Source organism: Saccopteryx bilineata, chromosome 4 (genome assembly GCF_036850765.1).
Source record: "Saccopteryx bilineata isolate mSacBil1 chromosome 4, mSacBil1_pri_phased_curated, whole genome shotgun sequence".
Lineage (NCBI taxonomy): Eukaryota > Metazoa > Chordata > Mammalia > Chiroptera > Emballonuridae > Saccopteryx > Saccopteryx bilineata.
In genome coordinates this window covers 205,773,945-206,350,660 of record NC_089493.1, presented here as the reverse complement: position 1 = coordinate 206,350,660, position 576,716 = coordinate 205,773,945, and the positions used below count along the sequence as shown (strand labels likewise).

At 40.0% G+C, this 576,716-nt stretch overlaps 6 protein-coding genes, 1 long non-coding RNA gene and 1 pseudogene across 27 annotated transcripts in view; 3 read left to right on the top strand and 5 right to left on the bottom strand.

The window, feature by feature from the left end:
• RASGRF2 (Ras protein specific guanine nucleotide releasing factor 2) overlaps positions 1 to 6,276 on the bottom strand; it is a 305,234-nt gene extending 298,958 nt beyond the window's left edge. For all 5 annotated transcript variants that reach the window (XM_066273686.1, XM_066273687.1, XM_066273688.1 and 2 more), the window contains exon 1: positions 5,518 to 6,276. In XM_066273686.1, coding sequence (XP_066129783.1) covers positions 5,518 to 5,805 — 288 coding nt within the window. In that variant the 5' untranslated portion in view covers positions 5,806 to 6,276. The remainder of the gene's footprint in view (positions 1 to 5,517) is intronic.
• An 87,553-nt stretch (positions 6,277 to 93,829) lies between these two features.
• On the bottom strand, positions 93,830 to 332,635 carry MSH3 (mutS homolog 3). Of its 3 annotated transcripts, XM_066273682.1 has the most exons (24): positions 332,326 to 332,635; positions 330,281 to 330,401; positions 323,971 to 324,191; positions 318,799 to 318,972; positions 316,174 to 316,290; positions 315,349 to 315,466; positions 313,392 to 313,537; positions 307,754 to 307,920; positions 256,235 to 256,347; positions 252,585 to 252,699; positions 236,688 to 236,772; positions 233,704 to 233,813; positions 213,670 to 213,802; positions 197,031 to 197,218; positions 196,147 to 196,315; positions 179,939 to 180,003; positions 177,308 to 177,424; positions 170,258 to 170,365; positions 162,902 to 163,013; positions 141,929 to 142,086; positions 119,862 to 120,048; positions 105,296 to 105,425; positions 97,669 to 97,834; positions 93,831 to 94,855 (listed from the first exon to the last, which is right to left on the bottom strand). In XM_066273682.1, the coding sequence occupies exons 1-24, from the start codon at positions 332,524 to 332,526 to the stop codon at positions 94,747 to 94,749; spliced, it is 3,330 nt and encodes a 1,109-aa protein (XP_066129779.1). In that variant the 5' UTR covers positions 332,527 to 332,635; the 3' UTR covers positions 93,831 to 94,746. The 3 variants fall into 3 exon arrangements, with proteins under 3 accessions (XP_066129780.1, XP_066129779.1, XP_066129781.1); XM_066273683.1 differs by lacking the exons at positions 252,585 to 252,699; positions 256,235 to 256,347 and having other exon boundaries at positions 93,830 to 94,855; XM_066273684.1 differs by lacking the exons at positions 93,831 to 94,855; positions 97,669 to 97,834; positions 119,862 to 120,048 and having other exon boundaries at positions 105,310 to 105,425.
• A 219-nt stretch (positions 332,636 to 332,854) lies between these two features.
• On the top strand, positions 332,855 to 353,548 carry DHFR (dihydrofolate reductase). Its single transcript, XM_066273681.1, has 6 exons — positions 332,855 to 333,034; positions 333,327 to 333,376; positions 335,617 to 335,722; positions 343,020 to 343,146; positions 345,636 to 345,751; positions 352,141 to 353,548. The coding sequence occupies exons 1-6, from the start codon at positions 332,949 to 332,951 to the stop codon at positions 352,217 to 352,219; spliced, it is 564 nt and encodes a 187-aa protein (XP_066129778.1). The 5' UTR covers positions 332,855 to 332,948; the 3' UTR covers positions 352,220 to 353,548.
• Positions 353,549 to 392,844: 39,296 nt separating this feature from the next.
• Positions 392,845 to 393,313, bottom strand: LOC136336229 (large ribosomal subunit protein uL23 pseudogene; annotated as a pseudogene).
• Positions 393,314 to 412,987: 19,674 nt separating this feature from the next.
• Positions 412,988 to 430,159, top strand: ANKRD34B (ankyrin repeat domain 34B). 7 transcript variants are annotated; one of them, XM_066273676.1, is made up of 6 exons: positions 412,988 to 413,312; positions 414,183 to 414,325; positions 415,846 to 416,056; positions 416,482 to 416,553; positions 420,815 to 420,905; positions 426,636 to 430,159. In XM_066273676.1, exon 6 carries the CDS (start codon positions 426,662 to 426,664, stop codon positions 428,195 to 428,197), a length of 1,536 nt encoding a protein of 511 aa, XP_066129773.1. In that variant the 5' UTR covers positions 412,988 to 413,312; positions 414,183 to 414,325; positions 415,846 to 416,056; positions 416,482 to 416,553; positions 420,815 to 420,905; positions 426,636 to 426,661; the 3' UTR covers positions 428,198 to 430,159. The 7 variants fall into 7 exon arrangements, with proteins under 7 accessions (XP_066129773.1, XP_066129774.1, XP_066129772.1 ...); XM_066273677.1 differs by lacking the exon at positions 415,846 to 416,056 and having other exon boundaries at positions 414,187 to 414,325; XM_066273675.1 differs by lacking the exon at positions 415,846 to 416,056 and having other exon boundaries at positions 420,825 to 420,905.
• Positions 430,160 to 436,636: 6,477 nt separating this feature from the next.
• FAM151B (family with sequence similarity 151 member B) lies at positions 436,637 to 495,791 on the bottom strand. Of its 4 annotated transcripts, none has more exons than XR_010731111.1 (7): positions 495,654 to 495,791; positions 488,727 to 488,852; positions 471,814 to 471,979; positions 455,899 to 456,116; positions 451,967 to 452,106; positions 439,427 to 439,572; positions 437,863 to 438,010 (listed from the first exon to the last, which is right to left on the bottom strand). XR_010731111.1 is itself a non-coding variant. In XM_066273669.1 (7 exons), the coding sequence occupies exons 1-7, from the start codon at positions 495,676 to 495,678 to the stop codon at positions 438,000 to 438,002; spliced, it is 849 nt and encodes a 282-aa protein (XP_066129766.1). In that variant the 5' UTR covers positions 495,679 to 495,791; the 3' UTR covers positions 437,863 to 437,999. The 4 variants fall into 4 exon arrangements, 3 of the variants coding, with proteins under 3 accessions (XP_066129768.1, XP_066129766.1, XP_066129769.1); XM_066273669.1 differs by lacking the exon at positions 439,427 to 439,572 and adding an exon at positions 446,486 to 446,652 and having other exon boundaries at positions 451,971 to 452,106; XM_066273671.1 differs by lacking the exon at positions 439,427 to 439,572 and having other exon boundaries at positions 436,637 to 438,010; positions 451,971 to 452,106.
• A 16-nt stretch (positions 495,792 to 495,807) lies between these two features.
• Positions 495,808 to 498,306, top strand: LOC136333958 (uncharacterized). Its single transcript, XR_010731112.1, has 3 exons — positions 495,808 to 495,928; positions 497,932 to 498,062; positions 498,258 to 498,306. It is a non-coding gene; the product is annotated as an uncharacterized lncRNA (long non-coding RNA).
• A 7,656-nt stretch (positions 498,307 to 505,962) lies between these two features.
• ZFYVE16 (zinc finger FYVE-type containing 16) lies at positions 505,963 to 564,741 on the bottom strand. 6 transcript variants are annotated; one of them, XM_066273665.1, is made up of 19 exons: positions 564,189 to 564,339; positions 546,596 to 546,742; positions 544,958 to 545,066; positions 542,110 to 544,370; positions 540,744 to 540,840; positions 535,928 to 536,089; positions 532,138 to 532,283; positions 530,236 to 530,614; positions 528,505 to 528,627; positions 527,623 to 527,778; positions 526,858 to 527,082; positions 519,002 to 519,084; positions 517,925 to 518,029; positions 517,063 to 517,210; positions 514,962 to 515,042; positions 513,593 to 513,755; positions 512,662 to 512,767; positions 511,633 to 511,800; positions 505,963 to 509,439 (listed from the first exon to the last, which is right to left on the bottom strand). In XM_066273665.1, exons 3-19 carry the CDS (start codon positions 545,025 to 545,027, stop codon positions 509,278 to 509,280), a joined length of 4,635 nt encoding a protein of 1,544 aa, XP_066129762.1. In that variant the 5' UTR covers positions 545,028 to 545,066; positions 546,596 to 546,742; positions 564,189 to 564,339; the 3' UTR covers positions 505,963 to 509,277. The 6 variants fall into 6 exon arrangements, with proteins under 6 accessions (XP_066129762.1, XP_066129764.1, XP_066129763.1 ...); XM_066273667.1 differs by lacking the exons at positions 546,596 to 546,742; positions 564,189 to 564,339 and adding an exon at positions 564,721 to 564,741; XM_066273666.1 differs by lacking the exons at positions 546,596 to 546,742; positions 564,189 to 564,339 and adding an exon at positions 564,451 to 564,712.
• Between the last annotated feature and the right edge of the window lie 11,975 nt (positions 564,742 to 576,716).

The following is a 576,716-nucleotide window of genomic DNA, read 5'->3' as shown; positions in this document are numbered from 1 at the left end:
TCTCTCTCTCACCTCTCAAAAATGAATAAATAAAATCTTTAAAATTTTTTTGAAAATTGAGATTTAAAACCTGAGTAAATCCATAATGTTTATCAATCTGGTTTATTTCATTACAAAATAGCCTTAAAGACTAAATATTTGTATTCCACAAAATTAAAATTATATTGATTATAGAAGGAAAATTTATTGTAAAATATGTCCAAAATCAAATTTAAAATATAATCTGCCTTAAACAAACTACAATATCAATAATTGTTTCAATAAACTATTAGCATTGGCTCACTAAAACCAGAAAAATTGGTTATCGCATTTGCTTTAGGACATACTATTACCCAATAAAAAGGAATATACCTCTGTTTTTTAATTCTTAAAAGAGGGGAAAATTATGTTCTCACACTACAAATTATTTCCATCATTTAAAAGTGCATTTAACTCTCACTTATTAGAATCCACGGAAAAATACTTGTCACAGTAAAAATGCATTTTTATTTATATCTATCACATCCAAGATGAACTTTTCTATGTTGAATTCTTAATGATAAGTACAATAATATAAATAGTAATGTTTACTGTAGCCAAAATTAAAATAATTAAATTTTGCTAATCCATAAAGTATTTTTCTTTATTTAAGTCTAAATGGAAGAATGATTACTGAGTTCCAGTAATCATTTTCTTCCCTAAATTATATTTTAAAACTTTCTTTAATATTTGGCAAATACTTTTATTCCATTTTTCTTTATGTTGAAAAGAAATTCAAAATTTTTAAAAAGAAAAGAAAATTTTGAGATCGTTATTACACATCAATTAAACAACATGAACTTGAATGAAAACCCACCATCCACACTACCAGCCCTCACAAATATTTTAGGGCTTGCATGAAGCTCTGCCTAATCCAAAAAAATGATTAAAATCTTCTGTTATGGTCAAGTTAGGAAGGCTTAAATGACTAGTAATGAGGGGGCAGGGGAAATCACATAACCTTTAATCCCTCTAAAATTAAATCAACATGTTTAATTCAACACAAATATGACCAGTATTACTATTTTAAACCTCCAGAACTAAAGAGATACATCCCCCTCAAAAAATCAACTGAAATCAGGCTGAACAGAACACTTAACATTACCCAAAAATCAAGAATAAAGATGGCTCTGTTTGCTATTTGTCTCCCCTGCTAGGAGGCAAGACACAAGCCACTTAAACAGGCTGAGATGTGCACTGTCACCCTAAAGGCAAATATCTGTAGAGATCCCTACTGAAGTAAATAAGTGCAGTGTAAACTTGTTTGTTTAAGCATAAGCCCCATTTTTCTTTGAAAATGTAATGGTCTGCAATTGTATTTCCCAAGAATCACAACTGCCCTTTTAATAGTTTTCAAAAGGAAAACACATTAAAAAAAAAAAAAAAAGTGATTCACCTACTTACAATTCCAACCCCCATCCCACCCAGATTTGAAATTTCTTGAAGCTCAGTGAATTGAAATTGTCCCTCAGTGAGACAATCTTCAAGATCATTCCGTCTTCATACCTGCAGTAGGATTTTGATTACCTCCCGAGAACTTTTTGATTATCAGTGTTAGCATAGGTAAAAATGAAGAAAATACTACCAATCTCTAGGATCTGAAGTGAGGTTCAAATTAGATGAGATTATGGAGGATAATACCAAGCCTGGCACAAGAAGGTAGTTTCTAAGAGCAAATTCCCTTCTTTCTTAAATACCTGTGCCTGAAATGAAAGGTAAGTTTTTCATTTTCTATAAATGGAGCTGTCTTAGAAAGAAGTACCAACAATACACATTTTCAAGGAAAAAAAAAATTACTTAAACATTTTTTTAACTAAACTCATTTTGATTATATTACCATGACTATCCCTAAGAAGTAGCCACTATGGAAAGTCAATAAGAATGCCTTGTGATTTCCCAGTGACCTACCAAAGTGAAATCTTGGGACACTAATGAAAAAATGGAGCAATGCAAATATTCCTTCAACCTAGGCACATGTGGAAAGTGAAAAATACTGTTCTTTTCTCCTCTTGACTAGAAACAGTTATTTAACACAAAATGGTTTTAAAAAACTTAATTTTTTTATTTTTGTCAGTTTACATTAAAATTATTTAGATGAATCAAATCAATGAGTATTTTCTCCTTATAACTTACTTAAAAACACATTAGAACTTTAAAAAATTATTTGAAGGAGTAGAATGTATACTGGCAAGAATGATAAGAGGCATTTTATAGCAAAAACTATATAGTACCTGTCAACATTCTTATATATAGTATAGTATATCAAGTATAGTACCTGTCAACAACATTACAATATGTTGCTTTCCAATGTGAATGATAAGAATGTCTCTGTCTCAGGCAATGGTGTTACTGTAGGTTTGCACATCTGTTAACCTAACTAATTTATCATATTGTCCACTTCAATCACCTGCTTCTCCTTAGCTTCTCAGATGCAGTATTTATTACAGAGAATGGTAATCTTTAAATCTTGTGAAATTATCTTACACATCCTTTATATAACAGAAAGCTCACCCTGTCTGTTATAACCTTAGAAACAGATGTCATTATTAGAAAGCAACTCAGAAATCATCTTAGCCAAACCCTTAATTTTTACATATTAAGAAACAGATTTGGCCTGACCTGTGGTGGCGCAGTGGATAAAGCGTCGACCTGGAAATGCTGAGGTCACCGGTTCAAAAAAAAAACAACCCTGGGCTTGCCTGGTCAAGGCACATATGGGAGTTGATGCTTCCAAGCTCCTCCCCCCCTTCTCTCTCTCTGTCTCTCTCTCTGTCTCTCTCTCTCTCTCTCTCTCTGTCTGTCTCTCCCTCTCCTCTCTAAAATGAATAAATAAAAATAAATAAATAAAAAATTTTTAAAAAAAGAAACAGATTTCAGCCCTGGTGAGGTAGCTCAGTTTGTTAGAGCATCAACCTGATACACCAAGCTTATAGGTTCAATTCCCCGTCAGAGCACATACATGAATCAACCAATGAATGCATAAATAAGTGGAACAACAAATCAATGTTTCTCTCTTTTTCTCCCATTCTGTGTGTGTGCGTTTTTTCCTTCCGAATCTCTCTCTCTCTCTAAAAGTAAGTAAAAGAAACATTTCATTAACAGAAGGAAGAAAAAAGAGAAAGCATTAAGAGATTTGCCTAAAGAAGTCACATAGAAACCTAGTGGAGGAAACCCACTCTGTCTCCTTAAGTCCGGTTTCAAACCCTAACCTTAGACTGTTTACAGGGTTGACGGAGTATTTACGTGGAAAGCCCCAGAAGCGCACTGGGGAAAGAGGACCTTTCATGGCCCCTGCTCAGTGCCTCATGTCCACCCTCCACCTGCCCAGTTTCACAAGGTTATCAGATGAGGTAAGCACATTAGCAACATAAATTAACTGAAAGGGGAACCAACTGCATGAACTGTAGATTTAAGGTAGAAAGTCTTTCTTATTTACTATCTTCACAGTTTCATCTTAATTCTTCAAGCACACCCAGACAGGCAGTGGTGGAGAAAGCGATCTGCTAAACTAATCCAAGTCACAGAAGCATGCCTAAAACAAGACATAATTTGACCAATTTCCCAATCCAACTCCTAATCCATTTGGAAGGGTTATTCTCTTTATCTCAGTTTTTCTACCAACACTGAAGGTTCTAATTTCTAATCTCTTAGAGATAGATGTATAAAATGATTGAGAAATACACATAACTTGTATGAGAAACAAGAAAAAAAATTTTAAGATGACCTGTTTAGGACTTCTATTAGGACGTGTCATAAAAGTCAAGCAATCAGGAGGTTACATTTCTTTATCCAAGTGTGGTGTAAAGAAAACCATCCTGTAGATGAGAGGTCAGATATTTCCCAAGTAGAACAGTTCTGATTTTCATATAATATTAACTAGCAAACAGACATGGAAGTTGCAACAGGTAGCAACTCCCATCCCCAGCTCAAAAAAATAAAAGTGGTTATCGCCTGATATTAGTATAAATACAAAGAGAAAATATAATTGGGAATTAAGTTAATGACATATTCAGTTTAATTTAAAGTACCTATTTTATTTTAGACATAATAACACTTAAATGCCTTTTAGTTCTGGCTTGTGGGGCCTTGGAACACATACCTTTTTAAAACATCTCACAACAGAAAAAAAATAATAGATCCTGAAAACAAACAAGCAAGAAAACCTGTTTCCTCAAAACCTTTGTCCTGCTCACAATTTAAATTTTAAAATTCATGACTTGAAATTTAAAGTTCTATTTCCAATATCCGTTTCTACAAAACTGGAAATTAACTTTTCAAATGACCCTCAAAATGCCCTTAAAACCAAAAGGCATACTTTAAATTTTTCAGATTTAAAAGTGTTATAACAAGTTTTATTACTCATGTCTGTTAATGACTTATTGTGAAACCAAAGTGGAAAAAATATCAAACTTCTGAGGGATCTAGTTTGAACTGCCCTTAATTTTACAAATTGTTTTATGAGCACCAAGGAGTCAGGTAGGCATCTTATTCGTCATCCCATCGCTAGCGCCCCCACAGTCACCCTCGGTCATTTGCAGCAGAAGCTGTTTAGTCTGACTTGCACGGAAAATTCAGCTGCAAAATATTTTTATGCAACAGCAAAGACAATCAGCCTCTTCTCCCACTCCCCCCCCCCACCCCCGCCCCACGGTGGAGATATAGAAGCGAAGTGAGAACATTGGGAGCATAAAATTAGTCTGCTTTAACTTTAACAAATGGTGATTGAAAAAAAATACAAATTTCACATTTGCAGAAATTGGGAGTTACTAAACCTAGAGGGTTTTTTTTCCTCCCTGAGTAGTACAGTGAAAAACTAATAAAATTATGACCCAGAATAAAAAGGTCACATTCGTTTTTCAAAGCACTCATTTAAAAGTACTGTGAAGCAATCTTTTTAAATATCCACATGTTTAAATATAGGAGGACTGTGGTACCAAATATTAATGTTGAGGGAATTAAGACACACATTTACCTTCGTAATTAGACCCAGTAGGTCAAATGTTAGCAAGGTAAACTGACATAAACCACAGAGACAGATTGAAAATGGACAACAGAAAGTGCCCGTCTGTCCTGGAAGCCCCACTGGTTCCCTACAGCCAGTGGTCAAACATCTGCAGGCAAAGAACCTCCTGCACCAGCCAGGTGAGGGAGAAGCCTAACTTTCCCAAATAAGTTCCGCCTTGCCGACCTAAATCCAACAGGTGTCAACACCCGTTCACCGCACTAAACCCTTCGGAAAGTCTCGAAAAGCAGTGGGTGGTTAGTTAGGAAACTAAAAAGCCCGGACAGCAGTCAGGGTCAAGCCGAGACCCTATTCCCACTAATTACTTGGAGGTGGGGAGAAGGAGGGATGGAGATGGGGAGACGCGTGGAGATATCCTGTCACTAACGCCGCAGGGGAACCTCGGATCTGGAGCACGGACCCCGTGTTCGGTCGAGCCCGAGTAGGGAGTGCCGGGGCCAGAGGCAGGAAAACGGGGGAAAGAGGGCGCGTGGTACCTGCTTGTCCAGGGCTTCCCGGGAGCCCCCCGGCCCGACGCCGGTCCTGGGCGGCGCGGGCGCGCGCTCGCAGCTGCAGCCCTCCAGGAGATACATGCCCGCCGGGCGGCCGCTCTGCTCACCCTCGAAGTAAAAGAGCACATTCTGGTAGAGGGCGAACCACTTCTCGTGCCAGCGGCTCGCTTCGGCTGCCTTCTTGCTCAGGAAGCCGCGCTTGGTGCCCTCCTTGCGGGCCAGAAAGGCCAGGTACAGGGCGTGCCCCTCGTTGTAGCGCACGCTCTTCTGCATGGTGAGGGCGCGAGGGGTTCACCTTTGCCTCACAGCCATCTCCCGACCGGCTCCCCAGGGCGCGTCCGTCGGTCGCGGCTGGCAAAGGGCGCCCCCTTCCCTGACGCGGAGCGCAGGGCACCCCCCCCCCCGGCCTCCGGGGCACGGCGCCGCGCGGGTCCGAGGGCGCCCGGCTGCGTCCAGGCGCCTTCTCCGCCGCGACTGCCGCCCTCCCGATCGAGCGAAGCCTGGGAAGCCCCCGACGCCCGGACGTCAAGTGGCCCCTTGAGGGCGCCGGCGCTGCTGGTTGCTTCGCCCAAAGTTGCGGGAGCCGGAGACTCCGCCACGGGTTGGGGTGGCGCGAAGCGCGGCGGGCAGAGAATGACTGTCCTCGGGCAACTCGCTCCGGGAGACAGAAGGTAAAATGTCACGTGGGAGATCAGCTGTAATCGGCTTGGAGACCGATTTAAAGGGCAGAGCCGGCGCGGCGGCGGTGACGGCGGTGGTACAGCCCGCTCACCCCGCCGCCTGTCCCTCCCTCGCGCGCCCAGCCCGCCGCTGCCTCTGCTCCTGCGCCTTTGGGGCGGATCAAGGGGAGATAGAGGCGCATGGCGAGAGCACACACGCACTCCCACGCGCGCTCGCACACACAGACAAATATGTATACTCACATAAACAAAAATGCACAGTCACAACGCAAATGCCCACATTTGCACAATCACACACACAATGCTCACAATACACGTACACAACTAGTCACAACACACTCATACACACAAATACATTCTTAGAAATACACACAATATTTCCACAGGAAATTATGCACTTACATATATCCAAATACATCCTCAATGTGCATTCCTACATACAAAAATACAGACCCATATACAAAAACACACACAGGCAAATACATACATGCATACACTGATATGCTCACCCAAATACACATCTACATACACAAACCATACTGTCATACACACACCCAAACTCACATATGCACATAACATAGACACATGCACACATTTACACTCACAATACTCATACAAAACTCATACAAACTACCCACAAATACACATCCATAAACAAAACACTTTGACTTGCACAGTCATATACACACAGGCAAATATACATTAACACAGGCAAATAATCATACACAAACACAGTTAACATGAACACATATACACACATCAACACAGACATACAAATACAGTTGCTCAAAAATACACACAAATACATACTCATACATAGGAACTCACAAACACAAATGCATATTCATGTGAATTCATACATTTTTCCAGGCCCACTCACACATACTACACACTCATCTGCTACATCCATGCACATCACACTCAGCCATGAATGTGTTTCCATGGCAGTGGGTGGAGTCACAAGGTGCCTTTACATAATGGCAACTTTGACTTTTCCCTGTGTACTTGCACTATGGTACTTACAGGAGGATGAGGATTATGGATGCAACCCCTCCATTCCCTAGCAGCTATCAGATGATGTTGGATCTGTAGGTGAAGAAAAATAGTTTTTCTTTTACTCTTCTCTGTTCTGGCTGGTCTAAAAATTGAATTGATATGAGTCAGATTAATAGGAGAAAGTAATCAAATTTACTACATATCTACATATGGGGGTTCGATAGGAATATAAGACCCAGGAAAATCTGGCAGTTAAGGCTTACATGTGATTTTGAGCTAAGGAGAAGTGGTGAGGGTTGTGGTTTGGGACTTCAAAGGGCAATAAAACAATTCACAAGAGATGAAAAGAGTTAATGTTTAGTAAACGAATGTTTGTCAGGCCATTTTGAAACAATGGGACATAAAGAAGACTTTGATCAAATGGGTCTTGCTAAGTTCTTCCCTCTCAAATACTAGTTTATATTAAATTATAGTTATCTGTGACAGTGATTTCTCAGGATTAAGGTAAAAGAAGCTAAAATTTTAGCATAGAGTTTTCAACCAGGAAAAAATATCCAAACAAAGGAGACTTGCAGGCCCTAGCAGAATCTATCCAGAGGCCATACGGTCCTAGGTTCACTCTATATCCTTGCTAGGACAGGAATTCATTTGATTAACAAATCTTGCAGGTACAGCCAGGAAACCAAGACTCCCCCCACACTATAAAATGTGAGCGGAAGAGAAATGATGTGCCCAGATGCTGTGGGAGAAAGCTAGTGAAAGTCCCAGGTAAAACCAGTAATTGATTCTGCTATATACATTTTTTTATTCGCCTCAGTCACTTATAAAAATGATTTGCAGGTCTGACCTGTGGTGGCGCAGTGGATGAAGTGTTGACCTGGAAATGCTGAGGTCACCGGTTCAAAACCCTGGGTTTGCCTGGTCAAGGTACATATGGGAGTTGATGCTTCCAGCTACTCCCCCCCTCTCTCTGTCTCTCCCCTCTCTCTGTCTCTCTCTCTCTCTCTCCTCTCTAAAATGAATTAAAAAAATAAAAATAAAACAAAATTAGAAAGCTACGTGCAAAAGAATAAAACTTGACTGCAGTTTGTCCCCCTACACAAAAATTAATTCAAAATGGATCAAAGACCCAAATATAAGATGTGAAACAATAAATTACATAGAAGAAAACACAGGTACTAAGCTCAGGGTCCTTGGCCATAGAGAACTATTTATGAATTTGTCCCCAAAGGCAAGGGAAGTAAAAGCAAAAATAAATGAAACTATAGCAAACTAAAAAAAAAAAAAAGCTTCTGCACAGCAAAAGAAACCAACAACAAAACAAATAGGCAGCCAACTAAATGGGAGATGATATTTGCAAACATAGCTCTGATAAGGGGTTAATAAACAAAATGAATAAAGAACTCACAAAGCTCAGCAACAAACAAGCAAACAATCCAATTTTAAAAATGGGGAGCCTGACCTGTGGTGGCGCAGTGGATAAAGCGTCGACCTGGAACACTGAGGTCGCCGGTTCGAAACCCTGGGCTTGCCTGGTCAAGGCACATATGGGAGTTGATGCTTCCTGCTCCTCCCCCCTTCTCTCTCTCTGTCTCTCTCTCTATCTCTCTCTCCTATCTAAAATTAAAAAAAACTGATTTGCCATAAAGTGTTTATAATTAAAAATAAAAAATAAAATAAAATCCTTTTCTGGGCCATGAATCTGTGACAATACACCTGTCTTTTTTTGTTGTTTGTTTTTACAGAGACAGAGAGAGAGTCAGAGAGAGGGATAGACAGACAGGAATGGAGAGAGATGAGAAGCATCAATCATTAGTTTTTCATTGTGACACCTTAGTTGTTCATTGATTGCTTTCTCATTTGTGCCTTGACCGTGGGGCTGCAGCAGACCAACTAACCCCTTGCTCAAGCCAGCGACCTTGGGTCCAAGCTGGTGAGCTTTGCTCAAACCAGATGAGCCCGAGCTCAAGCTGGCGACCTCGGGGTCTCGAACCTGGGTCCTCAGCATCCCAGTCCGACGCTCTATCCACTGCACCACCGCCTGGTCAAGCAATACACCTGTCTTATACCACTAGTTGTATGTTCATAAATTGGTGGTCCAGGGGTTCTGTTTGTTTTGTAAGTGCTGTTTTCACAGAATATTTTAACTCTGCCTCAGTGAGCAGCTCTTTTATCTATTTTACAAAAAAAAAAAAAAACTTTTACTATTAAAAACTATATAATAGGGAAATTGCCATTTTAAGTTAGCGTGAGAACAGTGATTATTTCTCTTTACATGTCTAAAACAGTGATGTGTTAATTTGAGTTTAACCCAGCTAATTTGGGTTGTTCTTTAGAGATACAAGTATAGAAACAACAAGTGAATGTGGACCAGACTTGAGCCTTGAGCCAGATTCTAGTGCAGAGGAGATGGCAAGTGCCTCAGGGGACCTTTTATTTCCTTCTCTGTGGTCCAGTCCCAGCTCTCAGGCCCATAAGGGAGTTGACACCTGCTTAGCTGATGACCTCCATTTTTGAGAGAAAACCATTAAGGGTGTGAACTCGTACAATTTTGCAATGAGTATTCAATCCTTCTAACCACTTGTTTTTTCAGATGTGAAACATTTTTTTAAGATTTTATTTATTGATTTTTAAGGGAGGAGGGACCAAGAAGTAGTTACTTCTTCAGTCTAGCTGTTCATCAGTTGCTTGTCATGTGTGCCTTCACTGAACAAGCCCAGGGTTGTGAACCGGCGACCTCAGAGCTCTAGGTCGGCGCTCTACTCACTGCACCACCATAGGTCAGACAGGTGAGAAACATTCTCTACCCCGACAAGCAGTACCTGTGGTGTTAAGACTAATTTTAGTGCTGATTCATCCTTTCTGTCCTTTTGATTTGAACCACAGGAATTTTTCTTCTCAACCTCTTATCTGTCATCACTTCCTGGCATATAAAGTATTGTGGCCATCATATGACCCCTAACAGTGACAGAAGGTAACTGGTTTCCTCTGAAATTTGACTGTTGATCATTGTGGGTTTTAATTATGGAAATTCACTATGAAGACTGTGTATTGGTCATCTGTTTATGTCCTCAACACAACACTTAGGTGATGTAGAAGATGTGGAGAAAAGGCTCTGCCTCTGCTCCTGGTGTGCTTAGTCTATAGGAATGGATTGGACATTTAGGCGCAGTTTCCCGCCAAACCGTCTGCTTCTCCCGGCAGTGCAGTCTCCCTTAGTCCCACAGCACCCAGTAGGGAAATATACATTGTGTGGGCACACAAAGGATGCATACCTAGTTCCTGAATTAATCTAATATTTTGTGATTGAATTGTTAAAGAGGGCATAGACATTTGCAAATATTTGGATTGTTTCACACAAGATTATAAAAGATGAAAACAATGAGAAATCCCTGGACAATCCCTGTCAAGAAGCTATGTCCAGTGAGTGTTTGATGGGCATTTGTGGGCCTCCACCTCCTTCCTTCACATTGAAACTGCATCCCTAGAAGGGCGCCACCTTGAAACACCAGGAGGTTACATAAATGAGGATACCTTTCCCAGCTGATCCAACAGGTGGGTAAAAAGGACTGTGTTTCCAGTGGGTGGGAACAAGCTCTTCTGTGAATTCATTGTTTTTACCTCTTGAATTTTATGGACTCTTTCCCAAGGATGTCAATTTAAGTTGATTCTCAAAGGTAACGAAGCATTTCTCACTGATAACCGTGAAAGTGTCCTCTTTGTCTTTTCTAGGCAAGGTAACAGAAAAATGTTAGCAATTAACTGCCATATCTGTGAACCCTAATTACTACTTGTAGAGGGAGACAGTATCCAGATAATCTGACAAAAAAAGGAAGGGAGGAAGGAAAGCAAGGAGGGGAGAGAGGTAGAGGAAACTTTATCTGAATTGTCCAAAGCTTTTAGGGTTGGGAGGAACTGATTCCACCGGCATAGAACCTAATCCATAGTTTTTCAAAATCCCTAACTCATACATGAGAAGCTGGACCAGGAGAGACCCTGACGCAGAACCCCACTGAGAGGTTAGGAAGAGGAGGAGGCGGGCAGGTGAGAAAAGGAAGAAGCAGCAAGGAGGCAGGGAGGACTTTCCTACTTTTGGAGAGTGTGGTGTCCAGATGCTTAGCAAAGAAAGTGTTCCAAAAAAGAGGAAGTGAACTTGTCAAGGTCACACAATTGGGTATATGCTTTTGAACCCACATCTTGTCACTGTCACCCCCTGTCCAAATTGTCAAACAATTAGGCTATCTAGCTGCATAGGCATGAAATCCTTTTATCCTGCTGTAGAGCACCAAAGACCCTGAACAAGTGACCTGGGGGCTCTGTGTCATGCTGGTCATGCTGCGTTCAGATTCTCCATGTGCTGTGTGTGCAGATGTGGATGCTGGGGGCACGGCTGCATGCCTTTGCTTAGACTGGACTTTAAAATTCTGAAGCTCTGGGGGTAGAAGTGGAAAAGGAATGGAGGAGGCTGTGGCAATGGTTTGAAAACTATGCCAATTATATTTCTTGTTGGAGTTGGGAGACGTGGATTCCCCTTTGGAGCAGAAACTGGACCTTCTGGAGAAGAACTCCTGGAACAGGCTCTTCAGTTCAGAAATATAAAGTAAATACCCTCATCATTTTCAAAGAACAATGTAGAGGGGTTTGAATGTGTTTGTCTCAGAAGCTACTGTGGGCACAGCTACTCTGGGATGCGATGTTTCTTTCCTTCTGGCAGAGACTGGCTAAATATGTAGATGAAGGCACTACTCTGCTTTCATGGCATAGAGAGGACTCTGTTTCCCAACCTCCCTGCTGTAGACTTGGGTTTTTGCCTAAGGATATGGACAGACATAATAGGGACCTCCTTGTCAGTCCAGTCATGATCATCTCTGCTCTTTCTTCTTATCTATGGTAAGAGTACAGACCACATGTTGAAGTCAATAGGGCCAACCAGATGGTAGGAACCAAGATCCCTGAATCACTGCCTGGCTGCAAGCTGCAAGGAGCTGCTCATCCCCACGACATTGCAATGTAAACAAAACATAAACTTCTGTGGTAATAAGCCACTGAGACACTAGGTTTCTTGTTACATCTAGTGTTGACTGCCTTAATTCTCTATGGATTTAAAGTGCACTACACTACAAAGTGTTTTTTATATTTTTTAAAACAGGCTTATTGTGATATAAGTGACTGCAAATATTTAAAGAATACTATTTGATATGTTTTGACATATTTTTATACTTGTGAAACCACAGCCACAATAAAAATAACAAACATTTCTATTACTCTCAAGAGTCTCCTCAGTCTTCTTTGAAATCCCTTCCTTTCCACCTCTCCTTCCCCTCCACCCCATCTAGCCCCTGGTTTCTTTGGCACTGTAAGTCAGTTTACATTTACATTTTCTAGTTTTTATAAATGGGCTGATACAGTATGTATCTGTCTGGCATCTTTTACTCAGCCTAATGATTTTTAGATTCATCCATTACAATGACTGTATCAATAGTTTGTTCCTTTTCACTGATGAATAGTATTCTATTGTATGAATACACCACATTTTTTTACCCATTTCTCAGTTGATGAACATTGGGTGTCTTTTGGATTGACCCAAGAATGCTTAAGATTTTCTCCTGTGTTTGCCTTTATATGCTTTCTGGTATTGGCTCCAACATTTAGCCTTATAATCTAATAGCCTCATAATCTGAGTCAAGGTTCATATTTTTTGTATATGGCTATCCAACTTTTCCAGCACCATTTGTTGAAAAGTTTATCCTTGGCCCTGGCTGGTTAGCTAAGTTGGTTAGAACATCATCTCAGTACACCAAGGTTGTGAGTTTGATCCCCAGTCAGAGCACATACAAGAACCAACCAATGAATGCATAAATAAGTGGAACAGCAAATCCATGTTTCTCTCTTTCTCTCTCTCTCCCCACCCTCCTTCTTTTCTCTCTAAAATCAATAAATTAAAAAAACTTTTTAAAGAAAATATTATTCTTTTCCTATGGAATTGCTTTAGCACCTTTGTCAATCATTGATTGTGAGTCTGTTTCTGGACTCTATTCTGTTTCTTTTATGTATATCTGTAGATATACAAATTTACATTAATATATACAAGGGTGGGGAAAAGTAGGTTTACAGAAAAAGACAAATAATATAATAATAAATAAACAATAACACAGAATAAATTCTGTTTTGTGTACATACAACTGTAAACCTACTTTTGCCAACCCCCTGTATCTTTCCACAAATATCACAATATCTTGTGTTTTAACTTTAAAAATGCTCTTAAAATCAAGTAAAGTATGTTTTTCAACTTGGTTCTTCTTTTGGAAATTGTTTTGGCTATTCTAAGTCTTGCAATTCTAAGTAAATTTTAGATTTAGCTTGTAAATTTCTTTTTTTTTTTTTTTTTTTGGTTTTCATTTTTTATTTTGTTATGTCATACTTTTATTTTATTTTATTTTATTTTTTTAATAAATTTTTATTAATGGTAATGGGATGACATTAATAAATCAGGGTACATATATTCAAAGAAAACATGTCTAGGTTATTTTGTCATCAAATTATGTTGCAAACCCCTCGCCCAAAGTCAGATTGTCCTCCGACACCCTCTATCTAGTTCTCTGTGCCCCTCCCCCTCCCCCTCACTCTCTCCCTCCCTCCCTCCCATGTTCTCCCTCCCCCCCCCACCCTTGGTAACCACCACACTCTTGTCCATGTCTCTTAGTCTCATTTTTATGTTCCACCAATGTATGGAATCATCTAGTTCTTGTTTTTTTCTGATTTGCTTATTTCACTCCTTATAATGTTATCAAGATCCCACCATTTTGCTGTAAATGATCTGATGTCATCATTTCTTATGGCTGAGTAGTATTCCATGGTGTATATGTGCCACATCTTCTTTATCCAGTCTTCTATTGAAGGGCTTTTTGGTTGTTTCCATGTCTTGGCCACTGTGAACAGTGCTGCAATGAACATGGGGCTACATGTGTCTTCACGTATCAATGTTTCTGAGGTTTTGGGGTATATACCCAGTAGAGGGATTGCTGGGTCATAAGGTAGTTCTATTTGCAGTTTTTTGAGGAACCACCATACTTTCCTCCATAATGGTTGTACTACTTTACAGTCCCACCAACAGTGAATGAGGGTTCCTTTTTCTCCACAGCCTCTCCAACATTTGCTATTACCCATCTTGTTGATAATAGCTAATCTAACAGGAGTGAGGTGGTATCTCATTGTAGTTTTGATTTGCATTTCTCTAATAACTAATGAAGCTGAGCATCTTTTCATATATCTGTTGGCCATTTGTATCTCTTCCTGGGAGAAGTGTCTGTTCATGTCCTCTTCCCATTTTTTTTATTGGATTGTTTGTTTGTTTGTTGTTGAGTTTTATGAGTTCTTTGTAAATTTTGGATATTAGGCCCTTATCTGAGCTGTCGTTTGAAAATATCAGTTCCCATAGACAGCCAACTATTTGGCTGTCTGTTTATTTTGATATCAGTTTCTCTTGCTGAGCAAAAACTTTTAATTCTGATGTAGTCCCATTCATTTATCTTTGCTTTCACTTCTCTTGCCATTGGAGTCAAGTTCATAAAATGTTCTTTAAAACCCAGGTCCATGATTTTAGTACCTATGTCTTCTTCTATGTACTTTATTGTTTCAGGTCTTATATTTAGGTCTTTGATCCATTTTGAATTAATTTTATTACACGGGGACAGGCTGTAGTCGAGTTTCATTCTTTTGCATGTGGCTTTCCAGTTTTCCCAACACCATTTGTTGAAGAGGCTTTCTTTTCTCCATTGTGTGTTGTTGGCCCCTTTATCAAAGATTATTTGACCATATATATGTGGTTTTATTTCTGGGCTTTCTATTCTGTTCCATTGGTCTGAGTGTCTATTTTTCTGCCAATACCATGCTGTTTTGATTATCGTGGCCCTATAATATAGTTTAAAGTCAGGTATTGTAATGCCCCCAGCTTCATTCTTTTTCCTTAGGATTGTTTTGGCTATTCGGGGTTTTTTATAGTTCCATATAAATCTGATGATTTTTTGTTCCATTTCTTTAAAAAATCTCATAGGGATTTTGATGGGAATTGCATTAAATTTGTACATTGCTTTGGGTAATATGGCCATTTTGATTATATTTATTCTTCCTATCCAAGAACAAGGAATATTTTTCCATCTCATTGTATCTTTTTCGATTTCCCTTAACAATGCTTTGTAATTTTCATTATATAGGTCCTTTACGTTCTTTGTTATGTTTATTCCTAGGTATTTTATTTTTTTTGTTGCAATCGTGAAGGGGATTATTTTTTTGAGTTCGTTTTCTAATATTTCATTGTTGGCATATAGAAAGGCTATGGACTTTTGTATGTTAATTTTGTATCCTGCGACCTTACTGTATTGGTTTATTGTTTCTAATAATCTTTTTGTGGAGTCCTTCGGGTTTTCGATGTATAGGATCATATCATCAGCAAAAAGTGATAGCTTTACTTCTTCCTTTCCGATATGGATGCCTTTATTTCTTTGTCTTGTCTAATTGCTCTGGCCAGAACTTCTAGCACCACGTTGAATAAGAGTGGAGAGAGTGGACAACCCTGTCTTGTTCCTGATTTAAGGTAGAAAGTCCTCAGTTTTATGCCGTTTAATAGGATGTTGGCTGATGGTTTATCATATATGGCCTTTATCATGTTGAGATATTTTCCTTCTATACCCATTTTGTTGAGAGTCTTAAACATAAAATTGTGTTGTATTTTATCAAAAGCCTTTTCTGCATCTATTGATAAGATCATGTGGTTTTTGTTCTTTGTTTTGTTGATATGGTGTATTACGTTAACCGTTTTGCGTATGTTGAACCATCCTTGAGATTCTGGGATGAATCCCACTTGATCATGATGTATTATTTTTTTAATATGTTGTTGTATTCGGTTTGCCAGTATTTTGTTTAGTATTTTAGCATCTGTATTCATTAGAGATATTGGTCTGTAGTTTTCTTTCTTTGTGCCATCCTTGCCAGGTTTTGGTATGAGGGTTATGTTGGCTTCATAAAATGTGTTTGGAAGTATTGCTTCTTCTTCAATTTTTTGGAAGACTTTGAGTAGAATAGGAACCAAGTCTTCTTTGAATGTTTGATAGAATTCACTAGTATAACCGTCTGGGCCTGGACTTTTATTTTTGGGGAGATTTTTAATAGTTTTTTCTATTTCCTCCCTGCTGATTGGTCTGTTTAGGCTTTCTGCTTCTTCATGACTCAGTCTAGGAAGGTTGTATTGTTCTAGGAATTTATCCATTTCTTCTAGATTGTTGTATTTGGTGGCATATAATTTTTCATAGTATTCTACAATAATTCTTTGTATTTCTATGATGTCTGTGGTGATCTCTCCTCTTTCATTTTGGATTTTATTTATTTGAGTCCTGTGTCTTTTTTCCTTGGTGAGTCTTGCCAAGGGTTTGTCAATTTTGTTGATCTTTTCAAAGAACCAGCTCCTTGTTTTATTGATTTTTTCTATAGTTTTTCTGTTCTCTATTTCATTTATTTCTGCTCTGATTTTTATTATCTCCTTTCTTCGGCTGGTTTTGGGTTGTCTTTGTTCTTCTTTTTCTAGTTCCTTAAGGTGTGAAGTTAAGTGGTTTGCTTGGGCTCTCTCTTGTTTGTTCATATAGGCCTGAAGTGATATGAACTTTCCTCTTATTACTGCTTTTGCTGCATCCCAGAGATTCTGATATGTCGTATTTTCATTTTCATTTGTCTGTATATATCTTTTGATCTCTGCGCTTATTTCTTCTTTGACCCATTCATTTTTTAGAAGTATGTTGTTTAGTTTCCACAATTTTGTGGGGTTTTCCCCCTCTTTTTTACAGTTGAATTCTTGTTTCAAGGCTTTATGATCAGAGAATATGCTTGGCACAATTTCAATTTTTCTAAATTTGCTGATATGTCTTTGTGGCCCAACATATGGTCAATTCTTGAGAATGTTCCATGTACACTAGAGAAAAAGGTATACTCTGTCGCTTTGGGATGAAGTGTCCTGTAGATGTCTATCATATCCAGGAGTTCTAGTATTTCGTTTAAGGCCAGTATATCTTTATTGATTCTCTGTTTGGATGACCGATCTAGAGCCGTCAGCGGTGTATTGAGGTCTCCAAGTATGATTATATTTTTATCAGTTTTTGTTTTAAGGTCAATAAGTAGCTGTCTTATATATGTTGGTGCTCCTTGGTTTGGTGCATATATATTAAGGATTGTTATGTCTTCTTGATTCAACTTCTCCTTAATCATTATGAAATGACCATTTTTGTCTCTGAGTACTTTTTCTGTCTTGTAGTCAGCATTATTAGATATGAGTATTGCTACACCTGCTTTTTTTTGGGTGTTGTTTGCTTGGAGTATTGTTTTCCAGCCTTTCACTTTGAATTTGTTTTTATCCTTGTTGCTTAGATGTGTTTCTTGTAGGCAGCATATAGTTGGATTTTCTTTTTTAATCCATTCTGCTACTCTGTGTCTTTTTATTGGTAAGTTTAATCCATTTACATTTAGTGTAATTATTGACACTTGTGGGTTCCCTACTGCCATTTTATAAATTGCTTTCTGTTAGTTTTGTATCTAGTTTGATTCTTCTCTTTTGTTTTTCTATCATTTGTTTTTGTTTGTTTGTGTTCCATACTTCTTTTCTCTGTTGCTACCTTTTTTAAGTCAAGTGTTTTTGTGGTGGTTTTTTTAAGGGTGGTTACCATTAAGTAATGAAAAGGGTACCTACCATATTCATTGTAGTACCCTATCTTATAAGTATTTCTGCACTTCATCATCCTTTGCTACTGTTAATCTCCATCCTCTCCCCCCTTTTTTTCCTTTGTTGTCACAGTTTAAGTTTGGTTTTATTGTGTTCTTGGTGGAGCTGTTACTTGTGGTGTTGTTTTCTTTTGTTCTTTGAATCTGGTTGGAAAACCCCCCTTAGTATTTCCTGGAGTGGGGGCTTTCTGCTGATAAATTCTCTCATCTTTTCTGTATTTGTGAATGTTTTTATATCTCCTTCATACTTGAAGGATAGCTTTGATGGGTATAGTATTCTTGGCTGAAAGTTCCTCTCTTTCAGGGCTTTAAATATTGGGGTCCACTCTCTTCTAGCTTGTAGAGTTTCTGCTGAGAAATCTGATGATAATCTAATAGGCCTTCCTTTATATGTTGTACTCTTCTTTTCCCTGGCTGCCTTGAGAATTTTTTCTTTGTCATTGGTTTGTGTCATCTTTATTATGATGTGCCTTGGAGTGGGTTTGTTGGGGTTAAGAAAACTCGGTGTTCTGTTTGCTTCTTGAATTTGAGGCTTTAGTTCCTTCCACAGGCTTGGGAAGTTCTCGTCTATTATTTGTTTGAGTATATTCTCCATTCCATTTTCTTTCTCTTCTCCCTCTGATATACCTATTATTCTTATGTTATTCTTTCTGATGGAGTCAGACAATTCCTGTAGGGCTTTCTCGTTTTTTATTATTTTTGAGTCTCTTTCTTCTTCTCTCTGTTGTGCCTCAAGTTGTTTGTCTTCTATTTCACTAATCCTATCTTCAATCTGGGCTGTTCTGTTAGCTAAGCTTGTTACCTCGTTTTTCAGCTCGTGAATTGAGTTTTTCATTTCTGTTTGATTTGTTTTTATAGTTTCAATTTCCTTGGTAATATATTCTTTGTGTTCATTGAGTTGTTTTCTGATCTCCCTATATTGCCTTTCTGTGTTTTCTTGTATATCTCTGAGTATTTTTAAGATTTCTATTTTAAATTCTCTGTCATTTAGCTCCAAGGCTTCCAATATGTTAAGTCTTTTCTCCATAGATTTTTCCACATCTATTTGTGTTACCTCTCTTTCTTTTGTATCCATAATATTCGATTTCCTCTTTCTTATCGGCATCTGAGGGTGGTCTTATTGATAGCACTAATTAGAATTAATAAAGAGTAAAAAGAAAAAAAAAAGGGTAAAACACCCCACAAAAAAAACAGTAATAATTTATTATTTCCCCCTTTTTTTCTCTCTTCTCTTTCCCTCCTCTCCCCTCCTCAGGGAAATATCGTGCCTATAATGGAGGGCCTGATTTGGGGTGAAGAGTTCAAGGGGCAAAAAAAGGGAGTAGGGACCTACTAAATGCAAAAAAAAAAAAAAAGGAAGAAAATCTTAGACAAGCATAAGATGATTTGCTTGTAAGTGATGGTCAACTAAGAGATATAATGAGAGGGATAAGAGGGAATCAGAAAAAAGGACCAAAAAAGAATAATAAAGAAGAAAAAATAAAAACAATAAGTAAAAATCTGTTGTATTAAGTGGAGCGAAGACTAAATACAATGGAGACCTTGGGTTGGGAGGACCCAAAATGCCACAAAAATAAACAAACAAGAGAAAAAAAAATAAAAACAAAAGTAAAAAAGAGAAATAAAGCCAAAAAAAAGCCTTGAGTCCCAAATTAACTAATTTGTTCATGATTGAGGATTATATGGGAGGAAAGTAAAATGAGAAAAGAAAAAACGAATAGAAAGGAAAAAATAAGAAAAAGAGAAAAACGAAGGAAGAAATAAAATAGGAGGAGAAAAAAACAAAATAAAGCAAGACAAAAAAAAAAAAACAAAAAAGGAGAGAGTGAGAGTTAAGTGTTTTGGAGTATAACCTTAAAGGAGGGTGAGGATGAAGAAGAAAAATAAAATGCAACACTCATGGGTAGTGTAGTTCAAGAAAGGGGAAGCATAAGATGGGCAGAGAATAGAAGGACCGAGGTGGAGGAAATAAAGGCAAAAAGATAGAAGAAACAAACAACAACAACAACAACAACAAAAAATTAGTGGATCAAGTTGTAAAGTCTGTGGGTTTTTCTTGATTTTGAGAGGTTAACTTCTTCCTTTTTCTTTTCTCTCCCTCTTCCTAGTCGGTGACTCTGTACCCCAGGCTCTGCCCCTGTGTCACTCTTAGGTAGGGATTTGCAGTTGGTGGGATTCTATGGCAATGTCATATAATTGGCTTTAGTCTTGCTGGAAGTAAAGGCTTGTTGGCGTTTGCAGGGTCCAACGATGAGAGAGTTTGCTTTCCTGGATTCTCTCTCCTAGTCCCCCCTTTCTGAATTAGCAGCCTGGTGATCCAGCTATAAGGCTGCAACTGCTTCTGCCTGGGGAGTAAGAGGCTCAAAGAGCTGGGAAATGCCCACTCTATCCCCACTCAGTGCAAGGCTTTGGGAAAGGCTCTGAGAGTCAGGGCCTCCAGTGTAATCAGGCGGGGGTGGGAGTCAATTGTTGTCAAGGTGACTGTTCAGCGCCTATCATTTAGTTGGACCTCTCAACCCAGGCTTTCCACACTTTGTAGCCTGTTTTTGCAGGGAAGAAGAGGCACTAGTCTCTGCTTACGACTAGTGTAGTATAGACCTTATTATCTGCCAAGTCCTTCTTGTTAGCGTTTATCCCTGAATATGGAGGCTCTATCAATCAGAAGTTGCCCCCGCCCCTTTAGCGAGAGGCACTAAAAAATATTATGCCTCTTGTCTTGGTTCACTGAACTGAGAGAGATCTTATCAATTAGAACCGAGGGTGCGCAGATTTTATGGGTTAAGCTAATTTCAGTGATTGGGTCGCAGCTGTGTTTCCGAAGGTATTTTAGGCTGCCTGCGCGCGCCCCTCCCCCAACGCTTTATTGTTAGCTTGAATGGCTGGGTGAGGTGCCCCGCCCACGGAGAGAATCTCCCAAGCCTCTCCCGCTCGCCCCGCCACTGACAGCTGGACCGCACCAGGCGCAGGATAATGGAGCCCCTGTGTGTGCGGGCCAGCAGGGCGCCCTGGGCGCGTGGAATGCCCAAGGCACGTGCGCAAATGGCGCGCTCCGGGCACCGGTGGCCGGCGACCCCCACTCGCAGTGTGCGGGCCGCTGGGAACGTCAGCGGTGCTCAACTGGACTGGGCGCGCGCGCAGCGGCTCGTGGCGGCCGCTCGCGGTGGCGGTTCGCGGGGGTTCGCAACAGCTCGCGGGGCCTCGCGGCGACTCGCGGTCGGCCGCTCGCAGCGGCCTGCGGTTCCCAAGTATATGGGCTGACTCACCGCAGGCGCACTCCCTGGCGGCTTGAATGAGCGTCGCTGCGGTAGCTTCCTCCACACCCTCGTCTCTCAGATTCAAGTGATAACAGTCCTTTTGCTTTCAGTTTGTGTGGAACTCCGGAATGCTCCGAGGATAAATTTTTCTGTTTCTAGTTGATAAATTTGTTGTGATTTAGGGGAGAGCTGTCGGACGCGCTTCTCACAGCGCCATTTCCGTGACGTCACTCCAAATTTCTTTTTAAAAGTCTTGCTGGGATTAGATTGGAACTGGGTTGAATCTATAGGTCAATGGGGTGGGGATGGAGAACTGCCATCTTATTAATATTGAGTCCTTCAATCCATGAACATGGTATGCCTGAAGTTGTCCAGAGGCTCCTTACACTATTTTCATTTTTTGGATTCTTTTTTCTTTTTCCTGTTCAGATTAGGTGTTCTCTGTTTCCTTATATTCCAAATCATTGATTTGATTCTCAGCTTGATGTACTTTACTGTTGATTCCCTGTAAAATATTCTTCTTTTCAGTTAGTGTAGCCTACATTTCTGAACAGTTCTTTTTTATGGTTTCTGTGTCCTTTTTATGCTTATTATTTCTTTATTTAAGTTCTCACTAAGTTCCCTGAGCATCCTTATGAACACTGTTTAAACTCTGTATCTAGTAGTTTCCTTGCCTCCATTTTGTTTAGTCCTTTTTCTGGGGATTTCTTCTATTCTCTCACTTGGGACATGTTTCTTTGTCTCTGCTTTTCAGCTGCTTCCCTTTTTGTTTCTATGTATTAGGTAGAGCTGCTACATATCCAAGTGGTAGATTGGCCTTGTGTAGTAGGTGTCCTGTGGGACCCAGTGGCAAAGTCTCCCCAATCACCCAACCTGGGCACTCCAGGTGTGCCCCTGTATGGGCTTTGTCCACTGTCTTGTCATAGTTGAGCTTTGTTTGCTGTTGGTATCACTGAGAGGGACTGACCCCCAGGCTGATCAGTTTTGAGGACTGGCTGCAACTACAGCAGAGGAACTGCTGTGTAGGAGTTGACCTTATGGAGCAGGACTTGCTTCAGTAGGGCTTTGGTGCTCACCAAGTCTGCCCTTGAGTGTGTCACTTGTGGAGGTAGTGAAGGTAGGTTCTGTGGGTTTGTTCTTAAGTTGAATTTGTATAAAGGTTGGAACAGGTACATTTACCTATTAAATGCAACCTAGACAGATGTTTGTCTTAACATAGTATTTATTTTGACCTTTCTGTGCATAAAAATACTGAAAATTTTCAAATACAACTTTAAACAACCTTGGACGATACAGAAGATGATGGACTTGTTGGAGAGGATCGGGCTGGTGTTAGAGAGTCAGGGTTTGATTCTGCTGCAGAGGTCAGTTTCTTGAAGTAGGTATCAAGAGAGTTTTGTACAGAGCCTCTCTTTTTCTCATCTTAAATAGCTCTGTAGCACGTCATACCTTCAGTAACTGTATGGTAAACCTCTCTGTATCAGGATCTTGCTCCTCTGACTTTACCATTCCTGCTTCAATGAGACAAAAAGCAACAGCTAACTCTTTTATAGAAAACATTTTTGGTTCTGGAGTTTCTAGGTCCCTGTTTTCTTCCCCAAATGCTGTCATCTTCTGCTTAGTTCCATAAGGTTTTCATTGGTTAGTTCTTTGCCATGGGAATCAAGTAACTCTATATCATTTTCACTGATGTCCATCTGCAGCTGTTTACCAATAGCCCTTATGACACTCCGTTTGTAACTACAAGTTGTACCTAAGTTGCATGTTTGTAATTTGGGATTTACTATATTGTTATTTGTGCAGGCTTTGGTGAAAACTGTAAAATATATATATACAAAATATAACAATATATGTATGTGTTAAATTTGAAAAGACATCAATTACTTCCCACTAGTAAACCATGTGCTCTGAGCTGATTTTCCAGGCTAGCGATGGACTTTGGTGCTCATCCACTCTCCTTCATCAAGCTCACTTGCAGCCAAGGATGGACATCTGGACCAGAGAATGCTGGGGGGGGGGGGGGGCAGAGAGATGCCATTGGTTTACACAAAATGCAGAAGTGGCAGTATGCACAAAAGAGGCAGGTATCTGAAGGACACTGAGAAAGAGAAATTGCACAATCTGTGCGTTTATCACTCTGACACCTTGTTACTGCATCCCTGTGCACTTAAGATGTGTATCCCAGTAAGGGTACACATCTTTGTGTGAATGGATTTATCCGCTTCTGTTCCTTTTTAACAAGAGAAATAGAGCAGCACAAAAGCCCTGGATTCAAAGGAGGAAATGTTGGAGGAACAGAGGAACGAGGAAGTGGAGTGTGATGCTAAATTCTGAGCAAAATATATATTTAAAAGAATTGGTGGAGGGGACATGGACAGCTCTTACATCATTCAGAATCCAGTAAGGACAATTTAAATATTTTAAATACAGAAAACTTAATTCAGGATGGAAGACCAAAAGAGCCATACTGGGTCAGGTTGGAAAGGAAGTCACTACAACTTACAGGCTGAACAGAGAAGGGGAGAAGGTGAACTCCTGGACACCTAGAGTCACCTAGAAGAAGCTGGAATCATGTGGGCTTGTCTGACAGGAGTGGAAGCCTTGGAGGTGACTTGGCTACTGCTGCAGACACCAGCCAAGGCAGAGATGGGGTTGGGAGGGAGAGGACTGGCTTCGCTCTCTCCTGCTTTTCACCAGACCCTCTTGTTGGCTGAACTCACCCTGATCATGGGAGGCAGATGCAGAGCTGAGAGAGGGCAAGAAATGGACCTAAGGGAAAGCAAGCCTGAGACTGCCAGCTAGAGACATACGTATTTTTCTCCTTCATGACTGAGGAGAGGAATGGCATGTTTGCAACGGTGTACCAGCCCTAGACTCCAAAACAAAGCCTGGCACCCATGCTTCAAAAACTCCCAGCCCTGTTTCCCAAACCAGACGTAAGTTTATTCCAGAACCAGCCTATGGCCTTTGCAACCCTGATTATTAAGTGGTAAATTAAACATTAATCAAATTTCAACTAGTTACAGTAGCGATGGTGGAAACAAGTGAGTAAGACTGACACCTCCACAAGCTCCCCACTTTGTACAAGACGCAGAGAGACACACAGACACTGATAATGAAGGGCAACACAACAGGCCAAAATGAGTTTCCCTGTGGCGACTGGCACAAGGAGACTGAGTCAACTGATTAACGAAAAGAAACTGATGCCAAATCATAGTTTATAATTTGTGAGTATTTCCCAAGCTGGTGAGATACGGGAAGACTGCCGAAAGGAGAAACTTGCTGAAACTGATTAGGGGAAATTCTTTAGACCCAGACCAGGTCAAATTCCTGAATCAAATTCCATCTCTCATCAAATAAAGCCCAATTTCTTCCTCTGGCATATCGGGCCTTCTGTGATCTATCCTGATTCCAGATTTATCTGATTTCCTACCACTAGAAATAGTCATTTCAAATATTAAGCTCTAGTTACTGCAAAATCCAAGTTTTAATCTCCAGACTTCTGGTAGATTTCAGCTTTTACTATGTTCAACAGTGCTTATTGAATAAGTATCAATAAATGTTTCATGCCTCTAGTTCTTTCTTTGCTTATTTCTGTAAAAGTGGCCTTCTGTCCTCATTTGGCAAGTGTACTCTTACCCTGCAAGGCCCACCTTGGTTATTATTCCTCCATGGAGGCTTCATTAAACTTCCAGCTAGATTTAGGAGACCTTTTCTTACTCATTTCTGAGCTTCAGCAGAGGTGCGAAGCCTGGGCATTGCAAGGCCTCCTTAAATTAAACCTAGTTATCACTAGCATTAGTGATTGCTACCCCAAACCCCTTTCCACTTCTGTTTTCCTAACAACACCCTAAAAGCAGGATTATTTCTAGGGGTGGGCTCTAATCTGCTCAGGCCACCCAACATTTCACCTCTCCCACTTAGAGTGATGGGTTCAGTCATGGGCGTGCGATCTAAGCCAGTTCCCTCAGAAAGGATCTCAGGACTCTTGCTCGAAATTCTAGGGCAAAGATGAAGGCATTCTCTTTACTTGGATGTGGATGAGAATCAAATGGCCTCTGGCAGCCAATCATCACCCTGTAACCACCAGGAGAGCCAGCTGCAAGGCGAGGTCAATGCTGTACAAACAAAAGGAAAGACTTGCTCAAAAAGGGTGGAGCATGGGAGTTGATAACATGCTGCACCTTGAAACGAAACCAGCGCTGAAGTCGGCACTCTCAGTTCGGTTTTCTGTCACATGCAGTATAACGAGGTTTGAGTGCTCCATGGGGGAAAGATTAGTACCACAGAGTTAACACAAAATCGGGCGACAGGGGAGGGCAGCCTCGGGGAAAACTGCAGGTGCTTACGCATAAACAAGAGATGCCCCTATCAGTAGCCTAGGACCCTTGCTCAGATTTGCCACGTGGTAGGTCTTGCCCTGACGGTCCCTGTCCCTGCAAGGCAGCTCCTTGGCTCTCAGGAAGGGGTCTCTGACATTTTCTCGGGTTTTTGATGCTATAAGCCCCACCTACCCTACACAATGTGAGGCATTCTGCCTCAGAGATGAAAATCTACTCTGCAAACCTCTGCCTCCTACAAAGGAGGTCTCCTCTCAATGTATTTAGAAATTACCAAAAAAGAATCAGGCTTCAATGGAAAAGTAGGCAGTCCAGATTGTAATATAAGACTCTGGGCCTGGAGGGACACAAACACTTGATTTACTGTAGAGAAAACAGATACTAGTGTTTGGGGAGAGCAGAAATAAAGAGAAGAAATAAAGAATAAAGCGCAGCTCGCAAGTCTGGGTCCAGGCCACCTCTGCTGGCCACCTTGACCACTCTAGTTTCCTTCCTCCATTCTCTTGAACTAAACACACTGGAGATTTTCACTGTGCAACTAACACTGCTCAAGTGAGTCATTCTTGCTGGTGTTTTCCTGCTCAGTTTTCATCTGAAATAGCCCAGGGACCTGTCATAGGTAATAACAGTGACAAATTTTACTGTGCGCCAGGTGTTGGACCATACTGTTTCGTAAATTAACCAATTTAACCCTTACAACACTTCCTGTGCTTTACTATCACTATCTTACAGTGCAGAAACTAGGCGCAGATGAATGAGTAGTTTGCTCAAGGTCACACCACTTGTTAGTTGTAGAAAAAGAATTTGAACCCAGGAAGACTGGCTCTAGAATCCATTATTTTAAGCATTTTATGGGATTTGTCCACATTTCTAAAAGGGACATGGCATCTCCTGTTCCTGTACTGGTCACATGAGGCTCATCTAGTCTTGTTCTAGCACTTCCTCTTTAGGAATAACAGGACCCGCCCTAGGTTTGTTAAGCAGAATAAGAATTTAATAAAGGGGTTCAAGGAATCTGGTGAGATAATCAGGCTTTGAAGTCTGGGGCACGGGAATAATAGCTGGGGACCTCCCAGGACTGCCTGGAGGCATGATGCCACATCTGGAGCTGCACCATGGGCGTCATCTACAGAGCTGCTCTGACCCTGGAGCTCAGAGTCTCTTGGCCACTCCTCCCTACTCTTACCAGCTGCTTCCTCTTGGTTTTCCCTTCAAATTGAAGTCCTGGGTTGCTACATGTAATTGATAGAGCCTCGGTTACATGCCAGAGCTGCAAGGGAAGTGGGCAATAGCACTCTAATTTCTACTTTGGGGAAGTAGAACTTATAACCTGGGACTCTTTTCCATGTGGATGAGGCTTGCAAAACATGCCGCACATTGAATGCTCACACTAGCAATGTCATGGTTGCCCCAAGCTGGGAACAACCCAATGCCCCTCAACATCAGAACAGCTATATCAGCTGATGTATATTCATACAATGGAATAATACTCAGCAATGAAATGAAACAGTCTGAATAAATCTCACAAACATTATATTGAAAAAAATAGCCCAACACTAGAGTCTGTGGTACATGGTTCCATTTATTCAAAATTAAAGTGCAGGCAAAACTAATGTATAGTGATAGAAATGAGAACAGTCTTGACCTCTAGAGATTACTAACTGGGAGGGTGCAGAGAGCTATCTAGGGTGCTGACAATGGGCTCATTGGCTTGAGCATAGGCTCACCAGCTTGAGCGTGGGGTTGCTGGCTTGAGCATGGGATCATAGACATGGCCCTGTTGTCGCTGGCTTGAGCTCAAGGTCACTGGCTTAAGGAATGGGTCACTCGTTCTGCTGTAGCCCCTCGGTCAGAGTACATATGAGAAAGTAATCAATGAACAACTAAGATGCCGCAGCAAAAAATTGATGCTTCTTATCTCTCCCTTGCTGTCTGTCTGTCCCTATCTGTCCCTCTCTCTGTCTCTCTCTCACTAAAAAAAAAAATATTGTAAGAGCTGTCTGCTTATGATGTGTCCACTTTTCTGTATGTGTGTTATATTTCAATTAAAATTTTATGTATAAATATATGCTGGGAAGCTACATAAATGATAAATACCATCAACTGTCTTGTTGCCATCTGAAGTGCTTGAGCCAGTGAATCATTTTGCTTGCATCCATCTCATGCTCAAAAACTTCAGAGCCTCCTCATGCTCCAGAGATAGCACAGCTGAGGCAGCACTGTTTTATATAAATGCTATGATAGCATTAGGTGTAATATCAAGACTCTTAGTCTGTCCTTCAAGAATCCTTCCAGTCCAGTGTCAACCCTTGTGTCCTGTCCTAACCCTGGCACTGGCCTTGCTTTTCACCTGGAATGCCCCTGCCAGGAACTGTGGGAAACCCAGTCTTTCTGAGGGCCCACTAAACCTCCACCCTGAGCCTCCTACCCCTAACCTGAGACCCCCTTCTCCCTCCTCTGTGCTCCTATTACAAGTAGGCTTAGAAAAACCTGCTTGACAACAAAGTTTGTATTCCAAGCAACCTCTCTTGAAATATGACAATTTTGTGTGTGTTAATAACTTTTATGTATTTATATTTTATCTTACTAATCAGATTGTGGACTTTTTGAACAGTGATTGTAGCATATTGATCTCTTTTGTCTACAAGGTGTTGCACAGGGCTTGGCCTGGGCAGGCAGTGTTTGCTAACTTTTAGAAACATGGATTCTGGCAAATAGTTCATGTTCAAGGTTCAAAGTTCAAAGTTCAAATACCAACTCTACCATTTACAGAGGCAACTGCTCAAGATCAGAGAACTTTCTTGAAAGTGTAGTTAATGATCACTATGCTTAGTCCAGAATACTAAGTGCACTATGTGTGCTATGTATAACTAATAATATCTCTTTGTTCTTGTTTTAAACTGTAGAGCACTTTTCAAAGCTCCCTAGGAATCACAGGCTCTCATAACAAAAAGATGAAGAGCCTGACTTTGGACATGGGAGAGAAGGAGCTATGCTGGGGAAAGGCTCAAGGAGAGGGCAGACGGCTCGCAGGAGCCTGACTTTGGACATGGGAGAGAAGGAGCTCTGCTGGGGAAGGCTCAAGGAGAGGGCAGACGGCTCGCAGGAGCCTGACTTTGGACATGGGAGAGAAGGAGCTCTGCTGGGGAAGGCTCAAGGAGAGGGCAGAAGGCTCGCAGGAGCCCGTTGACAGCTCTCCTGTGGGCTCCAGGCCCTGCACTGAGCAGTGTTATCAATCTGACCCTGCCTACCACCTTTCAGAATTTATATAGGAATTCCATTGGCCAAATAAAAGAATTTGTAGGGTTTGGCTCACATTGGGCTTTAATTTTCACCAGGCTTAGCTGTGATTCATCCACAGCAGCATGAAAATTAAAAGGCTCTTTCAGCAGAGATATGTCACCAATGAAGTCACTTTTTTAAATCACCGATAGAAATAATCGTGTTGTCAGCAGAGACCAGAACGCATGAACTAAAGAAGACAAGCCTAAGGGAGACTCCTCCGCGAGGATCGGGAGCGAGATGCAACATAGAGAAGAAGCTTCTCCATAAACGTCATCTGAGCAAGGCCAAGTGCAGTGGCGCCCCTCCCGCTCCAGAGAGCGCACCTGAGGCAGCTGTTCTACGGGAACGCTGGGGGCGGAACGACACCGCTAGGTATCAGATCAATCTCCAACTCTGAAGTCAAACACATCAGGATTCAAATCCTGGTTTTGCCATTTATAGAAGTGACACCTTGGGCAATTCTAGTACTGGCACCTCAGAATTCACCAGAAACGGGTCCATTGATTTCCTTGTCCATAAGTAAGGATGATGATGATAAAATGACACTGACATCATAGGTTTATAGCAAGGATTAATGTATAGAAATTTTGAGCCCAGTGCAGGGTACATATTATGCATTTGTTAGTTAGCTATTATTATTCTACCCACGTAATAATTCTACCCTATTATTCTAAGGCCACAATCCCTGGTCTTAGCCAAAATGCCAAGAAATCAGCAAAAATCTCAATTATTTAACAGCTTCCTTCCTTTAATCAATCTTTAGCCATTGCCACCCTCATCTTTTATTTCTTACAAAGTCTATGATAATGACCAATAAAGCATTTCCTGTTGAATAGAGTCATTGAGATTTACTATGCTGGGGACAAGCCTAAGTTCTTGGGAGAGTCATCAGGCATTGCGCCAGGCGGTACATTGGAGGCAGGAATATTGTTTGGCAGCTGACACTGGAGTATGTTTCATTTTGTCTTGTAGAATTCAATAGTCATATTTTATTCAAATTATAGTCCTGCTCTCTTTTAGTGCTGGAATCAAAGGTGAAAATTAGGACTTGAATGCACAGTCATTTTATAAAATTGTAGTCTCTGTGTAGCAGCAATCTCTAGGGCTTGATCCTGTCCATAGATCCAGTGACATTTCTACTAACAAGGCAATGTGAACTCGAGAGATTAAAAAGGAAGCCTCTGGCCCCTGGCTGGTAAGAGAAATAACTTCAGAAGACTCAAACCTGAGAGCTGTTACACTGTGTTGCATATGCATTTTCACTTGCTTTTGTTTGCATGAGATAGGTGAAGTTTTCTGTCAATGAATTTATTTCTATAGACCATTTGGTGTTGTAGTTGCTGATATCTACTGGTATGATCATTATTTATGACAAAATTAGCTCCCATTGGGGCCTCGGCCAGTGGCCAGCCCAGAGTTTGGATGTCCCATGTTCGATTTCAGTCAGGGCGCACAGGAGAAGTGACCATGTGCCTTTCTCCCCCTTCCTCTCCCCTTTCTTTCCTTCTTCCTCTCCTACAGGCAGTGGCTCCATTGGTTTGAGCATGGCCTCAGGCACTGAGAATAGCTTGGTTGGTCCCAGTGCATCAACCTCAAACACTAAAAATAGCTCAGTACTTGAGCATCGTCCCCAGACAGAGTTGCCAGGTGGACCGCAGTCAGGGCACATGTGGGAGTCTGCCTCACTATCTCCTCTCCTCTCACCTAAAAAAAAAAAAAAATAGTTCTTGTTGGTAAGTGTAGCAAGTTGTCACAGAGTACATGTATGTTTGCGCTGTTTTAATCTCAAATACTAATTGGTAAGCACTGTAATTGAGAAAGAGAACAAGGAAGCTTGATTATAGACTGTTTTTGTGGAAAACAAAATATTCTGCTGACACTTTAAACCTTATTTTTTAATAACATCTACGGAAAAATTGAGAAGTTGCCCCACTCCTGATTTTGATGATGCTGTTTTTGGAGTTCAAGAGCTGAATTTCAGCTCATGATCTCTTGGTTTTATTTCCTGTACTATTACAGTAGTTAGTCAGATTACTGTGAGAATAAACTTGAAAGATCACAGGAACATTTGACATATATTCCGTTGCTTTAATGATGAGAATATGATTTTAAAAATAAAAATTAACATTGAAATTGCTTTGAAACCAAGATGTGGAAGAAACTATACTTGTGCAGGGTTGTACAGGGTGAACTTTAGCGTGTTTGGGAAGGGAGTTTTGCTGATGAGAATTAGCACAGTTTAGCAGACGTAAAGATGTAGGGGAAGTCTGGATATCCAGTCATTGAGACCTCTTTGGAACTTGATTACTAATTTTACCATATAACAGAGTAACATTATCCCTTGAGCATTTTCTCCTAAATTGTTGCAATAGTCAAGAAAAAAAAATGTGCCCGTGTGTCATCTTGAAGGAGACATTTACGGAATCATTTAGATCATGATTCTCGAAGCATTGGATAATAAAAAGTGAAATGAGAAAAATAAGGGCAATATACGTTTCTAATATACTGCATTTATTAAAATCTAAAGGCCTCTCTTTTATTCTGAATGTTTTGCCCTTCTGATTTTAGGAACGGAAATAGCCATTCTTGTATCAAATAATAGTGATTGTAGATAGTAGGTTTTTCAAAAAAATGTCATTAGCAAAATAATTGACAACCTAAGTTGGCTTCTATTCTCCAACTTCCATTAGAAAAAAATCTTCGAGTTCACTGATCTGTCCTTGTCACAAGCTACAGTGCATCTAAGTCAGTCTGGAGGGCTGTATCTGAGAACTGGAATGTACAGGAGCCATGCTTCACTCGTCCCTGGCGATGCTTTGATTTCCTTTGGTACTCTGCATACAGAACACTATTTCATACCCAATTTAAACAGCATAGCAACCAAAGTATATCATCAACAGTATGTATATGTTTACTTCAATGTGCCTCTCTTGAACTTGTCTTAATGCAAGCCACAGCAAATAATTCTTCCATTGACATGTTTCAATTATTCTAAAATGGAAACGACTTAAGTTTTTTAATTATAAAAGTAGATGTTGAGCATATTTTTTCACAGTTTTTTAAAATTAGCAAAGCCTGACCAGGCGGTAACACAGTGGATAGAGCATCAGACTGGGATGCAGAGGACCCAGGTTCAAAACCCTGAGATCACTGGCTTGAGCACAAGTGCACCAGCTTGACCACACGGTTGCTGGCTTGCATGTGGAATCATAGGCAATGCCCCACTATGGTCGCTGGCTTGAGCCCAAGGTCGCTGGCTTAAGCAAGGGGTCACTCGCTCTGTTGTAGCCCCTGGTCAAGGCACATATGAGAAAGCAATCAATGAACAACTAAGGTGCCGCAGCAAAGAATTGATGCTTCTCAACTCTCTCCCTTCCTGCCTGTCTGTTCCTATCTGTCCCTCTCTCTGACTCTCTCTCTATCTCTGTCACACAGACAAAAAAAATCACCAAAAAAAGTAGATGTTCACTGTAAAAGCAAACATGTAGTACCACAAATATAACGAGCAGAATAAAAATCACTAGTAATCCTCTCCTAGATAGGAATAACAGATTAATGATAACTGGTTCTCTTTTTTTGCTTTAATTTATTTTCCAATTACAGCTTACTTTCATATTATTTTGTATTGTTTCAGGTGTACAGCGTAGTGGTTAGACAAGCATATACTTTACATGGTGTCCCCTTGATAGTTCCAGCGCCCACCTGGCACCACACATAGTTATTACAATATTACTGACTACATTCCCTATGCTGTACTTACAGTCCTATGACTATTCTGTAACTACCAATTGGTACTTCTTACTTCCTTCACTTTCTCACCTAGTTCCCCAACCTCCCCTCCCTCTGGCAACCACCAGTTCAGTCTCTGTGTCTATGTGTCTGTCTCAGTTTTGTTGGTTTGTTTATTTTGTTCTTTAGATTCCACATGTAATTGAAATCATATGGTATTTTCATTTCTCTGTCTGACTTATTTTACTAAGCATAATACCTTCTAGGTTCATCCATGCTGTTGCAAATGGTAAGATTTCATTTTTCTTTATAGCCTAGTAATATTCCATTGTATAAATGTACCACAGTCTTTTTATCCACTTATCTATTGATGGTCACTTTCATATCTTGGCTATTGTAAATCATGCTGCAATAAACATAATGGTGCATATATTCTTTCAAATTACGGTTTTGGGTTTCTTTGGCTATATACCCAGAAGTGGGATAGCTGGGTCATAAGGCAGTTCCATTTTAAATTTTTTGAGGAACCTTCATACTGTTTTCAATTGTGGCTGCACCAGTCTGCATTCCTAGCAGTGTGCAAGGTTCATAACAAGGTTTTGTTTTGTTTTGTTTTTAATGGGCAAATAATTTTATTTGGGGGAGTGGACAAATTCCAATTTCAGAACTTCTATAGTTGCTTCTTGGTGCCAGGCCTTGGGGACCAGAAAGTCTACTCTGGAACAGGCACTTTCGCACTGTGACAATGTAGCCAATCTGGACATCCTGAAAGCAAGGGACAGATGCATGGATATGTTCTTATGAAGCTTCTTGAAGCAGTTCTACATCTGGATGTAGTGGAAGCAGTCTCAGTGGATGACAAGAGTCCTCTACATCTTCCTCTTGGTCATCACGCCAGACCGGATCTGTCTTGAGATGGAGGCAGCACCACCAGTAAAGGGGCTTTTTTTGTGTGTCACTGTAAGAGCATTCAATGGCCACCTTGGGCATCTTGAAGCCCAGACCAGTGTCTTTGTCATATCATGGGAGTTTCTTCTTGCCAGTTTCTCCCAGCCCAGTCTTCTTGCTTTGAAAGATGGCTGGATGGCCTGACCTGTGGTGGTGCAGTGGGATAAAGCGTCGACCTGGAACACTGAGGTTGCCGGTTCGAAACCCTGGGCTTGCCTGGTCAAGGCACATATGGGAGTTGATGCTTCCTGCTCCTCCCCCTTCTCTCTCTCTCTCTCTAAAAATCAATTAAAAAATCAATCAATCAATAAATAAATAAATAAATAAATAAAAAGAAAGATGGCTGGCTGCTTTCAGAGGCACACAGCCCGCACTGAGAACAGGAAAGCCACAGCAGTGTCTGGTTCCATTCATGAAGGTTCTTTTAACAGATTTAAATTCCCCTGCATTGTTACAGACCTACAGTGAGCTCTCAGAAATTTAACTGTGAAGGCCATGCTCTTCTGTTGGCCAATTTGTTGCTATATTTTTATTTTAGTTTCAATAATCTTTGAGAGAAAAAAGAATGAAAGTCAAAGTATTGGCAAATTAAAGCAAATATATTGTAATCTTCAGTCTAAACTGCTATGTGCACCTGAACTAACAGTTTCTCCCTTTGTACCCAGAAGGCTTGTTGTTCAAAACAGTATCATTGTGCTGATCAAGCAACCAAAAGAAACAGGACACTTGGGGGCAAGGAGGATGCCTCTACATGTCAGTGCAAGGTAGAAAATGTGGTCCTCCTAAATCAGTGAAGTCAGCCTGCTCTCCTTGAAACAGAGGTTTTATTTTTTTATAGACAACCGACTGTTGTTGAATAAATATTACGTCTAAGAAGCAAAAAAATAGAAGGATCAAGGACATATGCTTTCTATTAATACTTATGTGCCGCGGACCAGCGCAGCTTCCAAATAACAGTGCGGAATTAAGGAAACACACTTTGTCAGAACAAAACCGATGGGACCGGGAGGACTCCTCAAACTGCCTGGCAGCATCTGAGTGCCTCACAGCCTCAGTTCGCTTTATTATATGGACCTATGCAAATCAAGGACCCTGATACAAAGTTGCACATCAAAGGCTAAGACAGGAACTCTCCCAAGGCAAAAACAGTATACATTAGTGAATTTTACAAACATCTGAAAACAAAGAGTCAGAGGAAGGGTATGTATATTGCTTCCTGCAACCCAAGGAAGGAAGGGGAGTGGGTGCAAACACAGAGCATCAAAGCCAAATATGGAGATGGAGGGGGTAGAACTTAAGCCCCCTGCCAAGCCTTGAATCTATAATGGCTTTTTGCCATTACCGGTCCACAACATATCCCCTTTTTCTTTTTAATTTGTGTGCGGAGATTTGCACTCATCTGATTTTCTAATTTGGAGGCAGACGGAGAAAATACAGAATAAACACAAAATTAGTATAGCCAATGCTAACAGATACCCAAAACAAGTATACTAATACATCACAGTAATTAAAGCCTTTAAGCAAACTCTTTAAGCTAATAATACAATAAGAATCTATAAAAGAGTAATGTCCTTAAAGTGTTCACCAAGTCCAAGTTGGCACCAACACCATTCCAAATCTCTGCAAATGCAACCCAACCCCAGTTCAGTCCATCAAAAACTGTCACAGGAGCAGGAGTCCAGGAAAAGTCCACTTTCAGGAGAAGTCCACATGGCACTGGAATTGCTGTCACACTTCCACACTCTGCAGCTAGCATCAAAGTCCCAATGACCGCTGCTTCCCAGCTGGCAATGACCCAGGTAGACTGGAAAAGCCATCTGCAGCACGCATGAAGATGGAGCTTCCGTTTTCTTTAAACTGGAAAGATGAACCCAGGGGTCCTATACTGGAGCTTTACAGCCATGGATTGGTGAGGAGAACCTTGGGATACACCAAGCTGGGTGGCAGAGGTAATTTTGTAAATTGGCAAAAAAGGAAAAAAGGAGCTCTGAATTAGGAGTAGGTCCTAGCCTAAACTATGAGTGGGGCATTGAGGCAGGAGGAATAAAAGAAAGACTGTATATTAATCAAAGCAGCAGAAAACAGGACTATCAATACCCACAACAGAGATCTTCGAGGGAAGAATAAAAAACCTGAATATTCAGGCAAGACCTAGTTAAATGACCCTTGTGTAAATGAGACCAGTCTACCAGCTACTTGGAAGAAATACCCCAGGCTCGTCCACAGTGTCGTAGATGGGGCTGACGGCCCTGGGCACCTTTTAGCCTTCAGTGGCAAATCCCAGTATTCTGGGCAAGGTTAGGTCACAGGTGGATGGAGCAGGGTTGGAAGAGACTGAACCCTCCCTTAGAGGAGTGAGGGGGAAGCCTACCTTCCAGTGTGTCCCTTCTTCCTCACAGCAAAGGCATGTAAGCCTGGCAGGCTTTGGCTTAAATGACCATCCTTTCCACTATTGAAGCAGGGCCCTGATAAAGTTCCAGTTGGAGCATTGGAGCCTCTGAGGGCGTATGCCAAGAGCTAGTATTTTACCTGATCTCCTTTGGGCTTTTTCGGCCTCTTGGTACCTTAAAAGCCATGCTCAGAAGATCTGGCTGAGGGGCTTGAGGGTCCCTATCTGCCTATATATCTGGAGCTATTCAGAATAGAACAAAACAGTGTCATTAGCTGGAATCAAATAAAAGTAAAAAAAAAAGGTAGTAGTTTGCAGGACAAAAATTTGGGCATCTCTTGTACATCAGCATTCAAGATAAACTGTTTGAAGTAAAAAGCGTAACAGGGTAGACCTGCAGGAGCTCCAGGACATGACTCCCCCCCCTTTCTTTTTATATTATTTACAATTGAATTACACTTTACAATATTTTGACTTCAAATATTGCAAGAAATTCTTGACTTTGTTAACTTTTAACAAAAATAGAGTAAAAGCACCTCCAAACAACATTCCCACACTTATCAAAACACCCCCTTAACATTAATTAACAGGCACTTTAGAGAGTACATATCAAAACTGAAAAATCCCATTGTGATCTTCATTATTCTTCTACAGCAAAAAAATCTTTACACCTTTATTATGTAAATCTATGCTGCTTCAAGCCTTTCACTTGCGGCCTGGAGCAGCCTGGCCAAACCAGCAAGTCTTTTGGATCCAAAATGAGCGTGCTCTACTTATTCCAAACAAAATTATATTTATATAGGGAAATGAAATTATTCCCGTTTTGTTTTCAATACTACAGCCGGCACTTCCAAAACTATTATTATCATTACTTTTCATGTAAGGACTTATTCAGGCCTTATAAACAAAAACACTTAGACATTAAACAAAGACTTCACATACAATCACACAAATCAAGAGTGAAACCCGGGGTTTTAGAGATTGAACTATGGCCTGCTTGATCTTAAGTAGGGCTATCTTAATAGGAACGTAATAAGGATATATACTAAACAGAGATCTCTCTCGAAAAATCTCAAGACGGCCGTATGAGATTTCTATTCAGCAATACCCAAATCAGGCCCCCCTTTCGCCCTCTTTTCAAGCAATGGATCAGGAAAATAAAATGATCTAAAACATTAAAAAAAATTAGATAATAATTGAGAAAGGGAAAAGAGCATAGTAACTCTTATGCAATTGCTCTTGTGAAGTGAGTCTCTCATCTAGAATCATGGTGTCTCACCAGTCGTTCAGGGATCCACCGAGGAGCTTCAGCAGACCTAGGAAAAACACACACATATCCTCGGCCCCATAAGAGAACAGGGTCTGGCCCTTGCCAGATTCCTGTGAGTGGGTCCCTCCATCGCACTTCAGGGAAGGCTTTCCTTGCAGGGTTCCAGAGTCTCTCTGCTGCTGAATGACCCTGTACATCAGTATTTAAAAAATTTAAAGTGAAAAGAGCATGACAAAGAAGATTTGCAGGAGTTTGAGGGTATAATTCCCCTTTTTTAATTTTTTCCAATTGGTTTTTAAGTGTTTGATGTGCACGCTCTACAATGCCTTGACCCTGGGGATTGTAAGGAATTCCCATCCTTAGGTCAAGTCCAAAAGTCTGACAAAATGTAGTAAATGCTTTTCCTACATATGCAGGAGCATTGTCAGTTTTAATCAGTTTAGGAAGTCCAATAATAGAAAATGCATACAAGCAGTGAGCTATAACATGTTTAGCAGCCTCTCCTGTTCTGGCAGAGGCTACTATAAATCCAGAATAAGTATCTACTGTAACGTGGACAAAGGATTGTTTGCCAAATGAAGGTATATGAGTAACATCCATTTGCCAAAGTTGCCCCGGTAGGAGTCCTCGAGGGTTAATTCCAAACGAAGGGACAGATTGTAATATAGGGCACCTTGGACAAGATTTAACAATCTGCCGTGCTGCTTCCCGAGAAAGTTGAAACTGTTTACGCAGGGCTGCAGCGTTCTGGTGATGGATAGTATAAGACTGAATTGCTTGATCTGTCATGGTTGCTCCAATAATTTTCTTTTGGGTAGCTTGATCAACAAGGGCATTCCCTTGCGCTAAAGCTCCAGGGAGCATGGAGTGAGCTCGAATATGTCCTATAAAACACGGAGCTGTATGTTGACGTACAAGTCTTTGAAGAAGGAGGAACTGCTGAAATAGTTCCTCATCAGCAGTTGTCCCTAAGACAGCAGTCTCTATAGTGGAAACAACCATAAGTAAATATCTGCTGTCTGTATATAAATTAAAGGAGGAGTATGGCAAATGCTGAAAAGCCATGATAATGGCATGTAATTCTACTCTTTGGGCTGATTTTAAGGTGACTGTTTCAGTATAAAGCTGTCCATTGATTATTAAGCCTGCTATTCCTGAGCTGGATCCGTCAGTAAAGATTGTAGGTGCTTCAGGAATGGGCTCATTAACAATTGTCTTAGGAAATATAAAGGTAGTAATTAATGAAAATTGAACTATTTTATCAGCTGGGTAGTGAGAATCAATTTGGCCTGTAAAATTTGCAAAAGCGATTTGCCATTTTGTGGAAGTTTCCCAGAGCCATTGTTGTTGATCCTTTGAAAAAGGAACAACAATAGTCTGTGGCTCAAAACCTATAAGCTGCAAGAGTCACCTACGCCCCTTGATAATCAAGGAGGCAACAAGATCAAAATATGGAGATAAAACTTTCTTAGGAGTAACAGCTAAATGAATCCATTCAATAGGACCTGAAGCTTGCCACAATAGTCCTGTTGGAGTGTAACTTGAGGGACATATTAGTAGGGCAATTGATTCCTCAGGATTTATGCGTTTTAGTTGTGCTTGCTGCAAGGCCTTTTCTACAAGCTTTAAAGCTTGTTGTCCTGCAGGTGTAAGTAGCCGAGGAGAAGCTGGTTCAGCTGAGCCTCTAAGAATATCAAAAAGTGGCTTCAGTTCTCCAGTAGTTAATTTCAAGGAAGGTCTAAGCCAATTAATGTCTCCTAACAGTTTCTGGAAATCGTTTAAAGTTTGCAAATGATCTGTCCTGATTTCTATTTTCTGTGGGCGAATTTGTTGTCCCTCAATAATTTGTCCTAAATAAGAAAAAGGTAAAGATTGCTGTACCTTTTCAGGAGCTATATAAAGTCCTGATTTTTTCAGAGAATATTCTAGTTGTTGCAAAATGGTCAACACAGTGTCTTTATCTGGATGAGCAATAAGAATATCATCCATATAATGAATTATGTATGCCTTAGGGTGTTGCCTTCGTACTGGAGAGATGGCTTGAGCAACATATTTTTGGCACAAGGTAGGACTATTAGCCATACCTTGAGGCAAAACTCTCCACTGGTATCGCTCCATGGGAGCCTGAAAATTAAGTGAAGGAACACTGAATGCAAAACGCTTGCAATCATGAGGGCTTAAAGGAATAGTAAAAAAGCAATCCTTCAAATCAACAACTATAAGGTGATAGTTCCATGGAATGGCAGTAGGAGAAGGAAGTCCTAGCTGGAGAGGACCCATAATTTCCATAGTCTTATTTATTGCTCTCAAATCTTGTAATAGCCTCCAGTTTCCTGATTTCTTTTTAATGACAAATATAGGCGTATTCCATGGACTATTAGATGGTTCAATGTGCCCAAGCTGTAGCTGTTCCTGTACCAATTGAGCAGCTGCCCTAAGTTTCTCCTGAGAAAGGGGCCATTGGTCTACCCATACAGGATTATCTGATTTCCAAGTAATTGGGTCTGCACAGTGCATTATTGGGGTAGCAGGAGCTACCAAGGCCCCTATGCAAAATTTTGATATCCTAATCCATGCCTTCTGGTATTGGGTGCCACTTCTATGGGGGTGAGAATTCCTCGCTGTTCTTTCCCTAGACCCTTAGTGGGCAAAAATCCCTGATCAAGCATTTGAGTGCTAACTAAACTATTAGGACTGACAAGCAATGCCCCCATATTTTTCAAAACATCTCTACCCCATAAATTAACTGGCAATCCAGGGAGCACATAAGGCTGAAAAAATCCAGAATGACCTTCTTTATCTTCCCATTGTAAAAAACTAGAACTTTGTTGAGGGGATTTACTCTGCCCTATACCTTGTAATTCTGTGGCTGCTGCATGAGTGGGCCAGGAAGGAGGCCAATGTAGCTTTGCAATAACAGATACATCAGCCCCAGTATCTAAAAGCCCTTTAAATTTACGCCCTTGTATTGTTAGTTCCATTTCAGGGCGTTCCTGACCTATTTTTTGAATCCAATAGGCAGTATCAGTGGAGCCAAATCTTTGATTCTCTTGGGGTCCCTTTAGCAGGGTTTGGCCTTGTCTTAAAAGAGGTAAAAGGATTAATTGAGCAATTTTCATATCAGGGGAGATAGTGACTATATTCCTCAAAGTGTGAGCCATTACTTTAATTTCCCCTGTATAATCAGAGTCTATCACTCCAGGAAGAACAAAGAATTCCCTCATAGTTAAACTACTTTTGCCTAACAAGATTCCTACTGTGTTACTGGGAAGTGGCCCAAAAATTCCAGTGGGTATGGCTTGAGGTCCCATCTCTGGAGTCAATACGAATTGGGAGGTGGGACTGAGGTCCAGTCCTGTACTGCCTGTTGTTGCCTGGGATAGTTGGGCAATGTTTGGCCTACTGGAATCTGAATTTGCTGAGGAAACACTGACATTGCCCCTATTGTTTGATGGGGCCGGGGAGGGCCCCATTGTCTGTTTCCCTGTCCTGCGGTAGTACATTTAGGCCTCCCCTTATTCTTCCAATGTTTCCCATGTCTACAGAGTGGGCAGAGGTCCGGAGCCTTAAGGGCTGGATGTCCTTGAGGGAGAGGCCGAGACCAATATCCGGGGAAAGCAGGGCAGTTTTTAGCAAAATGCCCCGAACCCCCGCATTGAAAACAGTTTCCTCGGGCAAAAGTACTTCCCTGACCTTCCTTCCTTCGCTTGTTCTGTCCTTTATCTAAATTTTGTCCTGGAAATCTTGCCTTATTACCTGTGGTAAAGGCAAGACCTTGCATATATGAAGGCCCAACATCAGCGCAAATTCTAATATAATCCTCTATATCTCCCTTCTTGCGGTGAGGCCGAAGTGCAGCCTGACAAGCAGAATTAGCATTTTCATAGGCTAGTTGTTTTATTAAAACCTTTCCCACATTTTTATCCCCTACTATTCTTTCAACTGCTTGAATTAGCCGTGAGACAAAGTCTTGAAATCACTCGTCTGCACCCTGCCTAATTTTACCAAATTCTTCTGGTTTGGTCCCTGGAATAGGCAGGCATTTCCATGCCTGTGTGGCTAGCTGATTAATTATATCATAAATAGCTGGTCGATATTCTAATTGAGTTGCCATATGGGCATACTGTCCTTCTCCAGTTAACATATCTACAGTAACAGCAACCTCCTCTTGCTGATTTTTCTCATCCAGCTCTATAGCCTTTTCATGAAAGTTTGACTTCCACAACAAATAATCACCCCCAGAGAGACAAGCACGAGCAATCGCCTTCCAGTCATTTGGGGGAAGAGCCTTTGCACTAATGGTATCTAATAAACCAAGTGTAAAAGGGGCAGTAGGCCCATACTGAGCACAAGCAAGTTTAAGCTCTTTCAGAGTTTTAAAAGGTACAGGTTCATGTTCTCGCACTAGTCTCCCTGTATCATCCTGTCTTTCCACAATAGGAAAACAGGCAAAGCCATCTATTGTTTCCCCTATATTTCGAGCCTGGTCTATAGATTGTTGGAGAGGAGATTTCCCAGATTTTGAGCTATAGACTATGGAATCAGCCCGATAAGGGAACGGAGGAGCAGAGGGTTGAAAGTAGGAAGGAGCTGAGGGCAGCGGAGGCCCCGCGGCTAAGGCAGCCATAGCCACGGATTTTTCATCCCCCCTGTCATCCTCAGACTTCAAGTTATCCTCATATTCACATCCCTCTGTTTCCGGCTTACCCTGATACTCTTCAGACAATGATTTGTCTTCATATGGAAACATTTTTACAAAAAGGTCCCTTACTTTTGACCCTATCTGTCCCATATTCTTTTACTCCCAACTACACTTTCCCCAAAAACTTTCTTTACTCACTGTGCGCACTTCACTTTGGGGAGTTCCGTCACCTTCCTTCAGTTTTAGTTTCCTCGTACTCAAGTCGTCTGTTCGGGCGCCACTTGCCGCGGACCAGCGCAGCTTCCAAATAACGGTGCGGAATTAAGGAAACACACTTTGTCAGAACAAAACCGATGGGACCGGGAGGACTCCTCAAACTGCCTGGCAGCATCTGAGTGCCTCACAGCCTCAGTTCGCTTTATTATATGGACCTATGCAAATCAAGGACCCTGATACAAAGTTGCACATCAAAGGCTAAGACAGGAACTCTCCCAAGGCAAAAACAGTATACATTAGTGAATTTTACAAACATCTGAAAACAAAGAGTCAGGGGAAGGGTATGTATATTGCTTCCTGCAACCCAAGGAAGGAAGGGGAGTGGGTGCAAACACAGAGCATCAAAGCCAAATATGGAGATGGAGGGGGTAGAACTTAAGCCCCCTGCCAAGCCTTGAATCTATAATGGCTTTTTGCCATTACCGGTCCACAACACTTATGTTACTGGCTAACTGCACCTGTAGTCCAATCAACATATTATTTATATAAAAATGGCACATTTTACCTCTCATAACATACCATACTAAGGAATTGCTACATAACATGAATTTGGAGCCCATCTTTGTAATTTAACAGGATATCATCATCTAAGCATTGAAAAAACATAAACACCAGGATTATTAAGGAAATTAGAAAAGCCTTTAGGGCTTGAGTTATTTTTTCTGGATTGAGAAGGCTAAGTGGTGACCAAAACTGCCTTAGAGATATAAGGGGAACTGTTACAAGATAAGCTGAGGCATATTCAAAATTTTGAGCAAGAATCCTATTTAATTGGCGTGCCAAATGGGAAGTGGTTGAGAGTACTCCACCAGCAGAAGCTAGGGGAAAGATTTTTATGGAGAAGTGGCGGAAGCAACACAAGGAAATTGTTTCATTGGCTATAACTTAAGCATTTGCTGTATGTGAGAAAGCCTAGACTGCTGCTTGTGATTGGTTGTCCTTAGGTTTCAATTTCTTCATCTTAAAGCATTTACAGGCTTAGGTTTCGGTTTGCTTACATAGGCTGGCTGCAAAAGTCTTAGAACCACCTCAGTCTGGTGGCCTCCTCTTTAATTAACATTACTTTTATGAAGTGGTGAACCTATTATATTTGTCTATTGCAAACCATTGTTACTTAAATGTAATTTATAGTATCTCTAAACTTCAATGTGTAACTGGAATTAGAATATAATCCTGCTAAGCTAATAATAGCTATATCTGATCCAATGGTTCCAATCAAAGTGCTTCAGCTTATTTTAGATTAAGAAGCCCACTATGGGCCCTGGCCGGTTTGCTCAGTGGAAGAGCGTTGGCCTGGCATGCAGAAGTCCCGGGTTCGATTCCCGACCAGGGCACACAGGAAAGGAGCCCATCTGCTTCTCCACCCCTCCACCCCTCCTTCCTCTCTGTCTCTCTCTTCCCCTCCCGCAGCCAAGGCTCCATTGGAGCAAAGATGGCCCGGGCGCTGGGGATGGCTCTGTGGCCTCTGCCTCAGGCACTAGAATGGCTCTGGATGCAACAGAGCGACGCCCCAGATGGGCAGAGCATTGCCCCCTGGTGGGCGTGCCGGGTGGATCCTGGTCCGGTGCATGCGGGAGTCTGTCTGACTGCCTCCCCGTTTCCAGCTTCAGAAAAATAAAAAAATAAAAAATGAAGCCCACTATGAGTCACCTCATTAGCACAGACTATTAGTCATGGTCTGACGGACCCCAGTGAATAACGAAAACACAGCTGTCATTGGAAAGTTGCAAGGGATTAGAAGCTACATCACACAAACTGGGGACAAAAGCCAGCTCAATTATATAAAATTACATACCTGATAAGGGTCTAATGTTCAGAATATAGACAAAAGATTACTTACAACTGAACAATAGAAGGACAACCCAATTAAAAAAATGGGCAAAGGCTCTGAATACACATTTCCCCAGGAGGTATACAAATGTCCAGTAAGCACATGAAAAGATGCTCAGCACCATTACTTCATTACCTTCTTGGTTGTGATATAGTTTCCTTTGTATATATTATTGGATTTGTTTTGCTAATAGCTTGTGGAAGGTTTTTTTGGGGGGAAAAAATGTATTTATTATTGAATATTGACCATATATCCGGAAACTATACTGAAACCTCAATATTTTTTTTGACTGAAGTACAGAAATGCAGAAGTAACATGGCCTACCTCCCATTCTCTCTGTTCCATTTGTATTCTCCAAACCTCCACCAGGCAGTCCTGTGCTTTGGAAGAAATTAGGTAAACCTCACACTTCGGTCCTCATTTTGTTCCTTGAGTCCCTGATCCAGCACTTTGAATGTGAGGAGTGGAGGGGACAGTTACTGGCTCAGCTCCTGCAGGCCTGGCGCTATAAGATGGACAAGCTACGCCTCGTCTGTACACGCTCCATAACTGATCGTGTTTTGTCCTTCAAAACTAAGTCAGACAGCACCTCAGCTAGGTTACTTCCCCAAATCTCTTTCCCCTTCTCAACCACAATTTTGATTCAAGTGTATTTCCCATATGTTCCTCCTGTACTTTCTGTTTTTGCCACAGGTGGCATTTACTACAGGGTGGTTATTACACATGGACAGTATAGTGTGGAAATTGATAGTATGGGCACTAGTCAGAATGTCTGGGTTTAAATTCTGCCTGGATTCCTTATAAGCTATGTGTCTTAAAGAAAGTTTCTTAAATTCTGTACACATCAGCTTCCTCACTTACAATATAATGATGATAACATTGTTTATAAAAGGTTGTTGAAACAATTAAAATAATTTATCTATAGCAATTAGTATTATGTATTTGGCAGAGCAATTAATCAATAAATATTAGTTATCATTATTTTTTAATTTTGAATTTATCCAGGGCATAGTAACATCTTGAGGCAAAGAGCTTTATCTTATTCCTTTGTCATTTTCCAGCACTAGTTAGTGTGCCTGGCACACAGTAGGAGCTTAACAAATGTCTTGTTGGTTTTGAATATAGACAGAACAAGAAAGCCTTGCCTCAAGGTCAAAGCCAAAAAAGAGAAAGACGGAGAGAGGGAAAGAGAGAGAATAAACTTTAGTCCATCTCCCAATACCTAGGGTTCATTTTGCAGCTCTCCAGAGTCCAAGCTTCCTTGGGGGACTATCCATGGTGCTGACCTTTGCCCAGTTGGCTTCAAGAGCCTGCCCCAACAGTTGGGCCATAGCCTCTATTTAATATCTCTACTATACCCCCAGTCTGATTGAGTATGCTATCTCCTCAGTGTGCTGATGACTAAGGCTTTTTAGTAATCCTCCATGCTGACTTCCAAAATTGGCCAGTGGAATCTTCCTTACTATCACATTCAACTTGCATGTCATGACACTAACCACAATAGCAACTAACTCTCTTCTCTGCTCCCAGTCACTCCCTTCTCTCTCTAATACTTCTCCTGCTTTGCTTCCTCTACTCCTTGATTGCTCTTGTTTCTGTCTCTGCCTTCTCCTTCCTCAATTATGATGGAAAAAAAATAATTTGTGTCTATTCACAATTAATTTAAGTGACCTTCCCCTAAAATGTCCTTCGGTGGCATATTTTATCTATCTATAGAGAAAGTATGGGAGGCCTTCCATGGGAACAGAACAAGGCACGGGCACACTTTTCATAGGTAGGGACTATATGTTGGGCCTCTAACATTTACCTTTTTAAGATCAGTTCAAATATAAATTTTCCTTCAGCCAAAGCTGAGGATGAAGGTGGTTATAGGGCATGCACAGCAAAACGGCTCTGACCGGAGGTTGAAACCCAAGTGGGAAATGCCCCAAGGATGAACTCAGTTACATCACTAGCTTGTGTGGGGCCACATCTGGCTAGAGAGACAGTTTTTTGTTCCAGATAAACTCGCTAGAAGGAAAGCATTCAAAGCAAGGGAGAGTTCTGAGTGTTTCCCCGCCTCCAACAACCTACTTAAAAGAAACTCAGCTACATCCACACAGAGATAAGAATCTTCACCATCTTTGAGTAGGAAGACCAAAAGCTCTTGTGTTTGTAATTCTAATATTGTTCTAGCAAAGTGCAGTCAACTACTGTGTTCCATTCCAGGACCTAAAGTGAACCAGGCTCAGATATGACAGACTTAGAGCTCCTCTGGCAGTTGGTGCTGGGGGTAGGCTGAGCCTGCAGAGCTTAGCCAGCTTCTGATCATTTCCATGATCGCAAGCATTTACTAGAATGTTTCTGGCGGCAGATTAATATGCATACAGTAAAATTTGTTATTGTTTTCATTAATGTAAGTAATTGGGACCCTGGCCAGGTAGCTCAGTTGGTTAGAGCATCGTTCCGACAAGTTGAGGTTGCAGGTTCAATCCCTGGTCAAGGTACATACAAGAATTAACCAATGATGGCACGAATAAGTGGAACAACAAGTCAATGTCTCTCTTTCTCTCTCTCTCTTTCCCTTCCTCTCTCTCTAAAATAATTAATAAAAAGATAAATAATTGGTGAAGTTTTATTTTGCTTTTTAAAACTAATATTGCTTGAAGCCAGGCATTTTTAAAAGAACTTCATTTACATTAACCCATTCAATTTCCAAAGTAACCCAATGATCTAGGTGCTATTATTAAGCCATTTTACATATGAATAATTGGGGCCCAGAGAAGTTAAGCAACTTGCCCAAAGTCAAACAACACAGCTAGAAAATGACTGTGTCTTTTGAGTCAGGATTCAAATCTCGGGGTTCTGACTCCAGAGTCTGTGCTCTTAACCCCTGTGCTCCTCTGACCCTTTGACGGAACTATGTGTGATGGGGCCATCTTTCTACAGCTGTAGGAACCGGGTGAATACGTATTACTATAACAAGTTTTTTTTAAAGGTCAGGAACTTCTTAAAGTGAAAATGAGTATATTTCAATAAAAATAAATGCAATTATAGGAAGCTGGAAACAAGGTGAGTAAGTTCTCAGTCTATAATCTGGTACCGCCTGACCTGTGGTGGCGCAGTGGATAAAACGTCGACCTGGAAATGTTGAGGTCGCCGGTTCAAAACCCTGGGCTTGCCTGGTCAAGGCACATATGGGAGTTGATGCTTCCAGCTCCTCCCCCCCTTCTCTCTCTCTGTCTCTCCCTCTCCTCTCTAAAAAAAAAAAATGAATAAATATAATCTGGTACCAACCCACCCTGCATAGCGAGCTATTTTTTTTTATTTACTGTTCTTGGGGTCTTATTTACTTCACTATCTTTCCAACTATACTTGACAATTTGTAGTCATACATTATCACATTGTCACAAATGTAAAATAGCATTTCACTGTGAAAAAAGGAGCAGATCTGAATTGAAACTCCTGGACATTTCTTACATTATTCCTTATAGTTTATTCTTTGAAAACATGGAATTAATGAGTGAAATCTCTGCCAAATCAGCTGGCCCTTCCTTTCCCTGTGCTTCACTACCTGTAGTTTCTAACACCCACCTGGCTAAGTGGCCCTTCCCATTTCCTCACACTGAAATCAGATCACTGCCCCTTCTCCCTCTTCTCCCCACAGGTCCCAAAACCTGTTTCGGAGTGGACAGGTCATCCTTTGGCTTGGGCTGATCACTGTTTTATTGAAGATCTCTCCTCCCTACTTTTTTTCCTTCTCTCCAGTGAGTCCCACATTCTGGGTTACCTTCTCCCTGTCATCCTCTGCTATCCCCAGGTGAATCATTCCTGCTCAGGAATCTCCATCTTCCGTCCGCATCTTCAGTCATTCCCTTCCTCCTTTACCTTTTTCTTCCCTGCCCCATTTCCACAGGCAGATCCCTCCCACAGAGGCTCTTCATTCTCTCTACGCTGACCAAACAGACCTTTGACTCCCATGTCAGCTGCTGCATCCTCCCAGCCTAGAGCGGCACCTGTCACCTACCCAGTGGACAATCAACATTCATCTGTTCAACTGATGAAAGCACCGAAGGAGACTAAAGTCATGACTGTTCTATTAGATCTAAAGTAGCTCTGATACAACCATCTCAACAGCACCTTTGACCTAATGATTAAAAAAATAATACTTAATGGATATTTTGAAACTAAGTTAAGCTGTCTATTATAAAGAAAAATGGATATAATAAAGAAAAATAGTGCCATTTATCCTTCCATTGTCCCTGTTGGAATTATTTTTTTTCACTTTTTTTTTTAGTTTCTTTTTTATTTTATTTATTTTTAATGGGGTGACATCAGTAAATCAAGATACATATATTCAAAGATAACATGTCCAGGTTATCTTGTTGTTCAATTATGTTGCATACCCATCACCCAAAGTCAGATTGTCCTCTGTCACCCTCTATCTAGTTCTCTTTGTGCCCCTCCCCCTCCCCCCTTCCCTCTCCCTCTCCTTTCTCCCCCCGTAACCACCACACTCTTATCAATGTCTCTTGGTCTCACTTTTATGTCCCATCTACATATGGAATAATGCAGTTCCTGTTTTTTTCTGATTTACTTATTTCACTCCGTATAATGTTGTCAAGATCCCACCATTTTGCTATAAATGATCCGATGTCATCATTTCTTATGGCTGAGTAGTATTCCATAGTGTATATGTGCCACATCTTCTTTATCCAGTCATCTATTGATGGGCTTTTTGGTTGTTTCCATGTCTTGGCCACTGTGAACAATGCTGCAATGAACATGGGGCTGCATGTGTCTTTACAATTCAATGTTTCTGAGTTTTTGGGGTATATACCTAGTAGATGGATTGCTGGGTCATAAAGTAGTTCTATTTTCAGTTTTTTGAGGAACCATCATACTTTCTTCTATAATGGTTGTACTACTTTACATTCCCACCAACAGTGGATGAGGGTTCCTTTTTCTCCACAACCTCTCCAACATTTGCTATTACCTGTCTTGTTAATAATAGCTAATCTAACAGGTGTGAGGTGGTATCTCATTGTAGTTTTGATTTGCATTTCTCTAATAACTAAAGAAGATGAGCATCTTTTCATATATCTGTTGGCCATTTGTATTTCTTCCTGGGAGAAGTGTCTGTTCATATCCTCTTCCCATTATTTTATTGGATTGTTTGTTTGTTTGTTGTTGAGTTTTATGAGTTCTTTGTATATTTTGGATATTAGGCCCTTATCTGAGCAGGTGTTTGAAAATATAATTTCCCAATTAGTTGTCTGTATGTTGGAATTATTATAAGAGTATTTCCCTATATTTTGATCTAGTTAAATTTTTTTTTCATTGACAATCAATATTAAACATATGTGGGTTCTTTTTGTAAGGCTTCTTATTCAATTGCATTGCTTTTCTGGCTACTTAAGAATAGCAACAGTTTGCTCTTCTTCATTGCAATGTACAGAATTTTAGTTGTATCCCAGGTGAAATAGGCTTTTATGAACTAACCTGGAAACCTAAGTGCCCTTCTTAACTTGTTTCCATGGGGAAATGCATTTCAAATAATCAACTGATATACAAACCATTAGAAACCAAGCTGATTGCACACCACTGGCTATGTAGAACACCAAGGACCTATAATTTTTGTCATAAAATATGCAGCAACAAAGCAGTTAAATGTGCTTTTTGCTTCCATCTGTCTAACCTTCCCCCAAGCACAGATGTTTCAAAGATTCTGTGAGCTGATGGAAGAATAGAAATGTTACAACAAAAAAATTACAGTAAACCAACAAGGTGAAATTACATTAAACTCCTTAAGAGCTCAGTGTGTTAGTACATACAAAGAAAGTTTTATGAGACGATGTGTAGAAACATATTGTTTCGTAAAATTTTTCTGGTTCAAGGCATAAATCTAAGAAAGAATGCTAAGAGCTCACAGGTGCCGAGTAGCAACAACAATGACATACAAGGAGTCTAGCTATAAAATAGAAGACATAAAAAATGGAGAAAAATGACAAGTATATCCAATTACTATCCAATTTATACTAAGCAAATTAAAATTGGATGATACAAAATAAAAATAGAAAGTTATTTTGATAAATATATATTTGGACCATTCCGGAAAAAACTATATTAGCTTAACAGCAACTTAACTGTTCTCAGTGGAATTTTTCAAAACTACTACTAGGATTAATCTAAATAAGTGTACAAGTTTTGTAGATTTCTCTCTTACTTTGGAGGTGAAAATAAGTACATGGCAGCACAGACACTAAAAAGGGAGACCAAGTATCAAAACATTTCTTAGCAAAACTAAAAATATATGTAAAATGTAGGTAAAAAGAAACTAGTGTTAAAAGAGTTGAGATATTTATGTTTCCAGATGCCTGAAATTAAAGTAACATTCCTACATAATGTCCAAAAGTCACACTCTCTATAACAACAACAAAAAAGATACTTAGAAAGATTAAAGAATGATTACATTTCTGAGACCTTGTCTAGGATCCACAAACACAGATGTAAGAAAAAGATTTTAAAATAGCAAAATATGGCTTGTGAAATAGAAAACTGGAATAAAAACAAGGGCCATCTAGAAACAATGGATGATAACAGAATGCCAAAATGGAGGCTATTCAGAGAAACTACGAAAAGACCAGACTTATGTTTAGCATGTAGATGACTACTTCCTTAAATCCGCAGTCTGCCCATGAGCGTTGCTGCTGCCCATGACAGTGACTGAGAGTGAAGAACATCCTTGCTTCTTGAGGAGTGACACCAGAGTCCTCCTTGAGGCTGAAGCCATGAGGTCCCACGTACTCATTTCTGTTGCAGCTGTGTGTCACATGCTGCTGAGTCAGGCGACCCCTGGCAGCCCTGGGAATGACGGGTGACACAACAGACTGTGCTCAGCAGCCCTGCTCAGCACCTGTAGACTCAGGCCTGTGGCTCCCTGCACAGAGTCAATCCATGAGCTATTTGGTCTTCTTCTTTTCCCGCTGCCTTCTATTGTCCCCAGCATTAATGTCTTTTCCAAAGAGCTCTGCCTTCTCATGATGTTCATGCAGTAGGACAACTTCAGTTTTGCCACTTTTGCCTCCAGGCACAGTTCAGGCAGCCTATCGGTTAGGGTACACTATAACAGAGAGTGCATAAAACAATGGCATCGGCAGCTCTTCTGGTTGGACTATCTTTTGTTGGGGAAAAAAAATCTCATATTGGCGTTTGTCAGTCAAAAACCTATTTCCCCACTGGGGAAAAAAACTAGGGCCAGGCACCTACCTAGAGATACAGGACCTTACACTAAACAGCCAGAAGAAGATGGAAGCTGCTTTCGGTGCACAAACCAGAGAGGACTTCGTTAGGGCTGCACTAGCGTAGTCAAATTACGTAAAATACCCAATTCTCTTCATTTCCACTGTACTTAAAAACTAAAAACAAAATAAAAAAATCCAAGGCCTATCTAGGGCAATTATCAAGATGAATCCCTCGTGAAGCAGGCCAAGTGAACAATGCTTTGTCCACACATGAGTGATGTAAGATGCTTCTGGCAGCCAGCAACAAATAATTCAGACTTGTGGCTTAAATTATCAGCACATTAATAGTTCACTACGAAGTCCAGGTGGGCAGTCCTGTGATCTATCTGGTGGTTCAGTTATGTCATCAAGAACCCCAGCTTTTTCTGTTTTCAACTCCATTGCTCTCAGCACATTGGTGTGAATGCTCATGGTCACAGTTCCAAGCATCACCTAGTTACTCGATAGCTTTCAGAACTAAAAGTGGAAGAAAGTGAACAAAAACAACTCTCTCTGTGCATGCTGCTCTTACCCAAAAGGAAAAATTTCCCCTGAATTCTCCAGCAGACTCCCCAAGAAGGAATGGAGTTAGTATGATTGGCTTAGTCCAGCAATTTTCAACTTTTTTCATCTCATGGCATAAACTAATTACTAAAACTCTGTAACACACCAATAAATATATTTTTGCTAATCTGAAAAAAAAGGCAAATTTTGATTCATTCACACTGGATGACTATTTTTATTTTTTTGATTGTTGTCATTTTTTTATTTAACAGTCTAAGGGAAAAGAGGTCAGTGCCCCTGTATAAAAGTCAGACATTGCATGTTTTAAAAATTCTTGCAGCACAGTGGTTGAAAATCACTGGCTTACACTAATAAAACTATTAGTTGGGTTCATTGTTAGGGTCAAGCTTATTGCAACTAGAATGAAGTTGGGATTCTGTTATCAAGGAAGTCAGAAGAAATTGTGTAAATCTGGCTTTTGGAAAATAGTAAACAGGTAAAAAAGAAGCCTAAGAAAAATGTTATACAGGCTACATAGATGTTTATGATGTTGTGTGGATGGAAACTTGCAACAGTAAGAATAGGCTAGTAAGTAATGTTGCAGGAACTAACAGCCCCCAAGTAAACAGTTTATTTTCTGCTCATGTTACATGTTATCACGGGTCCACTGCAACTCTGCTCTACTCATAGACCCATACTTATTGAGCAACTATGGGATGTTGCTGGTCTTGTAGCAGGGGGATAGAAGACATGGTGAAACAAACGCTGGGTCCTCCTTTCTCTGTTCCAAAATGAAACATGTTACTGCTGCTCACAATTTATTGCCCCAAGGAAATCATTTGGCTGTGCCTGAGTTTAAGAGCCGGAGAACTATATCCTCCTGCAGAAAGATGAGCTCAAGGAGGGGCAACAAATCTTTTAAATAATAACACAATCTACCAAAAAGATGGACTCTGTCATATAGCCATTATTCACTTCAATATGGTCACATACAGTTGTGACTCAGCATTAAAGTTTTGTAGAACTACAGCCTTGCTTGAGTTTTTCTATTGCCATTAAAAACATAGCAGCCAGACCTTACCATTTATCCTATGATGACAACCAACCTGAAGAACCAAGAAAACATATCATACAATAGCACTTGGGGTTTTTTTTGTTTTTTTTTTATACATAAATTTTTATTAATCTTAATGGGGTAACATCAATAAATCAGGGTACATATATTCAAAGAAAACATGTCCAGGTTATCTTGTCATTCAATTATGTTGCATACCCATCACCCAAAGTCAGATTGTCCTTTGTCACCCTTTATCTAGTTTTCTTTGTGCCCCTCTCCCTACCCTTTCTTCTCTCCTCCCCCTTCATACCCACCCCTCCCCCCGTAACCACCACACTCTTGTCCATGTCTCTTAATCTCATTTTTATGTCCTACCAATGTATGGAATCATGCAGTTCTTGGTTTTTTCTGACTTACTTATTTCACTCTGTATAATGATGTTATCAAGATCCCACCATTTTGTTGTAGATGATCCGATGTCATCATTTCTTATGGCTGAGTAGTATACCATAGTGTATATGTGCCACATCTTCTTTCTCCGGTCATCTATATATCTATATATATCTATATATATATTTTTTAATGTGATTAAAGCCTTTAAGTAAACTCTTGGCCAATACAACAAAAATCCATAAAAGAATAACGTCCTTAACATGTTCACCAAGTCCAAGTTGGCACCAACACCATTCCAAATCCCTGCGAATGCAACCCAACCCCAGTTTAGTCCATTAGGAGCTATCACAAGGAGCAGGAGTCCAGAAAAAGTCCACATCCAGGAAAAGTCCGCATGGTACTGGAATTGTTGTCACAATTCTATACTTTGCAGCTCACATCCAAGTCCCAGTGACCTCTGCTTCTAGCTGATAATGATTCAGGTAGACTGGAAAAGCAATCTGCAGCATGTGTGGAGATGGAGCTTCTGTTCTCCTCTGCCTAAAGAAATGAGACCAGGGTGCTTTTCCCTGGAGCTCTGCGACTGAGGCATAGTAAAGAGAACCTTGGGACACGCGAAGCTGGGTGGCAAAGGTAAATTCACAATAGAAGTTGGCAAAAGTGGGAAAGAGAGCTCTAAATTAGGAGTAGGTCCCAGCCTGAAATTTGAGTGGGGCATTGAGGCAGGAGGAATAAAGGAAACACTATATATTGAACGAAGGAGCAGAAAATAGGACTATCAACACCCACAACAGAGATCTTTGAGGGAAGAATAAAAAACCTGACTATTCAGGCAACACATAGTTAAGTGGTCCTTGTGCAAATGAGATCAGTTTACCCGCTTCTTGGAAGAAATACCCTAGGCTCGTCCACAGTGTCGTAGATGGGGCCGATGGCCCTGGGCACCTTCAGCCTTCAGTGGCAAACCCCAGCATTCTGGGCAAGGTTAGGTCATAGGTGGCTGAAGCAGGGCTGGAAGAGACTGAACCCTCCCTTAGAGGAGCAAGGGGGAAGCCTACCTTACAGTGTCCCTTTTCCTCACAGCAAAGGCATGTAAGCCTGGCAGGCTTTCGCTCAATGACCTTCCTTTTCACTATTGAAGCAGGATTCAGATGGATTCCTATGAGACTTCTTTGGGGTGTTGGAGCCTTTAAGGGCATATCCTAAAAGCTGGTAATTCCCCTGATCTCTATTGGGCTTTTTCTGCCTCTTGGTATCTTAAAAGCCATGCTCAGAAGATCTCGCTGAGGGGTTTGAGGATCCCCATCTGCCTATATAAACCTTTTCCGTATATCTGGAGCTATTTGGAAAAAGACAAAACAGTGTTATTAGCTGGATCAAACAAAAGAAGGTAAAAGTTTGCAGGAAAAGAAGATTTGGTGTCTCCTGTTCATCAGCATTCAAAAGAAATTTAAATTTTTTTAAAGTAAAAAGCATGATATGGTAGACCCATAGGAGTTCCAGGGTATGACTCGCTCCTTATAAATTTTTTTAAATTGACCTTAAAATATTTGCTGGGTACACTTCAATAATACCTTGACTTTAAAGATTGTAAGAAATACCCATAATTTGAAAGGTTTGACAAAATACAGTAAATGCTTTTGCTACATATGCAGGAGCATTGTCAGTTTTAACCAGTTTAGGAAATCCAATAATAGAAAAATGCATACAGACAATGAGCTATAACCTGCTTAGCAGCCTTTCCTGTTCTGGCAGAAGTTACTATGTATATAAATCCAGAATAAGTATCCACTGTAACGTGGATGTAGGGCTGTTTGCCAAATGAAGGTATATGAGTAATCTCCATTTGCCAAAGTTGTCCTGGGAGGAGACCTTGAGGGTTAACTCCAAATGAAGGCACAGATTGTAGTATAAGACCCCTTGGACAGGATTTACCAATCTGCCGTGCTGCTTCCCGAAAAAGTTGAAGCTGTTTACACAGGGTTGCAGTGTTCTGGTGATGAATAGTATGAAACTGAATTGTTCGATCTGTCATGGTTGCTCCAAATAATTTTCTTTTGGGTAGCTTGATCAACAAGGGCATTCCCCTGTGCTAAAGCTCCAGGGAGCATGGAGTGAGCTCGAGTATGTCCTATAAAACATAGAGCTCTATGTTGACCTACAAGTCTTTGAAGAAGGAGGACCTGCTGAAATAATTCATCCGCAGTTGTCCCTAAGATAGCAGTCTTTATAGTGGAAACAACCATAAGTAAATATTTGCTGTCTGTATATAGATTAAAGGAGGAATATGGCAAATGCTGAAAAGCCATGATAAAGGCATATATTTCTAGTCTTTGAGCTGATTTTAAGTTGACTGTTTCAGTATAAAGTTGTCCATTGATTTACAAAAGTGATTTGCCATTTAGTGGAAGTTTCCCAGTGCCATTGTTGTTGATCCTTTGAAAAAAGGAACAACAATAACTTTGAGGCTCAAAACCTATAAGCTATAAGGGTCGCCTATGCCCCTTAATAATCAAGGAGGTGACAAGATCAAAATATGGAAGTGTATTCCATGTTCTATTAGATGGTTCAATGTGTCCAGCTGTAGCTGCTCTTGTACCAATCAAGCAGCTGCCCTAAGTTTTTCCTGAGAAAGGGGCCATTGGTCTACCCATACAGGATTATCTGATTTCCAATAATTGGGTCTGCACAATGCATTATTGGGGTAGCAGGAGCTACCAAGGCCCCTATGCTAAATTTTGATATCATAATCCACACCTTCTGGTATTGGGTACCATTTCTACGGGGGTGAGAACTCCTCGCTGTTCTTTCCCTAGTCCCTTGGTGGGCAAAAATCCCTGATCAAGCATCTGAGTACTGACTAAACCATTAGGACTGACAAGCAATGCTCCCATATTTTTCAAAACATTTCTACCCCACAAATTAACTGGCCATCCAGGGAGCACATAAGGCTTAAAAAATCCAGAATGACCTTCTTAATCTTCCCAATGTAAAAAACTAGAACTTTGTTGAGGGGATTTACTCTGCCCTATATCTTGTAATTCTGTGGCTGCTGCATGAGTGGGCCAGGAAGGAGGCCAATGTAGTTTAGCAATAACAGATACATCAGCTCCAGTTGTTAAAAGTCCTTTATGCCTATGTATTGTTAGTTCCATTTCAGGGCGTTCCTGACCTATTTTTTTAATCCAATTGGCAAAATCAGAAGAGCCAAATCGCCAATTTTCTTGGGGCCCCTTTTGCAGGATGCAGAATTAGCATCCTTATACTATTCTTCTAACTGCCTGAATTAGCCCTGAGACACATTCTCTTTTTTTATTATTATTAATTTTAATGGGGTGACATTGATAAATCGGAGTACCTATGTTCAGAGAAAACAGCTCTAGGTTATTTTGCCATTTGCTTATGCTGCATTCCCATCACCCAAAGTCCAATTGTCTTTCATCGCCTTCTAACTGGTTTTCTTTGTGCCCTTCCCCTTTCCCAACCTTCTCGCTCTCCTCCCTCCCCCAGCCCCGTAACCCCCACATTCTTGTCCATGTCTCTGAGTCTCATTTTTATGTCCCACCTATGTATGGAATCATACAGTTCTTAGTTTTTTCTGATTTACTTATTTCGCTCAGTACAATGTTATCAAGGTCCATCCATGCTGTTGTAAATGATCCAATGTCATCATATCTTATGGCTGAGTAGTATTCTATAGTATATATGTACCAAAACTTATTAATCCACTCATTCTCTGACGGACACTTGGGCTATTTCCAGACCTTCGCTGTTGTGAATAATGCTGCCATAAACATGGGAGTGCATTTTTTCTTTTCAAATAGTGCTATGGTGTTCTTCGGGTATATTCCTAACAGTGGGATAGCTGGGTCTAAAGCAAGTTCGATTTTTAATTTCTTAAGGGATCTCCATACTGTTTTCCACAGTGGCTGCACCGGTCTGCATTCCCACCAGCAGTGCAGGAGGGTTCCCTTTTCTCCACATCCTTGCCAGCACTTATTCTGTGTTGTTTTGTTGATGAGCGCCATTCTGACTGGTGTGAGGTGATATCTCATTGTGGTTTTAATTTGCATTTCTCTAATGATTAGTGATGTTGAATGTTTTTCATATGCCTATTGGCCATCTATATGTCCTCTTTGGAGAAGTGTCTATTCATTTCTTTTGCCCATTTTTTGATTGGATTGTTTGTCTTTCTGGTGTTGAGATTTACAAGTTCTTTGTAAATTTTGGTTATTAACCCCTTATCAGACGCATTGTCAAATATGTTCTCCCATTGTGTAGTTTGTCTTTTTATTCTGTTCTTATTGTCTTTAGCTGTGCAGAAGCTTTTTAGTTTGATAAAGTCCCATTTGTTTATCCTGTCTTTTATTTCACTTGCCTGTGGAGACAAATCGGCAAATATATTGCTGCAAGAGATGTCAGAGAGCTTACTGCCTATGTTTTCTTCTAAGATGCTTATGGTTTCACAGCTTACATTTAAGTCTTTTATCCATTTTGAGTTTATTTTTGTGAATGGTGTAAGTTGGTAGTCTAGTTTAATTTTTTTGCAGGTAGCTGTCCAATTTACCCAACACCATTTGTTGAAGAGGCTGTTTTTTACTCCAATATATGCTCTTACCTCCTTTGTCAAATATCAGTTGTACATAAAGGTGTGGGTTTATTTCTGGGTTCTCCGTTCTGTTCCATTGATCTATATGCCTGTTCTTATGCCAGTACCAGGCTGTTTTGAATACAATGGACTTATAGTATAACTTGATATCCAGAAGTGTGATACTTCCCACTTTATTCTTATTTTTCAAGATTGCTGAGGCTATTTGTGTTCTCTTTTGGTTCCATATAAATTTTGGAAATATGTGTTCTATATCTTTGAAGTAAGTCATTGGTATTTTAATTGGTATTGCATTGAATTTATAAATTGCTTTGGGTAATATATTAATAGACATTCTAATGACGTTTCCTCTTCCTAACCATAAGCACAGTATATGCTTCCACTTGTTAGTATCTTCCCTTATCAATGTTTTATAATTTTCCGAGTACAAGTCTTTAATCTCCCTGGTTAAATTTATTCCCAGGTACTTTATTTTTTTGGTTGCAATGGTAAAGGGGGATAAATTCCTTAATTTATCTTTCTGACAGTTCATTTTTAGTATATAAAACTGCCTTTGATTTATGAGTATTAATTTTATATCCTGCCACCTTGCTGAGTTTATTTATCAGGTCTAGTAGTTTTTTTACTGTGACTTTAGGGTTTTCTATATACAATATCATATCATAAGCAAATAATGATAGTTTTACTTCTTCTTTTCCAATTTGGATGCCTTTTATTTCTTTTTCTTGTCTGATTGCTGTGGCTAGGACTTCCAGAGTTATGTTGAATAAGAGTGGTGAAAGGGGGCACCCCTGCCTTCTTCCTGATCTTAAGGAAATTGCTTTAATTTTTTCCCATTGAGTATGATGTTGGCTGTGGGTTTGTCATAGATGGTTTTATCATGTTGAGATATGTTCCCTGTATTCCTACTTTGCTGAGAGTTTTGCTCATGAATGGACACTGGATTTGATCAAATGCTTTTTCTGCATCTATTGAAATTATCATGTGGTTTTTCTTCTTCCTTTTGTTTAGGTGATGAATCCCATTGATTGATTTGCAAATATTGTACCAGTCTTGCCTCCCAAGAATAAATCCCACTTGATCCTGGTGTATGATTTTTTTCATATATTGCTGGATCCAGTTTGCTAATATTTTGTTGAGGATTTTAGCATCTGAATTCATCAGGGATATTGGCCTATAGTTTTCTTTCTTTGTGTTGTCTTCGCCTGGTTTTGGAATCAGAATTATGCTCACCTCATAAAAGGAGCTTGGAAATCTTCCTTCCTCTTGAATTTTTTGAAATAGCTTGAGAAGGATAGCAGTTAGTTCTTCTTTGAATATTTGGTAGAATTCACTTGTGAAGCCATCAGGCCCAGGACTTTTCTTTTTTGGGAGCTTTTTGATAACTGTTTCAATCTCATGTGTTGTAATTGGTCTGTTTAGGTTTTCTGATTCTTCCAGATTAATTTTTGGAAGATTATATGTTTCAAGAAATTTGTCCATTTCATCTAGGTTGTCTAGTTTTTTGGCATACAGTTCTTCATAGTATTTTCTTACAATATTTTGTATTTCTGTTGTGTCAGTTGCTATTTCTCCACTCTCATTTTTAATTTTATTTATTTGAGTCCTCTCTCTTTTTTTCTTGGTGAGTCTGGTTAAAGGTTCATCGATCTTGTTTACCTTTTCAAAGAACCAGCTCTTGGTTTCATTGATCCTCTGTATTGTTTCTTTAGCCTCTATGTCATTTATTTCTGCTCTGATCTTTATTATTTCCTTCCTTCTACTACCTCTGGGCTTTACTTGCTGTTCTTTTTCTAGTTCTTTTAGATGTAGGGTCAAGTTGTTTATTTGAGCTTTTTCTAACTTCTTGAGGTAGGCCTGTAGTGCTATAAACTTCCCTCTCAGGACTGCTTTTTCTGTGTCCCATAAATTTTGAGTTGATGTATGCTCATTATCATTTGTTTCCAGGAATTTTTTAATTTCTTCTTTGATCTCATTGTTTACCCATTTGTTATTTAATAACATACTTATTAGTTTCCAAGTGTTTGAGCATTTTTTAGTTTTTCTGTTGTGGTTGATTTCTAGTTTCATGCCATTGTGATCAGAGAAAGTGGTTGATATGATTTCAATCTTCTTAAATTTGTTGAGAGCACTTTTGTGCCCTAACATGTGGTCTATTCTAGAGAATGTACCATGAACACTTGAAAAGAATGTATATTCTGCTGCTTTAGGGTGAAAGGTTCTGAAGATATCTATTAAATCAAGTTGATCTAGTATGTCCTTTAAGTCTGCTGTTTCTTTGTTAATTTTCTTTCTTGAGGATCTATCTAGTGATGTTAGTGGGGTATTGAAATCCCCTACTATTATAGTATTGCTGTTGATCTCGCCCTTTAAATCCATCAAAGCCTGCTTAATATATTTAGGTGCTCCTATATTAGTTGCATAGATATTTATAATAGTTATATCTTCCTTTTGGGTTCCTCCCTTTATCATTATGTAGTTACCTTCTTTATCTCTTACTATACTCTTTGTTTTAAAGTCCATTTTGTCTGATATAAGTATTGCTACCCCAGCTTTTTTTTTCATTTCCATTTGCATGAAATATTTTTTTCCATCCATTTATCTTCAGTCTATGTGCATCTTTTTTTTTAAGGTGTGTCTCTTGTAGACAGCATATGTATGGGACCTGTTTTCTTATCCACACAGCTACCCTATGTCTTTTGATTGGATCATTTAAACCATTTACATTTAAGGTTCTTATTGATACGTAATTGTTAATTGCCATTTTATTCTTTAAAATTGTATTCCTCTTTTGCTATATTCTTTTTCTCCTTTGATCTGTTTACAACAGGCCCCTTAGCATTTCTTGCAGCCTTGGTTTGGTTATAGTGAATTCCTTGAGTTTTTTTTTTTTTTGTCTGGAAAGCTTTTTATTTCTCCTTCAATTTTAAATGATAGCTTTGTTGGATAAAGTAGTGTTGGTTGTAGGCTCTTGTTCTGCATTACTTTAAATATTTCATGCCATTCCCTTCTGGCCTCAAGTGTTTCTGTTGAGAAGTCAGAAGTCATCCTTATGGGGGCTCCTTTGTAGGTGACAGTCTTTTTTTGTCTAGCAGCTTTTAATATTTTCTCTTTATCACTTAGCTTTGGTATTTTAATTATGTGTCTTGGTGTTGATTTTTTAGGTTTCTCTTTAATGGAGTTCTCTGTGCTTCCTGAACATGTGAGATGTTTTCCTGCCTTAATTAAGGGAAGTTTTCAGCTATGATATGCTTGAACAAAGTCTCTATCTCTTGTTCTTTCTCTTCTTCTTCAGGAACCCCTATGATGCGGATGTTATTTCTCTTCATGTTGTCACAGAGCTCTCTTAGAGTTTCCTCAGACTTTTTGAGTCTCTTTTCTTTTTTCTGCTCTGCTTCCATGCCTTTATTTATCGTGTCTTCTAACTCGCTGATTTGATTCTCAGCTTCGTCCATCCTGCTTTTAATTCCTTCCATAGTGTTCTTCATTTCTGATATTGTATTTGTCATTTCTGACTGATTCTTTTTTATTATTTCAATGTCCTTTTTTATATCTGCCATCTCTTTATTTAGGTGTTTGTACTGACCATCTATTGTTGTTCTAATATCTTTGAGCATCCTAACAATCGTTATTTTACACTCTGCATCTGGTAATTTGGTTATATCTGATTCATTCTGGTCCTTTTCTGGGGATTTCTCTTGACTCATTTGTGTTGCATTTATCTGCCTTCTCATCTTCTCTGTGTAAAAGAAGGTCTTGGCGACTGGAGTCCACTGGGTATGTCCTCTGTTCCCTAGGTGTGGTCTGTCTGCAGGCCTGCCACCCCCTCTGCTGTTGCTGCCTAGGGAGTTTGGGTATGGGTGTTGCTGGTTCCTTTCCACTGGGGCTGTTGCAGTGGTTTCCACCTTTCCTTCACAGGGGAGGGGGACTGTGATCACGTGCTTGGGTGTACAAGCCTTGGTGGCCTTGGCCTTAGTCCTGCCCTTGTGGGTGGCATTATGCTCGACCCTGCCATAGGTCAGTGGCAGCAATTTGCTCAGCTGTGGGTCTCTGCCTGTTCCCAGGCTTTCCCCCGCTCTTACAGGAGGAGCCCGCTCGTGGGATGGCTGCAAGCCTTGGCTCTACTGGCCGGGCAGGACTGCGTGCCCATGCTCAGTAGTGGGACTCTGCTTGTTCTGGGCTTTTGGCTCCACCCCCGCAGGTGGAGCCGGCTCCCAAGTCAGGCCACAAGCCGCAGTTCCACGGGCAAGGTTATGCTCCTGTGCCTTTGCTCAAGGGCTGGTCTCCACCCTTTCCGGGGTTCCTGCCCTTCTCCCGCAGTCTGGATTACAGGCAGCTTGCAGCTGGGCTTGACCACTTTTGCACACCCTCTCCTCCTCAGCCGGGCAAGATGGAGCTCATACCTGGTCCTACTGGTGGCCAGCCGACTTCCGTGGCCCGCCACTGCCCACCCTCTGGCGAGCCCTCTGCTGATGTGGGCGCTGCAGCTCAGACCCTAACACTCACTACTGTAGACCCGAAAGCTCCCTCCTTCTAAGCGACTCTGCTCTAAGTGCCGCAGGAGAGCTGTGGCTGGTGTCCTGCTTCCCTTTGCTGGTATTGCTGTTTCCAGGAGAAATATTCACTTCAGATTTGGGGAGTGACTCGTCCCAGGGGTTAGGGTGGCTGTCTCCCAAAATGTTTCTCCCTGTGCCTTCTAGATTACACTCTTCCTGCTACTCTGGTCCTCTCCTCTCTCTGCTGTTCCCCGGAGCCCCAGGTGAGTGGTTGTGAGAGAGGTGTTCTGTGTGGTCCCTTTAAGAAGAATCCTGGGTCTGAGAAATCAGTCTGTTTTTCACAAACAGTATCCTGTCTTGTTTCCAGCTAAATACTGTCCATGCACCTCTTTTAGGCTCTGGGGCTGCAGGCTGGGGCTTTGTTCCTGGGGCTCAGGACCCTCCCCTCTCTGCTAAACTCACTTCCCGCCACGCAAGTCTCTCCCGGCTGCCGTTTGCTCCAGGGAGCTGGGCAGCCCTCTCTGCGTTTCCGCTTTTCCTACCAGTCTCGGTGTGGCTTCTTCATTGTTTCTTGGTTGAAGAGTCCTCTTAGTTTAGTCCAAAGTTGGTTTTTTCAGATGATAGTTCTTAAAATTAGTTTTTAATCCACTTTGGTTTTGGGAGGTGGGAGTTGGTACGTCCACCTACTCCATCGCCATCTTGTCTTCCCTCATTTGTTTTTTATATTAATTTTTTACAATAGAATAAACAATGAACAATATTAAAAACAATATAAAACAGCCATAAAAATTCCATTTCTTGAGCTCTATCTCCCATTTTCCCTCCTTGGCTTTAAGCCCTTCTGAGTACAAAAAGGATTTTTAAATTGTCTTCCTAACACCTCAGGTTCAACCACAACAGCCTCATCTTTCATAGTTCATATATGAAAAACAGCATAATATTTTATTATTTGGAAGCTTGTTTACACTGGGAACAAACCCATACCCTATAAAGCTCTGTTCTAGTCCTGCCGGGACACAGTCTGATAAACTTTGCAAAGCAACTCTCTCACACCATTTTATCTTTTATATCCAGCTTATGCATCTTCAGGAGGAGTATCATCGTAATTATGTAACTATCTGTGATTTTTTTTTTCTTCTGTAATTAATTATGGGAGGAAACATTGCTTTTCTTCTTGCCTAGGACTTGGCATAAGCATTTAAATGAAACTTTTTGTACTTAAAGTTTATTAGAACTTATTTTGTGATTAACTATGTCTTATGGCAACACATTATACAGAAATCATAAATGACTTTTTTGAACTTTTTCTATGACTATGGCACCAGTTGCAGGGACTTCCACATGAGACAGTAGCTGGTGAGTGTCACACGGGATTTCCCAGGTATCAGCCCAAAATCACATGTTCAAGCTTATTTGTATGGTCACATCATTTTTAAGTTCATTTTTAATCATAATAACTGTAATCTTATTAGAATTTATCATGTGCCAGTGATAATGTTGCATGCATTATTGCACACATATCTAAGTTAAATTGTGCAAGAACCATATGAGGAAATATCTATCTCCAGCCCCACTTTGATGTTCCATGTGAGGAAACTGGGTTATCAAGGTTAATTAACTTGCCTGAGGTGACACAGCATGGCACCAAGAGGTGGCCCATTGCTCTGGACCTCTCCAAAGCCTGTGATTTCATTCACTCCACTCTACTCTCCTATCCAAATTGCCCATTGGGGTTTCCAGAATACTTTTATATGTATCATCTGATTTTTAACGAACCCTAGAGAGAGTCAACACTGACACTATCCACAATCACAAATAAAATTTGTTTTTATCTTAAATTTGTTAAGGATTGTTTTATGACCAAGAATATGGTCTATTGTGGTCAATATTAAATGTGCACTTAAACAGAATATGTACTCTGCAGTTTTGGAATGGAATATTCTATAACATTAGGCCAGGTAGGATGACAGTGCCATTCAGAACTTCTATATTTTTACTGATTTTCTGTTTACTTGTTCTATTGATTACTGAGAGGAGTGTTGAGGTTTTCATCTATAATTGAGAATTTATCTATTTTATTCCTTTCAGTTCTCAGTTGTTTCATGTGTTGTGAAGTTCTATTGTTAGCTGCATCCATATTCAGGATTATGTCTTCTGTGAATTAACCATTTTATTATATGTAACTTACTTCTTTGTACTTGTTAATTTTCCTTGTTCTGGTCAACTTTGTATGATTAATATAGTCTTTGCATGATATATCTTTTTCTATCTTTCTACTTTTACTTATGCATATTATTTAAAGTGGACTTATTATAGATAGCAGATAATTGGGTCTTGTGTCTTTAACCAAAGTGGCAAACTCTTTTAACTGGTGTTCCTAGAAAATTTACATTTAATGTATATGTTTGGATAATCCCTTTATTCTTTGTTTTCAGTTTCTCCTTCCTTTTCTTCATTCCTCTGTTTCTCCTTTTCTGGTTTCTTTACAATTATTTAAATACCTCTTAGGAAGATATTCCAAGATGGCTATGAAGTAGGTGGATGGTCCAACTGCCACTTCCCAGGACCAAGTTGGATTACAACTTAATTTAAGAACAATCATCCTGAAAAACCAACTTTGGACTAAACAAAGAGAAGTCTATAACCAAGATCACAGAAGGAGACACACCGAAACTGGTAGGAAGGGCAGAGACTCAGAAAGGGATGCCTCGCTCCCAGGAGCGAGCAGTGGCTGAGGGTCTGGAGGGACTCTCCCTACATGGAGGGTCACCCTGAGAGGTGTGGGTGCTCAGCCCCAGGCTGGGTGCTCCAGCCTACAGCCCCAGAGCCTAGAAGAGACATCCACACAGCATTTGGTGGTGAAAAGAGCCGGGGTTTCTGTCTGCAAGAAAGAGACAGAGTTTTTGGAGATGCAGACTCCATCTTAAAGGGCCAGAGCAAAAAATTATGTTCACAGCCACTTGCTGGGGCTTCAGTAGTGGGAGCGCTGAGAGGACTGGAGTTGCGTGAGGAGAGTGTAAAGTTAGAGGCCCAGAGAGACACTGTGGGGGACAGCCACCGGAACCCCTGTGCTGAGTCATTCTCCAATACTGCAGTCATCTTTCTTGGGTAGAGCAGTCCCCTCTGAGCAGCATCAGCCTGGGGAAAAGCAACTGCTCCATCCTCGGGAGTCTCTCCTGCCCCAGTCATGGCGATGGGTTGTTCTGAGAAGCCAGGAAGCAGGGGGCATGGCAGTGACTCAGTTTTCTGGCATTAAAGCTGGAGCTTTCCCCCACATGCTCCTGAGTCTAAGACTGGTTCTTCTTCCCTACATGAGACTCAGTAGAACTGTCTGACTAAGGGCCAATCACACCTCTGGGTCTCAGAGGGCACAACTACCAGACTCCTGGGGCCACACCCTACTGAGGTCTGTGAAAAAAGTCTGGACAGACTAACACCTGGGGCCGAAGGGCAGAGCCATACCCACTACCCTTTCTAATTCCTGAATTTCCACAGGCTCTACACTCTACCAGAGGTTGTTTCAGTGACTGAGCCCAACAAGCAACCACCAGACAGAGGCTGCAGAAGGTGGGACTCAGTGAATCTTGGTCATTTAAGTGGATCTTTTTCCAGGCCCAGAGTGGGTAAACACCAGCCTAGGTGTGCAGCTGGTATTTCCATGTGCACCTGGGTCCAGCAGAGGCAGTCGCAAACTCTAGATTGCTTGTATCTCAAAGAAGATTGCTAAGGGCCAGTCAGGGCTGTGTCTCCCACTGGTCTGCACTGGGTTCCTGCCAGGAAGGCCCACGGCTAGCAATCCAAGGTCTAGCTGTGGAAAGCATCTGTTCAGGACCAACAACCTTTGCAAGAGTGGAATTCTAAGGAAAGGCTCCTCACACCTGGCCCAGCTGAGGTGACTTTTTCTCTCTATGATTGGCACCACCCAGCTGTTCATGTGCATTGGATGGAAGGAGCTTCACAGTTAGCTGGCCTGGGCACTGGATATCTTACCCTGTTGAGCTAGATTCCACAGGAAGAAGGGAGAGAGGTTTGGAGCATGGACACTTAAGTGTGGGTCCCTGGGAGCCTATTATTGGATCTAGTCGAGGATCTGAGCCACTTTCTGAGGGGGGGGGCACAGTCAGCCCCAGGAGGGGACTCTCTCAGTCTTCCTCCCTGAAACCAGGGTCTCCCAGCTGAAAGAACTTTTGCAGAGGGGACTGTTGGTCCCACTCTATCTGAACCTGCTGCTCACCTTGTTGGAGAGAAATAAAATTTGAGTATCCAGCAGTGGCTGAGGGACTAGTTTTCTGGCATTGAAGGCCCAAGGAGAGACACTGTGGGGGGCCCATTCTGGAGTAAAGGCCACATTCCCTGTATTAAGCTCCTGAACAAGAGATCCCCTAAAGTAGGGGGTCCCACTAACATTGTATCCCCAACCTCAGCTGCCCTAACCCACCAAGCTTGCAACCTGTAAAGGTGTAGGTTGGGTGAGGCCAATCTGAGCCCACACTACAGTCTTACTACAGAAGACAAGAAATTTTAAGGGGCCTGCTGTAAAAAGAACTAAGGAAAAAAAGATATCCAGAAAAAGAGGATTTTAGATTTAAAGAATAAAATGGTAATAAACAACTACATATCAATAATAACCTTAAATGTAAGTGGGTTAAATGCTCCAATCAAAAGACATAAGGTAGGCCCTGGCCGGTTGGCTCAGCGGTAGAGCGTCGGCCTAGCGTGCGGAGGACCCAGGTTCGATTCCCGGTCAGGGCACACAGGAGAAGCGCCCATTTGCTTCTCCACCCCTCCACCGCGCCTTCCTCTCTGTCTCTCTCTTCCCCTCCCGCAGCCAAGGCTCCATTGGAGCAAAGATGGCCCGGGCGCTGGGGATGGCTCTGTGGCCTCTGCCTCAGGCGCTAGAGTGGCTCTGGTCGCAACATGGCGACGCCCAGGATGGGCAGAGCATCGCTCCCTGGTGGGCAGAGCATTGCCCCATGGTGGGCGTGCCGGGTGGATCCCGGTCGGGCGCATGCGGGAGTCTGTCTGCCTGTCTCTCCCTGTTTCCAGCTTCAGAAAAATGCAAAAAAAAAAAAAAGACATAAGGTAGCTGTATGGATAAGAAAACAGGACCCATACATATGCTGTCTACAAGAGACACACTTCAGAACAAAAGATACACATAGACTGAAAGTGAAGGGATAGAAAAAAGAAGTTCATGCAAATGGAAACAAAAAAAAAAAAGCTGGGGTAGCTATACTTATATCTGACAAAACATTTTAAAACAAAGGATATAGTAAGGAATAAAGAAAGTCACTACATAATGATAAAAGGAGCAATCCAACAAGAGGATAAAACCATTTTAAACATTTATGTGCTGAATATAAGAGCTCCTAAATATATAAAGCAGTTTTGGACAGATATAAAGGGAGAGATCAACAGTAATACTATAAAAGTAGGGAATTTTAATATCCCACTATCATCAATGGATAGATCCTCCAGATTGAAAATTAACAAAGAAACAGCGGCCTTCTATGACACACTAGATTAACTGGATTTAATAGATATCTTCAGAACCTTTCATCTCAAAGCAGCAGAATATACATTCTTTTCAAGTGCTCATGATACATTCTCTAGGATAGACCACATGTTAGGACAAAATACAAGTCTCAACAAATTTAAGAAGATTGAAATCATATCAAGCATCTTCTCTGATCACATGGCATGAAACTAGAAATTAACTACAATAGAAAAACTAAAAAACATTCAAACACTTGGAAGCTAAGTAGTGTGTTATTAAATAACAAATGGGTTAATTATCAATGAGATCAAGAAAGAAATAAAAAATTTCCTTGAAACAAATGAAAATGAACACACAACAACTCAAAATTAATGAGACACAGCAAAAGCAGTCTTGAAAGAGAAGTTCATAACATTACAGGCATACCTTAAGAAGCAAGAAAAAGCTCAAATAAATAATTAAATTTTGCATCTAAAAGAACTAGAAATAGAACAACAAATAAAGCCCAGAGGAAGTAGAAGGAAGGAAATAATAAAGATCAGAGTGGAAATAAATAACAGAGAGGCTAAAAAAACAATACAAAATATCAATGAAACCAAGAGCTGGTTCTTTGAAAAGGTAAACAAGATTGATGAACCTTTAATCAGTCTCATAAAGAAAAAAATAGAGGACTCAAATAAATAAAATTAGAAATGAAAGTAGAGAAGTAACAACTGACACCACAGAAATACAAACTCTTGTATAAAAATACTGTAAAGATCTATATGCCAAAAAATTGGACAACCTATGTGAAATGGATAAATTCCTAGAAACATACAATCATCTAAAACTCAATCTGGAAGAATGAGAAAACCTAAACAGACTGATTACAACAAATGAAATTGAAACAGTTATCAAAAAACTCCCAACAAATAAAAGTCCTCAACCAGATGGCTTCACAGGCAGATTTTACCAATATTCTAAGAACTAACTCCTATCCTTCTCAAGCTATTTCAAAAAATCCAAAAAGAGCCCTGGCTGGTTGACTCAGTGGTAGAGAGTTGGCCTGGCGTGCAGGAGTTCCGGGTTCGATTCCCAGCCAGGGCACATAGGAGAAGTGCCAATCTGCTTCTCCACCCCTCCTCCTCTCCTTCCTCTCTGTCTCTCTCTTCCCCTCCCACAGCCAGGGCTCCATTGGAGCAAAGATGGCCCAGGCACTGAGGATGGCTCTGTGGCTTCTGCCTCAGGCGCTACAATGGCTCTGGTTGCAACAGAGTGACGCCCCAGATGGGCAGAGCATCACCCCCTGGTGGGCGTGCCGGGTGGATCCCGGTCAGGTGCATGCGGGAGTCTGTCTGAGTACCTACCCGTTGCCAACTTCAGAAAAATTATTTAAAAAAGTCCAAAAGAAAGGAAGACTTCCAAGCTCCTTTTATGAGGGAAGCATTATCCTCATTCTAAAACCAGGTAAAGACACTACAAAGAAAGAAAATTATAGGCCAATATCCCTAATGAATTTAGATGCTAAAATTCTCAACAAAATATTAGCAAACCGGATCCAGCAATATATGAAAAAAATCATACACCATGATCAAGTGGGATTTATTCTTGGGAGGCAAGGCTGGTACAATATTTGCAAATCAATCAATGGGATTCATCACATGAACAAAAGGAAGGAGAAAAACCACATGATAATTTCAATAGATGCAGAAAAAGCATTTGATCAAATCCAGCATCCATTCATGATCAAAACTCTCAGTAAAGTGGGAATACAGGGAACATACCTCAACATGATAAATGCCATCTATGAAAAACCCACAGCCAACATCATACTCAATGAGCAAAAATTGAAAGCAATCCCCTTAAGATCAGGAACAAGGCAGGGGTGCCCCCTTTCACCACTCTTATTCAACATAACTCTGGAAGTCCTAGACACAGCAATCAGACAAGAAAAAGAAATAAAAGGCATCCAAATTGGAAAAGAAGAAGTAAAACTATCATTATTTGCTGATGACATGATACTGTACATAGAAAACCCTAAAGTCTCAGTCAAAAAACTACTAGACTTGATAAATAAACTCAGCAAGGTGGCAGGATATAAAATTAATATTCAGAAATCAGTGGCATTTTTATACACCAATAAAACTGTCTGAAAGAGAAATTAAAGAAACAATACCTTTCACTATTGCAACAACAACAAAAAAATAAAGTACCTAGGAGTAAATTTAACCAAGGAGGTAAAAGACTTGTACTTGGAAAATTATAAGACATTGAAAAAAGAAATCAAGAAAGATACAAACAAGTGGAAGCATATACTGTGTTCACGGATAGAAAGAATAAATATCATTAAAATGTCTATATTACCCAAAGAAATTTATAAATTCAATGCAATTCCTATTAAACTATATACTTCAAAAATATAGAACAAATATTCCAAAAATTTATATGGAACCAAAAAAGAACACAAATAGACTCAGCAATCTTGAAAATGAAGATAAAGTGGGAAATATCACATTTCTTGATATCAAGTTATACTACAAGCCCATTGTAATCAAGACAGCTTGGTACTGGCATAAGAACAGGCATACAGACCAACGGAACAGAACAGAGAACCCAGAAATAAACCAAAGCCTTTAAGGTCAATTGTTATTTGACAAAGGAGGTAAGAGCATACAGTGGAGTAAAGACAGTCTCTTTAACAAATGGTGTTGGGAAAATTAGAAAGGTACATGTAAAATAATGAAACTAGACCACCAACTTACATCATTCACAAAAGTAAACTCAAAATGGATAAAAGACTTAAATATAAGTCAAGAAATCATAAACATCTTGGAAGAAAACATAGGCAGTAAACTCTCTTGTATCTCTCATAGCAATATATTTATATTTGCTGATTTTTCTCCATGGGGAAGTGAAATAAAGGACAGGATAAACAAATGGGACTATATGAAACTAAAAAGCTTTTGCACAGCTAAAGACACATTATCAAAATGAAAAGACAACCACACAAAGGGAAAACATATTCACAAATATGTCTGATAAGGGATTAATAACCAAATTTTATAAAGAACTTGTAAAACTCAACACCAGGAAGACAAACAATCCAATTAAAAAATGGGCAAAGGAATTGAATAGACACTTCTCCAAAGAGGACATACAGAGGGTCAATAGGCATTTGAGAAAATATTCAACATCACTAATCATCAAAGAAATGCAATTAAAACCACAATGAGATATCACTTCACACCAGTCAGAATGGCGCTCATCAACAAAACAACACAGAATAATAGGTGCTGGCGAGGATGTGGAGAAAAGGGAACCCTCCTGCACTGCTGGTGGGAATGCAGACTGGTGCAGCCTTTGTGGAAAACAGTATGAAGATTCCTCAAAAAATTAAAAATGGAACTGCCTTTTGACCCAGCTATCCCACTTGTAGGAATAGCTTTATTTCCTTGAAACTAAGACAGTGTCATATATTAATTTTTGCTCCTAAAGACACACTAGGTCTTATTTTCAGGGGAGGCCTTATATTTCTAAGCTTGAAAATATAGTGCAAATAAGACCTTGCACTAGGTCTTATTTTCGGGGCAACCGGGCATATCTGAAGAATACCAAATCACTAATTCAAAAGAAGATATGCAGCCCCATGTTTATAGCAGCATTGTTCACAACAGCCAAGATCTGGAAACAGCCCAAGTGTCCATCAGTGGACAAGTGGATTAAAAAGCTGTGGTACATACACATAATGGAATACTACATGGCCATGAAAAAAAAGGAAATCTTCCCTTTTATTATGCCATGGATGGACCTGGAGATTATTATGCTAAGTGAAATAAGCCAGGCAGAGAAAGACAAATATCATATGATCTCACTTATATGTGGAATCTAATGAACACAGTGAACAGAGGAATGGAATAGAGACAGAGGCAGAGTCACAGGGAGCAGAGGGACAGCTGTCAGAGGGAAGGGGGATGAGGGGATGGATCAGAGAAGGTGAAGGGATTAGTGAAATTATATATACATACCACATAGATACAGATAACAGGACAGCAAACCCCAGAGCACAGGGGAGAGGGAGTTAGGGGGAAGGTGGCCAAGGGGGTGGACACGGGGGTGGGGATGAGGGTGCTGTATTGAGTGGGATACTTGAATCCATGTTAACACAATAAATTAAAATTAATAAAAATTTAAAAAAGAAAAATAAATGATTCTTAGTTTTTGGTTTATCTCTTGGCTTTTAAAACTATATTTATATATTATTTTTATGATCATTCTAAGTATTAAAATATACATACCTAACTTTTATAGTCTACTATTTAATATTTTATCACTCCCAAGTAAAATTCAGGAAGCTTTCAACCTTAAAGGTACCTTGATATTCCATCTGTTGTGTTTTAGATATCATACATTTCTTATCTATACACACTAGCAATCCTGCCATTCATGTTGTCATATTGTTTGTTTGCAACCATTATGCATATTTTAAAGAACTCAAGAAGAGTAAAAAATATTATATTTACTCATATATTTGTTATTTCTGTTGCACTTTCTTCATTCCTGAAGTTTCAAGTTTCCCTCTAGTATCATATCCCTTCTGCCTGAAGAACTTGTTTTAGCTTTTTTTTTTTTTTTGAGCAGGTGCATTGGCAAAAAATTCTCATATTTTCCTTTCATCTGAGAATTACTTTATGTTGCCTTCATTCCTGAAGGATATTTTAACAGAATACAGAATTCTAGTTTGATATTTCTTTTCTCTCAGCATTAAAAAAATTTTGGTTCCACTGCATTCTAGCCTCCATGATTTCTGGTAAGAAATCCATAATTTGGGTCCTGGCCAGTTGGCTCAGTGGTAGAGCATCGGCCAGGTGAATTGAAGTTCCACATTCAATTCCTGGTCAGGGCACATGGGAGAAGCAACCATCTGCTTCTCTACCCCTGCCTGTCCTCCTTCCCTCTCTGTCTCTCTTTCACTCTCTCTTTCCCTTTTACAGCCATGTCTCGATTGGTTCCAGCAAGTTGGCCTCGGGTTCTGAGGATGGTTCCATGGCCTCCACCTCCGGTGCTAAAAAATGGCTTGGTTGTTGAGCAATGAAGCAACAGAGCAATGTCCCAGATGGGCAGAGCACCACCCCCTACTGGGCTTGCTGGGTGGATCCCAGTTGGGGTGCATGTGGAGGTCTCTCTCTCTGCCTCTCCTCCTCTTACTAAAATAAAACAATAATAATAAAAAGAAATATATAATTTGAATCATTTTGCTACTATCTATAATGCAACAGTTTTATCTGAATCTTTCCAAAAAATGTTAATATTCAGCAGTTTGGTTACAATGCATCCTGGCAGTTTTTTTACTTGCTTATTTTAGTTTATCCTGTTTGGGATCTCCTGAGCTTCTTGAATCCCTCTAGTCATGTCTTTTACCAATTCATCCTTTCTTTCTTTCAATAGTTAGCTGTACTAATCTCTCCTCTCTTTTTGGGCTCCAAAAACATGCATGTTACACCTTTAATATTGTCCCACAGGTATGAGGCACAGATCATTTTCTTCAGTCATTTTTCTGTTATTTAATTGAATAATATATATTGATCTTGATTTGGTCTTAAAGCTCACTCTTTCCTCTGCCATCTCCATTCTGTAACTGTGCCCCAAAGTGACTTCTTTATTGCAATTATTACGTTTTTCTGTTCATACATATCAAGTTGGTTCTCCCACCCCACCCCCACTATGAAACATGCTTTATTTTTACTTAGAAATATATTATGGATATATTCCTAGGTAAGTACATATCAACTTACTTTATTCCTTTAAAAGAAAGTATGATAAAATAAAAATAAAGTTATGCCCTGGCCGGGTAACTGTGAAGAGTGTTGGATGTGCACAGAAGTTGCCATTTGATTCCTGGTCAGGCACACACAGGAACAGCTCATTGTTCCTGACTCTTTCTATCTTTCTTTTTCTCTCTCTGTCCCCTTCCTCTCTCTCATTAAAATCAATAAATCTGATATAAATGAATCAAAAAATAAAGAAAATAAATATAAATTTTACCATCCTATTTTAAGTGTACAGTTCAGTGGTGTTAAATACCTTCACAGTAGTGAAACTAATCTTTGGAATTCTTTGTATCTTGCAAAACTAAAATTCTATGCCTATCATACAGCTTCCCATTCCCCGATGCAATACCCCCAAAGTTCTTTCTTATAACTAATGTTTTTTGGGGAGGTTGCATATAATTTCCACCTTTCCATTCATTTCAAGAGTGTTCTAATTCTTGGAGCTTAGCTGTAGTAGCTGATTTAAAGTCATTGTCTGATAACATTTGAGTCATCTTGGAGTTAGCTTTTCTTTCGAGTTGTTGAGATTTTCCTCATTTTTTTTGTATTTAAGCATTTTTTTATTATTCCTAAATGTGTTACACATGAAAATTCACTGGGTTGTGTTAAAGTACTTTGGTCAGTGTATATTCTGTAGTTTTAGCTGCCAATCAATTTGGTGGGTCAAGGCAATATATTCGGACCTGCCATAAGTGGGCTCTTTTCTCATTTGACTTTTCAAAGCCTTTGCATTGCTCTTGGACCTGTCTCACATGTGCATCACTCAAGCGGTCCATTTTGGACCTGCTGGTAGTCTACCTCGTAGCTAGTTCTCAAAGCCTTTAGCATGCTGTTTTGAGTCAGTTGCATGTCTGAGCAGCTCAGAGTTGAGCCAGGGACTTTGTACTCAACTTGGTAGGCTCGTTTCCTGAAGCTCCCTCTTTCTGCTTTCTCCCACACTCTCCTGATACCAGAGGCTCTTTTCCTGGTTGTCTTGCTAGAAAACTAGAAACCCAAGGTTTTATTCCTCCTGCATGTTAATCCAAATTCGGAGGGACCCGAATTATGGAAGACAGGAGCAAGGTCCATCGTTTACACATTAAAGCTTTATTGTCTAGCTTGGCCAAGCTGCGGGAACTCCGACAGAAATCTGAGGGAGAGTACACCGGCCTTTTGTTCTACTTAGTTTTTATAGTTTTGTAAGTGGGAAGTACAGAAGCAAAAATTGCAATTAGGAGCCCCTTACCGCTATTGGTTATAGTCATATGTCCTTTAACATGATAGGACCACATTCAATTTGCAAACCATACATTATTTTGGAGAAAACAAAATTTACAAGCCAACACAATGGTAGAAAGATGTCTCTTTACATATTAAAGGCTTTCCTATATTATCTAGTGTTTATCTGCTATCTCTCTGTCCAGAGTCACACACGCATTTACATAGGAGAGGTAGTTTCTGTGGGGACAAATGCCCGCAAATGGCTCATTGCTATAAGAAAAGGTTTATTTTGGCTTTTCTCTTCCTGCACCTGGCTAGCCATTCACTCCTTTCCCCACAGGTGTGGTGGAATGTCAGGAAATCTATGCTTTCCTTCCCTTTTCATTTACAATACAATGGCAAGAGCCATCCTGGTTATGCCAATCACACAGTACAGAGACTATTCTCACAATTTCTCTGCACACCTTAACCCAAATTAATAAAATATTCTCCAAGCCTCCTAAAATATTAATATTAATTCTGTAGCCTTTGGTACTTTACAACACCTGCAGGTGAAATGGCTCAGTGGCTCCTCACTGCACACCAGCCCAGCTCTGGTGTAAAATGTTGAGGGAATAGAAACAGGAAAAAAGTAATTACTTTTTCAATGTGAAAGAGAAGGAATTCTGACTCACAGTTGGAGGCGCCCATGCCTCTGCCGCTGATGGCTGATGCCGGGAGGAGTGAAACTGCAGGTCTGAGCTGGACTTGGGTCAGGACTACCAGAGGAAGATCCCAGAGGACTTCCCCAACTCTATCCACTCCAGAGGGGGGCCTCCCTTCCTGTCTTTTGTCCAATATTGTTGAAAATATAATCTAACCAAGCTGATTCAACATAATGCAGGACTCACAGGAAAGTACTTGTTCAAAAAAGCTGGGGATAAGCATCATTTCCAGTTAAACATCAAAATAAACACAAATATATATGGTAAGTAAGGGTAGCCAAACAGATGATAATTGTTATGATTTTTGAAGAAAAGCTAAATAATGTTTTTTTCTTAAGATGAGGAGCCACTGAGCCATCTCACCTGCAGGTGTTGTAAGGTACCAAAAGCTACAGAATTGATATTAATATTTTGGGAGGCTTGAAGAACATTTTATTAATTTGAGTTAAGGTGTGCAGAGAAATTGTGAGAATAGTCCCTGGACTGTGTGATTGGCATGACTAGGATGGCCCTTGGCATTGTATTGTAAGTGCAAAGGGAGGAAAACATGGATCCCCACACATTCCACCATGCCTGTGGGGAAAGGGGTGAATGGCTAGCCAGGTACAGGGAGAGAAAAGCCAAAATAAACCTTTTCTTATAGCAATGAGCCATATGCGGGCATTTGTCCCCACAGAAACTACCTCTCCTATGTAAATGCATGTGGTTAACATGTGTGACTCTGGACAGAGAGATAGCAGATAAACACTAGATAATATAGGAAAGCCTTTTAATATGTAAAGAGACATCTTTCTACCATTGTGTTGACTTGTAAATTTTGTTTTCTCCAAAATAATGTATGGCTTGCAAATTGAACGTGGTCCTATCATGTTAAAGGACATATGACTATAACCAATAGTGTTAAGGGGCTCCTAATTACAGTTTTTGCTTCTGTACTTCCCACTTACAAAACTATAAAAACTAGGTAGAACAAAGGGCCGGCGCACTCTCTCTCAGACCACTGTTGGAGGAGCTGCCGCTTGGCCAAGCTAAACAATAAAGCTTTGGTGTGTAATCGATGGACTTTGTTCGTGTCTTCAATGTTTCAGGTCCCTCCGGATTAGGCTTAACAAAGAGGATGAATTTAATGATAATACACTTTGAGAAAAATTACAGAATACACCAACAGAAAAAGAGGCAAAGGAGATGAAGGGAAGCAGATGGCAGTTGTAAGAGAACTAGCACTAAATATTTATTTTCTGTAGTATTATATTGATACAAAAATTTAAACATATTATTTTCAGTTATGAAGACACCCTCAACAGAACTAAAAACAAGTTGCCACTGGGGATGGGGTAATGAACAAGGCAGGGGCAACTGTACAGCACGAGAAAAAGACCCGCAAAGCTACGGAAAGGGAGAAAAACTGTAAGATTCCATATTTCCCCATGTATAAGACACACCTTAATTTTGGGGCCCGAAATTTGAAAAAAAATGTATTACATAAAGTTATTGAACTCAAGTTTGCTTCATCATAAAATTCATACAACTCCTCATCACTGTCAAACTCCCAGCCATTAGCTTGTCCTCATCTGTGTCTGATGATGAATCACTGTCTTCGTATATTGCCTTGTCCTTAGTTCCATCTATGGCAGTGGTAGTCAACCTGGTCCATACCACCCACTAGTGGGCGTTCCTGCTTTCATGGTGGGCAGTAGCGGAGCAACCAGTATAAATAAAAGATAGATTTAACTATAGTAAGTTGTTTTATAAAGATTTATTCTGCCAAACAGCAAAAATCCGACATAAAGTACTTGGTAAGTAATTATTATATGCTTTAACTTGCTGTAACTCTGCTTTATAAATTTTATAAAGTAAAGTTACTTCCCTACTTTATAAATCACCAATACTGGGGAACCAGTGGGCGGTTAGAAAATTTTACTACTAACAGAGATACAGAAGTGGGCGGTAGGTATAAAAAGGTTGACTACCCCTGACCTATGCCATTTGAAATGCCACAACCACTGTATAGGATGCACCCCGTTTTTGGACCCCAAATTTTTTGAAAAAGGGTGTGTCTTATACATGTTGAAATACGGTAAGATCAAATTTGTCAATTAATATATAAAAGATAAACTCACCTATTATTTTTAAAAATAGGTCTATAAGTAAAACAATTATATGTTGTTTTCAAGAGACAAACCTAAATGACTAGAACTCACAAAATAAAAGGAACGACAAATATACCAGGCAGATGGAAGCCCAGATGAAGTAGATCTCAGCATGTTAATATTAGGCAAAGGTGAATTCAAAAGAAATAATGTGAACTCCTTTAGAATGAGAAAGGGTATTATCCACAAGGAAAACATGTAACTGTCATAAATCTCTGTGTGACAAATAACAGCATCAGAGTATATGAAGCAGACTTCATAAATTAAGAAATAACAGCCAAAAACACATGCTTTTGTTTTAGACAAACTGAACAGATTTGAGAGGAAAATTACATAAAGAATCCATAAAGTATAACTGATGATTTAAATAATAATTATAAAATAGGATATAGAGGATGTTATTAATATAACCAATTTATCCAGGTGGTAATACAGGGGTCAACCAAATAGTAAGGATTTTAGGTTTTGCAAACTATATAAGTAACTGCAAAGGCAGATTCTGAAAATTGGCTCAATCAACATGACTTAAATTCATTTGTAGCATTCTCTGCTTTAGACAAGATCTGAAAGGCCAAAGTGTACATTTCTCCCATTCCCTTAAAACTACAGTTCTGTATGGGGCTGCCTTTTCACCAAGAAGACGTAGCTGTGTGAGTCTTAGAAGGCACAACTGAGCTTTGTAAGGTGAGGACCACCGTTCTGTAATCTGGCTTGTCTGCAGAGACCTGGTGGGACTGTCTAGTGATTACCTTTGTGACCAGCAAGGAAACGTGTTGCCTACAGCTTAGAACTCGGCCAGAAAACCCCAGCTATGTGATGATTTTAAAACTGTCTCAACTTTAGATCAAATAAGAAATCAAAACTGCAGTTTGGAAATTGATAATAAAAACATTACAATTTATAGGATTATACCCGTAACTTGTATTTAGATGAAAATTTAAAACCTTAAAAACATTTACTTACAAATGTGGTTGTTAAACATGAGGACTTTGGAGTCAAATCGCCTTGGTTTGAGTACTTTTTCTCCATGTCCAGAGCCCAATTGTGTATTATCATGAGCTAGTTATTTTTTTCTCTCTAAGCTTGTATGTCCTTACTTGAAAACGGACATAACATGTGAGAGGGTTGTTGAGATGGTTAAATAAGAAATAAGCTTACCATTTAGTATATAGTAATCACTCAAACAATATTAAATATTATTATAAGAAATTAGAAAAAAAGAGAAAGTAGTCTCTCTCTAGAAGAAAACAAAACATAGGAAAAGGAAGGTAGTATGGTAGTTACCCGTTTCAGGAATTTTCTCAATGAAAACAAAACCTGTAGCTACTCTTCATTTGCTTTTAGTAGGCTCCAGGACTGCAATAACCTACTCAAAGCAATGAAAGAATCCTGGACCTCACCCCAGGAAAAACTCCTTGAGGATTTTTCTCTTAGAAACAATTTCTGTTAGAATCTTCTGATTCTATAGGAGAGAAGTTTTAATATCATTTTAGAGACTATCCAACATCAGATTGAATTAAGTCTCCCCAAAATATGTAATGGTACTAAGTATGTACAGAAAACATTTAATGCCTGGAATGTGTGATTTCTTACCTAGGCTAGTCATCACTCTCAGTCAGGCCCAAACTACAGTCTATCACTTTGTAATAAACATTGGATAATCCATAAGCAGTTTATGAAGCTCTCTCCCAATCATTTTCAAAGTGACCCTCAGAACAATCCCATGAAATAAGCAAGGCTTTTATTACTATCCTGATTAAAATTTTACAGAGGAAAATACAGAGCACCAGAAATATATGACTTCTTTAAAGATACCAAAGGGCAGGCCAGCACCAGAAGTAGTCTGCGGCCTCTGCCAAGTGCTCTTCACACTGACCCGTGGAGCCTTCGGCTGTGTGCACACCATGCGCATGTCCTCGTGTTTTAGTTAGTGATCAGGTACATCATAATTAGATGAATGTCCTTGGAGCCTGAAGAAAGTATTAGCACTACTGGCTCAACCAACAACTCTTTCCTAAGACTATCCTGCTTTTGCACCTGCAGGGAGAGAACACTCTAGAACCAAGCTTGCCTACTAATACCAAAGCTACTGATCATATTGTAGTGCTCAGGTCATGATGCAGAGTTGGTACCTGGAAATATTTTCATTATTTCTCATCCTCATTATGCTATACAATGCTCTGAATATTATTTAGAATGATAAAATAAGAGGTGAGACCCTATCATTTTCTGACATAATGCATGCTCTTTATTATAGACACTCCTTTAAATCTTGTAACATAAAAATACAACTTTAGTATATGTGCTGCCAAAGTGAGCACATAACAATGCAACTTTAAATGGTTGCTTTTGCTGATATTGTTTAAAAGGTCCAAAGAGTTTAGAAAAATTAAAGACCCACGGTTATTTGCAGAACTGCTTTTCCATTGCTGAATAATAATTTGAAGATGTTTATGATCATGCTTCTCAAAACTCGATTCATTATCTGCATCAAAGATCAATTAAAATACCCATTTCATTTCTTAAAAATCTTCCCTGATTTGACAGAGAGAAAAAGAGAAGAAGGGAGAGAGAGACAGGAGGAAAGGGAAAGAGAAAGAAGCATCAAGTTGTTGCTTCATTTTTGTGTGTGTGTGTGACAGAGAGGGACAGATAGGAACAGACAGACAGGAACAGAGAGAGATGAGAAGCATCAATTCTTCATTGCGACATCTTAGTTTTTAATTGATTGCTTTCTCATATGTGCCTTGACCCAGGGGGCTACAGCAGACTGAGTGACCTCTTGCTCAAGCCAGCAACCTTTGGCCCAAGCTGGTGAGTCTTGCTCAAACCAGAGTAGCCTGCGCTCAAGCTGTCAACCTCAGGGTCTCGAACCTGGGTCCTCCACGTCCCAGTCCGACACTCTATCCACTGTGCCACCACCTTGTCAGGCTACTTGTTGCTTCACTTAGTTGTTCCATTTAGTGTGTACTCATTGATGACTTCTTACATGCCCTGACTGGGGATTGAACCCATGACCTCTGGTGCACCAGGTCGACCTTTTATCCACTGAGTCACCTGGCCAGGGATTACGATACTCACTTTAAGAATAAACTTTCCTTGCTGTACAATCTGTTCAACTTTTCTGTGAACCAGAAACTTCTCTAAAAATAGTGTGCTTAAAAAATAAATCTAGATATAGACCTTACACCTTCACAAATGTTAATTCAGAATGGATTATAGATTTAAATTTAAAATGCAAAGCTATAAATCTCCTAAAGGCTAACAGATGAGAAAAATGTAAATGGCCTTGGGTAAGATAATTCCTTTTTAGATGTAACAGCAAAGGTACAATTCATGAAAGAAATAATTGGTAAGCTAGCTTCCATTAAAATTAAAAACTTTTCTGCAAAAAATGTCAAGTGAATGAGAACACAAACCACAGACTGAGAGAAAATATTTACAAAAGACACATCTGATAAATGACTATTATTCAAAATATGCAAAGAACTTTTAAAATTCAACAATAAGAAAAACAATCTAATTTCAAAAATGAGCAGAAGGCCTGAAGAGACACCTTATTAAAGAAAACATACACACAGCCAAAAAAGCATATGAAAAGATGCTCAGCATCATTTGTCTATAGGGAATTGCAAATTAAAACATGAGATACTACTACACACCAATTAGAATAACCAAAGTCCAAAATACTGAGAATCCAAAATGCTGGTGAGGATGTGGAGCAACAGAGACGCTCATTCACTGCTGTTGTGAACGGCACAGACACACTGGAGGACAATTTGGCAATTTCTTACAAAGCTAAACGTACTCTAACCATATGAGCCAGCAATCACAATCCTTGTTTACCCAAATGAATTGAAAACTGTATCTACACAAAACCTGCATATTCATAGTAGCTTCCATAGCTTTATTCATCTAAGAATGGAACATACTCAGTGCTAAAAATGAACGAGCTATCACACCATGAAAAGACATGGAGGAAACTTAAATGCATAGTACTAAGTGGACTAAGCCAATCTAAAAAAGATGAATCCTGTATGACCCCAACTATGACATTCTGGAAAAAGCAAAACTATGAAGATAGTAAAAAAATAACTGCTTGTCAGGGGTTAGAGAAGAGAAAGAGATGAATAGGCACAGCACAGAGGACTTCTAGGGCAGTGAAGTACTCTATGATACTGTGGACATGTGCCATTATACATTTGTCCAAACCCATAGTATGTTCACACCAAGAGTAAAGCCTAATGTATGTACTGTGGACTTGGACTGACAATGATGTAGCAATGTAGGGTATCAATAGTTTCGATTGTAACAAATGTGCCACTCTGGGAGGGCAGGGACGCTGGTAATGGAGGAGTCTGTACTGTGTAGGCAGGGCTTAATGGAACTCTACTTTCTGCTCAATTTTGCTGTGAACCTAAATTGCTCTTTGAAAAATAAGTCCACTTAAAAACATAATAAAGTTTCCTGAGCCGCACAACAGACCTACTGAATCAGACAGAATCTTGGATAGGGGTTATGATCCAAGCAAATTTTGTTTGAAGACAAGATTACTAACAGTGTAGAGAGAAATGAGAAAGGAAAAGGGGAGAAAATGGGAAAGAAGAAATGAGGACAGAAATTAACACTGAGTGATATTTCCTACTGGGTACCAACCTCAGACATTCAGATTCAGTAGAGCTAGAGTGGGGCCCAAATATGTGTTCAACAACCTCCTCAGCTGATTCTGATAGAGGGGACATACCTATATTCAATGAGGAGGCTTCATGAAAGTAAGGTTTTTTAAAAAGGAGCTTGAAGCTGAAAAGCAGATTAAAATGGCACACAATATTTCTGACGTAGAAATGAGACCGTTTTAATGTTAAGAGAGAAAGAGAGAGAGAGAGAGAGAGAGAGAGAGAGAGAGAGACTATAGTCAAAGACAATGAAGGAAGAATGTAAGGAAAGGATTCTGCCTCCCAAGTGTAATAATTATTTCTGCAGGAAGGCAACCTTGCAAAGTGTCTCATGAAGTCATGAAGGTGCATTCTTCACTATGACTTCGTGGAAACAAGGCAGATGACAAGTTATCTTCAAGGAGTTAGTCTCCAAAGTAGATCTGGTAGTAGAGCTCGACCATGCCAATGAGCAGACAGTTGCTGTTACTAAATGCTGCCATATAAAGTGTTTATCAGGGTGAACAGGCAAAAACAATTGGCAGGTTTGGGAATAAAAATCAGTTCGTACAATGAATAAGAAAAAATAGATTTGTTAAGATGACATTCAAAATCTATGAAGTCAGTCAGTGTGCCGATGAAATAGCACCTTAACTGGAATAACCAAATCATTTATTATTCAGAATAGGATATTCTTAATTGAAAGAGCCTTTTAATAAATATGCCAGAAAAACAGGTACAGACCAGGACAGTCCCAGGCAAACCGGAATGGATATCCCCCTAATAGTATACTTCTCTGGACTTTAATAAATCTAAAAATAACCAAATATAGTAGTCCTCCTTATTTTAGGGGATCCGTTTCCAGACCCCTGTGGATGCCTGAAACCACAGATAGTACCAAACCCTATATATACTGTTTTCCTATTCACCTTCTCACTTACAAGAAGCACTTTACAGCACTTCTTTGGCATGTCCAAATTGCCAGCATCACTACTCTTTTGTTTTGGGGCAATTAGGCAAAGTAGGGGTTACTCAAGCACACACATGGCAATGCCTCAGCAGTCTGTCTGACAAGAAGGCTACTGAGTGACATTAGTACAGCATGAATACACTGGACAGAGGCATGATTCCCATCCCAGGTGCGATGGGACAGGACAAGAGATTTCATCAGGCTACTCAGAATGGTGCACAATTTAAAACTTATAAATAAATTGTTTATTTCTGGAATATTTCACTTAATATTTTCAGACTGCAGTTAACTGCAAGGAACTGAAACCATGAAGAGTGAAACTGTGGATAAGGCAGGATGACTGTATACTAACTATAATATTCCAAAGAGGAACAGATCATAATTATAGAGTTAGAGACCACTGATGGTATAAATTCAAGTCCATTTCTCTATTTATATTCTTCGTGTGGAACATTAAATAGAACTTTTATACTTACATAGCACAGCAGTAATAATATTGATTTTAGAACTTAATAAAGGTCAACATTGATTTGTAGACTGCATTAGATTTATGCTAGCCTTCACTCTGGAATTCATGCAGTGGGCATTGTTTCACGAGCTCCATTACAGCTAACAGCCAGGACCACAGGCGCAAGCTTAGACAAATTGTCAGAAGAAATCTTGATATTTGTCTTGTTTTAAGATATCGTATACTGCTGCACCTTATCTTTTAAATCCTTAGTGAAATGGTGTCTTGTTAAAAAAAGATGAGTCTTTTCATTGGGTTTCTGACAGGTTTTGGTTTTTCTTTTCTCTTTCAAGAAATTTATTTTGGGGGTCTACATTATGCCATATTTTGTTCTAAGTGATGGATAAGCAGAAGAGAGATAGACCAAATGACTGTCAATCCAATAACAAATATTATCGTCATTTGTAATCATCGAAATTAGTGGTTCACATATCTGACTGCACATTAGACTTACTTGTGGAAGCTTTAAAAATAAATCCTGTGCCTTGCCACACAAAAACCTGTACACATAAATGTCCACAGCAGAATTATTCATAATAGTCCCAAAATACAAACAACCCAAATGTGCATAAGCTGATGAATGGACAAATAAAATATGGTACGTATATAAAATGGAATCATCTTTAGTAATAAAAAAGGATGAAGCCCTGTTACTCGCTCTAACAGGGGGAACCTTGAGAGAGAGCTGAACGGAAGACGCCTGCGCAAAGACACAGACGGCACGAGTGCTGAACGGAAGACGCCCGCGCAACGACACAGCGCGGTGCTGAACGGAAGACGCCCGCGCAACGACACAGACAGCGCGGTGCCGGGGACAGGAAGCAGACCAGTGGCTGTCTGGACTGGGGTTCTGGGCGGGAGTGAAGACTGACTGCTGATTAGTATAGGTATCTTTTTCTTTAGAGAGATGAAAATGGCCGAAAATAGACTATAATCATCCCAGAAATGCAAATCAAACTACAATGTGCTATCACCTCACACTCACACCTGTTAGGTTGGCTATTATCGAAAACACAAGTGGTAACAAGAGCTGGCAGGGTGTGGAGAAAGGGTTGGTGTGAATGTAAATTGGTACAGCCTTTATGAAAAACAGTGTGGAACTTCCTCACAACATTAAAAACAGAACTACCATATGATCCAGGAACACCACTTCCAGGTTTATCTCCAAAGGAAATAAACTCAGTATCTTAAAGATGCTACATCTAATTTTAGAATTCTAACCCAAGTTTTGTATCTGTAGTACGTACCCAATCAACTGCATTTTTCCTGCCAGTCTCCATAGCATCTGTGCAATCTTCATAACTGGGATTCTGCCATAATTTTTCCTTCAACAACTCAGTAACCAGGCTGGAAATGAGCCCACTTAGAAATACAGTCAGCAGTGCTGGCTTCTCCCAAACTTCGGGCAGGCCTGAGCTCCTACAAGCTGGCTGCCTGCCTAACATCCTGCTTCACGTTAAGAGAATTGTGTGCCAGACACGGTACTGCCACTGCCTGGTGACAGTGCTCCTGGAACCTCACCTGCTTGAGTGCTGACACTGGCCTAAGCAAGCAGACACGGCCTGGAATGCCTATGGGGACTTCAGCAATGACTGCTGGGCATGAGCAGGATACTCCTGGATTCATCTCTTTTTCTCACTGCCCTACTAGTAAGGTTACCTTTGAAATCTTGTTAGAATATAAAATTTTTACAGCCATATAGAGTACAGAAACATTATTTAGTAAATATTGTCATTTTTTAAAATTTAAAGATAAATTCCAACTAATTCTATTTTGAAACATTTTGAGATCTTCACTGCAAGTTAATATTTCTGAAGGAATACTAGAATCAATCAAATTCTCACATTCTAACTCCAAAATGGTGGGGAATCAGGGGGCTCAAAGTGTGAGTGACTGAAAAGTGTAGCAACCAACTGCTCTTCATCAACGTGGGTAGCCTGTCAACTCTCGTGTCCAGGGGCCACCGCTAGGACCAATGTCGGAAATAATCTAAAAAAGGAATCGAAATACGCCCACCAAATGTGTGAAAGACATTTAACTGGGCAGGAATAATAAATGCATGGGAAACAGGATGAAAAGCCTTTGTGAAAGATCATACATTTAGAAACACAAAGTAGAGGGACGACATGGAAATGGCGCCGTGAGCAGCGCGTCTGACAGATCTCCCCAAAATCTCAACAAATTTATCAATTAGAAACAGAAAAATTTATCCTCGGAGCATTCCGGAGTTCCACACACACACTGAAAGCAAAAGGACTGTTGCCGAGGAGGGAGTACACCTGTGGTGAGTCAACCCATGCGTGCAACTCCCCGCCCACACTCGGGGAGCGGCAGCCTAGGCACTGGCAGACCCCGGGCGTGCCCCGTGCCGCGGTCCGGAGAGTCCCCGGCCACCGGCGTGCCCAAGAAACCGCGCGCGTGCGCCCCGTGCCGCGGTCCGGGAGAGGCGCCAAGGCTGTCTTTCCTAGTCAGGAGATTCTCTCCGTGGGCGGGGCACCTCACCCAGCCATTCAAGCTAACAATCAAGCATTGGGGAGGGGCCTGCAGGCAGCCTGAAATACTTTCTGGAGCACAGCTGCAGACCCAATCACTGAAATAAGCTTAACCCACAAAATCTGCGCACCCACGGGGCTCTAATTGATAAGATCTCTCCCAGTTCAGCGATCCAAGACAAGAGGCGTGATATTTTTCAGTGCCTTTTGCTAAAGGGGCGGGGGCAACTTCTGATTGACAGAACCTCCATATTCAGGGATATACCTAACAAGAGGGACTTGGCAGATATTAAGATCTATACAGCAAGCAGCGACTAGTGCTTCTTCTTCCCAGCCAAAACAGGCTACCAAGTGTGGAAAGCCCGCATTGAGTGGTCCAACTGAATGATAGGCGCTAAACAGTCACCTTGACAACAATTGACTCCCAGCCCCACCTGATTATGCTGGAGGCTCTGACTGCCAGAGCCTTACCCAGAGCCTTGTGCTGAGTGAGGATAGAGTGGGGATTTCCCAGCTCTTTGAGCCTCTTACTCCCCAGAAAGAAGCAGTGGCAGCCTCATAGCTGGATCACCAGGCTGCTAATTCAGGAAGGGGAGACTAGGAGAGAGACTCCAGGAAAGCAAACTCTCTCATTGTTGGACCCTGCAAACGCCAACAAGCCTTGACTACCAGCGAGACTAAAGCCAATTATATGACATTGCCATAGAATCCCATCAACTGCAAATCCCTACCTAAGAGCGACACAGGGGCAGAACCTGGGGTACAGAGTCACCAACCAGGAAGAGGGAGAGAAAAGAAAAAGGAAGAAGTTAACCTCTCAAAATCAAGAAAAATCCACAGACTTTATAACTTGTTCCACTAATTCTTTGTTGTTGTTGTTTCTTTCTTCTATCTTATTGCCTTTATTATTATTTCTATTTCTTCCACCTCAGTCCTTTTATTCTCTGCCCATCTTATGCTACCCTTTTCTTGAACTACACTACCCATGAGTGTTACATTTTATTTCTTTTCTTCATCCTTACTCTCCTTTAGGGTTACACTCCAAAACCCTTAACTCTCACTCTCTCCCCCTTTTTTTCCTTTCCTTTTTTTCTTCCTTCGTTTCTTTATTTTTTCCTTTCGATTCGTTTCTTCTTTTCTCCTTTTACTTTTCCTCCCATTTAATCCTCAATCACTAACAAATTATTTAATTTGGGACTCAAGTTTTTTTGTTTTTTTTTTTGTTCTTTTTTTTTCTTCCTGCTTTTGTTCTTGGTTTTCCTTTATTTGTTTGTTTTTGTGGCATTTTGGGTACTTTTTACATTGCTTTTTAACTCACTAGCATTCCTCCCAACCCAAAGTCTCCATTGTATTTAGTCTTCGCTCCACTTAATACAACAGATTTTTACTTATTATTTTTATTTTTTTCTTCTTTATTGTTTTTTCTCTCCTTTTTTCTGTTTCCCTCTTATCCCTCTCATTATATCTCTTAGTCGACCATCACTTACAAGCAAATCATTTTATGCTTGTCTAAGATTTTCTCCTTTTTTTTTTTTTTTTTTGCATTTAGTAGAACCCTACTCCCTTTTTTGCCCCTTGAACTCTTCACCCCAAATCAGGCCCTCCGTTATAGGCAGTTTTTGTTCCATTTAGCATAATATAATTCACAGGTCATCACGATATTTCCCTAAGGAGGTGAGAGGAGGGGAAGAGAAGAAAGAAAAAAGGGGGAAATAATAAATTATTACTTTTTTTTTGTGGAGTGTTTTCCTTTTTTTTTTTTACCTATTTCCTTTTTATTCTTTATTAATTCTAATTAACACTATCAACAAGACCACCTTCAGATGACAATAAGAAAAAGGAAATCAAATATTATGGATACAAAAGATAGAGAGGTAACACAAATAGATGTGGAAAAATCTATGGAGAAAAGATTTAACATATTGGAAGCCTTGGAGCCAAATGACAGAGAATTTAAAATAGAAATCTTAAAAATACTCAGAGATATACAAGAAAACACAGAAAGGCAATTTAGGGAAATCAGAAAACAACTCAACGATCAAAAAGAATATATTACCAAGGAAATTGAAACTATAAAAACAAATCAAACAGAAATGAAAAACTCAATTCATGAGCTGAAAAACGAAGTAACAAGCTTAGCTAATAGAACAGCCCAGATAGAAGATAGGATTAGTGAAATAGAAGACAAGCAACTTGAGGCACAACAGAGAGAAGAAGAAAGAGACTCAAAAATAATAAAAAACGAGAAAGCCCTACAGGAATTGTCTGACTCCATCAGAAAGAATAACATAAGAATAATAGGTATATCAGAGGGAGAAGAGAAAGAAAATGGAATGGAGAATATACTCAAACAAATAATAGACGAGAACTTCCCAAGCCTGTGGAAAGATCTAAAGCCTCAAATTCAAGAAGCAAACAGAACACCGAGTCTTCTTAACCACAACAAACCCACTCCAAGGCACATCATAATGAAGATGACACAAACCAATGACAAAGAAAAAATTCTCAAGGCAGCCAGGGAAAAGAAGAATACAACATATAAAGGAAGGCCTATTAGATTATCATCAGATTTCTCAGCAGAAATTCTATAAGCTAGAAGAGAGTGGACCCCAATATTTAAAGCCCTGAAAGAGAGGAACTTTCAGCCAAGAATACTATAACCATCAAAGCTATCCTTCAAGTACGAAGGAGATATAAAAATATTCACAAATGCAGAAAAGATGAGAGAATTCATTATCAGAAAGCCCCCACTCCAGGAAATACTAAAGGGGGTTTTCCAACCAGATTCAAAGAACAAAAGAAAACGAAACCACAAGTAACAGCTCCACCAAGAAAACAATAAAACCAAACTTAAACTGTGACAAAAGAAAAAAAAGGGGAGAAAGGATGAAGATTAACAGTAGCAAAGGACGATGAAGCACAGAAATACTCATAAGGGTACTACAATGAATATGGTAGGTACCCTTTTCATTACTTAATGGTAACCACCCTTGAAAAAACCACCACAAAAACACTTGACTTAAAAAAGGTAGCAACGGAGGAAAGAAGTATGGAATACAAACAAACAAAAACAAACGATAGAAAAACAAAAGAGAAGAATCAAACAAGATACAAAACTAACCGAAAGCAATTTATAAAATGGCAGTAGGAAACCCACAAGTGTCAATAATTACACTAAATGTAAATGGATTAAACTTACCAATAAAAAGACACAGAGTAGCAGAATGGATTAAAAAAGAAAATCCAACTGTATGCTGCCTACAAGAAACTCATCTAAGCAACAAGGATAAAAACAAATTCAAACTGCAAGGCTGGAAAACAATACTCCAAGCAAACAACACCCCCAAAAAAGCAGGTGTAGCAATACTCATATCTAATAATGCTGACTACAAGACAGAAAAAGTACTCAGAGACAAAAATGGTCATTTCATAATGATTAAGGGGACACTGAATCAAGAAGACATAACAATCCTTAATATATATGCACCAAACCAAGGAGCACCAACATATATAAGACAGCTACTTATTGACCTTAAAACAAAAACTGATAAAAATATAATCATACTTGGAGACCTAAATACACCGCTGACGGCTCTAGATCGGTCATCCAAACAGAGAATCAATAAAGATATACTGGCCTTAAACGAAATACTAGAACTCCTGGATATGATAGACATCTACAGGACACTTCATCCCAAAGCGACAGAGTATACCTTTTTCTCTAGTGTACATGGAACATTCTCAAGAATTGACCATATGTTGGGCCACAAAGACATATCAGCAAATTTAGAAAAATTGAAATTGTGCCAAGCATATTCTCTGATCATAAAGCCTTGAAACAAGAATTCAACTGTAAAAAAGAGGGGGAAAACCCCACAAAATTGTGGAAACTAAACAACATACTTCTAAAAAATGAATGGGTCAAAGAAGAAATAAGCACAGAGATCAAAAGATATATACAGACAAATGAAAATGAAAATATGACATATCAGAATCTCTGGGTTGCAGTAAAAGCAGTAATAAGAGGAAAGTTCATATCACTTCAGGCCTATATGAACAAACAAGAGAGAGCCGAAGTAAACCACGTAACTTCACACCTTAAGGAACTAGAAAAAGAAGAACAAAGACAACCCAAAACCAGCCGAAGAAAGGAGATAATAAAAATCAGAGCAGAAATAAATGAAATAGAGAACAGAAAAACTATAGAAAAAATCAATAAAACAAGGAGCTGGTTCTTTGAAAAGATCAACAAAATCGACAAATCCTTGGCAAGACTCACCAAGGAAAAAAGACACAGGACTCAAATAAATAAAATCCAAAATGAAAGAGGAGAGATCACCACAGACATCATAGATATACAAAGAATTATTGTAGAATACTATGAAAAACTATATGCCACCAAATACAACAATCTAGAAGAAATAGATAAATTCCTAGAACAATACAACCTTCCTAAACTGAGTCATGAAGAAGCAGAAAGCCTAAACAGACCAATCAGCAGGGAGGAAATAGAAAAAACTATTAAAAACCTCCCCAAAAATAAAAGTCCAGGCCCAGATGGTTATACTAGTGAATTCTATCAAACATTCAAAGAAGACTTGGTTCCTATTCTACTCAAAGTCTTCCAAAAAATTGAAGAAGAAGCAATACTTCCAAACACATTTTATGAGGCCAACATAACCCTCATACCAAAACCTGGCAAGGATGGCACAAAGAAAGAAAACTACAGACCAATATCTCTAATGAATACAGATGCTAAAATACTAAAAAAAATACTGGCAAATCGAATACAACAACATATTAAAAAAATAATACATCATGATCAAGTGGGATTCATCCCAGAATCTCAAGGATGGTTCAACATACGTAAAACGGTTAACGTAATACACCATATCAACAAAACAAAGAACAAAAACCACATGATCTTATCAATAGACGCAGAAAAGGCTTTTGATAAAATACAACACAATTTTATGTTTAAGACTCTCAACAAAATGGGTATAGAAGGAAAATATCTCAACATGATAAAGGCCATATATAATAAACCATCAGCCAACATCATATTAAACGGTGTAAAACTGAGGACTTTCCACCTTAAATCAGGAACACGACAGGGTTGTCCACTCTCTTCACTCTTATTTAACGTGGTGCTAGTAGTTCTGGCCAGAGCAATCAGACAAGACAAAGAAATAAAAGGCATCCATATCGGAAAAGAAGAAGTAAAGGTATCACTTTTTGCTGATGATATGATCCTATACATCGAAAACCCAAAGGACTCCACAAAAACATTACTAGAAACAATAAACCAATACAGTAAGGTCGCAGGATACAAAATTAACATACAAAAGTCCATAGACTTTCTATATGCCAACAATGAAATATTAGAAAACAAACTCGCCTGACCAGGCGGTGGCGCAGTGGATAAAGCGTCAGACTGGGATGCAGAGGACCCGGGTTTGAGACCACGAGGTTGCCAGCTTGAGTGCGGGCTCATCTGGTTTGAGGAAAAGCCCACCAGCTTGAACCCAAGGTCGCTGCCTCCAGCAAGGGGTTACTCGGTCTGCTGAAGGCCCGCGGTCAAGGCACATATGAGAAAGCAATCAATGAACAACTAAGGTGTTGCAACGCGCAATGAAAAACTAATGATTGATGCTTCTCATCTCTCTCCGTTCCTGTCTGTCTGTCCCTGTCTATCACTCTCTCTGACTCACTCTCTGTCTCTGTAAAAAAAAAAAAAAAAAGAAAACAAACTCAAAAAAATAATCCCCTTCACGATTGCAACAACAACAAAAAAAATACCTAAGAATAAACATAACAAAGAATGTAAAGGACCTATATAAAGAGAACTACAAGGCACTGCTAAGAGAAATAGAAAAAGACACAATGAGATGGAAAAATATTCCTTGTTCTTGGATAGGAAGAATAAATATAATCAAAATGGCCATATTACCCAAAGTAATATATAAATTTAATGCAATTCCCATCAAAATTCCTATGACATTTTTTAAAGAAATGGAACAAAAAATCATAAGATTTATATGGAACTATAAAAAAACCCGAATACCCAAAGCAATCCTAAGGAAAAAGAATGAAGCTGGGGGCATTACAATACCTGACTTCGAACTATATTATAGGGCCACAATAATCAAAACTGCATGGTATTGGCAGAAAAATAGACACTCAGACCAATGGAACAGAATAGAAAGCCCAGAAATAGAACCACATATAAATGGTCAAATAATCTTTGATAAAGGGGCCAAGAACACAAAATGGAGAAAAGAAAGCCTCTTTAACAAATGGTGTTGGGAAAACTGGAAAGCCACATGCAAAAGAATGAAACTCGACTACAGACTGTCCCCGTGTACTAAAATTAATTCAAAATGGATCAAAGACCTAAATATAAGATCTGAAACAATAAAGTACATAGAAGAAGACATAGGTACTAAACTCATGGAGCTGGGGATTAAAGAACATTTTATGAACTTGACTCCAATGGCAAGAGAAGTGAAGGCAAAGATAAATGAATGGGACTACATCAGAATAAAAAGTTTTTGCTCAGCAAGAGAAACTGATATCAAAATAAACAGCCAACTAAATGGGAACTGATATTTTCAAACAACAGCTCAGATAAGGGCCTAATATCCAAAATTTACAAAGAACTCATAAAACTCAACAACAAACAAACAAACAATCCAATAAAATAATGGGAAGAGGACATGAACAGACACTTCTCCCAGGAAGAAATACAAATGGCCAACAGATATATGAAGAGATGCTCAGCTTCATTAGTTATTAGAGAAATGCAAATCAAAACTACAATGCGATACCACCTCACCCCTGTTAGATTAGCTATTATCAACAAGACGGGTAATAGCAAATGTTGGAGAGGCTGCAGAGAAAAGGGAACTCTCATCCACTGTTGGTGGGACTGTAAAGTAGTACAACCATTATGGAGGAAAGTATGGTGGTTCCTCAAAAAACTGCAAATAGAACTACCTTGTGACCCAGCAATCCCTCTACTGGGTATATACCCCAAAACCTCAGAATCATTGATACGTAAAGACACATGTAGCCCCATGTTCATTGCAGCATTGTTCACAGTGGCCAAGACATGGAAACAACCAAAAAGCCCTTCAATAGAAGACTGGATAAAGAAGATGTGGCACATATACACTATGGAATACTACTCAGCCATAAGAAATGATAACATCAGATCATTTACAGCAAAATGGTGGGATCTTGATAACATTATACGGAGTGAAATAAGTAAATCAGAAAAAACCAAGAACTACATGATTCCATACATTGGTGGAACATAAAAACGAGACTAAGAGACATGGACAAGAGTGTGGTGGTTACTAGGGGTGGGGGGAGGGAGGATGCAGGAGGGAGGGAGGGAGAGACTTAGGGGGAGGGGGAGGGGCACAGAGAAAACTAGATAGAGGGTGGCGGAGGACAATCTGACTCTGGGCGAGGGTTATGCAACATAATTTAATGACAAGATAACCTAGACATGTTTTCTTTGAGTATATGTACCCTGAATTATTAATGTCATCCCATTAACATTAATAATAAAAAAAAAACAAAAAAAAAACAAAAAAACACAAAGTACATAGATGTGAGAAGCCAGACTGTACGTGGTGTAAAAACCTCAGGGACACAGGCGAGCAGGTATCATGCTGAACACGTAGGGCGGGTGCTGTTATCACTCAGCAAAGCTGGGAGTTCACAGCAGATGTCATACATTGCTCTGCTGGTCAACAGAAAAGTCCAAAACGAACAACCGTCACTCTGTGTGTTTTGTAGGCGCTGAGATCCTGGTTTTATAATTAAACCTTAAAAGTAACAATTGCCAGAAAGCTGAAAACCCCAAATTCAATAAATAATTATAATTTATAGCAAGTATTCATTAAATGTTTATTACTTGAATGACAATTTCATCCAACAATCTCTTAAAACTGACAATATTTAATTTTTCAAATTTCATATGATCTTATTCCTTCAGTGTTCTAGTTTCTAAAAGCATGATGAGTCTATTTCTTATAAAAAAACCCTTACGTTCAATGAACAAACTGATGGCATTATAAAATTATTTTAGTTCAAATTAAATGTAAATTCTTGCCAGACATTTCACCCAGCTGCAAATTATCCAAACTGAAACAAATAAAAGTATAAGTTAAATTTTTATATCACTCTCTAAAAACTCATGAACTATTATATCCTACTACTTTAGGCTTTTATTTAGGTTTGATTTTAGTTGAAGCTTACCATCCCTCAGATTTTCTAATTACATAACACATGTCTTAGTATTCAGAAGTATTTATATTCTCAATCAGGAAGACAGGAACCTGAAACAGACTGTCTACACAAAGCTCTGTCTCCACTAGGAATAGTCCATGAGCATGCTTCATGCTCACACAAGGATGGGCTGTTACTGGAGTGCTGTTTTGTGCAGCGGGTGTTTTTAATTCTCTAGTTTTTGTTCAAAACATAGTCTTCATGTCAATCAGGAAGAGAAGTCCATAATTTCTTCCATATTGAACTTGTCTGTCCACTTTTGCAGGTCTTGTGCATCATTTATCATCCATAATTTTGTAAAACACTTTAGCCTTTTCCTGGGGAGAAAATAAAAGTAGTACTTATTTTATAAATGAAATTGTTGGGGAAAAATATATTTCATTGAAAGCTATGAAAAGTCTATAACATCAGAATACCCAACAGGGCTCTGTGATTAGGAAGCTGTCCTGACGAGCCTTCTAGTGAAAGGCATTTTCAGTGTCACTGCGATAGAGACCAAGGCTGTCCGTCCCCATCCCTACTGCCTCCAGGAAGGGAGAGCCCAGCTTCCTCCCTTTTCTAACTCAGCCAAGGCTGTGGATACTCATAGGATGAAAAGTAAAACTGATTTAATAAAATAAAGCTAGCTAATGAAAGAGTAAAATATCAACATAACACAAACCTGCTTTTCTTCTGCAAAAAACAACCTAGTTATATGTTTAAGGTATGAAGCCAGGGTATCTGAGTTCCAGTTACTGCTTCACCCCTAACTACATGTGTGACTCTGGTTTCTTGGTCAGTACCCTGCCCTGCTTGGCCTCATTTTCCCCAACAGTACATCTCTCACAAGGTTACTGATTACAACAGTATACATACTCACAAGGTTGCCATAAGGATTAAATGAGTTCATATACATAAAGCAATAAGAACAATAACTTGGATAGTGTCTAGGCTGCTGCAAAGCACTGTTGTGACTTGTTTCTGTGCACAGTAAGCATTCAATAAATATTAGCTCTTACAACAAACCCACACCAATGCACAAGATTTGGTTTTGTTTCTTTGATCTGGCCAACAGAATTCATGAGATAAGCACTTTTAGTGAAAAAATAATTAAATATAGTGTCCTGATAAATCATCAGATGCCATTCCAACGCTGCCTCTTCGTACAATTCTGTCTTGTCAAGATAACTTTCTAGATTTCAGAATGTCAAATAGTAGTTGGAAGAGTTAAATGTTTTATAAATTTATCAGTAAATATTATCACTCCTGCTTTAAGGGATATATAGTAACAAGTATAAACTCCTATTTCATTGATACCTTGCAATATATCTTTTGTAGTAAACTTTTATTCTAGTTTTTTTTTAGGGGAAAAAGAAAAATCTTAGGAAACAAGAGGAATTAAAGTAGTCTTTGGACTTTGCATAGAGCTAGGGCCAAGCTTATTTTTAAACTCACAGATGATTACTTTTCTCTATGGAAAATGTTATACAAATCAATTTTGTAATACATAATTGGAAATAGTCAACCATTGGTTACATCATTTGCTTCTGCTTGGCAATGCAGAAATGATTCAGAAGAGAATGTCAGCAGAGAAAGCAACATGTCATGTGCAGGACCCCAGCCCCTTGGACCTGGTCCACGGCAGTTACCACGTGCGGGACCCCAGCCCCCTGCACCTGGTCCACGGCAGTTAGCACGTGTGGGACCCCAGCCCCCTGCACCTGGTCCACGGCAGTTACCATGGTAAGGTGCGCAGAGCAAGGCAGAACCACAGAGGCAGGAAGAGGAGAAAGAGAAGTTGGTTGTACAACTGTACTTCAGGGTACAAGTTTCAATTGTTTCTTTAACTAATACTAGGTATCAATATTTAAATTTGGTCATGATTTCCAGAATGAAAAAGTATTATTATAGTATGGTGGCCAGCCAAGATTTTCAGTTTGACCTACAGTCCGTCCATTCATGGTCATTGTTATCGACCAAGGCAGTAGCGTCCTACTCCAGGCCAGTTAGAGTCCCTAGGCAGAGCAAGAGTGGGGCAGGAGGCATGTAAGGAGCTTATGTTGTTTGATAATTTGAAAAACAAAAGGCTGTAGTTTATTTATTAATGTGATATTTTCCTAGTAACATCCTTCCAAAGTACATCTCGGGTTTATATGCTGACTACATACAGGCTTGATATCAAGGGTAAGAGGTAGAATGCATTCACACAGGTATTCTAGGGGACTGAGAGAAGTCAAGTTTGGAATGAAAAATTTGTCAAAAACAAACCCACAGGCCCTGGCCGGTTAGCTCAGTGGTGGAGTGTCGGCCTGGTGTGCAGAGGTCCCGAGTTCGATTCCCAGCCAGGGCACACAGGAGAGGCGCCCATTTGCTTCTCCACCCCTCCCCCTCTCCTTCCTCTCTGTCTGTCTCTTCCCCTCCCACAGCCGAGGCTCCACTGGAGCAAAGATGGCCCCGGGGCTGGGGATGGCTCCTCGGCCTCTGCCCCAGGCACTAGAGTGGCTCTGGTCGGGACAGAGCGATGCCCCAGAGGGGCAGAGCATCGCCCCCTGGTGGGTGTGCCGGGTGGATCCCGGTCAGGCGCATGCGGGAGTCTGTCTGTCTCTCCCCGTTTCTGGCTTCAGAAAAATACAGAATAAATAAATAAATAAATAAACAAAAAAAACAAACCCACAAAGTGACATGCAGACACTGACTACAGTTACGTACTTACATAATACTATCATTTCCATTCATGTCCTGACAGAATTCTTAATTTCTAAATGCAACCACTATATTTGAATGTAATATATGAAAAAAGAGGTACCTCAAAGGTTTTATACATTGAGTTTTAATTTTTTTTGTATAAATGAATGTTTTAAGCAACTAATGTGTTGGCATACACTAAGAAGTTAACTTAATTCTTTAGAAAAAAATGACAGAAAAACCAATTTAGCAACTTAATAGAGAAAGATTGGCCTAGAGAAGCAGGCTAAATCACATGAGCTTTGGGAGAGTTGTTTTCATTTTATTGTAACTTAGTGTTTCAGAGTATCTGTAGAAGTGCTTCAAGGTAGATGTGATATTCGTTCATTCTCAGGACAATCCTCCTTCATGGACAACTTGGAAGGTTTCATTATAAATAAATAAAATGCAAAACAATCATTCTGACCTTTTCATATTTACTAATCCTTCCAGCTCTTTTGACTTGCTAGCTGCTTTCTTTAAAATTTCTCCAGGAATATCTGCTAGTTTGGCTACATTCAGCCCATAACTCCTTGCAACAATTCCTCTGGTTATTTGATAAAGAAAAGTGACAAAATCAGGAGCTTCTTCACCTACAAAATGAAACAAAAACAGAAAAGGAAATGAAAAACAAGACAGACCTGCAATTTTAAAGAAATTAGAGGAGTAAAGAAGATATATAAATTCTTATAACTTTATTAAAATTTACAATCTGAAAAAGAAACGTTATCACTTTGTTAGCTGTTTCGATCAATTTCACATCTATCTCCAGAAAAGGATAAAGACCGTTCTGAAAATGCTTTTGCATTCAAGCTCTTTAAGCTCACTTAAAATGGTTTTAAAAAATAATCCACTGCAAGCTAAGATATACTAAGTTTTATACTGCTCACTATACAATTTAAAGTGAATATCTATATCAAAAAGAGTGATCTTATGCATGCTGCTCTATAAGTTCTCCTTTAAAAGAAGTGTTACTCCAGTGAAAGAATGTGCTCAGTCTTGTAGGTATGCAGTCTGTCTAGTAACGTATAGAAAAGCTGTCTCTAAAAGCACCAGAAACAAAACAAAAACAGAGAAGGAAATATTATACACTGCAGTTTCAACACGATTGAGAAATTCTGGTTTATTAAATATCCCAGTAAGCAAGAGTAAGAGGTATGGAAGTGGCTGCTGTCCAGAACCGCCCAGACCCTGCTTCTGAGGGACAGGCATTGTCCCGCGGTCAGGAAGACTGTCAGCCAGCAGTCCTCCCTGGACACCCTCTTCAGGGACTACTCAGCTGAAGAGAGCTGCTTCACCACGGTCACAGTTGATTGCCCTAAGCAGCCTGTATCCAGGGACTGGTTGCTATGCACGTTGGTAGGCAGCCTCTAAGATGACCATCATAGATCCCTGCCTCCTACTGTTCATGCCTGAGTCATTCCCTCTCCTTGAGTGCAGGCCACACCCAGTGACCTGCTTCCCATGAAAGGAATATGGCAAAAATGATGGGACGTCACTTCTGAAATTAGATTACGAAAGACAGTAGCCTCTGTTTTGGGCACTCTTGCTTGCTTGCTCTGAAGGAAGGCAGACGACATGTTGTAGGCTGCTCTATGGGAAGAAATTGATATCCCCGGCCAACAGTCAGTGAAGGCTCAGAGGCCGACCAACAGCCACGGGAGTGGGCTGGGACATGGATCTCACCAGTCAAGCCATGAAATGACTGCTGCCCTGATCAATACCTTGCCTGGAGCCTTGTGGGAGACGGTGCAGGAGAGGTGTTCAGCTCAGCTGTCCATGGAGTCCTGACCCACAGAAATTATGTGTTTGCAATTTTAAGCTGCTCTGCTTTGGGGTAATTTGTTATGCTACAATAGATAACTAATAAAGGGTATAAGGTCTGACCCCAAGTTGAGTTAACTCTGAAGGCCAACTGAGCCTCAGAGCTCTTCAGAGCCCACCCTGCCCAGTCCCGCCCTTCGGCATTGACCACACCTGCACTCCTCAACAAACCTGCACGTGCAAGTCTCGGATTCGCTTTCTGGGGAACAGGCTACCACAGCGTAAAGCCAGTAGCCACGACCACCATCACGGCTGCCTGGCCCGTGCAGGTTCCCTTTTAATTTGGACAGATGGTAATGAAACAATGAAGCCAAGAACCTGGTGGGCCATCCTTTATTCTAGCTCGCAACTGATGGGCGAGAAAATACACACAGTGGGAAAACACTTCCCTTTCCATTCAGTGCTCCCAAAGCCACTGCCTTTCTCTGGGTTTTTTCCTAGATCAAAGGCCCAACAGTCTCACTCAGTCCCTCTGCACACCTCCACTGTGGCTGCCTCCGCCCCTGCAACCACCTGGCCTCTCTCGCCTCTCAACAACGTGGTCTCCTCCCTTCTCCTAAAAATGGCCTCCTAGCTCCTCCTTTTAAAACTTTTCCCTGGGACAACCCCTCCCCCAGCACATATTAGCATAACCAAGCCTCTTCCCAAGCATAAAGGCAATCAGCTGCCCCAAGTGGGAAGCACCATTTCTGATAACAGTGAGCAAAACCAAATAACACAAATTACACAGACTTATTTGCCCAACACACAGATATGCATCCATATGAATTAAAAACTTTTAAAGAATTGGGATATAATGAAATATAATAATATGAACCCAATATTGCACACAGTTTAATCCTTGATAAATCAAAAGCACTTCAGGATTATGCAGCTTTTATTAGAAAATTCAATACAGTTGCACCATGTTGCAAAAATGTCCACAATGAACAAGACTTTTAATAATGTTTGATAACCTAGCATACTGATTATAAGTTTACTGAGAGACTTTTCTCATAGATTATTTCATTTGATAAATGTGTATGCATTACTCTTTTACTGGCTAAAAATTAAAACATCAAAAAAGGGAACACAACAGAGAAACAGGATAATGGAATTTTCCTAAACCTCCTCTAGGAATTCAGCAACAGGCAAATTATCCCTTTCCAAAGGGGGTGCTAGAAGTGGGAGGAGAAAACAATGCTGACACTCTCAGGGAATCAGAGACTAAAACTTACATTATGAGTCCAAATAAAACTAAAGGAACACAAAGAACAGGTGAGGAAGTGGGTGTGAACAGACAAGGAAAGGCAGCAAGGCGACACCTGCACCCGCCAGCCGGGCTCGCGCTGTCTGCAATGCTCACAGCCAAAGGCGGAGGGGCAGCTGCAGGGAGTCAAAAAAGCAAACTTTCCTCATCAAGACAAATGTTTTCTTTATCACTTCAAATGGGTTAGTTCTAACTGATCTCCCTATCTCTGGTATCACCTCTATCATCTAGGTGCATGCTGGTCTTTTTAAAAAAGGATTCATTCATCTTTCTGTCCAACTGTCCATTATAATCCATCCATCCATCTGTCCATCATCCTTTCCTGAAAGCCTATATGCCACAGAATCCCTTTACTTAAATATTTATTTGCTGATGTTATTTTGCTTTCTATATAATATACAGCATATATAATACATAGTTATAAAATGCTTTTTACATTTACTACACCTATGAAATAGAGCTAAATTATAGAAAATATTATAGTGTTCTGAATAACTTATTAACATACCTCAGTGCTAATTATGGTAGTTTCACACCATCAAAGTAACCAAAATGACCACTATTCCGTAATCACCTGGGGGGACTCTTTATATAGTTATATTCGACCTGAAGACTGTCGTTTGCCCTCATCCCTCACCCCTCTTTAATGGGGGAGGAAGAGTATGTGTGTAATGGAAATACAGAGACTGAGAGAAGCAGGTGGAACAGAAGATGGTAAAAATGACTCATTTCTTAACAACCTCACAATAAAAATTGTTGATAGGCCCTGGCTGGTTGGCTCAGCGGTAGAGCATCAGCCCGGCGTGTGGAAGTTCTGGGTTTGATTCCTGGCCAGGGCACACAGGAGAAGCGCCCATCTGCTTTTCCACCCCGCCCCCTCTCCTTCCTCGCTCTCTCTCTCTCTCTTCCCCTCCCGCAGCCAAGGCTCCACTGGAGCAAAGTTAGCCTGGGTGCTGAGGATGGCTCCATGACCTCTGCCTCAGGCGTTAGAATGGCTCCGATTACAGCAGAGCATCACCCCCTGGTGGGCGTGCCACGTGGATGCCAGTTGGATGCATGCAAGAGTCTGTCTCTCTGTCTCCCTGCTTCTCACTTTGAGGGGGTAAAAAAATAATAATAATTCTTGGTAAGTTATGACCATTTCCTAAATGGATATTATTGAAAAGCTTGTCTGACACTGCTTAGAGTCAGCGAATATCATAATTCATGTTGCCATTTGTTACAGGGAAACAGAAAAATCTGGTTTAAAGCCAAACTTATACAGGCAGTTTTAAAATATACATGTCCTGACCAAATAGATTCTGAAGTCACTTTCAGGATCAAGCCATTAAGATTTAGAGGTGGGTAAGGTTAGGTGACTTGTCCAAGATTTTATTGACTGGAATAGCCTAAAACACTGGTTTCTTTCAGGTCCACTGCTTTATGTACCATATCATGGGACACAGACAAATATAGCATCTTGGAAGCCACCAAAGAGCGCATCTGGAGCATTGTACAAATGAGCTATGTAATGGCCTCTAATTTAACAGCAAAGGAGTTAGGTCAGCAGTAATGGATGGAGCACAGAGATAGCCAGGAATAATATTGAAAGTGAGCAGGCAATGGAACAATGCTTCAAATATTTAAGTGAAAACGATTTTCAACCAAAAAGTCTAGCCCTTGCTAAATTATAAATTAGTATGAAGATATAATGGAGACATGGTCATTCAGGCAAAGTCTACAAAATTTTACCTCCTTTAGTGGATATGATTAGCATCTATTCCACCCATAAGAAAACCCTGGTTCATAAAGGTGTCAACATCCTGACCATGTAACTCAGGGAACTGTGTTCTCACACTCAGCTCCAAAAGTTGATCCTGATTATAATCTAGGTAGTTCAAAGTCACCCCTGCCATTCCTATTTCTAAGAACTGGTTTAAAATTGAGCTTGTGATTCAACTCTAAAAATGAGATGGGACAATGATGAGATCTAGTGAGCATCTGAGAAGAGTTCCATTGCTCCTAAGACAGAGTCATGAGAAATGCTGATCCCTTCTCTTCCTTTGGACAACATCAAGTCTGGTTGTAATGCCAGAAAGGGCTAAAGGCTTCTTGCCACTAGCCTGATGATGAAGCTAGCAGGGCAGGAAATCAGAGCCTGGAGCTAAGGCCTACTCTCCCTTGCAGGTTTCTGTAGTGGGAGATTATATACATCCTTATTGTTTGAGCAAGTGTAAATTCAAGAGTTCTGTTACTTGCAATCAAATGCAAAGTAGCAAAGGCAAGAAAATTTCTACCGATGATGGTAAAGGCAGGTCCCAGGACAAAAGCTGGGCATGCCTAGGGAGTGATCAGATTAGATGAACAGGAGAACAAAGGACTCCAGAAGGAATGCTGTCAATGGACAAAAGTGGAACCAGTAGATTAAATCACGTAGAAAAATGTCTAGAGAGGCGTTGTAGAGCTATCAGAAGATATCAGGAGATTCAACTACACACGCAAATAAGACAATGAAATGAAAAAATAAAAACAAGGCAATTATTACCTTCAAGAAAACAGAAAAAGCCGTGAAAGAAAATGCACTTGTCTTCATACCTGGTTCATGAGTAAGCAATATGTTGGTCATATAAGTTTGTAAAATGTGACTTTTATGTTTGCTTGCTCATGGTTTGCATTGGGGGTTGGGCAACACAAGGTGTATGTCTGTGAAATTGCAAATTACCTTCCTGTTTGGGAAGGGCCATTGTTTTGCTAATATTTCCTGGAGCAGAGGTTTCCGAACCAGAGAACCAGAAAGCTTTGAAAAGAGAAAAGGAAGAGGAGAAGGGGAAGCCATGTTTTGCAAGTAGAACAGAGAGAATGCAGAGTGCTGAGAAAGAAGCTATGTTGGCAGATGGGGAATCAGAGATAGGGGCTTATGTAAGCTCTGCTGAGACTGATGAGGCTTTTGGTTCTAGGAGGAACCGGAAAAGATTCTCCGGGTTGTGAAATTAGAGGGAAGTGTTTCCCTGTGTGTTGCTCGTTGGCCGGTGTCAGACTTTAATAAAGGAATGGCCCACCATCTTCTGGCTCCACTGTTTCCTTACCATCTGCCCGAATCCAATGTGAACCTGCATGTGCATGGCCGTGACAGCCACTGGCCATATACAATACTTACTGGCAATAATAGTGAAAACAAGGAATATGAATAAAACAAACAAACAAAAAACGTGGAACAACCTCACTGGGATGAGAGGAAGAGAAAGCTGAAGACCTCCATCTAACATGAGGAGAAGTTACTCAATATTAAGTCGAACTGATAAACCAAGAGAGAGAAATATACACACATCTTTTAGAAATATAGAAGAAATGAAGGAACGAGTTAAAAGCAGTTGCTTTCAGACTGGGATGGGAAGACCGCACGGAAGAAGCAGGGGACTGCTGCCTGGTAATGTGAGCCTGTAAGCATCATTTAATTTTTAAAATTATGTTCATGAATTACATTTCAAATCAGTAAAATAAAATGCCAAAACACAGAAGTAAGGCTCTGGGTTAGCTGTCAGTTCACATTAAACGCTTACCACTGACCCTTCCCCATTGGTGACCTCTGTTTTGTTTATCCCACCCGGCTTTAGCTTGTAAGCTCCTCCTGTCACTTTGGATGCAGATTAATATATATGAAACTGCTTCCACAACAGGCTTTACAATGTGTTTTTCAAGACTGCATGGTGCTGAAAGACAAGAATTGCCTAACATTACTTTATCTGAGATCCAGAGCTTTGTTTTATTTAGGTTAATTGCCTGATTTCCTTTTCAGGCCCATCCTTATTGCTCTTCCAAAATGAAATCTGGACTTCAGAGTGTCTTGGATAATGGATTATCCACTGTAGCACATCAACTGTGTAGACCACCACTGATCTACAATTGGTAGCTTTAAAAAATTACTACCACAGGGAAAAAAAGGATGCTAAAACCTACTTCATTACACACAGCACCTGAACTTGTTTCTATCAGCAAATGGTATTCTTTTTCATAAAATGCTTCATTTCTGTGACACTAACAGTGAGTGGAAAGGCTGGGGAGAATCTGGTAGATCCCACGTAGCAGCTCCAGCAGAGCAGAAGAGAGCCTGCCACAGAGGACATGGATCCTAGGCTCAGTTCACGTGGTAGGTATGCGCAAGCCAATGCACCTATCTGAAGTTCAGTTTCCTTGTCAAATTAAGACAAAGCATGTCCAATATAGAACACGGCTCTTAGTAAGTAATTAATGTTAAATAATGTTTTGGGGAAAATATTGAGCATTTTAAGAGACAACTGATCATATTCTGCACTTCAGTATTAGGGCATCTTTCCTAAGATGAAGCTAAGAGGAAAACCGAAATATCCCCCTAACCCCACACTCTTCTTATGAAAAATGAGATACGAAATATCAGGGAAAACTCAGAGATGGCAAGGATAAAAGTGAATTCTATTTGACCTAAAGCTTAGCAAAAACTAATTTATATACATGTCATAAACAATCAACATTCACGCTTTTATTATCAATAAGCAATAAGTTCACCTGACCAGGCGGTGGCACAGTGGATAGAGTGTCGGCCTGGGATGCAGAGGACCCAGGTTTAAAACCCCAAGGTTGCTGGCTTAAGCGTGGGCTCACCAGATGAGTGGAGGGTCACCGGCTTGAGTGTGGGATCACAGACATGATCCCATGGACACTGGCTTGAGCCCAAGGCTGCTGGCTTGAGCAAAGGGTCACTGGCTCAGCTGAAGCACCACCAACCCTGCCCCATCAAGGCACATATGAGAAAGCAATCAATGAACAACTAAGGTGCCTCAACGAAGAACTGATGCTTCTCATCTCTCTTCCTTTCTGTCTGTCCTTGTCTGTCCTTGTCTCTGTCTCACTAACTAAAAAAAAAAAAAAAAGAAGGCAGTAAGTTCATGTTCCTATACACTTGAATTTATCAAACATGAAAACCAACAACATTCTAGTCGTACCTATTACAGGAAATGTTCCATACCTGGGTCTTGTTTGCTTTCATCCTCGCTGACCAAGAATTCCATGTGATAATTCCCCACCTGCTGTGAGTAACTTTTCTCTAATTCACAAACTGGCGGATAATGGGTGACAAACAGTGTTAAGGATTTCACCTAAAGTAATAAGACACATAATAAACGTTATTTTAAAATTTTATTTAATTGAACATTTTCTCTAATTTTGTTTTTAAATTTTTAAATCTTCTACTAATGTTACAAGAAAAGTAAAATGAACATTCATACACCTTTCATCTAGACAACCATCAATATTTTGCCATATTTTCCCCTCCTACCTCCCTTCCCACTCTGCATACTCTCACACACACTCTTTTCCAAAACCATTTGAAAATTGATTGCATATATCATGACACTTCATCCTTAAATACTTAAGATTCTATATTTTAAGAAAAATATCTCCTACATAAGCAGAATAAAATTTATTACATTCAAGAAATTTAACAGATATATTACTATCCTAACACACAGCCTATAAATTCCCCTCAACCTGCCCCATTAATATTCTTTATAAATGTTCTTTTCTTAATCAAGGATCATTTAGTACACTGAGTTATGTCTCTTTAATTTCCATTAATCCCGAAGAGTTCCCCAGCCTTTCTTTTTTGTCTTTTATGGCATTAATATTTTTGAGATATCCAAGAGAGCTGTTTTGCACAATGTCCCTCAATTTAGACTTGACTGATTGTTTCCTCCTGATTAAATTCAGATTAAACCTTATTGCCAAAAATATCACATGTCTATGTAGGTGACGTACTATTTTCAGTACATCACATTGGGCAATCTGACCCATTATTGGGGTACTAAATTTGATTATTTGGTTTAAGTGGGTGCCCAGAAGAGTCCTTTATTGTACTGATACCTTTTTCCTTTGTAATTAATAAACACCTTGTGGATGATGGTTGGACTCTCCAACCACCTTTCATCCAAAGCTTTTATTGCCTGTTCGTTATCAGTGCCTCAATCAAGTATTATTATAGTGTCTAGTAAACATAATTATTAGGAGTGACGTCACGGAAATGGCGCCGTGAGCAGCGCGTCCGACAGATCTCCCCCAAATCACAACAAATTTATCAACTAGAAACAGAAAAATTTATCCTCGGAGCATTCCGGAGTTCCACACAAACTGAAAGCAAAAGGACTGTTATCACTTGAATCAGAGAGGAGGGTGTGGAGGAAGCTACCGCAGGGACGTTCATTCAAGCCGCAGAGGGAGTGCGCCTGTGGTGAGTCAGCCCACACTCGGGAGCGCGCCGGCGCGCGCCCAGTCCAGTTGCAGAGCGAGCACCGCTAACGTTCCCAGCGGCCCGCGCACTGCGAGTGAGAGTCCCCAGCCACCGGTGTCCAGAGCACCCCATTCGCAAGCGTGCCCTGGGCATTCCATGCGCCTAGAGCGCCCTACTGGCCCGCACACCCAGGGTGCCCCATTATCCTGCGCCCGGTGCGCCCCAGCCGCCAGCAGCGGAGGGAGCGGGAGAGGTGCCAGGGCAGTCTTCCCTACTTGGGAGATTCTTTCCGTGGGCGGGGCACCTCACCCAGCCATTCAAGCTAACAATCAAGCGTTGGGGGAGGGGCGCGTAGGCAGCCTGAAATACCTTCGGGAGCACAGCTGCGGACTCAATCACTGAAATTAGCTTAACCCATGAAATCTGCGCACCCACGGGTTCTAATTGATAAGATCTCTCTTAGTTCAGCGATCCAAGACAAGAGGCGTGATATTTTTTAGTGCCTCTCGCTAAAGGGGCGGGGGCAACTTCTGATTGATAGAGCCTCCATATTCAGGGATAAACGCTAACAAGAGGGACTTGGCAGATAATAAGATCTATACTACACTAGTCGCAAGCAGAGGCTAGTGCCTCTTCTTCCCAGCCAAAACAGGCTACAAAGTGTGGAAAGCCTGGGTTGAGTGGTCCAACTGAATGCTAGGTGCTGAACAGTCACCTTGACAACAATTGACTCCCACCCCTGCCTGATTACACTGGAGGCTCTGCCAGAGCCTTTCCCAAAGCCTTGTGCTGAGTGGGGATAGAGTGGGCATTTCCCAGCTCTTTGAGCCTCTTACTCCCCAGGCAGAAGCAGTTGCAGCCTTATAGCTGGATCACCAGGCTGCTAATTCAGGAAGGGGGGACTAGGAGAGAGACTCCAGGAAAGCAAACTCTCTCATCGTTGGACCCTGCAAACGCCAACAAGCCTTGACTACCAGCAAGACTAAAGCCAATTATATGACATTGCCATAGAATCCCATCAACTGCAAATCCCTACGTAAGTGTGACACAGGGGCAGAGCCTGGGGTACAGAGTCACTGACCAGGAAGAGGGAGAGAAAAGAAAAAGGAAGAAGTTAACCTCTCAAAATCAAGAAAAATCCACAGACTTTACAACTTGTTCCACTAATTTTTTTTTTGTTGTTATTTGTTTCTTCTATCTTATTGCCTTTATTATTATTATTTCTATTTCCTCCACCTCGGTCCTTCTCTGCCCATCTTATGCTTCCCTTTTCTTGAACTACACTACACATGAGTGTTACATTTTATTTCTCTTCTTCATCCTCACCCTCCTTTAAGGTTATACTCCAAAACACTTAACTCTCACTCTCTCCTCTTTTGTTTTTTTTTTTGTTTTGCTTTATTTTGTTTTTTTCTCTTCCTTTTTTTTCTTCCTTCGTTTTTCTCTTTTTCTTATTTTTTCCTTTCTATTCGCTGATTCTTTTCTCATTTTACCTTCTTCCCATTTAATCCTCAATCACGAACAAATTAGTTAATTTGGGACTCAAGGGTTTTTTTTTGGCTTTATTTTTCCTTTTCGCTTTTGTTTTTTTGTTTTGTTTTGTTTTTTTGTTTATTTTTGTGGCATTTTGGGTACTTGTTACGTTGCTTTATAACTCACTAGCATTTCTCCCAACCCAAGGTCTCCATTGTATTTAGTCTTCGCTCCACTTAATACAACAGATTTTTACTTATTATTTTTATTTTTTTCTTCTTTATTATTCTTTTTTTTCCTCCTTTTTTCTGGTTCCCTCTTATCCCTCTCATTATATCTCTTAGTCGACCATCACTTACAAGCAAATCATCTTATGCTTGTCTAAGATTTTCTTTTTTGTTTTTTTTTTGCATTTAGTAGGTCCCTACTCCCTTTTTTTGCCCCTTGAACTCTTCACCCCAAATCAGGCCCTCCATTATAGGCAGTTTTTGTTCCATTTAGCATAATATAATTCACAGGTCATCACGATATTTCCCTGAGAAGGGGAGAGGAGGGAAAGAGAAGAAAGAAAAAAGGGGGAAATAATAAATTATTACTGTTTTATTTTTTGGGGGGTGTTTTACCTTTTTTTTTTTTTTTTTTACTTTTTACTCTTTATTAATTCTAATTGGTGCTATCAACAAGACCACCCTCAGATGCCAATAAGAAAGAGGAAATTGAATATTATGGATACAAAAGAAAGAGAGGTAACACAAATACATGTGGAAAAATCTATGGAGAAAAGACTTAACATATTGGAAGCCTTGGAGCTAAATGACAGAGAATTTAAAATAGAAATCTTAAAAATACTCAGAGATATACAAGAAAACACAGAAAGGCAATTTAGGGAGATCAAAAAACAACTCAATGAACACAAAGAATATATTACCAAGGAAATTGAAACTATAAAAACAAATCAAACAGAAATGAAAAACTCAAATCACGAGCTGAAAAACGAGGTAACAAGCTTAGCTAACAGAACAGCCCAGACTGAAGATAGGATAAGTGAAATAGAAGACAAACAACTTGAGGCACAACAGAGAGAAGAAGAAAGAGACTCAAAAATAATAAAAAACGAGAAAGCCCTACAGGAATTGTCTGACTCCATCAGAAAGAATAACATAAGAATAATAGGTATATCAGAGGGAGAAGAGAAAGAAAATGGAATGGAGAATATACTCAAACAAATAATAGACGAGAACTTCCCAAGCCTGTGGAAAGAACTAAAGCCTCAAATTCAAGAAGCAAACAGAACACCGAGTTTTCTTAACCCCAACAAACCCACTCCAAGGCACATCATAATAAAGATGACACAAACCAATGACAAAGAAAAAATTCTCAAGGCAGCCAGGGAAAAGAAGAGTACAACATATAAAGGAAGGCCTATTAGATTATCATCAGATTTCTCAGCAGAAACTCTACAAGCTAGAAGAGAGTGGACCCCAATATTTAAAGCCCTGAAAGAGAGGAACTTTCAGCCAAGAATACTATGCCCATCAAAGCTATCCTTCAAGTACGAAGGAGATATAAAAACATTCACAAATACAGAAAAGATGAGAGAATTTATCAGCAGAAAGCCCCCACTCCAGGAAATACTAAAGGGGGTTTTCCAACCAGATTCAAAGAACAAAAGAAAACAACACCACAAGTAACAGCTCCACCAAGAACACAATAAAACCAAACTTAAACTGTGACAACAAAGGAAAAAAAGGGGGGAGAGGATGGAGATTAACAGTAGCAAAGGACGATGAAGTGCAGAAATACTCATAAGATAGGGTACTACAATGAATATGGTAGGTACCCTTTTCATTACTTAATGGTAACCACCCTTGAAAAAACCACCACAAAAACACTTGACTTAAAAAAGGTAGCAACAGAGGAAAGAAGTATGGAACACAAACAAACAAAAACAAATGATAGAAAAACAAAAGAGACGAATCAAACAAGATACAAAACTAACAGAAAGCAATTTATAAAATGGCAGTAGGGAACCCACAAGTGTAAATAATTACACTAAATGTAAATGGATTAAACTTACCAATAAAAAGACACTGAGTAGCAGAATGGATTAAAAAAGAAAATCCAACTATATGCTGCCTACAAGAAACACATCTAAGCAACAAGGATAAAAACAAATTCAAAGTGAAAGGCTGGAAAACAATACTCCAAGCAAACAACACCCCAAAAAAAGCAGGTGTAGCAATACTCATATCTGATAATGCTGACTACAAGACAGAAAAAGTACTCAGAGACAAAAATGGTCATTTCATAATGATTAAGGGGAAGTTGAATCAAGAAGACATAACAATCCTTAATATATATGCACCAAACCAAGGAGCACCAACATATATAAGACAGCTACTTATTGACCTTAAAACAAAAACTGACAAAAATACAATCATACTTGGAGACCTAAATACACCGCTGACGGCTCTAGATCGGTCATCCAAACAGAGAATCAATAAAGATATACTGGCCTTAAACGAAATACTAGAACTCCTGGATATGATAGACATCTACAGGACACTTCATCCCAAAGCGACAGAGTATACCTTTTTCTCTAGTGTACATGGAACATTCTCAAGAATTGACCATATGTTGGGCCACAAAGACAATATCAGCAAATTTAGAAAAATTGAAATTGTACCAAGCATATTTTCTGATCATAAAGCCTTGAAACTAGAATTCAACTGCAAAAAAGAGGGGGAAAAACCCACAAAAATGTGGAAACTAAACAACATACTTCTAAAAAATGAATGGGTCAAAGAAGAAATAAGCACAGAGATCAAAAGATATATACAGACAAATGAAAATGAAAATACGACATATCAGAATGTCTGGGATGCAGCAAAAGCAGTAATAAGAGGAAAGTTCATATCACTTCAGGCCTATATGAACAAACAAGAGAGAGCCCAAGTAAACCACTTAACTTCACACCTTAAGGAACTAGAAAAAGAAGAACAAAGACAACCCAAAACCAGCCAAAAAAAGGAGATAATAAAAATCAGAGCAGAAATAAATGAAATAGAGAACAGAAAAACTATAGAAAAAATCAGTAAAACAAGGAGCTGGTTATTTGAAAAGATCAACAAAATTGACAAACCCTTGGCAAGACTCACCAAGGAAAAAAAGCACAGGACTCAAATAAATAAAATCCAAAATGAAAGAGGAGAGATCACCACAGACATCATAGATATACAAAGAATTATTGTAGAATATTATGAAAAATTATATGCCATCAAATACAACAATCTAGAAGAAATGGATAAATTCCTAGAACAATACAACCTTCCTAGACTGAGTCATGAAGAAGCAGAAAGCCTAAACAGACCAATCCGCAGGGAGGAAATAGAAAAAACTATTAAAAACCTCCCCAAAAATAAAAGTCCAGGCCCAGACAGTTATACTAGTGAATTCTAAAAGAAGACTTGGTTCCTATTCTACTCAAAGTCTTCCAAAAAATTGAAGAAGAAGCAATACTTCCAAACACATTTTATGAGGCCAACATAACCCTCATACCAAAACCTGGCAAGGATGGCACAAAGAAAGAAAACTACAGACCAATATCTCTAATGAATACAGATGCTAAAATACTAAACAAAATACTGGCAAACCGAATACAACAACATATTAAAAAAATAATACATCATGATCAAGTGGGATTCATCCCAGAATCTCAAGGATGGTTCAACATATGCAAAACGGTTAACGTAATACACCATATCAACAAAACAAAAAACAAAAACCACATGATCTTATCAATAGATGCAGAAAAGGCTTTTGATAAAATACAACACAATTTTATGTTTAAGACTCTCAATAAAATGGGTATAGAAGGAAAATATCTCAACATGATAAAGGTCATATATGATAAACCATCAGCCAACATCATATTAAACGGCATAAAACTGAGGACTTTCTACCTTAAATCAGGAACAAGACAGGGTTGTCCACTCTCTCCACTCTTATTTAACGTGGTGCTAGAAGTTCTGGCCAGAGCAATCAGACAAGACAAAGAAATAAAAGGCATCCATATCGGAAAAGAAGAAGTAAAGGTATCACTTTTTGCTGATGATATGATCCTATACATCGAAAACCCGAAGGACTCCACAAAAAGATTATTAGAAACAATAAACCAATACAGTAAGGTCGCAGGATACAAAATTAACATACAAAAGTCCATAGCCTTTCTATATGCCAACAATGAAATATTAGAAAACGAACTCAAAAAAATAATCCCCTTCACGATTGCAACAAAAAAAATAAAATACCTAGGAATAAACATAACAAAGAATGTAAAGGACCTATATAATGAAAATTACAAAGCATTGTTAAGGGAAATCGAAAAAGATACAATGAGATGGAAAAATATTCCTTGTTCTTGGATAGGAAGAATAAATATAATCAAAATGGCCATATTACCCAAAGCAATGTACAAATTTAATGCAATTCCCATCAAAATTCCTATGACATTTTTTAAAGAAATGGAACAAAAAATCATCAGATTTATATGGAACTATAAAAAACCCTGAATAGCCAAAACAATCCTAAGGAAAAAGAATGAAGCTGGGGGCATTACAATACCTGACTTTAAACTATATTATAGGGCCACGATAATCAAAATAGCATGGTATTGGCAGAAAAATAGACACTCAGACCAATGGAACAGAATAGAAAGCCCAGAAATAAAACCACATATATATGGTCAAATAATCTTTGATAAAGGGGCCAACAACACACAATGGAGAAAAGAAAGCCTCTTCAACAAATGGTGTTGGGAAAACTGGAAAGCCACATGCAAAAGAATGAAACTCGACTACAGCCTGTCCCCGTGTACTAAAATTAATTCAAAATGGATCAAAGACCTAAATATAAGACCTGAAACAATAAAGTACAGAGAAGAAGACATAGGTACTAAAATCATGGACCTGGGTTTTAAAGAACATTTTATGAACTTGACTCCAATGGCAAGAGAAGTGAAGGCAAAGATAAATGAATGGGACTACATCAGAATAAAAAGTTTTTGCTCAGCAAAGAAACTGATATCAAAATAAACAGACAGCCAACTAAATGGGAACTGATATTTTCAAACAACAGCTCAGATAAGGGCCTAATATCCAAAATTTACAAAGAACTCATAAAACTCAACAACAAACAAACAATCCAATAAAATAATGGGAAGAGGACATGAACAGACACTTCTCCCAGGAAGAGATACAAATGGCCAATAGATATATGAAGAGATGCTCAGCTTCATTAGTTATTAGAGAAATGCAAATCAAAACTACAATGAGATACCACCTCACCCCTGTTAGATTAGCTATTATCAACAAGACGGGTAATAGCAAATGTTGGAGAGGCTGTGGAGAAAAAGGAACCCTCATTCACTGTTGGTGGGACTGTAAAGTAGTACAACCATTATGGAGGAAAGTATGGTGGTTCCTCAAAAAACTGCAAATAGAACTACCTTATGACCCAGCAATCCCTCTACTGGGTATATACCCCAAAACCTCAGAATCATTGATACGTGAAGACACATGTAGCCCCATGTTCATTGCAGCATTGTTCACAGTGGCCAAGACATGGAAACAACCAAAAAGCCCTTCAATAGAAGACTGGATAAAGAAGATGTGGCACATATACACTATGGAATACTACTCAGCCATAAGAAATGATGACATCAGATCATTTACAGCAAAATGGTGGGATCTTGATAACATTATACGGAGTGAAATAAGTAAATCAGAAAAAAACAAGAACTACATGATTCCATACATTGGTGGAACATAAAAACGAGACTAAGAGACATGGACAAGAGTGTGGTGGTTACCAGGGGTGGGGAGAGGGAGGACATGGGAGGGAGGGAGGGAGAGAGTTAGTGGGAGGGGGAGGGGTACAGAGAACTAGATAGAGGGTGGCGGAGGACAATCTGACTTTGTGCGAGGGGTATGCAACATAATTTAATGACAAAATAGCCTAGACATGTTTTCTTTGAATATATGTACCCTGATTTATTAATGTCATCCCATTACCATTAATAAAAATTTATTTAAAAAAAAAAACATAAACACACACACACACACAAAAACATAATTATTAGTTGGCATTCTATAAATAGTGCATTCCCTTCTCCCACCATACTCCCACTATTTTAAATTTTGGTTTTTTGTTGATATCAGTATGGATTCTATGGATTCTTTAATAAGCATTATTTTAAACCACACATTATTAGGCATTATAGAAATCCCTATTTGAAGGAACTTAATACCAAATTATGGTTTAAAACTTGGTAGAAGAGGGTAATTAAATTGAAGAACTCTAATTTTGATTTACCTGCCTTCACTTTATAAAAAGTCAGAGGGTGGGCCTTCCCTCTTAAAATAATTAAAAATTAACCCTGTTAAGGCAGGGTTTCTTTGACAAGCTGCTGTTCATATCTTCCCTGGAGCATCTCCCCAAGTCACCCCTTCCCTGAGCGGACCGCACTCCCAGCCAGAGGACCAAGGCCGTGCACAGCGCTGCCCCGGCAGCAATTCAGCCTCCCCGTTCCTCTTCCCTGACTGCTCTTCCCCATCTCAGTAACCAAAAGACACCAGGAAAACAAGTATTTTAATTTGTAAAAAGGTGGGAGAATGTTGTTCCAAAAGAATTCTCTTTAATGACTTACCTGTAAGGTAAATTTTATCTAAAAATAAGTTTCTTCATTAACATTTAAAATATGCAAAAGGAGAAATGACACAGTCAATTCTGTCATAGTTTGTTCCTGACGGTTCTTATTTATTTATTAAAGACTTTATTCATTTTAGAGAGGAGAGAGAAAGAGAGAGAGAGAGAGAGAGAGAAGGGGGGGGAGCAGAAAGCATTAACTCCCATATGTGCCTTGACCAGGCAAGCCCGGGGTTTTGAAGCAGCAACATCAGCATTCCAGGTCGACACTTTATCCACTGCACCACCACAGGTCAGGCTGTTCCTGAAGGTTCTTAAGTGAACCAAACTGCTTCTGATAGCAGGCCGCCAACGTGGCCCCCCACAACTTTACCTCTCAGTGTTTATGCTTTCTCATGGTCTCTTCCCACATGAATCAGAGCTGGCCTGTATATCTACACACTACAGTGGCAGTGGCAGTGGCAGTGTGCGGCTCCTGCAGCTGGGACATAAGCACTGCTCCTTCTGCCTTGATCTCCTGGACTGCTTCCTCAGGGGGAAGCAGGCGCACACTGTAGGGACACTGAAGCAGCCCGTGGGAAGGAGCTGAGGGTCCTGGACACCACCAGCACCAACCTGCTGGCCTTGTCAGTGAGCTACATTGCAAGAGAAACCTCCAGCCCCAGGCAGGCCTTTGGATAACTCCAGCCCTGGTGGCTACTTGACAGCCATCTAAGGAGACACCATGAGATAATACAGTGGTGCCTTGAGATACGAGCAGACCAACATATTTTTAAGATATGAGCTGCCACTTGGTCTGTAGTTTTGTTTCAGATCATAGCAAAATTCTGAGATAGGAGTCGTGATTTGGGAAGCTGCTGCTAGTTGGCACATTGGCACACGGGTCTGGTATCAGCAGCACAACACCAGCATCTCATTCTTTCTCACGTGTTACCTGCAGAATCAAGTCGAATCTTGTGCGCTGTACTCGTTCTTGCATCATTTTTGCATTTTTTACTAACTTTTTTTGTGTGCTATCATGGGGCCAAAGAAAGTGAGCGTAAAGGACAGTGATGAGAAGAAGAGAATGATGTCGATAGAAGTAAAGCAAGAAATAATAGAAAAACATGACCGTGGTATATAAGTGATTGAACTGGCAAGGCTGTACGACCGCAATACATCTACAATTTGTACCATCCTTAAACAAAAGGATGCCATCAAAAGCACAAATACAGCAAAAGGAACTACAATTCTGTCCCAGTTAAGAACAAATATATATGAAGAAATGGAGAAGCTTCTGCTGGTGTGGGTGAAAGAGAAAGAGCTGGCAGGAGATACAGTGACGGAGACTGTAATATGCGAAAAAACATGTATTATTTATGGCAACTTGAAGAAGAAAGAACCATCAACCTCAAAAGAGGCAGCAGAAGATACATTTAAGGCAAGTCACAGTTGGTTTGAAAATTTCAAGAAGAGATCTGGCATCCACTCAGTGGTGAGACATGGTGAGGCATGGTGAAGCTGCGAGTGCTGACGTTAAGGCAGTTGAGGAGTACATCGCATGTTTTGCTGCGCTTATCGCAAAGGAAGGCTACATCCCCAACAAGTGTTCAATTGACGAAACAGGATTGTTTTGGAAAAAAAATGCCCCTGAGGACTTTCATCACTGCAGAGGAGAAGAAGCTGCCAGGCCATAAACCCATGAAGGACTGTCTGACCCTTGCATTGTGTGCAAATGCCAGCGGTGACTGTAAAGTAAAGCCACTGCTAGTGTATCATTCCAAAAATCCTTGAGCCTTTAAGATTCACAAGATTCTTAAAGAAAAACTGCAGGTTATGTGGCGTGCCAAGGCTAGGGCATGGGTTACAGGGCAGTTTTTTATTGAATAGATAAATCTCACTTTGGTTCTGCAGTGAAGAAATATCTTCAAGAAAATAAACTCCTGGTGAAAGCACTACTAATCCTTGAAAATGCTCCAGCCCACCCACCTGGTCTTGACAATGACATTCTTGATGAGTTCAAATTCATGAAAGTCCTCTACTTCCCACCCAACACGACTTCAATCTTGCAATCTATGGTTCAGCAGGTCATTTCCAACTTTAAAAAGCTTTACACGAAGCACTTGTTCCACCGCTGCTTTGAGGTGACTGAGAATACAAATCCAACCCTTCGAGAGTTTTGGAAAGATCACTACAACATCGTGATATGCTTACGCATTATTGATTTGGCATGGCAAGAGGTTACAAGAAGAACCTTGAACTTGGCATGGAAAAAGTCATGGCCTAATATTGTTGCAGACAGGAACTTCGAAGGATTCGAACCAGAGACCAAGACCAAGGTAGAAGCATTGGAGGAGATTATGTCCCTCAGAAAGTCTATGGGTCTGGAGGTAGATGAGGGTGATGTAAATGAGCTCATGGAGGAACATGAGGAGGAACTCTCAACTGAGGAGTTGAAGGAGCTACAGATGATGCAACATACAGAGCTTCTGCAAGAGAGTAGTAGTGAGGAGGAGGTAGAGTCAGAGGAAGTGATTTCTACAAGTGAAATGAAAGACATGCTGGCAATGTGGGAGAAGCTTTCAAGTTTCACTGAAAAGAAACACCCAGAAAAAGTTTCAGCTGGTCTTGCTTCAGCATTTCTGAATGACACTTGTTTGTCACATTTCCGTAACATTTTAAAAGGCAGGCAAAAGCAAACCTCTTTGGATAGATTTTTATTCAAAAGTCCTGCAAGTGAAAGTGCCAAAAAGGCAAAAACAGGTGATGATTAAATGAAAAATATGTAATGTTAAGCTTAGGTTAAGTTTAAAGTTAAGAAAGTGCATTTTTTTACAATTAAGTTTTCGTGGTTTCATTTTAAGTAAAGAAAGTGCAGTTTTAGTTTTGTTTAAAGTAAAGAAAATGCGGCCTGACCTGTGGTGGCGCAATGGATAAAGCGTCAACCTGGAAACGCTGAGGTTGCCGGTTCAAAACCCTGGGTTTGCCTCGTCTAGGCACATATGGGAGTTGATGCTTTCTGCTCCTCCCCCTTCTCTCTCTCTCTCTCTCTCTCTCCCCCCCCTAAAATGAATTAAAAAAATCTAAAAAAAAAAAAGAAAGAAAATGTAGTTTTAGTTTACATTTAGTGTTAAGAAAGTGCAGTTTTAGTTTACGTGTCTACAGTGCCTGCATCCCTTCTCCTCCCTCCTCCTCTGCCATTCACCTCCGTTAGCTGCACTCGTCTGTCTCCAAGGTAAGAATACAGTACTAAATAACACTTTTTTCCTTTATTTCATATATTTTGTTATGCATTGGTAAAGTATACAGGTGTGTTTCTTCTTTTTTTTTTTTTTTTTTTGTATTTTTCTGAAGCTGGAAACGGGGAGGTAGTCAGACAGACTCCCGCATGCGCCCGACCGGGATCCACCCGGCATGCCCACCATAGGGCGATGCTCTGCCCATCTGGGGCGTCGCTCTGTTGCAACCAGAGCCATTCTAGCGCCTGAGGCAGAGGCCATGGATTCCATGCTCAGCGCCCGGGCAAATCCTGCTCCAATGGAGCCTTGGCTGCGGGAGGGGAAGAGAGAGACAGAGAGGAAGGAGAGGGGAGGGGTGGAGAAGCAGATGGGCGCTTCTCCTGTGTGCCCTGGGCGGGAATTGAACCCGGTACTCCTGCACACCAGGCCGACGCTCTACCACTGAGCCAACCGGCCAGGGCCTACATGTGTGTTTTTTAATTAAAAACACATCTTTTTTCATAATTGAGGATGGTTTGGGGATGTTTCACAGGGCTGGAACAGATTAAATCTATTTCAGTTATTTTAAATGGGAGAAATTTGTTTGATATTCGAGTTGACTGACTTACTAGCTGAATTACAAAACAAATTAAACTCATATCTCAAGGTACCACTGTAGTTTAAATGGTAGAAATTTGATATACGAGTTAACTGACTTACGAACTCGATTACAGAATGAATTAAACTCGTATCTCAAGGTACCACTGTACCACCCAGCTAAGCTGGCCCCTAATTCCTCATCTCCAGACGCTGTGAGAGGTAATAAATGATTATTGTTGTTTTAAGCCGCTAAGCTTTGGAGTAATATGTTATTCAGTCATAGGAAACGATGCAGAGCAGAAATAGTAAAATCAAACTCAAAGGTAGCAAATTCAGTTCTGTCACACTTCGTTCCTGAAGGTTAAGTGAATGTTTAAAATGTGTTTGATAGGACTTTTTCTAAACTTATGATATATGCCTTCTATAATAATTAAAGGAAAATTTCTGAGCTATATCTTTTTGTAAATAAAGAATTTCTTTTTAAAGATAAAGTATTTATTTCAAAGTAGAAAACATATCACCAATAATTACATATGTAATCTGTTTAAACACAAAATTGAAGGCCACCAAAGTTTAAAGAAAAAAGGATTTTACTTTTACATTACATTTTTTTGCAAAAAAAATATTTATATCAGTAAAAATATTTAAGGAAGAGGGGAAGACACAGAGACAAAAGAGTAAGAAAGTGGAAAACAAGATAGAAAAAGAAAAACTGAAGAGGAGACAGGCTCTGGGGAAGGTGATAGAACAGGAGGGAAAAAATGGGAGAGACTAAAATGAACAAGGCAGGGAAAGTAGATAAAAGGTGAGAGTTTGATGGGAGATGACAGAGATTGAAGGTTTGACATTATCAACATTTCACACTGAGATGCTTAGAAATACACTCTGAAAACAGATATGCATGTAGCAGGGATGTTATTGAAACACAGAAGGCACAAAACATGAGATCAAAGACCTTATATCAAGATCTTTAAGGATATTGTTGCAAAAAGTATGTGATAGGGTAAAAATGGCACTATCTTCTTTCTGTTCTCACCTCAAGGATTGGGTTGCAGGTGGGTGATCCCTGCGCTTGACACAGAGGTTGCCATGAAAAATAAGGTACAATTCTGCATGGAATTATTGGCAGGGGGTACATCAAAAAATTTCAAACATTATTTAGGGCCGATCTATACTACATCAATGTGATCAATGTATGGCATTCGAATAATAAATTGTAGGAATAGTGTCAACTGTAACAATTAAAGATAATTTTGAATATTTAGAAACTGAAGTCAGGAAAACAATTTGTACAGTATGTACCAATATGAACAAAAAATATGCATGATACTTACATCTCTAATAAAATGCTCAAGTGTAGCATAAGCAATAGCGATGCCATCGTGGGTGCTCGTCCCTCTCCCCAATTCATCCACGATAACCAAGGACTGTGATGTTGCTTTTCTTATTATTTCTGCTGTGTCAGTCAGTTCTTCCATAAATGTACTCTGTCCTTTATATATATTATCTGCAGCACCCATCCTACAAATGAGATGAAGACCAATTTTCCTCTGAGCGTCATTATTAGGCAACTAGGTATTATTTTCTGAATAACAAATATGAAAGATCCTTAAGAGTCTATACACTTTGAGGCAATCACAGCTGAAATTACATTAAACAAAAGAAAACATGTATTTGATATAAAGAGTGCCTGATATCAAACTGCACCTTGTAGAAATGTTCTGGATAGAAGAATCTGAGTACTGGACAGAGCTCCTGAAAGGAAAAGAAACTTCAGACTCTGCCTTCTTCTGACCATTCATTTGTATTTTTCCAAAGCTGGAAACGGGGAGGCAGTCAGACAGACTCCCGCATGCGCCCGACCAGGATCCACCCAGCACGCCCACCAGGGGGCGATGCTCTGCCCATCTTGGGGTGTTGCTCTGCCGCAATCAGAGCCATTCTAGCGCCTGAGGCAGAGGCCACAGAGCCATCCTCAGCGCCCGGGCAAACTTTTGCTCCAATGGAGCCTTGGCTGCAGGAGGGGAAGAGAGAGACAGAGAGGAAGGAGAGGGGGAGGGGTGGAGAAGCAGATGGGAGCTTCTCCTGTGTGCCCTGGCTGGGAATCGAACCTGGGACTCCTGCATGCCAGGCCGACGCTCTACCACTGAGCCAACGGCCAGGGCTGACCATTCATTTCAAAGCAAAGTGCTGGGACAAAACTCACTCACAGGGGAAAACAGTGCTTCTCTACATCACTGTGTTTAAAATCCCTAAGTACTAGGATAGTGTATAATTTAAGGCTTTTTCCAGTATTTCCTTAACTGATACTACAAATTAAAGCACCATGTTAAAATAACAAAATAAAACTTTTTCACAAAAACTAGAACTATAGAGGTTTATTAACCTCAAGGTACATAATATAAGCTCCTATAATTTCATGGGACACAATTCCTGGAGATATAAAGAAATGGGTCCAAAAAATATAAGGGTTTCTTTCCTGTAAGACTTCTTAGACCAGGGGTCCCCAAATTTTTTACACAGGGGGCCAGTTCACTGTCCCTCAGACCGTTGGAGGGCCGGACTATGAAAAAACTATGAACAAATCCCTATGCACACTACACATATCTTTTTTTAAAGTAAAAAAACAAAATGGGAACGAATACAATATTTAAAATAGAGAACAAATAAATTTAAATCAACAAACTGACCAGTATTTCAATGGGAACTATGCTCCTCTCACTGACCACCAATGAAAGAGGTGCCCCTTCCGGGTGTGCGGTGGGGCCGGATAAATGGCCTCAGGGGGCCACATGCGGCCCGCGGGGCCGTAGTTTGGGGACCCGTCTTAGACCCTTTAAGATCCTGCTACACACTGTGCATTTCCTGAGAAGGATCTGTGCACAGCATTTCTCTTACATTTAACCATGAATCCCTACAACTTCTCCTGGAGCACCCTGTGACAACAAAACACCTTTGATTTCTAGATCACGTTTGGAAAAACACCTATTTAGTACAAAAAGAACCTGAGGAAAAAATAATTAAGCAACACTCACTCAATTCAGATTTTCAATATGCTAGCCAGCTTTGTGAATTCTGGTAACTATTTTCTCAGTGAAATACCCTCATCAATGTAGTTTTGTTATAACAGTTGACATGTGACCTACAGAAGAATAATGCGTCTTTAATTTCTGGAGAAATCGAGCCTTAATCATCGTGTGGCTGGAGCCCAGCACAGGGCAGGAGAGACCAAGTACAATGTTTTCCCCACAGATTATGAAGCCTTCAGAGAACTGCTCTAGAGATCAGTTGCATTTAGAACCTGTAATGAATTACAGCACCTATGACGAACTTGATACGGTTTAACTAACATTGCTGTCAAACTCATCCGTTTTAAAATCAATTAACTACACAACATAATTTTATGGAATGTTGTTAGCTTAGGAGCATTCTGGCTACTTTTTCAAAGCTCAAATACTGTTACACCTCAATTTTCAAGGTTTACTAATATATCCTCTACGACAAAGCAAGAAAATTAAACTTTACCATTTTTGTAACTATGCTAAATTCATTAGAATCATCTTTGATCCCCATTTAACATCGACTGGTTTTACTCCTGACAGGTTGTGAGCTGACAAAAAGAATAAATTTTTAGCTGATAATAAAATAGCTCGAGTAAGGCAAATATTTGGGGGGGGGCTATGATTCTCAAGAAACAATTCAATGCGATAGTTTAAGTGTTATAGTTAACTGATTTCTAGAAACCCTAGTAACAGAGTGGTCTCCTTGACAATTTCAGGAATTGGAGAATGCTCTTGGGAAGATACTCAAAAGTGAGCTTCAAATCAGAGAGAAAAGATAAATGCTCAATTAATAATAATAAAAAAAGATGCTAGCTAATTGGTAATTTCAGAAAAAAATAAAGATGTGCCCCTACTCAAACTGAATTTCCAAAGTAAATTTATATGGATTTAAAAGTTTAACATAAAATAGAAACCATAAACACATCAAGCACTATAAATAAAATTTAATCTGTAGACAGGTGTGGACGGCTGGCTCTATGCACACAGCACCAACACCCGAGTCTAGCAGCCTCCTGGGGTCAGGGGCCTGCAGTGTCTCAGCGTTTCTGTCCTGCAGGGGCCAGGCCAGAGTTCAGAGGATCTTAGATGTACTTTTATTAAGCAATGGTCCCAACTCTACTTGGGGTTTTCAAATATCTTATTAGCTCTTAAATCCTTTGTCAAATGATATTTTACAAAGAAATTCACTCTGCAGATGAGATCAAAAGAATGCTGACTTGGTTAGAACCCCAGCGCTATTTGGCCCCCTTCCCTCTCCAGGGCTTTGCAAGACTCATCAAACCTGTAGGACAGGCCCTGGCCGGTTGGCTCAGTGGTAGACCGTCGGCCTGGCGTGCAGAAGTCCCGGGTTCGATTCCCGGCCAGGGCACACAGGAGAATCGCCCATCTGCTTCTCCACCCCTCCCCCTCTCCTTCCTCTCTGTCTCTCTCTTTCCCTCCCGCAGCGAGGCTCCATTGGAGCAAAGATGGCCCGGGCGCTGAGGATGGCTCCTTGGCCTCTGCCCCAGGCGCTAGAGTGGCTCTGGTCACAACAGAGTGATGCCCCAGAGGGGCAGAGCATCGCCCCCTGGTGGGCAGAGCGTTGCCCCCTGGTGGGCGTGCCGCGTGGATCCCGGTCGGGCGCATGCGGGAGTCTGTCTGTCTCTCCCCGTTTCCAGCTTCAGAAAAATACAAAAACAAAACAAAACAAAACAAAAAAACACCCTGTAGGACAGCTGGAAAGCCACTGCATTTAGAGCCGACACATTTTCTCTTACAGTTCTGTTTTTCCACTGCACCTGATCATAAAGTAGAGATGCTGCTGATGAGGTGCTGAAGAAACGAGGGCTCGTTAACCAGACCAAGGCCCCAGGGGAAGTTCGCGTTTGGAGGGGGAGTCCACATTTGTAGTGGGTGAACTGTTGCTGAAAAAATATTTTCTGGTAACTTCTCTTAAGAACTATATGGCATGTTTATTTTTTCAATAAATTTCAACAATATAATGACTATATATGATTCCGATGGACAGAATTTTATCACTAAACACATTTTCCTTTTCATCTTTGTTACTAGGAAACAATTGTATATTTTATATTACCAAGTAGCAACCTTGACTTTATCTTATGTTTCTATTTCTCTTTGATTCAATGTCTCTGAATACCATATTACTCTTATAGTATCTTTCTCTATTGTACATACCCCAATAAACTGCCTAAAATAAGTTTTTGGAGTAAAGTAGGATAGAATTGAACAAAAGTATATTTTTTTGTTAACTCAATGAGTATTTGCAAGGCATATTACTGAACAATGATTCTGAAATCTTTTGAATGTTGAAATATTTTAGAGATTTAAAGAATTCCAGAACATGTTATCATTTTGTCCATATTTATATTCAAATGTAACATAAAATGCATTAAGTTTTATCTTAGAGTTAGTTTGCTCTGAGTAGACAGGTTAAAGTTATGTGATTAAGAAAAAAAAATTACTCTGATATTTTTAGGAGAGGCAGCTGACTAATCTTTCTAATCCCACCATTCCCTCCTTGCCTATAGCCCTTATATAGGTCAACAAGGCTTAACAAAGCATTAATGGAGGAAATAAATTTTTACTATCTTGAATCAGCTTCAAATATCAAGAACATTTTCATAAAAATTTGAACAAGAGTTTGATTTTATGAGATCTTGATACTTTGACATAACGATCGACACGTTGCTAAATTATAGCGAGTGGGTGGGCCCCTTCAGATCACAATCTCCTGGCCGCATGCAAGAAAGTGCTAACATGAGGGGGAAACACTGCAATTAATGGAGAAGGTATTTTCAGACTGAATGATAAGTAATTGGATCTTAAATATCAAAATTGTTCTTGGCAATTGTTAGAGACAATGGTTATTCGTATCGACGTCAGCTTGACATACTTAAAGTATCTTTAAAATAACTGTGGGGTTCTATATAAATAAGTAAATAAATACAATTTACCATTTTAGATGTCTAATTCAGTGGTATTAAGCACATTCTCAATGATGTGAAGCCATAACCACTATCTACTTGTAGAAATTTTTCATCACCCCAAGACAGAATCTCCATACCCATTAGAAATATAACTACCCACTCCCACCCCAGCCCCCGTGGCCTCATTCTCCTTTGTGTCTCTATCAATGTGTGCATTCCAGGTTCCTCGTATAAGTGGAATCATACCCCATTTGTCCTCTAAGTGCTGTGTATAGGAGAGCTTTCATGTTAGCTTATTTTATCTTCTTTTTGAAATTGAAGATGTTCTATTTACTTCATTTTTGCAGAATTCTGTCCAGTACTGGTATCTAGATTTCTTGGGGAGTTTTTGTATATTAAGTATATTTTACTGAAGGAAAATAATCTCCTGAATAACAAAGTAGTCTTAAAGATAGTTTAAGTATGGAAGGAAAAAAACCCACAAAATTTAAAGTTCAAGAAGAGAAAAAAATTATTAAAAGAGGAGATATTACATGGAATTTAAAAGGTAGAAAAATATGAAGTAGTAGATCTAATTTGTATTTTATGAAATATAACTATTATTCCAGAAGTGGAATGAAATCACAAATGATTTATCACTACATGTGTACAATTTTAAGTCTGGAAGTGTTGATGGAAAGAGACTTGACTTGGGATGGTGAACACACAATATAACATACATAAGAATTGTGCATCTAAAACCTATAGAATTTTGTTAACTAATGTCACCCTAATTAAAAAAAAAAGCATGGAAGGCCACATACCTAAACAACAATGATTTTCAGGTGGTGAAATTTAGATAATTAAAATTATTTTCCATTTTGAGCTTTTCTATAGTTTTAAATTTTGGACAATGAATAACATTGTCCAAATGTTAGCATTAGGAAAACAAATGTTCTTTTTTTTAAAATCATACATTTAAGAACACTTTATAGTCTACTGTATCATTACATTAAAACAAAGTAATTACCAGGTTAAATAAGTACTTTTTCTTCACCAATATCAAAAATACTTTATTAGCAATAATAAAATTATTATAATAGACAGGAAAAGCTTTCTTTCTCTAGTATAACTGTTTCCAGTCACAGTTACAATCAGATCACTCTACAGTAAGTAAAGTCAATTCACAAAAGTTACAACACTGAACTGAAAATATAACCAAGCAAGAATCACTGTATCAATCTTTCAATTTCATCGAAACATTACTGAGAATCAAGAGTAACACATGAAAATGACAAATGTATTCACTCACAAGAACCCCTGTTCACCTGAACCACCTACAAAGCACATGTAAAACCACTTATGAAGGACACAGGTGTTTTCCTATCAAAGGAAACCCACTATATCCCTACCTGGCAAGGGATATTCGCTAACTAGTCCATTCTGGGGGAAAGCTCTAAGAATTTCAAAGGAAAATAACTAACACAGTAAATGCTCTTTACCAACCTTAACTATATCTGTGAAAACCACAAATAATTAAGGCCATTAAAGGGAGGATAAGATTAATCCAATTAATTAATATAATCAATACAGGAAACACAACAGAACTTGAGGATGATACATCCTTATAACTGAACTCACATAATGAGCTCAAACAAATCACAATCTCCCTGATTCTGTTTTTCCTTCTGTAAAATGTCAAGAATTGAAATTGAGCAATGTTTTCTAAATTGGATATGTTTCAGATTTAGAGTTCTAAATATAGAGTCCAAGGGTCCATCTCATCATACCAATTATGACAGAACCTCCAGAGCAGGCGTCCCCAAACTGTGGCCCCTGGGGCCACTTATCCAGCCCCCCGTCACACTTCTGGAAGGGGCACCTCTTTTATTGGTGGTCAGTGAGAGGAGCACTGTATGTGGCGGCCCTCCAATGGTCTGAGGGACAGTGAACAGGCCCCCTGTGTAAAAAGTTTGGGGACCCCTGCTCCAGAGGATCTGCACTCAGGGGACCTGCCTGGGATCTGCGCTTAAAACCCAACTGGACCAAACCTTTAGATGAGTAGGAGGCATTAAATTCATACAACCACTTCCCATAAAAAAAATGGAGTGAGATATTTCCTGCTGGCTATGACCTGGCCACAGGAGCTAAGTAAACCACAGAGACAATTCATAAGGTAACATTTCTGATGACAATAAAATTTATTGAGTTTTTAGTGCTGGTATATACTTCCAAGTAGAGATACACACTAATTCGAGATATTTTCTTTCTGTCCAGAAGGATACGTGTTTTTGTTTATTTGCTTGTTTTTTATTGTATTTTTCCGAAATTAGAAGTGGGGAGGCAGTCAGACTCCCGCATGTGCCCAACCAGGATCCACGCAGCATGCCCACTAGGGAGCGATGCTCTGCTATCTGGGGCGTTGCTCTGTTGTGGCTGAAGCCATTCCAGCGCCTGAGGCGGAGGAGGAGGCCATGGGGCCATCCTCAGCGCCCGGGCCAACTTTGCTCCAGTGGAGCCTCAGCTGCGGAAGAGGAAGAGAGAGACAGAGAGAAAGGAGAGGGGGAAGGGTGGAGAAGCAGATGGGCACTTCTCCTATGTGCCCTGACCAGGAATCGAACCCGGGACTTCCACATGCCGGGCCAACACTCTACTGCTGAGCCAACTGGCCAGGGCCAGTATATGTGTTTTTTTTGTTTGTTTGTTTGTTTGTTTGTTTTTCTGAAGCTGGAAACAGGGAGAGACAGTCAGACAGATTCCCGCATGCGCCCGACCGGGATCCACCCAGCACGCCCACCAGGGGCGATGCTCTGCCCACCAGGGGGCTATGCTTTGCCCCTCCGGGGCGTCGCTCTGCCGTGACCAGAGCCACTCCAGTGCCTGGGGCAGAGGCCAAGGAGCCATCCCCAGAGTCCGGGCCATCTCTGCTCCAATGGAGCCTTGGCTGTGGGAGGGGAAGAGAGAGACAGAGAGGAAGGAGAGGGGCGGGGTGGAGAAGCAAATGGGCGCTTCTTCTATGTGCCCTGGCCGGGAATCGAACCCGGGTCCCCCACACGCCAGGCCGACGCTCCACCGCTGAGCCAACCGGCCAGGGCCAGTATATGTGTTTTTAACAGAATACAAATATTCCACACTAGGTGCCTCAATCAATATTTGCTGAATTAAACTAAATTGGGTAAACACACCTGTTGCACACAGAGAAGCAAACATTTAAAATAACTTAAGTATTTGGATGCCTGTTACCTTCCAATTTTCTCTCTAAATAAACAGACTGGTGCCATTTAAGTACACAACATTTCTGAAGCTAGTGCCAAAGAGTTTAGATGCGTAGCTTGGCATGAAAATTATTAACCAGAGACCACTTAATGTAAAAACCCCTTTTCACCAAAATTCAACTGACACAAATAGAAATAAATTATGCTGGGAGAAGCCAATTGTTTTGCTTTTTTTAAAAACCAGAATTAATAACTTATTGCTTTTCTAAAACTTAATTACTGAGTCTAAAAAGTGAAATGAGGTTTAAGTTTGCATTTATCAGGATAATAAACAATAGATCTTTTTCCAGTGATATATTCAGAGATGTTAATGATCCTTAGAGACATGTATCTAGAAACACTCCACTGTTGAGTACATATATCATAATACACTGATCTACATATGCCAATTACAGCCAAATGGGCGTGTCTGCCAAAATTCTACTCTTAAAAACATGTTTCTTATTCACGAAAAGGTTCATATGAGGTTACAACATTCAGGGGGGAAAAGATTCCTAAAGTTTTCTGTTTACAATTTTTCACACATTTATTTAGGCTTCTTACAGCACAATGCACAGCACATAGTAGGCATTCAATGAATACATATGAATATGTGAATTTAAACCTAGTGTTGTAAATGTCCAATTAATAATACAAAAATAATCAATTTAAAAATAAAGTTTGGAGCCAATTTTTATGCATATAAAATGTTTTTTAATTTTTTTCCATGGGGCACAAAAGGATTTGAAGTGATTTAGAACAACAATATGTTTATAATGGAAGAATTATAATAAATACAAAACTAGGATTTCAAACCACACAGTAGATTCTCAATTTTAAGACAGCAATTTTAGCATGAACTTTTAAAATGCTAATTTTGGGGTCTCATGCTAGAGATCTGAATTCAATGGGTCTGTGATGGGACTTACAAAGTAGCATTTTAACAAGCATCTCTGCTTCTGATACAGCTGTTCTAAGAATCATGCTAGACACATATTCCCATTTAAGAAGAGAAGGGAAAAACTACCACAAATTTACTTCTACATCTGAGCCTTGAATTTAGCTTTTGCCTTCTTGGCAGTCAAGACAAAAAGAAATTAAGTGCAAGCAGTCCTTGGTGATAACAGGAGGCCTGGTGGTTTGTCAGGGAAGGCCAATAAACTATTTTAAAGTTCTCTGTAAACAGATACAGCATACACATGCAGAGAAAAATATTGCTTAGCACAGGGGTCGGGAACCTTTTTGGCTGAGAAAGCCATGAACGCCACATATTTTAAAATGTAATTCCGTGAGAGCCATACAACAACCCATGTACGTTAGGCATTATCCAATAAAAATTTGGTGTTGTTCTGGAGGACAGCTGTGATTGGCTTCAGCCACCTGCAACCATGAACATGAGTGGTAGGAAATGAATGGACTGGAATACATGAGAATGTTTTATATTTTTAACATTAGTATTTTTTTAATTAAAGATTTGTCTGCGAGCCAGATGCAGCCATCAAAAGAGCCACATCTGGCTCGCAAGCCATAGGTTCCCGACCCCTGCCTTAGCATTAGCAAAAAGTGAGTATCAGATGACACTTCATGTAAAAAATAAAATAAAAATGTCACTATAAGAAATTTTGGAGAGCCCTGGCCGCTTGGCACAGTGGTAGAGCGTCGGCCTGGCGTGCGGGGGACCCGTGTTCGATTCCTGGCCAGGGCACATAGGAGAAGCGCCCATTTGCTTCTCCACATCCCCTCCTCCTTCCTCTCTGTCTCTCTCTTCCCCTCCCACAATCAAGGCTCCATTGGAGCAAAGATGGCCCGGGCTCTGGGGATGGCTCCTTGGCCTCTGCCCCAGGCGCTAGAGTGGCTCTGGTCGTGGCAGAGCGATGCCCCGGAGACGCAGAGCATCGCCCCCTGGTGGGCAGAGCGTCGCCCCTGGTGGGCGTGCGGGGTGGATCCCGGTCGGGCGCATGCAGGAGTCTGTCTGACTGTCTCTCCCCATTTCCAGCTTCAGAAAAATACAAAAAAAAAAAAAAGAAATTTTGGAGAAAATATAAAAACATCATCAAATGGGTATTTCTTACTCTAATTTTAAAACATAAGGACAAACTTTTACACATTGCTGGTGGGATTCTAAATTGGTCCAGTCTCTTTGAAGAGCATGAAAGATGTACATTTCTTATACTTCATAGTCCTGTGCCTGGATAAAGCCTAGATCAAGAACACTCATTTATATGCACTAGCAGATGTGTATAAGACAAGTATCAAGACTGTACTTGCAACAAATATGAATCATTTTAAATATCAATCAAGGAAAATAAACAATGGTATATGCATACAATGAAATATCATCATTAGAGAAAAATGAATGGACTAGAATTATACATATCCATATAGATGACTGTCATAAATATAACACTGCAGGGAAAAAAGTCACTTGTAGAACTTGTAGAGGGATACAGTGTAATATGGTACATAAAGTTAACATACCAAATAGTTCCATGTACTGTTTCAAAAACACCTACATAGTAAAAATATAGAGAAATTCATGGGACGAAAACAGAGTCAAAAAGGGCAGTTACAATGGGATAGAGAGGAACAGGATTAAGGAGGATTGAAGGTTCAATTGTATTGGCAATACTTAATTTCTTTAGTAGGGTGGCAGCTACATGGATGGGAGATTGTTATGTCTGAAATATTTCATAATAAATAAATGAAAAAATGAGGGCATAATATTAAACCATACCCTAGTAAAGATCCCAGGGCTATAACTGAATGTGGTCCACATAGACTCCTTTCCAATGATAACAGGAAGAGAGGATGAGGGTGAGGGAACGGACAAGGAACAGGGCCCTTATAGAGCAGTGCATCCCAGATGGAGCTCTCAGAGACCAAGGAATCTATGCATAGCAGAGACACTGCAGCCATTGAAAAGTGCAAGATGAATCTGTATGAACTAACAGAGAAATATCCCACAAATATTAGGAAATAAAATCAAGCAATGTAATACTAATGCTTAGTATAATACCATTTTAAAAAGAGAAAGTTTATGTATACCTGCAAATTAATAAAAAGTAATACAAAAATCATTAAAAGTTGTTGAACTGAAGACAAGATGGCGCTGGAGTAGGCGGACGTACCAACATGCACCTCCCAGAACCAAAGTGGATTACAAAATAATTTCAGGAACTATCATCTGGAAAAACCAACTTTGGACTAAACTAAGAGGACTCTTCAACCAAGGAATACTGAAGAAGCCACACCGAGACAGGTAGGAAAAGTGGAAACGCGGAGAGGGCTGCCCAGCTCCCCGGAGCTAAGGCAGCCGGGAGAGACTCGCGTGGCGGGAAGTGAGTTTAACAGAAAGGGGAGGGTCCTGAGCCCCAGGAACAAAGCCCCAGCCTACAGCCCCAAAGCCTAGAAGAGGAGTAAGGACAGTATTTAGCTGGAAACAAGTCAGGATACTGTTTGTGAGAAAGAGTCTGATTTCTCAGACCCAGGATTCTTCTTTTTTTTTCTTTTCTTTTTTTTGGGGTATTTTTCTGAAGCTGGAAACGGGGAGAGACAGTCAGACAGACTCTCGCATGCGCCCGACCGGGATCCACCTGGCACGCCCACCAGGGGCGACGCTCTGCCCACCAGGGGGCAATGCTCTGCCCCTCCGGGGAGGGGGGTCGCTCTGCCGTGACCAGAGCCACTTTAGTGCCTGGGGCAGAGGCCAAGGAGCCATCCCCAGTGCCCAGGCCATCTTTGCTCCAATGGAGCCTTGGCTGCGGGAGGGGAAGAGAGAGAGAGAGAAAGGAGGGGGGGTGGAGAAGCAAATGGGTGCTTCTCCTATGTGCCCTGGCCAGGAATCGAACCCAGGTCCCCCGCACGCCAGGCCGACGCTCTACCGCTGAGCCAACCGGCCAGGGCCCCAGGATTCTTCTTAAAGGGACCACGCAGAAAACCTCTTTCACAACCACTCACTCGGGGCTTCGGGGAACGGGGAGAGAGGAGAGGACCAGAGCAGCAGGAAGAGAGTGTAATCTAGGAGGCACAGGAAGAAACATTTAGGGAGACAGCCACCCTAACCCCTGGGACAAGTCACTCGCCAAACCTGAAGTGAATATTTCCCGCAGAAACAGCAATAGCAGCAAAGGGAAGCAAGACACCAGCCAAACAAGCTCTCCCGTGGCACTCAGAGCAGAGTTCCTTCGAAGGAGGGAGCTATCGGGTCTACAGTAGTGAGTGTTAGCGTCTGAGATGCAGCGCCCCCACCCACACGGCTGAGGGCTTGCCGGCGCGGTTCTGTCTGCAGGGGCGGAAGCCGGCTGGTCAACACTGAGGCTCACGTGTGAGCTCAGTCTTCCTCGGCTGGGGAGGAGGGGGCATGCAAAAGCGGTCAAGCCCAGCTGCCCGCAGCCTGTAATCCAACCTGTGGGAGAAGGGTGGGAACCCCGGAAGGGGTGGAGGCAGGACCATGAGCAAGGGTGCAGGAGCACAGCCTTGCCCCGGTGGAACCTAGGCTTGTGGCCTGACTTGGGAGCCAGCTCCTCCCGCAGGAGTGGAGCCAAAAGCCATGAAGAGGCGGAGTTCCGCTACTGAGCTGAGCGTGGGCATGCAGTCCTGCCCAGTGGTAGGGTCAAGGATAGCAGCCGTTCCACGAGTGGGCTCCTCCTGCAAGGGCTGGACGAAAACCCGGAAACAGGCAGAGACCCGCAGCTGAGCAAAGGTGCTGGCACTGACCTCAGGGTGGAGCATAATGCCATCCATGGGGGTGGGGCAAAGGCCAAGGCCACCAAGGCTTGTACACCCGAGCATGTGATCACAGCTACTCCCGTGAAGGAGAGGTGCAAACCAAAGCAACAGCCCCAGTGGGCAAGCAACGCCAAACCCAAAAGCCCTAGGCAGCAACAGAAGAGGGGGTGGTGGGCCTACAGTCAGACCATACCTAGAAAACAGAGGCCATACCCAGTGGACTCCACTCGCCAAAACCTTCCTTTACACAGAGAAAATGCGAAGGCAAAAAAATGCAACACAAATGAACCAAGAGAAATACCCAGAAAAGGACCTAAATGAATCAGATATAAACAAATTACCAGGTGCAGAGTTTAAAACAACGATTGTTAGGATGCTCAAAGATATTAGAACAACAATAGATGGTCATTACGAACACCTAAATAAAGAGATAGCAAATATAAAAAAGGACACTGAAATAATAAAAAAGAATCAGTCAGAAATGATAAATACAGTATCTGAAATAACGAACACAATGGAAGGAATTAAAAGCAGGATGGATGAAGCTGAGAATCGAATCAGGGAGGTAGAGGACACGATAAATAAAGGCATGGAAGCAGAGAAGAAAAAAGAAAAGAGACTCAAAAAGTCTGAGGAAACTCTAAGAGAGCTCTGTGACAACATGAAGAGAAAGAACATCCACATCATAGGGGTTCCTGAAGAAGAAGAGAAAGAACAAGGGATAGAGACTTTGTTCAAACATATCATAGCTGAAAACTCCCCTCAATTAAGGCAGGAAAACACCTCACATGTTCAGGAAGCACAGAGAACTCCATTAAGGAGAAACGCAAAGAAATCAACACCAAGACACATCATAATTAAAATACCAAAGCTAAGTGATAAAGAGAAAATATTAAAAGCTGCTAGACAAAGAAAGACTATCACCTATAAAGGAGCCCCCATAAGGATGACTTCTGACTTCTCAACAGAAACACTTGAGGCCAGAAAGGAATGGCAAGAAATATTCAAAGTAATGCAGAACAAGAGCCTACAACCAAGACTACTTTATCCAGCAAGGATATCATTTAAAATTGAAGGAGAAATAAAAAGCTTTACAGACAAAAAAACCTCAAGGAATTCACTACAACCAAACCAAGGCTGCAAGAAATGCTATGAGACCTTTTGTAAACAGATCAAAGGAGAAAAAGAATACAGAAAGAGGAATACAGTTTTAAAGAATAAAATGGCAATAAACAATTACATATCAATAATAACCTTAAATGTAAATGGATTAAATGATCCAATCAAAAGACATACGGTAGCTGCATGGATAAGAAAACAGGACCCATACATATGCTGTCTACAGGAGACACACCTCAAAACAAAAGATGCACAGACTGAAGATAAAGGAATGGAAAAAAATATTTCACGCAAATGGAAATGAAGAAAAAGCTGGGGTAGCAATACTTCTATCAGACAAAATGGACTTTAAACAAAGACTATATTAGAGATAAAAAAGGTCACTACATAATGATAAAGGGAGGAATCCAAAAGGAAGATATAACCGTTATAAATATCTATGCACGTAATATAGGAGCACCTAAATATATAAAGTAGACTTTGATGGACTTAAAGGGCGAGATCAACAGCAATACTATAATAATAGGGGATTCTAATACCCCACTAACATCACTAGATAGATCCTCAAGAAAGAAAATTAACAAAGAAACAGCTGCCTGACCTGTGGTGGCGCGGTGGATAAAGCGTCGACCTGGAAATGCTGAGGTTGCTGGTTCTAAACCCTGGGCTTGCCTGGTCAAGGCACATATGGGAGTTGATGCTTCCAGCTCCTCCCTTCTGTCTCTCTCTCTCTCTCTTCTCTCTCTTTCTCTCTGTCTCTCTCTCCCTCTCTCTCTCTCCTTTCTAAAACGAATAAATAAAATTAAAAAAAAAATTTTAATTAAAAAAAAAAACAAAGAAACAGCAGACTTAAAAGACATACTAGATCAATTTGATTTAATAGATATCTTCAGAACCTTTCACCCGAAAGCAGCAGAATATACATTCTTTTCAAGTGCTCATGGTATATTCTCTAGAATAGACCACATGTTAGGGCACAAAAGCAGTCTCAACAAATTTAAGAAGATTGAAATCATTTCAATCACTTTCTCTGATCACAATGGCATGAAACTAGAAATCAACCACAACAGAAAAACTCAAAAATACTCAAACACTTGGAAACTAAATAGCATGTTATTAAATAACGAATGGGTAAACAATGAGATCAAAGAAGAAATTAAAAAATTCCTAGAAACAAATGATAATGAGCATACATCAACTCAAAATTTATGGGACACAGCAAAAGCAGTCCTGAGAGGGAAGTTTATAGCATTACATGAATATCTCAAGAAGTTAGAAAAAGCTCAAATAAACAACTTGACCCTACATCTAAAAGAACTAGAAAAAGAACAGCAAGTAAAGCCCAATGTAGTAGAAGGAAAGAAATAATAAAGATCAGAGCAGAAATAAATGACATAGAGGCTAAAGAAACAATACAGAGGATCAATGAAACCAGGAGCTGGTTCTTTGAAAAGGTAAACAAGATCGATGAACCTTTAACCAGACTCACCAAGAAAAAAAGAAAGACGACTCAAATAAATAAAATTAGAAACGAGAGTGGAGAAATAACAACTGACACAACAGAAATACAAAATATTGTAAGAAAATACTATGAAGAACTGTACCCCAAAAAAGTAGACAACCTAGATGAAATGGACAAATTTCTTGAAACATATAATCTTCCAAAAATTAATCTGGAAGAATCAGAAAACCTAAACAGACCAATTACAACACATGAGATTGAAACAGTTATCAAAAAGCTCCCAAAAAAGAAAAGTCCTGGGCCTGATGGCTTCACAAGTGAATTCTACCAAATATTCAAAGAAGAACTAACTCCTATCCTTCTCAAGCTATTTCAAAAAATTCAAGAGGAAGGAAGATTTGCAAGCTCCTTTTATGAGGTAAGCATAATTCTGATTCCAAAACCAGGCAAAGACAACCTAAAAAAAGAAAATTATAGGCCAATATCCCTGATAAATTTAGATGCAAAAATCCTCAACAAAATATTAGCAAACCGGATCCAGCAATATATGAAAAAAATCATACACCATGATCAAGTGGGATTTATTCTTGGGAGGCAAGGCTGGTTCAATATTCGCAAATCAATCCATGTGATTCATCACATAAACAAAAGAAAGGAGAAAAACCACATGATAATTTCAATAGATGCAGAAAAAGCATTTAATAAAATCCAGTACCCATTCATGATCAAAACTCTCAGCAAAGTGGGAATACAGGGAACATACCTGAACATGATAAAGGCCATCTATGACAAACCTACAGCCAACATCATACTCAATGGGCAAAAATTAAAAGCAATCCCCTTAAGATCAGGAACAAGGCAGGGGTTCCCCCTTTCACCACTCTTATTCAACATAGTTCTGGAAGTCCTAGCCACAGCAATCAGACAGGAAAAAGAAAAAAAAGGCATCTAAATTGGAAAAGAAGAAGTAAAACTATCATTATTTGCAGATGATATGATATTGTATATAGAAAACCCTAAAGTCGCAGTCAAAAAACTACTAGACCTGATAAATGAATTCAGCAAGGTGGCAGGATATAAAATCAATACTCAGAAATCAGAGGCATTTTTATACACTAACAATGAACCGTCAGAAAGAGAAATTAAGGCATCAATCCCCTTTACCATTGCAACCAAAAAAATAAAGTACGTACGAATAAATTTAACCAAGGAGATTAAAGACTTGTACTCAGAAAATTATAAAACATTGATAAAAGAAATCAGGGAAGATACAAACAAGTGGCAGCATATACCGTGCTCATGGTTAGGAAGAACAAACATCATTAAAATGTCTATTTTACCCAAAGCAATTTATAAATTCAATGCAATACCGATTAAAATATCAATGACTTACTTCAAAGATATAGAACACATATTCCAAAAATTTAAACGGAACCAAAACAGAACACGAATAGCCTCAGCAATCTTGAAAAGGAAGAATAAAGCAGGAGGTATCACACTTCCGGATATCAAGTTATATTATAAGGCCATTGTACTCAAAACAGCCTGGTACTGGCATAAGAACAGGCATATAGATCAATGGAACAGAACTGAGAATCCAGAAATAAACCCACACTTTTATGGACAACTGATATTTGACAAAGGAGGTAAGAGCATACATTGGAATAAAGACAGCCTCTTCAACAAATGGTGTTGGCAAAATTGGACAGCTACCTGCAAAAAAATGAAACTAGACCACCAACTTACACCATTCACAAAAATAAACTCAAAATGGATAAAAGACTTAAATGTAAGCCGTAAAACCATAAGCATCTTAGAAGCAAACATAGGCAGTAAACTTTCTGACATCTCTCGCAGCAATATATTTGCCGATTTGTCTCCACAGGTAAGTGAAATAAAAGACAGGATAAACAAATGGGACTTTATCAAACTAAAAAGCTTCTGCACAGCTAAAGACAATAAGAACAGAATAAAAAGACAAACTACACAATGGGAGAACATATTTGACAATGCCTCTGATAAGGGGTTAATAACCAAAATTTATAAAGAACTTGTAAAACTTAATACCAGGAACACAAATAATCCAATCCAAAAATGGGCAAAAGAAATGAATAGACACTTCTCCAAAGAGGACACACAGATGGTAATAGGCATATGAAAAAATGCTCAACATCACTAATCATTAGAGAAACGCAAATTAAATCCACAATGAGATATCACCTCACACCAGTCAGAGTGGCGCTCATCAACAAAACAACACAGAATAAGTGCTGGCGAGGATGTGGAGAAAAGGGAACCCTCCTGCACTGCTGGTGGGAATGCAGACTGGTGCAGCCACTGTGGAAAACAGTATGAAGATTCCTCAAGAAATTAAAAATCGAACTGCCTTTTGACCCAGCTATCCCACTGTTAGGAATATACCCCAAGAACACCATAGCACTGTTTCAAAAGGAGAAATGCACCCCCATGTTTATGGCAGCATTGTTCATAATAGCGAAGATCTGGAAACAGCCCAAGTATCCGTCAGAGTACGAGTGGATTAAAAAGCCCTGGTACATATATACTAGGGAATACTACTCAGCCATAAGAAATGATGACATAGGATCTTTTACAACAACATGGATGGGCCTTGATAACATTATACTGAGCGAAATAAGTAAATCAGGAAAAACTAAGAAGTATATGATTTCATACATAGGTGGGACATAAAAATGAGACTCAGAGACATGGACAACAGTGTTGGGCTTACAGGGTGGGGGGGAGGAGAGGGAGGGGGTTGGGGGAGGGGAGGGGCACAAAGAAAACCAGTTAGAAGGTGACGGAAGACAATTTCATCAATGTCACCCCATTAAAATTAATAAAAAAAAAAGTTGTTGAACTGGGGAGAAGGTGAACATTTCACTTTCTACCCCACTATTCTGTTAAGTGGTTTTCATAATAAGCAGCTATTACTTTTATAATTAAACAACTGAGCTCTGCAGCAAGGGCTAAGGAAAATGCTGAACCTTGCCTACAGTGAACACTTGGAAAACTCAACTTCCAGGGCCTGCCCCAGGGTAACTTAGAACTTATTGATACGTAGAATTCAGGTATCAATACTTTTTAAAAGTGCTATAAGAAAAAGTTCAATGTTCATTAAAGGTTAAGTATCATTGTCTCAGCCCTGGCCAGTTGGCTCAGCGGTAGAGCGTCGGCCTAGCGTGCAGAGGACCTGGGTTCGATTCCTGGCCAGGGCACACAGGAGAAGCGCCCATTTGCTTCTCCACCCCTCGGCCGCGCCTTCCTCTCTCTCTCTTCCCTCCCGCAGCCAAGGCTCCATTGGAGCAAAGATGGCCCGGGCGCTGGGGATGGCTCTGTGGTCTCTGCCACAGGCGCTAGAGTGGCTCTGGTAGCAACATGGCGACGCCCAGGATGGGCAGAGCATTGCCCCCTGGTGGGCAGAGAGTCACCCCATGGTGGGCATGCCCGGTGGATCCCGGTCGGGCGCATGCGGGAGTCTGTCTGCCTGTCTCTCCCTGTTTCCAGCTTCGTAAAAATGCAAAAAAAAAAAAAAAAAAAAAAAAAATCATTGTCTCACATATGCAAATGGCAATGTTTTTGTCTTAAAAATTGAAAACAACAATCTTGTATAATGGTCTAGAGAGAAAGCTATCAATTCCTAAAGGAGAGAGAATTAGATTATTTATAAGCTGAATTTAAAACTCCTTGGAATAGCAAAGTCTGAAATGCTGAAGTACTTGGAAAGGTTTAAAACTTAGAACCCCAAATTCTATGCTACTGTGTAAGAAAGAGAAATTTGCCCTGCAAAAAAAAGTGCTCTGAGACAGTGACCATATAAGCATTTCACTAGGCTCTTATTTAATCCTCTCATTTTGACTGATACTGCCCTTAATTAATGAGTTTGGGTGATGGGTAGAAGGGGAGATTGTATTTTTGTAAAAATTTATTTTAGACTTAAAAAATATTCATAAGGAAAAGAAAAGTCACCATAATCCAATATTCTTCATGATACTTTGGAATACAGCCTTCTATTTAGATGTTTTCTCTGTATATATTTACATATGTAATTTTAATACAAAAGTGAAATCATATAGAATGCCAGGCTTTGTAACCAGATCTTTTTCATGCACTGTAACAAGAACATTCTTTCACTATCTCTAGATGGACCCACCAGTAACTGAATGTATTCCCAAGGAGTTGAATAAACTGATGTGTTAGAAAGAGTTAATTCGGAACGAATACTACTATAGTGAAACAATGGATTTGCTGTTGGCAAGGTTTAAAGCTTAGTTCTTCTTTTCCATAGTGATTAGTAACCAGTCTAGCTCCTTAAGGATGTTCCTGGTGCATGAGATAAAGGTATGTCATCATGCCATCAGCAGAGAGGAAAAAGCTCATGTTTTATGTGAGCACATTCCTTATCAGCCACTTACTAAGTAACACGAGGAATGGTACGGGCAATGCTAAAGTCACTTAATACCATTGTGGTTTCTACTGTGATGAGGAAATATAATGGCCATCTTATCATGTAACAGCCTTATTGCTGTGCCACATGTTACAAATTAAGATTACTTCTGAAATCAGATCCTCCTGCCAAATTTCACAGTGGTCACCTAAATCTAATGCCTTAATCTTCATCTCTAGTTCTTCATCTATTTTGTCTGATCCATTGAAGTTGCCAATGCTGGTCAATTCTAGCCCTATAACCTCTCTCGTCTGTCCATCATCCACTTCCATTTCCATCAAACTAATAAAGATGTTCATGATCTCCCCAGGAGTGACTACATTACATCCCCCCTTCTTAGAGTCTATCTTTCATAATGCTGGCAGATTAATTCTCCTGAAACCTAAACTATACTCTGATCACATCACTTTCCCACTCACAAGACTTTAAGGACTCTCTATGGGATTAACATCTACTTGCCCAATCTTGACTGAAGGGTCAATTCATTCAATAGCCCTGTCCTTGAGTGTCTGTTATGTGTAGACAAAGCAAAGCTTTAGGTTAAAAGAAGGAAGAGAAATGTACAAAGCAGGAAACTCATCTTCTGGGAACAGACACACAATAGCAGAAGTAACATGTACACAAATAACTATAAAACTAACGGTGGTAAGAGTGTTAAAAGAGGAAAAACACATGTAAGATGGAAGTACAGAGAGGAGAGAAATTAATTGTGGCTATGGGACTCAAGGAAGACTTCATGAAGAAGGAGGCATCTGAGTGAAATCTTGAACAATAGGTGATATTTTAACAGGAAAAAAACAAAACCCAGCAGAGGGCATTTCAGGGAGGAAAGGCCAAGGAAACTGCATTCACTGAAAACAACACAAGCAGCCGCCTACCTCAAACCTTCTTGTTTAAGAGAAAAGTTAACCTTCATTTTCTTTCCTATTAGTTGTACCTAAAAAGTTTTCTAACTGGTAATCTCACTAAGAAGATTCTCTTTTGACTTACATTACCCAAGATTGTTTTTAATCTTTATTTTCTATTTTTCTCTTCATTAAATTTCTGTTACTTGCCCTAATAATGGAACCAAAATAAAGTACTGTACCTAGTGTTTTTTTCTTATAAAATACAAAAGCCCTGGTCAGTGGCGCAGTGGAAAGGGCATCATCCCAGAGGGCTGAGGTCATAAATTTGAGCCTTAATCAGGGTTCAATCCCATAGCCACTGGCTGAACCCCAAAGTCACTGGTACAAGCCCCCACTGAGGCATGTATGAGAAGCAACCAATGGGTGCACAACTATGTGGAACACGTTGATGCTTCTCTCGCTCTCCTCCACCTCTCGCTCTCTCCCTTCCTCTCTCTGAAAAAGAAATAGAGAGAGAGAGAGAGAGAGAGAAAGAAAGAAAGACTAAGAGAGTCTTTAAATTTCTCATGTAGAATTAATTTACAAATATATGGAGATCAGAATAGCATTTGTTTGGTGATACAGCATCAAGAAACTTAGGCTGCTTTGCTTTGTTCCCTCTCTTAACTATACACTATGGACTATATTCACTACTTCCTAAAACCGTAATGTAAGAAGTATAAATAATATTTTAAGAATAAGCAAATGTCAAACCACTATGCTATATACCTGAAATTAATATAGTATTGAATGTCAACTGTAATTGAAAAATAAATTTTAAATAATAATACTGTGTTAAGTTTGAAGTGGCAGATTACTAGAATTAGTAGGGTGATAATATTGTAGAGGATAAAAATGTCAAATCACTATATTGTACACCTGAAAGAAGTATAATTAATATAATATTGTATACGAACTATAATTTTTTTTTATTTTAAGCAAAAAAAGCCCTGATAAATCTATATAAATAGATTAAACTATAAATTCTAGTTAGTGAGACCAGGATATTTCACCCATATACCTAATAAGCCATGAATACAGGTTTATATAGTAAGGGTATGCAATGTTCTTAGTGTAAAAAGAATATGAGAAATTATCTTGGGCCAGAACCTGTTTCCGTCTGTGCTCAGCTCCCTCCTACAAAGCAGGAGGAAGGCAGCTTCCAGACTGTTCTTGGCTGCAAAGAACCTGGCAGCCAAGTCTCCAACTCTCCACCTCGGCTTCAGGCGGAGCAGGTCTGCTTTCATCTGTTTAAATGCCAATCTGCTACATGAGATTTCTTTAAAGTAAGAATTCAGCAACTAAAAATAATGTGAAAACTACTGGACAAAATGATCTCCTACATGTCTCCTAGTATTAATATCCATGATGAAATAACTTCTTCAAGTTCCTCAGTTCTAACTATTTTAAGAGCATATCTACTCATCTAAATATGTACATAAAAAGAAAATTCGTGTAGCAATGTGGGCTTGACTTATTTCAGAAATGTATTTAAATAGAAGAAGTGCTTTTTACCTTGTGAAAATGCCATCCACAATTCCAACTGTCGCCTCCTCTGCAGGAACGAAGGAGCCCACCTGAGCCATGATGGTTATCAGTGCAACTTGTTTCATGTAGGAGCTCTTTCCACCCATGTTCGGTCCAGTAATTATCATCACTCTCTCTGAGTCCCCCTAGAAAATTAAAAAGTAATTTCACTATTGTACCAGAGGGGCTCTTATGTAATATTTACAATTGATTCCACAAAAGGGAAAGCATTAGGCAAAAGATTGCTCTGTGTTATTTAAATATTCACCAATTAAGCATCACAAAGGGAAAGAGGGCCTCTTTGTCTTCAACCTGACCTGTGCTAGTGCAGAAAAGTGAATTCTTAGCAGCACACATTGTTGTTTCTAGGCATAAAAAGGGAAGAACAAGAAATAACCTAAAGCAGATAACTACTGTGGCTTTCTCATTAAATATTCATTAATTGGCTTCTATGTGTGTTTTCTTATATTGCCTACATTTAAAACCTACGAAGCTCTATTTGTCTACCTTAAAACTACAGGTATTATATGTCCATCTGCCCAAAGTCCTAATTTGGATTGACATAACTAAGTATATATTTTGAACATTTAAATAAAGTGAAATAATTTATTTAAATTGGCCAAAATGACACAAGAAATAAAAAATATGAATAATCCTATATCTATTAATAAAATGAAATCTGTAATTAAAAGCCCTTCCACAAGATAAACTCTAAATCCAGATACCTTCCCAACTGAATTCTTCCGAATATATAAGAATGAAATATCACCAATCTTACAAAAACTCTTCTAGGGAACTTTTCCCAAATCATTACAGAAGGCCAACATAATCTTGATGTACACTACAAGAAAGAAAAATTACAGGCCAATTTTATCCATAAATATGTATGTAAAACTTCTTAATAAAATATCAGTAAACCAATCCAAGGATATATAAACCACTTAGAGTTTTTAAGATCTATAAGGTTGGTTTACTATTCAATAGCCAATCAATAATTCACCACATTACTAGAATAAGGAAATTATATGATGATCTCTAATGGTACAGAGAAAGCATCTGATAAAATTCCATTTTCATTCATTAAAAAATACAGGAAAAAAGTAATGAAACTATCATTATTCCTATATGTCATGATTGAGTCCCCAGAAGATCTAAAGAAACCTATAAAAATTATTAGGCTCGCCTGACCAGGCAGTGGCGCAGTGGATAAAGCGTCAGACTGGGATGCTGAGGACCCAGGTTCGAGAACCCGATGTTGCCAGCTTGAGAACAGGCTCATCTGGTTTGAGCAAAAGCTCACCAGCTTGAGCCCAAGGTCGCTGGCTCGAGCAAGGAGTTACTTGGTCTGCTCAAGGCCCTTGGTCAAGGCACATAGAGAAAGCAATCAATGAACAACTAAGGTATTGCAAGGCGCAACAAAAAACTAATGATTGATGCTTCTCATCTCTCCGTTCCTGTCTGTCTGTCCCTGTCTAACCCTCTGACTCTGTCTCTGTAAAAAAAAAAAAAATTAGGCTCAATAAATAAATTTAGCAAGATCTTTTGGTATAAAAGTCAACTTAATTTTTTTGCTTAATCCCTTCACCTTTTTCACCCAGCTCTCAACCCCTTCCCTCTGAGCTGTCAGTCTCTTCTCTTTATCTATGAGTCTGCTTCTACATTCCTTGTTTGTTTAATTTGTTCATCGGATTCCACATATAAGTGAAATCATAAGGTATTTGTCTTCTTCTGACTGGCTTATCCCACTTAGCATAAAAACATCCAGGTCCATCCATGCTGTCACAAAAAGTAAGATTTCCTTCTTTTTTATGACTGAGTAGTATTCCATAATATAAATGTACCATATCTTTTTTATCCACTTATCTACTGATGGCCATTTGGACTGCTTCTAAATCTTGGCTATTGTTAATAATGCTACAACAAACATGGGTGTGCATATATTCTTTCGAATTAGTATTCTGGGATTCTTTGGATATATTCCAAGAAATGGAATTCCTGGGTCACAGACAAAGATAACAGTGTGTGGACCGCAGGAGAGAAAGGGGAGTGCAGGGCATCAGAAGAGGGTATGGGGACAGGTGTGATGAAGGGAGACTTGACTTAGGGTGGGGAACACAGAATTCAATATATAGATGGTGTGTTGGTGAACTGTGCACCTGAAACCTGTATCCTTTTATTAACCAATGTCACTCCAATAAATTCAGTTAAAAATATTTAAACTGGGCCCTGGCCGGTTGGCTCAGCGGTAGAGTGTTGGCCTAGCGTGCGGAGGACCCGGGTTCGATTCCCGGCCAGGGCACATAGGAGAAGCGCCCATTTGCTTCTCCACCCCTCCATCGCGCCTTCCTCTCTGTCTCTCTCTTCCCCTCCCGCAGCCAAGGCTCCATTGGAGCAAAGATGGCCCGGGCGCTGGGGATGGCTCCTTGGCCTCTGCCCCAGGCGCTAGAGTGGCTCTGGTCACAGCAGAGTGACACCCCGGAGGGGCAGAGCATCGCCCCTGGTGGGCGTGCCGGGTGGATCCCGGTCGGGCGCATGCCGGAGTCTGTCTGACTGTCTCTCCCTGTTTCCAGCTTCAGAAAAATGCAAAAAAAAAAAAAAAATTAAACTGGGAAGTAAAAACAAAAACAGTCAACTTTATGTCTACATTTTAGCTACAACTGAAAAATTTTAAATGTTAATTATATGGGTTACCACAATATCAAAAGAAATCAAATACTTAGAAATAAATCTAACAAAATAATCAAAACTTTATATAGAAAACTACAAAACGTTATTGAAAGAAATTTTAAAAGACTGAATTAAACACGAAAGAATATACCATGTTCATAGACTAGAAGGTTCACTACTGCAATGTTATAATAATTTTGTGTACCTCCGGCACAAAGATATAAAAACAGAGCAGGGTCCAGAAACAGACTAATGTGTATACAGTTTTTAAATTTATGACAAAGATGACACTGCAGCACAGTGGATAAAAGATAATATTTTCAATAACTGGTGCTAGGTAAAAAAGATATCCATACAGATAAATAAAATAATCTTGGTTTTGTAACTTATACTCTAAAGAAAAGTCAATTCCAGGTGGATTATACGTTTGAAAGACAAGGAAAAAATAATGAGGTTATTAGACAAATAACAAATGAGCTTGAGGTAGGCAAAGATTTCCTAAACAGATCATAAATCACAATTAACTATAAAGAAAAAAATTGCCAAATTAGAGTATATTAAAATTTAAAACACCCATTCATAAATGCTGCCATTAAAAAATGAAAAGCTGAAATGTACAAGACCTGGTTATTATACTTTTCTACACTGAACCCAGTATATACAAAGAACTCCCATAAAACCCTAGAAAACGGTCAAAAAATTTTAAAGAACATGATTAAAGAAAATACATAAATAGCCAATAATCATATAAAAAGATGTTCAAATTCAGATCTTTAAGAAAAGACCAATCAAATCATAAAGAGACAATATTACTTCACAGGTAAAAAACAGGTGAAGTTGAAAACCCCATCAATATTAAGCTTTGGCAAAGATATAGAACAACTGGAACTCTTATATAATGCTATTGGGGAAGTACATTGTACACTATTTTAGAAAACTGTTTGGCAGAATCTACTAAAGCTGAAAATAAACAGAGCTGAACAATTCTGCTCCCAGGTATATTTCCAACAGAAATATTTAGGATGTATACTAAAAAGAGCATGTAAACATATTTGATTAATACTCTTCTAATAACTCTGCTAAAATAAGCCACCAAGCACAAAATTAAAGGCATAAAAAGAAAGCTATTCCTACATATTCATTACCAAAACAGTGGAAAAATGGACAAAGGACATAGATAAGATAGTTAAACAGAAAGAAACACAAAAGGCCAAAAAAAAAAAAATACTAATGGGGGAAAAATTGAAATCAGTAGTGTTTTTCAAAGAACCTACAAGCGATTCCTAATATTCATTTGAAAGAACGAAGTAAAATATTTTGAAGGCACATTCAATAATCAAAATGTTTAACAGTTGGTTTATGCAGCATGTTGGCAAGAATATGGAGAGAGCATTTTGAAAAGGTCTAGTAAAGTTAATGATTCCACACACTGGTCCACAACATCCAGTAAGTCCCCTTTTAGGAAACTACCCTAGAAAAATATACAAGTGCTCAAAAGATATTTTATACAATTGATCACTCTAGTACTGTTTGTATTCATAACAGACAAAAAATTCTAACTATCATTAGGAAAATAAATAGATCTACTTTGTCCAATTACAAATTATTTACAATGCAGAATACCATAAAATAGGTTCAGTGTGACATATTGATGTATCTTTTAAAAAGACACAAAAATTATACATTGTTAAGATACATATATACTATATATCAAATAAAATAAAAACTATTGATAATGGCCCTGGCCGGTGGCTCACTGAATAAAGGATCGTCTCCATGCATCAAGGTCGTGGGTTTGATCCCCAGTCAGGGCACACAGGAGAAGTAATCAATGAGTAAACTAAATGGAACTAAATGAAACAACAAGTTGATGCTTCTTTCCTTTCCTATCTCTCTCTCTCTCTCTTTCATATCAATGGAAATTTTTTTAAAAACCATTCATAACCATAATAAATAATGTCAGGATAATGACTACCAATGAGGATAGGAGCTGAAGAGGGAAGAAAAGCTATGGCAGTTAATTAAATAACCTCAAATATATCTGTAACATTTTATTTACTTTTAAAAAACCTAGTTAATATGACAAAATGTCAATCTCTATAATATTTGAGTGAAGGGTAAATAGATACTTGTTATACTGTTTTCTATACTTTTTCATTTGTGTGAAACATTAGGTAGTTTAAAATTACTTATCTGATAATAAGGTCTATACTTCACTAGTCGTAAGCAGAGACTAGTGCCTCTTCTTCCCTGCAAAAACAGGCTACAAAGTGTGGAAAGCCTGGGTTGAGAGGTCCAACTAAATGATAGGCGCTGAACAGTCACCTTGACAACAATTGACTCCCACCCCCGCCTGATTACACTGGAGGCCCTGACTCTCAGAGCCTTTCCCAAAGCCTTGCACTGAGTGGGGATAGAGTGGGCATTTCCCAGCTCTTTGAGCCTCTTACTCCCCAGGCAGAAGCAGTTGCAGCCTTATAGCTGGATCACCAGGCTGCTAATTCAGGAAGGGGGGACTAGGAGAGAGAATCCAGGAAAGCAAACTCTCTCATCGTTGGACCCTGCAAACGCCAACAAGCCTTTACTTCCAGCAAGACTAAAGCCAATTATATGACATTGCCATAGAATCCCATCAACTGCAAATCCCTACCTAAGAGTGACACAGGGGCAGAGCCTGGGGTACAGAGTCACCGACTAGGAAGAGGGAGAGAAAAGAAAAAGGAAGAAGTTAACCTCTCAAAATCAAGAAAAACCCACAGACTTTACAACTTGATCGACTAATTTTTTTTGTTGTTGTTGTTGTTGTTTGTTTCTTCTATCGTTTTGCCTTTATTTCCTCCACCTCGGTCCTTCTATTCTCTGCCCATCTTATGCTTCCCCTTTCTTGAACTACACTACCCATGAGTGTTGCATTTTATTTTTCTTCTTCATCCTCACCCTCCTTTAAGGTTATACTCCAAAACACTTAACTCTCACTCTCTCCTCTTTTGTTTTTTTTTTGTTTTTTTTTTCTCTTGCTTTATTTTGTTTTTTTCTCCTCCTATTTTATATCTTCCTTCGTTTTTCTCTTTTTCTTATTTTTTCCTTTCTATTCGTTTTTTCTTTTCTCATTTTACTTTCCTCCCATATAATCCTCAATCACGAACAAATTAGTTAATTTGGGACTCAAGGCTTTTTTTTGGCTTTATTTCTCTTTTTTGCTTTTGTTTTTATTTTATTTTTTCTCTTGTTTGTTTATTTTTGTGGCATTTTGGGTCCTCCCAACCCAAGGTCTCCATTGTATTTAGTCTTCGCTCCACTTAATACAACAGATTTTTACTTATTATTTTTATTTTTACTTCTTTATTATTCTTTTTTGGTCCTTTTTTCTGATTCCCTCTTATTCCTCTCATTATATCTCTTAGTTGACCATCACTTACAAGCAAATCATCTTATGCTTGTCTAAGATTTTCTTCCTTTTTTTTTGTTTTTGCATTTAGTAGGTCCCTACTCCCTTTTTTTTGCCCCTTGAACTCTCCACCCCAAATCAGGCCCTCCATTATAGGCATAATATTTCCCTGAGGAGGGGAGAGGAGGGAAAGAGAAGAGAGAAAAAAAGGGGGAAATAATAAATTATTACTGTTTTTTTTTGTGGGGTGTTTTACCCTTTTTTTTTTTCTTTTTACTCTTTATTAATTCTAATTAGTGCTATCAATAAGACCACCCTCAGATGCCGATAAGAAAGAGGAAATCGAATATTATGGATACAAAAGAAAGAGAGGTAACACAAATAGATGTGGGAAAATCTATGGAGAAAAGACTTAACATATTGGAAGCTTTGGAGCTAAATGACAGAGAATTTAAAATAGAAATCTTAAAAATACTCAGAGATATACAAGAAAACACAGAAAGGCAATATAGGGAGATCAGAAAACAACTCAATGAACACAAAGAATATATTACCAAGGAAATTGAAACTATAAAAACAAATCAAACAAATGAAAAACTCAATTCACGAGCTGAAAAACGAAGTAACAAGCTTAGCTAACAGAACAGCCCAGATTGAAGATAGGATTAGTGAAATAGAAGACAAACAACTTGAGGCACAACAGAGAGAAGAAGAAAGAGACTCAAAAATAATAAAAAACGAGAAAGCCCTACAGGAATTGTCTGACTCCATCAGAAAGAATAACATAAGAATAATAGGTATATCAGAAGGAGAAGAGAAAGAAAATGGAATGGAGAATATACTCAAACAAATAATAGACGAGAACTTCCCAAGCCTGTGGAAGGAACTAAAGCCTCAAATTCAAGAAGCAAACAGAACACCAAGTTTTCTTAACCCCAACAAACCCACTCCAAGGCACATCATAATAAAGATGACACAAACCAATAACAAAGAAAAAATTCTCAAGGCAGCCAGGGAAAAGAAGAGTACAACATCTAAAGGAAGGCCTATTAGATTATCATCAGATTTCTCAGCAGAAACTCTACAAGCTAGAAGAGAGTGGACCCCAATATTTAAAGCCCTGAAAGAGAGGAACTTTCAGCCAAGAATACTATGCCCATCAAAGCTATCCTTCAAGTATGAAGGAGATATAAAAACATTCACAAATACAGAAAAGATGAGAGAATTTATCAACAGAAAGCCCCCACTCCAGGAAATACTAAGGGGGGTTTTCCAACCAGATTCAAAGAACAAAAGAAAACAACACCACAAGTAACAGCTCCACCAAGAACACAATAAAACCAAACTTAAACTGTGACAACAAAGGAAAAAAAGGGGGGAGAGGATGGAGATTAACAGTAGCAAAGGATGATGAAGTGCAGAAATACTTATAAGATAGGGTACTACAATGAATATGGTAGGTACCCTTTTCATTACTTAATGGTAACCACCCTTAAAAAAACCACCACAAAAACACTTGACTTAAAAAAGGTAGCAACAGAGGAAAGAAGTATGGAACACAAACAAACAAAAACAAATGATAGAAAAACAAAAGAGAAGAATCAAACTAGATACAAAACTAACAGAAAGCAATTTATAAAATGGCAGTAGGGAACCCACAAGTGTCAATAATTACACTAAATGTAAATGGATTAAACTTACCAATAAAAAGACACAGAGTAGCAGAATGGATTAAAAAAGAAAATCCAACTATATGCTGCCTACAAGAAACACATCTAAGCAACAAGGATAAAAACAAATTCAAAGTGAAAGGCTGGAAAACAATACTCCAAGCAAACAACACCCAAAAAAAAGCAGGTGTAGCAATACTCATATCTAATAATGCTGACTACAAGACAGAAAAAGTACTCAGAGACAAAAATGGTCATTTCATAATGATTAAGGGGAAGTTGAATCAAGAAGACATAACAATCCTTAATATATATGCACCAAACCAAGGAGCACCAAAATATATAAGACAGCTACTTATTGACCTTAAAACAAAAACTAACAAAAATACAATCATACTTGGAGACCTAAATACACCGCTGACGGCTCTAGATCGGTCATCCAAACAGAGAATCAATAAAGATATAGTGGCCTTAAACGAAATACTAGAACACCTGGATATGATAGACATCTACAGGACACTTCATCCCAAAGCGACAGAGTATACATTTTTCTCTAGTGTACACGGAACATTCTCAAGAATTGACCATATGTTGGGCCACAAAGACAATATCAGCAAATTTAGAAAAATTGAAATTGTACCAAGCATATTTTCTGATCATAAAGCCTTGAAACTAGAATTCAACTGCAAAAAAGAGGGGGAAAAACCCACAAAAATGTGGAAACTAAACAACATACTTCTAAAAAATGAATGGGTCAAAGAAGAAATAAGCGCAGAAATCAAAAGATATATACAGACAAATGAAAATGAAAATACGACATATCAGAATCTCTGGGATGCAGCAAAAGCAGTAATAAGAGGAAAGTTCATATCACTTCAGGCCTATATGAACAAACAAGAGAGAGCCCAAGTAAACCACTTAACTTCACACCTTAAGGAACTAGAAAAAGAAGAACAAAGACAACCCAAAACCAGCCGAAGAAAGGAGATAATAAAAATCAGAGCAGAAATAAATGAAATAGAGAACAGAAAAACTATAGAAAAAATCAATAAAACAAGGAGCTGGTTCTTTGAAAAGATCAACAAAATTGACAAACCCTTGGCAAGACTCACCAAGGAAAAAAGACACAGGTCTCAAATAAATAAAATCCAAAATGAAAGAGGAGAGATCACCACAGACATCATAGATATACAAAGAATTATTGTAGAATACTATGAAAAATTATATGCTACCAAATACAACAATCTAGAAGAAATGGATAAATTCCTAGAACAATACAACCTTCCTAAACTGAGTCATGAAGAAGCAGAAAGCCTAAACAGACCAATCAGCAGGGAGGAAATAGAAAAAACTATTAAAAATCTCCCCAAAAATAAAAGTCCAGGCCCAGACGGTTATACTAGTGAATTCTATCAAACATTCAAAGAAGACTTGGTTCCTATTCTACTCAAAGTCTTCCAAAAAATTGAAGAAGAAGCAATACTTCCAAACACATTTTATGAGGCCAACATAACCCTCATCCCAAAACCAGGCAAGGATGGCACAAAAAAAGAAAACTACAGACCAATATCTCTAATGAATACAGATGCTAAAATACTAAACAAAATACTAGCAAATAGAATACAACAACATATTAAAAAAATAATACATCATGATCAAGTGGGATTCATCCCAGAATCTCAAGGATGGTTCAACATACGCAAAACGGTTAACGTAATACACCATATCAACTAAACAAAGAACAAAAACCACATGATCTTATCAATAGATGCAGAAAAGGCTTTTGATAAAATACAACACAATTTTATGTTTAAGACTCTCAACAAAATGGGTATAGAAGGAAAATATCTCAACATGATAAAGGCCATATATGATAAACCATCAGCCAACATCCTATTAAACGGCATAAAACTGAGGACTTTCTACCTTAAATCAGGAACAAGACAGGGTTGTCCACTCTCTCCACTCTTATTCAACGTGGTGCTAGAAGTTCTGGCCAGAGCAATCAGACAAGACAAAGAAATAAAAGGCATCCATATCGGAAAAGAAGAGTAAAGCTATCACTTTTTGCTGATGATATGATCCTATACATCGAAAACCCGAAGGACTCCACAAAAAGATTATTAGAAACAATAAACCAATACAGTAAGGTCGCAGGATACAAAATTAACATACAAAAGTCCATAGCCTTTCTATATGCCAACAATGAAATATTAGAAAACGAACTCAAAAAAATAATCCCCTTCACGATTGCAACAAAAAAAATAAAATACCTAGGAATAAACATAACAAAGAACGTAAAGGACCTATATAATAAAAATTACAAAGCATTGTTAAGGGAAATCGAAAAAGATACAATGAGATGGAAAAATATTCCTTGTTCTTGGATAGGAAGAATAAATATAATCAAAATGGCCATATTACCCAAAGCAATATACAAATTTAATGCAATTCCCATCAAAATCCCTATGAGATTTTTTAAAGAAATGGAACAAAGAATCATCAGATTTATATGGAACTATAAAAAACCCCGAATAGCCAAAACAATCCTAAGGAAAAAGAATGAAGCTGGGGGCATTACAATACCTGACTTTAAACTATATTATAGGGCCACGATAATCAAAACAGCATGGTAATAGCAGAAAAATAGACACTCAGACCAATGGAACAGAATAGAAAGCCCAGAAATAAAACCACATATATATGGTCAAATAATCTTTGATAAAGGGGCCAACAACACACAATGGAGAAAAGAAAGCCTCTTCAACAAATGGTGTTGGGAAAACTGGAAAGCCACATGCAAAAGAATGAAACTCGACTACAGCCTGTCCCCGTGTACTAAAATTAATTCAAAATGGATCAAAGACCTAAATATAAGACCTGAAACAATAAAGTACATAGAAGAAGACATAGGTACTAAAATCATGGACCTGGGTTTTAAAGAACATTTTATGAACTTGACTCCAATGGCAAGAGAAGTGAAGGCAAAGATAAATGAATGGGACTACATCAGAATTAAAAGTTTTTGCTCAGCAAGAGAAACTGATATCAAAATAAACAGACAGCCAACTATATGGGAACTGATATTTTCAAACGACAGCTCAGATAAGGGCCTAATATCCAAAATTTACAAAGAACTCATAAAACTCAACAACAAACAAACAAACAATCCAATAAAATAATGGGAAGAGGACATGAACAGACACTTCTCCCAGGAAGAGATACAAATGGCCAACAGATATATGAAAAGATGCTCAGCTTCATTAGTTATTAGAGAAATGCAAATTAAAACTACAATGAGATACCACCTCACTCCTCTGTTAGATTAGCTATTATCAACAAGACGGGTAATAGCAAATGTTGGAGAGGCTGTGGAGAAAAAGGAACCCTCATTCACTGTTGGTGGGACTGTAAAGTAGTACAACCATTATGGAGGAAAGTATGGTGGTTCCTCAAAAAACTGCAAATAGAACTACCTTATGACCCAGCAATCCCTCTACTGGGTATATACCCCAAAACCTCAGAAACATTGATACGTGAAGACACATGTAGCCCCATGTTCATTGCAGCACTGTTCACAGTGGCCAAGACATGGAAACAACCAAAAAGCCCTTCAATAGAAGACTGGATAAAGAAGATGTGGCACATATACACTATGGAATACTACTCAGCCATAAGAAATGATGACATCAGATCATTTACAGCAAAATGGTGGGATCTTGATAACATTATAAGGAGTGAAATAAGCAAATCAGAAAAAAACAAGAACTACATGATTCCATACATTGGTGGAACATAAAAATGAGACTAAGAGACATGGACAAGAGTGTGGTGGTTACCAAGGGTGGGGGGGGGAGGGAGGACATGGGAGGGAGGGAGGGAGAGAGTGAGGGGGAGGGGGAGGGGCACAGAGAACTAGATAGAGGGTGTTGGAGGACAATCTGACTTTGGGCGAGGGGTTTGCAACATAATTTGATGACAAAATAACCTAGACATGTTTTCTTTGAATATATGTACCCTGATTTATTAATGTCATCCCATTACCATTAATAAAAATTTATTAAAAAAAAAAATTACTTATCTGAATTACCTTAAGATTTCATTATTTCATGGCGAACCATCATGAACAACCAAATATCAACTCAAGGAGAGACTTTCCTGACCACCCACTCTACTTAAACCTCTCTGCCCTGGCAGTCCCTATCACGTCAGCCTTTTATTTCCTTTATACTTTTCAATCCCTCTCTGAAATGTCCTTAATTTTCTTGCCTACTTGTTTATTACCAATCTCACTGGTAGAATGTAAATGCCCATGAGTGCAGGGATGATGTCATCTGGCTCGCCTCCATCAACTAGAACTTACATTCCGAAAGTCATTTGCATCTCAGTAGAAACTAGTCAGGAATACCTGACTCCTTTCCCCTACAGTTTCCAAGATGACACAGTAAGGAAAGAAATGATCAATTAAAGTTCACATATCTAATGTGTTTATCTATCTTTTAGCAAAAGTAATATGTATTTGAGGCACCACACATCAAAACATCTCAGATATTTTAAAAATGACATTAAATTTATATGTAAGACCAGTTAAGATGAGTAAGTGTTCCAACAGAATAGCCTGAAAATGAAAGTTGGCAAACAAACAAATAAACAAACAAGACAACAAAACAGCCTCTCGACCCACTCTGAGCCTACTGAGGTCACTGGGAACAGCCTGACCTAGGCTGTGCCCAAAACTGAGCTAGGCACAGTGCAGGGAGGCGCACAGAGCGAGTTCTCAGGAACCACAAATGCCTGGATGAAAGACAGTAAAGAAAATCTGAAGCACTGTGCTAAGGGGACTGTTTCCAGATGGCACTCACTGCCTTGATGAACCTTTGGAGAGGCTAGGAAGTTCTCTCTTTAAAGTTTTTACCTTAGTATTGGGAATGTCTGTCTGAATAGCATTAGTCAATAAGATCTTAGTATTGTATATCAAGAGTCAAAACACTGCATTTAAACCAGTAAGTTTTGAGATAACTAATCTACTTCTATATTCAATGTCACCTTCTGTGAGAGAAAAAAAAAAGCGGAAATGCAAACATAAAAGGTAAAATTTTATGTGTCATAAGAAAACCACAGAAAACAAGGGCCAGATATTGTGCTAATGATTTTATGCACACCATTTAGTACTCACAACAGTCTCACAGGGTAATGCCAGTGTTACTGTATTACTAGTATTACTGTCTTCCCATACCGCAGGGGAGGAACGGCTTGGAGAAGCTAAGTCCCTTGCTTAGTAACGCAGAGCTATTCAGTAGCAGAACTGGGGTGATAAGCGAAGATCATTCTCTGACAGATGTTTCAAAGAGGATCCCTGCTCAGTGATGTGGAATTATAGCCATTGCTAAATAAGAGAAGAGCTACCCTAGTTCACAGTCCACCCCAGGCCCAACACTGGGTACACTAGAATGACAGTGGTCAGATCCCTGAAGTCAGGAGACGCATAGTAAAGAAAAACAAATTGTTACACATTAATTTCCAACACCAGGGCACCAGCTAATTTTCTGAAAAAATACTTTCTCCCTTGACAGATGCAGATATTGACATCTCTCTTTAAAAAAGATTCATGGCAAAACTATTTTTATAGTAACTGCAGACTATTGAAAAAGTTTGGCAGTTTCAAGTATGTTATTCCCTGAAGTGTCAATCAATGGCAGGTTACAGTAAGAGACACTCTAGTGAAAGCCTCCTCCAGACAAACTCTCAGCCAAATCCTATACTTTTAACTGAGGCGAACTTCAAACACTAGGGGGAGAGTGAGGCTGTATGCGGAAATGTGGAGGTAAGGGTTCAAGTCCTTCTCCGCCATGATGCTGCCCAATTTCCAACCCACCGAGAGCTAGCTGTTACTTGGCCCAACTCCCTCATTTTATCGATGAAGAAACCAAGGCCTGTTGAGTATGGTGGCCAACCCAAGAAGACAGTGAAACACGTGTGGACCAGGAGTTGAATTTACATTAAATATTATCATTAGGCACTGTCCTGACTACTACACCTGAGTACCAAAGAGTGGTACATGACAAAAATTTAAAAAACAGAACATGAAAGTGCTAGAATAGAAAGAGATTATTTCTGGCCAGAGTGATGGTGAAGACTCTAAAGGGGCAGTTGGACATGTGGGGTCTTGAAGGGTAAGTAAGAGTTCAACCAATGGAGATGAGTAAGGGCCAGGAAGAGAGAAGAGTACCACTATGGGAAGAGACAGCAGCACAGGTCAGAACACTTTAAAAAGTATCATTCAAAATGCCTTTCTTTTCTTCACTGCTTCAGAAGCAGGAAAAAAGGGTCACCAGAGGACAAAAGTGACACAATACAATGTCCAACTGCCATTAATATTTCCTTTAATTTTTAACAATATGATGTAATGATCATACTATGTGAAAATCACATTTATAACAAAATCTAGGGGAAAAATCCAGCCATCAAATCAAATTAAGCTTAAAACTCGGACATTTTAATGGCACGTATTATTCTTGTTCCGTTTGGTAATTAGGCATGAGTCCACAGCTTACGAATATTACTGTAATTAGTCTCTAATTTTAATATAGCCAAAGGAAGCATTTTTAGGGAGGCTAGAAGTATTTATCCTGGGAAAATGGATGACGTGAGAAGTTTGTGGTCCTTGGTCCCCTCCCATACTCCCTCATCCTTTCCGGTTTCGTGTATCATTCATTTCAATAAATACATGAGTACCTATATGTGCCACACACAGTGCTAGGGACTGAGGCACCTGAAGTGCTTTCTTGACCTCAGGAGAAGGGATTGTGAGCAGGGTTCCCACGTCCACCCAGTCCCACTCTAGAACAGCTGGCTGTGGATTTACCTTGGGCCAGAGAAACCCACAGGTTCCAGCACTTCCTGGGAATCTTCCTGCTTTGCATATTTGACTCATTTTCTTCCCTTCCACAACTGAGACAGTGTTAAGCACACTTTTCCCTTTCCCCCTCCCAATAAGGTAAATTTATATTAATTATATTAAAAACAAAAAATATATACAAAGTAAAAATCCCAACTTTAATTGCTATAAAAAAATCCATCCACTAGAGAGTCATTTGGTTTGATAAACAATCCCGAGACTGCAGTGGATGACAGTGGCAACTCCCAGGCAGTGTCACAGGGTACAGATACGCCAACATGCAGACCTTCTGACCCTCCAGGGGGCAGCTGGGCCAACTTTTTTTTTCTCTGAGCAACCTTTTCCTCCTCCTTTTGTTCCAGTATACCATCTAACTGAGACCAATTCCTGTGAGTGCTAAGTGAGAAGGGACAGGAGACAGTCAAGACTCCTCAACTTGGTAATTGCTGACAGGTCAGTCCCCCTTCTGCCCCTTAGTTTATTCACAAGTAAGAAGAAATGGTTACACTAAATGATCCCTAATTTCCCTCCTGTTGTACAGTATAATTATTCTGTATATTGTAAAATGCCCATGTAACATCCAGAAAAATTATATTTTAAAAAGAAAAAAGGACAAAAATTTAAAGTGAGATTTGGAGACAGCTCAAGGCTTCCAGCTAATCCTTGGTTAACAAATCTGACTGAGGCCCTGCGATGTGTCAGAGAACTGTGACGACGTGGGATTATGACTAAACCAGCGAAGCATATTCCCTGCTCTCTTCAAGCCCACGTTCACACACACAAAAAGGCATCATACTTCCGTTGGATAACTACTCAAAAGAGGAAAAACAGAGTGTGTAACTACGTGATAGAGAAAACCATCTCAGCTCTGATTAGGGAAAGCTTAGTGCAAGAGGTGACATCCCAGACAAGACTTGGAGAACAAGCAGGAGCTAGTGAGCTGGGTGGAGTGTGGGTGTGTGTGAGGCAGGAGTGGATGTTGTGGGAAAAGACAGCATTCTAGGTAGAGGGAATACCATCTGCCAAGACCCAAAGGTACAATAACTTGGGACTATATAGTTGGAATGTTAAGCATCAATTCAAATGGGAGAGTGATGGTATGCATTAGGAAAAGCCCTGTTAATGCAGAATACAGAAGGAACTGGAGGTGAACAAAGCCAGTGGTTGCTAAATCTACAAATACTCAGATTATATGGGAAGAATCAGGTAAGGGGGGGAAATGCAGGGTTTAAAGAGTACTCTTTTCACTCTACGTGGAGAGATCAAACAAGGCTTCTTCTGAGAAGCTGAGGCAGAGCTAGGTCTTAAAGGACAGGAAGGGATACGCACTAGCATCTTGTTACCAGTGTATTTTTATTTCTATCTTTTTGGTGTTCAGATCAAACTGTAACTCTAAATTCTAAAAATAACATAGGGAAAATATGTGTATAAGATTCATGAAAAGGTCTCTTTATTTAAACCTACTTTCAGTGAAACTATCCTTTAGTTGGCCATGCCTGAGAGGACTTTTCAACAGTCTTCTTTACCCGTGTCACTAAGACAGATCCAGAGCCTAAATGCCCTTCCATATGCTGCAATCACTCTAAACCCTGTGACTCCAGCTCAGACCCCTCTCCTGGCTGTCACAGCCACCTGTACATTAGGATAGTCACCTGATGTCCCACAATTACCTCAAAGTCACTGCTCCTTTCTATGTGCTTCATTGCTACATTCCTGCCAAGAAATTTATTATAGCAGGTCCAAAATAAGCTAGTTTGTTTACTGACTATTTAGATAGTCTTTATTTTGAAATTCCAGTTTCTCTACTAGAAAACCTTTTAACTCCTTCATAGTGTTGTAAGTACTCTAAGGGTGTTAGTTTAGATGGGTACGTCTCCCCACATTAGGGAGGTATATTACGTCACTTTCTTCTTCGTAAACCTGACATCAAACATAATTCCAAAAACCATAAGAACAAAATACTCATAAAATTATGCTAACAAAACTCATAAATAAATGCAAAATTGTGAAATGTGAAAAATAAACCCCAGTACTCCTAAAAGTAGGAGAGGTCCAGTGGGCAGAAAGTTGGCTTGTTCAGAAGCACTGTAAGAAGTTAATGTAATACAAAATCCAGAAAAGTATACTTATAATTATATGTACAAAAGACCATTGCCTAAAGTTACATGATTATCAAAAACAACAATGTCATTTGACTTTCAGAAAATTATTTTCAGGATATATTTTATAATTAACACCTAAAAAATATTTTAAATAGATTTTTATATAGTAAGTTCTTTTTAACACTATCCCTTTATACCCTGCAAAATAAAATGCACTTCACCATGGCAACAGTTCTATATCAACTCCTACTCAAGTTAGAAAAAGCATATGTAAAAGAATAAAAATAAATCACTGCATTTATTTTGTTTAAGAGTTCAATGTTTCTTTAAAACATTCTTGTAATTAGGCAGAGTTCTACTTTCTCAAATCTGGCTTTATTAAATAGTATAACATATTACTTAAAGGAAAGAAGAATAGGGGGAAATAAAAAAGGAAAAAATGAAACAAAAAAATCACTGTCAAGGGTAACATGCCTGGGATCAAGCTGGTTGGTATGCTGGGAGATGGGAACAGTGACAGAAAATTATATTTAAGTGATTTATAAATAAAATATAAACAAAGGTACAAATGTTACAGTCACATTACTTTCTCAAGAAAACCTATAACCTACTGGTATTATGAGAATTAAAAATTGTTATGGTCACCTAATCTTCTTTTAAAAGACAATAAAAGCATTAATACTTATTAACTTGATTTGATAAATTAAGTAATTTATAAATTCCCTAGTAAGAATGAGCAAGTTTATAGACATTGGGGATCAGGTTATATACTATCAAAATGTAATATTAAACTAGATGCAATTCATAGCATTTTCATCCACTCACCACCCTTGGGGCTAGCCATATTCTCCATGCACCCACTCCTGTTATCCTTGCTCACAGCCCAAGATGGCTGTTGTATTCCCAACCCCCTTGCTTCTCTGCTTTCTTTCTCTGACCTAATTTCCAACTGTTCCTCTTCCACATTTCAATTCTTCCACTGTCCTCTGCAAAATTCCCAAATACTTCTACGTTTCTAACCTCCTGCTGAATATCTCCTCCATACACTGCCTGTTACCACCGCCTGCAGTCCCCTCACCTGAAGGCTGAACTTTCTGCCACATCCTACCATAATTATCTCAGGGTTCTGAGGTTCTCCCAGATCTGCATCTTTAGGGCTGTACCATCTTTCCTTGTCCTCAGGGCAGACATCTACAACCCTCCAGGACACCGGTCTCCCTCCCTTGAAATCTGATACCTGGACAGCCTTCACTGCCCACTGTAAATCCAACAGTTATCTTAGATGATTTCAACATTCACATGGGTGATTTTCTCAAACTCCTGCCTTTATCGTCTCCTCTCCATGGCCATCCCTAGAATCTTGCCATGACCCAGAAGAACAAGACCTCTGAAATCTTACAGCCACGCATCTTGTTTTCTGATAAGACCTCTCACTTAACTATGCCTTACATATTAACTCTGTGATCTCATCACCAGATTAATTTTACTCTGTTGACAAAGACTCTCTTCTTGACCAAACTCTAGTCAGGCCTATAAAAAACTTTACCATCTCTATACAAATTCTCATTTTCCCTTCCCACCAAGAAGCCAGAACTAACAGCTCAAGGCCACAGGCTTAGGATGAGCCCAGATCCCCTTAAAGGTGTCTACCTGAGAAAACACAACGCTGCCAGAAGTCCCTGTCTGTTCCAGCCAGGACCTGGTCCTAGGCAGACAGGCCCTCGACCCTCTTCTTAGAGCAGTTTCTTCAAACTGCAATTACAAATCCCATCTCTGCCCCTTTGAGATGTATTTCTTCTCCCACCTAGAACTGAGTTCTCAAGGACTTTCCTTCCCACATTCTTCCCAGATAAGCACCAGCTGCCAGTCAGTAAACCCAGACAAATTTCACATTAACAGACCCCCTTCCTTGCTTTTTATAAGTTATCCCTCCCTAAATCTGCTCCTGCATTCCCCTCCCCCACTCCCTCCCCTCCCCCCTCCTTGTTCTCTCATTCTACCTTTAAAATGCCCAGTCATTCTGTCCAAATTGAAGATGAGGTCAGTTCATGCTGGACTCTTTACCCTATTGCAAATATTACTGAACAAAACTACCCTGACTGCTTTTTTTTTTTTTTTTTTTTTTTTGCATTTCTTTGAAGCTGGAAACAGGGAGAGACAGTCAGACAGACTCCCGCATGAGCCCGACCGGGATCCACCCGGCACGCCCACCATGGGGCGATGCTCTGCCCACCAGGGGGCGATGCTCTGCCCATCCTGGGCGTCGCCATGTTGCGACCAGAGCCACTCTAGCGCCTGAGGCAGAGGCCAAGGAGCCATCCCCAGCGCCCGGGCCATCTTTGCTCCAATGGAGCCTCGGCTGCGGGAGGGGAAGAGAGAGACAGAGAGGAAGGCGCAGCAGAGGGGTGGAGAAGCAAATGGGCGCTTCTCCTGTGTGCCCTGGCCGGGAATCGAACCCGGGTCCTCCGCACGCTAGGCCAACGCTCTACCGCTGAGCCAACCGGCCAGGGCCCCCTGACTGCTTATTTAGCATATGGTTTTACTTATCTTTAACAACATACTCTATATAAAACACACACACACACATACCCACACCCCCTCCCACAAGTTCCCTTTTTCCCTAGCTTCAATCATTCTCTTGCTAATACGCAGTCCCCCCCATCCATGGTTTCCTTTCCATAGTTTCAATTACCTAAGATCAACCAAGGTCCAAAAATATTAAATGGAAAATTCCAGAAATAAGTAATTCATTGAGTTTTAAATTGTGTACCATTCTGAGTATAGTGACTCTCTTGCCATCCTGCTCCATCCTGCCCTAGACACGCGTCGTTCCAAACTATAATGTAATAGCCCGCCTTCTCTGCTACACCTCACACTCTCTGAGGTCAGGGGGTATTTCTGTCTTGCTTACCACTTTCTGCCCTAATACTTGCTTCACTATATAAGGCTAAATAGGCACTCAGTAAGTATATGTTAAGTGAATAGCTATTTAGGATCATTAATGTTCTATAAGAGAACTCTAGCCCAGATGACAAAAATTCTCATCACTGAAATCAGCCAGAGCACCTCGATTCTTTCACAGAACATCTGAATATAGTAGGTCACCAGATAAAGCTTATAACAATACACTGATAGGAATCTGCAAAACTATGGTATGAGTCCACTCCATTAGCATGGGGCATTCATAAATATGAAATATTGTTACCTAGCATAACTAATTAAGACTAATCTTCTAGTTGCTAAGTCTCTCTCTCTACAGAACATCTTTCACTGGAGATAGCACCAATTCCACATTTAATGGTAAGTATAAAACTAGAGCCAAAGATTAGTCCATTTAAAGCCAAAGTTAAAACTTGGATAAATTTTTTTTTTTTTTTTTCATTTTTCTGAAGCTGGAAACAGGGAGAGACAGTCAGACAGACTCCCGCATGCGCCCGACCGGGATCCACCCGGCACGCCCACCAGGGGGCGACGCTCTGCCCACCAGGGGGCGATGCTCTGCACATCCTGGGCGTCGCCATGTTGCGACCCTCCTGGGTGTCGCCATATTGCGACCAGAGCCACTCTAGCGCCTGGGGCAGAGGCCACAGAGCCATCCCCAGCGCCCGGGCCATCTTTTGCTCCAATGGAGCCTTGGCTGCGGGAGGGGAAGAGAGAGACAGAGAGGAAGGCGCGGCGGAGGGGTGGAGAAGCAAATGGGCGCTTCTCCTATGTGCCCTGGCCGGGAATCGAACCCGGGTCCTCCGCACGCTAGGCCGACGCTCTACCGCTGAGCCAACCGGCCAGGGCCTTGGATAAATTTTTGAAAACATTATTTCGTATTTAAAAGCTTATGAGTGCCTGACCAGGCGGTGGCGCAGTGGATAGAGCGTAGGACTGGGATGTGTAGGACCCAGGTTCGAGACCCCGAGGTCACCAGTTAGAGCGCGGGCTCATCTGGTTTGAGCAAAGCTCACCAGCTTGGACCCAAGGTCGCTGGCTTGAGCAAGGGGTTACTCGGTCTGCTGAAGCCCCATGGTCAAGGCACATATGAGAAAGCAATCAATGAACAACTAAGGTGTCGCAACAAGAAACTTCTCATCTCTCTCCATTCCTGTCTGTCCCTATCTGTCCCTCTCTCTGACTCTCTCTCTGTCTCTGTAAAAAAATAAAAATTAAAATTAAAAAAAATAAAAATAAAAGTTTATGAGCAATGTTACCACCTTTTACTTATTTTGAGCATAAGGTAATCCTTACCGATAGATTGGTACTGTTGGGAACATACTGACCCTGTTCCCTCAGCAACACATCAATCACAGGGTGCCGGCCATGTTTTATGATAATTTTCCTTTCTTTTTGTATAGTTGGTCTGTAAAAAGAAGTATGTTTTAATTTACTGTGCATGGCAAATAGCTTTTAAAAAAACCTCTAAGATAACATGGAAATTTCTGTAGTCAGTTTGTCAGACAACAATGCCTTAAACATGAATTTTAGAAACATATGTCCAGATTAAGTCTTTGAGTGTAAAAGTTCAATTTTAACTATAAAATAAGAATTGGGAAGATAATTATTATAGTATTAGTTCTCTGAAGCACAAACTTTGGGAGTCTTACAAAGAAAGGCTCCACTACTGAGACCCATCTTTACAAGATCTTTTCATTTTTTTACATTTCTATTATTCTCCAACAAGATATTTTCATTAATAAGAACTACAGTTCAGATTACTGCTAATCATTTTCAGTAATAAGCATAATAAAAAAATGTAAAATCATTTATAGATTTAATTATTATATTAATATAAATTATGTGTTGGACTTGGGGACAGAATGCTTTAAAAGTTTCATATTCTAGCCTGACCAGGTGGTGGTGCAGTGGATACAGCATTGGACTGGGACACGGAGGAGCCAGGTTCAAAACCCTGAGGTCGTCAGCTTCAGTGCTGGCTCATCTGGTTTGAGCAAGGTTCACCAGCATGAAGCCAAGGTTGCTGGCTTGAGCAAGGGGTCACTCACTCTGCTGTGACCCCCCAGTCAAGGCACATATGTGAAAGCAATCACTGACCTGTGGTGGCACCGTGGATAAAGCATCGACCTGGAAATGCTGAGGTTGCCGGTTCGAAACCCTGGCTTGCCTGGTCAAGGCACCTATGGGAGTTGATGCTTCCAGCTCCTCCCCCCCTTCTCTCTCTCTGTCTCTCCTCTCTCTCTTTCTCTCCTCTCTCTCTCTCTCTCTCTCTCTCTCTGTCTCTCCCTCTCCTCTCTAAAATGAATTTAAAAAAAAGTCTAAAAAAAAAAAAGCAATCACTGAACAATTAAGGCGCTGCAACAAAGAATCGATGCTTCTCATTTCTCTCCCTTCCAATCTGTCTGTCCCTATCTGTCCCTCTCTGTCACACACACAAAAAAAAGTTTCATATTCTCTTTAATTAAAACATCTTTCTGTGCTCTTTGGTGTCCCTTGGTACATTTTTGTTATACAAAAACTTTTTTTTGCTTTGCTAGTCTTATTTTGTAAGCTTTTTTTTTAATCTATAGCTTTATCTATCTATCATATCTTCAGCATTCTTTGGAAAACTGCTGCATAGATGAGTTAGCTATTCTCTGTTGAGTATTTAGATTGTTCAGATTTTTCCATTGCTGCAATGAACAACCCTATACATTTATCCATATGCCTACATCCAAGTGTTTCTGTAAGCTACAGAAAATTCCTGAAGTTTAATTTCTAAGTCATAGGGTATGCATTTTTTAAAAAATTTTAATAGATAAGAGTAGCTGTATCAATTTACGCTCCCACCAGCAGGATATGAAAGTAACTTTTTTTTTTTCATTTCTTCACCTAGTTGTTATCAATTTGTAATTTTTAATAACGTGGTAGTGAATTGTCATATCTCATTATTTTAATTTGCTGTCACTGACTACTAAGGTAGAACATCTTTTCATCACTCTCTTGGCCATTTGTTTGTCATTTTCACTATAATACCCAACAGTGACATCTCAAGTTCTTTGAGACAGAACTTTCACATATAAGTACATTTCTGAACTCACTCATATCACCAAGAAATACTACTTTCCTAAATATTTAAATTCTTCTTAAATATATCTAATAAAACCCTAAGAATGTATACTCATATTTCTAAAGACAGTGACTAAAGTATCTTCTGAATAAACAATTTGAAACCATCCTTCAGAAAGAGACATTTACAATGACAGGAAACGGACAGTTTTTCTGTAGTTTAGAGTATAGTCTAGAAATAGAATTTTTATCTAAGTTGGTTATAAATTTACAATAAAAGAAAAAATGAAACCATCTATAAGTGATATCAGTTTTAAAATAAAATCTGAGGTGCTCTGCCAAGTGAAATGAATATATCATATTCATGACATTGATATGATTTCCCAGGAAGGTTTTCACTGTAGTATAAAATTTGCAGTGATTTGTTCTGCTCTAAAATTCTGTTGCTATCAAAATTATATAATGACAAAACACTTCCTGATAAAGTAAGAAACAAATGATAATTCACAGAGCTGAGATGATATATTAGGGCAGGGCAGTTATAGCAAAAAAGATATGAAAATCATGCTGGTAAAATTTATGGCATTGAAGAACTGAAGAACTCTGGCTACTGCCTAGAAAGAATAAAACAATGAACTTAAATGAATTTATTTATTTCATATATTTAAAACTGCACCTTTCTCTATTAACTGCCCAGAGAAACAGAACATTAGAAAAATATAAATTCGATTTTAGGAAAATAAAAATTCTCATACAATATCTAGAAAGAAATTGAATAGAGACCTAGAATAAGAACTTTTGCCTAAAGTGGACAAAATGTCTTAAGGGAAAGGAAAGATTGCAATTAATGAAGCCAAATAATCAATTTGAACTAACTGCAATAGATCAAATGTACTAAAAATTTTAAACAGGCTGGATGGAAATCTAAGAAAAAAAAGTATAAACTTCACATACTTAAATATGAGTTTAAAATGCTTTTCGAAATTAAATTTGTTGGGATGACATTGGTTAATAAGATCATAAAGGTTTCAAGGCACATTTCTTGATACATGATCTGTATATTGTACTGTGTGCCTGCCACCCAAAGTCAGATCATCTTCTGTCACCACAGATCTGGCCCCTCTACCCCTTACTACCCCTCACTCCCCTTCCCTCTGGTGACCACCATTCTGTTGTCTGTGTCTACGAGTTTCAGTTATATATACTACATGAGTGAAATCATATGGTTCTTAGCTTTTTCAGATTGACTTTATTTCAGTTAGCACAATATTTTCAAGGTCTATCCATGTTTTCGCAAAATGGCAGTTTCAAAATAGTAGTTTAGGTTTGAAAAGAAAAAATAAAAAATGAAGAGGAAAAAATCCTACCTCATTAAATTCATTTTAGATAAAAAGTTTACTATTCCATGGCTATTTACACTCAAAGGGTTAACCTGAGTGGTACGAACGTTCATGTACGTCCTCATGCCTCCTGACCATCCAGAGTACGATTGTACAAAAATTTTTATTTTAAAAATGTGTAAGGCGACATTAAAAAAAGACAAATGTATGTTCTTCTTGTTTCCATAAATTGGTTATCAAACAAACATGATTTTTAAGTTAATAAAACTGAACTAATTTCATTTTTTGGTAAAAAAAAAAAGAAGAACTTACTCTTGGGGGTCAACAAGCATGAAAAAACTCACTGCTCAAAGGGTTAATCTCGTGGTTGCTAAAAGAAAAAATTTATCACACTATTTTACAGGCTATAGCATGGTTTTTCATTTAAATTTTTTTCAGGTGGATTTTTCTAAACATGTGATATCCAATTTGGAAAGTACTTCAGCCTGTGAAATATTCCCTGAAGTCACCTTATTTATAGAATAGGTGATTTGGAACAATCCTTTTGAGGATGAATAAAAAGTTGGGTAAGGTACAGAAACAGTTACTTAAAAGCAAGACAGCAAGGAAGTACCAGGCTTGATGCGGGCAGCACAGAGGCAGGAAGTACCAGGTTGGATGCGGGCAGCACAGAGGCAGGAGGGTGTCCGCTGATCTCTGAGGGAAGAGCTGAGGCTGAGTACTGTGGACCTCTTGGACTAAGCACTACGGACTGAGACACCCAGGGGCTACCCACCGGGCACACGAGTGCATCTGAAGTAAGAAGTGCAGCCTTTAAAATCTCTGAATCCTCTCAAACTCAGATATGGATGATGCCAGATTGTTGTAAGTGTCCTGAAATGCCTAATAGAAGCAAATGTGACTCTTTCAGAAGAAATACACCATCAAATTACTTCTACAAATGATTCTGCAAATGCATTGTCCATAGCTAATCAAAATAATCAAGATTTCAAGGAGATACATGAGTGAAAAAGGAGCAGAGACAAAAGACAATAGAAACAGAGTCACAAGGATTCCAGATATTTGAATTATCATACCCAGACTCTATAAGTAAGCTTATTGTGTTCTAAGGGACAAACAAGTTTGAGAATTGACAGAAAAGTAAAAATAATTTTTTAAAAATAATAAATTATAATGGGTATGAAAGATACTAACAACCCTTAAGTTTAGATATTTTTATTAAAGACAAAAGGAATTTTACCGTACTTAATTCTTTCTGGTTTTTGAGTAATAGAACATCTTTCAATAATAATAGTTATTATTTACTTAAATGCTTATCAATTGCTGGGTCCTGCTTAGAAGTTTCATATATCTTCCTCTAGTTTAATCTGTACATCTCTGAGAGACAGGGATTATTTCGTCAATGGAGAAACTGAGTAACAGAGAGGTTCGGTAACTTGCCTAACAGCTGTTAAATAACCAAGTTAGTACTCAAAAACCCACAACTGTCTGATCCAAAGCCTCCACTCTGAAGGACATGCCTAAAACAGAGATTAAAATTTTCCTTCTGTGAAGGGATCTCTTGCTATACATATTGGAAAATGCTTAAAGAACAAGGAGAAGCATCAAAATGAAAAATCTGGGACCAAACTTGCATACAGTAGATCAGGGGTCCCCAAACTACGACCCGCGGGTCACATGCGGCCCCCTGAGGCCATTTATCCGGCCCCCCGCGGCACTTCTGGAAGGGTACCTCTTTCATTGGTGGTCAGTGAGAGGAGCATAGTTCCCATTGAAATATTGGTCAGTTTGTTGATTTAAATTTACTTGTTCTTTATTTTAAATATTGTATTTGTTCCCGTTTTGTTTTTTTACTTTAAAATAAGATATGTACAGTGTGCATAGGAATTTTTTCATAGTTTTTTTTATAGTCCAGCCCTCCAACGGTCTGAGGGACAGTGAACTGTCCCCCTGTGTAAAAAGTTTGGGGACCCCTGCAGTAGATACTCTAAAAATGTTTGTTAACTTTGATGAGTTTAAAAATTAATCACATAGTTTTATAATGATGCAATAAGAAATATATTTTTACTCTTCAGATAAGAGTTTTTACTAAAACTACATCTCAATAAAAAAAAATTCTACAATTTTAAGATTTATCCCATTTACTAATTCTACTTTACTTCTTATGACTTTATATGTAGCTATATAAGACTTAAATAAGAGTACACAACTAGTTAGTGACAGAGGGTGGGCTAGAACCAGGTCTTTTGACAACAAAGCAAGATTCTGATTATTACGTCTCACTAAAAAATAGATATTGTGTGTAATAATATGTGTGTAGGTATACAAATAAATATACGTACACACATATTGATACAAAATTTACAATTTGGTGTACTGTAGCAAACCACATACCTGTCCTTTTTCACTACCTACAGCAGCAGCAGTAGTAGCAAATAACGAAAGGTCACTTGAAGAAGGATAAGAAGGCATATACCAGGCATAAGTATTCTTCAATGGGAAAAGCTTTATCTAAACCAGGGGTCTCAAACTCAACTCAGCATGTGGGCCACAGAGCAAGATCACAGTCGGTAGGCGGGCCGCATTAGGTCTACAAAAGGCAACTGTTACGCAACACTTTTCTCACTGCAGTTGAAAACAAAAAAAAATCAGTACAACAAGCACAATCGTACATGCAGTTTACTCAGTGTCACAAAACGACCAGAAACTGTAGTTCGAATCACAACTGCTGTTAACTAAGCTAATATCTAGCTAGGATGCTAGAGAAATGAAAAATACAGGTAGGCTCCTAGGCTTACTTAATTTTATCCAAAATATTTTGAACTTCGTGGATTAGTCTGCGGGCCGCACAAAATTGTTCAGCGGGCCGCATGCGGCCCACGGGCCGCGAGTTTGAGACCCCTGATCTAAACACTCACTAAGTGCACAGGCTATAGCCACTTCTCTGCTTAGTTCAGAAACAATCTATTAGGAAGAAGTTTGCTTCACAAACCCTGTGTACCAAGAAAGTACTCCTACTCAGACTGCAATACATAAGTAATCAAGTCAGCTGAAGGTCGACCCTCAGTCTTTCAGACCTAGATTGAGATAAAGTAAATTTATGTATCTTATCTTTATAGATGATTAATTGAATATACTTTTTCCCCATTTACTGTACTGTAAAGTTTCAGCTCTAAATGCCTATAGTTAAGCAAATCTGTTTGACTGTTCTGATGTGACAAGAAATCGGGCAAAAATAAAGATGCGAAGATCCTAGTTTAAACAAACTACTGTGCATGACTCTCTGAGTACACTCCATGCACGAACAGACAGCAAAACAAAACAGCGGTCTGGGTACACTTTGAGACTATACATGGCATGGCCAATTCTTTCAACTCTCTTCCCACAAATAAATAAATGCTTTACATTAAACTATTTTTTTGACCTCCACTATGGGCACTATGCTAGGTATAGATGACATTTAAATGTTATAAAGATATTTGGTACAAACTCATCCTCTAACGAACTCAAGGCCAATCTCTCCCATGTTTTCTTTTCAGTCCTCACATGAAGCCAGCAAGTTAAATACTCTCCAACGTTTCTTAGGTATATGAAAAAAACTGAGGCTTTGAGCCACAAACTGAATAATTTGTACCTTCCTCCCAAACTCATATGTTGAAATTTAACTTTTAATGTGATGGTATTGGGAGATCATAAGTGCAGAGCCCTCATAAATGGACTAGTGCTCTAAAAGGCCAAACCTACCTCCTACTAACCCCACATCACAATCCTAGTGGGCTTGTGAGAACTGAGCAAAAAGACTTAAGGTTTGGGACTTAAAGAACAGCAATTTTTGAAAGCAACAGGGAGCAAATGCCTCAGAATGACTCATACCTTGAGTGTCACCCATATCTGACTTAGATATTTAAATGAGACTTTTTATAATTATAACATTAAACATATTATATAAAGTGTTCAAGTTAAAGTTAACAAATGAAAGGATTACACCTTTATAAAAATGTCACCCATATAAACTTAAAAATTGGAATATATAATATTCACCTCTAGAGTTATAGTGAACATCTTTCATTGTATTTAGTGACAGAGCAACCAAGAAAGGACTTTAATTTTAAATCAAGCTATTTGTGTACGACATTCAGCTTTACCAAGTATCTAGCATATTTGAGTAATTTTATATGTTATAATAAAAAACACTAAAATTGATTGAATAATGCCATCTGATCTAAAACACTGAAATAGGAGGAAAATAAAAACATATTACCTGCAGTAATTGCCTTGCTTGGCGACCTTGGCCAGAGAGAAGATGCAGTCCACAGTTGCTAGGTGATGCACTGCTTTACACAAGGAGTAATAATGTTCACCGAAATTCCTACAGATGCCGCAACAAAAACGTGAGCAAAATGATTTCTTAGACTTATAGAAGCGGTATAATAAGCACTTTATTAGCTGAGATAAGCTAAACTAGAACAACCAGTCATTACTAGCTGTTGAGGTGGGAATTACATGGAACTACTCTCCTGTTTCATACACATTTCACAATAATTTAATACTGAGGTTTCCTTTTGTTTCATTTGGATAGAATATATATACACACACACACACACACACATATATAAAATAACTTCTATACAAAGGTGTCTACTATTAATACCATATTGCACATTTCATCTCCCCATGATATTTCAACTTAAATACAATGAACACAAATGTGTCCACCATCTTCATTTAGCTTCAATAACATCATGAATGAACTACCCAGATGGGTCAGCTTCCCTTTGTGCTCCTTCTTCATACATCATCCAAACCAGGAATAACAATTCCAATGTCTTTCTCCCACTCTGAGTTGGAAGCTTCTCTGTGGTCGAGTCCACGTCCATCTTATTTAGCTATTGTTACAGCCCTAACATTTAGTGCAGGGGTCCCCAAACTTTTTACACAGGGGACCAGTTCACTGTCCCTCAGACCGCTGGAGGGCCAGACTATAAAAAAAAAACAACTATGAACAAATCCCTATGCACACTGCACATATCTTATTTTAAAGTAAAAAAACAAAACGGGGACAATTTTAAAATAAAGAACAAGTAAATTTAAATCAACAAACTGACCAGTATTTCAATGGGAACTATGGGCCTGCTTTTGGCTAATGAGATGGTCAATGTTCGGTTCCATATTTGTCACTGCTAGCCGTAACAAGTGATATGACGCACTTCCAGAGCCGTGACGCATGCGTCCCGCGTCACCGGAAGTCGTACTGTACGTGAGCGACGCTGCACTTTGTGGCACCACCACATACAGTACTCCAGGAGCACAGCACTCCTCTCACTGACCACCAATGAGAGAGGTGCCCCTTCAGGAAGTGTGGCGGGGGCCAGATAAATGGCCTCAGGGGGCCACATGTGGCGGGCTGTAGTTTGGGGACCCCTGATCTAGCGCATAACCTTGTCTGTCATAACCTTGAAGATAAGCACAAAGAAAAGTACTTTTATTAGCGATCTGCAGTTATCTTATTAATAGTGCACACAGAAATTTACTTTCAGATTGATTTTTAAAGATACAATCTTTGGTTCAAATCTTTGGCTAATTAAATAGCTGGTGGTCTAGAAGCTTAAAAGAGTCTTTATTGAAAGACTTGTTCAGAAAAAAATATAGGAACGTATACAGTTGTGGCTCTCTCTCTTTCTCCTGCCCCCTGTCTCTGGCTTAAATTACCCCATTATCTCATAGAATAAGTATCCCTTACATCCTTTTAAAGAAAAAGCTCCCAAAAGAGACAGTATTATGCTGAATGATTCTCTTAAAATAGATTTCTCTATTGGACTGTGAGTTTCAGAAACTTTGAGATTCAGTCTGCTTCTTAAAAACAAAGGTTTTCAGAAGGCTTCCTCTCTTGAAAAGGATATTCAGAATAAGCTTTTTGTGACAACTTATTTCTATATTATCACTACACTGATTTCTTAAAATCTGTAATTTTTCCTATCATTAGAAAAAAGTATTCTATGGAAACGACTTATTCAGATACTTAAAACATCATAAGTATCCAGCTTTATTTCTGTGTTACCTATTTGTGAATTAAAGTGTATTTAAAGTACATTTTATACGTCTTTGAGTGCACAGAACTCAATAACTTACCTATTTCTCACTGAATTAAAATTCATCTAGTTCGATTCCCGGCCAGGGCACACAGGAGAAGCGCCCATTTGCTTCTCCACCCCTCCGCCGCGCTTTCCTCTCTGTCTCTCTCTTCCCCTCCCGCAGCCAAGGCTCCATTGGAGCAAAGATGGCCCAGGCGCTGGGGATGGCTCTGTGGCCTCTGCCTCAGGCGCTAGAGTGGCTCTGGTCGCAACATGGCGACGCCCAGGATGGGCAGAGCATCGCCCCCTGGTGGGCAGAGCGTCGCCCCTGGTGGGCGTGCCGGGTGGATCCCGGTCGGGCGCATGTGGGAGTCTGTCTGACTGTCTCTCCCTGTTTCCAGCTTCAGAAAAATGAAAAAAAAAAAAAAAATCATCTAAACAAACAACATGAATCTCACTAACAGTGTTAAGAATCTGCAAAATCCCAAACAAAAGGAGACTGGCCCCTGGCATCCAACAGGCAGCACTCAGTTGCCACCTTAAAAATGCCTCTGAGTTTTGAAAACATCACATGCTGCATGGACCTTACATTCCTGGAGTGGCTGCCTTATGATTATGCCTTGTCCTTCCTGGACTGACGTCAGCATTCACGCTGACAACTCATTTACCATTTGGACAGTGCCTACTCTGTCCCTGTTCTTATTACTGGCCCCTCTAGTCTTCCTATCCCGGCACTTTCTCTGCCAGAGAGCAGCCACACGTGATGTTTCTACTCTGGCCTCTCTGGATTCGAGTGTCAAAAGACCTTTGTCCCTAAAAAATAGTCTACTTTTTATTTCTGCTTCTCAGGTCTTGTCACCACAAACCTAATTCGTTACTACCTAGCAGCCTTAGGTTGAAGATAACTATACCTGATGATATTCCAAACTTCCAGAATTTAAATGAGTGACGTAGTTCTCGATAGGGACCATTTCAGTTAAAAAAACAAAAACAAAATGCAGCACTGGCCACTTGGCTCAGTGGTAGAACGTCAGCCTGGCATGTGGAAGTCTCGGGTTCGATTTCCGGCCAGGGCACACAGGAGAAGCACCCATCTGCTTCTCCACCCTTCTCCTTCTCCTTTCTCTCTATCTCTCTCTTCCCCTCCTGCAGCCAAGGCTCCACTGGAGCAAAGTTAGCCTGGGTGCTGAGGATGACTCCATGGCCTCCGCCTCAGGTGCTAGAATAGCTCTGGGTGCAATGGAGCAACGCCCCAGATGGGCAGAGCATCGCCCCCTGGTGGGCATGCTGGGTGGATCCTGGTTGGGCGCATGCAGGAGTCTGTCTCTTTACCTCCCTGCTTCTCACTTCAGGAAAAAAAAAATGCAGGGAGGGATAAGGTAATTATTTTTATATGAACAACACATTCTCATGTCAATTACATTAAGATGTGAATAAATTAAAAAATAATCATAAACCTTAAACATCATCATTATAACTCTCATGAAGGCTTGTTTGACTTCTTGGTCATTATCTATTTTCTGTACTTTGCCAAATTTCAAAGACATCATTCATATCTAGAAAAATGACAAGCTGAATATTGGGCAATTCAGATAACCATCTAATAAGGTTTATGTCATCACAACATGCAACTATATCACTAAACTACCAGCCAACCTAATGATGAAGCCAAAGCATTATAATTTCATCTCTGGTCAAAAGGTAATGCTGAGACCATAGGAAGTAGATGAAGACCTCTGGCTTCTAAAGCTGTTATGACAGTTCAACATCAGACGTTGCTTAATGATATCTGAGCTCAATAAAAATAGAAAATATTTTATTTCTTATTTGAGCTACTGCATAGAAAATATTATAATTCAATTTTTAAAGAATTTGCTATCAATAACCATAGCCCATCTTCTAGAACACAAAAGAAGAGACGTTTTTGGAAGAAGGTTCTATTCATAGAATTTCTTACAGCCTTGATTTCTTGCTATATTTTGATCAAAAGTAATATGACTAATGCACAACAGTATCTCGGTAAGAGACAAATACACTTGTATAGCTGGTATTCAATCCTCTATGTCAAGTTCATAGAGGTTAATAATTTTTAAATGACATTATATTCATACCATCTGGCACCTCAATTAATAGTGTACATAACAATCAATGCTGTTCTCAAGTGGGTGCTCTAACTGCAAATGCTCTAACTAAATTTCAGCCAGTATTCTTTTTTAGATAAAAACTTTAATATGTTTTTCTTATTTTGAAAGTAATAAATTTATATTACAGGAACTTCTGAAATCATGTGTTTGCAAAGTAAATTAAAATCTCCAGAAACCTTTCCATTCAGAAATAAGTTAATATTTGAGACTATATATAGATATATGTATAAGTATATGAATAAACATTTCTCCAAATAATATAAGCAAATGGACAATAAAAATATTAATATAAGCATCTATATTTGATTTTTTAAATATAAAGATGTGTTATGCTGTGCACATATGTGAATTTACACACACGGAATTGTATCATACTTTAATACTATTTTATATCCTTCTCTTCCCTTAACAATATACCATGAAGTATCATAATCTGCCATTATGTCACAGTTAATGTTAGCTACTCTTATCTTAGTAGCTCTCAACTACATCAGATGGGTGGTACAATGAAAGCGGAATTTCCCTGAGTTAAGTTGGCAGAAGGGCCAAGGTAGAGGGCTGACACAGTGAGAAAGGTATGAGATAGTGGTGGGTGACAGGAGAGAATAAGAGAAGGGGCAAGTCAACGAGATATTTCAAAGGGATAAAAGACAAACAGGAATTTGATAACAGATAATGGGACAAGGAAGAAAGACTCAAGGAGAATGCCCAGGTTTTTAGCCTGAACTTTCCTTACTCTAGAATAAAGACAGGGAAAACACAATCCAGATTATAAAATCATGTATACTATGAATAGAATGACTATGAATTACCTCACCAAATCCCAGAACCCTAGAATGTGGCCCTTGAAGCATGAAAGAAATTATTTTAGTCTAATTTTCATGTTCTCAGTGATGCTACTAAGGGAAAAGCCAGGAGAACTAAGAGGCCCAAGAGCCCTGAAAAACCAATAAAATGGGAAATTCAAAGTAAACTGAGAAAGGAACTGAATAAACCAAACATCCATCCCTAGATTCAAGACCTTGAGTCAAGATAACCTCAAAAGACTAAGGATAAGTAAATTAGAAGCTCTTTCTGATCCTAAAGGACTCCTCTGGGCAAAGAGAGATGATATCAATCTTTTTAAAATTGCCACATAATATCTTTCCTTGTTCTTTGTTTTTTACTTGTCAGGTTGGTTACTTTAAATATATAAAGCTCCCTGAAGAAACTCATTGAATAGTTACTGTTCAAGCTTTTAGAGCAGGGGTCCCCAAACTTTTTACACAGGGGGCCAGTTCACTGTCACTCAGACCATTGGAGGGCCGGACTATAAAAAAAACTATGAACAAATCCCTATGCACACTGCACATATCTTATTTTAAAGTAAAAAAACAAAACGGGAACAAATACAATATTTAAAATAAAGAACAAGTAAATTTAAATCAACAAACTGACCAGTATTTCAATGGGGACTATGCTCCTCTCACTGACCACCAATGAAAGAGGTGCCCCTTCCAGAAGTGCGGTGGGGGTCGGATAAATGGCCTCAGGGGGCCGCATGCGGCCCGCATTGGGGACCCCTGTTTTAGAAAAAGACTAACAGAAAGATTTCTGTTTAGAGAACTGCCCACAGATCCATCAAGAGCAGATGTGAGAGCCTGACGGTACAGACTCTGCTATCAGACACCCTGGATTAAATCTGGGCTCCAGTCCTTAACCTATGAGCAACTTCTTATTTCTGCAACTCATTTTACTCATTTATAAGTTGGATGTGGTAATATTTAATTCACAGGGCTCTTGTTAGGAATAATGAGGCAGTATGTATTAAAGTGCTTAGATGAACCTAACCAGGAGGTGGTGCTGTGGATAGAGCATTGGACTGGGACCTGGAGGACACAGGTTTGAAGCCCCAAGGTCACTGGCTTGAGCACGGGCTCAGCAGCTTGAGCACGGGGTCGTTGGCTTGAGTGTGGGATTATAGACATGATCCTAAGGTGTCACAACAAAGAATTGATGTTTCTCATCTCTCCCTTCCTGTCTGTTTGTCCCTCTCTCTGACTCTCTCTCTCTCTCTCTGTCAAAAAGAAAAAGTGCTTAGATGAGTGGTGGTTCTAAGCCAGTGACTACGAACTCATGAAAGTCAATTGTGTACATCTCTTCCCAACTTCTGTCCAATAGTAGTTTAGAATCAGTCATGGTGAAAGTATTCTCACTACAGAAATCAGCAAACACCACAAACACTACATCTCTTCCAGAAAGTTGGTTGTTAACCATTTACCAGTACACCACGAGTTTAAACTTGTCAATATAAACACATAACTGTTAACAAATCCAGAATATAAGACATTCTTTAAGACAATGGCAAGTACTCTTCAAAAGAAATCCCATATTATAAAAATAAAAAATGTGGGGGACTATTCTAGATTCAAATAGACTACAGGACACAGTAACCAAATACAATGTATATAAAATAAAGTTGATTAGACTTTCATTTAAGATTTTTGAGGGAAGTAATTCAATATATTCCTAAATTAATATTAATTTTTCTTAGGTATGATAATGATAAGATTATAGAGATGTCCTTATTTTTAGAAAATGTATGCTTAAGTACATAAGGAGGAAGTGTTATGATGTCTAAAACTTACTTTCAAATGTTTCAGGAAAAAAGTGTATGAGAGATATAAAACAAATACAGCAAAATGATAAATCTAGGTGAAGGGTACATAGGTATTCATTTCAACTTTCCCATAAATATTTTTCAAAATAAAAAGTTAGGGAGAAAACAAAACAACTAACCCATACTTACCCAACACTGGAAATGTTAGGCCTTTATATAAAAAAGTCCAAGGTGAAATGAAAGAAAGAAAGACCCTAATAAACATCCTTAGCAACCAAATGTTAGTATAGTAATGATAAAGTATATCAGGTCTCTCACCAAAGAGGAAAATGAGCTTAGATTTCAAAAGATTAAAAATATTGTAAAATCAGAGAGCACTTGTACTCAAATATTTTATGGCAGGTCACAAGCAGTGATCTCTACTTTTCTTTTTGATAGATTTTCTGGTCTATTTCTCATAGCAAAAAGTCAGATTATATTTTTCATTGTAAACTCACTCTAGAAAATCAAGCCATGCAGCATTGCAGTCAAGGTCTAGCTGCTCCCGGAGCTGATTCAGATGTCTGTAATTCTCCACAATAAAAGGAGAGTGAAAGCGGCTCACAGCTTTTGTGCTAGAAGAGGGAAAAAACATAAATAGGAAATCAAGGTTACTAAGAAATCAGTAATGCCATCTTAACAAAATTTAAGTAGTTATTTTCTGATGAACCTTGTAAGTAAATAGCTGTAAATAGAGAACATTCTTTAATTATGGCCCTGACCTCTATTGATTCCAAAGATCTCTGTTATAAATAAAGCACTTGGAGTTCACAGGACTTTGCTCAAGGAGCTTTTAAAATGCATTTCAAATTATATCCATATGGCAAAGTCAAAGTTTAGAATTTTCATTTCATAAGCAGAAAGCTTTTCTCTTTAAATTATACTAAATGAAAATGTTTGCTTAAAAAAAAGATCTAAAGCAAATATGGCAAAATAAGTCCTGACAAAGCTAAGAAGTGGATACATTGGTGAAGGCCATAGTATTCTTTATATTTCTTTATATTCTAAACTTTTGTGTCATTAAAGCATTTCAATAAAAAAAGAAAAATATAAAGCATTACAAGGAATAGCAATGCATTAACTCAGGATGCAAAGAGGACTTATTTATGATCTCATTATAGATTTACAGTGACTGTGGATGGAAAGAAATAATACCAGGTGCTCCTATTCTGAGCTTGCATATAATCTCTGCTTCTTCAAGGAGCTGTAGAGCACACTGGGGGATGCCATAGGTCCCCAGTCAGAGAATCTGGGTCAAGTTTCCAACTCTGCCACTTACTTGCTAGCTATATGACTTTGGGCCAATATTACTGACCCCTAAACATCACTTTATTCATGTATAAAATGGGAATAATAGCATCTACATCATAGGTACTGTTGAGAGGATCAAACAGATAGTGGTTAGCAGAGTACCTCTGTCATTAGTACTCATTGCTAGGATTTGTTCTGTGGTGGTCATGAAGGTTGGTACTGCTGTTGACGTTATTACTATGATGAGGCCTTCAACAAGAAAAGGTCAGGGATGAGTGATAAGCAGATGATGACAGACTGTACTATGATTTGGTCCCTGCTTCTACACTATCACAGTTATCTTTAATTTGGCAAATTACTGGGCTAGAGATAACCCTTTCACATTCAAACTCTGATTAATGATATGCTAGTCTCTCCCTGTCAGGACTCCGATAGCCAAAAAACAGATAAAACATTATACAGAACATTCCCCAAATTGATTCATTCAATTTATATCACTGAATGTTGTTGCTTTTAAATGATGTCATCCAGATTTCTATGTAAACATATTTATTGTAGCTTTCTCTTCTGACAAAACTCATTTAGTGAGACATTTCAGTTATTGTTCTACATAGACTAACATGATTTTTATCTTCATAAAGCATATTTCATTCATTAGGATAACAAAAGTAACCAAAGGAAAAAAATGCCAGCAAAAAGAAAACATCCTATAAAATCAACAACACTCAAATCTCAATTACAGCTTCTGATAACATTAAAAAAAGAAAGGAAAAAATGAAGGGAGGGGAGGGGAAGGGAGGGGAGGGGGGAGGGAAGGGGGAGGGAGGAGGGAAGGGGAGGAGGTAGGGGAGGGGGGAGGGGAGGGGAGAGGGAAGGGGGAAGGGGGGAGGGGAGGGGAGAGGGAAGGGGGAAGGGGGGAGGGGAGAGGGAGGGGAAGGGAGGGGAGGAGGAAGAAAAGGAAAGGATGGTACTTAGAACTAAAGAAACCCATGTCTTCAGCATCCTTTGATAATGGCAAAAGATAAGTTTTTTTTTAGTTAAAACAATTAATAACCATTCACAAATTATGTCAAGATTTTCTTCCATTCTTAACAGAGTTCCTTCATATTATCACCAGTTATAGTCACTTTTCTATTGTCTAAGGCAATTGTAACATTTTCACCTCAAATTCATGCAAACATATTAATAACAGTAGCAATAAATATTCCACAAAAAATACTACTCACAGGAGGATATACTTCTCTAATACTACTTCCTTAAATGAGTCCCCTCTTGGGGATTAATGCCTAACCAAGGAAAAAAGGCAGAGTCTCAATGTAGTTCTCTAATTTTGTTTTTGATTAATTTATTTTCATTAATTCATGATATAAATCACACAAAAGATATAATAAACTATTATAACTATGTACCATGGAAAGCACTGAGAATAAAGAAATGCAGAGCTCAGTGAAGTAGAAAATGAAATTTCAGCTTCGTAAAAGAAATGTCAGAAATGCATTCATCAAGAAGTTCAAGCAACCAAATTAATCTTATAATTGAAGGAACCTCAACTTGTTTTCCTCATGTGTTTAAAGTGTACTCTGGGGTATAAATACAAAGCAATAATTTAAAAGACAAGAAACCAAATGTTTACAAATAAAATGACCTTTAAATGTTTTAAAGTCAATAATAAAAAGAATGAAAAATAATTTTTTTTTTTTGGTTCAAGTTCCATTAAAAAAAAATGAAGGGTAAGAATTGTTCTTTATGTCAAGGATGTGGTTATTATCAGTCAGTAGCACAGAGATATACAAACGGAATTATAATCCATGTTAATTTAAAAATGTTTCTAAACCTACCTTCCAACCTTAATCCAATCAGTTGGAATACAAGATACAGCTGAGTTCTTTATTTCAATCATAAACTAAAATAAAAATAAATAAAAATTAGATATTTAAATGACTAACCATTATATTTTAAAGCTTCCTCAAAATTATACTAAATATTAATTATAAATAGTAAATATTATCCTAAAACGTCAAAATAAATCCAGTATTGGTCTTGAGAGAGTTTATATATGTCCATTAAATCAAACACTATTAATTAAGGTTCCAATACTTGGAATAAAGTACAATTTATATTGTGCAATAAATTTGTACTAAAGTAGACAATTTGACATTTTAATGTTTTTGACATAGTTTTGTATGTACTATGAATGGTGATATTTTTATTAATGACCTATTTCTTTTTTTTCTTTTTTTTTTGCATTTTTCCGAAGCTGGAAACTGGGAGGCAGTCAGACAGACTCCCGCATGTGCCCGACCGGGATCTACCAGGCATGCCCACCAGGGGGCGATGCTCTGCCCTTCTGGGGCACCACTCTGTTGTGTCCAGAGCCATCCTAGCACCTGAGGCAGAGGCCACAGAGCCATCCTCAGTGCCCGGGCCATCTTTGCTCCAATGGAGCCTCAGCTGGGGAGGGGAAGAGAGAGACAGAGAGGAAGGAGAGGGGGAGAGGTGGAGAAGCAGATGGGCGCTTCTCCTGTGTGCCCTGGCCGGGAATCGAACCCGGGACTCCTGCACGCTTGGCCGACGCTCTACCACTGAGCCAACCGGCCAGGGCCTTAATGACCTATTTCATTTATTAGTACCCACTACTCAGTAATAAGACTGAATTTCTTAAGTACATAAAATTTTTAGATATTCAATTATTTGATGTTATACATGTGTGAGATATGGTTCCTCCCCTATTCTGAACTAAAGAGGAGTTATAATAGTTTTTACCAAGAAAATTAAGCCCTCTAAAAATATCTTTATGAAGAAAGCACTGGCATCCCCAACTATTAAGGAAGATATTTCTTCCCATGAATGTTTTAGTTTTCACTTACATGAGCCATATCTTTATAGATCCAACTATGCTCTCTAAGACAGCTTTTTTGAAATCAGCCAGGAAGCAAACAAAATCAAGTTCTTCTCGCACATCTTTCATTTTTAGCATTTGTTACATATCATTGTGTCTTCCTGCTCACATTCATATATTATTGCAATGAAATTCAATGTCTTAGTCAAATAAATAGAAGTTTTGTGGCCAGAACTACTTTTGAGATGGCTATAGGAACTTTTTTTACACTAATCAGTTTTATAACATTTCAGGTATTTATAATATGCTTTTTTTTTTTTGCATTTTTCTGAAGCTGGAAACAGGGAGAGACAGTCAGACAGACTCCCGCATGCGCCCGACCGGGATCCACCCGGCATGCCCACCATGGGGCGAGGCTCTGCCCACCAGGGGGCAATGCTCTGCCCATCCTGGGCGTCGCCATGTTGCGACCAGAGCCACTCTAGCGCCTGAGGCAGAGGCCACAGAGCCATCCCCAGCGCCCGGGCCATCTTTGCTCCAATGGAGCCTTGGCTGAGGGAGGGGAAGAGAGAGACAGAGAGGAAGGTGCAGCGGAGGGGTGGAGAAGCAAATGTGTGCTTCTCCTGTGTGCCCTGGCCGGGAATCAAACCGGGTCCTCCGCACGCTAGGCCGACGCTCTACCGCTGAGCCAAATGGCCAGGGCTATAATATGCTTATTATTAATAGTATTAGCCTGGCTCTTGAGATTACTTTTCTATTAATAGAACCACTGTAGTTTTTACATTAATTATAATAAGAATTAATCATTAGTTTTAAGAATTTTCATTCTTAGCATAAATTTTGTAACTAATGATGCCCTCTTGTATAAAGAGGAATTAATTTCAAATCTGCCACATTCCATTAAACAATTAAGAGTGAAGAGTCAAAAGTCCACTTTGCCTACAAAAAGTGAGGGGAAAAAATAAAATATCATGGATAGGAAAGATAATATCACTTTAAAATTATGCTAAAAATATATGCTTAAAATTATTTTTAAATGTTCTTTGGGAACATTTAAAAATAATTGGTCTTTTGATACAATAATTCTAGAAAGAGCTATCTACACCAAAAGTAAACTAAAAAAATTTCAGAAAATATTGGATCACTAACATTTGGGAAGGACACATCTAGATCAAAATGACTAACACAAAGCTCCATGGTAGTGACTCAAGGGTGGTGGGAATTTTGAAAAGAAGCCCAAACTGCCTCAGGGAGGTCACTGGGCAGCCAGCAAGACTGGTTTACTTAAGAAATTTAAGTAATTTACCATGACAGTGTGGCATCAAATCTGTGCCTTATACACATTACAGACTGCTACTGGTCACAGCTGTTTGGAATGGCTTATGAGTAGTTTGGAACATAATTCTTTAATCTGTAAGTATCAAATGTCTACCCTAAGGAGCACAGCCCCTCAGGCAAGCCACAGGCAGAACAATACTGCTGGAGGCAGACTGCCAGAGTCAGGGAAGCCACCTGGCGCTCCACCTTGTTAAACCCCGTCACCTCCTCAGGCTGGTGCTCACCCTGGGTTTCCTTCTCTTTACTTCCTGTGGTCCTAGGTTTTCAGCCTGTGTTTCTCCTCAGAATTGTCATCAACAATCAGGTTTTTTTCCTTTTTGACAATGGTTATGAAAAAGGAAATTCTCTATTGCCTTTTACGAACATTCTAAGAATGGGGAGAGAGGCCTTTTGTTTAAAGATTTTACTACGAAAGAGAAATAAACAAACTAAAATTGGAAATCTTAGGAAGTTCTCACAGCAACTTTCCCTGCTCTGTAGTTCCTGACTTTGTTTCTTGGGTGCTGATGTGAGAAGCTGCCTTGACCTACCCTAGCAAGCTTTCGTGTGCCTCCCCTGGGCCCAATCCTACCTTGGCTAAATGTCAGATGTTACTCAGCTCTAACCTGGACAGCTATCATCGGGCTGGCATCACTGCTAAGTCGGCTGAAATTCTTAACTCACACCATAAACTGCTGTCTTCCGCAACACCACACTTACCTTCCTCTCCTCTTTTACTTTCTCATTCCCTCTTAAGAATTTTCAACTCTTTTTCTCTGTAGAAGATTTAACAGAGAGCGCTTTCCACATCTTAAATGCAGTAAGCAGATATCTGCATATGCTGCATGCTGCAAATTAATATAATTTTTCTAAAGACTTTCTCTCAGATTTCTTCCATTTTCCTTAAGAATAATACTTGGCCCTGGCAGGGTGGCTTAATGAATAAAGCATCATTCTGGGGCATGCCGAGGTCCTGGGTTTGATCCCCAGTCAGGGCACATATGAGAAGCAATCGATGAGAACACAACTAAATGAAACTAAGTAGACTGGCAAGTTGATGCTTCTCTCTCTCTCTCTCTCTCTCTCTCTCTCTCTCTCTCTCTCTCTCTCCTCCTTTCCCCCCTCTCACAAATCAATAGAAATTTTTTTTAAAAAAGAGTATACTTATCAATACTGTCTCAAATCTAAGTATCAACCCATATCTATTCCACATTTAATTCAAAGTTAAGAGAGAATTCTCTATATACATAAAATACGACAAAAACTATCACAGAAGTAGTGAACTATGTAAAGTTATGTATGTTTATGCTCTTGTAATTTCCTTATAAACAAATACTTTCAAAGACAATAAGGCACCATGATCAATAAGGCTTAGTATTCTAATGAGTATCTACTGTGATATGGTGCCAAGGAACTGCAAAACTGTTAACAGTATTTTAAAACAAAGAGTCAGGCCCCTTACCCCTCCTTTCTGAGGGAGAAAAAACAAGAAGAATGCAAGAAGAGCTTGCAGGGGCAAAAGTCAGCTAGTCATAGTTTAACCATTTCCTATAGTTCTCTGGAAGGACTGACACCACCTGCTACACAGAGAAAAGAAGATAGAACCTATCTGAAAACTTCTTCCTCTTCTCCTTTCTTAGAGGCCATTAGGAAAGAATGTTTATGTACCTTAATTAAAAATTCCCACACTAATCCTGACTCACTCTCTCATCCTGGAGTCGTGAGAATGACCTACATCTCTAGACCAAGGGATCACAAGCCCCACCTTTTTGCATGAAAACCTGTATTCTGTAACATGATATATGCTTTCTAATAATCATCATTTTGAAATTCTTTGTATGTGCAAAACTTGTAAACTAAGCAAGCAGGGACTAGCTTTAGACTTCCTAATAAGCTAACCCCACACTCTGAGCAAAAGTAACTTCATTTAGCTTCTCTCCTTATCCTAAACTAAACATTTCCCTACACGAATAGGTTGTAAATTCTAGAATGTTTGGGAATGTCTTTGCCAGGTATGTAAAAAATTTATCATTACTGTGTTATCTTATGCTCTTAGTGTGTAAAAATGTTTTTCCCTTTGATAGACCCTATGGGTAAACATTATAACACAGTAAAATTCAATGAGCTTGTTAGTAAGATTAATGACTTTTGTACTATGCTCCCCCACCTTTTGCCCCCAACCAGTATGTGATTTTGTCTTTAAAAGCAGCCTCAGAACTGTGTTCATGGCTGCATGATTTGGGTTTGATATGCCCCATGCATGTCACCAGCAATAAAGCTCCTTCTAAAATTTCTTCTGTAACCTACCTTGGTGTCTCTGTGGAACTCACTGGTTACTTTACAACACTACAAACCAGGAACAGAGGTGAAAAGTGAGTGTTGTCAAAAATACCTCTGACTTGACAGTCTCTCTACTTTTCTATTTTAAGAGACAATAACAAGATCTGTGTACAATGTGGGACAGAGAGGTGAACACAGAATACAGTGTACAGAGTTGTGCTGTAGAATCAGGACCCTGAAACCTGCTTAATTCTGTTAACTAGTGTCACCCTAATAAAGTCAATTTAAAAAGGAGAATTTGAAAACAGAGAAAGATTACAAAAGTTACCGTGTATAAGTAAAGTTCAAGCTGACCAGGTAATGGCACAGTGGACAGAGCACAGAATAGGATGCAGAGGACCCAGGATCAAAACCCCAAGATCACTGGCTTGAGCACGGGGTGGCTGGCTTGAGCACGGGATCACAGACATAACCCCAGGGTTGCTGGCTTGAGCTCAAGGTCACTGGCTTGAGTAAGGGGTCACTCATTCTGCTGTAGCCCCACATGAGAGAGCAATCAATGAACAACTAAAGAGCCACAATGAAGAATTGATTCTTCTTATCTCTCTCCTTTCCTGTCTGTCTGTCCTTATCTGTCCCTCTCTCTGTCTCTCAGTCTGTCACCAAAAAAAAAAAAGAAAAAGTAAATGTTCAGAAAGAAAAGGATATAAAATAGAAGCACATGTATATAAAATACGGGTTTTCCTCCCTCACTCTGAGGTAATCATATTTTATGAAGTTTGCCCTTAGTCCTTTAAGTATCTCAAAGTAATTTGCTGATACCTTTAGTAGAAATTTTTAACAGAATTTGATGATAGCAATGCCAAATATTTAGAATTCATTTGGTGTTTAAATGAAAAAATCACTAATTCTCAAAAATGTTGTAAAAGTGATGTTGCATTAATTTGTACTATTAAGAGTATACAGAAGGTTTTTAAAAAACAGGGCTCCATTCTACTGTTAATAACTAAGAAATTTCTTGCCTCAAATACATCGCTTTAACCCACTAAAGGGTAACTAAAGAATAAGATCATATATCTCCCTCCCTAATCATCTATAACCCAATTACTTAATTTCCAAGCAGTGCTTTTTCTTAAACACCAATGCACCACTGATAAAGAGTAACTAATTTAGGATCCTTTATGAATTCCTGATCATTTTTACTTAAAAACTGCCAATCAGGCCCTGGCCGGTTGGCTCAGTGGTAGAACATCGGCCTGGTGTGCAAAAGTCCTGGGTTTGATTCCCGGCCAGGGCACACAGGAGAAGTACCCATTTGCTTCTCCACCCCTCCCCTTCTCCTTCCTCTCTGTCTCTCTCTTCCCCTCCCGCAGCGAGGCTCCATTGGAGCAAAGATGGCCTGGGTGCTGGGGATGGCTCCTTGGCCTCTGCCCCAGGCGCTAAAGTGGCTCTGGTCGCGACAGAGTGACACCCCGGAGGGGCAGAGCATTGCCCCCTGGTGGGCAGAGTGTCGCCCCCTGGAGGGCGTGCCGGGTGGATCCCCGTCGGGCGCATGCGGGGGTCTGTCTGACTGTCTCTCCCCGTTTCCAGCTTCAGAAAAAGAAAAAAGAAAAAAAAAACTGCCAATCAAATCTAGGACTGCCTTCCTATGCTTTATTTTAGTTTAAACAGTATGAGCTCTAAAATGTCTGGATTTTATCAGATAAAATCCACAATGTGATAATCTCTTGTGTTAATAATTGTGAGTAGAGTGAAATAATGACATTATACAAAGACTGGAGTCAGGCAGAACTGGGATGGAATGGGCTTCTGATTGGAACTCACCTACCCTATTCCAGTTTTATTCCTAGCAAAACTAGAATAACTCCATTTTTGTTGTTACAAAGATTAAATTAGATAATATAAGCAAAATGCTCAGAACTCTTCTAGGCTTTAACAAGTGCTTGATAAATGGTAACTATATTACTATTATTATTATTATTTAAGTAATATTTCTGTACTGCTTTATGATTAGAAAGCACATTCATGTATCTTAACACAAAGTTATCATGGTAGTCTCATGACAAAGGTGACCCTTCTGTGATCACATAGCATGTGAATACAAGAACTAGCACTTAAACTCAGCTTTCTCTACTATAACACCAGGTCATCACTTTCCCACTACATATCTTTTATTAATGTTACTAAGCAGTTTTGATCGTCTCATTTCAATAAATGGCCAGAATAGATAAGTCCCTAATCACTTTGCAAGGTCATGACTGCTTGGTGAAGACAACACATACAATTAAATACACAGTATTTGACTGTTCAAGGGGGAAAAAACAAACTATAAATACTGTTGAATAATTCTTCCGTTTTTATAGAGCTCCATGTGGAATGCCTTGTAAAATGTCTGCCTGAGTATAACGTCTTAATTTTTTTTTTGTTTGTTTGTTTTTTTTTATAATTTTATTTTTTTAATGGGGTGACATCAATAAATCAGGATACATATATTCAAAGATAACAAGTCCAGGTTATCTTGTCGTTCAAATATGTTGCATACCCACCACCCAAAGTCAGATTGTCCTCTGTCACCTTCTATCTTGCTTTCTTTGTGCCCCTCCCCACCCCCTATCCCTTTCCCATTCCCCCCTCCCCCCCATAACCACCACACTCTTATCAATGTCTCTTAGTTTCAGTATTATGTTCCACCTACGTATGGAATAATACAGTTCCTGTTTTTTTCTGATTTACTTATTTCGCTTCGTATCATGTTATCAAGATCCCACCATTTTGCTGTAAATGTTCCGATGTCATCATTTCTTATGGCTGAGTAGTATTCCATAGTGTATATGTGCCACATCTTCTTTATCCAGTCATCTATTGATGGGATTTTTGGCTGTTTCCATGTCCTGGCCACTGTGAACAATGCTGCAATAAACATGGGGCTGCATGTGTCTTTACGTATCAATGTTTCTGAGTTTTGGGGATATATACCCAGTAGAGGGATTGCTGGGTCATAAGGTAGTTCTATTTGCAGTTTTTTGAGGAACCACCATACTTTCTTCCATAATGGTTGTACTACTTTACATTCCCACCAACAGTGTATGAGGGTTCCTTTTTCTCCACAGCCTCTCCAACATTTGCTATTACCTGACTTGCTAATAACAGCTAATCGAACAGGTGTGAGGTGGTATCTCATTGCCGTTTTGATTTGCATTTCTCTAATAGCTAAAGAAGATGAGCATCTTTTCATATATCTGTTGGCCATTTGTATTTCCTCCGGGGAGAAGTGTCTATTCATATCCTCTTCCCAATTTTTTATTGGATTGTTTGTTTGTTGTTGAGTTTTATGAGTTCTTTGTATATTTTGGATATTAGGCCTTTATCTGAGCTGTTGTTAGAAAATATCATTTCCCATTTAGTTGGCTTTCTGTTTATTTTGTTATCAGTTTCTCTTGCTGAGCAAAAACTTCTTAGTCTGATGTAGTCCCATTCATTAATTTTTGCCTTCACTTCTCTTGCCATTGGAGTCAAATTCATAAAATGCTCTTTAAAACCCAGGTCCATGAGTTGAGTACCTATGTCTTCTTCTATGTACTTAATTGTTTCAGGTCTTATGTTTAGATCTTTGATCCATTTTGAGTTAATTTTTGTACAGGGGGAGAGACTGTAGTTCAGTTTCATTCTTTTGCATGTGGCTTTCCAGTTTTCCCAGCACCATTTATTGAAGAGGCATTCTTTTCTCCATTGTGTGTTGTTGGCCCCTTTATCAAAAATTACTTGACTATATATATGTGGTTTTATTTCTGGACTTTCTATTCTGTTCCATTGGTCTGAGTGTCTATTTTTCTGCCAATACCATGCTGTTTTGATTGTCGTGGCCCTATAATAGAGTTTGAAGTCAGGTATTGTTATGCCCCCAGCTTCATTCTTTTTCTTTAGGATTGCTTTGGCTATTCGGGGTTTTTTATAGTTCCATATAAATCTGATGATTTTTTGCTCTATTTCTTTAAAAAACGTCATTGGAAGTTTGATGGGAATTGCATTAAATTTGTATATTGCTTTGGGTAATATAGCCATCTTGATTATATTTATTCTTCCTAGCCAAGAACAAGGTATATTCTTCCATCTCATTATATCTTTTTCGATTTCCCTTAACAATGGTTTATAGTTTTCATTATATAAGTCCTTTACATTCTTTGTTATGTTTATTCCTAAGTATTTTATTTTTTTTGTTGCAATCGTGAAGGGGATTATTCTTTTGAGTTCCTTCTCAGTTGTTTCATTGTTGGCATATAGAAAGGCTATTGACTTCTGTATGTTAATTTTGTATCCTGCGACCTTACTGTATTGGCTTATTGTTTCTAGTAGTCTTCTTGTGGATTCTTTGGGGTTTTCGATGTATAGGATCATATCATCTGCAAAAAGTGATACCTTTACTTCTTCTTTTCCGATATGGATGCCTTTTATTTCTTTGTCTTGTCTGATTGCTCTGGCTAGAACCTCTAGTACCACATTAAATAAGAGTGGAGAGAGTGGACAACCCTGTCTTGTTCCTGATTTAAGGGGGAAAGCCTTCAGTTTAGTGCCATTTAATATGATGTTAGCTGATGGTTTATCATATATGGCCTTTATCATGTTGAGATATTTTCCTTCTATACCCATTTTGTTGAGAGTCTTAAACATAAAATTGTGTTGTATTTTATCGAAAGCCTTTTCTGCGTCTATTGATAAGATCATGTGGTTTTTGTTCTTTGTTTTGTTGATATGGTGTATTACATTAACCGTTTTACGTATGTTGAACCATCCTTGAGATTCTGGGATGAATCCCACTTGATCATGATGTATTATTTTTTTAATATGTTGTTGTATTCTATTTGCTAGTATTTTGTTTAGTATTTTAGCATCTGTATTCATTAGAGATATTGGTCTGTAGTTTTCTTTTTTTGTGCCATCCTTGCCTGGTTTTGGGATGAGGGTTATGTTGGCCTCATAAAATGTGTTTGGAAGTATTGCTTCTTCTTCAATTTTTTGGAAGACTTTGAGTAGAATAGGAACCAAGTCTTCTTTGAATGTTTGATAAAATTCGCTGGTATAGCCGTCAGGTCCTGGACTTTTATTTTTGGGGAGGTTTTTAATGGTGTTTTCTATTTCTTCTCTACTGATAGGTCTGTTTAGGCTTTCTGCTTCTTCTTGACTCAGTCTAGGAAGGTTGTATTTTTCTAGGAATTTATCCATTTCTTCTAGGTTGTTGAATTTAGTGGCATAAAGTTTTTCATAGTATTCTACAATAATTCTTTGTATATCTACAGTGTCCGTGGTGATTTCTCCTCTTTCATTTTGGATTTTGTTTATATGAGTTCTTTCTCTTTTTTCCTTGGTAAGTCTTGCCAACGGTTTGTCAATTTTGTTGATCTTTTCAAAGAACCAGCTCCTTGTTCTATTAATTTTTTCTATAGATTTCTGTTCTCTAATTCATTTATTTCTGCTCTGATTTTTATTATCTCCTTTCTTCGGCTGGTTTTGGGTTGTCTTTGTTCTTCTTTTTCTAGTTCCTTAAGGTGGGAAGTTAAGTGGTTCACTTGGGCTCTCTCTTGTTTGTTCATATATGCCTGAAGTGATATGAACTTCCCTCTTATCACTGCTTTTGCTGCATCCCATAGATTCTGATATGTCGTATTGTCATTTTCATTAGTCTGTATATATCTTTTGATCTCTGCACTTATTTCTTCTTTGACCCATTCATTTTTTAAAAGTATGTTGTTTAGTTTCCACATTTTTGTGGGATTTTTTTCCTCTTTTTTGCAGTTGAATTCTAGTTTCAAGGCTTTATGATCAGAAAATATGCTTGGTACAACTTCAATTTTTCTGAATTTGCTGATGTTGTTTTTGTGGCCCAACATATGGTCAATTCTTGAGAATGATCCATGTACACTGGAGAAAAATGTATACTCAGTCACTTTGGGATGAAATGTCCTGTAGATGTCTATCATATCCAGGTGCTCTAGTGTTTTGTTTAAGGCCACTATGTCTTTGTTGATTCTCTGTTTGGATGACCGATCTAGAGCCGTCAGCGGTGTATTGAGGTCTCCAAGTATGATTGTATTTTTGTCAGTTTTTGTTTTAAGATCAATAAGTAGCTGTCTTATATATTTTGGTGCTCCTTGGTTTGGTGCATATATATTAAGAATTGTTATGTCTTCTTGATTCAGTGTCCCCTTAGCCATTATGAAATGGCCATTTTTGTCTCTGAGTACTTTTCCTGTCTTGTAGTCAGCATTATACGATATGAGTATTGCTACGCCTGCTTTTTTTTGGATGTTATTTGCTTGGAGTATTGTTTTCCAGCCTTTCACTTTGAATTTGTTTTTATCCTTGTTACTTAGATGAGTTTCCTGTAGGCAGCATACAGTTGGATTTTCTTTTTAATCCATTCTGCTACTCTGTGTCTTTTTATTGGTGAGTTTAATCCGTTTACATTTAGTGTGATTATTGATACTTGTGAGTTCCCTATTGCCATTTTATATCTTGCTTTCTGTTAGTTTTGTGTCTTGTTTGATCCTTCTCTTTCGTTTTTCTATCTTTTGTTTTTATTTGGTTGTATTCCATACATCTTTCCTCTGTTGCTATCTTTTTTATCTCATGTGCTTCTGTGGTGGTTTTTTCAATGGTGGTTACCTTTGAGTAATGAAAAGGGTCCCTACCCTGTTCATTGTAGCGAACTATTTTGTGAGTACTTTTGCACTCCATCGTCCTTTGCTACTGTTAATCTCCATCTTCTCCCCCTCTTTCTTTTTGTTGTTGTCACGGTTTAAATTTGGTTTAATTGTGTTCTTCTTGGAGCTTTTACTTGTGGCTCTGTTTTTTTTTTGTTCTTTGTATCTGATTGGAGAACCCCCTTTAGTAATTCCTGGAGTGGGGGTTTTCTGATGATAAATTCCCTCATCTTTTCTGTATCTGTGAATGTTTTTATTTCTCCTTCGTATTTGAAGGATAGCTTTGATGGGTATAGTATTCGTGGCTGAAAGTTCCTCTCTTTCAGGACTTTAAATATTGGGGTCCACTCTCTTCTAGCTTGTAGAGTTTCTGCTGAGAAATCTGATGATAATCTAATGGGCCTTCCTTTATATGTTGTATTCTTCTTTTCCCTGGCTGCCTTGAGAATTTTTTCTTTGCTGTTGGTTTGTGTCAATTTCATTATGATATGCCTTGGAGTAGGTTTGTTGGGGTTAAGAAAACTTGGAGTTCTGTTTGCTTCTTGAACTTGAGGCTTTAGTTCTTTCCACAGGCTTGGGAAGTTCTCATCTATTATTTGTTTGAGTATGTTCTCCATTCCATTTTCTCTCTCTTCTCCCTCTGATATACCTATTATTCTTATGTTATTCTTTTTGATGGAGTCAGATAATTCTTGTAGGGCTATCTCATTTTTTTTAATTTTTGAGTCTCTTTCTTCTTCTCTCTGTTGTGCCTCAAGTTGTTTGTCTTCTATTTCACTAATCTTCTCTTCTATCTGACCTGTTCTATTAGCTAAGCTTGTTACTTCGTTTTTCAGCTCGTGAATTGAGTTTTTCATCTGTTTGATTTGTTTTTATAGTTTCAATTTCCTTGGACATATATTCTTTGTGTTCATTGAGTTGTTTTCTGAGCTCCCTATATTGCCTTTCTGTGTTTTTTTGTATATCTCGGAGGATTTTTAGTATTTCTATCTTGAATTCTCTGTCATTTAGCACCAAGGTTTCCAATATATTAAATTTTTTCTCCATAGATTTTTCCTCATCTAGCTGTGTTACCTCTCTTTCTTTTGTATCCATGATATTCGATTTTCTCTTCCTTAATGGCATCTGAGGGTGGTTTTGTTGATAGTATTAATGAGATTTAATAAAGAATAAAAAGTTAAAAAAATAAAAAAATAAAAAATCGAAAAGAGTTGTTTTTTTAAAAAAAATTAATAATGAAATAAAGAAAAATAAAATAAAATAAAAATTTTAAAAAAAGGAAATTATTCCCTCCCTCCTTTTTTCCTCTCCTCTCCTCTCCCCTCTTTCTTGAGAAAATCTTGTGGTGGACTGTGAGTTATAACAAACAATGCCTGTGATGGAGGGCCTGAATTGGGGAAAAGTAATAAAGGGGCAAAAAAGAAAAAAAGAAAAAAAAAAAAAAAAAGGAAAAAAAAAAAAAGAAAAAAGAAAAAAAAAAGAGCGTATGGACCCACAAAAAGCAAATAAGGAAAAAATTTGGGTCAAGAATAAAATGATTTGCTTTTAGGTGTTGGTTGTCTAAGAGTTATGATGAGAGGAATAAGAGGAAAACGGAAAAATGGGGGGAAAAATTAAAAACTTACTATTGTATTTAGTGGAACAAGAACTAGATAATATGGAGAGCCAGGGATGGGAGCACTGCTAGTGAGTTAAAAAGGTGAAGTAAAAACCCCCCAAAATGCCACAAACATCGGTTTGAGTCCCAGATAAGATAATTTGTTTGTTATTGAGGTTTGAATGAGAGGAGATGTAAAGGAGAAAGGAAGAAACTAATATAGAGGGAGAAAAGAAAGAAAGAGAGAGAAAAAAAAGAGGGAACCACTAAAAGAAGAAAAAAGAAAGGAGAGAGAGAGAGTTAAGGGTTTTGGAGTGCAACCCTCATAGAGAGAAAGGAAGAGAAGAGAAAAGATAATGGGAGATGTAACACTTATGGGTAGTGTAGTTCAAGGAGAGGAGAGAGTAAGACCGGTAGAGAGTTAATCGGCCAAATTGGAGGAGGAAAAAAAAGTATCAAGAATGAAGATAAGAGAAACAAACGAACAAATATAATAAAATGGGATAGGTTATAAAGTCTGCAGATTATTCTTGATTTTGAGAGGTTATCTTCTTGCTTTTTCTTTTCTCTCCCTCTTCCTGGTCGGTGACTCTGTACCCCGGGTTCTGCCCCTTTGGCACGCTCAGGTAGAGGTTTGCAGTTGATAAGTCTCTATGGCAATGTCATGTATTGTGCTTTAGTCTCGTGGGAGTCGAGGCTCATTAGCATTTATAGGCTCCGACAGTGAGAGAGTCCGTGTTCCTGGAGCCTTTCTCCTAGTCTTTCCTTCCTCAATTAGTAGCCTGATAATCCAGCTATGGGGTTGCTGCTGCCTCTGCCTGGATAGTAAGAGGCTCAAAGAGCTGGCAACTCCCCACTCTATTTCCACTCAGCACAGGGCTCTGGGTAAGGCTCAGTCAGTCAGAGCTGCTAGCATAATCAGGCGGGCTTTCCGCCCACTCAAAGACCACTGGCTCTGCCACTCTGTCCGGTAACACAAGCGGGCGCCCACTTCTGGGGGGCGCTTGGAGGAAACTCTCACTCACTGTCTGCGACCAGGATATCCAGCCAGTAGTCTCACGCTCTGAGTGAAACCCCCAACCGCAGGGAAAAGTTGCAGCGTTGGAATTGAGTCTCGCTCCGTCCCCGTGCGCGGCTTTTGCAAGGCGCTGGGGCGGCTCGAGATTCCTCTTTGGCCCACACAAAGGCCCCTGACTCTGCCCCTCTCTGCGATAACACGGGCGCGCACTGCCGAGGCACTCGGAGGAATCACTCACTCCTTATCTGCGCGCGCAAACCAGGATATGAGGCCGGCCGCGGTTCCCTCTGAGTGAAACACCCTCCAGCACGGAAAATCTCCACCGTTGGAATTAGTTCTCACTCTCTCCCGTGCGTGGCTTTCCCAGGGCGCTGGGGCTGCCCAGAGACTCTGTCCTCGGCCCACAGAAAGGCCTCTGACCCTGCCTCTCCGTGGGGCAACACGGGCACCCACTCTCGGGGCCTAGGAAGAAATTCTCGCCCACTAACTGCGCACCGACCAGGAGACCGGGTAAAATGGCCACTCCGCTTGTCTTTCTTTGTTTGGGTTTGGCGCGAGTGTTAGCTTGTATTGCCCGGGTTGCCACAGGATCAGGTTTTCCTCGGCTTGGATCTCCGTGCCACAGCCTGGTTCGGCCGTTTGTGCCGCGGCGGCCTGGATCTATTCACCCCCTTTGCCCGCCTCAGTTTCTATATTCACAGTTACCAGAGAAAGCCGCCCTGTTTAGGTTAGTGAGGAAGGCGGAGCATTTCTTACTCCCTATTTCCTTCGGGGTTTGGTTATATATTTAGCCAATTTTTCACTCAATCATACCTTTGGGTGTATTGCGAAGCATCTGGAAGCTCCAAGTATAGGTTTTTCTGTTTCTGGTTGAAGATCTTGTTGAGTTTTGGGGGAGATTTATCGGTATCGCTTCCTACCCCGCCATTACTCTGACGTCATCCTCACATCTTAATTTTAGTTCAGAAGACAAACTGACTTAATCAATGAATGGTCTATTAAACGGCATAAGATTCATAAACACTATCATTTACTGTCCCTGGCAGGCTGGCTCAGTGGTACAGGGTTGGCCAGGCAAGTGGAAGTCCAGGGTTCAATTCCAAGTCAGGGCACACAGGAGACATGACCATCTGCTTTTCCACCCCTCACCATCCCCTTCTCTCTCTCTCTCTCTCTCTCTCTTTTTCTTTTCCTCCCACAGCCATGACTTGATTGGTTCAAGCAAGTTGGCCCTGGTGCTGAGCATGTCTCCATGGCCTCTCCTCAGATGCCAAAATAGGTCAGTTGCAGAGCAAAGGAGCAATGGCCCCAGATGGGCAGAGCATCGCCTGGTGGGGTGCTTGCTGGGTGTATCCCAGTTGGGGCACATGCAGAAATCTGTCTCTCTACCTCCCGGCCTCTTACTTAAAAAAGAAAAAGACTATCATTTACTATAGATAGAGTTTATTTCAAATAATCATATAAATCAACAATCTTTTGACTAAATATATAAAGTAACATAAATATCTAAAAGTTTGATTTGAAATTAAGCTTACCCCTAGAAAAAAAAATCTATTGTTAAAATCCTGAATAGAATGTTCATTTTATAGAAATTATTCAGAAATATCCTAACTTGCTATTTTATCAAGCAGCATTTCTCAAATCCCTCCATCAGAATCTTTGTGTTTTATTAAACAGAAGATCTAGAAGACACATACATGCCTCAAGATCGAACATGACCAGAAGGTATGACTGAACTTAAAAAAGGATAGTTTTTCCTGGTTCTCGTTCAGAGTATTATCAAACTTTAAGCAGAAGTTACACATACCAAAACCACATTCTAAACAGTACCATAATCCCATGGAAGACTCACTAATATAGGTTTTCACTAGTTTTTTTTTCTTTTGCTTTTTAGCACCTGTACCCCCCTAACTTCAGAAGAAAGTCCTGCCATTTGATAACTGTGACCCAATCTACACAGGTGGTTCACTTTGTATCATTTCATTATCTGCAAGCAAGGGACCAAAGACTAACTTCTCTCTCCTGGATTTAAGGTAAATGAATTCTCTATGTTACTATTTACAATAGTCAAGGTTTTCCATTTTATAATTTCAATAGATAATATTAAAGCAGATGTCATATTAAGTTGCATGAAAATCCTTATTAAAATAATCCTTATCAAAACAAGGTATTACAACATATTTCTAAGGAACAAAACAAAATATTTTCATCTTATCCTCATATTTTTATTTACATTTTAAAACAGCTTTTTTACTGAGGAAAACTAATGCAAATAAATGTATTTTGACATTAATTACCTCCTGCCCTGATACTGTCACATATTGTGCAGAAGGATTTTTCAGTATTTTTCGTATTTCTTGCAAATGTGTTTGGATCTTCTTAGTAACTCCTTGAATTTCATCCTTTCTCTTTCTTATTAAAGGGAAGTCAAAAAGGTCTTTGAATAATTCAGTTTTATCCCCAATTCTAAAAAATAAAAAAAAATGCATACATATATTGAAGCAAATAACTTATACCAGTTATCAATTATTTTTCACAGCATGATGAAAACTCAAAGGGTTGGAAGTCCAGAAAACTGTCACTAAATATTTATGGGTAAGTTTCCTAATTTTGTTGAAGATAAACAGTTACTTTAACATTTTATCTTTGTAAAGTCATGATTTCAATAGTAAAACCAAGAGATAAAATTAATACTTATTTTTGCCTATTCAAAATAAACACAAACATAAATACTGTCACATTATCTTTCTTTTATATAGTTCTTTGTGGAATGAATTGTAAAATGACTACTTATTAAAGGATAACTTCACCTCTGCAGTTTCTAAATACAAGGTGGACCAGCCCTGGATTTCTAGCAAATGAGGACAGGACGTCATCTGACACTCGCTTTTGGATTAATAAACTGCTATTGTTTGCTCTGTTTGGACGTTGTATTTTCATCATCTCATACTTGAGTAAGTATATCTGTCCTAGATGGTGGACTGCCTAAATTTTAGACAGTAAAGTGTTTCTTCTAGCTGTAATAATAGAGCCTTTAGTGTCCAATCACAATTTCACATGCAACTTCTACCATTACTTTTAGTGAAGCTTAAGAATCCACACATCAAATCGCAAATGCATTAGGACAAGCAAGTTAAAACTTCCAGTGCTGGAAAGGAAGAGTGAAGAGAATGCTACTTACTTGGCAGCTTGTTCGTTGAGTATCTTTAAGTAATGTTCCACTGGACTGAGGAGTTCAGGAATTTCTAAAATAAATGACTGAAGCCACTTTGACTGAACATGGGAATTAACAGCAGGTATTAATGCTTGAAATTCTGACTTCAGGTGGTAAAGCGTTTTGAGAATCAAAAAGAACTCTTTGGTAGAACACTGAAAATAGAAATTTTTTTAAAACTAAATAGCATATATAATACATGAAAATAAAATTTAATTAGTGATCTATTTAAAGTTAGAATTAGAATAAAAGAATATTTTAATTAAAGTAAAATACTGTTGCTATGTTCTAAATGTTTAATCAATAAACATTTTATAAAATACTTTTTAAAAGCTATAAGGAAAATAATTTGAGACAGGGATAGTAAAGCCAATACTTGCTCAATATTTTTTTCATTTTCAAGTACACTGCATAGGTAAAATACAGTAAACAATGTTAAAAATATTAAGGACAATTCTGGGGAAATATCTGTAAAACATATGAGATATAAAGAACAAAATTCTCCCAAATACTGAGCTCTTACAAATCATATATAGAAAAGATGAATAATCCAAAGAATAATGGCTAAATGAACTGAATACACAGCTCGTAAAAAACAAATGTTTAATAAGCACATGATTAACCTCACATATAATTAAGGCAAGCAAATTAAAAATATAGGATAGTATTTTTCACTTATCAGAATGTCAAAAATTTTAACTTGATAATAACCAAGCCACACAGGGTATTTTAAAAAGACACTTTTATTGTTCTTGTGGTGGGTTTTTTTTTGTCTTTTCCCGAAGTTAGAAATGGTGAGGCAGTCAGACAGACTTCCGCAAGCACCCAACCGGATCCACCTGGCATGCCCACCAACAGGCAATGCTCAGCCCCTCTGGGGCGTTGCTACACTGCAATGAGAGCCATTCTAGTGCCTGAGGCAGAGGCCATGGAGCCATCCTCAGTGTCCAGGCCAACTTTGCTCCAATGGAGCCTTGGCTGCAACAGGGAAAGAGAGAGACAGAGAGGAAGGAGAGGGGGAGGGGTGGAGAAGCAGATGGGCGCTTCTCCTGTGTGCCCTGGCCGGGAATCGAACCTGGGACTTTCACATGCTGGGCCGACACTCTACCGCTGAGCTAACCAGCCAGGGCCTAAGAAAGACACTTTTATATACTATTCATAGATAACTTTTTTTTTTTTTAACAGAGAGAGAGTCAGAGAGAGGGATAGACAGGGACAGACAGACAGGAACGGAGAGATGAGAAGCATCAATCATTAAGTTTTTCATTGCGCGTTGCCGACACCTTAGTTGTTCATTGATTGCTTTCTCATATGTGCCTTGACCGCGGGCCTTCAGCAGACCGAGTAACCCTTTGCTCAAACCAGCAACCTTGGGTCCAAGCTGGTGAGTTTTGCTCAAACCAGATGAGCCCACGCTCAAGCTGGCGACCTCGGGGTCTTGAACCTGGGTCCTCCGCATTCCAGTCTGACACTCTATCCACTGTGCCACTGCCTGGTCAGGCCATGGATAACCTTTTTGAAGGACAATCTGGCATACCATAATAAAAAAGATACATATATCCTTTAACTATGTAATTATACCTTTAAGACTAACTAAAAATATGTTATAACAAGTAGCAAAAATACGTGTATCTACATACTTATAAGTTGTTTACAATAATATTAAAAGGATGAATAAGAAACCAATGTCCATCAACTGAGATATCAGAAAAAACTCATGTAATGAAACAGTTTTAAAAATTCAGACATGTGTATATGCTGATAAACAAATTGATATGCAACTCCATAATTTCAACATATATTAAATACACATAGTAAATATACACCATATATATTTACACAGTAATATTTCATTTGGGAGTCTAAATTATATACATTATTCTACAGAAATAAAAATATCCATAAACAATTTCTAGAAGGGTACACAAGTAATGTGCTCTGGGCAGTGAGTATGTGGGGATGGTAGAGGAAGACTTCACTCTGCTTCATACCTGTGTGCACTGTTGTAGTCTTTTACATGAACATTAATACTTTGTACACTGGAGCTTCTGAAAAAGAGAATGGGCTAAACATGTGCATCTAATTTCACTCTACCTTAAAACTACAGTCAAAGATGTTTAAAAAGGCATGACAACACAAGAATAACTAGAAACCACAACAGCAACACCTTAGAAGTTCTAAAGTAAATAAGTAGTAATTAATTGACTTGTAAGACTCAAAATATTTTAATCTTAAACTGGCCCTGAGGAAAACTAGGACCCACCTTGACTTACACGAGAACCCTAGAACACTCAGGAACTGGTATCACACATCACCTTTGGAAGTGAAAGCTGGGCAGGGTGGGTAGGCAAGTACTGGTTGAAAATAATTTAAGTTAATTAAATCACTCAATCTCCTATTCTTCTTCATGCCACTGAGCAACCACCATCTCCTATCCTACAGAAGATTAGTTTTAGTTTCTGGAGAAGGTAAAAGGCTATCCTGAACCAGCTGCAGGCACTGTGAAGGATAAGGCTACCACCCATAGCAAGAAAAGAACAGCTGCAAACTGAACACTGAGACTCCGAGTTACCCCGTCTAGCTCCTAAGATTGTTAGCTTGTCAGGAGGCTAAAAGAGTCTCTGGGGAATCTCACAAACCCAAGAGGAAAATTCTAAAGATACTATAGCTGTTTTCCCAGTAAATGGGCCAGCTAATTCACTTTGAAGTTCACCTAATACTTCACAAGTCGCATTCAACTACAGACTTTCCTATAGGCATTTTCATCCTTTACTATTAAAACATGATCAGAAAAAAAAACAAAAAAACATGATCAGACATCAGATAAAAAATTATAATATGAAATGCAAACACCAAAACAATCAATCAACAAATAAAACCTGTAGGGATCTCTGGCTGGGTAACTCAGTTGGTTAGAGCATGTTCCCAATACACCAAAGTTATGGGTTTGATCCCCAGTCAGGGAACTTACAAGAATCAATCAATGAATGCATCAATAAGTGGAACAAGAAATTGATGTTTCTCTCTCTCCTTTCCTCAATCTCTAAAATCAATTTTTAAAAAATTAATAAATAAAACATGAAGGGACTAAATAAAGCCTATACTGATAGAAGAAAACTTCTAAATAATAATAATAATGATAATATTCTCAGTTAAACAGAATATTTCAAGCATGAAACAAAAATGGGATGCTATGAAAAAAACATTAAGAGAACAGAAAACATAAACATTCTTAAAAACTAAACTATGATAGTAGTAATAAAAAATTCAACAGAAGAGGTAGAAGATAAAAGTAACGAAATCCTCAAGAAAATACTTGCAAAAGTATAAAGATGGAAAATACTGAAGTTAGATATATAATTAAGGAGATTCAATCAACTCAAATAATGGAATCCAAAAAGAAAGAAATCATCAAAATAAATAATTCAGGAAAATTTCCCAGAACTGCAGGATTTAAGTTGCCAAACTGAAAGGGCTCAATACAATGAATGGAAATAATGCCAAGCCATGGCAAATCATCATGGAAATTTAGAATACTGGGAACAAAAAGAAAAACCTTCCAAATTCCAATTCATATTGTGCAACAAAAATAACAGAAGCTAGAAAGCAATGAAGTAATAACAAAAATATTATTTTTATTTTCTTTTTATCTTTTTACTTTTATTGAATTTATTGGGGTGACATTGGTTCATAAAATAATACAGGATTCAGAGGTACAATTCTATAACACATCAAGTCAAAATCTCCTTCCATCACCATTTATCCCCCCTACACTCTCTTTTACCTCCCCCGCCTTTCACTCTGGTGACCACTATAATGTTGTCTGTGTCTATGAGATTCTTTTTTACATAATTCCTTCATCGTTTTTACCCAGCTCCCCAACCCCTTCTATTCCAAAAGGTGTCAGTCTGTTTTCTATCTATGAGCGTATTTCTATTGTCATTTATTTTGTTCATTAGATTCTACATATGAGTGAAATCACACAGTACCTGTCTTTCTCCCACTGGCTTATTTCATTTAATATAATGCCCACCAGGTCCATCCATGCTGTTGCAAAAGGTAAAATTTCCTTCCTTTTTATGGCCAAGTAGTATTCCATTGTGTAAATGTTTCCACTGTATAAATGTACCACTGTTTTTTTATCCACTCATCAACTGAGGGACACTTTGGCTGCTTCCAAATTTTGGCTATTGTAAATAACATTGCAATGAACATAGGGGTGCAAATATTCTTTGAATTAGTATTTCTGGTTTGTTTGGATATATTCCTAGAAGTGAAACTGCTGGGTCAAATGGCTAATCCATTTTTAATTTTTTAAGGTAATTCCATACTGCTCTCCACAGTGGCTGAACCAATCTGCCACACCAATAGTGCCCGAGGGTTCCCTTTTCTCTACATCCTCACCAACACTTGCTGTTTTGTTGATTTATTGATGATACCCATTCTGATAGGTGTGAGGTAGTATCTCACTGTGGTATAAATTTGTATTTCTCTGATGATCAGTGACATTGAGAATCTCTTCATTTGTCTATCTTTATGTCCTATTTGGAAGTGGTTATCTAGGTCCTTTGTCCAGTTTTTAATTAGATTGTTTGTTTTCTTGGTGTTGAGTCTTATAAGGATTTTATACATTTTGGATATTAACTCTTTATTGGATGTATCATTGGCAAATATGTTCTCCAATTCAATGGGTTGCTTTTTCATGCTGTTGCTGGTTTCCTTTGCTGTACAAAAATTTTTAGCTGAATGTGATCCAATTTGTTTATTTTTATTTTATTTTCCTTGCCTAAGAAAATACATCAAAAAAAAATATTGCTGTGGAAAATGTCTGATATTTTACTGCCTATGGTTGCTTCTAGGATTTTAATGGTTTCAAGTCTAACATTTAAATCTTTAATCCATTTTGAGTTTATTCTTATGTATGGTGTAAGAAGGTGGTCTAGTTTCACTTTTTTCACATATCTGTCCAATTTTCCCAAAACCATGTATTAAATACACCATCTTTACCCCATCGTATGCTTTTGCCTCCAAAGGAAAATAATTTGTAGCCTAGAATTTTATACCCAAACTACCAAAAATTTGTGAAAGTAGAAAAAAACACATAACCAGACATCAAGGTTTCAAAACCTTTGCTTTCAATACCCTTTCTCAGAATGCTTCTAGAGTAAGTGTTCCACCAAAAAGAAGGAAGAAACCAAGAGGCAGACATGAAATACAGAAAACAGAAGATTAAATTCAAGGGAAATAAAGGGAATCAAACAAGGTAGTTGTATAACAGGTACATAGGGCAACCAGTCCAGGTTGGATCAGGTCAGAAGGCTCAAGAAAATGAAATGAATAAAATATTTGATAAAATAAATACCTGAAGGTAAAAGAGATTTAGGGTTGAGTTTACATAATAAGTGGTATATATAAAATGGATTAATACTAAGAATAATTATTTAAAAAGACAGTTATTAACTAAAAGGAATGAAGTAAATTATGCAGAAAAATAAGAAGTTAGTTCCAACTTAACAAAACTTTAGTTAAAAGTGTATCATAAGAGTGACATCAGAGAAATGGCGCCATGAGGAGCGCGACGAACAAATCTCCCCAAAATTTCAACAAGCTCATCAACCAGAGACAGAAAAATCTATCCTTGGAGCGTCCAGCAGTTCCACACACTGAAGGCAAAGGCAGAGGCAGTGGCAGCCTCATAGCTGGATCATCAGGCTGCTAATTCAGGAAGAAGAGACTAGGAGAGAGGCCCTGGAAAAACTGACTCTCTCATTGTCAGAGCCTGCAAACGCTAACAAGCCTTGACTACCAAAGAGACTGAAGCCTAATATATAACATCACCATAGAGACTTATCAACTGCAAATCCCTACCTAAGCATGCCACAGGGGCAGAGTATGGGGTACAGAGACACTGACCAGGAAGAGAGAGAGGAAAGAAAAAGGAAGAAGAAGTTAACCTCTCAAAATCAAGAAAAATCCAGACTTCATAGCTTGTTACACTATTTTTTTGTTTCTTTCATCTTCTTGCCTTTACTATTATTATTTCTATTTCCTCCACCTTGGTCCTTTTATTCTCTGTCCGTCTTATTCTTTCCTCTTCTTGAACTACACTACCCATAAGTGTTACATTTTATTTCTTTTCTTCTTCCTTACTCTCCATGAGAGTTACACTCCAAAACCCTTAACTCTCTCTCTCTCTTTTTGTTTTTTTTTCTTCTTTCTTCTTTTCCTTTTCCCCTTTTTCTTATTTCTCCAGCTCTATTAGTTTCTTCTTTTCTCCTTTTACTTTTCCTCTCATTCAATCCTCAATCACAAACAAATTATTTAATTTGGGACTCAAGGGTTTTTTCTGTGGCATTTGAGGTGCTTTTGCCTTGCTTTTTAACTCATTAGCATTCCTCCCAAACCAGGATCTCCATTCTATGTAGTTTTTGCTCCACTTAATACAATAGTTTTTTTTTCCTTTTTCCTGTTTCCCTCTTATCCCTCTCATTATATCTCTTAGTCGACCATCACTTACAAGCAAATCATTTTATACTTAACCCAAATTTTTTCCTTTTTTGCATTTTGTGGGTCCCTAATTCCTTTTTTGCCCCTTGAACACTTCCCCCAAACTCAGGCTCTCCGTTATAGGCACTTTTGTTCCATTTAGCAAAATACAATTCACAGTTCATCACGATATTTTCCTAAGGAGGAGGGGAGAGGAGAGGAAGAGAAGAAAGAAAAGGGGGGTAAATAGTAAATTATTATTGGGGTTTTTTTCCAAATTTTTTTCCTTTTTTTTTTTACTTTTTATTCTTTATTAATTCCTATTAGTGCTATCAACAAGACCACCATCAGATGCCATTAAGAAAAAGAAAATCAAATATCAAGGATACAAAAGATAGAGAAGTAGCACAGATAGATGTGGAAAAATCTATGGAGAAAAAATTCAATATATTGGAAACCTTGGAGCTAAATGACAGAGAATTTAAAATAGAAATCCTAAAAAAAACTCAAAGATATACAAGAAAACACAGAAAGGCAATTTTGGGAGCTCAGAAAACATTTCTAAGAACACAAAGATTATATTACCAAGAAAATTGAAATTATAAAAACAAATCAAACAGAGATGAAAAACTCAATTCATGAACTGAAAAATGAGGTAACAAGCTTAGCTTATAAAACAGGCCAGATAGAAGAGAGGATTACTGAAATAGAAGACAAGCAACTTGAGGCACAACAGAGACAAGAAAAGAGAGACTCAAAAATTTTAAAAAATGAGAAAGCCCTACAAGAATTGTCTAACTCCATCAAAAAGAATAACATAAGAATAATAGGTATATCAGAGGGAGAAGAGAGAGAAAATGGAATGGAGAATATATTCAAAGTAATAATACACGAGAACTTCCCAAGCCTATGGAAAGAACTAAAGCCTCAAATTCAAGAAGCAAACAGAACACAGAATTTTCTTAACCAAAACAAACCTACTCCAAGGCACATCGTAATGAAAATGGCACAGACCAATGACAAAGAAAAAATTCTCAAGGCAGCCAGGGAAAAGAAGAATACAACATATAAAGGAAGGCCTATTAGATTATCATCAGATTCTCAGCAGAAACTCTACAAGCTAGAAGAGAGTGGACCCCAATATTTAAAGCCCTGAAAGAGAGGAACTTTCAGCCAAGAATACTATAACCATCAAAGCTATCCTTCAAATACGAAGGAGAAATAAAAACATTCACAAATACAGAAAAGATGAGAGAATTTATCATCAAAAAACCCCCACTCCAGGAAATACTAAAGGGGGTTTTCCAACCAGATTCAAAGAACAAAACGAAACCACAAGTAAAAGCTCCACCAAGAACACAATAAAACCAAATTTAAACTGTGACAACAAAAGCAAAAAAAAGGGGAGAGGACAGAGATTTATAGTAGCAAAGGACAATGAAGTGCAGAAACACTCATAAGAAAGGGTACTACAATGAATATGGTAGGTACTTTTTTCATTACTTAATGGTAACCACCCTGAAAAAACCACCACGAAAGCACATGACTTAAAAAAGGTAGCAACGGAGGAAGGAAGTATGGAATACAAACAAACAAAAACAAAGGATAGAAAAACAAAAGAAGAATCAAACAAGATACAAAACTAACAGAAAGCAATTTTAAATGGCAATAGAGAACCCACTAGCGTCAATAATTATACTAAATGTAAATGAATTAAACTTATTAATAAAAAGACACAGAGTAGCAGAATGGATTAAAACAAAATCCAACTGTATGCTGCCTACAAGAAACACATCTAAGCAACAAGGATAAATACAAATTCAAAGTGAAAGGCTGGAAATCAATACTTGAAGCAAATAACATCCAAAAAAAGGCAGGTGTAGCAATACTCATATCTAATAATGCTGACTACAAGACAGAAAAAGTACTCAGAGACAAAAATGGTCATTTCATAATGATTAAGGGGATGCTGAATCAAGAAGACATAACAATCCTTAATATATATGCACCAAACCAAGCAGCACCAAAATATATAAGACAGCTACTTATTGACCTTAAAACAAAAACTGACAAAAATACAATCATACTTGGAGACCTCAATACACCGCTGACGGCTCTAGATCGGTCATCCAAACAGAGAATCAATAAAGATATAATGGCCTTAAACGAAACACTAGAGCACTTGGATATGATAGACATCTACAGGACACTTTATCCCAAAGCAACAGAGTATACATTTTTCTCCAGTGTACATGGAACATTCTCAAGAACTGACCATATGTTGGGCCACAAAAATAACATCAGCAAATTCAGAAAAACTGAAATTTTACCAAGCATATTTTCTGATCATAAAGCCTTGAAACTAGAATTCAACTGCAAAAAAGAAGGAAAACACCCCACAAAAATGTGGAAACTAAACAACATACTTTTAAAAAATGAATGGGTCAAAGAAGAAATAAGCGCAGAGATCAAAAGATATATACAGACAAATGAAAATGACAATACGACATATCAGAATCTCTGGGATGCAGCAAAAGCAGTAATAAGAGGGAAATTCATATCACTTCAGGCCTATATGAAAAAACAAGAGAGAGCCCAAGTGAACCACTTAACTTCCCACCTTAAGGAACTAGAAAAAGAAGAACAAAGACAACTCAAAACCAGCCGAAGAAAAGAAATAATAAAAATCAGAGCAGAAATAAATGAAATAGAGAACAGAAAAACTATAGAAAAAATTAATAAAACAAGGAGCTGGTTCTTTGAAAAGATCAACAAAATTGACAAACCTTTGGTAAGGCTCACCGAGGAAAAAAGAGAAAGGAATCATATAAACAAAATCCAAATGAAAGAGGAGAAATCACCACAGATATCATAGATATGCAAAGAATTATTGTAGAATACTACGAAAAACTATATGCCTATGCCACCAAATTCAACAATCTAGAAGAAATGGATAAATTCCTAGAACAATACAACCTTCCTAGACTGAGGCATGAAGAAGCAGAAAGTCTAAACACACCAATTAGCAGGAAGGAAATAGATAAAACTATAAAAACCTCCGCCAAAATAAAAGTCCAGGCCCAGATGGTTATGCTAGTGAATTCTATCAAACATTCAAAGAAGACTTGGTTCCTATTCTACTCAAAGTCTTCCAAAAAATTGAAGAAGAAGCAATACTTCTAAACACATTTTATGAGGCCAACATAACCCTCATACCGAAACCTGGCAAGGACAGCACAAAAAAAGAAAACTACAGACCAGTATCTCTAATGAATACAGATGCTAAAATACTAAACAAAATACTGGCAAATCGAATACAACAACATATTAAAAAAATAATACATCATGATCAAGTAGGATTCATCCCAGAATCTCAAGGATGATTCAACATATGTAAAACGGTTAACGTAATACACCATATCAACAAAACAAAGAACAAAAACCACATGATCTTATCAATAGATGCAGAAAAGGCATTCGATAAAATACAACACAATTTTATGTTTAAGACACTCAACAAAATGGGTATAGAAGTAAAATATCTCAACATGATTAAGGCCATATATGATAAACCATCAGCCAACATCATATTAAACAGCATAAAACTGAGGACTTTACACCTTAAATCAGAAACAAGACAGGGTTGTCCACTCTCTCCACTCTTATTTAACATGGTGCTAGAAGTTCTGGCCAGAGCAATCAGACAAGAGAAAGAAATAAAAGGCATCCATATCGGAAAAGAAGAAGTAAAGGTATCATTTTTTGGAGATGATATGATCCTATACATCGAAAACCCACAAAAAGATTACTAGAAACAATAAACCAATACAGTAAGGTCGCAAGATACAAAATTAACATACAAAAGTCCATAGCCTTTCTATACACCAACAATAAAATATTAGAAAACGAACTGAAAAAAATAATCCCCTTAACTATTGCAACAACAAAAAAATACCTAGGAATAAACATAACAAAGAATGTAAAGGGCCTATATAACGAAAACTACAAAGCATTGTTAAAGGAAATCAAAAAAGATACAATGAGATGGAAAAATATTCCTTGTTCTTGGATAAGAATAAATATAATCAAGATGGCCATATTACCCAAAGCAATTTATAAATTTAATGCAATTCCCATCAAAATTCCAATGACATTTTTAAAGAAATGGAAGAAAAGTCATCAGATTTATATGGAACTATAAAAAACCCCGAATAGCCAAAGCAATCCTAAAGAAAAAGAATGAAGCTGGGGGCATTACACAATACCTGACTTCAAACTATATTATAGAGCCATGACAATCAAAACAGCATGGTATTGGCAGAAAAATAGACATTCAGACTAATGGAACAGAATAGAAAGTCCAGAAATAAAACCACATATATATGGTCAAATAATTTTCAATAAAGGGGCCAACAACACACCATGGAGAAAAGAAAGCTTCTTCAACAAATGGTGCTGGGAAAACTGGAAAGCCACATGCAAAAGAATGAAACTCGGCTACAGCTTGTCCCCTTGTACTAAAATTAATTCAAAATGGATCAAAGACCTAAATATAAGACCTGAAACAATAAAGTACATAGAAGAAGACATAGATACTAAACTCAAGGGCCTGGGTTTTAAAGAGCATTTTATGAATTTGACTCCCAAGGCAAGACAAGTGAAGGCAAAGATAAATCAATGGGACTACATCAGACTAAGAAGTTTTTGCTCAGCAAGAGAAACTGACAACAAAATAGACAGCCAACTAACTGGGAAATGATATTTTCAAACAACAGCTCAGATAAGGGCCTAATGTCCAAAATATACAAAGAACTCATAAAACTCAACAACAAACAAACAATCCAATAAAAAAATGGGAAGAGGACATGAACAGACACTTCTCCCAGGAAGAAATACAAATGGTCAACAGATATATGAAAAGATGCTCATCTTCATTAGTTATTGAAGAAATGCAAATCTAAACTACAATGAGATACCACCTCACACCTGTTAGATTAGCTATTATCAATAAGACAGGTAATAGCAAATGTTGGAGAGGCTGTGGAGAGAAATGAACCCTCATTCACTGTTGGTGGGAATGTAAAGTAGTACAACCATTATGGAAGAAAGTATGGTGGTTCCTCAAGAAACTGAAAATAGGACTACCTTATGACCCAGCAATCCCTCTACTGTGTATATACCCCAAAAACTCAGAAACATTGATACGTAAAGACACATGTAGCCCCATGTTCATTGCAGCATTGTTCACAGTGACCAGGACATGGAAACAACCAAAAAGCCCTTCATTGGAAGACTGGATAAAGAAGATGTGGCACATATACACTATGGAATACTACTCAGCCATCAGAAATGATGACATCGGATCATTTACAACAAAATGGTGGGATCTTGATAACATTATACGGAGTAAAATAAGTAAATCAGAAAAAAACAAGAACTACATGATTCCATACATTGATGGGACATAAAAATGAGACTGAGAGACATGGACAAGAGTGTGGTGGTTACCGGGGGGAGGGGGGAGGGGGGGCATGGGAAGGGAGGAGGGAGAGGGGAAGGGGGAAGTGGAGGGGCACAAAGAAAACTAGATAGAGGGTGACGGAGGACAATCTGACTTTGGGTGATGGGTATGCAACATAATTGAATGACAAGATAACCTGGACATGTTTTCTTTGAATATATGTACCCTGATTTATTGATGTCACCCCATTAACATTAATAAAAATTTATTTATAAAAAAAATGTGTATCAGAAAGCACCTATAGGTGCTTCTCCAGAAAGACCATATAGGGAGCTGGATTGTTTGCATAAACATGGAACCTAGAAGCATTTTGGTCAATAGTCACTTAGTGATACATTCTAACAAAATCAAAGAACTAAAAATAAACATTTTCAATATAATTTCTGAATAATAATCTACATGAGATTTTTATAATTTAAGAAGTGAGAAAGGAGTTAATTTTTTATGCTCAAATATGATGTAAAGTTTAAGTCAGTAACAGAAACAGATTAAAAACTAGAAGTGGGGCCCAGCCTACCATATGGACATCCTGAGTTTGATTCCCAATCAGGGCACACAGAGAAGTGACTGTCTGCTTTTCTTCCCCTCCCTCTCTCCCTTCTCTCTCTCTCCCCCTCCTGCAGCCAAGTGGCTCAATTGGTTTGAGCATCAGCCTGGGCATGGAGGACAGCTTGGTAGATTTGAGTATTGGCCCTAGACTGGATGTGCCGGGTGGATCCCACTTGAGGACATGTGAGAGACTCTCTATCTCCCCTCTCTCACTTAAAAACAAACAAACAAAAAAACACAGAAGTGCTTTCCAATCAAGTCCTAAATGCAAGGAAAGTTGTTTTCAGGTTTCTTTCAATGGACCTGCAAGAAGGCTGAGGATAAGGAGAAAGCTCCTGGATTCACTACTGTTCAGCCCCCTTTCCAGCAGCAAGCTTCTCTGTGGAAGAGCTCTAGACCAGAGCTGCCAGTGCACCAGCAGAGCATCGTGGGACTGGAAGCTCCCCAGCCTAAGCTGCCTACTGAAAATGTGACTAAAGGCTCCCACCAATCTGGCTATGAAATTATTCCCACCTATAAAAAATTCTACAGTCACTGTCCCTTCAACATTTACTAAGTGCTATTATCCTTTTAAGTGTATTCACCAACCTTAGCAGTTATGTGCCGCTTTTGTATTAAAAAAAGTTCTTGAATAAAGTTAATTGGTTCTTGTGACTATTGCTATTTTCTAACATTTGAATTTTAAGTTCTATTAAAATAAATGTTTATTTTATTTCAGGGTTAGCCCACTTGAGATCCTCCATTACTATTATAATAAAATAGGCACTTATTTGTGGCTATTCTATGGCACTTTCCACACAGCAGATGGCCTAGGTTTACCATTTTCACAACATCCAAACAGCGTTCCTTGCCATTTTATGAATTTCATATATTGATAGTCTGTAACCAGGATACCACTCACCATGTGGTACATGTGGTGGAAGATTACTTAGAGTAATCTAACGATGAAGCACAGACAGGTTTTTGATGATGAGTTCTAAGAGCCAACTAACTATCTATAAAAATTTGGCTTAACACATTTAGACTTCCTAATGATTTGTTTGTTATACTATCATTTCTAATCTTCACTTTTCAAACCAATCTTTAGGTATATTAAACATCAAACAGCCTGACCAGGCGGTGGCGCAGTGGATAGAGCATCCGACTGGGATGCGGGAGACCCAGGTTCAAGACTCCGAGGTCGCCAGCTTGAGCATGGGCTCATCTGGTTTGAGCAAAAGCCTACCAGCTTGAACCCAAGGTCACTGGGTCCAACAAGGGGTTACTCGGTCTGCTGAAGGCCCGCGGTCAAGGCACATATGAGAAAGCAGTCAATGAACAACTAAGGTGTTGCAACATGCAATGAAAAACTAATGATTGATGCTTCTCATCTCTCTCCATTCCTGTCTGTCTGTCCCTGTCTATCCCTCGCTCTGACTCACTCTCTGTCTCTGTAATAAATAAATAAATAGATAGATAGATAAAAAATAAAGACTTAAAAAATACTTTAATAAACATCAAACAGTAAACAGGAACAAGGAACAGCTTCTGAATGAGTAATAGGTTATTTCTGTAAAGTATATTTTGAAACTCTAAAAACAAAAGTCACCTTTTTTCCAACACATTGAATACTTTTAAAATGAGTGAGGTTCCATACCATATAATCTCAGTTATATGTGAAATCTAAATTTCTACATGTAACCCTATAAAAATTCCACTTTCTGGGTATTTATCTGAAGAAAATGAAAATACTAATTTGAAAAGATATATGCCCCCTTATATTCATTGCAGCTTTATTTACAATTGCCAAGATATGGAAGCAAGCTAGAGGTCCATAGATAGATGAATGAATTAAATAGATGTGACACATGCATACAATCAAATATTACTCAGCAGTAAAAAAGAATGAAATCTTGCCATTTACAACATGGATGGCCCTATAGGTCATGGTGCTAAATAAAATAAGTCAGACAGAGAAAAATAAATACCATGTGATTTCATTTATATGTAGAAGCTACAAAAAACAACCCACAAACAAACAAAACAAAATATTTTTAGACTCAGAAAAAAAGAGCAAATTGATCGTTGCCAGAGTAGTGGGTGGTGGGGAAATGGGTAAAAAGGGTGAAGTGGAATAAGAGGTACAAACTTCCAGTTATAAAATAAGCCATGGAAATGTAAAGTACAGCACAGGGAATAGAATCAATAATACTGCAGTAACTATGCCTGGTAACAGACGGTTACCAGATTCAGTGTGGTGATTACATAATAAGGTATATAAACGTTAATTCACTGTATCATACACCTGACACTAATATACTATTGTATGCCAACTATACTTTAATATAAACTTTTTTTTAAGTTCTCACATAAGGGAAAAAACTTAGTAACAATGTGTCATGATGGATGTTAACTAGACTTACTATGGCAATCATTTCACAATATATACTTATCAAATCATTATGCTGTACACCTGAAACTAATAAAATGTTATATGTCAACTATATGTCAATAAAAAAGAATTAGATTCTGACCTTTAACCAGAATTTTTAAACTTTATAAATACACAAACCTATGAAATGCAAGCATCAAAGTCAAGTCTGAAGAGAGTCTAACAGAAACCACAGCAGCACAGGATGTTGCTGCCATCTCCACACCATGGATACTCTGACTAGCTCTTTTGATTCGCAACTGATACCTTTTCCAGCTTTGCTCCTATTTTATTTTGAGAAAAACAAACATCTCTGACATCTGCCAGTGAATCCTTTCAAGTAGTGAAGGCAAGGTGCTTGGAGATCTGTTGCCTGATGAAGGGTAATATAATGTGCTGTCAGGCACTGGGCCAAGGATCCAAAATAACAAATGGTTTGACATCTTCTCTGTATCCACAAAAAAAATCAATCATAAAACTTTCAACTATCAGAACAGTCTCTGTTAATGCCAGCAAAAGTTATCTTACAATAGACTCCATCGACTCTATAAACAACTGGTGCATTTTTCCTAGAGATTGGTATTCCCAACTCTGGCTTGATCTTTGTTTTCAAATTTAGCTGGAGCATATGGAACAGTTACATAAGTCTTTTTTGGCATTGCAAGTATCCTCAGAAGCATTACTTATGTTTCTAATAAAATTTTGTAGGGGAAAAGGCCTTTAAAAAGTAAGGACTGATGAGAAAACCAGTCACAATTAAAATTTGGGTGTGTAAAAATTATTCTACAATAACATTATTAAATTGGCAAGCATTTATATTTGGTCAAAAAAATGTAATTTGCTGATATAGAGACAAAAAAATGTAAAGGCAGACAAACCACTTACTACAATGTCCAAAAGTGTAGCGACCAAGAACCCAGTTAAAGACCCTGGGTTAAATACTAATTGTTACTTACTAGCAAGTTTCTAACCCTCTCGCAGCACATCATTTTAGCCAAGGTAATGCCAGCTGTGCTAGCATTATATACAGATAGCAGTATGCATAATTTCCCATCAGTAAGAAGGTGATAAGTATGGCATCTTCCCAATCTCTTACAGTTTTTTATAAGGAACAGAGGGTCTAATAATGTAGGTGAATGACTTCTGCAATAGGTATAACAAAAGTTTATCAACAATTATAAATATAATAAATTGATCATTTTTTAAAATTTAGGCATATTTTGAAATAAAGTAAAGTATTGCTGGCATATTGAAACCATCACAAATATACAAGCAGATATTTCCTTTAAGTAAAGTAAGAAGCTATTTTGAGGTCAAAATAATCAGGCACCTTTTTAAAAAAGTAGCTAGTCTAAGTAAATTTCCTACTTTGATGATGGTCTACTCTTTGAGGCTAAAACATAAGAATATTCTGTATTATAACAGAAGGGGCTCTATGTGTAGCTGTAGTTAACAGAAGTGGGAGAACTCTGCTTTTTACAAGCAAAAACTGGAATAACCTTAATTTGTGCAATTCAAATTTTTTGAGGATTCTCTCATACAATTACAATAAAGTTCTAAGATGCTTTCCTTTCATATCTGGTGTCCTCATGCTGAGGAATTGTATCAGTTTTAATAGATATAATTTCTATCACACTTACTTTTTTGTGATAAATGCTACAGAGTCCTCTCTCTATGTCAGGCAATTTACATAGATGATTTTCTATCTGACCAAACACACTAGATTCTGAATGGAGAACTTCAGATACAGCATCCAGCCGAGCATTTATTTCCCTGTAAGAATAGAGAAACAGCAATTATAAGCTATATTAACAATTCCGAATACAGACATTTTCCACTCTAAAGCTCAGCTATATTAGCAATTCTGAATACAGACACTTTCCACTCTAAAGCTCAGCACTGTGATGGACCACTTAGAGAAGCACAAAGGAGACTTCTCCATACCTCTGGTTCTTTGCTTCCCCTCACCACTTGAATCAGAAAGTGGGTACCACACAAGGAGAGTCATTAGGCAGGGCAGAGACCAGCTCATTGGATTTTCCTTTTCATCTAAGCAGACAGACACTACATTTCTCAGTCTCCCCCATGTACCCAAGTTCTAGCCAATGAAATGTGGGGAGGAATGATGAAGCCGCTCCTAGCCCTAGCCCATAAAAACCTCTTGTTCAGTCTCCCCCTTTGCCAGATGGACACTGAGCGCAAAGCAATCTTGTTGACTCCATCAGCCTGAGTCCATGAATGGAGCAAAAAAACCTCCAATCCCACATGCACTACCCAATGGACTTGAAATAGCAAGAAATAAACTTTTATTGTATTTTAACCAGACTGAGGATTTATGAGTTACAACAGCTTGCCTCACCTTGGCTACCATAAGAGGTCTACAATGGGCAACTAGATTTTCCTCTCTGTCTGAAATGACTGACCATCTCATTGTCAGTCAAAAAACTACTCATTCAGTTGTCCAACTGTTTCAATGAAGACGTGGTAGTGGTGGGTGGATGATCAACTGTTCGAGTGAAATGGGGTTAGGCAAGAGGAGGCTGAGCAGGGCCTGGGACACATCAGGAGACCTGGAGACCAGGGTTGCAGGATGCCTACACCCTAAGTGACAAGTCACTGGGAAGAAACAGTGAGGCTCTGTCAACTTACAATGGAAACCTGATTGACTAATTATGTCCTGTACCATGTGGCCTAAGTTCTTACAAACAACTAAGGCCTACAATAGGTAAAATGGCCATACATGGTATTAAAGACTGAGATAAGTAAACTTATCCAGTATACAGCAGGCCCTTAGTAAATGATTTGAATGAATGAATTAATGAATGAGTGAATGAATGAACAAGCAAGCAAATGAAAGAATGAACTGACATTTGGGAGGAAAGGAAGACATCAGCTACTAAATACACTTTTGTTCATCAAAGTTCCATTGATATTATATACATTCATGTGAAAGAGCAAACCTTGTATCAGAATGCCACCTAGATGACTATTAAATTGAGAACGTTGCAATTAATTGCATGCTTTTATCTTTATTATCTTTATAACTATCCTGTGAGGCCATGCCTATTCATGATACAAAACTGATTTCAGGTCTCATTTCTGTAGCATTTTTCTCTGGTTATGGCACAGGCATTTGGTTTAGCATGACACAGAACAAGCCAGAGCTTGGCAGACACGCAGCCTGGCACTTCCATCCCCACTGGGGTGGTCCCTCAAATCCATCCAATTCCCTCCCTCTCTGCTGCCACAAACTAGCCTAAGTAAAAGATCACTTCACAGAAAGACTACTAACATAGCCTCCTAACTCTCCTCCCCACTTCTGTCACTTTTTCCAGGCCGTACTCCACAGTGTACCCTGAGACATCTTCCTAGAGCCCAAATCTGTTCACGTTATACTTCTACTTTAAGATCATCAACAACCTGCCATTAACTTTAGGTTCAAATCCAGAATCCTTAACTGACCTATAAGACAACTGATCCCTGATTACCTCTCAAGTATCACTTCAGAACACCTGTCACTCTCTTCCTCTCGCTCTAAGCTTCAGTCAGACTAAACTTCTTCCAATATCTGGGTCACTCTAAATTCTCTAACATCCAAGCTTTCAAGTTTACTACTCAGTTTACGTGAGGACGCTCTTCCTCTTTGCTGCAACCCACAAGCCCCACTTCATTTGGCAACATCCTGACCACCCTTCCTCTGAAAGGGCTTTCCAGATGCATTAGACCAAATTTCCCCCTCTGCCATCCTTTTCCATACCACCCTCTATTTTTGGTCCATGTTGAAAATTATAGTATTTACTTCCTCACTGTGTTCTCTACTGACCAAAAACTCAGTGAGAACATGAATCATATCTTCATTCCCACAGTTTTGGAATCACACTATGCTCATTACATAGCGGTTGAACTCAATTCAATGCAATTCCAAATACTACATAAAGGGTAAAGCAAGATGAGGTTAAAAAAAATTTTTTTTTTAATTAATTAAATTTTCTTCACATAGGATTGTTGTGATAAAATAAATCAATGCTTTACCCAAACATTTACCCAAAATGCTATACAAATACTTTTATTTTAATAACTCACTCCTGAATAAATAAAAGATGACACCAATTGCAGTAGACTAAGATGATATTACAGATGGTATGAGGACAGATAAAATAATGCCATCTGTGAACATATAAGACAGCCTACAAAGATAGCTATGCTCTCAAAATTTATAAAGGCTGTCAGATATATGAAAAGATAAAAGCAAAAGAGGTTACTAAAAACCCAAATCATATTTATAAAGTCCACCAGAACATTTTTTTAAATAGACATAAAACTATAAATTTCTTAGAAAGAGACTGAAAAGGTCATGCTAAATTGGTTTGCAATCTGGGAAAATACAAAGGTACTGGCTTTTCTTTGAGCCTGGTGACACCACAGGCAAAAGTGTGTTCACAACAAATAATTCTGGCCTTCATCCAGCCTTCATTTGTTATAGACAGGTAACAGCTCAGTGGTTAACAACTGGGGCTGAGAAGAGAAGTGACCGCAGTTCAAACCCCGGCTCTACTATTTTCCAGTTATTTAACCTTTGCTCTAGTTTCTCCAACTTTAATGAGAACAATGCCTCCTCACAGAGCTGTTATAAGAATTCAATGAGATCAAATAAATTAAAAAATTCCTAGAAACGAACGATAACGAACATACATCAACTCAAAATTTGTGACACATCAAAAGCAGTCCTAAGAGGGAAGTTCATAGCATTACAGGCATACCTCAAGAAGCTAGAAAAAGCTCAAATAAATAACTTGACCCTGCATCTAAAAGAACTAGAAAAAGAACAGCAAGTAAAGCCCAATGTAGTAGAAGGAAGGAAATGATAAAGATCTGAGCAGAAATAAATGACATAGAGGCTAAAGAAACAATACAGAGGATCAATGAAATCAGGAGCTGGTTCTTTGAAAGGGTCAACAGTATCAATGAACCTTTAACCAGACTCACCAAGAAAAAAAGAGAGAGGACTCAAATAAATAAAATTAGAAATGAGAGTGGAGAAGTAACAACTGACACAACAGAAATACAAAATATTGTAAGAAAATACTATGAAGAACAGTACCTCAAAAAAGTAGACAACCTAGATGAAATGGACAAATTCCTTGAATCATATAATCTTCCAAAAATTAATCTGGAAGAATCAGAAAACCTAAACAGACCAATTACAACAAATGAGATGGAAACAGTTATCAAAAAACTCCCAAAAAAGAAAAGTCCTGGGCCTGATGGCTTCACAAGTGAATTCTACAAATATTCAAAGAAGAACTAACTCCTATCCTTCTCAAGCTATTTCAAAAAATTCAAGAGGAAGGAAGACTTCCAAGCTCCTTTTATGAGGTGAGTATAATTCTGATTCCAAAACCAGGCAAAGACAACACAAAGAAAGCAAATTATAGGCCAATATCCCTAATGAATTTAGATGCTAAAATTCTCAACAAAGTATTAGCAAACCGGATCCAGCAATATATGAAAAAAATCATACACTATGATCAAGTTGGATTTATTCTTGGGAGGCAAGGCTGGTACAATATTCACAAATCAATCAATGTGATTCATCACATAAACAAAAGGAAGGAGAAAAACCACATGATAATTTCAATAGATGCAGAAAAAGCATTTGATAAAATCAAGCACCCATTCATGATCAAAACTCTCAGCCAAGTGGGAATACAGGGAACATACCTCAACATGATAAAGGCCATCTATGACAAACCCACAGGCAATATCATACTCAATGGGCAAAAATTAAAAGCAATCCCCTTAAGATCAGGAACAAGGCAGGGGTACCCCCTTTCACTCCTCTTATTTAACATAGTTTTGGAAGTCCTAGCCACAGTACTCAGATAAGAAAAAGAAATAAAAGGCATCCAAATAGGAAAAGAAGAAGTAAAACTATCATTATTTGCAGATGATATGATATTATATATAGAAAACCCTAAAGCAGGAGTCTCAAACTCAACTCAGCATGTGGGCCACAGAGCAAGATCACAGCCGGTAGGCGGGCCGCACTAGGTCTACAAAAGGCAACTGTTACGCAACACTTTTCTCACTGCAGTTGAAAACAAAAAAAAATCAGTACAACAAGCACAATCATACATGCAGTTTACTCAGTGTCACAAAACGACCAGAAACTGTAGTTCGCATCACAACTGCTGTTAACTAAGCTAATATCTAGCTAGGATGCTAGAGAAATGAAAAATACAAGTAGGCTCCTAGACTTACTTAATTTTATCCAAAATACTTTGAACTTCGTGGATTAGTCTGCGGGCCGCACAAAATTGTTCCGCGGGCCACATGTGGCCCGCGGGCCGCGAGTTTGAGACCCCTGCCCTAAAGTCTCAGTCAAAAAACTACTGGACCTGATAAATGAATTCAGCAAGGTGGCAGGATGTAAAATTAATACTCAGAAATCAGAGGCATTTTTATACACTAACAATGAACCGTCAGAAAGAGAAATTAAGGCATCAATCCCCTTTACCATTGCAACCAAAAAAATAAAATACCTAGGAATAAATTTAACCAGAAAGATTAAAGACTTGTACTTGGAAAATTTTAAAACATTGATAAAAGAAATCAGGGAAGATACAAACAAGTGGCAGCATATACCATGGCTCATGGTTAGGAAGAATAAACATAATTAAAATGTCTATTTTACCCAAAGCAATTTATAAATTCAATGCAATACCGATTAAAATATCAATGACTTACTTCAAAGATATAGAACACATATTCCAAAAATTTACATGGAACCAAAAGAGAACACAAATAGCCACAGCAATCTTGAAAAGAAAGAATAAAGTGGGAGGTATCACACTTCCGGATATCAAGTTATACTACAAGGCCATTGTACTCAAAACAGCCTGGTACTGGCATAAGAACAGGCATATAGATCAATGGAACAGAACGGAGAACCCAGAAATATACCCACACTTTTATGGACAACTGATATTTGACAAAGGAGGTAAGAGCATACATTGGAGTAAAGACAGCCTCTTCAACAAATGGTGTTGGCAAAATTGGATAGCTACCTGCAAAAAAATGAAACTAGACCACCAACTTACACCATTCACAAAAATAAACTCAAAATGGATAAAAGACTTAAATGTAAGCCGTAAAACCATAAACATCTTAGAAGAAAACATAGGCAGTAAGCTCTCTGACATCTCTCGCAGCAATATTTTTGCCGATTTATCTCCACGGGCAAGTGAAATAAAAGACAGGATAAATAAATGGGACTATATCAAACTAAAAAGCTTTTGCACAGCTAAAGACAATAAGAACAGAATAAAAAGACAAACTACACAATGGGAGAATATATTTGACAATACGTCTGATAAGGGGTTAATAACCAAAATTTATAAAGAACTTGTAAAACTCAATACCAGGAAGACAAACAGACCAATCAAAAAATGGGAAAAAGAAATGAATAGACACTTCTCTAAAGAGGACATGCAGAAGACCAACAGGCATATGAAAAAATGCTCAACATCACTAATCATTAGAGAAATGCAAATTAAAACCACAATGATATATCACCTCACACGGTCAGAATGGCGCTCGACAACAAAACAACACAGAATAAGTGCTGGCGAGGATGTGGAGAAAAGGGAACCCTCCTGCACTGCTGGTGGGAATGCAGACTGGTGCAGCCACTGTGGAAAACAGTATGGAGATTCCTCAAAAAATTAAAAATCGAACTGCCTTTTGACCCAGCTATCCCACTGTTAGGAATATACCCCAAGAACACCATAGCACTGTTTGAAAAGAAGAAATGCACCCCCATGTTTATGGCAGCATTGTTCACAATAGTGAAGATCTGGAAACAGCCCAAGTGTCCGTCAGAAGACGAGTGGATTAAAAAGCTTTGGTACATATACACTATGGAATACTACTCAGCCATAAGAAATGATGATATTGGATCATTTACAACAACATGGATGAACCTTGATAACATTATACTGAGCAAAATAAGTAAATCAGAAAAATCTAAGAACTATATGATTCCATACATAGGTGGGACATAAAAATGAGACCGAGAGACATGAACAAGAGTATGGGGGTTATGGGGTGGGGGGAGGAGAGGGAGGGGATGGGTGAGGGGAGGGGCACAAAGAAAACCAGATAGAAGGTGACAGAGACAATTGGACTTTGGGTGATGGGAATGCAGCATAATCAAATGTCAAAATAACCTAGAGATGTTTTCTCTGAACATATGTACCCTGATTTATCAATGTCACCCCATTAAAATTAATTTAAAAAAAAGAATTCATTGAAATAATACTTGTTAAGCACTTAGCACAGTGCCTGGTACATAGTGACTATTCAAAACATGTTAACTGTTACCATCATCATTTTTATGATGATCTTTATTGCCTTACAAAATATGGTTGGTAGATTCCACAAAGAATAGCAAGAAAAGTGGAAAAATAGCACCCAAAATAGAAGCATGGAAATAACTATGTGTAGACAAAATGTAAGACGCTGACATGCAAAAAGGTATTTTGTATAAAGTGAACAACAGGAATAGATCTAAGTACTAAATCTGACTGGTAGCAGTGACTTGAAGTACTATGTTGAGACTTGTTGGTAGGCAGCATTGAGAAAGAATGCCATAACCAGTTACAGATGTCTAACATAGGGAGAATGCTAAAGGGTGTTATATTAATTTCTCATCATTGAAGCAGCCATAATTCCACTTTATCGCCTATAAGCATATCAGAACAAAGAAATAAAAATGACTCCTAATCAAGCTTTTAAAATAAAACAGTTTGCATACCTTAGAACTGTTCTAATTAGCAGGAGTAAGATAACTTTCCCAATAATTTAAAACAATATGTCAGACCACTAGAATAGAGAAAAATTTCTTTGGTGCAATCAATGAGATAGATTTGGTGACAGTCAACAAAACAGGAAGTAGCACTATCCATTAGATGATGGTAAAGATATTATTCCAAAATGCCCAGTATTCACCAGCTGATCTTAAAACATGATACATTCTAAAGCAGGGGTCCCCAAACTTTTTACACAGGCGGCCAGTTCACTGTCCCTCAGACCATTGGAGGGCCGGACTATAAAAAAAACTATAAACAAATCCCTATGCATACTGCACATATCTTATTTTAAAGTAAATAAAAAAAAAACAGGAACAAATACAATATTTAAAATAAAGAACAAGTAAATTTAAATCAACAAACTGACCAGTATTTCAATGGGAACTATGGACCTGCTTTTGGCTAATGAGATGGTCAATGTGCTCCTCTCACTGACCACCAATGAAAGAGGTACCCCTTCCGGAAGTGCGGCTGGGGCCGGATAAATGGCCTCAGGGGGCCGCATGTGGCCCGTGGGCCGTAGTTTGGGGACCCCTGTTCTAAAGCTTCCTCAATAAATGGTGTTGGAAAAATTGGATAGCAGCATGCAAAGGTAAAACTAAACTATGTGACATCATACACAAAAATTAATTTAAAATGGATTACAGACTTAAATATAAAACCTAAAACAATAAAATACACAGAAAAAAACACAGGTACTAAATTATGGGCTTTGGTCTCAGAGAGGTTTTTATGAAATTGACACCACAGCCAGGGGAAGTAAAAGAAAACTAAGTGAATGACACTACATCAAACTAACAAGCTTCTGCACAGCAAAAGAAATTACCAACAAAACAAAAGGAAAATTAACCAACTGGGAGAAGATATCTGCAAATGATACTGCAATAAGAGGCTAGTAACTAAAATAGTAAGGAACTAATTTAACAACAACAAAAAATAAACAACACAATTTAAAAATGGGCAGAAGACTCTTTTTCCAAGAAGAAATACAAATGGCCAATAGATATATAAAAGATGCTCAACTGCACTAGCTATAAGGAAAATGCACATCAAAACCTCAATGAGATAGCACCTCACACATGTTAGAATGGCTATTATCAATAAGACAGGTAATAACAAGCATTGGAGAGATTATGGAGAAAAAGGAACCCTTATTCACTGCCAGTAGGAATGTGAACTGGAACATACTGGAACATATGGAAAACAGTATGGCAGTTTCTCAAAAAATTAAGAATTTAATTTTTAATTAAATCTTCTGGGTATCTACCCAAAAAACTCAAAAACATTTATTCACAAAGATATATGCACCCCTATGTTTACTGCAGCATTATTCACTGTAGCCAAGACACGGAGACAACCAAAATGTCAATCAAAAGAGGATTGGATAAAGAAGTTATGGTATATATACCATATCCCCTCCATGAATAAGATGCTCACATATATAAGAGGCACCTTAATTTTGGGTCCTAAAATTTGAAAAAAAAATGTATTACATAAAGTTATTGAACTTAAGTTTTATTCATCATAAAATTCATAAAACTCCTCTGCGCAAAAAAGTGGGAAATGCAAGTAAAAAAATCTACAACCACTGTATAAGAAGCACCCAGTTTTTAAAGACCCCAAATTTTTTGAAAAAGAGTGTGTCTCATACATGAGGAAATATGGTATACTGTGGAATACTAGTCAGCCATAAGAAAGAATGAAATATTGCCATTTGTGACAACATGGACGGATAATGAGTATGTCATGGTAAGTGAAATAAATCAGACAGAAAAGGACAAGAACCCTATAATTTCACTCATATGTAGAATGTAAAATGGAAAGAAACAAAGGAACAAACAAATCAAACAAACTCACAAACAAACACAGATAACAGTATGGTGGTCACCAGAGGGAAAGGCAGGTGAGGAGAGCATGAAGAAGGTAAAAGGGGTCAAATACATGGTGACAGAGGAGACTAGACTTTGGGTAGTGAGCCTACAATACAACATACAGATCATGTATTACAGACTCTACATACAAAATTTATATAATGTTATTAACCAATGTCACCATGATAAATTTATTTATTTTTAAAAACCATGATACAAGGCCCTGGCCGGTTGGCTCAGCGGTAGAGCATCGGCCTAGCGTGCGGAGGACCCGGGTTCGATTCCCGGCCAGGGCACATAGGAGAAGCACCCATTTGCTTCTCCACCCCTCCGCCGCACCTTCCTCTCTGTCTCTCTCTTCCCCTCCCGCAGCCAAGGCTCCATTGGAGCAAAGATGGCCCGGGCGCTGGGGATGGCTCTGTGGCCTCTGCCTCAGGCGCTAGAGTGGCTCTGGTCGCAACATGGCGACGCCCAGGATGGGCAGACATCGCCCCCTGGTGGGCAGAGTGTCGCCCCATGGTGGGCGTGCCGGGTGGATCCCGGTCGGGCGCATGCGGGAGTCTGTCTGACTGTCTCTCCCTGTTCCCAGCTTCAGAAAAATGCAAAAAAAAACAAAAAAAAAACCATGATACAGTCTGACCTGTGGTGGTGCAGTGGATAAAGCGTCAACCTGTAAATGCTGAGGTCACCGGTTCAAAACCCTGGGCTTGCCTGGTCAAGGCACATATGGGAGTTGATGCTTCCAGCTCCTCCCCCCTTCTCTCTCTCTGTCTCTCTCTCCTCTCTCTCCTCTCTAAAAATGAATAAATAAAATAAAAATAAAACCATGATACAGCCTGACCAGGTGGTGGCACAGTGGATAGAGCGTAGACTTGGGACACAGGTTCACCCCAGAGTCACCTGCTTCAGTGTGGGATCACAGACATGACTCCATGGTCACTGGCTTGAGCCCAAGGTCCCTGGCTTGAGCAAGGGATCAGTGGCTCAGATGGAGCCCCTTGGGGTTAAAGCACATATGAGAAGTAATGAACAACTAAAGTGTTGCAACTACAAGTTGATGCTTCTCATTTCTCTCCCTTCCTGTCTGCCTGCCCGTCTATCGGTCTATCTCTCTTGCTCGCTTGCTAAAAAAACAAAAAACAAAAAACTCATGATACATTCTAAATGAATGAAAAGAAGACAAGACACCTGATCATTTCATTTCATATGACAAAAAACAATGGACTTTAGGTTCTGGGGATGACAAAGATTCTCTTTTTTTTTTAACCACCAAAACCCCATGCAATAAATGTGGGTGTTAACTGGAGTTCTTTACATTTGCAGATGAACTGGGTGATAACATCAGAATCTGTTGTGTGTGCTGTCACTCAGAAATTCAGTGCCTGACACACAACTACTGCTGTTGCAAGGCCATGTGACAGAGTCTGTCCCTCCTGGTTGCTCTTCATGAAGATGCCTCTATAATTCTAACATAAGGTTATTTAGAGGGGAAAGTTAAAATACAAACTGCTAAGAGTGCCGTTTTTGTTGTTCTAATTTCTTCTGAAAGATTTGCTCTAAAAATAGTTCACATAAAATGAATAAATTCAAACAATGCACTGGTCATGCATTTTGGCTAAATGAACAACCTAAACAGATTCCTAGTAGAAGGTGATCAAAAGCCCCCTCCTAGGGCCGAGGCATCACTATTTGAATCTAGCTAGCTTTACCTTTCACATACCACTCATTCAATGAACCATTCCTATGTGCAGACAAAGTATCGATTGTAGAAGTAGTAGAAAATGGAGGGTGAAAGGTTGGCAACAGATGCTAGAAAGGTAAGCAGGGCCCTGGTCATGTGAGTAATGCAGACCACATAAGAGTTCTGACTCTATCCTGAGAGCCATGGGAGCTGATGCCAGCATTTGAAAAGAGAAACCAGCAGAGCAGGAAGACTGGTTATAAGGCTGTTTCAGTAATCTAGGGCAGTGGTCTCCAACCCCCGGGGCCGCGGACTGATACCGGTCCGTGGGCCATTTGGTATTGGTCCGCAGAGAAAGAATAAATAACTTACATTTTATTTCCGTTTTATTTATACGTAAGTCTGAACGATGTTTTATTTTTTTAAATGACCAGATTCCCTCTGTTACATCCGTCTAAGACTCACTCTTGACGCTTGTCTCGGTCACATGATACATTTATCCATCCCACCCTAGAGGCCGGTCCATGAAAATATTTTCTGACATTTTACCGGTCCATGGCCCAAAAAAGGTTGGGTACCACTGCTCCAGGGGGGTGATGTTAAGATTTGAATTTGGGTAGAGAATACAGGACTGAAACATGCCATAGTTTCAAGAGCTATTAAGAATGTAAAATTAAGAGGAGTTGTGTATGGTAAGGGAGGGAGGGAGGGAGGGAGTAGAGGAGTAACCTGGGTAAAGAGATGCACTGTGATGACACCCACAAGTATGCTCAAAACTTTACAGATTATGAAAGAAGGGTTTTATTTTATGTATGAAATTACATTCTCGAGAGCTATTATGAATATTTATCCTGTTGCAAACTATAAATCAACCACCCAACAAGCTTTTAAGAACTTTTATTGGTAAAAATGAGCCATTTTTACCAATCAACAATCTACCCATTTCAGAATATTAAACAGAATAATTTTTTGACAGTTACTCTTCATTATCAGTTTAGGTCACAATCATGAGTCTTTCAAAAGAGCATTATATGAATTCTGTTTTTGCTAATGGTGGGAATGAGTACTTTCAGAACATCCCTCCCACTGAGGACAATTTCAAAAAGCCAAATAAAACATAAAAACATGTTCATAAAAGCATCAAATATGATATGGTAAGGAATAGCTATACCAAAATCTAAAAGAAAGCAAGAGCCCAGAGGAGAAATCTAATAGTCAAAGCCACTTTTGCGCAACAGAGGTACGTCAGAGGAAAACTGCTATAAAAGTGAGCTGGCCTCATGGTAAGGATGAAATTGCAGTCTGAACTGGCATTGTTTGAATGCACTAAAACATGTCAAACATTGAACTTGAATTAAGATGGTCCCAGACTGGTAGTGGTACCACCAAGAATCTGGCAGAAGCAAATAACCATCATCTCTAGGAAACAGCACCTTCATTTTTGCCCTCACATTATCCTTAAAAATATATTCCCTAATAATATAACCAGTTTATGCCTGGCCTGTGATGGCACAGTGGGTAGAGTGTCGACCTGGAACCTGAAGTTGCTGTTTTGAAACCTAGGGCTTGCCTGGTCAAGGCACAGACAACAAGCAACAAGCAAGCAGTCAACAACTAAAGTGAAGCAACTATGAGCTGATACTCCTTGCTGCCACCCCCCCGTAAAAATCAATAAATAAAATCTTAAAATATATATAACCAGTTTATAAAGATAATCAAGCACAAAAAGAAACCAGGAAAGAATCAATAAAAAGAAAAAATAATAAAAATAGACTGTTGGGTAAATGAGTTTGTAAAATCTGTATTTTCTGGTTTTGTTCACTTTCATTGTTAAAAATGGCGCTGCCCAAGTGAATGGCTGTGGCACAGATGATATGGCTAATTACCTTCCTGCTTGGGAGCGGGCTTGGTTATGCTAATGTGTTAGAGGAGGGATTGTCATGCCAAAAGTTTTAAAAGGAGGAGCTAGGAGGCCATTTTGGGAGGAGACTACGTTGTTGCAGGGCAGAGAGGCCACGTGGTTGGAAAGGAGGCAGAAAGCAAGATGGCAGGGAGTTGAAGGGGAACAGAGGTGGGGCCTTTGATTCTAGGAAAAACCAGAGAAAGTCAGTGGCTTTGGGAACCCTGAATGCAAATGGAAATGTTTTCCCGCTGTGTATTTTCTTGCCCACCAGTTGCGAGCTAAAATCAAGGACGGCCCATCTGTTCTTGGCTCCATTGTTTCATTCCCATCTATCCAAATCAAATGCGAACCTGCACGGGCCAGGCAGCTGTGATGGTGGTCGTGGCTCCTGGCCATACAAGACATACAAACTACCAAGCTTGGCCTGACCAGGCGGTGGTGCAGTGGATAGAGAATGGGACTGGGATGCCAAGGAACTGGATTCGAGACCACAAGGTCGCCAGCATGAGCGCAGGCTCATCTGGTTTGAGCAAAGCTCACCAGCTTGGACCCAGGGTTGCTGGCTTGAGCAAGGGGTCACTCAGTCTGCTGAAGGCCCACGGTCAAGGCACATATGAGAAAGCAGGTGCTGCAACGAAGAATTGATGCTTCTCATCTCTCTCCCTTCCTGTCTGTTTGTCCCTATCTGTCCCTCTCTCTGACTCTCTCTCTCTGTCACAAAAATAAAAAATAAAATAAATAAAAAAATAAAAAATAAAAAAACTACCAAGCTTGGGGATCAGGGGGCTGAATGAATAAAAATACTCAAAAAAAAAAAAAAAAAAAAGCAAATGAAGCACAGAATAGATGGGTAAATTAGAAATCCTTGCAAATTCCCCTCACAATGCTGACTGCAGCTACAGACTAAAGGTAAAACACAGGCAAGTACAATGTTCAGAAGAACTGGTCAGGAAAGATTCCAGACAACTGAAACAGAGGCGCTCAGCCTCCTCCCTGTCGTCACTAGAAGCCTCAAGCTGAGTTACCGAATAACTATCTTCATTTTAATTACTGTATAATAGTCTAATGTATGATTAGGTAACAGTTACTTTTTCCATTGCCCTACTCAAAACTAGGCTGCTCTAGTTTTATGATAATTAAAGCACTTGTTTCCATTCAAGAGACGAGTACCTCCCATCTACTTGTGCCAAAAGAAGGAAAGTTATGACATAATTGAGCCCTTTTATGGTTTGAATCGTGTTCCCTCCCAAAAAACACATGTTGAAGACCTAACCCTCTCAGGATATGACCTTACTTGGAAATAGGGTTATTGTAGAAGCTATAAGTTAAGATGACATCATACTGCAATAGGGTAGGCACCTAATCCAATATGACTACATCCAATGGAAAGAACGCCATGTGTGGAGATACGTACACGGGAGGACACCACACGACTGTGAAGGCAGAGATAAAAGAGAGGCATCTATTGTACAAGCTGAGTAACACCAAACACTTCCTCAAACCACTAGAAGCTATGGAACGAATTCTCCCAAGGCTCTGAAAGGATCAATTCTACTGACACTTTGATCTTAGACTTAGAACCTCCAGAACTATGGGACAAATTTATGTAGTTTAAACCATCCAGTTTGTGGTACTTTGTTACCCCTAGCAAACTAAGATACTATCTAAATCACCCATTATAGAATTCAAATTCTACAGGTATGGCCTTAAAGAGCCATAGGAAAATCACAATATGCCCAAAGATTTCTAATCGAATACATCCGACTCAGCTGTGTTTAGAATTACGAGTTAGAACTTTTACATAAGATTTAAAACTAGCTATTCCTAAGGTAGAAGATGACTCCTTCCTATCATCCAGCCTGACTTTCTCACTAAGTCACATGATTTTCTCTGAATAACATCCACCTATTCTAATTCCACTAGGGGTTTGACAAGAATACAAGATGTTGACAAATTTTGTTTTCACACCACTAGAAGGGAAAAAATGAGTTCTCAGAACCATTCCTGAGAAACTAAAACAAGAAATCATGTAAAGGAAAATTACTTCTAAGGTTCTTTAAAATCAAGTTTTTCTTAGAAAAATAAACTTCCCTTACATATGAGTGCCTTTATCAAAACCTACTTAAAACCCTAAGATTTTCAAATGTATCCTTTGTTCATAGTTTCTTGATCATCTATTATATTCAAATAATCATATTGTATTCACTATGAGCCATTAATTCATTTACTATATGTTGGAGGTGAGGGAGGTAAAAAGCTGAGCAGAATTAAGAAGAATTAACTTTCTACAAAGGAAGAAAGAAGAAAAAGGAGAACTAATCAAAAGACATATCTGAGTGAGGTCTTGAATGATTCACCTTTAATAATTCATTCAATAGCCTGACCAGGCAGTGGCACCGTGGACAGAGCTTCAGACTAGGATGCAGAGGACCCAGGTTCCAAACCCTGAGTTTGCTGGCTTAAGTGCAGGCTCATCTGGTTTGAGCACAGCTCACCAGTTTGAACCCAAAGCCACTGGCTTGAGCAAGGGGTTACTCGGTCTGCTGTAGCCCCACAGTCAAAGCACATATGAGAAAGCAATCAATGAACAACTAAGGTGCTGCAATGAAGAATTGGTGCTTCTCATCTTTCTCTCTTCCTGTCTGTCTCTATCTGTTCCTCTCTCTGTCTCTCTCACACAAAAATAAAATAATAATTCATTCAATACTTATCAAATGCTTGTTATAAATGAAACAGTTTAGTGAAAGGCATTAAATATAGATAAGCAAATATCAATTTAAGTCCCATATGCTATTGAAGAATGATACAGAAACATTACTAAGATTAGAAGGTCAGAGAAAACCTCTCTGATGATGTAACACTTTGAAGTTAGAGACCTAAAGGATAAGGAGTTAGCCATGTAAAAATCAAAGAGAAGGGTAGCACTTTCTAGGCAGAGAGACAAGATAAGAAAAGGCTTTGGGATGCTCAAGAAAGAAAGGCCAAAGTGATCAGAAGACAGTGAATGCATGAATGCAGGGAAGAGTCAGATAGAAGAGCCCTGTTGAAGAATTTTTATTTTATTTGAAGCACAAAGGAATGTCAATTAAGAGTTTAAGGCACCCTGGCCGGTTGGCTCAGTGGTGGAGCGTTGGCCTGGCGTGCAAAAGTCCCGGGTTCGATTCCTGACCAGGGCACACAGGAGAAGCGCCCATCTGCTTCTCCACCCCTCCCCCTCTCCTTCCTCTCTTTCTCTCTCTTCCCCTCCCGCAGCCGAGGCTCCACTGGAGCAAAGATGGCCCGGGCGCTGGGGATGGCTCCTCAGCTTCTGCCCCAGGCGCTAGAGTGGCTCTGGTCGCAACAGAGCGACACCCCAGAGGGGCAGAGCATTGCCCCCTGGTGGGCAGAGCGTCGCCCCCTGGTGGGCGTGCCGGGTGGATCCCGGTCAGGCGCATGCGGGAGTCTGTCTGACTGTCTCTCTCCGTTTCTGGCTTCAGAAAAATACAGAAAAAAAAAAAAAAAAAAAGGTTTAAAGCAAGGAGTAACATGTTCTAGTCTTTATTTTGAAAAAAGGGGTCCATTAGGGGTTATTGCAGCAGTCTATCCAAGTAAGAGTTGATGGTAGTTATGACTGGGGTGACAACAGTCAAGATGGCCATGTGCCCTGGCCGGTTGGCTCAGCGGTAGAGCGTCGGCCTAGCGTGCGGAGGACCCGGGTTCGGTTCCCAGCCAGGGCACACAGGAGAAGCGCCCATTTGCTTCTCCACCCCTCCACCGCGCTTTCCTCTCTGTCTCTCTCGTCCCCTCCCGCAGCCAGGGCTCCATTGGAGCAAAGATGGCCCGGGCGCTGGGGATGGCTCTGTGGCCTCTGCCCCGGGCGCTAGAGTGGCTCTGGTTGCAACATGGCGATGCCCAGGATGGGCAGAGCGTCACCCCCTGGTGGGCAGAGCTTCGCCCCTGGTGGGCGTGCCGGGTGGATCCCGGTCGGGCGCATGCGGGAGTCTGTCTGACTGTCTCTCCCTGTTTCCAGCTTCAGAAAAATGAAAAGAAAAAAAAAAAAAAAGATGGCCATGTATGCACAGATTCTGGATATATTTTAGAGGTGGAAGCAACAGGATTGAGCATTAGATTAGATGTGGCTGTCAGGAAGGACTTAGCTCCTAAGTCTCAGGTCTCAGGAACTCCAACACTGAAAGGATGCAGACAGAACAAGAAGCTAGCAAAGGAAACTGAAGAAGAAAGAAGCCAGCAAACCAGGAAGGAAACAAAAATGAGCAGAAGTCTCCACTTTGGCAAAAAAAGATTAGACTATACAAAGGTCCAGAAATAAAGCACACCTCAGTGTGTAGTAAAAACTGTAACATGTAAAAGAGCAATATAATCAAATATACATTAAAAAAAATAATCTACAGGTAGTGCAGAGTGGATATAGAGAAGGGCAAGCCCAGAGGCATGAAGATGCTTAGCTTCCTCAATAAACAAAAAACTTTTCATGAAAAGACTCCTACTGCCTCTCATAAAGTGATATTACAAAAATCAAGAGTATACACTACTACGTCTTGCCAAAGATTCAACATTCTCATTGTTGATAAAAATCATTCATCCATCCAAGGGGAGGAACATCTCTGAGTCTGCTTCCTGGTTAGCAGTCCGCGGCTCCACGTGCATGTGCCTACGTGCACACACTCACATGCACACAGAGATAGCTGTGTTTCCAAGAATCAACTCTCCTACCACAGGAAATGGTTTTCTCCCCAATATGTTTTGCCCACTCAAACTGAAAATTTCCTGAGGCAGAGATAATGCCCCAGCAAATATGGGTCTGGAGCTGCTGGAAATAAAGGTGACAAAGTCAGCAGTGGCATGTAAGTTACAAGAGAAGCGTGGCCACAGGCAAGACCTTCAGTAGTGCTGAAAGTGAGAAGTGGCCCAGAAGAGAACGCGGGGTAACATCATCATTTAAGGTGCAGGGTGAAGAAGAGGTACCCATTGAGGAAATGCACAATTTAACTGTGTTTAATATTTTAATATATAGAGTAAGTTACTGAATCTTGAATACATCTAAGATGACCAAATCTGCCCTAGAAATTAATATTTTGCCTACAGCATCATTTTATAGACTCTCTCCAGACTTTTCAAAGTTTCTTCCCCCCTAATCAATATTTACAAGCAGAATTTGAATTTTCAGGATTTTTACAAAACTATTTAATACATAGGATGTGTATATAAAAGATTGGCAAGACCACAACAACTCAAAGAAACAGAAGAAATTCAAAGATAGGATGAATGGTTTGCCAATGTGACAACCATTTATGAGAAGAAGCCAGAGAACTATGCTGGAGAATATTCTTGCCTAAAATTAACAGAACTGATCAAAAGTATCAATCATAACACATTAAAAAGCCTGAGTCATTTATAAAACCTTAATGTGGCTTTAGTAAAATAAAATTTGGTCTCAATAATCTAAGTGAATTCCTTGAATCAGTCAGAAAGTATAGGACAAAAGCCATTTCTACTTTCCAAAGTCACTAGTAAATTCTTTACCACGGTGGTCATTTTATGGAATAAAAGGTGGGAGTGAAAATCCTCTGAAACTTGAAACTTTTGGTCCTGGATTTATGAACTATAGGATTTCCCTGGGAATTAAAATAAGATAATCATATAAAGAAGATCTTAAGAGATTTAAGAGAATTTTTGGATGGCTGACAAATAATGGGCTCTTGCAGAACCTTGGAGGAGCTGCTTTAGTGCTGACTTCCCTTGTCACCAATCATTTGTTCTCTGATCTCACTACAGAAGAGAACCTGGTCCTGAACTAACATCTGGCTGCCAGTGTCAGAGAGAGCATCTGCCTGGCCGAACCAAACCACTGATGCGATCTGCATGGCACCTATGTTGTTTTAGGGGGAAAAACAATAATAAATATATAACTGACACACTGACTAATCAGCTGAAGGTTTTCTCAATGAATTTGTTTCAATTAGGTTGCAAGTGCCATTAAGATTTAACTGGAATTCTTTTGAAGTGTATTTTAACGGATTAGAAAGATGAAAGTTTTAAAACTATGATCTAAAATAGAAAGGAAAAAGGTTTGTTTTTTGCAGCTCTGTCCATGTTTGGGCTGGTTGAAAGTTTACACTTGAAAGCATCAGTGTTCCACGCATGGCAGATTCTCTCTCAGTCTTCCTGGGAGGGGAGGGTTACAAGGGATACGCGACTGAGTCTCTAAAGAGCATACCACTAGGTCTACTGAATTTATCTCAAATCAATTTTGCTTATAGAAAAGAAATTTAACAATAGAAATAAAATTTTAATTTGCCATGAGTCTGTTTCTGATGAATATGTTAACAAAGCAAATAAAACACAGAGAACTGCTGTGGGTGCTCAGGCAGATGTCTTCCCACCACGCAGAACACAGCACTCCACAGGCTGCCGCCCAGAAACGATCTGCAGAAAGCCAGCTCCTGCGCTGGTGCTCCACGAGCTATCCTCATTTCATTTGAATACTGAACCAAAATAGATACTTCTGTTTTCAGAATTTCTTCTTTACCTACTCAGCTTCCCTTGTTCAAAGGTCTTTATAGTCAAGAAAGGAAACTGAAATGCCCCACTAAAAGCTGAAGTGATCTGGTAATTATCATCATCAAAGTAATTTCTTAAAGTTTATTACTAACACTAATAACAGTAGATCCTTTCTTGAAGATGACAATTTACTATGTGCAGCATAAAATGCAGTCAACAGTGAGGCTATTGTGCATTTTAAAACAGAAATGCACAGGCCCCTCGCCGAGTGTGTGGTATGTAAGAAAGGCACTCCGAGTTACTCGTTTCCCTATCCTAAACGTCCTCCGCAGGACCTCTCCTCCCGAGTCCTACTGGTGCTGACTCAGCTCAGGTCCTAAGAACCTCTCCATAAACGTGGTAGCTTGCCCCCCCCAACACTTTGTCCCCTCCTACGCACAGGCCCGGCTCTGATCCTACCGCTCCCATACTCAGAAATACTGAATTAACTTCCTCTAGCAATCAACTCCTCAGCACAACCTTCAAAGCTCTCCACACAAGGCAGCACCCGTCTCTCCAGCCCAGCCTCCCCACCCCTGTGTGTTACTGAAGACCAGAACGGCCTACCTCACTTTCCCCAACACACACCATGTGTTCCAGTCTGCAAGCAGGCTCTTTTTGGGGGACAAGAAAAAAATCCTCACAATATCAAACAGTCTCTTACCAGATACAACATAAAATCCTCCCCAATTTAAAACTGTTTTCTTATAAGTCATGGTAACTCTGGTTTTAAGGAAGCCAACATACCTTTAATTTCTTAACTTTATACAATTTCTGATTAAACACACACACACAAAAATTCCCTTTACCTTGATTTAAGGAGTGGCTGAGTCACCCACTTCTTTAACTTCCGTCTCCCAAATGAAGTTTTAGTGTGGTCTAGAACCCAGAATAAACTCCCTTTGGTTTTCATATCCGTCTAAGAAAGAACAGAAAACAAGTTTTATTAACTAGACAATTGCACTTGAACCAAAATTGTTAGTTGATAATGTGCCTAATTATTCCATGTGTCACAATTTTCTTTTTTCTCATGACAGAGACAGAGAGAGAGACAGAGAGGGACAGACAGGGACAGACAGGAAGAGAGAGAGATGAGAAGCATCAGTTCTTCGTTGTGGCACCTTAGTCTCCTTAGTTGTTCATTGATTGCTTTCTCATATGTGCAGTGACGGCAGGGACAGAGGTGTCGGGCGCAGAGGGGCTACAGCAGAGCGAGTGATCCCTTGCTCAAGCCAGTGACCTTGAGCTCAAGCCAGCGACCTTTGGGCTCAAGCCAGCAACCATGGGGTCACTCAAGCCAGCAACCCTGCACTCAAGCTAGTGAGCCCGCGCTCAAACTGGATGAGCCCGCGCTCAAGCCGGTGACCTCAGGGTTTCGAAGCAGAGTCCTCTGCATCCTAGTCCAACACTCTTTCCACTGAGCTACCACCTGGTCAGGCGTGTCACAATTTCCAATGTTACAAACACCTAGCACAAAGTAGGGCTCATAATAAGTGTTTATTTAATGTTTGATGAATAAATATGTGTATATAGATATAACATAATATGCACACACACAATATCCATAAAATATATTGATATTTTGCACAGAAAAGCAATAGACTACATGTCTTTTTTGGTTAACTAATAAATTATCCATTAATCTCCTGAAATATACATTTTTCCTAAGCATCTTGAAAAATATAATTATATACTTTCCTACCTTGGGCAATATAGTGAAGATAATTTAATTTTCCTTTGGCAATTCAGGGTCTCCTACTGCCTCAGAATTCCTGTTCTAAAGACCAATGCTCTCATGACAACGCTGAATAAGTAGAAGGTATTGGAGACAGACATGAACTTGCATTGCCCTTGGGGAATTTATCCTGGAAGGGTTTTTAGTTTATTTTATTAAATCCTTAGTAAAAGTTTATCTATCTATATTTTGCTATTTGAAAGTTGAGTTATTAAAAAATTTACAATTAACTACAGATGATGGTATATTTTAACCAAGGTTTCACAGTATTACAAAAAGTCTATTAATAGATTGTCTTGTTTGGAATATTTTTCACCTGAGTGGTTTTTTTGTTTGGTTGGTTGGTTTTTTAATTAAACTGTTTCCTTTTCCTTTCCAGTCATCAAGCAGACACTGAGAGAATGCCTCACCAGGTACCCAGCTGTGTGGTTGGCAAAGGAGTGTCAGGGCATGCTCCCTCCCTCAGGGCACTTACATCCAACTTTGGGAGAAAAGACTCAGTACAAGGACACAATGCCACCTGACAGAAGGAAACTATACAAGCGATGGCAGACACTCTACAGGCCTTAGGAGTCTAAAGCAGAGCACACCGGCAGCTACAGTGGTCATGGAGGCTCCCCTGATGGAGCTGGACAGGCAGCGCTGACCTATGAGGCTGGTCAATGACACAGCACCTCCCTTTTAGAGACAAGAACTCGACTGGCCTGCCTGCACTAAAGGGTCTGAACAATAAGACAGTGAAGGGAATCGGATTGCAATGACCTGGCATCACTGCAGAGGCAGGCTCAGACATGAGAGAGACAGACAGACAGAGAGGTGGAGGAGACACATGTCCTGTTGTACTCTGCTCTCCCCGACACCCTGCTCCTCCTCATTATTGCTCATCTGTAAGGGAGGCCAAACTGAAATGTGCAAACACACACAGATGTTCATTCACAGCTTCTGTTTCTACAAGGGCACAAGTCTGGGTAATGAAAGGATGTTTAAAGGGTATTTTGATTACTGATGACTTTTGCCTTAGGAATGTAATTTCAGAACTGACTCCACAGTAGTGGGATTTGAAAAGGGAGGATGTGGTAAAGTAAAGAAAGCTTGGAAAGCTTGTGCCTGCAGCTCTGACTGTGAGCTCTTCTTCATCCAAGAAATGGCCTTTTATTCCTACTACTTAATTCCTATCACAGGGATGTATGTAGAGTTGATGAGAAACACTTGTGGGAAGGACGCTCATTTCTGGATAATGGAATGACAAGACAGAAATGTTATAGACTGAAAGTAAGGTGGCCTCTAGTATACAAGGACAGCATATGGAGGGAGAAACTAGTTAGTAATAATACAAATCCAGGGGTTAGGAGAATAAATTCAGCATTTACTATATATATTTCACAACAGTAATAAGTGGTGTCTAAACTATTTGACTCAGATGGCTCAGTTTCTCAACCACTTACTCAAATGACTTGAAACTACTTTTAATTTCTATGAATTTGTAACAATAACATTAATTTTATAATATTTCACATTACCAAGTGACAATTTAATAAATGAAAGCAATAATTTCAGTGACTCGATTATCTTCCTAATCAATTAGTAAAGCGCACATAAACAATGATGAAAGTCAACACACATCTTACAATCTAATTGACTATCACAATAACTTGTTTTATATTTGCATAATGAAATAAGACTGCAGAGATTTCAAGAAAATGTTAAAGTATGTAGAAAAATATAATCGAACAGACAAAAAAATCAGTGTCATATTAATTTTTAAAAATGTTGCTCTTCAAAGAACTATTTGATAAAGAAATTATCTGGATGAGCATATCACTCCAATCATTAAAAAGCACAGTTCTATAGTTCCCAAAGTAACCCCACAGAAGCATTTTTTATACTGTATTTGATTTTCCAAAATGGAGATGCTACAATTATCAACTAATAAAGAGATACCAGGTAGAGCAATCAGTTGAAGACAATGTTGTTGTTTTTACCTATGAAATTGCTACCTTATTCCAAATTTTGTTTTCAAAACCATTTTGAATCAACTAGCCCTTATGTTTACCTGACCTGATTCTGTAGGATTTCAAGATTCCTTAATGTTGTTCCATTAATTGTCATAAATTCCATTTCACCTGAAAACTGTTTAAAATTCCTGTAAAAAAAATGAAACATGAGCCATGATGTAAGTGCATGAAGAACTTTTAAAAACTAGTTTAGGCACTAGAAATATTCCAGTAACATCATGACAAAAGTTAGCTCTTTGATAAAGAATTAAATCAAAAGGAACAAAAGAATATTAATGGGGATATTGTCTTCCATTGATGCTGGTTTCATTAAACAGATTGATGGCAAAACAAAGACAGTTGCTCTCAATCCAAACACAAGAATAAGGAAGGAAAGTGTTACCAACAATTTTTACAAATATATTTCCAGAAATAGAACCAAACAGTCTTTTATCATTGGTAGAGCACATGGCAGTACGGCACCTTCAGGAAACAACTAAGCAATTAGCTAAAAAAAAGGTCAAGATACTCAAAAACATTCTTATTCTTTAGCATAAGATCATCTTGATAAGCCCTTTAACATATTCTAATCAACATTCTGATGTACAACAAATGTCATTTACTCTATAATTAACAATGCCCATTAATGTGTGTTTTAGTAGAGCATAAAACTGAAAAAGTAGCAGAAAGTATTTTCTGAGTCCACAGAATTCACATTCTCCTTATATCCCTGTAACTGTCCAAACTAGGTTAAAAGTTCAATAAATTTCAAAAAGACTTGAATACTGAGTTACAATATGATTAATAAATGTATGCACAATTCCAATTCTGTTCTTATTAGTATTTATGTTAAAAAGTATGTTAATCAATGTATTACTGAAACAGGTATTCAATTTCCTTTCTAAGCCAGTTAGTCCTTTGATATTTCTATCAATAGCACTTACAGACTTGATGATGAAAGACGAGACACATAATGGCAAGGTCACTAACTATCTGGAGCGAAAGCAGGAGTGTTTGCACCATGAGCCTAACCACACTTACGGCTGGAAGAAGGTTCCAATAAAACCCAGTTTCCCAAGCCTTTTGTGGAAACAAGCAGCATCTTGGAATCTAGAGCCTAAAATCAAAGCCAGCATTTATTGCAAGATGCCTCTACTTCTAGATGACTCCTGAACTAAAACTCCAGAGCCCTGAAAAATAACTTACTACACATTAGGAATGTTGCTGCACATTAGAAACGTTGCCTAGTAACTGAATGCTGTCCTTCCGCAGTATAAATTTATCTGCAACATCTGACCTAGCTTCCAAAGGATGATTAACTTGTTAATGATTTTCACAGGGAAGCAACTTCAATGCCGATACCAGTTGTATGTAGCCCTTTCTCTCCTTCTCAGAGCAATTATCTTAATTTGCCTGGCATTACAGCGATTCATGTTCTTGGGCTGCCTTAATTAATAGTTCTTAGCTCTCCTTGGTGGCAAAGGTTATTAATGTCACACATTTTGGAGCACCTGCAGGGCCTTGCAGAAAACAGATGTTCAGCAAATGTGTGCCATCTTCCTACAGGGAAAACAGTGTGGGTTTGTTTTCCTTTGCTCAGAAATGTCAGTGAATACCCAAGGTCACTAATAAAATGTAAAACATTATTTTCAGGAAGAAAAACTCAGGCAGGCAGTGACTGGCTGTGAAGGTGTTAACACAGCCTCACAGTCAAAAATCAAAGCTGGAAGAGCCTAGATTCAGAGCTGGTATCTAACCAGTTCTCATGTATTCTCTTTTTTTTAATTTAGAAATTAAATTTAATGAGTATTTAGATATGTCAATTATCTCCCCTGTTCATGAAAGTTGGGTTCACCTTACCCAATTAACACTTGAGTACCTTAATCAGACATAGATTCTAGAGTGATGCTTAGCTATCATGAGAGAAAGACTAATCAAGAACCCATAGCATGACCAGGCAGTGGCGTAGTGAGGACCCAGGTTCAAAACCCCGAGGTCGCCGGCTTGAGCACAGGCTCACCAGCTTGAGCGCGTGGTTGCTGGTTTGAGTGTGGGATCACAGACATGACCCCATGGTTGCTGGCTTGAGCCCAAAGGTCACTGGCTTAAGCCCAAGGTTGCTGGCTTGAGCAAGGGGTCTCTTGCTCTGCTGTAGTCCCCAGGTCAAGGCACATATGAGAAAGCAATCAATGAACTAAGGTGCTACAATGAAGAATTGATACTTCTCATCTCTCTCTTTCCTGTCTGTTTGTAGCTATCTGTCGCTCTCTCTGTCTCTGTCACAAAAAAACGATAGAACCCATAATCCAGCAGCCTTTCCTAAAAACATCTCAGCAAGCTGCCTTTATCTCCCATGAACACCAGAGATGTGAAATAAAATAAGAGGCATTTAAGATGTGTAGACTACCCAGAAATACTGCTCAGTTGCTTCACCCTCACAAGAGCATGTAAAGCCAACAGCCCATACTCTGAAGGGTGCTTTAGGTTTAGGATTCTGAAAGCATCCCATTCCATCAAATATCTGAGGGTTTTGTCACCTAACACGAATTAAAAGTGAAATCCTGTTCCTCCTATGCCTCAAATGAACCTTTGAAGCAAGGAACTATCAGAGCATAAAGAAGACCCAGAGATGGTAGCAACGAAGCAGGCAGATGCACAGACTGCCACATCCCATGACCAAACTGTGCTACAAATTAATTTAAGAAATATCATCAAGAAAAATCAACTTTGAACTAAAAGAACAGGATCTGAAAACCAAGGAGCACAGAAGAATCCACACCAAGCCTGGTAGGGAGTGTAGGGGTGCAATGGGGGCTCCCCCGCTCCCAAGAGTGAGGGGAGGCTGAGGCTGAGGGTCCAGTGAGTATATAATTGTGAGGAGAGAGACCCTGAGAGTTGGGGTTCCTCAGTCCCAGGACCGAAGCCCCAGCCTAGAAACCCAGGGACTGGAGGAGACAGCCTGACTGCATTGAGTGGGGAGAAGAGCAAAAGTTCTGTCTGTGGGAAGTGGCTGGCGAAAGAAGTTGCAGCCTTAAACGGCCAGCACAGAAAATATCTCACAGAGCCACTTGTTTTTGGGGCTCCGGGGACAAGGAGGGCTAAGAGGACTGGTCTTGTATGAGGAGAGTGGGGAGTTTGAGGCATAGGGACACAAATGGTGACGGGGAGAAGAATACCTGAGCTGAGTCATTCTCCAGTGCCAAGGTGGCCATAGCTGATGGAGTGGTCGCTCCCTCCATCCAGCACAAGCCTAGCGTGGAACCAGTTGACCCACGTCCAAAAAGCTCTCCAGCTCCAATCAGTGCAAAAGGTTATTCAGAAAGGAGGAAGTAAAGGGGAGGGGCAGTGACTCAAGTTTCCAGGGAGACCTGAGATACACCTCCCCCTTCTAATACAGAGAACGTGCCCCGCCCCCAAAGAGTCATTGGGCAGACCTCACCTTCTGGTTCTCAGAGGTCACAGCCACCAAATTCCTGGATACACTTTCAACTCGGGCCAAAGACCAAGATGCACCCACATCCCCCATCCTAAACACAGAAGCTCCCTGCTGAACTTAGCAAACACAGAAGTACCCTGCTGTACTCAGCAAACAAACAGTAGAAAAATTAAGACTTTTAAGCACCTCTACTAGTTAAGGAGAATTAAAATCTGAGCAACCAGAAGAGGCTAAGGGATAAAGTCCTGGAGGAGAAGCCACATTCCATAAACCAACCTCAGACCCACAACTCTAACAAGCTTGCAAATTGTACACAGAAAGAATGGGAAGACAGAGGAATGTAAACCATATGAACCAACAAGAGAAATCCCCAGAAAAAGAATTGAATGAGATGGAAGTAATCAAATTATAGGATGCAAAGTTTAAAATAATGATTCTTAGGATGCTTAAGGATCTCAGAGCTACAATGGATGGGCTTAATGAGCTCCTAAATAAAGAAATTGCAAGCATCAAAAAGAACACAGAAATCATAAAAAAGAATCAATCAGAAATGACAATTACAATATCAGAAATGAAAACTACACTAGAAGGAATCAACAGCAGACTGGATGAAGCAGGGAATCAAATCAACGAATTAGAGGACAAGATAAATAAAAACACAGAAGCAGAGCAGCAAAAAGAAAAGAGGCTCAAAAAGTCTGAGGAAACAGTAAGAGAACTCTGTGACAATATGAAGAGAGATAACATCTGCATCATAGGGATTCCTGAAGTAGAAGAGAAAAAACAAGGAATAGAGAACCTGTTTGAATGAATCATAGCTGAAAACTTTCCTAAATTGACGAAGGAAAAAGTTACACAAGTTCAAGAAGCACAGAGAATCCTGGTAAAGAAAAACCCAATGAGGCCTACATCAAGACACATATAATTAAAATACCAAAGTTAAGAGATAAAGAAAAAACACTAAAAGCAGCAAGAGAAAAGAAGTAAATTAACTATAGAGGAGTCCTCATAAAGATGACATCTGACTTTTTAACAGAAACACTTGAGGCCTGAAGGGAATGGCAAGAAATATTCAAAGTAATGCAAAACAAGAGCCTACAACCAATAATTCTTTATCTAGCAAGATTATGGTTTAAAATTGAAGGAGAAATAAAAAGCTTTCCAAAAAAAATAATAAATTCAAGGAATTCATTACAATCAAGCCAGTACTGCAGGAAATGTTAAGGGGCTTGCTATAAAAAGAGCAAAGAAAAAAAATTGAGAAAAAGAGGATTATACATTTAAAGAATAAAATAACAATAAACAACTACATATCAATAATAATCTTAAATGTAAATGGATTACATACTCCAATCAAAAGACATAGGGTAGCAACATGAATAACAGGACCTGTACATATGCTGTTTACAAGAGACACACCTCAAAACAATAGATACACATAGACTGAGAGTAAAGGAATGGAAAAAAATATTTCATGCAAATGGAAAGGATAAAACAGCTGGGGTAGCAATACTAATATCTGACAAAATAAACTTTAAAACAAAGGCTATATAGTAAGAGATAAAGAAGGTCACTACACTACATAATGACAAAAGGAACATTACAACAGAAAAATATAACTATTATAAATATATATGCACCTAATATAGGAGCACCTAAATATATAAAACAAATTTTGATGGACAAAAAGGGCAAGATCAACAGCAATACTCTAATAGTAGGGGATTTTAATATCCTAACATCAATGGATAGAACCTCCAGACAGAAAATTAACAAAGAAACAGCGGACTTAAATTACACATTAAATCAACGGGATTTAATAAGATATCTTCAGAACCTTTCACCCCAAAGCAGCAGAATATACATTCTTTTCAAGTGCTCATGATAAATTATCTAGGATAAATCACATGTTGGTATACAAAACAAGTCTTAATAAATTTAAGAAGACTGAAATCATACCAAGCATCTTCTCTTATCACAAGGGCAAAAAACTAGAAATCAAGTACAATAGAAAAGCTGAAAAAGATTCAAACACTTGGAGACTAAATAGCATGCTATTAAATAATGAATGGGTTAATAATGAAACAAAGGAAGAAATCAAAAACATCCTTAAAACAAATGAAAATGAACATACAACAATTCAAATTTTATGGGACATAGCAAAAGCAGTCCTGAAAGGGAAGTTCATAGCATTACAGGTATATCTTAAGAAACAAGAAAAAGTTCAAATAAACAACTTAACCCTTCAGCCTGACCAGGCGGTGGCGCAGTGGATAGAGAGTCGAATTGGGATGCAGAAGACTCAAGTTCGAGACCCCAAGGTTGCCAGCTTGAGCGCAGGCTCATCTGGTTTGAGCAAAGCTCATCAGCTTGGACCCAAGGTCACTGGCTCGAGCAAGGGGTTACTCGGTCTGCTAAAGGCCTGCGGTCAAGGTACATATGAGAAAGCAATCAATGAACAACCAAGGTGTCACAATGAAAAAATGATGATTGATGCTTCTTATCTCTCTCCGTTCCTGTCTGTCTGTCCCTATCTATCCCTCTCTCTGACTCTCTCTCTGTCTCTGTTAAAAAAAAAAAAAAAAAAAACCTCACATAAAAGAACTAGAAAAAAACAGCAAGTAAATCCCAGAGGAAGTTGAAGAAAGGAAATAATAAAGATCAGAGTGGAAATAAATGACATAGAGGCAAAAAAAACAAAATTGATGAACGTTTAACCACACTCACCAAGAAAAAAAAGAGAGCTCAAACAAATAAAATTAGAAATGAAAGTGGAGAAGTAACAACTGACACAGCAGAAATACAAAGTACTGTAAGAAAATATTATGAAGTGTATACCAACAAAATTGACAACCTATGTGAAATGGACAAATTCCTTGAAACATATAATCATTCAAAAATCAATCTGGAAGAATCAGAAAACCTAAACAGACCGATTACACCAAAAAAAGACTGAAACAGTTATCAAAAAAACTCCCAACAAACAAAAGTTCTGGGCCTGATGGCTTCACAAGTGAATTCTACCAAATATTCAAAGAAGAACTAACTCCTATCCTTCCCAAGCTATTTCAAAAATTTCAAGAGGAGGGAAAACTTCCAAACTCCGTTTATGAGGCAAACATAATCCTCATTCTAAAACAAGGCAAGGACACTACAAAGAAAGAAAACTATAGGCCAATATCCCTGATGAACTTAGATGCTAAACTTCTCAACAAAATATTAGCAAAGGAGGAGACAAGATGGCGCTGGAGTAGGCGGACGTACCAACATCTACCTCCCAGAACCAAAGTGGAATACAAACTAATTTTTGAGACTATCATCTGGAAAAACCAACATTGGACTAAACTAAGAGGACTCTTCAACCAAGGAACACTGAAGAAGCCACACCGAGACTGCTTAGTGTATCCCAAGGCTCTCTTTACCATGCCACAGTCGCAGAGCTCCAGGGAAAAGCTACCTGGTCTCATCTCTCCAGGCAGAGGAGAACAGAAGCTCCATATCTACACATGCTGCAAATGGCTTCTCCAGTCTACCTGAATCATTACCAGATAGAAGCAGCGGACACTGGGACTTGGACATGAGCTGCAAAGTATAGAATGGTGGTGACAACAATTCCAGTGCCATGCGGACTTTTCCTGGATGTGGACTTTTCCTGGACTCCTGCTCCCTGTGACATATCCTACAGACTGAACTGTGGTTGGGTTGCATTTTTCAGGGATTTGACATGGTGATGGGGCCAACTTGGACTTGGTGAACATGTTAAGGACACTATTCTTTTATGGATTCTTGCTGTATTGGCCAAGAGTTTGCTTAAAGGCTTTTAATCACTGCAAAAAAAATAGAAGGCTGGATAAAGAAGATGGGGCACATATACACCATGGTATACTATTCAGCTAGAAGAAATGATGACATCGGATCACTTACAGCAGAATGATGGAATCTTGATAACACTATGCGGAGCGAAATAAGCGAATCAGAAAAAAACAAAAACTGCAGGATTCCATACATTGGTGGGACATAAAAGTGAGACTAAGAGACATGGACAGGAGTGTGGTGGTTACGGGGGGTAGGGGGAGGGAAGGAGGGAGGGAGGGAGGAGGGGGAGGGGTAAAAAGAAAACTGGATAGAGGGTGACGGAGGACGATCTCTCTCTGGGTGATGGGTATACAACAGAACTAAATGACAAAATAACCTGGAAATGTTTTCTTTGAATGTATGTACCCTGATTTATTGATGTCACCCCATTTAAATAAAAATTTATTTATTAAAAAAAAATTAGCAAATCGAATCCAACAATATATGAAAAAATCATACAACATGATCAAGTAGGATTTATTCCGGGGAGGCAAGGCTGGTACAGTATTCGCAAATCACAACATGATTCATCACATAAACAAAAAGGATAAAAACCACATGATACTATCAATAGATGCAGAAAAAGCATTTGATAAAATACAGCACCCATTTATGATTAAAACTCTCAGCAAAGTGGGAATACAGGGAACATACCTCAACATGATAAAGGCCATCTATGACAAACCCACAGCCAACATCATAATCAATGGGCAAAAATTATAAGCAATCTGCTTAAGATCAGGAACAAGACAGGGGTGCTCCCTTTCACCACTCTTATTCAACATAGTTCTGGAAGTCCTAGCTACAGTAATCAGACAAGAAGAAGAAATAAAAGGCATCGAAATTGGAAAAGAAGAAGTAAAACTTTCATTATTTGCTGATGACCTGATACTGTACATAGAAAACCCTGAAGTCTCAGTCAAAAAACTACTGGACCTGATAAATGAATTCAGCAAGGTGGCAGGATATAAAATCAATATTCAGAAATCAGTGGCCTTTGTATACACCAACAATGAACTGTCAGAAAGAGAAATTAAGGAAACAATCCCCTTCACTACTGCAACAAAAAAAATAAAGTACCTAGAATTCTGTAAATTTAACCAAGGAGGTTAAAGACCTGTAACTCAAAAAACTATATAAAACACTGATAAAAGAAATCAAGGAAGATACAAACAAATGGAAGCACATACCGTCCGTGTTCATGGTTAGGAAGAATAAATATCATTAAAATGTCTATACTACCCAAAATAATATTCAATGCAATTCCTATTAAATTATCAATCTCATACTTCAAAGATATAGAACAAATATTCAAAATATTTATATGGAACCAAAAAAACACGAAGAGCCTCAGCAATCTTAAAAAAGAAGAATAAAGTGGGTGGTATCACACTTCCTGATATCAAGTTATACTACAAGGCCATTGTACTCAAAACAGCCTGGTACTGCCATAAGAACAGGCAGACAGATCAACTGAACAGAACAGAAAACCCAGAAATAGGCCCTGGCCGGTTGGCTCAGCGGTAGAGTGTCGGCCTGGCATGCGGGGGACCCGGGTTCGATTCCCAGCCAGGGCACATAGGAGAAGCGCCCATTTGCTTCTCCACCCCCCCCCTCCTTCCTCTCTGTCTCTCTCTTCCCCTCCCGCAGCCAGGGCTCCATTGGAGCAAAGATGGCCCGGGCGCTGGGGATGGCTCCTTGGCCTCTGCTCCAGGCGCTGGAGTGGCTCTGGTCGCGGCAAAGTGATGCCCCGGAGGGCCAGAGCATTGCCCCCTGGTGGGCAGAGCATCGCCCCTGGTGGGTGTGCCGGGTGGATCCCGGTCGGGAACATGCGGGAGTCTGTCTGACTGTCTCTCCCTGTTTCCAGCTTCAGAAAAAAATAAAATAAAATAAAGAAAACCCAGAAATAAACCCACACCTTTATGGACAATTGATATTTGACAAAGGAGGTAAGAGCATACAATGGATTAAAGACAGTCTCTTTAACAAATGGTGTTGGGAAAATTGGACAAATACATGCAAAAAATGAAACTAGACCACCAACTTACACCATTCACAAAAATAAATTCAAAATGGATAGAAGACTTGAATGTAAGCCATGAAACCATGATCATCTTGGAAGAAAACATAGGCAGTAAGCTCTCTGACATCTCTCAAAGCAATATATTTACTGATCTAACTCCATGTGCAAGTGAAATAAAGGGCAGGATGAACTAAAAAGCTTTTGCACAGCAAAAGACAACATGAACAAAATAAAAAGACAAACCACACAGTGGGAGAACATATTCACCAACACGTCCAATAAGGGGTTAATAACCAAAATCTACAAAGAACTTGTAAAACTCAACAAGGAAAGTAAAATATCCAATCAAAAATTGAGCAAAAGGACTGAATAGACACCTCTCCAAAGAGGACATACAGATGGCCAATGGGCATACGAAAAAATGTTCAAAATAACTAATCATTAGAGAAATGTAAATTAAAACCACAAAGAGATACCACCTCACACCAGTCAGAATGGCGCTCATCAACAAAACAACACAGAATAAGTGCTTGGCAAGGATGTAGAGAAAAGGGAACCCTCCTGCACTGCTGGTGGGACTGCAGACTGGTGCAGCCACTTGGAAAACAGTATGGGTTTCCTCAAAAAATTAAAAATGGAACTGCCCTTTCACCCAGCTATCCCACTTTTAGAATTATATTTTAAGAATACCAAATCACTGATTCAAAAGAAGATATGCACCCCCATGTTTATTGCAGCATTGTTTACAATAGCCAATATCTGGAAAACAGCCCTAGTGTCTGTCAGTGGACGAGTGGATTAAAAAGCAGTGGTACATATACACAATGGAATACTACACGGTTGTGAAAAAGAAGGAAATCTTACCCTTTGCAACAACATGGATGGACCTGGAGTCTATTATGCTAAGTGAAATAAGTCAGGCAGAGAAAGAAAAATATCATATGACCTCACTCACATGAGGAATCCAATGAACAATGTGAACTGAGGAATGGAAGAGAGGCAGAGAAGGGGTCAGAGAGTCCAGAGGGAAAGCAGGCTGAGGGAAAGGGGATGAGTGGAGGGGAAAAAAGAAAGGAAAGACATTAGTGAAAGTATATACACATAACACTGAGAGATAGATGACAGGATAGTAAATCATAGAGGGAAGGGGCAAAGAGGGTATCAAGGAGAACATGGGGGAGGGAGATATATTCGGGGGTACACTTGTAACTATGTAAACACAACAAATTAAAATCAATTAAAAAAAGAAGACCCAGAATTAGTATTTCAAGAAGCTTATAAAAGAGTTTACATGACTGCTTTTGTGCCTGGTCTAAACATTGTATGTGCTACAGAACATTGTTTGAACTAACATACATATCATAAAACCTGGTAAAGGGAGGGTTGGGGAGAAGGCTAAGAGCCCTCACCTACATAGAATTACTGGGGTACCCATTATCTACAATACCAAAAAGAACCCAGTAACTGTGAACAACCAAATTGGCTTAAGTTAAATCCTTTTACTGCATTTCAGACTTTCATATAGTGTATTACAAATAGATGGCACGACTTTCCACCAGCAAAATGATTACAGCTCACTTTATAATGATCCTTACTTTATTGCAGTGGTGTGGAATTGATCTCACAATAATATTACAGAGTTGCCTGTATAGGTTCTTTTCTCATTAAGGAGTACTCATGAGATGCGTATATGGTTTTTTTATTTGTATCAGTTTTGGTTTTTGCCATTACTGAACAAATCATCTAAACTTCAAAGTATATGCTGGGAGAAGTGTAGAGTTTCTTTAAACTGACATCTGCATTGATTTTAATAAAAGATCAACCATTGGACAACATTAAATTAGACTTTTCCCTATGGAACAGTAATTAAGCAATAATAAGAACAGTTTTGCTGTTAGGTTTCTCAAAAGTTGGTTGATAATACGTTCTGTAGACAGGACTCTTCCATCCAAATACAAAAGACATTTCCTTCTGTCACTGCTATTGGAAATTGTATACATTCTTTTCTTTTCAGATTTTATTTATTTGTTTTTAGAGAGAGAGAAGGGAGGAAGAGCAGTAAGCATCAATTCCCTTATGTGCCTTGACCTGGCAAGCCCAGGGTTTCGAATGTTCCACTTTGCCACCACAGGTCAGACTGGAAATTGTATAAATTTTTGAACTAAAGGGTGAATGTGCTAGCACCCTTAGCAATTCAACAGTATATGATCACTGATCTGAAATACTCAAACAATTCTGAATTACTTATCCTTCTGGAAGAAGCTAAATTGCATGTGCTTTGAAATGAACCTCATAAACAATGCCTCGATAAAATTCACACTGTGTGATTCTAGATAGAAATATTATGAGAATCATGGGGAAAATATTTCATTAATATTTAAGACAAGAAAATTACAAACAATGCTTTTGTTTCCTCAAGTTTTAAAATGGGAGGAAATATACTTGCTACTAACTTGCCAAAGGAATTTAAGACACTATATCATTCCTAAACTACTTAAAAAAAGAAAAAGAAAAAAAGAAACAAAAAAGAAAGAATGACCATCTTTCTGAATTAGAGGCAGTAAAGGTACAGACCTTATCTGAAAGATCAACTCCTTTCAAAGATCCTATTCAAATATTATTTAAAAATGGAAAGACAAAAAAAAATCTATCATGTTACATATGAAATCAATAGTGGAAAACAGTTTTCTATGTACAGTTTTCTGAGGTCATTTACCATTTGCCTAATATTTTGTTGGTTAATTTAATTTTATAAAATTATTTAATTTTACTATTTAATTTTATAAAATTATTTTAAATTTTAATTATTATATATTGTTATATACAAAACTCTAGTTTTATTTTAGATTCACTTTTACTTGATTTGTCATTTTCAAAATCTTTGTATCTTTGCAGCCCTGGCCAGTGGTTCAGTGGACAGATCATCAGCCCGGCATATGGATGTCCCAGGTTTGATTCCTGGTCAGGGCACACAGGAGAAGTGATTATCTGCTTCTCTCCTCATCTTTCTCCCCCTTCTCTCCCTCCTCCCCTCCTGCAGCCAGTGGCTTCACTGGTTCAAGCATGGCCCCGAGTACTGTGCAGAGCTCAGCTGGTCTGCCTCAGGCACTAAAAATAGCTTAGTGGTCGAGCATCAGCCCTAGATAGAGTTGCCAGGTGGATTCTAGTCAGGGCACATGAGGCAGTCTGCCTCACTATCTCCCCTCCTCTACCTAAAAGGGGGGAAAAAAAAGACTATCTTTGCATTCCTAAACGTTCCCAATAGCATCTTAGAGAGGAAAATAGAAAAGTATATAATGGGTCACCACAATGACTGTCAGGTGATTTACTAGGAGGATTTACTAGGAGGATTCACAGGACTCAGCATATATTCACTCAGCTCTGATTCATTACCATGAGAGGATACAAAGCAAAATGTGCCCTATCTAATAAAACCTCACTTACTTTGTCCTTAAGAACAATTCTTGAAATAGTCTGTTTTCCTCCAACAACCTTCGTAAAAGCACAAAGACCTTTTAGATAAACATATATCAAGTTTTTTATGAAATATGCAGCAACTTTTGTGAAATCATTTGCAAAACAACACAACTAAATTTTCCCCCTATCACATAGCCCCTGAAGTACATATAATCAACCTTATGCTGCTGAACTTTTAAAGCAATACAACTGAATTTTAAATACAGAAGGAGAACATTCATGTTTTCCAAAGCAATCAATTTGAGAAGCTATGTCCTTTTTCCAAGATATAAGAACTGTGGAATTACACTTGCAGAACTATATTCCGAGTCAAATCACAAGACACCCATAAAACATCATCACTCACATATCATTTTCAAGAAAAAAAAAAGTACCAGTTTAATCACAATCTTTATTCATTAATCTTGACTCTGAAGGACATTCTTGCCATTTCTAATCAATTCCATGCACACAGGATGAAGAACTTCCTTCCTTCTCTCTTTTTCATTAATCCTATATTTACTGACCGCCTATTAGGTGCTGGGCATATGTTAGATGATCTACAATGTGAGAGCCTAACATTTGGACCTCTTTATATCATTTCTGCCTGGCTCTACAAAAATGAGAGGAGGGGGGTTACGCAACAGGCAGATCAGACACATACTAAGTCACCAGCAGACCCAGTTCGCTGCCCACTCCCCCATACTACTACCAAATATAAATTCAACTACACTCAATTTATCAAGTTAGGCCATTTTAAAATAGCTATTCTAATTTCAGTACAAATAAACATTCTATGTTTTAGAGTTTAGTATTATTTTTACCTTGAATTACATATAAGGCAAACACAATAATGTTTTCAGATTCAAATTCACCTACTTGTAATCACATAAGAGCATGATTTTGGAAAAAGTCAGTTTTCTATCTTAATGTTAATCCTTCACTGCTGAGTGGTGTAGGGACAGAAACAAATCTCCCCCCACAAAAAAAAAATCTCTTTTTTTGCTTTAATTTATTTTTTAATGTTTTGAATATTTTCAACTACAGTTTACATTCAATATTATTTTGTATTAGTTTCAGGTGTTCAGCACAGTGGTTAGACAATCATATACTTTACAAAGTGTTCCCCATGATATTTTCAGTACCCAACTGGTAATGGGCAAGCTGTTAATCACTAGTTCTACTTCACTTAATTAGAGGCTCCCCTATCAGGAACAAGTCAAGTGGTAGATAGCTTGTCATCCTTTCTTCACAGGGATTCAACACAATCAACCATACAGAGAGATCACTACAATGTTTCTTATTGTTGGATATTGAAGTGGAATTATGAGGTATAAGGCCAGGCTGCTACCTTTTTTAATAAAACATTTCAGCCTTATTAAAATATGTACAGATTAATACAGTATCCAGGTGAAAAAATAGCCATCAAGCCTGACCAGGTGGTGCAGTGGAACACAGAGGACCCAAGTTCAAAAACCAGCTTGAGCGCAAGCTCATTCGACTTAAGTATGGGGTCACCAACTTGACCGTGGGATCACCATTTTGAGCATGGGATCACAGACATGACTCCATGGTCACCAGCTTGAGCCCAAGGTCGCTGGCTTGAGCAAGGGGTCACTGGCTCAGCTGGAGCCACCCTGGTCAAGGCATGTATGAGAAGCAATCAATGAACAACTAAAGTGCCACAACTATTGAGTCGATGTTTCCCATCTCTCTCCCTTCCTGTCTATCTATCGGTCTGTCTCTCTCTCTGGGAAAAAAAAAAAAAGCAAACCTTCCCTGTGTCATTTTCCCACCAACCTCTGAGGTTTACCCTTCACCCCACTCCTCTGAATTCACTGTTGCTCATTTCCACGCATGTCTTTATAACTTCTCAATATATTTACATATTCTTAAGTAATATACACTATTGTTCCACATTTTCCTAACTTCACAGAATGATATGTATTGTGTGTCCTTCAGCAGTTTGATTTTCAGCTCGATATAATGCTAATGAACTTTTTTTAATATTGATACATGTAATTCCACTCCATTCATTTTCACTGCTGTATAACCTTACACTGCATGAATATAAAACAATGAACCCACTCTCCTACTGATGAACATTTAGGCTGCTTTTAAACAGGACAAAACTACTTGCAGAGAAATGATATTCTGTTCTATCCTAAACACCACATTCTAGAACCAAAAATTAAAAAAAAAAGACATTACAAACAGATTCCCAAGGGACCTGCCTTTCTTCCACTCTCTCCAACACCCTGCAGCCAGCACCATCTCTCTGTTCCTCAATTCATATTCAGCCGTTTTACTAAGGAAAATAGCTCTGTCTGCCCACCAACCCTGCAGAGCAGGAAGCAGTTTACTCATCCGGGTCAACATGGTGGAGGGTAACTCCTTAAGAGCCAAAGACAAGGGGTTGTTGGAGGTGGAATATAGAAAAGAAAGAAAATTATCCCCCTATTTTATTTATTCGACTGGTTTTTAAACTATTATTTTCCTAGAATGTTACTTCCCAGCTTTTAAATCTATCTCCTCTACAAAGTTAATCCCTCCTTTAAAAAGTTGTTTATGTCGCCCTGGCCAGATAGCTCAGCATCATCCCGAAGCACAGAGGTTGTCAGATCAATCCCCGATCAGGGCACATACAGGAGCAGACTCATGTCCCTTTCTCTCCCTCTCTCTTTCTTCCTCTCTCTCTCCCTCCCTCCTTTCCTTCCTCTCTCTCTAAATTCAATAAAAATAAAAATTAACAAAATAAAAAGCTGTCTGTGATAGAAGCTGTCTTTTAAGCCTCCAACTTTATGACCTATAGAATAAGAACTGAAACCAAGAATAAGAATGGCAGTAAAATTTTATGAATGCTTTAATATCACTTCTTAATTCCACTTCTTATTACTACTTGCCAATTAACTATGCTTCAGAATAAACCAATATTTTGTAATCAAAACTATACTACATTAAATAGCTATAATGAATACAAACTGATGGGATTCTTAAAGATTCTATCAATATTTTGATGTCAATGAATATTTTTAATATTCTTCAGCAAAAATACCACAAAGTTCATCCTTGCCCTTGAGTGGAGTATTCTATCAATAGCAAGTAAACTTGTCTGCCTATAATACTTAGCAAACTCAAGAGATATTGTTAATATAAGCCCATCCCTTTTTCATTTTTGAGAAATCACTTACTTGGGTTTTGAAAGTACCTTTTCCAAGTTAAATTCTCTGAGGTATTTTATTATAGCAGCCAAAGAGCAAATCACAGGCTTCTCCAAGTTAATGACACCAGAAAAACTTTGAGGACCTAAAAACAAATTATGCACCTTCATTAGAATTATTATTTACCAATATAAAAAACAAAACTTAAGTTAAATAAAATTTAGCTTATGGATATTGAAAGAATAGTTGTGACATTATCTCCTAAAACTGCCCTCTGGAAAAATGTAGATGATTCCAAAATTCCCAGGGAATGGGAAAAAGTTCATTGTCTGATGGTGGAATTAAACTTTTTGTAACAAGCAATAGAGCAACTTCTTCATAATATAAAATGCCCATCTCTGCCTGACCAGGTGGTGGCGCAGTGGATAGGGCGTCAGACTGCGATGGCGAGGACCCAGGTCCGAGACCCCGAGGTCACCAGCTTGAGCGCAGGCTCATCTGGTTTGAGCAAAAGTTCACCAGCTTGGACCCAAGATTGCTGGCTCGAACAAGGGGTTACTTGGTCTGCTGTAGACCCACAGTCAAGGCACATATGGGAAAGCAATCAATGAACAACTAAGGTGTCGCAATGTGCAACGAAAAACTAATGATTGATGCTTCTCATCTCTCCGTTCCTGTCTGTCTGTCCCTGTCAATCTCTCTCTCTCTGACTCTCTCTCTGTCTCTGTAAAAAATAATAAAATAAAAAAATAAAAATAAAAAAAATAAAAATAAATGCCCATCTCCTTTGAACAAGTAGAACTCCAAAATGCATGTCAAAGACGTATAAACAAGGAATTGAACTGAAAAATCTTTTGTAATAGTAAAAAACTAGAGACAAGTTGACTGAATGTCACTAGACTAACAGTTAAGTAAACTGTAGTAAGCCCCGATGTTATACACCTATCTATAGGAATGACTTACCACTATCTGTACTGATAGGTAAAACTGTTGACAATTTACTGCTAAGCGAGAAATAAAGGTATTATGTATGACTATTCTCATCTCTCTGCAGGAATATTGCAACAGCTTTCCATCTGATCTTTCAGCTTCCTCCCTGTGCCTATAGGGCATTCTTAACAGAACAGGTGAGGGAATCCTTTCAAAAATGCACATCAAGTCATTAGACTACTTTGCTTAAAATCATCCAACATCCCTCAACTCACTGATAAGAAAAGTTCAAGTCCTGAAGTCCATCAACACCTGCACAGCTGGCCTCACACCTCCTTTCGCACCTGAGCTCCCTTTAGTCACTCTGTTCCAGCACCCAGCTCCTCGCTGCCCCTTAGACACACCAGCACTCACAACATGTGCTTACTGCTGTCTCCACCTCCAACTCTGTCCCTTCACATGTCCATCAGGTTCTCCCCCTAACTCCTTCGATCTCTGTTCACGTCTTTGTTCGAGGGCATTTCCTCAGTGAAGCCTTCCTTCACCACCCTGTTTAAAGGCTCACCCTCAGGGATTGAGAGGGACACACGGGCAGTGACAAAAAAAAGTCACAGGGATATAAAGTACAATTTAAGGAATATACTCAGCAAAACTGTAATGACCATATATGGTGTCAGGTGGGTAATAGAGATGGGGGAGGGGTGATCACTTCATAAGTTATATAAACCTGTCTAACACCTGAAACTAATACAATATTGAATGTCAAGGTAATTTTTAGAAAAATAAATAAATAAAGGTTCACCCTCTTCCCTGCCTTACTTTCTTCACAGCACTTGCCAACTTCAAACACACTAACATTTTATTGAATATCTCCTCCCTTTAGAATGTAAACTCCACAAGGGCAAGAATTTCTGGTCTGTTTTAATCCTATTGCATGCACATGCCTCACATAATCAGCATTCAATAAAAATTAGTTGAAAGAATAAATTCAATTTATATTAAACAAATATATACAATTATGTATGTATGTTTATGTGTATATATGTGGATTTATACATTAAAAGATGCATGAGGATTTGAGGGGGAACTTTTACTTTTTTCTTTATACATAACTATGTTTTGACTTTTTTGCAATTGTTATTATTATTTTTAGAAATAATATTACAAAATAGCCTCTACAAATTGGTAATACAAAATACCTTATGAATTCAACTATAGCTTTGTATAACAATAAGGCATAAATAAAGGGTTAAAATCCTTTCCACCTCTTCTGAGAATTTCATCTTCTTTTAACTTTCTATCACTGTTTCCCAGGAAACCTGATCGAGATGACATGCCAGTCTGTGTTATGAAGTAGCACTGCATATGGTAAAAATGACCTGACATCAGTACAGTACACCTGACCCAAGAGGACTGGAGCTGAGTTATCGCTAGCAGAGGGGAAACCGAAGCACCAATGGCTCTGTGAACTGCTACCGGCCACGGAGCACTGCTCCCTCTGAGGAGAACATGTGCCCTGCCAGCAAGTAAGTTTTCTGTCCTACATCCAAGTGATCTGATGCCAAGAGTGGCTTATGGTACTCTTGTGACTTAGTCTTTAGTTGAGCTGAGATGATGATCCCTTGGTGATACTGCAGACTGGCGTCCTCAGTGAGTTACACATTCAGACACTCGATTCAAATTGGCCAATGCACCATGAGATTAAAAAGGATAGGGAGAGAAATGCTAGCCTGACAATGATGACTAGTGGGAGCTGGGAAAGAATGGTTCCTCTACGGTCTAATGGTGAAAGCTCTGCAGCATGTGATAAGGGATAAAAATGGACCTTAACCCAAGCTGGACTGCCAGGCATGAGGGGTAGAGACCAAGGTGAGCGCTGACACCTGGCTGAACAAGCGAGAATCAGACAAATAATGGTTTCCTGACATACTAAGACCCTGTCGTTATATTCTGGTATTTAAATTCTGGTAATCAACCTTTAGAAATGCTACCCTTCATCAAGAGATTTATCCAAACATTCCATAAAATTGCAAGGAAGATAATGAACTAATTGAACCTGGTCAATAAGTAACTCCTTACTTTCCAATTAATATGTCAAAAACATCAAATTAGGCCCTGGCCGGTTGGCTCAGTGGTAGAGCGTCGGCCTGGCGTGCAGAGGTCCCGGGTTTGATTCCCAGCCAGGGCACACAGGAGAAGCGCCCATCTGCTCCCCACCCCCCCCCCTCCTTCCTCTCTGTCTCTCTCTTCCCCTCCCGCAGCAAGGCTCCATTGGAGCAAAGATGGCCCGGGCGCTGGGGATGGCTCCTTGGCCTCTGCCTCAGGAGCTAGAGTGGCTCTGGTCACGACAGAGCGACGCCCCGGAAGGGCAGAGCATCACCCCCTGGTGGGCAGAGCGTTGCCCCCTGGTGGGCGTGCCGGGTGGATCCCGGTCAGGCACATGCGGGAGTCTGTCTGACTGTCTCTCCCCGTTTCCAGCTTCAGAAAATACAAAAATTTAAAAAAAAAAAATACAACACTGGCATAAAAAAAAACAACCATCAAATTACTAAATGATCATAACTGCCACAGAAGAACTACAGTGGTGTTTCTGATGAGTGCAAGAAAATCAAGTCTCCCCTCTGCTTCTTCCAGTCATGGACTGAGAACTACTTAGTTTTTACTAAGTTGAAAGTCAAACTAGCATCTTTATCCAAACCTCAACTCAGTTAAATTTTAGGACATATGTCTAAGGTGTATATAATATTTACCTTTGGTGTCAACTACATCTTTTGCATAAAACTCTGTAACCACCTGGAAAGCATGGCTGTATTCAAAATACATGTTATCCATCCTTTCTACTCGAATTCTGTCATCCCGCACACTGAAAGAAAAAAATAAAAATTTCAAAGATAATTCTCCCTAATCTTGAACTGGCTGTATTCAGGCCTTGGCCTGACCAAAAAAAAATAAAGATTTATTCCTTACTCTCTCTCAAGTTGAAAAAAAAAAAAAAGAAAGTTCTAAAATTTCTGTGTCAAAAAGTTCCATTTCATAAAATACAATTATTACTTTTGCTACTTACTGGTATTTTATATCACCTAGAACATTGTGAGTACTTTATATATTGTTGTTATCAAAAACTCGCTGTAATTAAGATCAATTACTTACATAAATACAAAAGGGAGGACAACGGAAAAGCATTACCATAATTTAATTGCATCATCTGTTTGAATACTCTAGCAACAGACAGAGCGTCAAGTCCTTCTTTCTCTGAAGTCTGGCTGAAGTCTATGTCTGGCTGGCACTCTGCGAACTCCATCTCTACCACAGTCTCTAGTCAAATACAGCAATTTCCCTTAAATCAATTCTCGCTCTTTATTTAAAGTGGTTCCAAAGTCTTTTTAAACTTTTACAAATACACACACACACACACACATATATATACACACATATACATACATACATATACATACATACATATATACATACATCTACATATATAACTATGTTAGCATGAAGGCACACTGTATCATCAAGAGTGGGCAGTGCACTTTCCTGATTTTGTTTTGCTTGGCAACCCACCCCTCCTCTTCCTCCTCTCTTTCTGTTACCACCACACTCCCAACCCATTCTAACAGCCTAGAAGGAATCCTCATGTTTATATTCAAGTGTATCATATATATGCATACCTACTCACACAGGTCACTGTTTTATAAAAATAGAATCACTTTATACAAACTTTTCTAAATCTTGTTTTCTTCACTAAGCAATAACTCTTGAAAATCTCTCCATAAAGTAACCTAACTACAACTCCTCTTTAATAGCTAAAAAATACTTCATATTTCTTTATTATTGGATATTCACTTGGCATTAACATTTTGTTACGTTTCTGTTGTCTTTTTCTTTTTTTTTTTTTTTTAACAGAGACAGAGAGAGAGTCAGAGAGAGGGATAGACAGGGACAGACAGACAGGAACGGAGAGATGAGAAGCATCAATCATTAGTTTTCGTTGCGTTGTGACACCTTAGTTATTCATTGATTGCTTTCTCATATGTGCCTTGACCGTGGGGCTACAGCAGACCGAGTGACCCCTTGCTCAAGCCAGTGACCCTGGGTCCAAGTTGGTGAGCTTTTGCTCAAACCAGATGAGCCCACGCTCAAGCTGGTGACCTCGGGATCTCGAACATGGGTTCTCAGCATCTGACGCTCTATCCACTGCGCCACCGCCTGGTCAGGGTTGTCACGTTTCTTTAAAACATTTTTCATCTAAAAATAATAAAACATTACAGAAGCATAACATCCCACTGTTAAAGAAAGCATAATTTCTTTATTCATGTTTTTTATATCTAGTGATAATGTTCTATAATCTCCATGTTTTATATAACTGGTTGTGCTCACAGACATACCAAGGTGGGCAAAAATAGGTTAATAATAATAATGCAATAATTAATAAACAAGTAGTAATATAAGAATAAACTGTTTTGCATATTCACAACTGTAAACTTACTTTTGACCACTCCTGTATTATAGATTAATACTAATGTAAAGGGACAGTTTTCTTCTATTGTATTTATTAAGGTGTTATCATTGGTGTACAATTAACCTGTCAATTATTTTTCTTTTTGGGGGGTTGGTTCTGAAGTGAGAAGTGGGGAAGCAAAGAGACAGACTCCTGCATGTGCCTGACCAGGATCCACCTGGCATGCCCACCAGGGGGCAATGCCCTGCCCATCTGGGCCGTTGCTCCATTGTGGCCGGAGATTCTAGCACCTGAGATGGAGGCCAAGGAGCCACCCTCAGCGCCCGGGCCAACTTTGCTCCAGTGGAGCCTTGGCTGCGGGAGGGATAGAGAGAAAATAGAGGGGGAAGGGTAGAGAAGTAAGTGGGCACTTCTCCTGTGTGCCCTGGCCGGGAATCAAACCCAGGACTTCCACACACTGGGCCAATGCTCTACCGCTGAGCCAACCAGCCAGGGCCTAGCCTGTCATTTTTTATATGTAGTAACTATGCTGAACACTAACTGATTTTCTTTTTTTGTATTGCTGTATGTATTGTTATCATCGGGAAAAATCTCCTTTACCATTTTTATTCTTCCTTTCTTTTTCCTACCTCATTCCACTCCTGGCTAAGACATTCAGGGCTGTGTTGAACAAACATAATGCTAACAGGCATCCTTTGCCTTCTTACTAATACCCATGGGAATGCTTCTAAAGTTACAACTGCTAAGTATAACGTTTGCTATATATTTTGGAATAAATGACTTATATTAATCTAAAGTTTGGTAATCTTCCCAGTTAGGGCAAAAAATAATATTTTAGCATAAAGGATCATTGAATCTTACCTAATGTTCTGTCTATACATGTTAAAATTATTATGTGGTTTCTCTCACTTAATTTCTTAAATATATTATTCATATTTCTGATGCTGAATGATTCTTGCTTTCCTGGGATACAATATCCTTGTCATCATGTTCTGTGTTGCTCACATAAAGTTACAAACTTGATTTCTCAGTGTTTTACTTGTTTTCTAGGAAACAAGTGCCAGCATACCCAGCTCCAAAGGCTGTTTCTGTTCTATGATGAGACTAGGCAGGCATAAGTGCGTTCAGGAAGAAATCTAAGAGGGAGGATTTTGTCCCATCTGTGGTACTGAAGAAGGATTTTTCCACCTTAATCCACTGGAGAGAGTGTCAGACTAACTACTGCAAATCTCTAATCAATTTTTATCTTCCTGCAGACTCCCTTAATACCTGGATTTCGAGAAGCCTACAGCAAGGTTATTACTTAGCAACTCAAAGAGTAGTGAATGGCCTTCCATGAGCTCCACAGTGTTTCTGTGCAAGCTCCCTGAGTGGACACGAGAGGCAGCCGGTAACTTAATTACTCTTCTACTTAACGTTTTGTTTGATAAGCAGATAAGGATTTAGAAACCCATTAAATCTGGTAAAAATGAACTTGTCAGTTATCCTTTAGGCTTTCATGGAAATATTATAACAGTGTTAAATTCATCCTTCTGCAATGTGTATACTAAATATCCTCATTCAAAATTTTTTCACAGACCAGTTGGAGTTAAAAATATCTTGGCCCTGGCCGGTTGGCTCAGTGGTAGAGTGTCGGCCTGGCGTGCAGGAGTCCCAGGTTCGATTCCCAGCCAGGGCACACAGGAGAAGCGCCCATCTGCTTCTCCACCCCTCCCCCTCTCCTTCCTCTCTGTCTCTCTCTTCCCCTCCCGCAGCCAAGGCTCCATTGGAGCAAAGTTTGCCAGGCACTGAGGATGGCTCTGTGGCCTCTGCCTCAGGCGCTAGAATGGCTCTGATTGTGGCAGAGCGATGCCCCAAGATAGGCAGAGCATTGTCCCCTGGTGGGCATGCAGAGTGGATCCCGGTCGGCGCATGCGGGAGTCTGTCTGACTGCCTCCTCGTTTCCAGCTTCGGAAAAATACAAAAAAATAAATAAATAAATATTATATATATATATATATATATATATATATATATATATATATCCTATAAGTGTTTTCCTAGATTTCTTAAATTGAGGGAAGTTTAAACACGTGTATACATAATGGGTAATATCCAACTAGAATTATGTCAAACCAGATTTTAGTAAATTTCTCCATTAAACCAAGAACTGTCAATCTTGATTTCCTCAAACTGTAGTTTGTGGAGTACCTACATCAGAATCACATGCAACACACAGAGCACCAATTCCAGCACCAATTCAACTGCATTCAATCTGAACTAAGCAGAAAGATAAGAGAAAGGGAGAATTTTATTTCTAGCAGGGTTTGCGGGGCAGACTGCAGATTGCAATCTGAAAACACTAATCTACACAAATATTGGCAGCCATCCTAGGACAGAATACAAAGTAGAAATGTGTATCTTCTCCAATGATAATCCAGGTTTCAGCTGCTCTATTAGAGAATGGCAGTAAATACTTTTTCACCAAAAAAAATTTAAAAGGCAACTATGGCCATATAATTGACCTGGGTCTAAAATATTATAAAAACACCTTCTGCTTCCAACCCTCAGTCTGTCTGCTCCTCCCTGGGCCAGGGTGGTAACTCCCCTTCTGTGCAGATGAGAAGACCAGCATCAGGATATGAGTGTCAGTCACTAGACAGGGTATGCCAAGCTGGACTGTGTTAGACTAAGCTTTCTAATTTTGAAAAATTCTTTTCATATGTGACATGACTCTCTGTTGCCAAATTTATTGTTTCTGAAAAATTAAATGGTTATAAAACTCTCAACAAAAATAAAGCTCACACTAAAAAGGGGGGATACCTCAGACCCAATAATATCTTTTAACGTCAACTTGGTGACTCTCTGGTGTTGAATAACAGACCACCCACAAAGATTTTAAACTAATGTCCAATTGTGACCAAACAAATGGCAGCTTTCAATTTTATGATCTATGCTGACTTTAGAAACTATAACTTTTTATAGACAAAAATAGCCTTTTTAAAGGCTGACAATATACTCTAGGAAAATTCACAAGGCCTCCTCTGACATACTTACTGATAATAATAGGACTAATGAGTTCAAAGCTTCTTGGCTGAATGATTAACTCTCTCCTCTGAGGACAGAATGCAATCGAGTTCTAGACTAAATAAGAAAGACTATGTAACATAGTTACAGTGTCTCATTTTAGAATTAGTATGAAATTTATTTTATCACTGCTTATAGCAAAGAACTATTACCACTTTTTGTCTTTTTTTTTTTTTTTTTTTGACAGAGAGAGAGAGGGACAGATAGGGACAGACAGACAGGAAGGGGAATAGATGAGAAGCATCAATTCTTTGTTGCAGCACCTTAGTTGTTCATTGATTGCTTTCTCTTATGTGCCTTGACTGGGGGGGGGGGCTACAGCAGAGCAAGTGGGCTCAAGCCCTTGGGCTCAACTCTCTTGGGCGCAAGCCAGAGACCATGGGGTAATGTCTATAATCCCACAATCAAGCCGGCAATCCTACGCTCAAGCTGCTGTGCCCATGCTCAAGTCAGATGAGCCCGCACTCAAGCCAGTTACCTCAGGGTTTCAAACCTGGTCCTCAGTGTCCCAGTCCAACACTCTATCCACTGTGCCACCGCCTGGTCAGGCTCACCACTTTCTTAGAAGACAAAAGGCTTTATGTGAAATGATAATTATAAAGACAACCATTAGAACAAAGATATCAGAATAACTTCCAAAAACCAGCAAGAAAAATAGACTGCAATATAGTAAGTCTTTAAAAGATATAAAAATAGAAAATAAAATGATAAGGACAAGCTAGTATCAAATACATCTGCTATTGACAAATGTAAATTTATCAAACATCCTATTAAAAGAAAATAAACGTCAGCCCTGGCCTTTTGGCTCAGTGATAAAGCGTTGGCCTGGTGTGTGGATGTCCCGGGTTCGGTACTTGTTCAGGGCATACAGAAGAAGTGACCAGCCTGACCAGGTGGTGGCACAGTGGATAGGGCATCAGACTGGGATGCTAAAGGACCCAGGTTCGAGACCCCAAGGTCGCCAGCTTGAGCGCAGGCTCATCTGGTTTGAGCAAAGCTCACCAGCTTGAACCCAAGGTTGCTGGCTTGAGCAAGAGGTCACTTGGTCTGCTGATGGCCCACGGTCAAGGCACATATGAGAAAGCGATCAATGAACAACTAAGGTGTCGCAACGAAAAAATGATGATTCATGCTTCTCATCTCTCTCCGTTCCTGTCTGTCTCTCTCTCTGCCTCTGTAAAAAAAAAAGAAAAAAAGAAAAAAAGAAGTGACCCTCTGCTTCTCCACTCCTCCCCCTCTCTCTTCCTCTTCCACAGCCATGGCTCGGTTGTGTTGGCCCTGGGCACTGAGAATGTCTCCATGGTCTCACCTCAGGCACTAAAGTAGCTCAGTTGCCAAGCAATGGCCCCAGACAGGCAGAGAGCATCACCCCACAGGGACTTGCCTGGTGGATCCCAGTTGGGGTGCATGCGGGAATCTGTCTCTCTGCCTCTTGCTTCTCACTTAATAAAAAATTTTAAAATTAAAATGAAAAAAGAAAATCTCAGATTAGTTTACAAAGAAGGAAAAACCCCTCTATGCTACAAAAAAGAGCACAACTTAAAAGAAATTCCAAAAAAGTTAAAAATAAAAGAATGGCTTATAAAAAAATTGCCCAGATGAATATTCTAGGCCAATGCAAATACTTAAAAAGAAAGCATGAGACAAATTTTATTATCACACAAGATAATAATTCAGAACAAAAAGCATTAAACAAGACAAAGAGAGGTACTTTCTGATAAAAAAGGGTACAATGGGTAAAAACTTTCCCCTATGCCCTTTAAAATACTTTTAGATTTTTGAACCACATGAATATACTACTTATTCAAAAATTAAAATTCTTCATTAAAAAGAACAAGAGAAAGAAAAAGAAAGAATGAATGACAGGACTTATGCAGGAGCTCCCAGGAGACATTCATCCACTTTCCTGTACTTGAACAGGGGAGACAGATGTCCAGGGAACAGAGTGCCTGGAGCCATCCTGACACCTTGTGGAACAAGAAAGGAAGACAAATCCAAGGAAGAGAAACAAAGAAGAGCCCCTAAATCCAGCCATACTAGATTCTATGTTACCTGAGCCAACATGTTCATTTCACCTTTAAAATACTCAATGAGGACTCACTAGGAAGTATGTTAATTTTAAAAAGAAAAGGCGGTCTTTTGATGTTCAAAGAAAGAAATGGACATAATCACACAGACAGCTTCTTAGAAACATGGTAACGTCTACTAAAGTCCAGCAGAGAACTAAGGTGAGAAAAACCCAATGCTGATTCCAGCTAGTAACTCTGCTTCAGACCAGACCAGCAGGCAGACAGAACACATGTCAGACATTCTACAGCCCAGGACGAGTCCCCTCACAACCCTCTCCATCAAACCAGGTGAAGAAAACTTTTGAAAGGTAGCAATAGGGACAAGAAATTAAAAGCAAATTTAGGGCAAGGCCCCTGAGGGTTAAAAACAGCTAAACAAGGCCATGGCCGGTTGGCTCAGTGGTAGAGCATCGGCCTGGCGTGTGGAAGTCCCAGGTTCGATTCCCGGCCAGGGCACACAGGAGGGGCGCCCATCTGCTTCTCCACCCCTCCCCCTCTCCTTCCTCTCTGTCTCTCTCTTCCCCTCCCGCAGCTGAGGCTCCACTGGAGCAAAGATGGCCCGGGCGCTGGGGATGGCTCCTTGGCCTCTGCCCCAGGCGCTAGAGTGGCTCTGGTCGCGAGAGAGCGACGCCCCGGATGGGCAGAGCATCGCCCCCTGGTGGATGTGCCAGGTGGATCCCGGTCAGGCGCATGCGGGGGTCTGTCTGACTGCCTCCCCGTTTCCAGCTTCAGAAAAATACACACACACACACACACACACAAAAAAAAAAAAGATAAAAAGAGCTAAACACACAAGGACCTACCCCTGGTTGACAGATCTATTGAGAATAGAGAGGGAAGACTGAGAAATCCTCACTCGGTGTGTAGACTCCATGGAGCCTATGACAGAGTCCTGGGGCCCAGGATTTAATCAAGCATGCATAACAGTAAGGCTGTTCAAAAGATTCAGACATAGGAGCTACTATATTAATATTAAAAAGTCTATACTGGGTCAGTTATATCTTTCTAAACCTTTCTCTAGCTTTTCCTAAACTTTTAGTTTTACTATTCTTTTTCTACTCTTTTAAGGTAAAGCTCCATCTACTCTGGCCCTGGCAGGATAGCACCATGGGTTATAGCTTCAGCCCGATAAACAGAGGTTGCCAGTTCGTTCCCCAGTCAAGGCACATACAGAGACTGATGTTTCTGTCTCTTTCTCTCTCCCTGCCTCTCTCTCTAAAATCAATAAATATAATTTTTGTTAAATTCTAATCTGTTAGCAAACCTAGAAGAAAAGTATTCCCATCTGCAGTGAGGTTAGGAATACTAAAAATGCTCAAATGGAAAAGAAAACATGATTGGAGAGGAAATGGAGGCAGAAAGCCCATGGACCTAAAGAGGCCATTTATGTCGGCCAGTAGTCATGACCCCCCAGCTCTTCTTCCTCAATCCTGGAAATCTCTAAAGATGTATTCCCATGTAACAGGTTTTTAAACCTACATCCTTTCTTAATGTTTCAGCCCGTCACAACCCTGGGTCTTGTTGCCCCCCACCTACCCACACCATGCCCCCAGCCCTGTGTGTACTTTTTATTTAACGAGTGGGCCGGGCTCACCTCCAAGATGCTTTCCCAGAAGGAAGACCACACGCTAGGACAGCCTGTGCTTTCTCCTGGACACATGGGACTGTGGTTTGCAAAGTAATACCTTTAGAAATAAAGCCACTTTATCTTAGCACACATGTTTTTGCCAGAAACTTGACTGCCAAAGATAGAAACACAAACTATAATATGCTCTATAAAGAAATAAAAAACTCATGAAATATTAACCAAAATGTCAACTATGCTATGAAACATGACTCCTTTTGAAATCCAGAAGCAGAGGTGAAGGAAGGGAATGGTTGCTTCATGTGTTTTTCCTGAGAGGCTGTATAACGTGGTGGTTACAAGCACATGCTTCAGAGTCCTGCCATTTACTGGCTGTATAACCCTAGACTTAACATCTCTCTGCCTCACTTTCCTCATCTATAAAATCTGAATCAAAAACACAGTAGATCCCTCACAGGGTGTTTATGAAGATTAAATCAGTCCATATATATAAAGCTCTTAGAATAGTGCCAAATACAGAGTGTTAGTTATTGCTGCTATTATTATTATTAATATTATTACTGCTACTGTAGAATAAGATATGAGTAGTCATGTGTTCAAGAAAAAAGAGAAAATGGGGAGAGAGCTTTAGAATAAAAGTAACTGTGTGGATGAGCACCAATAAACAAGATATCAATAATGAATATTCTCAGTAGTTACCAAAGTGTGTCTCTAACAGAGCAAAGTGAGGAAAATCTAATGCGTGATTTCAGAAACCACAGCCCCTCCCAAAAATACCACCTCACCCACTTCTGATGCTTGAAATGACCTTAAATATTAGACACAAAGCATTTTCATTTCACAAGTAGAAAGAGAGGAAGTTACTCAAAGGTCACTTAAATAATAGTCTTCAAATATGAGAAAACAAAAGATACAGGAAGGTTAGTCCTATATACTACGGAGAAAAAAGAACTTCAACACCTACTCTCATACCATGCCCCCAAATTAAATCAAAATATTGAACAGATAAAACTAAAAGCTAAAACTATAAAATTTCTAGATCCCTGGTCGGCAAACTGCGGCTCACGAGCCACATGCAGCTCTTTGGCCCCTGGAGTGTGGCTCTTCCACAAAATACCATGTGCAGGCGCTACCTCGATAAGGAATGTATCTACCTATATAGTTTAAGTTTAAAAATTTGGCTCTCAAAAGAAATTCCAATTGTTGTACTGTTGATATTTTGCTCTGCTGACTAATGAGTTTGCTGACCACTGTTCTAGAGTAAAACATAAGAGAAAATTTTCATGATCTTGAAGTAGGCAAAGATTTCTTAGGACACAAAAAGCACTAGCCATAATATAATTGATAAATTTGATTTCCATCAAAATTAAAATCTCTGTCCTTTTGGGGTCATCAAAAATATTAACATTAAAAGTTGCCCTGACTGCACAGCTTAGTTGGTTAGAGCATCCTCTAGAAGCGCAGAGGTTGCCTGTTTGATCTCTGGTCAGGGCACACACAGGAACAGCTCGATGGTCTGTCTCTCTCTCTCTCTCTCTCTCTTCCCTTCTCGCTAAAATCAATAAATAAAATAAAAAGAATATTAAAAGTCAAGACACAGAGTGGAAGAAAATATTCACAATACATATATCTGACAGTGGATTTTTATTCAGAATCTAGAAAGAATTCTTACAGCCCAATAATCACACAAGCAACCCAACTTTTTTAAATGGACAAAAGAAGATAGAGGAATAACCAATAAGCACATAAATATATCACTGGTTATCAGAAAAGGTATATTAAAGCCAAAAAAAAGACACCACTTAACACTCACTATAATGGCTAAAAGTGAAGACTGACAATACCAAGAGTTAGCAAAGACGTAGAGCAACTACAACTCTCCTATCCTACTGGTGGGAGTGTATAATTGAAGCACTGCTTTAGAGAAACTTCATTTAGTCCATTCTTACAAAGTTAGATATATACTTATCCATGTAGCCCAGAAATCCACTCCTATTTTCCCCAAATAAAAACATATGACCATAAAAAGACTAGCACACAAATGTTCTGAGCAACTTTACTAAAAATAGCCAAAAACCCAAATGTTCAATAAGTGAATAGATGAACGAATTTTGGTATACTCACACAATGCAATACTACTCAACAATAGAAAGGAGCAGACTACTGACCTACTACTCAACAGCATAGTGAACTCTGTAGGCACCATGCCAAAAGGAGCTGGACATTAAAGATTACATACTGTAATGAGTCTGTTATGTGAAATTCTAAAAGCGTCTAAGATATCCTAAAGTAAATAATCAGATCAGAATTTGGTGTACACAGTGGAGGTGGGGCTAAAATGACTATAAAGAGTCACAGAAAACTTTCTGGAAAAATGGACATGTTCTTAATTGGCAAGGGGTGACAATACTAATATATATTTGTCAAAATCAAATGACTTATCCACAGAAAATGTGCAAATTTTATTGCGTGTAAATAATACTTGATTAAAGTTAATGAAAAGTAAACCTTTTGATATCTGCCATATAACTTACAGCTGAAAATTTTCTATTAAAAAGAAATCTGAACAATTAGACTAACAAATTCCTGTGCAAATGAGTATTCCAAATACATTTTGGGAAGTAAGATTTTATTCCAGAATTTTTTCAGCAAAAACCGATGGTGTAGGAAAGTATATCTCATTTGCAGAAAAATGTTTAACTTCAAAAAGTACATTGCAGAGTAATGTCAGAGACATGGTGCTATCAGCAGTGCTCCCGATATCTTCCCTTGAAATTTCAACAAATTCAACAACTAAAGACAGAGAAAAAAATCTCAGGAACACCTGAAGTATACACACACCAGACAAAGGTATGATTGGGCGAAAAGGTGGCTGAATATATAATCCACTCTGATGGACATAAGATGGAGAATGGAGTGTTTCACTTTCCTCACTGATCTGAGCAAGGGCTGCTTTTGTCTGGAGCCAAGCAAAGCAGAGGGAAGAAGCAGGGCTGGGGCGGATGATCAAGCAGAAGAAAGACCACGCTAGCTCTGCCTGAGATTGCAGACGTGGGGCGAGCACGGCGACAGGCTCTGACAAAGCTTTGTATGCTCCTGGTTCCATGCTGGTTCCATGATCACAGGAGATGTGCAAGTGTCTACACCTGGCACCTCTGGCATGGGCATGTGTGCACAGGCTAGAGGACTTAGCTGGAGATTATCAGCAATAAACACCTGTGTGGGCTGTTGTCAACGTCTTTGTACATTCCCAGCTCCACAACCATCAGCACAGGAAGTATGCAAGGGCCAGGATCCCCAGGCCTTGACCTGTCCGGGCGGGCACCTCCATGGGGCCAATACAGGCTTCAAAGTGCATTCCTGTATTCCCGGCTCTGACTGAGATCACAGGTGCTGTGTGCCTACGTGGGCAGGTGCAAGCCTCCTTGTGCACTCCATAAGTCGTGGGGGCTGGGTGCACATGTGGCTTGCTGCAGGGCACCAAACAGGGCACAAGGGAGAAGCCTGTGGAGATTAGACCCATGGAGTGCTGAGGCTTACTAGACATGCCCAGGAGTCCTTAGAAAGAAGCCTAATCTGCAATCAGCTCCCAGCCCCACATGTTCTCGCTAGTAAGCCCTGGGTGGCACAGCCTTACTCAAAAACGGTGCTTTGAATGGTGCTGAAGGAAGGACCTGATTGCTCTTAGAACCTCTTGCTCTGCAAGCAGTGGCTGGGGGGAACCTGACAGCTAAGTCCCCAGGCTGCTAGCTCAGGAGGGAGAGATGTGAGGAGAGACACCTGGAAAACTAACTGAGTCTCCCATTGTCAGGAGCCTGCAAACCCTAATAAGCCCCACCTACCAACAGGACTGAGGCCCAGCCTACATCATGGCCATAGCAACACAACAGTAAATCGCTATTCAAGGGCCCCACAGGGGCAAAACCTGTAGTACAGCACTACCAGCTGAAAAAAAGCAAGAAGCTGTATCTCAAAACCAAAAAAATTTACTTTTTTTTTTTTTTTGCATTTTTCTGAAGCTGGAAACAGGGAGAGACAGTCAGACAGACTCCCACATGCGCCCAACCGGGATCCACCCGGCACGCCCACCAGGGGGCGACGCTCTGCCCACCAGGGGGCGATGCTCTGCCCATCCTGGGCGTCGCCATGTTGCGACCCTCCTGGGTGTCGCCATGTTGCGACCAGAGCCACTCTAGCGCCTGGGGCAGAGGCCACAGAGCCATCCCCAGCGCCAGGGCCATCTTTGCTCCAATGGAGCCTTGGCTGCGGGAGGGGAAGAGAGAGATAGAGAGGAAGGCGCGGCGAAGGGGTGGAGAAGCAAATGGGCGCTTCTCCTATGTGCCCTGGCCGGGAATCGAACCCGGGGCCTCCGCACGCTAGGCCGACGCTCTACCGCTGAGCCAACCGGCCAGGGCAAAATTTACATTTTTATAACTACTTTCCACTTTGATCATTTTATCTTCTTTCCTTTTTATTCTTTCCTTTTCCTTATAAACTTCATTATCCACACTTGTTACATTTTTCATTCTTGTTTTTTTATGAGGGTTTCATTTCAAAAATCTTTACTGTTGTTTTTCTCTTTTTTTCTTTTCTTTTTCTCTCATTTGATCATCATTTATCAACAAAGTATTATATTTTAAATTCATATTTTTTGTGGCATTTTGCATGTTTTTTACTTCATTTTTTATCTTTTGTCATTTTTCCTCAGTTCCTGCTCCTTGCACTCTGCAGTTTTCATTCTTCTCATAGAATTTTCATTTCTTCACTTTCTTTTTAATTTTTATTTTATTTTATAAATTATCTTTTATTAGTGTTATTAACAATACTACTCACATATGTCATTAAGGGAAAAAATCAAATATCATGGATACAAAACACAGAGATGTAGCTCAGACAGATGATAAAAAATCTCTAAAAAAAATTCAATTGCTTGGAATCCTTGGAGTTAAATGACAGAATTAAAAACTGAAGTCCTAAAAATACTCAGAGAAATACAAGAAAGCATTAAAAGGCAATTCAGAGAGCTCAAAAAACAATTTAATGAACAAAAAGAATAGTTCACCAAGAAAATTGAAACTATAAAAAGGAACCAAACAGAGATGAAAAACACAATACATGAACTGAAAAACGAGGTAACAAGCTTACCTAATAGAACAGACCAGACAGAGTAGAGAATTAGTGACATAGAAGACAGGCAACTAGAGATACTACAAAGAGAAGAGAAGAGAGACTCACAAATTTAAAAAAATGAGAAAGCCCTACAGGAATTGTCTGACTCCATCAGAAAGAGCAACATAAGAATAATGGGTATATCAGAAGGAGAAGAGAGAGAAAATGGAATGAAGAACATATTCAAACAAATAATCGATGAGAACCCAAAAACAGCAGAAGAAAGGAAATAATAAAAATCAGAGAAGAAATAAATGAAATAGAGAACAGAAAAACTATAGAAAAAAATCAATAAGACAAGGAGCTGGTTCTTTGAAAAGATCAACAAAATTGACAAACCCTTGGCAACACTCACTAAGGAAAAAAGAGAGAGGACTCATATAAACAATATCCAAAATGAAAGAGAAGAAATCACCACAGATATCATAGATATACAAAGAATTATCACAAAATACTATAAAAAACTATATGCCACCAAATTTAACAATCTAGGAGAAATGGATAAATTCTTGAACAATTAAATCTTCCTAGACTGAGTCACAAAGAAGCAGAAAGCCTAAATAGACCCATAAGCAGAGAAGAAATAGAAACAACTACCAAAACCTCCCAAAAAATAGAAGTCCAGGGCCAAATGGCTATATTAGTAAATTTTACCAAACAGTAAAAGATTTGGTTCCTATTCTACTCAAAGTCTTCCAAAAAATTGAAGAAGTAGCAATACTGTCAAACATATTTTATGAGGCCAACATAACCCTCACACCAAAACCTGGTAAGGACAACAAAAAAAAAAGAAAACTACAGAACAATATTTCTAATGAATACAGATGCTAAAATACTAAACAAAATACTAGCAAATCAATACAACAACACATTAAAAAAAATAATTTATCATGATCAAGTAGGATTCATCCCAGAATCACAAGGATGGTTCAACATACATAAAACAGTCAATGCAATACACCACATCAAAAAAAACAAAAAACAAAAACCATAGATCCTATCAATAGATGCAGAAAAGGCATTCCATAAAATGCAACATCATTTTATGTTTAAAACACTCAACAAAATGGGTACAAAATGAAAATATCTCAAAATAATAAAGGCCATTTATCACAAACCATCAGCTAATATCATATTAAATAGCAAAAAACTGAAAAATTTTCCTATAAAATCAGGAATAAGATAAGGCTGCCCACTCTCTCCACTCTTATTCAATGTAATGCTAGAAGTTCTAGCCAGAGCAATCAGACAAGAGAAAGAAATAAAAGGTATTTATATTGGGAAAGAAGAAGTAAAGGTTTCACTTTTTGCAGATGATATAATCCTGTATATCGAAAACCCTAAAGACTCCACAAAAAGACTATTAGAAACAATAAACCAATACAGTAAGATCGCAGGATACAAAATTAATATAAAGAAGTCTATTGCCTTCCTATACACCAACAATAAAACTTCAAAAAATGAACTAAAAAAAAAATAATCCCTTTTACAGCTGCAACAACAACAACAAAAAAATACCTAGGAATAAACATAAAGAATGTAAGGACGTATATAATGAAAACTACAAAGCATTGTTAAGGGAAATCGAAAAATATACAATAAAATGGAAAGATATTCTTGCATAGAAAGAACAAATATAATCAAATGACGATATAACCCAAAGCAATATACAAATTTAATGCAATTCCCATCAAAATTCCAATGTCATTTTCAGGTTTATACGGAACTACAAAAACCCTGAATAGCCAAAGTAACCTAAGGAAAAAGAACGAAGCTGGGGGCATTACAATACCTGACTTCAGATTGTATTAAAGAGCCACATAGGCCCTGGTCGGTTGGCTCAGCGGTAGAGCGTCAGCCTGGCGTGCGGGGGACCCGGGTTCGATTCCCGGCCAGGGCACATAGGAGAGGCGCCCATTTGCTTCTCCATCCCCACCCTCCTTCCTCTCTGTCTCTCTCTTCCCCTCCCACAGCCAAGGCTCCATTGGAGCAAAGATGGCCCGGGCGCTGGGGATGGCTCCTTGGCCTCTGCCCCAGGCGCTAGAGTGGCTCTGGTCGTGACAGAGCGACGCCCCGGAGGGGCAGAGCATCACCCCCTGGTGGGCAGAGCATCGCCCCTGGTGGGCGTGCCGGGTGGATCCCGGTCGGGGTGCATGCGGGAGTCTGTCTGACTGTCTCTCCCCGTTTCCAGCTTCAGAAAAATACAAAAAAAAAAAAAAAAAAAAAAAAGAGCCACAATAATCAAAAGAGCTTGGTACTGGCAGAAAAATAAACACTCAGACCAATGGAACAGAATAGAGAGCCCAGAAATAAAACCACATATATATGTTCAAATCATCTTTGATAAAGGAGCCAGAAACACACAATGAAGAAAAGAGAGCCTCTTCAATAAATGATGCTGGGAAAACTGGAAAGCTACATGCAAAAGAATGAAATTCAACTAAGTTTCTCTCCATGTACCAAAATTAATTCAAAATGGATCAAAGACTAAATATAAGACCTGAAACAATTAATTACATAGAAAAAAATGTAAGTACTAAACTCATAAACCTTGGCCATAAAGAACATTTTATGAATTTGACTCCAAAGGCAAGGGAAGTGAAGGCAAAGATAAACAACTCAGATAAGGGCCTAATGTCCAAAATATACAAAGAACTCACAAAACTCAACAACAAACAAGCAAACAATCCAATAAAAAAATGGGAAGAGGACATGAACAGACACTTCTCCCGGGAAGAAATACAAATGGCCAACAGATATATGAAAAGATGCTCATCTTCACTAGCTACTAAAGAAATGCAAATCAAAACTACAATGAGATACCACCTCACACCTGTTAGATTAGCTATTATCATCAAGACAGGTAATAACAAGTGTTGGAGAGGCTGTGGAGAAAAAGGAACCCTCATTCACTGTTGGTGGGAATGTAAAGTAGTACAATCATTATGGAAGAAAGTATGGTGGCTCCTCAAAAAATTAAGACTAGATCTAACATATGACGCAGCAATTCCTCTACTGGGTATATACCCCCCAAACAAAAATATTGGTACAAAAAGACACATGCAGCCCCATGTTCATCGCAGCATTGTTCACAGTGGCCAAGCCATGGAAACAACTGAAAAGCCCTTCAATAGATGATTGGATAAAGAAGATGTGATACATATATACTATGGAATACTACTCAGCCATAAGAAATGATGACATAGGATCATATATGACAACATGGATGGACCTTGATAACATTATACTGAGTGAAATAAATAAATCAGAAAAAACTAAGAACTGTATGATTCCATACATATGTGGGACACAAAATTGAGACTCAGGGACATGGACAAGAGTGCGGTGGTTACCAGGGAGAGGGGAAGGGAGGTGAAAGAAGGGGTGGGGGGAGGGAGGTGGCATAAAGAAAACCAAATAAAAGGTGACAGAAGACAATTTGACTTTAGTTGATGGGTATACAACATAATCGAATGTCAAAATGATCTGGAAATGTTCTCTTTGAATCTATGTACTCTAATTGATCAATGTCACCCATTAAAATTAATCGTCTAAAAAAATTTTTAAATATAAAAATTTTTAGAAAAGTATCAATACATTGCGCCTGACTGGTGATGGCACAGTGAATAGAGCATCCGTCCCAGGTTTGAAACCCCTACTAGATCAGCAGCTTGCGCATGGGCTTATCAGCTTGAGCTCAAGGTCATTGGCTTAAGCGTGGGATCATTAACATGATCCCATGGTCACTGGCTTGAGCCCAAAGGTCACTGGCTTGAAGCCCAAGGTCACTAGCTTGAATAAGGGGTCACTGGCTTGAGTGGAGCCCCCCCCATCAAGGCACATAGGAGAAGCAATCAATGAACAACTAAAGTGACATGACTATTAGTTGTTGCTTCTCTTCTCTCTTCCTTCCCGTCTCTGTCTGTCTCTCTCTCTCTTTCTCGCCCGCTAAAAAAGTACATTACATATTTACATGATTTGAGATTACCATAGCTTAAATAGTTAAAATTATATTTCATATGTTACAATCATCCTAATACATGGTAAATTTTAAAAAATAATTTATGCTTTCTGTAAAAATTTTTTTCCCATTGCACAATCACAAAATTATTACCGAATACTATATTTGCCTTTGAGAAAAAAACAGAATAAACACTAATTTTCTGAGAATGCCAAAAACTTATGTAGTCATGAAGGTGACAGTCAGCATTAAAATATTCTCAGGTCAGTGGAAATACATCTTAAACATCTTCTCATGCATGATTAAAAGCATTTTCTAAGTAACAGACACTAAATCAAGACACTCAGATCATGTATGCCTTTTGAGTTCATTTACAAATTCATGCCTGCCTCACACAACCTAAAAAAACCACTCTTCTTCATATTCTTCATATTTTTTTTGATAAATACAAACCTTAATATTATCCCAAGGAAGAACTGCTTCAACAAGAAAAAACAAAAACTGACTATCTGGGCACAATTTGGGTCTGCAGATACCCCATATCAGCCATTTGCAGCAGGCATATTAAAATTTCCTCCTTTAATAAAACTCTTCAAAATTTATCTGGACTGGGTGTCTCTACGTGGACTCGATGAACATGATGCCTTTCAGAATCTGGGGTGCAGTACTTTATAACATTTGGGGGCTCATCCGGGATCCAGTATTTTGTGTCACCAGATAGAGACACCCTGAATCAAATGGACTCTCTGCTGAGCTGCCCGGCCTCAATTGAATCTTGAAGAGAGGTGCCACTGGTGACATTTCAGGGCTCCAGGACTTCCTGTGGGGTCTGAACAGTTCTCTGGCAGACACCTCCCAGTTGCAAAATTCAACAATTTAGACAATTCAGCAAGAGATCAAAAAATCTGCCTCAAAATCAGGACATAGGAATTCAAATAGATAGAGGCTCTACTAGAAAAGCCAAATCTGACAGTGGATTACTAACAACAGCTGATGCCAACCAAGGAAGACCTAGAAATAACACGACTTAAAATTGGAGGCAAAAAACACCAAGCCTAGACTCAATCAACTCTACAAACAACACACCAAACACACAGACATAATGATAAGACAGAGAAGTGCAATTCAAATGAAACCAAAAAAGAAATCTCCAGAAAATGAACTAAGTGATATGGAAATAACCAAACTACCGGATGCAGAGTTTAAAATAATGATTGTTAGAATGCTTAGGGATTTTAGAACAACAATAAATGGTCATTACAAACACCTAAATAAAGAGGTAGTAAGTATTAAAAGGGATATTAAAATATTAAAATAATATCAGTTGGAGATGACAAATACAACATCAGAAATGAAGACCACACTGGAAGAAATTAAAGCAGGATGGATGAAGCTGAGGATCGAGTCAGTGAGTTAGAGGACAAGATAGACAATAGCATGGAGGCAAAGCAGAAAAAAGAAAAGACTCAAAAAGTCTAAGGAAATTTTACGAGACCTCTCTGACAACATGAAGAAAAACAACATCTGCATCATATGGGTTTCTGAAGAAGAAGAGAAAAAACAAGGGATAAAAACTTTATTCAATCAAATATCTGAAAACTTCCCTAAATTGATGTAAGGAAGGGTTTCACAAGTTCAAGAAGCATAGAGAACTCCATTAAAGAGAAACCCAAAGAAACCTACACCAAAATACATCATAATTAAAATACCAAAGCTAAGTGATAAAGAGAAAATATTAAAAGCTGCTAAAGAAAAAAAGGCTATCACCTACAAAGAAGCCCCCATAAGGATGACATCCGACTTCTCAAAAGAAACACTTGAGGCCAGAAGGGAATGGCAAGAAATATTCAAAGTAATGCAGAACAAGAGCCTACAACCAAGACTACTTTATCCAGCAAGGCTATTATTTAAAATTGAAGGAGAAATTAAAAGCTTCCTAGACAAAAAAAAACAAAAAACTCAAGGAATTCATTACAACCAAACCAATGGTGCAGGAAATGTTAAAGGGCCTGCTGTAGGCCTGACCTGTGGTGGCGCAGTGGATAAAGCGTCAACCTGGAAATGCTGAGGTTGCCGGTTCGAAACCCTGGGCTTCCTGGTCAAGGCACATATGGGAGTTGATGCTTCCAGCTCCTCCCCCCCCTCTCTGTCTCTTCTCTCTCTCTCTCTCTCTCTCTCTCTCTCCCCCCCCTCCTCTCTAAAATGAATAAATAAAATAATAAAAATATATATATTAAAAAATAAAAATAAAAATCAGAAATGTGTAATGATTTTTTAAAAAAAAGGGCCTGTTGTAAACAGAACAAAGGAAGAAAGAATAGAGCAAAAGAGGAATACAGCTTAAAAGAATAAAATGGCAATAAACAACTACATCTTAATAACCTTTCATGTAAATGGATTAAATGATCCAATGAAAAGACATAGGGTAGCTGCATGAATAAGAAAACAGGACCCATAAAAGAAGACATTCCTAGAGAAGTGATTGTCCACGTTTATGACAAGGGTTGGATGGATCAGGGTGGGATGAAGATCTGGTTTGAGAAAGTTTGGAGGAGATCAGGTTGGCTCTTATGCAAACCTGCTCTATTGGTGCTTGATCAGTTCAGGGCACACACAACAAAAAACACAAAGAAGATTGCTGCAGAGCAAAAAACAAAATTTGCCATCATATCTGGAGGCTTGACATACCAGCTCCTCCCACTTGATATCAGCATTAACAAACCCTTCAAAGCTGCCATGAGAGACAAATGGAACCAATGGATGAAGCCTTCTGGGGATAATTTGACACCAGGAGGAAGAATGAAGAAACCAACTACAGAAGTTTGTACCTGGGTGAAAAGATCCTGGGATAATATCAAGATTCAGATTGTTGTCAAGTCATTTAAGAAGTGTGGCATTTCAAATGCCATAGATGGAACTAAGGATGAGGCAACATATGATGACAGTGATTCATCATTAGACACAGATGAGGACAAACTAATAAATGAGAGTTTTGACAGTGATGAGTCATATGAATTTTATGATGAATAAAACTTGAGTTCAATAAAAAAAAAGAAAACAGGACCCATACATCTGCTGTCTACAAGAGACACACCTTAAAACAAAAGATGCACATAGACTGAAGGTAAAAGGATGGAAAAAAATATTTCATGCAAATGGAAATGAAAAAAAAGCTGGGGTAGCATACTTATATCAGACAAAATTGACTTTAAAACAAAGACCATAGTTAGAGATAAAGAAGGCCACTAAATAATGACAATGGGAGCAATCCAACAGGAAGATATGCTTGACCAGGCAGTGACGCAGTGGATAGAGCAATGGACTGGGATGCAGAGGACCCAGGTTCGAGACCCCGAGGTCAACAGATTGAGTGCGGGCTCATCTGGTTTGAGCAAAAAGCCCACCAGCTTGAACCCAAGGTTGCTGGCTCCAGCAAGGGGTTACTCGGTCTGCTGAAGGCCCGCGGTCAAGGCACATGTGAGAAAGCAGTCAATGAACAACTAAGGTGTTGCAACGTGCAATAAAAAACTAATGATTGATGCTTCTCATCGCTCTCCGTTCCCGTCTGTCTGTCCCTGTCTATCCCTCTCTCTAAAAAAAAAAAAATATCTTTCAAAAATCAATCTGGAAGAATCAGAAAACCTAAACAGACCAATTATAACAAATGAGATCGAAACAGTTATAAAAACACTCCTAAGCCTGACCAGGCGGTGGTGTAGCGGAGAGAGCGACGGACTGGGATGTGGAGGACCCAGGTTCAAGACCCCGAGGTCACCAGCTTGAGCACGGGCTCATCTGGTTTAAGCAATGCTCACCAGCTTGGACCCAAAGTCGCTGGCTTGAGCAAGGGCTTACTGAGTCTGCTGAAGCCCACAGTCAAGGCACATAGGAGAAAGCAATCAATGAACACCTAAGGTGCCGCAATGAAAAACTGATGATTGATACTTCTCATCTCTCTCTGTTCCTGTCTTCCTGTCCCTATCTATCCCTTTCTCTGCTCTCTGTGTCTCTGTAAAAAAGGAAAGAAAAAAAATCCAAAAAAAACAAAAGGCCTGGGCGGAATGGCTTCATAGGGGAATTCTACCAAATATTCAAAGAAGAACTAACTCCTATCCTTCTCAAGCTATTTCTAAAAATTCAAGAAGAAGGAAGACTTCCAGGTCCCTTTTATGAAGTGAGCATAATTCTAATTCCAAAACCAGGCAAAGACAAAACAAAGAATTCTTATAGGCCAATATCCCTGATGAACTTAGTTGCTAAAATCCTCAACAAAATATTAGCAAACCAAATCCAGCAATACATGAAAAAAATCAAACACCATGATCAAGTGGGATTCATTCTGGGGAGACAAGGATGGTACAATATTCGTAAATCAATCAAGGTGATTCATCACATAAACAAAAAGAAGAAAAGCCATATGATAATTTCAATAGATGCAGAAAAAGCATTTGATAAAATACAGCACCCATTTATGATAAAAACTCTCAGCAAAGTGGAAATACAGGAAACATACCTCAACATGATAAAAGCCATCTATGACAAACCCATTGCCAATATCTTAATCAATGGGCAAAAATTAAAAGCAATCCCCTTAAGATCAGGAACAAGACAGGGTGCCCCCTTTTACCACTCTTATTCAACATAGTATTGGAAGTCCTAGCTACAGCAATCAAACAACAAGAAGAAATAAAAGGCATCCAGACTAAAAAAGAAGAAATAAAACTATCATTATTTGCACATGATATGATACTGTATATAGAAAATCCTAAAGTCTCAGTCAACAAACTACTCAACCTGATAAATGAAATCAGCAAAGTGGCAGGGTGTAAAATTAATAAACAGAAATCAGAGGCATTTTTATACACCAACAATGAACTGTCAGAAAGAGAAATTAAGGAATCAATCCCCTTCACTATTGCAAATAAATAAATAAATAAAATACCGAGGAGTAAATTTAACCAAGGAGGTTAAAGACTTGTACTCAGAAAATTATAAAACATTAATAAAAGAAATCAAGGAAGATACAAACAAGTGGAAGCATATATCGCGTTCATGGTTAGGAAGAATAATTATCATTAAAATGTCTATATTGGCCCTGGCCGGTTGGCTCAGCGGTGGAGCATCGGCCTGGCGTGCAGAAGTCCCGGGTTCGATTCCCGGCCAGGGCACATAGGAGAGGCGCCCATTTGCTTCTCCATCCCCCCCACCTTCCTCTCTGTCTCTCTCTTCCCCTCCCGCAGCCAAGGCTCCATTGAAGCAAAGATGGCCGGGCGCTGGGGATGGCTCCTTGGCCTCTACCCCAGGCGCTAGAGTGGCTCTGGTCGTGGCAGAGCGACGTCCTGGAGGGGCAGAGCGTCGCCCCTGGTGGGCATGCCGGGTGGATCCCGGTCAGGCGCATGCGGGAGTCTGTCTGACTGTCTCAACCCGTTTCCAGCTTCAGAAAAATAAAATTAAAAAAATTTTTTTTAAATGTCTATATTACCCAAAGCAATTTATAAATTCAATGCAATACCAATTAAAATACCAATGACATACTTCAAAGATGTAAAACACATATTCCAAAAATTTATATGAAACCAAAAAAGAACATGAATAGCTTCAGCAATCTTGAAAAAGAAGAACAAAGTGGGAGGTATCACACTTCCTAATATCAAGTTATACTACAAGGCCACTGTACTCAAAACAGCCTGGTACTGGCAAAAGAACAGGCATATAGATCAATGGAACAGAACAGAGAACCCAGAAATAAATCCACACCTTTATAGAAAATTGATATTTGACAAAGGAGGTAAGAGCATACATTGGAGTAAAGACAGCCTCTTCAACAAATGGTGTTGGCAAAATTGGACAGCTACCTGCAAGAAAATGAAACTAGACCACCAACTTACACCATTCACAAAAATAAACTCAAAATGGGTAAAGGACTTAAATGTAAGTCGTTGAAACCATAAGCATCTTAGAAGAAAACATAGGCAGTAAGATCACCGACATCTCTCGCAGCAATATATTTGCCAATTTGTCTCCACAGGCAAGTGAAATAAAAGACAGGATAAACAAATGGGACTATATCAAACTAAAAAGCTTTTGTACAGCTAAAGACAATATGAACAGAATAAAAAAGACAAACCACACAATGGGAGAACATATTCAACAATACGTCTGATAAGGGGTTAAAAACCAAAATTTACAAAGAACTTGTAAAATTCAACACCAGGAAGACAAACAATCCAATCAAAAAATGGGCAAAAGAAATGAATAGACACTTCTCCAAAGAGGACATACATATGGCCAATAGATAGATGAAAAAATATTCAACATCACTAACCATTAGAGAAATGCAAATTAAAACCACAATGAGATACCACCTCACACCAGTCAGAATGGCGCTCATTAACAAAAGAACACACAATAGGTGCTGGCAGGATGTGGAGAAAGGTGAACCTTCCTGCACTGTTGGTGGGAATGCAGACTTCTGCAGCCACTGTGGACAACAGTATGGAGAATTAAAAATGGATCTGCCTTTTGACCCAGCCATCCCACTTTTAGGAATATATCCCAAGAACACCATATCACGGACTGAAAAAAAGAAATGCACCCCCACGTTTATGGCAGCATTGTTCACAATAGCGAAGATCTGGAAACAATCCAAGTGTTTGTCAGTGGACAAGTGGATTAAAAAGCTGTGGTACATATATACTATGGAATACTATGAGGCCATGAAAACGAAGGAAATCTTACCTTTTGTTAAAACATGGGTGGACATGGAAACTATTATGTTAAGTGAAATAAACCAGGTAGAGAAAGAAAAATATCATATGACCTCACTTATCTGAGGAATCCAACGAACAATGAGAACTGAGGAACAGAATGAAGACAGAGGAGGGATCAAAGGGACTAGAGGAAAAGAGGACAGAGGGAAGGGGGATGATAGGATGGGATAAACCTAAAGGGAGGGGAGAGGGTGCTTTAGGAAGGGGGGCAAAGGAGGTGTTGAGGGGAATATGAGGGAGGGGGGATGCATTTGGGGTGACCCTAGAATCTACGTAAACACAATTAATTAAATAAAAATTTTTAAAAACTGACTATCTGAAATTCACAGTACAATGAATTTTTTAAAAATACACAAATAACACACTAGCTAACTGGTGCTCCTTCTCAATTCAAGTCAACAAATTTTCACTGCCCAAGTACTATAGTGACAAATAAAAAAAATTTAATTGTGTTGAAATGGGTTGAATTATGTCCTCCAAAAATTCATATGTGGAAGTCCTAACCCCTAGTACATTAGAATGTGACCATATTTGGTGATATGGTCTTTACAGATGTAATCAAATTAAAGTGAGGTGATAAGGGTGAGCCCCAGTCCTGAACAACTACTGCCCTTATACATAGTTGAAATTTGGACACAGAGATACACATAGAAGAAAAATGATATGAAGAGACATAGGAAGATAACAGCTATCTATGAGTCACGGAGAAAGGCCTGGAATAGATATTTCCCACACTGCCTTTAAAAGAAATCAACGCTACCAACACCGTAACTTTGGACTTGTAGTCTCCAGAACTGTGAAACCTGTTTTTTTTAAGCCACCTCATCTATGCTACTTTGTTACAGCAGTCCTAGCATACTAATATACTATATACTAAGTCTCAGCAAATATTTGGAGGTGCTTATAAACAAATCAGTTGAATACCAGGAGGATTGTGAAAAATGCTGAGGTAGTATCTGCCAATGTCAAGGGTGTAAAGACTCTGATCATGGCTGATTATTTTATTTTATTTTATTTTGAAAGAGAGAAATGTGGGGGAGAAGCATAAACTCATTGTTCCACTTAGTTGTGCACCCACTCATTACTTCTCATACATGCCCTGACCAGAGCTGAAATCAGTGCCCTGGGGGTCAAGGCAGCAACCTTGGGATGAAAACAGTGACCTGGGCACTCTGCAATGATGCTCCATCCACCGCGCCACTCGTCAAGGCTGATTTTAAACAACTAATGCTTTAGTAACCTGACAGAAAATTCCATCCTCATAAGCCACTACAAGTCAGCTCTAGCACAGAACAAAAATGCAGGCATCAGTATTTAATATCCACAGGTGATTCCAACATACAGACATTAGAGCCACAGCTAAAACCTGCAGGGCAGCTTCATAATAGAATAAGGTTGTTAAGTATAGAATATCTTAATAGTTAGATGTGAGGAAAACACACCACACAATATAAAAACAGCTTAAGAACTGTGGGAAAATAAATGGTGAATAAAAAACAAGACCTAACGTTTACTGGACACTTATTATGTTCCAGGCACTGCTCTCAGCCTATTACATGTATGAGTTAATTTAATCCTCAGTATAACGCTATGAGATAGTTCTATTGTGATACACCTCTTTTTGAGTAAGCAAACTGAGCCCCCGAGAGGTGTCTAATTAGCCGCAGCTAATAAGCGAGGAAGCAGAGGTTCTACACAGGCTGTCTGGCCCCAGACTCCGTGTTTAGTCCATGGCTGTGCCCTCTCTCCTGTGCATGGCATCTGCAGAGCATGGCAACTGGTCTGGTTCAGCTGGAGCCCAGAGCGAAGGACAAGAAACCAGGTGGGAGACACTGGGTCATCCCTGTGGCCTTGGGTACGACACTTTACACAGGGGCAGGCTTGCAAGTCAACCTTTTGTGAAATGGGTCATTTTAAACCTTTTGCACAACTTGTATTTGAATACATCAAATCAAATTAGAATTGAAAATACCTAAAAGTCCACAAGTAAAAATCTCACTGCAAAACAAAATTGCCACATCCTTATCTTGTGTCAAAATTCTGATTTTTATATGGCAAGAATTGCTTATCAGACAAAAAGTACCTGTGACCACTTAAGAGCAACCAGCATGCCTAGAACCTCTAAGACCAAAAGTGGCAAAATCATATAGATTCCCTAAGCCACAAAGAAGAGCTCTAGAAAGCAACGCCATGCTCACTAAGCACCTGGAGAACAGGCAACATAAACCATGTTTTACACCTTTGAACTACTGAATTTCAGCACTATTTTCTACAGAGCCAATATTTAACTTGGAATTGTACTTTTTTTAAAAAAAAAATCATTATAGCCTGACCTGTGGTGGCACAGTGGATCAAGCATCAACCTGGAACGCGGGGGTAGCCAGTTTGAAACCCTGAGCTTGCCGGTCAAGGCACATATGGGAGTTGATGCTTTCTGCTCCTCCCCCTTCTCTCTCTCTCTCTCTCTCTGTCTCTCTTCTCTAAAATGAATAAATAAATAAAAATAATTTTTAAAAAAAGACTAAGAGATATTGGGAAAGGACAGAAAAAATATTTTTTTAAAAATCATTGTATTGGCCCTGGCTGGTTGGCTCAGTGGTAGAGCGTCGGCCTGGCATGCAGAGGTCCCGGGTTCGATTCCAGGCCAAGGCACACAGGAGAAGCGCCCATCTGCTTCTCCACCCCCCCCCCTCCTTCCTCTCTGTCTCTCTCTTCCCCTCCCGCAGCGAGGCTCCATTGGAGCAAAGATGGCCGGGCGCTGGGGATGGCTCCTTGGCCTCTGCCCCAGGCGCTAGAGTGGCTCTGCTCGCGACAGAGCAACGCCCCGGAGGGGAAGAGCATTGCCCCCTAGTGGGCGTGCCGGGTGGATCCCGGTCGGGCACATGCGGGAGTCTGTCTGACTGTCTCTCCCCGTTTCCAGCTTCAGAAAAATACAAAAAAAATAAAAAATAAAAAATAAAATAAATTAAATTAAATTAAAATCATTGTATCTATGTGTTTACAGAGCATTGTAATATATCAGCACTTTGACATAGGTGATATTTTAGTATATAAGATAATGGCATGAGTGAATAAAACACACATGTCCCTGAAGTAAAACTTACGCATTGTTAGTAAGGAAGAAAAGATAAAGTGGAAGGAAATACAAAAGCAGGAAGCAAGATGGAAGCTTCTCTCCTTGAAGCACAGAGCCTTAGTACTCCAAGGAAGCCCTTTTCTCTGCAGCCCCAGGAAAATGACAGCATGTGATGAGAGGCTAAGCCTGTATCTCTCTGCAGCAATAAGGAGGTGGGAAGGAGGCAGAATCAGACAATCACCCTGCAGGCCAGGCTGTTCCCACTGTTCTCCGGCAAGAGAAGAAATGGGATTTTATTCTGTATGGGTGGGCAATCTCTTGTCTTACTCAATTTAATCACCCACAAGTAAACTTTGTGATATACGGGGTTTAAGAGTTACATAAAAAGACTGTAAAGCAGGGGTCCCCAAACTTTTTACACAGGGGGCCAGTTCACTGTCCCTCAGACCGTTGGAGGGCCGGACTATAAAAAAAACTATGAACAAATCCCTATGCATACTGCACATATCTTATTTTAAAGTAAAAAAAAAACAAAAACAAAAAAAACCAGGAACAAATACAATATTTAAAATAAAGAACAAGTAAATTTAAATCAACAAACTGACCAGTATTTCAATGGGAACAATGGACCTGCTTTTGGCTAATGAGATGGTCAATGTGCTCCTCTCACTGACCACCAATGAAAGAGGTACACCTTCCGGAAGTGCGGCTGGGGCCAGATAAATGGCCTCAGGGGGCCGCATGTGGCCCGAGGGCCATAGTTTGGGGACCCCTGCTGTAAAGTATACTTGCCTATAAGGTAATTCGTACGTAAATGATACCCTGACTTGGCAATTGGAAATTGCTCAGACTTAAAAGGGGCAGTAATCACTTTATCAAGTACATCCAAACCCCAGTATTTCAGTTAGAACCACAACTAGTATGTACATTCCTATTTACAAAGTAAGTAATGTCTACTTAAATAGTATTAAACACCTGTCAATTTTCAGCTACTGTGAAAAATGAGGCAGAAGAACCTGGGCATCCAAGGGAGAGAGGCAGTGGTCTGACCTAATTCCAGTAAACAGCTACTGATTAACAAAAAGTTTTTTAAAGCCACAATCCACCTAAGATAAACATTTTACACCATGCCCCAATATTCACACATATTGATAGTGTATCCCTTTCTTTGCATCTGTCACAAATTACTATAAACTTAGTGACTTAAAACAACACACCTTTATTATCTTACAGTTCTTTAGATCAGAATTCCAACACTGATCTCACCAGGCTAAACTCAAGATGTCAGCAAGATTGTGTTCCTTTCTAGAGGCTCTTAGGGGAATCTGGTCCTTTGCCTTTCAGTTTCTAAAGGCAGTCTACATTTCTTGGCTCATGCTTCTTCCTCCATCATCACAGCCAGTACTGATGGGTCAGAAACTGCATCACTGCATCATTCTGGCCTCCTCTTACTCCTCTTCCACATTTAAAAGACTCATGATTAGTTAGGCTCACCTGGATAATCTTCATATCCTTTTAAATAAGTACAGTGTGTCCGTAAAGTCATGGTGCACTTTTGACCGGTCACAGGAAAGCAACAAAAAACTACAGAAATGTGAAATCTGCACCAAATAAAAGGAAAACCCTCCCAGTTTCTGTAGGATGATGTGGCAGCATGTGCAGATGATGACATAACACTGTGTATACAGCGGAGCAGCCCACGGCCATGCCAGTCGAGATGTGGACGGCACAGAGGAAAGTTCAGTGTGTTCTGTGGCTCGCTAAATTCAAATCTGTGACCAAAGTGCAACGTGAATATCGGCACGTTTATAACAAAGCGCCACCACATAGGAATAACATTACTCGGTGGGATAAGCAGTTGAAGGAAATCGGCAGTTTGGTGGAGAAACCCCGTTCTGGTAGGCCATCAGTCAGTGACGAGTCTGTAGAGGCTATACGGGATAGCTACCTAAGGAGCCCTAAAAATCTGTGCGTGAGCCCACATCAAACTGCACTGAATAGGTATGAAACTGGGAGAGTTTTCCTTTTATTTGATGCAGATTTCACATTTCTATCGTCTTTTGTTGCTTTCCTGTGACCGGTCAAAAGTGCACCATGACTTTACGAACACACTGTACTTATTTAAAAGGAAATCAATATGAAACAGATTTTTATTATTAAGATGACCTTTTCTTTAAACGTTTTCCTAGAGATATTTTCCTACAATGTTGAGATTTATCTCTACTACTTAATGTGCTGCCATTTCTATTACCACAATCTATTTTTTTAATTCTAAATTTTCTGAATGGTAAAATAAAAGTATTGTGCAAAAAACATAATGAAATAGAATGATACAGCAGTAAACTGTATTTTCTACTCTAAAAATAAGGAATGAGGAAGATGAGAAAGACAGACTGGAAAGAAAAAAAGATTTCCTAGTGAGCACTACACCAGAAAAGGTGTGAAGTGCAGTGCCAGAGATGAGGCTGGGACCTTGTTATCATCAATACCAATCCTTAAAATAGTTACCTAACTCCTTGTCCAGGATAACTTAACCATGCAGATTCCATTAATTTTCACTGTAAAGAAATGTCCGTTGAAATGTTAGGATGTTTAAACAAACTAATTTTAAAGAGGCATTATTTTTTTTAAAGAATAAAAACAATGAGGAAAAAATTATAGAAATTAATATGGTCTTCCCAAAAGAAGTCTGAGTTGGCTATGCCCATACCACTTAAATATACATCATCATCATATATGTTATATGTATGACTTTCCAGCTACTACAACAATCTCTATGTTTATAAAACCCAAATCACTTTTTATGAAGAAAAACAAATAGGAAATACCATTATTCTCCTTATTCCAAAAGTCACTCGTTTAGTCATTCATTCATCAAGCATTTACCAAGTGCTTACTATATGTGAGCTACTATGACAGGCATTGAGGACATGAAAGATCATTGTAAGATGGCTTCCACCACCAGCCATTCTTTCTCAGTCTTTTTCACAGGAAACTTTTTATCAAACCGTTCCTTAATATAGCTTTCTCTCCTCTGTTTTTCCTTTGATTCTCCTTCACTTTCACTTTACACTGCTTTTCTCTCCAAACCCCACACCTGTCCTCCCTCAAGCAACCACACTTACTCTGGCAGAACAGCCCACCAAACTAGTTTCTACTTCCTAGGAAAATCATACTCTCACCTCCACCTGCCTAGCTGCCATTCTTCAAGCCTCAGTTCTGGCATTCTCTTCCTGGAAGCCTGGCGTAACTCATCCAGGCAAAGGTTGACGTTCTAATGCTACCAGTTATTCCATAAGACCTTAACCACTGGCACTTCCCTTGTAATGGCTTATTTCCAGGACCATCCCTAAGAACCTGGAAGGTAGGCATCTTATATCTTTTTATATCGCCATCATCTACTAATGAACTGGGCATACTGTAAGCACCCCATAACTGTTTTAAGAATGAATGAATGGCCCTGGCCGGTTGGCTCAGCGGTAGAGCGTCGGCCTAGCGTGCGGAGGACCCGGGTTCGATTCCCGGCCAGGGCACACAGGAGAAGCGCCCATTTGCTTCTCCACCCCTCCGCCGCGCTTTCCTCTCTGTCTCTCTCTTCCCCTCCCGCAGCCAAGGCTCCATTGGAGCAAAGATGGCCCGGGCGCTGGGGATGGCTCTGTGGCCTCTACCTCAGGCGCTAGAGTGGCTCTGGTCGCAACATGGCGATGCCCAGGATGGGCAGAGCATCGCCCCCTGCTGGGCAGAGCGTCGCCCCTGGTGGGCGTGCCGGGTGGATCCCGGTCGGGCGCATGCGGGAGTCTGTCTGACTGTCTCTCCCCGTTTCCAGCTTCAGAAAAATGAAAAAAAAAACAAAACAAAACAAAAAACAAACAAACAAACAAACAAAAAAAGAATGAATGAATGAATGCATAATGATGTGCGACTCAAGAGGCTATACCAATAAGTTGAGAATCTACTGGAAGCATCCATTAATACAGATATTTTTAAGGATAAGAAAAGAATAATCAATTAAAATTTACTGCTAGAAATCTAAATTAATAAAATAAACTTGAAGGAAGCATAAAATACCTTAATTAGAAAGGTGAGCTATTATGAAAAACGGAAAGTGACCCATCTTCCAGCCATTTCCAGGCCTCAAACTCATCACTTGTATTTCTCTAAAACTCTGGTCTAGGTTTGTTTGTTTGTTTTTCTCATTTAAATAATGGTCCTATTTATACTGAACTTATCTCAAATGCACATAGAGAATCAAAATGACAAAAAGATAAATGTGACATATATTGCCTCTACCATGCATTCCAACAACATTTCCCTAACGTAGGTCATTGCCTCCACCTTCAAACTGTCGCCACATCCACAAGCACATTATTACCCTGCTAGTTTTTGTCAAATTAACCCATATTTTTTAACTCAAATATCAACCTAAGGTTCTTTGTATGGCATACAAATTGATGAAATCACAGGTTTGAGTCACTAGTTGCATGTATTTAGTACACCTTAAGTAAATATACTGCTCACAAAAACTAGGGGATCAGGCCCTGGCTGGTTGGCTCAGCGGTAGAGCATCGGCCTGCCGTGTGGGGGACCCGGGTTTGATTCCCGGCCAAGGCACATAGGAGAAGTGCCCATTTGCTTCTCCACCTCCCACCCCCTCCTTCCTCTCTGTCTCTCTCTTCCCCTCCCGCAGGCAAGGCTCCATTGGAGCAAAGATGGCCCGGGCGCTGGGGATGGCTCTGGTCGTGGCAGAGCAACGCCCCAGAGAGGCAGAGCATCGCCCCCTGGTGGGCAGAGCGTCGCCCCTGGTGGGCGTGCCGGGTGGATCCCGGTCGGGCGCATGCGGGAGTCTGTCTGTCTCTCCCCGTTTCCAGCTTCAGAAAAATACAATAAAAAAAAACCAAAAAAAAAACTAGGGGATCAAAGAACGTGCAGATACTCTAGTACTTTCAGCCTTTTGTACAGTGCATTTTCATCAATGAAATAAAAGTTGGTTTTGTATCTCATTTGCATAATTGAACTTTCTTGACTTGTCATGTGCTTTTCTGATGCTCTTGTTTAATAAAAAAAAATCAAATGCTTCTTTTTTTTTTATCACTTCATATTCATTTTGAAATATCCCTAATTTTTGTGAGAAGTATATTTAACTATGAAAGAAAAAAATGTTTATATGTGAAGCACTTAGAATTCTATCAGGGCAATAAACCAAGTGTAACTCACTCTACCTGTACAACCCACTGACAAACCACCCTGCGACTGGGCCACTCCTCTTTCAAAACAGGACTTGCAAGTGATGCATGCCCTTCCCTGGGCTCTCTGAAGTTCACTTGGTATCAAGTTTCTTTCAAGTAATTTTGACTTTTAACTTTAATGCTTAATTTAGTTTTTCTTTGTAATAAGCAAGGAAGAAGAAACCTCACAAAGAGGTAGTATGACTTAATCATCATGACAGCATTCTGAAACTTAAGATTTAATTCCAAAACTACTTATTAAAGTTGTTAAAAGGTTTTTACTTACAAAAATATTTCAAAAGTAGTAGAGGAAACTTCAGAAAAGAAAAGCAGAATTATCCATAACATCACCTTAATGATCTTTTTAAAGGGGTCTCTGCTAGCATGGGTTGGGGATCGGACCACACTTCCTCTGTATGTTTCTGTATATATCTTCTCAAAACAGAAAGGGTAACAACAGTACAGGTGATGAATCTGAGGCCTGGAAATGGCGTGAAGATGGGTCACTTTCCATTTTAATTCAAAAACGTGAATTAAAAGCTGAAAGCTAAAATTAAAGATTGATTTCCTAAGATTCAAGCTGAAATCTTACAAATGGATTTAAATAAAGATAACCTAAGAAAAATTGATAGTTTACCATTACTTAGAAATAAAAATTTGAATAAAGTACAACCTTTGATAATAGTTATTCTAAATTACCATATGTAACAAAGTAAATAAGTCTGCACTTTAAGAAATAAAAGTAAATGTTAGGTTTCAGTAGCCTTTAAATTGTAATCCACAACAAAATCAACATACAAAAGTCCATAGCCTTTCTATATGCCAACAATGAAATATTAGAAAACGAACTCAAAAAAATAATCCCCTTCACGATTGCAACAAAAAAAATAAAATACCTAGGAATAAACATAACAAAGAACGTAAAGGACCTATATAACGAAAACTACAAGACATTGCTAAGAGAAATAGAAAAAGACACAATGAGATGGAAAAATATTCCTTGTTCTTGGATAGGAAGAATAAATATAATTAAAATGGCCATATTACCCAAAGTAATATATAAATTTAATGCAATTCCCATCAAAATTCCTATGACATTTTTTAAAGAAATGGAACAAAAAATCATAAGATTTATATGGAACTATAAAAAACCCCGAATAGCTAAAGCAATCCTAAGGAAAAAGAATGAAGCTGGGGGCATTACAATACCTGACTTTAAACTATATTATAGGGCCACAATACTCAAAACTGTATGGTATTGGCAGAAAAATAGACACTCAGACCAATGGAACAGAATAGAAAGCCCAGAAATAAAACCACATATATATGGTCAAATAATCTTTGATAAGGGGGCCAACAACGCAAAATGGAGAAAAGAAAGCCTCTTCAACAAATGGTGTTGGGAAAACTGGAAAGCCACATGCAAAAGAATGAAACTCGACTACAGCCTGTCTCCGTGTACTAAAATTAATTCAAAATGGATCAAAGACCTAAATATAAGATCTGAAACAATAAAGTACATAGAAGAAGACATAGGTACTAAACTCATGGACCTGGGTTTTAAAGAACATTTTATGAACTTGACTCCAATGGCAAGAGAAGTGAAGGCAAAGATAAATGAATGGGACTACATCAGAATTAAAAGTTTTTGCTCAGCAAGAGAAACCGATACCAAAATAAACAGACAGCCAACTAAATAGGAACTGATATTTTCAAACAATAGCTCAGATAAGGGCCTAATATCCAAAATTTACAAAGAACTCATAAAACTCAACAACAAACAAACAAACAATCCAATAAAAAAATGGGAAGAGGACATGAACAGACACTTCTCCCAGGAAGAAATACAAATGGCCAACAGATATATGAAAAGATGCTCAGCTTCATTAGTTATTAAGAGAAATGCAAATCAAAACTACAATGAGATACCACCTAACCCCTGTTAGATTAGCTTTTATCAACAAGACGGGTAATAGCAAGTGTTGGAGAGGCTGCGGAGAAAAAGGAACCCTCATACACTGTTGGTGGGAATGTAAAGTAGTACAACCATTATGGAGGAAAGTATGGTGGTTCCTCAAAAAACTGCAAATAGAACTACCTTATGACCCAGCAATCCCTCTACTGGGTATATACCCCAAAACCTCAGAATCATTGATACGTAAAGACACATGTAGCCCTATGTTCATTGCAGTACTGTTCACAGTGGCCAAGACATGGAAACAACCAAAAAGCCCTTCAATAGAAGACTGGATAAAGAAGATGTGGCACATATACACTATGGAATACTACTCAGCCATAAGAAATGATGACATCAGATCATTTACAGCAAAATGGTGGGATCTTGATAACATCATACGGAGTGAAATAAGTAAATCAGAAAAAAACAAGAACTACATGATTCCATACATTGGTGGAATATAAAAACGAGACTAAGAGACATGGACAAGAGAGTGGTGGTTACCAGGGGTGGGGGGAGGGAGGACGCAGGAGGGAGGGAGGGAGAGAGTGAGGGGGAGGGGGAGGGGCACAGAGAAAATTAGACAGAGGGTGACGGAGGACAATCTGACTCTGGGTGAGGGGTATGCAACATAATTTAATGACAAGATAACCTAGACATGTTTTCTTTGAATATATGTACCCTGAAATATTAATGTCATCCCATTAACATTAATAAAAATTTATTAAAATAAAATAAAATAAAATAAAAAAATAAAAAATTAAAAAAATTTAAAAAAAAGAATATATGTATCAAATTGCATTAGGAATGTTTTCTAGCCAAATAAAATTTTTTAAATCGGGAAAAAAAAACAAACAAAAAATTGTAATCCACAGAATACACATACAAGATCCTTTGAAGACTTCTTGTGGCCAAAGTTAAGAATACCACATACAGGCCTGACCAGGTAGTGGCACAGTGGATAGAGCATCGGACTGGGACGCAGAGAACCCAGGTTCGAAACCCCAAGGTCACCAGCTTGAGCACAGGCTCATCCGGCTTGACTGTGGACTCACCAGCTTGAGCGTGGAGTCACTGGCTTGAGCGTGGGGTCATAGACATGACCCTATGGTTGCTGGCTGGAAGCCCAAGGTCACTGGCTTGAGTCCAAGGTCACTGGCTTGTGCAAGGGGTCACTCACTCTGCTGTGGCCTCCCAGTCAAGGCACATATTAGAAAGCAATCAATGAACAACTTCGTGCCACACGAATAATTGATGTTTCTCATCTCTCTCCCTTCCTAAGCCTGGCTATCACTTATCTGTCCCTCTGACTCTCTCTGTCTCTGTCACACAAAAAAAATACTACATATAGAAACAGATCCATGTTTCTATCTCCCTACCTTCTGCACTAAAATCAATAAAAAAATTTTAATACCAAAAAATATACTCTATTTCCCCATGTATAAGACACATCCTTTTTCGAAAAATTTAGGGTCTAAAGACTGGGTTCATCTGATACAGTGGTTGTAGATATTTTTTACTTGCAGCAATTCCACTTTTTCATGCAGATGAGGAGCTGTATGAATTTTATGATAAATAAAACTTGAATTCAATAACTTTATGTAATACATTTTTTTCAAATTTCAGGACCCAAAATTAAAGTGTGTCTTATACATAAGGAAATACAGTAAATATGTATTTTAAAATGTATATTTTAAAAATCCAAGCCAGTCTTATGTCTTTTTTCACACAGTTTAATTAGCTCTTCAATATCAATAAATTATCAACCAATAACAAAAAGTACTATTTGTACCTTCAGGTTTACAACAACAAAAAAAGAAGGGATTCTAAATCTGAAACATAAGCATCTATCTATCACTATTTAAAATGGACAAGAAGATACTACCCAAAACAAAACAACATTTCTCCTCAAAAATTCGATGCTATATTGTTCACTGGTAGTAAATATGGAACAGAATTTTGGCAAGGTATGTTGTTCATTCATACTAATTAAACCCATGCCTATCCCTGTTGCTGATTTTTTTTTCTTTTGGTTTTTAAAACATCTTGGAAGAAAACTTATGCATAAAACTCTCTGATACCTTTCATAGCAATATTTTTGCCAATTTATCTCCACGAACAAGTGAAATAAAGGACAAGATAAATAAGAGGGACTATATCAAACTAAAAAGCTTTTGCACAACAAAAGACACCATGAATAAAACGAAAAGACAAACCACACAATGGGAGAACATATTTGTCAATACATCTGATAAGGGTTTCATAACCAAAATTTATAAAGAACTTCTGAAACTCAAGACCAGGAAGGTAAACAATCCAATTAAAAAATGGGCTAAAGCCCTGGCCGGTTGGCTCAGCGGTAGAGCATCGGCCTAGCGTGCGGAGGACCCGGGTTCGATTCCCGGCCAGGGCACACAGGAGAAGCGCCCATTTGCTTCTCCACCCCTCCGCCGCGCTTTCCTCTCTGTCTCTCTCGTCCCCTCCCGCAGCCAAGGCTCCATTGGAGCAAAGATGGCCCGAGCGCTGGGGATGGCTCTGTGGCCTCTGCCCCAGGCGCTAGAGTGGCTCTGGTCGCAACATGGCGATGCCCAGGATGGGCAGAGCATCGCCCCCTGGTGGGCAGAGCGTCGCCCCTGGTGGGCGTGCCGGGTGGATCCCGGTCGGGTGCATGCGGGAGTCTGTCTGACTGTCTCTCCCTGTTTCCAGCTTCAGAAAAATGAAAAAAAAAAAAAAAAATGGGCTAAAGGGCCCTGGCCGGTTGGCTCAGTGTAGAGCGTCGGCCTGGCGTGCAGAAGTCCCGGGTTCGATTCCCAGCCAGGGCACACAGGAGAAGCACCCATCTGCTTCTCCACCCCTCCCCCTCTCCTTCCTCTCTGTCTCTCTCCCCCCCTCCTGCAGTGAGGCTCCACTGGAGCAAAGATGGCCCGGGCGCTGGTGATGGCTCCTTGGCCTCTGCCCCAGGCGCTAGAGTGGCTCTGGTCGCAACAGAGCGACGTCCGGGAGGGGCAGAGCATCGCCCACTGGTGGGCAGAGCATCGCCCCCTGGTGGGCGTGCCGGGTGGAACCCGGTGGGGCGCATGCGGGAGTCTGTCTGACTGTCTCTCCCCGTTTCCAGCTTCAGAACAATACAAAAAAAAAAAAGGGCTAAAGAACTGAATACACACTTTCCCAAAGAGGACATACAGATGGCCAACAGACATATAAAAAAATGTTCAACGTCACTAATCATTAGAGAAATGCAAATTAAAACCACAATGAAATACTACCTCACACCAGTCAGAATGGCACTCCTTAACAGATCAACACGCAGTAAGTGCTGGCGAGGGTGTGAAGAAAAGGGAGCCCTCCTGCACTGCTGGTGGGAATACAGACTGGTGCAGACCCTGTGGAGAACTGTATGGGGTTTCCTCAAAAAATTAAAAATAGAACTGCCTTTTGACCCAGCCATCCTACTTTTAGGAATATATCCTATGAATACCAAATCAATGATTCTAAAGAAGATATGCACCCCCATGTTTATTGCAGCATTGTTTACAATAACCAAGGTCTGAAAACAGCCGAAGTGTCCATCAGTGGATAAGTGGATTAAAAAGCATGGTACATATACACAATGGAATACTAAAAGGCTATGAAAAAGAAGGAAATCTTACCATTTGTGATGGCATGGATGGACCTGGAGATTATTACGCTAAGTGAAATTAAGCAGGCAGAGAAAGAGAAATATCATATGATCTCACTTATATGTGGAATCTAATGAACACCGTGAACTGAGGAATGGAATAGAGGCCGAGGCAGGGTCACAAGGAACAGAGGGACAGCTGTCAGAGGGAAGGAGGTTGAAGGGATGGGATCAGAAAAGATGAAGGGATTAGTGAAACTATATATACATAACACAGAAATATAGATAATATGACAGCAAATCCTAGAGGGAAGGGGAAGGGAGTTAGGGGAAGGGGAGCAAAGGGGGTAGAGAAAGGGACACTGGGGGTGGGGGTGAGGGAATTATATTCAGTGGGACACTTGAATCCATGTAAATACATAAATTAAAACTTAATAAAAAACAAACAAAAAAGAATCACTTTAACAAATGACAGCTTGTCTTAAATTAGAGCAAGAGAGAAAAAAGATGGCAGCGGAGTAGGCAGATGCACAGACGCCCAGCTCCCACCACCAAACTGGAATATAAATCAATTTAGGAAAAATCAGCATGAAAAAACAACTTTGAACTGCAAGAACAGCTCTCAAAAACCAAGGAGCAAAGAAGAAACCACAACAATCATGGTAAGGAACGCCTGAACCTCCTCTGCTTACTGGAACGGAGGGGGGGGAAGGTGAGGCTGAGAGCCCAGAGGGGATCTCAGAGAGAAAAGAGCAGAAACTACTGCTCACAGACACTGCCTGGTGACCAGGGAACGAGGTGCGTTGAAAAGACCAGCTTATCTCCCAAGTGGAAAGGACAGGGAAAGGAACAGACTGTGAGGGGCTAAGGAATGCAAGAAACGAACTAAAAAAGCTGACTCGGCCCTGGCCGGTTGGCTCAGCGGTAGAGCGTCGGCCTAGCGTGCGGAGGACCCGGGTTCGATTCCCGGCCAGGGCACACAGGAGAAGCGCCCATTTGCTTCTCCACCCCTCCGCCGCGCTTTCCTCTCTGTCTCTCTCTTCCCCTCCCGCAGCCGAGGCTCCATTGGAGCAAACATGGCCCAGGCGCTGGGGATGGCTCTGTGGCCTCTGCCTCAGGCGCTAGAGTGGCTCTGGTCGCAACATGGCGACGCACAGGATGGGCAGAGCATCACCCCCTGGTGGGCAGAGCGTCGCCCCTGGTGGGCGTGCCGGGTGCATCCCGGTCGGGCGCATGCGGGAGTCTGTCTGACTGTCTCTCCCTGTTTCCAGCTTCAGAAAAATACAAAAAAAAAAAAAAAAAAAAAGCTGACTCATCTGTGCTGGAGGCAGCCATAGCTGGGGGAGGGACTGAAACTTTCACAAAACAGAGCTGAAGTGCTTCCGGATCAGAGATCTCCGGACATCTCTCCAGCTCCAATCAGCGCAACAAGACATAGCTGAAAACAAGAAGTGGGGAGGAGGGGCAGTAACTCAGGTCTCCATGGAGATCTGAGATACACCTCCCCCTCCTGAATCTGAGAAAACACCCTATCCCCAGTGAGATTAGCTGGCTAAAGAGGCCTTCAGAGTCTCAGGTTACACCGATTGCATTCCTGGATACAGTTTCAAGGAAGCACCCTGCTGAGATCAGTAAACAAGACTATCACCTGTAAAGAAAACAAACAAATCAAGACTTCAAAGCTGCCCAAATCCCAAAGTGGATTACAGATAACAGCTGATACCAACCCAAGAAGACCTAGAAATAACACAACTGAAAACTGGAGGCAGACAACACCAAGCCTAGACTCAACCAACTCTACAAATAAAACACCATGAAGAGAAGACAAAGGAGTGCAGTCCAAATGAAACCACAAGAGACACCTTCAAAAGATGAACTGAGTGATATGGAAATAATCAAACTTCCAGATGCGGAGTTCAAAATAATGATTGTAAGGATGCTTAGGGATCTTAGAACAACAATGGATGGTCATTATGAAAACCTAAATAAAGAAATAGCAAGTATAAAAAAGAATCAGTCGGAGATGACAAATACAATATCAGAAATAAAGACCACAATGGAAGGAATTAAAAACAGGATAAACAGAGCACAGGATCAAATCAGTGAGTTAGAGGACAACTGGAATGAAGGCATGAAAGCAGAGAAGAAAAGAGAAAAGAGACTCAAAAAGTCAGAGGAAACTCTTAGAGAGCTCTGTGACAACATGAAGAGAAATAACATCTGCATCATAGGGGTTCCTGAAGAAGAAGAAAAAGAACAAGGTATAGAGACTTTGTTCAATCATATCATAGCTGAAAACTTCCCTAAATTAATGCAAGAGAAACTCTCACAAGTCCAAGAAGCACAGAGGACTCCATTAAAGAGAAACCCAAAGTAACCTACACCAAGACACATCATAATTAAAATACCAAAGCTAAGCAATAAAGAGAAAATATTAAAAGCTGCAAGAGAAAAAAAAGTTATCACCTACAAAGGAGCCCCCATAAGGATGACATCCAACTTTTCAACAGAAACACTTGAGGCCAGAAGGGAATGGCAAGAAATATTCAAAGTAATGCAGAACAAGAACCTACAACCAAGACTACTTTATCCAGCAAGGCTATCGTTTAAAATCGAAGGAGAAATAAAAAGCTTCCCAGACAAAAAACAACTCAAGGAATTCATTACAACCAAACCAATGCTGCAGGAAATGTTAAGGGGCCTGTTGTAAACAGATCAAAGTGGGAAAAGAATATAGCAAAAAAGGAATACACCTTTAAAGAAGAAAATGGCAATAAACTTCATATCAATAATAACCTTAAACGTAAATGGATTAAATGATCCAATCAAAAGACATATAGGGTAGCTGCATGGATAAGAAAACAGGACCCATACATATGTTGTCTACAAGAGACACACCTTAAAACAAAAGACACACATAGATTGAAGGTAAAAGGATGGAAAAACACGTTTCATGCAAACAGAAATGAAAAAAAGGCTGGGGTAGCAATACTTATATCAGACAAATTGGACTTTAAAACAAAGGATATAGTAAGAGATAAAGAAGGCCACTACATAATGATAAAGGGAGTAATCCAACAGGAAGATATAACTATTATACATATCTATGCACGTAATATAGGAGCACCCAAATATATAAAACAGACTTTGATGGACTTAAACGGCGAGATCAACAGCAATACTATAATAGTAGAGGATTTCAATACCCCACTAACATCACTAGATAGATCCTCAAGAAAGAAAATTAACAAAGAAACAGCAGACTTATTGGAAACACTAGATAAACTCGATTTAATAGATACCTTCAGAACCTTTCACCCTAAAGCAGCAGAATATACATTCTTTTCAAGTGCTCATGGTACATTCTCTAGGATAGACCACATGTTAGGGCACAAAAGTGCTCTCAACAAATTTAAGAAGACTGAAATCATATCAAGCACTTTCTCCGATCACAACAGCATGAAACTAGAAATGAATCACAACAGAAAAGCTCAAAAATTCTCAAACACATGGAAACTAAATAGCAGGTTGTTAAATAATGAATGGATTAAGAATGAGATCAAAGAAGAAATAAAAAAATTCCTAGAAATGAATGACAATGAGCATACAACAACTCAAAATTTATGGGACACAGCAAAAGCAGTGCTGAGAGGGAAGTTCATAGCACTACAGGCACACTTTAAGAAGCTAGAAAAAGCTCAAATAAACAACTTAACCCTGCATCTAAAAGAATTAGAAAAAGAACAGCAAGTTAAGCCCAAATGCAGTAGAAGGAAGGAAATAATAAAGATCAGAGCAGAAATAAATGACATAGAGGCTAAAGAAACAATACAGAAGATCAATGAAACTAGGAGCTGGTTCTTTGAAAAGGTAAACAAGATTGATGAACCTTTAACTAGACTCACCAAGAAAAAGAGAGAGAGGACTCAAATAAAATTAGAAAAGAGAGGAGAAATAACAACTGACACAACAGAAATACAAAATATTGAAGAACTGTATGCCAAAAAACTAGACAACCTGGATGAAATGGACAAATTCCTTGAAACATACTATCTTCCAAAACTCAATCTGGAAGAATCAGAAAACCTAAACAGACCGATTACAACAAAGGAGATCAAAAAAGTTATCAAAAAACTCCCAACAAAGAAAAGTCCAGGGCCCGATGGCTTCACAACAGAATTCTACCAAATATTCAAAGAAGAACTAACTCCTATCCTTCTCAAACTATTTCAAAAAATTCAACAGGAAGGAAGACTTCCAAGCTCCTTTTATGAGGCGAGCATAATTCTGATTTCAAAACCAGGCAAAGACAACACAAAGAAAGAAAATTATAGGCCAATATCTCTGATGAATATAGATGCTAAAATAAAATCCTCAACAAAATATTAGCAAACCGGATCCAACAATATATGGAAAAAATCATACACCATGATCAAGTGGGATTCATTCTGGGGAGGCAAGGATGGTACAATATTCGTTAATCAATCAAGGTGATTCATCACATAAACAAAAAGGAGAAAAACCATATGATAATTTCAATAGATGAAGAAAAAGCATTTGATAAAATCCAGCACCCATTCATGATCAGAACTCTCAGCAAAGTGGGAATACAGGGAACATACCTCAACAACCACTCTTATTTAACATAGTCCTGGAAGTCCTAGCCACAGCAATCAGACAAGAAGAAGAAATAAAAGGCATTCAAGTTGGAAAAGAAGAAGTAAAACTATCATTATTTGCAGATGATATGATATTGTATATAGAAAACCCTAAAGTCTCAGTCAAAAAGCTACTGGACCTGATAAATGAATTCAGCAAAGTGGCAGGATATAAAATCAATACTCAGAAATCAGAGGCATTTTTATACACCAACAATGAACAGTCAGAAAGAGAAATTAAGGAAACAATCCCCTTCACAATTACAACCAAAAAAATGAAGTACCTAGGAATAAACTTAACCAAGGAGACTAAAGACTTGTACTCGGAAAATTACAAAGCATTGATAAAAGAAATCAAGGAAGATACAAACAAGTGGAAGCATATACCGTGCTCATGGTTAGGAAGAATAAACATCATTAAAATGTCTATATTACCCAAAGCAATCTATAAATTCAATGCAATACCAATTAAAATACCAATGACATACTTCAAAGACATAGAACACATATTCCAAAAATATGGAACCAAAAGAGAACACGAATAGCCTCAGCAATCTTAAAAAAGAAGAATAAAGTGGGAGGTATCACACTTCCTGATATCAAGTTATACTACAAGGCCATTGTACTCAAAACAGCCTGGTACCGGCATAAGAACAGGCATATAGATCAATGGAACAGAACAGAGAACCCAGAAATAAACCCACAGTTCTATGGACAACTGATATTTGACAAAGGAGGCAAGGAAATACAATGGAGTAAAGACAGCCTCTTAATGGTGTTGGGAAAATTGGACAGCTACCTGCAAAAAAATGAAACTAGATCACCAGCTTACATCACTCACAAAAATAAACTCAAAATGGATAAAAGACTTAAATGTAGGCCGTGAAACCATAAGCATCTTAGAAGAAAACATAGGCAGTAACCTCTCGGACATCTCTCGGGGCAATATATTTGCTGATTTATCTCCATGGGGAAGTGAAATAAAAGACAGGATAAACAAATGGGACTATATCAAACTAAAAAGCTTTTGCACAGCTAAAGACAACAAGAACAGAATAAAAAGACAAACTACACAATGGGAGAACATATTTGACAATACGTTGGATAAGGGGTTAATAACCAAAATTTATAAAGAACTCGTAAATCTCAACACCAGGAAGACAAACAATCCAATCCAAAAATAGGCAAAAGAGATGAATAGACACTTCTCCAAAGAGAACATACAGATGGCCAACAGGCATATGAAAAAATGCTCAACATCACTAATCATTAGAGAAATGCAAATTAAAACCACAATGAGATATCACCTCACACCAGTCAGAATGGCGCTCATCAACAAAACAACACAGAATAAGTGCTGGCGAGGATGTGGAGAAAAGGGAACCCTCCTGCACTGCTGGTGGGAATGCAGACTGGTACAGCCTCTGTGGAAAACAGTATGGAGATCCCTCAAAAAACTGAAAATCGAACTGCCTTTTGACCCAGCTATCCCACTTTTAGGAATATACCCCAAGGACAGCATAGAACGGCTCCAAAAGGAGAAATGCACCCCCATGTTTGTGGCAGCATTGTTCACAATAGCGAAGATCTGGAAACAGCCCAAGTGTCCGTCAGAGGACGAGTGGATTAAAAAGCTTTGGTACATATATACTATGGAATACTACTCAGCCATAAGAAATGATGACATCAGATCATTTACAATAAATGGATGAACCTTGATAACATTATACGGAGTGAAATAAGTAAATCAGAAAAAAAACTAAGAACTATATGAATCCATACATAGAAGGGACATAAAAATGAGACTCAGAGACATGAACAGATTGTGATGGCAACAGGGGTGGGGGGTGGGGGGAGGGGGGAGGGGGTGAAGAAGGAAAGAGGGGTTGGGGGAGGGGAGGGGCACAAAGAAAACCAAATAGAAGATGACAGAAGACAATTTAACTTTGGGGGAGGGGTATACAGCACAATCAAATGTCAAAATAATCTAGAGATGTTTTCTCTCAACATATGTACCCTGATTTATCAATGGCACTGCATTAAATTTAATTAAAAAAATTCAAAAAAAAATTAGAGCAAGAATTGGACTGATTCTGAACAATATGGGGGCAGATAATAAAATCAGTAAACTTAAAAAAAGTTAACATCACTGCCCAAATAACTAGTTTTCTCCTGTGCAAATCTTGTAAGCACTTTATTAAAGGCATATTTGGAAATATGAAAATCATTGCATTTTAGGCTCAATAAAACAAAAATGATAATTAGTGAACAATCTTAAAGGTCTCTTGGTAAGAAAAAAGGCTTACTGGAATGTTTAAGAAGTTTGCAGCATCATTTGAAATAAAATTTTATTTAATGTAGTTTAAATCATATTCTAGTAATCTTTAAACATGTATCCAAATGATTAATGCAACTTTCTTTAACTAAGACCCTTAATTTACCAAAGTTTTTCTGAATTTCATTTTTGTGGAAAGAGATGTATAAAAAGAGAACCATGTTCTAGTTTCTTTCTTTCTTTTTCTTTTGCTACAGCATTTCTAGTGTATTGTGAATTCAGTATTGGTTAAATACAATTCTGTAAGCCTTTTAGAACCACATCATTAGTCTGGGCTGATGCCAATGAGAGTTGGAAAAATGACTCTAAGACCTAGCAATATCTTCAATCTTCAAATATACATATAAATTTCGTTCACTAATGTAACTTGCTAAACTGTACTTCACTAAGACAGGAAATTGAACTCATAAGATTTTCAACCATAAATTTTGAAAAATAATAGGTTTCAGGTTAACCCTCAGTTACTCAGAAGAAAACAACTAGTCACAATATTCTATTAACAGATCCAATGAAAAAAGGATTGGTCATGCTGATGTGTCACTGTGTTGAAAGTACTCAAAAATAATCATTCATGGTTTGGAAATCATTTTGTTTTATAGTAAAAATGTAGTGCTAGAAATTAATTTGAGCCTGACCAGGCGGTGGCGCAGTGGATAGAGCATCGGACCGGGATGTGAAGGACCCAGGTTCGAGACCTTGAGGTCACCAGCTTGAGCACGGGCTCATCTGGTTTGAGCAAAGCTCACCAGCTTGGACCCAAGGTCGCTGGCTTGCGTAAGAGGTCACTCGGTCTGCTATAACCCCGCGGTCAAGGCACATATGAGAAAGCAATCAATGAACTAAGGTGTCACAACGAAAAACTGATGATTGATGCTTCTCATCTCTCTCCGTTCCTGTCTGTCTGTCCCTATCTATCCCTCTCTCTGACTCTCTCTCTGTCTCTGTAAAAAAAAAAAAAAAAAAAAAAAAAAAATTAATTTGAGGGTGTTTCCTGTTATTCACTATGTACATCTATTCAAAACAGTAGGTAGCGCCTGACCAGGCAGTGGCACAGTAGATAGAGCGTCGGATTGAGATGCGGAGGACCCAGGTTTGAGACCTTGAGGTCGCCAACTTGAGCGCAGGCTCATCTTTTGGAGCAGAAGCTTATCAGCTTGGACCCAAGGTCACTGGCTCGAGCAAGGGGTTACTCAGTCTGCTGAAGGCCTATGGTCAGGGCACATATGAGTGATCAATGAACAACTAAGGTGTCACAACAAAAAACTGATAACTGATGCTTCTCATCTCTCTCTCTCTGTTCCTGTCTATCTGTTCCTATCTATCCCTCTCTCTGACTCTCTCTGTCCCTGTAAAAAAAAAACAAAAAAAAAAGTAGGTAGCTTTAACATGATAGGTTTTTAAAAAATATATTTTAAGACTAAATCAAAAAATGAACATGTACCCTGTATATTTTTAAGATATTAAAAAATGTTTATTGTCAATTACTCCTGGGAAAAAAGAGTGGCTGCAATTTGTATCTCAGGTTGATAATGACTAAATTTAATAGATGCTAAAATGGACCCACTTGCATTTAGGGGGATAATTAAGGTAGGACCACACCTCACACCATAAATCAAAATAGAAAAAGTGAATTAAAAGCTGAAGCTAAAATTAAATTTAAATTTAAAGGAAAGATAAATTGATAAAAATAAAAAAGATGATTATTGAAGTATTTTCAGAATGCCAAGAGACCTAAGTATAAAAATAATGGAATGCAAATGCATGGAGGAATTAATTGGGCCAAGTCTACTAAAAACAACATAGAAATAGTGAATTAAAATATAACCAAAAATGTTTTTTGGCCCTGGCCGGTTGGCTCAGCGGTAGAGTGTCGGCCTAGCGTGCGGAGGACCCGGGTTCAATTCCCGGCCAGGGCACACAGGAGAAGCGCCCATTTGCTTCTCCACCCCTCCGCTGCGCTTTCCCTCTCTGTCTCTCTCTTCCCCTCCCGCAGCCAAGGCTCCATTGGAGCATACATGGCCCGGGCGCTGGGGATGGCTCTGTGGCCTCTGCCCCAGGCACTAGAGTCGCTCTGGTCGCAACATGGCGACGCCCAGGATGGGCAGAGCATCGCCCCCTGGTGGGCAGAGCGTCGCCCCTGGTGGGCGTGCTGGGTGGATCCCGGTCGGGCGCATGCGGGAGTCTGTCTGACTGTCTCTCCCTGCTTCCAGCTTCAGAAAAAATGAAAAAAAAAAAAAAAATGTTTTTTAAAGAGACTAAAAAATTTTAAAAAGGAAATCCCCAAGGGCCAAAACAATATGAGAAAAGCTAAGATGAGAGAAGACACCATAAAGGCTATGACAAAGAGAAGAATAAGAAGGCTCGACATACTTCTGATAGAAGTTCCAGAAGAGAATGGGGGAGACACAATATTAAAAGAAATAATGGCTGAGAAGAAGAGTGGCTTCCACCACTGAGAGCTTTCGATACTGGCACTTTACCTGTATTAATATAATTAATCCTCACAATTCTATGAGGTAAAGCGCTCTTATTATCTTTATTTTCAAGAAAAGGAAATTGAAGGACAACAGAGTTGAGTAATTCAGCCAAAGTCACTAAGGGTAAGAGCCAATTCTCCAGCCCAAAGCCTATGTAACAGGAGCCATCTGTTTGACCACGCGACTTTTGATTCTCCACTGCTCTGTTCTGTCTATAAATCGAGATTAGCTTTAGACAATGCACAGAAATGTGGGTGAACTTTTGTCTTATATACAAATAAAATAAAAATTACATATCACTAAACACAGGAAAAATTACATACTCTCAATGATAACCAGAGAAACATTGATTAAAACAAGACAAAGGCAGTCATGGAATTTGGAAAACCCACATATGGCACCCAAACTGCCTTTGGTGTGCCAAATGGCTTTTAAACTCATTTGATGAATAAACATTTAGAAATATCACCAGGCAATGCTGTCTGCCAGACAATAATTCAGTTTTGGCAATGTCTTTGTGGAATGCTTTGTTATTTTACTAAATTTTGTCATTATGGTTTTACAAAAAATAAGTAGAAATTAGAAATGAAAGTGTTGATTCAACTGATAGGTTTTAGTCTCAATTACAACACAGATGTGAACTGCACAGGTTCCCAATATACAGTGTGTGTCTGTAAAGTCATGGTGCACTTTTGACCGGTCACAGGAAAGCAACAAAAGACTACAGAAATGTGAAATCTGCACCAAATAAAAGGAAAACCCTCCCAGTTTCTGTAGGATGATGTGGCAGCATGTGTGCATGCGCAGATGATGACGAAACACCATGTATATAGCAGAGCAACCCTCGGCATGCCAGTCAAGATGTGACAGTACAGAGGAAAGTTCGGTGTGTTCTGTGGCTCACTAAATTCGAATCCGTGACCAAAGTGCAACATGAATATCGGCGCATTTATAATGAAGCGCCACCACATAGGAATAACATTACTCGGTGGGATAAGCAGTTGAAGGAAACCGGCAGTTTGGTGGAGAAACCCCGTTCTGGTAGGCCATCAGTCAGTGATGAGTCTGGAGAGGCTACACGGGATAGCTACCTAAGGAGCCCTAAAAAATCTGTGCGTGAGCCCACATCAAACTGCACTGAATAGGTATGAAACTGGGAGAGTTTCCCTTTTATTTGGTGCAGATTTCACATTTCTGTCGTCTTTTGTTGCTTTCCTGTGACCGGTCAAAAGTGCACCATGACTTTATGGACACACTGTATATATGCAGATGTTTTTTTCAATAAATACAGTTGGCCTCCATATCCACGGGTTTCACATCCATGGATTCAATCACCTGAGGACTGAAAACAAGATTTTCAATCCAAGGTTGGAACCTAAGGATACAGAGGGCCAACTACCTGCATTACTCTGCCCCATTTCATATAAGGAACTCAAACATGTAGAGTTTTTCACAACTCTGTGGAGTCCATCCCTAAATTACAAAACCTTAATTGACTTGTTAATTTTGGGGGGAGTCAAATGTGATACACAGATTTTCAACTGTGTGGTGGGGGTGTCAATGACCCTAATCCCCAAATTGTTCAAGGGTCAACTCTATATCTAAGTTAATCAAATGTACATTCAGTTATAAAGAAAAATTAACAAAATTAAAGACATAAAATACTGGAAATAAAGTTCTAGAAGACTATCTTTAAAATCTTTTTAGAGATTTTATTTTTTCTAGCTTTTTGAAAGCAATATCCCTTACAAGTCTACTGTCTGACTTATAAATCGTTAAGTTTGAACTCAATCAGAAAAGGATTAAGAACAAAAATAAGGGAACTTGATGTGGAATATTTCACCTATTGGATTGGCAGAGATTATTTAAATGATCACCCCCAATGTTAGCAAGAGTTCAACCAACTCTCCTATACCACAGTGGTAGAAGTATAACTTGATGTTACTAATTCTAGCAAGCAATCAGGGGCTTTATAAATATTTATATCCTCTGACCTAGTAATTTATTAGCTTAAGGAAATAATCAGAAATGCATATATATATTAATATTTCTATGCATGGATATTCATCATAGCAATATTTGTAATACTGAAAAAAATAAATACAACATAACAAAAGCAGAATGGATAAATTATAATCTTTTATAATATTAACAATGTTATGTAGTCATTTGGTTTTCATGCCTATCTGTGGTGGAATAACCGATTGCATGGCCTTGGATGGGAACACAGCCAACAAGAAAAGAATGTTTTGCCAAGAGAATTGTTTTGTGACTTGAAGGCGGGTCCCTGAAACAGGTCTATGTGACTGAAGGCAGTTGCTGGGCTTTTCTCAGTAAAACATTCTCATAAGATTTCTGTTCCTTTCAAGGTATTCCCTTGAGATAAAGAGAGGAATGTTGTGGGAACCATAGAAGCAATAGCAATTAATGCCTTTTGATATTATATTGTTATTAAGCTATCATGCAGGTGTACTCCATGGATCTTTAAGTAAAAGTTATGCTTGATGTTATGCCAATTTCTCAGTAAACAAGCTTTTTGAAGTCTTGTGAATAAAAGTAGGACACAGCGTGAACTCGTGGCCATTTGCCTGAGCGAGCGGTGGTCCTGTTAGTCCTTGATGATTTCGTCTGCTGATCTTTCTCTCTGCGCCCCCGACTCACAACAACACCTATCCACTAAAATTTTGGCAGATAAAATGATGTCCTCTAGAACTTGATTCAAATAAATAATTCAAGGAAGGAGAGAGTAGAGGTATGGATGAAGTAGGATTGGCTGAGTTGAGAAATGTTAAAGCTGCTGGTTGATAGATTCATGGGGTTTACTACACTATTCTGTATAATTTTGTATATGTTTGAAATTTTCCATAGTAAAGTAAAAATTATATGGAAATTTTTAAGTAAAAAAATAACCAGATACAAAACTAATTCAAAACATAAATTCAAGTTCCTAAACAAACAAAAAAAAGGCAATATACGTACATAAAAATAATACTCCAAAATGTTTAAGAGTAATTATCTCAGGGCTGTAGTATTTGACTTTTTTTTTTTGTAACTCCAAACTTTTCCTAAATAAACATGGATTAGTATTATAATCAGAAAAAATATATTATAAAAGCTACTTTGAAAGATGTTCAAGTCAAATGAGAAAGACACATTCTTAACACAAAGAACAAAGAAATATTGTATATGGAACTCAACTTACTCAAGTAGTTCGATTTTCTAACTGATTTGTCAACCTACTAATTAAAAATCTTTATTGACTCTCCTTCACAATCTAAAGTTCAAATTCTTTAACACACAAGTCCTCTGCCCTGGAGCCCCAGCCCTTCCAGTCTCTTCTCCTACCATACCCTTCCTGGTGACAGCACAGAATTTTCACGTTTGTCCCGTAATACATCACGCTTTGTGAATCTAGTTAGGTGTGGCTACTTCTGCTGCATGATAAACTGTACCATAGACCACAACCATACCTTCTTCCTCTGTATGCCACAGTGCCTACCACACTGCCTCAGAAAGAACAGGTGTGAACATGGACACGGCCACAAATTGAAACTGAATAGCACAGATAAAGCATTTTCAAAATTATATTAACTTTCTAAGAAATGAACTCTAAGTTATCACCAGAAACTGAAGATCAATTACCAAAGAATATCATTATACCTCTTTCAACGGAATCAACTTCTAAAGTCCTACATTAAGCTAATAGTCCAGGTAATTCTGTTTTTCTTTTTTGAAATTTCCACTACTACTGTTGAAATACTTTTGTAAGTAAAACTTTTTAACCACTTGAAGCCCGAGTTCCAGACCCTGCATTACCCTGCCAGGGACGTGCCCACTTACCTAGCAGTGGTGGCCCTGTGGACGAGCGCCTCGGTTTGCTCCGACAAGCATGAGGGAAGCAGCAGCTCCACCGGCTGCAAGCTCAGTAGCCGTGTTTCTAGCTCTGCCCGGGCAGCTGAGTCCTGGAAACCATCAAACACAACCTCACCTGTGGCCGGCTGCACTCCCTGAGAACAAATAAAACATAATGTCACAGAAAACATATTTTTGCACAAATAAGCACAGAAATAGCAAAGAGGACACACTCACTAGTATGTACTCTATTTCTAAAGTGCTTAAAATTTGTCTGCTTTGCAAGACTCTTAATAAAAAGCCAGATTCACCAATATCCAAACTATGTTAGACAGGATTTTAGAGCAATGCCAAGTCCAACTCCCCCTTGATCTAACAAACCTGACAGAGTGACTGTGACAAGTGACCAAACCTGCAGTCTCCTCCTCTCTAAATGGAACTAAACTAGCCTACTTCCCTCCTAGGATTACAGAAACATTCAAATCAGACAAAAACACAAACACTTCGTAAACTCTAAAGAACAGCACAAACAGCAGTGGTCATCACTGAAAGTAGCTAAGTGATATGTTCCTAGTAACCTGGCCATAGACTAGTAGTAAATTACTATTCAATCACACAAAATTAATAAGAAGTATAACTTTTGCACAAAAATCAAATATAACACACTCTGAATGAACCCCAAGTAACAGTCTATCCAGGGAATAACCATCATAACTAAAAGCCATCCCCTATCACCCCAAGCCAATAATAGCAAAGATAAACTGGGAAAGATCATAGTTTAAAAGAGGCAAAGAAAGTTTTTAAGTAATTTACCCAAGATCACAGGGTGATAAAGTGGCGAAATTCACACAGTCTGACTCCACAGGCCACACACTTATCCACTACAGATACTGAAGAAATGCGTGGAAATAGTAACAGACTGTATTAGCCAACAGGAGGAAAAATATCAATCCCTATACTCATATGTGGCTGATGGAAAGTCAACTACACAGCCTCTTCAGAAAACAGCCTGGCATTATCTAGGAAAGTTAAAAAGAGCCCATCTTCATAACTCAGCAATCCCTCCCGTAGGTATCTACTCTTGAGAAGCTCAGACACACACACACACACACACACACACACACACACACACATATAAAGGTTTAAAGCAGTGTTCTTTGTACAACCAAAAACTGGAAGGAGCTGAGCCCACATGTACATCAACAGAAGAATGAATAAACTGTGGATCATAAAATGAAATAAATATAGCAACTGACAATGGAAGAACTATAGTAACATAAGTAAATAAATCTCATATACACGGGGGGGAGGGGGGAATGGGGGAGGGAAAGGGGGAGGGGGAGGGGCACAAAGAAAACAAGATAGAAGGTGACAGAGGACAATCTGACTTTGGGTGACGGGTATGCATCATAATTGAACGACAAGATACCCTGGACTTGTTATCTTTGAATATATGTATCCTGATTTATTGATGTCACCCCATTAAAAAAATAAAATTATTTAAAAAAAAAAATCTCATATACAAATAGTACTTTTAACAAAGGCAGCAAGTCCCCCCCCCAAATACACACAAAATGTTTACACTTATATATAGTTTAAGGTGGTAAAATTGGAACTAAAAGCAAAATTATTATCACAGAAGTCTGAATATCAGCTACCCCTGGGGGAAGGAGCCTTCTGTAGGCTGTGTGCTCTTGTCTGGCCTAAGCGGTTATTGCACGTCACACTGCCAGTATGTATTCTGTATTATGCATTTTTTTCTTTTGAATATTTTATAGTTTTTAAAAATTCTTCATTTTGGGTCTGACCAGTGGTGGCTCAGTACATAAAGCGTCAACCTGGAACCCCAAGGTTGCTGGCTCTGAGCTTGGGCTCGTCAGTACATGGTCACTGGCTTCAGCTAGAGCTGGGGGTGGTTGTACTCATGAAAGGTCGCTGGCCTGAGCAAGACTGACACTGGCATGGCCAGTCAAGGCTAGTACAAGAAGCTCAATGTACAACTAAAGTGGAAGCAACTACTAGTTGATGCTTCTTACCTTCTCTCACCCTCTCTCTTCCGGTCTCTCTCAAAAATAATATATTTTTAAATGCTTCATTATTGGTTAAAGCAACCTCCCTAATTCTAGCTCAAAGGCCTTCCTCCAATGCCTAGGTGCTGGGCTCAAGTACATTAGTATACAGATACAAGTTTATCTCCCAATCTACAACCAAACATTTATAAAAGCCATTTATAAAAGTTCAGTAACAAATTTATCAGCCACATAAGTACCCCTTTGCTTTTTTTTTTAAGATTTTTATTTATTTATTCATTTTAGAGAGGAGAGAGAGTGAGAGAGAAAAAGAAGGGAGGAGCAGGAAGCATCAACTCCCATATGAGCCTTGACCAGACAAGTGTAGGGGTTTCGAACAGGTGACCTTCAGCGTTCCAGGTCGACGCTTTATCCACTGCGCCACCACAGGTCAGGCCTGCTTTTTTAAATCAGAGAAATAGTCTATAACACATGCAGTATCTATTAGTCTGTGATATGTGACACTGAGAAATGTGTACAATTATATTGCCCAGATTGAAGGTGGAGCTCCTGATTGCAGTGGTCCTACAATAGCAAAGCCTTTTGTTTCAGACTATCAGTAACCAAAAGATAATTCTTAGGTCGTGATGGGGGAATGTGTGACACTCATTACAATGGGACAAACCCAACAACAACAGTATTGCAGGCAAAGGAAGAAGAGTTCCATTGCAGCCACTCTGAGTTTGAGAAATCAGGGCAAATTCTGAGTGCCTTGTCCAATGGAGATTTGGATGAAGGAGCCTGGAATTCAGAAGAGAAGTGCAGCCTAGATCCAGAGCTCTGGTATCATCAACCCAAAAGGGGTCAATTAAGTCAAGAACAGGTACCAAGAAAACACTTGAGAGGCAAGTTATCATTTTTCACTTTTCTTGCATCCTAGTTTATACACTATAGTTTGCTTTGGCAGTGGACCAGGGAGTATTTCAAAAAGCACCAAGTTGTAAACTATTAATTGTGTTCTTTAGACTGAGTTTCAGGTAAAGATAAAGTGGCACATTATATATGTTAATTCCAAAAAGCAACCTTACTGTTAATAGATCCAACTGCCTGTGGCTAAGAAAAAAAGTGTTTTTCAAGGATAAAAAATAAGTCAGTCACCTAATAATAATGCTAACTCCCTAGAGCAGTGGTTCTCAAAGTATGCGCCAGGGCACACTGGTGTACCCTAGAAGATGTCCAGGTGTGCCCTATGGCAGTGGTCCCCAACCCCCGGGCCGCGGACCAGTACCAGTCCCTGGGCCATTTGGTACCGGTCCGCAGAGAAAAAATAAATAACTTACATTATTTCCGTTTTATTTATATTTAAGTCTGAACGATGTTTTATTTTTGAAAAATGACCAGATTCCCTCTGTTACATTCTTCTAAGACTCACTCTTGACCCTTGTCTCGGTCACGTGATACATTTATCCATCCCACCCTAAAGGCCGGTCCGTGAAAATATTTTCTAACATTAAACCAGTCTGTGGACCAGAAAAGTTTGGGGACCACTGCCCTATGGTATTCCAGAGAAATGTGTGCCTGTTGGGGACCAATAAACCAACATGGTTTTTGGAGTTTAGACTTTTAGGGGACAGAGGTGTGAGGAATTGGCTGTAAGCTGACAGTCTGCCCAACCCCCCCACCTCACTTGCCTGATTAGGTTGCAAAAGGCTGTTAAACTGTGGTGCTGGATTATTTACACTGCCCCCCATGTTCCCCGGAAAGAACTGGAGGCAAGTTTCTTCTATCCTTTGTTTGGTGTAAAGTTAAGATGATATGTATGGTGGGGGTTTTGGATTGATGATTAAACATAAGGAATTGTCTCTTGAAGCCTTTTGATTTCTATAAAAGAATAATATGTGACAATATCTAAAAAAGCTTTGTACATTTTACTATAATTTTCAACATCCTATTTATGTGAATTAGAATTTTCTACCCTCAACACAATTAAGAGTAAAAAGAGAGGAATTCTTCAATGTATTGACGAGGAAGTAAGAGTTTGTCTTTCAAATATATGCCCAAACATTGAAGAAATCACTAGGACACATCAGGCTCGTGTTTCTCATAAACACAAGAATGAAAAAAACTTAACACATTTGTGCCAGGACCTGTCAAATTTACTAAATCTTACTAAGAATGTATCTATATATATAAAAAGATAACATTTTTGTCGTTTTTTTATTTTAACCCCTCTTTTTTATGAATTCTAAAAAGCATAACTCAAAATATGTAACATAAAAATATTTTTTAATGTCAGAATAAATTTAATTTTGTCGTATTTAGTTTAATTACCATAAAAGCACGCTTGGACTTTATATTTTTTCTTTAATATCTGACTTAATTATTATAACATATTTCTCAGAAATCTGTATATAGTGCACCTACAATTATTTGTAGGATTTTAAATGCTCCCCGACTTCAAAAAGTTTGAGAACCACTGCCCTAGAGAAACGCTATTGGGTAAGCAAATGTCAAGTCAGCACAATTATGCAGCCAGAATAAGGTATTAAAAGTTACTTTGGAGACACTCGGTTTGTACGAATTTTTGTTGATTTTGCAGCTAACTGTAAAGTTAAAAAAGAGAATTACTTAGGCAAGGAGTTCTATTTTTGCTTAACCTACAACAGAACAAGAAACTCTAACAGTTCCAAAGGGCCCTAAAAAGTCTAAGATTTTTAGCAGAGCTCAGGTAGGTCTATAAACAGGCAAATTTACTCACAAATGCCTGAAGGCAAGATCAATAAAACTATGATTCACAGATTACATTTATCTGGAAGACTGACTGTAAATATTCATAATATTAATTAAATGTGTAGTTTTGTATTGGCCAACTATCATTTCACCTCCCATCTATCCTTTCTTCCAAACATGAACACAACAATCCCATATCATTGTATTTCATTCAAACCCCCAGAGGAAATCTGTAAGACCCTTTGCTATCCATGCATGTGTGAGTTTCATGTTGTATTCAGCTATCTGCCTATTGTTCACATCCATGCTTAAGACTGTGTCTGTCTTCAACACTAAACTCCTAGAACAGAAAGCATCTAGACCAGGGGTCCCCAAACTGCGGCCCCCTGAGGCTATTTATCTGGCCCCCGCCGCACTTCCGGAAGGGGCACCTCTTTCATTGGTGGTCAGAGAGAGGAGCACAGGATGCGCATGCTGTGGAGTACTGTATGTGGCGATGCCGCAAAGCGTGGCGTCGCTTATGTACAGTACTACTTTCGTTTTGTTTTTATACTTTAAAATAAGATATGTGCAGTGTGCATAGGATTTGTTCATAGTTTTTTTTATAGTCCAGCCCTCCAACGGTCTGAGGGACAGTGAACTGGCCCCCTGTGTAAAAAGTTTGGGGACCCCTGATCTAGACCCTTCCTTGGCACAGAGTGCCAAGTAGTCATATGAGAAAATTCTAACTACTGATTTAACAGATACAATTATAAGGAAGACATATTTTTAAGTACAATTACTTGAAAGCACACTTTGTCAGATATCCTCATTCTAAACCATATGTGACTGCTCCTATTTTAAGATATCATAAACATCTATCACTTCTTCACCTACAAAGTACTTACCACAATGCCAATGAAAATGTTCCCCTTTTTTTTGTCCTTAACATTTTCCTTATCTTCACAGATACACAGAAGAAAGCTGGTAGAAGTATCAGTCATTATCTCATCGATATTTATAGCATCATCCAGCTGGGCTAAAGGATTCACATGTAATGACTATTAAAGAAAAATATATGCTACATTCCCATTAATATTAACTGTGTTCTCCTTTAAGTTAATGGTTTGTGTTCCAGGCATTTTTGCTCTGTGTAAAAATCTTCCATACAGCATTCATTTTTCTGATTTACTCTGATGTTGGTTAAATGCCTTATGATATAAGGCTCATGAGGACAGACAACTATTATCTTTTCACTTCCAAAGGACCTAGGCATCCCTCAGACCTTGTAGAAGCCTGAATATTAACCCTCTTGTTTACCTGGATGATGCTGAGACTTGAATCCTAACAATCCCCTGATGTAAGTCCATAAGCCAAAGCATGAATACTAAAAGAGAAAAAATACTTTCCTCCTTTAAAGTGCCTAACAGCTCTCAGAAATAGCAAGAGAATTTTTTTTAAAAGTAAGATGCTCTTTTTTTAAAAAAAGATTTTATTTATTTATTTTAGAGAAGGGGGGAGAGAGGGAGGGGAGGAGCAGGAAGCTTCAACTCCCATATGTGCCTTGACCAGGCAAGCCCAGGGTTTCGAACCGGCGACCTCAGCGTTCCAGGTCGACGCTTTATCCACTGCGCCACCACAGGTCAGGCCAGCAAGAGAATTTTTTAATGACAAGAGACAAGAAAACCAAAAAAGAAAACAGAAACCTACATCTGTGTGTGAGCACACACCCTAGGGTGTTGAGTTCATTAATTAAATTCTCAGGGACAAATGATGATTTTAGACAATGTCAGTCTGGGAACATCAAATTTGGGGATCAGCAGGTAAGAACTACAGCAGTAGCAAAAAAGAAGCAGGGAAGGGTACTCCTTGGGGAGCAAGCTCCACTTACGAGACTCAAGTTCAAGTAGAAGAAACAATAAAACAACCAGAGTCTTACAGCCTGATCAGCTTAGAATGAGATAGAACTGGAACGATTAGGGGTCCATTCTGAGTGATAACCATTCCCTATTCATGACATTTATTAAACAAAACAGTCTTCACAATTTAGGTAGAAGCTAAGCAGGTCTCTAAATGACTAGATTTGTAATCAAGTGTAACAGATATTACTTTACACAGTATTTAAGACCTTATTCCTCTATTCTTTTATTCTGAGATCTGACTCCATCCCATAGTACACATTTTAAAATACAGCCTTATCTAGTATTTTACATAATTATTTGGTTTTTAAAAACTGACAATTTTATGACTTTGCTATTAAAATCATTTTGCTTCATGCAACTCATTAAATTTATAAAGCACCATAAATTTGGGGGCAATCACTGTACACACTAGGGATTCTTACAAAGAGAGAAGGCTTCACCTATAATCCACTGTCAAAACTAATAGAATTTTTATGACTCTAACAGTTAATGAAGATAGCCTCTGCTTTATAAGCAGGCAACTCTGTTGACTTTGCAGTTTCTTTTCTCAATTAAAAGCCAGTAAGCTCTTTTTTAGGTCTTACCTCAGGAAGATCTGGAGGAGCTCACAGGCCTAAGCACCTGACCACTGCCATGCAGGTCTAGGAACAATGTGATTGCAAATCGGTTGTTAACCTGCTATCATCTGTTACCAGGTTGTCCATTTCCTTGCACCTAAACTATGATAAACTCTCCTTTTACTATGATATTTGAAAAAAAATGTTTGTTTTCCCTATTATGACCAACCCACAGCTCTTCAGTAGCACACTAATTAAAGGTCAAAGTAACCATGCCGCCTAATCTCATCAAAAAAGATACCCTTTCAAAGAAAAGTTTCTTTAAAAATGTTACTTAAAGCAGAGATCTCTAAAATTAAAAGAAAACCTTCTTTCAAAAAGGATATCTTCTCCAATGAGTGTAGATTTTGTATAAAGAGCAGTCAATTTCCGGGAAAAGAGTGAACTTTTGTTCTCCCCAATCGCTTTCAATGCTGCTGTTTCGGTTTGCTTCACAACTCCTACCTTCAACAGAAACAGGAAATATTAAATATCAAACACGGTGAAAAAATTTTAAAACAGGTTTTGAGCCCTGGCTGGTTGGCTCAGCGGTAGAGCGTCGGCCTAGCGTGCGGAGGACCTGGGTTCGATTCCCAGCCAGGGCACACAGGAGAAGCGCCCATCTGCTTCTCCAACCCTCCCCCTCTCCTTCCTCTCTGTCTCTCTCTTCCCCTCCCGCAGCCAAGGCTCCATTGGAGCAAAGATGGCCAGGGCACTGGGGATGGCTCCTTGGCCTCTGCCCCAGGCGCTAGAGTCGCTCTGGTCGCAACATGGCGACGCCCAGGATGGGCAGAGCATCACCCCCTGGTGGGCAGAGCATCACCCCATGGTGGGCGTGCCGGGTGGATCCCGGTCGGGCGCATGCGGGAGTCTGTCTGACTGTCTCTCCCTGTTTCCAGATTCAGAAAAATGAAAAAAAAAAAATTGACTAATAAAACAGGTTTTGAGGTTTTAAAAGGTTAATTCTGAAACATTTACCACAGTTTTTTTAACTTACTCTAAATATCTAACATGTTAAAACTTATGAAGATATAATGCTAATAATTATGACACACTTTCATTTACCCAAAATGTCAAATTCCAAAACGAATGAGAGCCTGCCACCTTATAAAACACATTTTCACTCTGGAAGAGAATTGGATCCCTTTTCCCACGTTGAAGCCAAAGCTGACCTTATATCCCTTTGCCACAAGGCGGCGTAAGTGAACAAACAGCCTGTGAGTAGGTATGCTTGCTGTCATGAAGTTGTGATCTAGATGGCAGTAAATATTGAGCTCCTGGGCTGCAATCTAAAAGATTGAAAAAGAGAATATCAATCATTTTATATGTCAAGATTCCCTGTGTGATATTTGTTCACTTTGTTAAAAATCCATCAGGGTGGCCCTGGCCAGTTGGCTCAGCAGTAGAGTGTTGGCCCAGTGTGCGGAAGTCCCGGGTTAGATTCCCGGCCAGGGCACACAGGAGGCACCCATCTACTTCTCCACCCCTCCCCCTCTCCTTTCTCTCTGTCTCTCTCTTCCCCTGGCAGCCAAGGCTCCATTGGAGCAAAGTTGGCCCAGGCACTGAGGATGGCTCCACGGCCTCCGCCTTAGGTGCTAGAATGGCTCCAGCCCGCAACAGAGCAACAGCCCAGATGGGCAGAGCATCGCCCCCTGGTGGGCATGCCGGGTGGATCCCAGCCAGGCACACGCGGGAGTCTATCTGACTGCTTCTTCAGTTCTAATGTCAAAAAAAAAAAAAAAAATCCATCAAGGCATACATGTAGGAGTTGTGCCCTTCTCTGTGTGGTATATCAATAAAAAGTTTAAAAGTTGTTCCCCGTGTAGAAGCCTACAGTTTAATCTAGTAGCTTCGGCAGTTCCCATGGCCTAACCTCAGAGTCAACATTTGTATCTATAAATGACTCAGAAGATTATGACAAGTCTTTGTCTATGTCCTCAGCTCCATCAAAACTTTCAAGTGCTGGGGTGGGGAGGGGCACAAAGAAAACAAGATAGAAGGTGACAGAGGACAATCTGACTTTGGGTGGTGGGTATGCAACATAATTGAACGACAAGATAACCTGGACTTGTTATCTTTGAATATATGTATCCTGATTTATTGATGTCACCCCATTAAAAAAATAAAATTATAAAAAAAAAAAAAAAAACTTTCAAGTGCTGAGTGCCTGACCACGTGGTGGCGCAGTGAATAGAGCATCGGACTGGGATGCAGAGGACCCAGGTTTGAGACCCCAAGGTCATCAGCTTGAGCGCAGGCTCATCTGGTTTGAGCAAAAGCTCACCAGCTTGGACCCAAGGTCGCTGGCTTGAGCAAGGGGTTACTCGGTCTGCTGAAGGCCCACGGTCAAGGCACATATGAGAAAACAATCAATGAACGACTAAGGTGTTGCAACGAAAAACTGATGATTGATGCTTCTCATCTCTCTCCTTCCTGTCTGTCTGTCCCTGTCTATCCCTCTCTCTGACTCTCTCTGAGAGAAAAAAAAAAACTTTCAAGTGCTGAGCTTTAAATGGAATTAGAATAGGAAACTGTAATGGAGTAAGAACTTGATGTCACAGCACATGCAAATAACTGAACATTAGGAGATACTATGAAAGGGTATGTAAACATAAATTGTAAAGCTACTCTGGCATCTTTGAGGAAGTGAGAATAGAACCCCCCTCTGGTTAGCTAATTGATGCTTGAGTGATAGAAATGCAGAACCAGGCAACAGCACATGAGTCCCTGCTTTCTTAAGCACCATGCTCAGAGACTGCCCACTAGAGCTGTGGAACTCTCATTCCAACATTCTCATTTCCCTGTCCCATCCATTTCTGAACTGCACTAGTTCATCACTGCAGGGTGGGGAGGAGAACATCAGCCTTTACCGTGGTCCAGGCTAGACCTATCATTTGACCTATTTCCTTTCACCCCTTCATTTACAGAACGACAACTACATATTTGTTCCTGTCTGCAGGGAACACGTTCACTTTTTCAAAGTCTAACTTCCCAACACAGAACACAGCATAATACCAACTGAACTAGGGAACTTCACTTTCCTGCCAAAACAAAATTTAGGAAACTGGAAGAAAAAAAGTTTGCCACATCCTCACTTCCCATCCAGGAAGCAGCAAAAGCGCCTCCCTGTCATTGTCTGATGGTATAAATAAAACCCAACCAGGCCTAAAACTATGGAATTATCAAAAGCACCCAGGACTCCAACCAAGCAATTCCCTAAGCTTGCCCTTGAAATGCAAATTCACTCCCATCTTCTTAATTTAGGCCTAAATCACATACTCAAAATTAAATACAAACCTAACCCAAACTGAGATAGCAAAATGACTAAAGTAAGACTTCAAACACCTTCTGTAGGGGTTGAGAGAATTAACAGGCTTTTCCATTGAGACTTAATAATGTTACTGGCTGTAAAATTCATAAATTAAGGGTAAACAAAGGAATTTACAACTCAAAATTTTTTCCTGCTAGAGTCTTCATTAGGAAACATAATTCACATGACTATGGTTCCCTAACTATCTGATTCACCCCATCAGCTTTCAGTGGATGAAAGGCACTGAGCTGGCCCCATGGAGGACAAGCACCAATATTCCAGTAGGAACCCCTCACCTCCTTTCCCACAAGTCTAGCTCTCACCAGGTTTGTCTTTTTATTTATATGTTTTACTTTAAATGACAGCATTTTTACAGGACAATCAATTACATTCACTTCTTCATAAGGTCAGAAAATGAAACAAAACTATGGAAAATAGTTAAAGTTGAACAAGAAAAACATGAAAGTGGGGGAAAAAAACAACTTACCTCTGCATCTTCCCCAAAAAATCTATACTTATATCCACACTCCACACACAGAATTGCATCTTTCTGCTGCTGCTTCATTTCTATGTACTGTAATTCTAGTGGTGTGTAGACGCTTTTGGTCCTTTTGTTAGGTGGTTTAGAATCAGAAATTTTCGGTAAATTTTGATAACTCCCCTGTGGTGATCCAAAATGGCAAAGATTAGAGGTGTCTTGTCCTGCCAACCAAGAGACTTTTATAGTTGAAAAAGTTCTAACCATATGTTGGTCAAGTAAGTTTGTAAAATATGATTTTTTTTGTTTGCTCGCTTATAGTTTGCATTGGGGGCTGGGCAGCAGCAGGTATATGTGGTCTGTGAAATTGTAAATGAACTCCCTGCTTGGGAAGGGCTACTGTTTTGCTAATGTTTGCTGGAGAGGTTTTTGCACCAGAAAGTTTTAAAAGGAGAGAGAAGAAGAAAGAAGCCATGTTGGCAGAGTGAGAGAAGAGAATGCAGAGTGCTGGAGAAGAAGCCAGTTTGTGCAGAGAAAGAAGACGTGCAGATGGGAACTCAGAGCTGAGGGGCTTTGTGAGCTCTGCTGAGACTGGTGGAGCCTTTGATTCTAGGAGGAACCAGAGAAGATTCTCCCAGTTGTGGAACCGGATAATGTGTCAGGGCCTTGGGAGCCCTGAGTGAAAGGGAAGTGTTTGTTTTGAGTGTTTGCTTATCGGCCAGTGCAAGACTTTAATAAAGGAATGGCCCACCATTTTTGGCTCCACTGTTTCCTTACCGTCTGTCCGAATCCAATGAGAACCTTCATGTGAATGGCCACATCAGCCTGACTACTGGCCTTACACCATAACATTAGTTCCCAGAGACAGAGAATGTGAATTGGATACGAAACTAACAACTGGTGAATCTGAAGAGTACACAGTATATTAAGGCAAAATTTTTTGTAAGTTTAAATTTTTTTCAAAGTAAAAGACAAAAAAAAATTATGAGCCTGACCAGGCGGTGGCGCAGTGCATAGAGCGTCGGACTGGGATGCAGAGGACCCAGGTTCGAGACCCCGAGGTCGCCAGCTTCAGCATGAGCTCGTCTGGGTTGAGCAAAAAAAAAAAAAGCTCACCAGCTCGGACCTAAGGTCCCTGAGCAAGGGGTCACTCAGTCTGCTGAAGGCCCGCGGTCAAGGCACATATAAGAAAGCAATCAATGAACAACTAAGGTGTCGCAACGAGAAACTGATGATTGATGCTTCTCATCTCTCTCCGTTCCTGTCTGTCTGTCCCTATCTATCCCTCTCTCTGACTCTCTCTCTGTCCCTGTAAGAAAAAAAAAAAATTATGAGCCAAACTAAACTACTATGTAATTATTAAAGCAAATTTTGAAAGTCTAAACATTATCATGTTTTGTATACTTCTTTTTACACTTAATTTCATTAAACCTATTGTAATTAACATTTTTCTTTATTATTTATTCCAGGTGTGTAAGGCACAGTCAGCAGGTGTAAATCTGTCTCTAGCTGTAAGGCAGAATCCTAAACTACTTCTAGGTGTCCCTTCAACCAGCATGCAAACCCTAAAGTTGCAATATTTGACATTTCCAAGAACAGTCTACAAGAAAGTATATTCTATAAGTAACCCAAGAAAGAACCACAATTAGAACTTTTTAAGAAATAATGTTGAAATTTAAAGAATTTTGGCCCTGGCCGGTTGGCTCAGTGATAGAGCGTCGGCCTGGCGTGCAGGAGTCCCGGGTTCAATTCCCAGCCAGGGCACACAGGAGAAGCGCCCATCTGCTTCTCCACCCCTCCCCCTCTCCTTCCTCTCTGTCTCTCTCTTCCCCTCCCGCAGCGAGGCTCCATTGGAGAAAAGTTGGCCTGGGCACTGAGGATGGCTCTGTGGCCTCTGCCTCAGGCACTAGAATGGCTCTGGTTGCAACAAGCAACACCCCAGATGGGCAGAGCATTGTCACCTGGTGGGCATGCCGGGTGGATCCCGGTCAGGCGCATGCGGGAGTCTGTCTGACTGCCTCCCCGTTTCCAACTTCAGAAAAATACAAAAAAATAAAAAATAAAATAAGATAAAAAATAAAAGAAATTTAAAGAATTTTTATTAAAATTTTTGGGGTGACAGTAATTTAGGGATTTTAGGGCTTTAATTAGTAGTATACTTCATGGAATAAATAAAATAAAATAAAGAAACTTTTGGAAAACATAAATCGCAAGGTTACGTTTTCAACATTAGTATTCCTGCTATCGTTACTTTCCTGTATGAAAACCATAATTAATTCCAATTCACAGCTTGGAGCAAATTCCTTGCTTATGAGCCTTATTTATACAAGAGGTAAAAAGAGACACATTTGTAGAATATAGCCAACTTCTAATTAATTGTCATTGTGTCACTGCCAACATCCAAAAAAATTTACCAGCTACCTCTGGAATTAAAAATATAGCCTGAAAAACCAAGGACCAACAGAGGAAGAACAGACAGAGAAATACCCTATGTAGCCCAGAGACAGAGCTCCGATCCAAAAAAACATGTACTTTATTTTTGCTAAATGTTTTAAAATTTTAGCTTGGCTGGGACAGCAGGTAGAGACACAATTTATCTGAAAGTATAGCCTAGCAAACTTTTAAAGATCAGCAACAGGCCCTGGCCAGTTGGCTCAGTAGTAGAGCATCTGCCTGGTATGTGGATGACCCAGGTTCGATTCCTGGTCAGGGTACATAAGAGAATTGATCATCTGCTTCTCCACCCATCCCCACCCTCTCTCTTCTCCTCTTGTAGCCATGGCTGGATTGGTTCCAGCAAGTTGGCCTCCGGCGCTGAGCATGGCTCCTGAGGCCTCGACCTCAGATGCTTAAAAAAAAAAAAAAAAAAAAAAGGCTCCGTTGCTGAGCAACAGAGCAGTGGCTCCACCCCTTAGTGCGCATGCTGGGTGGATCCTGGTCAGGACACATACAAGAGTCTGTCTCTCTGCCTCCCTTCCTCTCACTAAAAATTAAAAAACAAAATAAAACACAGCAGTTAGGTGTGGAGAGGTGTGGGTTAACATATCACATAGTCATAGACAAAGCATGTGCCTTTAATTTTGATGGATATTTTCTACTTCATTTTCTTTTTTTTTAATTGATTTTACAGAGAGAGGAGAGGTAGGAGGAGTGCGAATTATCAACTCAGGTTGATTCACTTTAGTCATTCATTGGTTGCTTGTTGCATAAGCCTTGACCAGGAAAGCACAGGGCCTCCGACTAGGGACCTCAGCATTCCAGTCCCTGACTTTTATGTAAACTCCAGGAATACTACATATTGAAAAACTTAATACCTCAAAAAATAAATTGCCTAGAAATAAAAAGTCCTTACTATAAAGTCCTTATTTATATATGGAATGAGAATAGGCACCCAGGAAAAAAGTTTTATGCATAGATAAGTCAATTTGAATACTTGAGTATTAAACTTTTTTTTTTACCACTTGGGGAAAAATATTTCTCAGATATACTGTACTCTTCCATTGTCCCAGAGAAAACATTCTGAACTCAATTAAACTTTGTCTTGACAACTCAGGATGATCAGATTAATAAAAATGAAAATTTCAGGAGCTATGAAGACCTATGGGTTGTCAACCCCACACTACGGATCCCAGACAACTGGGCAGTAAAATTTATTCAGTAGCTTTTCCTGGAGACAGGCTCTAAACTAACAAAGTCCTTATAGCCTAGGGCTTAGTTTAAGACTAAGCTCTTCCCCACAGCCTTCTAAGACTAAAATGTTCCCCACACCCTTGACTACTGCATGGTGGGGGGTAGGGGGGATGCACTCTTATGAGGATTCCCGTTTATGCCTCAGATGTGCGACTTCGTATCAGACTTCCTTATTTGTATATGGCTCTGCACTATATAATAAAGTAGACTGGGGGCTTTGTTTTTTGCTCTTGCAAGCAATGAGCTGTGCAGAGACCTACTGATCCCATCCTTTCTCTCTTTGAGTCTATTTCTTCATACTGCACAGTTATCACTCAGGCCCTGGACAATTACTAGCCACGCTGGTTCGCGGCAGCTTTTTGCCATTTGTCTGTGTCCTCCCATGCCATCATATATTTAGTTATCACTCATAATAATATCCATATACTACTTTCAGTATCCCTTCTAACTGGTTACTCCTAATTTTCTATGAATTGGAAATGCCAAGTTGGTCACTCTATGCATAAAGCAATAGTAAACAGGCTCTTGTGAGGCCCTAGAGTAAATTCTCCAATTAATAAATTGTGAGCTTTAATAGACAAACTTTTTGACCTCTGTATTTTATGACCACTACACACTGATTAACTGCTTTTAAGTATTGAAAGAGATTAAAAATAAGAGCAAAAACACCTTTTATTTTCCTGATGATCTATGGTAAGTCAATGGATCTTAGCTTGGTATTTTTCTGAGGGAAGAATCTATAGCTTTCATTAGATTTAAATCATTCAAAAAATATATAAAGACTACTTCTCTAATTCAGTGGTTCTCAACCATGACTACACATTAAAATGAAAGCTTTTAAACAATATCCATGTCCAGTTCTTATTGAAAACCAATTATATAATTCTAAGGAAAAGTGTTTGCTATCATTATATTTTTAAGTTCTCCAGTGATTCTAATTCAAAATGGGCTGAATACTAACTACTATTCTGAATTGTAAATTTCAAAGATGGAGTAAGAATTAAATTCCGTGACTTTGCAATGATAAAAAACATGAATAAATTATAAAACAGTAGATGGACCTGTATTCAGTTATTTTACCTTTAAATTTACTTTATATCACCCAAGCCTTCAACTGAAAACCTCAAAATATCTAAGTTGCCCGTTGTGACTATCCAGGCTAATTAGAGAAACTATAAGGAGGATTATAAGAAACTGTGCTGTACTATCAACAAAGAATCCCCCCAAGTCAATGAATGGCATCAGAATCACCTGAGGCTTTTGCTTTGTTTTAATATAAACTGATTCATCCCTCCTTAATACATAGTAAGTCAGAATCTCCAGGGATTTCAAAATAAAATAAAATAAAATAAAAGCAAAAGCTCATCAATTAATTCAGATGATCATCCAAGTTTGGGTACAATGCCCTAAGTGGACCCACAGAACCAACGGCACTTCAGAACCTACTCTTCTGGTAACCGGGTATTCGTCTATATAATGTTACATACATACCTTTTGACCAGTTTGAGATTTGGAATCTTTGGAAGAAACTGCATTCTTTGCACGCAAAAGGCTGATAGCATCAAAATCAGTACATTTCGGCAGAACTGCAAATTTCTCCTGAAGAGGCTCTCTCTGGACTCTGTTTTGAGGAAGAGCGGAATCGCAGCAGAATTCTTTGAGTCTTTCCAGAGACTTTAAAACACTCCTGGTCCTCAGACATTTCCTTGGCTCTTAGCAAATCAGAAACAAATATAACAGTAGTATTTTGTCTCATTATGTCAATTCATAACCAGCACAGGATTTTTGAAAAGGAGTTTCATACTAAAACAATGATTCTAGCTATAATATGTTAAGGAAATAAATAAACTTGGGTTAAAGGTAAAGATGCCATACTTAAGACATATGAGACATACATCTAATTTACAATTTTACTTGGTCCTAAACCCCCATTAGAAACTACAGGGTTTGCTTTTTTTTTTAAAGCTAGAAGCCCATAAGTATAGAAAGAAAAGAAGATGTGGGAACTGCAAATATCTGAGACTAGAAGGAAAAATGAAAGAGCGACAACCAATGTAGCACACCTGAAAGCTGAATCCTAAATCAGAGTGAAGAAAACCAAGAACCAGTCTTATATTTACAACACAAAATGCTTCAAAGGCTCAGGAATTAGGGCACCAGTAGCACTAAAAATGGAATACAGGGAGGTTCTAAAGTAGAGGATTGGTTCTAAGTAACTTGATACCTAAATCCTCTATCCTACTCCAAATTCAAGAGCAGCTGTCCTTCCTCCACATCAGCAGAAGACTGGAGATTTCTCTGGAAAAGGCAAAACAGACACAGTTGAGATGCAGCACTGTGCCTAAGCCAAAAGGATACAGATGGAAATAATCTTACTGTTCTTTCTGCATGGGGAGAAACACAGCCTCGGCTGAGAGCTTCTTTTCAGAACAGAGCTCTCTCCTAAGGCAGAAGCGGGAGAGACCCAACTGGGAACTCTGACCAGCTCATGGGAAAGACCTAAAGATACTAACACCAGGAGTGCACCGAGGAAAACAGATCACTACTGCAGACACACCTGCTTTCCTGCCTCCACAGCTTTGCTCCTGCCATTCTTTCTCCCTGGTATGGCCTTGCCCCCAGGTAACACATGTCAAAACTGTACTCATTCACCAAGGGCCATCTCAAAGCTACCTTTCCCACGAAAGGCTCTGCTGATTCCCCACCAAACTCATCTTTTCTTTCTCTGTGTTCCTGTCACAAGATCGTATCTCTCTATAGCAGTGATTTTCAACCTTTTTTGAGCCGCGGCACATTTTTTACATTTACAAAATCCTGGGGCACACCACCTACCAAAATGACACAAAATGACATTCTAACTGTTAGAATTTATTTAAAGTTTAAAAAATTACATTTATTTTAAAAAGGTTAAATAAAAAAGGATAACCTCCTCATATATAGTCCCATGTAACATCCCTCATATATACAGTCCCATGTAACATCCCTCATATATACAGTCCCATGTATCCCCTCATATATACAGTCCCATGTAACATCCCTCATATATACAGTCCCATGTAACATCCCTCATATATACAGTCCCATGTAACATCCCTCATATATACAGTCCCATGTAACCTCATATATACAGTCCCATGTATCCCCTCATATATACAGTCCTGCTAATAGATACTGGAGCTTTCATCAAGGTTGTGGGTTCAAATCAATTTGGCAAATACTCTCTCTATATAGAGACTGGACAAAATCAATTTTAGAAAATGTTGGGTACTTGTGTAACATTATAAGTCCTCAGAGCATCTCTACTGTCAGATTGAGAAGTTTGCTTTCTAGGTAAGGATTCTGATAAATACTAGAGTTCTCCCTGAGGTTGTGGGTTCAAATCCCATGGTCAGCTGGGTGCAGGGGCCTTGGTTTTGTCTGTTTTGATGGTGTATATAGAGATTTGAGCTCTTTAAGAACATGACCCTTCAGGAGGCCATATACAATATAGATAACATTGTGATGCATTGTGATGCATTGTATATTACCCTCTGCAGGGCCTCTTTTAAAAAGAAAAAGGTCAAATATCTATATACACCATCAGGATAGACATAACCAGCTGAGGCTGAGGCTTCATCTAGTGGTGGCAACATTTACCTCCAGTCCTGACCAGGATTAGAAATCGGGACCATGGGGAGGAGTAGCAGCTTCAACTACTCGCCGAGGCCACACAATGACAAGTGTGCGGCAACCCGCGCGGGACCTTCCTGGGTGTGGATGAGAGGCGGCCTACTATTGGTTCATCTCTAGTGGTCGGGATGAATCCTAGAAGGTGATTGGTCAGTGAGCATTCCCTGTGCCTCCACTCTTCCTGTCGCTGATAGCTGGAGGGATTGTGAGGGGAATGTTTATGTTTGGATGGAGGCGGCTGGCAACAAGCCGGATAAATAGCCTCCACGGGCCGTATCCAGCACATGGGCCGTAATTTGGGGACCCATGTTTAATTTCCCCACGACACACCTGACCATGTCTCACGGCACACTAGTGTGTCGCGGCACATTGGTTGAAAAACAGTGCTCTATAGCACTTATCAGTCTGCCAATTACCAGTTACTTATATGCAATCAATCCCCAGAAGAAGGCAAATGATCATTTACTACTAATCTGCTCTATGCCAGAAAATAGTATTTTACCTTTTAGAGTAATACAGGAAGTTCCCGGGTTATGAACAAGATAGGTTCTGTAGGTTTGAAAATGTTTAAGTATTTATAGCACAGAAAAGTAAAAATAAATACTATGTTAAGACAAACATTTGTCTAAGATGCATTCAATAGGTAAATCTACCTGTTTCAATTCACATATAAATTCAACATAAGAACAAACCTACATAACCTCCTTGTAACCCAGGGACTGCCTGTACTATTTAGGTATTATATATAAGGAAAGTAGGACGGCTCTTACCTTACTTTTGTGTGTGTGTGTGTATTTTTCCGAAGCTGGAAACGGGGAGGCAGTCAGACAGACTCCCGCATGCGCCCGACCGGGATCCACCCGGCATGCCCACCAGGGGGCGATGCTCTGCCCATCTTGGGGCGTCGCTCTGCTGCAATCAGAGCCATTCTAGCGCCTGAGGCAGAGGCCACAGAGCCATCCTCAGCGCCCTGGCCAACTTTGCTCCAGTGGAGCCTTGGCTGCGGGAAGGGAAGAGACAGAGAGGAAGGAGATGGGAAGGGGTGGAGAAGCAGATGGGCGCTTTTCCTGTGTGCCCTGGCAGGGAATTGAACCCGGGACTCCTGCACGCCAGGCCAACGCTCTACCACTGAGCCAACCATCCAGGGCCTCTTACCTTACATTTTAAGCAAAAACACTCTGAGGACAAGAGTTGTGTTTTGTTCATTTCTAAAAGTTTAAAACTTTTCATATTTCTATTTAAACCTCTTCTCAGATATATACTTAATCTTACCTCCTATTAATCTTAAAGCTAGAATTCAAAATACATACTTGAATCACTCTTTAAAAGTTTATATTTGTGCCTGACCTGTGGTGGCGCAGTGGATAAAGCGTCGACCTGGAAATGCTGAGGTCGCCTGTTCGAAACCCTGGGCTTGCCTGGTCAAGGCACATATGGGAGTTGATGCTTCCAGCTCCTCCCCCTTCTCTCTCACTGTCTCTCTCTCCTCTCTCTCTCTCTTTCTCCTCTCTAAAAATGAATAAATAAATAAAAATAAAAAAAAAATTTAAAAAAAAGAAGAAAAAAAAAAAAACTTTATATTTGTATATTATACAAGGGTTCCTTCCTAAGGAAACAAGAATATTTCCCAGGATAGGTATGGGGACCAAATTCTGAAAAAAAAACAATATCTAAAATGAACGTGCTAAAAGCCTGAGGTGAGCCTGACCAGTGGTGGTGCAGTGGGCAGAGCTGCACAGCCTGCATCAATCTGGGACACTGAAGTCCCAGGTTCGAAACCTCGAGTTCACAGGCTTGAGCATAGTATCACCAGCTTGAGTGCAGGGTTGCTAGCTTGAGTGTGGGACCATCAACATGATCCCATGGTCACTGGCTTAAGCCCAAAGGTCACTGGTTTGAGCCCTCCACACCTACTCTCACTTGGTCAAGGCACATATGAGAAGCAATCAATGAACAACTAAAGTGGCACAACTACAAGCTGATGCTTCTCATCTCTCTCTATTTCTCTCACTTGCCAAAAAAAAAGAAAAGAAAAAACGAGGTACTGGAGATGTAGAATACAGCATAGGGAATAAAGTCAACAATATTGTAATAACTGGCCCTGGCCAGTTGGCTCAGTGGTAGAGTGTCAGTACAGCACGTGGATTTCCCGGGTTCAACTCCTGGTCAGGGCACACAGGAATAGCGACCATCTGCTTCTCCACCCCTCTCCCTCCCCCTATTCTTTTACTCTCTCTCTCTTTCCCTCCTGCAGCCATTGCTCAATTGGTTTGAGCACATCAGCCCCAGGCACAGAGGATGGCTCCATGAAGCCTCTGCCTCAGGTGCTAAAAATAGCTTGGCTGGGAGCATGGCCCCAGATGGGCAGAGCATCAGCCCCAAACAGGGTTGCCAGATGGATCCTAGCCAGGGCACATGCAGAAGTTTGTCTCTCTATCTCCCCTCCTCTCACTTTGAAAAAGAAGGGGAAAAAATATAGTAACTATATATGGTGCCAGGGATACTAGACTTCTCAGGGGGATCACATCACAAATTATATAAATTTCTAATCACTATGTTGTACACACAAAATATAAAATAAAATTGAATGTCAACTGTAATTGAAAAAAAAAACACATGAGGTGAATTAGCCAACAATTCTTCTGGCTGGTAAATGTTCCTCTTTTTTTCCCATTATGTATTGTTCAAAAATTTCCATGTTTATGGCCTTATTTCCACAAGCTCAGAGTTCAGTTGACTGGATCTGCAGCGGTGTGGACCAAAGGACAAGGACTTGGTGTGTGCGTGGTGAGACCCTCTGATGGCTTCCTTTCATGCCCTCCTCCTCATCCTTCTTCTCTACCCTACTACTCGACTCTCACCACTGCCAACGATGAGTCTGCCACAAAGCTTCATTCCTGAGCTGTTGTCACTTCAAAAAGGCATATGTCAGTTCAAGAATGGGGATAATAAAGACAGAAGTTTTTCTGTATTCCCTTATTACAAATTGAAGCCAAAAACCAGAGAAAAATCTACTCAACCACTTATTTATCCAACACCACCTAGAAAGGTCTAGGACAGCGGTTCTCAACCTGCGGGTCGCGACCCCAGCAGGGTCGCCTAAAGCCATCGGAAAATACATAATGCATATCAGGTATTTACATTCCGAACCATAACTGTAGCAAAATTACAGTTATGAAGTAGCCACCAAAATTATTTTTTGGTTTGGGGTCACCGCAACATGAGGAACTGTATTGCGGGGTCACAGCATTAGAAAGGTTGAGAACCACTGGTCTAGGACCTCAGGAACGGTAGTTTTAGCCAAACCTTTTCACATATAGAAAAAACAACTTTATGTTTTAAAAAGGACAGGGGAGAACTACCTGTCCTGACGTGTTATGCTAAGTGGAAAAAGACAGTAGCAAATTAGCATAAAGAGTGTAAACAACTTATAAAATATTATTAACTAATGTGTGGGTCTATGTGTATAAATAGAAAAACCTGAAAGAAAATACAGCACCCCTAAAAATTAGCAGTAAGCATCACTGAAAGGGAGATACTATGGGGGCTTTCACTGTCTACCTTCTACATTTGTGTTAATCTTTTTAACAACATGTTTTACTTTTATAATCAGGACAAAAATTAGCTGAAGGGAACTACAGCCAAACTGCAGAACTCCAGCTCTTACCTCTACTCCTCCAACCTCCCTACACATATCACCACCACTTATGGTGAGGCCACTCTACTCAAGCACAATGGAGACCTTTCTCCATAAAGGAAAAAAATAGCACAACTCTCCAAATGGTTTCCTCTGCCCTCTCGTTCAGTGGTCCCCAACCCCCAGGGCCACAGACCGGTACCGGTCCTCAGAGAAAGAATTATTTCTGTTTTATTTATATTTAAGTCTGAACGATGTTTTATTTTTTAAAAATGATCAGATTCCCTCTGTTACATCCGTCTAAGACTCACTCTTGACACTTGTCTCGGTCACGTGATACATTTATCCATCCCACCCTAAAGGCCGGTCTGTGAAAATATTTTCTGACATTAAACCGGTCCGTGGCCCAAAAAAGGTTGGAGACCACTGCCCTAGTTGATGCAAGAATATCAGAGCCATGACTGATGAGAATGAAAATCATTGCACAGAACTCACCAGGGTTCCCAGACAATACTGAATGACTTTGAACTTCCTTTTCTTGGACTATCCTTGCTTTCTTTTTAACAGGCTCATCATTCTCTAGTGTTCTCTTTTTACTTCTGTCAACTTCTGCAACCTATGTCAGGAAAGTTAAAAAATGGTATGTTATCTCTAATCTCACAACATGATGTATGAGAAATAATTTTACTACTGAATGACAGCAAGGTCCTTGCCATCCTTCCTTCCCAGAATCACCTACTTTGAGCTCTGAAAAGACTCAGAGGTGACTGCAGTGCTGGAATTCAAATAATTTAACAACCGGTTCTCTGTCCTAATGACTATCTGAAGTATGAAGAAACAATATACTGAAAGGTGGTTTATTATTTTATGCATTTAATACTTAAGAACAATAAAAGAGCTATACAAACTAGACTATAAGAGTTTTAAAATATTAATGAAAAAAATATTAAATTATACCTGACAAAAACAATAAAATTGTTATTTAAGGTATTTCCTATGACAGCTTGTCACCCCCTGGTTGTTTGATACTTTTTCTCTTTACGTTATACGTTTCTTTACTGAAGTAACAAATGTGAGGGAATTAAAATGCAGTATTTCATCAAAGGTTTAATGAGTTTTATGAAATGAATAAATATTACAAGCATAGTTCTGTCAAATTTTTTTCACCTATGGATGGAACGAACATTACTATGGGCACTTAGAATACGCTGTTGTGCAGATGAATGTTAAAAAAGAATGAGTAAGGAATGTAAATTTGTGATTTCCACATTGGGCGACTGCCCAGGCACCCACCTTAGAGAGAACCCTGATTACAAGTGCCATTTTAACAACTGGTTCACCAACTCAACCAAACACGAGGTATCAGTTCTGCAGAACCAGTGTGACAGGTTTCAATCCCACCTCTGGCTGAATGTTTTCACCATCATCCAAGACAAAGAAGAGACTGACAGGTCATGGTGTCTCAGCATCTCAAGCCTTCCTCGGATAAATAGAACCAAGGCTGCTTGCTACCTTTCTTTATTCAATCAGCCTTCACCTATCCCAAATTATGTAACTAGAATTACTCTACTTACATATGTTAAATACAGTATCTTTCAGAGAAAAAAAAATTATTTAGAAAAGATGAAATTAGATTGACAATAAAAGAACAGTATCATTTGTAAAACGTGAATTGTAATTTATGTTTTATGTTCACCGCTGAAGAAGCCACAAGATGATGGACATTTGTTGGCAGGAAGCCTGTCAAAAACTTAACTCTTTCGCCAAATACTTTCTAAATGGTGGGTAAATTTTGGTGAATTCATAAAAATGTAGCCTTTATCAAAAAACAAAAACAGGGGAGGTCCAATCACTCTATGGAAAAAATAAATTAAGGGAACAAGATTCTGAAGCAGCCCAACTGTCACCCTCATTAAAACTTAAGAGGGTGGCTGGAAGCCAGTCTCAATCCCCTTCAACATCCCAGTCTGAGAAATACTGTACCAGGGACTCCGGTAAGGGTTCACCCTTAGGCTTTCCCTATGGCAGCACCCCACCACCCCCACAACTCCCCCCCCCGTAAAAAACAAACAAACAAGCAAACTCTACTTCTTTGATTCAGTGGAAGGGTGGCACCGAACAAAACTCATGTAAGCATATAAGTAAGATAAATAAAGCTCCTCTTCAACCTTCAATTCAGGGACCAAAAAAGAGAGGATAAAGAAAAGTTAAAAGATGTATCCTTTGCCCACAGGCCCCTACCCGCAACAGAATGGAAGTCAAGAGACCTTAGTTACTGTCTCTGATCTGCCACTGACAAGCCTCAACGGCCTCAAATCTGTTGTGACCCCAAGATGAAACTACAATCCTTGAACTAGTATTACTTAGGATGAAGGATGGCCCGGCTTTTCCCACCTACACCTGCTCACTACCGCCCCTTTTCCTCCCGCACCGAAATCTCCCTGATTGACGCGCCTCCACCCGCCACACCCACAGGCCCCGCCCCTGCTGGTATTGCCCGTCCCCTCTGCTGACCCCGCCCAGTCTTAGACCAAACCCACCACGTGTTGCGGCAACTGGGGCTGCAAAGTGGACGCTGGAGGCGCTACCGAGTCGGAGTCAGGTCCGGGCCTCTCCGCCACGCCGGTGGGGGAGGAGGTGGATTTCAGGCTTCCCGCAGACTGGAAGAATCTGCTCAAAACCGCTTGCCTTGCAGGGGATGCGCCAGCCCCGCCGCCAGAAGCTGGCTTTCGGAGAGACATGGCAGGGCGGGGAGTGACAGGTGACAGCCCGAGCAGAGCCCCAGCCAAGCGCGCGTTCCCGGGCACCTGCAAGGGCGAGCCCGTCGTGACCCAGCCGTGCGCCGGGGCGGGGGCGGGGCTCTCGCGCGCACCAATGGCGGCGAGGGGGCAGGGTGGCTACGCCAGGGGTGGAGGCGGGGCTCTCGCGCGCACCAATGGAGCCGAGGGGGCGGGGCTCTCGCGCACACCAATGGGGGCAGGGGAGGGGCGGGGCTCTCGCGCACACCAATGGAGGTGAGGGGCGGGGTGGCTGCGCCGGGGCGGGGGCGGGGCTCTCGCACTCACCAATGGAATCGAGTAGGCGGGGTGCCACGCTTTGGCGCCAAGCTCAGCGATGAGTTCCGGGGTGGCGGACGAGCTTCCAGGTGCTTAGTGTCTCCGGAATGGTTCCTTCGCTGAACTGCATCGTCGCTGTGTCCCAGAACATGGGCATTGGCAAGAACGGAGACCTGCCTTGGCCCCCGCTCAGGTACCTGCGGGGCTGGGACGGGTTGGTGTGCGGGGACCGAGGCTGGCGCAAGCTGCCCTGGATCGAGGCACCGCGACCCGAGGGCACTGGGGTTGGACTTTCGACCTAAGCTGCCAGGAGCTGGGCCTGTTCGTTCTTCCGCTTCGGGACCTGGGAGGCCAAGTTACTACTGATCTCCGTCCCGCTCCTGCAGACCCGCAGGCATTGTCCCCGCGCACCGCGTGTCAGGTGCGGTAGAGCTTGAGCCCACGGGGAAGTGTTCTGAGTAACGCTGTGTCTCTCTAACCTGTAGGAATGAATTCAAGTATTTCCAAAGAATGACCACAACCTCTTCAGCAGAAGGTAATGGGGATTTTTGAGTGATTGAGTGTCCCGAAGGCTCTTGCTTGAGTAAGCTTACCAGTGCAAATTTTACTTAAATGTAGTTTTCCATGGTAAACAGGGTCCGGCTATCTTACCATTGATCTATATGCAGTTCCCAGTGGATACTAAACTTTTTTTTTTTTTAACGTTCTTTGAAATTGTATGGAGGTGCGCGTACAGAATTAAGGTACTGGGCAGAATTGGCAGCTAAGTATAGGCTGGCTCTGGAAACGATAAGGCCTGAATGGCAACGGAGAGAATAAAAGTCCAAAGAAAGGTTCGAAGATAGGTAATCAATTTGGAGAACAAGAAGTTAAAGGTGATGCCAGGAAAGCATCAAGGATGAACTCTCAGGACTTCAGTTTATAAAGTACTGCAGTCCATGGGTTACATAGAGACACCAGGCAGGTTACAGAAGAAATTTGAGTTTATTAATTAGCCCGCTAGCTAACTACATGGGGCACGGTCCCAAATCATGTAGACTCTCTTACAGTTCTGAACCTTCTTTTATACAAAATCAAGTACTGGTTGGGGTGGGTAAGGAGGGAGCATGGTACAATAGTCAATTACTAACAGGCTTACAACATCTATCATAGGATCTATTAAAAGGAAAAAGCATTCTTACACATCAAGACCACAAGATAACACAGTAGTGATAATTATTTTACATACCCAGCAAAGAGATTCCCAAATCTTCTCGTGTCTACCCCCATCCCTGTTGCTACAAAATGTTTAGCTTAGGATAAGGAGAGAAGCTAAATGAAATTACCTTTGCTAAAAGTGTTGAGGCTAGTTTATTAGTCCCTGCTTGCTTTAATTTACAAGTTTTATACATATAAAGAATTTCAAAAGGATGATTATTAGAAAGCATATAAAATGTTACAGCGCCCTGGCCGGTTGGCTCAGTGGTAGAGCGTCGGCCTAGCCTGCGGAGGACCCGGGTTCGATTCCCGGCCAGGGCACACAAGAGAAGCGCCCATTTGCTTCTCCGCCCCTCCACCGCGCTTTCCTCTCTGTCTCTCTCTCTTCCCCTCCACAGCCAAGGCTCCATTGGAGCAAAGATGGCCCGGGCGCTGGGGATGGCTCTGTGGCCTCTGCCCCAGGCGCTAGAGTGGCTCTGGTCGCAACATGGCGACGCCCAGGATGGGCAGAGCATCGCCCCCTGGTGGACAGAGTGTCGCCCCTGGTGGGCGTGCCGGGTGGATCCCGGTCGGGCGCATGCAGGGGTCTGCCTGACTGTCTCTCCCTGTTTCCAGCTTCAGAAAAATGGGAAAAAAATAAAATAAATAAAATAAAATAAAATGTTACAGAATGCAGGTTTTTCAAGCAAGGGAAGAGGGCTCGTGATCCCTTTGTCTAGTATACCTCACTCAGGACTCCAGGAGGGGAGGAAGAGTTAGAATCTATGTAGGAATTTTAATAAAGGTATGTAAACATTGTCTCCTAAAGGATCTTAGGATGGGGAAGAGGAAATTTTCAGATAAGTTTTATCTTCTTTGTTGTCTAGCAAATAGTGGCCTCAGTCCTTCCAGAGAACCATAATTAGTTACTAACTTTTGCCCCTTTAATCTCTCTTCTGGGTGTTTTTTTTCTTTTCAGAGAGGAAGGGGAAGAGGGCCTGACTCTTCCTTATAAAATACTAATGTTAACAATTTTTGCAATTCTTTGGCACCTTATTACAGTAGGAGCCTGGATGATAAATTTACGACTACTTTTTAGATGTCAAACATTGTTCCAAGTCCCCACAAGAGAGGGGACAACAGCATAAGGCAAAAGTAGGTTTACAGTTTATTCTTGAATTATTGTTTTAGATTGTTTTTCCATACAAACAACTGTAAACCTCCTTTTGCACCACCTTGTATGTTATTTCTTTCTATAGCTAAGGATAAGGCACAGATTAACATGACTTGCTTAGTAAATAACGATACATTCAACTTGAGCGCTTTGACTCAGGATCTTTGCTTTTCACTACTATATTATACATGACTGCAGTTAATTAAAACTATTATTGCATATAAGTTGGATGAAGCCAAGAGAAAAAATAATTAACTATATTTGGGTAATCGATCATAAGTGGGAAATTTTGGTAAAGCCATTAAAATTTTTAATTTTTTTAAAGGACATCCATTTGATGTCAATTTGATAATTATATATGCATACAAATATATAAATATATATATATTCACAAATATATCTATTCTTCCCATGTGACTTTATAGGTAAACAGAACTTGGTGATTATGGGTCGGAAGACCTGGTTCTCTATTCCCGAGAAGAGTCGACCTTTAAAGGACAGGATTAATTTAGTTCTCAGTAGAGAACTCAAGTGAGTATTGTACTGTGACATGAATTTTCCACAAGAAAATTATGCCCCGTTTCTTATGTTGGATGTCAGCATATGGCAAAATAAAATACTATGCATGCAGCTATTGATGAAGCTGCTTAATATCACATAAGTGATGGTAGAAAATGAATAGCAATTATTTATGCCACATGACAATAACTTATTCTGCTACTTAAGTGAGTGATTTCATCACCTTAAAAGGTTACATTAAATCTCACTATAGTGACAATTGCAGGTTTCCTTGAATCAGTATTCAATTCAATTCAGTAGGGTCAAAGATCAGTTATATGGACCTGTGGTGGCGCAGTGGATAACGCGTCGACCTGGAAATGCTGAGGTCGCCGGTTCGAAACCCTGGGCTTGCCTGGTCAAGGCACATATGGGAGTTGATGCTTCCAGCTCCTCCCCCCTTCTCTCTCTTCTCTCTCTCTCCCTCTCTCTCTCCTCTCTAAAAATGAATAAAGAAAAAAAATATCAGTTATATGATGTAAATTAATAACTTCCCAATTGCACATAAAATCAAAATACTTATGTTTTGAGACTTGCCAAAATTAGATTGCTATCATATCTCTGGTCCCAACCCTAAATGCTTAAGTAAATTCTAAGATGGACAAAAAACTGGTCATAATCTTTTACCCTATTATTCCTAGTTTACTACAACACTCTAATAGTATTTTGTACTTCTGTTCTTTACTCTGTCTGCAGATAAAAAGTTTCACAGTACTGAAATGATCCTACAGCTCCTAGGAGAAGAGTGTATGTCCAGTTGGCCTCTGCTAGGGATGTTTCCATCCTCCAAGCTAACATAATTCCTGGTGCCTAGAAATGAACTGGGAGGAGGGTGGAAGGGAGAGGAAAGAGGTGGAGTTAATAGCATTAAAACCACCCATGAAGTCAACTTAAGTGCTTTTACCTTCACCATAGTTTCTATGTACTCGACATGTGACATACTGATTTCTATATTTTTTGTTTACATCAGTCCTAACTCACTAAAATAATTTTCTGAACCTCACAGGTCTGTTTGGGGGGTGGTTGGCTTGAATTAGACGTTAAGGAGAAGTGTGGGATTAGCATGGTAATTGTTTCTTAGACTGCTAATGTTATAAAAAAAAAACCATGATCATGAAAAATATCTTACAAGGAATGGATTACACAATTGTGAGGACTGGCTTGGCAAGTCCGAAATTTGTAGGGCAGGTCATCAGAAAGAGGGGCTGGAACTCAAGGGCTGAAGCTGATGTCTGCAGGTGAAATTTCTTCAGGGAAGCCTCATCTGTTTTTGAGGCCTTTCAACTGATGTAATCTGGCCCACCAGATTAAAGTCATCCGGTTATCAACTTTAATCATAATAAACCACCTTCACAGCAATACCTCAATTAGTGTCTGCATAACTGAGGACTATAGCCTAGCCAAGTGAACACATCAAACATAATATAGGAAGGAAAAAACATTACACAACTATAGGCTAAAAGGATTCAGGCTTTATAGATTTTCCCCAGATCCCTCCTGGAATAGTATAGATCCGTGATGGCGAACCTTTTTATAAAAATCACCCACTTTTGCAGTTTTTGTAGAAAGGTTCACCATCAGGGGTATAAGGTGGAAGTCTGGAGGAAAATGTAGCAGAATATTTGCATTGATTGTCTTTGGGTGATAGGGAATATGTTGATATGCATCTTGCCTTCTGCCTCAATCTTTATACTGTTCTATTTCTCCTGGTTGCTAAGATATTCTGATTATCACATTATTTGGTGGAATCCAAATTCAGACTGTATTGCCATTTCCAGAAACTCTTTAATAACAATCTTGAGTACTACTCAAGTTTATGGCTAGCTTGAGCTAAAGCAGACATAAAGAAGTCTCGGTGGGAGAGATACTCAGTTGAGCCAGCAAATCCCCTCAAATGATGAGTCCAATTTCTTCTTTATGACCTTTCTGTGAAGTATTGTAATTCAGTTTGGTTGATAATTATATATTTGTATGTAACATTTGTTGGTGTAATTCACTTTTTATTTATAAATAGAGAGAAAATTTAGTATCTTTATTATCAATCATGCCAAGGAAATAGGGTTATCAGGGGGAAACTTTAGAGTTTATTTTTTAGCCTTCCTCTGCTTCCCTGATCAGTAGCTGGTCAGTTCCACACAGAGCCTGAGCACCTGCTGTGTACCAGGCACTGCTAGGTCCTGAAAAAAAGGGAAGAGACTTACACATGTAAATCACTGTTGCTTCTTCTGCAAATCTTCAGAGACAATCTTTCACTACCACCCTCTCCTCATGTGAGAAGAAACTGAGTCCTCAAGATAATCCCAAAATTTTCTGCCCCATACAAGTTATCTTGGGTAACTATTTCCTTAATAAATTATAGGAGAAAATGGTTTCCCATGGCTTTCTAGACTATCAAGTTGTAGCTTGAAAAGAAATGCTATAGTGCTCACTTCAGCAGCACATATACTAAAGAAAGAAATGCTATATAGCCAGGTTTACAATACAGATTGGCACTTTCTCAAAAGGTTAAACAGCAATTCTACTCTTTGGTATATACCCAAGAGAAATGAAAACATCGGACCACACAAAAACTTGTACACAAATGTTTATAGCAGCGTCGTTCATAACATCCAAAAATTGGAGGCATCCCACATGTTTGTCAGCTGCCGAACAAAGTGTGCTATACCATACAACAGAATATTTATTCCATAATAAAAGGGAATGAAGTACCAATATATGCTACAACATAGATGAGCTTGGAAAACTACGCTAAGTCTGACTTATGGTGGCACAGGTCGCCAGATTGAAACCCCAGGCTTGTCTGGTCAAGGCACATAGGGGAGTGGATGATTCCTGCTCCGCCCCCTTCTCTCCCTCTCCCCTCTCTCCTCTCTCCTCTCTCTAAAATGAATAAATAAAAAGAAATCCAAAAAAATAAAAGAGAAAACAGTATGCTAATTGAAAAAAGCCAGACACATCACCTGATTCCATTTATATGAAATGTCACAATAGGCAAATCCGCAGAGACAGGTGGGAGTGGGGGATAACAGAATGGGCGCAAGGGTTCGGGGTGATGGCTGTATTCCAAAAGTAGATGGTAATGATAGTTGCACAGTTGTACATATTCCAAGGGCAAATTGTATAGTATGTGATTTCTATATCTTTTTAAGGTTTTGAAACCAAAAATTAAATTAAGGAACTAGTGCAATGCTGTAGCTTTCCAGCATCTTCAGAAAACCCAAAATTTCCTCCATGAAATAAGATGTTATAAATTGTCCTCACCCCAGAAATTACCTAACACTTCATGGTGTAATAACTTCTGTGGTCTCATTATCATATTTCCCCTGTGTTTAAAATGTCCTTGTCTCGGCCTGACCTGTGGTGGCACAGTGGATAAAGCGTCGACCTGGAAATGCTGAGGTCGCCGGTTCGAAACCCTGGGCTTGCCTGGTCAAGGCGCATGTGGGAGTTGATGCTTCCAGCTCCTCCCCCTTCTCTCTGTTTCTCTCTCTCCCTCTCTCTCTCTCCCCTCTAAAAATGAATAAATAAAATTAATTTTAAAAATTAAAAAGGCCCTGGCCAGTTGGCTCAGTGGTAGAGCGTCGGCCTGGCATGCAGAGGTCCCGGGTTCGATTCCCAGCCAGGGCACACAGGAGAAGCGCCCATCTGCTTCTCCAACCCTCCCCCTCTCCTTCCTCTCTGTCTCTCTCTTCCCCTTCTGCAGCGAGGCTCCATTAGAGCAAAGATGGCCCGGGCACTGGGGATGGCTCCTTGGCCTCTGCCCCAGGCGCTAGAATGGCTCTGGTCACAGCAAAGCGACGCCCTGGAGGGCAGAGCATCACCCCCTGGTGGGCGTGCCAGGTGGATCCCGGTCGGGCACATGCGGGAGTCTGTCTGACTGTCTCTCCCCGTTTCCAGCTTCAGAAAAATACAAAAATAAAAATAAAAAAAATTAAAAAATGTCCTTGTCTCAAAGCCACAGTCCCCATCCCACCACCCAAGGCTTGGTTACAGCCCTGGCTTCTGCTCTGGCTCCTGTCAGCTTTGGCTTTAGGCTACTAAATGGGGTTAATGATGTTTTAGGATGATTTTGGCGGTTGATTGAATTTTATGGTATAAATTTCTGGTGCACAGAAGGCACCCTACAGATACCAGGTCCTACTCCCCCAAATACTTCAGCCAAATACTGAAGTTCCCTCACTACTTACGCAAACATTACCTTACTTTTAGCTTCTAAGAAAATGTTAATATTAATGAGAGCACTGTGAATGAATTCATGATGTCATCATTTTCTCCTTAACAAATCACTTTGTTCTTCTTTCCCTCAATCTTCAGACAAAACCCATTCCATCGAAATCAGTCCTCTATCTCCGATCCCACTGCTTTATTCTCAGTTTCATTTTTTTTTTTATTTATTCATTTTTAGAGAGGAGAGAGAGAGGGAGAGACAGAGACAGAGAGAGAGAAGGGGGGGAGGAGCTGGAAGCATCATCTCCCATATGTGCCTTGACCAGGCAAGCCCAGGGTTTCGAACCGGCGACCTCAGCATTTCCAGGTCGACGCTTTATCCACTGCGCCACCACAGGTCAGGCCTCAGTTTCATTTTTTTCTGTCTCTGGGACCTTGCTCTGTTTCAAATCTTACCACAGATTATTTTTCTATTTCAAATCTTACCACAGATTATTTTTCTTCTATCCTTAATTTCCTTGGAGCCTGTTTTTTGTTCGTTTTTGTCTCTTTTTTTTTTTTTCTTTTTAGTAAGAGAGGGACAGACAGGAAGGGAGATGAGAAGCATCAATTCTTCATTGCGGCACCTTAGGTATTCATTGATTGCTTTCTCACATGTGCCTTGACTCAGGGGCTCCAGCTGAGCCAATGACCCTTTGCTCAAGCCGGGGACCTCACAGTCTTCTGCGTCCTAGGCTGACGCTCTATCCACCACACCACCGCCTAGTCAGGCTCCTTAGAGCTTTCTTGTATTAAATAAGCTTAATAACTTTAGTATAAGCCTCAATAATATCTGTCACTTCTGTGTTTTGCACGTTTTTCTCCTTCAGGACTCGGCTAAGGGATCCTACTCCAAGGAGTCTTCACCTCAGCACCCTGCCTAAATGCTGCAACACCTCTTTCCCATCTAGCATCCTCCACACGTCTCTACTACATGGTTTTTTTACTTCTTGTTCTTTTCACATTTCTGTGTCTGCCACTGCCATCTTTTGGAACTGAATGCCCCTTTCTTTGAAGTCCACACCAACCTTTTTACCACCTTGTAAGTCATTTTGCTGTGATTCTAGGATACCTCTTCCAGTTTTCATGTGTTCCCAAATCACCATTTTCCATTCTGCCCTATCTCCTGTCATCAGTCCTGACTTTAGTCCTGACTTTAGTCACACCCTCAGTGACTAAAACCACCTGATTCTGTGTCAGTTATTTTAGACATTGTTCATTAACTAGTCTATCTTCTCCCCCAGCTCCCAATCTGTTTCTTCTGGATTCAGTCCTCCCTAGTCCAACCCAGTCACTGCAGCTGCCCTGGTTTCTTTGAGGGTCGCCTGGCTCATTTAACCTCACCCTGGCCTCCCCATCTTTTACCAGCCTTAGTCAAAGTATATAGTCTTTGTGCTATCTTAACTCCGTTAGAGATGACAAAGAGAGAAGTACAATGTATATCAAGGAGGTGAGGGAGGAAACAGCCAAAAGACTGAAGCCAATTCTGCATACCTTTCATTTATAAAGGGAATTGTAATCCTCCGTGCCCCCAAAAAAAACAGTTGTGGAGCTTGAAAGAGACAGCTACTAAATGAACACCCTGAAATGAATTATTAGCTTTTCCTTTTTTGGATTTTTAATTACAAAAGTAATAACATGCTCCTTTTTTAAAATTTTTTTTTAATTCATTTTAGAGAGGAGAGACAGAGAGAAGGAGGGAGGAGCTGGAAGCATCAACTCCCATATGTGCCTTGACCAGGCAAGCCCAGGGTTTCGAACTGGCGACCTCAGCATTTCCAGGTCAATACTTTATTCACTGCGGCACCATAGGTCAGGCAACATGCTCCTTTTTTAATACTTTATCCCAGGGGTCCCCAAACTTTTTACACAGGGGGCCAGTTTACTGTCCCTCAGACCGTTGGAGGGCCGGACTATAAAAAAAACTATGAACAAATCCCTACGCACACTGCACATATCTTATTTTAAAGTAAAAAAAAAATGGGAACAAATACAATATTTAAAATAAAGAACAAGTAAATTTAAATCAACAAACTGACCAGTATTTCAATGGGAACTATGGGCCTGCTTTTGGCTAATGAGATGGTCAATGTCCGGTTCCATATTTGTCACTGCTAGCCGTAACAGGTGATATGACGTGCTTCCGGATGCATACGTGAGCAATGCTGCGCTTTGTGGCGCCGCCACATACAGTACTCCCGGAGCACAGGATGAGGATGGATCCTGTGCTGCTCTCACTGACCACCAGTGAAAGAGGTGCCCCTATCGGAGGTGCAGCGGGGGCCGGATAAATGGCCTCAGGGGGCCACATGTGGCCCGTGGGCCGTAGTTTGGGGACCCCTGCTTTATCCATTTCTATATTTGAAACATGAAATTCCTTTCCTCACTCACCACATATTAACATTGAATATCTTTTCAAACTAGTCATTCAAGCATATTTTCCAACATTGTATTATGAAACTTTCAAATGTAAAAAACTTTACAGTAAATACTTGTATACCCACCACACAGATTCTGCCATTAACATTTTACTAGGCTTGTTTTATCATCCATCCATCTTATTCTTTTTATGCATTTCAAAGTAAGTTGCAGGCATTAATATGTTTTCTCCTAAATATTTAAGTATATACATTGTTAACTAGAGTTCAGTATTTCTTTGCAGTTTTTTCCTTTTGGAGAAATATTACATACAATGAAATATACAAGTGTTAAGTATGCATTTGCTAAGTATATAGAACATTACCATAACCCTCAGAAAGTTTCCTTTGGCCCTTTGCTAGTGCACCTTCACTCCATCCCTCCAGACACAACTACTGTTCTGACATTTTCCCAGTAAATATCTCGAGATATCATCAGAGTACTTTTATTTGATTCATTGTGGTACCATATACAAATGTGGGTTAAATTATTGGTCATAGGCCATACTGATGTTACAGTTTTTCCTGTTGAAAGGATTCATATTTATGATGATAATAGTTTATAATTATTGATTTCAATACAGATTATTTGACTAATGTGAATGGCTTACATAAAAATTATATGTAATTCTTTCTCTTAACCTCAGGGAACTTCCAAAAGGAGCTCATTTTCTTGCCAGAAGTCTGGACGATGCTCTGAAACTTATTGAGGAATCAGAATTAACAAATAAAGTGGACATGGTTTGGATAGTGGGAGGCAGTTCTGTTTACAAGGTGAGTAAAGTTATCTGTAAACTCGGAGGTGCGCTCCTCTACTTTCTCTGAGCTTCCCTGCCATCTGCACCTTTTAAGTCATGAGCGAAGGAAGCACATTATTCCTACTGGATGTTAGACTTACTGTTAATTTGAATTCTTTGGTTTTTTGTTTTGTTTTGTTTTTTTGTTGTTTTTTTTCTCTTTTCTCTCTTTTTTTCTTCTTGAATTATTTGTTTTTTGATAGTTCATGCAAACTAAATAATTATGTAAAAATAAGTTTTAACTCTACCATTTTATTTCCAATTCAAAATAGTTGATGTTTTCAATTTAAAAACATCCTACTCCTTCCCTTAGAATCATATTTGGACTGCACTGTTTTCCTTTCCCAGTGTGCTCTGCTACACTGAGTCATCCCCTTGTCTTCCAGGAGTGATAACCCTCTCACTGAGAAAGTGGTGGGGCTCTCTAGTGGTGTACACTAACCAGATGTGTGTGAATTGGCTAAAGCAGAAAACTTTGCCTCAACAAGAGGGTGTGGGGAAAGTATTGTATTATTTTATAGCATAAAGGAAAACAGTAGGTAAAAGAAAATATTCCTTATTTTTGACACCAAATGACTTCCAGCTTTCAAACACTTTGAGGATAATAAAAGGAATTTCCTTATTCTTCCAAAATCCTCATGAAAGATAAACATTTATGGGGAGGAAAAAATATCAGCCCCTACCATTTAGGGGCTTGTGGTAACATCTGTACACTAAAATTACTTGAGAAAGAAGAAATATACCAGTCTTAGGTGGAATTACAAAAATTATATATTTTAAATTCCTGTTTCTTTAACCTTTTAAACAATATAAATACTTAAAGTTAAATTCATTTACATAATTGGATATATCTATAGGTTGTAAATAATAAGTGGACCTCCAGGTTATGATTTTGTATTATCCACCTACTTCACATCACAATAGCTTGTAGAACTTTTAGGCTTCTCTCCTCATGGGCCAGACAGGGCTTCCCAGCCTGTTTTTGTAAATACAGTTTCACTGCGACACAGCCACAGCCATGGTTTCGTATTGTCTGTGGCTGCTTTTGTCTAAAAGTTTAGAGAAACCATATGGCCCACAAAGCCTAAAATATTTACTGTCTGACCCTTTACAGAAAAGATTTGCAACACAGCATTAACTTTGATGCAGACTTTCAGATGCTGCTGTGGTTCTATTCGTTTTTCCTAATTGTTAGTGCAGCAAGAATTGGTAGAATATTTTTATGTATGGGGCAAGAGAATAAATGATGTAATACTATAAGCTGTAATATTGGAAATAAAAAGTAAAATTTGTTCTATGCCCTTTATTTGGAATTTTAAAGCTAACAAACACTTGAAATTATATGTATGCATGTGTGTGGGTTTTTTTCTTTTTCAATCAAGAGTTATTGCTTTCTTGGAGCTGCAGCTAGGGCTTATGTTTTTTTATCAGTTTTATAGGCAATAGTTAGAAAAGTCATCAACCATATGAGGCCAGGTACAATCATTAGCAACAAGAAGCAGAATAAATTATCTGCTAGCATTGTAACTAACTCCTGGGAAATGGAAGCATTATTAAATTTTGTGTAAATGTACTTAAGTATGCCCATAAGGTTTTCATTAGTCAAAATGTCATAAAATTATACTATCTTATGTATGGACATATACATATGTAAAGTTTTCTATAGCCAGTTACTAGATAATTCAGGGTTTTTTTTTCCCTAAGGTTTTATTTATTGATTCTAGAGAGAAGAGAGAGAAAGAGAAAGGTGGAAGCAGGTGATTGACTTGATTTATTTCAGCCCTAGCTGAGACGAGACCAGCCGTGCATCCTTCGACTTAACAGAAGGAGAATCAGATCTGGTGTCTGGCGTCAACACTGAGCATGCAGGAGGCCCATGTGCACTATTTCTCCTAGCACAGTACGCCAATGTCATCGTAACAAACATTCTTACACACTCCTCTTTCTAGGGGCATACCACAACCCCTAATACCAGAACTTTAAGCAGGAAGCATCAACTCATAGTGCTTCTCCTATGAGCTTTGAGCAGGCAAGCCCTAGGCCTTGAACAGGCCATCTGAGCATTCCAGGTCGAACCTTCATCCACTGTGCCACCACAAGTCAGGCTGGATAATTCAGGGTTCTTAATTCCTAAGCAACCACCAAATAAAAAAGATAAAACTGAATGTTTAAATTAAAAAAGAGTTCATGTAAGTAAACTAGAGGCCAGAACATATTTTAACTCACTCTCAGAGTTCTTGATAATGATTAGTCCTGTTCACAACATCAATAAGTCATACTTTGCCGGGCACCAAAGTAAAGAATAGGATATTTAAATAACATTCTTTAGAGGTGTAACAAGTTATATAGCGTGTCATTAATACCTAGCACAAACTTGACTATATATTTAAACAAAAATCTTGATTTTTCCTTTCTTTTGACATACATAAATAAGAAAACTGATGATGACTTTGTTTTATTTCAAAGGAAGCCATGAACAAGCCAGGCCACCATAGATTATTTGTGACAAGGATCATGCAGGCATTTGAAAGTGACACTTTTTTTCCAGAAATTGATTTGAAGAAATATAAACTTCTCCCAGAGTAAGTAAAATGTTACTAATTAGTCTAAAGCACTTTTGGATTTCCAGCTAAAGAATTATAGGAAAGAATATGTCTCTACAGATTGAATTTGGAGTGCTACTATGTTTTATAGACAAATACTATAGACCTTTTTGGAAGTCTGCTTTAACAGACTTGGGAATGTTTGAGTTTTAATGATTTTACTAAAATCTAGAGTAGTCCTTAGTTCATTCTGTGAGATCTGTGTTTAGCATCAAACACTGACTTGGCGTTGGGGAAAGAGTGTTTACCAAAATAAATGCTGTTCACTCCTCTCTAGGAGACTACATTTTTATGGGGGGGGGGGGGGGTTGGCAAACAACAGGCAAACGTCGGAAGAGTTGCTGTGGAGAATTAAAATCCTTTGATGTGGTACAGACTGTATAGTCTGAAGAGTGGTGTCTACACTGGTGTCTAAGGACAAGCCAGCCCTGCAAAGGGCAGAGAAGAGCATTCCAGGAACCAGATGTAGCCAGTGCAGAGACCCGATGGTGGGAACAAGCTTGGTGTGTTCCCTGAACCTTCGGAGCCACTAAGGGCATTGGGAGCAGCGCGAAGACCCAAAGGGATCAAGCCAAATGCAGGCTTAGAGGGTTCTGAATTGAGTGATGTTGTTCTAGCTGTTTATGGAGGATGTACTTGGGGGGGGGGGGGGGGCGGACAGGAGTGAAGCTCGGAAGCCAGTTAGCTGCAGTAGTTCAGGTGAAAGGTGAAGGGGCTTAGCAGTGGTGGAGAAAGAGGAAGAGGTTACACTTGCTGTTCTATGTAGATTTGATTTTAGCATGGAACTGCCTGGCTTTGAAAACTCATAGCATTTTAGTTTAAAAGCACTTTTCAGCTTTAAGATTAATTATATCAACACTTTTGACTAGTTTTTAACACATTCTTACAAATATTCTCAGTTGGATCCAGTCATTATTCTCTGTGTTTTTGTAAATACCTCCTAAAAAAAAAACATTCAGAGCCAGGTCTGAATAAGTGGATGGCTTTAGAATAATAATTTATAAATAGGTAGTAGTCTTGAATCAAATCAAATGTGTGATCTCTAACTAGCTCTAAATAGCTCAAGTTCAGGCTTTTGCTTATAGTTTCCAAAGAAGACTAGTTAGAAAACTTAGACTTACTGATTTCATATATATTTACATAAAAATATGTGTTTCTTTGCTGTACCTTATATATTTTCTTATACTGCTTAGGTTGCTGATTGTCACATTAGGTGAATATTGATCTCTGTTGTCTCTCCTTTCTTTCTCATTGCTACTAACAAAAGAATAGAGTACTGTGTGAATCAGGAATCAGTTTCATATTAAATACCTTTCCAAGTCCTATTGTTCTCAACGAAACCCCTCTTTCAAAGCTGTGCCCTTTAGGACCCTTGAAAACGTAAACACCATTCTGGCTCTCTGACTCTTAGAAATAAAAATGTTAACTTCTTTAGTGAGAAATGATTCACACATCATAACAATTACCCATGGAAAGTATATAATTCAAAGGTTGTAGTATATTCACAGTTGTGCAACCATCACCACAACCTAAATTCAGAACATTTTTATCACTGCCCCACCAAAAAACAAACCATGTACTCATTAGCATCATTTATTATTCCCCTGCCCTTCTAGCCCTTGGAACCATACATCTATTTTCTTTTTTTTTTTCTTTTTTTTTTTTTTACTTTAATTTTTTTTTTAATTATTATTTTATTTATTCATTTTTAGAGAGGGGGGGAGAGAGAGAGAGAGAGAGAGAGAGAGAGGAGGGAGGAGCAGGAAGCATCAACTCCCATATATGCCTTGACCAGACAAGTGCAGGGTTTTGAACCGGCGACCTCAGTGTTCCCAGGTCGACGCTTTATCCACTGCGCCACCAGAGGTCAGTATTTTCTGTCTCTATAGAGATACCTATGGAATTGGCTAGTTTCACTTAGCATACCATTTTCATGTTCATCCATGTTGTAATATAGGGGTGGGCAAAAGTAGGTTTATCGTTGTATGTGAAACAGTTTATTCTTGTTATTATTTACTGTTTATTGTATTATTTTCCATATGAACAACTATATACTTACTTTTGCCAACCTCTGTATATATCAGTACTTGATTCACAAATTTTCTCCCATTATTTGAATTGTCTTTGTTATATTTATTTTTTTTAATCTACATTTTCTTTCACTTTCTTAATGTTATCATTTGTAGCACAAAGGTTTTTCATTTTGATGTCTGAATTTTCTATTTTTTCTTTGGTCACTTGTCCTTGTGGTACTGTATCTAAGAAACCATTGCCTGCCTGGCCTGTGGTGGCACAGTGGATAAAGTGTCGACCTGGAACACTAAGGTCTCTGGTTCAAAACCCCGGGCTTGCCCAGTCAAGGCACATATTGGAGTTGATGCTTCCTGCTCCTCCCCCTTTACTCTTTCTCTATCTCTTTTCTCTCTAAAATAAATTTTTTATAAAAATAAAAAAAAAAACCCACCATTGCCTAAGCCGAGCTCACAGATTTGCTATGTTTAGTTTTAACTCTGTAAGTCTGGGGTCCATTATAGTTTATGTATAGTGTAAGGAACAGATCTAAGTAGGTCAACTTTCATGAAGTAGAGAAAAAGGAATCCTGAAGACAAAGAGAATATACTTCTCCCTGGAGGTCTGTAACATTGCTCAATTCTTAAGCTGTTTTCTCTCCAAATAGCTGTGCATCGGGGAACTTTGAGTTGTTCCCTGCTGTCCAGAAATGAACTCGGATCCTTCTCTGCCTCCTCTCTCTTCCCCACAGCTACCACTTAGCTTAACCCCGTCATCCGCATCAGTAGGCCTCCTGTGCTTTCCTAGGTTTCAGTTCAAACACGTCTTTTATTAACACCATACTTTCTGGTAATAAAAGCACTAGTATAATGAAATAAAGATGAAAGAGGACTATTGTGAAGAATGAAGAGAAGAAATTTAGACCGCAGATGAAGCCACAAATGGTGGAAACCCAAAAGCAGAAGTTAATTTTAACAAAGTAACATGGTTTTACTTTGTGCCTGCCTGCCCACCTCCACCACCATTACCACTGTGGGCGATTGTACATTCTTTTGACAGCACCATGCTGGCCTGTTCTCTAAAGTTCTGCCCTCTTTCATCTCTCCTGGAAGAAACCTTCCTCTCTCAGACTAGTTCACACTAGGCTCCAACAAAACCAGCAGTCCCAGATATTTTATGCCAATAGTTTTCTGTTTAATGAATCCCAAAGAGGTTTCTTTCTCTAGTTATTCACTTTTCGTGTAATCATGCAAAGAAAATAAATTCTAGAAATGGGCTTTTTTTTTTTTTAAAGATTTTGTTTATTGCTTTTAGAAAGAGGAGAGAAAAGCGGGGGCAGGGCAGGTGCAGCGGGACACATCAGCTGGTAGTACTTGCTTCTCAGGTGCCTTCACCTAGCAAGCCTGGGTTTCAAACCCGCGACCTCAGCACTCCAGGTCAACACTTGATCAACTGCACCAGCACAGGTCAGGCAGAGCAGGCCTTTGCGGCAGTAGTTGGCTCCAGAGCTGGGACCTTATCAGTGGGCTACTTGAAGTATGTTTTAGATGGGCTGATGTTTCCTCTTCAGTTCTCATTACTTCCTGACTGTCCAGCAGGACCCTCATTTGTCTACTCATTTGTACATCTGGGCTGATGTTTCCTCTTCAGTTCTCATTACTTCCTGACTGTCCAGCAGGACCCTCATTTGTCTACTCATTTGTACATCTCTCTCCTTCTGAGCTAATGGTTCCTAGAGAGTCTTCATTTTATTTTAGCTATGCTTTGTCTCTTATCAGTAATTGTTTCAAGAACTGTATTTACTTCTTCATTAGACTTTCTATCACCTCAGGATTATTCTCATGATACTTTGTCAATTCAGATCTTAATGTTTCTTTTATTCATTGACTTCTGAAATGCTTGAAGATTCTTAAGGGGAGTCTCTATCTGGGTGGTTCATAACAAGTAAGTTTTTCCTTCAAATCTATTAGACTTAAATTCAAACGTGGCTCTTAGGCAATTTGCTCTTCAAAAAAATTGGAATTGTGATTATGTGATCATGAAAACAGACTGAATAAATGAATATTGTAGAAAGTAAAATTAATCTTAAACATAATTAAATTTTAGTTTTACAGAGATTGCAATTAATACCATGACTAGTGACCATATCCAGTAGTAATTTTTAAGTTATTATTTATTGTTTAAGATACAATATAACTTTGATACTTTGCTTTTATCTTATTAACTGACGGTCTTGATAGTCTTGAGAATTTTACACACAAAAAGATGTACATGTTGCTTTTGGGAACTTATTCCAAATATATTAAAATCATGGGTTATTTCTGTCCAGTGGCTTGCAGCACCAAGGTCACAGGCTCAATCTCAGGGCCACTGGTTCAAGCCCCAGTCAGGGCACATATGAGAAGCAGTTCATGGGTACAGAACTAAGTGGAATGAGTTGATGCTTCTCTCTCTCTCTCTCTCTCTCTCTCTCTGTCTGTCTCTCCTCCCACTTCCCTCTTCTTCTTCTTTCTCTCCCTTCCTGTCTCTCAAATTTATGGTTAAAAGTTGTTCTACTAAAGTAATTTCTATACTGCTACTAAAACAAACACTCAGAAAATGGTTAGTAAATAGAAATATAGCTTCTTCCTCTGAAATATAAATTATTCAAGAAAAAATACCCTTTTCCTTGCACATTATGCTATTATTTCATATATGTAATTTTTTACAGAATATTATAATTAGTCAAAAAATAATATCTCTTATTACTCAATATTGTGTTGATGTCATAAGAGATTTCAATTTTATATTGTATTACCCCTGCCTACAAGGGGAACATTTGTAGAGCATATTAATGTATGTGCTCATAGTGCTAACTTCTTTATAAGGATGAAGACTTTACTGATAGGTGTCATACAGCAGAACTAGAGTCTAATAGGAGTTCTGTTAGCAGGTGTTTCTGGCCCCCACCTGGACATGGTGGGGTGCAGCCCACACAGTATTGGGGAAGTGCACCAAGATGTGGGTCAGATCGGGCTTCAGTAAAAGACCTGGGTTTTGTTTTTCTGTTGGTGATTGAGTTTTTTTCAGTAAAAAAACACTTGTATTGTAAAGACACAACATCATATCTACTTTCAACAAATTTTACAGTCTATAATACAGTATTGTTAACTATAGGTACAATGTTGCACGATTTCTAGAGCTTAATCATCTAGAACTGAAACTTTCTACTCTTGGTACATCAACTCGGTTTCCCCTTTCCCCCAACCCCTGTCAGCCATCCTTCTGCTGTTTCTGACTTTGACTATTTTAGATTCCTCATATAAGTAGAACCATGCGGTATTTGTCCTTCTATGACTGGCTTATTTCACTTAGCATGATGTCTCCAAATTCATCCATGTTGCATACTATAGGATTTCTTTTCTTTTTTAAGGCTGAATAATATCCCATGCAGGGCACATAACTTCAGTTCTACTGTAAAAAGCTAAAGGTTGCATTTTGTTTTTCTTTTGCTCACACAAGAAATTTGATACCAAGTGAAAGACTTGAAGAATATTCTCAAGAAATGTTGCATTATCTAGGTCAGTGGTCCCCAACCCCCGAGCCATGGACCAGTACCAGTCCATGGACTGTTTGGTACCAGTCTGAGGGAGAAAGAATAAATAACTTCCATTATTTCCATTTTATTTATATTTAAGTCTGAACGATGTTTTATTTTTTTTAAATGACCAGATTCACTGTTACATCCGTCTAAGACTCACTCTTTTTTTTTTTTTTTTTTTTAATTTATTCATTTTTTTAGAGAGGAGAGGGAAAGACAGAGGGAGAGAGAGAGAGGAGAGACAGAAAGAAAGAAGGGGGGGAGGAGCTGGAAGCATCAACTCCCATATGTGCCTTGACCAGGCAAGCCCAGGGTTTCGAACCGGCAACCTCAGCATTTCCAAGTCGACGCTTTATCCACTGCGCCACCACAGGTCAGGCCTAAGACTCACTCTTGACGCTTGTCTCTGTCACGTGATACATTTATCCATCCCACCCTTAAGGCTGGTCCGTGAAAATATTTTCTGACATTAAACTGGTCCGTGGCCCAAAAAAGGTTGGGGACCACTGATCTAGGTGATTGAATGGGAAAATAAAAGAAACTGCTAGCAGCAGTTAGCGTTGGGGAAAAGAATTCGACATAAGAAGGAAAGAGAGAGGAGAAATAACACTTTGTTTTCTAACTTTATATACAATTTGAAATTTGTGTTTCATTTGCATATGTTGTGTATTTGCATCATCGCCCAACTTAACAGTGACTTATATGTTTTGGATGCGAGTCAGGGATGCTTTCTTTTTAATTGATACATTATTTGGTTACATATGTATTTCTTTTACAGATACCCGGGGGTTCCTTCTGATGTCCAGGAGGAGAAAGGCATTAAGTACAAATTTGAAGTATATGAAAAGAAGGAGTAATGTGAAGACATTTTCTGGTTCATTTCAAGTTGTTTCCCATCCCACCAATTAGGTATTTAAGATTAGGGGGAAAAAAGCCTGACCTGTGGAAGCGCAGTGGATAAAGCATCAACCTGGAATGCTGAGGTCGCAGGTTCAAAGCCCTGGGCTTGCCTGGTCAAGGCACATGTGGGAGTTGATGCTTCCTACTGCTCTCCACTTTCCCTCTCTCTCTCTCCCTCTCTCTCTTTCTCCCCCTTTCTCTAAAATGAATAAATAAAATCTTTAAAAAATAAAAGATTAGAAAAAAAAGAAAGAAAAGAGACTTCTGTTCATTCTACATCTATGGATAATTATTTCAACCAATGTATTTTTATTAATTAGTTTTAATCTTAAATAGATTGGTTAAGATTAATCTTAACTGCTGTGTATCAGATGCCATTTGTGAAACATTTCTTTTTTTTTTTTTTCTGTACTTTTCTGAAGCCGGAAACGGGGAGAGACAGTCAGACATACTCCGCATGCACCCCACCGGGATCCACCCGGCACGCCCACCAGGGGGCGATGCTCTGCCCCTCCGAGGCATCACTCTGTCGCGACCGGAGCCACTCTAGCACCTGGGGCAGAGGCTGAGGAGCCATCCCCAGTGCCCGGGCCATCTTTGCTCCAGTGGAGCCTCGGCTGCGGGAGGGGAAGAGAAAGACAGAGAGGAAGGAGAGGGGGAGAGGTGGAGAAGCAGATGGGCGCTTCTCCTGTGTGCCCTGGCCGGGAATCAAACCCGGGACTTCTGCACGCCAGGCCGACACTCTACCACTGAGCCAACCGGCCAGGGCCGAAACATTTCTTGCTATAACTGTCCGAGGGCCAGGATGAGGTCCCCAGCACCTGCCTAGGGTTGGCAACATACTACCCAGATACCACAGGGGAGAGTCCCCTGATAAGAATGAGTTTAAACCCAGACCTGTAGAGAGAGGAACTAGAGAAATTTGTCCATATTTCAGAAAGGGATAATAAACAGAAAAGTCAGAATGCAGATATTAAAAGAAAGATCAAAATAGGGAAAGGACGCTGAATCACTCTGCATATCACAATTCTGAAAAAGTTCTGTTCACTCAAGGAATCAGTAAGTTCAGAATTGCAGTATATCTCAGTGGGATGGTAAAGAGGCAGATAGGAGACTACCTTTTTGATGATGAAAAGAGGTCTAAGACCTGTAAAAACTGTTCTCATATTGGGTGAGATTCCATGGGATGTTGCAAGAATAGGCTGCTCTTTTTTTTTTTTTATAACAAGAGTTCTTTTTTTTTTAATTTTTTTTTTATTCATTTTAGAGAGGAGAGGGAGAGACAGAGGGAGAGAGAGAGAGGAGAGAGAGAGAGAGAGAAGGGGGGAAGAGCTGGAAGTATCAACTCCCATATGTGCCTTGACCAGGCAAGCCCAGAGTTTCGAACCGGTGACCTCAGCATTTCCAGGTCAACGCTTTATCCACTGCGCCACCACAGGTCAGGCAAGAATAGGCTGCTCTTTAAAAAAAAAAAAAAAAAAACAAACTAATAACAAGCATATAACAAATTTAAAGAGAATGGACATTGCTGGAAAACAGGATTAGTAAGTTAGAAAATAAACTTTACATAATTAAAAAATGAAAATTTAACGTGTTTTGCCCATCATGTTAGCAAATATTTGTATTTTTAGGTATCGAAAGAAATAGCAATTTCTGCCTTGTAAATGAGTACAGCCTTTTTAGGGTATAAGGTAGAAATATCGATTAAAATTCAAAATAACCTGGGTTTGGACCCAAAACTTTCACTTCCCAGAAATTCTGAAGAAAAAGATGGACCCAAGAGTATTTGTTACACTATTTTAATTTAGGGAGAATTATACTATAAACTCTTGACAGTATCACAGTTGGGTGTGTTATCTTATATACTAGGCATGTCTATTGTGATAGATTTTTTGAAATATTGTGTGCTTTTTTTTCATGAAAAATTAAGGCAATAAGCTGAGCCCTTTATGTTCAGTAGTAAAATTAGGATACAGAATATCAAGAGTAAAAACAAATTTCCTAAAAATCTTCCATAGAGAAAAAAACAACATCACATGACAGAAGAGAGGAAATAAAATCATGCCTTAAATTCTGAAAAGAAAGTTATTTTCAACTGATAAATATATACTCAAACAAATGATCAAGTGCAAGGTTAGGGAGAGACAGAGCAAGGGACTTTTTAGTTTTGACTTAGACTTTGAAACCATTTGATTTTATTTAACTTTTCATGTATTTAATAAATGGAATTATTTCTTAATAAGTTACACTAGTTCGTAAGTGCTGGCCTCGTGTTATTCTTTCAACACCTCACATAAAATTTCAGACTTATGGCAATTGATCTCCACAGTCAACTTTAAAAATGTAGAAAGGAAAACAAAATGAGCCAAGAATTACAAAATTTCAAAGACCACTGTCGAGAAGCCATCAGCCTTTCTCTCATGATGCCTAGTTTGTTCATTCAAGACAGAGTCAAATTCTCCCTTTTTCTAGATTGACTTGTGAAACAGCACTATAAATTGAAGATAATTTGAAGCAAACATGTAAATAAAACATGGACATGTGTTCTAAATATTTAGGTTAGCACATTTTACATTTCTCTGAGATTGAAATTACATAACATACCCATGTCCTAACAGGCTTGTTTCTCAGAATGCCATCAGTACCTGTATAAGACCTTTTCAATGAGCATTCCAGATGATCCCAAAGCTACTGAGGTAAATACACTGAGTTAGGGTGCTTGTAAGGAAGAAAAATAACAGTTTATTTCCTATCTCCAGGTTAAATGAAGCAAAACAAAAACAAGCAAATTATAAGAAATCAATGTGTATGAGGTTAAAGAAAATAAAATTATAGATTAGATCTGCCTGACCAAGCGGTGGCACAGTGGATAGAGGGTCGACCTGGGACCCTGAGGACCCAGGTTTGAAACTACAAGGTCAGCTTGAGTACAGGGTCGCCAGTTTGAGCCCAAAGGTCACTGGCTCAGCAGGAGCCCCCCAGTCAAGGCACATATGAGAAAGCAATCCATGAACAACTAAAGTGATGCAACTATGAGTTGATGTTTCTCATCTTGTCTCTCCCTTAAAAAAAAAAAAGATTAGATCTACGTGATACTGTTCTATTTTTTTTATTTATTTATTTATTTATTTATTTATTTTTGTATTTTTCTGAAGCTGGAAACGAGGAGAGACAGTCAGACAGACTCCCGCATGCGCCCGACCGGGATCCACCCGGCACACCCACCAGGGGCGACGCTCTGCCCACCAGGGGGCATCGCTCTGACGCGACCAGAGCCACTCTAGCACCTGGGGCAGAGGCCAAGGAGCCATCCCCAGTGCCCGGGCCATCTTTGCTCCAATGGAGCCTTGGCTGCGGGAGGGGAAGAGAGAGACAGAGAGGAAGGAGGAGAGGCGGGGGTGGAGAAGCAAATGGGCGCTTCTCCTATGTGCCCTGGCCGGAAATCGAACCCGGGTCCCCCGCACGCCAGGCTGTACTGTTCTATTTTAAGAACTAAAGACTTATTAAATACATATGTTATATGCCTGACCAGTGGTGGCGCAGCTGATAGAACATTGGCCTGGGACGTTGGGTCACCGGCTTGAGCGTGGGATCACATGATTCCATGGTTGCTGGCTTGAGGCCCCCCCCAACTCAAGTCAAGGCACGTACGAGAAACAATCAATGAACAACTAAAGTGACCCAACTGCAAGTTGATGCTTCTCTTGTTCTTTTGTGGCATACATGCCTGCACTAAAAAAAAAAAAAAAAGTAATAAAATTCATTGAAAGTAATATCAGTAGTTCAGAGATGTAGTAAGCAAACTCGTTAACAGGTGTCCCATTACAAGATTTTTTTATAGTTCATAAACTAAAAACTATAGCAAATGACCTAGTTATAAGCAGCATGACTGTAAGGGGAAGATTTGCTGGCCAGCTGCTGAAAGGGTTCAGAAAAGTAATGATCTTTAGAAGATTGAACTTTGTAATGAAGGATGTTCCATTTGGGAGAAAAAAAGAAATACAGAATTGAATAAATACCTGAGACAGAATTATAGATTCTCAATGAAAAGATACTGCTCATGAAGTAGGTGGAAACTGGCCAAAGACAGAAGAAAGAAACCCTAAAAGTCAACATGAAGTGCTATTCCTGTGACAAAGGTGAACTTGCATTAGTGACCATTTCTAATTATCTGCCCCTTTCCTTTCTGTTGCCCAGAAGACCTCATGAGGACCAAAAAGTATTTCTGTTGTTACATTTCATTTCTGTTAAACCTCTTTATTTTTGGAACAAACACATGTTGTGCAATATTTCAAATAACTGCTGTCACTAAAGGAAATATGAAACTTCCTTATTAGAAGATGCATTTTAGGTGGTTTCTCCTTTACCCCTCGGCCCTAGCACACAACAAGGCCAACCCTTAAGGATGCCTGCAAGGAAGAGGAGATCTGAAGGTACTGGAATTCAGGAAAACGAGATTTTTCTGCATTTACCAGCTCAAGTCATTTAGGACTGGGACTTGAATGAGACAGCCCCTATTTCAGCTCCTGGTCACAGCCCCCTTCAAAGGGCCAAAGTTTGCTTGCAGGTTGGTTTTGCACTGCAAGTCCTCTTTGATAGTTGAATTAGCAAAATTTCAACTCAGATTCACCACCACATTTTATTATAGACTATTTCAAATACAGAGGGCAATATTTGTTTGCTTCTTTGGTAAAGTTTCCATAGTGAATGCAGGTCTTAAGTGTATTATTCTATGCTTTTGTGATCCAAAGCTCCTTCTATTCAGAAACCTACATACCCTTCCCAGTAAATCCCCAATTCCCAAAAACAACCATTCTGGAGGTTTTCCTCATTATAGATTTTTTTTCCCATTCCTGAACTTTATATGAATAGAATCACAAGGTGTACTCTTTTGGTCTGCTTATTTTACTCAATCTGAGATTCACCCATGCTGTTGCATGTATTGCTGGTTTGTTCCTTTTCATAACTGATTAGTATTCTGTTGTATAGTTTGTCCATTCTCCTATGTGGGCTTTTTTTCTTCCATTGATTTGAATCAGGGGAAAGAGAGAGAGAAGCATAAACTCATTCCACTTAGTTGTTTCTTTCAGCTGTGCACCCATCAATTGACTCTTGTATGTGCCCTAACCAGGAATTGAACAGGCAACTTTGGCGCACGAGGATGACACTTTATCCACTGAGCCACCTGGCCAGGGTAAGTCTGTCTTCTGAATGAGATTTGGTGACTCCAGTCAGTCCTGTAAGGGATTTTCAGAGCCAGGGTTTTGGAGCAAACCATCTGGGTTCCTATTATATTCTCATTGCCTATGTCATATTTGGTAAAAAGTATTTTTCTGTTATGAGATATATTCTTGTATATCTCACAAGAGATACAATATTTTGAAAATATTCAAAGGGCTTCTGAAAGCATTCCTTTGGACATTAAAATCTGAAAATATTCAAAGGGCTTCTTGATGGTTTTTCCATCTAGACCAGGAAGCGTATCCTTTCCCAATACACCATTAGTACGGAGACTTTTCTCCACAGTCTGTCCTCAAAAAACTTACTTCTGGAAGATTTTTGTTTCAAGCTGTGTGTGGAAAGCAGATCTGAACCCTGTGCACCCCAAGTCTGTGAATGCTCCCTGGTGGTCCTTTCACCAGCCAGAGTTCTGTGAACATCCCAGGCCACCTGACACCCAGACATCATTATCACTTCCCACCTCTGCAGCACTGTGTGGCATTTGGGTTGAAATTAAGAATGTTGTCAGTTCACTTAGTACAAACCAGCGGGGCAGAGAGCAGGCTCATCCAGATGGAAGGGTTCTGAATTTCTGTCTTAAGAACTTTAGTTATTATTCAGGTATGTAAATGTTATATTAGCAGGGTTTCCCATAGAAACAATCAATAGGATGCGTGTGCGCACACGCACACATACACACATATCCTATTGTGTATGTATATTAAGAGATTTATTTTAAGAAATTGACTCATGCATTTATGAAGAATAGCAAGTCTGAAATCTGTAGAGCAGACCTGCGGGCTGGAAATTAACCAGGAGTTGATATTGCAATCTTGAGACAGAATTTCTTCTCCAGAAAACCTGTTTTTCCTCTTAAGGCATTTGACTGATTAGCTCAGGCCCACCCAGGTTGTTAAGAGCAATCTCCTTTACTTAAGGTGAACTGATTGCTGGTGTTAAGTACTGTATTTCTTGTGTATAAGACACTCCCATATATAAGATGCACCTTAATTTGGGGGCCTGAAATTTGAAAAAAAAAATGTATTGCATAAAGTTATTGAATTCAAGTTTTTGTGGGGTTTTTTGGTGTGTTTTTTTTTTGTATTTTTCTGAAGCTGGAAACGGGGAGAGACAGACAGACTCCCGCATGTGCCCGACCGGGATCCACCCGGCACACCCACCAGGGGGGTGACGCTCTGCCCACCTGAGGGCGATGCTCTGCCCCTCTGGGGCGTCGCTCCGTCGTGACCAGAGCCACTCTAGCTCCTGGGGCAGAGGCCAAGGAGCCATCCCCAGCGCCCGGGCCATCTTTGCTCCAATGGAGCCTCGCTGCGGGAGGGGAAGAGAGAGACAGAGAGGAAGGAGAGGGGGAGGGGTGGAGAAGCAGATGGGCGCTTCTCCTGTGTGCCCTGGCTGGGAATCGAACCCGGGACTTCCGCACGCCAGACCAACGCTCTACCACTGAGCCAACCGGCCAGGGCCAAATTCAAGTTTTATTCATCATGAAATTCATATAACTCCTTATCACTGTCAAAACTCTTAGCCATTAACTTGTCATCTGTGTCTGATGACGAATCATTGTCTTCAATGTTATGGACCAAATGCGAGTAATTATTGATCGGAGCCCAAATTGATTATAAATTTAAAAAGCCTTTATTAGCCTGCTGGGGACTGCTAGCTGAGAATCTACACAGGAAAACAGCTAACAGCCCCAAGCCTAGGGAGAGAGCAGTATTTAAGGGGATAAACCACAAAGTCATAGCTATTACAACAGGTATGCACATTCTTGACATTTCGGTAGAAAGCATTCTTTGTTCTAAAGCTGATTACAGTTCTTCCTATAATTGCTACAAGGCTAAAAGCATAAAACTACATCTTGCTTCTGTAGGCAAGATTTAAGTCAAGATATCTAACTAGTTGGGCTTATAAAAATTTTCTACTCTAAGCTATTGCCACAGGCAAGCTCCATTCAATGTTAACTTCCTTATACAGACTATTGGGGACTTTCTACTCTAAGCTACCAAAAGCATGTATAAAATTCCTTTTTATGTCTAACTCTCTATACACAATACTGAGGTCCCATACACAACACTAGGCCCCTATCACATTCCCCACTGGTTTTATTTGGGGAATCAAATCATTGTTTCCTCATTGTAGATGGGTTGATACTGGCTTCTAAGGACTAAAAGCTTAACAGCTTGTACTTGCTGCTGTATATATTTGGTGATGCAGTTGATTAAGCAAGGTCCTATAGTGAACTCAATTAAAAGTAAAACTGAAGGTCCCTCTCGGGCTGTTAATAAGGTGGTTAACCATGGGGTAGAAGAGAATAAGTTTTCATACCAATTTCTTTCTGCTTTTATCTTCCCTATCTTGGAGCCTCTTTTGAAGCTGGCTGAGACTTTCTCTGATTACTCCAGAGTGGTTGGTATAAAAACAAGTTTCTCCTAAGGCTAGACATAGTCCTTGTTTAAGGAATAAAAGGTCTTAACCCCCTTCTGTTTTGCAGAGCTACTTCAGCTAAGGAGCTTAAAGAATCTTCAAGTCTTCCAATATTGTCTTCTATACCCTTTAATCTAGGTCTGTCTGAGCACTTAATTCTCTGTAACTGTGGTGTCCTATTTTAGGGCCGCCGTTCGAGTGGCAGCCGCTCCTGCTATTCCAAGACCAGTAAGCACAGGAACTAATATGGGTGCTTGTTTGACTCGCCCTAATTCTTCTAGTCCTAGGTTCTCCCTTCCCCTTCCCCAGAATAGTAGTATACCTGTGGGAAAACATGAGTTAGTATACACAATTGAGATTCAAGGTCAAAGGCAGAAAGGGACAAACAAGTGGTAATTCCTATAGTACAAGCAAACTAAGTTCTTGTAGGTGCTATTAGGAAATAGTCATTTTTAGTGGACTCATCATTTCCTTGTATTCCCTTTACTTTGATTATGAAGGTGCATAAATCCCAGTAAGGAGAGTCTTGCAACAAAAAGGTGTCAGACATAAAACAACTTCCTTGTCTTTGAAGGTCTCCAAGAGTTAACCTGAGGGTATGGCCCCATGTGCAGGCTCCTTGTAGGTCGGTAGAACTGGTATTTTTAATTTCCTCTTTCCTTATTCCAACAATTCGGTTAGCACCTATTCCTATATAATCGGTGGCTCTGGGTTTAAGCACAGCCAACAATCTTCAGTAAGGTTGGGGGCAGTATGATTTAAGAAAGTGAACATTATCTGTAAGGCATTAAAAATTTGCCAATAGGGCAAAGTCTCTCCTATGGGGTTGCCTGATTGATCTCTGGGGATTGGTGTTGAAGATCTTCCCTGGGAAGAAGGAGTAGGATCCTTTTCCTGGATGGAGCTCCTAGTTGGGGCCTCAGGTTTTGGCTTGAGGGGCAGTTTATATGTGATGGCCCAATTGGGTTTCTAACCCAGGGGAGAAGTCTCTTCTGAATAGTGAACAGGATTCCAGGGTCAGGCCCGTGAATTTACCATCTAAGGCCCCATGTTTTTCCTCCTTCCCAGAGGTCACTTTTGTAATTCTTAGGTGTGAGTATTGCTGGGTTGCAATCCCCAATTTGACAATTCTGAGTAGGGGCATTTGCACGAACAACTTTTTCAAATTTAAGTAGGGGATCTGTGTTCTTCCATGGGGTTAAAATCTCACATCCCCATGATTTGCAAAAATAATCTTGCTTAGCTGTGCCACAATGGGGTGGGGAAGAAGATGGACAAGCATAATGTTGGGATCTCCATAATTGTTGTTCTAATTTTAATTTACCACAACCAATAATTCCCCATACCCCATACTGCGTTTTTTTTGGGATTAATCCCTTCTGGTTTGGCAATATCATCAATGTTAACGTTAAGCCAGTCTTTTCCCAATAGATGGCAGAGGTTGACCTCAAATTTCAGAGGCCCAGGGGTACTTATTTGACCAATGATTTCTCCATCTAGAGTCCTAGTGAGTTGCCAAGTGAAGTTGGCAGGTGTATGAAGGTTTCCATTTACAGTTATTAGGAACCAAGTGAAGATCAGGGAACTTGCTTGGACAATTTGAGCTTTAGAGGGTCCTCAGTGCTTTGGATCATCCATTTTTTCCTCTTCTTCAACTGGATCAGCTCGCTTGACCTGCGTGTGGTGGATCCAAAAACGTTTACCCGCTACCTTTATGGCCGTGGGAGTGCTGAGGACAACAGTGAAAGGTCCCATCCACTTGGCCTCTAAAGAGGCAGGTCATGCTTCTTGATCCATACTAGGTCCCCTGGGTCAAATAGAGGTTGACCAACTTCTTGTTTGGATGGGGAGTGATGGGCTTCTCGAACCAGTTGGTGGTTAAGCCTGGAGCTCAATTGTAGTGCCCGAAGGGACTTTGAGAAGTTTGTGGTTAGTAACAGAAATAAGAGCCTCTTCTCCGAGCTTGGGGAGTAGAGGCGAGGATCGACCAAACATTATTTCAAATGGAGTTAAGCCTTTAACTTAGGGAGGACATTGGGCTCTGAGAAAGGCAAATGGAAGGAGACTTACTCAATTTTCGCCAGTCTCTAATTTCAGTTGAGTCAAAGTTTACTTTAAAGTTCTATTCATTCTTTCTACCTGTCCTGAACTCTGAGGTCTATATGCACAGTGGAGTTTACAATTGATTTCCAGGGCTTTAGCTAAACCCTGGGTTACTTGGTCAATGAATGCCGGGCCATTATCGGACCCCCATGGTAATAGGTAGGCCAAACATAGGGACAATTTCAGAGACTAACTTTTTGACTAGAACTAGTGCTGTCTCAGATTGGTAGGGCAGAGGTTCCCAAACTTTTTACACAGGGGGCCAGTTCACTGTCTCTCAGACCATTGGAGGGCCGGACTATAAAAAAAACTATGAACAAATCCCTATGCACACTGCACATATCTTATTTTAAAGTAAAAAAACCAAAATGGGAACAAATACAATATTTAAAATAAAGAACAAGTAAATTTAAATCAACAAACCGACCAGTATTTCATGGGAATTATGCTCCTCTCACTGACCACCAGTGAAAGAGGTGCCCCTTCCGGAAGTGTGGCGGGGGCCGGATAAATGGCCTCAGGGGGCTGCATGCGGCCCGTGGGCCATAGTTTGGGAACCCCTGTGGTAGGGTGTGCCTCAGCCCATCTGGAAAATGTGTCAATGTAGACAAGTAGATATCGGTATCCTCCTGGTCCAGGAGGTAATTCTGTAAAATCTATTTCCCAATGTTCTCCGGGGTTTTGGCCTCTTAACCTGGATCCTTGGACAGTTGCATCACTCTTTCCCGGATTCACTTGAGCGCATGATTGGCATCTTCTTGCTACATCCCTTGCTACCTGAAAAAGCTTAGGAACATAGTAATCCTTTTTAAGCAACTGGGCTAATTTTGTTCCCCTGAGATGTGTAGTCTGATGAATCTGTTCAACAAGTTCCCTCCCTATTGCCTCGGGGAGGAACAGTCTAGAGGCCAATAGTTTTTCCCAGCCCTGTTGGGTTTCTAGAGCTCTAAGCTTTTGTCCTAATGTAATTTCCTCTTCTATATATATTGGTGACTAGCCTAAAACTCGAGCTGGGAGAACTGGTAGAATCTGTAAGGGCCCCACTGGTTTTTGAGCTGCCTCTTTTGCCATGGTATTGGCAAACTTATTTCCTTGGGCCTCTGGGGTGGTGGCAGATTGGTGGCCCTTACAATGAATGACAGCAACTGCTTTTGGCAGCCAAAGGGCAGAGAGAAGAGAAAGTATCTCCTGTGTGTTTTTAATTTCTTTTCCTCCCGAGGTTTAAAGTCCCCGCTCCTGGTAGATAGCCCCATGCACATGGACAGTAGCAAAGGCACACCTACTATCAGTGTAAATGTTCACAGTTTTTCCTTTTGCCCACCGGAGAGCCTGGGTAAGCGCAATAAGTTCCGCTTTCTGAGCCGACGTCCCATGCCCTAACGCCTGGGCCCATATTACCTTGTCAGAAGTCAAACCACTGCTCCTGCGTACCATACTCCGTCGATCGTGAAGCTGCTGCCATCCGTGTACAGCGTTTCGTCCGGATCTGGGAGCGGCTAGTCTGTCAGGTCCCCTCGAAGGTTCGTGAGTGCAGACAGGGTTTTGGTGCAGTCATGTAGCGGTTGCTCAGGATCATCATCCAGGAGCAGGGTAGCTGGATTTAGCGCCATCGTTTTTGAGAAGCTTACTCTAAGAGGGCCCAGTAGAAGCACCTGGTACTGGATGACCCAGGCATTGGAGAGCCATCGCTCTGGAGGCCTCCGCAGGAGGGTTTCTACTTGGTGTGGGGCGATTACCTGTAAATCTTGCCCGAGAGTGAGCTTAGAGGCTTCTTTAATTACCACAGCAGTGGCAGCTATGGCCTTCAAGCAGTTTGGCCACCCCGCAGCTACTGGATCAAGTCTTTTGGAGAGATAGGCTACAGGTCTCTTGCATGGTCCTAGAAATTGAGTTAGTACCCTCTGCAATGCCCCTAGTCTCAGTCACATGCAGTTGAAATGGTTTGGTGAGATCAGGGAGGGCGAGTGCGGGGGCATTGACTAGGGCCGCTTTTAGCTTCTCAAACACTTTAGTTTCAGTTTCAGTCCAATTTAAAGTCTCTCCTTTTCCTCTGGTACAGGAGTGTAGGGGTTTTGCTATTTCTGCAAACCTGAGAATCCACAGCCGGCAGTACCCTACTGCCTCTAAAAACTCCCTTACTATCCTCTGTCTGAGGAAGCGGGATTTTCAATATAGCCTGGATACAGCTATTAGAAAGAGTCCTTTTCCCCCTGTTCAGTTCATAACCTAGGTAAGTGGCCTTAGGAGTGCAGAGCTGAGCCTTCTTAGCAGAGACTCAGTAGCTGAACTTGTCTAGGGTTTCTAGGAAGTCCTAGGTGGCCACTTGACATTCTTCCTGTGTCTGCAGCTATGAGATCATCTACGTATTGGAGCAAGGTAACCTCAGGGTGTTCTCAGAACCGGCTAAATCTTGGGTTAGGGCTCCATCAAATAAGGTAGGAGAATTTTTGAACCCCTGTGGCAACCGAGTCCAAGTTAATTGTCCTGACTCCCCTTTCTCTGGGTCTGTCCATTCAAAAGCAAATATAGGCGAACTCCAGGGGCAGGGAGAAGAATGTATCCTTTAGATCAAGGACAGTATAAACTTGTCAGTCTGGTGACAGTAAGCTCAAGAGGGTGTATGGATTCGGGCCCGTTGGATGCATGGTCTCTACCCTCTTATTAACTGCCTAAAGTCCTCAGTTCCCGGCTTCTGCACAGGGAGCAAGGGAGTATTCCCAGAGAGTGGCATGGGACTAAAATATCGGTCTCTCTTAGTCTTTTTATGTGAACAGCAATGCCTCCCCTGACTTTCTGACTCATAGGGTATTGTTTTGCCCTGATCGGTGTGGCTGTGCTAAGAAGCTGTATTAAGAGGGGGCTCGGTATGAGGCTAACCCACGGGGATTATTTTTGGCCCAAACCCCTGGGATCTCTTTTTGTAACGTGGCCAGGAAATCTGACTTTTCTTGATGATTCTCTTCTCTATTGTCCTCAGTTAATAGATATTCTTCACTGAGTGGACAAGTCACTAGAACAGTGGGGGGTCTTGTGGCAAAGTCTACTTTTGGCATTTCTCCTTCAAATGAAATTGTAGCCTGTAATTTGCTGAGCAGATCTCTGCCTAACAGAGAGTATGGGCATTCAGGCATTACTAAGAAGGAGTGAGTTACAGTCCCAGCAGCAAGATTTGTAATCCAAGCCTGGGTCCAGGGATTGGATTTAGTTTTTCCAGTTGTCCCTTGAATTGGGACCTTCTCTTTTGAAGGTGGTCCTTCTGCTTGTTTAAGGACTGAGAAAGTGGCCCCAGTGTCCACTTAAAGATCTATAGGTTTGCCCCCGACTTGCAGAGTAACCCTGGGCCCCTGGGGGCCCAAAATGGAGCCCTGGCCTCTTCAGTCTGTTTTAGCTGCTAATGCCATATCTGGATTCTTTAATTTGGGGCAAGCCTTTTTCCAATGACCTTCCTTCTTGCGTATGCACATTGATCATTTCCTAATGGTGGCCTTCTATCCCCTGGTTTGCCTTTGTAAGGTCTTTTTCCTTTGAATCGTCCTTGCTGGCATTGGCCCCCCTTCCCTTTGTTCATAGCTAGGAGGACTTTGGCCATTTTTCTGTTCAGATCTCTTGGATCCTTCCTGTTGTTGAACACTTTCTGTGCAACCTCTACCAGTTCTGTCAGCAAAATTTTTCCCTCAAAGCCTTCAAATTTCTGTAACTTCTTTCTAATATCGGGGCGACTGAGAGATGAAAGCAATGTTAATTGCTCATCTGTTCTCAATTGTCTCTGGGTCTATAGGAGTGTACAGCCTATAGGCCCCCTGGAGGCGTCCAAGAAACACCGCTGGGGACTCGTTTGGTCCCTGCGTTAACTCAGTTACCTTAGATATATTGGTGGGTTCCATGTGGCCGCGCGGAGCGCCCCCATAAGAGTCTGGCAATACCGGTCGAGAGCCTCCTGACCTTGATCAGTGTTGGGGTCCCACTTTGGGCGAGTCAACGGGAACACGGCCTGGAGGCGCTCAGGGTCATGGGAAGGCCGGCCGGCCGCTCCTAAGACCAGCCTTCGCCCACGTCCACGGATGCGCTCCCGTTTCTCCGACATAAAGAGGGTCTGGAGGAGTTGCTGACAATCATCCCAAGTGGGCTGGTGGATAAAGAAAATAGACTCCAAGAGAGAAATTAGACTATGTGGGTTCTGAGAGAAAGATGAGTTCTGATTCTTCCAGTTATAAAGATCACTAGCGGGAAAAGGGACATACACCATAAAAGGCCGGGCTTCCTCATCATGAGGGGCTGCCACCTGGCGCAGTGGGAACAGGGGAGCCGCCTCTGAGTCCGGGAGGGGCCCATCGCGGGGCGCGCCCATCGCCGCACTTGGTGCCTCCGCGAGGGCGCGGGGGACTCAGGGGTCCTGAGCTTCGGCCCTTTCAGGAGAATCGGAATCAGGGCCGAGGCCTATGGGGGCGGATTCAAGAGGGCAGGGCTGCCAGGCGGGGTGGCAGTGCCGGAGGGGTCCTCTTGGGTCCCCGCTGACGGTTGAGAGAGAAGAACTTTTTGTCCCCCCTTCTGTTTAGTTTTATTCTTAGAAGGGGGCAGACAGCCCTTAAGCCACTTAGGTCTGTCTGTCAAAATGTCAATCCAAATCTGAATATACGGAATTTGGTCCGGGTGGACCGGACACCCAAAGATGTCCGGTCTTGGTAAGCAACAGACAAATCAGGAGTTCCCTCTGGGGGCCACCGAGATTGAGGAAAAGTAAGCCACTCTTGCTCACAAGAAGTGCACAAGTCGAAGGCATTGACAGGAACTGCGTGGTCTGATGCGTGCCGCCTGAAGTCTTGAAAGTTTTTAATAGAACACTCTAACCGGGAACAAGATGAACACGATGACTGACCCATTACTGGACGATCAGACACAAACGAAACTACAAGCAGACAAAAGACAACACTGGAACACAAAACAAGCGAAACCAAACCGTCGGCCACCGTCGTGGTCCAGGATCGAGTCTTGGAAGTAATGCTGCGTCCAGCCTTCCAAAGACTCCCAATGGGGCGCCCCAGAAACCGAAACAAATCTTACCGGTAAGTACAGATTCAAATGGCTCCACGAGTCGAATTGCAGAATTTTGGGATGAACCTTCTGCTACTTTGTCTCCTGAGGCTGAGGAACATCTTCTCAGAGATCTTCCCCTAGGAGTGGGGTAGCAGGGGTCCTGCTGGGCTCCGACCCAAATGCCAGGGAAACCTAGCCAAATCTCGATGGGACCTCCAAATGTTATGGACCGAACACGAGTAATTATTGAGCAGAACCCAAATTGATTATAAATTTAAAAAGCTTTTATTAGCCTGCTGGCTACTGCTAGCTGAGAATCCACACAGGGAAACAGCTAACAGCCCCGAGCCTAGGGAGAGAGCAGTATTTAAGGGGGTAAACCACAAAGTCATAGCTATTACAACAGGCATGCACAACATTCTTGACATTTCGGAAGTGTTGGAATCCATGGGAGTCCGAAAGACCAGAGTAACAGGCTTTATTGAAAGGAAGAAAGGAACCCTGCCGGGCACTTCTCCCAGGGAGAAGAGCACCAGTACAGACTAGGGGCGAGTTGTATAGTGTTTGGGAGAGCCTGAGGGGATAAAGATACTGAGGCAAAAGTCCTGGTATGTCCGGAATGCTCCTCCTTGGGGACTTGGAGCATGTGGGTGTTGAATCAAAAGTCCTGGTGTGTCTGGAGCCCCTCCTTGGGGCGGCCTGTCAGCTTTTTGGAATTCCTCTGTCTCAGGGGTGATAGTCCAGTAAGGGTGAGGTCTGACAGATAAGTGGAACATCAAGAGGGCAGTTTGGAATACACATATCTATCATTTCTCAACTCTGTGGTTACATATAAAAGAAAGGCAATTATTAATTTTATAATATATGGTAAGGGGTGATGAGGAGAAAGAGGAGAAAAAATTGGAAAATTCTTGCTTCTTCTGGAGAGAACTCAAGAAGGGAATCTTGCCAAGCCAAGTCCCTCATCCAGTTAAGGGGGTTGTCAATTTCTATGCTGTGAGGTCTGAACCAGGCAATGTCTCTGAAAACCTGAGTGAGGAAGTAAAAAAATTTTGCAGGTTAATAATTGTCAGTTGCTTGCTGTGAGTGCCGAGTGGACAGAGTGACATGGTGACACATGGTCTCCTGGATGAGCCTCATGAAATGTGCTGGTCTGGTTCCTCTCAGATGGGAGGACATATGGAGATTTTAAGATACAGGAAACCTGCTGGTGTAAGTTTTTATAAGGACTGAATATGTGTGGTTAAAAGGAAGTGGGTTTGGAGAACATTCAGGAGGGAACTTCTCGGGCTGAGGGGCGGCTTCTTCTTGCTGTCATACGTACCTATTTGATATTTCCCTCATAAAGTTCTCCTTGGGGTACTGGGGAATAGGAATGTAGGAGCATTTGATTGTAGGTAATGCTAGAGATTTCTCTCATCCCAGCCTGTAGGTACTTAATAAAGAAAGAGGCAGGTATTTGGAGATTAGCAATGCAGAGATAAGGAGGGTTGTATAAGGGGGGTTTGTGAAAGTTCTTCCATGGTAAAGTTAGAGATATTTTTTCCTGCCAGCCCTGGAGAGAGCAGTTAGCTTGAGCTAAAAGAAATGTTTCATGTCCGTTTGTAGGCTCTTCTTTGGCCAAGAAGACCCAGCGATCTTGTCCTCTTACTATGTGAAGGGTAAAAAGACTGAGAAGTGTTGAGAGGTGAATGCTATTCATTCTCCTAGTTCTTCAGGGATACGGGAGAGCTTTAGCTTGAGCTAAAAGAAATGTTTCATGTCCATTTGTAGGCTCTTCTTTGGCCAAGAAGACCCAGTGATCTTGTCCCCTTACTATGTGAAGGGTAAAAAGACTGAGAAGCGTTAAGAGGTGAATGCTATTCATTCTCCTAGTTCTTCAGGGATATGGGAGAGCTTTAGGGTTAGGGGACCTGTAGGGGTTGAAAGATAGGATTTAGGAGGTTTGCTGATATAGGGTTCAGATTTTTCTATTTCACGAGGGCAGGTTTCAGGGTTAGGTAGATTTTTCCAATTTTCTGATTGGTGAAGGTCTGCATGCGGTTCTGTAAGAAACTAGTAAACAAATATAAGAGGCAGGGTCTAAAAGTTAGAAAAATAAATAGGAAAGTGTGTGGACCAATGAAGGGTAATAGTCAAGACGCCTAGTTTGTGTGAAACCACTGATTCCATGTATACAAATTTGCTGGGCTTCCTAAAGCAACAAGAAGAGAAATTACCTGTATAGCTCATTTGGTCCTTACATTGATGGATAGTGTATTAAGAACTGGAAGAGGCTCATGGGGTGGGATTAGGTTGATATTTGGGGTGAGACAGATTAGGGTACAGGTTTCTGTACAATTAGTAAGGAGATACATATACTCGTGGTCCCACACGAGTAGAAAGCACCTGATTGGGTGAGGCAGGCTGAGAGGTGAATAGAGAATGGAAGGACAAGGGGTCGGTTTTGTTTCTCTGTTTCTGAGCTCCAGATGTTCAGGGTGGAGGAAAGAGTCATCCCAATAAGTGGGGAGAGTAGAGGATTGTTAGCTAGGGTGACTGATTAAACATTCTTTGAAAACCAGTTTTCTGACTGTACAAATTCTTTTTTCTCTGTACAACCTGCACAAACCTTCTACAACTTACTTAAACCTTCAGCTTTCATTCACTTTCTTATCCAGAAATAGCTGGCCTTCATAACAACGTGCTTTTCCTTTTTCTTTCAAAAGTATTTCCATACCTTATACCTTCTATTATCAAAACCATACAATTCCTTTCTAGTCAGAACTCTTGATTTAAAAAATTTTAACCTCTAGTGACAATCAAGTTGACTTTCTTTTTATCCTAGGGAAAAGTTTCTCTTTTCCCAAAGTCTGACTAAAAGAGTCCTTTGTTTTTTCATATATTTGCCATACGTAGACCAACCAGCTTCAGGTTTGTGGTTGGAGTAAGGCATGCCATTTTTCTATTTTAGCAGCAGTGGGAGTTGTCAGGATCACGGTGTGTGGACCATCCATGTGAAAGTCAGTCCTTGGGTGATGTAATGCTGGAAGTGCCTCTTGGACAGTCTTTGAACAGTTTGCTGAGTAACCTATAAATCCTGCAAGTACTTAGGGAAAGGGTGGTTACATTTCTACACTTTGCAGTTAGAGTTTAAGTCCTATTGACCACTGCTTCTAGCTGGAATTAGCAGCAGGTCCCAGCCTATAATAGGCATGGGGCATTGAGATAAGAGGAACAAAGGAGATAAAGCAATAAAATCAGACTGTCAATACCCACAGTAGAGATCTTTGAGGGATAAATAAAACTTAAATATTCAAGCAAGGCATAGTAGATGGCCCTTGTGTTTACAAGAAATGAGATTAGCTTATCTGCTACTTGGAAGAAATACCTTAGGCTCATGAACGATGTCCTTGGACCTTCAGTGGCAATTCCCAGCACGCTGGGCAAGGTCAGGTCACAGGTAGCTGGAGCAGGGCTAGAAGAGACTGAACCCTCCCTCCATGGAGCAAGGGGGCAGCTTACCTTCTCATGTCCCTCTTTCCACAGCAAAGATGTGTCCCTTGATGGAGCCAGGAAGCCTGGCGGGCTGCAGTTCAATCGACTTTCTTTCCACTCTGGAGCAGGGCCTTGATGAAATGCTATGAAGCCCCTTAGGGCGCTGGAGCCAAAAGCTGGTAGTATTTCCTGACTTCTTTTGGGCCTTATTTGCCTTTTCTGTTACTTCCTTGGTCATTATAGACCTTAAAAGCCATGCTCAGAAGATCTCACTGAGGGGCTTGACTGAGAACAAAATTGGGAATTTAGTGTTTAAAGAAGCCTATTAGACTGAGGAAAGAAAAGATTTGATTTGTGGTGGTAGGTGGTTGGAGACTGTGGAGGGTCTGAGTTTCATCTAGGGTGAGACTTCAGGTGGTGGGGGTTAAGGCGATGCCTAGATATACTAGGGACTGAGAATAAATTTGAGCCTTAGCAGAGAGGACACGATATCACTTCATGGTGAGGAAGTTAAGAAGGGTGGCAGTGTGTCTCCTTGAAGAGAGGTCAGAGATGAGACAGGCACTGCAGCCAGAGCCACAGCTTCTAAGGAGGGGGAGGTGACGAAAACACAGTGGAGAAGGGAGAGGCCCCTGGCCCGCAGGGGAGGAAAAAGAGAGACTGGTGAATGAGAAAACAAGATTTAGTGAAGGGAAGGGCTTTCTGGAGAAAAGAGACTCCAGCAAAAAAGATTTGCTGAGAGAGTAGAGAGGGGTCCCGAGAGAGGGGTGCCCCAGGGGTCAGGCAGGAGAAGGAGAGAGATTGGGAGTCAGCGGAGAAGGAAAGATTAGGAACAGAGGTTTTAGGTGAGGTTTCTTTGGCCAAAAACGGCCTACGTGTAGAACAGAAGGCACAGAAATTAAGGACAGGAGAGAAGGGAGAAGAAAGCCTGCACGTAAGGAATTTCTGATGCCCTCCCCATCCGGTGGCAGAAATTGTCAAGATGTCTTAGGATGTTGTAATTGAATGTCCGTTTTCAGGCCAATAGTAGTCATTGTCTAGTCTGTACTGAGGCCATGCTGTGTTAGAGAAGAAGATTAATTTCTTCGGTTTGAGGTCTGAGAGACCGAGTTTGGTTATGAGACATCCTAGAGGACTCTGGTCGGAAGGCTTAGACCCTGAAGAGCCCAGAGTGGAGACAGGTGAGCAAGAGGGGGCGTCCCCGCCTTTTGTCACTGTCCCAAGAGGAGAGAATCTCCATGTGGGGGAGTCGTCCCTGATAGAGGTCGTCACCACCTGTCAGGGAGCTACGAGGACGAGAAGTCCCAGAGAGTGGAGAGGTTTGGCTAGGCCCCTAGTCTTCTGTGCAGTCCACTGAGACTGAAAGTCAAACCTCTCAAAATGTGAGGCGTGTCAGAGAAAACCGTCTGACCAGAAAGGGGTGTTTTTAGAGAGAAATTTAGAGGGCAACCAGGGAAGGAGAAGGGAGAAACTCCTTACCTTCCTGGTCCAGCAGGGGTTTGGGACAGGGTTAGACTGCTGGTCAATCAACCTACAATTACATGTCCAAACAGAATCAGGGTGTAAGCCCGGGATGAGCTGCCGCTGCCCATTCCTTCCCTGGTTGTAAGTTTGGACGGCAAAGAGGGATCGTCCAGGCAGTTAGTACCCTGTCCCGGGTTTTGGCACCAGATATAAGAATGAGACGGCACTCGATCACCAGATGTGCAGGCTTTATTAGAGAGGAAAGACCTGCCGGGGCACTCCTCCAGGAGAAGTGCACCGGGTTACAGACTAGGGGCGAGTTATATAGTGTTTGGGAGAGCCTGAGGGGATAAAGATACTGAGGCAAAAGTCCTGGTTTGTCCGGAATGCTCCTCCTTGGGGGCTTGGAGCATGTGGGTGTTGAATCAAAAGTCCTGGTGTGTCCGGAGCCCCTCCTTGAGGCGGCTTGTCAGCTTTTTGGAATTCCTTTGTCTGAGGGGCGATAGTCCAGTAAGGGTGAGGTCTGACAGATAAGTGGAACATCAAGAGGGCAGTTTGGAATTTACATATCTATCAGGTAGAAAGCATTCTTTTTTCTAAAGCTGATTACAGTTCTTCCTATTGTTGTAAGGTACCAAAAGTTACAGAATTAATATTAATATTTTAGGAAGCTTAAAGGTTTTATTAATTTGGGCTAGGTGTGCAGAAAGATTTTGTAAGTGTGATTTCTATGCTTGTGTGATTAGCATCAAAACCAAGATGGCTGATGGCGTTGTATTGTAAATTCAGAGAGGAAGGAGAGTTGGATTCTCTGACCCTCCCCCCCACCACCTATAAGGGAGTGAGTAAATAGCTAGCCAGGTGCAGGAAGAGAAAGATTAAATTAAACCTTTCCTTATATTGATGGGCCATATACAGGCATCTGTACCCATGGAAACTACCCCTCCCCTCCTGAAAGTGTGTGTGTGTGTGTGTGTGTATCTGGACAAAGGAATGGCAGGTGAACACTAGAAAATATAGGAATATCTTTTAATATGTAGAGTGACATTTATTTTTACTATTGTGTTACCTTGTAAGTTTTAATGTGTAGAAGCATCTTTTGTGAATCCTATAGACAAATGTTATAAACTTGCTAATGAATTGTGTCCCATCCCCCCTTCAGTCGTTTCCCAAACCTGTGTAGGAGAAAACAAAAGGTTATAAGCTTATGCTGTGATGTCAGGCTTTTTCCCCACCCATGTATAATAAGGGTATATAACCAGCCCCTAGAATATTATAGACACACACAATTTGGGACTGCTTCCCCGTGTAAGATATATGCGGCCAGCATATTTAATAAATTTCCTCCTTTAATAAAACTCTTCAAAATTTATCTGGACTGGGTGTCTCTACATGAATTCGATGAAATGAGGTACAGTGCCTTTCAGAATCTGGGTGCAGTACTTTATAACACTATAATTGCTACAAGGCTAAAAGCATAAAACTACATCTTGCTTCTGTAGGCAAGATTTAAGTCAAGATATCTAACTGCTTATAAAAATTTTCTAGTCTGAGCTATTGCCACAGGCAAGCTCCGTTCAATGTTAGCTTCCTTGTACAGACTATTGGGGACTTTCTACTCTAAGCTACCAAAAGCATGTATAAAATTCCTTTTTATGTCCAACTCTCTATACACAATACTGAGGTCCCATACACAACACTAGGCCCCTATCACATTTAACAGTGATAACAAAAACAAGCTGGAAATGAAAGTAAAAAACCTACAACCACTGTATAAGATGTTGGAAGCCATGGGAGTCCGAAAGACCAGAGTAACAGGCTTTATTGAAAGGAAGAAAGGAACCCTGCCGGGCACTTCTCCCAGGGAGAAGAGTGCTGGTTACAGACTAGGGGCGAGTTATATAGTGTTTGGGAGAGCCTGAGGGGATACTGAAGCAAAAGTCCTGGTATGTTTGGAATGCTCCTCCTTGGGGGGCTTCGAGCATGTGGGTGTTGAACCAAAAGTCCTGGTGTGTCCGGAGCCCCTCCTTGGGGCGGGTTGTCAACTTTTTGGAATTCCTTTGTCTCAAGGGCAATAGTCCAGTAAGGGTGAGGTCTGACAGATAAGCGGAACAGCAAGAGGGCAGTTTGGAATTCACATATCTATCATAAGACACACCCAGTTTTTAGACCCCAATTTTTTCTCAAAAAGGTGCATCTTATACATGGGGAAATATGGTATATATACAAAATACCTTCATAAAACACCTAGATTCATGTGTGAATGGTCATTAACTATCGGTCCCCAGGTACTATAGCCTAGCCAAGTTAACAGAGAACTAATCAAAGAAGTAAAAAATGTGATGGTGCTGTTTACCTCCTTGGAGTTATTTCCTTTACACATCAGAAAACTTTTTGAAAAAAAGACAACACTTTCTTAAACACTGATGTCACTGAGGAAGGAGATCCCCCTTCAAATAAGAGGCTTCAAGAATATTTTATTATTTAGGCCAATCGTTCAGAGAGATTTTGTAAATATGAGTTTTTTGTGTAATTTCCAAAATCTCAAGATGGCTGATCATATTCCTGTTTAGGAAGGGCTGTTATAATGTAGATAAAGAGGTTTTCATACTTATAAGGTTTTGAATAGAAGGAGGAAGGAAGCTTGGACCCCCTCCCTTCTCCACACCTGGGTGAAAGAAGGTGGAACAGCCAGGAATGTAGGAGGGGGAAGGGAGACTTGAGTAGCCCTTTCCTCTCCCTTTCTTTCTCCTTAATGAGAGATTTATAAATGATTATCCTCCGGCATCCTGTAAGCCCCCTCCCATCCTGAAATCATGTAATTGAGGACAAAGGAATCAAGTGAATTTATGTTCTGTAAAGGGTATATAAGAGATAAGAAATCTAATTTCGGGGAGCGCGTGTCTTTGGAGCTATAGCCCCGCGTGCTCTGCTGGCTTAATAAATTCTCTTTTTTCCTCTTACATGTTATCTGAGTGTCAATCCTCCAAGGTTTTGCTCTCCTGCAACATCACATTTGTGGGTTCATCAGGATGCTTTTCTTAAAGAATTTGTGGTTTGGTATAAACAGAATGTCTATCATGCTGGAAGTTTTCGATGTACCATTGCATCTTAGTTGTCACCTGCACTATAGTTTAGTAATTTTTCAAGCTTAGATAAAGGAAAAGTGAACTCTAAATTTTAAGATGTCTCACCTGTGCCCCTGAATCCAGTTCCGATAGGACATCTCACTCTTGCTTTTTATCAGTGCCTCCAGGTATTTGCAGCTTCTGAAAGCCTTCTTTTGGACATTCAAATCTGAAAATATTCAAAGGGCCAGCCTGTAGCTCTGCAAACTTTGACAGTAACATACATTGAATGTAGTTTGTTAAAATTTGTTTCTTTTCATAGCCTTGGCTCTTGAGCAATTCCTGGGAAATGTTGATTATAAGATAAACTCTTTTCAATTGGTTTAAAAAGGTGACCCCAGATACACAGTCAAGTAGAGGCTTCTTTTCAGAGAAATGAGGGGGTGTGCAAGCCCCTGTGAGCCACTACTGTCCCTGCCCTGAGTCATGAACCTGCCACATTTCAGCGCTTAGAAAACAGCTCTGAGCACCCGCCAGACACACTGGAAAGCCTGCTGCCCCCGCAGGTAAGTATGTGGGGTGACATCAAGGGAGCTTCAGCATTTTGTATTTTAACTTTTCAACACAAATTCTAAAGCCAGGGACAAGGACAGGAAAACTGCCAGGCTTGAACATGAGTCAGCCCTCAGATCTGTCCTTGAGTCCTTGTTAAGTAGAACCGTGTGATTGTCTCATTGGAAACCTGCAGAAAGAGCTCATGGGAAAGAATGATTTGTACCTGAAATATATTCACTAGCTTGTGAATGAAAATGCCACACACGGATAGCAGCCATGATCTTGGCATTCTTTGCACTCTGCAGCCTTGAGACTTGAAGGGCAGAAACCCACATTACCAACCTATCTCTCTTTCCTAGCCCCACCCACCTGGCAAGCTGGGGCAGTAGATGGAGCCGGTGTGCAAGGGGGCAGCTGGAGCACTCTAAGATTTGGATCCAAAGACAGCCGAGAAGGCATTGCCAAAGTACAAATAAGCACTGCATTCAGTGCCTATTTGCGGTTTCTTGGGAACCTCCTACTGGTCTAGCTGAAATTCAGAGGAGATTTGGTTTGTCTCACTGCCTGTTTCCTCCCACTCACATCACAACTACAGCCTTGTTTGTTGTCATTAAAATACACTTAATATGCACCATTTTTGCATAGCCCTCTGCCAAAATCTGCACAGAGATTTGTCCCTAGCCCTGAAATAGTGGAAAGAGCACTGGACACAGGAGAGAAGGCCTGAGTTTCCATCCTACGTCCACCTGGGACTGTTCTTTAAAAGCTGCAGTTGAAAGGAACTAGAATCACCCCTACTAGAATCACCCCTACTAGAATCACCTCACAGTGGCAGGGTGGGACAGGATGTCGACTGTACAGGCACACACACTGAAAGGGGAGAGGGAAGCCACTGGGAACCAGGGCCTTGGCTGACTGTCCCTGTGGTTTCTTTCCTGCCGTGTTTGAGTGCCTCTGGTAAGGCCAGCCCATCCCAGCAGAACTCCTGTTTGAGATATTAACGATTAATTTTTTTTCTCTTACTTCATTCAAATTCTCAACGTAAAGTATGATTGTCTTCTAAAGTCAGACCTTATAATGCCTGACCTGTGGTGGCGCAGTGGATAAAGCATCGACCTGGAATGCTGAGGTCGCTGGTTCAAATCCTCAAGGTTGCTCAGTCAAGGCACATACAAGAAGCAACTACATGCTAATGCTTCCTGCTCCTCTGCTGCCTTTCTCTCTCTCTCTTCTCTCTCTAGAATCAATAAATGAAATCCCTTAAAAAAATAAGAAATAAAATCAGACCTTATAATATAGCCTGATAAGGACTGGCTGTTGGTGGGACAAGGTCAGTCAACTCCCTGATCCAGAGAAGACTTGAGCAACCTACTTCTTTCACTCAAAAAGTGAGGCAGGGAGATGACGTCACAGTAATGGTGCGGTAGGAAGCGATACCAATAAATCTCCCCCAAAACTCAACAAGATTTTCAACCAGAAACAGAAAAACCTATCCTTGGAACCTACAGATGTTTTGCAATACACCCAAAGGTATGGTCGAGCGAAAAATTGGCTAAATATATAATCAAACCCCAAAGGAAATAGGAAGTAACAAATGCTCTGCCTTCCTCACTAACCTAAACAAGGCAGCTTTCACTGGGAACTGAGAATATAGAAACTGAGGCGGGCAAAGGGGGTGAATAGATCCAGGCCGCACCACAAATGGCCAAACCAGGCTGTGGCACAGAGATCCAAGCCGAGGAAAAACTGTTCCTGTCACAACCCGGGCAATAGAAGCTAACACTCGCGCCAAACCCAGACAAAGAAAGACAAGCGGGGCAGCCATTTTCCCCAATCTCCGGGTCGGCGCGTGCAGATAGTGGGCGAGAGATTCCTTCCAAAGCCCCGGGAGTGGGCGCCTGTGTTATCCCACAGAGAGGCAGTGTCAGAGGCCTTTGTGTGGGCTGAAAGCAGAATCTCCGGGCTGCCCCAGCACCCTGAGGGAGCCGCGCACGGGGAGGGAGCAAGAGCCAATTCCAACGCTGGAACTTTTCCGTGCGGGAGGGGGATTCACTCAGAGGGTGAGGCAGCCAGCCTGATATCCTGGTCTGCGTGCACGGAGAGTGAGTGAAAGATTCTTCCGAGTGCCTCAAGAGTGGGTGCCCGTGTTACCCCACAGAGGGACAGAGTCAGAGGCCTTTGTGTGGGCCGAAGGCAGAATCTCCAGACCGCCCCAGTGCCCTGGGAAAGCCGCTCACGGGGATGGAGCAAGAGCCAATTCCAACACCGGAACTTTTCCGTGCGGGTGGGGGTTTCACTCAGAGGGTGAGGCGGCTGGCCTGATATCCTGGTCTGCGTGCGCAGATAGTGAACGAGATATTCCTCCGAGTGCCTTGGCAGTGCGCGTCCGTGTTATCCCACAGAGGGGCAGAGTCAGGGGCCTTTGTGTGGGCCCAAAGCGGAATCTCAGGCCGCCCCAGTGCCTTGAAAAAGCCACGCTCAGGGACGGAGCAAGAGCCAATTCCAATGCTGAAACTTTTCCATGCGGGCGGGGGTTTCAATCAGAGGGTGAGGTGGCCGGCCTGATATCCTGGTCTGCGCACACAGATAGTGGGCGAGAGATTCCTCCAAGTGCCTCGGCAGTGCGCGCCCGTGTTATCCCACAGAGTGGCAGAGCCAGAGGTCTTTGAGTGGGGAGAAGTCCCGCCTGATTATGCTAGTAGTTCTGACTGACTGAGCCTCACCCAGAGCCCAGTGCTGAGTGGGAATAGAATGGGGAATTGCCAGCTCTTTGAGCCTCTTACTATCCAGGCAGAGGCAGCAGCAACCCCATAGCTGGATTATCAGGCTACTAATTGAGGAAGGAAAGACTAGGAGAAAGGCTCCAGGAACACGGACTCTCTCACTGGCAAAGCCTATAAATGCTAATGAGCCTTGACTGCCAACGAAACTGAAGCACAATACACGACATCGCCATAAAGACTTATCAACTGCAAACCTCTACCTGAGCGTGCCAAAGGGGCAGAACCCGGGGTACAGAGTCACTGACCAGGAAGAGGGAGAGAAAAGAAAAAGCAAGAAGATAACCTCTCAAAATCAACAATAATCTGCAGACTTTATAACCTATCCCATTTTATTATATTTGTTCATTTGTTTCTCTCATCTTCATTCTTGATTTTTTTTTTCCTCCTCCAATTTGGTTGTTTAATTCTCTGCCAGTCTTACTCTCTCCTCTCCTTGAACTACACTACCCATAAGTGTTACATCTCCCATTATCTTTTCTTTCCTCTTCCTTTCTCTCTATGAGGGTTGCACTCCAAAACCCTTGACTCTCTCTCTCCTCTTTTTTCTTTTTTCTTCTTTTAGTGGTTCCCTCTTTTTTCTCTCTCACTCTCCCTCTTTCTTTTCTCCCTCTATATTAGTTTCTTCCTTTCTCCTTTACGTCTCCTCTCATTCAAACCTCAATAACAAACAATATCTTATCTGGGACTCAAACTTATATTTGTGGCATTTTGGAGGGTTTTTACTTCACCTTTTTAACACACTAGCAGTGCTCCCATCCCTGGCTCTCCATTTTATCTAGTTCTTGTTCCACTAAATACAATAGTAATTTTTTAATTTGTCCCCCCATTTTCCTGTTTCCCTCTTATTCCTCTCATCATAACTCTTAGTCAACCAATACCTAAAAGCAAATCATTTTATTCTTGACCAAAATTTTTTTCTTATTTCCTTTTTGTGGGTCCATACACCCTTTTCTTTTTCTTTTTTTTCTTTTTTTTTTCCCCCCTTTATTACTTCTCCCCAATTCAGGCCCTCCATTACAGGCATTGTTTGTTCTATTTAGTACAATATAATTCACAGTTTACCACAAGATTTTCTCAAGAAAGATGGGAGAGGAGAGGAGAGGAAAAAAGGAGGGGGGGGAATAATTTCCTTTTTTTAAAAAATTTTTTTATTTTATTTTTCTTTATTTCATTAATTTTTTTAAAAAAACAACTCTTTGATTTTTTATTTTTTTTAACTTTTTATTCTTTATTAAGTCTCATTAATACTATCAACAAAACCACCCTCAGATGCCATTAAGGAAGAGAAAATCGAATATCATGGATACAAAAGAAAGAGAGGTAACACAGCTAGATGAGGAAAAATCTATGGAGAAAAAATTTAATATATTGGAAACCTTGGAGCTAAATGACAGAGAATTTAAGATAGAAATCCTAAAAATCCTCCGAGATATACAAGAAAACACAGAAAGGCAATTAGGGAGCTCAGAAAACAACTCGACGAACACAAAGAATATAGTTCCAAGGAAATTGAAACTATAAAAACAAATCAAACAGAGATGAAAAACTCAATTCACGTGCTGAAAAACGAGGTAACAAGCTTAGCTAATAGAACAGGCCAGATAGAAGAGAGGATTACTGAAATAGAAGACAAGCAACTTGAGGCACAACAGAGAGAAGAAAGAGACTCAAAAATTAAAAAAAATGAGATAGCCCCACAAGAATTATCTGACTCCAGCAAAAAAAATAACATAAGAATAATAGGTGTATCAGAGAGAGAAGTGAGAGAAAATAGAATGGAGAACATACTCAAACAAATAATAGATGAGAACTTCCCAAGCCTGTGGAAAGAACTAAAGCCTCAAATTCATGAAGCAAACAGAACTCCGAGTTTTCTTAACCCCAACATACCTACTCCAAGGCATATCATAATGAAATTGGCACAAACCAACGGCAAAGAAAAAATTTTCAAGGCAGCCAGGGAAAAGAAGAATACAACATATAAAGGAAGGCCCATTAGATTATCATCAGATTACTCAGTAGAAACTCTACTAGCTATAAGAGAGTGGACCCCAATATTTAAAGTCCTGAAAGAGAGGAACTTTCAGCCACGAATACTATACCCATAAAAGCTATCCTTCAAATATGAAGGAGAAATAAAAACATTCACAGATACAGAAAAGATGAGGGAATTTATCATCAGAAAACCCCCACTCCAGGAATTACTAAAGGGGGTTCGCTAATCAGATACAAAGAAAAAAAAAAAAAACAAAGCCACAAGTAAAAGCTCCAAGAAGAACACAATAAAACCAAATTTAAACTGTGACAACAACAAAAAGAAAGGGGGGGGGGAGAAGATGGAGATTAACAGTAGCAAAGGACGATGGAGTGCAAAAAAACTCACAAAGTAGTGCTCTACAATGAACAGCGTAGGAACCCTTTTCATTACTTAAAGGTAACCACCATTGAGAAAACCACCACAGAAGCACATGAGATAAAAAAGATAGCAACAGAGGAAAGATGTATGGAATACAACCAAATAAAAACAAAAGATAGAAAAATGAAAGAGAAGGATCAAACAAGACAGAAAACTAACAGAAAGAAATCTATAAAATGGCAATAGAGAACTCACAAGTGTCAATAATTACACTAAATGTAAATGGATTAAACTCACCAATAAAAAGACACAGAGTAGCAGAATGGATTAAAAAAGAAAATTCAACTGTATGCTGCCTACAGGAAACTCATCTAAGTAACAAGGATAAAAACAAATTCAAAGTGAAAGGCTGAAAAACAATACTCCAAGCAAATAATATCCCAAAAAAAGCAGGCGTAGCAATACTCATATCTGATAATGCTGACTACAAGACAGCAAAAGTACTCAGAGACAAAAATGGCCATTTCATAATGAGTAAGGGGACACTGAATCAAGAAGACATAAAAATTCTTAATATATATGCACCAAACCAAGGAGCACCAAAATATATAAGACAGCTACTTATTGACCTTAAAACAAAAACTGACAAAAATACAATCATACTTGGAGACCTCAATACACCACTGATGGCTCTAGATCGGTCATCCAAACAGAGAATCAACAAAGATAGAGTGACCTTAAACAAAACACTAGAGCACCTGGATATGATAGACATCTACAGGACATTTCATCCCAAAGTGACTGAGTATACATTTTTCTCCAGTGTACATGGATCATTCTCAAGAATTGACCATATGTTGGGTCACAAAAACAACATCAGCAAATTCAGAAAATCAAAGTTGTACCAAGCATATTTTCTGATCATAAAGTCTTGAAACTAGAATTCAACTGCAAAAAAGAGGAAAAAAATCCCACAAAAATGTGGAAACTAAACAACATATCAATACTTTTAAAAAATGAATGGGTCAAAGAACAAATAAGTGCAGAGATCAAAAGATATATACAGACAAATAAAAATGACAATATGACATATCAGAATCCATGGGATGCAGCAAAAGCAGTGATAAGAGGGAAGTTCATATCACTTCAGGCATATATAAACAAACAAGAGAGAGCCCAAGTGAACCACTTAAATTCACATCTTAAGGAACTAGAAAAAGAAGAACAAAGACAACCGAAAACCAGCTGAAGAAAGGAGATAATAAAAATCAGAGCAGAAATAAATGAATTAGAGAACAGAAAAACTATAGAAAAAATTAATAGAACAAGGAGCTGGTTTTTTTAAAAGATCAACAAAATTGACAAACCCTTGGCAAGACTTACCAAGGAAAAAAGAGAAAGAACTCATATAAACAAAATCCAAAATGAAAGAGGAGAAATCACCACAGACACTGTAGATATACAAAGAATTATTGTAGAATACTATGAAAAACTTTATGCCACTAAATTCAACAACCTAGAAGAAATGGATAAATTCCTAGAACAATACAACCTTCCTAGACTGAGTCAAGAAGAAGCAGAAAGCCTAAAGAGACCTATTAGTAGAGAAGAAATAGAAAAAACCATTAAAAACCTCCCCAAAAATAAAAGTCCAAGCCCTGACGGCTATACCAGCAAATTTTATCAAACATTCTAAGAAGACTTGGTTCCTATTCTACTCAAAGTCTTCCAAAAAATTGAAGAAGAAGCAATATTTCCAAACACATTTTATGAGGCCAACATAACCCTCATACCAAAACCAGGCAAGGATGGCACAAAAAAGGAAAACTACAGACCAATATCTCTAATGAATACAGATGCTAAAATACTAAACAAAATACTAGCAAATCGAATACAATAACATATTAAAAAGATAATACATCATGATCAAGTGGGATTCATCCCAGAATCTCAAGGATGGTTCAACATACGTAAAACGGTTTACGTAATACACCATATCAACAAAACAAAGAACAAAAACCACATGATCTTATCAATAGACGCAGAAAAGGCTTTTGGTAAAATACAACACTATTTTATGTTTAAGACTCTCAACAAAATGGGTATAGAAGGAAAATATCTCAACATGATAAAGACCATATATGATAAACCATCAGCTAACATATTAAATTGCACTAAACTGAAGGCTTTCCCCCTTAAATCAGGAACAAGACAGGGTTGTCCACTCTCTCCACTCTTATTTAATGTGGTACTAGAGGTTCTAGCCAGAGCAATCAGACAAGACAAAGAAATAAAAGTTATCCATATCGGAAAAGAAGAAGTAAAGGTATCAGTTTTTGCAGATGATATGATCCTATACATCGAAAACCCCAAAGAATCCACAAAAAGACTACTAGAAACAATAAGTCGATACAGTAAGGTTGCAGGATACAAAATTAACATACAGAAGTCAATAGCCTTTCTATATGCCAACAATGAAACAATTGAGAATGAACTCAAAAGAATAATCCCCTTCACGATTGCAACAAAAAAAATAAAATACCTAGGAATAAACATAACAAAGAATGTAAAGGACTTATATAATGAAAACTATAAACCATTGTTAAGGGAAATTGAAAAAGATATAATGAGATGGAAGAATATACCTTGTTCTTGGTCAGGAAGAATAAATATAATAAAGATGGCCATATTACCCAAAGCAATATACAAATTTAATGCAATTCCCATCAAAATTCCAATGACATGTTTTAAAGAAATGAAACAAAAAATCATCAGATTTATATGGAATTATAAAAACCCCCGAATAGCCAAAGCAATCCTAAAGAAAAAGAATGAAGCTGGGGGCATTACAATACCTGACTTCAAACTATATTACAGGGCCACGACAATCAAAACAGCATGGTATTGGCAGAAAAATAGACACTCAGACCAATGGAACAGAATAGAAAACCCAGAAATAAAACCACACATATATAGTCAAATAATTTTTGATAAAGGGGCCAAAAACACACAATGGAGAAAAGAAAGCCTCTTCAATAAATGGTGCTGGGACAACTGGAAAGCCACATGCAAAAGAATGAAACTGGACTACAGTCTCTCCCCCTGTACTAAAATTAACTCAAAATGGATCAAAGATCTAAACATAAGACCTGAAACAATTAAGTACATAGAAGAAGACATAGGTACTAAACTCATGGACTTGGGTTTTAAAGAGCATTTTATGAATTAGACTCCAATGGCAAGAGAAGTGAAGGCAAAAATTAATGAATGGGACTACATCAGACTAAGAAGTTTTTGTTTAGCAAGAGAAACTGATAACAAAATAAACAGACAGCCAACTAAATGGGAAATGATATTTTCAAACAACAGCACAGATAAGGGCCTAATATCCAAAATATACAAAGAACTTATAAAACTCAACAACAAACAATCCAATAAAAAAATGGGAAGAGGACATGAACAGACACTTCTCCCAGGAAGAAATACAAATGGCCAACAGATAGATGAAAAGATGCTCATCTTCGTTAGTTATTAGAGAAATGCGAATCAAAATGGCAATGAGATACCACCTCACACCTGTTAGATTAGCTATTATTAACAAGACAGGTAATAGCAAATGTTGGAGAGGCTGTGGAGAAAAAGGAACCCTCATCCACTGTTGGTGGGAATGTAAAGTAGTACAACCATTATGGAAGAAAGTATGGTGGTTCCTCAAAAAACTGAAAATAGAATTACCTTATGACCCAGCAATCCCTCTACTGGGTATATACCCCAAAATCTCAGAAACATTGATACGTAAAGACACATGCAGCCCCATGTTCATTGCAGCTCTGTTCATAGTGGCCAGAACATGGAAACAACCAAAAAGCCCGTCAATAGATGACTGGATAAAGAAGATGTGGCACATATACACTATGGAATACTACTCAGCCATAAGAAATGATGACATCGGATCATTTACAGCAAAATGGTGGGATCTTGATAACATGATACGAAGTGAAATAAGTAAATCAGAAAAAAACAGGAACTGCATTATTCCATACGTAGGTGGGACATAAAACTGAAACTAAGAGACATTAATAAGAGTGTGGTGGTTACAGGGGGATGGGGGAAAGGGAAAGGGAAAAGGGGAGGGAGAGGGGCACAAAGAAAACTAGATAGAAGGAGACAGAGGACAATCTGACTTTGAGTGATGGGTATGCAACATAAGTGAACAACAAGATAACCTGGAGTTGTTATCTTTGAATATATGTATCCTGATTTATTGATGTCGTCCCATTAAAAATAAAATTATTAAAAAAAAAAGTGAGGCAGGCCAGAAATTCGGAGGCTTGGACAGGTTATTAACCTCTCCCAGAACCAATTTCCTCAACTGCATTTTGATGGTGGCACTTACCTTAGTCCTCAGAGCTGTAATTCATGCACTCAAAAGTCATTTATTGAGCTTCTACACAAAGCACCACTATTAAGAGCTTTCCAGACACTGTTCGGCCAGGGGCACACAGGGTGAACAAAAGTGATGCATATGAGCCCTCATGAAGTTGTCTGTCCAGGATCAAACAAGATCATAGCTGTGAAAACACTGCCCCCAGCTCCATTCATTCTTTTATTCAAGGATTCTTTTTATTCATTTTTTTTTTAGAGAGGAGAGAGAGAGGGAGAAAGAGAGAGAGAGAGAGAGGAGAGAGGAGAGAGAGACAGGGGAGAGGAGCTGGAAGCATCAACTCCCATATGTGTCTTGGCAAGCCCAGGGTTTCGAACCGGCGACCTCAGCATTTCCAGGTTGACGCTTTATCCACTGCGCCACCACAGGCCAGAAGGATTCTTGAACAACTACTAAAAGTCACAGCAGCACTAGGGATCCAGAGATAAATAACATGTTTTCTAACCTTAAGATGCTCATGTTCTATTTTAGAAACAAACATGCAAGCAAACAGTGAGGTGCAAAAGCACAAGTTAGCAGGTAGAATATGAGTTATGGAAAAGAGGACTTCCACTTGGTTAAGCAAGTCAAGGAAGGCTTCCTAGAGGAGGCAACCCCTGAGCTGAGATTTAAAAGATGAGGAGGTGTTTGTCAGGTGTTCAAGCAGAGAAGTGGGTAGGGAGAGGAAAAGCTATGGATATTCCAGCAAAGAAAATAACAGGCAAAGTATAGAAGTTGTAGAAATTATGGGACATTCCAGGACATAGAAACACTCTAGGATTTCTGGAACATAAAATTTAAGAAGTATGGCAAAATATAATGAAGCTACAAAAGTAATAGAGGCCAATTATTACGTAAAACCTTGAATGCCCTGCTAAGTCTTTTCCATTTTCCCCCATGCTCCAGGGGGAGTTGTGAAAGAATCTAGAGTCTGGATTAATCTCACTAATTGATCTGAATGAACTCTCTCAAATTTATTTTTCACAATGAGCATCCCGGAGCACAGAGCAAGGCGAGATTAAAGAGGGGAAGACCAGAGGCAGGGAGGCAGTAAAAAGACAGCAAGAGTCTCAAGGAGAGATAATGAGGACCTCAACTGCTGAGGAAGCCGTGGGCAGGAGAAGAGATGAGCATCTCTAGAGAGCTTTCGAAGGTACAACTGACACACTGCGTAATTGTTCTGAAGGTAGGGAGGAAAACAATGAGATGACTCCTGGGTTTCTAGCCTGGGAAACTAGGGAGAGGGACACTGAACCCTGGAGAGGGAGTTCATGAGGGAAGCAGACAGGGAGGTGCTGACTCCCACGTGGACAGGTGCTGTTGGAAATCCCTTGGAAACAGGCAGAGATGTTGAGTGAGTCTGGAGCTGGGTTTGCAGGCCTTCTGCCAAACACAAGAGGCTGGGATGAAGGTCTTGATGAAGGTTAATGCATGAAGGCATTAACATGTGGAAGCATCTGAGACTAGGGGTCAAGAGAAGGTGCAGTGTGAAAGGCTCCTTCGTGGGGAGCACAGGTGGACAACTGTCTGTATGGTTGAGGCCAGTGAAGGGAGACTCACTGTCATTGCAATAAAAACTCACTATCCCCGCCTGACCAGGTGGTGGCGCAGTGGATAGAGTGTCGGACTGGGATGTGGAGGACCCAGGTTCGAGACCCTGAGGTCTCCAGCTTGAGCGCAGGCTCATCGGGCTTGAGCAAAAAGCTCACCAGCTTGGACCCAGGGTCGCTGGCTCCAGCAAGGGGTTACTCGGTCTGCTGAAGGCCTGCGGTCAGGCACATATGAGAAAGCAATCAATGAACAACTAAGAAGTCGCAACGCGCAACGAAAAACTGGTGATTGATGCTTCTCATCTCTCCGTTCCTGTCTGTTTGTCCATCTCTCTGACTCTCTCTGTCTCTGTAAAAACAAACAAACAAACAAACAAACAAAAACCCTCACTATCCCCAAAACTAGCTGCTCACTACCATCCTGCCACTTCAGAGTGTGCTCTGGACAGAGACAGAACAAATCACATGTTTACAACATAGTTTACATAGTCTCTGCCAAGGTTATGTGTATCTGAAGGTGAAAGCAATAGTCTCTGCCAAGGTTATGTGTATCTGAAGATGAAAGCACACATCTTATATATTCCAGTTTTTTAGTAGAAAAAGGCCCAGGGAAATTCATCACATTTCCTTTGATAAATCCAGAATAATTCATAACAAATACTAAGGGGATCGAAGTGTCAGCTAGCAGGTTCATGGCAAGGGCTGTGGTGGCCTCTAGGAGCTGAGGATGGCTTCCAGCTGACAGCCAGCAAAAATACTGAAGCCCTCAAAGAACTATAGCCCTGCCAACAAACTGAGTGAACTTAGAAGCAGATCTTTCCCCAGTCACACCTCAGATGAGACCATGCCCTAGGCGAGACCACGTGAGGGCAACACCTTGCACAGCCTTGTGGGTCAGGCTCCTGACTCACATACATTTTAAGATAATTAAGTATGTGTTGTTTTAAGATGCTAAGTTTGTGAAAATATTTTTTTATGCAGCAATAGAAAGCTAATACAATGATGTTTAATTTTACTTGTCACCTAGGCTCCAGTGTGCTCAGAAATTTGTTCACACATTATTATGGATGTTACCGTAAGGGTGTTTTTGGATGAGTTTAACCTTTAAATTGATAGATGGAGTAAAGCACATTGCCCTCCCTAATGTGGGTGGCCTGCATCTAATCAGTTGAAGGCCTAAATAGAACAAAAAGGCTGAGCTTTCCCCAAGTAAGAAAAACATCTTCTTCCTGCCTAACTGCCTTCAAACTGAGACATCAGCCTTTTCTCCTGCCTTCAGCTCTAACTGAAACATCAGTGCTTCTTGGGTCTCAAGCCTGCCAGCCTTTGAACAAGAATGACACCATCAGCTCTCCCAGTTCTCAGGCCTCCAGGATACAAAAGGATATACCTATGTCACTGCAATATCCTTTCAACTTTTCTACATGTTTTAAAACATTCAAAATTAAAGTTGGGGAAAATGTTCTGAAGTCAGAAAGTGTCAAGAGACAATTTGAAGAAGGCTCCTACAAGGCTGTATGTGCAGAGGATGGAGCATTATACTGGGACGCAGAGGACCCAGGTTCAAAACCCCAAGGTCGCCAGCTTCAGCACAGGCTCATCTGGTTTGAGCAAGGCTCACCAGCTTGAGCCCAAGGTCGCTGGCTTGAGCAAGGGATAACTCCGTCTGCTGTAGCCCTCGGTCAAGGCACATATAGAAAATAATCAATAAACAACTAAGGTGCTGCAAAGAAGAATTGATGCTTCTCATCTCTCTTCCTTCTTGTCTGTCCCTGTCACACATACAAAAAAAAGGTTTCTACAAAGAGTCACTAGACTTTCTCCTTTATTCTGAAACTCTCTGTTCAGTTTTTGCCTCAGTAAATCTACTTTACTTAATGAGATTTTATGACATAATAGACACTGTAGTTAAATATAAATAATAAGTCTACCCCTCTTTGGTGCATATTTGTGCTGTATAAACATTACACAGAGAAGGTTCGGACTTAACCTTTGTTCTGCAAATGTTTCAGAATTTTTTCTACTGCCACATTACAAAATAAATGTCAGTGTAAATGAAAGCTTTTCCATAAAACTCAGCAGCTTCACAGATGGCCTTTAATTCATAGTCATAAAAGAATACATTTGTGGTTGAAAATAATTTCAAAAGCTCTTCTTAAGTTCCCACCAGCACATAATGCTACTCTTGATGCTGCTTGAGGTCAGTTAAACAAATTCAGACACTATTCTCCAATAGTATCAGCCAAACTGAGAAAATTACATAAAAACAAGGTTTTATGTAGAATTAATATGATCACTTTTTATCAGAAACCTCAGTAATTGCACACAGCCAAATAGCTGTTTTGCCCCAGGTTGCTTTCTCCGATGTGACTTGATGAATCATCCCATATAGAAAGTGAACAAGGTTGTCCAGAGGCAAACGACAGAGATGTACCTCAAATTCATTTTATGAAAAACACGCCTCAAGGAAACCTGGAACTATTACAGTCATATCTGAAGGTCTCTCACAGAGCAGGACTGCCCTTCTCCACTCGGCCAGCACAGTAGAGTCACCTAGAACTTAAAGAATACCAGTGCCAGAGCTCCCAGCCCCTCATCCCAGGAGTCCAACTTTATTGTTTATTTATTTTTTATTTTTGTATTTTTCCGAAGTTAGAAGCAGGGAGCCAGTCAGACAGACTCCTGCATGCGCCCTATCGGGATCCACCCGGCATGCCCACCAGGGAGCAATGCTCCGCTCATCTGGGCCATTGCTCTGTTGCGGCCGGAGCCATTCTAGCACCTGAGGGGAAGGCCATGGAGCCATCCTCAGCGCCCAGTCCAACTTTGCTCCAATGGAGCCTTGGCTGCCGGAAGGGAAGAGAGAGATAGAGAGGAAGGAGAGGGGGAGGGGTGGAGAAGCAGATGGGCGCTTCTCCTGTGTGCCCTGGCCGGGAATCAAACCCAGGACTTCTACACGCCCGGCTGATGCTCTATTGCTGAGCCAACCCGCCAGGGCTGAGAGTCCAACTTTAGTCTGAAACATCCAAGCCATCAGAATGTTTAAGCTTTCCTATTGATTCTAATGAACAACAAAGGTTTAACAATTATTGTAGTAGAAGCTCAATACACAGTGAGTGAATAAATGAACTCTTTACATATTCAGAAACTAATGTGAATGAACTTGGAATAAGCGAGGCTGCTTGTGCTGCACTAAAATGCCCAAACTAAGAAGGAAAAAAAGAAGGTCTAAGAGAAAGGATTCAAAATTCTGTTAGATTAGAAATAGTTACAGCAACAGGTGATACTGAGACTGAGAACAATCTGATGACACAAGCTGCCTTCACACAACCCAAGGGCACACTCAACGGCAGAGCCAGGGCCATGGACGACAGCTACAGGAAGCTAGATCTGGTATAACACAAGACTTTTCTTTCTTTTTTATTTCAATTACTGATTTTAGAGAACAGAAAGAGAAAGGGAGTGGGGAGGGAGCAGGCAGCATCGACACTTCACTCACTGTGCCACCGCAGGTCTGGCAGTACAAGACTCCCTTAAAAAGCGGTGTTGTATTGGGACATGTTGGGTTGCCTTGAAATTGTGCAACTGGTCACTGCAGGAATTCAGGCCTTGGTTTTCACTTCTAGGCCAGATTGTTTCAGGGGGAAAACCCTGTGCCAGGTGCTATGCTAAGCTCTTTGTTATTTTTTTCAGGCCATCTAATATCCCTTTGCTCTTTTCCCAGTATCAGTCTCCTAATTTTTTTGTTTGTTTTGAAGGCTCTCTCTCAGTTCTGATGGAACTGACTCTGTCTCTAGAGAAATAACACTGACCCTTCCTAAGTGGAAAAGTGTGGTCTCTGTACACATGATTGGTACAAGAATGAGCAAAGAACCCAAGTTGAGCCAATCCAGGCTAATGAGATTAGACTCTGGAATTTCTGCTTACATTTTTGGAGACTCTCTTCCACTAGATTTAAAACTGTGAGAATGTGGTGTGGAAAATATAAACTCAGAGATAGTAAAAGGAAAAGAAGAAAATTTCAAAATGATCTTATTTATAACCTTAGAGAGATTAAAGGAGGTAATGTATCTGTGTAATTAAAGGATATTGCTATAGAAAAAGAATATTTAGGTACCAAGAAAGAGTTCTTGGAAATTAAAAAATATGACACTAAACCCTGGACGGATGGCTCAGCAGTAGAGCATCAGCCCAGCATGTGGAAGTCCTGGGTTCGATTCCCTGTCAGGGCACACAGGAGAAGCAACTATCTGCTTCTCCACCCCTCCCCTTCTCTTTCTCTCTCTCTTTCTCTCTTCCTCTCTCACAGCTTTGGCTTGAATGGTTCGAGCAAGTTGGCCTCAGGCGCTGAGGTTGGCTCCATAGCCTTGCCTCAGGTGCTGAAATATTTCAGTTGCCAAGCAATGGAGCAGCTGCCCCTATATGGGGCTTGCTGGATGGATCCTGGGTGGGCACATGCAGGAGCTTGTCTCTGCCTCACCCTTAATAAAAAAATTAAAATAAATATAAATACAACACTAGTTCTCACAAAAAAATAAAGTAAGTCGATGATCAACGTACAGTAGCTATGCTTAGTGTCCTTAGCAGCACACTCCATTCAGTGGACTGCTTGATAAGCCACCTTGTATTATATGCTGACATGTCTGGATTGTGCTGACAATTGTGTGTATGAAGCACTTTTGATATTTCCCATAAATTTCAGATGTTAAAATTAATTAATTAAATAATGATATTAGTAATGAAAAAAATCACTTTGGAAATTGAAAGATAAAGAAGAAATCTTAGCAAAAGTAGAACACAAAGACACAGATATGAAAACAAATTACATATATGATAAATGCAAGAGTAAGATTACCATGCTAAAAATTGAAGACCCAGAAAAACAGAAGAAAGAAAATAGAAACAAATAAATTATCAAAGAAATAATAAAAGAAAAATTCCTAGAATTGAAGAACAGGAGTGTCCCTAGCACAAAGTCCAACGACTAAAAAGCACAGCAAAAATAAATGTAAAAGACTCACACTGAGGCACATCATTGTCTATAAAGATAAAGTCTTACTATTGTAGGCTTTGAATAAAGTATAAATCAAAATGTAGCATTAAAAAAAGGTCTTGCCCGGATTCTAAAATGCAAATCCAAACAATGCCCTGTTTTCATAAGACATTATTTCAAAAAGGCTTAAAAATTCATAAGAACATTTTTAAAACTTGATATCTTAAGCCTTAAGGAATCCTAGAGTGACCTCTTTTATAAATATGGCAACTGAGATCTTCTGATCTGAACGAGGCTAGAAGACAAAGTAGTTGACTTCAGAAAGGGAACCAGGAAAATAACCTTAAACCTCTATCCAGTGGATCCTGAAAACCTCCCAGAATCTTACATGTGACTAGCTAATTTCTCAAGATGACTTCTTAAAGCTTCAAAATTCACTTAAAAAAGTACACCACAAGGCCCTGGACGGTTGGCTCAGCGGTAGAACGTCGGCCTGGCGTGCGGGGGACCCGGGTTCGATTCCCGGCCAGGGCACATAGGAGAAGCGCCCATTTGCTTCTCCACCCCCCCCTCCTTCCTCTTTGTCTCTCTCTTCCCCTCCCACAGCAGAGGCTCCATTGGAGCAAAGATGGCCCGGGTGCTGGGGATGGCTCCTTGGCCGCTGCCCCAGGCACTAGAGTGGCTCTGGTTGAGGCAGAGTGACGCCCCGGAGGGGCAGAGTGTTGCCCCTAGTGGGCGTGCCAGGTGGATCCCAGCCGGGTGCATGTGGGAGTCTGTCTGTCTCTTCCCGTTTCTAGCTTCAGAAAAATACAAAAAAAAAAACAAAAAAAAACAAAAAAAACAAAAAAGGACAACACAAAATTTTATGAATACTACAACTGTAAAAATATTTCTATAATATGGCCAGTCATAGACATTTAAAAATTAAAATAAGAAACTTTGATAGGATGTTTCCATCAATGCTGTTTTTATTCACTCATAATTTTTCTTTCTTTCTTCTTTCTTCTTTCTTTCTTTCTTTCTTTCTTTCTTTCTTTCTTTCTTTCTTTCTTTCTTTCTTTCTTCTTTTTTAGTGTAAAATCTTTATATTTAGAATTACCTAGCTGAATTCAGTTTAGATAATCCCAATTTTGTTGGCAATATCCAAAGTATCATAGTCAGGAGCCAGTCGAACATATGCCTTCTTCTCTCCATCAGGCCTGATCAGGGTGATACCTCGGCCACGTCACTGTCATAGAGCCTCTTCACAGCCTGTTTGATCTGGTGTTTGTTGGCCTTGACATCCACAATGAACACAAGTGTATTGTTGTCTCCTATCATCTTCATGGCTGACTCCGTCGTCAGAACTTTCGATGGCATGGTGGTCAAGCTTGTTTTTCCTTGGGGCACTCTTCCCAGGGTATTTAGGCTGCCTTCAGAGCCACAGTGTCTTTGGCCGTTGGAAGGTGGATGACGTGCACATCTTTTTTTGTGTGGCTTTGGATGCCTTTCAGCACTGCTTTCTTTTCCTTCAAAGCCTTTGCTTTGGCTTCGGCTTTGGGAGGGGCTGGGACTTCCTTCTTCGCTTTCAGCGCCATCTTCATGAAGAGCTAATTTTTCTTAATGTTGTTATATTAGTTTGCAATTAAAATATTTAGTTCCTTTTTTTCCCCTTAAAATATTAGCCTCAAGTACATAATGATAACTTTAATTCACTTTGTTTACTCTTATGACATGTTTCAAGATAATTTTGTTAAGACCTAAGTGTTCCATTTAATATTAAGATAAGAAAATGTTAAGGGACATATTAAACTCTATAAAGTTTAATAGAATATTACTTAAATGACAGGATATAGTTACAGATCACTAAGAATATGGTACGAAATGTACCCAACTTCACCTCTTCATACTTAGCTGAGAACAGAATGCTTCAGTGAGATATGAGATGAATAAAATATGAAAAATAAATAATTCTGGAAGAACCAAATCTTCTTATATAGAGCTATCAGAGCTGGATAAAGAATTACTGAAATTTAATAAGATCTATATTAACCATAATAAAGTAGAATGTATACTACTTATATGTCATTTAATTACAATCTACCTTTTAGTTTCATTTTGTGTTCTAATTGTGTATGTGCAAATACCCCTCTAGGCATGTACTATATCCTATATATCTTTCAGTCTTCGTTTAAGTTCCTAGACAAGGTCTGGGATTAGATAGTTTATTTGAGATGTGCTCCTAGAAAACACAAACCAGAGAGTAAAGCAAGAAGGAAAGTCTTTAAAAGGTGCATTCTCAAGGCCGCTCTTGGGTAATGGGGGCCTGAGTGAAATGAGAAGTGGTCCAAAGGGAGAGGGCATGAGGCACCACATGCTCTCATACCTAGTATGCCCTATACTCAAAAAGTTCTCAGTTAAAGCTTTCTGAGTCATTGAATCCATTCAAGTGGCCACCAAGGCTTCCTGCTCCAATTAGATGATGTCATCAAAGATTATCCAAGAAGTTGCAGGTTCCTTTTACAACTGCATTCCCAGGATCTCATTTCATTTTGTCAGGTCCATGTGTCTCTGTATGAAGTAACAGAGGCCTTCTCATGTAGATGAAGCTCAGGGAGTATTTATTAGGAGGCTTTGGGGTTATCTCAGGAATCCCAATATGAGCTTCAGACTGAGTCTGGATTTAGAAATCTGAAGTTGGCTCTATTCTCCACATGCTGGTTCTCCATTTTAACATTCCAGGCTTCAAATGATTTCCTTTGAACTGGAAACAAAACTGAAAGTGACATTAATTCTTAATTTTCTACCTCTTAACCTCTACATTTTTTAAGAAATAGAACATCCTTGACTTAAATCCATAAATCATCAAATCATTTTATTATCCAATGATTAGTTATCACCTAAACATTACTTTAATGTAAAATATAGTAATTAGTTATTTTCATCATACTGTGTAAAAATACTCACCAAATATTTTCAAGTATTAAAAATACTTTTTTTTTTTTTTTACAGTGACAGAGAGTCAGAGAGAGGGATAGATAGGGACAGACAGGAACAGAGAGAGAAGAGAAGCATCAATCATTAGTTTTTCATTGCAACACCTTAGTTGTTCATTGATTGCTTTCTCATATGTGCCTTGACCGTGGGGCTGCAGCAGACTGAGTAACCCCTTGCTCGAGCCAGTGACCTTGGGTCCAAGCTGGTGAGCTTTGCTCAAACCAGATGAGCCTGCGCTCAAGCTGGAGACCTTGGGGTCTCGAACCTGGGTCCTCCGCATCCTAGTCCGACGCTCTATCCACTGAGCAACCTCCCAGTCAGGCAAAAATACTTTTTTTTTTTTATTAAGTGAGAGGCAGGGAGGCAGAGAGAGAGACTCCTCGATGTGCCCAGACCAGGATCCACCAGGCAAGCCCACTAGGGGGTAATGCTCTGCCCATTTGGGGCATTGCTCTGTTGCTCAGAACTGAGCCATTTCAGTGCCTGAGGTGAGGCCATGGAGCCATCCTCAGCACGTCGCTTTATCCACTGCGCCACCACAGGTCAGGGGAAGTAACTACAGTTTTCAAATTAACTCTTCCTCATCTAGAATTGTACAGAATAATATCATGTATCTCATTCTTACCAAACTATGAAACAGCCAGTGTTTTTGAAAACCATAAAACTAACACCAGATAACTTTATAGAAAATAAATTTATTGGAAGGATACCAGGTTTCTCAAAGAATTTCAGGAAAATCAGAGAGTCAGCTTTGGATACAGAAATTCAGAGATGCATGGCAAAGCCAAGCTCTCAGCAGAGGTGCAGTCACGGTCCGTGCTGGCCCTTCGCATCACCACTGTCTGCTGTCTGCTCAAGGCTCAGTTCCACCCAGCCATTCGGAGTGATCTCTGACTGCCTCGGCCCTGCTGCCACTCTCTGAAAGTCCAAAGTCTTGGCAAAGGACATCCGATAGCCTGAGCATTGGTCAGACAGGCAGGTCCAAAGAGTCCAGAGAGGACTTACCTGCTCCTCTCCAGCTTTCAGAGGGGGAAGCCAGATCTTGACTTCCACTCATCTTGGCTTCACCAAAATAGAAAGGGTGTTTGGACACCGGACAACCCAAAATGACAAATGTTTGCTACACAGTTTTCTCACTTAAGATTACAAATTTAATACATCCTGGAGACATGAGTAAGGAGTTAATCATGTTTTGGCGAGGTTTACATCTGCTCAATTATTCCACCATTTCTTCATCTCTTCATTGATTTACATGAATCAGTAGTGGGTCTAATTAATGAAAACATATTCATTGGTATACTGACTAATTTACTAGGCTGGCTTTTCATATTTACATGGCTCCTCTGCATGACAAAATGAGTGGAATAAATAATGAATCACTGGAAGAAAAAACACATCTTCATAATGAGCATAGGCTGTCATTGATTTTTTTTTTTTTCATTTTTTCCGAAGCTGGAAATGGGGGAGGCAGTCAGACAGACACCTGCATGCGCCTGACCGGGATCCACCCGGCACGCCCACCAGGGGGCGATGCTCTGCCCATCTGGGGCATCACTCTGTTGCGACCAGAGCCACTCTAGCGCCTGAGGCAGAGGCCACAGAGCCATCCCCAGCACCCGGGCCATCTTTGCTCCAATGGAGCCTCGGCTGCGGGAGGGGAAGAGAGAGATAGAGAGGAAGGAGAGGTGGAGGGGTGGAGAAGCAGATGGGCGCTTCTCCTGTATGCCCTGGCCTGGAATAGAACCCGGGACTCCTACACGCCAGACCGATGCTCTACCACTGAGCCAACCGGGGCCAGGGCCCTGTCATTGATTTTTAAAGTAAAAATAATATCTTGTAGTTAGTCCTGGTCTAAAGTTCTTCACAGAGTTGGCATTAATTTCCTTAAGATGTTGCACTGTCCTGGTTATAAATTGCAGCTGGGATATCTGAGTTATCTGGAATTTAGGTGAGAGATGTTGGAAGAGACACTAAAGCTAAGTTTCCTCAGCCTTTTTCCAGAACAAACTCACTAATCCTCAGAAATAATTCTTCCCTGTGAAAGCAAAAGTGGCAGGAGGCTCCCATTGGTGGCTGCTGTTAGGTGGAACCCTACCAAAGCCAAGGTACCAGAAGAGAGTTTTGTCAAGAGCTCCAAGATTGAGGTAGTCCCCTAGAATTAAAGGTAAGCTCAAAGAGAGGAACTTGTCTGAGAAACTGCAGAGGCATCAACAAGTAAAAGGACTTAGGCTTCTGTATGTTTTTAAGATATTCAGTGGCCAAAGAAAACCTCCCTCAAGAGAAATAAGCCAGCAACCCAGAGTCCTCTATCCAGGAGCTCAACGCTCCTCCCAACACTGGTCCTTCTAGTGGCTCTGACTTCCAGTCCACAGGAGAAGCCAGTCATTCCAATTGATTAAGGAATGCATTGATAAAAAAATGCATTCATTATGATATAGGTTTTTATGCATGTTACAGAGACCATTAAATAACAACAGCTTAAAAAAGATAGAAGTTTGTTTTTCTCCATGTAAAAGTCCCCTACTCTTCACTGATATGATACCTACTCACCTTCAGGTCTCGCTGGAAATGTCACCTCCTCTGAGAAGCCTTTCCTGATGCCACCTAGACAAGCTAAGGTATTCTCACTGTTCTCTGAGCCCTCTTACTTCTGTGTTAAAACAATTATGATATTTTGTGTCATAGGTTGTTTTAATTTTTGCAAACATTAGAATTAACAATACAAGGGTAGAAACTGGCGATCTTGTTCATCACACATTTCCAGAGAGCCTTCTCCCACCTGCACATTACAAGTACTTACGTGCTTAAAGTGCCTTTGTCCAGTGTTCCTGAGGGTGGCAGGAAATGAATTCTTCTAGCTTATTATAAATAGGGCTGTTGCTCAAGATATATCAAAATAATAAATAGTATAAAAAACAAATCAGTGAAATAATAACCATTGTTGCCCCTAGCACAATTGCAGCTTTGGAGAAGAGCCAGAACAAATATTTCCATTTGAAAGACCTTAGCTTAGCACATGGGTCAGCAAACGTTTTCTGAAAAGAGTCAGTCGGCAGTTTAGGTTTGGGGACCATATGATCATTGTTAAGACTACTCAGCTGTACCAGGAGGGTGGGGAAGCTGCCACACGCACACATAATACATACATAAACAAACAGGTGCGGCCTGGCTCCAACAAAAATTTGAATTTCATACCATTTTCATATGTCGTGAGATAATCTCCTTCTTTTCATTGTTTTAAATCATTTAAATATGTGAAAGAACCCTTAGCAGCGCTGGACCTGTCCGCCAGGCTGCGAGGACCTGCCCCTGTCAGAGAGGACTTTTGACAGAGAGGACTTTGCAGCTGTAGTTCATTTCTTCAACCTCTCTACCCATGCAGCGTAATCCACATTCCTAGGCACCCTCTCTACCCATGCAGCGTAATCCACATTCCTAGGCACCCTCTCTACCCATGCAGCGTAATCCACATTCCTAGGCACCCTCTCTACCATGCAGTGTAATTCACATTCCTAGGCACCCTCTCTACCATGCAGTGTAATTCACATTCCTAGGCACCCTCTCTACCATGCAGCGTAATCCACATTCCTAGGCACCCTCTCTACCCATGCAGCGTAATTCACATTCCTAGGCACCCTCTCTACCATGCAGCGTAATCCACATTCCTAGGCACCCTCTCTACCATGCAGCGTAATCCACATTCCTAGGCACCCTCTCTACCATGCAGCGTAATTCACATTCCTAGGCACCCTCTCTACCATGCAGTGTAATTCACATTCCTAGGCACCCTCTCTACCATGCAGTGTAATTCACATTCCTAGGCACCCTCTCTACCCATGCAGCGTAATCCACATTCCTAGGCACCCTCTCTACCCATGCAGCGTAATCCACATTCCTAGGCACCCTCTCTACCATGCAGTGTAATTCACATTCCTAGGCACCCTCTCTACCATGCAGCGTAATCCACATTCCTAGGCACCCTCTCTACCCATGCAGCGTAATTCACATTCCTAGGCACCCTCTCTACCATGCAGTGTAATTCACATTCCTAGGCACCCTCTCTACCATGCAGCGTAATCCACATTCCTAGGCACCCTCTCTACCATGCAGCGTAATCCACATTCCTAGGCACCCTCTCTACCATGCAGCGTAATCCACATTCCTAGGCACCCTCTCTACCATGCAGTGTAATTCACATTCCTAGGCACCCTCTCTACCATGCAGTGTAATTCACATTCCTAGGCACCCTCTCTACCCATGCAGTGTAATTCACATTCCTAGGCACCCTCTCTACCATGCAGTGTAATCCACATTCCTAGGCACCCTCTCTACCCATGCAGTGTAATTCACATTCCTAGGCACCCTCTCTACCATGCAGCGTAATCCACATTCCTAGGCACCCTCTCTACCCATGCAGCGTAATTCACATTCCTAGGCACCCTCTCTACCATGCAGTGTAATTCACATTCCTAGGCACCCTCTCTACCATGCAGTGTAATTCACATTCCTAGGCACCCTCTCTACCATGCAGTGTAATTCACATTCCTAGGCACCCTCTCTACCCATGCAGCGTAATTCACATTCCTAGGCACCCTCTCTACCATGCAGCGTAATTCACATTCCTAGGCACCCTCTCTACCCATGCAGCGTAATCCACATTCCTAGGCACCCTCTCTACCATGCAGCGTAATTCACATTCCTAGGCACCCTCTCTACCATGCAGCGTAATCCACATTCCTAGGCACCCTCTCTACCCATGCAGTGTAATCCACATTCCTAGGCACCCTCTCTACCCATGCAGCGTAATCCACATTCCTAGGCACCCTCTCTACCATGCAGTGTAATTCACATTCCTAGGCACCCTCTCTACCATGCAGCGTAATCCACATTCCTAGGCACCCTCTCTACCATGCAGTGTAATTCACATTCCTAGGCACCGGCTCTGTGCCCACCACTGGGCCAGAGGCTGCCAAGAGCCAAAGATGGTTAAGACATGCTCCCTGTCTCCAAGGCCATATGACAGCAACCCAAATAACTTGACATCAGGCCAGCAGCATTATTAAGTGGCCCCTAGAGAATCCACAAACTGAAACTACAGCCTTTGGTTGAGGGGGCAAGTACTTCAGTACAAGGTGGCATCTGAGAGGGGAGTCACAGGCCATGCGACCCAGGAGCCAGCAGCACTCAGTCTGGCTGGGACCCCAGGTGAACTCCACAGGCATTCACAGGCTGTAAGGCTGGGTGGGCTGCACCAGACCGTGTGAGGGACCCTCAGGGGCCAGCATAAAACTTGGTCTGGTGGGCAACTGAGAACCAAGGGGGATGATCAGACCGGTACCAACAATGCATCAGTTTTTAATGTTCTAACTTTCAAACCATTAAAATGTGGTTTCTGAAGTTATATGAATCCTTTTTCTTTTATGAAATTGCCAACTATTTCACCTGACACACTCTCCTGGGAAAACTGTATCGAGTTCAAGAAAGTCTAGGAAGGGAAAATGCCATCAGCAAACTCCAGCAAAGACACTTTCCCAGGAGCAAGAAGAGTTTATAAAAGGAGTCACTGGGTGGAAAAAGAAAACATAAAGCAAGAATAAAATGATAATTTCAAATAGTCAGTAGATTTGAGGAAAATTCTGAACTATCAATCTCACAATGCCCTCCCTTGCTCTATATTACATAAGAAATTTCCATCTTGTCCCTGAGGAGAAAATTACTCAATATTAAACTGCTCCTTTCTTTTGAAATGGGAGGCTTGTTGAAAATCATGAATAAGATAATAATAAATCACCCTTTCATATCAACATAAAATACAGGAGGCAGGAAATATGAACTCATGTTACAAGGATGGAAACTGACTTTTCCTTCCATTGGTTATAAAATGTTATGTGGCTCATCCAATCAACATGTCTCTTGGAGTGCCTTCTAATAAAAGATACCATCTTGAGACATAGGATACTCAGGAAATGAAAGTGACATCAATCAGCATGCAGTGATCACCTCCTTCATGCTGACACACAGTCTGATGAGAGATGAGGGCCCACTTGCTGGCGCCCAGGTGAGCGGGCTTGGGCTGAATCGGGCAGAGCACTATAGCTCCGTCTTTCATTTGGGACTTCACCTGCTTCCTTTTTCTGCCAGCTTTATCCATTACCCTTCTCTTTTACCTGGTCATTGGGTTAGTAAATAAGGGACTCAAGTGCAGGTTGAGCAACAGTCAGTAATGAAATTCCACAAACTACAGTGGCATAATAGCAACATTTCTAATTAACTGATTATTTTAAATTTTGAATAAGTATTATAGTTCAAATTTCAACCATTATAAATAAATGTAGACTAAAAACAAAACAGAACAAAATTCCCTCCCATCACTCTATAGCAAATGTGGTGTGTATGTGTTTGTGTGTGTTAGCAAGAGAGAGAGAGACAGACAGGAAGGGAGAGAGATGAGAAGTATCAATTCTTCATTATGGCACTTTAGTTGTTCACTGATTGCTTTATCATATTGCCTTGAGCAGGGGGCTCCAGCCAAGCCAGTGACCCCTTGCTCAAGTCAGAGACCTTGGGCTCAAGCCAGCAACCTTAAGCTTCCCCAGCTACCTTTGGGCTGAAGCCAGTGACCATGGGGTCATGTCTATGATCCCACACTCAAGCCAGTGCTCCTGCTCTCAAGTTGGTGGGCTTGTGCCCAAGCCAGGTGAGCCCTTGCTCAAGCCTGTGACCCTGGGGTTTCGAACCTGGGTCCTCTGCATCTCAGTCCAATGCTCTATCCACTGTGCCACTGCCTAGTCAGGCAGCAAATGTGGTTTTAAAAGATACTATTTTAAATTATGAAAGTACTTATATTAGTTGAGGTAAAAGGCTGGAATTAATATGTCCTAAAATGCAATGGCTCAAACAAGGTAAAAATTTCTTTCTCAAGAAAGACCAAGGTAACATTCCAGGTCAGTGAGTGGCTCTGTACTATAGTCACTCAGGAATCCAGACTTCCTGTAAGCTGCCATCTTCACAAAGGATTCCCAGCCATTCCCATCCCTGCAGTGGATGGGGAAGGAGCAGAAGGAAAAGGGCCAGGGGTTTTCTCTTAATGAACACTTCACTTCTGCTCACTTTCTGTTGCCAAAAGCTTAGTCATATAGCCTCACTAGCTGCAAGGGAAGCCAGAAAATATTTCTATATCCCAGCTATAGCTCTGCTACTACTCTTGTGGTTGTATGTCAGAGACCGAAAAATCAACAGGGTTTTTAGAGTTATTTCTGGGGAACAGAGGTACTGGGAACTGGAAACTGCCCAGACCCTCACTTCACTAAGTTGCAAAGGGCTGTGCTTCAGTACTCCTCCGGCCCCCTGTGTTCCTCGGAGGGACTGAAAGGAAGTTACTTCTTTGTGTAAGGTTAAGACTTCTTCGGGGTTTTCTTGTGTTGCCTTGGAAATGTAATTGATTTGCTAATGGCCCACCTTGCCCTATAAATAAAGGAACATGCAGTTTCTGGGGGCGGCCATCTTTTCCTGCTAGAGCAATAAATTTCTGCTAGCAGGAACTGTAAAGCCCTCTCGAAACCCATCTTTTATATGTCTTTAATTCTTTATGTCTATTTTCATTAATTTCTTTCCATTCCTGCTCAAGACCTGAATAAACTCGCCACAGCTGGTCTGCGACAGTTGTGCCTTATTATTTAAAGGAGCTTAGCCCCTGGCCCACTCTCTACAAATCACCCTACAATGCTTTTCCAGGTTGCTGCCAAGTGGCCTTGCCAAGGGAGAGCAGCAGCCCTTCCATTATTTCCCTGAAGTACAGCTAATATCAGGTTGTAATGTTCAACAGAGTGTTACTGCAGGATATAAATAGTGTGCAGGATACTATGCATAATGATAGGGCCTGCTAACTGCCCACCCGGTGACTACTCTCCCCTTTATTAATGTATCTAACAAAGACTTTGATAGTGCTAGGTTCTGTGTGCTTTATGAAAATTAACTCACTTAATCTTCATAACATCTTTCTGAGTTAGGCAGTCCAGTCCAATGCGGAAACTGGGATGCAGAGGTTAACAGGCCAGGTCACAGCTAGAAATGTATGCTAGTCTATCCTTTTTACCAACATAACACTAATTATATTTTTGTTTGTTTGTTTTTTTGTGTGTTTTTTTTTTCATTTTTCTGAAGCTGGAAACAGGGAGAGACAGTCAGACAGACTCCTGCATGCGCCCGACCGGGATCCACCCGGCACGCCCACCATGGGGCGACGCTCCGCCCACCAGGGGGCGATGCTCTGCCCCTCCAGGGCGTCGCCATGTTGCGACCAGAGCCACTCTAGCGCCTGAGGCAGCGGCCACAGAGCCATCCCCAGCGCCCGGGCCATCTTTGCTCCAATGGAGCCTTGGCTGCGGGAGGGGAAGAGACGGCCACAGAGCCATCCCCAGCGCCCGGGCCATCTTTGCTCCAATGGAGCCTTGGCTGCGGGAGGGGAAGAGAGAGACAGAGAGGAAAGCGCGGCGGAGGGGTGGAGAAGCAAATGGGCGCTTCTCCTGTGTGCCCTGGCCGGGAATCGAACCCCGGTCTTCTGCACGCTAGACTAATTATATTTTTAATTTTAGTGAACTCAGTAAAAAAATTCTTTCTCCCTTACAGGTAGAAGTAGCCATGTGACCCAATTCAGGCCAGTGAATATAAGAGATCAGTGCAGGCCTGGCCATATAGTTCAGTTGGACCATTGTCTTGTATTGATGAAGAGATCAAGGCCATGGACAGTCGAGGCAAGGAGAAGAGAGCACTGCATGTGGCCACACACCAGCAACAGCATATGCTCCCGCCCTGCAGCTCTCTCACCCAGCCTCCCTTTCCCCACTTCATCCTCTTTATGAAAGCTCCTTGCCCCAGACTTGTGGTGGTGACAGGATGATGGTGGCCAGAGGTGATTAGCCGAGGCACCAGCTTCCTTCTCCTGCCTACCAGCCCCAGCACAGGACCCAAGGAAACAGTGCCCATCCTCCAGGTGAACTGTATCTCAGAGCTTCATTGTCCTTTCCCCCCCCCCCAGTCTGGCCTCTCTCCAACTACTCAACATGTTCTAATACCCTGCTGATAGGTATAGTAGGTTAAATTATCCCCCTCCCCCAGAAAGACGTTCATGTCCTAATCCCTGGTATCTATGAATATGTTATTTTACATGCTAAAAGAAACTTTGTAGGTTGTGAGTAAACTAAGATTTTGTGATGGGAGATCATTCTGGATAATCTGAGTGGGCCCAGTATAGTCACAAGGAGGATCAGAAGAAAAGACATGTGACAACAGAAGCAGAGTTGAGAAAAATTGAGATTTGAAGATGGACTAAGGGGCCATCAGCTGAAGAATGCAGGCTACCTTTAAAAACTGGAAAAGGCAAGGAAATGGATTATCACCTAGAGACTCCAGAAGCTACATGGCTTTGGCAACACTTACATTTTAGTCACATAAAACACAGTTTGGTCCTGGCCTGGTAGCTCAGTTGGTTATACTGTTATCCTGATATTCCAAGATTGTGGGTTCAACCCCCAATCAGGGCACATACAAGAATCAATCAATGGCCTGACCAGGCAGCGGCGCAGTGGATGGAGCATTGGACTGGAAAACAGAGAACCCAGGTTCAAAAGCCTGAAGTCACCAGATTGAGCACAGGCTCACCAGCTTAAGCATGGGGTTGCTGGCTTGAGCTTGGGATCATAGACATGGCCCCATGGTCATTGGTTTGAGCCCAAGGTCTCTGGCTTGAGCAAGGGGTAACTTGCTTTGCTATAGCCTCCCCCCATCAAGGCACATATGATAAAGCAATCAATGACCAACTAAGATCCTGCAATAAAGAATTGATGCTTCTCATCTCTCTCCCTTCCTGTCTGTCTGACCCTATCTGTCCCTCTCTCTGACACTGTCACTGTAAAAAAAAAAATCATTTTTTTAGAAGATGGTGATGGAGTAGACAGATATTACAACTCTCACCTTTCAGAACCAAAGTGGATTAAAAGTTAATTTGGGAACAATCATCTTTGGACTAAACTAAGAGGAATCTATAATCAAGGATCACTGAAGAAACCAGACTGGTAGGAAGGGAGGAGATACAGAAAGGGCTTCCCCGCTCCCAGGAGCAAATGGTGGCCTGGAGGGACTCTCACAGTGTGGTTGGTTAGCTGGAGAGCTGTGGGTCCTCAGCCCCAGGACCGGAGCCCCAGTCTAGAGCCCCAGAGACTAGAAGAGGCATACAGACAGTATTTAGCTGAGAGAAGAGCCAGGTTAATGTTTGCGAGAGAGAGACAGAACTCTAAGACCCAGAATCCATCTTAAAGAAACCACAAAGAAAACTTCCTTCACAGCCATTTACGCGGGCTCTGGGAGCGGGGAGCGCCCGAGAGGACTGGAGTTGCAAGAGGACAGTGTAATCTCAGAGGCACAGGGAGAGACTGTGGGAGGCAGCCACCCTAACCCCTGTGATGCTGAGTCACTCCCCAAATCTAACATGGCCATTTTTCCTGGGAGAAGCAGCACCAGCAAAGGGAAGCAATTATCTCGCCCACTGCAGGCTCTCCTACTCCAGTCAAAGCAAAGAGATGCTTAAAAGCAGGGGGCACCTCAGGGACACAGATTTTGAGTACTGAGGTCTGGGCTACATTGCCAGCTCACGCTTCTGAGTACCCCCTCGAAGGGTGGGCGAGCCTGGCTGCGGCTGTGCACTTGCGGCTACAGGGGTGGCACCCAGTGAGGCAGCCACAGGCAGCAGCTGGCGATGCAGCCCGCATGCCAGAGGACGTGACAGCAGTGGAGGGCTGGCAGGCAGACCACACCTCAGGAACACAGAGGCCACACCCACTGGCCAAGAGTAAATAAAAGCCAGCCTAGGAGTGCAGCTGATATTTACAACAGCACCGGGGCCCAGCAGAGGCAGCCACAAATTCTGGATCACTGGTACCTCCAAGAAGGTTGCTAAGGGCCAATCATAGGCAGTGACCCCAACTGGTCTGCACCAGGTTCCAGCCAGGGAGGTCCAGGGCTGGCTAATCCAGCAGCCAGATACGGAGAGCATCAGCTCAGGAACATAACAACCCTAGTTAGAGTGGTTTTTTAAGGAAGGGCTCCTCACACTTGACCCAGCTAATGCATAGAAAACACCGACACAAATAGCAAAAGGAGCGTAGCAGCAGACAAATAGTCCAAAGTGGATTACAAACAGCTGATGCCAACCCAAGAAGATCTAGAAACAACACAACTGGAAGCTGGAGGCAGACAACACCAACCCTAGACTCAGCTAGCTACACAAACAGCACATCCAAAGGAGCACTCAATATACAGACAAAATGGGAAGATAGAGAAATGCAATCCAAATAAATCAACAAGAGAAATGTCCAAAAAAAGAACTGAATGAGATAGAAATAACCAAGATACCAAATGCATAGTTTAAAATAATGATTGTTAGGATGCTCAAGGATCTTAGAGCAACAATGGACAGACATAATGAGCTCCTAAATAAAGAGATAGCAAGCATCAAAAAGGACATTAAAATCATAAAAAAGAATCAGACAGAAATGACAAATACAATATCAGAAATGAAGACTACACTAGAAAGAATTAAAAGCAGTTTGGATGAAGCAGAGGATTGAATCAGTGATGTAGAGAACAAGATAAACGAAAGCATGGAAGAAGAACAGCAAAAAGAAAAGAGGCTCAAAAAGTCTGAGGAAACTCTAAAAGAGCTCTGTGACAACATGAAGAGAAACAACATTCGCATCATAGGGGTTCCTGAAGAAGAAGAAGAGAAAGAACAAGGAATAGAGAACCCAACTGAAGAAATAATAGCTGAAAACTTCCCTAAATTGATGAACAAAAAAGTTACACAACTTCAAGAAGCACAAAAAGAGTCCCATTAAAGAGAAACCAAAAGAGACCTACACCAAGACACATCATAATTAAAATATCAAAGTTAAGAGATAAAAAAAAAAAGAATACTAAAAGCTGCAAGAAAAAAGCAGTCAATCATCTAAAAAGGAGTCCCCATAAGGATGCATCCGACTTTTCAACAGAAACACTAGAGGCCAGAAGGAAATGGCAAGAAATATTCAAAGTAATGCAAAACAAAAGCCTACAACCAAGACTTCCTTTTCCAGCAAGGCTATCATTTAAAATTGAAGGAGAAATAAAAAGATTCCCAGACGAAAAAAACTCAAGGAATTCATTACAACCAAAACAACGCTGCAAGAAATGATAAGTGGCCTGCCATAAACAGAAAAAAAGGGAAAAAATATCTAGAAAAAGAGGAATGTAGATTTAAAGAATAAAATTGCAATAAACAACTACATATCAATAATAACCTGAAATGTAAATGGATTAAATGATCCAATCAAAAGACATAAGGTAGCTGCATGGATAAGAAAACATGACCCATAAATATGCTGTCTACAAGAGACACATCTCAAAACAAAAGAGACACATAGACTAAAGGTAAAAGGATAGAAAAAAATATTTCATGCAAACAGAAATGAAAAAAAGCTGAGGTAGCAATACTTATATCAGACAAAATGGACTTTAAAACAAAGGCTATAGTAAGAGATAAAGAAGGTCACTACATAATGATAAAGGGAGCAATCCAACAGGAAGATATAACCATTATAAATATCTACACACCTAATATAGGAGCACCTAAATATATAAAGCAGACTTTGATGAATATAAAGGGCAAGATCAACAGCAATACTATAATAGTAGGGGATTTCAATACCCCACTAACATCACTAGATAGATCCTCAAGAAAGAAAATTAACAAAGAAACAGCAGACTTAAAAGACACACTAGATCAACTGGATTTAATAGATATCTTCAGAACCTTTCACCCTAAAGCAGCAAAATATGCACTTTTTTCAAGTGCTTATGGTACATTCTCCAGGATAGACCACATGTTAGGACATAAAAGCGGTCTCAACAAATTTAAGAAGATTGAAATCATATCAAACATTTTCTCTGATCACAATGGCATGAAACTAGAAATAAACCACAACAGAAAAACTGAAAAATACTCAAACACATGGAAACTAAATAGCATGTTATTAAATAATAAATGGGTTAACAATGAGATCAAAGAAGAAATTTAAAAATTCTTAGAAACGAATGATAACAAGCATACAACAACTCAAAATTTATGGGACACAGCAAAAGCAGTACTGAGAGGGAAGTTCATAGCACTACAGACATACCTTAAGAAGCTAGAAAAAGCTCAAATAAACAACCTAACCCTGAAACTAAAAGAACTAGAAAAAGATCAGCAAATAAAGCCCAGAGGTAGTAGAAGGAAGGAAATAATAAAGATCAAAGCTGAAATAAATGATATAGAGGATAATATGGAGCATCAATGAAACCAGGAGCTGGTTCTTTGAAAGGGTAAACAAGATCGATGAACCCTTAACCAGACTCACCAAGAAAAAAAGAGAGAGGACTCAAATAAATAAAATTAGAAATGAGAGTGGAAAAATAAAAACTGACACAATAGAAATACAAAATATTGTAAGAAAATACTATGAAGAACTGTATGCCAAAAACTTAAACAACCTAGGTGAAATGGACAAATTCCTTGAAACATATAATCTTTCAAAAATCAATCTGGAAGAATCAGAAAACCTAAACAGACCGGTTACAACAAATGAGATCAAAACAGTTTTCAAAAAACTCCCAACAAACAAAAGCCCTGGTGCAGATGGTTTCACTGGTGAATTCTACCAAAGATTCAAAGAAGAACTAACTCTTATCCTTCTCAAGCTATTTCAAAAAATTCAAGAGGAAGGAAGACTTCTAACCTCCTTTTATGAGGCGAGCATAATTCTGATTCCAAAAACAGGCAAAGACAACACAAAGAAAGAAAATTACAGGCCAATTTCCCTGATGAATTTAGATGCTAAAATCCTCAACAAAATATTAGCAAACCAGATCCAGCAATACATGAAAAAAATCATACATCATGATCAAGTGGGATTTATTCTTGGGAGGCAAGAATGGTACAATATTTGCAAATCAATCAATGTGATTCATCACATAAACAAAAGGAAGGAGAAAAACCACATGATAATTTCAATAGATGCAGAAAAAGCATCGGATAAAATCCAGCACCCATTTATGATCAAAACTCTCAGCAAAGTGGGAATACAAAGAACATACCTCAACGTGATAAAGGCCATTTATGACAAACCCACAGCCAACATCATATTCAATGGGTAAAAATTAAAAGAAATCCCCTTAAGATCAGGAACAAGGCAGGGGTGCCCCTATTCACCACTCTTATTCAACATAGTTCTGGAAGTCCTAGCTACAGCAATCAGACAAGAAGAAATAAAAGGCATCCAAATTGGAAAAGAAGAAGTAAAACTATCATTATTTGCAGATGATACAATACTGTATATAGAAAACCCTAAAGTCTCAGTCAAAAAACTACTGGACCTAATAAATGAATTCAGCAAGGTGGCAGGGTATACAATTAATACACAGAAATCAGAGGCATTTTTATACACCAATAAGGAAGTGTCAGAAAGAGAAATTAAGGAAATAATCCTCTTCACTACTGCAAAAATAAATAAATAAATAAAGTACCCAGGAGTAAATTTAACCAAGGAGGTTAAAGAGTTGTACTCAGAAAATGACAAAACATTGATAAAAGAAATCAAGGAAGATACTAACAAGTGGAAACATATACCGTGTTTGTGGTTAGGAAGAGTAAACATCATTAAAATGTCTATATTACCCAAAGCAATTTATAAATTCAATGCAATACCAATGACATACTTCAAAGATATAGAACAAATATTTCAAAAATTTATATTGAACCAAAAAAGGGCACAAATAGCCTCAGCAATCTTAAAAAATAAAAATAAAGTGGGTGGTATCACACTTACTGATATCAAGTTATACTACAGGCCATTGTACTCAAAACGACTTGGTACTGGCATAAGAACAGGCATACAGTCAATGGAACAGAACAGAGAACCCAGAAATAAACGCACACCGTTATGGATAATTGATATTTGACAAAGGAGGTAAGGGCATACAATGGGGTAAAAACGGTCTCTTTAACAAATGGTGTTGGGAAAATTGGACAGGTACTTGCAAAATTTGAAACTAGACCACCAACTTACACCATTCACAGAAATAAACTCAAAAGGAGTAAAAGACTTAAATGTAAGTCATGAAACCATAATCATCTTAGAAGAAAACATAGGCAGTAAGCTCTCCAACATTACTTGCAGCAATATATTTGCTGATTTATCTCCACACGCAAGGGAAATAAGGGACAGGATAAACAAATGGGACTATATCAAACCAAAAAGCTTTTGCAAAGCTAAAGACAATATGAACAGAATAAAGACAAACCACACAATGGGAGAACATATTTGACAATACGTCTGATAAGGGATTAATAACCAAAATTTATAAAGAACTTGTAAAATTCAACACCAGGAAGATAAACAATCCAATAAAAAAATGGGCAAAAGAAATAAATAGACACTGCTCCAAAGAGGACATACAGATGGCCAATAGACAGATGAAAAATGTTTAACATCACTAATCATTAGAGAAATACAAATTAAAACCACAGTGAGATATCACCTCACACCTGTTGGAATGGTGCTCATTAACAAAACAACACACAATAAGTGCTAGAGAGGGTGTGGAGAAAAAGGAACCCTCCTGCACTGCTGGTGGGAATGCAGACTGGTGCAGCCACTGTGGAAAACAGTATGGAGATTCCTCAAAAAATTAAAAATGGAACTCCTTTTGACCCAGCTATTCCATTTTTAGGAATATATCCTAAGAATACCAAATCACTGATTCAAAAGAAGAAATTCACCCCCATGCTTATTGCAGCATTGTTTACAATAGCCAAGATCTGGAAACAGCCCAAGTGTCCGTCAGTGGACAAGTGGATTAAAAAGCAGTGGTACATATACACAATGGAATATTACGCAGCCATGAAAAAGAAGAAAATCTTACCTTTTATGACAACATGGATGGACCTGGAAACTACTATGTTTAGTGAAATAAGCCAGGCAGAGAAAGAAAAATATCATATAACCTTATTTGAGGAAGCTTATTTGAGGAAGCTAATGAATGATGTGAACTGAGGAACATAATAGAGGCAGAGGCGGGATCAAAGGGACCAGAGGGAAAGGGGATGAGAAGATGTATCAAAGAAGAGATAGAGATCGGTCAAAGTATATATACACAACACAGCGTTATAGAGAGCAGGACAGCAAATCCTGGAGGGAAGGGGAAGGCGTTGGGGGAGGGGGTGTCGAAGAGAACAGGGGTGTGAGGGGAGATATATTCGGTGGGATACTCGAATCTATGTAAACACAATAAATTAAAATCAATAAAAATTTTAAAGAAATATCAACCAATGAATGCACAAATAAGTGGAACAACAAATTAATGTTTCTCTCTCTCTCAAATCAACAAATTAAACAAATAATCATAATAAACAATTTGAACCTGAATAGGTGGTGGTGCAGTGGATAGAGCGTCGGACTGGGACACGGAGGACCCAGGTTTGAAATCCCGAGGTTGCCAGTTTGAGCACGGGTTCATCAGGCTTGAGCTAGCTTGAGTGCAGGGTCGCAGGCTTGAGCAAGGGGTTACTTGCTCTGCTGCAGCCCCCTGGTCAAGGCACATAGGAGAAAGCAATCAATGAACAACTAAGAAGACTAAGGAGCCACACGAAGAATTGATGCTTCTCATCTCTCTCCTTCCTGTCTGTTTGTCCCTATCTGTCCTTCTCTCTGTCTCTGTCACACACACACACAAACAATTTGGACATCTGACTTCCAGAATTATATGAGAATAAATTTATGTTGTTTTAAGCCACTGAGTATATGGTAATTTGTTAAAATCTGCAATCGAAAGCTTATAAAATAGAAATGACTATTAGATCATCTACTTGGAAAAACTGGGCAGTATCCACAGAAGCTGAACATATATGCCTGCTTCATAACTCACAATTCATCTCCTAGGTAAGTCTGCAATGGAATGTGTGTACCTGTTCACCAAAGACGTCTACTATAATGTCCCTAGCAGCATTATTTGTAATGTCCCAAATCTGAGAATGACCAAATGTCTGTCGGCAATAAAATGAATAAATTGAGGTACATTCCACAGTGGAAAAAAGAATAAATCGACTGTGACCACAGATGGTATGCAACTCTTAAACATGTCTAGTGAAAGCTAGATGACAGAATAATTCTGTATGATCCAATTGCTATAAAGTGCAAATGCAAGTAAAAGTAATCCATGCTGATTGAAGCCATTACTCTGCCCACCCCCAAAAGGAAGGATATGAGGGAATCTTCTGGCAAGATGGTAATATTCTGTCTCTTGATACTAATGATGCTTCAGTTTGTGCAAAATCATTGAACTTGTGACATGTGTACCTTTTAATATGTACGATACATTAATAGAAGCCTTTTTTTTTTTAATGGAGGAAAGAGATCTGTGCCTTCATGCAGATTTGCCCAGTCCCTCCTGGGGAACCTCCAATCTTCCCAAATGCAGGGGGCAGAGGGCACAGATCCAGGATCCCAGCTTCCTAGAACCTAACTCTGGGTTAAAATGTCCTGTGAATTCGCTTTACATATATTCACTAAAGGGCCCGTTTCAGCAAGTTGTTTTCCTAAATAACCCAGAGATAAGTTCACTTTCCCCTTTTGAGAACTGAAAAACTGCAAGCTAGTTTTGATCGACATTTTCTGAACAACAAAACTTGGTCATGGTCTTTTTCTCCACCCGCCAATCCCTGATAAATGGAGTTAAAAGTGCTGCTTCTACTTACGTATATTCTTCTCTTTTTAATCCTTTAGTTAAGTTTTAACACATAGAATGTACTTTGTGAAATTTTGTTAAAGTGTTATATTAATCTTTTAATAAAAGTATAATAAAGTTGTGAACTCAAAAAAAAACAAGAACGGTTGCTCCCACCAACACCCCAACCTGGTGATGCTTTGGCTTTACCCAAAAGGGGTACAGGGCGCGGCAGTGGGAAGAGGGGGAGCAGTGGGGGAAACACGTGGGTCAGCGGAAGGGTAGAACTGGGAGGTGGGACACTGATATGAACAGTGGGAATCAAGGAAGGGGGTGTATAGGTGGCCATCTCCGTGCAGTGGGAAAGACCCTGCGTTCCCTGCTCTGGGCAGGTCTCCCCAGCCAAAGCTCAGGGACCTGCTGGGTGGGACGGCGGTACTTTGGAGGCCATAAGGCGGAGCTTGGGAGGCCAGACTTTAGTCCCCAATCCCGAACCGACTCTGGGCCGCCGCCTCCACCTGCGGCGCAGCCCCGAACCCGCGCCTCACTCCCAGCAGAAGCGCCGCGCAGCTGGGGCGTCTGGCGAGGTGCGCGCCTCCCGGCCCCTGCGTGAAGGCTTCGCCACTCGGAGCTCGCGACCAGCCTCTGCCCGAACAAGGGCGGGGTCAGGGTGGCACTTACTAGGATCTGAGACGCGAGCTGCCGCCGAAGACTACAATCCGCCCCGGAATGTGCCTTGGGGCCACTGGCGGAGGGTCCAAGCAGAGCCCAGGAGGCTGGAGGCGCCGCCGCCCACTGGACAGCGCGTCCCAGGTCTGTGTGCTGCGCCCACTCTGCAGCTGCACTTAGGAAACTTTGGTTGCCGTGCTGGCTGCCGAGGGAAGGCAACGAGGACGAAGCCCAGGGCCCCGCGGCCTCTTTGCACCGCGCCCAGTGCTTTCAGGCCCTGGGAGCCCGCACCGCCCGTGCACCCCGACACTCCAGTGTCCCGAGGGGCGAGTGAGACCCAGCGCCAATCCAGGGCCCTCGGGCTTCAGGGGCCTGTCCAGAAACTCAGCCCCGCCATTCCGGGTTTGGGGGCAGCTCGAGTTTGGACCTCGCAGAAATGCGGGTTTCGCCTCCTTCTCTACCACGCCGCGCTAGGAATGGATGAGGCCGCCGGTGGCCGCGGGATGTCTGGGCGGATGCGGGCAGGGTCCTCGCGGGCGCAGGTCGGCGCCGCAGCGGAAGCGGCTCGCGCTCGGCCGCAAGAGCGCGCGGGTCGGAGGGTCGGACTTGGGCGCGTCTGGAGAGGCTGTGGCAGGTGCTGGCTGAGCGCGGAGGGCGCGCTGGGGACTGCAGAGCCGTTTACGGCCACTGACTCGATAAATGGGGGCCAAACAGGGGCGGGCAGCTGGGACTCGGAGCCTCTCGGGCGCACATAGCTTTGGAACCAAAGCCCTGGAACTCCTTACCAGAGATCTGGGGTCCAGAGGCGTGCCATTTCCTAAGGGAAGGCCGCGTGTCCTCGGAGGGTGGTGGGGGGACCGAACCGCAGAGGATGTGGGCTAAACGCCTTTTCGTGTATGGCGATCGCCTCAGCCTGCCTGCTTAGCTCAGAGATCAGGCGATGATCTCTGAGCACCCCGCCCCCATCGGTGCCCCGGCACTGTCGCCCCAGTCACCTTCCTTTGCCCTTCTCAGACAGACCTCGGGCTCGCTCCCTCAGCGCTCCTGAAAATTTGACGAAAAGAGCTTGGTTCCCAGAGCCGGCGGGGACTGTGGGGACGCTTCAGAATCCTTAACAGCTTGGAAAACCCATGACTTTGATTCCCTGAGACTTGGAGGTACAGTTTTGCGTGTCTGTATGTGTACGTTCTGAGCTGAGGGTCTGTGAGCGAGTTGGGGCTGTAGCTGCCCCAGGGCCCAGCCAGAGGCTGGGGGAACACCGAAGTAACTAGGAGAAGACACCAATCCTTTTGGGGAGTGTGTGGGAAAGAGGGCAAACCTTACCAGATACTCCTTCCTGTGAGAAGTTTCTAAATATTTCTTACAAGCTGGTGCCAGGTAAGAGCACTTTCCGTGGCAGGTCATTACATTTCCTAGGACAATCTCAGATGCATTTTTGTTCTTGTACTGCCCCTTTCCTTGCATGGGGGTGACACATTTTGCTTGTGGCAGGCAGACTTGCATCCTTCAGAATGCAGCTGTCCTCTGCATCCTGCCCCTGAGCTGTCCGCTGGGACTCGGGATGTTTTCGCAGCTCTGGGAAGGGCAGGGCAGCACACCTCCAGTCCCTGGTCCATCTAACCCAGAACTGTATTCTTCTCTGGGCCTATGGGCTCTCTCTGTGCCTCTCTGGGCTATAGCAGCCATCTCTGCTCTACACTCCTGCAGGGGATTGAGCATCAGGCTGCTTGGAGATGACTACAGAGACAGCCTGGTGGGATCCTGAGTCAGGAGCTGATAGATAGGAAGTGGGTATGGAATGAGAAAAGTAGAGTTTGCCACAGATTTTCTCTAAGTGTGCATAAGAAGCACTCCCTATTGAATGTCTGGAAGTGGAGCCTGGAATCTTATTTTTAGCAAATTCTTCACGTGATTCTTATGTCCACAGAAGGTGGAGAGGTTCAGGGACCTTGGCCTCTCTCATTGTCAGACCTCACTGCCCAGGAGGATTCTTATTTAGTGATGAATGTTTAGAAATTGACATATATTTAATTCTTTTTTTTTTTTTTTTTGTATTTTTCTGAAGCTGGAAACGGGGAGAGACAGACAGACAGACTCCCGCATGCGCCCGACCGGGATCCACCCGGCACGCCCATCAGGGGGCGATGCTCTGCCCCTCTGGGGCGTCGCTCTGCCACCTGGGGCAGAGGCCAAGGAGCCATCCCCAGCGCCCGGGCCATCTTTGCTCCAATGGAGCCTTGGCTGCGGGAGGGGAAGAGAGAAACAGAGAGGAAGGAGGGGGTGGGGGTGGAGAAGCAAATGGGCGCTTCTCCTATGTGCCCTGGCTGGGAACCCGGGTCCCCGGCACGCCAGGCCGACGCTCTACTGCTGAGTCAACCGGCCAGGGCCTATTTAATTCTTAAGAGGCAAGTGTTTTAGGATTTTTTGAATCCTCACAACCATCAACTGTTAAGTAGATTTTTACCCCCACTTTAGAGATGAGAAAACTGAGGCTCAAAGAGGAAAGTTTTTCCAAGGGTTCGTAATTTGGGGAGAAACAAAGCCTCCTCTGAGCAAGCTGTGTCCCCTTGTGGGTAGCACAAAGGCAGGAATGGAGCAAGCTTGAGGGGCTGAATTTAGAGCCTGAAACCCATTTGTTAATTTCTATATCTTGGATGCCTTCCCCCACCATGGCCAGACAGCTGACTTGATCGGAGGAAGCATGGATGTTTTTTGGAGGTGGAGTAAAAGGCTCAGAGGAAAAGAACATTTCTCTTGGACCAGAAGGAAAACTGGAGGTGGCATGAAGAGAAAACACCATAGGAAAGGCCAAGCCTATCATTTCCAACATGGCTTTTAAAGCATTTCAGCCCTCGTTGCACTGCTGAGTTAGATACCACAAGAATCAGGTACTTACAATAGAACCCTCCTCTGTGGGAAGTTGGCCAGCCAAGAAGCAAGGAGACATAAGATAAAGGACATAAGAACTTCCAAATAAGCCCTGGGGAGCAGGCAAATTTGAGGAATGACTAAGGAGAATTCTCCCACCTTTCCTCCGCAGCCTCCTCATCTGCACAGAACGGGGGCCTGACCGTGCCAGTGGTACTTACAGGGCAGCTCGCGTCCTGCAAAAACACGCACAAGGTTGCCACACATAGGCTCCACACCAGACCCTTCCACAGACGCAGAATCAGTGAAATGTGATTAACTGAACAAACACTGTAGGGATGTCTTAACAAGGAATGAAAAAGATACTAGATTCCAAATGGGAGAGATGTGTGCAACAAATTATTGGTGTCTGTGTAACTCTGAATGGCTTTGATTTCCTTCACAGGAACTGACAGAAAATGCAGCCAGGGAGAGAAGAGACATAAGTGGAGTGTGAAATTTTGAATAATGCTTTCAGGTAACTCTTTATTATATTTCCATTTAGAGTGGGTGTCTGGAGGGGTGAATGTAGTTATGGTTTGAATTGCTTCATTTATCAACAGATATTTTTCATAGGGCTCATATTTCTAAGACCCAGTGCTTTTTCCTTCTTTCTCCTGGCTCCTGGTCTGGCAGGGCAGCAAGCTGGGGGTGAGGCACCGTTCACTCGGTAGACTCGCACCTCATCACCCTCTTCAGCATGCTGCTTCCAGGTTTGGAGCCTTTCCTTTTTTTTTTTTTTCCTTCTCTTTTAAGTGTCTCAGAAGGTCATATTAATTTTCACTCTCCATAGTTCTCTGGGAGATTGACAAAGCAAGCAGACCAAGAATGGAACCCTAGGAAAGAGTAGTACAGAAATGGTGGGCAGAGGAAGAGGTGCCTGTGAAGGGGGCCGCGGGGGAGCTGCCTGAGAGAGAGCAGAGGGAGAGGGTAGCGGCAGGGAGAGTGGGCAGGAAAGCGTCAAGACGGGGAAACTGTCAGCTGGATCCTTGCCGCTCTGAGATGGAGGGCAGAAGAGCTAGAGGTTATGGAGAGCAATCTCAATAGCGTGGTGGGAGCCTTTCTGACCAGTGTGTTTAGAGAATAAATCTTTGTTTTTTTGCCTAAAAAAGTGAGTGTCTGGTCCTTGGGGTGGAATGAAATACCCCAGGGTCCCAGCTGCTCTGTCCACAGACTTGGAGCCATCCTCTCATTTTCAGCCCCGTGCCTCATTGCCACTTGCTGTCACTTGGGGCCCGCTCATCCTAAACTTCAAGGGCCTTGGGGGTAAGCAGCCCTGCTCAGCTCCCTGGTGCTTTCTGGTGCTGCCTCTGCATTGCAAAGGAAGTTGGCCACGCCACCACCCCGGTTCTGTTTCTAAAGCTTGCTTGAAGTTGTTCCTTTGATATCTCTTCTTCAAGTATCTTTGTTCTTCAGAGTATATATCATTTTCATTATTTTAATAACTAAATTGTAATTTTAGTGGCATCTTGAGAGTAGAGAGAGGAGCCAGATGAGTACAGTAAATATGCCATGATGTTAAAGACATTCTAATTTTAAAATAAAAAACAATTTATAAAGCTGTTTAATAATTAATCTTATAATAATGTTGAAATTATTGTACTTGGAAAATGTACCTAAAGGATGTCTTCATTTCGTCTTTCACTTAATAGGTACCATCTATGTTCCCAAAACATTATTTATAGATCCTGAAAATATATTTTAAATATTTTATCTGTTATTTAAATAGGCTGTGGATTAGGGACATGATAAAAATAAAAGTAGGCTAAATTCTGAGATAAAACTTTTTAAAAAGAAGAGTTCAGTGATCAGAAAGACCTGACAAGAAAGTTTTTTCCACAGACATTGTCTGATTTCATCACCACCCACCAGGTGGTGAATGTTGTATGACTGTCCTTCCACAGATGAGGAATCCGAGACTAAGAGGTGAGAGACTTGAGCAGAGCATTCAGCTAGTAAGTAGGGGAGTCGGGACGAAACTATTTTTAGTTGAGCTGTTATCTATTTGGAAGGTGTAACTGAACTTGGGGGTCACTTATGATCTAGAGTATAACAAAGGGTCTGACTGAGTGTGAAGAAGCTATCAGCACTGGGTGCTCAGTGAGCGTTTCACAGGAGGGACAGGAGAGGAGGGTATTTCTGACCTTGGACAGTTGTAGGTGATAGAAACAGTGTCATCACAGGCAGGACTTACCTCTAGAAAGAGTAAATAAGTCAAACTTCATTGTCAGCGTTTCTGCTGTGCAGTTGGCGGAGGCAAGATAAAAGAACCAGTGAAAAAGGATGAGGGCATAAAGACAAGGGGACATTCCAAAAAGGTACTGATTACAAATGAGACACTAGGAAACCAACAATGTACACATGTGGAGAATATTGTATCTGACAACATTTTTCTCTGAAAAATTTAATGTTTAAAGAAGTTTAGGCCCTGGCCAGTTGGCTCAGTGGTAGAGCTTTGGCCTGGTGTGTGGATGTCCCAGGTTTGATTCCAGGTCAGAGCACACAGGAGAGGTGCCCATCTGCTTCTCTACCCCTTCTCTCTCACCTTTCTCTCTCTCTCTCTCTCTCTCTCTCTCTCTCTCTCTCTTCCCCTCCTGCCATGGCTTGATTGGAGTGAGTTAGCCCCAGATGCTGAGGATGGCTCTATGGCTTCTGCCTCAGGCGCTAAGAATAGCTCAGTTGCTGAGCAACGGAACAATGTTCCAGATGGGCAGAGCATCACCACCTAGATGGCTTGCTGGGTGGTTCCCAATCAGGGCACATGCAGGAGTCTGTCTCTCTACCTCCCCTCCTTTCACTGAATAAAAAAATAAAATAAAGAACTTTAGTCTGGCCTGTGGTGGCGCAGTGGATAAGGCGTTGACCTGGAACGCTGAGGTTGCCCATTTGAAACCCTGGCTGCCTGGTCAAGGCACATATGGAAGTTGATGCTTCCTGCTCCTCCCCACCTTCTCTCTCTCTCTTCCCCTCCTGCCATGGCTTGATTGGAATGAGTTAGCCTCAGGTGCTAAGGATGGCTCTATGGCTTCTGCCTCAGGTGCTAAGAATAACTCAGTTGCTGAGCAATGGAGCAATGCCCCAGATGGGCAGAGCATCACCACCTAGTAGTGGGCTTGCTGGGTGGTTCCCAGTCGGGGCGCATACAGGAGTCTGTCTCTCTACCTCCCTCCTTTCACTGAATAAAAAATAAAGAACTTTAGCCTGGCTTGTGGTGGTGCAGTGGATAAGGCGTTGACCTGGAACGCTGAGGTTGCTCATTCGAAACCCTGGCTTTGCCTGGTCAAGTCACATACGGAAGTTAATGCTTCCTGCTCCTCCCCACCTTCTTTCTCTCTCTCTCTCTCCCCCCTATCTAAAATGAATAAATAAAATCTTTTAAAATTTTTTAAAATAAATTTTTAAAAAAGAACTTTAATGGAGGGATTAAACAAAAAGAAAAAAAAAAACACCTCCTAGACAACAGTATGGTGATCACCAGAGGGAAGGGGGGTAGAAGAGGGGAAGGGGGATGAATGGTGATGGAAAGGGATTTGATTGGGATTAGTGAATTCAATATACAGAAGAGGCACTATAGAATTGTATATATATGAAACCTATATAATTTTATTAACCTCTGTCACCCCAATAAATTAAATGAAAAAAATTAAAGACAAGAAACAATTTCAAATTGCTCTACTAAATGTGAACAGTTTAAAAAGTGAGCAACCCAGGGGGCTTTATAATGAACAAAGAATAAGCCTCATGGAGTTGTTTATGATAGACAGTTCTCAGGGTGAGGGTCTGCTTACATCCACATGACACATAAATTCACTAGTTGCCTTGAGCTAGTAATTCCACTGCTCAGCTTCTCCAAGGCCTGGGGCACAGCACCCTCACTTCCCACAGGCCCCCTCGGCAGCAGCAAGTGTGCTGCTAGCCCCGTTCATCTCCCAGAACCTGATGCCAACCTTGAGGCAAGTTATGACAAAGTTGTGTTGTGGAGAAAGGCTTTTACATGATCAGAGGTGAGAAGGTTTGAAAATCTTTCTGAAAGTTTCTTACAAGACTTTATTTTGCCTGACCAGACGGTGGCGCAGGGGATAGAGCATCAGACTGGGATGCCTACAACCCAGGTTTGAGACCCCGAGGTCGCCAGCTTGAGCGTGGGCTCATCTGGTTTGAGCAAGGTTCACCAGCTTGGACCCAAGGTCACTGGCTCGAGCAAGGGGTCACTGGGTCTGCTGTAGCCCCACGGTCAAGGCACATATGAGAAAGCAATCAATGAACAACTAAGATGTCGCAAAGAAAAACTGATGATTGATGTTTCTCATCTCTCTCTGTTCCTGTCTGTCTGTCCCTATCTATCCCTCTCTCTGACTCTCTCTATGTCTCTGTAAAAAAAAAAAAAAAAAAAAAAAAAAAAAAGAACCTAATGTTAAAAAAAAGAAAAGACTGTATTTTTTTTTAAAAAAAAGAAAGAAAATATTTTTTTAAAAACAAGATTGGCTCAAATACTAAAAACTATGTGAGAGTATAATATCAAAATATGGTGTATGGAAACTTGTTCTCATTTGAATATCTGTTTCACAAATGCTGCTTTTGGTCAAAGGTATTTTTTATATTATTGATACTGTTCTCTTCTTGAACTGCAGTTACTAAGTGGTTTCTATATATGATATTATGTTCATTACTTTAATAAACACATTTGTATGTGAAAAATGCTACAAGAAGGTTAATTTTGAATCATTGTCTCACGTGAGCTCTTTTCAGATGCTTTGCATTCAGACTAGGCCTCTGAGTTGGGACTCACACGGTCAACAATCCTAAAATTCCTGAGCTCCTGAGTTGCAGGTATGTCTGGCTCTGGAATAGCCTTTATAGAACATGAAATCACAGTATTCACTTTCGTCCTATGTATGTATGTGTCTATTGACTAGTTCTTTGCTTAGTATTGAGAGTGACACCAATGTGGAAATGAGTAAGGGTATTCTTTTGAATACTGCTTTTCAGGAACATAGTAACGGAAGCTTTTTGAACATCTAGGCATAAACCCTATTGACAATACCACAAAACTTGAACTGTGCTGTAAATATTAATACCTAATATGGCCCTTTATCAAATTATGAAACATATCCCACAGAAACACTATGCTCTTCTGTATACATGTTCCATTTTACAATAAATAGATAAGAGCAGTAAAAAGTAATAATAAAATGGACACCTATATCCATGCCGCCCAGGGAGAGAAACGGAACATTACCTGAGCCGTAAAAGCCCCTGGTGTCTCCCTTTCAGACTGTATTGTTCTCTTTTTTCCTACCCACCCCCAAGAGATCATTTTCTCTTGATTTTTGTTTTAATCATTCCCTTTGCTTTATTTTATCTTCAGTTTCACATTTGTGTATGATTCTTAAGTAAATTAATTGTTTATTTTTGAAAAACTGGGTAGCAAGCACAAAAATGACTGAGTAAAGGAAGGTCAGTATTGTGAATATGTGATGAAATCTCTCAGGAGAAGGTAAGCTGAAGTCTCTGGATCTTAGTTCGCCTCCACATACTTGAGTGTTTACAAGAGCCCATTCTGGGCAAGGTCAGGAGTGAGTCCTGGGAATCATAGAGTTCACCATTACAGGGCTCTGACAGAGCTGTAGTGCAGTGTTCGATATGCAAAGGGAACAGGTGTTTATTCTGTCCCCTCTGGAGCTCATGACTTATCCCCAGGTCTCAGAGAAGATCAAAGCAGAACCATCAAGCAGGGCTGAAATGAGTTCCATTGGCTACCCCAGAAAGCAGGGCATTGAGGAAAGAGCAGAGATGTGGTCAAGATAAAACAAGTAGACTAAAGAACTGAGGGCAGGCTCACCCTGGGCATTTGGTCCGCAGTTAAAATGGCAAAATGGCAGTGTGATCTCAGAGATGATGTCTGTGCACATCCCTTATCCTGGCATCTTCTCTCACTATCTTCCTGGGGATTTTCTGTGTCTTTCCTCTCTAATCATATCTAGCCTCTGGTATCTTGTTTCTTCTTTCGTGTTCTGCCATTTCATCTTGGTAGATTACAACCTCCAGTAGATTCTAATTCTTGACTGATGGTTTGGCTAGATACAGAATTTTAAACTGGGGGTCATTTTTTCCTTCAGATTTTAAAAAACAGCCCTCCACTGTCTTTCATTGTTGTTGTATCTGAAGCCATTCTAATTCTTGATCCTTTAGTGTGTGACTTACCCACTCCTCTCCCCCTCCCACCTCCAAATTTGCAAAATTTTTGTTTTCACTGTTATAGAAATTTATAACCATGTGGCATGGTCAGGGTCTGTTTTCATTCATTGTTCTATGTTCTGATCAGGTAACTCATGTCCCTGATGTCTAGAGAATTTTCTTGACCTTACTGACCATTTCTTCTCCTGGTCTCCATCTGCACTGTTTCCTCCCACTGGAACTACTGTTAGTTGGATGTTGGATGCTCTGGTCTAGTTCTCTGATTTCCTTATTTTTTCCTCTTATGTCCTTTTGTCTTAACTGTGTTAGAGATTTTGTCAACATTATCATTTAACTCTTCTATTTAGTTTTGCTTTTTGTATCATGTTTTTACCTTTTGAGAGCTCTTTTCATAGCCTCTGAATATTATACTTTTCATAGAATTTTATTCTTTTTTCTTGGTTACAACATCTTATCCCTTTGATAATAGGCTTTTGCAGTTTTCATTTTCCTGACTAATATCTGTTTCCTCCAAGTTTTTTTCTTTTCTATTTGTTCTGGTTTCTGGTTGTGTGTGTGTGTGTGTGTGTGTGTGTGTGAGAGAGAGAGAGAGAGAGAGAGAGAGAGACACACACACACAAATAGGAAGAGAGAGAGATGAGAAGCATCAATTCTTCATTGCAGCTCCTTAGTTTTTCATTGTCTTCTTTCTCATATGTGCCTTGACGGGGGTGGGGGGAATACAGCAGAGAGAGTGACCCCTTGCTCAAGCTAGCAACCTCAGGCTCAAGCCAGCGACCATGGGGTCATGTCTATGATCCCACACTCAGGCCAGTAACCCTGCGCTCAAGCTGGTGAGACCACGCTCAAGCCAGATGAGCCCGTGCGCTAGCCGGCGATCTCGGGGTTTCAAACCTGGGTCCTCTGCGTCCTAGTCCAATGATCTATTCATTGAGCCACCGCCTGGCCAGGCTTTCTATATTTTTAATGTAAGAGGCTTTTTGGTTTACTGTTTGTTTGTTTTGATGATCTTTTGATTAAAGGGGTTGGATTAAAAGCCAATGAGAAGCCTTGAGCACATCGTGAGACTTGTCACCTTTGAGCGTCACTGTAGGGTGACCTGGGGGCACGTTGGGAAGCCGTGTGCTCAGTGCTCTCAGGCAGATCAGACCCTTGAGAGAAGAGAACAGCAACTTTTCCCTGAAGGATGAGGGTAAAGCTGGCAGCCTTCTTAGAGCCATGTTGGGGGAGAAGGCCCCGAGTCCCTTCATTTAGTTGTCAGGGAGAATACTTATTCCCCTTTTTTTGTCCTCAGACACGCCCAGTGTTTCCTAGTCCAGAGACCCTCTATTTCACCATTGCTAGAAAATAAACCTCTGGACATCTCCTGTGGGAGGGGCGGCTTGGAGTGAAGGAATGACCTGAGGCCGTTTTCTCAGATGGGTAGATTCTCTGATGCTGCAGGTCTGATAAGCTTCAGGTAATGCAGCTGCTTCTGATCCAAGATGGGATCCTTCGAGTAGCAAGGACCTAAGGATCTCACTGCTGCTCCCATAGCTTTTTACCTAATCCTTCTTATTTTAGCTGTACTCTCCCCCTCCTACCCCAATTCTACAGCTTCTCGTGCTGTCTCTTTCAAGGGTTCTGCAGTGTACATGGGCTTAGTTCACAGCTTTGCCACCAGTGACTTGAAGGACAGCCTTTGCAAGTTGGCGGAGTCACTTACCACTGCTTTCTGGCTTCCAAAATGCTGTTCTCGTCTCTCCTTTTCCTGCTGTCCTTGTGAGTTTATGTCTTTTTTAGAAATTCTTTAGTTTTTTAGGGGATTTCAGTAAGGGGCAAAATTAGGCGTGTGTGTTCTGCCATATTTACTCTAACTATAACCACGTGCTGAAATCTTTTCCTAAAGTTTGATTATATGAGTATAAAGAGAGCCTGAATTATGACAAATAACTGTGCTATTTTAAGCCTCTAGGGCAGGGGTCCCCAAACTTTTTACACAAGGGGCCAGTTCACTGTCCCTCAGACCGTTAAGGGCCGGACTATAAAAAAAACTATGAACAAATCCCTATGCACACTGCACATATCTTATTTTAAAATAAAAAAAACAAAATGGGAACAAATACAATATTTAAAATAAAGAACAAATAAATTTAAATCAACAAACTGACCAGTATTTCAATGGGAACTATGCTCCTCTCACTGACCACCAATGAAAGAGGTGCCCCTTCTGGAAGTGCAGGGAGGGGGAGGATAAATGGCCTCAGGGGTCGCATGCAGCCTGCGGGGCCGTAGTTTGGGGACCCCTGCTCTAAGGCTTTGCACAGGAGTATTCTTTACTTCTCTTTTCCTCCTTTGTTTGCCTGTCAAACTCTTAGGCAATCTTCAAGACCCATCTCAAATAGCCCCTTTGAAGCCCCTTGTGTCCCAAGCTATTAAAGTCATGTGAGTCCTGACCAGGCAGTGGCGCAGTGGATAGAGCGTCAGTCTGGGACACGGAGGACCCAGGTTTGAAACCCCAAGGTCGCGGCTTGAGTGCGGGCTCACCAGCTTGAGCACAGGGTCGCCGGCTTGAGCGTGGGATCATAGACATGACACCCTGGTCTCTGGCTTAAGCCCAAAGGTCACTGGCTTGAAGCCCAAGGTCACTGGCTTGAGCAAGGGGTCACTTGCACTACTATAGCCCACCCCCCCTCAAGGCACATAGGAGAAAGCAACCAATGAACAACTAAGAAGACTAAGGAGCCCCACGAAGAATTGATGCTGCTTCTCATCTCTCTCCCTTCCTGTCTTGTCTGTCCCTGTCTGTCCCTCTCTCTGTCTCTCTCTCTCTGTCTCTGTCACACACAAAAAAAGTCATGTGTGTTCTCATGACTTAAACTCATGACCAGCTGCTTATACAGTATCTCTTCCAAACAACCGTTTAGCACCTCATGGCCAGGGCTTGTCCCTTTGTAGCTCGGTGTCCAGCACATATTAGGGGTTTATAGCTGTTAAACAGTTGAATTAATTTCTGTGTCATGTTTCTCTTTCCCCTTTGTCTTCATTTTCCTTCTGTTCTCTTCATCTTTTCTTCTGTTAAGAGGCTGTTATATTTCTTATTTATTCTCCAGTAGAAATTATCCAGTAGATATTCATGTCCTATATTCTTAATTTTAAATGTAAATTAGTAGAATAATATTTTCTAATTCTTATAAATTACCTAATTAAATGAAATAGATTTAAATATTATATAAACTCCATTTGATTTTTCTCCTCAGTTCTAAGGACTTTTAAAAGACACACATTCTCTTGGCTCTAGATAAAGATATTCTTAACAATAAAGGAATTATCTGTTGCAGGAGTTTGCATCTAAGTTATCTAAATAAACAGAAAATTTTTTTCGGTTTTCATGATAAAAAATAAATGTTTATAAATTCTACATGTCTTCATTCATGTTTCCAGCCTAGAAAATTCCTTTTTCAGAGCAAATGTACTGCTGCTAAAATGGAACCCAACAGTATATTGCTAGCCCCATAATGTGGTCGGTGCATGATTTAAATAATGAATCAAGAAAAATATATAATCACATGCTCACCATTCCTGTCTCAGTGTGAATTCCAGGCACATGTCAATTATTTTAACATCTTGTAGTCTAAATAATTTTTAATCCTTAAGAGTAACATAGAAATGCCCCTCAAATTGAAAATCTAGACATAGTCGCACTATTTAACTAATGAGCATGTTTAAGTAATAATATAAACTAAGACTTTTTACATTAAGCTACCATAAATATGCTCTATTTTAATTGATTCAGTTGCAGTTACATAGAATCCTGGCTTCTTTGCTTATATTCGTATTTTAGTATTTTAAAAATATTTTTCACAAGTAGAAAATAAGTAGATTATTGTTTAATGTGGGATTTAGGAAAGTACTAAATTGGTGTTATAACATAAATATTCAGTTAAGATTCTGAAAGCAAATTTTAGTTTGTAAGTTCCTAAAGCTTGCTACTAGTCTAAAACTTTTAATTTTGAAATTCACTATTTTGGCATGTATTTATTAATAACATAATCTCATTTACTACCTCTATACAGGTAGTCCCAGCTTACGAACAAAATAGGTTCTGTAGGTTTGTTCTTAAGTCAATTTGTATGTAAGCTGGAACAAGTACGTTTACCTATTAAATTCAACTTAGACAGATTTTTGTCTTAACATAGTATTTATTTTTACCTTTCTGTGCATATAAATAATATAAATACTTAAACATTTCCAAACCTACAGAACCTGTTTTGTTGGTACCAGAGAACTCTGTACATATTTCAGACATTGTGAATAACAACATGAATATAAATGGAGTATGTTGATTCTGGCTAATCTTTTGTCTTCATCTTCTTTGATAAGCAAGTATTGATATCTGACTTTTGAAGATGAATGAAGGTGTAGAAATTTCAAGTGATGGAAATTCCCTGATCAAAGCAGTCCATCAGAGCCGGCTCCGCCTCACAAGACTCCTGCTAGAAGGTGGCGCTTACATCAATGAGAGCAATGATCGCGGGGAAACACCTTTAATGATTGCTTGTAAGACCAAACATGTTGATCACCAGAGCGTCAGTAAAGTCAAAATGGTTAAATACCTGTTAGAAAACAGTGCTGATCCCAACATACAGGACAAATCTGGGAAAACTGCTCTGATGCATGCTTGCTTAGAAAAAGCTGGTCCTGAGGTTGTTTCCTTGCTCCTACAGAATGGGGCTGACCTCAGCTTGCAAGACCATTCTAGTTACTCCGCCCTTGTTTATGCTCTAAATTCAGAAGATAGAGAGACTCTGAAAGTTCTACTGAGTGCTTGCAAGGCAAAAGGAAAAGAGGTCATTATCATAACAACAGCAAAATCGCCCTCTGGCAGGCACACTACCCAACAGTACTTAAATATGCCTCCTTCGGATATAGACGGGTGTCATTCCCCATCATCCACCTGTGCCACTCCTTCAGAAATAGACATAAAAACAGCCTCATCGCCACTTTCACATTCTTCTGAAGCTGAATTAACACTCTGTGGCTTTAAAGATCTGGAGCCCTCAGGAAGCAGAGATGATACCCAGGACTCGGGCTCCCCAGTAAGGAAGGCTTCTATGGCCCTTAATGAATCCAAGCTACCCCCAGCTCCACCCTGGATCAAGAGCCATCCCTCATTAATGCACCAGAACAGAGTGGCCTCTTTGCAAGAGGAGCTCCAGGATATTACTCCAGAGGAAGAATTATCCTACAAAACCAATGGGCTGGCATTTTCCAAGCGATTCATCACTAGGCACCAAAGTATTGACATAAAAGACACGGCACATTTGCTAAGAGCCTTCGAACAGGGCAGCTCAAGAAAGATGTCATATGATGAAATAAATTATCAGTCATCTTTTTCAGAAGGAAATCAGCAATGTGTTGATAACCCTGTTGACCAGGACCCAGACTCTAACCAGACAGTATTTGCTTCCACCTTGAGAAGTATAGTTCAAAAAAGAAACTCAGGGGCAAATCACTATAGCTCTGATTCCCAGCTCTCAGCTAGTCTAATCCCTACAACTTTAGAAGATGGCAAAGCACTTATTGGAAAGAAAAAAATCCTTTCACCATCTCCTTCCTTGTTGTCAGGGTCCAAAGAATTGTTGGAGAACATCCCCCTGGGTCCCCTGAGCAGGAGAAATCATGCAGTTATAGAAAAACGTAGTTCAGGAGCTTTCTCTTTAGATCACAGTATCACCCAAACCAGACCAGGGTTTCTGCCACCCTTAAATGTGAATCCACACCCTCCCATCTCAGATATCCATGTCAACAAGGTTTCCAGCCTTCTTTCTTGTAGTCAAAAAGTGCTTATGCCACCAGTTCCTATTTTCCCCAAAAGTAAAAGAATGTTGTTAAGGAGACAATCATTGCAAACAGAACAAATTAAGCAGTTAGTAAATTTTTAAGAGATGGCTAGAAAACACATTTTGTTCAAATGTCTGTATCAGAGAAATATACAACTAGGGAAGAAATCTCAAATGTTCATCCTTTTAAGTCTTGTATTGGTTGGTCCATAATAGTTAGAAGGATCAACATGTGCCGTGTATCATACTGGGCACTGGACACAAATAATATATAGTTTTTCTAAATTGAATTTTATTGGGGTGACCCTGATTAACAATTCTACAACACATCTCGTCAAGTCCTCATCCATCACCATTAATCCCCATACACCCCCAAATCACCACACTGTGTCCCTGTCCATGAGGGGTATTTCTGTCCTTTGCTCTGTCCCTCCACTTCCTCACCCAGCTGTCCCACCTCCCCACCCCACAGCTGTCCACCTGCTCTCTATGAGTCTGTTTCTCTTTTATTAGTTCATTTTGTTCATTAATATATAGCTTCTGGTAAGGGAATTCTCTCAAACAAAAGTAAAGCTATTTTTCTCAAGACCTCCAATGTTTAATAACCTTCATGTCATGTGGCCCAACCTTTTAATTTAAACAAAGATCAACAAAGAGAAGGTCACAAATGTTGGAGATAACTTTAAATTTTTTTTTTCATATTTGCCAAATATTTTATTAGGAAACATTGAGTTCTGGTCTTTTTTTATTTTTTTAACATTTCAAGTCAGTAAATAAGATTGTAGTTTTCCATGATGCCGAAAGCATAAAAAAAGAAGAAAAAACTCACAACTATAAAATGTTCTATGATCTATAAGCTGAAACTACAAAGAAAGGATGAACTCATTCTTTTAAAATGTTGACTGCAGGTAGATGAAAATCTAATTAAAATTTTAATAGTCAACCATGATAGTAGCCTGGAGCAGCTATTATTCCTGTTGTCAACTTAATCAATGCTAAATGGCAGTTTAGTTTTACTTGCTAGTAATAAAATGTGCCAAGTGTTTATGTGCTGTTTTTGTTCTTTAAACATTTACACAAAAATGTTATCTGATGGAATCTTCTTTCTTCATATCATTTAATTCCTGTTATTCTTTCTGAAGCCTATCAATAGGTTCCCCCAAAAAAGATATTTTAAACTTAAAAAGCATTCCTCATATCAAATTATTATTCTTTCTAAAAACAATCAAAAAAATCTCAAAAGTTTTAGATTTACCACACAAATAGAAACTAAATGCTTGCTTCATTTTAGAAAATGAAAACTAATTATTAGATTAGCCTAGTTAAAATTAAGAAAGCCAGTAGAAACTTAATTACAAAATATACTAAATTCAGTCAATATTAAATAATATCTTTTTATTTCTGATATATAATTATTAGACATTTCTATAATAAGGATAGAGAGGGATAATTTCCTTAGTGTGACATTCCAATCATGTAGTATTTTAGAACCTGTGAATAATTTTTAACAAAATAAATAAATACCATGCTACCATTATAAAATACTATAAAATGACTATATTATCTGTACAATTTCAAAATATGGTGTTTATACAAAGAATCCTCATTTCAATTTAGCAGTTTACAACAAAGAATAAATCAAACTATTCAAAATCTGAATGTATTAATTTGATGTAGTCATATACAACTTTATTTCTTTGCGTTCTATCAATAAGAGGAGAGCCTAACAATTGGCATGATGCTGTCCTTAGTAATTTGATATAAGCAAGTTGTAATGTATATAGTAATTATTTAATTTTCTTATGGCTTTTATTTGGAAAAAACTGGAGGTGTTCCACTTAATGTTTTGAAGAACAATGTTTTGAATTAATATTAATTATATTAGAAATATTTTTTGATTTGGAACTTAGAATTGTACTTGATGTTTATAAGTAGCTAAACCCTTTTTGCTAGTTCTAATAGTGAGAAAAGTGCTTGGCTTTAAGTTGTAAGGATACAGTTGGAAGAATATGTAAATAGATTAATTCATAAACAAAATGGTATCAATAAAGATTTAAAGTGTCATTTTGATTATCGCTCATTTTTATTTATCTCAAATACTAATGATAAATATTTCAACATCATCTCAAGAAAAATTGTGCCATATGTTACTGGGAGTAAATAGAAAACTAAGAGAAAATAACTTTTGTTGCTATTCTCACCCCAGTATGCAAAAAACATTTAATAGGATTAAAACTGTCCGCCATATTTGGAAGAATATGTAGTCATCTATCAATCCTAAGAATACTTAAAGGGCTGAGGTTGTTTGAGCCTGGTTGTAAAGTCATCCCATGGGACTTTTCATTCCATTAAGTAGAATATATCACTGGCATCCCAATGATAAGTCACAGATGTTTGCAACATGAATCAGACATGTATGTAGGTCCAGAGGTTTGGAGTTTTTTTTAGCTCTTGAATTCACAAAGTAGCAACAGATTCTCACAGCCAGTATTTCAATTAAATATTTTTTTTAATTTTATTTATTTATTTATGTATTTTTTTTACAGAGACAGAGAGTGAGTCAGAGAGAGGGATAGACAGGGACAGACAGACAGGAACGGAGAGAGATGAGAAGCATCAATCATCAGTCTTTCATTGCGCATTGCAACACCTTAGTTGTTCATTGACTGCCCTCTCACATGTGCCTTGACCATGGGCCCTCAGCAGGCCGAGTAACCCCTTGTTGGACCCAGCGACCTTGGGTTCAAGCTGGTAGGCTTTTGCTCAAACCAGATAAGCCTGCGCTGGCGACCTCGGGGTCTCGAACCTGGGTCCTCCGCATCCCAGTCCGACGCTCTATCCACTGCGCCACCGCCTGGTCAGGCTCAATTAAATTTTTTGAACTCTTACTGCATTCTTTCACCCCAACAAAGGGATAAAGAAGAAAGGGACAATGACCAGCCTCAATGAAGATCTACAGCAGCAACCAAATACAAAACAGCTCAGCCACCAGATTCAGCCAGTCTGGTCCCGTAAGCATGCAGAAGCATAGAAACAAAAGAGCTTTCTTACAGGACAGGAGGCTGGGTGAGCCCTTTCAAGCCCTACCTATTTTCTCTTGATGCCACCATCAAGAGTGGTAGTAGTTTTATTATTTAAAAATGTGTAGTAAATACTGACCAGGCAGTGGTGCAATGGGTAGAGCGTGGACTGGGACACAGAGGACCCAGGTTCAAAACCCCAAGGTTGCCGGCTTGAGCATGGCTCACCAGCTTGAGCATGGGGTCTGGCTTGAGCATGGGATTATAGACATGACCTCATGGTTGCTGGCTTGAGCAAGGAGTCACTCACTGTGCTGTAACCCCCCCCATCATCATCATCATCTTTTTCTTCTTCTCCTCCTCCTCCTCCTCCTCCTCCTCCTCCTCCTCCTTCTTGTGACAGAGAGACACACACACACAAAGGGACAGTTAGGGACAGACAGACAGGAAGGGAGAGAGATGAGAAGCATCAATTCTTCATTGCAGCACCTTAGTTACCTTAGTTGTTCATTCATTGATTTCTCATATGTGCCTTGACCAGGGAGCTACAGCAGACCAAGTGACCCCTTGCTCAAACCAGCTACCTTGGGCTGAAGCTGGTGAGCCTTGCTCAAACCAGATGTACCCGCACTCAAGCTGGTGACCTCGGGGTTTCGAACCTGGGTCCTCTGCATCCCAGTTCAATGCTCTGTCCACTGCACCACCACCTGGTCAGGCTAACCTTTATCTCTTGAGCTTTTCTATCCCCTTTGCTACCACCTTAATTCAGAGCTTCATCTCCTTGAATTTCTAGATTCCAAGTCTCCTTCTCATGGTCTTGAACCACTTTCTCACACTCAAAACTGATTATAACACTTCCCTGCTTAAAATGGTATGACTCACACCAACAGCATAAGAGAAAATTAATCTGGCCCCGGCTAAGTGTCCTGCTTGATAGCATGGTGCCTCCACAAATTTTTCTAATCAGATCAGATTAGGCTCTTACCCACTTAGAGTCCCTTTGCTCATGTCCCTCTGTGGGAAAGGCCCTTTTCTCTCTAAATCTACCTGGTGAATATTGTTCATCATTCAAGACACAACTTAAGTGTTTTCTATCAATTAGAACAACTGCTGTCTTCTCACAACCTGGTGAAGAGTTCCATCATAGGAGTTGTGGAAAATGCCCAACTTATTATTTACAGGTCTTTCTCTACCAGGCTGTGTGATCCTTGAGGTTGGAATCTTTTCTGAATTCTTAGGGGGAAAAAAGAAACAGCCTCAGCACAAATACATCAAATAGATGCCTCCCCCCTTCCTCCTCACAGAGTCCCTACTGAGCTCTGAAGTCGTATATCTCCCTCATGAAAGACACAAGTGAGTGAACAAATCATGGTCTCTGGATGAAGGTTGACGGATACAAAGAAGGAAGACAGTCACAGTGAAGAGTGTAAGAGTGACATTGATGTGGAACACTAGAGCAAACACTTCGAGCTCCTGCTTCTCAGGTTCCAGGAGCTTCCAGACCCTGCCCTGCTTCTTCTGAGACCTGGTCATCAGCTCTTCCTGCTTTCTCGGATTCATTATACTTCACTGTAGACAAGGAAGTTCTCAGCTATTTTCCTTGCATTGATCCATGAGTATATGATCATAAACACATTGTAGGAACCAACAAAGTGGGCTCACATCTTAAAATTTCTAAGTGAGAAAGCTTTTTTTCTATATATTCACTAGGTACCTAATTTTTTTGATTGCAAGGGAAAAAATCCAAGACCCTAGCTCCAACAAACAAGTAAATAATCTATTCTGAGTAAAAATCAACAATTTGCCACTAGATAAATTAATATGTATCTGGATAATTAGCAATTATATCACTCTTAAAGAGCCATAAACTACTGTGCTTATAAAAGCTCTTTAATTTTTATTTTTTTTGAACAAGGGATCTCATACCAAAGTATCTTCTAGGGATAGGACTGCTCTGCCAGGCTTGGGAAATAACCCTCGAATTCTACTGGACCTCAACACTAATACACTAGACCTGAGAACCAGGAGGGGAAAAATAGCTGGCACTTAAACCTTTACTTATTTTGCATCTGTAAACTTCTTCCCAAATATTTCCTATGTATAGAAATGCCCATAAAAACATATAATTTTATATAAATAGTATGATACCATACACATTTTGCAGCCTTTAGAATTTTTTCATATTAATAATTTTATTGTCTATATAGTATTTCATGGCATTCTTATAATACATTAAATTTTAAAACAATATTAGTTAACCAAATTGTAAAGTGTCTGTTCAAGTCTTCTGCCTATTTTTAGTTGGGTTATTCAGCTTCTTTTCTTTTACTTTCCCTTTGTATTTTATTTCCAATCATTTAAAAGCACCATTATACTATGTGGTATAATACCACAATTCAAACAATACACAATTATTTTCATTTATGAAATGTTTATGGCCCTGGCCAGTGGCTTAGTGAATAGAGCGTCGGCCCAGAATATGGACATCCCAGGTTTGATTCCCAATCAGGGCACACAGGAGAAGTAACCATCTGCTTCTCTTCCCTCCCCTCTTCCCCTTTCTTTCCTCTTCCCCTCCCGCTGCCAGTGGCTCAGTTGGTTCCTGCATTGGCCAGGGCACTGAGGATAGCTCAGCTGGTATGAGTGCATCAGCTTCAGGTGCTAAAAACAGCTCAGTACTTGAGCATCAGTCCCAGATGGGGTTGATGGGTGGATCCTAGTCGGGGCACATGTAGGAGTCTGCCTCACTATCTCCCCTCCTCTCACTTGGGGCTCTAGCAGAGAGAGGGCTGAGAGGACTAGAGTCACGAAAAGAGAATGTGAAGTTGGTGGCACAGGGAGAAACACTGGGGGACGGCCACCAGAACCCCTGTGCTGAGTCTTTCTCCAGTACCGCTGTAGCCATCTTTCCTCAGCTTCTTTTCAAGAATCAGTTTATAGTTCTTCACAAATTCGAAGTATAGCCCTTTTGTCAGAAATGTGTTAATGGTATCTTTTGATGAGAAGTTTTTGATTTTGATAAAGCCCATTAATCATTTTTTCCATTTATGGTTAGTGTGTTATGAGAATTCGTTGCCTTAGGGGCAGAGGAAATAGGGAAAGGTTAGGAAATATTTTACAATTTTATGTCAATTATAACTCAATAAAACTGAAATTTAAAAAAATAAATCACTGCCTACTCCAAAGTAATGAAAGCAATTCCCTCTTATTCTCTTCTATATGCTTTGTGGTTTTAACTTTTGCATTTAGGCCTAAAATTGAACTCAACTTATTATTCGTGTATGGTATAAAGTAGGAATCAAGTAGGGATCATTTATTTCCCCTATAGATATCCATTAATATTTTACTTTTCAATAGAATAATTTTATAATATTTTTACATATTTTTGTTCCTGAGAACACTTTGAAATATACCTTTAAATCTTAATCTGAGTGACAGGTGATATATTTCTCAATATAAAAATTTGCCTTAAGACTAATATTTTTAAAAGTATTATCAAGGGTAAGATAATCAAGTACCAAAAATAATCTTCTTAAAAAGTGAATTTTATTTCAGTCTTCATTAAAAATACAGTTCATTTACGCCTGACCTGTGGTGGCAGAGCGGATACCGCGTCGACTCGGAACACTGAGGTCGCCAGTTTGAAAGCCCAGGCTTGCTGGTCAAGGCACGTATGAGAAGCAAGTACGAGTTGGCACTTCCCGCTCCTCCCCCAATTTCTCTCTCTCTCTCTTTCTCTCCCTTTTCTAAAATCAATAAATCTTTTTTAAAAATGCATTTCATTTATAAATTCAACTCCCTTTATATAAGTAAAGCATAGTCATTTTAGAAAATGTATAAGTTAAATATTCTTTACTGTAATTTTAAAAGTTGCTGCAATTGTTAAAATTTTATGGTTGTGAAATTGTACCTTTTGATTTTGGCAAACAATAACAAAAAGTGAAGTTTTAGGTGTTATTTGACAACTAGTACTGCATTCAATTGGAGCTAAAAAGGGGAAATATGACTGTTTTAAGTATATGTCTACAGTGTTTCACATTTTTTATTACTGCTGTCTGGCTATGTATGTGATGAGCACTGACCTAGATGCCTCCATTACATGAATCTCCTCTAAACTTCACAGAAACCTCTAAGAGAATCCTCATCTCCCTCCTTTTTTTTTACAGAGACAGAGATAGGGATAGATAGGGACAGACAGACAGGAACAGGAAGAGATGAGAAGCATCAATCATCAGGTTTTCGTTGTGACACCTTAGTTGTTCATTGGTTGCTTTCTCATATGTGCCTTGACCGCAGGCCTTCAGCAGACAGAGTAACCCCTTGCTCTAGCCAGCGACCTTGGGTCCAAGCTGGTGAGCTTTGCTCAAACCAGATGAGCCCGCGCTCAAGCTGGTGACCTCGGGGTCTAGAACCTGGGTCCTCGGCATCCCAGCCCAGCGCTCTGGTCAGGCCCCTCCCCCCATTTTACAGATGAAAGAGAAAAACAAGGCTCAATAAATATTTCCCCAAATCTATGGCTGATAACGGACAGAGGTGGGGCTGTAAGGGAAGTTTGTCTGACTTCAAAACCCATGCTCTTTTCTTAAATAGAAGAACTACTTTATTCTCTGGGAGAAAATGGTCAGTGAACAAAAGGCAGATTATCTATCTTAGGATATTCATTGGTAAATTACTTTTTAATAAATCAAGGAAGCAAGGTTTTTCTGAATACCTTGCTCAGGATAATGCCAGGCACTGTAAAGGACAGTTAAGAAAAGAACTCATGGGCACAGACAACAGTGTGGTGACTGCCAGAAGGCAGGGGTGGGGGAGGGGAGGGTATTGGAGGAATCAGTGGTGATGGATGGAGCCGGGATAGTGAACACCAACACAGTGTACAGGTGATGTGTTGTGGAACTGTGCACCTGAACCTGTATACTTTTGTTAGGCAACGTCACCACAAAAAAATTAAATAAAACGGGGGAAAAAAAGAACAGTTAAGAATGTTCACCAGGGAAAGGGAGAAAGGGGGGAAGGGGTAAATAGGGACAAATATATACCCCACATAGGTGGGATATAAAACTGAGATTCATAGACACAGATGAAAGTGAAATGGTTACCAGGGTTAGGGGAGTAAAGAGGGACAAATATAAGGTGATAGAAAATAATTTGACTTTGGGTGATGGGCACACAACGCAATCAACAGTTCAAATGCTATAGAGATGTTCCCCTGAAACCTATGTACTCTTATTGATCAATATCACCCCATTAAATTTAATTTCTGAATTAAAAAAAAAGAATGCTCCCTTACTATGAAGGACTTTATAACCAAGCTGAGGAAACAATATGTATGACATCAGAAAACAATATTACCTAGTTAAAATGAACTGTTAAAGTAAGATCTAGAGACCACTGATGTATGCATTTTTGAAATGCAGGATTGTGTTGGAAAACACTGAGTTGACTCTTAGAGTGAGAGTACATTATGAAGGGCCTTGAAAGAGTAAAATTCAATAAAGTTGACTTTAAGAAGCTCCTGGAGTTTTGTTTTTTTTTTGTATTTTTCTGAAGCTGGAAACGGGGAGCGACAGTCAGACTCCCGCATGCGCCCGACTGGGATCCACCCAGCATGCCCACCAGGGGCGACGCTCTGCCCACCAGGGGGTGATGCTTTGCCCCTCCGGGGCATCGCTCTGCCGCAACCAGAGCCACTCTAGCGCCTGGGGCAGAGGCCAAGGAGCCATCCCCAGCGCCCGGGCCATCCTTGCTCCAATGGAGCCTCGGCTGCGGGAGGGGAAGAGAGAGACAGAGAGGAAGGAGAGGGGGAGGGGTGGAGAAGCAGATGGGCATCTCTCCTGTGTGCCCTGGCCAGGAATCGAACCCGGGTCCCCTGCACGCCAGGCTGACACTCTACCACTGAGCCAACCGGCCAGGGCCAAGAAGCTACTGGAGTTTTTGCTTTGGCATAAATAAAGAGGTGTTTTAAATTTTTTCCTCAGCAAAAATATTCATGGTATCTCTGAATGTGAAGAATGAAGTCATGAACAACTAATTTTTGACATTCTAGGAGCAGAACAAGGGCCTGAACTAAAGTGGTACTGGTGAAAAACTTGAGGATCAATTGACATATTACCAAGATCAAAGTTCTGCTCTCCAGTAGTATTTTGCTCACTATAGAAAAGATACTATGATTGAAACAAAGAATACAAAGATATACATAGCAGTCAGTATGCTTCTAAAAATATGGACATTCTAGATCCATCTAATTTATAATTTTTTCAGTAAGTGGATTTGGTTTTGTTATGAGAAAGCTGTTCAGCCCTATGATAGTTAAAAACATTTTTGAAGGCTTCTTCTTTTTCTGTGGCCCTTGAAATAACCAATTTTCCAGGAAAATGGGAAGGGGGCATCACATTTTTGTGGCAGCTTTGCAATGTTATGTGCCAACAAAATGTGATTCTTACCTGTATTATGACGCGTGGATTCTTCAGTTATAGTCAGTCTATCACATTATGTTTTAAAGGATTTGAAAACATCATTTTCCTAAATTATTATTGGACAAGGCCCACTGAAATCCCTTCTTTCCAAATACTTTCAGTAAGTACAGGATTATAAGGACATAGTAAGCACTCATTAAGTGTTTTTTTATTGAAGGAATTGCAGCATAACTCAGTCATCATAATTTATATGGTAATTAATTCAGATCAAAGCAGAGGATAATGAAACCAAAACATAAAATAATTTAGAAGAATCTTCTTAGACATTAACTTTGATTCCAATGGCTTTTTTAAATTCATGATTCTGTGGTTCCAAGATATCATAGAAAACCTGTTTTTTGTCAAAATGGTCTCTAATACAAAGTAAATCTTCAATGGAATAGTTATCATTTTTTCCAGTCCAAATAGTCAGGCTGTACCTGCATTAAAATAAAACAGAATTATATAGTTAAGAATGAAAGATAAGAAACAGTGATAAGGAATTCCAATAAGCCTAAGAGTAGCTACTCTCTTTTGTCTCAAACCCAAATTCACACAGATCAAAAAAATTAATTAGTAATGGTGGAATGACACTTTCCTTTCATCCCTTCATCAACATTAAAGGGACTAGAAAGGAAAAATTCATGTGCTGTTGCTAAATTAGTTAACTGCTGGGCCTTGGATGGTTGGCTCAGCAGTAGAGCATCGGCCCAGTGTGTGGAGGTCCCCAGTCAGGGCACACAGGAGAAGCGACCATCTGTTTCTCCACCCCCTCTTCCACAGCTATGGCTCATTGGAGCAAGTTGGCTCCAGGCACTGAGGGTGAAACCATGGCCTTGCCTCAGGAACTAAAATAGCTAGGTTGCTGAGCAATGAGCAATGGCCCCAGATGGGCAGAGCATTGCCCAGTTGGGGCACATGCGGGAATCTGTCTCTCTGCCTCCCCTCCTCTCATTTAAAATAATAATAATAATAATAATGATGATGATGATGTAAATTAGCTAACTGCTGTGCCTGAACTACAAGAATGTTAAAAGGCTTTAGAAACCCAGACTGGCAGCACGAAAAATGGGCCATAATTTGGACAAAAGAACTGAGGATCAAGGAATCTGTTTTCTCCATAAAAACTACTGCTCTAACTTGGGTTTCTTCAGTAGCCTAACAACAAGAGTCAAAAGCACAACTGGAAGGGACTGTGAAGAGACTAATGTCAATGACACCCCAACATTCATATTCATTTGTTACTAGCCACACCATCCTGTCTGGGGGTTTCTGCATGAGATACTAAAATGCCAAGAGATATCACTGAGAATGCCAAATGGAATAAATTTAGATCCATTTCTGGAGTTAAAAAACAATAATAATTTAGGCAGATTTGTAATGGATGTAAGAATATGCTTAAAATTTTAATGTTATTTTAATTATATATTTTCATTTCTTCCACTGACATTACCATTACATTACCTCTATTGCATAAGGGAAATGCAAAGCTGTTAAATAGTTTCATATTTATTTTCCCCATAAATGTCAGAATCCAGGGAGAAGTTTCCAATGCATTTCTTCTACTAATGACAAAAAATAGTCTAATCCACATCTATATTCTTGTTATACTGACACATTCCTGTCCTTAAGAGATGTTGACACCATTCTGGAAATGTAACAGAGGGAAGTACTTTGGATTTTCTTCCACGGCAGTATTATGTGACAAATCAAAAAGAATGTTTAAAGTACAGTTGAAAACACAAAAAATTGAGATTTACTTTAAAAACCTTTATTTTTGCTAAAATGGCTAAAATATTACTGTATTTGAACACCCCGGTTACAAAACTTATAAAAAGACACAGATATGGCCTGACCTGTGATGGCGCAGTGGATAAAGCATCGACCTGGAAATGCTGAGGTCGCCATTTCAAAACCCTGGGCTTGCCTGGTCAAGGCACATATGGGAGTTGACGCTTCCTGCTCCTCCCTCCTTCTCTCTCTCTCTCTCTCTCTCTCCTCTCTAAAAAAATTAATTTAAAAAAAGTAAAAAAATTTTAAAAAAAGAGTCAACCAAAGAATGTATAAACAAGTGAAACAACAAATTGATCTCTCTCTCAAAGTCAATAAAAAATTCTGGGTTAAAAAAAAAAAAGACACAGATATGAAGTGAGGTTAAAAAAAAAAAGAGCTTTCCAGGGTTATTTTGTTTCTTTTACCTCCCCCCCCCATTGTATTCAAACTAAAATAGAAAAAATAAAATTGCCTAAGGGTTAATTGTATTGCTTCAAATCAATTCTCAGGTTTTATTTTTAAAGACTTTTTATTGTAAAATAACATTTTTAGGAAAAATGTGTGAAACATAAATGTACATTTTAACAAATTATGAGGAAACAAACTCCAGTACAACCAAAACAAGTCAAGAAATCACCAGCACCTCGAGGGGCGCCTTTACATCTCTGCCCATTATAGCCTTGCCGCTTCCCTGGAGTCCTCACAACCTTGACTTTGTGGTAGCCATCTTTTAAATTTTTTTTATATATCAACTCTCTAGCCATCCCTAAATAATAGTTTAATTTTTCCTGTTAATAAATTTTATATAAATGTAATCATATGGTATATAATTTTAGTTTTGGTCTTGCTTATTGTGCTGAATGTTGTTTGTGAAATTTACCCAAGTTTAAAAATGTAGCTGCAGATTATTCATTTTCTTTGGAACACAGTTTCACATTATTTACTAAGGTTTAAAATATGATACCTTATGACCTAAAAATTCTATTCCTAGAATTCCTTCCTGATATATAAATTTGTTTAAAGTCACGCATATATGTGCACAATGTGTGTGTATGTGTTTGTGATGAATGTTCTCAGTAGCAATCTTTATAACAGTCAAAACCATGAAAGAATCTAAATGTCATTCAATAATAGAAGAGATAAATAACTTGTGATATACAAATAACAGAATGATAGTTCTTTATCAATTCTATATCAAGCCCTTCTAAGTTACAAAAATCTCTTCTAATTCTATGCCTAACCTGTTCATACCCTTCTTGGTATCTTTTGATGGAAAGAATTTCTGAATTTTAAAGTATTTAAACTACTCAAACATATCCCTTAGGACTAGTAATTTGTGTGTCTAGTTAAAGAATTCTTTCCCATCCGCAATGTTATGAAGAATTCTCTAGTGATATAATCCACTAAAGCTTCGCTGTTCCACCTTTATATTAAAAACAAACAAACAATGAAAAAAAAAAAAACCTCTGAAAGAAATAGAGTAAAGAGAAACCCAAAATTAAAGTTAGAGGAAAACCAAATAAAAAACAACAAAGAAATACACAGATGTAGAAAAACCCACTTAGTCAAAACCATGGAAGCAAAAGACAGAAGTTTCTAACAGAAGGGGGTGACCAGCAGTACTCAATTAAATGTTGAACAAAGTGTGATTTTCAAGTGAAAAATTTCAGGAGAGTGAATGCCTACATAAGAAGTGGAAGAGTTGGAGCTCCTGGAGCTCCAGTGGCGCAACCGGTTAGCGCACGGTACTTATACAGAAGTGGAGGAGAGAAAATTGAGGCAATAGATAATGAAAGGAATGGGACGGTAGGAACATCCTATTTGAGCATGGCAGCCAAAAGTCAGTACTGCTTCCTTTTTCTCCTATGAATCACCCAAAAGCAGCACAATGAACAAAAGAATTAAAATAGAAACCTGAAATTTAGTGAAGTTAAGAAAGAGCAGGTGGGCATATAAGGAAGTGGAGTTTGCCCACGTATGGAGGTTACAAAGGAGTATTCCAAAAACACGTAAGAGATGTGGAGTCAGTTTATCCCTCCTAAACACTTTGCAGAGTGGGAACTTTCCTGGGCTAGGTTTGGTCCCAAGAGCAGTGAAGACAAGGAAAGAGTATATACAGGAAAGCCATAGGGAATAAGACTGCTCCTACAGAAACCCAAAATTTTAAATATAAGAGATAGATGCAAGAATTTACTTAAAGATATCAAAACTGCCTATCTGCACTGACTGGGAAGAAGTTAAAGATTAAACAAACTCAAAAATAAGAGTCACTAGGTCATAAGAACCATTGTTCTGGATCCTCTTGAATTTGAACTTTGGACAAGCAGCTGGTCCAGGAAAAACTCACCTTTAAAGTTATCAAAATAAACTTGGCAGAAGTTTTATACAAGAGAGTACAACAACAACAACAACAAAACCCTCACAGACAAAGATAATAGTATGGGGATAAAAAAAGAAGAAAAGGGGTTGGGGGAGGCAGGGGAGAGTAAAAGGGGCATAAATGCTAATGAATAGAGACTTGACTTGGTGTGGCGAACATGCAACACAATATATGAATGATGTACTATAGAATTGAACACCTGAAACCTATATGCTTTTATTAACCAATGCCACCCCAATAAATTCAATAAAATTTTTAAATTTAAATATTTTTATTTCTCTTAAGTGAGAAGCAGGGAAGCAGAGAGAACGATTCCCGCATACACCTCGACTGGAATCCACCTAGCAAGGCCCATACCAGGCAATGCTTTGCCCATCTGGGGCTGTTGCTCCACTGCTCAGCAACAGAGTTATTTTAGCAACTGAGGCAAGGCCATGGAACTATCCTCAGTGCCCAGGGCTAACTTGCTCCAACCAAGCCATAGCTGCAAGAGAGAAGAGACAGAGAGAGAGAAGGCAGAGGGTGAGGGGTAGAGAAGCAGATGGTCGCTTCTCCTGCGTGCCCTGACTGGAAATCCACCCTGGGACAACATCTACATGCCTGGCTGACGCTCTACCACTGAGTCAGCTGTCCAGGGCCAAAATTTTTAAAAATTATTGTTAATTTAGTTTTCTGTTTGTAACAGCCACACAATATCCTCATAAAATACATGAACTCATACAAATATCTATATATTAAGCCATCAATAAAACCTTAATAAATCTACAAAGTAGAAATGATATAGGCACTATCTGATTACAATACCATAAACTTAGAAAACTATGAACAAGACAAAATAAAAAATAATTCTACCACCTAGATGCCTAAAAATATTTCTCTTAAAACAAGTTTTGAGACAAAGGAAAAAGCCACAATTGCAGGATATTTTAAATTAAAGAGAGATAAAAACCTACACATAAGAAACAGTGGCATATGGCTAAAGCAATGGTTAGAGAAAAGAGTACACAGTTGTCCCTCGCCATATTGTGGTTTACTTTCACAGTCTCACTGTATCGCGGGTTTTAAAATTGTACACATCTTATTTTCTATAATGGATTATTTGCTGTATCATGGGATTCTGTGGTATATAAAAGTATTTTTATATATTTATTATTTTAGTTATTTTTGCAGTAAAATAAACAAAATAAGGGTGGGAAAGGTTAATAACAGTGTGAGAAAGATTTATAAGAGAGTGGGAGGGTTTATAAAGCCTTAAAAATATATAAATAATAAAATAAATATAAGGTCGCTACTTAATGGATTTTTGCCTACCACAGGGGGTTCTGGAACCTAACCTCTGTGATAGGCAAGGGACCACTGTAGTATGAAACACTCATACTGATAAATATACTAATATATATATATGTACATATATATATATGACAATAAGCATCAAACTTAAAAAATTAGAAGAAACTACAGAAAAAAAATTTAAAAATAAAAGGCAGAAATTAATAAATCATAAACCAGAAAAATAAATAAATCCAAGATCTAGTTCTTTAAAAAAATGAAGATGCCTGACTAGGCAGTGGTGCAGAGGATACAGTGTCAGACTGGGGCACACAGGACCCAGGTTCAAAACCCCAAGGTCACCAGCTTGAGTGTGGGCTCACCAGGTTGAGCACAAGGTCATTGGCTTGAGCCTGGGATCACAGACATGACCCCATGGCCACTGGCTTGAGCCCAAAGATTGCTGGCTTGAGCAAGGGGTCACTCACTCTGCTATAGCCCCACAGTCAAGGCAGATATGAGAAAGCCATCAATGAACCAAGTGCCACAATGAAAAACTGATGCTTCTCTCTCATCTCTCTCCCTTCCTGTCTGTCTGTCCCTATCTGTCCCTCTCTCTGTCTGTCTCTATTGCCAAAAAAAAAAAAAAGGTAAATCATTATGTAGTTTAATCAGGAAACAAGGGAAATGCTCAAATAAAATAAAGAAGTTATTTTATTTTAAAGACCTAAAATAAACTAAAATAATAAAAGACTATTTTAATTATCCGTGTGTAATAATTTTTATAAGCAAGAGAGACATGAAGAGAGAGAGATGAGAAGCATCAATACATAGTTGCAGCACCTTAGTTGTTCATTGATAGCTTTCTCATATGTGCCTTGACTGGGGGGCTCCAGCAAAGCCAGTGACCCCTTGTGCAAGCCAGCGACCTTGGCCTTCAAAACAGAGACCTTTGGGCTCAAGCCAGCGATCATGGGGTCATATCTGAGATCCCACACTCAAGCTTATCAAAGCTGAGCTCTGGTGACCACAGAGCTCAAGCCAGCGACCTCAAGGTTTCAAACCTGTGTCCTCAGCATCCCAGGCTGACACTCTGTCCACTGCACTAGCATGGTCAGACAGTAAATAAATTTCAAAACCTGAACGAGATGAACAATTTTCTAGGAAAATAAAACATATCAAACTGGCTCCCAAAGAAAGAGAAAATCAAAGTAGACCACTTACCATATAAAAATTAGGAAAGATTTTATGAGTTAAGCTTTCCCCAAAGCACCAGGTTTAAATGGCTTTACAGTTGAGTTTACCAAAACTCAGGTATAGGCCATTTCAGTGTTATTTTTAACATCTCAGAACATATAAAAAGGGATGAAAGGTCTTTAGTTGCCTTTTTTTTTAAATGAAATGCACATTATATTGACACGTAAAATTGAGAAATAGAAAAAAAGCTAACACTCAATCTCATTTCCAAAGGTAGAAATCCTAACTAAAATGATAGCAATAAAAATTCAGCAACACATTAAAAGAAAGATAATTGGTGATCAAGTGGGGTTTATTCTGGAAATGTGTGGTTGATTCACTATTATGAAAGTTTAGTTATAATGTATTTTATTAATAGATATGGCAGAAAATCATGGTTATTTTCATAAAAACTGAAAAGGCCTTTGGTAAAAATTCAATATCTATAGGAACATGGGTACTTCTTTAATGTATAAGGGTTCGCTTCCCTTTCTTTCTACAATACAGTGAATTATCAAGCTGGGTCTTTTTCTGAATGATTTGTGAAAACCCATTATTTGTTAAAATTCTTTACATCTGACATATGTATTGAAGATAGTGTAATCACAATCTTTCCATTTTTATTTATTCAAATATATAAAACTTTCCTTCTTTGGCTCTAGTATGTACCATACTAAGAAAAGTATGCCATCTCTATTCTAAAATTATGTAAAAAAGTATTTTTTTTCTTCATGCATTTAATATTTGATGTTCAAATCTTTAATTCATCTGGAAATTATTTTGGAAGAAGTATAAGAAGATGATTTGTTTCCTACATAGTTGGCCTATTGTCCCAACATCAGTTATTAAACTTTTACAGCAATGACTTAAAATGCCAGCTTTTTCCTATACTAAGTTCCATGATCGATTTGGGTTTATTTCTGAACTTTCCTCACTGTTCTATTGACTAATCTATTTAAAAAAGTATCAAGGGGCAGTCAAGATGGCAGCAGAGTAGGCAGATGCATAGACTCCCAACTCACACCACCAAACTGGATTACAAATTAATTTAGGAACAATCAACGTGAAAAACTAACTTTGAATTAAAAGAACAGGTCTCAAAAACTAAGAAGCCACACCGAGCCTGGTAGGGAGTGCCAAGGCATGGGGGGTATCCCTACTTCCAGGAACGAGGGTGAGGTGAGATTGAGAGCCCAGAAGGGCTCTCATTACAAGGAGAATATTGCTCACAGCCACTTGCCTGGGGACCTGGGAACGAGGTGTGTGGAAAGGGCTGGCTTGTCTTCCAAAAGGAAAGTGGGGAGAGAGAGACAGATGGTGATGGGTAGAGGAATGCATGGCATGACCTGAGAAGCTGACTCATCCAGTACAGAGGTAGCTTAGCTGGGGGAGGGGTTGAACCCTCAACAAAGCACAAGCCTAAAATGGTTCCAGGTGACCCACCTCCAGAAAGCTCTTCAGCTCCAATCAGAGAAACAAGACACAGCTGAAAATAGAAAATGGGGAGGAGGGGCAGTAACTCAGGTCTCCATGGAGATCTGAGATACACCTCCTCCTACTGAAATGAAGAAAGCACTCTGCCACCAGAGAGAAGCTGGCAGATTGAACCTTCAGAGTCTCAGGTTACACCCACTGCATTCTTGAATAAAGCTTCAAATAAGCCCCCTGCTAAGATCAATAAACAAGACTACCACTGAGTTAAGAAAACTGAGATGGGCCCTGGCTGGTTGGCTCAGCGGTAGAGCGTCGGCCTAGCGTGCGGAGGACCCGGGTTCGATCCCGGCGATTCACAGGAGAAACGCCCATTTGCTTCTCGACCCCTCCGCCGCGCTTTCCTCTCTGTCTCTCTCTTCCCCTCTCGCAGCCAAGGCTCCATTAGAGCAAAGGTGGCCCGGGCGCTGGGGATGGCTCTGTGGCCTCTGCCTCAGGCGCTAGAGTGGCTCTGGTTGCAACATGGCGACGCCCAGGATGGGCAGAGCATCACCCCCTGGTGGGCAGAGCGTCGCCCCTGGTGGGCGTGCCAGGTGGATCCCGGTCGGGCGCATGCGGGAGTCTGTCTGACTGTCTCTCCCTGTTTCCAGCTTCAGAAAAATGAAAAAAAAAAAACAAAAAAAACCCCCAAAAAACAACAACAACAACAAAAAAGAAAACTGAGATGAAAATAAACAAATCAAGACTTCGAAGAGGCTCTACTAGGTAAAGAGATCACTGCTGGAAGAAGCATACAAGTCATAAAGAATAATGAGTAGGGCCTGACCTGTGGTGGCGCAGTGGATAAAGCGTCGACCTGGAAATGCTGAGGTTGCCGGTTCGAAACCTTGGGCTTGCCTGGTCAAGGCACATATGGGAGTTGATGCTTGCAGCTCCTCTCCCCTTCTCTCTCTCTGTCTCTCTTTCCCCACTCTTCCTCTCTGTCTCTCTCCTCTAAAAATGAATAAATAAAAAAAAAATTAAAAAAAAAAAAGAATAATGAGTAGGCAGAGAAGTATAAGTCATATGCTTCAACAAGATAAATCCTCTGATAAAGTCTTGGACGAATCGGAAGTAATCAAATTTACTAAATGCAGAGTATAAAATAATGAGTTTTAGGATGCTTAAAGATCTCAAAGCTACAATGGATGGACTTAATGAACACTTCAGTAAAGAAATTGAAAGCATCAAAAAGGACACAAAAATCATAAAGAAGAAACTCACAAATGACAAACACAATATCAGAAATAAAGACTATATTGGAAGGAATTAAAAGCAGTCTGGATGAAGCAGAGGATCGAATCAACAACTTAGAGGACAAGATAAGTGAAAGCACAAAAGTGGAGGAGGAAAAAGAAAAGAGACTGAAAAAAATCTGAGGAATCACTAAGAGAGCTCTCTGAATGCAAACCAATGCTGCAAGAAATGTTAAGGGGCCCGTTGTAAACAGGGGGAAAAGAATATAGTAAAAGAGGAATATAACTTTAAAGAATAAAATGGCAATAAACAACTACATATCAATAATGACCTTAAATGTGAATGGATTAAATACTCCAATCAAAAGACATAGGGTAGCTGAATGGATAAGAAAACAGGACTCGTACATATGCTGTCTACAGTAGATGCACCTCAAAACAAAAGATACACATAGACTGAAGGTAAAAGGATGGAAAAAAATACTTCATGAAAATGGAAATGAAAAAAAGCTGGGGTAGCAATACTTATATCTGACAAAACAGACTTTAAAACAAAGACTATAGTAAGGGATAAAGAAGGTCACCACATAATGATAAAGGGAGCAATCCAACAGGAAGAGATAACCATTATAAATATATATGCAACTAATATAGGAGCACCTAAATATATAAAGCAGATTTTGATGGACATAAAGGGAGAGATCAACAACTATACTATAATAGTAGGGGATTTCAATACTCCACTAACATAAATGAATAGATCTTCAAGAAAGAAAATTAACAAAGAAACAACAGAATTAAGGGATACACTAGATCAACTGGATTTAATAGATATCTTCAGAACCTTCCACTCTAAAGCAGCAGAATATACATTCTCTTCAAGTGCTCATGGTACATTCTTATAGGATAGAACACATGTTAGGGCATAAAACAAGTCTCAACAAATTTAAGAAGACTGAAACCATATGAAACATCATCTCTGACCACAATTGCATGAAACTAGAAATGAACTACAATAGGAAATCTGAAAAACACTCAAACACTTGGAAACTAAACAGCATGTTATTAAACAACGACTGGGTCAACAATGAGATCAAAGAAGAAATAAAAATTTTCCGGCCCTGGCAGGTTGGCTCAGCGGTGGAGCGTCGGCCTGGCGTGCGGGGGACCTGGGTTCGATTCCCGGCCGGGGCGCATAGGAGAGGCGCCCATTTGCTTCTCCACCCCCACCCCCTCCTTCCTCTCTGTCTCTCTCTTCCCCTCCCACAGCCGGGGCTCCATTGGAGCGGGGATGGCCCGGGCGCTGGGGATGGCTCCTTGGCCTCTGCCCCAGGTGCTGGAGTGGCTCTGTTCATGGTGGAGCGATGCCTCGGAGGGGCAGAGCGTCGCCCCTGGTGGGCGTGCCTGGTGGATCCTGGTCGGGAGCATGCGGGAGTCTGTCTGACTGTCTCTCCCCATTTCCGGCTTCAGAAAAATACAGAAAAAAGAAAAAAAATTTTCCTTGAAACAAATGAAAATGACCATAAAACAACTCAAAATCTGTGGGACGCTGCAAAAGCAGTGTTGAGAGGGAAGTTCATAGCATTACAGGCATACCTTAAGAAGCTAGAAAAAGCTCAAAAAAACAACTTAAATCTGCAACTAAAAGAACTTGAAAAAGAACAGCAAGTAAAGCCTAGAGGAAGTAGAAGGAAGGAAATCATAAAGATCAGAGCAGAAATAAATGACATAGAGACTAAAGAAACAATACAGAGGATCAATGAAACCAGGAGCTGGTTCTTTGAAAAATTAAACAAGATCAATGAACCCTTAGCCAGACTCACCAAGAAAAAAAGAGAAAGGACTCAAATAAATAAAAGTAGAAATGAGAGTGGAGAAATAACAACTGACACAACAGTAATACAAAGGATTGTAAGAAAATACTATGAAGAACTGTATGCTAAAAAATTAGACAAGCTAGGTGAAATGGACAAATTCCTTGAAAAATGTAATCTTTCAAAAATCAATCTGGAAGAATCAGAAAACCTAAATAGACCGATTACAACAAATGAGATCAAAACAGTTATCAATAAACTCCCAATAAACAAAAGTCCTGGGCCAGATGGCTTCACAGGCGAATTCTACCAAACATTCAAAGAAAAACTAACTCCTATTCTTCTCAAGCTATTTAAAAAAATTCAAGAGGAGGGAAAACTTCCAAGCTCCTTTTATGAGGCAAACATAATCCTCATTCTAAAACCAGGCAAAGAAAGAAAACTATAGGCCAATATCCCTGATGAATTTAGATGCTAAAATTCTCAACAAAATATTAGCAAACCAGATCCAGCAATACATGAAAAAAATCATACATCATGATCAAGTGGGATTTATTTTGGGGAGGCAAGGCTGGTATAATATTTGCAAATCAATCAATGTAATTCATCACATAAACAAAAGGAAGGACAAAAACCACATGATAATATCAATAAATGGAGAAAAAGCATTCGATAAAATCCAGCACCCATTTATGATCAAAACTCTCAGCAAAGTGGGAATACAGGGAACATAGCTCAAAATGATAAATGCCATCTATGATAGGCCCACAGTCAATATCATACTCAATGGGCAAAAATTAAAAGCAATCCCCTTAAGATCAGGAACAAGGCAGGGGTGTTCCCTTTCATCACTCTTATTCAATATAGTTCTGGAAGTCCTAGCCACGGCAATCTGACAAGAAGAAATAAAAGGCATCCAAATTGGAAAAGAAGAAGTAAAACTATCATTATTTGATGATGATATGATACTGTACCTAGAAAATCCTAAAGTTGCAGTCAAAAAACTACTAGACCTGATAACTGAATTCAGCAAGGTGGCAAGATATAAAATTAATACTTAGAAATCAGAGGCATTTTTATACACCAACAATGATCTGTCTGAAAGAGAAATTAAGAAAACAATTCCCTTTACTATTGCAACAACAACAAAAATACCTAGTAGTAAATTTAACCAAGGAGGTTAAAGATTTGTACTTGGAAAATTATAAAACATTGATAAAGGAAATCAAGGAAGATACAAACAAGTGGAAGCATATACCATGCTCATGGCTAGGAACAATAAACATCATTAAAAGGTCCATATTACCCAAAGCAATTTATAAATTCAATGCAATTCCTATTAAAATACCAAGGACATACTTCAAAGATATAGAACAAATATTCTAAACATTTATATGGAACCAAAAAAGAACACGAATAGTCTCAGCAATCTTGAAAAAGAAGAATAAAGTGGGTGCTATCACACTTTCGACATTAAGTTGGTACTGGCATATGAACAGGCATATAGATCAATGGAACAGAACAGAGAACCCAGAAATAAACCCACACCTTTATGAACTGATATTTGACAAGGGTGGTAATAGTATACAATGGAGTAAAGACAGTCTCTTTAACAAATGGTGTTGGGAAAATTGGTCAGCTACCTGCAAAAAAATGAAACTAGACCACCAACTTACACCATTCACAAAAATAAACTCAAAATGGATAAAAGACTTAAATCTAAGTCGTGAAACCATAAACATCTTAGAAGAAAATATAGGCAGTAAGCTCTCCAACATCTCTTGCAGCAATACATTTGTTGATTTATCTCCACACACAGGGAAATAAAGGACAGGATAAACAAATGGGACTATATCAAACTAAAAAGCTTTTGCACAGCTAAAGACAATATGAACAAAATAAAAAGGGAAAGCACAAAATGGGAAAACATATTCAACAATACATCTGATAAGGGGTTAATAACCAAAATTTATAAAGAACTTGTAAAACTCAACACCAGGAATATAAATAGTCCAATCAAAAAATGGGCAAAAGATATGAATAGACACTTCTCCAAAGAGGACATACATATGGCCAATAGACAGATGAAAAAATGCTCAACATCACTAATCATTAGAGAAATGCAAATTAAAACCACAATGAGATATCATCTCACACCAGTCAGAATGGCGCGCATCAACAAATCAACACAGAATAAGTGCTGGCGAGGGTGTGGAGAAAAGGGAACCCTCCTGCACTGCTGGTGGAAATGCAGACTGGTGCAGCCACTGTGGAAAACAGTATGGAGATCCCTCAAAAAATTAAAAATGGAACTGCCTTTTGACCCAGCCATCCTACTTTTAGGAATATACCCCAAGAATACCATACCACAGTTTGTAAAGGAGAAATGCACCCCCATGTTTATGTCAGCATTGTTCACAATAGCCAAGATCTGGAAACAGCCCAGTCCCTCAGTGGACGAGTGGATTAAAAAGCAGTGGTATATATACACAATGGAATACTATGGGGCCATGAAAAAGAAGGAAATTTTACCTTTGCAACAAACGAATGGACCTGGATACTATTATGTTAAGTGAAAGAAGCCAGGCAGAGAAAGAAAAATATCATATGACCTCACTCATCTGAGGAATCTGATGAACAGTATGAACTGAGGAGCGGAATAGAGACAGAGGAGGGATCAAAGGATCCAGATGGAAAGTGGACAGAGGGAAAGGGGATGATAGGCTGATAGGATGGGATGAGAGCAGAAAAGCAAATCCTGGAGGGAAGTGGGGAGGGCGTAACAGGGAGGGAGACAGGGGGGATGTACTGGGGATCACAGGTGACATTAGAATCTACGTAAACACAATAAATTAATTAAAAAAATAGTATCAAAACTTTTCAATATCTGTACCTCTATAATATATTTTAATATTTAATAAATGGTCTAAATAACTTTATTATATATTAAAATAAAAGTTTTTATGGAAATAGACTTCTAAAATTATGATAATATTCAGAGGAAAACTCTTTTATCCATTTACAACTTTTTGTGAATGTATAACAATGAAAAAAGTAACACTTTCTGGGCCCTTACTATGTGCAAACACTGTAAGAGATAAACAATGTTAAAGTTCATTAGCTTAATTCTAGTGAAGAAGTCTGTGCTTGCAGAATCAATGTTCATCTCTCTCATGCACACTGTCTTGACATAATCAGTTTCCATCCTCTTTGTCTGTCTCACACCCCCATGCACACACTATATAGTCAAACTTATACATACCTGTTTGATTTCTTTAACAGCCAAAGTAACTGAGAACACGACTGCCTGACCAGTGCTGCTCTGACAGGAAATGTAACAGGCTGACTTAGTTCATTACATACGTATTCCATCTCTTTCACCATTGTCCAACTATAACCTGAAATGAGAAAAAAGAAATTTAACTTTTCAAATTGGAATGCTGAAGTCAAATAACAACTCACTTATATGTGCAAATTTATAGGTAATTCATACCATTCCCATTTGAATTCAAAGTGAATTAAAATCCCACTTAATGCAAGAAAAGATTTTGGGTGGAAAATGTAAATAAAAATTAAAACTAAAACCATGCCACAAATGACCTATAGAAATTTAACAAAAAAATTTACAAATATCTCAAATGTAAAAAAGTAAATTTGACAAACTAGTTACTTTAAAGATTCTAAGATTCTTAGGTACTTCCTCATCATTAATATTCTTTATAAACTAAGATTTTCCACTTGTGTTAATTAAGTTTTCTTTTCTAGAGAAAGATGGATATTTTATTTTTATTAGCTATTTAAGTAATAATTAACTTCAATTTTTAAAAATAATTAACTTTTTAAGCTTTTTTATTGAATGTATCAGGTTAATTTTATTTATTTATTTATTTTGTATTTTTCTGAAGTGAGAAGCACAGAGGAGGCAGACAGACAGACTCCTGTATGCATCCAACCAGGATCCACCCGGCATGCCCACCACAGGGGGTGATGCTGGGCCCCTCTGGGGCGTTGCTCTGCTGCAATTGGAGCCATTCTAGCACCTGAGGCGGAGGCCATGAAGCCATCCTCAGTGCCCAGGCCAACTTTGCTCCAATGGAGCCTTGGCTGTGGGAGGGGAAGAGAGAGATCGAGAAAAAGGAGAGGGGGAAGGGTGGAGAAGCAGATGGGTGCTTCTCCTATGTGCCCTGAGTGAGAATTGAACCCAGGACTTCCACACACTGGGCCAACTCTCTACTGCTGAGCCAGCTGGCCAAGGCCTGTGTTGTATCAGGTTAATTTTAACTTCATTTTCTTTACTTTTGGCTAGTCTAGATTTCTAAAACATTTTACCTAAAATAGAAATAGGGGTAAAACTGACTCTTATATATGTTAATTATGTTAGGACATTGTGGAAAGCATACTTGACTGTTTATAAACAGCTTCAGAGAAAAATTATATTTTTGAAATTACCCTAAACTCAATAAAAAACAAGTTGTAAAAAAGTATTGCTCAGAACATTTTATAGAAAGCCTATATGAATATGTTAGTTTAACAGCTAAAATATCTTATGAAAGAAAGAAATAATCTCTCCTTTAAAATCTGAAAAATTGCCTGACCTGTGGTGGTGCAGTGGATAAAGCGTCGACCTGGAATGCTGAGGTCGCTGGTATGAAACCCCAGGCTTGCCTGGTCAAGGCACATATGGGAGTTGATGCTTCCTGCTCCTCCCCCTGTTCTCTCTGTCTCTTTCCTCTCTCTCTTTCCCCTCTCTTTCTAATAAAAATGAATTTTAAATCTGAAAAATTATATATATATATTTTAAGATTTTATTTATTAATTTTAGAGAGAGGGGAGAGAGAAAGGCAGGAGGAGGAGCGGGAAACATCAGCTCATAGTTACTTCTGACACATGCCTTGACCAGGCAAGGCCAGGGTTTCAACCAGCAACCTCAGCAACCTCAGCATTCCAGGTTGAATACTTTATCTACTGCACTATCACAGGCCAGGCATGAAAATGATATATTTTTAATTAGAAGAAAGTTGTTGCTATGGCCAGATAGCTCAGGTGGTTAGAGCTTTGTCCTGAGGCACAGAAATTTGCTGGTTTGATCCCCAATCAGAGCACATATAGGGGCAGCTCAATGTCTCTGTTTCTCTCTCTCTCTCTCTCTCTCTCTCTCCCCCCCTCTCTCTCTCTCCCCCTTCCTTCCTTTCTCACTAAAATCAATAAATAAAAAAATTTAAAAACATAGTTAAAGAAAGATTTGTTACATCATGAAAGCTACTGCTTGAGGTGGGTGAGGGAGGTAGAAGAGGGTAAAGAGGGTTAAATTGTGATAAAGGAGACTTCAGGTGGGGTGGTAGTCATATAGTACAGTATAGAGATGATATATTATAGAATTGTAGCCCTGGCCGGTTGGTTCAGTAGTAGAGTGTCGGCCTGGCGTGCAGGAGACCCGGGTTCGATTCCCGACCAGGGCACACAGGAGAAGCGCCCATCTGCTTCTCCATCCCCCCCTCCTCTCTGTCTCTCTCTTCCCCTCCCGCAGCTGAGGCTCCATTGGAGCAAAAAGATGGCCCGGGAGCTGGGGATGGCTCCTTGGCCTCTGCCTCAGGCGCTAGAATGGCTCTGGTCGCGACAGAGCCACGCCCCGGATGGGCAGAGCATCGCCCCCTGGTGGGCGTGCCGGGTGGATCCCGGTCGGGTGCATGCGGGAGTCTGTCTGCCTCCCCGTTTCCAGCTTCAGAAAATTAAAAAAAAAAAAAAAAAAGGAAAGAATTGTACACCTGTAACCTATCCAATTTTATTAACCAATGTCACTCCAATAAATTTAATTACAAAAAAACACAGTTAACAGAAGCTATATTGACATTACTCTAAACTTATAAACTCTTGTTTTCTAAACTTGCAGCATAAAAAGGGAGGATACAACATATGTTGGTAATAATATGAGGCCAGTGGGGTAAAACAGCCTTAACACATTCAGCACCAATGTGACATGAAGACCCAGATATGGTTTAACTCAACTCAAGCCTGAGGTTAAAGCCTGAGTTAAACAGTGACTAAAAAGAGTTCAGAATCAGTAAGGAAGTTACTAAATCACTTCCAGTTTACCTTCTTTAAACACTTTAAATTATATGCTATAGATTTTAATGAAACTAATAAAAATTTAAATGATTAAAAAATTAAACTAGAATTAAGTTAAAACATACTATTTTTTCTCTGAATCATCAATTGTTGGTTCAGGGAAGTCATAAACTAAATGTCACTATTTACTAAATAGCAGTTATTCTAATCTCAGGTTAGACTCAAAAACTTTATATTAAAAAAATAATAGCAAATAAGTAAAAAATGAATGCCCTGAACACAGGATATAGCTGACATCTCCATAAATTCTAGATAATTTCTTAGTTTATCATTTTTAGCACATGGACAGGTGTACTAGAGCATCTGATTGCTTAATGGCTGTTTACCTGGAAATCACTACCTATGGATGTACAAAGAAATGGAAAGATGAATCCAAGGAGGTGTAATAAGTTTCAGCCAGGAAAAAGAACCTGAAAATAGCACGTCCATCTATAGGAATATGTGAAAGAAGGGATCAAGCCTAGAAAAAAGTCTCAGAGCCACCCACTCCCCTGTCCGTCAGAGATCAGAGGGCGGCAAGGTCCCAGCACCCTACATTGGAGCCCCTTCTAAATGTCCAGGGAGAATTCTTCAACCACTCCTGGCCTCACACCACATGAAAAGCTCTTATCATTTGTTTTTGTTTTGGGGGGGGGTGTTTTTGTTTTTGTTTTTTGTTTTTGTGACAGAGAGACAGAGAGGGACAGATTGGAACATACAGACAGGAAAGGAGAGATGAGAAGCATCAATTCTTCATTGCGGCTCCTTAGTTGTCCATTGATTGCTTTCTCATATGTGCCTTGACGGGGGCGGAGGGGGCCACAGTAGAGCGAGTGACCCCTTGCAGAAGTCAGTGACCTTGGGCTTAAGCCAGCAACCTTGGGGTCATGTCTATGATCCCACACTCAAGCCAGCAACCCCACGCTCAAGCTGCACGAGCCCATGTTCAAGCCAGTGAACTCGGAGTTTTGAACCTGGGTCCTCTGCGTCCGAGTCCTACACTTTATCCACTGCACCACGGCCTGGTCAGGTGATAGAATATATTTTAATTTGACCAACAAAAAATACTTTTTAAAAATTATTACCTTCATTGACTTTCTCAGGATGCCACCCTGTTGTCCAACCCAGGGAAAATGTCACATCTGGAAAGAAGGACGTCACAGTGTCTATAAAAGGTTTTGCATCTACTACTGTGCTATCTCCATTTGGCCCGGGAAGAATATCAGCATTAATCCACACAGGCTGCTGCAGATGCCTCTTCACATTTTCCAAGAGCAGCATGGATGGTTCTACAGCTGCCAGACTGAAAACAGTTTGTTGTCAATGAGAGATATTCCTACAGTAAAAGTTGAAAGAAGTTCTTTAGACTAGTGGTTTTAGTGTTCTCAAATTCATAATAAAAGTATAACACAATGATGCCTGAATTAAATAAAATCAAAGGTCACATAGCACTAAAGAGGAAAGTTAACATAAGCCACAACTCAAAAGTTGATTTATACTTTTTATTCATAAAGGCACCTTAAAGGTTCTATACATAAAGAAATAATACCACTTGTGGACAGATGGACGTTTCAGAACTCTGTATTAGGATCATTCAGTATAATAACAATTTAAAAAAAGATATACATATTCATTCATCAGAGAATATATAAGATTTTAAAATTAGATATAGTCATAACTTACAAAAATTCACATTTATGAAAATATTCATAGTGCACTCAGGCACATATTTCTAATACTGGCTCATGACATTGGAAAAAATAACCTCTTTTCCTTCATCTATTCTTGTGTAAATCTGGACACATAAATATATTTCTAAAAATGAATACAAGGTATAAAATTATAAAATTTCCTTAAGGCTTTTATAAATTTCACTCCCCCCCCCTTATTGTAAACAAATCTTCTGGAAACTAGAGACAACTATATTTTAGATACTTTTAAATAAAAAAAGCAGCTTCACTCTTTGTATTTCCCAACATCTATTCTGACACCTAGAGATTTTGAGACAATAAGGTTTTAATCATCCTACATAATTTTTCCTTTAAAAAATGCATACACAAATTTTCCTAGAAAACTATACCAATAATTCTGAACCGTTAGGGCCTATGTTGATTTCTAAGAAAATTAGCTTTTGGTGAATACTGTGATAGAAAGCTAGGAATTTGGGAGACAGATGTAAGAGGGAAAACACTCAGCACCCTCCCCACATTTCCACCTGTCTTCCTAAGGGACTGGAACCCTCCTGCCTGTGCTTCTACCACTTTTCAGTCCATGACTTTTGGGGCCTGAACTTCACAGAGAGAAACTGATAATCCCATTATTTCTTGAGTCATGTTCATCATTGAGCAACAATACTGTTCTTTAGAATCACAGAAAACCAGCCTGTGTAGTCCTTAACTCTGCTCCACTAAACACTTTTTTCTCATTCTTCTGCCTCTGAAATGGAGGCTGTGGTCTAGACCAGTGGTCCCCAACCATTTTTGGGCCACACACCAGTTTAATGTCAGAAAATATTTTCACGGACCGGCCTTTAGGGTGGGATGGATAAATGTATCACGTAACCAAGACAAGCATCAAGAGTGAGTCTTAGACAGATGTAACAGGGAATCTGGTCATTTTTTAAAAAATAAAACATCATTCAGACTTAAATATAAATAAAACGGAAATAATGTAAGGTATTTATTCTTTCTCTGCAGACCCGTACCAAATGGCCCACGGACCGGTACCGGTTCCGCAGCCCGGGGGTTAGGGACCACTGGTCTAGATGATATATATATTTCCTTATTTTAAAAATATGTTCAATTACAGTTTACATCAATATTATTTTATATTAGTTTCAGTGTACAGCATAGTGGTTAGATAATCATATACTTTAAAAAGTGTTCCCCCAATATTTCTAGTACCCTGACACCATGCACAGTTATTACAATATTAATGCTACATTCCCTGTGCTGTACTTTACATCTCATGACTATTTTGCAATGACCACCCTGTACTTCTCAGTCCCTTCACCTTTTTCATCCAGTCCTCCAATCCCCCTCCACTCTGGCAACCACCAGTCTGCTCTCTGTACCTCTGAGTCTGTTTCTGGTTTTCTTTTTCTTGTTTTGGTTTTAAATTAATTTTAATGGGGTGACATTAATAAATCAGGGTAGATATGTTCAGAGAAAACATCTCCAGGTTATTTTGACATTTAATTATGTTGCATTCCCATTACCCAAAGTCAGATTGTCTTCTGTCACCTTCTATCTGGTTTTCTTTGTGCCCCTCGCCTTCCCCACCCCCTCCCTCCCTCCCCGCCCCCAGTAACCATCACACTCTTGTCCATGTCTCTTACTCTCGTTTTTATGTCCCACCTCTGTATGGAATCATATAGTTCTTAGTTTTTTCTGATTTACTTATTTCGCTCAGTATAATGTTATCAAGGTCCATCCATGCTGTTGTAAATGATATTATGTCATCATTTCTTATGGCTGAGTAGTATTCCATAGTGTGTATGTACCACATCTTCTTTATCCAGTCACCTATTGAAGGGCTTTTTGGTTGTTTCCATGTCTTGGCCACTGTGAACAATGCTGCAATGAACATGGGGCTGCATGTGTCTTTACGTACCAGTGTTTTTGATTTTTGGGGGTGTATACCCAGTAGAGGGATTGCTGGGTCATATGGTAGTTCTATTTTTAGTTTTTTGAGGAACCTCCATACTTTCATCCATAGTGGTTGTACTACTTTACAGTCATACCAACAATGGATGAGGGTTCCTTTTTCTCCACAGCCTCTCCAACATTTGCTATTACCTGTCTTGCTGATAATAGCTAATCTAACAGGTATGAGGTGGTATCTCATTGTAGTTTTGATTTGCATTTCTCTAATAACTAATGAAGATGAGTATCTTTTTATATATCTGTTGGCCATTTGTATTTCTTCCTGAGAGAAGTGTCTGTTCATGTCCTCTTCCCATTTTTTTATTGGATTGTTTGTTTGTTTGTTGTTGAGTTTTATGAGTTCTTTGTATATTTTGGATATTAGGCCCTTATCTGAGCTGTTGTTTGAAAATATCATTTCCCATTTAGTCGGCTGTCTGTTTATTTTGTTGTTAATTTCTTTTGTTAAGCAAAAACTTCTTAGTCTGATGTAGTCCCATTCATTTATCTTTGCCTTCACTTCCCTTGCCTTTGGAGTCAAATTCATAAAATGCGCTTTAAAACCAAGGTCCATGAGTTTAGTACCTATGTTTTCTTCTATGTACTTTATTATTCCAGGTTTTATATTTAGGTCTTTGATCCATTTTGAATTAATTCTAGTACAAGGGGACAAACTGTAGTCGAGTTTCATTCTTTTGCATGTGGCCTTCCAGTTTTCCCAACACCATTTGTTGAAGAGGCTTTCTTTTCTCCATTATGTGGTGTTGGCCCCTTTATCAAAAATTATTTGACCATATATATGTGGTTTAATTCTGGGCTCTCTATTCTGTTCCATTGGTCTTAGTGTCTGTTTTTCTGCCAATACCATGCTGTTTTGATTGTCGTGGTTCTATAATATAATTTGAAGTCAGGTATTGTAATGCCCCCAGCTTCATTCTTTTTCCTTAGGATTGCTCTGGCTATTCGGGGTTTTTTATAGTTCCATATAAATCTGATGATTTTTTGTTCCATTTCTTTAAAAAATGTCATTGGAATTTTTTTTTTTTTACAGAGACTGAGAGAGTCAGTGAGAGGGATAGACAGGGACAGAGAGATGAGAAGCATCAATCATTAGTTTTTTATTGCGCATTGCGAAACCTTAGTTGTTCATGGATTGCTTTCTCATATGTGCCTTGACTGTGGACCTTCAGCAGACTGAGTGACCCCCTGCTCAAGTCAGCAACCTTGGGTCAAAGCTGGTGAGATTTTGTTCAAACCAGATGAGCCCACACTCAAGCTGGCGACCTCGGGGTCTCAAACCTGGGTCCCTGGCATCCCAATCCAACGCTCTATCCACTGCACCACCGCCTGGTCAGGCTGTCATTGGAATTTTGATGGGAATTGCATTGAATTTGTATATTGCTTTGGGTAATATGGTCATTTTGATTATATTTATTCGTCCTATCCAAGAACAAGGAATATTTTTCCATTTCATTGTATCTTTTTCCATTTCCCTTAACAATGCTTTGTAGTTTTCATTATATAGGTCTTTTACATTGTTTGTTATGTTTATTCCTAGGTATTTTATTTTTTTTGTTGCAACTGTGAAGGGAATTATTTTTTTGAGTTCGTTTTCTGATGTTTCATTGTTGGCATATAGGAAGGCAATGGACTTTTGTATGTTAATTTTGTATCCTGTGACCTTATTGTATTGGTTTATTGTTTCTAGTAATCTTTTTGTGGAGCCTTTGGGGTATTTGATGTATAGGATCATATCATCTGCAAAAAGTGAAACCTTTACTTCTTCTTTTATTTATAAACCTTTATTTCTTTCTCTTGTCTGATTGCTCTGGCTAGAACTTCTAGCACTACTTTAAATAAGAGTGGAGAGAGTGGACAACCCTGTCTTGTTCCTGATTTAAGGGGGAAAGTCCTCAGTTTTATGCCATTTAATATGATATTAGCTGATGGTTTATCATAAATGGCCTTTATCATGTTGAGATATTTTCCTTCTATACCCATTTTGTTGAGTGTTTTAAACATAAAATTGTGCTTTTCTGCATCTATTGATAAGATCACGTGGTTTTTGTTCTTTGTTTTATTGATATGATGTATTACATTAATCGTTTTACATATGTTGAACCATCCTTGAGATTCTGGGATGAATCCCACTTCATAATGATGTATTATTTTTTTAATATGTTGTTGTATTCAATTTGCTAGTATTTCATTTAGTATTTTAGCATCTGTATTCATTAGAGATATTAGTCTATAGTTTTCTTTTTTTGTGCTGTCCTTGCCAGGTATGAGGGTTTGTTGGCCTCATAAAATGTGTTTGGAAATAATGCTTCTTCAATTTTTTGGAAGACTTTGAGTAGAATAGGAACCAAGTCTTCTTTGAAAGTTTGAAAGAATTCACTAGGATAGCCGTCCGGCCCTGGACTTTTATTTTTAGGGAGGTTTTTAATATTTCCTCCCTGCTTATTGGTTTGTTTAGGCTTTCTGTTTCTTCATGACTCAGTCTAGGAAGATTGTATTGTTCTAGGAATTTATCCATTTCTTCTAGATTGTTGAATTTGTTGGCATATAGTTTTTCATAGTATTCTACAATAATCCTTTGTATATCTATCATATTTGTGGTGATTTCTCCTCTTTCATTTTGCATTTTTTTATATGAGTCCTTTCTCTTTTTTCCTTGGTGAGTCTTGCCAAGGGTTTGTCAATTTTGTTGATCTTTTCAAAGAACCAGTTTCTTGTTTTATTAATTTTTTCTATAGTTTTTCTGTTCTCTATTTCATTTATTTTAGCTCTCATTTTTATTATTCTTTTCTTCTGCTGGTTTTATGTTGTCTTTGTTCTTTTTTTTCTAGTTCCTTAAGATGTGAAGTTAAGTGGTTTACTTGGGCTCTCTCTTGTTTGTTCATATAAGCCTGTAGTGATATGAACTTCCCTCTTATTACTGCTTTTGCTGCATCCCAGAGATTCTGATATGTTGTATTGTTATTTTCATTTGTCTGTATGTATCTTTTGATCTCTGCACTTATTTCTTCTTTGACCCACTCATTTTTTAAAAGTATGTTGTTTATAGTTTCCACATTTTTGTGTGGTTTTTTTTTTTTTACCTCCTTTTTGCAGTTGAATTCTAGTTTCAAGGCTTTATGATCAGAAAATATGCTTGGTACAATTTCAATTTTTCTGAATTTGATGTTATTTTTGTGGCCCAACATATGGTCAATTCTTGAGAATGTTCCATGTGCACTAGAGAAAAATGTATGCTCTGTCACTTTGGGATGAAATTTTCTGTAGATGTCTATCATATCCAATAGTTGTAGTGTTTCGTTTAAGGGCAATAGTTCTTTATTGATTTTCTGTTTGGATGAATGATCTAGAGCCCTCACTGGTGTATTGAGGTCTCCAAGTATTATTGTAATTTTGTTGATTTTTGTTTTTAGGTCAGTCAGTAGCTGTCTTATATATTTTGGTGCTCCTTGGTTTGGTGCAGCATCCCCTTAATCATTATGAAATGACCATTTTTGTCTCTGATTACTTTTGCTGTCTTGTAGTCAGCATTGTTAGATATGAGTATTGCAACACCTTTCTTTTGGATGTTATTTGCTTGGAGTATTGTTTTCCAGCCTTTCACTTTGAATTTGTTTTTATCCTTGTTGCTTAGATGTGTCTCTTTCTTTTTTTTTTTTTAATTTTTTTTTTTTTTGTATTTTTCTGAAGCTAGAGACGAAGAGAGACAGTCAGACAGACACCCACATGTGCCTGACCAGGATCCAACCAGCACGCCCACCAGGGGGGCAACGCTCTGCCCACCAGGGGACAATGCTCTGCCCCTCTGGGGCATCACTCTGTTGTGACCATAGCCACTCTAGCGCCTGGGGCAGAGGCCAAGGAGCCATCCCCAGCGCCCAGGCCATCTTTGCTCCAATGGAGCCTCAGCTGCGGGAGGGGAAGAGAGAAACAGAGAGGAAGGAGAGGGAGAGGGGTGGAGAAGCAGATGGGCGCTTCTCCTGTGTGCCCTGGATGGGAATTGAACCTGGGACTTCTGCACACCAGGCCGACGCTCTACCACTGAGCCAACCGGCCAGGGCCGATGTGTTTCTTGTAGGCAGCATACAGTTGGATTTTCTTTTTTAATCCGTTCTGCTACTCTGTGTCTTTTTATTGGTGAGTTTAATCCATTTACATTTAGTGTAATTATTGACACTTGAGGGTTTCCTGTTGCCATTTTATATATTGCTTTCTGTTAGTTTTGTATCTTGTATCTTCTTTGATTCTTCTCTTTTGTTTTTCTATCATTTGTTTTTGTTTGGTTGTAATCCATACTTCTTTCCTCTATTACTTCTTTTTTCAAGTCATGTATCTGTGGTGGTTTTTTCAGGGCTGGTTACCATTAAGTAATGGAAAAGATTCCTACCATGTTCATTGTAGTACACTATCTTATGAGTGCTTCTGCACTCCATCATCCTTTGCTACTGTTAATCTTCGTCCTCTCCCCCTTTTTTTTTTTTTTTGTTCTCATAGTTTGAATTTGATTTTATTGTATTCTTGGTGGAGCTTTTGCTTGTGGTTTTGTTTTGTTCTTTGTATCTGGTTGGATAACCCCCTTTAGTATTTCCTAAAGTGGGGGTATTCTGATGATAAATTCCCTTATCTTTTCTGTATTTGTGAATGTTTTTATTTCTCCTTTGTATTTGAAGTATAGCATTGATGGGTATAGTATTCTTGGCTGAAAGTTCTTCTCTTTCAGAGCTTTAAATATAGGTGTCCACTCTCTTCTTGCTTGTAGAGTTTCTGCTGAGAAATCTGATGATAATCTAATAGGCCTTCCTTTATATGTTGTATTCTTCTTTTCTCTGGCTGCCTTGAGAATTTTTTCTTTGTCATTGGTTTGTGCCAATTTCATTATGATGTGCCTTGGAATAGGTTTGTTGGGGTTAAGATAACTCAGTGTTCTGTTTATTTCTTGAATCAAGGCTTTAGTTCTTTCCATAGGCTTGGGAAGTTCTCATCTATTATTTGTTTGAATATATTCTCCATTCCATTTTCTCTCTCTTCTCCTTCTGATATACCTATTATTCTTACATTACTCTTTTTGATGGAGCCAGACAATTCCTGTAGGTCTTTCTCATTTTTTTAAATTTGTGAGTCTCTCTCCTCATCTCTCTGCTGTGCCTCAAGTTTCCCATCTTCTATGTCACTAATTCTCTCTTCTATCTGGCCTGTTCTATTAGCTAAGCTTGTTACCTCGTTTTTCAGTTCATTAATTGAGTTTTTCATCTCTGTTTGATTTGTTTTCATAGTTTCAATTTCCTTGATAATATATTCTTTCTTTACATTGGTTGTTTTTTGGGGCTCCCTAAACTGCCTTTCTGTGTTTTCTTGTATATCTCTGAATATTTTTAGAATTTCTGTTTTAAATTCTCTGTCATTTAACTCCAAGGTTTCCAATCTATTAAAATTTTTTTCTATAGATTTTTCCTCATCTATCTGTGCTACATCTCTGTCTTTTGTATCCATGATATTCAATTTCCTTTTCCTTAATGGTATCTGAGGGTGGTTTTGTTAATAACACTAATGAGAATTAATAAAGAATAAAAAGTAAAAAATAATTTTAAAATTATTATTATTTGTTTTTTGAGAAAATACTGTGGAAAAACTGAGAATTATATTGTGCTAAATGGAACAAAAACTACCTAGAATGGAGAGCCTGAGTTGGGGAGAAGTGACAAAGGGGCAAAAAACGAGGTAAGGACCCACAAAATGCTAAAAAGGAAAAAATTTGGATCAAGAATAACAGTTTGCTTGTAAATGGCGGTCAAATGAGAGATATAGTGAAAGAGATAAGAAGAAAACAAGAAAAAGAAAAAAAATACTATTGTATTAAGTGGAACAAAAACTACATAGAATGGAGAGCCGGGGCTTGGGGGAATGCTAATGAGTTAAAAAGCACACAAAATGCCACAAAGAAAAAATTTGAATCCAAAATAAAATAATTTGTAAGTGATGATCGAGTGAGAGGAAGAGTGAAAGAGAGAAGAAGAAACTAAGAGAGAGGGAGAAAAAAGAAAAAGGAAAAAAAGAAGAAAAAAAGAGGAAAAAGAAAGGGAAAGACTTAAGGTTTTTGGAGTGTAACCCTCATAGAGAAAAAGAAAAAAGAAAAGAAAAAAAAAGGGAAATGTAACACCTATGAGCAATGTAGTTCAAGATGAAGGGAAAAGAATATGACAAGCAGAGGATAAAAGGACCAAAGTGGAAGAAAAAAATAAAGATAAAAAAATGTTAAAAGTTATAAAGACTGTGCATTATTCTTGATTTTGAGAGGTTATCTTCTTCCTTTTTCTTCCTTCTCCCTCCTCCTAGTTGGTGGCACTGTACCCCAGGCTCTGCCCCTGTGGCACACTTAGGTAGAGATTTGCAGTTGATGAGTCTCTATGACAATGTCATATATTAGGCTTCAGTCTCGTTGGTAGTTGGGGCTTGTTAGCATTTGCAGGCTCCAACAATGGGAGAGTCCGTTTTCCCAGAACCTCTCTCCTAGTCTCTCCTTCCTGAATTAGCAGCCTGGTGATCCAGCTATGAGGTTGCCCCTGCCACTGCCTGGAGAGCAAGAGGCCCTAAGAGCTGGCAAATCCCCACTCTATCCTCACTCAACACAGGGCTCTGGGTAAGGCTCAATCAGTCAGAGCTGCCAGCATAATCAGGCAGGATTGGGAGCCAACTGCTCTCAAGGTGTCTTTCTATGAGCCTCCAGGTGTGTCTAGTATGCCTCAGCACTCTGTGGGACCACTCTCCCCAGGCTTTTTGCACTTTGTAACCTGTATTGGCTGGCAGGAAGATGCCCTAGTTGTTGCCTGCAGAACAGAAGGTCTTTTTTTTATTTTATTTATTTATTTATTTTCTGAAGCTGGAAACAGGGAGAGACAGTCAGACAGACTCCCGCATGCACCCGACCGGGATCCACCCGGCACACCCACCAGGGGTGACGCTCTGCCCACCAGGGGGCGATGCTCTGCCCCTCTGGGGCGTCGCTCTGTTGCGACCAGAGCCACTCTAGCGCCTGGGGCAGAGGCCAAGGAGCAATCCCCAGCGCCTGGGCCATCTTTGCTCCAATGGAGCCTTGGCTGCGGGAGGGGAAGAGAGAGACAGAGAGGAAGGAGGGGGTGGTGGAGAAGCAAATGGGTGCTTCTCCTATGTGCCCTGGCTGGGAATCCAACCCGGGTCCCCCACGCGCCAGGCTGACGCTCTACCGCTGAGCCAACCAGCCAGGACCAGAACAGGAGGTCTTAAAAGCTGCCAAGTCTCTCCTTTTAGCACACCACCATGAGTATGAAAGCTCTGCCCATCAGAGCCACCAGCTTAAGCAGGTAGGGGGTGTGTTGACTTCTGTTCAGGCTCCTTTCTAAGGTACCCCGGTTATTTCTAGTTAAATTTGCCTTAGCGTTCCGTAGGATTGCTCTCTGCAGACTTCTCCCTTGTTAAAAAGTCTACAGCCTAGCCTGTCTAACTTCTGCAGTGTTCTCTGAGGTTTGTTCTCTGAGGAATGTGTTTTTCACCTTGTATTGGCTGGCATAGAGTTGTCCCAGCTACTGTGAAAAGAGCAACAGGCCCTAATAAATATCACGTCTCTTCTCTTAGATTGCTGACCTGAGAAAGAAGACCTTGTCAACCAGAGCCGCTGCCGGGGTAAGCCAGCTGGGCAGTGAGCAGACTGTGGGTTAAGCTAATTTCAGCGATTGGATCCGCAGATCTGCTCCAGAGACTGTCTGCAAGCAGCCTGCGTGCCCCTCCCCCTAGTACTTCCGTATTTTTTCTTCCCTGGGAATGGGCTTTGTTAGCCTGTATGGCTGGTGGAGGCACCCCGCCCGCCCGGAGAGGTCCAGGCGTAAGGAAGTCGGCTTTCATGCACTCCCTGCATGCTGTTGTTTGGGGAGCAGGGATTACACCGAGACTCTGGTCGCAGCCCACGCAGAAGGCTACTGCTGACAGTCTCTGACCCTGCCCTTCTGTCTGGGAATGCAGGGCCCACGCCCGGGGCGCTAGGAGGAACCACTCGCACACTGTCCGCGCTCCCCGACCAGGATAACCAGAGTAATGAAGGCCACCGCTCGCCCGCCTTTGCTGGGGTCTGGCGCCGGCATTAGCTCTGCGTGGGTTGAGCCACAGGCACACTCTTTCCTCAGCTTGAACGTCTATGCCCCAGCCCAGCTCTTTCCATGCCCCCAGCCCTCACTTTCTCTCAGTTCCAAGTGAAAGCAGCCCTTGCTCAGATCAGTGAGGAAGGCAGAGTATTCCATTCTCCGTCTTATTTCCTTCAGGGTTGATTATATATTTAGCCACCTTTTCACCCAATAGTACCTTTGTTCAGTGTGTGGGACTTACAGATGCTCCTGGAATCATTTTTCTGTCTATAGTTGTCAAACTTGTTGAAATTTTGGGGAGAGGTATCGGGAGCGCTCCTCATGGCACCATTTCTCTGATGTCACCTCCCCTGTTTCTGTTGTGTTTTTCATTTATATTGTTCTTTAGATTCCACATATGAGGAAAATCATATGGCATTTGTCTTTCTCTGTTTGACTTATTTACTCAGTATAATACCTTATAGGTCCATCAATGCTCTTGCAAATGGTAAGATTTCATTCATTTTGATTGGAGGCCCTCGATTTTAGTAGATTAATAAACTTTAAAGCTGGTCCTTGCAGACTCTAATTTAGATGCTGTCATTTCTCTGTCTCAAATGCTCTCCGCCTTTGAAGGATATTAATACCACGTTAAAACCACAATTCTGAGACTCTGACACAAACTTCCCTATTTTTGGTAGCAAGCAGCTTTAATTGTGACTCCAAACCTTGCTTGTCTGCAAGTTCTGCGGGGTTCTGCTCTTCCTGGGTGGAGCTGGAGGAAATCCTGAAACCCTTCCAGAAAGGACTCTGATATCTTAAGAAATCAGGTGTCTGGACTGAGACTTGACTTGGGATGTAGTGAACACACACAATATGGTGTGTGTTGTAGAACTCTGCACCTGAAACCTGTATAATTTTATTAGCCAGTGTTACTCCAATAAATTCAATTAAAGAAAAAATAAATCTTGTATCTATAAAGGTTGGGCGACCTTTTTAGGCTTTCTCAATTTAGTAAGCTGACACAGGGCTGTTTTCCATTGGTTTTCCATCTGACAGTATCTAGTATCAAACTGTATTTTCTCCCCAAAATTGAAATCCCACCAGCATATATAAGTGCCTACCAGCATATATAAGTGTAAAGGACTGTACAGTACAAAGAAGCTATGACACCGAACACAATGAAGCAAAAATGCACATATTTCATTTTATATGTAAATATTTTAGTTACCACCAATATAGACTACTAATATAAAAAGTAATGATACTTTCCCTTAGCAGGAACTTAAATAGGAAAAACAAAACCTACATTAAGAAAAACATAAAGCCTTACCAAGGAAAATACAACTTTTGTTGTTATAGTTTTTATTTTTCTAGAACATGAAAAAATTATTCTAAAAGAGTAAATGTGGAGGAAAGCCTGGAACTTACTATTGTAAATACTGCAAAAGGACACATTCCTCCCAATTAAGTTATAAATTCCAAGTAATTATAATTAAAAATGCCAGTGGCCAAAATCCTCAATTCTTACATGTATTAAATTTCCCATAAAGAACTGCCAAAAGGTTTGCCATGTTGACCATTTGAAGAAGGAAGTCTTTTTTTTTTTTTTGTATTTTTCTGAAGCTGGAAACGGGGAGAGACAGACAGACTCCCACATGCGCCCGACCGGGATCCACTCGGCATGCCCACCAGGGGCGACGCTCTGCCCACCAGGGGGCGATGCTCTGCCCCTCCGGGGTGTCACTCTGCCGCGAGCGACCAGAGCCACTCTAGCGCCTGGGGCAGAGGCGAAGGAGCCATCCCCAGCGCCCGGGCCATCTCTGCTCCAATGGAGCCTCGGCTGCGGGAGGGGAAGAGAGAGACAGGGAGGAAGGGGGGGGGTGGAGAAGCAAATGGGCACTTCTTCTGTGTGCCCTCGCCAGGAATCGAACCCAGGTCCCCCACACGCCAGGCCAACGCTCTACCGCTGAGCCAGCCAGCCAGGGCCTGAAGAGGGAAGTCTTGATCAGAATACTATGTAACATTTCCTTTGCTTAGTACTTTTCTAAATTCCCAGAAAAAATATATAAACAGTTTTTATAGAATAGGTTCTTTTTCCTATAAGTTACTTATATGGCAAACTTCTGAGTATCACATCCTATTTTTTTATTAATTTCATTTAGAAATTGTAGTTGACATAAAAACCATACTTAAAATTAAAATAAGCCATTTAAAATTACATTCCCAGGGAAATAATTTTTTGCTAAAACACAGAAGTTTGCTTAAACTCCAAATAAAATTTAAAAATCATCATATGTGCCTGACCTGTGGTGGCGCAGTGGATGGGGCATTGACCTGGGACGCTGAGGTCACCGGTTCGAAACCCCAAGCTTGCCTAGTCAAGGTACATATGGGAGTTGATACTTCTGGCTCCTCCCCTTTTCTCTCTCTTTTTCTCTCTCGCTCTCCTCTCTCTCTAAAAATGAATAAATAAAATATTAAAAAATCATCATATGTTACCCAGTTATTATTTGTATAAAGAAAATAACTGAGGCATGAAACAAGACCTAGTAAAATCTGAGTAAAAGGTTATTTAGCTGTTATAGAACCAGTGGAAAGCTTTGCTTCAAAGGGTAAATTCTCTAGTCATACTGGCAACACTCTTCAAATATGTTATGACCCAAAAACCTGCAAAATTTTTTTTAGTGGCTTAGCCCTTTTGTGGCAGCTGTCAATGTTTAAGAATGAATGAACTGCCCTGGCTGGTTGACTTAGCAGTGGAGCATCAGCCCAACGTGTTGAAGTCCTGGGTTTGATTACAGGTTAGAGCACACAGGAGAAGGAACTTGCTTGTCCACTGGAGCCCCCCCCCCCACGCCACCTCAATCATTCTTCTCTCTCTCCCTCTGCCTCCCATGGCTTGAATGGTTCAAGCAAAGTTGGCCACGGTGCTAAGGATGGCTCAATGGCCTCAGCCTTAGGTGCTAAAATGGCTCAGTTGCTGAGCAACAGAGCTGTGGCTCAGCCAAGCAGAGTATCACCTTGTGGATCCTGGTCCAGGTGCATGCATGAGTCTGTCTCTGCCTCCTTGCCTCTCAGTTAATTAAAAAAAAAAAAGAGAAAAAAAAAAGAATGAGCTGATGTAACTAGAGGGGAGCCAAAGAATATAGCACAGGGAATAATTCAAGGGGCAACAATAATCATACAAAAACTGAGCAGCTGGAAAGGCAAGGAGATCTAAAACTTTGAGTCACCAAGCATTAAAGATGAAGTACATTGTTTCAAGGTACAGAGAACACTGAACTGGCTCTAGGAAACCTGAGACCGGTCCTAGCTTAGGGATCAAGCTTACCTGTGGTCCTTGGGCAAATCACTGAACCTTTCTGGGACCAAGTTTGCCAATGAAATGGAATTGGAACATTCAACATCCTAAAAGCTTTTCAATGTAAATAGCATTTAAAATTTTTTTCAAAGACTTTATTCATTTTAGAGAGGAGAGAGAGAGAGAGAGAGAGAGAAAGGGGGAGGAGCAGGAAGCATCAACTCCCATATGTGCCTTGACCAGACAAGCCCAGGGTTTCAAATTGGCAACCTCAGCATTCCAGGTTGATGCTTTATCCACTGCGCCACCACAGGTCAGGCCTGCCATATTTCCCCATGTATAAGATGCACTTTTTAAAAAAAATTTTGGGGTCTAAAACCTGGATGAGTCTTATTCAGTGGTTGTAGTTTTTTTACTTGCATTTCCCACTTTTTTGCGCTTATTTTTGCGCTCATTGTTGAAGACAGTGATTTGTCATCAGACACAGATGAGGACAGGCTAATGACTGGGAGTTTTGACAGTGATGAGGAGTTGTATGAATTTTATAATGAATAAAACTTGAGTTCAATTACTTTTTTTGTGTGTGTGTGACAGAGAGAGAGAGACAGAGAGAGGGACAGATAGGGACAGACAGGAAGGGAGAGAGATGAGAAGCATCAATTCTTCATTGCAGCACCTTAGTTGTTCATTGATTGCTTTTTCATATGTACCTTGACTGGGGGGCCACAGCAGACTGAGTGACCCCTTGCTCAAGCCAGTGACCTTGGGCTCAAGCTGGTGAGCTTTGCTCAAACCAGATGAGCCTGCGCTCAAGCTGGCGACCTCGGGGTCTTGAACCTGGGTCTTCCGCATCCCAGTCTGACACTCTATGCACTGTGCCACCGCCTGGTCAGGCAAGTTTAATAACTTTATGTAATATACTTTTTTTCAAATTTCGGACCCCAAAATTAAGGTGCGTCTAATACATGGGATCGTCTTATACATGGGAAAATATGGTAAATAGCATTTTCATTCACCTACAGTATAATGAGGTTTACTAGTATACTTAGCCCCACAACAAATTATTAGTGTCATCTTAATAACCCTACCAATAAGATTTCCAAATCTTTATTAATTTCTTGAGATAATTCAATTTAAAAGTAGATGAAGTAGGTTTACCACAAATTCTAGATTTTCACAGAAGTTGCTCTCAGGAAGCTTCTTATGGTGAGCTTCTATGGAGTCACAATATACTTCTGGCTCTACCAAAATACCACAGAAATAAAACTTCCTGTGAAAGCTACAGGGAAGAAAGTGACACTTAATCTTGTCCTTCATTATCAATGCCTCCAAAATACTGTTTTAAAGGAATATTTCAGTTATTAAAGAATTCTAAACAGGTCCCTATATACTAATAAATTAACACAAATCAAGTAGAATATGAATGAACTACCCCAACTAAATTTTCTCAACTCTTTTTCTCCTGGACTACTTTTTAACAAAAGGAGCATTTTTAAAAATTGATTTTAGAGAGAGAGGAAGGGGGAGAGAGACAGACAGAGAGAAGCATTGAGCTGTTCCTGTATGTACCCTGACCAGGGACCAAACCTGTAACCCTTGTGCCATTGGGATGATGCTCTCTCTAACCAACCAAGATATATGGCCAGGGCAACAAAAGTAGCATTTTAAGTTTACTGTTTTAGTATCACAAGGGTCACTTATAAAACATTCCTTTATGAAAATGAACTTAATTTTTGCCTCAAAGGATTCCCCAATAAACAATTCAAGCAAACAACTCAGTGGGTTACAGATCCATTCCTAGAACATATCAGTCTGCAATTCCATTTCAATTTAGATAAAAGCACAAAGTAAGTTACTTAGGCTCAGATATAAGCAGCTATTAACATTTTCCCAGTAGGCGTTATTCTTTGAAAATCAGAAAGCTGAACATATTTGTACAAATACCTCTTGAAATCCAGCTTGATGCCTTTACTGCTTTTCACAACTTCAGTCAGCCATTCCTGCAGGGTGTTGTCACTGCTTGTTTCAGGAGGATGAGCCATGACTGGCTGGGCAGGGTCTGGTCTTTCACTTGAAAGGAGGACATCAGCCTCTATCATGTGAGCAGTACCTGTCCCAATAAAAGAACTTACATTAATGCTAAAAAACCAAAACAAAACAGGGATTGCAGAAGATGCCATGTCCAATATCCTTTTGAGGTAGACAAAGGAAAGGATAGGAGATTAACATTCCCTGAGTAACTACTCAGGGCCAGGTACTATGCTGGGTGTTTACACACTTTTGTTTTTTACAAGTGGGCAGACAGGTGGTGAGGAGTTAAAATTTCTTTTCTTTTTATTTATTCATTTTAGAGAGGAGAGAGAAAGAGACAGAGAGGAGAGAGAGACAGGGGGGAGGAGCTGGAAGCATCAACTCCCATATGTGCCCTGACCAGGCAAGTCCAGGGCCTCGAACCGGCGACCTCAGCATTTCCAGGTCGATGCTCTATCCACTGCGCCACCACAGGTCAGGCGGTGGTGAGGAGTTAAACATCATTTCCTCCTACTCACCAGTGTTTAAGCTAGTGTCATATTATTTAATTTCTTCTCCATATATAGCAAAGCGAGTACACAAAAGAAGGCTCAATAACTATTTAAGTTTCTGAAAATAAAAATAGTACTTTTATCTTCTTAGTCCTAAAATTAGGAACTATAAATAAATGTTTATTGCTTACATTACAGATTCCATTCTTTGACTTAAAGCATAGCTTCTGTTTAAAAGCTGTGGACGAAAAGAGGCCACATACTAAAGCAGAGGCGCTCAGGGGAGGCCTGCAAGGCGGGCCCACACGTCAGAGACCGGAAGGGGCTACACACAAGGGTCCGACCATAAGAATTCCTAGCTAAAAGCAAGTAATTTCAGGTAATCACATCCTAGGTCTTAACTTCCTTGTAACAAAGGTCAGCCTTTACTTTAAGTAAGCCTATTGTCTTTTTGCATCTAAGACAAAATACTTTTGGAGTGCCAGAGTAATCCCCTTTTTCTGGACCCCTCAGGGCACAATCTCCCATCAGAGCACAAGACCACAGACCCCACAGGGTTACCTGTTCCTCACATACCATCTCTGTGTGCTGTAAATATTGATTATTAACTATCTTATAGCCACCAATGTAAAAAAAATGTATGTCTCTCCATTTTACTGTGTATCCAGTCTCAGAGATGGCCCCGCCCTGCTTTCCCCCACCTCCCTAACCTACCACTGATGAATTTCATGTAACTCCCCCGCCATGTCTCCTCCTTTGATTCTAATGTATAAAATAAGTTGAACTGCCATTCTCTAGAATAGCTTCTCAATCTGCTGAGAGTTTGCTTTCCTGCAATTTTCACCAGTTTGGTTGGCTCAAATAAACTCATAAAAATTCTCTACAGGTTTGGATGTTTCTTACATCAACAAAGCACAGATCCCTGGAACAGGCAATAAGCTCCACCAGTCACTTAGTATGAATGTGTTCAGCAGGCTGTGGTAGACTGACTCCAGCCATGGCTGACAATTCCTCCCACACATATATAACTCTCTTCTATCTTTCTCCTCCCCTTGAGTCTGGCTTGACCAACAGAGGGTAATGGAAGCAAACTGTCAGTCTAGGCCTAACCCTTGAAAGGCCTGGCAGCTTCTGCTTTTATCCTCTTAAAAGCCAGCCACCATGCAAAGAAGTTCAGGCATTACTGAGGACAGCAAAACGAGGGTCCCCAGCCTACACCACACAAAACAGAACAACCATCTGACTCACAAAATCATGAGAAATTAGAAATCATTGTAATTTTAAAACATTAAGTTTGGGAGCAGTTTAATATATAGCAGTTGAAAAAAAAAGTTATCTGGAAATGCAGTATTGTCATAAAAGCCTGAAATGTGAGATTGGCTTTAGGATCTGGTGGAATTCCAGAAGAGTAGGAAGTTGGAAGAGCAAAGAGGAAATTGTCATTGGCAGCTTGAGAGAAGACAACCTGTTTCATACAGTAATGAAACCCTGGATAACACAGCCACTTGTAGCAACTGGTGAAAAACAGAGAGGGCACTTAATGAATTCATGGATTTGGCTAAGGAGTTTTCCTTGAAGAATGTTGAAAGTCCCATTGACTTCTTTTAGCTGCCTATGATAAAGAATGAGAAGAGAGAGCTGAGTTAAATAGTCAGATTTTAAGCAGCATATAGAAATATTTTCAATTCAGGACTTGTGCTACGTTAGAAAACGTAACTCATCCTCTTTAGCTGGCAAAAGTATCTCAAAGTAAGAGACAACCTCAGGCAAAAAGTCAAATCCAGGATGTTTCCAGTAAACTATGGCCTCAGGGTCAAGATCAAATTAAGGGTGAAACTATAGGCTCTGGCCGGTAGGCTCAGTGGTAGACCGTCAGCCCATGTGTAGATGTGCCGGGTTCAATTCTCAGCCAGGGCACACAGGAAAAGTGACCATCTGTTTCTTCACTCCTCCCCCTACCCTTCTCCCACCTCTCCTCCCGCAGCCAAGGCTCAGTTGAAGAAAGTGGCCCTGGGCTCTGAGGATGGCTCCAAGGACTCGCCTCAGGTGCTAAAAGAAAATAGCTCATGCAAAGTATAGAATGGTGACAACAATTCCAGTGCCATGCGGACTTTTCCTGTGGGGAACTTTCCTGGACTCCTGCTCCCTGTGACAGCTCCTAACAGACTGAACTGTGGTTGGGTTGCATTTTTCAGGGATTTGGCATGGTGATGGGGCCAACTTGGACTTGGTGAACATGTTAAGGACACTACTCTTTTAGGGATTCTTGCTGTATTGGCCAAGAGTTTGCTTAAAGGTTTTTAATCACTGTAAAAAAAAAATAGAGGACTGGATGAAGAAGATGGGGCACATATACACCATGGTATACTATTCAGCTAGGAGAAATGATGACATCGGATCACTTGCAGCAGAATGGTGGAGTCTTGGTAGCATTGTGTGGGGTGAAATGGGCAAAACAGAAAAAAACACGAACTGCAGGATTCCACACATTGGTGGGACATAGAAGTGAGACTAAGAGGCATGGACGGGAGTGTGGTGGTTATGGGGGGTGGGGAGAGGGAAGGAGGGAGAAGGGGAGGGGGAGGGGTACAGAGAGAACTGGATGGAGGGTGGCGGAGGACGATCTCTCTTCGGGTAATGGGTATGCAACAGAACTAAATGACAAGATAACCTGGAAATGTTTTCTTTGAATGTATGTACCCTGATTTATTGATGTCACCCCATTAAAATAAAATTAAAAAAAAAAAAAAAGGCCCTGGCCGGTTGGCTCAGCGGAAGAGCGTCGGCCTAGCGTGCGGAGGACCCGGGTTCGATTCCTGGCCAGGGCACACAGGAGAAGCGCCCATTTGCTTCTCCACCCCTCCGCTGCACCTTCCTCTCTGTCTCTCTCTTCCCCTCCCGCAGCCAAGGTTCCATTGGAGCAAAAATGGCCCGGGCACTGGGGATGGCTCTGTGGCCTCTGCCTCAGGCGCTAGAGTGGCTCTGGTCGCAACATGGTGACGCCCAGGATGGGCAGAGCATCGCCCCCTGGTGGGCAGAGCGTCGCCCCATGGTGGGCGTGCCGGGTGGATCCCGGTCGGGCGCATGCGGGAGTCTGTCTGACTGTCTCTCCCTGTTTCCAACTTCAGAAAAATGCAAAAGAAAATGAAAAAAAAAAAAAAAAAAAAAGAAAATAGCTCAGTTGCTGACAACAGAGCAATGGCCCCAGATGGGCAGAGCACCGTCTTGTGGAGAAGTGGTCCCCAACCTTTTTTGGGCCACGGACTGGTTTAATGTCAGAAAATATTTTCACAGACCGGTCTTTAGGGTGGGACAGATAAATGTATCACGTGACCGAGAAAAGCATCAAGAATGAGTCTTAGATGGATGTAACAGAGGGAATTTGGTCATTTAAAAAAAATAAAACATCATTCAGACTTAAATATAAATAAAATGGAAATAATGTAAGTTATTTATTCTTTCTCTGCAGATCGGTACCAAATGGCCCACGGACCGGTAGCGGTCCGCGGCCCGGGGCTTGGGGATCACTGCTATAGGGGTCTTGCAGAGTGAATCCTGGTTAGTCTGGGTGGATGCAGAGTCTGTCTCTCTGCCTGCCTGCTTCTTAAAAAAAAAAGGTTAAAACTACAAGAACAGAATCGAAAAGATGGCAGCGGAGTAGGCAGATGCACAGACGCCCAGCTCTCACCACCAAACTGGAATACAAATCAATTTAGGAAAAATCAGCATGAAAAACCAACTCTGAACTACAAGAACAGCTCTCAAAAACCAAGGAGCAAAGAAGAAGCCACAAAAAACCTGGTAGTGAGCGCCTGAATCTCCCCTGCTTACAGGAACGGAGAGGGGGGGGTGAGGCTGAGAGTCCAGAGGGGATCTCACACAAGGCAAAAGAGCAGAAACTACTGCTCACAACCACTTGCCTGGCGACCAGAGAGCGAGGTGTGTTGAAAAGACCAGCTTATCTCCCAAGTGGAAAGGACAGGGAGAGGGACAGACTGTGAGGGGCTAGGAATGCAGAAGACAAACTAAAAAAGCTGACTCATCTGTGCTGGAGGTGGCCATAGCTGGGGGAGGGACCGAACCTTTCACAAAACAGAGCTGAATTGCTTCCGGATCAGAGATCTCCGGACATCTATCCAGCTCCAATCAGCATAACAAGACACAGCTGAAAACAAGAAGTGGGGAGGAGGGGCAGTAACTCAGGTCTCCACGGAGATCTGAGATACACCTCCCCCTACTGAAGCTGAGAAAACACCCTGCCCCCAGAGAGATTATTTGGCTAGAGGCCTTCTGAGTCTCAGGTTACACCAGAGGTCTCAAACTCGCGGCCCGCCCACCAATTTTGTGCGGCCCGCAGACTGGCCCGCAGATTAATCCACGAAGTTTGATTAGTCTGCGGGCCGCACAAAATTGGTGGGCGGGCTGCACGGTCGCGAGTTTGAGACCCCTGGGTTACACCCACCGCATTCCTGGATAGAATTTCAAGGAAGCCCCCTGCTGATTTCAGTAAAAAGACTATCACCTGTTAAGAAAACAAACAAATCAAGACTTCAAAGCTGCCCTAATCTGAAAGTGGATTACAGATAACAGCTGATACCAATCCAAGAAGACCTAGAAATAACTGAAAACTGGAGGCAGACAACACCAAGCCTAGACTCAACCAACTCTACAAATAAAAAACCCCAAAACAGACAATGAGAAGACAAAGAAGTGCAATCCAAATGAAACCACAAGAGACACCTTCAAAAGATGAACTGAGTGATATGGAAATAATCAAACTTCCAGATGTGGAGTTCAAAATAATGATTGTAAGGATGCTTAGGGATCTTAGAACAACAATGGATGGTCATTATGAACACCTAAGTAAAGAAATAGCAAGTATAAAAAAGAATCAGTCGGAGATGACAAATACAATATCAGAAATAAAGACCACAATGGAAGGAATTAAAAACAGGATAGATAGAGCAGAGGATCGAATCAGCAAGTTGGAGGACAACTGGAATGAAGGCATGAAAGCAGAGAAGAAAAGAGAAAAGAGACTCAAAAAGTCAGAGGAAACCCTTAGAGAGCTCTGTGACAACATGAAGAGAAATAACATCCGCATCATACGGGTTCCTGAAGAAGAAGAAAAAGAACAAGGGATAGAGACTTTGTTCAATCATATCATAGCTGAAAACTTCCCTAAATTAATGCAAGAGAAACTCTCACAAGTCCAAGAAGCACAGAGGACTCCATTAAAGAGAAACCCAAAGTAACCTACACCAAGACACATCATAATTAAAATACCAAAGCTAAGCAATAAAGAGAAAATATTAAAAGCTGCAAGAGAAAAAAAAGTTATCACCTACAAAGGAGCCCCCATAAGGATGACATCCGACTTTTCAACAGAAACACTTGAGGCCAGAAGGGAATGGCAAGAAATATTCAAAGTAATGCAGAACAAGAACCTACAACCAAGACTACTTTATCCAGCAAGGCTATCGTTTAAAATCGAAGGAGAAATAAAAAGCTTCCCAGACAAAAAACAACTCAAGGAATTCATTACAACCAAACCAATGCTGCAGGAAATGTTAAGGGGCCTGTTGTAAACAGATCAAAGTGGGAAAAGAATATAGCAAAAAAGGAATACACCTTTAAAGAAGAAAATGGCAATAAACAACTTCATATCAATAATAACCTTAAACGTAAATGGATTAATGATCCAATCAAAAGACATAGGGTAGCTGCGTGGATAAGAAAACAGGACCCATACATATGTTGTCTACAAGAGACACACATTAGAACAAAAGATACACATAGATTGAAGGTAAAAGGATGGAAAAACATTTCATGCAAAATAGAAATGAAAAAAAATCATTTTTTCATTTGAGGTGGTCTTTTGAGGGTGGTCACTTGGTCTTGAGGGTGGATCGGGGTAGAAGGGGGTAGCAATACTTATATCAGACAAATTGGACTTTAAAACAAATGATATAGTAAGAGATAAAGAGGGCCACTACATAATGATAAAGGGAGTAATCCAACAGAAAGATATAACTATTATAAATATCTATGCACCTATTATAGGAGCACCCAAATATATAAAGCAGACTTTGATGGATTTAAAGGGCGAGATCAACAGCAACACTATAATAGTAGGGAATTTCTTTTCTTTTCTTTTCTTTATTTTATTTTTATTTTTTTTTAGTAGGGGATTTCAATACCCCACTAACATAAATGAATAGATCTTCAAGAAAGAAAAATAACAAAGAAACAGCAGACTTATTGGATACACTAGATCAACTCGATTTAATAGATATCTTCAGAACCTTTCACCCTAAAGCAGCAGAATATACATTCTTTTCAAGTGCTCATGGTACATTCTCTAGGATAGACCACATGTTAGGGCACAAAAGTGCTCTCAACAAATTTAAGAAGACTGAAATCATATCAAGCACTTTCTCTGATCACAACGGCATGAAACTAGAAATGAACCACAACAGAAAAGCTCAAAAATTCTCTAACACATGGAAACTAAATAGCAGCTTGTTAAATAATGAATGGATTAAGAATCAGATCAAAGAAGAAATAAAAAAATTCCTAGAAATGAATGACAATGAGCATACAACAACTCAAAATTTATGGGACACAGCAAAAGCAGTACTGAGAGGGAAGTTCATAGCACTACAGGCACACTTTAAGAAGCTAGAAAAAGCTCAAATAAACAACTTAACCCTGCATCTAAAAGAATTAGAAAAAGAACAGCAAGTAAAGCCCAAATGTAGTAGAAGGAAGGAAATAATAAAGGTCAGAGCAGAAATAAATGACATAGAGGCTAAAGAAAATACAGAGGATCATTGAAACTAGGAGCTGGTTCTTCGAAAAGGTAAACAAGATTGATGAACCTTTAACTAGACTCACCAAGAAAAAGAGAGAGAGGACTCAAATAAATAAAATTAGAAATGAGAGAGGAGAAATAACAACTGACTCAACAGAAATACAAAATATTGTAAGAAAATACTATGAAGAACTGTATGCCAAAAAATTAGACAACCTAGATGAAATGGACAAATTCCTTGAAACATACAATCTTCCAAAAATTAATCTGGAAGAATCAGAAAACCTAAACAGACCGATTACAACAAATGAGATCCAAACAGGTATCAAAAAACTCCCAACAAAGAAAAGTCCAGGGCCCGATGGCTTCACAACGGAATTCTACCAAATATTCAAAAAAGAACTAACCCCCCTCCTTCTCAAACTATTTCAAAAAATTCAAGAGGAAGACTTCCAAGCTCCTTTTATGAGGCAAGCATAATTCTGATTCCAAAACCAGGCAAAGACAACACAAAGAAAGAAAATTATAGGCCAATATCTCTGATGAATATAGATGCTAAAATCCTCAACAAAATATTAGCAAACCGGATCCAACAATATATGGAAAAAATCATACACCACGATCAAGTGGGATTTATTCTGGGGAGGCAAGGATGGTACAATATTCGTAAATCAATCAATGTGATTCATCACAGAAACAAAAAGGAGAAAAACCATATGATAATTTCAATAGATGTAGAAAAAGCATTTGATAAAATCCAGCACCCATTCATGATCAAAACTCTCAGCAAAGTGGGAATATAGGGAACATACCTCAACATGATAAAAGCCATCTATGAGAAACCCACAGCCAACATCATACTCAATGGGCAAAAATTAAAAGCAATACCCTTAAGATCAGGAACAAGGCAGGGGTGCCCCCTTTCACTACTCTTATTTAACATAGTCCTGGAAGTCCTAGCCACAGCAATCAGACAAGAAGGAGAAATAAAAGGCATTCAAGTTGGAAAAGAAGAAGTAAAACTATCATTATTTGCAGATGATATGATATTGTATATAGAAAACCCTAAAGTCTCACTCAAAAAGCTACTGGATCTGATAAATGAATTCAGCAAAGTGGCAGAATATAAAATCAATACTCAGAAATCAGAGGCATTTTTATACACCAACAATGAACAGTCAGAAAGAGAAATTAAGGAAACAATCCCCTTCACAATTACAACCAAAAAAATGAAGTACCTAGGAGTAAACTTAACCAAGGAGACTAAAGACTTGTACTCGGAAAATTACAAAGCATTGATAAAAGAAATCAAGGAAGATACAAACAAGTGGAAGCATACACCGTGCTCATGGTTAGGAAGAATAAACATCATTAAAATGTCTATTTTAAGGCCCTGGCTGGTTGGCTCAGCGGTAGAGCGTCAACCTGGCGTGCGGGGGACCCGGGTTCGATTCCCGGCCAGGGCACATAGGAGAAGCGCCCATTTGGTTCTTCCTCTCTGTCTCTCTCTTCCCCTCCCGCAGCCAAGGCTCCATTGGAGCAAAGATGGCCCGGGCCCTGGGGATGGCTCCTTGGCCTCTGCCCCAGGCGCTGGAGTGGCTCTGGTCGCGGCAGAGCGTCGCCCCTGGTGGGCGTGCCGGGTGGATCCCGGTCGGGCGCATGCAGAAGTCTGTCTGACTGTCTCTCCCCGTTTCCAGCTTCAGAAAAATACAAAAATAAAAATAAAAATAAAATGTCTATTTTACCCAAAGCAATCTATAAATTCAATGCAATACCAATTAAAATACCAATGACATACTTCAAAGATATAGACCACATATTCCAAAAGTTTATATGGAACCAAAAGAGAACACGAATAGCCTCAGCAATCTTAAAAAAGAAGAATAAAGTGGGAGGTATCACACTTCCTGATATCAAGTTATACTACAAGGCCATTGTACTCAAAACAGCCTGGTACTGGCATAAGAACAGGCATATAGATCAATGGAACAGAACAGAGAACCCAGAAATAAACCCACAGTTCTATGGACAACTGATATTTGACAAAGGAGGTAAGGAAATACAATGGAGTAAAGACAGCCTCTTTAACAAATGGTGTTGGGAAAATTGGACAGCTACCTGCAAAAAAATGAAACTAGATCACCAGCTTACACTACTCACAAAAATAAACTCAAAATGGATAAAAGACTTAAATGTAGGCCGTGAAACCATAAGCATCTTAGAAGAAAACATAGGCAGTAAGCTATCCGACATCTCTCGGAGCAATATATTTGCTGATTTATCTCCACAGGGAAGTGAAATAAAAGACAGGATAAACAAATGGGACTATATCAAACTAAAAAGCTTTTGCACAGCTAAAGACAACAAGAACAGAATAAAAAGACAAACTACACAATGGGAGAACATATTTGACAATACGTCTGATAAGGGGTTAATAACCAAAATTTATAAAGAACTTGTAAATCTCAATACCAGGAAGACAAACAATCCAATCCAAAAATGGGCAAAAGAGATGAATAGACACTTCTCCAAAGAGGACATACAGATGGCCAATAGGCATATGAAAAAATGCTCAACATCACTAATCTTTAGAGAAATGCAAATTAAAACCACAATGAGATATCACCTCACACCAGCCAGAATGGCGCTCATCAACAAAACAACACAGAATAAGTGCTGGCGAGGATGTGGAGAAAAGGGAACCCTCCTGCACTGCTGGTGGGAATGCAGACTGGTGCAGCCACTGTGGAAAACAGTATGGAGATTCCTCAAAAAACTGAAAATCGAACTGCCTTTTGACCCAGCTATTCCACTTTTAGGAATATACCCCAAGGACACCATAGAACGGCTCCAAAAGGAGAAATGCACCCCCATGTTTGTGGCAGCATTGTTCACAATAGCAAAGATCTGGAAACAGCCCAAGTGTCCGTCAGAGGATGAGTGGATTAAAAAGCTTTGGTACATATATACTATGGAATACTACTCAGCCATAAGAAATGATGACATCGGATCATTTACAATAACATGGATGGACCTTGATAACATTATACGGAGTTAAATAAGTAAATCAGAAAAAAACTAAGAAGTATATGAATCCATACATAGAAGGGACATAAAAATGAGACTCAGAGACATGAACAAGAATGTGATGGCAACAGGGGTGAGGAGTGGGGGGAGGGGGATGGGGTGAAGAAGGCGAGAGGGGTTGGGGGAGGGGAGGGACACATGAAAATCAGATAGAAGGTGACAGAATCAATTTAACTTTGGGGGAGGGGTACACAGCACAATCAAATGTCAAAATAATCTAGAGATGTTTTCTTTCAACATATGTACCCTGATTTATCAATGTCACTGCATGAAATTTAATAAATAAATTTTAAAAAACTACAAGAACATTTATTAAGAGGAAGATGGTGCCTCATGTACTCATACTGCTAGACAAAAGAAATTCTAGAATCTGAAGGGTGTTGTCCCACAGCACCCTAACTAGCAGACCAAAGTAGAGAGAGGCGTACCTCCAAGAGATTTGGGGGTGAGGTTATTGATTAGATGAGGAATGGTTTATAACTTAATATACAGAAAACCCACAACATTTTTAAAGAAGTTACATTCACTTATTCCCAAAGGAACAGAAGTTAGTTCAAAATGACAAAAAGTTTGTGGGCTCTCAAATTTTTCAGAAGTAGGAACCAGGCTGAAAAAGCTACTCAGTTGCGAATGTGAGCTATTTTCTAATAAACTCATGAAGAGATGATCAACATCATCAGGCTTTAGGAAAAAACAAATTTAACCAATGAGATACTAATTCACACACACTAGTATGGCTATAATGAAAAAGACAGACAATAGCAGGTTTTGGCAAGGGAGTGGAGAAATCAGAACCTTCATTCACTCTGCACGTGGGACTATCAACAGTACAGCTGCTTTAGAAAAGTTTGCTAGTTCCTCAAAAACTTAAACATAGTATTACCATATGACCTAGCAATTCCACTCCTGGACACATATACAAGGGAATTAAAAACATGTGTCCACACAAATCTTGTATATAACTGTTCATACTAGCATTATTTATAGTAGCCAAGAAATGGAAAAAACCTAAATGAGTCATCAAAACATGTTGCAATCTACAATTAAACACTATTCAGTCATAAAGAAGAATGAAGAAGAATGAAGAAGAATGAAGCACTGATACGTGTTACAACATAGATGAATCTTGAAAGCATGCTAAGTGAAATGTGCCAGTCTCAAAAGGCCACATGAGAAGTATAAGTACAACGTGTTGCCCTGAATTTTGATTCTGGGGTCAGGAAAACTCTTTGAGGAAATGTCAATTCAGCTAATACCCACGAATGTGTAAGAGGCCAGCCAAGCACAGCGTGGGAAAAGAGCATTCCAGGAAAACATGCTTATGACAGCCTGCAGAGGCAGAGAGCTTAGCTGTGTGAGGAACTGTGAGGCCAGCATCGCTGGAATGTCAGACACCGCACCAGGTGAAGCTGGAGAAATAGGCCAGTTTATTCAGGGCTTTACAGGTTATTATTCCAGTCTCCACACGGATTCTGAGAAATAAAACAGCCAAGTTGGCAGATAAGGTTCACAATATTACCTTTATTACCTATAAAGCTAGGTCAGAAGACACAGTTTAGTTGAGAGGTAAATGAGCTTGCCACTCCTAATCTCCACCATCACCTCCCAGTCTAAACTTTGGAATAGGCTCTTTGAAGCAAAGTTCCAGCAAATACAAATACCCAGATGCAGCCTCCCATCGTCCAGACGGAAAAGGAGAGAGGAACACACTTCTTTGCCTGGCATCTTTGATAGATCAGCTCTATCCAGTCAAAAACCATGCACCAAAAATTATCTTTACCTCTATGAGAGGAACAATCAGTGAGGCAAGACTCCAAAGCACTTAGGGTAACAGCTCTCCTCCTGGAAACCAGGGTGGTAGAACTAAACGAATTCCCGCCCAACAGTTAGATTCAGGAATTTTAAAGGAAAGCTATTACAGGGTTTTGAGCAAAAAAGGCCTGATTAATATTATAGAACAGGTGGAAAGTGAACTGAACAGGAGCAAAAGTGGAAGCCAGGAAATGACTGAAATTAGAGCGGACTGCTTCTGGGGTAAGTTTACAGGAATTCAGATTCAAGCTCATAAAGACACTTATTATGTAACTGAAGTCCAGAGGTAGGGCGGGCTCCAGATGGGCGAAGATCCCCAGCTCAATAATGTTGGTAGAGTCTTTATGTCTCAACTATTTACTATTCGTGGTGTGTTTCATGCTGATTTCTATTACGATGGTAAGTTGGCTACCTATATTACTGCAGCTACATACTTTGATGTCCAAATATTACAGTTTTAAGGTAAAAATCTTCTTTTGAGCCATATTAGATCACTTGCCCACACATTCGGAACAATATTGAAACAGCACACAAACCACACTGACCAGTTTAAAACTGGTGCTGCTCCCTTAAAGCAAAATCAGTGATTAATACAATCCTTGAATTATTTTACAGAGACAGCCTTGCATGAGTGCCACCTTTGTCTTCCAGCTACCCCGAGAACCAAAGGATTGGGACATGACCGGAAATTGAACACTGGAACCCTTTCAGAAGCAAAGAGTCTGTTGTCCAGGAAGATTCACTGCTGAAGCATCTCACTATAAACAGCCAAGTTCCGGCCCTGGCCGGTTGGCTCAGTGGTAGAGTGTCGGCCTGGCGTGCAGGAGTCCAGGGTTCGATTCCCAGCCAGGGCACACAGGAGAAGCGCCCATCTGCTTCTCCACCCCTCCCCCTCTCCTTCCTCTCTGTCTCTCTCTTCCCCTCCAGCAGCCAAGGCTCCATTGGAGCAAAGGTGGCCTGGGCGCAGGGGATGGCTCTGTGGCCTCTGCCCCAGGCGCTAGAATGGCTCTGGTTGCAACAGAGCAACGTCCCAGATGAGCAGAGCATCGCCCCCTGGTGGGCGTGCCAGGTGGATCCCGGTTGGGCACATGTGGGAGTCTGTCTGACTGCCTACCCGTTTCCAACTTCAGAAAAATACAAACAAACAAAAAAAACCCTAAACAGCCAAGTTCCCAAACTCTCCACTCAAACTTGCCCTGCCAGTGCTTCTGCATACCCTTTGACCCCAACTCTTTCAAACCCCATGGGAGACAGGCTGTAAGCCCTTATAGCCTAGGGCTTAGTTTAAGACTAAGCTCTTCCCCTCACCCTTCTAAAACTAAGATCTTCCACCCTTGACTACTGCATGGTGGGGTGTGGGTGGATGCACTCTTACGAGGATTCTTGTTTATGCCTCTCATGTGTGACTTTGTATCAGACTTTCTTATTTGCATATGGCTTTGCACTATATAATAAAGTAGACCAGGGGCTTTGCTTTTGCTCTTGCAAGCTATTGGCATTGAAGACCTCCCGATCCCATCCTTTTTCTCTTTGAGTCTATTTCTTCATACTGCACGGTTCTCACTTAGGACCTAGATAATAACTAGCCACGCTGGTTCGCAGCAAAACCCTCTAATTTGAAACTCTTGGGAAGTTTGGGCTTTTGAGCAACAACTTTCTGTTTCTTCTTGAGGAATACTGTACTAGCAATAAAGCAACCTTAGTTTCTCAGTGTTCAGTGTTTGGTTTTGCAAGTGGTAGGTGGATGAACTCTTCTGTTCTGTGCTAATACAAATCATCAAGGGAACCACAAGTGTGGATTAATTTATTCTAATCTATCTCGGCCGAGGAATGGTGTTAGCTTCCACGTGGCTGTATGGGTTCCCCAAACTATAAAACTTGGGGCTCTGGTGGTCTAACAGAAAGAAAAGATATTAACTGAAGACTAAGTAAAAACTGGCCAGATCAACACCAGATTGACAGCAATTGGAGATGACTTCATTAATAGTTTTTAAAACACAGTTAAAAGGAAAATATTCATATTTAACTAGTTTGTTTCTAGGTATGAAACTTCTACATATCCTATAATGAATTATAAATTTTAAAGAAATTTTCCCCCAGCCTGACCTGTGGTGGCGCAGTGGATCAAGCAGCGACCTGGAAATGCTGAGGTCACTGGTTCGAAACCCTGGGCTTGCCTGGTCAAGGCACATATGGGAGTTGATGCTTCCTGCTCTCTCTCTCTCTCTCTCTCTCTCTTCTCTAATATGAATAAATAACTAAAAATAATTTTAAAAAATTGTTTAAAAAAGTTTCCCCCCCAATTTTTAGTTGTTGTTACAGAGAAATACAACTCTTCTATTTTGACTTTGTATTGACATTTCTAAATTTACCTATAAATTATAATAATTTATATGTAGCCCTGGCTGGATAGTTCAGTTGGTTATAGCATTGTCCCAAAGCGTAGAGGTTGTTGGTGTGTTCTCCACTCAGGGAATATACAAAAACATATCAATGTATTTCTCTCTTTCTCTCTCTCTCTAAAATCCATAAATAAAAAAAATTTAAAAATATTTTATATGTAGAATCTTTTTAATTTTCTATATAATAACCATATTCTCTATAAATAAGTTATTTTGGCCCTGGCCGGTTGGCTCAGTGGTAGAGCGTCGGCCTGCAGAAGTCCCGGGTTCGATTCCCGACCAGGGCACACAGGAGAAGCACCCATCTGCTTCTCCACCCCTCCCCCTCTCCTTCCTCTCTGTCTCTCTCTTCCCCTCCCGCAGCGAGGCTCCATTAAAGCAAAGATGGCCCAGGCACTGGGGATGGCTCCTTGGCCTCTGCCCCAGGCGCTGGAGTGGCTCTGGTCATAACAGAGCGACGCCCCGGAGGGGAAGAGCATCGCCCCCTGGTGGGCGTGCCGGGTGCATCCCGGTCGGGCGCGTGTGGGAGTCTGTCTGACTGTCTCTCCCCATTTCCAGTTTCAGAAAAATACAAAAAAAAAAATAATAAAAATAAATAAAGTTATTTTTTCCATTCCTATCTTTTACCACTTTTTAAAATTGACATATAATTCAAATACTATACACTTCACCCTTTTAAAGTGTACCATTCAACGGTTTTCAGAATATTCAGAAGGTTGTGCAATCATCACCACTAATTCTATACTGCCCACAAACATTAGGGGATATTTCAAAACAAACATGAAGTGATAAAATATTCCCTAATGTTTGTGAGCAGAATTAGGGGATGTTTCGAAATGAATATGAAGCTATAAAATATCCCCTAATTTTTGTGAGCAGTGTAGAAAAATTTCATCATCCCAAAAAGAAACCCTGTACCCACTAGCATTTATTGCCTATTCTCTACTCCTGCCAGCTCCTGGCAACCATAAACCAACTTTTGACCTAACACACTGCTTTTGCTAAAATTCATTTATTAAATAATCACTATGATGCCTGACCAGGCAGTGGCACAGTGGATACAGCGTCAGACTGGGATGTGAAGGACCCAGGTTCGAAACCCCAAGGTCACTAGTTTGAGCATGGGCTCATCTGGTTTGAGCAAGACTCACCAGCTTGAGCCCAAGGTCGCTGGCTTAAGCAAGGGGTCACTCGGTCTGCTGTAGCCCCCTTGTCAAGGCACATATGAGAAAGCAATCAATGAACAACTAAGGAACCGCAACAAAGAATTGATGCTTCTTACCTCTCTCCCTTCCTGTCTGTCCCTATCTTGTCCCTCTCTCTGTCTCTCTCTGTCTTTGTCAGCCCCCCCCCAAAAAAAATTGATAAATAATCACTGTGATGTTATTATGTGCCAGGCACTGTTTCAGTATTAGGGATCCGATATTAAAGAAAACAAAGTTCCTCCCTTTGAGAAACAAAGAAAAGTAATTTAAAACTATCTGTACAATACAAAAAATGCATAGTCAGATACATTATCCAATATATGACTGAGTAGGATGCAAAAAATGTGTATATTTTTACAACAAAACATGGGACTCCAAAGAAGTTTCCTTGTTGGATCAGGTCACTTTGTTATGTCTCATCTTTCTAGTGATAGACTGTCACTCTGCTCTGCTGCCACAGCCCACAAGGTACTTCACAGAAAAAGGCTGAGAAAACGATATGATGTTTATTTATCTAATAAATGATAGATATGATTATACATGGGGTTACCAAGCCAAAAAAGTCTTGGTTTCTAGCCTAGCCACAAATACTGCCCAAGGCAATTAATTATAAATTAACATACAATAGCTTCATCCATCCACTCAACAAATATTTATTGAGCCTCTCCTTATTGTACTGAGAAAGACACAAAAATATGTAAGACACATGATCTTGGTCTTACATTTCTTACTCAAACCACTAGAGTATATAAGCAAGTATAGTAACATATGAGAGTTTCAAATAAGACATAGAAACGGCAAATCACTTCTAGAAAATAAAAAAAAATTTCTATATGAAAATTTATTTATTTTGTAAACAAAATAAAATCCTTTATAAAAATGTTTATATCAGCCTAAAATCTACACTTTGATCATCTAAGTCTTTGGTATCTGCAAATCAGAGATCAGATACAAAAAAAAAAATGGTTGAATTCCCATGCCAGCCATGTAAACATAAATAACTGTACTGACTTACTTCTCAGCGCCTCCTTCACCTGTGCCTTGTGGTTAGCAGCGTGATACCAGGTGATCTGGGCGCCATCTTCTGTAGTGATCTGGTTATTTCGCAGAAAATACTGCAGTATATTTTCACTCCACGATCCTAAAATAACACCATTTCTGTGAAAAATAGGTTGCTTTATATGGAGTAAACATTTTTTAATAAAAATGGGCACAGTATATAATAAGAGAGAATAATAAAGTAATCAAGAAAAACATGAAATTTTAAAAAGTGAGAACAACATTATGATGTGGCAGGTATTTAATATATATAAATATGTAAACATGTATATATAATGTAAGTAATAATTAGTAAACATATAGGATAGTCTGGACCTCAGAAGCATGAAAAAGTATATATGAAGAAAAAAACTGGTAAGAAACAGATATTTTATAGCTGGAATTTTTGAACTGTGTCGTCCCCAATCCTGGCCCCATAAATAAGTAAAATATATGTAAAGTCAAAACTATATTTAAAACTTCTAAATTTTGTACAATTTAATTGTTTCCTCCACCTGAAGCCTGATTCTATATTTACATTAACAATTTAGAAGTTTAAATTACACTTTTTTTTTTTTGTATTTCTCTGAAGCTGGAAATGGGGAGGCAGCCAGACAGACTCCTGCACGCGCCCGACCGGGATCTGCCTGGCAGGCCCACCACGGGGCGATGCTCTGCCCATCTGGGGCATCGCTCTGTTGCAACCAGAGCCATTCTAGCGCCTGAGGCAGAGGCCACAGAGCCATCCTCAGCGCCTGGGCAAACTTTGCTCCAATGGAGCCCCGGCTGCGGGAGGGGAAGAGAGACAGAGAAGAAGGAGAGGGGGAGGGGAGGAGAAGCAGATGGGCGCCTCTCCTGTGTGCCCTGGCCGGGAATCGAACCTGTGACTTCCGCACGCCAGGCCGACGCTCTACCACTGAGCCAACCAGCCAGGGCCTTAAATTACACTTTTAAGCATATTTACCTTCAGATTATGAGTCTCAGCAACATTTATGTGACTAAGTAAAATCCTGAGTTAATATTCACAGATTTATCTAGCATGTAAAAATATATATAATTCCCATATCTATCAACTACTTTTGGCAGACCAGGTTTTCTCTTAATTAAACATTAAAATATGAGTTAACTGAAACTAAAACACTGGATTCCAGGTCTACGCCAAATTATGCCATAACCTACAAAAACAAAGAGAAAAAGCTGAAAACAGTTACCTATATAATCTCACATCCTTAATTCTCTCTCTCTTTTTTTTTCTTTACAGAGAATGAGAGTCAGATAGAGGGATAGACAGGGACGGACAGGAACGGAGAGATGAGAAGCATCAATCATTAGTTTTTCATTGCGCATTGCGACACCTTAGTTGTTCATTGATTCCTTTTTCATATGTGCTTTGACCGCGGGCCTTCAACAGACCGAGTAACCCCTTGCTGGAGCCAGAGACCTTGGGTCCAAGCTGGCGAGCTTTGCTCAAACCAGATGAGCCCGCACTCAAGCTTTCAACCTCGGGGTCTCGAACCTAGGTCCTCTGCATCCCAGTCTGACGCTCTATCCACCACACCACTGCTTGGTCGGGCTCACATCATTAATTCTTGTTCATTTATTTAAAGATCTAAGTGCCTACTAAATGGTTATAAATTCCCTGTCATGACATTGTGTCTGTTAAAAATGGCTACCATAAACTGCTGATAAACACTGAAAAAAAGTAAAATTTGATTATTAGCAACTACTGGGTATATTGGGCTACAGAATAAAGTAAAGGAGAGAATTAGCTGTAGCATCCACTACCCTAAAGCAGTTTCCCATCCAAAACATGTGTCCCTATTTAGCATATGCAATAGAGTCAGAGACTTTTAGATAAAAATACTTGGCTATCATTTTAAAAATATTTAAGTTACACATTTTTAGAAGGCACATTAATTATTGGTTATAATAGACATGTCCAATAATGGGAAAATAATTAAAGCCCAGTACATGCTCAAGATAAAATATGTGACTGATGTGGATGCTAAGAATGAAGTTTTTGAGATACACTGGAAGATTCACAAGTAAGGTACTCATGCATGTTACCAGAAAAAAAACTAAATGTTAGTAAATGGTGCATACTGGCTGTGCCTATAGCACCATTCAACTAAACGTGCTGCAGTCAAAAATTTTATAAGGGAAATTTACATATTAATAATAAAATACCGTGACTCCAGAAATTTTAAAATTTTATGTAAAAGGTTCTCCTTGCCCTGTTAATGGCTAAAACTGCTGCTACCTTGCCTGACTTGTGGTGGCGCAGTGGATGAAGTGTCGACCTGGAACACTGAGGCTGTAGGTTCGAAACCCTGGGCTTGCCTGGTTAAGGCACATATGGGAGTTGATGTTTCCTGCTCCTCTCCCGCTTTTCTGTCTCTCCTCACACTAAACTGAATAAATAAAATCTTAATTTTTGTGTGTGTGACAGAGACAGAGATACAGAGAGAGGGACAGACAGGGACAGACAGACAGGGAGAGAGATGAGAAGCATCAATTCTTCATTGTGGTACCTTAGTTGTTCATTGATTGCTTTCTCATATGTGCCCTGATGGGGGGTGGGGGGCTACAACAGAGTGAATGACCCCTTGGGCAAGCCAGTGACCTTGGACTCAAGCCAGTGACTTTGGGCTTCAAGCCAGTGACCTCTGGGCTCAAGCCAGTGACCCTGCGCTCAAGCTGGTGAGCCTGCGCTCAAGCTGGCAACCTCAGGGTTTCAAACCTGGATCCTCTGCATCCCAATCTGACGCTCTACCCACTGTGCCATCTCCTGGTCAGGCTTTAAAAAAATATATAAAAAACAAACAATGCTACCTTATACTTAGCCACAACTGTATATATCTATAGAATTTAAGAAGACTCCAATTATCCAAGATCTAGGATGTTAGTACTATTTAAGAGAAAGGTAAAATTTGTTGCCATTAAAAATTTTTTTTTCATTGATTTGGGGAGGGGTGCGAAGGGAGAGAGACAGGTAAGAATCAACTTGCTTCACCTAGTTGTTCCATTTAGTTATGTACTCATTGGCTGCTTCTCGTGTGTGTCCTAATCAGGGGTGGAACCGGCAACCTCTGACACGCCAAGTCAATGTTTTATCCAGTGAGCCACCAGGCCAGGGCTGCAATTTTTTAAGTTAAGACATTTAGGGGAGCAGTTTTAGCTCTATAGAAAAATAAACCTGAATGAAAGGTACAGCGAGTTCACACATGTCCTTTCCCCCATTTTTATATCTTTTTGTGATGATGAAAGGTTTTAAAATTGATTGTGATGACAATTATACAACTCTGAATATACTAAAAACCAATAAATTATAGGGTTTAAATGATGGCAAGTATACTATACTTTTAACTATATTTTCTTAAAAGTCAGAATTGTTAGAAAATATACCAAAAAGGTACTATTGGTGCCCCTGAGTGTTGTAATTATGTAGATTTCTTTCCTACTTCAATATACTTTATAAATTGTTCTATAATGAGCATGTATTATGTTTACAATCAGGAAAAAACTGAAACTGAAAAAAGGTTGAAGGCTACAAGGTTAATATACAAAAGTCAATTGGAGCCTGAGTGGTGTGGCGCAGTGAATAGAGTGTCAGCCTGGGATGCTGAGGACCCAAGTTCAAAACTTCAAGGTTGCTGGCTTGAGTGTGGGCTCACCAGCTTGAGTGAGGGTTCACCAACTTGAGCATGGGATCACAGAAATAACCCCATGGTCGCTGGCTTGAGCCCAAGGTCCATGGCTTGACCAAGGAGTAACTGGCTCAGCTGTACTCCCCCACCCCTGGTCAAGGCATCTATTAGAAAGCAATCAATGAACAACAAAGGTGCTGAAACTATGAGGCAATGCTTCTCATCTCCCTCTTGTCTGTCTCTCTCACTTGCTAAAAAAATAAAAAATAAAATAAAATCTTGATCCTTTTAAAAAAACCACATCAATTGCATTCCTATTTACAAGAATGAACAAGTGGACTTTGAAATGAAAATAATACTATTTACATAGCCCCAGCTGGTTGGTTCAGTGGTAGAGCACTGGCCTGGTGTATGGATGTTCCAGGTCCGATTCCTGGTCAGGGCACACAGGAGAAGCGCCCATCTATTTCTCCACCCCTCTCCCTCTCATTTCTCTCTCTCTCTCTTTCTCTTTCTCTCTCCCTCTCTCTCTCTCTCTCCAATCCCCCCTCCTCTAGCCATGGCTCAACTGGAGCAAGTTGGCCCCAGGTGCTGAGGATGGTTCTATGCCCTCTACCTCAGGTGCTAAGAAGAGCTTGGTTGCTGAGCAATGGAGCAATGCCCCAGCTAGGCAGAGTATCACCCCTAGTCGGCTTGCTGGTGATCCTGGTCAGGGCGCATGCAGGAGTCTGTCTCTGCCTCCCCTCCTCTCACTAAATAAAAATAAATAAATAAGAAAATAATATCATTTACATTAGCACCCCCCAAAATGGAAATACTTAGGTATAATCTAACAAAATATGTACATCTCTATGAGGAAAACTGCAAAACTCTGAGGCATGAAGTAAAAAAAAAAAAACTAAACAGAGATATTCCATGTTCATGAAGAGAAAGACTCAATATTGTCAAGATGTCAGTTCTTCCCAACTTGATCTATAGACTCAAGCAATCCTAATCCAAAACCCACCAAGTTATTTTGTGCATCTTGACAAACTGATTCTAAAGGTTATATAGAATACAAACAAACAAACAAACAAACAAAACGCCCAGAAAAGCCTACATAATATTGAAGGGGAACAAAGTAATTACAGTACCCAACATCAAAACTTACTGTAAAGCTACAGTAATCAAAACAGTGTCGTACTGGTGAAACAACAAACAGATCAATGGAACAGAATGGAGACTTCTATTAATAGAGTCAACTCATCTTTGACAAAAGAACAAAGGCAATACAATGAAGCAAAGACAAATCTTTCAACAACGATTCTGGAACATCTGGACATCCACATATACAAAATGAATCTAGAAACAGACCTTCACCTTTCACAAAAATTAACTCAAAATGGATCACAGAACTAAATGTAAACTGAAAAACTATAAAACTCCTAGAAGATAATATAGAAGAAAATCTAGATGACCTTGAGTGTGGCAATGACTTTTCAGATATGTACCATAGCCTCTATTCATGAAAGAAATAACAGATTGGCTGTATTTAAGATGAAAAACTTCTGCTTGGAGAAAGACATCAAGAGAATTAGAAGAGAAGCCATAGACTGGGAGAAAATATTTTCAAATTATCAGATAAATGACTATCCAAAATATAAAAAGAACTCTTAAAACCTAACAATAGGCCCTGGCCGGTTGGCTCAGCGGTAGAGCATCGGCCTGGCGTGTAGGAGTCCCGGGTTCGATTCCCGGCCAGGGCACACAGGAGAAGCACCCATCTGCTTCTCCACCCCTCTCCCTCTCCCTCTCCTTCCTCTCTGTCTCTCTCTTCCCCTCCCGCAGCCGAGGCTCCACTGGAGCAAAGATGGCCCCGGGGCTGGGGATGGCTCTGTGGCCTCTGCCTCAGGCGCTAGAATAGCTCTGGATGCAACAGAGCGACCCCCAGAGGGGCGGAACATCGCCCCCTGATGGGGGTCTGTCTGACTGCCTCCCCGTTTCCAGCTTCGGAAAAATGAAAAAACAAAACAAAACAAACAAACAAAAAAACCTAACAATAAGAAAACCTAATTAAAAAATGGGTCAACAACCTTAACAAACAATTCACCAAAAAAGATAAACAGATGTCAAGTGTATAAAAAAGTGTTTCACATTATGTGTTACGTGAGAAATACAAGATAACAGAATACAACTACACACCTATTAGAATGGGCCAAAATCCAGAATACCGATAACACCAAATGTTAATAAAGATGTAAAGCAACAGGAACTCTTATTAATTGCTGGTGGGATGCAAAATGATGCAGACACTTTAGAAGATAGTTTGGCAGTTTCTTAAAAAGCTAAACATACTCTTTACCATATATATTTTACCCAAGAGTTGAAAACTTATGTCCACACAAAACACTGCACATAGATGTTTACAGCAGCTTTCTTCACAATTGTCAAAACTTGAAGGCAACCAAGATGTCTTTCAGTGGGTGAATGAATAAACTGTGGCACATTCAAATAATGAAATAATATTTGATGCTAAAAAGGAGTTATAAATCCATAAAAAGACATGGAGTAACCTTAAGTACATGTTACTAAGTGAAAGCAACCAACTTGAAAGGTGACAGAATATATGATTCCATCTACATGACATTCTGGAAAAGGCAAAACTATGGAGACAGTAAAAAGATCAGTGGTTCTCAGGGATTGGGGAGAGGAAAGGAATGAACAGATGGAGCACAGAATATTTGGAGGGCACAGAATTTATTTTGTATGATATCATAATGGTGGATATACGTATGTCGTTATGCATCTGTTTAAACCCACAGAACGTACAGCACCAAGAGTGAACCCTGGTAAACTGTGGACTTTGGGAGATTATGATTGCCAGTGCAGGTAAACTGTAACTCTAACTAGGAATGTTGATAATGGAGAAGTTGTCCGTGTATCCAGGTAAATGATTTCTACCACTCAATTTTTCTATGAATCTGAAACTTCTCTTTAAGTTGTTTTTTTTTCTTTTAAAAAGGGCTCAGCGTTCTTGCCCATTTTTGGCCTCCCCAAACGCTTTTTTCTCTTAAAACCCACGCGGGAACCAAGGTTTCAAGCCAGTGGATTGTGGGCGTGCGCTGAGAATGTGAATCTCGAGGATCTAAAAAAGGGAGGGGTGCTACCCAGAGGAGTCCCTCAAAGCTGCCTTAACACCCCCCCAACCCCTCCCGCAAAAGCCCAGAGAAAGTGCAGAACGTGTAGCCAACTCTGCAGAGCCGAGGACCTGCACTTACCCGGGCCCCCAGCGGTCGCTGCCATGGTGACGGACGCCCGCAGTCCGCGCAAGCGCTAAGCGGTGGGCACAGCGGGTGTCCTGTCCCAGGTGCCGTGGAAAACCGGAAACAACTAACGACCTCCTAGGACTGCCTGTTCGTCAGTTTTCGAAGCGGAGGCGGAAGTCGCGTCAGGTCGGAGTGCGCACGCGCACAGGCAGTGGCTGTGTTCACCTGCGCGCGGACTCCGTGGCGGGTTCCGACGTCCAAGTGTCCTGCGATTGTTCTCTTGAAAGGTAATGAGACAACAGGTAGTTCTTTTTTTTTCTTCTTTTTTTTCTTTTTTTCTTTTTTTGTATTTTTCTGAAGCTGGAAACGGGGAGAGACAGTCAGACAGACTCCCGCATGCGCCTGACCGGGATCCACCCGGCACGCCCACCAGGGGGCGATGCTCTGCCCCTCCGGGTCGTCGCTCTGCCGCGACCAGAGCCACTCTAGCGCCTGGGGCAGAGGCCAAGGAGCCATCCCCAGCGCCCGGGCCATCTTTGCTCCAATGGAGCCTCGGCTGCGGGAGGGGAAGAGAGAGACAGAGAGGAAGGAGGGGGGTGGGGTGGAGAAGCAAATGGGCGCTTCTCCTATATGCCCTGGCCGGGAATCGAACCCGGGTCCCCCGCACGCCAGGCCAACGCTCTACCGCTGAGCCAACCGGCCAGGGCCGAGACAACAAGTAGTTGTAAAGATCGCCGGGTCAGGGAAGACAGAGGCAGAGAAGGAAACCCAAGATTAAAAGCAGTTATTGGTGTGGGGTACAGATTTCCAAATATGTTTTCTCTTTTAAATTTCAGTAACATCTTAAAATGATATGCAATCATTTCCTCATAAAAATGAGTGTTTCTGCCCGATCTGTGGTGGCGCAGTGGAAAAAGCGTTGACCTGGAACACTGAGGTCACCGGTTCAAAACCCTGGGCTTGCCTGGTCAGGGCACATAAGATCAGCAACTATGAATTGATGCTTCCCACTCCTTCACCTCCACCTCTCTCTCCCTCCTCTCTCTAAAATCAATAAATGAAATCTTAAAAAAAAAATTTTTTTTAATGAGTGTTCTGCAAAAGAGTATGGAGCTAGTAACTTGAAGGTTTCCTATCCCTGTCTTCTCTCTTGACCAGTGAGGGTGCCCTCAAGAAAGCACCCCTCTCCTAGCCACTGATTTTCACGCCTCCAGCCTTCTTTGCCCTCAGTTCCTTACTTTCTGCAGCCACTCGGATGGAGAAAGAACGCCGCAGAACCAGATTTAGCTGAATATTTTCTGGTTCTGAATAATACTGGTATTTTCTGGTTCTGTGACTAATAACATTCACTCTGTCAGATGTAAAGTTAAGATAACAGTACATCACCTAAAACTTTAACACAAAGGCACCTCTTCTCACCCAGCCCTTCACATTTTAATATACTGAAGTCTTTCTTGACTTGAGTTATAATTATTTCTATCTCTCTTCAATCAGGCGTTCCTGTTCTCTGCATGTACTCTAGCTTAATCAAAAAGATTCCTTGAGTTTCAGAACACACTAAATTTTAATGACTCGGTTAATTTGCAGTTCTCATATGTATTAGATCTATATACGCTGAAATCCCATCAAATAATGTTATACCTTTTTAAAAAAAATTTCAGTGGTTATACATATTTTAACTAACTTACAAGGTGAAAAAACAGTCTATTCTGTTTACTCAGATATTACCATTTCTGTTGCTCTTCTTTCTGTCCTGGCATTTCACTGTTTCCTCTGCTATCATTTCCCTTACCTGTGAATGTTCTCTAGCATTTCCTTTAAAAGCAGGTCTACTGGCAATAAATTCTCTTGGCTTCCCTTCTGAAAATATATTTATTTCAGTTTATTTCCTGAAGGATATATTTGGTAGTTAAAGGATTCTGGGTTGATAGCTGTTGTTTCTAAGCACTTAATACCTAATTGTCCCACTGTCTCTAGCCTCCATGGTTTCTGAAGAGATGCTGTCCATAATTTAAGTCTTTGTTCTTTCACATGCACTGTCATTTTCCTCTGGTTGTTTTCAAATTCTTTTCCTTGTGTTTAATTTCATCAGTTTGGCTATGATGTGCCTGCGTATGATTTTTGTTTGTTTCCTTTATGGAGTTCACTGTGCCGATAGACTTGCTAAATAAAAAGTTTAGGTAAAAGATATAATTTTATGTAAATATATGTTTCACCAAGTTTTGAAAGTGTTTAGCTATCATTTCTTCAAACATTTTTTTCTTCCAATCTTTTGGGACTCCTATTGTAGGGTGGTCAGCAATGGGGGAAGTCACGTGAGGAACCCAGACTCGGGAACTTTGGCTAGAACCGCCCACAACCATGCGCGCCAAAAGAAACTTCCCAGGAGTCCTTTGGAAAAAAGTGACCGTCTGCCAGCCAGTGAGATTTCACCACGTCATATTAGCTCGACCACCTTAGGGACCCTTTAAATATCTCCCACAGGGTCACCCCATGTGACTTCCCTGGCCTCTGTCCCTGGGACCAGAGAACCTCATCGGGCGGGATGCGCTCTGTACTCAATAAAGCCTTTTATTGTTCCACACTTTGTGGCTATGCCCCTTCCTTCTTCCTCAGCGGGGAAAAATACCTTATATTTGGTGCTGAAACCCAGGAGAAGTCAGAATCCACCCACTTTGGCTCACGGTGCGGTAAGTCCCCTGCCTCCAGCCTCCCCTCCCCTCAGTTCTTTCCACTGAGACTCCCTGTCCGAAAGCACAGCTGTGTCAGGGACCTCGTTTCCGTTCTGTTCCGAGTGTTTGTGTGCCCGTGGAGACGTCCCGAGCACATCCACTTTACTTAAGTGGCCAGAGTTTGAGTTGCAGGACTGCAGTTCTCAACTCTGACCACTCCGAGGACTGAGGGCGGCCGTGGGGCACAGGAATCTAAACCTAATCCAAAAACACTCCTGGAGTTGCTTTGTCCGAAATCTCTCCCTCCCTGAAGAAGAAGAAACTGTTCTTCTCCTCCGCTGTGGCCAGGCCACAGAACCCACTGGATAATCGAACCAGCTGGCCTCCTGAAGGGACTTTCAATTTTAATACCCTCACCAATTTAACTATCGCCAAAAGAACTGGGAACTGGTTGGAGATCCGTTACATTCAGGGCTTCTAGTTATTCGCGCTCCTGTCCTAATCTCTGTGCTGCCTGTCCTACCACACAGGCCCTTTTTGGCCAGAGAAACCTCACCTAAAACCTCCACTCCTGATTTTTCCTTCTCCGCCAAATCCCAACTCTCTCCCCCTCCTGCCTGACCCCCGGGGCACCCCTCTCTCGGGACCCCTCTCTGGTCCCTCTGCAGACTTCTTCATTTGGGTCTCTTCCCTCCAAGAGCCCCCTCTCCTCCCTTCGCTGGATCCTGTTTCTCATTCACCTGCAAATACCATTCTCTCTTTCTCCTCCCCTGCTGGCCAGGGGCCCCTCCCTTCTCCACTGTGTTCTTAAGCCCCTCCTCCATCAGGCCATTCTCAGCCTGCCATTTGTCCTTACACCAGTTTGCAGGATGCCCAAGGCCCAATCCCAATTTTCTTGCAGGAAGGCCTGGCCCTGTCCTGCCTCTTGCTCCAGTGTTTCCTGCCAGATCTGGGTGCCAGGCTCCCCAGGAACCCACCTCCTCTTATTCTCAACCCCCAAGCCCCTATGCAGGACCTGTAAACATGGCATTTAAAGTTTTTATTGATCACGGTTAGTAGGAAATGGCCGAGGCTGTTCTCCAGGCCCACATGCAGCAGAAGGTAACACTCCAAACCCAGGCTCTTGTGGCAGCCCTGAGGCCGGCAGAGCGACAGGGGCAAGGCACAGGAAGTGCCCGACCCAAGTCCAAGCCGCAAAGAGGAATCCCACCAGCAGCTTGCTTTAAGTGTGGCAAGCAGGGTCATTGGTCCCAGCAGTGTCCCTGCCCGTGACTGCCCACTGAGCCCTGTCCTGACTGCAAGCAGCCTGGTCACTGGTGGAGCGATTGCCCCCTTTGGGCAACAGGCTCATCCTCAGTGTCTCTACGTGGAGGACAAGCCACTCAGATGGGAGTCCGGTCCAGCCAGGCGGGCCCACCACTCGAACTCCTAGACCTCATGAATGGCTGACACGGCCTGGACTCGGAGACCCCCCATCATCCTCCCAAACCCAGGGGAATGCTGCAGGAACAGGTAAGTCCATCTCATTTCTTGTGGACACAGGAGCTGCCTTCTCTGTTTTGCCATCACACTCTGGACCTCTAGTTCCCTGATGGGTCTCGGTTACGGGAGTGGATGGGACCCCTTCCATTCCCCTTCATACACCACCTCTGACATGCAGTTTTTCCCCTTTGTACGCCACTCCTGGCATACAGTTTTGCCTCAAGTTTGCTGGGCCCTACCCTTCTCCAGCTCACCAAAAGGCTGGACCCTGCAGAGCCCCCTATTACTCCTCTTTTCAAAAAAAAATCTTTACAGGACGGCATCCGTGAAGTTTCTCAACTCATTGCCAAACAGATGTTCCTCCTGACACCCCTCAAAGCCACCACCTGCCCATCTCCCCCTCCCCACCACACCCCTAATCAGCAGGAAGTAGCCAGACGAATAAGCGGCACCCCTAATTAACACAAAAGATCAGAATGTAAGGTGGTCAGCAATGGGAGAAGGTCATGTGAGGAACCCAGGCCCGGGAACTTTGGCTGGAGCCACCCACACTCGGGCGCGCCAAAAGAAACTTCCTAGGAGTCCCTTGGAAAAGAGCGACCGTCTGCCAGCCAGTGAGATTTCACCACGTCATATTAGCTCAACCACCCTAGAGACCCTTTAAATATTCCCCACAGGGTCACCCCATGTGACTTCCCTGGCCTCTGTCCCCCAGACCAGGGAACCTCGTCAGGCAGGATGTGCTGTACTAAATAAAGCTTTTATTATTCCACACTTCTTGGCTCTGGCCCCTTCCTTCTTCCTCAGTGGGGAAAAATACCTTACACCTATGACATGAATATTAGACTTTTTGATATTGTCCCACAGGTCCTCAAAGCTTTTTTTTAAAAAAAAGATTTTATTTATTGATTTTAGAGATTGGAAAGAGAGAAAAAGAGATGGGTTGGGGGGGCAGGAGGAGGAAGAGGAAGTATCAACTCAGCTAGTTGCTTCTTGTATGTGTCTTGAACAGACAAGCCCAGGGTTTTGAACCAGCAACTTCAGCATTCCAGGTTACTTTATCCACTGCACCACCATAGATCAGGCAAAGCTTTTTTGTCCCCACTTTTTTCTCTTTATTATTTAGACTCTATGGTTTCTACTGATGTATTTTCAAATTCCCTCAATCTTCCCTTGGTCATGTCCATTCTACTATTATTGTATTTTTCAATTCTAAAATTTCCACTTTTAAAATACACACACACACACACACACACACACACACACACATTCTATTACTTTGGTTAAGACTTCTTTTCATTCATTTCGATTGTGTTTACCTTTGCATTGTGGAGCATGATTAAAATAATTCACCGCCCTGGCCATTTGGCTCAATGGTAGAGCATCGGCCTGGCGTGCAGGAGTCCCGGGTTCAATTCCCGGCCAGGGCACACAGGAGAAGCCCCCATCTGCTTCTCCACCCCTCCCCCTCTCCTTCCTCTCTGTCTCTCTCTTCCCCTCCCACAGCCAAGGCTCCGTTGGAGCAAAGTTGTCCCAGGCGCCGGGGATGGCTCTGTGGCCACTGCCTCAGGCACTAGAATGGCTTTGGTTGCAACAGAGCAACGCCCCAGATGAGCAGAGCATCGCTCCCTGGTGGGCGTGCCGGATGGATCCCAGTCAGGCGCATGCGGGAGTCTGCCTCCCTGTTTCCAACTAAAGAAAAATACAAAAGAAAAAAAGAAAAAAAAAGTAAAATAATTCACATTGTCTTTTTCTGATAATTCTAACATTTGGGTAACCTCAGAGTTGGGTTTTTTGTTCATTTGTCTTTTTTGTTGAAAGTTTAGATTTCCCTAGTGTTTTGCATGTTAATTTTTTTATTATTTCCTGGATATTTTTTAATATTATGCAACTCTCAGCCTTGTTTTAAGTCTTCTGAAGAATGTTTTTGTTTTGTCTTGTTTTAGCTGGCAGTCAGCCCAGTTAGTTCAGACCACACATCCTAGCCAGCTTTCTGTGGGCTATGGTTCCAATGATAGAGTTTCCAGCTCCTTTGCAATGCTGTTTTATTCTGTCCCAGTAGTGTGCCACCTGTTTGAAACCTAGATAGTGAGCTACACTGTAGTTCATTGTTCAAAACCTTTACTTTGAGCCCTGGCCAGATAGCTTGATTGGTTCAAGTGTCCTTCTGATAAGCTAAGGTTATGGGTTGATCCCCAGTCCAGGCACATACAAGAATCAGCCAATGAATGAATAAATAGTAGAACAACTAATCAATGTTTCTCTCTTTCTCTGTCTCTAAAATAAAAAAATATTGAAATAATCTTTATTCAGCTGCTTCTGGTCAGTCTCACAGATGCACAACAGGAAGGTGGCCCCAGGATATCATACACAAATTTAGAGGTTCCTTGTCTTCAGTTTCCTCTTATTTACAATCTTCCCTGCACTCTGGATCTGTTCCAAGATTTCCCTTGGTGTTTTGGTTAGAGATTTACACTGGCAAGAGTGTAAGGAGACTAGAACCCTAAATTTCTAACCAAAACACCATTGCACCAGTGGAGACTTTCTGCCTTTTTTCCTGTTTCTAATTTGATGTAGAACAGAGTAAGTCCACAAAGCTCCACCTCAAACGATATCCACATCGCTCCACAGGGTTTACATATAGTGGGGAGGGAGGGGTGCTGCTGCTATTCTGCAGCTCTCCTTGAATAAGGCAAGTAAATTCCAAAGGGGTCTGATAGCTGCCAACCCTTTCCTGGTCCCCTAACTAGAGAGCAAACTGTTCATGGGCTTCTGTGCCAACTGGCAGTTCTTGTTTTCCTGTTAGGTGTCTGTGTAGATTCCTATTTGTTGTTTGGGATTATGTCTGGCATCTTGAGTCTGTGGAGTCACCCATCTTTCATCGGTGTTGAAAAGTCTATATCTAAAAACATTTGCTCTGTCCTATTCTCCCCTCTCCTTTGGCAGTCGAGTGTGTTAGGACTTTGCACTAATATCTTATGTCTCCTGTTTGGTTTTGTTTTTATCTTTCCATTTTTCTGCCTCCATGCTGCACTCTGGTAATTTCTCCTGATTTATATTGCAGTTTATAAATTCTTCCTATTAGCTGTATTCTACTCTGCTACTAAAGCTATTTATTATTGTTTTAAAGTTGTTTTTATGTGGTCTTGCAACTTTTGTATTTCGTTCTTTCTCAGATTAGCTCTATCACTTACAGTTTCCCATTTTCTACGGGTACCTGCTAACTTGATTTCTTTAAAGACAGAAGGCATAAATCTAATGCCTAAGTCTACGAGTTCATTTTCATTGTTTCTACTAATTCTATACTGGAGTCGTTTCCATAGATGCTGGGATTTTGCTTTTTCTTCTTTTTACTGTGTTAGATGTTATGTTTGAAAATTAGTTTAAGGCCTACAATGAAATTACTTTGCTATGATTTAATTTGTATTCCTCTTGGCACCAGGAGACATCACGTGTGAGGCCACCTTAAAAGCAAGTTAAATGCTTAAGATTTTTTGTGTGATGTAGGCAATTGCAAACTTGATTATAATTTTACATAATTTATACTTCTGGTACATCCTATCCAAAGATTGAAACCCTTTGGCAGAGGTCTCAGCCTATTGGGGGAAAATTTGTTAGATTCACAGTTCGTTAAGATTTTACCACCTTGAGTGGGGCTTCAACTTTGGTATCTGTTCCCCTTACTCTATAAAGTTGCCACAATAGGGCTCCATATTCACTTAACTTCTTTTTACTTTTAGGCTGGAAATCCCTTCTAGCCTTAAAATTTTGTTTTAAGATGATTTTTTGAATCTTAATCAGCTTTAGTTGTTTCAACAGGAGCATGGATCTAAATGTACGTTATGTAATTTCCAGAAACAGGAAGTTTTACATAATTGTATCTTTTTCCTACATGGCCATACTTTTTCTCTGGGTATTCCCTGCACTTAGCACATACTACTTGTGGCATGGAATTCATAAGTGTTGATAAGAAATATTCTAATTGTCAGAGTACTTAATCATTTTTAGCAAGTTTTACTTATAGCTGCTCAAAGATGTAGGTATCCTGTATTTGTTATCTTGTATTTGTTGCTGCATATCATAAAGCACTAGAAAACTTAGCAGTTTAAAACAAATGTTTAGTATCTCACAGTTGCTGAGATTCAGGAATCTGAGAGTGGCTTAGTTGAATGGTTCCCATGAGGTTGCAAACTTTTGGCTGGGGCTGCAATTTGATGGCTTGGCTGGGGTTGGAGGATCCACTTACACTCATGTGGCTGTTGTCAGAAGACTTCAGTTTCTCACCAAGTGGGCCTCTCAACGGGGTTGCCCACACCTGGAAAATGGCTTCCCCAAGAGTGAGTGATCCAGTAGAAAGAGAGGATAAGAGACAGACAGACAGGGAGAGAGGGGTATGGGGGAAAGAAGAGTAGGGAGAAATGCAGCAAAGATGGAAACCATAGTCTTTTATAACAATCTTGAAAATGTCATCCCATTCCTCTGCCATATTCCATTGATCATAAAGACCAACAATGAGCCCTGGCCAGTTGGTTCAGTGGTAGAGCATGGGCCCGGCGTGTGGAAGTCCTGGGTTTGATTCTCGGTCAGGGCACACAGAAGCACTCATCTGCTTCTCCACCCTTCCCTCTCTCCTTCCTCTCTCTTCCCCTCCCGCTGCCAAGGCTCCACTGGAGCAAAGTTGGCCCTGGGCACTAGAATGGCTCTGACTGCAGCGGAGTAATGCCTCAGAGGCTGAGCATTGCCCCCTGGTGGGCATGCTGGATGGATCCCGGTCGGGCTCATGCAGGAGTCTGTCTGACTGCCTCCTCACTTCTGGCTTCAGCTTCTGGCTTCGCAAAAATAGAGAAAAAAAAAAAAAAAGACCCACGTTGGTACAATGTGGGAGGGGACTACACAAGGGTGTGAATACTAGGAGGTAGGGACCATTGTGAGCTATCTTGGAGGCTTTTAAACGCCTTATTTTACCAAAAGAAAGAAAAAAACATCATATTCAGAGGTTCATAATAAAGCACCTGAATTGGATCTGTTTCTTCATTTGTAAAAAGCATGAAAATATAGTTCACCAATGTAAATCCAGAAAATATTTCCCAAAAAGGTTCAAATATTAAATTATGTACCATTCCACGCTAAATCCAAAACATAGAATGCAAAGACTTAAAACTACTAATTACCTGATGTTAAAAAAGTATCAATTAAATGGTAAAAGATAAATTTAGATGGTGAGGCTTAGTGTCTGGTAGAAAAACAACAAAGATTTTACATACAGCTCAAATAAAAATAACCTTGCAAGTGTTTTAGTAATAAAAATTTTGCTGAGAAAAATATTCCTCCTACTGAAATAGTCATAATTCCAATAATAGCTTTTCTTCTTGCCTTTCTGCAATAAGATGCTTTTATCAATCAGTAAAAGTGAAGAACAATGAAATCTTTAAAATTCTAAATATAAACCACATAACTCAAAGTAATTGAGGTGTAAATGACATTGTGTTCTTCAGTATAAAAAGCATGCTACGGCCCTGGCCGGTTGGCTCAGCGGTAGAGCATCAGCCTGGCGTGCGGGGGACCCGGGTTCGATTCCCGGCCAGGGCACATAGGAGAAGCACCTAGTTGCTTCTCCACCCCCACCCCCTCCTTCCTCTCTGTCTCTCTCTTCCCCTCCCGCAGCAAAGGCTCCATTGGAGCAAAGATGGCCCCGGCGCTGGGGATGGCTCCTTGGCCTCTGCCCCAGGCACTAGAGTGGCTCTGGTCACGGCAGAGCAATGCCCCGGAGGGGCAGAGCATCGCCCCTGGTGGGCGTGCCGGGTGGATCCCGGTCGGGCGCATGTGGGAGTCTGTCTGTCTCTCCCCGTTTCCAGCTTCAAAAAAAAAAAAAAAAAAAAGCATGCTACATCCATATGATACAGTGAAGGGAGAAAATATGTGCGTGTGTGTGTGTGTGTGTGTGTGTGTGTGTGTGTGTGTTTGCTGCTACTACACCTAAACCTTGGGAAGATGAAGAAACTAATAAAAATGATTACTTGTTAAGTATGCAGAGTAGGAAGAACAAGGTAGACATATCAAGGTGGGAGGCAAAAGTTACATTGGTAAGTTTTTAATCTTTTTTTCTGATATTTTAATCACGTACATATATGGAAATTTTTATAATCACAAAGAAAATGAAAACTTAGGATGTTTGAAGGTTTCTGGTTTATTTAAGATTTTTTTGTTTGTTTTTAAATTTGAGTCAGTATTAACCTTGTTCAACTGTTACAAAGAAACGTACATGTCTTTAGAAGGCAGGCTGTGGCAGGACAGTGGTTCTCCTCTTTTGGAAGGCCACTCAAGCTATATTTTCTTTTAAAATGAGTCAAGTTATCAGAGTTTTGCTTGAAAAGCTCTGTTACTTACTTACAAAATCCAAGTATCTAAATCCAGGCTGTTACAAACTTAGGCAATTCAGACACCGTAAGTGTCAGGCTACTACTTTTATAATAATTAAATCATAAGACAAGATATTCACACAACACAAAAGACTCAAGTTGCCTTAAATGGAAAGTTGCCTTACATATTACTTACTTTTTTGATTTTCAACTCTTGCCTAAACAAGTTTAGTGCCCACTATCTAACAGGTGCTCAGGTTGCCTTCTCATTATTGGTGTAGTTATCTTCCTGGGTTGTTTTCCAATCACCTAGATCTGTATTTCTATTACAACAATTACTTTACTTTGTTAATGATCTGCTTCACACATTCAGCTTCAAGAGGGAAAGAAGTACTTTATTCATCTTTTGACCAGTGAAGGCTAATAAAGTGCTCTGCATATATCAAGTGAATAGTCAGTTTGTTGGATGGCTGCATAAAACAATGGTAGATATCACTTCATATTTCAAAACTCAGAGAAAGAGAGTACTATTAAAAGGCATAAGACCAAAAACAGATCATTGCAGACTGAGTACAAAGAACCATTCTACTTTTTTCATCTTTAAAAAAAATTAAAATTTCAAATTAAGTACCAATGGGAACATGACCAAATATGTAGCAAATGCATTTGGAAACATACAGCTACAAAGAATACTTTAAAAGGTGCCTTTAAAGGCACATAATTCCAATTTTTATGAAATGTTGAGATTTTATGAAAACAGATCCAAAGCTATCCCCATCATGGGAAAAGACCTCCACCATTTGGGTATTTTAAAAGTTCAGTATTCATGCAATTACTTATATTGCAAAAGGAACACACATTACATAAGGAAAAGATAAATTGAAATTAAAATTAATTGTTTTTACCTTATGCCATCTCAATAAATTTCACAAGTTATTACATGTTACCATTTTAATATCTGTAACATCCTACATTGTTTATGATGTAGCTACTTCCAGGTGACTGATATTCTTCTCCTTACTGTGTCTTTGGCTAGTACTACAGATTGGATTTAGTAGGAACCGGTCACAAATTTGATTGTAATTCTTAGTCTCTCCTAGCCTGAGACCCTCTCAGTTCCTGAATTATAACCCTGACCTGGTCTTCAAATTGAGATGCTTCCCAAATATTTTTTATTATTATTTTTTTTTGTATTTTTCTGAAGTTGGAAACGGGGAGGCAGATAGACTCCCGCATGTGCCCGAGAGGGATCTACCTGGCACGCCCACCAGGGGGCGATGCTCTGCCTGCAGTCAGAGCCATTCTAGCGCCTGAGGCAGAGGCCACAGAGCCATCCTCAGCGCCTGGGCAAACTTTGCTCCAATGGAGCCTCGGCTGCGCGAGGGGAAGAGAGAGACAGAGAGGAAGGAGAGGGGGAGGGGTGGAGAAGCAGATGGGTGCTTCTCCTGTGTGCCCTGGCTGGGAATCGAACCCAGGACTCCCACACACCAGGCTGACGCTCTACCACTGAGCCAACCGGCCAGGGCCCAAATATTTTCTTAAAACAGGGCTATTTTGCCTGACCAGGCAATGGCGCAGTGGATAGAGCGTCGGACTGGGACGCAGAAGATCCAGGTTTGAGACCCTGAGGTCACTAGCTTGAGCCCAAGGCCACTGGCTCGAGCAAGGGGTCACTCAGTCTGCTGTAGCCCTCCCCCACCCATCGAGGAACCTATGAGAAAGCAATCAACAAACAATTAAGGAGACTAAGGAGCTGCAACCAAGAATTGATACTTCTCATCTCTCTCTCTTCCTGTCTGTCTGTCCCTATCTGACTCTGTCTCTGTTGCAAAAACAAACTTGAAACAAACAAACAAAAACCCAGGGCTATTTAGTGTAATTTCTTTTTCTTGAGACATACAACTGTTTTTGATACAAAAACGTGTATTCTACAAAAGAATAAAAAAGCATGAAACTATGATTATATTTTATATAACTTAAATGACAGGACTAACTAAAATATAATCATTACTTTTTTATTGCAACATACTTTTCTTACTTTTCTGTTTAAAGAGAAAAGCTCTCTAATAGTTTTAAATACATAGAATTTAACTTATGTTAATATTCTGTTATAAAAAATAACTGCCATTAAAGGATTTAAAATATGCAAAAGTAATTAGTTCATTAAAATTTATAATTAATACATGGGTGTCAATAAAAATATGGAGACTTGCCGAGAAACTTCTAAGGTTTAACAAAGTTAAAAAAAATAAATAAATAAAAACCTGTCCAGGTTTCATTTATTGCTACATAAAGACTACTTCAAAGGTCATGTGGGCTGCTGTCAATCACTCCTATAAGTGGCAATTACAGTGGTATGCTTTGGAAAGAAAGGAGGGAAAACAATATACTGCAATACAAAAATATTACCTATTTATAAATTATTAAAGATTTATAAAACACTGCTGAATCACATGTTCTCACTATAAAAACAATACACTTAAATATAGAAGCACAATAATATCCTGAAGCACCGACAGTTATTTCAAGAATACCCATTTAATCAAGAAAAAACAGATGTATGTAATAATTTGAGAAGAAAAAAGGCAAAATTCTGATTTTAATCCTCACAATCAGTTTATCTAGTCATGGAGGTAGGTCTCCACTCCAATTATACAAATAAGTTATCAGCCTTATTAAAAGAATTATAATATTAAGTCTAATATGAAATTGATCTGTGCCATTGAAATACATTAACAGACTTTAGAAACCAGTAATCTAACTGGCATATACAGAAGACAGGTATTTCCCTTATATAAGGTTACATGGGAAAAGAGCCTTCATTAAAATCGACCTTGTAAGAAAAAGTTATTACCTAAGTGCAGATACTTTGGCATAGCATTTAAATAACACAGTAAATGCTACAAATTTCTTAAAACAGAAGTAATCCTTGTCTTTTTAGTATTTTTATTAAGTATAAAGCTTCAAAAACTAGGTCTCATAATTTCTTTCAGATTTCAATTGTGGTGTGTTTCAAACATCAAACATTTACTTCTAGTGTTTGTTGCATTTCAGGTTTAGTGCTGGAGTTAGTTTTAATAAATCAGTTTGCAATATATAATATGATTCACTAACATCTTTTCACTAAGAAAGATTTTCTATAATGAAAAATACTAATTCTATTTCTAATGGTAAACTAGTCGAGTTAGAGGTTCCACCATGGATCACAGGGATTAGAGCACTATCAAGATCATTTAGATAATGCTGAGGAAGAAGCCGGCCTTCAGATCCTGCCTGAAATTCAACCTGAAAAAAAAAAAAATCTTAAGTCAACCCTAGAGAGTGAGTAATCTTGTTTAGCTCAGCAGATGAATATAAAATAATTATACTAAAAATATCATCCAGTTTAAGCATGTTAAAAAAATTGACACTTTCTTTATAAAATATGCTATTTCTTTTATCCATCTACTACATAAATTACAACTGTCCCTCCCACAACTATCATTAAAATAAAAAAACTTCCACTAATTCATACTTTAGTCTTCTCAATGAGTGTACAATACAAACACATTGGAAGGCCTTAGTCTTTTGAATGATTACCAACATGGTTAAATAAAATCCCAATGGTATTAAAAATAATAATATATTTTAAAATATTTTGGATTTGCTGGTGCATAATATTTAATATCTGAATTTAATGTTGCTAATGAAAATTGCATTTCAGTTTGACTAAGAAATATTAACAGTGCTATTCAGATAACAATTATCAGATATTTCCACAAAAAAGGATCTTTAAACAGTGAAATGAAAATATAAATTTTTTCCAATAAGAACTATAAGTATAGCACATCTGACTGAAGAAAAGCAAACCTTCAGCATATGAACTTGTTCATGTTTAGATCAACCGTTCTAAATGAAGAAACTGCTTTGAAACCTATTATACTGAATGTTGGAAACAAACATTAAAATAATACTGCCGTACCATTTTTTTATCTATCAAATTTTAAAGTTCAAAAGTTTGATTACATGCTGCTTTGATAAGGATGTGGGGGGGGGGGGGAAGAAAGCTCTTCCAAATTGTAACAGAAATATAAGTTGACGTGAGACAGTAAGGTAATATCTACTGAGTACATACTTGGACCTGACAATTCTACTTCTAGAAATGTTTCTGATATACTCACACTTATATGCAAAGGCAAAATATTGTGGATAACCTAAATGCCAAGCAGTACATAACAAATATGTGTAAGAAATAGTTAAATAAGTTGCAGTACATTTATATAATACTATGCAACTTATAAAAAATATGCAGTACCATGAAATACCTCTAAGGTATTTTAAGTTAAAGAAGCAAGGTTAAAAAAATAAAAGGGTAAAGAGGGAAATAAAAGAACACACAGTTATTTGCTTGTACATGCATAAAATAAAAATGATGCATAGAAATGGCTAACAGTTGACTGCCTCACAAGGAAGGAAAAAGAGGGAGTCTGGAGGTGGACTAGTGAGTTTGGAGTTAAGGGTAGGAAAGAGATCTTTCCTAGTCTATCTTTACCTTACCACTTCTACTGGGTATTATTTACATTGTAGCAGGACTGAGGGGCCAATCACATCAACTACAGTGTGAAAATGCTGTTCTCTGGAAATGGTCAATGAATTTATACTGTTATGCACATACATTTTTAGAGTAATTTTAAACCATGTGAATACAGAATCTATTCAGAATAATAAATTTTAAAATCTGCTTATCAGGAAGATTGTTGTAGAGACGGGGGTCAGCAAACTATGGCCTGAAGGCCAGTCTTGCCCACTGTATTTTGCAAACAAAGTTTCATGGGAACACTGCAGAGCTTGTTAGTTTAAACACTGTCTACAGCTGCTTTTGCAGTATAATGTAAGAGTAACTGTAGAAGAAATCAATCAGCCCACAAAGCCTAAAATATTTACAGTCTAGCTTTTTACAAAAGAAAATCTGGGCCCTGGCCAGTCAGCTCAGTGGTAGAGTGTTGACCTGGTGTGTGGATGTCCTGGGTTTGATTCCCGTTCAAGGCACAAAAAAGCAGCACCCATTTGCTTCTCCACCTCTTTCCCTCTTGCCCCCCCCCCTTCCCCCTTCCTGTATCCATGGCTTGATTGGAGCGAGATGGCTCCATGGCCTCTGCCTCAGGCACTAGAAAGACCTTGGTTGCTGAACAATGGAGTGGTGCCCCAGATGGGCAGAGCACTGCCCTCTAGTGGGTTTTTCGGGTAGATCCTGATCTGGTGCATGCGGGAGTCTTTCTCTGCCTCTTCTCCTCTCATTGAATAAATAAAAAAAGAAAGTTTGCTGACCCACAGTGGATAGAAAAGGAGATAATGGACATGAAATGTGTGCACATATTGGTGTTCAACAAATTTTGTTATTTTCATTTATCCCACAATAAAAGGTTAAAGGAAAACCTTTTGCTTATTTTAATATATGGTACACTGATTTCAACAATACATCACAAAAACATGCCTCACCATATCAGTGTCAATGGAAACTCTGAGGCCAATTTTATTCATGCCATTACTCTTCAGAGTTTTCAGGTGAGGGCATAATGCAGCACTGCAAGCCATGGCTATTTCTTTTGCAAACTGGTAACGAGTTGGTAAAGTAGATAAATCCTGGTCCTTTAGGTAGTAGAACACCTGAAATGTATTTAATTAGGAAACAAGTCATGATTTAAAAATGCAACAACTGCTACTTTCAATTCAACTCTTTAAATAAAATTCCATTGTTAGTGCCATAAAATTTACTAACTTAAGAACAATATACATGTGAGCATTACACACACACACACACACACACACCTTACCAAAAAACTGCAAGTTGTGGAATTTGGGAATGACTTAGCTATTTTTGCCTTTAGCAATGAAAGCCTTCTTAATTCAATTTAGAGAAAGATACTAATGAGTCTACTATAAACTCACCATCCTATAAGGACATCTTAAAAAGTTAAGATCAAACAAAGAAATAATGTCCTATAATTTCTATGCTCTCTATAGCTTCTACCTTGTGCACACATAAAGTCACAAAGAAAAAGAACACACATGCAGTGAGTAACACTGACTTCCTGACCTGGGAGGCAGAGTGAGGGCAAATACGGAGGTACGCTAAGAGTTAGGAATCTAAAGTTTCATATCCCTTCTTAAAAAAATTTGTTTTAAAATAACTTGAACATGTGATTAAAATTGATATCAACATTTTAATTTCTGTAAAATAAGATGAAAATGAAAATATAGTCACAACACATTTATATAAAATATGACAATGCTGCCAAAACTTAACTATGAGCCTGAAATACTACTACAGAAATCTAAATCTGGTGTTATAAAAGGAAGTCTGGTAAGAAGTATGTGTCTCCATTTGTAATGAAAAAGGTGTAATAAGCTATACTTAAACATTCAGAAGTTGAGTACTGCAAAATCTTCCAATTAAAACAACAACAACAACAAATACCATATCCAAACACAGCATGTAAAGGGGAGGGAATCTCTGTTCTCGTTTACCTCTGTACACTTTACAATCTTCTCATCAGTTTCAAAATCGGTTTCCAGTTTTATTTTTTCACTTGGAAATCCTTGTAATGATATTCCATCCACAGAACTGGTAACACTACAGAATAAAATATAATACAACAGAATTACTACTACTAAGGTGCTTCTTATGAAATAAATTATTATGGAATAAGGAGAAAAATTATGAGAGTTATAAATTTGAAATGGCATTAAGTTTTTGTTATGAACAAATAATTAAAACTGTAGTTTGTATTCATTTACCAAGATTTCTTGATTGTGCAGCAAATTAAATGTACTTTTTCATATGTCCAATTTAGACCTGAAGCTTAAAATACCTTAGTTTCCTAACAGAAAAACTGTCACATGAATTTCAAAAATTGTATTTTAGAATCCTTCAGCATCAGCATTAGGATTCTTTCTTCTTTGCTCCAGACCCCTCAGCCACTCTCAAAAATAGAAAAGAAAATGGGTAACTTTTAGAAAAGAGGAAGGAATGACCATAGTAATATTCTGTAAGGCTTCTAAAGTATGTTATTAAATTCAGTTGTTTGGATTTACAGTGAATCAATATAAAACAGAATAAACACCCAGAGGGAATTCTTTACTTACAAAAATAGACACATCACAAAGAATGTGTCTTGCTTTTCTCAGCCCTGGCATCAAGCCCACAATGCTACACAATGGACATTTGGTCATTGGCCCCCTCCCAATTGACCACCCTTCATCCTGGCTGAGAAAACACACATGAGGATATGTAGGCACATAGCTGAAAAAACAGAGTGCATTCATCAACTGAAGTATAAGCATTGAAATTTATGGTATAATTCTATATTTTTTCATAAAATATATTTTTTTAAGCCAGATGTTTTTATCCTTTCCCCTTCAATCAAATCAATAATATTTCAGTAACAAAAGGTCCTACTTTTTGTTTCCTTTTTCTTCAGAATCTACCCAGCAGATATCCACATATTCTCTCAGGTCTACAGCATCAACTTTCCCACATGCAATTTTAAAATCCTTCTGTTCTCGTAGAGCTAGCCGCAAGCCATCCATGGTCTCTGCAGTTATTTGTACCATTAAGCCATCTAAAAACGAGAGTTATATTGTACATTTATTTTACTAAATATTAATTTATATGTCTAATCCATAAAATTTGTATCAAAATGCAGTATTTTGTTCTGTGCAAGATATGTTTCAAATCATCTGTTATCTTAATGGTTGTTTTCTATTAGGAAATAAGAAAACTATTTCACAAAGTTAAGAATTCTTTATTAATAGTAAAAAAAAATTAGTAGGTGATTAAAAATATTTCCACTTCTGGCTATGACACCAAACTAGCTCTTCCATAACAACCAACCATAAAACTAGACAAAATATATGAGGGAAATGTTTTAGGTTGTGGACAGTAGGAAATGCAATACCATGATCCTTAGAAAAAAACTCAGCAAGTGAGCCCACAATTGCTTAGGTTCTCTTCTTGGGACAATTCCTACATGGTGATCCATTAAGCCTGCAATGGCCATACTAGCTTAAGAAGCCAGAAATAACTGTCTGCAATATTTTTCAACCACCAGTCTGTGGGCCCATGCCAATCCGCAAGAGTTAATCATATTGATTATGAAGATTACAGACCCAATTATCTTTGTCAAATTCCCTTATGCTCAGGATGATTCATGCCTTAGCAGTCCCTGAAATAATTCTCCTATTTTCACTGATCTCCAAGTATAAAAAGGTTGAAAACCACAGCTCTAGACAAACTCATAGACGTGTGCAATATCGACACACACCAATAGGAATGCCACTAGCAACACTGTTCACAATAGCATAAAAAAGAACCAACTCAGATGTTCACAATTAAAAGATAATAAATAAATATTATAAAATATTTAATAGTACTGAAATATATAAGCTATAATTGCTGGCAACAACATGCATAAATTTTAGAGACATGACAATAATGTGAAGAATGATATCTTTATAACTCTCCCAAATAAGCATAAATAAACATTGTTTAGGCATATGTTTATACAATGTAAAAAAATATTAAGCAAGAGAATCATAAACAGTATTCAATCCAGTAGTTAACTTTTGGAGGGAGAAGGAAGAAGGTATAAATAGACCCAAATATTGGTCATGTTCTAGTTCTTGGACTGCATCATGATTTCACAGTAGTTTGTGGTACTACGCCTTATAATTTACATATATTCTTTTATATAAGTATCAAATACAGTCTCAAAAAATAAAATGGAAAACATCTTTACATTAAAACAATTTAAAGATGAAACTCCTACCTTCAACTATGCTGGACTTAGCAAGAAATCCTGAAGATGTTTTCAAAGCTCCGTTGAACACTACAAAACTTGCACCTGTCACTGGTAAAAAACAATACTACAATTATGTTTTAACCTATTCTATTTATTTATTTATTTAAAATTTATTGATTTTTAGGGGGGAGAGAGAGAGAGAGAGAGAGAGAGAGAGAGAGAGAGAGGGAGAGAAAGGGGAGGAGCAGGAAGCATCAACTCCCATATGTGCCTTGACTGGGCAAGCCCAAGGTTTCTAACTGGCAACCTCAGTGTTCCAGGTCGACGCTTTATCCCACTGCGCCACCACAGGTCAGGCTTAATCTATTCTATTTTATGTTATATGATATTTGTTAAACATGTAATGTGGAGCATGGCACATTTTAAGTACCTGATAAATGCCATGCCCACATCACTTACATTAGAAAGCTAATAAAAAACAAAATTAAATTAAGACAAATATTGCATAAAGTTAATTCAATGTTTGTATCTAATAATTGATGGTCTATTGTACTATTTAAAATGTTTGTATCTGTGTGTGAGGGGGGTGAGAGCATAAATCAGAACAATCTCTGGGTGAACAACCTGATAATTATCTATTAAAACTATAAAAATATGTATCCTTTGATGTACCAATTCCATTTTTAGAACTTAATGGCATGTATACAAGGTTAATCACAGTCTATTTTTATTTATTTATTTTATTTTTTCAAAATCTATTGGGGTGATATTGGTTAATAAAATGATATAGGTTTCAGGTGAACAATTCTATAATATACTATCTGCATATTGTATTGTGTATTCACCACTTTAAATCAAGCCTCCTTCCATCACCAACAGTATATAGTTTTATAAATAGTCAAGGATTGTAAAAGTTATCTCCATCAATAAGGGACAATTAAGTGATGTACACATATAAAGTGGAAAGTTATGTGGAACATGAAAATTCCTTATATACTAACAGAGAATCACATCCAAAGTGAGTTAACAAAAGAAAAAGCAAGGTACAGTATGGAACAAAGTTATGACTTGTTTAAAAAAGTGGAAGAGGGGTGTGTGTGTGTGTGTTTTAATATACATACAAGCAAAAATGTCTCAGAAATGATATACAAGAAACTGGTAACAATGGTTTGGTTGTCTATGGGGAGGGGAAGAGGACACCCTGAGGGTCAAGGAAGAAAAAGAGACTTTTTACAATAAATATTTATAGTTCTTCAACTTATAAATATATACCTATTCCAAAAATTTACAATAGTTGTTAAGTGTTAATATAAAAAATATCAGTGACATGTTAAATGATAAAAGAACAATACAAAAGTGTAAATATCCAGTACAAAATAATCTACTTAACATATGTATTAATATAAAAGGAAATACAGTAAAAATCTCAAGAATGGCCATATAGTGACACTTTTCATTTACCACTTTTAAAAACATATTTTCCAAGCTTACTACAAATGAGTACATATTACTTTTATGGTAAGAAAAAAATGTATTAGCTGACAGATGTCAAGACTATTTTAAATATGTTATTTTATAATGTATTAACTTTACAGAATACAGTACTTACTTCCTCTTAACTCTCCATATGTTAGACCCTCTTCTGCAAGGGTTTGTTAATCACAGTAGTCACTGAGACCACTGAGCCAGAACTGAGAGCAATGTCACTCAGACATGATATTTACCTTACACCTTTATCACTTTTATATCCCTAGCCACTTACAGTTGTATAAATTATTCTACATTCTTATCTACCCTCTGCTCCCTTAAGAAGGTTGAAGCAAAGAGCAAACAAGGTGACAAAACTCATTTCAGAGAGAAATATCTAGGGGAAAAAAAGACTCCTCCTATATAGGACACAATAAGCCTGAAGATATCTATATCTATATAGTGTTCCAAATCTTTAAACCGAATGTAGCTCAAGAGAATAAAACAAATTAGAAGCAATTTAAAAATATTTGTGTAGATAAAATTTTAAAGCTGTTTTATCACCATCAATTCAGCAAATAAGTAAAAAACTTTCCCCCTTTGAAAAGAATCCTATTTATTGAGGTGGTTTAATGGATCAATACTAGGAACCAACACTCACCTTTTCTAGGGTGGCCAGTGGCACTGTTGGCCTGTGTTTGATAAACTCCATCATTCTGTATACAGACTAGATGAGAATCTGCTTCCGTACTAAAACTAGCTCCAATGCTAATGACGTGATCATTAGAAGAATTTATTACTTTCATTACCTGGAAAAACACAACACTCACCTAGAAACATGTTTAACATTTTATGCCTTTATCAGTTACACTAATTCAAAGAGTCACATTTCTGACCAGCTTCATAATTATTAACTTTGGCCTGGACAACTCCACAAGAATGTGCTAAAACAAATGTATTACAATAAAATCACATCAATATATAAAACAGAAAAAAGATGAAAAAGTAGGATTAAACAAATGCCTTAAGGAAACTAATTTAAAATTTCAAAAATAGTATTTCTTGCCACATACATTTGATAGTCTGATTCAAAAGAAACAAATTTAATCTGACACACTTCTAAGGAAATCTAATGTTCAATAATTATCTTCAAAATTTGAATAAAGCGGCCCTGGCTGGTTGGCTCAGTGGTAGAGCATGGGCCCAGAATGAGGATGTCCCAGGTTTGATTCCCAGTCAGGGCACACAGGAGGAGCAACCATTTGCTTCTCCACCCCACCCTTAGCCATGGCTTGATTGCTTCAAGCATGTTGGTCCCCAGTGCTAAGGATGGCTCTGTGGAGCCTCCACATCAGGCTCTAAAAATAGCTTGGTTGCGAGCATGGCCCCAGACAGGCAAGCAATGGCCCCAAATGGAGGCTGCAGGGTGGATCCTGGTTGGGGTGCACATGGGAATCTATCTATCCCTCCTCCTCTCACTTGGAAAAGAATAAAAAATAAATAAATACAGCAATTATACTTACATCATTGTATTTTTTCCGAGGTATTTTTATGCAGCTTTTCCCCATTTCCATGTGAATCAATAGCTGGTCTACATTATGCAAGGTATACTGGTAATTTCGAAGATCCTACAAAAGATAATGACACTTCCATAAATCTTAAACTACTATACATGCACATTTACCCATTCATTAAATCCTTTAAGAATATCCATTATTTTAAGACTTGTGTTACATAACTGTGAAAATGCCATCTAAACAGCAGTACCAACTTAAAAAGTGAACAAATCTTTCCAGCTATTCCACAATAGTAATAAAGAATATCAAACTGAGGAAGAATTCTCTGGTTATTGGGGTTGATCTCCTCTTTTTAGTTAAAAATCTTTCAAGTAGGTTTTATTTTCTGCACTTGACTTTACTGAGCATCACAGATAATGCATTTTATTTTAATGTATTTATTTCTGTATTTATTTTGAATTTATGGATGGTACTGGTTATCAAAATGATACAGGTTTCAGGTACACAGTTCTACAGCACATCTCTGTATATTGTGTTGTCTATCTACCATTCCAAGTCAAGTCTCTGTCCCAAATAAATCTTCAAACTGAATATTATACATAAAAGTAAGTCCACTGAAATACTTTTCTGTGGTAACAGGTAAACACAAAACTATAGAAATCAGGGGTAGAAGGAAACCTCAAATTTCATCTGTTCTAATTCTTCCTAAAGCAAATGAAACTTAGGCCACACTTTGCTCAGACTCACCAAACTTACTGGCTTTACTAACACTTTTTTTTTTACTAAATCTTCAAAAACTTCAACATCTGTGTAGCTCTCACATTACCTAAATGTGTAAGCACTACAGCGGGATGAATTGGAAGATAATTAGAATCAAGTACATATAATTACAAATAAATGAGATATATTCTAAAATGTAATCATTAAAAGCAGCCCATTTAGTTTAACTGTATTAGGTTTTATTGTAAGTAAACCTTCATTATACCAAATATACCAAATTAAAATAGAAAAACAAAAGTGTGTAAAATTTACTAAATATATTTTTCAAGTAACAATACAAGAACACAGTATTTCAATACTCACAACAAGTAAGTTCATAATAGTATGTCCTATCTCTCCAAAGAGAGGTTTTCGATCTCTGATACTTGTTAGAGGGGCAGGGTATGCTATACATAAGAAATAAAAACTGGTTACTGTCAAACAAAACAAAATAAACAGTCTTGAATGTATTTCCTTTATTATTTTTCAAAGAATATAAATAAATAGACCCCCAATCATTTCTCTGGGGAAAATGAGAGGCCCTGGCTGTATAGTTCAGTGGATAGAGTTGTCCCAGAGCACCAAGGTCACAGGTTCAATTCCCCAGTCAGGGCACATATGAGAAGCAGCCAATGAGTGCACAATTAAATGGAACAACTAAGTGGACCAACCTCTCCCCATCTCTATCTCTCTCTTTCAACTCAATGGAAAAAATTTTTAAAAAGAATGAGCTAGCCCTGGCCGGCTGGCTCAGTGGTAGAGCGTCGGCCTGGCATGCAGAAGTCCCGGGTTCGATTCCCGGCCAGGGCACACAGGAGAAGCGCCCATCTGCTTCTCCACCCCTCCCCCTCTCCTTCCTCTCTGTCTCTCTCTTCCCCTCCCGCAGCCAAGGCTCCATTGGAGCAAAGATGGCCCGGGCGCTGGGGATGGCTCCTTGGCCACTGCCCCAGGTGCTAGAGTGGCTCTGGTCGCAACAGAGCGACGCCCCGGAGGGGCAGAGCATCGCCCCCTGGTGGACAGAGCTTCGTCCCTGGTGGGCATGCCGGGTGGATCCCGGTCGGGCGCATGCGGGAGTCTGTCTGACTGTCTCCCTGTTTCTAGCTTCAGAAAAAATACAAAAAAAAAAAGAAAAAAAAAGAATGAGCTAGACCAGGCAGTGGCACAGCGAACAGAGGGTTGGCCTGGGATGCAGAGGACCCAGGTTCAAAATCCCGAGGTCACCAGCTTGAGCATGGAGTCGCTGGCTTGAGCGAAGGGTCACTGGCTTGAGCATGGGATCATAGACATGACTCATGCTCATGAGAGCTTGAAGCCCAAGGTCGCTGGCTTGAGCAAGGGGTCACTGGCTCAGTTGTAGCTCCCCAGTCAAGGCGCATATGAGAAAGCTATCAATGAACAACTAAGATGCCGCAATGAAGAATTGATGCTGCTCATCTCTTTCGCTTCCTGTCTCTCTCTCTTTCAGGAAGAAAGGAAGGGAGGGAGGAAATTAATGACATTAACCTATACTGCATATCTAGAAAGTGCTACATGGAACTGGGAGCTTTAAATACTTACCTTATTTAAACCCTATAACAACCTGATAAGGCAAGTATGTCTATCTCTACTTCATAAATGGAAAAGTAGATAAGTTAAAAACTGGTGAAAACATCTGAAACTAAGCTTGCCTGGTTCCAAAGCATTTAATCTTTTCACTATGTTTTTACAAAATTATGACAGTTGGAAAATTACAATAACTTGCTGGACCCCCCATAAAATTCTGATAATTTAAAGAGAAATATGAAGAATTAAAGATTTTAAAGGCATGTACAATTAATGTTCAATTGTGCTAATTTATAGATTTATATAGTAAACTTATAGTTCTTAGGTCAGCATGAAAAAAAGAGCCGAGTCAGAGAAATCAATGTAGAGAAGGAGAAGGCACATGGCATCTGTCACCTAACTACTTTTTTCTTTCATGGGCATGATAAATACTGCACACCAAAAAGAAAAAGATACCTTGCTGGCAATGCAGCAGGAACTCTGGAAGAAAAGGAAGGTGAAAAAAGGAAGGTAAGACTATTTTTATGATGATTAAAAAGCAGATACACTTTTTTTTAAAATTGCCTGACCAGGCAGTGGTGCAGTAGATCGACCGTCAGACTGGGATGTGGAGGAGCCAGGTTCAAAACCCCAAGGTCACCGGCTGGCTTGAGCAGGGGGTCCCTCGGTTTGCTGTAGCCCCCAGTCAAGGCATATGAGAAAGCAATCAATGAACAACTAAGGTGTTGCAACAAAGAATTGATGCTTCTCATCTCTCTCCCTTCCCGTCTGTCTGTCTCTATCTGTCCCTGTCTGTCTCTGTCACAAAAAAAAAAAAAAAAAAAAAAAATTTTATTGACTAGCTGTACCCGGCCACACGTTGCTGTGGCTCAGTCTGGTAAAATGGAAAAGAAAAAAAAGAGAAAGCGCAAGTTTCTAATATGTTTAATTTCTTGTGGTTATACAATATTTTTTGTTGTCCCAGTCTGTGCAGATATAGAGATGGTCTGGTTTGCCGACTCTAGAACACGCAACATATCATTGTCCATGTGAGAAGCAATCTGTGTGTAGATCTAAAGTGCACAATTCTAAAGATTGGCCCTGAACTTTGTTGGTGGTGATTGCAAACGCCAATCAAATTGGGAATTGCAAATGGCATATCCATTGGAATCACAGGAATGCGAGGAAGGAGGACATCTTCACCTTTGAAAAGTCCTGTCAAGATTGTTGCTTCTACGACGTTGCTCATTAATTTTTTCCAGTGCACAGACCCAAACACTTCATGTTTTACCATGAAATCCATCAGCGATTTCAGCTTCTGTCTGAAAACACGTGCTGTGATGTCATGCCTATCCACCGGCGATTGGCCAGGAAGTAAGAGCTGTTGTGTATCGTCCCAAGCTGGATTGCATGTGAATGTAATGAATAGGTCTGGACGCCCATAGTGACGAACATACAAAATTGCATCTTGAGCATACTCATGAATATAACATGGGCTGCCTGTATATGAAGATGGCAAAATCATTAGTCTTCCAACGTTAGTTGTACTACCGTCATTTACAACTGCATCTCGCAAATGAACGTATTCTTCAGAGCGAAGCTTGGCCTGATTCAAACGGAAGAATATCAAATGTTCTGTTTCGATTTTTGCATACATATCTATGATGTATTGGTGAAATAATTGACGGCATTTCAAAATGTGATTGTCTTTATTTTCTCGAATCATTAATTGGTATGAATTATTCATTGCGCTGCATTTCATATTTGTTTCTTCGCCATATTTACCATCTTAACGTTGAAGTGATATCCATTGGCACCATCCCAAAAATGATTGGATATTGCAGGGTATTGTAGCATCGAAGAGTTTCTGCAAGTTTTGTCAATTGATTGTTTCTCTGATGAAGAACAATTTCTCTAGGTTGAAATTGATTTCCGACTATAACAATTGCCACTTCGTCTATAGTTGGAGCATTGAATCTTCGCACATGTTATCCAGCAGCCGTTTTGTCAGCATGAATAACAATCTTGTGTGTATCAGATGGCATCATGTCAATTGCTGTTTTGAACAAACGCACTAAATTGTTTTCTTCTTGAAGAAGCTCTTGCAGTTGGGAAATGATGGACCTTTTTATGCCGGTAGAAATTCTGCAGCGTGCATTCAATTTATCATTGCCATCACTGATGAAATACATTTGTAGGAATTTATGTTGACCATCTGGGAACGGAAGCGAGGAGCCGGCTTTATAATAAATTTGTCCTTTCACTTTGAAAGTTGGCATGAATTGAGCTGTTACGATTTCTGCGCCGAACGACATCATTTGGAAGCATGAGTTCTATTTCCTGATGTTAGATAGGAAATGCTTTGATTCAACCGTGTATCCAGCAAGCAAAGTTTTTAATGGCTCTGGTGGTTCTCCAAGTTGAGGCATAACACATTCCTTTCGTTTCTCCATTAAATTTCAGAGCCTTGCAATAAGGACACACTTCAGTCATAGTGCCGATGAGAACATGCCGGCTCAAACTATAATTGTAATCATGTGATTGCTGAGCACAGAGTCGTGTTTGACGCTGATCTGCTGTTTCTCACTGATGTCTTTCAGCCATTCTCAGCCTGTCCTGTTCATTCTGTTGAGAACGAAGCAGATCTGAAGCTGCAGAACACAATCGTCGTGCTCGCAACCGTGCATCCTCAAGTCTGGCTGCACGTAAATGGATCGTAAATCGGAAACAGTGAAATGGAATCGTAAAATATTTAGTATAGCATGTGCTGCTTTTACATCCAACAGATGGTGCTGATTTTCAAAAAAAGCATGTTTTTACCTGTCACAGGTGTGACATCTATATCTATATAATAGTAGGTATATAAAAAAGAGCGTATTCGAATGCAATGTTGTATCAAAATTTCAAAGCAATCAGTGAAGAACTTTTGGAGATTTAAGATTTTGAACAAACAAACATTTACATTTTTATTTATATAGATTTTAGAGAGAGAATAGAGGGAAAGAAAGGTGGGAAAAGAAGCGGGAAGCATCAACTCAATGTAGTTGCTTCTCATATGCACCTTGACTCGACAAGCCTGGGGTTTCAAATTGGCAACCCTCAGCATTCCAGGTTGATGCCTTATCCACTGCACCACCACAGGTCAGGTAAAAAGCAAAAACAAACAAACAAAAAACAGATATATTATTATTTTTTTATTATTTTTTTATTTTTTGCATTTTTCTAAAGTTGGAAACAGGGAGAGACAGACAGACTCCCGCATGCGCCCGACCGGGATCCACCCGGCATGCCCACCATGGGGCAACACTCTGCCCATCCTGGGCGTCGCCATGTTGCGACCAGAGCCACTCTAGCGCCTGAGGCAGAGGCCACAGAGCCATCCCCAGCACCCGGGCCATCTTTGCTCCAATGGAGCCTTGGCTGCGGGAGGGGAAGAGAGAGACAGAGAGGAAGGCGCGGCGGAGGGGTGGAGAAGCAAATGGGCGCTTCTCCTGTGTGCCCTGGCCGGGAATCGAACCCGGGTCCTCCGCACGCTAGGCTGACGCTCTACCGCTGAGCAGATATATTATTTTTAACCTTCAGCTTAGGTAATGGGCAAACAACCTTCTCGACACCTTAGTCGATCATTGATTGCTTTCTCATATGTGCCTTGACTGTGGGCCTTCAGCAGACTGAGTAACCCCTTGCTCAAGCCAGCATCCTTGGGTCCAAGCTGGTGAGCTTTTTGCTCAAGCCAGATGAGCCCGCGCTCAAGCTGGCGACCTCGGGGTCTCGAACCTGGGTCCTCCCGCATCCCAGTCCGACGCTCTATCTACTGCGCCATCGCCTGGTCAGGCAAAACAACCTTCTCTAATACCTGTGATACAAATATACTTTTATAAAATGCTAAGAAAACTATTTTAAAAATTTAAGTCAGGGTGAGTCACATATTTGCTATTACAAACATATCGGTAGTTTTTTAAAGGATAACTAAGTTATTTGAAGGATAGAGGGTATAGACTGGAAAAAAAAAACCCTAAGATAGTAATAAAAGATATTAAAATGATAAATGATATAGTAATTAAGGTAAATACTGACATCTTACTTCACCTCTTATGAATGAGGGAGCATCATTGTTCCTTATATAAGTAATTTTATTTAAAACACTATTTTCAAAAGGTTGTGGTTTAAAATCACATCTTGTCAGAGTTACAAAGAGATCTCATTAGTCATCTAATCCAACATATAATAATATTCCAACCAAATGTTCAACATAATAAGACTCATGGGGACTCTAACTTTTGTTAACTTTCTGTATGTACATTATCACTATAACAATCACAAACCCCACCACCCCACACTTCAATTCAAGTGTAAAGAGGGATGCGAACCAGTAACAGCAAAATGCCAATCTCTAAAATCAGCAAAACATAAAGAACTCAGAAAACAGCTGAAACGAGCTAATTCCTATCTATAGCTGCTGGTTTGCCCTCATCAACACTATCAGCTATCATAGCTTTACATCTCCAAGCCCTGTGTATCTTTTGAGAAGTTCCTCATGTTGCTCTATGATTTTCCTTTCAGTGTATGAAAACCAGACTTAGCATCTAGAAGTAATACAGGCCAAAACTGGCCAAACTTACAGACTGTATGTTCCATAATTACTTAAGATTAGCTAGTATACTAATCTAACCTTCCATGAAAAAGCATTCAAATATTAATGTCAGAGACAAAATATTAGGTTGAATAGATGTGATGCTTGGCTCAAAATGAAAATTCTTAATCTTGTTGGTTCACACAGCATAAAACCTGAGATAAAAGTTAAATTTTGTTACTTTTTACACAATTTAATATCACATATTTAATCCTAAGTGATAATAACCCTCCCCCAAAAGTCAGTTTAATAAAATAAAACTTGCCAATAGAGGGATTTAAATAAATATCTCTTTCACTAAATTTGTCCATTTTGAAATAGTAATGGTGACTTTATTACCCTACATTTAATTTTCCTTCACAAAAATCTATTAAATTATATTACAATCAATTGTATACAATTTCATTTAGAAGTGACTTCATTAGATGTGATGTATTTCACATGCAATAAATAAATTATTTCTTGAAAAGAAAAGGATAAAATATGGGAACTCAAAAAGTTTAACATTGAAAAAAATTTCAACTTAGATATAACTAACCATAAGTATATATAAACCTGGACCATTATTTCAGAACAGCTTCAGAATCTGCAATTATATTAGGGGTAAACTTGTAAAGATACACACAAACTCACACTCAAATATGCACATATACATACATTATACATAAATGATACAGTCGATATCACTTTTGGATGATAAAGCTAAATGTCAGAAATATAAAAGTAAAAGAAAGGTGCCCTGGCCAGTTGGCTCAGCGGTAGAGTGTTGGCCCAGCATGTGGAAGTCCCGGGTTCGATTCCTAGTCAGGGCACACAGGAGAAGTGACCATCTGCTTCTCCATCCCCCACCTCCCTTCCCTTCTCTCTCACTCTCACCCCCCACTCCCACAGCCATGGCTCAAATGGTTCCAGCAAGTTGGCTCTGGGCACTGAGGATGGCTCTATGGCCTTGCCCCAGGCACTGAAATAGCTCAGTTTCTGAGCCACAGAGCAGCGGCCCCAGATGGGCAGAGCATCACTCGGTAGGGGACTTGCTGGGTAGATCCCGGTTGAGGCGCATGCAGGAGTCTGTCTCTCTGACACCAGCCTCTCACCCTCTCACTTAATATATAAAAAAAAGAGAGGTAAAAACAACCTCAAACTTAATAAAAATGGCAACCACTATTTTTAAATTATTTCCTTCTCTAAAAATAATCCACTTTTTTCCTCCATTGATTTGAGAGAGAGAGGGAGAAAGAGAGAAACATCATCAACTCAGTGTTCCACCTAGTTGTTCCATTTAGTCATGCATTTATTGGTTGCTTCTCATACGTGCCCTGTCTGGAGGGTAGAACTCACAACCTCCATGCACTAGGACAACAGTCTATCCACTGAACCACCTGGTCAGGGTCAAAATAGTCAACTCTTTTTTTTTTTTTTTTTTAATTTATTTATTCATTTTAGAGGAGAGAGAGAGAGAGAAGGGGGGAGGAACAGAAAGCATCAACTCCCAAATGTGCCTTGACCAGGCAAGCCTAGGGTTTTGAACTGGCATCCTCGGCATTCCAGGTCGATGCTTTATCCACTGTGCTACCACAGGTCAGGCAATAGTCAACTCTTGATTACAGTCAGTAACTGAAAGCAGTAGCACTGATAACCCAAAAATCCCTTACGTTTTGCTCTATAATGTACACAAACTGAGGGGAGCAATAATTCTTAACAGGTAGGCAACAAAAAATGAACTCCCTACAGTACATGCTTTTATGAACAATTTTCAAGGTTCAGTATGTTTTGCTCTAAAACTTAAAAAAAATATTTTTAAAGTAACTTAATATAATAATTATGAACATCTAGAAACTTCATGACATACCAAGGTTTTCAGACTAATTTGGTAGTAAAAGAGGGCTGTTTTAGAATTTGAAAAGTACAGCAAAACAAAAGTGGTCCCATTAATCCATTAAAAAATTGATTTTAATGACATCCCAAAATTCTTATTTTACATTGTCAATTTAACCTATGAAATTTAACTTATTATTCTAAAACTTACCTTTATATTCTGCACCCAATCTCAACATTAAACGCATAGGGAAAACCTTTGCCCAGGGTATCTCTAGCTTCTGGATAAGAATTCCACAAAGAAAAGGATTATTTGGTAACGGGAGATCGTCAAGTTTCTGAAAAGTAGGTGTAATAAACAGGAATCCTCCATGGTCTTTGCTACCGAGAAAACTTTCAGTAAAGGTAATATTGTCCAAGTTTTCTATGTATTTTCCTGGGAATAAAATTAAAAAAATTTTTAAGTTGTTTTAATGAGGCATTTTGAGTGAATATCTCAATACAAACTTTCTTAAATAAAGGCAAAGTAGAATATTTTCCTCATTTCCACTCTTGAAGAAGCATCTATTAAATACCTTGTGTGTACAAGCTCAGTTATTCCTGGAGATAGGGAATTGTGAACAAAAATTTGAAAAGGCTTTTAACCATAAGCTATTTTATAAATTTTCGCCTTACTGCATGGTAAAATGAAAAATTATAATGTCCCCCCAATCTTATACAAACAGCGACCAAAATATATAGACATAAAAAATTAAGAAGGTAAATAACTATAATATATTTCACTTCCAAAATGTTTTAAATCTGTGTAAAGACACTAATTATATAAAATACCAGATTTAAAGAGACTGAAATGGTTAAGATCTAAGAAATCAATAATCTCTTCACAAAATGTATCTTTAGTATAGCCAAAAACATAAATGCCTTTAATTAATTTATATACCCCCTAGTCTAAACAGTTCAAAATAAAAAGCTATACCTTTGAGAGCATCCTTATATATGGAGATAAATAGTCTGAAGATGTCCTTAGGGATAGTATCTTCATTTGGCAAACATAACAATAGAATAATAATTTCTGCCTGTCCCAAGCCATGCAATCCATTGGTTGAGAAGTACCAATATTTGTCTGAGGAATCTTAAGTGATAAAAGCATACAACTATAAATGTCAACTTCTATTAACCAAAAAAGTAAATATAATTATCCTTTGCATGAAGTACAAATTTCAAATTCCTTATTTTCCCAGAGTGTGCCTCACAAAAGCTTTAAATTGAATTGTATAAGATTAATGTAAAAAAGAGAAAAGATGAAAGATTATCTTATAGAGTAAATAAATAACACTAAAATAAAAGATGCACTAATATGCTACATGTAGTGGGTAAGAATCAAGTTAGTTTCAAAGAGAATGAAAGGCTGAGAGATGCATTATTGAGTAGTGAGGATTATTTATTACTGAAGATCATTTACTTGCTTATTTTTAATTAAGTCACAAATCATTGACTTTAAACTGTCTTTATTGTTTATCTCAGGATTCTTGCTTATCTCAATTACCAAACTTCAATTTATCTAGATGCAACATGAAGTATAGTTATATCTGTATCATGAGCATCAAAATACAGCTCAGCTATGAGACCATGACCTAACAGGACTTACTGAGGGACACTAGTAAAAATCTGTAAGCTTGTATTTTTAGTGCTACTGAATATAAATTTACAAAATTTACTTATATTTGTATTTGGCTAAAAAACTAATATCCAGTACTGCTTATTTTCCATGATTGCCAGTCAAAATCTAATATGAAGATGTAATTAATTCAGAAATCCTGCTTACCAATTAGGCAAAGAAAGATGAATCATTACTTACAAAATACTAACTTGATATTCACGAGTAGATTGGCATTTAGGACAAAAGTAACAGGATTAAAACCTTCGTCTTCAAGAAGCATATTGATTTGCTCAAGAGATGGGTGTTCTTCTACTACAGGCACTAAATAATGAAAATGACATATAATTAGAATAAATATGACTTCCTGTTAAATATGCTTGCAGTGAAAAAAAAAAACCCAGAACAGATTTATAAATGCACCAATGGCTGAAGAACAAATTTAAACAAAAGCAAACACGTTTCATAGAGTCAATCAGCAGCCTGGACAACTGTTATAATACTCATTTTTACTCTTCTATTTATGTAAAGATATTAATACTCTAATACATATAAATCCTGGTATATTGTATATACACAAAAATGTTGATTACACAGCATATTTATATAATTTTAGCCCCTTTAAAACTTTAAAACAAACACTTTTATAAAGTGGACTTCAGTCTGTGAGCCACTCCAATTATAAATTCTGAACTTTACAATGCATAGAAAGTAATCTAAACCAAGTTGCACACGCTATTTACTGACATTTGCCCTGTTAGTGACAGGTAGCAAAAAAATATAGAAAAATATAATCAACAGAAAAATATTCGTGGCGTGCAAAGAACAGAAAGGTTAAGGTATTTTTGCCACTATAGCCAGGTTCATGAAATAGCTCCTACTGACATAAAGAGATCCTAATCCCCATTACCCTACATTATCATGCACAGAGCATAATCACTTCATGTTGCAGGATGCAGCATAACGCCTGGGATAACAAGGATGTGTGTATCCTAGGGAAATAGTATGAAGTAGGAGTTAGCCACAGGATCTCCAGCTTTGGAAAGGGCCTTAGAGATTATCCAGGTTCTTTTCTTTTAAAAAGAAACAGGACCAAAGAGATTATATAACATGCTTCAAGTTACACACATATTAAGTAGCTGATGAGAAATTAAAATTTGTGGCTTTGTTATCCAATCTTTTTTTTTTTCCTTTTTCATTTTTTTGTGACAGAGAGAAGGAAAGACAGGGACAGACACACAGGAAGGGAGAGAGATGAGAAGCATCAATTCTTCATTGTGGCACCTTAATTGTTCATTGATTACTTTCTCATATGTGCCTTGATGGGGGGGGTAGGGTTGGGGGGCTACAGCAGAGCAAGTGACCCTTTGCTCAAGCCAGCGACCTTGGGCTTCAAGCCAGAGAACTCTGGGCTCAGGCCAGCAATCCCACACTCAACCTGGTGAGCCTGCATTCAATCCAGATGAGCCCGCATTCAAGCTGGCAACCTTGGGGTTTTGAACCTGGGTCCTCTGCGTCCCAGTCCGACACTCTATCTACTGCGCCACAGCCTGGTCAGGCTCCAATACGCTTTTCTTTAAGAGGCACTATGCTCCTTTAGGAATATGATATGGAATCAAAACTCTAATATAATGGAAACATTTTCAGGGCTAAAAGCCCATGAGTTTCCCTGTTGCATTGGACTTTTGTCTCACTTTAAGTTAGGGATGTGATAAATGAATCATATTCAACTCAAAAGTTCCGATCTTTTTAGAATGTTTTTATATAAGACTTTCTGTAAACCAAAGTTACCAAGCCACAATATATGTTTTAATCAAATTGTCTCAGTCTAAAAATTGCATTTCATACAACATAGACAAAATTCACCAGTACATTCTTTAAAAAAAGAAAAAAAATCTTTTAAAAATTTAAATAGCTGCTATTCCTTCCTACCTGATTCATTTTCTCCAGATACAACCAGAAGAGGGGGCAAGCTGTCTTCATCATTAGGTAGAAGACTAATCTTTCTGCATACATTCTTGTCAATACCACAGAGTAACCTATAATCTGAAGTACTACCAACAGGTGGATTGCTGTTAACTAAGACACCAGTACAACTCGATGGCTCCTCAGTCCCTACAAAGACATCATCATCTGGCGTAAAAGAACCAGAAGTGAGTGACCCCTCAGTTCCTGTGCTTATGGGCAGTTTTTCTACAGATGAAACCTGAGAAACAGGACTCTGAATTATCTTGTTTCTTGTAAGATCTCCTATCTCATTGTTCAGTTTTTCCGCTGTAGTAGAATGGGCGTGATCCACTGCGTTTACTGTCTGTAAAATATGGAATTTAAAAAAAATCAGCTTATATCCTGAGTTCAGCTGTGAAATGTTCATCTCTATAGCCAAACATATCTTTTTAATAAGAATAAATAAAGCCATAAAGGGCTAAAATATTCCTCAGAAGCTAAATCTAAGAAACAGTATCATTTTGCTTGTTTAAATTCAGGAGCATAAGGTTTCGCTTACTGTATGTTCAGGTAGGTACTAAGGACTTTAATTTTATAGACTGGAAAAAGGAAAACTTCAGGATCCTATACCATATCCCATGGTGAGCAAACTTATTTCAACCCAGGCTCGCCTTCTCATGACAGCCAAAAATGCCGTGGGTAAACAAGAGAGAGGAAGAGAAAGACAAGAGGGGACTGGTTAGGAAGCAGAGAAGTAAATATAGTCCACAATAGTAACTACCAGTAATAAACTACATTTCAAATATACTTAAACAAAGTGTATTTAGTCCCTTTCTTTATAGACTGGTCAAATCTGAGTAAATATGAACTGAGACCATTTATGAATTCAAATAATACTTACTAGCCTATTTAGAACTTTCATTTTGTTAAAATATTGATGGAGGTTAGGTGCTTGCTCAGAAACACTTTTGGCTAGTTGTAAAATCTAGCTCCTGAACTCTTACTGACAAACAGCATACATTGACTGATATGGTATGTGAACTTGAAGAGAGTTCACATACATATCCATCTTGTCCAATGTATGTATCCAGAATAAATCAGATAACTGGTACACAGTAGATGCTCAATAAATATTTGTTTAATGAACAAAAACATCCCTACTTCATGTATTAATACTTCTATGAGCATTTTGCTATTTTACAAACACCTAGCACATTTGTGTAAATGCAATACCACCATCAGATACTTTACTAAATCTTTGAGAATCGTTAAATAATAGTCTAAATCTCAGTTCTATTTCCCTACAACAGTTATTTCTGAAAATGTGGTGCAGGGATCCCTGCAGTCCCCAAGACTCTTTCAGGAGTCAGTGAGGTCCTAGGATTTTCTTCATATAATTTAACCAAAAGAGATATCACAACAGACTGAATATATAAGCAGTTATAAGAATGTGTCTTCTATTAAGCCAGACATTAAGCCAAAAATATAAAATACTGTTATTCCTCTGAGTAAATTTTTGTTTTGAAATTTTTCTCATAAAAATATTATTTCTATTAATATGAGTTTTTTTTATTAAGAAATTTTTAAATATTTTGTTCATTTTAATATTAACACAGTAGTTATCAATAGGTATAATTATCAATAGGTGTAACTCACATAACTTATAGCTCTTTGGCAGTCTCGATAACTTTCAAGAGTATAAAGGAGTACTGAGAGCAAAAAGTTTGACACTGAAAAACGTAAAATCTAAAATATATTCAGTACATCATATATTTCTCACTTTAGGAAGCCCACAGCATTGGGGGGGGAAAGTTCTCTAATAACCACATAAGGAATTACCTACAAAATAACTTTTTATCAGATTAAGTCATTCTTTATATTTCTTACCAAGGGCAGATCTGGTAAAAGAGGGCTACTAAAGTCTTCAGAATATCTTTTATTTCCAGATGACAATTTTGTTGTATCTGCAACTTCACCATTGGGCAATATACCATCCGCAAACCATACTCTCTTCTGTTCTTTGGAACATAATCCTAGATTCAGTGTAAAAAGGAAAGCATTTTAATTTGGCAATACTGCAATGATTTAATACAAAAATAGGTAAGGAAATGGTTTCAAATTTGCTACCTGTTGTCAAACGCTGCATTCTCAGGGTTGCAAAGTCCTAGCTAGAGCCGTGATGGGAGAACCTTTTTATAAAAACCGCCCACTTCTGCAATGCTGGTCAACCTGGTCCCTCCTGCCCACTAGTGGGCATTCCAGCTTTCATGGTGGGCCAATCGCGGCGCCGTTTGGTTGCTCTGCTACCGCCCCGCACTGCAAAAGTGGGCGGTTTTTATAAAAAACGTTTGCCATCACAGTCCTAGAGAAATGGCCTTATATCTACCCAGAGTGGAAATCTTTTTCAAATTCGTACAAAGGCAGATGACCCTTGGAATCATGTACTCAGAAAAGGAGTACACGGATATGTTATATATATATATATGTATATGTATATGTATATGTATGTGTATGTGTATGTGTATGTGTATGTGTATGTGTATATGTATATATATATATATATATATATATATATATATATATTTTTCCCCCCCCCTGTATTTTTCTGAGGCCGGAAACGGGGAGAGACAGACAGACTCCCGCATGCGCCTGACCGGGATCCACCCGGCACGCCCACCAGGGGGCGACGCTCTGCCCACCAGAGAGCGATGCTCTGCCCCTCCGGGGCGTAGCTCTGTTGCAACCAGAGCCACTCTAGCGCCTGGGGCAGAGGCCAAGGAGCCATACCCAGTGCCCGGGCCATCTTTGCTCCAATGGAGCCTCGCTGCGGGAGGGGAAGAGAGAGACAGAGAGGAAGGAGAGGGGGAGGGGTGGAGAAGCAGATGGGCGCTTCTCCTGTGTGCCCTGGCCGGGAATTGAACCCAGGACTTCTGCACGCCAGGCCGACGCTCTGCCACTGAGCCAACCGGCCAGGGCCGGATATGTTATATTTTAAAGACACAGGGGTCATGTTTAATGCCTATATTATTAAAACTAAGTTCGTGAGTGTGGAGACCGAATAAAATTTAGAGCACAGGAAGAAAAAATTGACTAGATCAAAGACGATAAAAGCAAATAAAAACATGAAGAAAAGAAAAATGCATAAAAAGTCTAAAAAAGAAAACAGGATCACTCGTGCATCAGACATAATTTCTTTTAATTTATTTAACGAGAAGCATATTTTATTCTTATAATGTAGATATTAAACTTTATCAATATTTTCTACCCATAGAACTAGATATCGGCATAAATATTTGTTTTTTTATTAAATATTCATGGAGAAGGTTATGAAAATTGTTGCCAGATGATTTTAGAATATAAAAATTAAAAAGATCAATATATCTACCTTCTAAAACATAATATAGGTAACACTAAAAAAACTGGAATCATATATAATTTTTGCAATATGGATGTACAGATTAAATAAGTTGTCTTTATTGTATTTGCAGTGCTTTTATAATTTAATAATTTAGGATGTCAATACAAGAGAATATATAACCATTTCTAAAAACAAATTTATTTATCTTTAGATATAACAAGGGTAGGCAAAAGTAGGTTTACAGTCATTCATATGGAAAAAGACATGCAGGCTTTGATTATTTTAAAAGCTTTTTTATTTAACTGTTTTGCATACTCACAACTGTAAAGCTACTTTTGCCCACTCCTTTATATGCTGAATCTCCTTACTTAAGTTATAATGATAAATGGCAAATAGCTGTTAAATGAGAGATAAACTAAAGTTCAAAACAATTGTTACAAGTATTTGAATTTGCCTTTAACTGACAAAAGTTATTTTCTAGCATGTTACTGACTAATAGTTTATATTTAAAAATGTATATGGAGCCTGACCAGGCAGTGGCGCAGTGGAGAGAGCCCTGGACTGGGATGTGGAGGACCCAGGTTTTTTTTTTTGTTTTTGTTTTTTTTTTAATTTTTTTTTTACTTACTTATTTTTTTTTAGATTTTATTTATTCATTTTTTTTTATTAGAGAGAGAGGGGAGAGAGAGAGAGAGAGAGAGAGAGAGAACAGGGGGAGGAGCTGGAAGCATCAACTCCCATATGTGCCTTGACCAGGCAAGCCCAGGGTTTCGAACCGGCGACCTCAGCATTTCCAGGTCGACGCTTTATCCACTGTGCCACCACAGGTCAGGCGAGGACCCAGGTTTGAGACCCCAAGGTCGCCAGCTTGAGCAAGGGCTCATCTGGTTTGAGCAAAGCTCACCAGCTTGGACCCAAGGTAGCTGGCTCGAGCAAGGGGTCACTCGGTCTGCTGTAGCCCCACGGTCAAGGCACATATGAGAAATCAATCAATGAACAACTAAGGTGTCGCAACTAAAAACTGATGATTGATGCTTCTCATCTCTCTCCCTTCCTGTCTGTCCCTCTCTCTCTCTCTGTCTCTGTAAAAAAATAAAAAAATAGCCTGACCAGGCGGTGGCACAGTGGATAGAGCGTCAGACTGGGATGCAGAGGACCCAGGTTCGAGACCCCGAGGTCGCCAGCTTGAGCGCGGGCTCATCTGTTTTGAGCAAAAGCTCACCAGCTTAGACCCATGGTCGCTGGCTCCAGCAAGGGGTTACTCGGTCTGCTGAAGGCCCACGGTCAAGACACATGAGAAAGCAATCAATGAACAATTAAGGTGTTGCAACGTGCAATGAAAAACTAATGATTGATGCTTCTCATCTCTCTCCGTTCCTGTCTGTCTATCCCTGTCTATCCCTCTCTCTGACTCTGTCTCTGTAAAAATAGATAGATAGATAGATAGATAGATAGATAGATAGATAGATAGATAGATAGATAGTATATGGACATGACACCAGATCCTAAACTACAACAGGCTGTAAAAAGAACAGACCATCCAAAAATTTAAAAAACATTTTTAAAATTGTGGTAAGATACATATTTAAAAACAGATTTTTAAGGAAAGGGCAATACACCAGTTATTTACTTACTGTCTCTCAAACCCAAGCCTACCCTTCCCCACCATTATATCTTTGATGCCAGGCTGGAAGTCTGGAAAGCAAAACTTCCAGAACCCCTTGCTAGCTGACTCTAGTCAGGTTCAACCAATGGCACTGGTGGGAGATTAGTGGAGAAGAGAAGGAATTCCTTCTGTTTCTAGTCCCTGCCAGAATTCTCGAAGCTACAGTGCTACAGTACTACAGTTCTAGTTACTTGTCTCATAATTTTCAGTACTCCTTTACATCAACCCAGGAATACTCCTTCAGTCATCTGAGCACTAAACCTATTAGGCTCCTTGAGAGGTCTAGCATTTGCCTGTTGGTGTTCCTTGAGAGGTCATAGCACCAGCCACATGGTACCTCAGTCCCTGAATCCCAGACCTGAGAACCAAGTACCTCCTGGTGCTCCTGCACTACGCTCCAGTAATACCACCTCTCATGGTTTATTCCTCCAGTCCTATAAGTGTTGGTTGCTCCTGCTGTTATTAATATGAGTCACCTGAGCATGCCCTTTTTGCTCTTCCTGCCTTCTAATATACATGTATAATCAGTTTCCTGTATTAAATTCATTCTGATATCTAGTCTGGTTTCTCTTTCTTCACTAGACCTTGTAACACTAGAAATTTTCTATTTTAATAATTGACCTTTAATCTAAGACACATTTTCTTCTAGTTACCTTCAACACATGGTTGTTTAAGGGCTGAGATTGGTAAAGTCGTAGCTGAAGGTATATTGGATGTCTGGGTCTCTCGAAGAGGCTGGATGGCGGCACATTCCTCAGAATGATTAGATTTAAGATCAGAACCAGTTGGGCTCATCATCCTTTCAAATGCCTGAGCTATAAAGGGGGGGAGGGAAAAATGTTAAAATCTCATATGTTTTTTAATTTCAAAGTAAAGTTTCTATTTCTATTATAGATATTCTATTTATAGAATATTCTGATAAATATTCTATTTTTCTGGCCCTGGCCAGTTGGCTCAGTGCTGGAGCGTTGGCCTGGCGTGCGGGAGTCCCGAGTTCGATTCCCCACCAGGGCAAACAGGAGAAGCGCCCATCTGCTTCTCCACCCCTCCCCCTCTCCTTCCTCTCTGTCTCTCTCTTCCCTTCCTGCAGCCAAGGCTCCATTGGAGCAAAGTTGGCCCGGGCGCTGGGGATGGCTCCATGGCCTCTGCCTCAGGTGCTAGAGTGGCTCTGGTCGCAACAGAGCAAAGCCCCAGATGGGCAGAGCATCGCCCCCTTGTGGGCATGCCGGGTGGATCCCGGTCGGGCGCATGTGGGAGTCTGTCTGACTGCCTCCCTGTTTCCAGCTTCAGAAAAATACAAAAAAGAAAAATTCTATTTTTTCAAGTTGTAGGGAGAAAAAAATCAATGACTTAGCAAGAAAAAGAAGTGGTACTTGACAAAGATAATGTCCTTACTTTAGTTAGCAGCACTCCACTTCAGTAGGAGCTACCAATTAGTTATTTCAACATTATATTTAGATTATGTTTAATACCTACTAAAGAAAATTGTTATTTAATATGACTGTTTTTGCCCTGTACTCCTAGAGTCTATTTTCAACATACTTCAGAGTGATTCTTTTAAGACATAAATCATATCACATAATTTCCCTATTTAAAATCCTTTATGATTTCCCAAACAGAATAAACATTTGTTACAATACCTCACAAGACCCTACAAAGCCTGCATCCCAACTTGCTCTGCCTTCCCAGTTACTACAGTTTGACCTCAGCTCTCACTACAATTCTACCTGTTCATCATGATCCAGCCACCCAGGCCTCCTTGTTTTTCAACAAGTCAAGAAGCAATCTTGCCTGAGGAGGTGGTGGCACAGTGGATAGAGTGTAGTCCTGGGATGCTGAGGACCCAGTTTTGAAACCCCAAGGTCGCTGGCTTGAGAGTGGGCTCATCCGGCTTGAGCACAGGGTCACCAGCTTGAGCTTGGGATCACAGACATAACCCCCATGGTCGCTGGCTTGAGGCCAAAGGTCACTGGCTTGAGCATCTCTCTCCCTTCCTGTCACTGCCCACCCCTAAAAAAAGAAGCACTTTCCTAGTTTCTCTTTACTAGAGAACTCTTATCCTTCTCTTTGCCTAGAATGTTCTTCCCATAGATACTCATATAGCTTTATTCTCTTTAAGTTTCTGCTCACGTCATTATTATAAAGCCTTACTCTGACCACCTTTTAAAAAATATAGCCTCAGGCCCTGGCTGGTTGGCTCAGTGGTAGAGCGTCAGCCTGGCGTGTGGAAGTCCCAGGTTCGATTCCCGGCCAGGACAAACAGGAGAAGCGCCCATCTGCTTCTCCACCCCTCCCCCTCTCCTTCCTCTCTGTCTCTCTCTTCCCCTCCCGCAGCCAAGGCCCCATTGGAGCAAAGATGGCCCGGGCGCTAAGGATGGCTCCGTGGCCTCTGCCTCAGGCGCTAGAATGGCTCTGGTTGCAACAGAGCCATGCCCCGGATGGGCAGAGCATCGCCCCCTGGTGGGCACATGCAGGAGTCTGTCTGACTGCCTCCCTGTTTCCAGCTTCAGAAAAATACAAAAAAAAAAAAAATACAGCCTCATACTACCAATCTGTTACTATCTAACCCTCTTATGCTTTTTTAATCTTCATTTAGGATATTATCATCATCTAATATTCTCTTTGTCTACTGTCTGACCATTTCTCCCACATTTATAAATTCCAATGAGAACAAGGAGTCTATTTTGTTCTCAGCTGGAATTCCAAAATGCAGAATAGTACCTGAATACTGCCAAATGATTTTTCATTCAAACAACACAGAACAGCACTGGTAGCTCACCCTTTAGCATACCTCCAAACTGATCTGCTATAAACGCTGCCACTAAAATTGCCTTCCTTAATTGTCAGTAATAGCATTCTCATTAACTGGCTTCTACTAACCAAGTGAAATCCAAACATCTTACTCTGGGTTTCAAAGTAATTTTGCTCTTGCCCTAAATCAACCTAATGGTACTCATACACATGCCTCCTTGAAATTTATAATCTCAGAACAACTCTCTCATTATCCACAATCTTCATTTGAACCATTTTTTCTTCTAATCATAAAATGTGTCTCACAACTCTTGAACCATCTGTCTTTTCTTATTTAATAACATTACTTTAAATGATCACTTCTACCATTTTCAACCCTAAAGGCAATATTAAAATAAATTATTTGGCCCTGGCCGGTTGGCTCAGCGGTAGAGCATCGGCCTGGCGTGCGGGGGGAACCAGGTTCGATTCCTGGCCAGGGCACATAGGAGAAGCGCCCATTTGCTTCTCCACCCCCCCCCCTTCCTCTCTGTCTCTCTCTTCCCCTCCCGCAGTCAAGGCTCCATTGGAGTAAGGATGGCCCGGGCGCTGGGGATGGCTCCTTGGCCTCTGCCCCGGGCGCTGGAGTGGCTCTGGTCGTGGCAGAGCGACACCCTGGAGGGGCAGAGCATCGCCCCCTGGTGGGCAGAGCACCGCCCCTGGTGGGCGTGCTGGGTGGATCCCGGTCGGGTGCATGCTGGAGTCTGTCTGACTGTCTCTCCCCGTTTCCAGCTTCAGAAAAAAAAAAAAAAAAAAAATTATTTATGTTTTCTTGTGATGTATAATGATAAAGAAATCAAAAATGAAATTATATGCTATAAAATATTGAAACAGAATAAATAAAAGATAACTAAATAAACAAATCCACTTCAAAATAATTTTTTTAATAAACCAAACCTTTAATGACTATCTTCTCCCATTCTGGATTCTTACACATTCAGAATATGTTTTAATGTTCGCTTAAGAATCTGACCTGTAGCCCTGGCCGGTTGGTTCAGTGGTAGAGCATCGGCCCAGTGTGTGAAAGTCCTGGGTTCGATTCCTGGCCAAGGCACACAGGAGAAGCGCCCATCTGCTTCTCCAACCTTCCCCTTCTCCTTTCTCTCTCTCTTCCCCTCCTGCAGCCAAGGCTCCACCACTGGAGCAAAAGTTGGCCTGGGCACTGAGAATGACTCCATGACCTCTGCCCCAGGTGCTAGAATGGCTCCAGTCGCATCAGAACAACGGCCCAGATGGGCAAAGCATTGCCCCGGTGGGTATGCCGGGTAAATCCCTGTCAGGCACATGCGGGAATCTGTCTGCCTGCCTCCCCACTTCTCACTTCTGAAAAATACACACACACACACACACACACGCGCGCACACAATCTGACCTGTAGGCCCTGGCTGGGTGGCCCAGTGGATACAGTAGTGTCCCAGCATTTCAAGGTCATGGGTTCAATCCCCACTCAGGGCACAGACAAGAAGCAATCAGTGAGTGTAGAACTAAATGGAACTAAGTGAGACAAGTTGATGTTTCTTTCTCTCCCTCTTAGTTCTCTCTCCTCAGATCAATGGGAAAAAATTTTTTAATTAAAAAAAAAAGAATCTGACCTGTCAACTCAAATGTTTCAAACCTTCATGGCTAACAGTGCAAGCAGTTATCTTCTCAGCTACTGAAAACAGTGTAAGAAAAAACAAAACAATTATAAGCACTTAAACTAACCTCTTCTTAATGGTGATGATATGGATACATAAAAAATATTCTATTATCTTTTAGAACACATGTCAACAGCAGGGAGCAAAGCTGCTTACCTCAAGCTAACAGACTCACATCAGAGCTTTCTGAAGAACTGCTGAAAAAATTTATTTTCATTCAAAAGAGAAACAAATTATTATCTGGTACTTACTTTCCTGGCTAACAAGAAGCACTGCTTGATCTTATACACAGGCCTGATCTTTAAAAAGTTCCAAATTATATTTGCTAGAAATTAAACTGTCAACAAATCTTAGAAAACACCAAGAAGTACTCAAAAGAACAAATGTGTATTTGAGGGAAAACACACACACACACACACACACACACACACACACACACACGGCGAGAACTCAAGAGCACAATGATTACTGCTAATAATGGTAGCTACTTAGGAAGGAAGAAAAACAATGGGAAACACATACAAACAAAATTCTAAAATTGAGAAGAAAATAAAAGGACAAAAATGTACAAACAGCATGGCAATTCTATAAATTTATTAAATCATAGATATTACTACCTTATCTCTTATTCCCATTTTCAGTTGTAGTTTCCTAAAGGGTGAGAATATTATCTTGCCTTGTGCTATTAACAGATAAGATTAAATATTACTTATTGGTATTCCATAAATGTTTAGGTTAAGATAATAATGACAACAATGATGATGGCAACAATATTCGGATGAAAGGCAGCACTCAGGCACGTGGTACCTGTTAAAGTTTAGTGACCTGCCACTCCAGAAATGGAATGATTCCTGTCCAGACTGGCAGTATTGTGACAGTGGAACAGAAAGAGGAGAAACCAATCCCTGGGACACCCCACCTAACCCAGATAAGTCAATACTAGGTCCTTGCCTTAATAAAATAAAGAAGTTTATCTCTGTCACAATCCAGTTTTTTTAAGATATTCAATTACTTAAAGAAAACCTGTCAGGTTACTACTCACCTTTATTAATGGTTTCACAGCAGACCACACATACTCTTGCTTCCTTTTCTAGATACTGCAGTTTACACTTCCTATTACAACAGACACCACAAAACACCTATAAAGAGTAAAATACCAAGTTTGGTTCTGTTTCAAGCATACTTATACCTACTAGAGGTGGGGGGGAGGGATGTCCAATATCTAATTAACCAAAAAACCAGTTTTCTGATTACTTATTCTAATTATTATAATCATATATAGTTATTAAATGCTTTTATCTTTTACTTAAATGAGGTTTCTGCAATTTAAAATTGTATCTCTAACAAGAATTCCTTTAGCTCAATTCTGTTCATTGGAAAGGAACAAAAATTTTCTCTACTGAGTAAGTTTATAATTTAAAACGCTGTATATAGTTCTTTATTCAAAACCTTTAAAAGTAAAATATTACTATTTTTCTAAGAGTAGGGTTGATCTGATACCAATATATTATTTAAAAATGATGAATAAAAAAATGCAACGTTATTTCTACAGCCAGCTCTCAGAGTAGTTTATAGATTATTAAGGCAGTCAGAACACAAAGGAGGTCAGCTTCACTGTTCTAAACCCTGTGTAAGCCAATTTGGTTTTTTTTTAGTGTTTATCTGACTACAACACTAGCTGCACAGTACTTCTGAAATTAAGTATTCAAGGACAAAAAACCGATCTGGCTGAATTAGGAAAACCTAATGCATTATTGTTAGACAGATAAGGACATATATTCACAAAAATCAATAATTAGTGTTCCTCATCTCCCAGTACCTAATACCCACAATGATGTGGCATTCAACTCTCAAATAATCTATAAAATGGCAATGCCTTTCTAATTTCCCTGTAAGTGGAAAAAAAGTGATTTTACACTGAGTACTTTAATCATCTATTAAAAAACTTTTTGGTTATATAAAACTTCATATAAAATGTCTCAAAAGAGTAAGACTTAGGACCTGGCCGGTTGGCTTAGTGGTAGAGCATCAGCCTGGCGTGCGGAAGTCCTAGGTTCGATTCCCGGCCAAGGCACACAAGAGAGGCACCCATCTGCTTCTCCACCCCTCTCCCTCTCCTTCCTCTCTGTCTCTCTTCCCCTCCCGCAGCCAAGGCTCCATTGGAGCAAAAGATGGCCTGGGCGCTGGGGATGGCTCCTTGGCCTCTGCCCCAGGCGCTAGAGTGGCTCTGGTCGCGACAGAGCGACACCCCGGAAGGGCAGAGCATCGCCCCCTGGTGGGCATGCTGGGTGGATCCCGGTCGGGCACATGCGGGAGTCTGTCTGACTGCCTCCCCATTTCCAGCTTCAGAAAAATAGAAAAAAAAAAAAAAAAAAAAAGAGTAAGACTTAAAGATTTGTGTAACTTACTTTCCCACATGCTCGGCAGTGGTGCCGCCGTTTTGTAAAAGTAAATTTGACTTGGCAGTTCATACAGTTTGGAGCTTCTGAATCAGGAACCCAAGTAGGTTGTTTCTGGCCCAAAATCACTCCTTCTTTGCAAGTGTTTACAGGTAGAGATTCTTCACTTGCAGTTACAAAACTGGGTCCACCTTCAAAATTACTTTCTATATCAATGTAATTAGAGTTGAAGCTAACCTGAGGATTGGCTGTAGCATCTGTAGTACAAGTGATTGGAGCAATGATATTTGTTATACTGGGTTCACTTTCAGGCATATTTGGAACATCTGTCTTACTTGGTTCTTTTGAATTCTGTGTTCTTGATGGAACACTAAACAACTGCTTAGGTCTGGCCCCTCCAACATGAACAGATTTACTGTTAAAATCAGAGACTGATGATTCATTTTTAATCTCAGACTTACAGCTAGATATCCCTTGTTCAACTGGAATTGTACTTTTTTCCCCTAAAGAAAGGCCACCATTTTCTGTTGAGTTTTGTTTATCAACTATTTCACAAATCATATTACTACTACCAGGACTTTCCCCAGTACCTCCTGCTTCAGCATTGAAATATATATTACTGATGTTTCCATCATCCAGGCCTTTCATATCTACCTGATTCATTTGAGATTTTGAGTCATTTACATTTTCTTCAAATGACTTTATGTTACTGGTCTGAAGATATTGTTCAGTCAGAAAGGCATCAAGTTCAGCATCACTAACTAGTGTGCCAGTTTTCATGCCTTCATCAATATTAAAGTAATCTAAATCTTGTTCATCAATAGCATTGTTTAAAAAAGTGAGACCTTCACAATGATCGGGACACTCTGGGGCATTAGCACCAGAAAGCTCCAGTTGAGATCCTCCCACTGCAGGAGAACTGGTATTATCAGAGTAATCCAAAGAGTCAACTCTGATTACATCTTGATGAGGATCTACCTTTTTAGCTCCCATCTTTTCCATTAATGGTTGATAAGGTACGTTTTTACATTTTTCCTGTTTCAAAAGATCAGTCTCCCTCAATGGTTTCCCACCTAGAATAACACTTTTCTGTATTTCTTCATGCACAATCACTGCTTCTTGTATATTATCTTTATGTTCATTCTGATGTAAACAATCACCATGTATTTTACTTTCAATTAATGATCCACACAAAGACCCAGGTACTGGAAGAGAGGACAGAGAGGAGTACATAGCTTCACTTGACACATGTAAAGTTGAAGAGGAATCTTGCATTATATCATTATTATCTTTAAAATCTAAACTTGAGTCTTCCTTTGCAGACTGTTTTATAAATATAGAAGTCCTATCTTCTTGAAAGAAGTCAGGTAATTTGAATTTTTCATTTCTTGAATTTGAATCATGTAAGCATAAACCTTCATTTTTTGGAAGACTGCAAGGCAAAGCATTTGGGCTGCTTCTTTCTTTTAAACATTCTGTGGCAGCTATGACTGCCACATGTACCTCCTCTTTTACCACACAGTCACTGGCTTTTAATAATTCACATGACTCGTCCTTGTGTTGTATGTTGTCTTTGGCATCAGACATTTTGGAGCTTTGTTGAGTCAAGGTAGATGGCATGTTCAAATCAACAACTGGTTCTAATTTATTAGAGATCTTTATATCTTTTAAATTTTCTTTTCCACTATAATTACACGAATCTGAAAGTTTTGTATCTACATTTATATTCAATTCTTTAGTTCCATCGATTTCTCTATTTTGTAACTCAGAGTTGACAACATTTTGTTCCTCTCTGACAGTATTATTACTATGATCCGTTGATGAAACGCAAAGAGTTTCTGACACCGATGATAAATCCAATCCAATCAAAGAATCTGCACTAGACTTAAAATCATCTGGCAATAATTTTTTAATATATTCCTCATTATTAGTTCCAAGAACTAAGTTACCCATGTCACTTATCAGATCACAAACAGGTTTACTACATCGTCCCATATGTAAAGGCTGGATTTCATCTGAAGTGCCACCATCCACAGAAGAAAGGAGATCAAGTCCTGTTACATTTTTTTCATTTTGTATAAAAGTTAGTCGTTTGTGTGTTTTTTCATTCAGTGAAATCTGATTTGTTTCACAGCATGTTTCTGATGAGGCACAACACTGTTGATCCTTCAGTAGCGGTGAAGTTAACTGTAAAGAAGCCAACTCTGAAGAAACTGCACAGTAGTTAGAATCATATGCATTTTGTGCATCTTGGAGATAATCTTGTTCATCTAATTAAAATAAAGACATAATGTTATTCAGAAGACCCAAATCCAAATTATTACAAAGATATTATGATTTCTAAGACTTCCTAACTAAACTTTTTTTAAGAGATAGATTGATTACTTTCTTGTAAAATGGTAATAACCTCTAAAATTATTTTATTTGGATTTAAAGTACTTGAGTTTACTTCTGACTGTAGATGTCGTAACATGATAGAAATTCACTCACAATAACTCAGTTAAACTATAAAAGCCAAGCTAAGCGATAGCTGAAAAATCTAACTTTTTTGTTCCACCCTAGTTTCTGAGTCTTCATTCTTAGATGACGATTTTAGATTGTATGTTGGTTTTAAAGGCCTTTCTTCTAGTTAAACTTGTATCTGGAGAGAAATCTCTAGTTACCTTCCTTCTATTTCTGGCTTTATTGCTTCCATTCAATATAAGAATGTTAGAATGAAACAGGTGAATCTTTTATAGAAAATAACCATATGACCAAAATAGGAAGCAAATTTTGTTATGAGTATTCTATATTTGAGATAGCTAAATTAAAGACATTTTAAAATTTCATTAGTAACAAAAATGAAAAACCAACAAACCTGGATTCTGTTCAAAATCATCAAGGAGTTTGTCCAAGTCGCTGACTGCTGCTTTAAAATAACTGTCCATCCTACTTATAGACTTATTCAGGTTATAATTCTTATATACCTAGAAAAAAATAGTTGATTTAATTCAATAACATGTAAGTATTATCCCATGACCATAGTCAGGACATAGACACAAAATTTAAGAGTATTGCTTTGAGGCATTGATAATTTAGTTGGGGAATGTGCCCCTATATATACAAAAAAAAAAGAGAGACATAAAATCCAACTCTGGGCCTGACCTGTGGTGGTGCAGTGGATAAAGCTGGAAAAGCTGAGGTCGCTGGTTCGAAACCCTGGGCTTGCCTGGACAAGGCACATATGGGAATTGATGCTTCTAGCTCCTCCCCCCTTCTATCTCTCTGTCTCTCCTCTCTCTCTCTCTCTCCCCCTCTCCTCTCTAAAATGAATAAATAAATAAATAAATAATTTTTAAAAAATGTTTAAAAAAACCCCAACTCTGGGCCCTGGCTGGTGGCTCAGTGGATAGAGCATTGGCCCGGCATATGGACATTTTTGGGTTTGATCCCTGGTCAGGGCACACAGGAGAAGCAACCATCTTCTTTTCTCCCCCTCCCCCTGCTCCTTCTCTCCCTCTTCCTCTCCCACAGACAACAGATTGACTGGTTTGAGTGTGGTGCCAGGTGCTAAGGATAGCTCAGGTTGCTTCAAACAATCAGCCTCAGGGACTAAAAACAGCTCTGTATTTGAGCATTATCCCCAGATGGGGTGCCGGGTGGATACCAGTCTGGGTGCATGCAGAAGTCGTCATGTCTCCGCTCCTCTCATCTTAAAAAAAAAAAAAAAAGAAAGAAAAAAGAAAAACCAATTCTGGGGAGGTGTAGGAAGGAGTAGGGAGGATAAATGGTGATGGACAAAGATTTGACTTGAGGGGGAGTGAACATACAATACAGTGCACAGAGATGTGTCATAGAATTGAGCACTGAAACCAGTATACTTATGTTAACCAGTGTCACCCCAATAAATTCAATTAAAAAAAAGCTTTAACAACATAATATGCAAACATAAACTATTATAAATTGTAAAACATATAAATAACTCATGGATCAAAGAAAAAATCATAATTGAAAGCTAAAAATAGTTATAAGTACCATATATCAAATAATATAAATATACTACACATCCAGATAAAAATGCTACATATAAAAACTTATTAGACTCAGCAAAAGTGGTACTTCAACAGATGCCTAAGGCTGTAGATGTTTATACTAGAAAAGAAAAAAAACTGAAAACTTTTTATAAGAGTAGAAATTAAAGAAATAGAAAACAAGCATATAAGAGAGAGGTATAAGAAAACTACGTTAGTTTTATGAATAAAGGAGGTGAACCTCTGATCTACGGCAGGAAGTCCACCAAATAAGCCTGAGACACCCTGAAGACTACAAGACTAAATAGACTAGGCAATGGCTATCGAGGGATAAAATTTAGATAAAAGACTAAGTATAATGGTGGGACCAGTCCAACATTATCTGAATCCAGTGATCAATTTCACCATCAATAAATATGGACAAACCAAACGTGTTTCATGTGGTAGTTACAGCATCACATAAAAAGTATTTCTGCCGGCCTGACCTGTGGTGGCGCAGTGGATAAAGCGTCGACCTGGAAATGCTGAGGTCGCCGGTTCAAATCCCTGGGCTTGGCTGGTCAAGGCACATATGGGAGTTGATGCTTCCAGCTCCTCCCCCCTGTCTCTCTCTCTCTCCCTCTCTCTCCTCTCTAAAATAAATAAATAAATAAATAAATAAAATAAAAAATAAAAAAGTATTTCTGCCTTAAAAAAAAAAAATTGAACCTGGCCCTGGCCGGTTGGCTCAGCGGTGGAGTGTCGGCCTGGCATGCGGGGGACCCGGGTTCGATTCCCGGCCAGGGCACATAGGAGAAGCGCCAATTTGCTTCTCCACCCCGCCTCCTTCCTCTCTCTCTCTCTCTTCCCCTCCCGCAGCCGAGGCTCCATTGGAGCAAAGATGGCCCGGGCACTGGGGATGGCTCCTTGGCCTCTGCCCCAGGTGCTAGTGGCTCTGGTCTGGGCAGAGTTACGCCCTGGAGGGGCAGAGCATCGCCCCCCGGTGGGAAGAGCTTCACCCCTGGTGGGCGTGCCGCGTGGATCCCGGTCGGGCGCATGCGGGAGTCTGTCTGACTGTCTCTCCCCGTTTCCAGCTTCAGAAAAATACAAAAAAAAAAAAAAAATTGAACCTGAATATAATCAAATTTTTACAACTAAATACATACATGTTTACAGGAAACTCAAGCACAGAGGGCTAAGTTAAATGACATCCAAGGAAAGTAGTCAGCTAAATCCAGAAGGTAGAACACTTGACAGCAATGTTCCTCAAATTGTCTACGGTGAATGACCTTCTTTTTAAACTTACAATCTGTTACAAACTGTTAGTTTTGTAAAATATGATAAAACAATACAAATTTTGCAATATACATACAAACAAAAATATACATTATTAAATATATTTGAATAGTTGCCTACAGTGATGAATAGGAGAAAGAAATTAGGGATAAAAGACACTAAACAAATGAGAGTGCTTTACAAAGGCCACTTATGATAGTTGCTATAAATTGAGGATACTTAGGTCTAGAAAACTTAAGGGATACTTTAAAGATGAGTTAAAAAGATTAGACATAGCTTAATAGAGAACTAACTATACTGGAAGACCTACCTGCAGAAATTTCCTATAATGCAACTCAGAGATGAGGAAGAGGAAAATATGAAAAACAAGTAAAGAGACATAGATGACAGAATGAGAATGGAGTCCCATAACGAGACTCGAGTGTATGGAAGAAGTATATTTGAAAACATAACGCAATGAATTTTGCCAGAGTCGATGAAAAACACAACTCAACAAATACAGAATATCTCGTTATACCAAGCAAAGTAAATAGAGAATCCACAGTAGATAATACTATAGTGAAACTTTTGAATTCCAAAGATACAGCAGGAGAGAAAAGATCTCCTTCTAAGGATCAATAATGCTGGCAACAGATACAGTTCAGAACAGTTTTCAATAACAAAGGTATGTCATTATAATTCAATAAAGCATATTACTTCCTTTATTTCCATTTTAAATTGTAATTACACCATACATAGACAAGAGTGCATAAAACACAAAATATCAAAACAAAAAGAACTTGGAGAGAGAGACATGCAGGAAGCAGAAGAAAACTTCAAAGAAACTAATTAATATTCCAAAAAAAAAAGCAACTAAGAAACAGGAAGGGGAAACCATAAACAAGGAGCATATAGAGAAAAACGTGATCATGAAAACTGATAGCAGAAACCGTAAAATTAAAGTGAAGTTTTCGGATGCAGTGAAAGGAGTGCTTAGAGAGACAGTTATAGCATTAAATGCATATATTTAAAAAAGAAAGATCTAAAAACCAGTAATTTAAGCTTCCATCTTGGGAAACTAAAAAAAAAAAAAAAAAAAAAAAAAAGAGCAACTGAGGCCCAAAACGAGTAGACAATAATATTAGAGGAGAAAGCAACAAAATTAAAAACAGGGAAACAATATAGAAAATCACTGAAACCAAAAACTTTCTTTAAAAGAGCAATAAAATTGATAAATGAGGCTAATCAGAAATGAAAGAGGGGTCAAAAATACTGATGCCATAGGCACTTACAGGAAAATTAAGGAGTATCATAAATTCTGTCCACAAACTTGAAAATTTAGATGAAACAGACCAACTCCTTGACACATACTACCAAAGTTCATACAAGGAGAAACATATAGCCCAAATCAGCCTTATACCTATTAACAAAAATTGAGCCAATAATTAATAACCTTCTATAAAATAAATCACCAGGTCCAGATGGCTTCTCTGATAAATTTGATCAAACACTTAAGGAAGAAATGATGTCAATTCTCTACAATCTCTTCCAGAAAAAAGTAGAGGAAACACTTCCTAACTCATTTCATGAGACCAGCATTACTCTAATACCAAAACCAAATGAAGACATTACAAAAAGGAAAACTAACATAATACTGCTTGTGAACAGACATAAAAAATATTCAATAAAATGTTAGCAATTGAATCCAGCAATGTATAAAAAGAATGCTGTACAGTGGCCAAGTGGTACTGATCCAAGTATATACAAAGCTGGTTCAACATCTGAAAATTAACAATGCAATCCATACCAACAGACTAAAGAAGAATTATCAGTCTTGTTAATTTATGCAAAACAACAACATTTGACAAAACCCTACACCTACTCATGATAAAAATTCTCAGCAAACTATGAGTAGAGGGGGAACTTCTTCTATTTGACGATGAATATCTACTGAGTACCTACCCCTAACATTATACTTAATAATGAGATACTGGATCCCTTCCTCTCTAAGCATGGGATCAAAGAAAGGATGTCTTCTCTCACAGCTGCTATTCAACACTGTACTAAAAACTTACTAGTGCAACGAGACAAAAGGAAGTAAGTATATACACTTTTTGGAAAGGAAGCAATAAAACTGCCTCTATTTGCATTGATATGATTTTCAATGTAGAAAATGTTGAGCCCCTCAAAATGCAAAAATGAGTATAGCTAAGATGCAGGATACATGGTTAACATACAAAAGCTAAATGCATTCCTATATATGAGCAAGGAATAACTGAAATTTGGAATTTTAAAAAATACATTTTACAGCCCTGGTCGGTTGGCCCAGTGGTAGAGTTGGCTGGTTTATGGATGTTCTGGGTTCAATTCCTGGTCAGGGCACAAAGGAGAAGTGACCATCTGCTTCTCCATGCCTCCCCCTTCTCTCCCCCTCTTCCTCTCCCACAGCCATGGCTCGATTGGCTCGAGAGAGTTGGCCTTCAGAGCTAAGAATTGCTCCATGGCCTCCGCCTCAGGTGCTAAAACATGGCTCTGGTTACAATGGAGCAGAAGCCCCAGATGGGCAGAGCATCACCTCCTTGTGGACTTGCCAGGTAGATCCTGGTCAGAGCACATGCCGGAGTCTGTCTCTCTGTCTCCCCTCCTCTCACTAAAAAAAAATAAAAAATAAAAATTATAATTTATGCCTGACCAGGAGGTGGCGCAGTGAATAGAGCGTTGGACTGGGATGCGGAGGACCCAGGTTTGAAACCTCGAGGTTGCTAGCTTGAGCACAGGCTCATTGGGCTTGAGTGCAGGCTCACCAGCTTGAGTGTGGGGTCTCTGGCTTGAGCTTGGGATCATAGACATGAACCTATGGTCGCTGGCTTGAGCCCAAAGGTCGCTGGCTTGAGGCCAAGGATGCTGGCTTGAGCAAGGGGTCACTTGCTCTGCTGTAAATCCCCCCCCCCCCCCGTCAAGGCACATATGAGAAAGCAATCAATGAACAATGAAGGAGACTAAGGAGCCACATGAAGAACTGATGCTTCTCATCTCTTTCCCTTCCTGTCTGTCCCTATCTGTCCCTCTCTCTGTCTCTGTCACACACTCACATACATACAAAATACAATTTACAATAGCACCTCCAACATAAATGAGCACTTGCAGGCAAGATGGTGGCATAGGTAAATGCAGTACTCATCACCTCCCACAACCACATGAAAATTACAATTAAACTCAGAACAACCATCATTCAGAACCACCTACCTCAAATCTGGCTGAATGGAGGTCCTACAACTAGGGAATTAAAGAGAAAGCCACATCGAGACTTGAGGGGAGGAGATGCAGAAGGGCTGGTTCCCACACCCAAGTGTAGCGGATAAAAATTGGAAGAAATATATATCTTGGCTGGCTGTGGAGGTCTCCCCTAAGAAGCAAGGGGTCCCAGCCTAACACCAGGCTCCCTATCCCAGGGTTCCAGTGCCAGCCAGGAAGAGAAGTCCCCACAAATTCTGGCTGTAAAACCAGTGGGGACTGAGGAGGAATGAGAACTGAGAGAGTCTCAAGTAGTTCCTTTGGAAGTGCCTGTGCATGGACTTACTGAGACTTACTTGAACTCTCTCTCTCTTGAACTCCAACACTGGGGCAGCAGTTCAAAAGGCACCAGAGACAAAGGGGAGGAACTGAGTTTTCTAGTATCAGGATGAGAGCTGGGGGGACAGATTTCTCTCAGACAGAAGTGCTAGCAGAGGCCACTGTTCCTTTGATGAGCCCTCCCCTCACAGAGCTGCAGAAGGGTGCCATAGCTGAAGCTCCATCAGCCTGGCTTGCACTGTTTGCCCTGCCCTGGTGATTCCCTGAGGCCCAAGCTGTTTCCATAGGAATGGCCTATCTTAGCTCATGCTTCAGATTTTCCTAAAATCTCTCAAATATGCAGCATCTGGCCTCAGCATGCCCTGTACCTCTCACTAAATAGCCCCTGGCCTGGCATGGCAGTAGCCAGCCTTGGTTCACAGCTTGGCCTTGCCTGGGCACCTCCAAGCCCAGCACAAGTTGCAGCCATCTACAGGTCACTTTGTAGCTCATGCTGGGTGGCCCCAGGCAGAACACAAGTGGTGGGTTGACCACCTCAAAGTGCTACTCCCCAACTACCTCCATAAGTGACCTACTCAAGGGGCAGAGTTGGTGGGCACCAGAGCCCTGCTGAAGCAAGTCCTGCTCTGTGGGGTGAGCCTCTGCACAGTTGATCCTCCACAGTGGTTGGAGGTTGGTGGTTAGTAGTCAGAGTCAGTCCTTGCAGCTGACTGGCCTATGGGTAAATCCCTTTCATTGATATGCCAACAGCAATCAAGACAACTCTAACAGAAGGGTGTACACAGCCTACATGGGGGAAGGGCGTACTTCAAGTGCCTAACTTGGGTGACTGGGGAGGCTATGCCACTGGACCCTACAGTATATCTACTATGTTAGGCCACTCTACCAAGCCTGGGAGATGCAGCAGCTATATCTAATTTTCCTAAAAATAGGAACAAACTCGGGGAGGCTGACAAAATTTGAAGACAAAGAAACATGTCCCAAATTAGAGAAGAGAACAAAACTCTAGATAAAGACCTAAACAAAATGGAGACAACCTACTAGATGCAGAGTTCAAAACACTGGTTATCAGGATGCTCAGTGAACTTAGTGAGAACTTCAACAGCATAAAATAGGACCAGTCTGAAACGAAGAATAATTTACAGGAAATCGACAGTAGAATAGATGAAGCTGAGAATGAAATCAGTAATCTGGAATATAAAGAAGCAAAAAACACCCAATCAGAACAGCAGAAAGAAAAAGAGTCCAAAAAATATTAAGGTAGTCTAAGGAGCCTCTAGGAAAACTTCAGGTATACCAACATTTGCATCATGGGGGTGCCAGAGGGAGGAGACAGAACAAGAAACTGAAAACCTATTTGAAAAAATGAGAGAAAACTTCTCTAACTTGGTAAAAGAAATGGACATACAAGTCCAGGAAGCTCAGAGAGTTTCAAACAAGATGAACCATAAGAGGCCCATACCAAAACACAACATAATTAAAATACAAAAGGTTAAAGACAAAGAAAGAATCTTAAAAGCAGCAAGAGAAAAGAGGTTAGTTACCTACAAGGGAGCTCCCATAAGACTGCTTATTTCTCAACAGAAACTTTACAGGCCAGAAAGTAGTGGCAATAAATATTCAAAAATGATGAAAAGCAAGGACGTACAACCAAGATTACTCTACCTAGGAAATGATCATTTAGAACTGAAGGACAGACAGCTTCCAGACAAAAAGAACTAATAAAGGAGTTCATCAATACCAAACCAGTGTTACATGAAATGTTAAAGGGTCTTTCTATGAAGGAAAAAAAAAATCAAATATATGAACAATAAAATGGCAATACATATCTATCAACAATTGAATCTAAAAAATAAACAAGCAAAACAGAAACATACTCCTAGATAGAGAACATTTTGATAATTGTCAGATAGGAGAGTTGGTGGGTGGGTGGAAAAGGTGAAGGGATTAAATACAAATTGGTTGTTACAGAATAGTCACGGGGATGTACAGTACAGCAGAGGAAATATGGTCAATAATATTCTAATAACTATGTATGGTGTCAGATTGGTGCAAGATTTATTGTGATATCACTTAGGAAGTTAGTCACTGGGGTTATACACCTGAAAATAATATAATAATGTATATCAACATTAATTGAAAAATAAATATGGTTTTAAAATGAAAAAAATGAAACAGGTATATATTTAACATAATATATACAGGACCAATATGTGGAAGACTACAAAATGCTGATTAAAGAAATCAATCAAAGAAGATCTAAATAAATGAAGATATACTCCATGATCATGGATAGGAAGACTCAATATTAAGATGGTAGTCCTTCCCAACTTAATCTCTCGATTCAATGCAATCTCAATCAAAATCCCAGCAATTCTGTAAGAATCAGGAAACTGCTTCAAAAGTATATATAGAAAAGGCAAAAGACCTAAAATAGCCAACACAATACTTTAAAAGAAGAACAAAGTGGTTGGACTCACACTCTGCAATTTTAAGACTTAAAACATAGCTACTGTAGGCCCTGGCCAGCTAGCTTAGCTCTTGAGCGTCAGCCCGGTGTGTGGAGATCCCAGGTTCGATTCCTGGCCAGGGCACACAGGAAAAGTGACCATCTGCTTCCCCCCCTTCACTTTCTTCTTTCTCTCTGTTTCTCTCTTCCCCTCTTGCAGCCAAGGCTCTATTGAAGCAAAGTTGGTCAGGGCGCTGAGGATGGCTCCATGGCCTCTACCTCAGGTGCTAGAATAGCTCCAGTTGCAACAGAGCAACAAACACTCCAGATGACCAGAGCATCACCCCCTAGTGGGCATGCCAGGTGGATCCTGGTCAGGTGCATGCAGGAATCTGTCTCTCTGCCTCTCCGCTTCTCACTTCAGAAAAATACAAAAACAAAAAAACATAGCTACTACAATCAAGGCAATGTGGTATTGGCAAAAAACAAACAAACAAACACATAAAACATGTATCAATAAAACACTACAGGGAGCCCAGAAACAGACCCAAACAAGTATATGTAGTCAACTTATCTTTGACAAAGGAGCAAAAGCAATTCAAAGGAAAAAGAACAGTCTTTTCAACAAGGGGTGCCGAGAAAACTGGGCATCCCTATGCAACAATATGAACCTAAATATAGATCTTATACTTTACACTAAAAATGTATTTAAAATGGATAATATACCTAAATGTAAAATGCAGTATTAGAAAACTTCTTGAAGAAAACAAGAGAAAAAGCTACGTAACTTTGGGTTTGGTGGTAAGTTTTTAAATATAATACCAATGCCATGATCCATGAAATACTGGTAAATTTTATTTTGGTAATAATATTGGTACATATTATTGGTAGGTAATAAATACTGGTAAATTTTATTTAATCTGCCCTGAAAAGACACTGTTTAAGAGAACGAGAAGGCAAGCCACAGTACGGGAGATAATACTTGCAAAACACTTATCTGATGAAGGACTTTTATCTAAAACCTACAAATAACTCTTAAAATACAAATTAGAAAATAAAAAATCTAATCAGGAAATAAGTAAAATACCTCACCAAAGATATACAGATCACAAATTAACATACGAAGAAAACATTCAACATCTTTTGTCTTCAGGGAACTGCAAACTGAAACAATGAGATATGGTTTCACATCTATTACAATGGCTAAAACCCAAAAATCTGACAATACCAAATGCTTCAAGGATGCTGAACAACAGGAACTCTCATTTATTGCTGGTGGAAAGGCAAATGTTACAGCCATTTTAGAAGACAGTTTGCAGTTACTTATAAAACTAAACAGTCTTACTACATGATCCAGAAATCATACTACTAAGTATTTACTCAACTGATTTAAAGACTTATGTTCTACAAAAACTTGAATGTTTACAGAGCTCTGTTCATAATTGCTAACATTTGGCAGTATCCAAGATGCCCTTTAGTAAGCGAATAAATAAATGGTAGTACAACCATTATTATTCAATAAATTATTCAGTGATATAAATAAATGAGCTATCAACGTCACAAAAAGAAATAGATAAATCTTAAGTGCTTATTGCTAAATGAAAGAAGCCAGACTAATAAAATCTACAGTGGGTTTTTAGGGTGGTAAAACTATTTTGTATGATACTGTAATAGTGAATACAAGTCATTAACCCTTTGTCAATACCCAATAAAACTTTATAGTACAGCGCTAGAGTGGCTCTGGTCGCGGCAGAGCGTCGCCCCTGGTGGGCTTGCCGGGTGGATCCCAGTCGGGTGCATGCGGGAGTCTGACTGTCTCTCCCCATTTCCAGCTTCAGAAAAATACAAAATAAAAATTAAAAAAAATAAAAAAAACTTGAGTCCAATAACTTTATGTAATACTTTTTTTTTTTTTTCAAATTTCAGACCCCAAAATTAAGGTACGTCTTATACATGGGGAAATATGGTAGATGGATAGATAGATCTTGCACTGTCAACTGAGAGGGCCTAGAAACAAGATAGTTCAGTGGCAACAAGCACATTTAGTGCCCAGATTTTGTTTTCTACAACAAAAGGAATCAACGCTCCTCTGAGAAATGGCCGATTCTATGATTGAGGCAGGAAATCTGCAAAATGAGCATGGAGCATTTTATAATGCCAGAAAGCAGTAAAGCACAAATACATGTGTGTGCACATATATACACAGAATGTAGGAAGCCATCTGAGCTGTGGTGGTGCAGTGGATAAAGTGCTGACCTGGAATGTTGAGGTCGCCAGTTCAAAATTCTGGGCTTGCCCAGTCAAGGCACATACTACAAGCAATCAATAAACTAAAGTGAAGCAACTATGAGTTGATACTTCTCCCTCCCTCTCTCCTCTCTCTGTAAAAATCAATAAATAAAGCCTGGCCTGGTGGTGGCGCATGGGATGGAGTTTCAGCCTGGGACGCAGAGGACCCTGGTTCAAAACCCCGAGGTTGCCGGCTTGAGTGCGGGCTCATCTGGCTTGAGCGGAGGTTCACCTGGCTTGAGGCTCAAGGTTGCTGGCTTAAGCAAGTGGTCACTGGTTTGGCTGGAGCCTCTGGGTTAAGGCACACATGAGAAAGTAATCAATGAACAACTAAGGTGCCACAACTATGAGTTAATGCTTCTCATCTCTCTCCCTTCCTGTCTCTTGCTTGCAAATAAATAAATAAATAAATAAAATCTAAAAAAAGAAAAAAAAATAATGTAGAAAGTATGTCAAGGGGATACAGGAGCCCACTGAAAGAGCTCCCAAAGGCCAGAGCTGGAACATTCGAACAATAAAATAAAGTAATACTGGATTACGATCTAAAGCATTAAAAAAAAAATTGAGATAAATGACTAAATAAATAAACGGGGTAAAAGACAAATCTCCCATGCATTGTTTCCAAATAATTTATGTTGATACTTTGTTCTTAAGGAAGTGGAACATAACTCACCACTCGAGTGTGTGCTACACACAGTGACTTGCTAAAGAGTCCAGTATGGAAAATAATTTCACAGTAGAGAAAACTGACAAACACTACCTCAAGCCCAGAGATCAAAGTTAGGATCAACAGTGGTAAGTCATGTCAATATCATGCACCCTTGGTATGCTGTGACGAGAATGGCACTTTATCTCTGCTGTCTTCCTCCCAAAACATATTAGCACAATCTAATCATGAGAAAAATATCAGACAAATCCTAGTTGACATTCTACAAAGAAAATGATTAGTAACCCTCAAAACTGTCAAGATGATCAAAAACAAATTATGTCTGAGAAACTATCACAACCATGAGGAGCCTAAGGAGACAGTGTCAAGTGGCATCCTGGAACAGAAATAGTCTATTAGGAAGTCTGACCAGTGGTGGCACAGTGGGTTAAGTGTTGATCTGGAACACTGAGGATGTTGGTTCAAAACCCTGAGGTCGCCAGCTTGAGCATGGGCATGAGCTTAAACACAGGCTTGTCAACTCAAGCATAGGGTCACTGGCTTGAGGGAGATTGCCCACATGATTCCAAAGGTTGCCAGTTTGAGCCCAGAGTTTGCTGGCTTGAGCAAGGCAATATTGGCTCAGCTTGAGCAAGGCAATATTGGCTCAGCTTGAGCCCAAGGTCTGATCCCCAGTCAAGTAATGTACAAGAAGCAATCAATGCACACTAAACTGAAAGCAACTACAGCTGGTGCTTCTTACTCTCCCCCACACCTCTCTCCTTTCATGTCTCTCTCTCACAAAAAAAGAAGTCTATTAGAAAGAAAATGAGGAAATGTGAATAACATATAGACTTTAGATAATAATAATGTTTAATAGTGGTTCGTTAATAATGATAAATGTACTATATTAATGGAACATGTAATAATAGAGAAATGTGGTATGGGGCATATGGGAACTCTGTACCATCTGTGCAATAATCCTGTAAATCTAAAACTGTTCTAAATTTAAAAATTATTTTAGAAAAGTAATCACTGGAAAATAAAGTTGAGAAAATTATTCTAGGAAGTAAAACAAAAAGGGATAGAGAATTGCATAAAAGATTAGAAAATTAGAGAATCAATCTAATAAGGTCTAATATTCAAATTACAAGGAGTCCAGAAAGAAAGTGTACGGTTGGGGGGAAGGAAGAAGGTGTCAAATAAAAAGCCCTATACAGTATTGAAAGATAAGGTTCCTAGGTGGAAAGGGCCCATTTAGGCCCAAACACAATGAATTAAAAAAACCACTTACCAAGCCATATCATTACGAAATTTTAGAATACCTAAATAGTTTAAGGGAAGATCACACCATTTCATACAGTAATCTGCATCCCTCACCGTTCCTTTCTCCAACACTCCTGTCCACCCCATCCCATCCTGCTCTCCTTTTTCTCTTTTCTAAAGCACTTATTTACTTAACAACCTTCTGACATTTTGTATATTTATTATATTTGTTGTTTACCATCTAGAACAATTCCCTCTGTAAATTTAAGCTCCATGAGGTAGGGATCATGTTATTTTTGGCAACTCTATATGACTAGTACCTCCCACATAAAATGCTTAATAGATACTTAGTGAATAAATATAAAAGCCCCAGAGAGAAATAACAGGTCACATACAAAGGAATGACTATCATTTTGAAGGCAGACTTCTTGACAGCAACACTAGAAGCTAGAAAACAATGGAACCATGTTTCCAAAATTCTAAAAGTAAATTATTAACAACCTAGAATTCTATACTCAGCTAAGCTAGCAATCAAGTGTAAGTGTAGAATAAAGAAACGTGTAACCTGACCAGGCAGTGGCGCAGTGGACAGAGGATCACATTGGGACATAGAGAACCTACGTTCGAATCCCTGGGCAGCTGACAGTCTGCCCAACCCCCTACCTCACTTGCCTGATTAAGCTGCAAAAGGCTAAGCCTTTCCCCACACCTCCATCTTAGCTGATATTCATCCTACCCCCATGTCCCCCAGAAAGACTAGAGGCAAGTTTCTTCTGTCCTGTTTTCTGAAGTTAAGATGTTATGTATGGTGGGGGTTTTCTGCACTTGGTAAAAATTCTTGAGTTGCTTTGGAAATGTGATCAGAGATCTCACTGATTTGCTAATGGCCCACTTTGCTCTATAAATAAAGCAAGATGTGTTTTTGAGCAAGCACTCTTCTTGCCAGCAGCAATTGTAGAGCCCTCCCGAACACATTCTTTAATTCTTTAAACATATTCTCTTAATTCCGTGCCATTCCCACTCGGGACCTGGAATCACTAGTCATGCTAGTTCACAACAGTTATATATATCCCCCCTCATCCTTGGGGGAATTAAGAAAATAGCTACTAAAATCATTTTCTGTATTTTGTGCTTCTGAGAGAAATGCTGATGGAGAAAGGTACTTCTGCACAATGGGATGCAGGGGAGAGAAGGACTGGAGCAGAGGACTATTATTTTTCATTATAAGTCTTGTAGTATTAACTCTTTAAATTATGTACAGGTATCCTTTGTTAAACATAAACATTATATTAAACATCAATATAATAGTAAAAATTAGTAAAGGAACTCAGAATATAGGATGTATAAAGAATAAAGCACAGCCTGACCTGTGGTGGTGCACTGGATAAAGCATCAACCTGGAATGCTGAGGTTACTGGGTGGAAACCCTGGGCTTACTGGGTCAAAGCACATATGAGAAGCAACTATTATGAGTTGATGCTTCCTACTCTCCCCTCCCCCTTCTTTCTCTCTCTAAAATCAGTAAATAAAATATTTTTTCCCCTGAGACAGAAAGACAGACAGACAGACAGGAAGGGAGAGAGATGAGATGTACAAACCTGTAGCAGCACTTTAGTTGTTCACCAATTGCACCTCAGCCTGACCAGGTGGTGGCGCAGTGGATAGAGCATCAGACTGGGACATGGAGAACCCAGGTTCGAAACCCCAGGGTCACCAGCTTGAGCACGGGCTCATCTGGTTTAAGTGAGGCTCACCAGCTTGAGCCCAAGGTCACTGGCTTGAGCTAGGTTGTCACCTGGTCTGCTGTAGCCCGCCCCCTGCCCACCTCCCCCAACCCCCGGTCAAGGCACATATGAGAGAGCAATCATGAGAAATCAATCAATAAGCAACTAAGGAACCGCAACGAAGAACTGATGTTTCTCATCTCTCTCCCTTCCTGTTTGTCCCTATCTGTCCTTCTCTCTGACTCTGTCTCTGCCACACACACAAAAAAAGATTTAAAATTGGCAGTAACATAGAAAATTAATTAGAAAATCAACAAAACAGACTCCTAAAATGGTTAAAGTGACAGATGTTGAGGGCTTGAAATGGGCTTGCAGATGGAAAGGAGACAGACATAAAAGTGGCTAAAGAGTAGAAACTATTGGAAAGTGAAAGCAAGGGAAAATGCTAGAGCTCCTGCCAAGTTTCCACTGTGAGTGAGTGTGCAGACGCTACCGCTGCCCCTGATAGGGATACAAAGAGGTGTAGGTCTGAGTGGAAGCAGGAATTCACTTTTGGACTGTTGTTTGATGTTCCTTGAGAACCATCCTGGGGGAGAGGTCCAACAGGCAGTTCAATATAAGAATCTGGACTGCAGGAGAGAAATCTGAGATAAAGATTTAGGAATTGGGAGCAAGAGACCACCTAAGAAAAATATATACAAGGGGATAAGAGACTAATATCAGATAACTGAAGATCACAATTAGTATTCCTAAAGCCATCTGGATAAAATTCTGTCCAAAGTTTTATGTACTTCTACAGAAAAACATCCAATATATAATGTTAAATGACAAAAAAGCAGATTGCAAAACTTCAAGCTTACTACAAACCCATTTTTAAAATATACTGTAAAAAAAAGTAATAGCAAAGGCACAGGAAAAAAATACAGAGAGGTACAACTGCCAAACTATTAATATTGGCATCTATCTGAGACTATGTAAGCCTTTTACATCTACATTATATGTCTCTATCGTATTTTACTTACAAAAATGTACTACAATATTTTTGTAAACAGGAAAAAAGGAAGATAAATTTGTCTTTTTCAAAAATATTGTAGCATATATCCTTACAATATAAAAAAATAATAAAAATCTGTGAAACACTTGGACACTGTACTAGTATAAATGGGCAATTAACATGAACAAACAACTAGTAAGTTTCAGAAAAAAATGTTCAATACAGTCTGTATTATCAAAATAATGTGAATTAAAACATACCATTTGTTGCCTATTAAATCAGAACATAATTTTTTAATAATAAAAGTATTCAATGTAGCTACAGGTATGTGAAAAGAGCATCTCAGACACTAAGAAGTAAACTGGTACACTCTTTCAGGGGAACAATGTAACAATATGTATGTTCCAACAGCCTCAAAAAGATTCCTAACATTTGATCTAAATTCTCTTTTTGAAATTTAAGAAAACAGTCCAAACAAAAATATTTCACCAAATCATTTACTGAAACACAGCCTAAAATTATGTAGACATCAAAAGTAATGTTTATTGCTATTAAAACTTTTTTAAAAGTACATACTCGCTTGACCAGGTAGGGTCACAGTGGATGGAGCGTCAGCCTGCAATGCCAAGGACCCAGGTTGGAAACCCCAAGGTCGCCAGCTTAAGCATGGGATCATAAGACATGACCCCATGGTTGCTGGCTTAAGCTCAAAGGTTGCTGGCTCAAAGCCCAAGGTTGCTGGCTTGAGTCCAAGGTCGCTGGCTTGAGCAAGGGGTCACTCACTCTGTTGGAGCCTCCCAGTCAAGGCACATATGAGAAAGCAATCAATGAACAACTAAGGTGCCACAACAAAGAACTGATACCTCTCATCTCTCTCTCTATCTGTCTCTCTCCTTTTCTCTTAAAAAAAAAAAAAGTACATAATCTATTACCTAGCAATTCTACCATACGGAAATACTAGCACTGGTGCACAAGAACACATCACAAAGAACTTTCATTGTTGCGATATTTGTAATAGTGTAAAACTGCAAAGAACCTAAAAACTCATCAATACAAGACTGATTAAGTCAGCTTTCTCATACTGGGGTCTGAGGACCCTGGGAAGTCTCCAAGAGCTTTTTAGGGGTTCAGTGAGGTACTCCCTTCCCAAATATCTACCTGTCAAGGCTAGATTGTCCTAACATGCTTCAACCTCAACAAGATAGCACACCAGATTGAACAGAGAAGCAAATATCTAAGAATCTAGCTTTCTATTAAGCCAAACATTAAAGTGATATGCAAAAATGTAAAACAATGTCACCTCTCTCACTAAATTAAAAATATATATATACCATAATTTTCCCTGGCCTGTTGCTCAGTAGAGCACTGTTGAAACCCCAAGGCTGTAGCAGTTCGATCCTCAGTCAGGGCACCTATGGGAAGGGACCAATGAATGTTCCTCTCTCTCTATCCCTTTCTCCCTTCCTCTCTGTTTCTCTAAAATCAATCAATCAAATATATATAATTATTTTTTAATAATACTTAATATATAATGGCTTTATTATTATTATTATTATTGAGAAGTGGGGAGGCAGAGACAGTCTCCCACAGGTACCTCGACTGATACCCACCCGGGAAGCCCTCTGGAGGTGATGCTCTGCCTGTCTGGGCTGCTGCTCCACTGCTGGCAACTGAACTATTTCAGTGCCTGAGAGGCCATGGAGCCATTCTTAGCGGCTGGGGCCAACTTTGCTGGAATCATTCAAGCCACAGCTTCAGGTGGGAAAGAGAGAGAAAGAGAGGTGGAAGGGAGGAGAAGCAGTGGTGGCTTCTCCTGTGTGCCCTGACTGGGAATGAAACCCAGGACTTCCACTTGCTCTACCACTGAGCCCAATCAGCCAGGGCCGCTTTATTGTTCTTTTAATGAACAAAAAAATTTTAATGTCTGAGTTTTCATTTCTAAACTGGTAAATACACTACATTGAAAAACAAAACTCTCTCAGTCTTCAATAATTTTTAAGTGTGTAAAGCAATCGATCCTTAGACTCATTTGGTTTAATAAACTGATAACATTATATTATGTAATATTATGATTGAGAATAATTAAATACGAATTAAGCTTTATTTGTAATGTAACTATTTCAAAAGATATCTGCTTGTGGAATCAAAAAAACCATAACATTATGTTTATAAAGTTTTTTTAACACATAGGAAAATGCTTAAAATATAATTTTAAGCAAGAAAAGCAGGCAATCCAACTGTATGTAAAAATCTCATTTTTTAAATTGAATTTGTTAGGGTGACACTGGTTAATATAATTTTATATAAGTTTCAGGGGTATAATTCAATAATACATCATCTGTATATTGTGTTCACCACTCCAAATCAAGTCTTCTTCAATCACCTTCTCTTAAAAATCTCATCTTAATTAAGAAAATGCCATGAAAAAAAGGCTTCAGAATAAAAAGTAAAAATATTAACTGTGGTTGATTACCTTTAAATAATGGAATTATAGTTGATTCTTTTTTCCTTAATCATTTTTATATTTAGACTTTTTTGACATCGTGCTGTTTAACATTCAAGGGAAAAAAATAAAGGAAAAAATTGGCGAAAATTTCTAAAAATTACATAATACTTCTACTGGATCAAACCATTAAACTTCTGCCAATTCAAAAGCCGACAAGCTCACAATAATAAGTTAACCTAATTCGACCGACAAATTGCCTATTTTGTTAAATAAGAACATTACGTTATCAAATTTATGGGGTGTTTTTTTTTATAAAAGTCTAACAAAAACGCCCTTAACCTGGAATACAATAATTTGTGATCATGGTAATGCAAATGTGTTACGTTGAAAAGTTAGGTCATCTTTTAGAATTTTTCAAAGGTACCAAAGAAAAGGTAGTGGGGAGGAACTGCATCCTTCCGACTAAGATGATGAGAAAATTGATCGGTGAGGGGATGGGCTTTAGAAGGGCACCCGCGGCGATGACAGCTTCGCAGGCAGGGGTCGAGTCCCTCCAGAGCAAAGGCCACTACCTCGCGGGAACGGCGGTCCCCACAGCAGGCGCAGCCCCTCCCCCGGCGGGCAGACCCCCCGGGGCGCCCCGTCTCCTCCCCGCCCCCCGCGGCCCCGGGGGCGCCCTCGGCAGTGCCACCACCCCGCGGGAACGGCGGTCCCCACAGCAGGCGCAGCCCTCCCCCCGTGGGCAGACCCCCTGGGGCGCCCCATCTCCTCCCCGCCCCACCGCGGCCCCGGGGGCGCCCTCGGCAGTGCCACCACCCCGCGGGAACGGCGGTCCCCACAGCAGGCGCAGCCCCTCCCCCCGTGGGCAGACCCCCCGGGGCGCCCCATCTCCTCCCCGCCCCACCGCGGCCCCGGGGGCGCCCTCGGCAGTGCCACCACCCCGCGGGAACGGCGGTCCCCACAGCAGGCGCAGCCCCTCCCCCCCCTGGGCAGACCCCCCGGGGCGCCCCGTCTTCCCCCGCCCCCCGCGGGGCGCCCTCGGCAGTGCCACCACCCCGCGGGAACGGCGGTCCCCACAGCAGGCGCAGCCCCTACCCCCCTGGGCAGACCCCCCGGGGCGCCCCATCTCCTCCCCGCCCCACCGCGGCCCCGGGGGGCGCCCTCGGCAGTGTCAAGCCGCCAGGCGACCCAAGTAGAGAGCACCCAGCCAGAAGCCGCCGAGATGACCCTCCAGGCTGATCGGCCTTCTAGGCTTTACCGCGGGGACCGAGGGCTGAGGTTCGTGACGCTCCGAACCGCTCAGGGGATCGGAGAACAAGCCCGGCGCCCACGCTCGGCCCCGGAGGAAAGAGAGGGCCATACCCACACCCCAGGGCAGGGCGTCCGTCAGGGCAGCGGGGCTGAGAAGCCAAGATGTCTGTCTGGAGGGGCGCTTACCCCCCGCCACCTCCGCGGAGCTGTCCCGAGGCCCGACGCGACGCTGCGCGGAGGAGCGCAGAGCAGCCCCGGAGCCCAGTCCCGGAGTGCGCGAGGCCGGCGCCACGCTCGCTTCCCCGACCTGGGAGCGAGCGAACGGCGCACGCGCGAAGGAGGCTCTCCAGGCTCACACCCTCCTCCGTCCGCGGCCGCGGCCTCTCCGGTCGCGAGGCGCCTGCGCGCTGCGACGCCAAGTCTGAGCCTCAAGCGCTGCGCTTCTCACCGGAAGTGCCGGAGAAGGTTCTGGGGTGACGGGGTCGCTGGAAATCGGCCTTAGGTCTGGACTCGGTTTCCACTAGATAATTTGGAACCGGATCGGGAGGCGCCCCGGTCAGTGTCGGCTTCCTTTGCCCTTCGCTGACCTAGACGCCACTTCTTCCGCCCCAGCCTCAGGCGTCCTCGGCCGGCGCAGCCTGCGGGACGGCGAACTGGCCTGCTGTCCGCGCTCTTCTCCCCAAAACGTGACTTCTTTCCTTAGGCTTGTTGTACACACCTGCTCCTCCGCCCGCCGCGAAAATGCTCCCAATCCGCCTGGTGCGTGGGCCTCCAGCTGAATGGTTCCTTCGCCCAGGTCCCCCCTCTCGCTGCAGTAGTTCTGCTTTTCTAACCGTGGCCACCAGAACAGCCTCCACCCCTTTTGGATGGAGAAAAGACAAAAAAATGTCATGCATGTGATGCATATTTGAGCTCGTTGAGCTTTACTATTTTTACCACAAGTGTCCTGTAAAATTAAATAAGGGAGGAAAGACATCTTTGTGTGGGATCAAGCTATCATTACAGGCTGTGGGTGAAAGAACCCAACAGTTTTACCAGCTCAAATGTCATATTGGTCCTTCAAAATTTTCACTAGTCACAATAGCTCAGGAGTATTTCAGTCAGATGTGATTGATTATGGAGTGTAAAGCCAGTATCCACGGCCACCATCACAGCCGCCTGGCCCATGCAGGCAGTTAGATTCGGACATTAGATTCGGACAGACGGTAATGAAACAACGGAGCCAAAAACTAGTGGGCCATTAGCTTTAATCCTAGCTTGCACTGGGCGGGTGAGAAAATACACAAAGTGAGAAAACACTTCCCTTTTGTAAGGCCAGGAGCCGCCATCGTGGCCATTCACATGCAGGTTCCCATTGGATTCGGGCAGACGATAAAGAAATGGCGGAGTCAGAGGATGGGGGGCCATCCTATTTATTGGTGTCTCACCAAGACAGGCAAACCACAAAAGAAGACAAGGGAAAAGCAGAAAACCAGCTCTTCCCATGAAGGGCAAGGGATCAGGGGAGCCCCTGCAATTGTGATAGCAGGAACTGTGTGTCCAAGCTCCTGGTCTGTCCCACTTTATAGTGTAGAAAACCAAAATCCCTTAATCCAATATACAAACAAGGAAGTCTCCGATACAAAGTCACTCATCCAAGGCATAATTGGATTTCTCATGATAGTGCACCACCCAGATCATACAATCAGTCAAGGGTGTGGGGAAAAGCTTAGTCCCAAAACCAAACCTCAGGCTACAACAACCTGGCCTGCTTATAGCCTGTCCCCCACACCCATTGTAAGTCACAAGCGAGCAAACATATATATCATGTTTACAAACTTATTTGACCAACACCTTTCCATTCAGGGCTCCCAAAGCCACTGACTCATCCGCGTTTCCTAGAATCAAAGGTTTCTACCACAGCAGCCTTATTCACCTCTGTTCCCCATCTCCTTCTCTCTGCACAAACTCTGCACAAACTGGCTTCTCCTTCAGCACTCCACCGTCTTGACTGCTTCTCCTCTCCTCCATGTGGCCTTTCTCTGCTCTCCTCTCTAAGGCTAATCTCAGGAACCGAGAGAGAGCAAGCTCCCGGTCTGCCCCACTTTATAGTGTAGAAATCCAAACCTTTAATCCAATATACAAACAAGGAAGTCTCTGATACAAAGTCACTTAGGGTGGGAAAGGCTTAGTCTTAAAACTAACTCTTAGGGTATAACAACCCTGCCTGCTTACAACCTGTCCCCCACACCCAATGCAAACTATAAGCGAGCAAACCTATGTATCATATTTATAAACTTACTTTTTTTTTTTTTTTTTTGTATTTTTCTGAAGCTGGAAACGGGGAGAGACAGTCAGACAGACTCTCGCATGCGCCCGACTGGGATCCACCCAGCACACCCACCAGGGGCAATACTCTGCCCCTCCGGGGCGTCGCTCTGCCACGACCAGAGCCACTCCAGCGCCTCGGGCAGAGGCCAAGGAGCCATCCCCAGCGCCCGGGCCATCTTTGCTCCAATGGAGCCTTGGCTGCGGGAGGGGAAGAGAGAGACAGAGAGGAAGGAGGGGGTGGGGGTGGAGAAGCAAATGGGCGCTTCTCCTATGTGCCCTGGCCAGGAATCAAACCCCGGGACTTCCGCACGCCAGGCCGACGCTCTACCACTGAGCCAACCGGCCAGGGCTATAAACTTACTTGACCAAAATTCCACCCCTTTTGCTCGCTTCACAATCTAAAGCACAGGTATTCCTGCACAAGAAAAGTAGGCACATTACACAAATTACAACATGACAAATCATACAATTTCAATGATTACAAAGATACACTTTACCAGTCTCTGAGCACTTTGCCAAAAGTGCAAAATGTCCTCGGACTTTCTTCTAGCCACGGGCAAAGCTTCCCGGGGCAGGGGGAGCCTCCAGCAAAGCCGCCCTCCACCCCCATCAGGGTATCTCACATTGTCCAAAATCCGTAAGTCCATCCAACAAAGGAGCCAGTGCTCACTCAGGTCGTAGTCCAGGAATCAGTCCACGCACATGGGGCCTCAGCCACCCCCCTCATCCCTGCCATCCTGGCAGGTCTTACACTGTCCCAAAGAGGAGCACGTGGCAATGGCAGTCAGCATTTCCATCTCTGCTCCGGAGAGCATGATGGCATTCACCCCTGTGTCCCAAAATTGCAGACGTACCAGGTGCGTAGTAGGTACTCGTTTCAGCTGGGCTCTCATCTTCTGGAGACTACGGATCGCAACTCCAGCCCGCTTCTCCTCATCCTCCAAAGAGAAACTGAAAACATCAGCTCCCACTGCCGGGCTTGAACCCCGGGCTGCTGCCGCCTTCAGCTCCACGGGCCTTGCAGCCCCAGCCCCAGCCTCAGCCCAGGCCTCCATCACTGCTGGTGCTCCACACATCCAAGGCAAGCTGCAACTCTTTTTTTTTTCTTTCTTTCTGAAGCTGGAAACGGGGAGAGACAGTCAGACAGACTCCCGCATGCGCCCGACCGGGATCCACCCGGCACGCCCACCAGGGGGCAACGCTCTGCCCACCAGGGGGCGATGCTCTGCCCCTCCGGGGCGTCACTCTGCCATGACCAGAGCCACTCTAGCACCTGGGGCAGAGGCCAAGGAGCCATCCCCAGTGCCCGGGCCATCTTTGCTCCAATGGAGCCTTGGCTGCGAGAGGGGAAGAGAGAGACAGAGAGGAAGGAGGGGGGGGTGGAGAAGCAAATGGGCGCTTCTCCTATGTGCCCTGGCCGGGAATCGAACCCGGGTCCCCCGTGCGCCAGGCCGACGCTCTACCACTGAGCCAACCGGTCAGGGCCGCAAGCTGAAACTCTTGAACCTGTGATTCCTTTTCCAGCAGCTGCTCCATTTCCAGGCAAATCTCGCAAACCTGGTCAGCCTCCTCCTCCAGCACTTCCTCCAGCTCCAGGGTCGGCATCTTTTTCTCCCACGTTTGCTCCAGCTCCTTCCACTGCTCAGTTTGCAGGTCCCAAGCAGCCTCTTCCACAGAGCTCTCAGTTTCCTCACGCATGGCTGTAAAAGTCAGCCAGACTACGGCCCCCAAAAGGACAGCCATGGGGACCCATAACAGCAGCCCATCCTCTACTCCATCACTCAAATGTGGTGGTGACTCCATACCGATCTGTATCGAATCCTGCCACAGACTACACCAAATATAAAGCCAGTAGCCACAGCCACCATCACAGCTGCCTGGCCCACGCAGGTTCACATTGGATTTGGACAGACGGTAATGAAACAACAGAGCCAAGAACTGGTGGGCCATTAGCTTTAATCCTAGCTTGCACCCAGTAGGCAAGTAAAAACACACACTGGGCTCCAAAATCCACTCATTCAGCGCTCACAAAGCCACTGACTCATCTGCGTTTCCTAGAATCAAAGGTGTCTACCTCACCAGCCTTATTCACCTCTGTTCCCCATCTCCTTCTCTCTGCACAAACTCTGCACAAACTGGCTTCTCCTTCAGCACTCCACCGTCTTGACTGCTTCTCCTCTCCTCCATGTGGCCTTTCTCTGCTCTCCTCTCTAAGGCTAATCTCAGGAACCGAGAGAGAGCAAGCTCCTGGTCTGCCCCACTTTGTAGTGTAGAAATCCAAACCTTTAATCCAATATACAAACAAGGAAGTCTCTGATACAAAGTCACTTAGGGTGGGAAAGGCTTAGTCTTAAAACTAAGCCTTAGGGTATAACGACCCTGCCTGCTTACAGCCTGTTCCCCACATCCAATGCAAACTATAAGCGAGCAAACCTATATATCATATTTATAAACTTATTTGACCAACATGGAGAAAGATTTGAGAATGGATGTTCAAATCCTGAACCTATAATTTACAAATAGAAGTTTGTTATCTTTCAAAGATAGTTTGTGTTGATTTTCTTTCTTTAATCTTGATTCGCCTAAACTCTGAAATGGAAGCGTGTGGGTTTAGTTCAACAGCAAAACTTTATTGGCTGCAAAAAATTTATGGAACATCTGCTATGTAACAGGCACTGAGTTAGATGCTTTCCATCTCATTTAATCATAAGAATAATTTCTCAAAGTGTAGTTTGTATTTTCTCTTATATGTGTTACATGTTGTTCACAGATAAATAAAATGAGGTCACTGTAAAGGAAATGTTTAACTCATGTTCTGTTCTTCAAGTAATTCCCAATTCCATCAGGTTCCTCTGACCAGGGAGTAGAATGAGAAATAACTAACTTGTTTACCAATCTCCCAGCCCCCTTTGATCATCTGGGGTTTTTTTTTTTTCCGACCATTCCCCAACCGCCTTACCTAGTTGATGATATCCCCATCTCTCCCTTTTACCTTGGCCTGGCTATTTAAACTAGACAATAGAGAAAAAGTAAGATCATAAAGTCAACACTCCAGCCAATGGAGCAAGACCCAGCATCCTAAGGCCTGCATTAGGGATAAAAACAGAATTTGCCCTCTGTCCACGCACTTGCTGGCTGGCTTTCAATAGTGGCAGCACTCCCTTCTGCAGAAGTTATTGAAGGTGCCTTGCTGAGGTATTTTGTCTCCATGAGTCTTGCTTAATTCCATCTCTAAAAATTGCCTTTATGGAACCATAGGCTAATAACAGAGACTCAAATACACAGGATGGGGCAAATGTAGGTTTACATTGTTCATGTGGAAAATAATACAGTAATAATAATAATATAAGAATAAACTCTGTTCCTGTACTCATAACTGTAAACCTACTTTTGCATCACCTTGTATATATAAGTGCTTATTTGGGATACAGCCTGAACAGGTTGTGGTGCAGTGGATAGAGTGTGGACCTAGGATGCCCAAGGACCCAGGTTCAAAACCCCAAGGTCCCAGCTTGAGCATAGCTTCATCTGGCTTGAGCACAGGCTCACAGCTTGAGTACGGAGTCTTGGGCTTGAGCATGAGATCATAGACATGACCTATGGTCGCTGGCTTGAAGCCTAAGGTCACTGGCTTGAGCCCAAGGTTGCTGGCTTGAGCAAGGGGTCACTGGCTCAGCTGGAGCTCCTAGGTCAAGGCACATATGAGAAGCAATCAATGAACAACTAAAAGTGTCACAACTATAAGTTGATGCTTCTCATCTCCTTTCCTGTCTGTCTCTGTCTCTCCTACCTCCCTCTAAAAAAATAAAAAGGTATATAATACATTGTGAGGACAAATAAAAACACTAGGGCAAATAGATAAATAGGAAATGTATATATATGAATGATCAATTCACAAACTAGGAAATTTAAGTGCCTACCACATATTTTGTTAATGTTCAACTCAATAATGAAATGAAGGCCAAAAATATGTTATTTCCCATGGTTCTAATTAGCCAGTTTGTTTAAAATATGAATAAACTCCGTTGGTGAGGGTAGAGTAAAATGAACACTCATATCCTGTTAAGGATCTAAATTAGGACAAAGATTTTGGGAAGTTATTTGTCAAATTAAACAATGTTCAGATGACCTCATTTAATAATTTTCTTTCTGGGACTTATAAGGAGATACCTGTATTCCAGAATACAAAGCTTTATATGGAATAACAATAAGAAATATAAACAAGGTATCCAAACAAGTGCCTTTCATATACAAATGCAATTGTACTTTGTATCACATTTGTCAATGGGTGTTTCTTCTGTGCATTGCATTATACTAGGAGTTGGGGGATTACAAAGATAAATAATTCATGACTTTTGCCCTGAAGTTCACAATTCACTGTGTAATTTTTTATTTTTTTTTCCTGAAGTGAGAAGCAGGGAGACAGAGAAACTCCTGCATGCACCAGGCTGGGATTCACCCGGCATGCCCACTAGGGGGCGACGCTCTGCCCATCTGGGATGTTGCTCTGTTACAACTGGAGCCATTCTAGCACCTGAGGTGGAGGCCATGGAGCCATCCTCAGCACCTGGGCCAACTTTGCTCCAATGGAGCCTTGGCTGCAGAAGGGGAAGAGAGAGATACAGAGAAAGGAGGGGGGAAGGGTGGAGAAGCATATGGGTGCTTCTCCTGGGTGCCCTGGTCGGGAATTGAACCCAAGACATCCACACATCAGGCTGAAGCTCTACCACTGAGCCAACCGGCCAGGCCTCCACTGTGTTATTCTTTTATTTACTGGCATAAATAGTTGAGAGATTGCTGTAATAAGATCTTTGTATAGATCCTGGATCAATTAAATTTTCTGTGATTTCCTTTTTTGAATGGAATAAAGAAGAAATCTGCACATCAAATGCAGTGTCAAAAAGAATCCTTTGAGAAGTTTAAGCAATAGTTTCTGAAAAATTCTATATATAATCTTGAACTTCTAAAGATCCAATTTATAACCAAATGGTTTTTGAACTTAAAGGAAAACATCCCAACTGTAATATGTTTGGCCAATTTATTCCTTAGACTTACTAGGCATTGATCTTGGATCATCAGTAGTTTATTTTCAAAGGTAATCAGAATCTTGATTATTTTAAGAAGCTTAAATTCCACAGTAATCTGAACTTCCAAAGCTCTTCTTTTTCATAATTAATCTGGGTGGAGAAAATACCAGAAGCAAATGAAAATAACTCTTACAATTATTCATTTGTTTCATGGCTGGTCTTATACTAAGAAGCAATTTTAGAAATAGGGATTCATTGCTACAACACACAGAATGTAATCTGAAATTGTTAGTTAACCATTAGTATTTAAGTGCTACATAACTATGTTTAAACCAGGGATCGGGAAACTTTTTGGCTGAGAGAGCCATAAATGCCACATATTTTAAAATGTAATTCCATGAAAGCCATACAATGACCCGTGTATGTTATGCATTATCCAATAAAAATTTGGTGTTGTCCCGGAGGACAGCTGTGATTGGCTCCAGCCACCCACAACCATGAACATGAGCAGTAGGAAATGAATGGATTGTAATACATGAGGATGTTTTATATTTTTAACGTTATTATTTTTTTATTAAGGATTTGTCTGTGAGCCAGATGCAGCCACCAAAAGAGCCACATCTGGCTCGCAAGCCATAGGTTCCCAACCCTTGGTTAAACAGTCATATTATGAAAAGAAGAGCCAGAACATCATTTAAAAAAATTATCTGTTGTTCCAGGGCCAACGAACTCAGCTATTTGGAGCAATGTCAATAATAAAGAAATAGTTTTAGTGACCTTGAAAGCTAGCTTTTTTAAATGATAGAAAATTTTGAAAGAAATTCACCAAACAATAACCTGGATTATATTTTGAAAGTAATACTCTGAGTGATTTCTCCCCTTTCATTTAGTTGTCTCCATTCTCCGTGTTTTTTTAAAAAATAACATTACTTTAATAATCCAAAAGGGGAAATGGAATACTTTCTTCTAAAAAAGTATTGCTGAGTGCATAATAGAATCAACCAATTGTCTTGCATTTATTTTACAGTCTCTGCAAACAGTATATTGCATGACTGTGAGTCACAGGAAAGAAACAACCAGAAATAGTGGATGAGCATTTGTATCTGGATACTGTCTTAGAGGTGGCAACAAGGTACAGTCATTCCTGTGGTTAAAATATGATACAGCAACATCATGACACAGGCTCTCTTAACAAGAGAGTCATTAGAATTCTTTGCCAAATATTTCTGGTTCTCTCTTCTGGGCATATGACGGTAATGTACTTCCTGGCCCCCTTGTGGTTGAATAGGTTTATGTGACTAATTCAAGGATAGGAATTGTGAGAAGTGACAGGTGTCATTTCTAGACTGGATTCTTTACTCACCAATGCAAGGCACTGCAGAGCCTGCTTTCCCTCTGGCACAGCAATAGACAAGACTTGATATTGAGGCTGCCTCATAAGGTTGAGTCCTTGAAGGATTCCAATAAACAGAGCACTTCTGGGACAAGAAGAAAAAACCCTTGTTGTATGCCACTGAGATTTTTTTGGGTGATATGTTACTGCAGCATAACTTAGCCTGTCATGGCAGATAAACTTTGTTTTGTGCCTCTGAGGTTTGTGGGTGGCCATTCTGCATAATAGAGGCAGTGCCTCAAGGAGGCTATCTGCAGCAACACTGTTTCCTAATGTGTTTTTTCCTTCACAGCTGAACTGCTTTATATTGACAATTGTTATGATTTGCCAGGTAAATAAAATACATTTTGTTGTAAAAGTGATAGTGAATATTTTAATTTTTTTTATTATGGAAAATGTCAATCACACATACAAGTAGAGAGAATACTGCAATAAACCATGTGCCTACATCTCAGCTCAACATCAACAACTTTTGGTCACAGGTCTTATTTTTTCTATAGACTCATCCACTCTACTCCTTTCCCTGCTGGATGATTTTGAGGCAAATTTCATGTATCAGGTCTACAGGAAAGTTCTGTCCATTTCTATCACAAGTTTTTGACACGTAAGCACATGTTTATTTGGCGCATGTGTGCCTCTCTATTTTTATCACTTAATGTATACATACTGACGTAGCAAATTAACTAAAACAAAGTTGATTCACATTAGTCTTATGTGTGAAGCGATAGTGTACCCATGGCTACTGATAAAGTTCATTTACACCACTGTAATTTTTACGAATTTCAACAAGGAAGAAATGCTACAGAAGCATGTAGAAATTTATTGAAAGTGTTTGGTGAAGGTACAGTTTCTGATAGGACATGCAGAAGATGGTTCGAAAAATTCAAAACAGGTGATTTCGACCTTTCTGATAAGCCACGTTCTGGGCGACCATCTTTGATCGATGATGATGTTGTTAAGACCATGTTGGAACAAGATCCTTTTCTGACAACATCGGAGATCGCAGAAAGGCTTAATTCAGCTCAGCAAACCATTTTGGACCATATTCGGAAGATAGGATTGGTGTGGAAATATTCAGGATAGGTGCCACATGAATTAAGTCAGAAGAATTTGGATGATCGAGTCGTCATATGCACATCTCTGCTTGCTTGGAACAAAATCAAGCCCTTCTTGAACCGGATGATAACTGGGGATGAAAAGGGGATTACCTACGAAAACATCATAAAGAAAAGGGCATATTGTGACCCTGGAAAACCAAGCCCTTCCACTGCTAAACCAAATTTGACTCTGAATAAGAGAATGCTGTGTATATGGTGGGACATTCGACAACCAATACACTATGAGCTTTTAAAACTGAACAAAAAGCTCAATTCGGAGAAGTATTGTCAGCAACTGGATAATTTAAAGACAGCAGTCCCAAGAAAAGAGGCCGGCAATGTTCAATAGGAAGAACATCATACTGCATCATGATAATGCCAGGCCACATGATGCTTTGGGGACTCGTCAAAAAATTGCAGAACTAGGCTGGGAAATTCTGTTGCATCCACCATATTCCCCGGACTTAGCACCCCCCGACTATCACTTGCTTTTGTCCTTACAAAATTTTTTGAAGGGCAAAAAATTCAAAAATGAAGAAGATATCAAATAAGCACTGGTTCAATTTTTCACATCAAAAGATAAAACATTTTTCAAAAATAGGATATACAAATTGCCCTCATGCTGGCAAGAAATCATTAATAATAATGGCAATTATATTATTTAATAAAGTTTATTGACAGTAAGAAAAACTTGTATTTTGTTTTATTCCAAAAACGGACAGAACTTTCCAGTAGACCGTATATTATACCTTTTCATCTTTAAATTTTTCTACATGTATATTTAAAAGACAAGTTCTTATAAAGTAAAAACAATAATGAACTCCCTTGTATCCAATACTGTCACCAGCTTCAGTTTGGACAATCGTGTTTTATCCATACCCTAACCTCCATATTATTTTGAAGCAAATTCTATATACCATATTTCATTTATAAATATTTCAATATATATCTCTAAAGAAAATAGCTCTTTATAAAACATAATAATACCATTATCACACCTGAAAATTGTAACAATAATTCTTCAATGATGTTAAATATTTAGACACTTGTGTTCATATTTGCAATTGTTTAAAAAATGTTATAGTTTTGAAATAGTTTGTGGAAATCCAAATAAGATCAATATATTGAGATTGGATGATGTCTAGTAATATTCCCTCTTTCTTTTTTGTTCCTTAAAATTTAATTTTTTGCCTGACCAGGCAGTGGCGCAGTGGATAGAGCATCAGACTGGGATGTGGGAGACCCAGGTTCAAGACCCAAGGTTGCCAGCTTGAGCATGGGCTCATCTGGTTTGAACAAAAATTCATCAGCTTGGACCCAAGGTCGCTGGCTCAAGCAAAGGGTTACTCGGTCTGCTGAAGGCCCGTAGTCAAGGCACATATGAAAAAGCAGTCAATGAACAACTAAGGTGTCGCAAGGCGCAACGAAAAACTAATGATTGATGCTTCTCATCTCTCTGTTCCTGTCTGTCTGTCCCTGTCTATCCCTCACTCTGACTCTTTCTCTGTCTCTATAAAAAAATAAAATAAAATAAAGAGTTTTAAAATTTAATTTTTGAAAAATCATGTCTTTTGGCTTATAGAATTTACAATATTCGGATTTTTCTGCATCTACCTCCCCATGATATCATTTAACGTGCTTCTCTTCCCCCCATGTTTCCTATAAACTTTTAGCTAGATTTAGAGGCTTAGTTTGATACAGGTTCAGTTTTTGGGCAAGGTTACTTGCCAAAAGGATAAGGTATAATATTCTCCCCTTATCTATATTTTGCTTTTCATAGTTCAGTTACCCACAGTGAGCTGTGTTCTAAAAATTGTAAACTGAAAATTGCAGAAATAAATAATTTGAGTTTTAAATTGTGCATTGTTATAAGTAGCATGGTGAAATCTTGTACCATCCCACTCCATCTAGCCCAGAGGACGTGAATCACCTCTTCATCCAGCATATCCACATCATACACGATCCCCATCTATTAGTTGCATAGTAGGTATCTTGGTGATCAGATCCACTGTCTTATAATGGTGCTTGATTCAATTAACCCTTATTTTACTTAATGATGGCCTCAAAGCACAAAGTAGTGATGTTGGCAGTTTGGATATGCCAAAGAGAATCTGTAAAGTACCTCCCTTAAGTAAAAAAGTGAAAGCCCTCAGTAGGGAAAGAAAAGTTATATGCTGAGGTTGCTCAGATCTACAGTTAGAATGAACCTTCAATTCATGAAATTGTGAAGAAGTAAAAATAAATTTGTGCCAGTTTTGTTGTTGTATCTTAAACTGCAAAAGTTGTGGCCACAGTGACTGATAAGTGTTTAGTCAAGATGAAAAAGGCATTAAATTTGTGGGCGGGACACACGAACAGAAAACATTTCAATGACAGCAAGATATTGCACCAGAAAACACTGAGCCTATATGAAAACTTCAGCAAAGATTCATCCAAAATGAGTGACACCCTGCCACTTAACTGCACAAAAGGGATGGTTAAAGAAATTCAGGAATAGGTTCAGACTGAAAAATATAAAAATTACTGGAGAGGCTGTGTCTGCCTATGAAGAAGCTGATGTCACATTTCTGGCAGATTTGAAGAAGTTGATTAAAGAGAAAGGATATCATCTAAAACAAGTCTTCAATTGCAATGAAATCAGACTGTTTTCAAAAACAATGTCCAATGAACCTACATTCATAAAAGTACATAGAGGGCATCAGGGTATAAAACATGGAAGAACAGATCAACTCTGGTACAATGTGGCAATACTGGAAGGCATATGATAAAGCCAGGTGTAGTGCACACAGCAAAAAAACCATGTGCTCGCAAAAACAAAAATTACCTGCCTTTGTTCTGACAACATAATCAGAAAGCGTGGGTGACAGCAATCTTGTTTATGAATGGA

Coding starts and splice junctions, on each gene's coding strand:
- FAM151B (XM_066273669.1), bottom strand. CDS start 495,678: ATGGCAGCGACCGCTGGGGGCCCGG. Junction 488,853..495,653: donor AGCGACCGCTGGGGGCCCGG/GTAAGTGCAGGT, acceptor GTGTTATTTTAG/GATCGTGGAGTGAAAATATA. Junction 452,107..455,898: donor TCCTGAGAAAGTCAATGAAG/GTAATAATTTTT, acceptor TTCTCATTTCAG/GTTATAGTTGGACAATGGTG.
- MSH3 (XM_066273682.1), bottom strand. CDS start 332,526: ATGTCTCTCCGAAAGCCAGCTTCTGGCGGCGGGGCTGGCGCATCCCCT. Junction 120,049..141,928: donor GTGGATGGCATTTTCACAAG/GTAAAAAGCACT, acceptor TCTCATTTGTAG/GATGGGTGCTGCAGATAATA. Junction 97,835..105,295: donor TGAAAGCAAACAAGACCCAG/GTATGGAACATT, acceptor TTCATTTTGTAG/GTGAAGAAGCTCCTGATTTT.
- ANKRD34B (XM_066273677.1), top strand. CDS start 426,662: ATGAATGAAGGTGTAGAAATTTCAAGTGATGGAAATTCCCTGATCAAA.
- ZFYVE16 (XM_066273667.1), bottom strand. CDS start 545,027: ATGGACAGTTATTTTAAAGCAGCAGTCAGCGACTTGGACAAACTCCTT. Junction 530,615..532,137: donor TTTTACCAGATCTGCCCTTG/GTAAGAAATATA, acceptor CATATTTTACAG/ACAGTAAACGCAGTGGATCA. Junction 509,440..511,632: donor TTTCCATTGACACTGATATG/GTGAGGCATGTT, acceptor TTTTTTTTTCAG/GTTGAATTTCAGGCAGGATC.
- DHFR (XM_066273681.1), top strand. CDS start 332,949: ATGGTTCCTTCGCTGAACTGCATCGTCGCTGTGTCCCAGAACATGGGC. Junction 335,723..343,019: donor GTTCTCAGTAGAGAACTCAA/GTGAGTATTGTA, acceptor TCTTAACCTCAG/GGAACTTCCAAAAGGAGCTC. Junction 343,147..345,635: donor GAGGCAGTTCTGTTTACAAG/GTGAGTAAAGTT, acceptor TTTATTTCAAAG/GAAGCCATGAACAAGCCAGG.